The 576716-nt window shown below is 39.7% G+C and overlaps 5 protein-coding genes and 1 long non-coding RNA gene across 15 annotated transcripts; 2 read left to right on the top strand and 4 right to left on the bottom strand.

Annotated features, from left to right (window-relative positions):
* Positions 1–85999: 85999 nt before the first annotated feature.
* FRY (FRY microtubule binding protein) lies at positions 86000–349905 on the top strand. Of its 3 annotated transcripts, none has more exons than XM_047078564.1 (61): positions 86000–86211; positions 132251–132450; positions 155297–155350; positions 171857–171996; positions 176147–176237; positions 176440–176519; positions 176635–176715; positions 182614–182782; positions 186028–186120; positions 186215–186313; positions 188083–188184; positions 205201–205304; positions 205778–205886; positions 208050–208136; positions 217338–217509; positions 218873–219005; positions 222449–222556; positions 230545–230803; positions 232080–232262; positions 234807–234893; positions 237081–237340; positions 238011–238200; positions 238817–238941; positions 241604–241661; positions 242979–243070; positions 243372–243544; positions 245095–245255; positions 246301–246411; positions 250295–250449; positions 258243–258342; positions 258638–258809; positions 264221–264477; positions 264921–265067; positions 266919–267087; positions 268593–268683; positions 274274–274356; positions 279491–279641; positions 280189–280292; positions 281055–281240; positions 283417–283615; positions 285087–285208; positions 289456–289643; positions 290946–291040; positions 292285–292892; positions 294066–294163; positions 294565–294735; positions 298470–298610; positions 300400–300579; positions 303070–303231; positions 305898–305972; positions 308313–308483; positions 314790–314990; positions 315543–315704; positions 318407–318573; positions 320069–320258; positions 325503–325652; positions 326796–326894; positions 328762–328845; positions 339210–339320; positions 347666–347868; positions 348460–349905. In XM_047078564.1, exons 1-61 carry the CDS (start codon positions 86142–86144, stop codon positions 348716–348718), a joined length of 9042 nt encoding a protein of 3013 aa, XP_046934520.1. In that variant the 5' UTR covers positions 86000–86141; the 3' UTR covers positions 348719–349905. The 3 variants fall into 3 exon arrangements, with proteins under 3 accessions (XP_046934520.1, XP_046934528.1, XP_046934537.1); XM_047078572.1 differs by lacking the exon at positions 86000–86211 and adding an exon at positions 116285–116394; XM_047078581.1 differs by lacking the exon at positions 86000–86211 and adding an exon at positions 127653–128840.
* A 19543-nt stretch (positions 349906–369448) lies between these two features.
* On the bottom strand, positions 369449–377320 carry ZAR1L (zygote arrest 1 like). Its single transcript, XM_047075484.1, has 4 exons — positions 376496–377320; positions 375639–375731; positions 374030–374104; positions 369449–369686 (listed from the first exon to the last, which is right to left on the bottom strand). Exons 1-4 carry the CDS (start codon positions 377153–377155, stop codon positions 369543–369545), a joined length of 972 nt encoding a protein of 323 aa, XP_046931440.1. The 5' UTR covers positions 377156–377320; the 3' UTR covers positions 369449–369542.
* A 2527-nt stretch (positions 377321–379847) lies between these two features.
* Positions 379848–439365, top strand: BRCA2 (BRCA2 DNA repair associated). Its single transcript, XM_047078674.1, has 26 exons — positions 379848–379935; positions 382446–382670; positions 387941–388049; positions 388678–388724; positions 388826–388866; positions 389058–389169; positions 389907–389956; positions 390833–390944; positions 391759–392877; positions 394322–399112; positions 401130–401225; positions 402912–402981; positions 409335–409765; positions 410215–410396; positions 411691–411878; positions 415208–415378; positions 416144–416498; positions 419961–420116; positions 420220–420364; positions 422160–422281; positions 424635–424833; positions 425053–425216; positions 425305–425443; positions 435290–435534; positions 437325–437471; positions 438402–439365. Exons 1-26 carry the CDS (start codon positions 379869–379871, stop codon positions 439038–439040), a joined length of 10122 nt encoding a protein of 3373 aa, XP_046934630.1. The 5' UTR covers positions 379848–379868; the 3' UTR covers positions 439041–439365.
* Positions 399891–422469, bottom strand: LOC124511458 (uncharacterized). Its single transcript, XR_006961892.1, has 4 exons — positions 422317–422469; positions 419569–419673; positions 400075–400208; positions 399891–399984 (listed from the first exon to the last, which is right to left on the bottom strand). It is a non-coding gene; the product is annotated as an uncharacterized LOC124511458 (long non-coding RNA).
* Positions 439366–439621: 256 nt separating the features above from the next.
* Positions 439622–472446, bottom strand: N4BP2L1 (NEDD4 binding protein 2 like 1). The gene is given in 9 exon segments (XM_047078687.1): positions 439622–442551; positions 443625–443701; positions 445606–445694; positions 445981–446108; positions 453306–453346; positions 453349–453378; positions 465019–465074; positions 465859–466007; positions 472013–472446. Coding segments are annotated over 9 exon segments (1011 nt in total). The 5' UTR covers positions 472195–472446; the 3' UTR covers positions 439622–442292.
* Positions 446047–553402, bottom strand: N4BP2L2 (NEDD4 binding protein 2 like 2). 8 transcript variants are annotated; one of them, XM_047078631.1, is made up of 11 exons: positions 553263–553402; positions 550709–551967; positions 539678–539802; positions 535072–535160; positions 534604–534680; positions 531546–531692; positions 483892–485645; positions 481216–481301; positions 479355–480214; positions 477877–478054; positions 465111–466007 (listed from the first exon to the last, which is right to left on the bottom strand). In XM_047078631.1, exons 2-9 carry the CDS (start codon positions 551965–551967, stop codon positions 480191–480193), a joined length of 3561 nt encoding a protein of 1186 aa, XP_046934587.1. In that variant the 5' UTR covers positions 553263–553402; the 3' UTR covers positions 465111–466007; positions 477877–478054; positions 479355–480190. The 8 variants fall into 8 exon arrangements, with proteins under 8 accessions (XP_046934568.1, XP_046934603.1, XP_046934559.1 ...); XM_047078621.1 differs by having other exon boundaries at positions 465400–466007; positions 480171–480214; XM_047078612.1 differs by lacking the exon at positions 465111–466007 and adding an exon at positions 446047–446108 and having other exon boundaries at positions 477877–480214.
* Positions 553403–576716: the final 23314 nt, after the last annotated feature.

Consider the following 576716-nt stretch of genomic DNA (forward strand, 5'->3'; position numbering starts at 1 on the left):
CCTCTCCAGTAAGGTAGGGGTTTTTGTCCTAATTATAACATAAATCTTAGGAAAATACAATATTTAATTAAGTGCATTTATGGGGCACCCGGGTGGCTCTGTCGGTTAAGCATCCAACTTCAGTGCAGGGCCTGATCTCATGGTTCATGAGTTCGAGCCCTGCATCGGGCTTCAGATCCCCTCCCCCGCTCTCTCTCTCTCAAAAACTAAAAAAAAAAAAAAAAAAAAAAAAAAGGCAATTAAGTGCATTTAAATATGTAAAGCCTGCACATGGTTACTTTATTATTAAAACAAAAATCTAATTTCTCCTGCTTTTTCTCATTTTCATCTCATAAACCTTACAGACCTACTGACAGCTCAGTGATGAGGGGTGGGTCTAGGTAGATCAGCGGGCCCACCCCTCAATCATACAGTCAAGGCAAAAGGAGTTGCTTGAAACCAAGAATTATTTCAGGAAAATAGAGAAAGACCTTTCAATTGCTTTTAGATCCCAGATCCATTTAATAAAGCAGCATGATATTGTAATGTAAAGCATGGGCTTGAACATGAGCTCTGGAGTTCTATAAAACCTATGCTCAAATCTTCCCTCCCCCAGTTTCTGGATGTTTGACTCAGTGCCTCAGTTTGCTCATCTGCAGAACAGGGTGCTTAGGAAGAATCCATGAGATAAGGCCTGTCAAAGGCTTAGCAAAGAACCTGGCTGGTATTAAGCACGCAATAAATGACAGCTATTATTATCATGCATTTCAGATGTGTATGTTCTTAACGCTGTGCTTACAGCCAGCCCCTTAAGGACAAAGGCAAAATTACAGGTGCACACCATGCATCTACCTGGTGCACACTGTGTGATAATCACACCCTTTCTCAGCGACTCCCCTTCCATCTCACACACACTCTTAGTTAGGCTCACGGTGATGCCATGAATCAGGAAAGAAACAGTCACCGAATAGCTCGAACTTCTGCCTGTCTACTGCTGGATTTCTCCCTGTCGGCATACAAATATGTGTGTCCTACGACTCTACCCTGCTGTGTCTTTGAAAGGTGAACACTGGTCTTGAGATTTTGGAAGTTTTTTTTTTCTATTACATCATTATCTCAACGTTTAAAAACTACTTTTATTTCTTTAGAAAAAAATGTATTTTCATTAAGCTGAGGGAGATTCAAGCAGTCTCATGGGCTTTTAAAAATAGTTTTGTACAAACCACTCATTGTTTTGAAGTTAATGATACATTTCAACCTGATAAAATAGTTCTAAGTCCTGTGAGGGAAGTGGTGTAGGTGTTTCTCAGAATTCGTAAAATAACCTGATAATCTAATATGTAAATATAACTGCTGGGTTATCATTATACATATAATTGCTGGATTATAATGGCGCCCCTGATCGGGACATCGTTGTTAAAAAAAAAACTAGTTTTCTCTTCAGAAAATCTGTAGTGGTTTGAAGACGCGTTGCCGAAAGGGCATAGCCTGGAGGTGTATCCTTAACTAGGTAAAGACACCCAACTTCTGCATTTAGTAAAACCTTCTGCAATAGTAAAACCTACTTGGCATCCAGGAAACTAAAGTAAATAGTGATTTCTAAAGGACCTCGGAATCTTTTGTAATGTTATGTATCCACAGGTTCCAAGCACTGGGAAGAGAAAAGGCAGATCTTATCTTCTTTATCTTCTGACCCCCCCCCCTCACTGCAGCCAGACAGAAGAGGGTATGCAGGCTGGTGTATGTGTGTGTGTGTGTGTGTGTGTGTGTGTGTGAGTGAGGCGGGGGGGGGGGGAGGGTGAGAGATGATGGGAGAAAGAGGGCACAGAAGACACAGCCCTGGGGCATGGTTGGAGAGGATAAATCAGAGAGTTATGATTTCTGCCCAAAGAAAAGAGTGCAGAACATTTAAGGGGGAAGGGAACAAAGGACACCAAAACGCCAAATCCAGAGGAGATAGAAAGAAAATATGTAAGGGGTCAAGCGGAACGGAGCAAATGCTGATTTTTCTCCCATCACCAAACCCCTGACCACTTGGGTTAAAAGCAAGGCAGAGACCCGCAAGGATAACGTGTACTTTTCATCTGCCGAGTGGAGGCCATCGTCACTGCTACAGTCCCAGCTTGTTTGCTAGACCTCTGACTTTGCCGCCGGACAGCTGAACTTTTAGAGAAGCCATCTGCCAGGTAGAGGACAGGATGGAAGGGCGGGTCGGGGAGCTGTGCTGGGTTCCCGGCACTGCTGCTCCCTACACACCCACAGCGGGTTCCTTCCTGATCATCACCAGCCGTCTCTCATCTCCTCCTTGCAGCCAACTTCCAGTTGGCTGCCTGCCAAATAAGGAATTTCATAAAGACGGATGTTTGTTCTGTGTTCGCGGTTCAAAACAAAAGGGTACGAGGCACTGAAAAAAAAAGTTTCCCCCCAACTTTAAAAACCGTCCGAGTTTGAGAAGCGGCAAGAAAAATGAGGCTTGCAATTTGCATAGGTTATTTATTCTTAAGTAGCAGGTGGTGGTTCCTTTATGGCATCGCACCAACGGCAATTCCACACGGCAACCTTCACACCAGTTTTTAGTACCCTCTGCAGGAGCCCGCGCGCGCCCGTGTGCCCACATCTGCTCAAATCCTGCGCCCTCCTGCACCTAATGGTTTCTTGGATCTCTCCTCCCCTGTGCTATTAACTGTTGAGAGGAGGGGCTACTTAGTAATCCTACACCTGTTCAAGTCCACGCCTATCAACTTGCTAAGCTTCCCAAACAAGTGCCGGTAACGCATGAGAACATCCGAATCTGGGGCTGAGGCGGCCGCGCGGCTGCTGCCGGGTTGGGCTTTTCAGATTTTTGTGAAAGAGTCTCGAATGTATCTCGTACCATGGCAGTTGATGACAGCAATTTATATTCCAGAACGAAGAACAAACTGAATTCGTCTCAAAATGATTACAAATCATCAAGACGGAGTAGCCTGCCACCTGAACTACTGATAGGAAATGACATTCGAGGGAGACTTCAAAGAAACTTGAAAAATTTGGAGCCCATTCACCTGAGGCGCCCAAAAAAGAGACCGTCCATATTTCCAGGTAGGAATCGTTTACGTTTATACCGGCCAGTTGGAGGGAAAAAAAAAAAAAAAAAAAAAAGGACTGTATTTCATTTGTTACGATCAGATGCGTTACATTTAAAATGAACTTGGGACATGTGAGAGCTGACAGTGGACAAATAAATATTTCTAACTGTAAAAAATAAAATAATTCTTCGATGTGAAAGCACCCCCATCTTCTTCCTTTTACTTTCTTTGTTTCTTGTAACATCTTTAAGGATCTGTAAATAGGCAGCTATTGTATTACTTGTCACAAACAGCCAGATCATGGAACTGCTTTCCTTGCAATCTGGAAGAATTCCATGCTGCATTTCATTCTCTGGCGTATTCTCTTTATTTTGCAAGATTATTGGATTGTTGAGTGAAGCTGATGTTTGTGTGCACCAGAAATTAACACCATTAAATACTCGAAGGCATGCTTCGAATTCCTGTCTTGCATCAGAGCCTAAAACCATTTGTAGTAAAGGGCTCAATTAAACAATGTGGATGGTGAACTGGATTGTAGCACAGAAGACTCATGGGTTTCAATCTTGATAAAGGGACTCTGATGTCTGCTTCAGATTTCCATGCCTGGATATTACAGATGTGTAGATCATATAAAATGCCTGTGACAGTGAACCCTAACTGAGGCATCACTGGAGAGTGATTACTGGAGTGTATGAATTATGTAGTCTACTTGATTTCAATGCTGTTTGCGTTGGAATTTCCTGGAGAAAACTACAAGTAGCCTTTTTGTTGTGATTGATTTGTTGGAGTCAGTACGGGGGATTGATTAGACCCAACTGCCAAGGATTAACTCTGTGATGATAGAAAACACACAAAGAAACAAACAATTCAAGCAAGTTTTACCTGTAAAGATGGAATTGACTTCCCTAACCGCTGAGTCATTACCCTGCTTTCGGAAATACCTAGGAGATGATTTAGAAAGTTGAGGACTCAAGGCCACAAGCTGAAAATTACATTTCTTAAGGGAGCTGTGGTTTTCATTCATTTCTTCTTGGTTCAGTGATGTTGCCCTGATGTCAAACTCTGCTGCAGAAAAAAGCAGAGCCCAGGGGTGCCTGGGTGGCTCAGTCAGTTAAGTGTCCAACTTTAGCTCAAGTCATGATCTCACATCTCGTGAGTTCGAGCCCCGCGTCGGGCTCTGTGCTGACAGGCTCTGTGCTCACGTTAAAATGAAAGAAAGAAAGGAAGGAAGGAAGGAAGGAAGGAAGGGAGGGAGGGAGGGAGGAAGGAAGGAAGGAAGGAAGGAGCGAGCAGAGCCCAGACTGGACTGGGCCAGAGGTGTGAGTGGGTGAGTGTGCTGTGACGTGAAGGAAGGGGCAACATGAAAAATGCTACAAAGGAAGATCACTGACGTGTCCGATGTGTCTAGAAAAACAGCCACTTTCTGTTCATCCTCTTTGGTCTGAAAGCACCAAGGAGCCGAGGCCAGTCTGGTTGTCCAGAAGCGGTGTGCCAGGGAGCACTTTGTGTTCCGTTGGTTTGCTAGGACTTCTTCACAAATGTCCTCTCAGACGTTTTCTTCACCTTCTGCTTTTTCCTCCCTTCCTTTATTCTTTGGTGTAACATTGCCCGGATCCATTTATGTTATGATGCCTCCTGCCTTCCTCTACCGGCACAGCCCCATACTTCATGAAGCCTTCTCCTTCTTTCCAAACAGCCAGACCCCAGGGCACTTCGCCTCCTTCCACTGTCGTTCGTTCCCATTTGTCTTCCCTTTCTATAAAGTCATCTTGCTCTGGGCTGTCAGCTACAGCCGCAAAACTGTGGGAAGACCTCTTCGTTTGGACCTCACACAGGTTATCCTTTCTAAGATCTTGAATTGTCATGATTAATACAACAGAGTAGGGTTGTGAAAAGGGCTCTGTGCTTAGGGGAGCTAAGCTCTAGTCTAGACTGTGCCCCTCAATGGCTGTGTGTTTTCTGGTCCACTCCACTGACCCTGTGGCCTTCAAGTACATTATTTGTTTCTGCCCCACTTCCCCTGCTTGGGGGCAGTGACAACAGATAGGCTCTTTTCACCCTTCCAATGTTTCACTCGGGTCTTCAGTTGACAGGCTAGAGAGTTACCTGGCCAAAGTTTGGGCAATACCGACTACTTGATTTCTAAATTCCTCTTTAATTAAACCATGACTCCACTCTCATGCAAGTTGTACTAACTTCTTTTTGCAGTGGATAACTGCAAATCCCACCAAAGCTCCTAAGCGTCACCTGAAAATGTAAATGTACATGGACTGTGATAACTGTTCCCATTTTATACTGCTGTGTAGCTGCACACAATGAGCACATATGATGTATGTGGGACCTGAGAGTCAGAGAAACTAAGATGCATCTCGGAATTAATAACTGGCAAAACTAGGGCTCAGACCTGGGTATTTTGACTCCAGTGTTGAAGCTGTCTCCACTTTGTTACACTGCACTCCATTGTCAACTGTTGCTGTCTTTTTTCGGGTGAGATTCAAGACTCGAAGAGACATCAGCGCTGCCCGGTGCATTCACTCTGACATATATACCATCCATGTCAGGTCTCGTGTTCAGTCCCATGCTGGACGGTTGACCGATTGGTTGATCAACCAATCATTCATTCATTCATCCATTCATGCATTCATGAAATATTTGTTTCATCCTTGCACTGTGTTAGGAATAGACCTTCAAGATTCTAACTGCATATTACCCTTCTCTTCTGTTGCCCACGTCTCCTCTAAGGGCCATCTCATGCTCCAGAGAGCCATCCACCCAAGATGCAAGTCTGTTTGTTTCATTCCTTTGCTTAAAATTCTCCAGTGGTTACCACTGCTCTTAGGATAAAGTCCGAACTCCTTAATGTGAAGTATAAGAGACCTAATAATCTGATCACGGCTTCCCTCCCCAGCCTCTCTCAGCACACCTTCCCCTGGCATTCCAACCAACTCAGCCAACTTCCCACCTCCATGGCCCCTCATGTTTCCTATTCTAGGGAACCCTACCTGCATAATCTCACCTAATTCCCACCCTGGCTTTAGGTGTCAGCTTGACATCCCTTCTTCTAGGAAGTTTTCCTGACCCCCACATCTGGGTTGGGTATATTCTCTGTCCTTCTCCTCCTCATAACACCTGGACTTTTCCCTATCACAGCACTTATCACACCGTATTGTAATTGTCTGTTTACTTGTCGGTATCTCCTACTAGCCAGTGAGCCATGGCTCATATCAGTCTCTTCACCATTGTATCCCCAGTACCTATCTCAATGCCTGGCACATAGTATGTGCTCAATAAATATTTATTCAGTTGATTCAAAATGCACTGAACTGAATTAACTCTTGGCGTACCTTGTTTCCTCTGTCTTCTTCCAGACTCTCTGCTTGTGATTCTCCCTTATCTCCCAACACACGCGTGCACACACACACACACACACACACACACACACACACACACTCCTGAGTCCCTGTTATGCCCTTTGTTTCATTCCCCACCTGGGCTTTAAGGCCCGGTTAAAATCTTCTGTCTTCTTCAGCCACCCGCTCTTCTTCCTCTGACCTCTTTGAGTTCTCCTTTATGCTTACCACTTCCTTGGCCTCAGTACTACGTAAAGCTGTAAGAAAAAGAGTGCTTCCTGGCATTGTGTTCCATTGTCTTAGTCGTAAATGGGCTCAGTGGTCACTTTGTTACTTTGTGGCAACTGTTAAGTTTTTGTTTATATAGAAATTCTTTGAAAATAGGGACTGTATCTTATATGCCTTTGCATGGCCCAGTTGTCCAGGAGAGGGAATTGCGCATAGTAAGTGTTCAGCCAACATCTGGTGGTTCAGTAACTCATTTTCTGTGCAGCCGTGTCCGTTCTGTGGAGTCTGAGTCTAGCTCCAGCAAAGAACTAGTTGGCCTATAGAGACTGTAACAGGGGAAGGTCTTTTTACTGCCTTTCATCATTTTAAGAACTCCTGGGAGGGGAGGGGCGCCTGGGTGGCGCAGTCGGTTAAGCGTCCGACTTCAGCCAGGTCACGATCTCGCGGTCCGTGAGTTTGAGCCCCGCGTCGGGCTCTGGGCTGATGGCTCGGAGCCTGGAGCCTGTTTCCGATTCTGTGTCTCCCTCTCTCTCTGCCCCTCCCCCGTTCATGCTCTGTCTCTCTCTGTCCCAAAAAAATAAATAAACGTTGAAAAAAAAATTAAAAAAAAAAAGAACTCCTGGGAGGGGAAAAACACAGGTATCCCTTGTCTCAGTGTGTAATTCATTCACTGAAACCTGTGTTAGGATTCTGCTGTCTACCAAGAACTATCCTAGACTTTGGGGAGATCGCAGATAGTATGTTTCTGGTCCAAGCGAATAGGAAAGAACTTTCCTAGCTGGGTGCCTTGCGTATTATACAACTCAGTAAATGCCTCCCGAATAAAGGAACTGAGAGCACGGAATCTTTAAAAGGAAAACCAATGCATTTTAAGATCACATGTGCACATTAAATACTAACCAGTTTTCTTCCCTTAAAGAAGACTCAAGGGGCGCCTAGGTGGCTCGCTCGTCGGTTAAGCGTCCGACTCTCGATTGTGGCTCAGGTCATGGTCTCATAGTTCGTGAGTTCGAGCCCCGCATCAGCAGTGCAGAGCCCACGTGGGCTTCTCTCTCCCTCTCTCTCACTCCCCCTCTCCTGCTCCTGTGTGTGCACGTGCTCTTTCAAAACAAATACATAAACAAAACAAAACACAACGGAAAGAAGCCTCAACAACCGAAGCTCGAGCTGAAGTTCTGGCATCTCGCCGGGGCTCGCCAGGCGCAGTGTCGCGCGTGTGTCTCTAGCAAGCACCAGCCTGGCCTCCCCGTCCTCCTGAAAGAGCTCGGCAGCTCGCTAGCGGTAGGCTCGGCTCAGTGAAAGAAAGGGAGGAGAGAGAAGTTGTCCCCACCGACACCGGCCCGTCCTGCACCTGGAAGCCAGCGGGGCTCAGGTGCCCGGTTGAACAGGTTGTTCGCTTAGCGCTCGGAGGCAGACAGGGTGGTCTGTGTAACCAGCCAGTTCTGAAAATGCCTTCGCCACGTCGACAGTCAGCTGTTGGGAAAAGCAAAGCACTCCTCCGCTCGGAGGAAGCAGGCGGTTCCACAATGCTTCCTTGTCGCTTAGTCAGAGGGCAGCGCGACGGGACTGCTCGGGGCCGGGAGGAGGAGGGAACGCGGAGCAGCCCCCAGAAGGGAGCTGGACCAGCATTTGGCCCGTCCGGATTCTCATTTCTGGCTCACCTCCTTTCCAAAGGCATGTTTGTTTTCAAGTCCACAGTCTAAAAAAAAGTTATTTAAAATCATGTTATTTTTATAATCGAACGGACTTGGAACATTTCTAAAGTCAGACTGCTTTTTTTTTTCTTCTTTTGCTTGCTGTATGGAGGTTTCTGCTGGAAACTCAAGGGAGTCATTTGCACGAGGGCACCTAGATGTGCTCCGACTTCCCTTGAGGGTGGCCAGAAGGAGACTTTGAGGATGGGCAGTTTGCTTCAGGTGCCCTACTTATCACAGACACAGCAAAAGACACTGTAATTAAGCATGCCTCCTCAAGCACTGTGTTCTCTGCTAGAGTTCTACCCTTCCAGAACCTGCTGACTAGCACATCTGGTGACATTTCAGCAGGGCCTTCAAGAGAGGGAGAACTTCGGGCCTCCTTAAAGATGTGCTATTAAAAGATTGCATCCTGGGGTGCCTGGGTGGCTCCGTTGGGTAAGCGTCCGACTTCAGCTCAGGTCGTGGTCTCAAGGTTGGTGAGTTCAAGCCCCACATAGGGCTCCATGCGGAGAGCACGAAGCCTCCTTGGGATTCTCTCTCTCTCTCTCTCTCTCTCTCTCTCTGCCCCTCCCCTACCTGTTGTGCGATCTCTCTCTCTCTCTCTCTCTCTCTCCCTCAAAATAAATGAATAAACTTAAAATGAAAGACTGCATCCTGGGATCATGTTCTGTTGTCACAGGTTGCGAGTAGGCTCAGTGGCTCTACTAGGTAATGACGGGAACCGTACTTCACACACCCCGGTATTCCCCACAACACCCACTCGCAGGCTTTGCCTATGTGTGCAAGAGGTGGTGAAACAGTCCAGCAGGGTGGAAGATGTGCGAGAGTACACGTGTCCCGACCACTCTGTGGGCCGCACCCCTGCCCATCTGGTCCTGTGACTTCCTCCGGCTGCTTCCACAGCAGGCCATGTCCAGGGGCCAAGCAGAGGGAGCCTCAAAGGCAACGCTCTGAACTTCTGTTTTAGCCAAAGCATTTCACAGAGTAAATACCTGCCTCACAGCTGAGTTCAAGTGCTGATCCTCCCTCTCACTAAATGATTAAAGTCACTTCGTCTCTCAGAACTTATTTCCTTCTCTGGAAACACCAGTCTCACGGGTTGTGGTAAGCTCCAACGGGGTAACGCATGGCTATAAGATGATACACAACTGTGATCGCCACAGTGCTCTTTGGTGCCAGTAAAGGTTTGTTTTTCATGATTAGTGCTTTTCCTATTCATGGGTGGAGAGTGGGTATGATTGTAACACTTCACAAACTTCATGGTTGGGAAGTTCTCCAAAGTGATTTAGTTTTTTTTTGTCTTGTTATGTTTTTTTTTTTTAATATTTATTTGTTTTTGAGAGAGAGAGAGAGAGAGAGGAGGGGAGGGGCAGAGAGAGAGAGAGACAGAATCTGTAGCAGGCTCCCAGCTCTGAGCTGTCAGCGCAGAGCCCGACGCGGGGCTCGAACTCACAAACTGCGAGATCATGACCCGAGCCGAAGTTGGACGCTTAAACCGACTGAGCCACCCAGGCGTCCCTCCAAAATGTTTAATCAAGACCTTTGCTAATGTAAATCCGATATAAGATGACACTAGTAAAAGATCCATTAATTTTAATTTTCTCATAAAAAGAGGAGGACATAGAAACTCTTCTTTGTGATACATTACCCACATATTTTCTTACCATGAATCACTGAACTTGAGAGTATGGTCATGTAAAGCCTCTGAAAATTGTTTAATATTACAAACATCAATGTCTGTGTTTTATAAACTTGTAGCCTTGCCATGTGTAATATTTTTACCCAATTTTGCCCTATTTAAGGCCCTGCTTTTGGAAACTCAGTCCTTATGCTTTTTTTTTTTTTTAAGCTAAAACTCAGAATAGGAAGATAATTGGTTTGCACTTGTGATGTTAAAAAATCACTTCTATGGAGGATTGTAAATGAATTCACCACTTGAAATGGATCTTTTTAAATATTGGTATTTAGACTTCAAAATCTCTTGAAGGTCAGCACTTAACATTTTGACTTAGACTCTTTAACAATATTTATGGCATTTCTTATTAAACACTACTAGTGCGGCAGAAACAGGTAGCCCTTACTTAAATAATCAGATTAATTTATTGGACAAGTTTATTAAAGGGGATGAAGTTTCTGTTCCTGTTTTGCTTTGTTTTCTAAAAAGAAAATGGAAACAAACCTTTAATAAGATTATGAGTGGTAAACCAGTTACTATAAGGAGCACAAAAATGCTGATACTGTAATATTTATATGCATGATTTAAAAGCAAGGGGAAATGTTTTACTTTTATGCAAGGGACTGAGTGTACCCAGCATAAGCGGAAGGCATTAGATTTATAGCTCCACTTCAGGCATTGGTCCCTGTCATAAAAAAGAAAAAAAAAATTAAAAATACAGGTTTCTGAATTCAGGACTTACTGTATAAGTATGTTGAAACACTTAAACACTTCTGCCATAAAAGCAGTTCCTCTCTGTTGATTTACAGCAAATGTGCAACTTTACAGATTGAGTTTCCATACACTTTCCCCCTATTGTCAATAATGCTCTAAATACGTATTCACATCGAGACTAATGAAAATATTACCTATTTTTACATCCGTATAACTTGATGCTTACTCAGTATACTTCAGTGGTGATTTGTAAACAGTTTTATTACTTTTTAAAAGGGTTTTTGTGTTTTTAAAATTTTTTTTAATGTTTATTTGTTTTTGAGAGAGAGAGAGAGAGAGATGGAATGTGAGCACGGAAGGGGCAGAGAGAGGGAGACACAGAATCCGAAGCAGGCTCCAGGCTCTGAGCAAGCGGTCAGTACAGAGCCTGACCTGGGACTGGAACTCACCAGCCGAGAGATCATGACCTGAGCCGAAGTCAGACGCTTAACCGACTGAGCCACCCAGGTGCCCCGTTTTTGAGCATTTTTAACTGTTTGCATAAATAATGTATTTTCAACAACTGTTTAGGATGGGAATGGCCTACCAGGTACTCAGTTACATGAGAAACCACCATCCCGCCCACATTCTTTCCCTCCAAATATTTTGGGACTACCTATCTAAAGGATGTTTGCCCTCAAATTTCAATTAGGATACCTCTGGTCTTTCTTTACAATCTAGAAAAATACAGATTTGGGAGTAGGGGGTTACAAAATGAGATGAGGGGTGCCTGGGTGGCTCAGTCAATTAAGTGTCTGACTGCGGCTCAGGTCACGATCTCATGGTTCACGAGTTCGAGCCCCGCATCAGGCTCTGTGCTGACGGCTCAGAGCCTGGAGCCTGCTTTGGATTCTGTGTCTCCCTCTCTCTCTCTGCCCCTCCCCTGCTCACACTCTGTCTCTCTCTTTCTCAAAAAAATAAACAAACATTTAAAAATTAAAAAAACAAAAACGAGATGAAACAGGTAGTTAGTTTCAGGTGATGTGCATGTGCAAACTCTCATCAGAAGGCAGTTAGGGTATTTTTCAGTCACAATTTGAAAACCTTTCCCTCCCATGTGGGTCATGAGTTAACTTTTTTGTGCCGAGCAGCTGACTGTCAGATGTACTTCTGAATATCCTGGAAACATCAGAAGTACGTCCAGATGTACCTCTGAGCATCCCAACATCCAGAGCCCAAAGACAGAGGAGGCACAAGGAGGATGGTCATCAGATCAGATTCACCCATGGTGCTGCCTCTGCTCTCAAATACCATACGTCTCTCCCCCCACCCCCCTCCACCGACCCTGACACTTAGGAAAGACTAAAGTCAACTTAGTGGATAATCAATGCTAGATGGCATTGTAGAGTAATTAGGGGCAAGAAAGACACAATTGAAAGAAACATTCTTTGGTCGTAAGTATTGAAGTAGGTGCCCAATGGTAGCCGGAAGATACCCTCTAGAAAGACTACCACACCTATTCAACAAAAATCTAAACTCTCTTGCTAAATGAATGTCTCTTAGGTGCAAAACACTGCAAGGAGTGGATGGTGGTTAAGGAACGGATACACAGTAATTTGTTCGCATATCTAATTTTTTACTAGGAAAGCAGGGGGCATTAATTTGGGCACTCACGCTTCTCTGGCAACCGATATTTAAGCCTCTGTGTTGCACCAGCTAATGGCCATCGTGACACTGTCATCTGGCACAGAAGCCCTAATTGGCGATGAAGCATCGCCCTCCAGGAAAGTCCCAGGGGATCTTGCTTCTCCTCCTCTTTCTCCTCACCCTCCTCCTTCTCACCCTCCTCCTCACCCTCCTCCTCCTCCTCTTCTTCCTCCTCCCCCTCCCGCTCTGGGTTTCTCTGCCAGGGCTTTGTTCCTTTTTGTAATTTGTGCCTCTTTTCTGAGCCCTATAAAAAAAAAAAAAAAAACAGCTAGGTAGGAAAGAGTCATAAGTTGAAGGTCCCTCCCTGAGGCCCAACTCAGCAAGGGTTTTCCAGTCCTTTGAGATATTTGAACTCCTGCGTAACTAAGGGAATATTAACTTATCAATTTAGGGCAGAGTGCGGAGGCCCAGACTACCCATCCCCAGGTCCTAACCCCTGCTCGGAACCACAGGGTTAAACACTAGGACTCTCCCTGCCACCTCTTGATCATTTTTTTTAATGGTAACAATGTGTTATGGACTGAATGTCTGTGCCCTGCACCCCCAAATTCTTATGTCGAAGCCACAATCCCCAGTTGATGGTATTTGGAGATGAGACTCTGGGAGGCAGTGAGGCCATGAGAGTGGAGTCGTTATGAAAGCACTTAGTGCCCTTATAAGAAGAGACGGAAGAGAGATGATCTCTCTGTCTCTCTCTGCCATGTGAGGACACAGTGAGAAAGCAGCCATCGCAAACCAGGAAGAAGGCCCTCACCAGACATCAAATTAGTCAGCACCTTGACCTTAGGCTTCCAAGTCTCCAGAACTGTGAGAAACGAATATTTGTTGTATAAACTACCCCGTCTACAGTAATTTGTTACAGCAGCCTAAACTGACTAAGCCTCAGGGCTGGTTGCAGGCAGCCAACTGGATGAATGAGAAACCTTTAAGCCCTTAAAAACAAAAGCTTATAAACAATGCAAGTTATATTATAAAATATACAGAAACGTCCAATGAATAAAATTCAGTGAACGTTCTTCATGAGACTTAATGCTGCACAGAAATTGCATTAATCAAAAACAGGATAAAATGTAAGTACTGTACTTATTTTCTTTGGTTTTCGAATCATAGAAATATTGCCAAATGTAATTACTTGTGATAAAGATGTCACAAACTACTACATATTTAAATAGAAGGAAATGTGTTTTTTGGAAAGTGATAAACGTCCCGAAGTTATGGCCCTGCACTTTGTCTTAATTTCTGCTAAAATAGGGTTTTGTTGTTTCCGATACGCCCATGCTGCTCAGTCAGTCCTTCTTCAACAAAGAGTTGGTGACTAAAATCTGTATGCTTAACCGAGCTTGACTAATATTTGTAATGATAGAAGCCATTTTATTGGCAGTAAATCGGCTTCTGATTCCTACAGCAAACACTCCCACACACACAAACGTGGATGGGCAGGAAGAAAAAGGAAGTGATGCAGAATGATACTCTCCATAGACAACCTAAAATGAAAACACAAAATCGGCATCGAGGGGGCGATGATAGCAGGTGAGGGCGATGCGGAAGAAATGCATCAGGAAGTTGTCTAACATGCCCAGCAGAGAGCACTTAAAAAGAAAAAAAGTGAAAAGAAATTAATGTGACATCCCCATATACAGTCACCTCCCACAGCAAGGACTATGCGAGGTGGTTTTTATTTGGAGGATTTCACAGCTACGGACAGGGCAAGACCACTCGCAGGTACGAAACTGGCTTTGGTGTTGTGTTTGGGAAGTGGATGGAAGTTTTCTGTTTCATCCTTTCTCCTAAAGGACAACGAAGGATTATAACCCGACCAGTGCCTCTGAGGGATTTACAAGACAGTGGACCAGAGGGGAGAGGGGGTGGAGCAGGAAGAGAGAGAGAGAAGCCTGGAAGAGTTGATTGGATTCTCGTATTTTCACACTCCTCCCTGAAAGGCACCCTCGCTCAGTCTCTACATGATAACTTAAAAAAACAAACAAAAACAAAAACAAAACCCCACAATATCTGGATCTAGCTTACTTATATTTGGGCAGCAGGGGTAGAAATTACTGTATGAAATTTTGATGTTCAGACAGAAGTCTGGCCTTGCACGTTGTTTTCATTTCATTTGAAAATGCAGCGTGTACCTCAACAACAACAACAACAACAACAACAACAAAAGAAAATACAGTGTGTAGGAACGTATAGAAAAATCTACTCTAAAACCCACCACCTTCTTTTAGAAGCTAGAGTAGAGGGGTATAGTGTTTGTTTTGCTTCTTTAGATAAGTGTGGACGTTGAAGGCTATGAGACACTGTAAAATAGCTTACTATGTAAACGTTGTACACAAAGTACAGATTAATCAGCCCACGGGAATTCTGCCCATGCCCTAAAATGTCTGTAAGCCCCTAATTTCTTATACTCAACAGTTATGATCTTAAGGGACTGCATTGCTGTATGCTCTCGTTGCTGAATGAGGGGCTTACAACATCTTTTTAAGATTTTAAACTATTGCATTTTGTGGGAATTAAAATAAAAGTTTTAATTTGAAAGGCAATGCATCTCAAAGTGGCAACGCTTCTCCAAACAACTTTTAAGAATTATGATCAGGTGAGAAGAACATCTCGCTTTCAAAACTGTTCATTTCGTTACTGGGAAAATGAGAAGTGCACCCATCTTTAAGTCACATGAGTTCGTCAAGCCTGCATCTTGCCTACTCCAGACATCAATGAGCTGTCTCAGTTTGTCATCATTGTCGTTTTAACCAGTGATAGGGCATCTGAAACCTCTGTGGCATTTCCTCAAAAGTTTAACTCCCTCCTAGTTATCCTACAGCTGTGCCTTTAGTCCTGGAGATTTACTATTTTTTCAGAGCTCAGACTAAAAAGTGCTTGGCGGTTGTGCCGTTGAAGAATCTAGACAAGAAAATAGCTCACTTGGTAGTCAGCACAGTAAAGAATCAGAGAATCATCAAATTTTGGACCTGAAAAAAGACTTGGAATCTAATTCAATGCACTCATTTTACAGATGAAATAACAGACCTACACAGACAGTTTGCACTGGGGGCCTCCTGCTTCCCAGTCTAATCTTCGTGACATCACCACAGAAACCTACATTAAGAACCTCTGCAGTCATTTTTTACAGAGAGAGTGAGGAGAAAATGACACTCACAGCTTTCCTTTCCACAGGGTCCCAGAGGCAAGCAATCCACGCACCAACCTGCTTATTCAACCTCCACATGTCTGCCATGTTGTACACTGTGGTGGGGCGGGGGTGGCAGGTCAGGTTGGAAGTTTTAAAAAGTACATGTCTGGGGCGCCTGGGTGGCTCAGTCGGTTGAGTGTCCAACTTCGGCTCAGGTCATGATCCCACAGCTCGTGGGTTTGAGCCCCGCATCGGGCTCTGTGCTGATGGCTCAGAGCCTGGAGCCTGCTTCGGATTCTGTGTCTCCCTCTCTCTCTGCCCCTCCCCTGCTCATGCTCTGTCTCTCTGTCTCTCTCTCTCTCTCTCTCTCTCTCTCTCAAAAATAAACATTAAAAAAAATTAAAAAGAAAAAAAGTACATGTCAGTCACAGTTGGTGAGACCCAACTGGGGTGGGGGTTGAGTCTTGTCTAATGCATGGCATCAAGATCTCAGTAGGTTTTATTTTTTAATAAATATTTTTTAATAAAATTTTTAAATAAATTTTTAAATAAATAATATCTTTCAGATATTAAAACATTTTCTTTCTTGGACAAACACAATCAAGTGAGAGAGAGGAAAAAATTTAAGTTTAAGGTAACTTTAGTTCAAGGAAACATGATTCTCCTCAGGAGGAAACCTGGATCCTATATAAATATTTCCTTTTCGGGGAGAGGGTCAAGGAATATATGTTCCTTTTGAAAGGGAAAGGTCTATTGAAGTTTCATTGCCTTCACGGACTGAGATTTGTCACTATTTCCTTATTACAGTGAGGAAGCTGAGGTATATGGAATTTAGTTACTCATTCAGCACAAATGACTTTGACTTAATTTTAGACGCCCCTGTTCTTTAAAAGCCCTTTCAGCCATCCTGTCACATGAGATGTTTTTCAAACAGTATTCTTCAACCTGTAGTCCTCTTGCTGGCTCCTTTCTCCTTCTCTTCTCCCCTCTGTCCTTTCAAATTCCCTTCCACAATGTCCCCGGAATCTCGTCCTCTTCTCTGTCTGTTGTATAGAGCAGTTCTGATCTTTCCAGCTCCTAAACTTTCCAGGTTCTAAACTCTTCTTCAGGCCTGTTATTGCATATCCAAAACCAATCAAGGTGCTCATCCAAATCAAAGGACCTTCTGAGACTACTTCCTTTAAGCCTGTGGTCCGCACAAGAGTACATGAGAACCATCTGCAAATCGTTTAAAATTAAATTCAGATGCTGGTTCAACAGTTTGGGATTGGCCTAGAAACACTTATATTGAGTCGTGATTTGATTCTGATAGATCTCCAGCTCATTCTTTGGGAAACCCTGTGGCACAATGAGATTTCTCCTCTACCGGAGGCAGTTGGAGTCCAGATAGCAGGGCTTTTTCTCCTTTACGTATAGAGAGGGTATCTTATTCTCAAAAAACGCCTGCAGAGACCCCCACTATGACTGGAGTTAAACATCTCCCCATTGTTTGATTGCTCAGCCCACCCTATGGTATAAGCCAGAGATCACTCTCATTAGAAGCTCTGTCAAACTCGGGTAGACTCATTAGCAGGGGATAAGACTTGTGTTTCCTGTCTTAAGAGGATTTCTCTTGTCTGAAATGTTTGTGTTCACTTGAACAGGCTCAGTGACCCATGTAGCTAAGTCACATAGAGGACAAAGCTTGCTCTCGGACAGCCCAGAGGACTTTGCTTACCATCCATCTTCCAATGGTGTTTGACAGAAGACAGTCAGTCTTAAAGGATCAGGAAGGAGGACCATTTGGGGTTAGGACAGTTCCACATTCTATAATTTTAACACCCAGAGTAGTCTGTGATTTAGGTGGCATTATTGAAGAAGGGTAGCTTTGTTTCAACTCCATTTACAATATAGCTGTGTCTCTTTCAAAAGATCACTTAAATACAAGAATCAGAAACCGATCAGAGGGTCATTATAAAGTATTTAAATTATCCATGCTATGAATTAATAAATTACATGAGGCATTTTAAGTAGTGTGTTTTACAAAAATGTGCACACTCCTCAGAAAGATATCAACCCTATTGTGTTAAGAAATACATATATCTATATTATTCTTTCTAATAAGTTTACTATCTTTTTTCATGCTTCTGTCATCTTTTTACCTTTATTCTTAGCTCTTTGAATAGAAGAGCTAAATTGTGTATTTTTTTTTTCTGTTGTTGTTGTTGCCCCGAAACATTTTACCCAATGATTTCAGCCCGTAGTAGCTGTTCAGCAAAATGCTTATGTCCCACCCAGGGCTATGCATACTCTCCCCTCTTCCACAAGCAGTGTGTGAATCTAGGTAAGTGATTTAACCACCCTGTGTTTCTGTGAATATTCCCTGTAAAGTAAGATAAAGACAGTAGCCACTGCCAAGAATCTCTACTCTTTTAGGACCCCTCTGGAATCTGGAACTGCATCTCTGAAGTAGTTCTCTCATCCACTGGTAGATTTCTACAAAACAATGAATTCTGCATTTTATTTTTGATGGTGCATCTCTCATGGGCCCTTTGCGTTCAGAATCAAGCCTATACTCTCGAGGACAGTGTTGAGGGCTCAGCAGCCCTCCTAGCTTGGCTCCTGCTCAGATGAAAGCCTTCATCCCTGCCTCGGTCCCTTCCACATGCTGCTGTAGGCCCACCGACCACGGGTTGCTCTCTGGCCCTGCTGGCCTTTCACTGGCACAGGTCTGGGGTCTCCACACAGCCTTCCTCCATCTGCCCGCCGTGCTTTTCCCTGTCCTATTCTATTTCAAGGCTGAGCTCACAGGTCACTTTATCATTCAAACTGTCCCTTACAGTCCCACTCCCAGATAATTTAGTTGAGTCCCACCTTTTGTTCCCTGGGACTTTGCACATGGTGCTATGATAGTATTTAATTCTGTACATGTCCGTTGTTATCACCACCCTCTCTGCCCAGGCTCCAAGCCTTTTGAAGGTAGAAACTGTAACCTGCGAATGAATGAACGAGTGAATGCTTTGCCTGTCTTAACTGCCTGGTTTGTCTCAGCCATCAGTAACAAGCACAGAGCTAAATTATTTCCTAAGAGGCAGTAGTCTTTCTTTGCATTCATTCCCTGGTGAAAGTGGTTTCCTCTACTCTCTCCTGTCTCCAAATCTCTTATCACCTGGGTTCCTGTTGTTTTCCTTTTACTTTAATATATCCCAGTTCCACAAGATCTCTTTGCTTATATTACTAGCTACTTTAAATCCTTCATGGATTTAATTAAGTGATAAGTATAATACAATATCCTTTGAGCATTATCCGAGGTAAATAACATTTTTCCTTCACGGGCAGCCTCCTTTTTTTAAATTTTTTTTTAAGAGAGAGAGAGAGAGAGAGAGCACAAGAGGGAGAGGGGCAGAGAGAGAGAGGGGGAGACACAGAATCAGAAGCAGACTCCAGGCTCTGAGCTGTCAACACAGAGCCCGACATGGGGCTCGACCTCACGGACAGCGAGATCATGACCTGAGCCGATGTCGGACGCTTAACCGACTGAGCCACCCAGGTGCCCCGTGGCAGCCTCCTTTTTTTTTTTTTTCCCAATTTCTCTTTCCCACTTACTGTATCCTGGGTGAAGCTGATGTCAGCTCTCCCCCCTGTCCATCCAGTTGCCTAATGGTTTGGAATCATTATTCTTTCATAATTTGTTTTGCTTCAGCATACATAATTGACTACAATTACTTGACTGTTTCATTTGGGCTAATGTAGATTTGCAGACTCAGAGCTTTGCCATGCACTTCACTTTTGCTGGTGTCATTATGCATGCTGCAGTTGCAGGGACCGTAGTGGCATTTTGTGCAAACAGTATGGACGGGTTAAGTAGAAAGAATGAAAAGAGACCCAACCCAAAGTGATCATCAGAGGATAAAAGTGAATATCCTAAAATCCTTAACGCAGTAACAAGTGTATTCAGCTTTTGCATTAAATAATTGGGCATAGAGTCTCATTCCTAAGGAAGCTTGCTGAATTGATGGTCCCTTGATGTAGGGAACGGATTGTTTACCTGATGAAGCAACATACAAATATCTCAGGAAGAACCAGCTTTACAACTGAAAGCAAACTCCTTAGGGCAAAGACTTTATATGTTTGGCACAATTACACTTATTGTTCAGCAGTGCTGGATAAATATTTAATAACTGTTCCTCCACACCTATTCCTGGCAGGTCCAGCCTTCCTGACCTGTCATGTCCATAATCAAATATGTATTTCCACATTCATCATTTGAGGTGTGGTGCCACTTTTAGGCTGGTTTCTCTGGGATGTTGCCATCTTCTCTAGGGTTGGGGTGTGCTCTCGGTGCCTGGGACATAGATAATTAGCCATGAATATCAAACAGTACTCTCTTTTTTCCCCCTTGCTTTTAAAACTCTCTTTATTTTTAGAGCTAGATGACTTACAGAGTGAGCTGTATTTTCTCCTGAAGGCAAAGCAGTCACTTTTTTCTGAGTTTGTGCTAAGACCCTGGCTTCATCATCTAGGCTCTGTGACTAACTGTAACTCTAACTTGACTTTGGGCAGCTCGCTTTGCCTCTCAGGAGGACAGCTTGCTCATCTGAAAGAGATTCTCTTGGGCTGTTCAAAAATGTTCTTTCTGGCCCCCAAGTTCTAGTGTATTGCCTATTTCCAGATGTAATATTTGTGCTTGTTTACTCAGAAGAAATAAGTTAGTTCACTTGTAAGTCTACCTTCCTGGAGAATTCAAAAAATGTTCTATTACTTAAATACTGGATCTGTTACCTGATTTTCTTTTCTTTAAGAGGAATTTACCCGATATTAATTACATAGAAGCGGGGGATCATTGTGGTGGCAACAGGTGTGAATTTCAAAACACATACATGTAGAATAGCCTGGCTGTTGAATTACATGGATTTTAAAAGAACGACAACATATAAAGTGACCAGAAAGAACAAAATCTACTGGTTCTGGATGACAGAGGTCTGCTAATTGTGTGGTTGTGTGAACTCTGTCTCTTGGTTTCTTTATCAGTAAAATGGGAATCTTATCTTTCTGTTTACCAAAGAAGGAGAAAGAAGGCAAAGACTTCAAGGTCCATTGCAGTTACAGGAGTTTCCACTGGAAACTTCCCGTATAAAAAGGTACTGTTCAGGCTGGTGCTTCCAGTTTTCTGACCGCGGGAGAGCCTTTGTCTTTGCTCGCTCGAACTTTCTGTTTCAGCTGCTCTCTTGACGTTTGCCCCCCACTTCCTTATGTCTGGAGCCACCATCTTTGCTCATGCAAAATGTTATTTGTAGTTGTTGCAGCAACCCTGATCAGCCCTCAGAACGATTTAATCTGTTGTTTGCTTCCATTAACCACTTCTTCCAAAGGCCCGAGTTGATCTGCCAAAAGGGTAGTTGTTAAGGCTCCATCAAAATGCTGTGCAAACCCACTTAGTTTTTCTCACCTTGTCTTCCTCTCCTATCTGGGAATTCCCAATCTGCAGAAGTTTTGTTTGTGCACGCTCAGGTTTCCATGGGCGACTCAGGTAAACTGGAAAATTCTGTGGCCCAGGTCAAGATCAGGATCATTTCTACCTGTAATCACTTTTACTTTTCTGAAGTTCAAACAAATGGTTCAGGGAAGTGAACCCCAGTTAGCAGGAGCACAGAGAGCTCTGGTTCAACTGAATCTTCGCAATTAGATAAACCCCAACACCTAACAATAACTTTTGTGCTTCCCACTGCAATGATTTATACCAATTTTAGTCTCATGTTTAAATTACTAATATTACATGTTATTGCATGAATACACCCAGCATTGACACTGTTTTTAAGTGCAGTATATCGTATTTATCTTTCTGAATGCCTTCAAAAATGCATACTTCCTCCATGGAGTCCCCGAATACTAATTTGGAGCTTTCCATCATTGATTAGGATCACCTTGCCTAATTCAATTTTCATTTCTATATTAGTAGATCTTGTAATATTTATTGTTATGATTATTTTTCCACATTGATTCTTTCCCCTCCCCCCCCCATGGCTGTCATTCATAGAAAAATCACACACGGAATCATTCATTCATTCTTTCATTCACTCATTCATTCGTTGTATAAATACTATTTGAGTACCTAGTACCAATCAGGAAGTAGACTATTACTTTTTCATAAGTATTAGTCTTCTACTATTATTATAGAGCTATCTATTCTTCCCTTCAATTCTATCAATATTTGCTTCATATTTTTAGGAGCTCTGATGTTTCGTACATATATTATTATTCTATCTTCTTGCTGAACTAAGGTTTTTATATATGTCCTTCTTTGTCTATTGTAACAGTTTTTGACTTCAAATTATTTTGTCAACTATTAGTATGCCACCCCTACTCTCTTTTAGTTACTATTTGAATTGACTATCTTTTTCCATCTTTTCACTTTCAATCTATTTGTGTTCTTAGATCCTCAATTCAAAAGTCTCTTGTAGACAGCACAGAGTTGGATCCTGTTTTTTTTTAAAAATGTTTATTTATTTGAGGGAGAAAGAGAGCGAAAGAGAGCAGGGGAGGGGCAGAGAGAGAGAGAGAGAGAGAGAATCCCAAACAGGTTCTACACTGTCAGCACAGAGCCCAACATGGGGCTCCATCCCATAAACCATGAGACCATGATGTGAGCCCAAATCAAGAGTGGGGCACTTAACCAACTGAGCCACCCAGACACCCCAGATCCTGTTTTTTTATTTTTTTAATCCATTATGTCAGTCTACATCTTTTGTTTGAAAAGTTCAATCCATTTATTGCAATTACTGGTAGGGGAGGGCTTACTATTGCCTGTTATTTTGTTATTATTTTTTTTTTTTTTGCTGTAAGTCTTATGGCTTTTTGTCCTCATTTCCTTCATTGATGTTCAGTTGATATTTTTGCAGTGGCCTGTTTTGATTTCCTCCTCATTTCCTCTCATATATATTTTATAGATATTTTCTTTGTGGTTTCCATGGGGATTATCTAAACTATCCTCAAGTCATAGCAATCTGTTTGAAACTGGTAACAACTTCATTTGCAGACAAAAACTGTACTTATTTATATCTCTGCCTGCCCCTCAGCTTACATTATTGATGCCACAGATTATATCTTTATTTTTTTGTACCCATTAACATAGATTTATGATTATTTAAAAAAAATTTTTTAATGTGTATTTATTATTGAGAGACAGAGAGAGACAGAGTGTGAGCAGGGGAGGGGCAGAGAGAGAGGGAGACACAGAATCCGAAGCAGGTTCCAGGCTCTGAGCTGCCAGTACAGAGCCTGACGCGGGGCTCGAACTCACAAACTGCGAGATCATGACCTGAGCTGAAGACGGACGCTTCACTGACTGAGCCACCCAGGCTCCCCTGATTACTTTTTTATTCATTAGTCTTTAACTCCATAAAAGAAAAAAATCGCAGAGTTACAAACCAAAATTACAATAATTCACATTTTTGTATTTGTCCATATATAGATTTTTGCCAGACGACTTGTATATTCATGTTGTTTCAGGTTGCTGTCGAGTGTCCTTTTATTTCAACTTGAAAGACTCCCATTAGCATTTCTTGTAGGCCAGGTCTACTGTTAACTCCTTCGACTTGTATTTATCTGGGGGTATCTTCATTTCTCTCTCATTTTCGCAGTTTTGTCAGATATAGTATTCTCAGCTTTTCCTTCTAGTACTTGAACTATATCGTCCTACTGCTTTCTAACCTGCAACATTTCTGTTGAGAAACCCACCAAGAATTTTATTGAAGATCCCTAGCCATGACGAGTCACTTTTCTCTGGCTGCTTTTAAGATGCTTTCTTTGTCCTTGACTTTCTACAGTTTGATTATCATGTGTCTCAGGGTGGGTCTGTTTGTGTTTATTCTACTTAGAGTTTGTTAAGATTCTTGTATCTGTGGCTCTCCTCAAAGTTGGGACAGTTTTACTGTTTTTCCTTCAAATAAATTCCCTGCCCTTTTCTCCCTCTCTTCTCCTTGTGGGACTCTCACGATGCATATATTGATGTGTTTGGTGTTATCTCAAAAGTCCTTTTAATTTTCTTCAGTCTTGTTTCTTTTTCTTCCTCAGACTCAACAATTTCAAATGACTCATCTTAAAGTTTTCTGATTCTCTTTTTCTGCCTATTTAAATCTGTTCTTGAACCCCTCTAGTGAATTTTTCAATTCATTTCTTGTTTTATTCATCTTTATAATTTTAGTTCGCTTCTTTCTTTTATGTTTGTTTATTTATTTTTGAGAGAGAGGGAGAGAGCGAGCACGCACAAACAGGGGAGGGGCAGAGAGAGAGGGAGACACAGAATCGAAGCAGGCTCCAGGCTCTGAGCTGTCAGCACAGAGCCCGACGTGGGACTGGAACCCACAAACTGAGATCATGAACTGAAGTCGGACGCTCAACCGACTGAGCCACCCAGGTGCCCCTAGTTTGGTTCTTTTTAATAACTTTGATCTCTTTGTTGATGGCCTCATTTTATCCCTGAATTGTTTTCCTGAATTTGTTTAGTTGTCTGTGTTCCCCTTTATCTTATTGAGAATACTTAAAAAAAAAAAAAATGTTTTAAAGTCTTTGTTAGGCTCAAGGCCTGTGTTTCTTTAGGGTTAGTTTCTGGAGATTTATTTTGTTCCTTTGAATGGGCCTTGTTTACCTCTTTCGTTGTGTGTCTTGTGATCTCTTGTTGAAAATGAGGCATTTGAAAAACTTTTTTCTCAGCCAGTCCTAGTAAACTGGCTCTGTGCAGAGGAAGATCACTGATTAGCCTGCCACGAAGATTCAAGGCCCTCTCGGCCTTTTTCCGGAATATATGTTTTCCCTGGGCCTGTGCATATGCTTTTTCTTCTCCAACTCGCTTGTATACCCAGCTGCTTTTAAATCTCGTAACTTTCCCTCGAGTTTCACCCCTGCTCATTCTCAGGATTTCACATATCCTCCTGTACTCCTCTACCTGAAATCTCTTGCCCAGGTGTCCAGGGATCTGCCGTCCCTTGAAGCCCTCACAGGTCACTGCATCACCCCTGCCTCGGCAGCTTCCAGCCTGATGTCCAAAACATGCCGCCATTCCCATCAGTGTTCTGAGCAGGCCAGACGGAAACCAGTCCCTCCGACAAGCCAGAATGTTGCAAGCAAATTCCACTCTTTCCTCCTGTCCTGGGCAAGGGACCAGGAATTGGGTGGCATCCTCCTGACCACGTCATGCTGCACTGGGGAGAGGGTAAGGGCAGGCAAAAATGCCACGAAATCTCCTATAGTTTTGAGTGTGACCTTTTCTTGGCCAGACATTCACTTGGTTGACAGCTTCTTGACTAGTTTCTAGAGTTCCCACAAAGCTACTTGGGGCCCTATATTGTTGTTCATTTGGTATTTCGGTGGGAGAACAGGGGCCTGGAGCTTCCTAGTCTGTCACCTTGCTGACATCACCCTTGCTCATAGGTAACTCATAATCCAGACACAGAACAAGAATGACATCAATGTTTGTGGTTTAGAAAAAATAGCTCTTGAGATTACATATCCTTGTGTCAAAGAAAATAAACTTCAGAACCGGAGAAACCATTAGCAACCTGGGTGCTAGGCTAGGTGAGAAATGGAAAGAGCCCGAGCTAAGACAGAGACGTACATACAAGATCTATGAAAGAGTTATGGCTCGAAGACTCATTAGCCTCCTGGAAGCCTGGGCCAGAGATGTAATGATGGAGGAGACGTGGAATCAAGAAATAGACTGGTAGATTCCAGGAAGTCTGTGATTTTTGTCAAGTTCCTTGGCCATTCTGAACTTCATTTCCTCATCTATAAAATAGGGTGGTTCTGAAGTTTAAAAGAGATAACACATGTCAGTTCCCAGTGTATAGTAGGCAACTAATAAGAATTTCTTTTTTTTCTCATCCCCCTACGTGTAACCAGTATTACGAGATTGTGCAGTTTGGTGAATGGTGATACTATTAACTGAATAGGAAAAGCATAAGCCAATCTTTTAAATCCCTGGGTTTGTTGGTTTGATTGTTTGTTTGTTTTTAACTCCTACTCTGCAGTGATGATATACGTTAGGCAGGTTCTATATAAAGAAGAGTTTGCATGCATATTTATCTTTCCCAAACAAGCTGTCCTAAATTTCCTAAAATTATTATCTTATTCCCAGAATGTTCTCCAAAAATGAAGCAGGAAGCAAGGTCGCTTTTAGCACACTGGTTGGTTCCAGGTTATTCTGTAAATTTGGAGCTAAGTGGTAAAAATAATTTGTCTCCTGGCTCTTGAACCAAGGCTTTGTTACTGTTACCAACTCTGAGGCTTTTAAAAAATCCTGTGAGACTTTTCTCCAGATGATTCTAATTTGACAGATTAACAGCTATGTAAATATATGTGTGCATTCATGATGACAGTTTGAATGTTATGTTTAGAGATTATGAAAGGAAAATAGAAAAAGGGATTTCGCCTTGCCTTCTTTTCCCCTTAAAGTACTGACCTTTGAATAAAATTGTGTTTCCATAAGCCAAGATTCAAATTGCTATCAATCCTAGAAAATGTAAGTTCTCATGCAACTACTGTTTCATGCGGACTATATATCTAGCTTTACAAATCATAATATAGTGGCTTGTAATGGATGATGAAGAACAATTTTAGAACCTATTCTTGAGATATTTTAGAAAAATCAGGATGATGTGTTTACCCCTTGATACCCCTTGATACAACTAAACAAATCAAGTTTAGTTACGATCTATGCATCAGACTTTAGAAGATGATAATTATATATCCAGATATTCCATTCTGATAGGAGAAAAATCTTTTGGCTTGTAAAAGATGAAAGTTGAGAAGTTGGGGAAATGCCCGCATCAAGCCGGGGAAGTGAGGAAAGCGACTAGTACAACTGTGCCCCCGTGCTCTTTCCTACAAGTCACACCCCACCTTCCCACACCAGCAAGAAATGGAATTTTCCAGAGTCCTGAATTTGATTAATCATGTTGTATGTTTTTTTTTTAATTTGTTTATTTATTTTGAGAGAAAGGGCACAAGCGGGCAAGGGGCAGAGAGAGAAGGAGTGAGAGAATCCCAAGCAGGTCCCACCCCATCAGCACAGAGCCTGACGACTCAGGGCTTGACCCACAAACCACGAGATCATGACCCGAGCCGAAGTCAGATGGTTAATCAACTGAGCCACCCAAGTGCCCCAATCGTACTGTATGTTTTGAATTATTTTCAAGAAGAACAAAAGGCATAAAAATATTAAGTAGCAGCATCTAATTCTTTTCTTCTCCTCATCCTTTTGCTGTGGTGCATTGCTGTATCTTGTCTCTTACCTAGTGAAGTAGCCAGATTTGTCAGCAAAATGTTACCTCCCACAGAAAAAGTAAGAATCACATGTTTTTCTACCGGCAATGATGAAACACTGATGGGCTTCGTGTTATAATTCATTGTTACACACGTCGAGATGTATTTTTGTTTAGCAAAGTCCAGATAGTGGGAAAGACACAGTTGTCCGGTGGGTGTGTCTTTGTCTATTTTAACACGTGAGACTGTGTTATTCAGAGACTTTATTCAAGACCATTGTAGGGCTGCATTTCTCAGAGATGACACATGGACATGTACAGACACAGATAATAGTTTTGTCTTGTAAAGCCTTATCTTTGAAAGACCTGGCTCAGATGGTAAGATTGCCTCATGGAGTCCCGATGTAATTGAGGCAGGTGCCTGTCGAGGTAACGGCTGGCTTCCCAAACTCACTCCTGCACTCCAGGTATACTGAACTCCAACCAGGAACTGAAACCTGTGCACCATTTCTTCACCATTTGCACCTCCTATGCCACCATCCATGCACCTTCCCTCTCCTCCGTGCTGTCCCCACTGGCTAAAATTGACTTTGTCCCTCCCTGCTCCATCAGTGCCCCAATTGTCCTAAAATTTTCAGCCTCCTTCAGAACCTGATAAGCATTGAGCCCTTCTGGAAAGCTGGAAACCCTTCTGGAAAGCCCTTCACATTCATGCTGAGTTGTATCCCTTTGTAAGTACTCCTTAGAGCCTTCTGCCAACCTTGGTTATGATGCTCTAGTCACTTATCTGTCTCCCCCATTGGAGAGTGAACTCCTTGAGGATAAAAGCTGTTTCTTTTTTAATTAAAAATACCTACAATACTGCCTGACACCTAGGCATGACTCAATAAATGTGTGGGCTTTTTTAAAATATAATTTATTGTCAAATTGGCTAACATACAGTATGTAAAGTATGCTCTTGGTTTTGGGGGTAGATTCCCATGGTTCATCCAAAAAGTGTGTGTAAAATGAGTAAGTGGACAAATGACTGAATGATTCTATCCTGGTCTGTAAATGGAATATTGACATGTGTATGCCAGGGTCATAGCTAACTCTTCCAAAGTTCCTTCCATGTGCCAGGCATAGTGTTGCACTTTTTTTGAGGCATTTGCTCATCTAATCCTCCTAACAACTCCATGATGGACATATCTTTATTTTCCCTGTTCTGTAAATGAGACATTGAGACACAGAGAGTTCAAATAACAAGATCATACCACGCACACAGATTTCAATCTTAGATTTGTTGAGCCCATTACAATCAGTCTGTATTTGAAGTTATATGGCTCCTAATAAGAATGTGTCAAAATTATCTATGCTAAAAGAATAGCTACAAACCTTACTTTTACTATATTGTTTGTACAAGTAGAGAAAAGAAAAACGAATCATCTAAAATCCTGAACACAAAAACTTGTGTTATCTGTAAATGTTTTCTTTCATTTTCTTCATTTTTTTATTAAAAAAATTTTAAGTCCTATATATACATAATTTTTATCTTAATATATATTGTATTCATATTTATGTTAATACCTTGTCCTCATAACCATAATTATGTGTGAAAGCTCCAGGCTCCAAGCTGTCAGCTCAGAGCCCGAACCCACGAGCCATGAGATCATGACCTGAGCCAAAGTCAGATGCTTAACCAACTGAGCCACCTGACTGTCCTCATTTTACATGAGGACACTGAAGCTCTGATGTGTGTGATGATACTATTCCAGGTGCGTCGACTATTCCAGGTGTCCTACTCTTGGACATTTGTTTCTCTCTAACAATACTATGGTGAAAGTATTTGTGTATATTGGGGATCTCTTTTGATGTTTCCTTAGCTTTTCAGAAAGGGAATTTCAGCACGATAGCCACACCAATTATTTAACAGGAAAATAACCAAGGGGCTCAGGCATTCAGCATTTCTGTGGTTTCTGGAGGCCCTAGACATAGGAGAAAAGACTAGCGGTGATAGGGTCCTTGGGCTGACCCTCATTAACTGGGCATCCTGCCCTGTGGGGATGTGTCCCGGATCCAACAATCAAGACAGAGAACAGCGTGAGGAAGAACGCATAGTCCCTGCCTCTTTAGAATACAGAATGGAATCTGGTGAAATCTGTCACGGCTACAAATAAAAGTTAGGGGGAGATTGTCAAGACAGGGCCATGTGCATCGTGTGAGGTCTGTGGAAGAGAGGAAGTAGCCCTGGACTGAAACCTTGCCTGAATTGTTTCACGGTCTTTGCCGGAACTTAATGTTGAAAGCCTCGGCGATTTAAAATGCAAACAAACAAAAAATGCCAGCTAGCGTAACTGATGTCTGCTTCCTGGCACGGGTGACTCCAGAGCCATCGTGGATCTGGACTTCTTGAGACAGTTCGGAGAGAACGCTGTCACTTATGTGATGATAAGGATCATTTCCCTTTTTGTAGTTTATGTGCCAGAATTTAGCATAACGCTTGGTACATACTACGTGCTGAATAAATGTTTGCCAAACGAAGGCATAGGTGGGGTAGAGAGCCTATGTGCTTTGGCATCAGAAAGATTTGTCACTTACCTCTGTCACTTACTGACTGTCTGGACTTGGACAAATGGCTTCACCTCTCAGAGCTTCAGTGTCCTCGTGTAAAATGAGGACAGTCAGGTGGCTCAGTTGGTTAAGCATCCGACTTCGGCTCAGGTCACGATCTCATGGCTCGTGGGTTCGAGCCCTGCATCGGGCTCTGAGCTGGCAGCTTGGAGCCTGGAGCTTTCTTCAGATTCTGTGTCTCGCTCTCTCTCTCTCTGTCCCTCCCTGCTTGTGCTCTCTCTCTCTCAAAAATAAATAAATGAACGTTAAAAGTATTTTTTACATGAGGACAATCTAATTTACTTTGCCTGGTGGTTTATACATTGTTTGGAATGTAATGATTAGTAGGAGGTAATCACATGAGGAAAATCCAAACATTGCCTATGGCAGAACAATGTCTTAGGTAATAGAAATTAAATAGGTAAGAAGATGGGAGAGAAGTGTGCAGGAATAGTGTGCAGGGATAGAGAAGTGTGCAGGGAGAGAAGCTGCAGGAAGAATAGGAATAAGGTGTGGCAGGAACTCACCAGAAATATAATTGAAAGAACCAGCATTTCTAATTCTTACAAAACTGACTAGTTATTTTCCACCTGTTGACATCTTAGGCCCTTCTGTGGATAATCTCATTTTTTTTCATTTGGCTTCTTATATACCTCTAGATATGTTACACCTCAAATAAAAGACAGATTTTATAACAGGGATTCTGGAGTATTGTCTTTAGTAGATCCTGCTGCTTTTTGGAACATTATGAAATTTACTTTGAAACTCTCATCTGGTCTGCAAAGTGCTTCCTAGAAATCTCTTTAGAAGATTAATTTGGCATAATGAGAAATTACAGTTTGATACGAATTTTAGAATCCTAATTTAGTCCTTGTTTTATTAGTCTAAAAATGGAGTCATGTACTCCATTTAAGCACGGGTAGGGTGTGTGTGTGTGTGTGTGTGTGTGAGTGCGCGCGCGCGCGCGTGCGCTCGCGTGCATGCGTGTGTACTTTGGTAAAATAGTGTTGCATAGTGGAACTACTGGGTGAGGACTCTGAGAAAACACAAACTGAAGGACAGCCAGAACAACAACACTCTGAGCTCTTCCCGTGGTGATCTTCTCAAAGGCTCCTTCTTACTCCTGATGTGTCATGTTCCAGGATAGCTAGCAAGGCTGAACCTCCTGTAGAGCCTTTTTTTCTGATTTTTCAAGCATTCTTCCATCATTTAAACAGCACGTCCGGGAGCACCTGGGTGGCGCAGTCGATTGAGTGTCCGGCTTTGGCTCAGGTCACGATCTCGTGGTTCGTTGAGTTCGAGCCCCACCTCAGGCTTGCTGCTGTCACCCTGTCAGCGCGGAGCCCGCTTTGGATCCTCTGTTCCCCTCTCTCTGCCTCTCCCCTGCTTGCATTCTCCTCCCCTAAATAAATAAATATTAACATAAATAAATAAACAGTGCCCCCAATCTTATAAAGTGAACACTGATTAAGGAGAAAAACCTGTCAACGTCTAGGTAGATCTCCAAACTCCTCATCATCAGGTCAGGATACCAACTTCCTTGGTTCTCCCAAGAATGGACGTATGTTTCCCTTTAACTGGTAACGTATGTTTCCTTTGATTTATTTGTGGTTTATGTAGCTTTAGGGTTTTTTCCCTTTAAACTAAAAAAATAATTGTGAAGCATTTCACCCAGAAAAAAGAATAAAAAATATCATCACAGACACCTATCCATCCAGTCTCAAAACAGATGCTAACAGTGTAAGAAATTAAAACTTTCATATATGGATCTTCCTTGACTTACGATGCAGGTACATCTCAACGTTAATTTATTTTTGGGACAGAGAGAGACAGAGCATGAACGGGGGAGGGGCAGAGAGAGAGGGAGACACAGAATCGGAAACCGGCTCCAGGCTCTGAGCCGTCAGCCCAGAGCCCGACGCGGGGCTCGAACTCACGGAGCGCGAGATCGTGACCTGGCTGAAGTCGGACGCTTAACCGACTGCGCCATCCAGGCGCCCCACGATGCAGGTACATCTCAATAAACCTGCCGTCAGTTGAAAATATCATAAGTCAAACGTGCATTTGATACATGGAACCTACTGAACATCCAAGCTTAGCCTAGCCCACCTTAAATGTGCTCAGAACATTGGCATCGGCCTACGGTTGAGCAAAATCATCTGTTGCAAAGCCTATTTTATAAGAGTGTTGAATAGCTCATGTCATTGATTGAATACTGTACTGAGAGTGATAAACAGAATGGTTGTAATTAATTTTTTTAATGTTTATTTATTTTTGAGAGAGAGAGAAAGAGTGCGAGCAGGGAAAAGGGGCAGAGAGAAAAGGAGACCCAGGATCTGAAGCGGGCTCCAGGATCTGAGCTGTCAGCACAGAGCCCAACGTGGGGCTCAAACTCATGAACCGAGGTCGGACGCCTAAGCGACTGAGCCACCCAGGCGCCCCTCCACACTGGCCTTAGCGTTCAAGCTCCTAGCTTCCCAAGATCAACCACTGCTCCCCTTGATCCTTTCTCTTAGGCTCATGATAGCATTACTTCCCATGCACAAAGGTTTTCAGTTCCTGGACATTTCAGGACCCCTGCGGCTTCCCCTCTTTCCTACACACTTAGCTATGCCTGTTAAAAATTGTGTACTGTATTGTAGCCTGCATATCTGGGTAATTTTGACAAGAATCCTTTCAGGTTATATTCTCTACAAGGCCACAGAAACTAGAAGTTCTGACTTTATTTTTGTAGACCGGTCATTTTCCTGTCTTTGTGAATGTTCTGATGGGACTATGCATAAGACCATGTTTGGTATGAGTGCGTGTTAGGACCCCTGTCTATAGTCGTGAGTCTCCCAGGCCTCAATCTGCCCAGTTACATAACCTTCTAACTATAAGATTCTGTAATTGTTAAGAACTGTAACAAGAGACGCCAAGTATTTAGGACTCCGACAAAAGAGGTTTTATAAAAATATTAACTCAATGAGAGCATAATATTGCATAAACATTTTTAGAGAAATTGTATTATGAAACAACCTGCATTTCTTCTTATGTTAAGAATACTTCCCAGAGTGACCGTAGTTATTTTCTAAAGGAAGACACATAGGACCGTAAAGTAAAATCTTTTGTTTAAGAAGTGAATATGTTGCTTTTTTAGCAAATGGCCTCAAAAGCTTACATTCTTTTCCTTAATAATGGCTATTCTGTATTTCCTTCTTAACAAAGCTTCCTTTGCCCACTCAGTCAAGACCACTGCCAAGTTTTTCATTATGGGAAACTTACTTTATAGGCTACTTTGAGGGAGATGAATCCTGACCACTTCGTGAAAGGATGAAACTAGAAATCCTAGTTAAGTAAAGTTTCACCTGAAACGTTTTGTTCCGATAGTCATTTTTCCTTTTAGAAGATCTGGCATGGGACTCTGTCTCCTGGCCCAGGTTCCACCTATGCGTTCTCTTGCCTCCAGTGCTTTGCTAGGATCTGCTTGTTGTTTGCTTAAAGGCCGGTAAACATAAGGAGTACAGCAGGCTTTTGGCCAAGCTGAGAACGAACACTGAGTAATTTACAATTCTCGCTGATTAAATGTGTCATTGTGAAACTGGCAGAGGTAGCCTGTCCTTGGAACTCCCGCGCCCGGAACTGCACACCAGGGCAGTCACAGTCGTCAGCGTAAGCCTCCCCCCGGGAGTTGCGTAATGTGTGATGTGCACGTACCGCAGGCGATGCCTCTGCCGAACTCCCTGTGGCTAACGCTAAGGTTTGCACGGAGTTTCGAACCCTGACTGCGACTTCGTTCATTTTAAAAATGTAACTGGATATTTATATTTCCCCAATATAAACTGCTTTGAAATACATCTTGTACCGTTTGGGGGGATAAACATAAGCTTGGGAAAACTGATGATGGAAAATAAAGAGCCTGTTTGAAAGGAAGTCTGGTGGCATAACCCAAATGATTCTGGAAGTTTTAAGGAAACCTTGACGTTGGAAGTCTGTCAATCCCGAGACCGTGAGGGGAAAGGACAGCCTTCAAGGTCTCTTGTCAAGCAGGAGATAGCTTCCTTTTTTGGAGTCCAAGTAAAGAGTTGAGCTAATATCCGAACCAAACAATAGGATGCCGGTTCTGCCTCAAAATGCCATCGTATGATGTAGGGCAAGACACAGAGCCTGTGCTCCATAGTTTTCTTTATCTGGAGCTCTGTGGAGATCGGATGTGGTAACCTAGTGAGTTCTTTTCCATCTCTAAAGAGCCTGCACACAGCAGATGACGTTCCAAGTATAGCCGATATTAACTTTGTTTCTGTTAGTACTGGTACAAAAGTCTGACAAATATTTGCCTTCCTGATTTTCATGGACACACCAATTTCACCTTATTAGCTTCCGCTGGCTATTGAGTAACCTGCTCCTCTGTTCACTGGAAGCCACTTTGTTTCCTCGGTATTAATTCCTTCATGTCTTTCCTGACATGAATATTCATGTCAGTGAAATTAATGTTTAACACTAAAAAACAAACTTTTTAATGCTGCTGATCTAGTTTAGCTATTACTGATGTTTTAACCTTCCACCCCAGGCCACTGACCTGTTTCTGGGTCCTACTATTCATTCATGCATTCATTCAACAAACATTAAGCATCTTTGATGTTCTAAGCCCCACACGAGGCTGGGACGGAAGTTGCAAAGTAGGGACAAGAAGATAGTCCCTAGTAATAATCACAGCATGTAAGCATTACACCAGTAGAGGTCAAGAGGGTGTCATGGACCATGCAGGAGACAGCTCTGTTTATTACGTCCCTAAAACAGAATCTCAAACCTCCTGACCCTTAAATTTACCATTAGCCAATAAACCATATTCTGACATAATTCTTTACTTGTTTCTGTATTATTGAATAATTTCATTCTTTTTTTCTATTCTAGTTAGTCACTGATATGTACTCACTACTTTGCTTCCTCCATCTATTTTCTTCAAAAAAAAAAAATGTTACTTTTCTCTTTTCTCAAATGGATATCATGATTAAATTAAGAAGTCAGCTATATTTGGAAACTGCTACACAAAGAAAAGTCACTCTTTCAGACATTATACTTACTAGTAAAGACATAATAAAAGTTATAGATAAAAATATTATAGTTGGGGCACCTGGGTGGCTCAGTCAGTTAAGCGTCCAACTCTTTTTTTTTTTTTTTTTTTTTTTAAATTTTTTTTTTCAACGTTTATTTATTTTTGGGACGGAGAGAGACAGAGCACGAACGGGGGAGGGGCAGAGAGAGAGGGAGACACAGAATCGGAAACAGGCTCCAGGCTCTGAGCCATCAGCCCAGAGCCCGACGCGGGGCTCGAACTCCCAGACCGCGAGATCGTGACCTGGCTGAAGTCGGACGCTTAACCGACTGCGCCACCCAGGCGCCCCAAGCGTCCAACTCTTGATTTCGGTTCACGTCATGATCTCATGGTTGGTGAGTTTGAGCCCCATGTCAGGATTTGCACTGGCAGCGTGGACCCTGCTTGGGGTCCTCTCTCTCCCTGCCTCTCCTCTGCTCATGCTCACTCTCTAATATAAATAAATATTTTAAAAATATTTAATAGTCAACCAATTGTATTTAGAGTTGGTTTACTCAAATATATTTATGTTCTTAATGACTTACTCTAGAAGTATTTGGATGCCTAGTTATTGGGGATAATCTGAAGATGTGAGATTTGCTTAGAGTATTGGTAGAAGTCAAGGTTGTGAGTTTTTTAAGAGGAAAAGCAGAAAAATATAGATGGAGTTATGTACATAATGACAAGTAATGCCATATTTTTATGAAAAGAAGATAATCTCTTTGCCTACATAGTCAAAATAGGGAAGCACTTAAATTTGATCAAACCAACATCTATGATGAAAGGAGTAATTGAAGGTTAACATGTCTATTGACAGTTAAGCATCGCATAGAATTAGTTAAATTCCATCAGCTTAACCATAGTAAAAGTGAGAAAGAATTTTTAGAAAACATGGTTCCTATAATGGAAGTCATATAGAAATATGGAATATACAAACTAAAGACAATAGTAGAATCATACACTTGAAGGAGTAATGCAATAAAACCCATGCATCAGAAGGAAGGTGAGAAACCCTCACTGTGTTTTATTCCAATTCAAGAGCACCTTCCATAATACCCCTGTTAGATCTGTTGGATTGTTAAATGATTCTTTGAACTTTTCTGGACATTTTCAGAAACAGGGAGCTTCCTACAGTGAAATCAGTCCATTCCATTCGTGAGCCACTCTAATTCCTAGAAGCTTTTCCTCATACTAGAACCAAATTCACCCGCTTGTACCATCTACCTAGTTCTGTGCTCCAAAGACACATGAAGTCCAGTCTTTCTCCCTTGTGACAGCACTTTTCTCATACTGAAAATGGCCATCGTCCTTCTGAGTTCCTCTTCATAACCTAAGTATCTTCCGATTTCAAATTATTCTCTGTTGGAGCTTATTTTTATACTTTTCAGTATCCTGGGCTTCCGTTTGTGAAGATTCCCTGTAAAATATGGTGGTAACACCTCCAGTTGTTGTCTGAGCACTGCCAACACGAGAGATTCATCCAGCTCAAGATTAGATTTCCTTTTGAAAGGTAGTCCTATCATGTTATTGCTTATGAAAAGAGTTTAGTACTGTCATTCTCAATCTTCTGAGCTTCTATTCCGGGTTTGGTGTGTTTAGTTTTTAATTCAGAAACACTAATTGAGCACCATGCTATTTCGGGCAGTGTTGGGCCCTGAGGACAAAAGATGAGTAAGACTCTAACTGGAGGACTTTATGATATTCTAGTGGGAGTGACAGACATAAAAAATAATTACAATATGACATGTGATACATATGTGAATTCAGTGCTCTAAGAACATAGGAAAGAGAATTTACTGCCTGGGGAAACTGGTAAAGGCTAATCATTCATTCATTCAATCAATAAATGTTTAATGAGAACCTTCTATGTCCAAGACATATAATATTCATTTGTAGATTCAGAATCCCGTTAAGTAAGATATCTGGGCTATATATTTCTAGGTTATCTATGAAAGTTTAATGTACTTTTTGTGAACTTCCTGGCTACATTCTTTTGAGTTTTTTTAATCCAGTAATACGGGAAGAGGTCAATGTAGTAAATAACTATTGGTTCCTAAATGATCACTACTTTCTTTTTAAGGACTTAAAAACTGGGACACCTGGGTGGATCAGTCAGTTAAGCGTCCACCTTCGGTTCAGGTCATGATCTCACAGTTCGTGGGTTCAAGCCCTGAGCTGGCTCTGTGCTTGACAGCTCAGAGCCTGCTTCGGATTCTGTGTCCCCCTCTCCCATTCATGCTCTCACTCTCTCTCTCTCTCAAAAATAAATAAACATTTTTAAGAAGTACTTAAAAACTACTTGTTTTATAATTTTCTCTGGAATTTGGACATAAAATAAAATCCATGTCATAGTTTTGCAGTTTCTAAACTTTGCTTTTCCTCTTTCTTTGCAATTTACCGCTTCTTCCCTTTGTCGTTCTTTCTCTAAAACTCATAATAGCAGTTTTGGGATCACATCCACGGTCTTTTCAGGGTGCTCACATATGATTTATTTGGGTCTGAAGGCTTGACCTCAGCGCGTCTGGGTGTTCTCTTATTATCTCTTACTGACACTAGGCTTTTATTCCCTTGAATTCATGTCTGTTGTAATTTGAAAATTAGGCTCACTCATTGAGAGGACAGACACAAAATACTTGTGAGGAATTCAGTACTCTGACCGCAGTCCTGAATCCCTCCCTCCTTCATTCAGGGGATATTTATGAGTGCAAGCTGCATTCCGGATGCTGAGGTACATCCACTGTGGATGTACCTCAAAGCCAACATCCTTAGCTCAGCGGACAAATTGTTCCCTTGTGCTCTTAACTCTGGTTCATCTGGGCTTCTCGACTTCCTGACAGAATGCACAGATGTGTGCCTCTCTGGTGTTACTTCTTCATCAAGCCTTTGTGTATCTGCTTCCAAACTTCTTGTTCCCAGGAGAGGCTGCTTTGCCACCACATGAATATCCTTATAAGTCTCTCTTTTTATTTCTCATGAGGATCATTTGGGGCATGGGTTCAGAATATTTTGTTTTTTAAGCTGTATTCCCTTTAAACTCCTGGGATGGGGGGTGGGGTGGGCGGTGGTGTTCATCTTTTCTTTGAAATAGTGAAGGATAAGACAAGAATATAGATCAGCTTCAGGCAAATAACTGGGGAGAAGCATTACAAGGTTAATGTGAAAAAGATCAGGCGATGATCTGGTAACGGCACTTGGTTGAAGGAAGGAGCTGTTAGTGACCTCAACCTTGGTAGGTCCCTATCATAAATATGCTTGATGTTTTGCTTTTGTTCTTATTTTTTTCTACATGGATTATTTAATATAAAATGTATCACATGATATAAAGCACAAAATATATCAAAACTCTACAGTGCACAGCCTCCCTTCCATAGTTCTCATCTATCCATTTCTACCTCCTTTACCCTTTTACGTTTTCCCCATTATCGGTTTCTTTATACATATACAAATAAATATGGATTACTGTACCTCTCCCTTACACAAAAAGTAGCGTATTATAAAGATGGTTTTGTAAATTGCTTTTTTTACACTTAATGTATCTTAGAGATTTTTCCAAATCACTATTTGTGGAAGTCTTCGCTGTTGCTCAAAGGTGTATGTATTCCATTGATATATGTACTACTATTTACTTACCCACTCCCCTGTTGATAGACATTTATATTGTTTCCAACACTCTGCCATGACAAACCCTGCTGAGGGAATAGCCAAAAGCCAGCCAGTGAATCTGCAGAAGCAATTTCCAAAAGTGGAATCACATGTAATTGTAGTTTGGCTAGAAGCTGCCATATTAACCTCCACTGGGATTTGTATCAATTTACATTCCACCAGCAACATATGATAGGACCTATTTTGCCATAATCTCACCACAGAATGTGTTGTGTAACTTAATTCATTTATTGTTAGAACTTACTATGTACACATATTATACTCCCCCAATCTTTAAAATTTCTCCGATGCCCATAGCTATGACATTTTTTCATACTCTAGTAGGGAGCACAGCACTGCTTACCTCATTTTCCCTACTTTCAGAGCATGAAATGCCCCTCCTCGTGTTCTCGGCCTCAACCTCATCCCCCCAGATCAATCAGGAACTGGCTCCCCGATCATCCTTTTGCTCTTCTGAATCTTCTGCATGTCACTTCCTATTTCTTCCTCTATGCCCATGCGCGAACTCCCACTATCGCTATTAAAAATAAATAAATGGGAAAAACCCTCACTGGACCCCATGGTTTCCTGTAGCAGAAATTTTTAGGGTTATGTCATCTCATCTAGGAAGTGTTTATTAATACCAACATGCCATACCCCCATTCCTGCCCCACATAGGTGGAGATGGGGTGTCCCTCCCCTGCTCCCCTGTGACTCCCTGAGGTTATCTCTATCACTACACTTACCATATCACCCGAACCACATATGTAATTGAAAAAATTTGGGGGCTCCTGGGTGGCTCAGTCGGTAAAGCGTCTGACTTCGGCTCAAGTCATGATCTCATGGTTTGTGAGTTCGAGCCCCGCATCGTGCTCTGTGCTGACAGCTCAGAGCCTGGAGCCTGCTTCGGATTCTGTGTCTCCCTCTCTCTCTGCTCCTCCCCCGCTTGCACTCTGTCTCTCTGTCTCTCTCTCTCAAAAATAAATAAATAATTAAAACATTTTTTAAATGAACAGTTTTAATAGCCACAATAAAGGTAAGTTGTTTTTAATAATATTTTTTATTTACTCAAACATATCCAGTTTGTTACCATTTTAACATGTCATCAATATAAAAATGATTATTGAGATATTTTATATTCTTTTTTAAAATATTTAGTTATTTTTGAGAGAGAGAGTACAAGCGGGGAAGGGGCAGAGAGAGAGAGAGAGAGAGAGAGAGAGAATCCCAAGCAGGCTCCTGACTGTCAGCACAGAGCGTGAAGCTCGCCTTGTTTTTACGAACTATGAGATCATGACCAGAGCCAAAATCAAGACTGAGACGCTTAACCAATGGAGCCACCCACATGCCCTGAGAAACTTTATATTCTCTTTTTTTGTGTGTGTGCTAAGTCTTTGAAATCTGATGCATGTATTCTACAGCATAACTCGAGTGCTCAATAACCACGTAGGTCTAGTGGCTACCATATTGGACATCACAGATTTAGGCTATAACCCGGTGAGGACATAAGCCATGTTTTGTGTCCCTGGAACAAAACCCAGTGCCTAGCATGTGGTAGACACTCATTAAATGTGGAAGTAGATGAGTGGAAAGGAACAATCTGCAAGACACCATGCATATGTAATAAGGATCCTCTTCATTAAGGTGTTTTTGCCTTTTGCATTTCCTTATGTTCAACTTTTCCCTATTCTTCAAGCGCATGTTTATTTCTAGAAGGTTAGGTTTGCTGCAGCAAAAATACAAAGTGCAAGAAGGAATCAGCATTTAGCTACCTGGTATCCAAAGCCACGCTCTTTCTTTCTTTCTTTTTAAAGAAAGAAAAGGGATGTTTTATATTTCTTTTTTTTTTTTCAGCTATCATTTACATATGAAAATTTAGACCTTACAGACTAAGTAGGTACAGACTAAGTAGGTTTGATAAAACCTACTAAAATCTGTTTATAACTCAACATGTCCAGGAAAACTCTTGCTATCTACCTGTCCTCAGTAGAAATAAAAGGAATGTTTTATGTAGTACATGCAACTACGTACAATATACTTAAGATATAATAAGAAATTAGCAAAAGAAATATCACTGTGAAATGGAACTGAGACCTGGTTATGTAGTGTCTAGATAAAAGATACTATGCCGCAGGGTAAAGAACAAAGATCATCCTTTTTTAAAAAGTAAACTTAGGAATAATAGAATGCACTAATCCTGTTCTGTGTTTTGGCCCATCTCCACAAAACATTCTTTAAGACGGAGATTCTTTCTTCACCTTTGACCTCATTCAAAATGTTCTAACACTGAAACAATGTTGCAAGATAACAAACATAGAAGAATGCCCGGGGAAGAGGAGTTGGGCTCAAGAGTTACTGAGCCGAGACAAAGGGCTGATTTGTTGCTCTTTCAGTTACTAGAAAAGATCATTAGGGCCAGGTGGGATGCACGTGGGTAAAGAGGGCACCTGAACAAACAGGTATTGAATTGAGAGAATGCCTTCAAGTCACTTCTGGGCTGTGTTCCCGAGGCCGACTCAGAAGTTACCTGCCCTGCCAGCTACCTACTAATCTATCTCCCTGGGAAGGGAACGTTTTCTCCATGACTGCATGAGGTGTCTTTTGAAAGCTCCAGGTCTGATTTTTTTTTTTTCTGTACACTAATTGCTACATTACCAAGTGTTGAATAATTAAACAAGTAATTTTTTTAAATGTGTATTTATTTATTTTGAGAGAGAGAGAGCATGAGCGAGTGGCGGAGGGGCAGAGAGAGGGAGAGAGAGAATCCCCAGCAGGTTCTACCCTGCCAGCGCGCAGCCCCGTGAGGGGCTCAATCTCACAAACCATGAGATCATGACCTAAGCCGGAATCAAGAGTCGGATGTTAACCAACTGAGGCACACAGGCAGCCCTAAACAAGTAACTTTTGATGGTGGAGTGGATTTAGTGTTCCCGGACACTATCCTAATGGTCCCATGTGAAGGAAAGACCTCACAGATATCTCAGTGTACCTACAGCTAAGAAATTGATGTCAGCCTCTAGATTCAGGTTGATAGTTCCTGGCAGGGGGAGAATGCAAATTCAGACGAATTAGGAGATGTCATTTGAGATGTCATCTGCAAAATAAGAAACTGAACACTTCATTAAAATTTTTGGTTTTCTCTTAGCCTTCCAATCATAAATGTAAAAAAGAGATGCTTGGTATAGTGTAGAATACCACTGAGGCTTTTTTTGCCTTCCCATATAATCTTAGTATTTTGTATCTCTGGGATATGTAAAATAAGCTGAGTGCCGTATCCTCCATGATTTTACCCCAGGCATTTAACAGAATGTCAGCTTTCCATGTACGGTCCTTCCAGTCGCACGTTCTTTGCACCTACTCCGTGGCAAGATGAGTTCACCTTCTTCCTCTTTCCTCTAATGAAGCTTCCATTATCCCATTCAAACAGCTGTGTTCTGGGGGTGCCTGGGTGGCGCAGTCGGTTAAGCGTCCGACTTCAGCCAGGTCACGATCTCGCGGTCCGTGAGTTCGAGCCCCGCGTCGGGCTCTGGGCTGATGGCTCAGAGCCTGGAGCCTGTTTCCGATTCTGTGTCTCCCTCTCTCTCTGCCCCTCCCCCGTTCATGCTCTGTCTCTCTCTGTCCCAAAAATAAATAAACGTTGAAAAAAAAATTAAAAAAAAAAACCAAACAGCTGTGTTCTGTATATTCTATCCCTATCAAAATGCCCTCCATAAATGACCTGAAACTTTTACATAAAACCAATAGAGCAAAGTCTCTTCAAAGACTTGAACAGTTGAGGCTTCCATATGTGTGTCTGTTTCCAGCACGACAAGGTGTTTTACTGTCTGTCCTTTTCATAGCATAAGGAGGATGAATTAACTCGGGAGGAAGAATTAAGATTTGTCAAGAATAACTGTCTGCTCTACAAATAAAAATAGGGTGGGATTTTTTGGAGGGGGCGGGGGTGTCCTAAAGGCTGGACCCTCTTACTGATGAGCTGTCAGAAAGGAAGGGAACTAATCTTTTGATTTGGGTGGACAGTGGGGTGGAAATAAATGCAGAGCAGCACGGGTAGTTCCCTTGGGCAGGAAGGGAACAGAGTTGCAGGTTCTGGGAGAGGTGGGTGCCCCAGGCCATCTTGAATCCATCCCATGAGGCAGGGCCTCAGAGGAATCGGGCCCCTAAAGACAGGCACTGGCACTTAGACCTCAGGAGTCTGAGCAAGAGGAATCTGAGATGAGGGAAAGGGGGTGGAATCCCTGTGGGGAACTTCCCTTCCAAATTTTCCACCATTGAGGCAGAAAGGGGAGCAGGAGAGACTTGACCTCCACATGGAAGAGCGATGTCAGACAGCACAGGGGCTCCCAGCCCCCCAGCAGCATGTGGGGGGCAACAGTGGCATCATAAGGCATACTGGGAATTGTTCACTTTACAATGGGTTATTTTATGTATGTAAATTTCACTTCCCCTTAAAAAAAAAAAAAAGGTTTAATGGTGAGGACTTAACCCTTCTCAGGAACTGGAAGTCTGGCAAACCTCTTGTGGGAGCTGTCAGAGCCTCGGGGAATTCTCAGATGATCCTCAGGAAGAGGAGGGAACACCAGAGACCAATTAGTAACAGTGGGAACAAGCTGGTGTGGGGTCTGATTTAATTGGAGAAAATAAAGAAGTGTGGTATCACTTGACCCTCAAGTGTTACGGAGCATTGCATATCTATTATCTTATAAACAATATTTTTTTTTAATTTTTTTTTCAACGTTTATTTATTTTTGGGACAGAGAGAGACAGAGCATGAACGGGGGAGGGGCAGAGAGAGAGGGAGACACAGAATCGGAAACAGGCTCCAGGCTCTGAGCCATCAGCCCAGAGCCTGACGCGGGGCTCGAACTCGCGGACCGCGAGATCGTGACCTGGCTGAAGTCGGACGCTTAACCGACTGCGCCACCCAGGCGCCCCTAAACAATATTTTTTTAATGTTTACTTATTTTGAGAGAGAGAGAGAGAGAGGGAGACACAGAATCCGAAGCAGGCTCCAGGCTCCGAGCTGTCAGCACAGAGCCCGACACGGGGCCCGAAGTCATGAACCGTGAGATCGTGACCTGAGCCAAAGTCGGACGTTTAACCGACTGAGCCATCCACGCACCCCTCTCCTATGAACAATATTGATGGCTCTCCACTGCCTACAGAAACAGAAAATCTAAAACTTTTTTAATGGCATTCCAGACTCTCTACATGAAGCTCCAAATCTTTTGTTGGAGTCTCATTTTCTGCCACCTTCCAGCCCCCCTGGTTCCATAGCTGTTCTTCGATGTGATTTCTGCTTGGATATCTCTCTGTCTTACTCCTGTGGTGATAACAGACAGAGGCCAGTTTGGGATTTTTAATGGGTTCCGTGTCAGAGGAAGAGCCTTTGAACAGTAGACCTGTTTGTTAATTGTCCATCTCTTACCTTTCTAGTCTCCCCCACCACTGCCTTACCCTCAACCCCCCACCCCCAACCTGGTATCTTCCTACACCACAAAAATATTTGAAATCTCAGTAAAAATAAATAAATAAATAAATAAATAAATAAATAAATAAATATCTCATTTTTCATCTTATCAAACAATCACTTTGCCATTTCTTTGCCTGGTGTATTTATTCATTCACCCAAGAAATATTCAACACATATAGCAGACGCTGTGCTTGGTCCTGGGAATGCAAAGATAAGTAGGTCATGGACCCAGAAAAGCCCTGCAATTCCGAAGTAAACCAAAATAAACAGTTTCCCAAGAAAGAAGGCTCACCTCTACTTGTGAAAGTTATTTGACTTTATGGGTGGCCTATCGCATCTCTTTAGAAGGGTGCCAGAGTACATGTGACGTAAAGAGGGTTTGAAGGCTTGTTTGCGAGTATCTCATTGATACAACCTTTGTTTGCTTAGAATATTGAACAATCTGTCAACCGCTGTGGTACCTTATGCCTCTTTAGTAAATACGATAGCTAAGAAGCCACATACTCTGAAACAGGATCACTCAGAAATCGCCTTTTCCAGCCCATTGCATCTTTGACTCTGAAGCATGCAAAGCCTAAAACAGCATGTCATGGGAGAGATGGTTTGGCCAAAATAGGATATTAAACAGCATATGGGTCATAACTTGAGAAAATCTGGATGTAGGCATGTGAACGTGGCATTTTTTTCTCTTCTGACATAGATACCAAAGGACAAAAAACAATGCCTTGGACTGTATCCAATTAAAATAAAAACTCTGAGAGGAAAACAAAGGCCAAAACCTTGATTTTTCAGAGATTAAGTCTAGGTGGCAAAGGTGATGGTGTCCCCAAAGAAGAGAGGCAACGTCTGGGGAGGTGCTGAACCATTCCCAAATCAGTATGTCCAGGCATACATGAATATTCTTTTCTTAGCTGGAGTATCTTAATAGATAATTTATTTTGAAAAATAATAATACAATGTGTCAGTTTAAATTCTGTAATTCCTATGCTGTGATTTCAATTCATTTCCCACGACTTTTGCTCTTTTCTTATAGAGATCTTTAATATGCTTGTCACGAGAAGGAAATACTTTCTTCTAGGTTCATTACCTGGACAATGGTAAATAGATGATATGGAAACTTACCTAACATGATAAAGTAAATTCTGGAATGTAAATTAACCTCCCTCTGTGGCATTCTGTTTGCAACTTAATTATTGCCTATTTAATACTGATTTTCCCAGCCCCTATAGCGTACGGGAAAGAATGTTGTAATCCCAGACTTAGCTCCAACCAAAAAAAATTTTCCGCATACCATATCATTTGGCGAAAAGTTTTGCCTTGAATTTTCTGCATCTGGGTTAGATTTTATGTATTAATGTTTCACCATTCCATAATATTCAGAATATTAATGGTTAAAACAACAGGTAATGGAAATTAGGGTAAATTAGAGCAGATAATAGTATTTGTATAGCACACTACACATTCACATGCATTGTCTCATTTAATTTATCAAACTAAGAATCAGAGTCAGGTAATACTACTATTCCCAATTTACAAATGGAAAAAAACCAAGTCTCTGAGAGGTTATGTAATTTACTAAGAGGTTATGTAATTTACTAAGAAAATATGTTATAATTTCCCACTTATAAATGGGAGCTCTGAGTTCAACCAAATTCTGTTTACTCCAAATCCAGCATTGGTTATCCTCTTTTCTCAAAAATTATTTGTTTTCCTGTTTCCCTAAGGCAGTCCAAATCTGGAATCAGGAAAGTCGAGTTTGAATCTCAGCCTGACCAATTCCTAAACATATGGCCCGGACAAGGTACTTGACCTCTCCAAGCCTCATATCTTGAGGCTGTTACATGCAGCTGTACAGCTATTACATGACCTACCTCTTGGGATTGTGAAGATTAAATTCAATCGTACTTATAAAGCTCAAGCATGCAGCAACTACTCAACAGATGTTATTTTTATTGCTATTCTCAGAATAATTATTTAAAAAAACGTTTTTAAATTTATTTGGAGAGAGAGAGAGACGACAGTGAGTGGGGATGGGGCAGAGATAGAGGGAGAGAGAGAGAATCCCAGGCAGTCTCCGCACTGTCAGAGCAGAGGCCGAGGTGGTGCTCGAACTCGCAAACCGTGAGATCATGACCTGGGCCAAAACCAAGAGTCTGGTGCGTAATCAACTGAGCCACCCAGGCGTCCCCTCAGAATAATTCTTAAGGAAACATTTTAAGAATTTATATGAGATTTCTACCTTTTTAACTTTCAAATCTAAGAATGTCTATCTGGCCCAATTCTTCAACCCTTTTCTGGTTTTTCTCACCATGAGTACTCTTTGGCAAAGATGTCTAACCATCCATGAGCCCCCAAAATACAGTATTTCTACTTGGTCCTCTTTCTAACACACCTAGCAATGATCTTATAATTCCATCTGTACTACACTGAGAGTTAGTTCTCCTTTTACATATTTTTTATGCTATGAATTTTCCCTGCTTATAATTCAACTTAATTGACAGGCACAGTTGGGGAAATTCTCAATAAGTCAAAAATATAATCCTACTCTTAGGGGAGCTATGATTAGATGCATGTTAGAATTTCTCATTCTTAATCTCTTTCATACTTCCTGTCTCTTTTTCTTTAACGTTTATTTATTTTTGAGACAGAGAGAGACAGAGCATGAATGGGGGAGGGTCAGAGAGAGGGAGACACAGAATCTGAAACAGGCTCCAGGCTCTGAGCGGTCAGCACAGAGCCCGACGCGGGGCTCGAACTCACGGACCGCGAGATTGTGACCTGAGCCGAAGTCGGCCGCCTAGCCGACGGAGCCACCCAGGCGCCCCCCTGTCTCTTCTTCTATCTGTGCTACATTCTACATAACTTCTTCAGATACATCTTTCAGTTCACCAATTCTTTCTTCCAGCTGTGTTGAATTTATTGTTAAATCTCCTCATTTCTAACTTCACTTATTATATTTTTAACTTCTAAAGTATATTTGTTTCTCTGCCTAGTCTATTTGGATATCTTTTAATATTTCTGGTTCTCAGGGGCAGCTGGGTGGCTTAGTCGGTTAAGCGTCCAACTTCAGTTCAGGTCATGATCCCGCAGTTCACAAGTTTGAGCCCCGCATCAGGCTCTGAGCTGACAGCTCAGAGCTCAGAGCCTGGAGCCTTCTTTGGATTCTAAGTCTCCCTCTCTCTCTGCCCCTCCCCTGCTTGTACTCTCTCTCTCTCTCTCTTTCTCTCTCAAAAATAAATAAAACATAAAAAAATTTAAAAAATATTTCTGGTTCTCTGAACATATTTTCAAACTTGTCTTATATTTATTTAAAAATAGTAAATATAGTTATTTCAGAGTCTGTATTTACTAATTCCATTATCTGAAATCCTCAGGGATCTATTTTTTGCTCTTTGTTATTTCTGCTAATTGTTCCTTACGATGCCTCGGTTCCTTGTGTACTTAGCAAGTTAACTAGTTTTTTCCTGTGAACTACTTATTTTCCTTGGAATTTTATGTGTGACAATTCTTTGACTCCAAGAAAAGATGCATTCTTTCAGAGATGTTTGGCACTTATTTTTTTGTTTATTGTAGTATATTGGACACCGAATGTTTTATCAGTTTCAAGTGCACCAAATGGTGATCCAACAAGCCTACACATTTTGCAGTCACCATAGCAAGTGCGGTCATCATCATCACCATATACAACATCATTATGGTATCATTGACGGTAGTCCCTATGCCATACTCTCCACCTCCGTGACTTACTTATTTGATAAATGGAAGTTTGAACCTCTTCATCCCCTTCACCCACTTTGCCCATCCCCTCACTTCCCTCCCCTGGCAACCACCAGTTTGTTCTCTGTATTTAGGAGTCTGTTGCTATGTGTTTGTTCGTTCATTTTGTTTTTGAGATTCCACGTGTAAGTGAAATAATATGCTATTTCTCTTTCTCCGTCTTATTTTACTTAGCATGATACCCTCTAGGTCCACCCATGTTGTCACAAATGACAAGATCTCCTTCCTTTTTATGCCTAAATAATGTTCCGTCGTATATACACCTCCTCTTCTGTATCCATTCATGTATGGATGGGCATTTGAGTTGCTTCCATATCTGGGCTATTGTAAATAATGCCACAGTAAACATAGGAGTGCCTGTATCTTTTCAAATTAGTGTTTTTGTCTTCTTTGAGGAAGTAGCCAGAAGTAGAATTACTGGATCGTATGATAATTCTATTTAAAAAAATTTTTTTTGGAAATCTCTATACTGTTTTCCACGTGGTCACACCAATTTACATTCCTACCAACAGTGCGTGAGAGTTCCGTCTTCTCTACATCCTCCCCAACACTGGTTATTTCTTGTGTTTTTGATACTAGCTGTTCTGACAGGTGTGAGATGATAATCTCATTGTAGTTTTGATTTTTATTTTCCTGATGATTAGCAGTGTTGAGCATCTGAAAACAATGTGTCTAATAAGGGGTTGATATCCAAAATATATAAAGAAGTTACACAACTCAACCCATACAGACAAAAAAAAAAAATCTGATATAAAAATGGACAGAGGACATGGACAGACATTTTTCCAAAGAAAACATACAGATGGCACTTACTTCTACCAGAATACTACCTGAGAACACTACCAGTCAAGATCACTCAAAATCAAATTTTTGGCCTAAAACATTTTGGACTATCTAAGTAGTGTGAAATTCAGTCCCAAACTAATATGAGGACCAGCGTGTGAGTCCAAATTTTCAGCAGTGATTCTCTTTTCTCTGCTTAGTGCCTAGATTTGAAAGTGTAGTATTTGGGGGGATCCCCCTCTTGGTGAAAGGATGGGTGCCATTTTCCATTCACAGGAACTGTGTGTATAGCCCTTTGTAGTCTCAACGTTATGTTGGACTACAGTGGTAACATTGGACCAGCTATTGGACTACTCCACAGAGAGGGGGAAATCTCTGGGCTTTTTACCTTCCCCCTGTGTGGTCTTGAAAATCAAAGCTAAAGTTTATGCAGTTTAGCAAGTGCCCCCAGAGGGACTCAGCTGTGATGTTCTGCTTAACTCTGAGTTCCTTCACTTAGGTTTGCGGTCCAAGAATTTAAATAATTTATCCAGAATATGGAATTTATTTCCAGGAGGAGTATCTGTCCATGTACCTATTCTTCATAGTACCCCAAGCCAAAGTCTTTGGTAAAATTGGCCACTTGGAAAAACGATTTGATCCAGTGAAAATCAAGAAAATACGGTTAAGCGATCAACTAAGTTGTTTCTTTTAGAAGACTATGCACCTGCGCTAACTTTGCATTCGCTCTACAACTGCCTAACAGGGTGGCCACCACACCGGCCCTCACTCCGAGGGCAGCTTCAGACTGGGCCACGCAGGTTCACGTTGTACAAGCCACTGCTGCTCCGTAAGGGTATATGGGGCTCTCAGTCTCTGGACGGTAGTGTCCAGAACTGAGAGTTATCCATACTAGAAGGGCAGGCAGACAGAGGGGAGGGCCGAGAGTGGCGGTGGGGGTGTGAAGTACACTCTTTGGGATACAGTGGAGCATTAGTCCGGAGAAGAAGTCAAAGAGCGAAGGACTAAGCCTGCCAGCAGGCGTTCTCCCCAGAAAGCAGCCAGAAACATGGATCTGGGTTAACTAAGCTTCTCTGCTGCTCCCTGGGCTCTTGATAGCATATCTCTTCACCTCAAGCCTGGTGCTCCAACCACGACTTCCACCCCCTCATGGCTGCAGCTTTATTCCCTCAACCCTCTGTCCCCCACCCCCACCCCCACCCCCCACCCCCCACCGCCGCTCTCCTTCCCTAGCCTGGTATCATTTATCAAGCAGAAAAATCTCTCTCTATAAATAGCATCCAAAGCTCTCTCTGCGGAGCAATTTTCATGGCCTTTTGAGCAAGACAAAGACATATTTGGAGCTGTGGGTTAAGGCAATAGTTCCGAGATTTTTCTTGGACCAGTTAAATGTTTAGAAAGCTAAAAGTCTTTACCAAGAGTTTACTTACTTTTGACTTTCTAAGTAAAAATATATATGTTTAAAACTATTGCAAACTAGTTTCTGCTATTGTATCTGTTTGTTGCCTAAGAAACACCCCCAAAATGCAGTGGCTTCAGATAGCACATGTTAATTATTGTCATGCTTCTGTGGCCCCTCTTGTCTGGGCCTCCTTGCCAGGGGCTGGATGGGCCACGATGCTCTCATTCACATGTCTGGGCCCTGGGCGTGGCCAACTGGGACAGATAGGGCCTCTCTCCACGTGGTCTCTGATCCCAAGTGGCCAGCAAGGGCATGTTCACATGGTGGTCGAAAAGTTCTCAGCAGCAAGAGAGAAAGTCCCAGCATACAAGTCCCATTGCCCACAGCAAGTCCTACGGGCGAGTCCAGAGTCAAAAGATAGAGAAATAAATTCCTCCTCTTGGAGGAGCTGCTAAGTCACATCACAAAAGGACAAACAAACAGGGAAGAATATATGACCACTTGGGCTGCACCCTACTACCATGTAAATCATCTCAAAAAAGAAAATAACATCTTATCCAAAAAGTTAGAATAAAAGTTCCTCCCGTGTAAAATATTTAGCTTTATGAAAAAAACCCACTGCACTGCCCTATTATTATAATTACTCCTACCACGGTGAACTGGTGGAAACTTCATTCCGTCAACATTCTTCTAGAGACCAGCATCTGGGACTGTGATATTAGGAAACTGAATCTGTGCGCTGCAAAGGAAACAATCAACAAAACTAAAAGGCAGCTGACGGAATGGGAAAAAATATTTGCAAATGACATATCAGATGAAGGGCTAGTATCCAAAATCTGTAAAGAACTTACCATAGTCAACACCCAAAAGACAAATAATCCAGTGAAGAAATGGGCAGAAGACATGAATAGACACTTCTCCAAAGAAAACATCCAGATGGCCAACTGACACATGGAAAGATGCTCAACTTCACTCATCATCAGAGAAATACAAATCAAAGCCACACTGAGATAACACCTCACACCAGACAGAGTGGCTAAAATGAACAAATCAGGAAACTACAGATGCTGGCGAGGATGTGAAGCGGGAACCCTCTTGCACTGCTGGTGGGAGTGCACACCGGTGCAGCTGCTCTGGAAAACAGTGTGGAGGCTCCTCAAAAAATTAAAAATAGATCTACCCTATGACCCAGCAATAGCACTGCTAGGAATTGACCCAAGGGATACAGGAGTGCTGATGCATAGGGGCACTTGTACCCCAATGTTTATAGCCGTGCTTTTAACAAAAGCCAAATTATGGAAAGAGCCTAAATGTCCATCAACTGACGAATGGATAAAGAAGATGCGGTTTATATATACAATGGAATACTACTTGGCAATGAGAAAGAATGAAATCTGGCCATTTGCAGCAATGTGGATGGAACTAGAGGGTATTATGCTGAGTGAAATAAGTCAGTCAGAGAAGGACAGATATCACATGTTTCACTCATATGTGGATCTGGAGAAACTTAACAGAAGACCATGGGGGAGGGGAAAGGAAAAAAAAAATAGTCACAAACAGAGAGGGAGGGAGGCAAACCATAAGAGAACAAACTGAGGGTGGATGGGGGTTGGGGAAGAGGGGAAAGTGGGTGATGGGCATGGAGGGGGGCACCTGTTGGGATGAGCACTGGGTGTTGTATGGAAGCCAACTTGACAATAAATTATATTCATAAAAAAATAAAAAATAAAATAAAAGGAAACTGAATCTGGCAGCATTGCTGAGCACTAGAGAAAAGGGGGAGACCTAGAGGCAGGGAAGCCAGCTAAGAATCCAGAGAGAAGATCATGAGAGAGTGTGAAGGAGGCAAGTGGGCACTGAAATAACGAGGGACCGAGGAAGTGTGATAAATAATTCAGAGTAGGTTTAGCACCAGGATTCGATGGTGTGTGTGTGTGTGTGTGTGTGTGTGTGTGTGTGTGTGTGTGTGTGTGTGTGTTATGTGTTTATGAGAGAGACAGCGAGAGAGAGAGAGAGAGTTCAGAGAATGGAGTCCTAATTCTGAGGATTCCACTTTGGGATAACCCCCAAATTGTATAATCATCTGTGTTAGTTTTCTAGTCTCGTGTGACCAGCTGCCACTAGCTTAGCAATCACAAGCGTCTGCTTATTATCTCACAGGTTCCTTGAGTGAGGAGTCGGGCGTGGGCGAAAGCTTGATCTCTGCTCAAGGTCTCACGGGCCAGAATCAAGGTTTTGGCTGAGCCCGGCTCTTACCTGGAGGCTCCTGGGGATGAATCCATTTTCAGGCCCCTTCAGGCAGAATCCAGGTCCCTGCGGCTGTAGAACTGCGGTCCCCATGTCCTCACAGGCTTTTCCTTTTCACATGGCCCTTCCGTCTTCAAGCTAGCAATGGCTCATTGAAGCCCCCTGCTTTCTTCTTCTGCCACCAGCCTGCGGAAGCGCTCTGCTTCAGAGGGCTCGTGTGATTAGGTCAGGCTCACTCGGATAATCTCCCTATTTTAATGTCACTTCTGCCATATAACGTGATATGTCATAATAACGTGATCCTGGGAGTGATACCCCACCACATTCACGAGTTCTGGGGTTTATTTTTTTTTTTTTTAACTTTTTTTTTTTTAATTTTTTTTTCAACGTTTATTCATTTTTGGGACAGAGAGAGACAGAGTATGAACGGGGGAGGGGCAGAGAGAGAGGGAGACACAGAATCGGAAACAGGCTCCAGGCTCTGAGCCATCAGCCCAGAGCCCGACGCGGGGCTCGAACTCACGGACCGCGAGATCGTGACCTGGCTGAAGTCGGACGCTTAACCGACTGCGCCACCCAGGCGCCCCCCGAGTTCTGGGGTTTAAACAGACAGCTTTGGGAGCCAATTTTGGAAATTCTGACTACCACGTCATCTTCTGCGAAAAAAAAAAAGTGATACAGTTAAGGAGATTTCTTTTTCGCAAAAACATAATTTTATGGCGAAATCACCGCGACCTCACAGGATTATTGTTAGACGTATATGCTCTAAGAATACAAAAAGGCATCGCAAAGATAAAGAATTGGAAGGAGCACAGATTCACAGACTTGGACTTGGAAATCCACCTCCACGACTCACAAGCCGGATGATCTTAAGCAGGTCAGTGGCACCCCGGAACAATCTCTCTACCCTTGGGGGTTTTATTACTGGCTGCCACTAGGTGTCACTGCCACAGCTGGGGAGAAGAGAAGCTCCTTGTGGCTGTTCCCTCTGTCCCTGGGGATTGATTTGGATCAAAATCTGTGCATCCCCTGCGTTGTGGATTCCAGAATGTGGAGCTCCTCATCCCTGGGAGAGTCAGAAGCATGGAGTGATCTAGAGGAATCCGACTCTTCCAAAGGTGTGAGCCACGCGTTTGCTTTGGGAAGGATCTTATATCATCAGTGCGGTTGGGGGTGGGGGTTGGGGTGAGGAAAGGGGCCTGGGGTGCCCCTGTCTTGCTTTGCACCTCCTTCACCAAGATCCTGTGGCTCGGTGCGTTTTGGCAGGGAAGTGGAGTGTTTTCTTGCCCTCCCAGCCGCAGCAGTGTGGTTTGGCACCCCTGAGACACGAGCGGATGATACGAGCCTAAGCAGAAGTCACAACGCTGAGGTTCAGGGTCCAAGGTGTAGCAGTGGGATTCTTTGGGGCAAAGCCTCATGTGAAACTGGGCTCTCAGGACCTGGACCATGTTCACGGTTGTTCTTCCCTGGGTCAAACAAATGGACTTTAGATACACTTCAGAGCCCCAGGCTTCCGGATCAGAAAGCTGGCATGAGGGGCAGAGCCCGTGCAGAATACGGCTAACTTTCAAAGGAGAACTCTCGCCACGAAGAGCTCTCTCCATAGAGGTAGGGCGCACACTTAGAAGAAGAAGGCATTTCTAGATGTATGCTTATCATCTGTTGTGGTGGAGTGATCTACAGTGTGGGGGAATGAGTGTTTATATAAGCTTTTTTAGCACTAGACCCTAATTACCAAGCTTCTCTAGAAGTAACTGCCCATATCTTTACAAACCAATGCCACTGAAGAAGATAGAGACTTCACAAGTCAAAAGGTATATTTTATTAATTCATATAATCTCTGTACCGAGAACGCTGATGTTTCAACAACCTAATGGTATATGGAATGTTTCAGTATTTATAAAACACACAGAAAGATGTAAAGGTTGAATTATAAGTGATTTTTTTTCTTACTATGTATTATGAGAAAGTCAGTCTTGAGAATTATTCCCAGAAATTGGAGTCTGAAACCTTTCATGACTTTAAAAAATTTTTTTTATTTAAATCCAAGTTAGTAAACATATAGTGTAATAATGGTTTCAGGAGTAGAATTTAGTGACTCATTCTTATATATAACACCCAGTGCTCATCCAACAAGTGCCCTCCTTAATGCCCATCACCCATTTAGCCCATCCCTCCACCCACCTCCCCTCCAGCAACCCTCAGTTTGTTCTCTGTATTTGAGAATCTCTTATGGTTTGTCTCCCTTTCTGTTTTTATCTTATTTTCCCTTCCCTTCGCCTGTGTCCATGTGTTGTGTTTCTTAAATTCCACATCTGAGTGAATCATATGGTATTTGTTTTCCTCTGACTTACTTCGCTTAGCATAATACATTCTAGTTCCGTCCACGTTGTTAAAAGAATGTGAAGAAATAACAGGAAAACAAATTAGTTGTGTGTTTTTTTTAAGACATCTACCCAAGCAGATAATACAATAATTAGATCGGATAACCAAGGGCTGTAGAAGGTGTAAAGACAAACAGGCATTTCCCCAGCAGGGGACCTTCCCTCTGCCAGCTTTTTCTCTAGTAGGAACCCGTTTCTTGGGTGAGGACCTATCTCTTCTTGCTTGTGAGTCTCAGCTTGCATCTCGAACATAAACTCTTGAAGCAGTGTAAGATCCTGTAATCTGTGCAGATGCCCATACCTTTTTAACAACATTTATAATCAGATCCTGTTCCTTCTTTCGGCTTTGCCATAAGAGTCCTGAGTTGGTTTATTTTTTATGTTAGAGGTATATTTGGTGATGAGAGAGCTTTCTAGCACTTGCAAAAAGAAATGCTAGTGATGGGTGGGATTTTTGAGTTTTTACCACGTAATACCATCCTCATAGTGACTCTTTGAGATAGATGTTATTATGGTATCTCACTTTAAAGAAAACTGAGGCACAGGGGGGTTTAGTTGTTTGCCCAGTCACATGGCTAGAATGTGAAAAAGCAGGATTCACAGCTGGGCACAGGACTCCTCCATAGGACCCTACCCCCTGGGGCATCTTGCTACCGTGCCTCTCAGGAGGCATGTGCTCGCCTGAGTCTCTGCTTGGAGCCCATTGTGTCCCCATGGGCAGTTGGATGGGAGCGTGTCACAGGCGAGCAGTGCTAATGGGAAGTCACTGGCCCTTCAAATATATGGAATGGACTTCACCTTTGTCTTCTTCCTACTACCGTTTGTAAGGAGAAACTGGTTTTTCAGAGCCCCAGTTTCCCACTTTGTAAAATGAGTTACATGTTTCTCTGCGTAAAACGTTGAAAGAGTGTGAATCTTGAACAAGATCATGTATAGTCATGCGCTCATTAAACTGTAATGCATTATCTCATACCAGGTGTTATAATGATCTCTTATAATTCGGTTTGAATAAATAGATGAAGCCATTTTCTGATAAAGCGTTACTTTTATTCTTTTCAAAATACCTAGATTGTATTTTGCTTCCTGACAATTATTTTGTGAGTTTTATGTTTCCTTTGGAAAGAGGGTAGAAGTACACTGTTGCAAACCTATCCTAGAGAGCTTTCTGGCTTGTCTCTAACATAGCACTTAACGTGAGCCACTCTACTCCCAAGGCTGTGCTGACATCCTCATTCAACCTAGGACATGAGAGCATTTTGAGATAAATTCTTAATCATGTAAAATAAATTCTTTTAAGATCAGAGGCCAGGGGAAAATATGCTTCCTGGCCTTCATGATTGCCTTATTTGTGCATGACAAAAGTTCTCCCCTTGTAGGTTGCTTTGTTTCCCAGAATATTCTAGAATGTGAGCAACACAGTTGAGTTGTAAGAACACAGTAAATCAAATCTTGTCGCCTGAACATCAGTGAGTGTCACAGAGGGGCCAGGACGGAGTGGCCTAGTTGCCTAGATTAGGCTTGATGAGTGACTCCACCTGGCAGCAACAGGAGACCTCAAGTCTCACTTCAGAAATGGACAGCGTACCAGGATGCTCTCGATCTTAAAAGTGGCCCAAATCAATGCAGTAACAAAGGTTAAAAAATGACAACCAACTAGTGTGGATCAGCTTTCTTAAACTCAGACCTTTAAAAAAAAAGGAAAAGTCGAAATTGTTTTAGTCTCTCCAAAAAGACATGCTTTACTCCCAAAATAGTCAGGGTTAGCTTGTGTGTAAAATGCTTGCTTAGCTAGTAATATATTAAAGAACCATTTTTGTGAATTAGTATTTTTCTTTTTTTCCCAGTAAGATAATTTTTTGAGCTGTAGCTTTTGTTCAAATTATTAAGTTGCCAGATTTTATAGCCTAAGCCATGTGATTTTATTTAGGCTTATTAAAGTGCCATGCATTTCAACATGGCTCACTTCCTGCTTAAATTTTCCAATGTTAACATCAAGTATGGATCCAAAAATCCAAAATCATGTAACCCAAAATAATCATCATGCAGACCATTTGTTTAAAACAAAGCGTTTTCTATTTTGAATGCATAGGACCTTATTTGTACTTATTATAAACTTGCTTTAAAAAACAGAATTTCATGGGGCGCCTGGGTGGCTCAGTCAGTTAAGTGTCAGGCTTTTGGTTTCAGCCCAGGTCATGATCTCAAGGTTCGTGGGTTCAAGCCGCAAACGGGGCTCTGCATTAACAGGGTGGAACCTGCTTGAGATTCTCTCTCTCTCTGCCCCTCCCCCACTCGTTCCCTCTCCCTCTCTCTCTCTCTCAAAAAATAAATAAACTTGGAGCGTCTGGGTGGCTCAGTCGGTGAAGTGTCTGACTTCGGCTCAGGTCGTGATCTCATGGTTTGTGAGTTCCAGCCCCACGTCGGGCTCTGTGCTGACAGCTCAGAGCCTGGAGTCTGCTTCAGATTCTGTGTCTCCTTCTCTCTCTGCCCCTCCCCCACTTGGGCTCTGTCTCTCTGTCTCTCAAAAATAAATAAATGTAAAATTTTTTTGATAAATAAATAAACTTAAAAGGCAGAATTGTTGAACTGTCCAAAATGAATCTATATTATAGTTACCGACTGAATATATATATATATATATACATGACTTTAATTTTGATATTGATACAGAATCAGTCAATTCAGTTACAGCCTTCCTGTGTTCCCCATGTTGCCTTTCCTTCGCTGCTTATGCCTTGTTCTTTCTCTCCGTGTTTCAACCTATATCACTTCTCTAGTTGAACCGTCTGCCTGGCAGACCCCCAGCAGACGTCCCCTGGAAATTACATGAAACATGCATAGCTTCTCTGTGAAATGCAATGTGTTTTGTGTCAGGGCATTCCTGGTGTGTAGGAAACTGCATAGAGTGTTTGCATGTTTATTTCTGTTGCAAGCACTTAAGGGCAGGGATTTATTTTCTCTTTCTTTGGGTTCCCATTTTGTAATAAATATTTCTTGATGGTATAAATTATTAGATCTTACTTTCTGATTCCTCTCCTCAACTGCACTTTTCATTCCTCTTAGGCTGACTGTAGTGGCTTCAGTGTAACAGTTCATGGTAAAATTTTTCTCTCCTCATATGTCTGCCTTTCTTCTCTTTTCTTAAATCCACACCTGTGCCACTCACTGCAGGAAGAACTCAGAGATCAGGTGATATCTGCTAAAAATGCCCATGATGAGGAAGCACAGCTGACCATAGAAAGATTTCATGGAATGCAGATATAAAAGGGAAAAAACTTAAAAGGGGAATTTCACCTCCTAATGTTGGGAAGTTTGTCTTTAAATTTCTTTAAGAGCCTAGAAGTAGTGATTCTCAGCCTATTAGACCCAACTCTCCCTTTTATGACAAATATTTTGCCACATTTTCTTTACTATCCTGAAGTGAAATTCAAAGATAATATGTTCATCTCTCCATGTAACTTTAAAAATATTTATATATATATATATATTTTAATTTTTTTAATGTTTATTTATTTTTGAGACACAGAGAGCACAAGCAGGGGAGGAGAGAGGAAGCAGAGAGAGAGGAAGACCCAGAATCTGAAGCAGGCTCCAGGCTCTGAGCTGTCAGCACAGAGCCCGACACGGGGCTCGAACCCACGAGTGGTGAGGTCCTGACCTGAGCCAGAGTCGGACACTCATCCGACTGAGCCATCTAGGCACCCCATGAAAAATCTGTATTTAAATACCTGCATCTGTATCTTGTGCTCATAATATAAAAGAGAAAGGTCAAGAAAGTAAGCCGTGATAAACCCCTTTCTGAACGTATGCCCTGTTACATGGGAGACATTGAGAAATAGTCAGATGTGTGCACCTGTTACAGAGCCACCACGAATGTGCAGACCCCCCAGGCAGGCTGGCACGGGTGGGGGCCAGGCGTGGTGGCGTTGCCTTCAGTGTTATGATTTTCCAAATCGATGACCGGTTCTGGTAAAATCTCCAAACACAACAAAATATACTCTTTCCTCAACGCACATAGTAGTTGCATTCCTTGAAAATTTAGAAGATATTTCACCTATGCAAAAATGCTGTTTATATGTACAACCATTAGATTCCAGGCTAAGATCATTACAAATGAGTTTTTCACCCATGAGGATGTCAAGGGGAGCAGTTGGAAGTCAGGTCGGACATGAGACAATTCATTGTGCAGGAGAGCTCTACACATTGAAGGACATGGAACAGTTCTGTCCCCACCCACGTGATGCCAGTAGCACCCTCCCCCATCACTGGTATAACCAAAAACATCTCCACAAATTTTGAAAAAGCCCCCTAAAGGGTGGCATCAGACCTATAATGAACCACCACTATTAAACAGGAAGAATGTCTAGTGATAAACCTGATTCTATTTTATTAGTGAAATTATTACAAAAACCTGCATTATGCCACCATCATTTTGAACTATTACTATTTGTGTTGCTACTAGACGATAAGCCTATTGAGGGTCAAGTCCATGTCTCACTGTACCTGGAAGGTCCAACACGGAGTTACACAATTAATTGGTGCTCAGTAGCTATCTGTTGAATGAATACAGGCTGATGAATATCTACCTTATTTTCAAGAGAATTGACCTTGCTTTCCTTAGTAATACACATGCCACTTTTTATCAAACTTCATTGTTAAGATAACACTATTAAGGTATTAAATTCTGGACTGTAAAAAATGATAAAACAGTCAACAATCTGTGCCAAGTTAGAACAAGCCATCTTTCTTTATCTGTTAATTTTTGAAACATAATATGTAAGAAAGGAGATTCTAGCAGCATTTACAAACTCTGTGGTGTTTTCCTTTAAAAAAAAAATATATATATACGTATATATATATACGTATATATATATGTATATATGTATGTATATGTATATATGTATATGTATATATACATATACATGTATATGTATATATACGTATATATGTGTATATATACGTATATATACACACACACACATATATATATATACATGTACATATATGTGTGTGTGTGTGTGTATATATATATATATATATATACACTCTTCATTGTTACAAAACTATTGACAGCTTCTTGTGAATGATAGAGAAAAACAATAAAGATGGTCTATCCCCAGGGACATTATTGTCCATCTGGAGAGATGGGCTGCACATCTAGAACCATGAAAGCTAATAATCAAGTATCGTGTGGAATAGGGGTGTCGTGACCTACAGTAAGAGACCAGAGCAGAGAAGGCCATGAGTGGTCAAGAATGGGAGGGCCAGAGCACCATGCGACGTGGTGGACAGAATTGGAGCTGATGGACAGGACCACATCTTAGGCAAAGGGAGAAGAATGTAGCAGATGTTTGGAGGTGGCAGTGACCTTGATAGATACGTGTGGGAGAGAGGCCTCAGGGGAGTGGCCAGGATAAAGACAGGGAGAGGTCAGCGGTCGTAGTGATGGTGGGTAGAAGGAGAAATTTGCCTGTTGGGGAAAAATGGAAAGAAAGTTGGTTGACGGGGTAAGGACCAGACCAATTATTTAGTTTTGACCAAAATTACTTTTAAGGATCCGATGTTAACTGTATATTACATCTTGAAACAAATACTCCCGTTAGAAATTTGTGTCAGTGAAAATCAAATGCTCGTGGTTAGATTTTGGATTGAATGCTTAGCAGTTATGTCAAGTAAGTATCCAAAAGCAAAAGCAAGAATGAGAAAAGAGAAAATGTTAATGTTTATTGTTATTTCATTTTATTATAGTTTTTTTTTTTTAATGGCCTGCCTTCAGTTAACTAATGTTTAAGTAGATTAGAACACAAAGTCAGAGGAAGGCTGCATGCTTAGCTGTGCCCGCTTTGGCATCATTTTCACTGACAGCTGTGCCACCTTAGGCAATAACTTACCCTCGATGAACCTCAGTTTTCCCATCTCTAAAATAGGGGCAAGTTCCTAGGTCTCTTATTAGATTGAAATAAGATACTCCCTCCCTTTAAGGTTAGGTGCAATTTGTGTTCAGTCACAGAACTATGAGACGCTCATAAAAATTACATGTCATCAGCCAAGCAAGCATTTATTACCTGAGTGACCTTGGGTTGTCTAAACTTCAGTTTCTTTGTCTATAAAACAGGGACAATATACCAAACTCGTGGAGTTATCACAAGAAATAAGTAAGATGATGCGTGAAAAGTGCTGGCACATAGCAATCTCAAAATACAATTAGTAGCATAACTATGCTATGAATATTATTATGATGCCTATTACATGCTATGCGCATATGCTGTCTCTTTCTATCTTTATTACAGTCCTAAGTGGTATGCATTTTTTAATTTCTGCTTTACTGAGGTATAATTGACATGCAAAATTGTAAAATGGTTAAAGTGTGCGTTGTGGTGATTCGATAGACATACACATTGTGGAAAGGCTCCCCCCCATAGTTAATTAACACATCCAGTGCCAGGTATTATTAATGTTCCTATGTTTATATGAGCAGGAACCTGAAGAATGGGGAAATCAAATGACTTGCTCAGGGTCACCAATTGGCTAATTGATGAGGTGGGACTGGAACACAGATCTTCCAATTCCAAATCTGGTGCAGTTTCCCCCATGCCAGACCTGCCTCAAGGCTTTGTAATGTTCCACGATAACCCTTTCCTCCAGCCCCCACTTAAAAAATGATTCATGGAGGGGCGCCTGGGTGGCTTAGTTGGTTAAGCATCCAACTTCAGCTCAGGTCACGATCTCATAGCTCTTGGGTTCGAGCCCCGCATCGGGCTCTGTGCTGACAGCTCGGAGCCTGGAGCCTGCTTGGGATTCTGTGTCTCCCTCTCTCTCTGCCCCTCCCCCACTCATTCATTTTCTCTCTCTCTCTCTCTCTCTCTCAAAAGTAAATAAAACATCAAAAAAAATTTTTTTTACTGATTCATGGAACAGTTTGTGAAGCACTGGACAGAATAGCAAACATTTCTTGAGACCCCAGAGCCTCAAGTAATATTTTATATGGAACCAGTGCTGCCTCGCACAAGCTCTGCTTTTCCAATGATGAAGACGGGGATGGAACAGAGAGCCCGATTCTCATCGGCTCCCTTTTGTCATCAATGCACTTCTCCCAATGCCTTCATGCTGACACAGAGGGCTGTGGGAGTCAGGTGGGAAATTCGACTTGTAGGATTCTTTCAATACAGTTTAACTTTCAGTACCGATCACTGCTACGTGGGATCGTAAACATGTTCGACCGTGTCCGTCACGGGATCTTTTTTTTTTTTAACGTGGTCGCAATTCAGTGTTAATCATTTCCTTGGTTCCATTTAGTGTGTTAAGATTCCTTATGAAAATAAATATTTTGGAGGTACAGCTAGAACACAAACAAACATGAAAGCGTAGGTACCGCAAACCTAGACGTATGTTGGGTTGCAGAAGTTGCCATCTTGGCTCTATATGCAGTATTGCTCTTGGCACATGGCAGACTTTTAGCAAGTTGGAAGTAAAGTTTACGGGAGCAGGCAAATGTTAAACATCTGCCAAAATGAATTATGAAACAAAAATCTTATTGACTGAAAATGTTTGTGCTTTTCAATTACCTGCACATCATAATGCTCGGTATTTCGGAGCTACGCGAAAGGCCCAAGATCTTGACGGTAGGACTGAGATTCCTCAGTGGAATGGAAGTAGGAGGGTGTCCTGTCCCCCTCCTCCTTTGTATTCAAGGACGGGTCCATTTTTCAAAATCTCTGTGAGATTGTCTGGTTATTTTTTTTTTTAACTGGATTACTGTGATTCAAAGTATACAGGCTCATCTGCTACAGCAGAGTCGGTGCCAAAAGAACCTTTGGAACAACGGCAAAATTCATGAGATTCTTGTGAGTTTCACTCTGTTCTTTGAATGCTGGCTTCTTGAAAGATCTATGGGCAGCCACAGGCACAGCCAGAATTCACCATCTGCCGCTGCTCTTGGGAGGATAAGAAGAAGATGATAATTTGTAATATTATTAATCTTCATTAGGCATTTATTAATATTCCACAGTCTTCTGCTGGTGGAGCTCATGCTCTAAATTAAACAGATTTAAGAAACAAAAATGTCTTTCTACTTTGAAAAAAAACAACCAAATGAGCTTTCAGAAAACAACCTCTAGTAACTATACTTAAACTTTATTTTTTATCTTGTATTGGGCGACACCATGGGTGGATAACGCCTTCAGGTTGAAGAAATGTAAAATATAAGTTGTATGGTCCCGATACTTGGACTAGAATCTGTATGTGGAGACAGATGTTTAAAGGTGGACCTTTACTGTGAGGAGTACCTGTATTTCACTCATCGGTAATAGAATCGGATCAAGAAAATTTCAGCTTTGAAAAAGGGCCCTGGAGTAGCCTGACCCTGTGTCCTCTGCAAGAAACTTTTCAGTAGTATCCTCATAAAGGGTGTGTCTGGCTTCTGTCCCGATACCTTCAGTGACAGGAAACTCAGAACCTCCAGAAGAAATTCATTTACTCAGCATAGTTATTGAGTACCTACTATGTGCTTGTCTTAGTGGAGCTTACCTCTTGCCAGAGGAGTCAGCCGATAAACAGTAAATTCAGTAAATAAGTAAATTGTATATTGGCGTGCTCATTCATTCCTTTTTGGATGTCTCTTTTTGTCAGAAAATTTTCCCTTGTATTTTCTTCTGTGTGAGAGTTGCTTAGGTATTTGAAGAAAGTGTTCATTGCCCTCTTAATTCCCCTCATTTTAAAATTATACACCCTCACTCGGTTAGGCAGTCCCTGAGAAGTATTAGTTTGCGGGGCTTCTCTAATAAAGTACCGCAGACAGGGCAGGGTAAACAACAGAAGTTGGCTCAGAGTTCTGAAGGCCAGAAGTCCAAGATCAAGGTGTGAACAAGGCTGGCTTCTTTAAAGCCTCTCTCGTTGGCTTGCAGATGGCTGCCTTCCGTGTGTTCACATCATCTTTTCTTTCTGTGTGTCTGTATCCTAATCTCTTCTTAAAAGACCACCAGTCGTATTGGATTAGGCACTAGTGATCCCACTTAAATTAATTAGCTCCAGGGGCGCCTGGGTGGCACAGTCGGTTAAGCGTCCGACTTCAGCCAGGTCACGATCTCGCGGTCCGGGAGTTCGAGCCCCGCGTCGGGCTCTGGGCTGATGGCTCGGAGCCTGGAGCCTGTTTCCGATTCTGTGTATCTCCCTCTCTCTCTGCCCCTCCCCCGTTCATGCTCTGTCTCTCTCTGTCCCAAAAATAAATAAACGTTGAAAAAAAAAATTAAAAAAAAAAATTAATTAGCTCCAGGTCGCCTGGGTGGCTCAGGCAGTTGGGCGTCCGACTTCAGCTCAGGTCATGATCTCGCGGTTTGTGAGTTCAAGCCCCGCATTCGGCTCTGTGCTGACAGCTCAGAGCCTGGAGCCTGCTTCAGATTCTGTGTCTCCTTCTCTCTCTGCCCCTCCCCTACTGTGCTCTGTCTCTGTCTATCAAAAATAAATAAGTGTAAGAAACAAAAATTTTAATTAATTAGCTCCTTAAAGACCCTACTCCAAATCCAGTAGGCATCCTGAGGGATTGGAGGTTAGGGCTTCAACATGGGAATAGGAGGTGCATAATTCAGTCCATAATATATATCCTCTTACATAGGAATACTCAGAAGCAGGCAGGTGACTCCACAGAAAGAATCAGGCAGGATGGGCACATCCCATGTTCTAGACATCTAGATTACCTTTGATAGCCCCAGCATTGTTAGCTGGCATTGAACTTGTAGTCAAAGAGAAATGCCAGACCTTTCAATGACTTGTTTGTAAGTCCCATTTTCCTCCATCCTTTGTCTGGAACATGCATTCGCCTAGTTATTCATTGGGTAGATGTATTGTAGGTGTGTGTATTGTAGGTGTTGCACAGGCACCAGCAACACAGCAAGGAAACAAGCAGATGTTATCCCTACCTTCTTTGAGGCTTAAATTATGTCCTTGAAGGCTTTTAATGTTCATTTATTTTTGAGAGAAAGAGAGACACAGCAGGAGCAGGGAGGGGGCAGAGATCAAGGGAGACACAGAATCTGAGGCAGGCTCCAGGCTCCGAGCTGTCAGCACGGAGCCTGACGCTGGGCTCGAACTCATGAACTGTGAGATCGTGACCTGAGCTGAAGTCGGACGCCCAACCAACTGAGCCACCCAGGCGCCCCTTGTCCTTGAAGGCTTTGATAAACAAGTGAACAAATATATAATTATAAATTGCTATATGCTCTGAAGCGAATGAACGTAGAAGAGAGACGTCCTATTTGGGGGGAGGGGTGGCCAAAGCACAGAGTTTTGCAGTTATAAATAAAGTAAAATATTGGTAATATTATAAATAATATTAATATAAATTATAATTGCCTTATTTGAATAAAATAAATAAAATATTACATGTTAGATTTGGCCCATATTCCACTCTTTAGTCATTTCCAGGAGAGATCCTGGCTGTCATTTATTAGGTATATGCCTGCCCCCAACTTCACTCTATCCTCCAGTGCCGTGGGTATGATGCATCTGCCTTCATCTAAATTATAATCAAAATGTCTAACAAATCAGAACGGTACTGTGGTTGTCCAAGAACTAACAATAATGTCCCTTAGCTACACATAAAGGCCTAGCCATCATACAGAAAGCAGAGCTCTAATTAGAAATACTAACAGGAGTCGAGCTGCCCACTGCTACGTCTTCTGTATCACTAGCCCGAGCCTTAAATGTTTCTCTGCTTGTGCCACATTTATCACAAAAGGCCTTTCAAGTTGTCTGTCTGATGATTTTTGAAAGGTCAAATCCATTTACAGAGTTTCACTTGTAATGTGGGGAAATGAAATTGTTTTCAACGTAACCGGAGGGAACACCATTCGCCAAACAGAATGTGTGTGCTTTACAGCGCCGTGGCTCAATGGCGATGCCTTCAGATTCTTCAAACGGGACCAGGCCTGCCCTTGCAGGCCCAGGGCAGAAGCCCGAGGTGGCGTGGGCCCACCGCCAGGACGCACCCAGACCAGCTCTGCGGCAGCCTCTCTTCTTCCCTCAGGCATCCTTGGCTTTCACAACCAGTTCTCCGCTTGCTGCCCCGGCCCACCTGCTCTCCCCCACTCAGCTCCTGTGTTTGTCACGGGCCATCACACCCGTTATTTCAGTAAAAGGCACCCCCCCCATCTCTGGGCTGTCAGCGCACCGGACTGACTTTCTTTCTGGTCAGTGTACGGAGAGTTCAATCAAATTCAGAGAATTGGAAATTGAGCAACTCAGCCAGCAGGCATATCAACGTAGACCACCACTGAGCTACCGACCCCAAGGTGATGGTGGCCTCACATCCGTGGCGGCGTGCTGACATCAATAGGGAAAATGAAATACTTTCAGAAACAGTCAAACCTGACCTTTAATTTTGCATGGACCATATCTTGTCAAGGTTCGTGAGCAGAGAGGTACCGTTGTGAGCATTTTTTGATGTGGATATATTATTTGACACCTTTGCTTCCTCTTTGGGCATAGTCCGTGACATGCATACAGCAAGTTAATCTGCAACAATATTCATGCATTCATTTACTTATGCATTCATCATTCCATGAACACCCATCTTGTTGCACCCAGCATTATTCTGGGTACTTGGATTAAAGTAGGGAATAGGGGCGCCTGGGTGGCGCAGTCGGTTAAGCGTCCGACTTCAGCCAGGTCACGATCTCGCGGTCCGTGAGTTCGAGCCCCGCGTCGGGCTTTGGGCTGATGGCTCAGAGCCTGGAGCCTGTTTCCGATTCTGTGTCTCCCTCTCTCTCTGCCCCTCCCCCCCCATTCATGCTCTGTCTCTCTCTGTCCCAAAAATAAATAAACGCTGAAAAAAAAAAATTAAAAAAAAAATTTAAAGTAGGGAATAAAACAGGGGCCCCTGGGTGGCTCAGTCGGTTAAGCGTCCGACTTCAGCTCAGGTCATGATCTCACAGCTTGTGAGTTTGAGCTCCGCATCGGGCTCTGTGCTGACAGCTTGGAGCCTGGAGCCTATTTCGGATCCTGTGTCTCCCTCGCTCCCTGCCCCTCCCCCACTCATGTTCTCTCTCTCTCTCTCTCTCTCTCTCTCTCTCTGTCTCTCAAAAGTAAATAAACATTTAAAAAAATTTTTTTTTTTAAGTAGGGAATGAAACAGACATAATCCCTGCCCTCTCAGATCTTATATGTTGGTGGGTATGAGAGACACACGATGAGCACGTAAATGTGTATTATTCAAAAAATGACACGTGCTTCGAATAAAATAAAGCAAGAAAAGGAGGATACAGGACAGGGGACTGAACTCTTACCTTGTGTGGGATGCTCAGGGAAGATCTTGATGACAGGCAGAGACTTGAAGAAAAAAAAGCAGTAAACCACGTGGACATCTTGGGAGAAGGAGTTAAGGCAGAAGTAAGAGCATGTGCAAAGGCCATGGGCTTGGCCTCTTCGAGGAACGGCAAGGAGGCCCCTGTGGCTGGAGTGGAGTTAGTGCTTATTCTTTTTTTTTTAATTTTTTTATGTTTATTTATTTTTGAGAGACAGAGAGCACAGGAGAGAGGCAGAGAGAGAGGGAGACACAGAATCCAAAGCAGGCTCCGGGCTCCGAGCTGTCAGCACAGAGCCTGACGCGGGGCTCGAACTCACAAACTGTGAGATCATGACCTGAGCCGAAGCAGACACTTCACTGACTGAGCCACCCAGGCGCCCCATAGCACTTATTCTTCATTGCTGGTGTTTCAGAAAGTGTAACAGAAAATCAGATTGGTTCTGCACTAGACTTGCCCTGTGTTGTTATTGCTGCTGTTTTTGTTGTTAACTCAAAGTACATGAGAAAAAAGTGTTTTTATTCTATGTTCTTAACTGGCTGAAGAGTTAGTCCCGGGGTGTGTGTGTGTGTGTGTGTGTGTGCGCGTGTGTATTATGTATAAACATACATATGTATATTTAATGAATCAGGAGAGCACCTGAGACATACATTTTTATGCGTAAGTGTGAGAGTGCGAGAGTTCCTCATCTACCTAATTTAAAAAACCCTTGGTTGGGGCGCCTGGGTGGCGCAGTCGGTTAAGCGTCCGACTTCAGCCAGGTCACGATCTCGCGGTCCGTGAGTTCGAGCCCCGCGTCGGGCTCTGTGCTGACGGCTCAGAGCCTGGAGCCTGTTTCCGATTCTGTGTCTCCCTCTCTCTCTGCCCCTCCCCCGTTCATGCTCTGTCTCTCGCTGTCCCAAAAATAAATAAACGTTGAAAAAAAAAATTAAAAAAAAAAATAAAAAACCCTTGGTAGTCTCTTAGGCAGTCTGTTATTAGCAATCACTCCGACAGGTGCTCCGAATAAAGCACAGGAATTGAGTAAGGGCTAAAGTAGTTAGAGATGTAAGAACTCTGATTCTCTATGGGTTTCCTCACACCTGTGTTTACCGAGGGAGCAATCCCATTGGTGGCAGACAATTTAATAAGCAAAATCTGGCGTGTGGTTGCTTCCTGAGGTCGGTCTTCTTTTCAAGCACTGTCAGCCTTACTTGAGCTCCCGGTAGCCTATCTCTGGGCACTATGCTTGCTGAGAAATGTTGGGAATTTTTTTCCGTTACCAAGCAAATGTTTTGCAAGCTCCTGAGTGTTTCCACGTATCGGGTTCTAAGAGGCCGCTCTGCGGGGAGCAGAGTGTGTGAAGGTGAAGTTGTGCTGGGGAGACCGGGCTGTTGGTCCAGCTGGAGTGGTTCCAAAGGCCCAGTGGGGCCGTGGCTGTCCACCAACATGCCAGTGACCTCAGAGAATAACAGAACACTTGGGGGACAAGAAGAGCAAATGAATAAAGCTGTAACTGCTTTATAGTTAGACTCTGAAATGTCACCAGTATAACTTCAGTTGGTCCTGAGAAGAAAGTTTGCAAATATGAGAACAGTGTTTGGACTCATTCTTTGGCCATAACCATCTTATTTAAATGCTTCAATTTCTGCACCTGTGAAATTCAAACACCTAGTGGACCTTCGCGTGGTGAAGGTATGTTAATTCTTGGTTCCTTTGTGCAAAGGAAAGTCGCAGTGAGTTGTGTGGTGCTCTTTCTCGGCTGGAGCTGCTCTTCTGTGATTGATCAGCTGGTAAGTGTGTTCCAGTAAAATTAAGTCCTGTCATTGGCAGGTATTTGCAGAACATTATAAGATTTCACGAATCGCATTCTTCATCTGCCTTGCTGTTTGTATGGGTTGAGCCTGTGGCATTTAAGGACATTTTGTGGTGATGGCTGAAGATTTCAAAATTAATCTCTAGAATTTACATCTGATCGAATATTAATGAAAACAGGCTGTTCCAAATTGTCATGTGATTTTTTTTTTTTTTTAGTCTTTGGTTTGTATGAAACAATTTTTTTTTAATGAAATTTGTTAAATCGGTTTCCATACGACACCCAGTGCTCATCCCAACAGGTGCCCTCCTCAATGCCCATCACCCGGTATGAAACAATGAATTGTTCCCTTTCTATTGTTTCTGTAGATTTCTAGAGAAAATCACTTGACAGGTGAACAGCAAAGGAATGTAGTATGTGCATTTAACGTATTGAGAGGGATGTTATCATATCCATTACGCGTGGGCTCACCCACAAAAAATAAACCTCAGCTGCCATTTTTTAGAATCCATTATGTTCTGGGCACCATGCTAGATGCTGGCAACTCAGAGATGAGGGGCGCATCCTTCCATGGCCTTCAAGGAGCTCACACCCCAGTGGGAGGCAGACAAGTCACCTAATAACTACGCAACTGTGTAACAGGTGCTCCTGGAGGCAGATGAGCATTTTACTTTGGGGAAGTCCTCAGAGCCTCTCAGGAGAGTGGGTGAGGGTTCGGGTGCGGAAAGTGGGAAGAACAACCAGGATGCACAGTGCAGAGGAGAACAGTCCGGGGCTGCATGATGTCTGGGGGACTTATGGACAGTTCCATCTGGCTGAAGCACACGTTGCATGAGGTTGGAGAAGTAGAAGAGGGTCAAGGATGACCGCTAAAGGTTGAGCTCTGTCCCCAGAGCGATCGAGAACTACTGAACAATCTAGAAGCAGTATGCAGAAAGACTACATGTATGTAGAGACAGTGCGTAGAGAAGACTACAGCTTTGAGCCAGGCAAGGAATTACAAGTCCCTGAATTAAGACAATGGCGGTGGGATTGAAGATGAGCGGACAGATGCAAGAAACAGTTAAGGGAGAGAATTGGCAGGGCTTTCTGGGGCCTTGCACATGGGAGGGGGGCAGGTGGTGGTGAAAATTCGGCTTTCTAACTTGAGTGAATTGGTAAATGGTGGTGTCATTCAGGTGATAGTGGAGAAACTGGAAACTGAGAAAGGGCAGTGGTGAGTTCAGATTTAGACACATCGGATTCAGGCACCTGAAGGGTATCTAGGTGGAGACAGACCATGAAAGGCGTAACGAGGTACGTGTGGATGTGGACCTCGGCAAGATCTGACGTATAGAAATTAGAAAACATCACACAACAGTTGAAGCTAAGGGTTAAATGAAATTAGTAGGCAATATTTATATATGAGGAGAAAAGGGGCTCAGTGTGGCACTCTGAGCTACTCTTACGAGCTACTCCTCCCGGAGGAGGAGACTTTAAGGCGGTAAGATCAAACACAGAGGTAGGAAGAGAACAGAGGAGGCTGATGCCACAGAAGCCAAGTGAAACCAAAATGTCAAAAAAGGCAACTTGGCCAACAGTGCCCAATGCTGCCGGGAGGCATGTTGGGGGAGGCTCAGAAGGTTCTATGGGGTTTGGGCCCTGGTAGTCACAATGCGCTTTTCCCGACAAGCTGGAAGGAAGCAGGTTGGAGAGTGAGTGGGATTAGGAAGAGTAGACTTCCTCAGCCTAGCTGACCAAGTGCAGCCAGGAATTCTCTGTCCCTTTGGTCACCTTTCAAATCAATGGGCTCTGAACAGCGTTGTTCAAACAATAAGGGTTAAAAACTTTACATTAAACTCAATCCTAGCCAGACATCTGCCTGGGACTTTCTAGTATCTCCCATTATTCCTAAGTAGGAAAGAGTGTTCGGATCTCACTAGAGATGTTATGGCCTAGATGCAAGCAGTCTAGATGCAAGAAAAACCCTTCTTTGAACAGGATGGGTGTGAAATAGTCCAATGAGAAGTCTCTCCCTTATCATGCACGAAGTAAGAGGGCCAGCGCCCTGGCTCTCCACCTTAGCAGGCATTGGTGGTATGCGAAAGGGCACTGGGTCCAGTCCAGCCAGTTCTCCCACCAGTGGAGACCTTGGGTGATTCCCTTTGGACTCAGGCTTGACTTTTTCATCTATATGATGAGTAAATTTGGCTTGATGACTTCCAAAACCCACCTCTACCAGGTCCACTGGACTTTGATTCTGTCTTCAAAGCTTCTTTTTGTCTTCCCTTCCCCTTACTTCCCATGCTTTGCCTCTCCTACACATACAGCTCCTGCAACCCCCAGGTCCATAGTCCACTGCTTGGAAAGGGCCCCATTTGCACCTGACATGGTCAGAGATGGTATTAGGGAAACAAGAAATGAAACACTGGGAACATGGGGAGTCATCTGGCTTACTTCCCCCTTGGCTTTTCATCTCCCTTTGCTGTCAGCTGACTCTCCCTCATGCTTCCCTTGGCCCAAATGGGATTTGTTCAAACAGATATCGGAAAGCCTAAAAAACTATTAACAGCTTCTGCATGGAGAAGATTAAAGCCCTGAAGGAGCCAGGGTAAAGTCACTAATGTGCTCTGACTCCCTGCCATTGGTCAGAATATTTGTTCATTCGTTCATTTACCCAAATGGCTGCTCATTTAAAAATTACATACCGAGTGCTATTATTGCTGTGTTGACCGCATTTACCCAGTATCCTAAGACACAAGGAGTAAAATGCTGAACACAACAAAGATAGACTCTGCCCCAGTGGAGATGACAGTCCAAAGACGGAGAAGAGCATATTGACAGAAATTAACAATCGATGTGTAACTGCATGTGATAAGTAAATACAAGTAAAAGTAGCTGGGAGAAATTTTAACAGTGGACCTGGAATTAGACAAGGTTGTCAAGGGAAGCCTTCTCTGAAGATGTGCTACTTGGGTGGATGGAAGAATAAGCAGGATTTAGCTAGGGCAGGAGAATGGAGAAGAGCCCGTGGCCAGGTGGAACAGTACTCCTCACCCTGAGCTGGAGGAGGGCAAGGTGGCTAGAGAATTGGGAGAAGGGGGAGGCAGGGCTGACTGTGCAAGACCTGGGAAGCCAGGAGATTACCAGGTCATGAAAGCAAAGAGAAGTTTCAAGAAGGAGGTTGCAGTTCTGCAGCATCCAATTTGCAGAGGATTAAGGATTAAGGATTAAGACGTGTCCACTGGCTCGTTGGAGGCTGTTGGTCACCTTCGTAGGAGTGTGGCCACAGGAGACCGACCGGACCGGACTGAGGGGGAATGGAAGGAGGTTGCGTATAAGGGCAACTATGTTGAGACACAAGGCTATGATTGGGAAGTCAGGAAGCTAAGGTAGCAATTAGAAGGAATTGTGCAATAAAAGGAAGGTTTCTGTTTTGTTTATTTTTTGCTTTTCAGATGAGAGGTATTGAACGAAAGATCTCAGAAAGGAAAAGGTTAAGATACAAGAGACCAAAGGAGTGAGGTCCTGGGAAAGGAGCAGAGATGGGGTCAGAAAAGTTGTTCCCTCCATTGTAATAGGGCAGGAAGGTGGTCTTGGGGATTTGGTGATAGAAAAATGGGAGAACTCACATCCACTGCCATCTAGGAGGCAGAGACGTCTCAGAGAATGGGATGGGAGGAGCGGAGCAGGACGGCTGTGGAGAGGAAGAGGCAAGGCTGCAGGGCGAGGGATCCCACCTGGGGAGGGGGCCTGTGCTGCCCAGACCTGCCCGAAGGGTTTTCTTTTCTGCTCATCGCCTTCCCCACCGATCCTTGTCAGCATTCCTACAAGTATGTAAAAAAGAGTATTTTGATGTTGTTTCCTGCAGTTGCCCAGTGCCAAATGACACCACTTCATGTAATTGTCTATGAATCCTGAATATTCTGACACGGGAGCAGTACATTTTGTTCTGGTAATTTCTCCTCCCTATTTTATTTTATTTTTTTAATGTTTATTTATTTATTTTGAGGGAGAGAGAGACAGAGCAAGGGAGAGGGAGAGAGGGAGAGATCAAGATCGGTGGGTGGCAGGGGCACAGACAGAGGAGAGAGAGAATCCCAAGCGGGCTCCGCACTGTCAGCACAGAACCCATTATGGGGCTCCATCCCATGAACCATGAGATCATGACTTGAGCCGAAATCGAGAGTCAAATGCTCATCCGACTGAGCCACCCAGGTGCCCCCTCCCTATTTTATTTTTAATTAATTCCGTGATCCTTCCGTCCAAGTTCTCTCTTTTACCTTTTGACTTGCTTATAACCTTTGGCCTTCTCATTTGAAAAGCACATGACTTTGTGCCTGTCTTTTCTTGTTTTTTGTAATTACATGTCACACTTCAGTCTGCTTTTCATTTAATTTTTACAGAATATGTTATGAGCCCACTTACATACAGATGGTATCTGTCTCTGTCTCTCTCTCTCCCTCTCCCCCTCCATTCGGGCAACATTTGTGGCAATAACTAGAATATCTGCTAGATCCCTCCTTTCTTTCTGTCTCCCTATTCTGTCATGTACCTGGTACTCACCGGGTCCCTGCTGCTTTTGTCTCTTGGCCTTGTGTTGTGTTGTTTCCATTCTGTGTTCTATGCTTGCACCCTCCAGATCCATATCTCTTTGCTCCAGACACCCACAGTCTTTATGCTTCTTCCACTGACAATCTGAGGCAGGAGAGCTCCCTTGGAGACACGGATCCTCTTGTTTGGGGTTCATTGGTCCATAGGAAGTATCTTCAGAAACAAGGAAGGAAGAAGAAGGAAACTAGCATTGGGTGCATACCTTGTGCTATCTGACATGAACCCTCATCCTGCTGTAGGGCATGCTGGTCCTGGTTGAAAGACAGATAAATGAATCGCAGAGAGACTTCTTGAGAAATATTTCAGGACCAGGACTGAAACCATCCTCGTTCCTTGCCCGAAGTTCAAAGTGGTTGGAGGTTATCGCTGTGCATCATTTGGACACTCGTGAAGTAGACACCCCAGCTGAAGGTGCTGGCCTTGACTTGCTTCAGATATTGAACTACCTCTGACGTGACGTGGCTCTTGTGGCAATCAGGCGTTTTTAGTCTTGGAGCCCAGACAGAAGGCACCTTGGCCACTAGGTGGAGATGTAGCAGCACCACAAGTAGTCACCATGCAAATGACAAGCAGACCTAATGACAAGCCTTCTAGAGCTAGGGTATTCGGACTTTCTTTCTTTCAATAATTTCTTGAAGTGACATCCACATAACAAAATCAACCATGGTAAAGTGACATACAGGGGCATTTAATACATTCACAGTGTTGGACAACCACCTCTATCTACTTCTAAGACATTCTCTCACCCCACAGTAAAATCCCGAACCATTAAGCAGATTCTCCCCATTTCCTTCTTTCTGTACCCCCCGGCAGTAGTCAATCTGCATTCTGTTGCTATAGATTTTCCTATTCTGGATATTTTTTATAAATCAAATCCTACAATATGCAACCTTCTATGTCAGGCTCCTTTCACTTAGCATGATGTTCTCAATGTGTGTCCGTGTAGTGTGGATCAGTAAGTATTTCATTCCTTCTTATGGCTGAATATTCCATTGTGTGGCCCTACCACAATTTGTATATTTATTAATTCACCCATTGGTGGACTTTTTGGGCTGTCCCCACCTTTTGGTCATAGTGAATAGTGCCTCTATGAACATGGATGTACGTATATCTGTAACCCAAGAGTGGAATTATGGGCTCCTGTGGTAATCTGTGTTTAATTTTTTTGAGAAACTGTCCAACTTTTCCGTAGCAACTAAACTGTTTTATGTTCCCATCGGCAATGTATAAATAAGATTTTCAAGCTTTTCTGACCGTGACTTACAATAAAATATATATTTTGTATCACAACCCAGCATTCACATATGTGTACATGTTCATTCATATAATGCATATGTCTTCATATACATGTATATGTATATTCATGTATTCATATACATGTATATATGTATTCATTTTATATATATATATATATATATATATATATATATATATATATATGACACAAGTTTTATGAAACTGTGCTCACCCCATATGATGAACACTGATGTGTTCCTTCTGGTTCTATTAGAAAAATATGCTGGTTTGATCCACCAAATGAGTTCCATGCCTCAGAGCAAAGTGAAATCTTAAAGATTAAATTAGCTGTTAAGATCAGAATACTATTGGGGCACCTGGGTGGTCCAGTCAGTTGAGTGTCCAACTCTTTTTTTTTTTTTTAACTTTTTTTTTAATGTTTATTTATTTTTGAGAGAGAGAGCAGGGGAGGGGCAGAGAGAGAGGGAGACAGAATCCCAGGCAGGCTCCATGCTGTCAGCACAGAGCCCGACGTGGGGCTCGAACCCATGAACCATGAGATCATGACCTGAGCCGAAACCAAGAGTTGGACGCTTAACCAACTGAGCCACCCAGGCGCCCTGAGTGTCCAACTCTTGATTTCCGCTCAGGTCGTGATCCCAGGGTTGTGGGATGAGCCTCCATTGGGCTCTGCACTGAGCATGGAGCCTGCTTGAGGTTCTCTCTCTCTCTCTCTCTCTCTCTCTCTCTCGCCCTGTGCCCCTCTCTCCCATTCATGCACTCTCTCTCTTTATCTCTCTCTCTCTAAAAAGAAAATCAGAGTACTTTTTTAAGTGTATGTAATAACATAACTTACCTCCTTTCCATTTGGATAGTAAAAGAATTTAGGATATCATTGATCAACTTATCAATACATATAAGCTTTGGACAGGAGACATTATTGAACCTGTGAGGATGATATTTTCCAAATTCTCAAGCATGCAATTTAGATCACACACAAATGTGAGTTATATTGCAGGTACTTGTCAAAGTGTGAGGATTGTAATTAGCTAGTATTCTTTTTTAAAAAAATATTGTTTCAAGTTGATTTCTTTATTTTGAGAGAGAGAGAGAGCACAAGAAGACAAGGGGCAGAGAGAGAGAGAGAGAGAGAAGGAGAGAGAGAATTTCAAGCAGGCTCCATGCTCAATGCAGAGCCCGGTGTGATCTCACAACCGTGAGATCATGAACTAAGCAGATATTAAGAGTCAGACACTTAACTGACTAAGCCAGCCAGCTGCCCCATGTAATTAGCTGGTGTTCTAGAGCCCAGCAACAAATTATTTGGTGAGTATTGCACCTGTAGCTTCTGGGAAAATCTTTGTGATACATGTTACCATTTATTGAATGCCCAGTTGAGTAGAATAAGATACTGGAGAGCATGGTGGGGATGGCAGAAAGAGTAAGAGAAAGGAAAGAAGTAGAATCAAGAAAATGGGGAGAAAAAGCATGAGAAGCTTCTCAAATTTGCAGCAATTATTTATGACCATCTTCAAGAATCACCTGAAACTGAGCTCTCCTGGAAGGAGTGGTGCATGGGAAGAATAGAGATGAGTGGTTAGAGCGCATGCTTTCGAGCAGATCCACAGGTAGGATTGTGGGGATCCAAGGGCTAAGAGGGCAAAAAAATTACATTTTGCTTCTCATTAACCTCTACCTGAAATTTACTATTTTCTTCAAGTACAAATATAGGCAACAAAAATAGTATTAGTGCTACCTTTGACTTCACTACCAATTGAACTCACAGATTTTTTTCTGTTACGCTACAGTTGCTTTAGTTAGATTTCAATATTGGTTATGTTTTTATTTTATTTAAAGATTATTATAATTATTAGGCTTATTATGTTAGGTGTTATTAAAGAAACGCATTATCTTTTTTTTGCTTTTTGTAATTTATTTTTTTATTTATTCTTGTTTTATTTTTTATTTTTTAAATATGAAATTTATTGTCAAATTGGTTTCCATACAACACCCAGTGCTCATCCCCAAAGGTGCCCTCCTCAATACCCATCACCCACCCTCCCCTCCTTCCCACCTCCCATCAACCCTCAGTTTGTTCTCAGTTTTTTAAGAGTCTCTTATGCTTTGGCTCTCTCCCTCTCTAACCTCTTTTTTTTTTTTTCCTTCCCCTCCCCCATGGGTTTCTGTTAAGTTTCTCAGGACCCACATAAGAGTGAAAACATATGGTATCTGTCTAAGAAATGCATTATCTACAATACCACAGTTTTGTGGTTTTTAAGGTAATTTGGTAACTGCATTTCAAAATAACTGGTTTCCATTGTAATCTCATGGATTTTCTCTCATTTACATTCTGAGAAGGAACCCGTTGGCCCTGCTGGATGACCAAAAGGGTCCAAAAATAGTTGAGAACCCCCTAGAGTGGCACTGTCCACTAAAGGACCCACTAGCCATGTGTAGCTATTGAGCCCATGGAATGTGGTGGTCCAAATTGAAATATGCTGTAAAATATACACCAGATTTCACATATTTAATGAAAAAAAAATTAAGTGTCCCACTAATAATTATATATACACACATACATATATTACATACTAAAATGAGCATATTTGGGGTATATTAGGCCAAATAGAATATATTAAATTTAATCTCATCTGTTTTGTTATTACAAATGTACATACTAGAAAATTTTAAATTGCATATGTGGCTTGTGTTATACTTCTGTTGGACATGACTAGCATCAGATCTGAGTTCCAATCTTGGCTCTATCACATAACCAGCAATTATCTTCATTATTGTTGTCATCACTCTGCCGTGTCCTAGCTATTGGATCCCCATAAATTTCGGTGTCCTCATCTGTATGTGTAGATATAAAGCCAAAGGAGAGAGTATTACTATGTTCATTCCAGATTTAGCCTTCTTGCTAATCCGTTTCTTACTATCAGAAATATCCCGAAATCGTATCCAAAAGTCTAAAAGAAGGCCCATGTCCGCGTCTCCTTCCCTTACTCTTCTGCTGCGCATTGCTGTAATGAACACAAAATTTAAATTATATACATGAAAGTGATATATAAAGATGAGGGTATAACAATTTATAGACCAAGTGAATTTAAGAAAAAATTACAAAGGATATAAGAAAAAGTTCTCTTGAAGAGCAAAGAAGCTGGAAAATAAAATTTGAGGTAGGGTGGAGTAGTAGGCAGGCTACCGTTGCCACCCATCCTGTATTTATCCAGAAGGACCTAAGTGGCATTTGGATAAGGCACAAGAAAACCACCGGCACATTCCTGGAGTTTGCAAATGGCCACTTAAAGAGCAGGACAACGCTGGTATGTCCTTAACCCAAAGCTAGAGTCTAGCCTGCTTCCACAATAGCTAGAAGGTGGCTTGTGTGTTTCTTTAAGAGGGAAGAGCTGAGAGGAGACCTCCTGCCCCTTTGTGTGATCCTTACACTTCCGGAACCCTGAGCATCATAAAATGGGCACCCTGGGAATAAAGAACCCTTTCATCTACAGAATCTCCTTTGAGGTCATGAAACAACCTTCCTTCTGTAGATAGCAGATCATACAGTGTCACCGGTACCCTTGTAAATGAGAAGGGAATCGCTCAGACACCAGAGTGGATCACTGTGGCCAGTACTTGGTGGAGTGAGGGCTGACAGGAGCTTGGGTTTCTCTGTAACTAACACTGTGAGGATCAGAATCCTGACCCTCCACCTCTATTTCCCTGGGCTTCTCAGAGTGACCTCACCCACCATGACCATCTGCAAAGATCATTATTCTTTCTCTGGCTTCTTAGCTGAGCGGTGCATTTGGAACTGCTCTCACCACCAGCTTGTTAAACTGTCCCCTCCCATCATTCAGCCAGTTTCTCGTAGCCCCACCCTCCCACACAAAGCTCTGCCTGTCTGGTCAAAATAGGGTGGTGATTTCCCCACCCTTTCTGAAAACATGCCTTGCAAGACTTTCTCTATCCTTCAAAATTGACTTGTGCCGTCACATTTTCTACCACGTTCGAACTGTGCTTATGGGTGGAGAAGGTAATGTATGTGTTTCTCCACTTCAGCGTTGCTGGGCTCAGACCACACTCCTCGAGATACCGGATCAGGGGGTCTGAACCATGTAGCACCAGGAACAGATGGTCATTTTGAGGGTTTAATCAGCGATGCTCTATGAGGTAGATCCTTCTTTTTAAAGCTTTTGTTTCAGAGGAAGGGCTGTTCTACGTATCTTTAATTCCTTAGCTGAACGCTTCATCTCCGTGACAATGACCTGGTTTTCAGCTACGGATTATCCCTGGCTTCCAGGACTTGGACAGTTGTAGAGTGTGCATCCGTTTTCCTCTAAGCGGAACAAAGTACTCTGATACTGCCTTATTAACTTCACAGGACCCCTCGATCATTTTCACACCGGTTTATCTCTTTCTGATTGCCAATTTTTTGTTTGTTTGTTTTGGTTCTCAGCTTCTCCTCCTAGTCAGCCAGGATGTGCTGTGTATGGGATACTTTTGGTACTAGCTGTATCAAAACAGAATTGATAAGGTGAATCTGTTGCCCAAAAGTTCAAATAACGTATGCCAAAGACTGACATCCCATAATTTATTATGCAGTGTTCTTTCTCTGAGCCAGGGTCTCTCCCAATAATATGGAAAATCAAAGGCTGGCTTGCCCTGGGAGCTGAGACAGTCTGGTGACAAGAAACAGCTTTCCTCATGTAGTAGAAAGTAACTTGTCCAAGGTCATGGTAGCAGGGTCCGAACAAGGAGGAAAATAGTTTCCTGACTCTCATTCCATCAAAGTTTGTCAGTAGGTAACTGCAAACACGTGATCATACCTAAAGGAAAGAAAAAAATGTTCAGTATGTGTAAAGTTCAAGTAGCAAGTGTATAAAAAACTAATCAAAATTTCCAATTTTTCCCGATTCCCTTGACTTTAAAATTCTAGATTTCAATAACTATATATTAAATGGTACCTCTGAGGGAAAGTTGATCTGCCCCTTAGGACTTAAAATCTAGTGTTTATTTTTATGTATGAAATTGGGAACATTAGTGGGAATATTAGTGCTTACCCTAAAAGGTACTTCATTTTTAATCACTTAATAAATGAAAATGGCTTACCATAGGCAAAATGTTTAAATGCAACCATAAGAATGCACCTCTTTTGTTTGTTAATTTGTCATTTTTATAGAGAAAAAAACTATTTTCTTAGTTCTTTAAGTGGTAACCAGTGTTTGGGAAGTGTGGTGATTGTTTTTTATTCTAAGTATTTTTTTTTTAATGTTTATTTTTGAGAGAGAGAGAGAGAGAGAGACAGAGTGTGAGAAGGGGAGGGGCAGAGAGAGAGGGAAACATAGAATCCAAAGCAGGCTCCAGGCTCCGAGCTGTCAGCACAGAGCCCGACGCGGGGCACGAACACACAAGCTGCGAGATCATGACCTGAGCCGAAGTTGGACGCTTTACCGACTGAGCCACCCAGGCGCCCCTGTTTTTTATTCTGAGCGTTATAAATCTGTGTATTTTTGGTAAATAATGATATGCAAAGCAAATGCCATGTATTTGCTTCTTCAGAAAGGACATAATTTAAAATCGTATATTGTTGGCTCCTGTTGTAGCTGGTGATATTGCATCTGTTTGTATCTCTGTATAAAAAAGTTCTCTGGTTGCTGGTGGTATTCAAAAATAGGGTAGGAAGGTTATCGGTACTGTTGGGTGCTTTGACGATGAAAGCAGTAGAAATAACCCATATTTTCTCTTTCCGTAAAATATTATCTGTAAATACAATATTAAATACTACTTGTGCCTTGCAGAAATTGAGGTCAAATCTTGATATGTACAAAATACGTATGAACCACATCTCCTGGTTTGGCTCTAGGTTAAAACTATCCAAATAGGCCCTACCTTGAGAGGTTAACCAGAAGAGTAAATTAGGTAATTTCTGAGCCTCTACTAAGGTAACCAGAACCCCCACCCAGCTTTACCCTGGCCACCGAAAGTTAGAAGCACTAAAATATTAAATAAACCTTTTTCTGTATGTGTACAAGTTTAGGCTTCCTTCACTTCGGCAGAACTTCGGCCTTACCCTGGTAGGCAGCAGGGGTGCTGGAGACGGGAGCCCTCCGCCATGAACAGGGTCTCTCTCTCCCCCTTTCCCTAACCTGACTGTGGAGTTAGAGGGACATCTCGTGCTGGGTATTCTGGGTTCATTGCTCGCTATAGACCTGCTATTTACCAGTTGTCCTCTGGCTCCGTGCTCATTTAATTCTCACAACAGACCCATGAGATAAAACCCTATTTTGGAGATGAAGAAACTGAGACTGGGAGATGTTCAGCAGCTTTGCAAGCAACTCTACCTGCACGGGAGAGTAGGGCCTTGGCTCTGGCGTACTATGCTGTGTATTAATATCTAATTAATATCCTTGGGATATTTGCTCTTGAAGTCACCATTCACTTGTCTGGAGCAGTGTTGAGAGAGAGGACTGAGCTTTATCTCACCAGTTACAAAGATGCTGGGGGGTAGAGACCTGAGTTAACTGACACCCTAGTCCCAAGTCATTCTAATGATGTTTCAGCACCACTTTTAGAGAGGTTACTTGCAGGTGCTTAGCAGGTGTGGCCCTTGGCTTGGGTTTGTCCATACAGGTCCTTTGAAATACAGCCTAGCGGTGTCTCAACATCAAGTTGGGCTCAATTAATGTGAACCCCCCTACCCTATTCTAGACTTGTTACACACCCTGGGTGACAACGGGCTTATGGAGAGGGACCTCCCTGCACAGAGCCGCAAGGGAATGGACTTCAGGCTTGACCCTGCTCTCTGCTGCCATTTCTCCATGCCATCTGCTGCCTTTTACTGCTTCAGTCCTTCAAGGGCTTCCCATTAGCTAGACTGACTTTCAATTCCTTTGTCATGGCCCACAGTTCCTTATAAAACTCCTTTGCAGAGGAGGTAAGTAGGGAAGAAAAATGGGTTCTGCTGCTCATTTTTAGTGGAGACAGTTTTAGGAGATACGATTTTCCTTGTTTACGTGTGTGCAACAACAAGCTGTGCTCTAATGAAGTTCTGGTACATTCAGAACATTTAAATGTATTTCAATTCATTTGGAAAAAATTATTTGTACTGACTAGTAATGGAGTAAGCATCTTCAAAATCTGCAGAATCTATTTTTGTGAAGACTTGTGTATGTGGGTTGGATTTTTTAAGGAAATGCTTCTTGAGTTTTCTGTTTACAAAATGAACATTGTGTGGCATCGCTTCGTAGTTTTTTTCTCTGCTATGTTTTAGCACGAGATACATGGGCACAAATTATGCATCTAAAATATATCGAAAAAGTTTCTGATCTATCTTGGTGCTTTCTTCGCCTCTAAAAGGCCTCATCCTGCTTAAAGAGAAACAAAAGGCCTTTCTCCATAATTGTCACCATTGATCTCAAGTGATGCTTAATTTGATTTGGAACCGTTCTTATTAAGAAACAATACTTAATAGGGGCACCTGGGTGGCGCAGTCGGTTGGGCGTCCGACTTCAGCCAGGTCACGATCTCACGGCTCGTGAGTTCGAGCCCCGCGTCAGGCTCTGGGCTGATGGCTCGGAGCCTGGAGCCTGTTTCCGATTCTGTGTCTCCCTCTCTCTCTGCCCCTCCCCCGTTCATGCTCTGTCTCTCTCTGTCCCAAAAATAAATAAACGTTGAAAAAAAAAATTAAAAAAAAAAAAGAAACAATACTTAATAGTGGGAATATAATATTCTTAATGCTTCCTTGGAATTTTAAACTAAGGAAAAATTGATAAAGCAATTTTCCTTACATCTAGTGATTTTTCCTTTGTTTCCTCAGGATGCGAGGAAAACATTTCTCTTCTGCCTAATACATTCCATGCATGAACGTACCTGTCACTCTGACAGTAATTACACATGTGTGCCCACGTGCAACCAGCCACCGGGAAAGGGGGCGGATTCCAGCCCTAACCCAATCAACTCAGTCAGACTTTTTAAGACCATTCCGAGATGGCTCTTGATGTTGGCAAGCATCCAGATTGTTTGCCTAGCTTTGTTGTCACATTTTTTTGAACACCACACATTTTAATCTCAAAAAAAAAATTGTCGAAAATGCCAGGAAAGAGAAAATTAAATACGAATCAAAACACAAACCGATTGCACTTCTGTTGCACATTTTTTCCCCCACAGTCAACAGCTAGCACTAGGCATGCATGTCACGTCTGTTCATTCAGTGACTCACTCTATGTGTTCTTTGCATGAGAACTTAGCGTGTGCTGGGCTGTGACAGATACACAAATGAGAGACACATGGCTCTTCTGGAGGGAGGGAAGAGAGAGTAGGGAATGCCACAGACTGTAATTTACAATCCACGCACCCTTTACCGCCTGCCTTTGTCCCCACCCTGCCACTCAGCAACCTAGGACACAGGTGACCAACTGGCCTCTGCCTTCCTGAAATGCTCTGTTTTCTTAGTCCCTACAGTGCCACCCCAGGCCACCACGAGTGCGTTAGTTTATGCTGATCACAATTAAGCCCCCCTTCCTGTGCATTGAGTATTGGGCAGATGTGTGGCACACATCAGGGTGGACACAGCCCATTTCTACCTCTTTACAGCTTGGAGAGTGGATTTCAGACTAGATTGCCACCCTCAGTGGCCCCAGCCCCACCCCAGGTCAGGCATCCTGATACAGACCAAGAGTCAAATTAATGCGAAAGATAATAGCATTCTTCTCTAGGTTTCTTTGGGATGGGGCAAAGCCCCAGGGAATAATTCGTTCCCCAGGCTAGAGTCTGACAGCAAGGCAGTAAGCAGTCTTGGAGGGCCAATGGGGCCTGGACCTAAAGCATTCCTATTATGCGGTGTTAACGAGGGTCTTAGCGCATCTTCCTGAAGTTTGGAAAAGGAGTAGGTAACCATGATTCTTGGCTTGCTTATGATAAAAAAAAAAAAAAAAAAAAGTGACTCTGGTTCTAAAATTTGTTAGACCTAAATTTTGCCAGCTTTATGACCTTGACCTTATTCTCTATCTCTTTTTGCCTCCATTTTCTCATCTATGAAATGGGGCTATTAATAGTTCTTCATAGGTTGAGGGTGACGATTAGATATGATAAAATATGTATTTTGAAACACAATAGTAATGCTGAATAAATGTAGATGGTGCTATTATCATGTCTCCGGTCACTTTCTGACTCTTTTTCCCCCACTCTTGGACCTACTTCGTGAGGCCTTTCAGCTTTCCTGTATTACTGTTACTTTTCTCTGAGCCTCCAACACCTGTGCCTAATTCCTTGCTTTAAGATTCATTACATGTTCTCCTAATGTTATTAAGGAAAGATCCCTTGTTCCTCTTAAATGATGTCTGAAATCTCATAACAAGCCAGGCACAAATTCAGATTTTATTTTGTATTTTAGGTCCCTCTGTCCAGGTGCCTGTTCTGACTACATTTTTTTTTTATAAGCATCCCCACCCCCGCCAGAGAGGAGACAAAAGGATAAATGTTTTATCCCAGCTTGCAGCAGGTGTCATTCTATTTGATTTGTAGGCCTTTCAACAACACAAAAGGCCTTTTCTGTTCTTTTACAATATATGCTCTCTTTAAAGGTACTCAAATGAGGAAAAACACGCATGAGCAAGATTTCAGGTTCTAACGGACAGAAAGTGAGCTCTTAGTTACTGGTTCGCTCTTCACAGGGAAAACGAGATGCCATTAAAAACATTCTTTTCTTAATACCACCTAGAAATTTAGGATAGTTTCCTCTCAAAATCTATATGAGTGGCATTCTCAGCAAATTAGTGTGTTTAGAGTAGGACTGAAATCTTTGAAAAGCCAGGTAAGGTCTATTTGATAAAGTCAACCAAGAGAATCTGTGTAGGCTTGAGTAACAATAGTTAATAGCCTGCTTACTTACTGCAGCTATTTGAAGTGTCTCCAACTTGCTAGCCCCAAATTGTTACCATTGGTGTTCAAAAGCAATATACGTTCTAAGTCCCATCAGTGGTACAAACACGTGCTTAACTTAAAAAAGTTCTATGCTGGCGTCCCTAAGTGTTCCTAATAAATATCAGTATAGCTAGAGCTTAATTGTTTACTATACGCTAGATGTTATGCTGAGCACTTTATTCATAATGTCATTTAATCTTTCCAACAATTGGATGAGGTAGGTACCACTATTATTCCCATTTTCCAGGTGAGGAAACTAAGTCTTTGTGAGGTTAATAACTTGCCTTAGGTCTCATAGCTAGTACAGTCTGGGGCCAGGTGGGAATCTGGGGCCTGTCTTGAGAGACTTTGTGTTCATGAACTCCAAGGTACCATGCAGTCTCCCTGTTCATTCGTTGCCATGGGGAGGCCTCAGAAAAGTGGGTATGGATATTAATTTTTGTTTTTGAATATGAGAGCTGTTTTGAGGTAAAAATCTTTAGGTCCTGTTTCACTTGGAATCCATACAAAGTACAGGTGATAAAATTAGCCTATCAACTCTAGTGTGCTTCTAAATGAAAAATAAGTCCATCTGATAAGAAATTTCACAAGAATAAAACACTGATTGGAGCTGGAGATCTTGGTGGCTGAGGGCTAGCCTTTTGTGTAAGTGTAAGGAGTTTGAAAAGCTTATATTGATGGTGTCTTGGGGCATTTCAGGACATAGTAATTCTTAGTCTTAAAAGTATTTTGTGCTCTTGCCTTTCCATTTCTCTAAAGAACTGTTAGTCTAAAAAGTCCTATTTGTGTGTTGACTTGAGGGGAGTTGCCCAACATTTTTATGTTCAATGATTATTAATATGGCCTATTAATTCCTTTGGAAAACATTAATACGAAATGTACTGGAAAAAAGAAGTAGTCCGTGGTTTGTGAGACTGTTGGCCAAATCCCACCTACCGAAACGCAGCCTGTCAAAATTATAATACTCTTACTTAATCCCCTAGTCAAGCCAAATGGTAACATGAAATAAAGCTAACCGAAATCAGGACACCTGATATCAAGACTTCATGAACTAAAAAGGCATTGTACAGCAAGGAATCTAATGCTTTTGCTTCTTATCCTTTTAATACAAATAAATAAGCTTTATTGGGCTTGGTGATTCTTAGAAATGATAGGTTTGAGAAACGGATCCGTGCTGGAGCCTAACGTTCCGTAAACAAGCCCACTAAGCATCCCCTTCAGATGCACACGTTAGGGGTGGAGTGCCTCTCGAAGGGACAAGCTTTTCTGGGAGGGGGAAACACAAAGTGCAGCTTCCACTGTGCCCACGAAAGAAGGGGAAGAGAAAGCCCAGGCAAATGTCCTGTTGTTACCCAGCTTTCCTACTGCAACAAGGCTGACAGATGGGGCTTTTAAAAAAAACGTCACTGCAACCAGATCCAGGGGTGCAGCTCTTCTTGCTGCAGCGCGATGCAGTTGTGTATATTTCAGGGACAGACACAAGGGGAAGTAGCAGCCAGTGCTCATGCGGGCTGCTCCCTGGAAGCATTTCTGAAGAGAGAGGAGCCACAGGAGCTGGGAAATTCCTCCTCCTGCTGAGTCCGGGGCTGAGTGGTGGCTCAGGTTGAGACCGTGGGCAGGGGCAGGGGGCGGCGCTCCCAGCCCATCCCTCAGCCCTGCGGAGAGCTGTGTGGGCCGTGGCTGCCTGCACAGTGTCAGGGAGGCCAGCCAAGAAACCCTCCCTCCCAGGGGAAAGCGGATCGCAGTTCAGGTGGGGACTTCCTCGGTAGCGTACCTGGCTGGAGCAGAGCATGTGGGCGGCCGGCGGCAGGAGGCTCTGGTTATGGCAGCCCCGAAATGAAAGCAGCGGCCGCCGCCACCTCTGAGAGCTGCAGACAGATCAGCACCCAGCAAATAAGAAGCAAGTCCTAGACCCCGAGGAGGAGGAGGAGGAGGAGGAGGAGGAGGAGGAGGAGGAGCGGCCGCCGAGCATCTCTCTCCCGCTCCTCGGTGTCCTTTAAATGAGGACTCCCTGCCAGTGCCGGAGGTAGATCTGCAGAGGCTTCCTCTCCGCCGCTGACCCCCGCTTACATCACTAACCTGTGACAGGCACATCTCCACGCCTGGTACCTGCTCCTCCAGCGGCTCCCAGTCCAGTCCCAGGAGCCTCTTTGTATACCGCCGACATGGCCAGCCAGCAGGATTCCGGCTTCTTTGAGATCAGTATCAAATATTTACTGAAATCCTGGAGTAATAGTGAGTAATTAGAAAATAACCTTTGTTTGTTTGTTTGTTTGTTTGCTGGATGTTGCGTAAGGTTCGAGAAATAAAATCTCAACTGGAGGCATATGCTTGGGTGCCAAGGAAGTTTTTTTGGTTCCATCTGCTGTGAAAATCAAAATGTCAGAGACTGAACTAGCTTTCCTTAAGTGCAAAGGCTGCAGTGGAATCACAGTAGATTTTGTTTGATTAAATTTTCAAGTGAGATGGCCCTTCAGACTGTCAGAGCACAGGATGCATTTTCTGCCTTAATGTTTATTTGATCAGGCTTTATCTAAGTATTTTGTGAAGTGTGGTTTAATCAAAGGGGTGTGGCAGGGTTTCAGAGTACTTCATAATTGTTTTATTAGGGTATTGTCTAAAGAAAAAAAGTATTTAACAGTCTAAAACCTAAGTCTCATCTCTTTTGCACTAGAGGCATTTGCAGGTTTATGTATCTCTCCCTTGTCTGTGTGGATGATGTTCAGAATGCTATCTAATGTTTGGATTTATAAAATCCTGTTGTGTTGTAGTCTAAACTCATAACATGCTTTCCTGAAATATAAACAAGTGAGGTTCTGACCCTGATCATTTATTAGGATATCAGAATGTTATGGCTTCTGAAGTTCCATTACTGACCTACTTAATAATTTTAGCAATAACACATTTCAAAAAGACAACCTCTAAGGCATCATGGGTCTGAAATCAGAATTAAAATGAGGCCTTCAGGTGATCAGTGATGCCTTGTGTTTTTTGAATAGTTGAAAAACAAAGTCTTCTCTATTTCACCAACAGCCTTTGTGCTTGCTTTGGATAAAAGGCCGGCAGGTATTACAGATCCTTAATTGTTTGAAATTTTAAAAAAATTTTCCAGGAAAAATTTTGATGCTGTATTACGTGCATACTAATTAGCCTACCTGTGCTCAAAGAGCTGGTGATTAATTATCTCCTACACAGACGACCTGTGGCCAAGATTGTTCTTATGTAAACAAAACCTGGGCAGAGGAACCTCTGCCATAATTGCTCTAAGGAAAGAGCCAAAGTACCTTCAGCCTTAAGGTATTCAGGGATATGCATCTCTCAATGATCTCCATAGAAACCATTTTTTCCCCAGGTCATTTTGCACCACTGTATACACTATGGGGCTCGTCTAAAGCTGTTTTTCTACAAGTGGGAAGCCATTTGGGAGCCTTGCTGTCACCCAAATAGCATTCCTTTATTTGTTAGAGTCATAATTCATTTGTCTTGGGTCCATTATTTGTGTAATACTTCACACTCAAGGATGAGTCTGCCTTTGTCTATCCACCCTTTGATTAATGAAAAGGGTTTGACACACAGGGTTCTTGATGGAGCAGTTTTCCGATAACTGGAAAGACTTACTGTGAGTTTGACTTCGGTATGTGGTTTTGAATCATCATTTTGAGTACACCAAGGCCATATTATGTTCTCCTATCATTTTTTGTCATTGTCTCATTAGGTAGAAAATTATGTTGTGACAATACCGAGGCCAGTGCGATTTCTTTTAAAACCTTTCTCCCTTGTCAATTTTCAAATGACTCTAGACAAAGTGTATATTCTCTCTACCTTTCCTAAACTCCCCCCCACCACCACCACCCCACACCAGACACACACACACTTACTCCCTCACATCAGGAAATGGTTCAAAATGACTGTTCCTGTCTACTTTGAGAGCATCTGGGACACAGTTCTGAATTCTTTCAATTCATTCAGCAAATATTTATTCCACACCTACTATGCCAGGCTATGGGGCTGCAAAGGTGAATGAGACACCCTACCTGCCCTCTGTCCTAATTTCTTTATCACAGAAGAGTGAACTTGGTGATTCTCTTGTGTTTCTTTGGAAGTCAGAATGCTTTTCAGTCCTTTCTTGAAAGAGGAAGAGGAAATGCACTTTTTGCTTAGTCTTCTTTGAGCTTGTTGCAACACTAACCTGCTTTTAACCTAGCTTAGCTCTCAGTTTTGCATATTTTCGGTAGCAAAGAGAGAAGGGAGTTTGTCTGTCCAGAGGAAAAAGTAGCCTTAGGGTTTTGGCCTGCTCAGTGTAACCTGGCTGAGAGGATGCATCACAGAGCAAGCAATTCCTCAGCCAGCATCATAGGTTTTCGAGGCCAGGATGCCCGCCCACATACCTGAGTGGGGAATCAGGCTCCTAATTATATAGCAGTGCTTATTTATAAAAGTACAACAATTAAAAAGCAATAAAACAAACTGTGTGACTATGGCCGACTGCTTTGCAAGGTGGTAGGTAGTAAGAGGAAGGATGATTCTGTGAGCATGCCCATTAAGATTGCCATTCTTTTTTTTTTTTTTTTTAAGGGCACATTGTGGGGGAAATGTAATTTCGTGTATGTCTGTCTCCTCTGAAGAATTAACAAGTCAATTAAATCAGTCATTGCCTGGTGAGATGTATTAGCTTTTTATTCACTGTTCATTTTGACACCCTTCTTCATTGGCATGCCCACTCTGTCAGGCTGTCCTTTCATTTTAATGGAGCTGGGAATTAAAAATGGCCTTGATGTCTGGAAAGAAAATGTCCTTTGTAGACCTCACCGTGAGGCTCTCCTTAGCTGCTTGGACACCGCCCGCCACTGAAGTCCTACGGCTTCTTCCCCAGTCATATCCAGACTTTCCCCCAACCATTCAGTGATTCTCACAACTGTTCTCCTTGGTGTTCATGGCCATAGCCTCCACAGGCCTTTCTCAGTTTCATCTGGAACGCTCTAGTGGTCTCCTGACAGGCCCCCTGACGTAGAGCTGCTTAGGGATGCTTCTGCCAGCATTTCAAAGACCATGCCACAGATCCCTCTTGCCCGTGAGCATGTAACTGCCATTCAAGACTCTCTTTGAGCTCCTCATCCATCCTTTCAGATTGTTTTTCTTCCCCAGCCAGATTTAATCTGCTCACCCTTGTCTGCATTTTACCACCTTGCTCTCCACTCCATGCCTGTACGCACGCTGGCCTCCTAATCTGACATGCCCTCACCTAGAACACACAAGTTGCGGGACCAGATAGGCTTGGTTCTGGTCTCTTATCTCCTGCACTTGGCGTGGCCTTGGACAATTTGTTAACTCCTCTCTGCTTCATTTGTCCCATCTGTAAAACGGAAGCAGAAATAATTGACACCTCACAGAAGTAAAAGAGGTATTGAAGAATTAAAGCACTTAGAACAAGATCTAGCACATCGTAAACAATCAATGTTAAAATAATATTAATGTATTCCAATGCTCCTCTCACTTCTAAACCCACTTAAAATCAGACTCAGATCCCTTTTCCCCCTAGTATTGACACCATTTGTGGATTATTCTATGTGTAGTCAACACTTGCTACACCCCTAGAGAAGGGAATTGTGTGACTGTGCCAAAAATAGTTGCTTGCCTTCAGCCATTGTTTTCTAGATTTACTTTTTAACAGTCCCCCCTTTTCTATCTCAGCTTCTAGTAGAATATTCCTACATTCCCTAAGTAAATACCTCCCAGCAGCACTGGAGATGGTTTGGCAACATCCTCTCGGCAGTGAGTCCCTTTGGCCTTTCAGGTTTGCTATGGAAAAAGTTTAGAGCAGATAGTTTCAAGCAATTTCAGAGGAAAGGAAGGCTGGCTTTAGACTGATGTAGAGAGCTGGCATTTGGGCTCTCTCACCCATCTGAAACCTCTCACCGGGATTCCTTGTGTCTCTATCTACCCCGTGTTGTCCAAACGAACACAGGGCCCAATGAACAAAGGTACATTCAGAAGCTATTCAACATCTCGATCTTTCCAGGGCAGTTGGCATCTTTCTTACAACATCTGTCAAATCCTGCTACCCCACGGAGAGGAACTTTTGAAAGTTTGTTAACTCTTTCAGATAATGAGACTTCCATTGGCAAAATAAACTGGTCTGCGGCACTGAGCAAGCCCTTTGCTTGTTTTGGAAGGGGCTGGTGTGCACTGTGAAATGTCTAATGTCACTGTAGAAATATCTGCATCAGTGAAATTGGACGTGGCATTTTTCAGATATACTGTAGTGCATTAAGTTGTGGTGATAAGGACGATATTTCTGTCCAACATAGAAATGCTGGTTAGTACCAGGTTAACTCTGGAGACAAAGATCCCACGCATGTGCGGATGGGAAACACCACTGACTGACTGCAGAGCTGTCCTTACTGAGTCCTGTTTTTGTCATCAGTGTAGTTCAAAGACCCCACGGGAAAGGCCTGAGAGAAAGCTCAAGGGGTTAGTTTTAACCTCTTGGTGGAGTTGGTTCGAAGAGGTAGAAAACTAATGACGTGAACCAAGTTGCCTGAATCCAGCAGAGCAGACACGCTCAAGTGCAGACACGCTCAAGTGCAGAGCACCTCGGTGTTCTTGAACGAGTAGGGAGTGCCCAGCCCCATCCAGGCAGTTGGGAGGGAGTCACTCCAGTGCTCCTGTCACTCAGTAGATGTCTGACCCTGCGTGCACTCGCTCAGGTGAGGGTCCCTTCTGCGAAAGTAGTTTATTTGTCCTGATGAGAAACGAAACCCCAAATAAACATCTGCTCTCAATAGAAAGAGCCTGTTCTTGGGTTTGTGATGAAGATAAATAACAAGTAGGGGTTTTGTTTGTTTTATGCGTTGTTTTTGTTGTTGTTAAAATGCTCGAACAGTCTGAGAATAACAATGACTGTCACATTGACCGAGGGCCCACCCCGTGTCAGCTGTTATGCTTGGTAATTTATATGTGGGGCAACCACTGCATTATTTGTCCAAACTGGGACACTTTTGAGAGTGAAAGTTAATAATTATACCGGGACTGCCCTGGGCAAAGAAGGCCATATGACCACTGTGTTTATTATCTTCACTCTTTCCAATAACTCGGCAAGGTTATGTTTTATCCACACTTTACAGATGAAATTTTAAAAAGAGAGAGAGAGAAAGCGATTTGCTGAAAGCCAGGGTACTAGTAAGTGCCATAAGCCTTTCCCCCAATCCAGCTGATAATCACATTTTAAAAAATCACGCATAGGGTGATCAAAGGGTCGGGAACACTTTGGGGGACTTAGTGCTCTATAGGTGCTTTCATTCTTGTTGGCTGAGGTCACTGCCAACTCTTGGCCCCCTCCCTCCCGCTGCACCCCTGAAATTTGGGTATGCTCACGTGCAAGCCCACGCGAAGTTATATGTTCATTTGACTCTGATCTGAAACCTCACAAAATAAACCTCCATGATGCCATATGGGTATCTCATAGCTCACAAACTGAACTCTGGGGGAATTAAAGCCTTATCATTCAAAACTAGGAACATTTAAGAGGAAGTTAGTTTGTTCATAGTCTTCCTCCCCCTGCCCACTTCCCCCAAGAGCCCGTGCTGGAGATCACCATCTCCTTAGCACAAGACCTCAGTATTGACAAGTCTTCACCATTAATATTACAAAGAATACAGTTTGTTCGCTATGGTCATTTGATTAAACACACACAACGCACACATAAAAGATTATAGCAAAAAGGTACATTTCTTCCGTTAGCCCCGTTGCATGTTGATTTTTCCCTCTTTTTAAAAGTGTATATAAATAACTGAAATGGCTCTAGTAAATAGAAAAGGTACTAACGATTTTCGTTCTTTGAGAATGGTCATTTCCTTACCCGGCTGAGATTTCTCCGATATATTGTATTTCTGTTTGGGAGATGGTGGCAAACTCCTAATCATCTTTAGCAGTGAGGACAGGGAGAATATCTCCAGGACTAATGGAAATCTATAATTCGGATATCTCACGTGACCTGATAGTGCCAGTCTCGGCCACCGTAAAGCCTTCTACAGGACTGGCAACACAGAATGATTTGGTTTCAGCTTCTTTGCCTACTTTGGCATGCTGCTTGGTAAAGGTGACAACAAGAACTGAAACAGGCAAACAGAAGTAGGCGACAAGGAGAGATGACCTGGGTACTTTTACGATCTGTAAAAGTACAGATCGAAACAGCCCAGGATATTTGAGAAAGTTGCCAGTATTCAGATGTTTCAACTGAACATGTAGATGATACAACATGAAATAGTCTCTTTATTTAGAACACCTCTGTTTTGGGGCGCCTGGGTGGCGCAGTCGGTTAGGCGTCCGACTTCAGCCAGGTCACGATCTCGCGGTCCGTGAGTTCGAGCCCCGCGTCGGGCTCTGGGCTGATGGCTCAGAGCCTGGAGCCTGTTTCCGATTCTGTGTCTCCCTCTCTCTCTGCCCCTCCCCCGTTCATGCTCTGTCTCTCTCTGTCCCAAAAATAAAATAAACGTGGAAAAAAAAAATTAAAACACCTCTGTTTCAAAACATTTTAATACCTATGACTCACCAGTTCATTTCTGGGTACAGTTGAAGGAATTGAAGGGGTTACGTATGTCCTGATCATCTTACTAGTAACTTCTGTATTTTTGAGCTTCATGTGATATTCAAAATGATTGGGCTCCGATGAGAGTTTGGGCGGAGAAATGACATTTTTCTGAGTTGGGGCTGTTCTGTGGATTGTCAGCCCCATACATAAGCTTTTTGTGCAGGTTCTCTGCCGGTACTAAATCTTGCATTTATTTAGTGCCTTGTGGTTTGCTCCGCACCTTTAAAAACATTACCTCATTTGATGAATGAGATGCATTGATTATGAGTAAACTAGCTTCCTCTTAAAATGTTTCTGGTTTGGGATGATAAAGCCTCATTACCCCAAAGTTCAACTTCAGAGGTATAAGATACACGTACGGCAACAAGTATATTTTGTGAGCTTTCATATCGGCTTCAAATGAACAAATAATGATTTTCGTCCATGGTCTTTACCTTTGAATAGGACTTTTATTAAAAAAAAAAAAGTGCAGTGTAGATTGGCATCTGTTACTTAAGATAGACAGAGGTGAGTTTGTTTTAAAAACTTATGTATTAAGGGGCGCCTGGGTGGCGCAGTCGGTTAAGCGTCCGACTTCAGCCAGGTCACGATCTCGCGTCTGTGAGTTCGAGCCCCGCGTCAGGCTTTGGGCTGATGGCTCAGAGCCTGGAGCCTGCTTCCTATTCTGTGTCTCCCTCTCTCTCTGCCCCTCCCCCGTTCATGCTCTGTCTCTCTCTGTCCCAAAAATAAATAAACGTTGAAAAAAAAAATTTAAAAAAAAAATAAAAACTTATGTATTAAGATTCTTAGGATTTATTTGTACCCTACCATTTCTTAGTCATCTTTTTCTTAAACACTCAAACATGTCTAATTTTCTACAACGTGATACCTTCTGAGAATCACCCCCTATCTGCACACAACTCCGTGCAGAAGATTGAGCAGATGACCACTTCCTGAAAAGGTGCATGGCATCTGTGAAAAAGAAAGTACACAGCTTTATCTCATCTTTTTTCTTCCCAAGCTCTGTCATTCGATAGATTCCTTTTATCATACTCATTTAAATATCTCTCCCCTGTAGAACTGTTGGCTGCACGAGTAAGCAAATGTCCTCACTTTGAGTTGAAAAGAATCTCTCAGGCTTGAAGGAGCAATGAGAAGAGAGTTTTCCATAACAACATCTTGACTTCCTTTTCCATATTGGATTATACTCAGAAACTTTCTATCTTAGCTTCAGCTTTTCTTGGTTATTGCCCCCAAACACCTTGCTACCCAACATTTTCAGAGAAGCAAGGCCAGCACTATTCAGGACTTCTTTTTGAGCACACTGTGACACACTGCTTGGGGACTTCCTAACTGAATCGGACTGGATTTTACCATCGGGGATCTCAGAGCTTAACCTCCTTCCTTGTTAGTTTCAGAAAGCAGAACTATTCACGCACAAGTTCCCAGGACTTAAAGAATCCGAGGGAGAGGATCCAGTGGTATTCCAGAGACAGTGTATGCCCTAGAGAATTTTATTTGAGTACGTGTGATAGATTCTGTTGACTTTAATATTATGGATTTATACTTTCACGGCATTAGACAACCGTTGGAAACCTGGTGGTTGCAGGCAAATTCCTATGAGAACATTTTCAAATACCCCTCCTAGCAGGATAGCTGAAGGAGAAGAGGAAACAAATTATTCACCCTGGGACACTCGACTGGACTAGGTGTCAGTATTTGGGGCAGCAGGTGTCTCAGATGGGCATTCCTTTCATCAGAAAATGGTAAAGATGAGTTACTGTGTTTATCAGCATTTGGACCTGGGACTAATTGAAAACCAGTTCCTTCTTCATTTTGAGTGGTCCTCCCACTCTCCAGAACATTGAGGTTAAAGAGAAAGGGGGTATGTGCAAGAATTATATATTTCTGTAAGTGTAATGATCCTACCTCTCACCTGTATTGTTACAAACACGTCTTCTTCTTCACGGAACATACAGGCACAAACATTTAAATATTAGTCACCCAGATCTCCAGCTGCTGAGCAGTGAAAGTTTATATTCTGCCAGCATATCAGACTCTACAATGAGTCTGATTTTGGTTTAATTCCTTTCTACTGTGTAGTCATTTGATGAGCTGCAGATGGAAATTTAAGCCAAAGCCATAACATTTCAGCTAATACTTTTTATGCTGCTGTAAGAATTTGTTGTCATGTCAATTTAAGGGAGTTGAAGTCTTTTTCAAGAAGGCATTCAAACCTATTTTAAGAGCTTTTATCAACTCTAATTTGATACACCACTCTGACTGCCTCTGCTGTCCTTAATCAATTGCAAAGTGCAAAGTAGTTTAGCAGTGGAAGACAGCTTTGAAATTTCCAGAATTTCTCAGCTAATGCCATGGGCACAACATTGTGGAAATATACAATTAAATCTCCATTAAAATTTCTTGCCTAAGCTTAAGAGACACTAGGCCGACTTCTTTGAGTTTAGACTTAAACAGGTAAATATGTATTTTGGCAGCCATGAAAAGGATAGGGTATTAGATTAACCAGGGCATTGCTTGAGTAAAATTCCATTTGAATGTTATATTTATGTAGGATCTGGCAAATCAAGAAAATGGTTTACTGCATAAGGGTCAAATCAATGACATGCTTCAATTGCCTAAATACAAGATTAGGTTTTTCTTGCCTGCTTTTCTGTTATTTTTCTGTGTGTGACCTTGTCTCCTTTCCCCACTTCCTTATGTGAAAGGAACAAACATGCCACCTTGCCTCTACCTGTTTAATGTGAAGGGTTTTGAATACCTCCCCTGAAAAATGAGGTTTATGTAAACATCCTAATACATGCCAGTTATTTCCCCCATGCCATTAAAGCCAAACTGAAGGAGGCTGAGTTGTACATTATTGAACTTGACTGATAAGTAGAGTAGGATCTCTGTCTTTCTAAGCTCGATCAGTTTCTTGGACTGGTCTGCTTTTGAGTATTCTGAATAAGAAATAGGTGTCATACTACACAGCCTATCGGGTTCTTTCTATTGTTATTTTTTACAGTGAAGTCACTGTGTATCTAACTCCGTGCATTTGAACAGGGTTGTCTACAATCTGAAGTGCTGGCATTCTTGATCGGAAGACAAGCGTTTCTTTCTGCACGGGGAGATATGGTGCTTATAGAAATTGCCGGCATTCTGGAAGCCTTATAGCGTACGATCGGACAGTCAAAGGATACTCTCCTAGGTTTTGGTAGAGATTACGTTTCAGTGGAGCCATGTTGAAATCAAGAAGGCCATATGGATCAAGACAGTATTTAAAAACATCTGTCTGAAACACAGATTTGTTAAACCAGCCACCTTCACTTTATGCCCACAACTAGGTAGAAAGCTCTCATTGACAGCTTTAAAGAGTTTTAGGGGCGCCTGGGTGGCTCGGTCAGTTAAGCATCCAACTTTGGCTCAGGTCATTATCTCATGGTTTGTGAGTTCAAGCCCCACGTCGAGCTCTGTGCTGGGAGCTCAGAGCCTGGAGCCTGCTTCACATTCTGTGTCTCTTTCTATCTCTGCCCCTCCCCCATTCATACTCTGTCTCTCTCTCTATCTCTCTCTCCCTCTCTCCAAAAAACATGAATAAACATTAAAAAAATTATAAACAAAGATAGAACACAAAGATTGCTTTAAAAAAAGAATTTTAAAACTAAACAATGTGGCTCTAAGTGAATAGATCACCTATGACTTTAGCAAATTATAAGCGGTTAGTTTAAAATGTACAAGTTCAAACACCAATTAGAAGACAAATTGCAGGGGTTTTTTTTTTTTTTTTTCAGAAGAAAACACTCAGCTTTTCAATTTTTAGTTTTGGAAAACCACATTTTTAATGATCTCCCCTAAAACTGAGGCCTTGCTATTGAATGACAACATAGTCTATGCAATAGTATCACTTGTACTATTTCAGCTTCCCCAAATTAGTCGTCTACTTTTCTTTTTTTTTTTAATTTTTTTAACATTTATTTTTGAGAGAGAGAGGGGGGCAGAGTGTGAGCAGGGGAGGGCAAGAGAGAGAGGGAGACACAGAATCCGAAGCAGGCTCCGGGCTCTGAGCTGTCCGCACAGAGCCTGACACGGGGCTCGAACCCACGAACCACAAGATCATGACCTGAGCCGAAGTCGGCCGCTAACCGACAGAGCCACCCAGGCGCCCCAATCTTCTACTTTTGTGATGAGTATTTTAGCTTCCTAAGGGAGTTTCGAGAGAAGCCAAGTCCTGTGTTGGGCCACACTGGGTGTTCTGTTTCACTTTCCTCATGGTTGATGGTGGCCGTGAGTCCTGTTCTCATCTTGTCTTCCAGGCTGAGAGTACAGAGACCACCTGTCCTCTATCTTATCTGACTGCATACAAATGCAGGAAAATAGGAAAGTGAGAGAAATTTTAGTATTGCCTGCTGACTTTTGCATTCCATTTACTAACAACCCCCCAGTCCTTATCATTATGGGAAAGCTAATCCTAGTTTATGCTAATTGAGATATGAGTTTTGAAGGTGTTTGAAAGCCTGGCCAAATTTTCGACTGAAAAAAAAAATTTAACAATGTTAAGTAATTGAATTTTAAGAAAGGTCAAAATTATGAATGAGAATGAAGATTATACCACATTTTAAATATCCAAAAATCTGTCTTAACTTGGCTTCTTTCCTTTCCCTTACCAACCATTTTGTTTGCCACTTGGATGCTTACTGTCATTTTCCTAGAAGAGCAAAGGAGTTGAAAGTCGGATTCTTATCTTTGAAATTAGTCAACTGCTCTACTTTAAAAAAGAAACATAAATTGGAAATGATTAAGTATAGGATTCTGATCAGTGACTTTCATTCAAAATCCTAAATCCCTCTTGTCACTAATCACAATACACTAACATGCCTGCTGTTCACAGGTATAATGGTATAGTGAATATATAGAACTTTTTCTTGGCATCTAGTAATTTGAAATGTGTATCATTTTAGGATGCTTTTGCCATAAATACTAGAATAACTTCATAAGGGCTAAAAGAATAGACTTTTAATTAGCTTACCTAACCCACAGCCAGGAGATGGGTGGTTCCGGGGGGACTTAAAAGCTCAAGGACTCAGGCCATCCAGTCTTTAGGCTTGTCCCTGCGTGATCACAGATGGCCACCTCAGTTCCAGATATCTTTGCTTTGCTTTGCTTTGCTTTGCTTATGAGTCAGGGAGGGGGGTGCCCGGGTGGCTCAGTCAGTTGAGCATCCGACTTCGGCTCAGGTCATGATCTCACGGTTTGCGAGTTCAAGCCCCGCGTCAGGCTCTGTGCTGATTCTGTGTCTCCCCCTCTCCTTGACCCTCCCTTGTTCATGCTCTGTGTCTCTCTGTCTCTCAATAATAAATAAATGTTAAAAAAAAAATTAAAAAGAAAAAAGCCAGGGAAGGAAGGAGTTTAGGTTAGGTCTTTCTTCTGGCAAGAAGGAGATAAGTTTGCCAAAGACCCCAGCAAACTTCCTCTTGCATTCCTGATTGGAATGGGGTGATACATCAATCCTGGCAAAGTTGAATGAAATTACCGCACTGGCTTAGACAAAACAAGATACATGCCCTGGGACTGGTGTGGGTCTACTTTCTATAAGAGAACAGACTGCTACCTGCTACTTGAGCAAAATAGAAATTGTTACCAAGGCAGAAGCGTCGACAACAATAGAAACTGCCGTAAAGTAGATAGCATACACTGGTAGATGACTATTAATAAAACTCCCCCCTTTTTGTTACATAACATTGCATTAAGCACAGAATAATAGCCAATAGTTATAAGCCCTTATGAAGTATCAAGTGCTATATTAAATAATTCACATGCATCATTTCCTCTTATCTTCACCATGACCCTCTTTTACACTTAACTATTTGTAAGTGACAGAGCCAGGAATCAGACCTAGCGTCTAGGGTAAATGCTAAACGATGCTACCTTTCATCATCCTTTGCAAGATAAAGAAATTGATGAAGAGAAATTGATGAAACTCGGATAGGAGCAGAAGGATATTGACATGTATTCCCTGCTAAGTTATTACAGTGATATTTGTCACAAAGCAGTGGCAAAGTGTTCTGAGAGTTCCCAAATAAAAATTCTGTATCTGTCCGCCTCTGATGTCAGAAAAAAGAGCATTTCTTGATGTTTTTCTTATGCTCATAAGAATGTCCATGAGATTTGTTTGTTTGTTTGTTTTGAGAGAAAAAGAGAGACCGTGGGGGAGGGGCAAATAGAGAGGGCAAGAGAGGATCCCAAGCCGGCTCCACACTGTTAGTGCAGAGCCTGACGTGGAGCTCAAACTCACAAACCATGAGGTTATAACCTGGGCCAAAGTGGGTTGCTTAACTGACTGGGCCACCCAGGGACCCCTGTTTTTTGGCTTTCTTAAAGCGAATTATAAGCAAGAATATTACTAACTCAGAAACTTGAGCCCTTCAAGATTGTACCCAGATCTCAGATGAAAAAGAAAAAATGTTATTATTGAAATCTGTCATTAGATTAAAATGAACAAATACAGTATTAATTCATCTGAATGCCATCCAACAGCAGTGGATGAAACACCCTTAACTTTGTCGTCACCAAAAAAATGACCAAGATGTTTTCCTGTTTTCAAATATTTCCGTTTATGCAGAAATATCAGTATTTTCCAGAGAGGTTTAGGTTTCAGTCTTATTGTTCAGATTTAGCTGATAATCTGAAAGGGTTTTATTGACTCACTTTACCTATCCACAGCATCCTCCAGCTAGGTCTTGGAATGGTCTAAGAAGAATAACTAGCATTTATGAAGGACTGCTAAGTTTCAGCCACTGTTCTAAGCACTATCTCATTTAATCTTCATCAGATCCTATTGAGGCAAATACCATTGTACAGGTGAAAAACTGAAAACAAATAAATAAGAGACTTCCCTAGGGAAGGTGTATCAATAAGTGCTGGCAACTAAATTCATATTTACTTCTGGCTCCAAAGCTTCTATTATTTTTTTAAGTTTCTTTATTTATTTTGAGAGAGAGAGAGAATCTCAAGCAGGCTTTGCACTGTCAGCGCAGAGCCCAATGTGGGGCTCGAACGCACACACTGTGAGATGATGACCTGAGCCGAAGTCGAGAGTCAGATGCTTCACTGACAGTTACCCAGGTGCCCCCCCTCCCGGGGCCTCTCTTCTTACTAGCTGCCCAGCAGGAGCCATTCCCGACTCCCTCCAGTGTTCATTTCCCCCAGGATGTCTGAAAGAGGCAGGTGCTCGCTTACTCTCAGCCTTCAGCACAAGCTTGCAACTGGGGATTCAAGTTGCTGGGGGAATTTCTGGAATGTATTTTTCTTCCTGAAAATAGGAGAAATGCATCTTTTGCCACTCTCATTGACCTTCTGCTTCCAGCCTTTGGACACAATTTGTGTAGACAGCAGAAAAAAATTTCGAATTCGGATACCCTGAAATGACTTGTAGCTGAACACGAACCAGGTTCCTGCTCTTAAGGAGAAGATTGTCTAGTGAAAGAGACCTACATAAATCTATAATTACAACAAAATATGACCGGTAACCAACCTCCTGAAAGGCGAATTGTGTATATGAGTAAGAGTGACTATTGTTTTTACGTAAATGTTACTCACTGACCCCTAAGGCCAGATCTTCCCTGCTATTTTCCCATATTGCTGATAGTTCTCTCCAAAGCTGAATCTCTTCTTCCCAGCCTGGTAAAGCTGTGGCTTTATCGCTCTCCTCCAGGTCATTTATTCTGCCCAGCTTCCTCATCATAAATGCTGAATTTCATTATCGGTCAGTCCCAGGCAAGAAACTGGAGTCTTCTTCAGCCCTTCTTTATCGCTGAAACTTGTCACGCCTCCTTTCCCAAATGACCTCTCCCCCATCTGGATCTCTGTCACTATCACCTCTGCCAAGGCCTGGTTCCAGGGCTTCATCGCAAGGAGCATCCCATCTGGAGAATCCACAGCTCCTCCAGGCCCACCTCTCTGCTGCCACCACTTTTCTGGGACAGTCTTGTCCTTGCCACAGCTTTGAGCACTGATCTCACCTTTCTTTTGTAATGGTGTGTTGGCACTGAGTGTGAGGTATCCATACGTAGGGATCGCGCGACAAACACTTTTGATGTTCATAGTTGCAAACACATTGGAGAGTTAAAATGTCATTATGAATGGACAGTTCATCTGAATTCATTTCATAGGCCATATGTATCCAAACTTGTTGTTTTGGTAGGCTTAAGAGTTCTTTGGAATGCAAAAACAGACTTGATCCCTGACCCACAGTCTGTAATCACGGTCACGGGCCGGGAGTGGGATGAGAGTATTGTTGTCATGCTAGAGTATATTACTCTGTTTATTTTTTATGCTGGTGAGATTGAAAAAACCTGGATTTGATAGGCATGATGCAGAAATTAAGGAAAGGCTGCCTACAGTTAAGGAAAAGACCAAAAGTTAGGTATAATTATCTGGTAAAGGGAGCTCAGGCAGAGGCTCTAACTAGTCATGAAGTGGACACACTCCAGCGACCGAAGACCCACTCATCAATTCTCAAGTGTCCCTCATACACAAAATAACAGCTATTAAACTGGTGCAGTGAGCTCATTAAATATCATATTGTTCTGCCAGACAAGGCCCTTGTTTTAGGGAGTGACTAAGAGACTGTCACTTCTTGGGCCAGGAGGATGAAAATGTTCTTTGGGCTCTGGGAGAAGGATAGACGTAAATTGTTGATACTCCCCTAGGACATCCCTCCCCATTTCAGTCTGCGTCTTATTGGGCTGTGCTTCCTATTGAAAGGTGACTACTCAGTTGATTTATCCAGCTCGGTGTTTTCATGAAGTTTCTGCCATCGACCTACACAAGGGAGAGAAGGTTAGAAGGTTTTTTTATGGACAGCATGAACGTAATGTCAAAGACCTATCCGAGCCCCATGGTGCTGGAGCTGGCAGAGTCACGGGAGCCTAGCGCTTGAGTGCAAGTTTCTGCCTCCTCCACTTTGACCAAGAAATGGTTGGAAAGTTAACCAAGCCTGGAAGAGTCAGCCAGGAGGATCATCCCACTTGGGTTATTTGCTTTTTTTTTTTTTTTTCCTTGCTCAACAGAGAAGTGAATCACACTCTTCACTGAGCCGTGCAGCAGAGGGAAATGATGCAACGCTGGTCACGTGGCACAAAGAAGAAAGGCCCATTATGCAAACCGAGTTCTTCATTGTGTCCTGGTGTGAGGAGAGGTTAAATACCCACACTGGAAAGTGCCACAAAGCGGGGGTTCTGACATGGGAACCTTTCTCTACTTGGAGATGGAGGGGCTGTGATTTACGTTTTGTCTTTTCTTTATTCTTCTGCCTCTTTGGCCGCTGGATTCACTAATTTTGATTATGATATCAAATATGGAAAGAGTTTATTTAAGCTTGTTTTATTTCCTTTTTGCATATGATTTGGGAATTTGTGAACATACGCTTCGCCTCGGTCACTTACTTGCCATGCGACCTTGAGTAAGTTACTTAAACTCATCCCCTAAAAAGGCATGATCTGTTATAAATGTCTTTATAAATACATCTATCAATCCATAGAGCTATAACAAATAAGTGTATGTTTCTGAAGTGTTTAGTATACAGCTTCACTACTGCAGTTTCTCAGTAAATGGTAGCCATTATTATTATTAACTTACCTATTTCATGCTTGTCTAAATTCCTCTATGAGTTAATGCTTTTATCTTGTTTGCTCATTGCCAAGGCAGGATGACCAGGAACTGAATGAAGAGCCCTGTGGTTCTCTGTGACATCTTCTTGGCATGGCAATCTGGTCTTTACCACTTTGTATAGTTTTGGTAAAGAGGTATGTATCGGGAACTTCAGAAAATAAACCATCTGAAGCTATCCAAGGCAAAACACCTTTCTTTCAAATTCAGAGTTGTGTAGAGTGATAACGTAGCAGGGTGTTGGTGTATGCTACGATTGCAACATTTTCTGTGTCACGTGCATTAAACCTTAAGCACGTGGTTTTTGTACCTGAGCCAAACTCCTCTCCCAAGTATGATGAGTTCAAGGGTCCCCTTTGGGGCAAAGTTGTCTCTCACTGCCCTACTTCCCCTACGCTTTCTACACTCTTCCATTGTTGCAACAGTAACGTGGTGTAACTGTGCTTTGCCTCTCTAGGTCCCCCACCCCCCGGACTAAAAATCAATCGTCTTGTCATTGTCATATTCCCCAGCACATTTCAGACCACATTGGCCATTGTTAATAAATTGTTAAGTGTTGATAGACTGCATAAAAGGACCCGAATTGGTGTGGGAGGTTTAGAGACAACTTGGCTGGCGTTTATCCCATCAGTAGACCAGTCCCTAGCAAGCAATACCAAAAGTTTTGTATTTTGGAGTCTTTTATTTCAAACAGTAACTTAACATCTACACTTGGCTGGAAAGTCCCTCTCCTTGTGTGACCCTTACCTATTTTCTTGGAGTAAATTCAACAAGTTCAGTTGTACCACTGTGTTCACAGAACTCTGGGTAGATGTGTCTATGAAATTCAAAATGAAGTTAAAAAGAGTAAAATAATTTTTTATTTAGGTAGTGATCAAGAAGAGAAAATATTTCTGTGATAGATTGCCTTTGTTTTTTATCTTTTTTTTTAATTAGAGAGAGAGAGAGTGAGAGAGAGAGAGAGAACAGGGAGAGGAGCAGAGGGAGGGAGGGAGGGAGGAGGGAGAGAGAGAAAGAGAGGAAGGGGGAGAGAGGGAGGAAGGGGGAGAGGGAGACAGAGAGAGGGAGACAGAGAAAGAGAAAGAGAGAGTGTGTGTGCATCTTAAGCAGACTCCATGCTCAGGGCAGAGCCCGATGCGGGACTCCATCCCATGACCCTGAGATCATGACCTGAGCCAAAATCAAGAGTCAGACACTCATCCAACTAATCTACCCAGGCGTCCCTGTCTTATTTTTAAAAGAATTTTTATTGAAGTGTAGTTGACACACAGTGTCATGTTAGTTTCATGTATAGAACATAGTGATTCAAGAACTCTATACATCATGCTGTGCTCTCCACTGTGTAGCTCCCATCTGTCACCATACAACATTATTACAGTACCCCTGGCTCTATTCCCTATATTGTGCCTTTCCTCCCCTTGACTTATTCATGCCACAACTGGGAACCTGTAACTCCCATCCCTCTTCACCCATTTTGCAAATCCCCCTTTTTGTGTGTTTTTTTTTAATCCATTAACCCTGTCAAAGATTGCTCTCTGTAAAAACATTAACTTATATTTGGCTAAATGCCATTTAAGTTATATGGATTTAATTTAACGTTACTTTTAAGCCTTCTAGCCACTTTTTCCAAATGAGAGGGCAACCATTAAATGTGAAATCTACTCAGTTAATGTAATTTTTACTGACCAACATCTTTTCCCATGTGAGAGCTGCTGCTGTTTCATATTTATCTGGAGAAATGGATTGCCTTACTAGAAAAAAGTCTGAACCCGAAGATTTTCTCATGACAATTGAGGTGGATGTACTCAAAGCATCAGCCCAAATTGAACATGGTTGAATAAGTGCTAGGAAGCCCCTGAGAGTGAATTAGCAACCTCCCCTTCTTTCTTGTAAATCATTGAATGCCTACTCATGTAGGGCACCATCGCAGAGAGAGTGCACTCTGGTTCAGCAGGCCGCACTCTTCCGTGGGCTTTCTGGTCAAAGACCGCCTACTTGGATGAAAGGGGAGATGTAAGCAAGTTGCAGAGAAAACACAAGTATTGATCCAAATACACGTTCTACCTGTGCCAGCCATTGTGCCTGGACTTAAGGAGACTGACAGACAGAATCCTCAGGAGGAGAAAGTGATTCATCATTTTAAGAGGGAGGTGGGATTCTAGGACTAGTTCCAAGAGGCTGTGACATTTGAACTTGAAAGAATGCTACAGAGAGGAGGGGAAGGGGCAGAGGGAAGTGCACGAGTGAATGCAGGGAGGTGTGGAAGTGACCAGTTCAGGCTGACAGCTGGATTCCAGGGTCCCTGTCGGAGTGACAGGGGGTACACAAGTTGGGTCAGATCATGATGAATGTTGAAGGACCTGCTGAAGAGTCTGGGCTTCATCCTGAAAGCACTGGGCAGCTTCCACTGGTTTTTAAGGGAGCAACATGGTCAGTTCCCAGCTCACTCTTTTCTTTTTTAAGTTTTTTTTTAAGTTTATTTGTTTATTTTGAGAGAGACAGAGACAGTGTGAGTAGGGGAGGGACAGAAAAATGGAGGGAGAGAGAATCCCAAACAGGTCCCCGCTGCCAGTGCGGAGTCTGATGCAGGGCTCGAATTCCTGAAACCATGAGATCATGAACTGAGCTGAAACCAGGAGTCTGACACTTAACCCACTGAGCCACCCAGGCACCTGGATCCCAGCTCACTCTTGGAGTCCTAGCTAAAAATGGAGGTGGGGAGAGTCACTGTAGGGATAACCCAACAAAGAGATGACAAGGACTCAAATTAAGGTGGTAACAGATGTGTTGGCGAGGAGGGAGAAGTTTCAAATTCTTTGTTGGAGGTAGAATTGCCAGGATTTAGTTTCTACACTAGATCCAGTCTGTGCTTTATTTTAACGTACGATAAAAACACGTATGATTATGTAGCTCATGCAAGCTGCTCAAAGAGAAAGATACAGAAGCAATTACCTGAGGAACAGTGTTTTGAAATTATGTGTTGAATAGGAACTGTGCTCTTTAAATAGAATATTTGTGTTGAGGACAAAAGGGGACGGTCGCGTTATCTCTTGACAATACTCATGTGATTTACTGCGCCAAGGTAACACAGAGGTGTTGCACAGCTACTTTGCAGAGCCTCTGTTGAATTTCATGGTTATTCCCAGGTTACAGATTGACAGGCTTGGTTTTGTTTTGTTTTTTAATAAACTATACCATTTAGATGGCCAAATGACCTTGAATCACTTGAATGTACAAATCAGCATATAAGGAATGCCACACGGCCCACCGGAATACTGGGGGGGGGGGTGTTGGAGTGTCAGTTCATCTAAGTTTTCTAATGCAGCTTGTACTGCATTGTACTTGATCTTGCATTGTACTTGTGCTTGTACTTGATCTCTGTTGGCTGCTTTTGATTGTATTCATAGCCATACATGGTTTGCTCCTGCCATAGCAGACAAGAATTATCAATTGTTTGACTTTCTTTGGCTCTCTAGGGAGAGTAGTGTGCCTTCTGAGGCCATGTATAGTTGTATAAATCCTTCTAGGAGGAAGTTTCTCCCAGTCATAGGCAAGTTGATGACATAGTTTTCTGTGTTTTTATGCCAACTCAAACTCCATCCCATTAAGCTAGTTGAATCAGATTGTCCCAATGCCTCCTTCCCTGCCCTTATATGATGAAACTTCTGGAAGTTGCAATAACTTTTGTGGGCTGCCAGGGCATGACAGTAACTATTTCAGAGTGCCGTAGTGTGCTCTGGTAACAGTAAATAATGGCATGTGATATGTCATCACTTAAGAAAGTAATGCAGACATGCACCTAACTCGATTTAAAAAACCTATACTGGGGGCGCCTGGGTGGCTCAGTGAGTTAAGCATCTGACTCTTGATCTCATTTCAGGTCATGATCTCATGTTTCATGAGATGGAGCCCCGCATTGGGCTCTGTGCTGACAGCATGGAGCCTGCTTGGGATTCTCTCTCTCTCTCTCTCTCTCTCTCTCTCTCTCTGCCCCTCCCCCACTCATGCTTACACACACACTCCCTCTCTCTCTCTATCAAAATACATAAAAATTTTAAAAAACCTATACTGTCGTGTGTACTCTCAATTTTCTGAATATTGCAAAATAATGAACTTAAAACTAATTTATAATTATATATCCACCACACAGTATTTCAGGAAGACAGGTCAGCATGTCAACAAATTCCACAAAGGCTCCTTAATAATGATGATTATTCAAAGTAGAAGAACCTACTTGAATATAGTCGAGAACAGAGATAATAATTCAAGCCAAGAGGTTATGCAGTAATAAAATGCCATTCATATAGTTACATATTTAAATATTTCCATCCCCTTCCAATTTGGGAGCTTAAAGTTATTGCATCCCAGCATGCAATTGGGTGAGGAAAGTAACTGTTTCCCTCTTATTTGGTTAAGGGGGGTTTTGCGGCGCAGGTGGAATTTTTAAAAGGTCTTTGAAAGAGAAGATGGGTCAGTAGGATTGGGAAGAAAAGGAATGTCAAGTAAAAGAGTGTGTAGTTCAAAGTGGAAGAAGCAAAGGAAAAGAGGACTTGATGGCTGGCCAGAGCAGATGGAAGGGGATTCCAGAACTGCCTGTTGGAATAAAAAAGCAGCTCACTAAAAACTCATACGCACACTTGCCAGTTTCGCTTTCTATTTAAATATTGAGCCCATTTTCCTCAGCACTTGAATTCCTGCTGAATTTTCAGGTGGATATTGACTCCAAGACACTAAACTACATGCACGTGATGGAATGATTCTATAAATCAAAATAGCGGTGCGCTTGTTTGGCTAATGGGGGTCTGTATTAGGAAGCCACAGTCTTTTCTACAATATCACCAGGTTTCCTTCCCACAGAGATGTGGTTTTAAAAAATTAAAGATTTGGGCTACCTGGGTGGCTCAGTCAGTTAAGCGTCCAGCTCTTGATTTCAGCTCAGGTCATGATCTCACGGTTCATGGGATCGAGCCCCACTTCAGGCTTTACTAACAGTGCAGAACCTGCTTGGGATGCGTTCTCTCTCTCCCTCTCTCTCTCTCTATCTCTCTCTCCCTCTCCCTCCCCCTCTCTCTCTCTCTCCCTCTCCCTCCCCCTCTCCCTCTCCCTCCCAGTTCCCCACCCCTCAGAATAAATAAACTTTAAAAACTTTTTAAAAATAATTAAAAATTAAATCATTAAGAACCCACTGTATGAAAAACAATGCAGTAGAAGCCTGGGTGAATTGCAAAGAAGTGTGAGGTATTTACCCCAAGGAGGCAGGCAAGGTGGAACTCCATGAGATATTTAGTAAGAATGATGATGGCAATACAGGAGCTATTACAAATCGGTGTGGGATTAATTGTAATGTGGATGGTAATTGTGCTAAAGGATTATTAAGATGTTTAAAAATCTGTTCCCCGGTTTTATATTTTGGTTTTATATGGATTCGGGCACCATGTGGAAGCATTTAATATCAGAGAGATCCTTTATGGTGTTTTTGCTTCTCAACTTCTAGGAAGCAATCTGGTATAGTAGAAAGAGCACAAGATTCTAGGCCAGAAAAGCTGTATTTGAGTCCTTTGCTCTAGCATTTATTGGGTGTGCGATCTTAGACAAGTTAATTTTCTCAGCTGTCAAGTGGGGATAAAGGTAATCACCTCTCAGTCCCTCCCAACCTGATACTTTTTAAAGTGATTAATACATGTTGGCTTATTAAATCAATAAATCAATATTTTTACCATTTATTTGTGAATATATCTGACTCCTGGCATTTGCTAACTCATGAATATGCAACACTGTGGCTTTTCTTAATGGCTTTCCATGGTCATTGACAAAAATTGTTTCCCATATATCTGTCTTATAAAGCAATAATTGGTCTTGAGAACAGCATGTAGAATAGAAACATAATGCAAGACACATGCAATTTTAAGTTTTTTAATGGCCACATTAAACCGAGCCTTAAAACATCTGAAATTAATTTTGATATTTTGCCTAAATCAATATATCAAAAATATCATTCCAATATGTAATCAGCATAAGATTATTAATAAGTATTTTACACGACCAGCACATCTGAGTTTGGACATCAAATTGGTCAAAATATTTATTTCGATTTCCTAAAACTTATGCTTAAATACAGTCTCCCATATACAATTCTTACAAACATACCTAAATTTTTTTCAATAACTGAATCAAGCCTCACGTTTTACGTTTCAATTTAAACAAATTAAAATTCAATAACTCCTATGCTCTGGCCACACTTCAAGTGCTTTATTGCTCTATGTGGCTAGTATGAAACAGCACAGGTAAAACTGTCTTGAATTGTTTTTCAGTAAGATCTTGGTCTTTTAGGCATTTCGTCATTTCATAATATCAAAATAAAGACCTTCCAAACTTGTACTCATTTTGGGAGTTGCCTTATACTGACTGTGCTTAGCGCTGACGTCTGACACCCAGCTTCTCATTCTGCCCGCTAGATTTATGAGATCTCCTTTGAATGAAACTCTCTAGATTAGCCTCAAGGATGTTTAGTTCTAAAATGCTGCAGAAGAATTGTTGGTTTTCCATAGTGTAAGTCTGAATTTATCATATGAATATCCGGGTCTCAGGCTGCGTGACTTACCCAAGGTCTCGCGGCTGGTTGTGTGGCAGAAACAGCCCTTACACACGGACGTATGGATCCACGCTTCCTTGGAATCTGTATTTTGCTTCCTTTAGGTGCAGGTGTGTCCCTGATGCACTGCCTTGGACACAATGTCTTACCTGAGGGAGGACCCTTTGTTGGGCCATATTTTGGGGTTCTCAGAAATATCAATAACCCCAAATACAAGGAGAACGTGTTGCGGACCGAGTTGCTAAAAGACTCCTTTGGCAGAGCAAGGTTATGAAGACGAAAGCGTTGGGGGACAAGGATTCCTTAGTAGTAAAAAGCCTCGTGCCTTCTCCCCACTCCTTCGCTGCACTTGTAAAGGCAAAATTTAACTTGGCAGAAAAACAATTATAGCCTCCAGAAGAGTGGTACTCTTACTACATACATTGCTATGTATAAATTTCTCTTCTAGAAATTTTTCTTTGCCTCTAAATAAAACCAGTATAGATGATTCATTGAATGGAAACGGACATGGGATATTTAGCTACATGGGTCCCTAACATTAAGTGTAGCCTGTTCTTAGACACTGTTAGTCTTTTGGGTTTTTTTTTTTTTTTTGAGCTGAAAGATACTTTTTATTTAATTTAAATTCTAGTTAGTTAACCTACTGCAGTATTGGTTTCAAGACTAAAATTCAGTGATTCATCACTTACATGTAATACCCAGTGCTCCTCCCAGCAAGTGCCCTCCTTAATGCCCATCACCCATTTAGCCCATCCCTCCCACACCTCCCTCCATCCACCCTGTTGGTTCTCTATCATTAAGAGTCTCTTATTGTTTGTTACCCTCTCTCTTTTCTCCCCCTTCCTATGTGTTCATCTGTTTTGTTAAATTCCACACGTGAGTGAAATCGTATGGTATTTGTCTTTCTCTGATTGACTTATTTTGCTTAGCATAATGCACTCTAGCTCCGTCCATGTCATTGCAAATGGCAAAATTTCATTTTTGTTGATGGCTGTATATATAATGGAATATTGTATATGGTGTGTGTGTATGTATATATAGAGAGATATATAGATACACACACACACACACACACACACACACCACGTCTTATTTATCTGTTCATCAGTCAATGGACACTTGGGCTCTTTCCATAGTTTGGCTATTGCTGATAATGCTGCTATAAACTTTGGGGTGCATGTACCCCTTCGAATCTGTATGTTTATATCTTTTCGGTATATACCTAGCGGTACGATTGCTGGATAAGAGGGTAGTTCTATTTTTAACTTTTTGAGGAGCCGCTGGACACTGTCGAATTCTATACACTTTCTTACTGAGTGGCCAAAAAGGCTCTGAGCTTATCTCCTGAGCTCCTGGCATTAACCATGTCACTAGAGTTTATATACTTTATAGGAAAGGTTCATGCCTTAAGTCAAAACTTCAAATTCAGAAATTTTGGTTCAAAGGACGCTCTCTTCGGTGCGTGTATTTACTCTCATTCTGGCTATGCTTGCCTGACCTTCGGTGAATGAGTCTCTCAGAACTGAGTTCGCACAGTCAGGTTCATTTTATTAAGTATTTAGATGTTTGGGATGAAAATATGAAAATCCTTCAGAAGTTTTCGCCCTTGGTTGACACCATGTCCCTTAGCACACATGCCACTCCCACGTTTTTGTTTTTGTTTTTGTTTTTGTTTTGTGGGACACTATTCAGAAATGTCTTTATGGAATATTAATGGACTCCAGGAGGTTGACTCTAAAGTGCATGGCATTGCCCTGCCTTTGTTGGCCTTGTCATTAATTGTGCGAGTGCTTTTAAGAAATCTTGCATCCATCCAGTGATCATTTGTTGCATCTTGCCTTTTGATTTAGTGCATCCCATTGGCTGAGGGTTTAAAAATTAAATAAGCCTACTTGAATTGTGTGCAAATAAAAGTCAGACGTGGAGCGAGAACTTGTGTTCGTCCGTGTATAAACTACTTGGAGTTTGAATTGATATCTATTTGGGGCAGAGAAAAGGAACCTGTGAGGCTGTTTTAAGGTAAGAAACAAAATAAAAACAGAATAAGCAAACCCGAAGATTTTTAGGCTTACTTCCTGATGCTTCATTATGTTGGAAGTTGTAGGTTTGAGGTTAGCAGCTTGATAGCTCTGTTCAGACAGTAACTATTTTAAACTTGCCTCTGCATTCCTCTGTCTAGGGAGACAGTTACAAGATCCTCAATTATCATTTATTATTATATGTTCCCAGAGGCCATCAGTAGCTTTCAAACCTGGCTGCGCGTCAGAATCACTTATGGAGCCTTTAAAAAAGACAGACTCTAGCCTCACCAGAACCTGAGATTCTATAGGTCTTTATGAGGCCCTGGAATCGGTACCTTTTATAAAGCTCTCCAGCTTTGGGTAATTTCGGGGCTTTTGTCAGGCCCATCCTCCCGCCCCAAATAAATGAGTTAAATTCAAGAAACAAGATCAACACAATAGTTGTCCAAAATAGTATAATTTAAAGACTGTAGGCAGGGGAAAGATCCAGTTAGGGATTATGATTATAGAACAGGGGAATGTTTGTAAACTGATTAATGGAAGTCATGGGAGAAACTTTTTGGAGAAAAAGCATTTAGAGTATTTAAGAACATGTAACATGTAAGTCCTTTCACTTCCCATTCACATGGAATCCCTTCTGATTCTCCTCCCCAAGGCTGGGTTTAAGTCCACCGGTAATTTATTTTTTTTTTTATTTTTTTTTTAATTTTTTTTTTCAACGTTTATTTATTTTTGGGACAGAGAGAGACAGAGCATGAACGGGGGAGGGGCAGAGAGAGAGGGAGACACAGAATCGGAAGCAGGCTCCAGGCTCTGAGCCATCAGCCCAGAGCCTGACGCGGGGCTCGAACCCACGGACCGCGAGATCGTGACCTGGCTGAAGTCGGACGCTTAACCGACTGCGCCACCCAGGCGCCCCTCCACCGGTAATTTATAAGAGAACGGATGATACCTGGAGGCTTAAAGAGAGCCTCGACGTAGGTTCAGACCATCTGTACCCAACAAGCATCGCACGCCTATTGGTGGATCACTGCTTTTTAACAGTGGCTTGGTTGCAGAGGCGGCCTGTGCCAAGACAAGCCAGTATTTTCCTAGAGGTCTTCCTGGTAAACATTTTCAGGTCCGTTTGTTTGCCACATATGTCTTGAGGCAACGACATGCTTGGCAAAAGCTACCTACAACTCGAAGCCTCTTTGATAGACACTGCTTCCAAGCACAATGACACATTGTCTTCTAGGGGTTCTGCGATGTTATTATGGTTCCTACAGGGAAGAGGCAAGGCTGAAGGTGAGGTTTGCTTATGTTGTACTTAATTCCTATGTTTTACTTGATTCCTACCTTAAGACAGCCTCAGAGGTTCTTTGTCTCTGAAAGATTTATTAATGCAGATGAATGGATATGTTCTGTACTATGGTATATCGCGGAAAAATAGTGAAAAGATATCATCCTTGTGACACTGGCATCTATTGTTAACTGTATTTCATGCCGTATTTCATGATCATACTTTAGCACTTGTATTTACTAAATGTCCAGAAGTTTCCAGAACTAATAGATACATTGTCATGCATATAAAGTGTAACTACTTTATTAGTGAAATGTTTCATTAACTGTATCACAAACTAGTTCTAAAGCCTCAGTGAGAAATATTGGATTTATAAGACCCATGATTAAAAAAAAAAAAAAAACAAGAATCCTCATCAACTTAAGTTTCTTATCACTTTAGGGTTTTGAATGATATAGGTAGTGTTAAATAGGATTTTAAATGCTGGCTTTTTTCTTCAAACTGGAAAAAATTTCTTGGTTGGTGTCTAAAGGATATTTATTGCTTCCTCCCATAAGCAAGTAGTATGGGTTGACATTGACCTTAAGGAAGGTGAATAGACTGGTAAGCTACATTGAATGAGAATGGTTATATGATCTAACCTTCATGCTAATAAAGTAGCTATCAGTCAGCCAGTAGCCCAAGAACAATCTTTCCTGAAGCAGTGAGGTTAACTAAAGACACCCAGGAGCTTCCCTGCCACTTCTAAGCTTGTAAAGGTAGATGTATTGGGTTTGGACTTTCATTCGCTCTTAAAAATATTTGCGGTCATGCCACCAGGCCACCCAGAAACAGAAAGGAAATTTTTATGAACATTAGATGAACTGTTAAAGTAATAATTTAATTTAGATTTGAGGGTTATTATGGAACTATCAATTAAACATGCCTGTAATCCAGTTTATTTATTAAATTTAGATTATATTAATGTAGTTTAAAATGCATGACATTTATTTAGCATCATCAGAGAACAAATGAGCTCTGAGCAAACTTCTCCCAGTCATGAAGTTTAACCCTTGAAGTGTCAAAACATTTTAGCTCAATAATTTTGAATAGGATTCCTTCCATTAATTACCTTATTTTCTATATTATATCTGTGACTATGGGGCGCTATCATAATTTAGATCATCAGCACATGTATGAATTATTGAAGACTCTATAATAGGGGCGCCTGGGTGGCGCAGTCGGTTAAGCGTCCGACTTCAGCCAGGTCACGATCCCGCGGTCCGTGAGTTCGAGCCCCGCATCGGGCTCTGGGCTGATGGCTCAGAGCCTGGAGCCTGTTTCCAATTCTGTGTCTCCCTCTCTCTCTGCCCCTCCCCCCGTTCATGCTCTGTCTCTCTCTGTCCCAAAAATAAATAAAAAAACGTTGAAAAAAAATTAAAAAAAAAAAAGACTCTATAATATATGGTTACCTTTGGAGCTCTTAAAATGTTAAGGGTCAACTCTTGATACTAAATTATCTGTCGGTTCTTACCCTTCATAAGTTTTATGTCTGCTTTTTGTTGCTTCTGCTTTTTCTATTACTATCAGCCATCAGCTGACAACTGTCACTTACTCAGCTGTCAGCATGCCTGACTTTAAGAGCCTTCACCCATCCATGATTTGTTGCTTTTAATCTAACAGAAATCTAACATAAATTGAAATTAGGGTGTTAGAATAGTGTCCACCAGGGGCGCCTGGGTGGCGCAGTCGGTTAAGCGTCCGACTTCAGCCAGGTCACGATCTCGCGGTCCGGGAGTTCGAGCCCCGCATCGGGCTCTGGGCTGATGGCTCAGAGCCTGGAGCCTGTTTCTGATTCTGTGTCTCCCTCTCTCTCTGCCCCTCCCCCGTTCATGCTCTGTCTCTCTCTGTCCCAAAAATAAATAAACGTTGAAAAAAAAAAAATTTAGAATAGTGTCCACCATAGGAGACATAAGCTCTGTGTGGAGATGGATGGGGTGAGGTGGAAACTCAATATCAAAGACTCTGAGCTTTAATAGAAGGACTTCGTGCCATCTGTTTTGACTATAAAGACACCTTCGATTATTCATTAATTCAACTTTTACTAGGCCCTAGGGACCCAAAGATGAGAACAATGTGGTTCATGCCCTTTGGATGCTCCCCCAAACCAGTAAGTGCCTGGCTACCACAGAAGGATGAATAGACTGTGGAGGGCATTGAATAAGACTGTAATCTCTGGAATTCAGCTGGGTCTTGAATAGGTGAAATTTCTGGGTAAAAAAAAAAAAAAGTGGATTATCTGAGGGTTGTTCTTCAATGTATACAAAGGCAAATACACTAAGGCAACCACTGCTTAGAAGTTTCAATTCGTGTTAAGGAAAGTACTGGAATAAAAATTAATAAACGCAGTGACCCTGGGAGTCTGACAAGGCTGCCTCTGAATGACCTTGGACATTCTTATTTTTATTCCTTTCCATGGACACTGAAACAGAGGTGTTAATGCCTACCTTCTAAAGTTGCTGTGAGGGCCAAATGAAATGTTATGTGAAAAGTGCCCAGTGGAGTACCTGAATCCAGTTCAGTACCCCATTAATGTTCTCTTTCCTGCCTTTTTGGTTTTTTTCATTTTTTGTTTGTCTGGTTTTTTTCACTTCCCTTAAATGTTGTTTGGTAAAGGGTATCTGTAAAGAGTGAAAAATAAAATGACAAATACTGCTTTTCGTATTTCTATCAGGCTGTTTTGAGTCATGTTCTTTTAATTGAATGACAGTCACATCATTTGAAAGGCTGGTCTAATAATAGCACCAGAGATTCTAAGCTGACAAAGTGCAAATTTTCAGTCAAGTCTTGATTCCAATTTAGATGTGGAAAGAAGAGAGTTGAAAAAGAATCCTTGTTACTCAAAACACAGATACCTCCATAGGCACACTCTCATATTATAATTGTTTGGACCCCTTTTTAGTAAAAAATAAACCGAATGCCCCACGTGCACATTAGTCCACTCCTTAAAAAAGGTTATAAACCCTGAATATGTAAGACTCAGTGGTACCGTGGGGCATCTTTGCTCACATTTCGCTTGCCTGAATCACTTGAAGTGTTCATCTGGGTAATCTGGACTTTTTTTTCCCCCTTCCTGTGAAACGCTTCAGTTCATCAATCAATTCCCCATACCGTGCTGTTTTGTAATTCCAATCTATATTGCTAAAGAAAACCTTCAGTGACCCTGAGTAAATCAAGAATAGAAAACGACTTGGGTTTCGTGCTCTTTGTGGCTATGTTAGTGAAGAAATAGATTTTCACTGACCCTCATTAAAGTCTTCTGTCGGAAATAATGCCCATTGAAAGATCAATTAGTTACACTTTTATTTTGTTTTCAAGTAACTACATTTTCCTTCTCGGTCTCTTCCCTGGTCTCAATCTGTTTTCTTTTGGAGGTGAAATACCTAATGTTCACCAATATCGGCTTCTTCTTGGTCTTATAAATTAAGTTTTTAACAAGCTGATTTAAGCTGTGCTTTCAAATAATATGACTCTAGATTTAAACCCAATCACTTTTCTTTACTAGTTGCATCAACAGATGTTCAGCGTTTCATTTTTCCTTAAGGGTGTATGGTTTCTCACTGACTCTTGGCTTCAAATAGGGATTCTCTGCTATTGGTTTAGTCTGTAAGAATTTAAGCTGTTTAAAGCTGTTTGTACTTGTGGCCAAGAGCTCCTAGTTCCCAAAGCAACGGTTTATCACCCACCCCGTGTTATCTTTGCTCTTACGTTTCTTCAGTCGCAGGAACACAACAGCACCGGTGGGTTAGATCTGTGGGTAACGCATGTGTTCGGTAGGCATGGACTGTTTATGACGAGCCATGTGGGTCGGGCTCATGTTCCTGGAGTGCCCTGAGCGGCTTTACTAATCTGTCAGCATAGTATGTTCTCGTGGATAAATATAGACATACGCGCACTCTGTGAGTTGTAGGTCACTGTCGTACTGTGCAGCTAAAAATTGTCCCATTGGTATGAAGAGTCTGCCCTGGACGGAAGGCCTGTTTTAGTTTGTCTTCTACTGTAGGTCTTTAGCACCTGACTAAAAATACACCTTGGGCCAAAAATAAGAGAGCCCTACCTTGCCGCTGAGACACTTATGGTGCCAGCGAGCAACAGGACCATGGAGTCCGTCATTATGTTTTTTTGCTTTGGAACATAGTCTGTGTAGCAGTTCCAGACTGTTCGTTTGGGTTCCTTTTCAGGCTCATGGAGATTACAACAGCTTGTTGGAGACGATCCTGTGTGATCAGCTTCATAAAAGGGCTTGGTAGGTATGAAAGGCTGTTAGCATGTACGGCGTGGATCGTTGTTCAGTTAAGTGCCGAATGTAGGGAAGATTCTCCTAAAGGTTTCAATGGATGGGGCGGAGTGGGGGGGGGGCAGTTGCATCTGCATGTGGAGATTTACTTATGATGTCACTGTTCTGAGGCAGGAATAATGCTTTTTAAGTTTCTGTTTGGGATTGCAGTATTTCAGAGGTGATTTTTTGTATATAAGTCTATGGAACAACAAGCTGTGACGTAATGGAATTTTTCTGTGCACCGAAGTTTCACTAAAAGATTTGGTACGATTATCTGTGCTGCAAAATTGCAATCTGAAAAATAGCTTAGTATTTGGAAGATAGTTAATACCATTGCATTTCATATTACAACAGAGGTAGGATTTAGGCTTGATTTCTTCTAAATATTAATGTTGTAAATACTCAGTTATTTTGTTTAAAGCATTGAAATAAACCTGAAACAGTTTTTCCTTTGTTTTTGGCTTAGCCTTCTCCAACAAGAAAACAAATAAAATGTTTTCTTTTATTGTGTATGAATTAAAAAACAGGATAGGATGGGTAAACCAACATTAAATGGGTCCAAATTGCATGCCTGTGCTTTTCCTTTATCAGAGTAATAGCCTGGTTATATTAGTTCTAGCATAACCTTGTAAGAAATATTGTACAAGAGTTCAGAAAAATTAATGAGAGGAAATTCCATGACACAGGGTTCATTACATGCATCTTAGATATAGACCGTTTAACTTTCGATTTAATGAAGGTAGGAAAAGTAAATTTGTAGACAGTAAGGACACAACATATTGCTCTAATAAAGGAGAAACATTTTGTTAATGATTTGGGAGATTTAATTACTTGTTAATTATTCTTTTGCACTATCTTTAGTGAAACTATTAGATATTTACATATGATACAATTCTGTTTGTAGGAATTAAGTCTCTAATAGTCATTAATTTACTCCTTTGTAGTTTATAAAAGCTGACTGTGTATTAGGGAACTTTTTTTTTCCCCTCTCAAGAGATTTTTTTTTTTTTTGATGTATAACAAGCATGCAAGTTAAATGATAAAACTTACAGGTTCATATATTTGGAAAAATGCTATATCACAATAGGACTCATGTGAACTACTCAGTATTGTTTTTGTTTGATGTCTCTTGTAAATGTAACTGACTCTCACTGTGTTTCCACTGAATGGACCACTCCCATGATCTGGCAGCCATCTTAAGTCCTTTTTCACTCACTGCCTTTCTTACTCCCAATAAATAATATAACTTAACTTACACAAGGGATCGTTACCAACAAATATTTCTGCGAATTCACAGATTTAAGACCATCTTAGATTATGAACTTCTGGTAGGCACATATCAAGAGAATTTTACGTAGTCATTGTACATGTCCGTAGCTATTTAAGAATCTAATGAAACCTAGAATCTTTTTTTTTATTTAATGAGCCGGCATCTCAATAAATAAGTGCACATGAAGCAGGAATTTAATAAATGTTTTGCTGTTGACAAAATAAAAAACTAGACTACAAAGAATTTCACCTATTCAGTTAATTTTTTAACAATTGCTAACTGAGCTTCTACTGTGTATCCCGCCCTGGGTGTTCTTCCTTCACTGTAGATGTCGGAAATGTGTCTTGTGTTAATCATATGTATTATATAATGCGTATACATGACCTCTATATCATACATATGTATATGCATATTATTGTATACCTATGCATATGTATATATTTTACAATAGATTGCATATTAAAACGTATATTGTACCTAGTGCCTTTTTGACCAGGACCCACAGAAAAACAAACAAACAAACAAACAAACAAACAAACACATTTTCTATTATGACTCAGAACACACACACACCGTACATACCTGTAGACGCAGACAGAGACTGAAAACACAAGTTTTGTGAAATAGTGCTTACTTAACCTCACTCTGCAGGGTGCCATCACCCGCTATTTTCTCTTGTAGAGTTTTCTATTCTATTTCATTGAAATCATCCTGGTTAGCACCCAGTAAATAGGTTTCATGATCGAGTAGTGGGTCACAACCTGTACTTTGACGACCCTCTCTAAAGATTCCATAAGCCAGGCATTCTCAGTACACCAATAGTCAAGTTCTCTACAGAAATGACAGGCTGTCATCCGTGATACTATATTCTACTCCTGGGCAGATTGGTGCTTTATTTGTCAGCATCTTGCTTGGTTGCAGAAATAGCTCTTTCAATAGACTTAATGTGAGTCTCGGGTTGAATGTTGGGTTTCTAAGCTGGGTATTCAGGACCTTGTATATCTTAATGCTTTCTTACTCCTTAATGCAACAAATATTTATTGAGTACTGGGTATTAAGCTAGAAGGTGAGGTTACAAAAGGAATAGAACAAATACCTTGCCCTTGTTGCACTTAAGTGGAGTAGGGGAGACAGGTAGAAAACAAGTGTATAATGTGTCATCATATATCATCAGGAGGTCAGTGCCCTGCAGGAGAGCAGAGCTGGGTAAAGGGCTAGAGGGAGGTGCCATCAAGTGGCTGGCCAGAACAGCCTCTAATAAAACCGGAAGGAAGTGAGACACCATCAAGTGCCCTTTTCCCCCACCTACGTGAATTCCTACAATCCCATTGCCCCCATTCTCTTCAGCCTCGATGCCTTCTTTGACTGTATCTATCATCAGTTATTTCTAGGTCTCATCTTTAAGGCCACCATCCCAGAGAGTCCCGCCCCGACCCCACAGTCAAGGATACGTCTCCCCTGCTCCTCTCTTACAACAACCTTCACGGCACTTCCCAGTTTTGTAATTATATTTCTGGACATAATACCTGTCTTCCCTGCATATTACCAGCTCCCCCCAGCAGCTGACCCAGTGCTCGGAGCCTCCAGTAAATACTTGATGACTGATTAAATGAACCAGTGAAATAAATAAGTTAACGAATGTTCTCCTACCTTTATGTGCTCATCGGTTGGCTTTTCAACCTGACACTCCTCATGGCATCTTATAGTTGAAAGCACTGCATTCTTTGAATCTCTCAGGTGGTCTTTTTAAATTTATCTTTGAATTCTGCACCACCCCACAGAATTTTGCAGTGTAACTTATGCATATCAAGGATCAGCGGAACTTTGTCATTTAGTGAATTGATTAACTGACTCACTCAGACACTTTGGAGACCCAAATATTTCTGAATAGGCTCAAACTATATTATTGTAACATAGGTATGATAAAGGATGCCTGTGTAAATGGCATCCTGCCTGCGTTTGTCCTGGCCATGTATTGTAAGTGTAAACACCCATGAGACCCACACCACCCATCCCACACATTTAGTTAATGTGGAAGGATGTTGTTGGGCCTGAAATCTGAGTGAACATTAAAACCTATGTGATCGAACCTGGAATAAATGTGTTGTTTGATTTTTCAATGTATTTTTTAATTGAGTTTAGTTCAATGAAATAATGAAGGAATGCTATTATACCTTCATTATTGCCATTATAAGATATAGGGAACTTCTTACAAATGAGGCTTATCTTTTAAAAAAAAAGTTTGAGGGGCGCCTGGGTGGCTCAGTTGGTTAGGCGTCTGACTTCGGCTCAGGTCACGATCTCACGGTCCGTGGGTTCGAGCCCCGCGTCGGGCTCTGGGCTGATGGCTCAGAGCCTGGAGCCTGCTTCCGATTCTGTGTCTCCCTCTCTCTCTGCCCCTCCCCAGTTCATGTCTGTCTCTCTCTGTCCCAAAAATAAATAAACGTTAAAAAAATTTTAAAAAAAAGTTTGATTATGAAATTTTTCAGACAAACACAAAAGGGGAAAGAATAGTACGATATATAACATATTGCCATCACTTACATTCAATAGTTAACAAGGCTTTGTCAGATTTGCTTCAGTTATACCTCCTTTCTCTTTGTTAAAGCATTTCAAATCAAATATAGGTATCATTTCCGTGAATGCCATACAGTCAATGTACATTCTAGAAAATATGGGTACGTTCTTACCTATCCACAGTGCTAACTTCATACGTACCCAAACTGACCACCATTCTTTGATGTAACCTAATCTCTAGTCCACATTCAAGTTGCTTTGATTGTCATTTTCAAAAATGTCTTTTAACAGTTGGTTTGCTTTCATCAAGATTCAGACAAGGTCCACACATTACATTTGGTTGTTCTGTCTCCTAAGTCTTTAATCATCCTACCCATTTTTATCTCCTCCATTGACTTGTAGAAATTAGTGCAGTTTTCTTGTAAAATGTACCTACCTTTGAATTATTGCTTTGCTTCCTTAGGGTGACATTTAACTTGTTCCTATAGCCCCATGGTGTTTTGTTTTTTGTTTTGTTTTGTTTTGGTGTTTTTTTGTGGGTTTTTTTTTTGTTTTTTTTTTTGTTTTTTTTTTTGGTAAATGGACATTAGCTACAATGTTTTGAAAACTTGATGAACATGGACATAGGGCAAGTTACAGCTCCCTGTCTGCCACACTGCCAAAATCATTTCTGTTGCAGTGGTAGGAGCCTGAGAGCCCCTCTGTCATTCAGGAGTACACAGCCAACATCATTTTCAGTGGTTGAGTGTCATAACTCTAGCCAATATCTTGCCACTGGTAGGGGATTTTGAAAAGGCTTCTAGAGTTGATACTCTAAAAATGCTTCTTAAACACTTTAATTATTGTAACGTCACATCAGGAAACCTATGGTGCATGTTTTCTTTACTGGGGAATAGTGATAGGACTGGAGTTCAGGTTCACTTGTGTAAGATGCACTGTCTTCTATCCTGTTTCAGATTCCATCTTTGTTCTTTTTCCCATAGTAGCTGCAATGGTCTTTAATTTGTGTTGTCCCTCAAACGGCCCTTCTTGAGCCCACCCTACACAATAACATCAGCTCAGCATTCTTCCCAGAAATCTGCTAACTCCCAGTTGTCCTCCAAATATAGTCTAAACTCACGTTGGCTTGCCCTTCAAAACCTTAATTCTAATAATAAGAACTAAACACCTCTATTTTTTTATAGGACTTGAGAGTTTAAGTTTTTCATATGTATGTACTTGCTCCATTATTTCATTCACACCAAGACTGTATTATGGAATCAGATGGGTTCCATTCAACAAAGATTAAGCAAGCACAGTTGTTTAATTAGTTATGCCAGATACTGTGCTAAATACATGGAATAAAGACAAGATGTAGTCTTGTTCTTGAGGACTTTACAGTCCCTTAGTGAAGAGAAAGTTTGAACATGTGTGCTAAAATAGGGATGTGTGGTAGGAGGGTGAGAGGAGGGAGGAATGAGGAGAGATTCTTAGCAGATGCGTGCACCTGCCATGCTATTCCCTGTGCCTGGGTTGCCCCTTTCTCATCTCTACCTATCAGAATCCTTCTAGACCTGGGTCGAGTGCCATCTATTCCATAATGTCTGGCTAATCGATGGCCTGGAAAAGAGATAATGCCTAGTTAGTATAGGGTTTTGTGAAAGACTCTCAGTACATAATTCTTCTTTAATGTTAACACAAGTCTTGGGTTTACAACTAGGAATAAAGACAGGCTTCCTTGTGTGTCCACCCGTAATAGAGGAAGTTGCTAGTGGTCAGGACTAGTCTCACTTGCTAGTCTCAGGAAAGGGAGTGGAGCCAGAGAATAAGGGGAAAGGTTAGGATCATTCGTAAAGTTTTCCCACATAGAGAGGATAGATGATAGAATCTCACTAATTCATATTAATTCAAGGGAAAGCAAGTGTTAATCTTTAAAAAAAAATTTGAGTATAGCTGACATACAATGTTACATCAGTTGCAGGTGTACAAGAGTGATTCAACAAGCTCATATGTTATGCTCACCACAAGTGTAGCTCCCATCTGTCACCATACAAGCCATTACAGTACCATTGACTATATTCCCTATGCTGTGCCTTTCATCCCTGTGATGTATTCACTCCATAACCAGAAGACTGTACCTCCTGCTCCCCTTTACCCATTCTGACCATCCCTGTACCCTTCTGTCAACCATCAGTTTGTTCTCTGTGTTAATAGGTTTGATTCTGCTTGTTTTTTTTAGATTCCACATGTGAGTGAAATCATATGGTGTTTGTCTTTCTCAGTCTGACTTATTTCACTTAACATCATACCCTCCAGGTGCATCCATGTTGTCACAAATGCCATGAAACATGCACTGTAGGTATATGTACACATACATCCATACCACATCTTCCTTATCCATTCATCTGTTGATGGGTAAGTGTTAATTCTTTGAACTGTGCAAGTATTGAATAAGTGATGTTTTATTAATTTTGACTATATATTTTATATAGTCATAGAATGAATACTGGTGCTAGAAAGGACAACCTGGCCTGGATTCTTTAAAAATAACAGATAAGGAAACTGAAGCCCAGTTGGTACAAGTTCATCCCCCAAGTTCATATGGAGCCATACTCGGACCTTTGACTCCCCATTTGGTGTTCTTCCTATGTTTTGCCTCCAGAGCATTAACTTAGTTAAAGTTAATGAAGCATATCTATAGGCAAATGGAATGAAAAACAATGTTATTAACTGGATTAATTGGTCCTCTTTGTTTTCCCATTTATTTATATCAGAGACATCAAACTATACTCCTGGGCCAACAGCATTGGCATAATCCGGTTATGCCTAGTTAGGATTAGTTAGAACTGGTTATCACTGGTTAGAAATGCAGGTTATGGAGCCCCATCCCAGACCTGCTGAATCAGGTGGGGTGCAGCCTTCCAGGTAAATCTGACATGCCGAGATTCTGATCACCACCGATTCACATTGTAAATCAGCATAGCCTTTTGAAAGTTACCATGAAAAACAAAATACAAAGCCTTGTCCAGTTTATCCCAAAGTTTGACTTAATGCATGGCAAATTAATGAGATTTGTGCTGCACAAAATAAGCCAGAAGAGGAAGAAAATGGAGAAGAAAAGAAAAGGAGAGAAGGAAGAGAGGCCAGTCAGTGGAGGGCACATGAATGAGAGCAGTTTGTCTGTTTTGCTGAGAAGAAGGAAGTTGAAATTCAGGATTATCCTGCCTCTAGAAGGTTATTCGATCTCCTTTTGGTGAGAAAGGACCTTGAAATGTCAATGTAACCTCATCTTCCTTTGCTCACAGATCTTGGCAGACATTTGTTCAGGCTCTGATGACAGTACCTACTTTGAAAATTGGGGAAGGTCCATGTAATTGCATCTTAGCAGATGACAGACATTTAGAAAGGCAGTCATTGAAGTGTTACTGTCATTTCTGTAAGATAAAATACTGTAAGTCAAAGGAAGAGAGAAAAGAAAACAGGGCAGTGACTTGATGCCTACTTTCTCTTTATTGAACTCCTTCACTCTCTCCCGGGTATCCAGTCTCTAGGAGACCAAAGACAAAAATGGTGTGGAGAGGTTGCAGACTGAACAGAAGTTCCCTTGCTCCTTGTTAGAATAACAACCAGTTAAAGTTGATATCATCAGTATATCTAGGAAGGAATGGTCTCTAGATCTTTCTAATGTATGTCAGTAATCAGATTTCGTATATCTTATGGGTCTTCAATTCTTGGCTCTGTTTTATACTCTTAGCCTTCCCAAAGCCCTTATACTAGCTAAAAGATGCATTCGAGTTTAAGGGGACAGAGAACTTGGCAGGATGGACCTCTGTGGCTGGCACATTCTCCAGATCACAACATCTGTATTTTATTTCTTCGTCCCCTGAAGTCCCCGAACTGGCTCATACCAGGGCCAAACTGTGGGTAAGGGAACTTATTTTATTCAGTCTTCCTCATAAACAACTGGTTTGTTTTTAAATTCAGGATCATACAAGAAGCTCAGAAGATATACATGGGATCAGATCCTGGGTCAACCACTCTGTGACCTTAGGCAAGACACTTAACCTCTCTTCACCTACATGGTCTTATCTGTAAAAGTGAGAGGGGTTGGCCTTCCAAGATTATTTTTGAGTATTAAAGACATTATTTATCATGGGGCACCTGGGTGGCTCAGTCGGTTGAGCATCCGACTTCGTCTCGGGTCATGATCTCACGGTTTGTGGGTTTGAGCCCCGTGTCAGGCTCTGTGCTGAACTCTTGCTCAGAGCCTGGAGTCTGCTTCGGATTCTGTGTCTCCTTCTCTCTCTGCCCCTCCCCCCGCTCACGCTCTGTCTCACTCTGTCTCTCAAAAATAAATAAATGTAAAAACAAAATTTATATATATATAAAAAAAAAAAGAGACAGTAACTATCTTAGAGCCATCTTGTGGACCCTGAAACTCGAAGGCACACAATTTGAGGACTAGAGAATGGAGAGAGTGAAGTAGCCTGAGAAAGGAAGAATGCATTTCATAAATGAAAATGCAAGGAACATTTCACATTACCAGAATTTTACAGAAATTAGTTAAGAGAGACTTACCATGCCATTGAATATATTTTTCTTCCAAGGCAAAAAGCATTTCTGAGTATTTTTGCCTTGTACTCTCTTCTTGACCAGTTTTGAAACATATAAAATTAAGAGTTATCCATCTCTTTGTTAAGAAATGTTTTTCTGTTGCTCAAACTAATTGTTTCTTTAAATCTCAACATTTTCCGTTTCTTAAGAATACCCTTCAGAGGAAAATAATTCTTCCTATCACATTTGCAGGATTTTTTCTTCTTTTTATCCTAATGTATTTTGCATGACTTTTAAAGTTTCTGGTCACTTTGAGTATTTGCAGTACCTTTTAAAATACCATTTCTTAAGCACCCTTATAAATGCATTAGTGGACAATTTATTATAGTTCTATACACAGTGTGACATGTTCTCACAGTAGCTGCGTCATTCTGGGTTTGTTATGTTTTATGAAATGTTCCTGTAATGCCAGTAAACAGAAAAAGTCTTACAGGAAAAGAGGGATTGGCGGGGGGGGGGGGGGGGGGGACATCAAGTCTTCAAGAAGGATCCCAGCACTTGGGTACTGACAGGATTTGCCCTTAGAACCCACAAAACGAATGAGGTGCTGAGAACTGGCAGAAAGAATAACATATATCCAACTGTGAACAAAGAAATCTAATCAATCTACTCCTGTGTTAAAAGATAGGTTACAGTGATCTGTAGGAAATAGAGTTGTTTAAACGGACCTCCATTTCTAAGAGGAGTAGCGACTTTGAACAGTGACCGCCATATAATCTCAGGGGCACTTCAAAAGAAAAGGAAACCATTTCTTCTTTATTTCAAACGCTCAGAGTCTGATTCCCATTCTGGGAACATCAGAGCAAGCACTGAATATTGTCAACAACTAACTCTGCGCTTGTCTGTCTTTATAAGTGGGGAAAAAAGTCGGCAAGGATGGGCCTCTTTCCTGAGTTACATACTTTGTGAGGGAAGGTGAAAAGGCTGCGTGTCCAATGGGCATTTTGATTCATGCTCTTCACAGCCTGGTTAAAATTCTCATTCCCAACCAGAACAGACGCAAAAATGGGCAGGTCAAAGGGATGGGTCAGAGAAGCAGATCCTGCCCAAGCCAAGTGTGTTTGGATTTCCTTAGACGCCAAGAATGCACACGGCTCTCGTTGCTTTCCACGGCAGTTCCAAACGCAGCATTTGAACATTCCTCTATTCCCTCACTGTGTTTAATTTCCCTTCATTTTTGAACGTACTGCGATCTGACTTGCAGTTTGCATTGCGGTGTATATGTGCGTGTGTGTGTACAAAACATTGCGGTTTGTACGGTCCTGCTTCAGCAAACCATAAACTCTGTGAGGGCGGGAACTATCTGTTGACTGCTACCTTCCCAGGGCCTAGAACAGTGCTGGAAACCCAGGTACTCGTTAAAGAAATATTGGTCGAAATGAATGAGTGAACGAATGAATGACAGCCTTAACAAGTGAGGGGATCAACTTCTCTGAAAATCTGACTGAGAAAACCAGTTGTCCTGTAACGTGTGGGGCCACTTACAGCCTCTGGGACATTCATATGAGGAAATTCATTATAACATTAACTTTCCTTTCAGTGACATAATAAAAACGTAGCCAAGCTATGAGTTGTGGGGTATTTGTATTGGTGTCGCAGTTTGGAAGTTAATAATTCCTGGAAATGTTGGCAATTCAGGGAAAGTTTACTGAAGACCTTAGCCAGCTAAGAGTGGCCAGCCTAAAAATCATGTTATTAGTCAATGACACTGGGGGAAAAACATAGTCACGTTCAGGAGATCATCATTTGCAGTTAGAAATAGATCTAATAAAGAGCTAATGAATGGGCCACAAAAGCCTCAAACAGATTTCTTCCAGACTAAGGAATGGGCCCTGCTTACTAGAAGAAATAGAGACTCAGGGAACAAGGGGAAGAAGCTCCTGAAGCCATCCTGCAAACCCAAATAGAAACCGAATTTGGGCTAAAATAATGGCATCGGCAAAACCCGTTTAAGATACAAGAAGGCAATGGAGAAAAATTAGAACGTGTCAAATCCAAGAGGAAAATGTCAATGAGAAAATCTAAACAGAAAGCAAATTCCCAAAAGTTTCAGTAAGGAAGGTCCTGGTTAATAACTGAACGTGGTGCCCTTGTGGCCCGCGCCTCCGTTCCCCACCCACGGGAACCCAGGTCGGAGTGACTTTCTAGGGGCGTTGAGCTGATGTGTGCAAATAGGGAGAGGAGCTGAAGAAGAGAAGGAGAGATGGTTAAAGCAGATGGAGAGGAAGCTCAAAAATTTATCACATGCAGGAAAATTTAAATGCGAGAAAGCGTTTAATCTAGCAAATTAAATCGTTCCTTCAACATGTCTTTTTAGGTGGGGAAGAGAACAGTGACCTGTCAGGACCCTTTCATCATCAGGGATCCCTATTTCCAGAGGCCCCACCACGGAGGCAGCTGGATGGCACGGTCTCCGCGAAGTCTGGGAGGGCATCCTGACCTCCGGCGACTTGCTTGCCTGGCTGGACAGAAAGTAGTGGCAACACCGTGGTGGGAAGAGTCGGTTCAGACAGTAATGCCTGCTTCGGCAGAGCCAGAAAGGGGCCAAAGTGTGACTATTACTGCACTGGTGGTTTGTCTGTTGCAATAAAAAATAAGTTCCAGTTAAAAATTAGACTTATGGGGGCACCTGGGTGGGTCAGTCAGTTGAGCGACCTATTCTTGGTTTTGGCTCAGGTCCTGATCTCATGGTTATGAGATCAGGGCTCCGAGTAGGGCTTACTCTGGGCATGGATCCTGCTTAAGATTCCCTCTCCTCTCTCTCTCTCTCTCTCTCTCTCTCTCTCTCTCTCTCTGTCCCCCCCCCTCTGTCTCTGTCTCTCTGTCTCTCTCTTTTTCTCAAAAAAAAAAAAAAATCAGACCTATGAAGAAAGAGATTAATTCTTCAGAGTGAAATTCTTAAGGTTGTTATTTACCCTTTATACCCCAAACCTTTTTTTTAGGCTTACCTTTTGGAAATTTACATCACTCTTCTTCCCACCTTCTCAAATACAGGACTACATATCAAACTTATTTTAGCTTTTCCATAGGACTTAAGGTCATCATCATGAATATTAGTTGTGACAACATGCTAGATGGATCTGTCACTGCCCCCACACTTGTCAGAGTGTCTGATTCTGTGGCCTTGTGCCAAATGGCTTCACACAACTGCATTTTTAAGTTACAGAGCCTTTTTAGAGTAGTGCCTTCCCCCCCCCCTTCTTTTGCTATTAGAGTTTCTACCCAAGATGTTGCATCTTTCCTTGTAATTTTCTCTTTCCAGACTACTGTGAACTTCAAAACTGGACAGTGGATCTTAATTATGTGTAGATTAAAAGCAAGTACACAGGGAAAAATCTAATGATGTTTTCTAGTGGTAATGTTCTCATAGTTAGACTAGTAGAGACTTTGTGACTCAATTTTGACTACCAGGGAATATGTATTGTCACCAAATAACTGAGCTCCTGAAAGGTGCTACATCATATGTTTACTTTTGAAAATTATTCCGACAAAAGGCTAGGATTTGTTATGAATCAATTATGGTAGGATACAGAGAGCTATTAAAACAGAGTGGATCTTGTTCAAGGACATTTACCCCATTAAATTTTACTGCATCTCTATATGCCCAGCTGATCTGTTTAAAACAGGAATGATGGGCGCCCTCCCCTTGAATCTCTTTCAGCTCTGACACAGGGCTCTGCTGGGCTAGGATAGTTCCTCTCCAAGGCTGTGTAGACTCTTGCACTCACAAGGATGTCTGGCTCTGAGGTACAGGTGACTAACTTTTTTTATGACAGCAGTGAATTGGTACCTTGGCCGTTTAAATGGAATATTCATCAGAGACACATCCTGGTATCTGGAGTTCAGCTATCTGGTTCAAGACGCAACATTTCAGAAGACTGCCAGAGGTCACTCTTGAAATTTCTCTCACTGGGGTCAGGACTTTTAGGCCCCAGAGTCTTTCAATTATGGATCTGATCTTGCAATTACGTATTACATCAAGCTGATTAGTGCTGTCTTCTAGAAATGGATTAAATCCTGTGGAAAACTAAAGGTAATGAAAGATTGTCCTTCACTTAGACTTTCTCAGTTTCTATTCCAATTTCCAGCCCTATGGCACAATGCCCTGGAAACATGAGGAAAATACCTCGTGGAGACCTTAGTCCCTTTATTAAGTTGGTCTTGGGATCCCAGGCTTCCCATTTCCAAAAGGCACCTGCACTGAGGAGAAGCAGGTAAAGGCAGAGGAGTGACCAGAACTTCATTTGCATCACCTGATTTTGAATATGTCCGATTAGAATCAATCATGCCTTTTAGGAAGCAGCTTCAAGTGCTGTTTAACTAATGACTCTTCCTTGCAAATACTGCACCCTCTCCCTTTAATGACTCTAACTACTGATTCGTCTCTGAGAGCTCCCTCCCTATGAGTCAAGATGTACAGAAATAAAGTAAGGTGTCATTTCAGGTAGTTACTTAAGGAGATCTACTGAGTATTATCTGTATAAAGAACTCTGTATTAGACTAGAAGGCTACAGTCTTATTCGGGAACTTTCAGAGGATAACACGGAGAAGAGTATATGGTTCAGTTACGGGGCCAAGCCTTGGCAAAACTGTGTGACCAACTGATAATTACTTCTCTTGTCAGCTATCTTCTGAGTCTTTCTTAGGTAATGTAGGATGTAAAAGGCCAAAGAACATGAGTTAAGTGTCTAAATCTGGTAATACAGACTTACCAGGGAAGAGTGGGCAGGTGGAGGTAGGTTTTGTGGAGATCGATCTACACGTGGCTCTGAAAGGACAAGAGAGTTAGATGATCAGAGAAGAGTGGAAAGGAGCAGGAAGAGAGAAAGGAGGAAGGCATAGGGAAGAAGAGTGTGCTCCCGGGCCAGCCAGGATATCAGCCTGGCTTGGGGACAGGGTGGAAGCAAACTGCTGAAGGCTATCAAAACCAGACGATGTGTGAAGGCTGGATGGTAATTAAGAGCCAGTGAAAATCTTGAGAAAAAAAAAAAGTTATAATTAAAGCCATGGTGAAGGGGCACCTGGGTGACTCAGTTGGTTAAGCGTCTCTTAGTTTCTGCTCAGGCCGTGATCTCATGGTTTTGTGAGTTCAAGCCCCATGTTGGGCTCTGCACTGATGGTGTGGAGCCTGCTTGGGACGCTCTCTCTCTCTCCCTCTCTCTCTAGCCCTCCTCTGCTCATGTAGTCTCTGTCTTTCTCAAAATAAATAAACTGAAGAAAAATGTAAAGCCATGGTAAAGAAAAATTTGGTGTATGAAAGGAATGAAATAAAGTCAGCACAGAGGCTGCTATAGTAATTGAGCCATAAGTTTCCAAAGGCCTGGACCAGGATGGAGCTCATGAGAATGGAGAAGAAATGGAATAATATACATAAAACATGTTTTAGTTTTATAACTTGAGAAGCCATAAAGTGTGGTGGTAGTTGAGATATGGGAAGATCCTCCAGATGTAAGGGACCCCTCAACTGTGTGGCAGGTCGAATGGATTAGAGAGAAAGGAGCATAGGGAAAGAGGAGATAGACCCTAACACAAGGACGTGTTTGTCATCTGATAAAATAAATACAATTTTTCATTGGCTTCCTCAGAATTTTACTTGGGATAGAAAGAAGGGAAGAGAAGACTTGAGTTTATTTTCAGTTTTGAGAAAAGTACTCAGCTTTCCTGGAGAACTTTTTCCCTCTTTCATTATCAGTGACAGGCCACCCTTCTCTTACTCTCCAAACCAGCATCCAAATGAAGTCCCCTTTTTTCTTCATCTTTTCTTTAATCTCTGTATTCAGCCACCCTGAGCTGGAGAGCCTTCCTTTAAAAAGTCTACTTTATTGGGGTGCCTGGGTGGCTCAGTTGGTTAAGCATCCAACTCTTGATTTTGGCTCAGGTCATGACCTCACAGTTCGTGAGATCGAGCCCCGCGTTGGGCTCTATGCTGACGGTGTGGAGTCTGCTTGGGATTTTCTCTCTCTCTCTCTGCTCCTCCCCTGTTCTCTCTTTCTCAAGATAAATAAATAAACTTTCAAAAAGTTACTTTATCATCATCCCGTCCTACGCCACTTAACTCAACATTTCTTTCATTGGCTATCATGACCAACCGTGTCACAAGTACTTAGGTGGAAGGAGATAGCGCATGTTAGAATTTGACGTGCCAAAGTACAGTAAAAAGTAGAGAGGCGTGAAATTTTCATTTACGAATAAAAATTGGTTTCTCTGTCAAATTAAAATACTTGTCTGACTCTGTTGCATTCTAAAAGGAGGCCACTCACTAGGGACTCTCACAGCTGCCTCTGTTCAAGATCTAATCCAAGCAGGGAACCTGCACATTTTAGAAGAGGTGAGGAGAGGTAGCCCAACTTGAGCCGAATGGTGGCGTGAGTGAAAAGTCAAATGCACATCTCGGATGGCATAGATGGGGCACTGCCTGAGCCTTTTATCTTTCAAGAGGGGCATCTCTTTCAGGAGCAAGAGCCAAATGGGCTTCTGAAACTTCTGGGTCATGGAAACTTCCGGAAGTCACCACCCCAGAAGTCTTTTCCTTTTTTAGAATGAAGCACGGAGAGCTCCTGGCCATTAGGAAAACCAGGACAGGAAATCACTTTTTTTTCCATATACATTTTCTTAGTCCATTTCCCTGGCACATAAAAAACAAGCAAAAAACATCTTAAATGTTGTAGGATCCATAATTCAACATCAACAATTATGTCGTATGCTTACAACATAATTCACCTAGGGGCATCTGGGTGGCTCAGTGGGTTGGGCCTCCAACTTCAGCTCAGGTCATGATCTCACGGTTCATGGGTTCGAGCCCCACATTGGGCTCTGTATTGACAGCTCAGAGCCTGGAACCTGCTTTGGATTCTGTGTCTCCCTCTGTCTCTGCTCCCCCCCCCCCACTTGCACTCTGTCTCTCTCTCTCAAAAGTAAACATTAAAAAAATTTAAAAAAGAAACATAGTTTACCTAAAGCAATGTAATAACCAGAAATACTTTGAGATTATCAAACATGGCATACTGCAAACTTAATGTAATCAAAATAGTTACATTCTGACACCATTCCTTTTTTGTAATTAATTTATTTTTGAGAGAGAGAGAGAGAGAGACAGAGAGAGAGGCAGAGGGAGAAAGAGAGCGCACAAGTTGGGGAAGGGCAGAGAGAGAGGGAGACCCAGAATCTGAAGCAGGCTCCAGTCTCTGAGCTGTCCGCACAGAGCCAGATGCGGGGTTGGAACCCACCAACCGTGAGATCGTGACCTGAGCTGAAGTTAGACACTTAACCAACTGAGCCACTCGAGTGCCCCTGACACCATTCCTAAAGAACACGGCCAGGTTATGACATCAAACGCGGCATTCTTCATATGATTCATATCCGTACGTTGATGGCTTAATACAGCCAATCTGGATATTTAGGATGTTATTTTCAGCCGGTGAGAACATCCGTTGCATTTTTCAGCTTCTCCGGTTGGCAACGGTTATATCAAGCCTCCGGTTCCACCTGTTTCTGGCACGCAGCGAGAGAAAGGGCCGCCAACCATGTTACCCATCAGCGTGGACCCAGACAGCAAACCAGGAGAATATGTCCTCAAGAGTTTATTCGTCAACTTCACCACTCAGGCTGAGCGCAAGATTCGCATCATCATGGCAGAGCCTCTGGTGAGTACGCACGACACCTGTCTCAGTTCGTCTTTATACTAAATACAGTAGAGCGTTAAAGCTCTGGGGAGAGACGGATTGTTTTCCCCCAGGTTTGCGAAGGTGTTTTTGATTCCACAGGTGATTTTTTTTAAAGATTATGATTAAGTTTCCCGATTTAGAGGGGAAAAAAATGAGAGGGGCGCCTCGGTGGCTTAGTCAGTTGAGACTCCAGCTCTCGATCGCGGCTCAGGCCATGATCCCACGGTTTGTAGGCTCCGCACTGACAGTGGGAAGCCTGCTTGGGATTCTCTCTGTCTTTCCCTCTCTCTCCGTCCCTCCCCCACTCATGCTCTCTCTCGCAAAATAAATAAACTTAAAAAAAAAAAAAAAGGGAGTCAAGGACTTTAAAAGAATCCTTAGCAAATACGTTTCCGTGGCGTGTTTCATTACTGCATTTGAACAGTAATAAGCATAATTTAACAACAGGAAGTGTGAGTCCTAGAAAAACTGTGTTCAGAGTCCCTGCCATGCATTTATACTTGAGTCGGAATCTTTTGTCTGTTTTTAAAGTAAATGAGAAAAAAAAAAATCATTCTTCAAGTGGCTTCCTGGACTTCCAGTTTGAGAATGTAGGGTCTCAGCGATCTATTGTCTGAAGAAGTTATTTGGTGAGTCATTCAGAAACACCTCTTTGTTTTCTGAAAGTCGGAGGACAGGAGATCTCGGCTCACTTACCTTTAGGTCCCTTATTAGACAGATAATGTCCGTGGACGTCAGTATCTTTCTTTGCAGATGATTCTGCTACAAAATAAGGCATGTGTTTCAGCCTTATGTTAATTGCTCTAACAAGGGCTCTAAAGACAGAGTACGGAACCTCAAAAGGACAGTCAGGAAGGAAGGAAGGCCAATGGGCAGATTCAGATTACTTGTTTTCTGACCTTGGCGGGAGAAACCCAGTAGGAGAAAAGGCAAGGAATCCAGAGTGACACAGCTTTTTCTATGAAGCTCGGCTTTGTACCTCCTGAGAGGATCCTGGGGCATAAGAAGACGCTGAGAGGTTTGCTTTGCAGCACCAGAGCTTAAAATAATTAAGTATGATGGTGTTAAACCCACAAGTCTCTAAACAAATACATAGCAGATGATGTTCGACATCATCTGTTAAAAATGACCTTTGTAAGAATCACAATTGAAGAGCTGGGAAACAAAATTCAAGAATATTTGTTAAGTATATGGTTGCCTGACAGTTACAAATTTTGCATTTTAAAGTTTTTATTAGATCAGTGGAGGCTATCTTTATGAATTCTACCTTCCTATTATGGAATGTCTCTTGGTTTTCTAGTTTTAATCATTTAAACCTCAGTATAGCACCTTTTCCACATTCACTTATTTTTGAAATTTATTTTTCTGCTACTCTTTCTGCTAATAATAGCTAATATTTCTAGAGTACTTACTATGTGCCTGGCACTGTGTTTCATTTAGTGTCTCCTTTAACCTTTACAATAACCTTAGGTAGGTAGTATTTCTATCCCCATTTACAGATGGAAACGTTGGCACAGAGAGGGCGAAGTAGTTGCCTAAGGCCACACAGTGTTGATATGAACTCAAGCCTAGTACCTTCAGAGCCCGCCTCTGAACCCTCTACACTCTGTTGCGTCTTTACGTGGACGTCCACACGTGAAGATACCTTCTTTGATGTCTTACAACCAACCAACACAGGGCTCTCCTATAACTTAAACTGGCCAAAGATCAAGTACCCAAATTCTCATTGCCCCAAATTGTGCTGATCCCTCGAACCCTCCGAGCACCTGGGTGTATTCTGAGGCTGCCCGGACTCCCTCCCCTGGCGGAGGGTGGGAAGCCAGCTTGGGTCCAGAGGTCACGGGGGAGTTTAAGGAGGAGAGAGCAGTAAGGCACAAGGAGGAGTTATTCCTTCACCGTGGCAGATCAGGGTCTCTGAAATTGTTTGTCATAGTGCATTTCCCTAGGGAGCTGGGAAGTTGTACCAAAGTTTAAAGAGATGCTAAGACTAGGCCCTGACATCTTTTGAGCCATCCCTCTTTCCAAAATAATAGTTTAAATGCCATTATTTGAAACTTTATTAAGTGGGGTAGTTTGGGGTTAACTTTTTCTTCACTCAGCTTGGCATTGGTTTGGAGGGCATTTTCTTTTTGGGGTAAACGTCACGTCTGAAAATCTATGTGCCATAGCATTCTTTTAATTGGAGGTAGACAATTTTGTTCCTTTCAGTGAGACGCCTTAAACGTCCCTAAACAGGAAAAATGGGAAAGGAAAGGTGTAAGTCCTTTTCACCAGCAAATCTTTACTGTGGGCCTAGAGTGACAGGCCACTGGATGTGGAGTACCAGGTAGAAGAACATTATGTTCAAGAAATGTATCAATCAAATTTCAGTACTGTTGCTTTTTATAAAAAGGGGCTACTTATTTCCCCCTGTACTTTTTGGCAGAGACGCAAGCTTCCGTGCCATATCCGTTTCTGGTCTGCTGAAAAGTGCTTAGTAATTTTTGTCCTTGGACTTGTGCACTTACGGGGCGATACACGTGAGTCGATTTTGCGGCTCACTGCTGGATTCGAAAAATGTTACTGTGCATTTGTTAGTTCTGTAGCCATAGCAAGAGGTGTTACTTTTTTTTTTTTTTGAGAGAGAGAGAGAGAAGGAGCGTTATTTATTTGAGAGAGAGAGAGAGAGAGAGAGAGAGAGAGCGTGAGCATGGGAAGGGCAGAGAGAGAGAGAGACAGAGTCCCAAGCAGACTCCACGCTGCCCGCACAGAGCCCAACACGGGGCTCGAATTCACAAACCAGGAGATCATGACCTGAGCAGAGATCAAGAGTCGAACATTTAACTGACTGAGCCACCCAGGCACCCCAAGAGGTGTTATTTTGGATGTTTGTATAATACATTTAAAGTGAATTCCAATAAAGGCTCACTACTATTTCTCTTGCTCAGATAGGTCTATTTGAAAGACATTGAATCCTTTAAAAGCCTGAGTTTATGTAGCTTTGTATCAAATCACAAAGTTGTTTTCTTTTTCTTTAATGTAATTGGAACTTGTAGGGGAGTGGTAAGGGTAAACTTCAAAAAGTTGGAAGTAGAGATTTATTACTTATGGCAATACTCAGGAATCTCTATTTTTCAGTTTACTTTCAAAAGACTAAGTTCTTCAAAATTCCACATCAGCCTGCATGGGATCAGTTATACACAACATCAAAATTAAAGTTGGATCTATGAGTTTCCAATATCCAAATAGCTAACTTTAATGAAAATAAAAGACAGGAAGGAAAAATATTCTACCAAAATTACATTTTAGCTTGTTTTTCTTTGCAAACATTCTTCACTAGTTTAGCAGTATTGTTCCTTGTGCTCAAAAGATGCTCAGGTTGTATCTATTAATATTGGTGGATTGGTCAGTAATTGTCAGCAATAGTCAGTATTGCTTCATGGGGTTAGTTTTTTTTTTAAGTTTATTTATTAATTTTTGAGAGAGAAAAGAGAGGAGGGGCAGTGAGAGAGGGAGAGATGGAGTCCCAAATAGGCTCCAAGCTGTCAGTGCGGAGCCCAACGTGAGGGCTCAACCTCATGAACCGTGAGATCATGACCTGAGCTGAAATCAAGTTGGACACTTAACCGACTGAGCCGCCCAGGCGCCCCACTTCATGGGCTTAGTTGATAGATTTGCTTTTGCCCAGTCCTACCATTATTTTACCTTTCCCATGCCAAGTGTCTTAAGCTAACTTGGATTATCTGTAGCTTTTTAAAATTTTTATTTCAAATTTTAAAAAGTATAGAAAAAATAATAGGGATGTTCATTCCTTTTGTCTCCTACTCTTTCCCTCTGTTTACACTTTATTCTTCCCAAGGCCCCTGGGTGACTCAGTTGGTTATGTCCAACTTTGGTTCAGGTCATGATCTCACAGTTCAGCAGTTTGAGCCCCCCATCAGTCATCAGTCTCTGTGCTGACAGCTCAGAGCCTGGAGCCTGCTTCCAATTCTGTGTCTCCCTCTCTCTCTCTTCCACTCCCCCACTTGTGCACACTTTATTTGTCTCTCAAAAAATAAATAAACTTTAAAAAATATTTTTTTAAATAAATACATAAATTTTCTTCTTCCCAAAGTATGTTTTCTGTAATTATTTAAGTAAGAGTCAGTGGGTGGTAAATCACGCGGTCTTATTTATCTTATCTAAGAGGTCTTTATTTATCCCTCAGCTATCAGTAATAGTTCAGCTGGGAATAGAATTCTACTTTGACATTTATTCTCCCTCTAGACTTTTGGTGATATATTTCACTATGTTGCCACTATCACTGCTGGGGGAAAGTCTTCGGCTGACTTGTTATTTCTGGATTATTGATTTTTGTTCTGTTTGCTTTTATGGTTTTTCTCTTTGTCTATGGTGTTTTTCAGTTTCACTACACTGTGTTTAGCTGTGGCATTATTTTATTTTCTTGTTGGAGACTCTCATGCTTCTTGAATTGATGGTTTATGTCTTTCATCAATTCTGGAAAACTCTTAGTTATTAATTATTTGAATATTGCCATTCTTCCATTTTCCCTCTTCTCTTTTTCTTGCATCCCTATTAAATATATATTAGACATTCTCATGCTGTATTTCATATCTTTTTACCCTTCTTTTATTATTTTTATCTCTTGCTACTGCAGTCTGAGTAATTTTCTCGGGCCTATCTTCAATTCATTAATATTTTCTTGAGCTATGTCTAATCTGTTGTTTAACTTGCCCATTAAGAATTATAATTTTGGTGACTGTATTTTTTCATTTCTGGGAGTGCTGTTTGCTTGTCTTTTAAAATCTATTTAGGTGTATTTTGTTTCTTAAGTTTACAGTTTCTATTCTATGTCTTTGATCACCTTAAACATACATTTTTTGTGTGTCTTCTTTTATTTTTTATTTTTTTAATGATTTTTTATTTTGAGAGAGAAGGAGAGAGAGAGAGAGAGAGAGAAGGTGAATGGAGGAGGGACAGAGAGAAAGGGAGAGAAAGAATCCCAAGCAGGCTCCATGCTGCCAGCACAGAGCCCAACTTGGGGCTTGATCCCATGAACTGTGAAATATGACCTGAGCCAAAATCAAGAGTAGGATACTAAACAGACTGAGCCACCTAGACACCTCTGTGTCCCCTTTAGATTAGTCCCAGAGTTATCATTATCTCGGGCCAAATATTATGTTGGCTTGGGAGTTTATGTATCTAGAAGTGATAAAAGCAAGCCCCAGACTCATGTAGTACTTGGGACTATGATTTCAAATTCTCAGGGAAGGTGTTGTTGTTGTTGTTGTTGTTGTTGTTACCCAGAACCCAGGCGGGGACTGCCGGAACATCTTTTCATCTTCCTGTGCCAGTGGATAGATTTTCCCCTGCCCATTGTTTCATTGCTTAGAACTAGACTTAAGTGTCTTATTTCCAATGTCCCACCTCTCAAAGGCCCACAGCTTTGTTTCCTGTCCCCAAGTAGACAACAAAAAAGGCCTGTAGGCTAACGAGACCAGTAATCCTCTCCCAGGGCAGCTACCATGTCACCTCATAACTTCTTGCTTTTAATTTCCCTTCTCATTTCTTGTGTACTTACTTCAGCATTTTGAAAGAATCCTATATTTCACTCGTCATTTCCAAGTACTTATATAGCATGTGAGATTTTGAGTTTTCTTAGTCCACTTTCCTGCCAGTCTTCTGCTGGATTCTTGGTTTGCTTCTCATGCAGATGAGGGTGGGCCTTTGCACTGTGAGGTTCATGTGCAGGCAGAAGTTCCCATGGCAAGGTTGGTGGGGGCAGGGGGGCGGGGGGGCGGGGTTGCAAAATGAGTGAAACAAAGAGTTGAAAGACTGTCGCCAATTCTTTCTCTTCTGATCCTATCTGATGAATCGTCCCTAAGTACAACCCTGGGCCTTTAATTTTCTTGGTCGAAACCTTCATTTCACACCCTTTCACTCTGTCTTTCTTCCCCCCTGCACCTCTATGAACCCATGTTTCACTTCTGTGCTTCTCTGCCTCCTTCCTAGATGGCCACTGATCTCTTCCTCCTGGCTGTCTTTCATCCTATCTTTCCAGGTCCCACCTGGGGTACTTCTCAGTACCTCATCATCAAAAAGGTTTACTTGGTTTCTTTCCTGCTGACTCCATACAACTGTGCAAATGTGGATATACACACCTATAAATCTCTGTCTGAAGCACTGTATCATTCTCTCATGCAAACTGCACTGTCTTTATTGAAATAGAATACTAAAGTAGGCTAGAATAGAAAATATTAGAGTATGGTATAGGTATGAAGGGTAAATATTGCTTAACAAAAATTTGAGTTATGTGTATGTATACCAGCCCATAATGTAAATGTATATTTATGTATATTTTTATGGCGGGTGGATGGGGGATACAGATTTTGTAAAGGTAAACATTATACTAGTCAGTAAGTTACTTAGAGGCAATAATTGTGTCTGATTCATCTTTACATACACACACACACACACACACACACACACACACACACACACAGCAGGTCCCCATATCTAGGACTCTGCTTTATATACAGTATACGGTAAATAGTTTTTGAATAAATGAACGAGTGTATGAATAAGTGAATGGATAGATGGGTGAATAGATAGACAAGTTAATATAGTAGCTTACAAGGAATGTCTTTGTAAGAACCTGTGCTTCTCAGGGTCATTTTGCCAACCTCTAAACTGATAATAGTGGATTTTGTTTTGTCCTTTGTACTCCTTAGCAGGTGATACCCTCAAATCTGCTAAGTATAACTAACACTGATTCTCAGCCTTCTGCCTTGGGGCATCTAAGGATACCTCATTTTTCATTGATAGGGTCACCTGCTTCACCTTAGCAATATGTGAAGAGGAGAGGTGGGTTGACTCTTAGCAGTTGGACACAGTCTCAGAATATACATTCTCATTATCTAGGAGTCTCTCCATTTATATAGCATCTGTCACTGTAGTCACAGGCAATTACCTTCTCAATAAACTCTTCCAAAAACAAGACTCTCCAGCTTTTCAAAAGCAAAAGCACCCATAATCTTGACTTTGTTTATTTAATGGACAAGAATGGATAAAGCCAAAGACAAAACAACTTTTCATTCAGTCTGATCTGAATTTGAATCTTGATTCAACCTCTTTAGTGTCATGTGGCCTGGAGGCAGCCAGTCAATCTCCCTTTTTTGTCATTTGCAAAATTCGAGTAATGTGATGTACTCCTAGCACATAGAACAGTCGAGAGGGATAGAGGGAATGTGTGGAGCTCCTGGTGTAATCCTTAGCACCCACTAAGTGCTCAGTCATCACCATCGTCATCATTGAAGAATTGGTATCAACCAACCAAATCTTCTGGTATATTTCTTTGGAGGCCAGCCTGCTACTTCCTCACTGTGTTCATTCCAAAGGAATAGAGGGGGCGCCTGGGTGGCTTAGTGGGTTGAGCATCCAACTCTTAATTTCAGCTCAGGTCATGATCTCATGGTTCATGAGATCAAGCCCCATGTTGGACTCTGTGCTGAGCCTGTTTGGGTGTCTCTTTATCCCTCTCTCTTCCCCTCCCCTGCTCATGTGCGCTCTCTCGCTCTCTCTCTTTCAAAATAAATAAATAAACATTTTTTAAAAAAGGAATAGATGCTTCAGCAGGGCGATTCGATGCCTGCTGTTGGCCATTCACTGTTACTATCAGATGGTTGTCCTAAAGTCTTCCATGGCTATGAGAGGACAACCAAAGCTGGTTTAAGCAGACCTGGTCTGGATCCTTTAGGGACTTGTACTCTGGGAGGCGACAGAAGCAAACAAAGAAAGTATACAAGAGAAGACAGCACCCCACTATCTCACTGTGTCTCTAGAAGAATACTGGAGGCTTACTTGGATATAAATTGCGAAAATCTAGAAAATGAAATCAGGGATTTGAGCTGAGCCTACACAGAATGGTTTTCAAAAGCTTTCCGAGAGGAAAACATACTGAGTTCTTGAGGGTCGGGGTCTCAGAAACAAGTAGGAACATTATCGTGCCAGGCCACACTGTGAAGCCAGTGGCCCAAATTGGGAAAGGCTGGATTATTCAACTAAGTAAAGCAAGTTCAGAAAATGTCAAGAACTTTCTTTTTCCCATTCATGTGTTTACATTTATTGCAAACCTCAGAGAGAGAACTATCTAATTTTCTTAAAGTTAGTCGTCAGTTCAAACTGATTTTCTTCCCCTCCTCCCCACCGCATTTTATTGAGATATCATTGACATATAAATGATATAACATTATATTAGTTTTAGGTGAATTCATTTTAGGCATATTGGTATTAGTTTTAGGTGTATAACATATGATTTGATATATGTATATATTGCAAAATGATCACCACGATAGGTGTAGTAACAACCATCACCACGCAGTTACGAAGATTTTTTTTCTAGCAATGAGAACGATTAAGATCTACCTTGGTAGCAACTTTTAAATCTACGATACTGTGTTGTTACTACAGTTGCCATGCTGTACATGACATCCCCAGGACTTAGTTACATTATAACCGGAAGTCTGTACCTTCAAGAATTTTCAACCACACTTCTCAGGCTGCCTCTTTCGTCCGCTCTCCTCCCTCTAATTTGGCCAACAGACAAGAAACTTGATTTTTCATCGCAGCCCTGTTGCCAGCCTATGCCTCCAACAAAGCATTTAAATGCGATCCCTCATTGTTGTCTCCTCTATGAAATGTTAACAATCAGGTGCAGTTTTAGCTCTAATGTATATAATAAATGAAATACAAGCATCAGTTATTCACATCTCTGGATGTATTAAGTGAATCCACTCTGGTTTGAGCTTCTGGTATCCTTGCAAGGAGCTACAGGGGAAACTAAATTGGATATTGGGCTGGGGGTTTCATCTAGATCTGTGGTCTATCGGCATAAAATGTCAACAAAAAGAACAAGAAACTCTCATTTTCCCAAGACGTACTCAGAGAGCAAGTAATTTATTCTCAACTTTGAAACCTGGAAAAGGGAAAAAACACACCTAACTTTCATCCTGTCCTCTAGCAGAGCCTGGGGCTGAGCAAGAGGGCAGTGCTCGCCTTCCCCCCATGTTCTGATATTTCAAAACATGTTTATGATAAACAGTGATGTGACAATGGGAGGGTTTATTATTGGGATTGCTTGAGAGCACCTGCTTGCAAAGTCGTTAACGGGCAAGATACAAGCCGGATCTTCCAGACATTATCCCTGAGTTAAGCTTGGAGCACAGGTGTGAGGTGAGAGACACTTACTCATAATGATGCGAACTGTGCTGTTCTGGAATGGAGACTTCATAACATTACATGATCTAGCAGGCTTGCTAACATAAAACAAACAAGGCAATTTCTGTTGTAATGTAAGACCAAAAGTAAACTAAAGGTAGCACAACATATCTTCTTGTTGTGCAAGTCTTTGAAGAATCCAGGATGCCAGGATTGCACCACACGTCATGAATCTGTAATGAAATATGCCCGAGGACCAAGCCTGTGCGAATACCAGTCACGGCCAGCTGGCAGAAAGACGGAAAGGCCAAGCAATTAGTTAATGACAGCATTACTGCACGCTGATGTTGTTTTAGGTTCAGGCAGTAACGTCTGTTGACAAACCTTTGTTCCTTGGCCCCGTGTCTCAGGCTTCCAGCTCCTCCTGAGTGCTGATGTCACAAGGCTGGCATCAGGACAAGTCTCCGGTTAACCCTGAAGTTGAGCGGGACCTTGTCCACTGGTAGCCCACCAACAACAAACTGTATGTAATGAGTTGTTGTAGCAGTTTTAGTGAATTCAGTTGTGGCTCTAAGTAATCAAGGCCTTTGGCAAGTGAAATACACATTCACCCTAGTCTCCTCTTTTGATTTTAGACCAGATACAATGAGCTAACAGACCCAGGTTAGGATATAGTCTATTTGTGGTTATAAAAGACCCTTTTTTTCACCTCTGACACGTACAGGGACTGAATGCAGCCATGGTCCTGTGTTTCACCACTTTAGATACCTGAGTTATCATCAGACTTCTCGGTATCAGAAAATATCAGATCTTTTAATCAGCAACCTTTTTAATATTTAAGAAATTTGTGAATTAGGAAATGCTGCTATACTAATGGAAGGTTAGAATGACTGCCTCTAATTAATTATGTATCTTTATGTGCTAGATCATCAAGAAACCTATTATAATTGGTTATGTTTATAGCCTGATAGCTATTCACTAACCTTAACCGTGGGATAGTTCATAATGATACTTCATCAAGCCGGTGATTTTTCGGCACTGTCTTCCATGCCTATCTTCCTATCCTAACCAAATGTCTGTTGACTAAGGGTGTGTAAATAGCAGAACTTTAATGCCTCTCAGCACTGTGGATGCCAGTCAGCTTCCCAGAAGGACAACCAGCTAGTGTTTTTAGCCAAGCTCCTCTTTAAATAGAGGCCTCTCTTGCTTCAACAAATCTAATAGGGGAAATATAAAGAGAATAAAAATAATTTCTAGATATAGTTCCCTATCGAGTAGAGTGATAGAATCAAATTAACGTTGTCCTGAAAGGAGACCAAGAAACCACTACTTGACAAAATACTGACTCATTTTCCAAATTATAAATAAATAACTTTAAAAATAGCTATTTCTTAGCAAATCACCTCAGCCTGGTAGCCCTTCCTTAGTATATCAAGGCATTCACCAGAAATCTGGAAAATCACCCTAACCAGAAACAAAATAGTATTGTAGTTAAAGCTAGAGATAATTGTTGAAAGGTTTCATTTAGCTGCTGAATGAAGTGATCTTTCAGATGAGCTCACAAACTCATTTTTTTTTGTATGCTGTTCAACTTAAAGTTTGTTTTCCTTGTTATGAATATTCTCGGAATCATATAGACAAAAAACATTTCTTTTGTGGTTGTTAAGCTGGACGCTTAGCAGTGAAATGAAGTTTAATGCACCATGATAGTAAAAGTTCACTTGAACCTTAGAGCAAATAAACCATATGCAAAGGATAATGAAGTAATAATAATAATAATACAAAAAAGGTTTTTTAGTTGAACTTCATAGTATCCAATTCTGTTCATCCATTCATAAGGCCATAATTTTTATATCCAGTGACTTTATGAGAAGTTTATTAAAATTTCTTCTTGAGACCGGAAAACCAGGGGAAGGTTGTTCCTCAAGTTATTTTCGGTCTAGTTTTGTTTTTGTTTTTGTTTTTTTTTTGAATTATATGCTTCTTTTACTATTTATAGAGACTTCATTTTAATGCAAAAGATTATTTGAAAATATCCCATCATATTTTAAAGTATCAGGAAATGCCAATAGTAATAAATTCAATAATATGACATAGTAATAAGCACTGAAGGCCCATCTGTACATTCACTGTGATCTATTTCTGTGTTTCCATTTAGCATTTTGACATTCCTGAAAGTGATTAACACAAGTGTAGGCAGCAGCAGTCTTTATTGTAGCATTATAGTCATTTTAATCAGCCTATGTCTTGATTTCCACAGGTCATGCTGAGGTCATTTTATTAGGTATCTTTGATCGTCACTGTTTATATCTAGTACTCTTCAGCTTGAATGATTTCGTAGAATACACTATTCTATTTGATGGTGTTTCATGATGCCTTTGAGGATTTCTACTCAATTCGTAAATTGTAATCACATAAGTGGGGGGGGGAAGTGGGGCTGGAATGTTCTAGTAGGTTTTTCCAAGATGATTCAACAGCCATGCCCAAGAATCAAAGACAACAAAAAGTCAGAATTTGATTGATCTAAAATGTATGTATTGCTTTTGATTGAGATATATTCACAAACCATAAAATTCACTTTTTCAAAGAGGGCAGTTCAGTGAGTATTCACAAGTTGTACAGCCTTCAAACTGTCTAGTTCCAGAATATTGTCTTTTTTTTTTTTTTAATGTTTATGGTTTGAGAGACAGAGCATGAGCAGGGGAGGGGCAGAGAGTGAGGGAGACACAGAATCCGAAGCAGGCTCCAGGCTCTGAGCTGTCAGCACAGAGCCCGACATGGGACTCAAACTCACAAACCGTGAGATCGTGACCTGAGCCGAAGTCGGACGCTTAACCGACTGAGCCATCCAGGCACCCCTAGAACATTGTCTTTTAATAGCACTGTAAAAGATAGAGTAGGTAAGTAGGATTGGGATCTACTTATTTGTGTACTCTTCACCCCCTGGGTTTGTCTTTCATTGTACCAGAAAACCAAACCTTTTTTTTTTTCCTTAGCTAAAGTAATTGGATCATTTAAGTTTTGACTAAGAAGCTTTATTTGGTTGTACGAAATGGGGTATGTTATGGATTTTACATAACCATAATCACGAAGAAGATGCTGCCGATGAAATTGCCTCTTTTAGCTCATGTAGAAAACAAAAATTCAAGATACTTATACACTGCAGAGCTTCAACAGAAATGAAAACGTTTCTCTCCTTGTGGCAAATTCTGGTTCTGAAATGACAGCATCCCTCTTCGCTCAGGGTTCGCTCTAGCTGCTGGTTCAGATGATGGCACTGGGTGACCAAGTTCCACCCAAGAGGAGACTCGTCTGCGGCGCTGAGTGAACGGGTCTCTACTCACCACTGTTAGCTTCTGACCTGTCGGTAACACCATGAGAAAGTGTGTGGCACTCACTCCTTCCCGTTGAAACAGTGCTCCACACATACCAGATTGGTCAGTCAAGGTGTCCTAAACCCACATTCCCCCGGTGACACTGGGATCGATGTCTCACCTCATAAATATCAGCTCTGTGGCTGGATCCATACCTACTTGCCCAAGGTTTCCTGGGATTCCCAGCCAACAGAATAACATTATGAGCTTGTCCAAGGCGAACAGTGCCATGTTCATGTTCAGGATAGACTCGCTGTGGCAATAGAGAATGGGAACTAGGCAGTGGCTCCCATTCCTAAAGCTAAGTCATAACTGTCAGAGTTGCTTTGGTCTCCTGAAAATACAGTGCCATTCAGACAGTTCGGGGATGCTTCTCATTCATTCAGTTAAGAGTTTTATTTTACATCAGCGTTGCAGTACAGTTTGCGTACAATAAACCGCAGGGATTTTAAGCTTACAGTTTGATGAATCTGGCAAACTTGTACACGTGTCCGCAGCACACAACCCAGCTGCATCCCGGTGCAGTTCCCGATGAGTTCCCTTGTGTCCTTTTTGTCATCCCGATGAGTTCCCTTGTGCCTGGCGCAGATGGACCGTAACGCCGCCCCTTGCCTCAGCAACTACTGATCTGTGTGTAGATTCCCATTTTCTGGAATTTCATATAAATGGCAGCCAAACAGTATGTACTCTTTTGGGTCTAGTTTGCTTCACTCAGCATAATGTATTTGAGACGCATCCATCTTTTATTTTGTATCAGTAAGTCATTCATCTTTATTAGTAGAATTCTATTCAGTGTATAGACCACAGTGTGTTTAGTCACCGTTGGATGGGCACTTGGATCAACAAATAGTTTCTGAGTACCATTTTAACCAGCACAAGTCTTGATCTCCACAGATCACGCTAACAAGGTATAAACATACATTGTTTGCCAAAATTTGCAAATTTCAGTGAAGCCTATTTCTTTGCCAAGTCCAATAGTCCCAAGTACAAATCCATTATTTGAACAGTAGAGAGGAAACTTGTATATATATACTTTATATAAAGTATATTATTTATCCTTTAAATATACTTTTATAATATAAAGTATTTATGTAAAGTGTATATATGCTTTATAACGATGTGTAAAACATGTATGTTTTATAAGGCATTTTTGATAATAGCTTACAGATAGATACATAGATAGTATTTTCCAACTTCCAAGAACAAATGATTGATGCTATGTATTGTACAAAGAGAAATAAGACAGACCATCATTTTTTGTTTATCATGTTTCAGGCATATACTAATCTTCACATTAACCCTAGAAGGTGAGTAAAAATAATAACAGTTTGTGTTTACATAGAGTCTATGTAAACAGTGCCAGACACTGCTCTTAATACTTGAATAATATTAACCTTCATGTCAACATCAGGAGGTAGTTACCATTACTACCCTACTTCACATAGATACAGAGGTTAAACAACTTGTCCAAAGTCAAACAGTTAGCAAGTGGTGGAACTGACATTTGACACAGACCGTCTATCCCTGGGATTCGTGTTCTTAACACCACACTCATGGTCTCCTTCATTGTTCTTCAGCGAAGCTGAAACTCAAAGATTTAATAAAACTTACCAAAGGTGGTGTAGTCAGGGCTGATGCTCTGGTTCATATCCTGGTTTGGTTGACTCTAAAGTCCAAGGTCTGATCTACTTAGGAAATGATATATACTTATCCATGTACATTGGTTGCAAGGAAAGAACTAGAGAATACCAGAAGAACTATTAAAGAGTGAAACTGGGGCGCCTGGGTGGCTCAGTCGGTTGGGCGTCCGACTTCGGCTCAGGTCACGATCTCACGGTCCGTGAGTTCGAGCCCCGCATCGGGCTCTGGGCTGATGGCTCAGAGCCTGGAGCCTGGTTCTGATTCTGTGTCTCCCTTTCTCTCTGCCCCTCCCCCGTTCATGCTCTGTCTCTCTCTGTCTCAAAAATAAATAAAACGTTAAAAAAAATTTTTAAAAAAGAGTGAAACTGTGCTGCCCCTTCTTATAGGAGTGAACAGGGAAAGAGTAGTGGGATAAATAAACTTTTGAAGGACAAACGGAAGTTTTTGATGAGAGGTGATCTGATTGGGTCTGAGAAGGGTCTGAGATGTGAGTTTTATGTTAGTGGTGACAGAAGAAAATCAGAACGTGACTGATTTTAAGTCTCCAAGGATAGCCCTGGGGAATAGAAACATTTTAGGAGAAAGACTAGCCTATGAAGGACACACAGAAGGGGTGCCTAAAGAGTTGGGAGGAGAAAAGGCTGAAGAATGGGGTGGTTCAAGTGGAAAAAAGAGAAGCTCATTGCAGCTGAAAGATCTGAAAGAAAAGCACTGAAAAATGGTTACCAGGTTTGCCATTTGGAAAGTCACTGGGACCGCTAGAGAGAGTATTTTTAGTGTGACAGAAAAGTTAGATTGCAGGTGGTTGAAGAAAAAGAAGAGGGGAGGAAGGGAATACAGGATGCATAGACCACTCCTTGAAGAGCTAAAGATGAGAAGGGCATAGAAGGAAGACAGTGGATATGTGGTCAAGGCAGGCACTACGATGAAAAGATCTAAGCATGTTGATAACTGAGAGAGCCCACAGAGAGGGGGAGGGTGACGTTGGGGGATGGGGAGCTGTCTGATGGAGCAAGGTCCCAGAGGAGGTTAGGAAAGATCCATCCACATACACTGAATGTCCACTTAATGGATGTAGCATGCACCATTAGTGAGTGTACTGGGACAAAAAAAGTCAAAAATAGCAACAAAATAGAGTGTAACCCAGAAACAGATGACAGAAGGTGGTATCTTATATTTCTTGCTATCTGCCATAGTTTCACAAAGGAAAAAAATGCCTGTGGGAACTGCTCTTTTGTTCAATTAAAATGAAAATTAACTCTGTAGCTAAGTTTAATTGAAGTTTCCTCTCTACTGTTCAAATAATGGATTTGTACTTGGGACTATTGGACTTGGCAAAGAAATAGGCTTCACTGAAATTTGCAAAGCCAGCTGCAAATAGGACAGATTCTCTTGAGAGTTTTTAGAGATTTAGGGTTTTTTGTTTTTGTTTTTGTTTTTTGTGGTTTTAATTTTTTTTTATTTTAGAGAGAGCATGCATGCACGTGAGTTGGTAAGAGGGGCATAGACAAAGAGAGAGAGAGAGGGAGAGAGAGAGAGAGAGAGAGAGAGAGAGAGAGAGAATCCCAAGTAGACTCCACACTTAGCACAGGGCTCAGTCCCACAACACTGGGATCATGACCTGAACCAAAATCAAGAGTCAGAAGCCCAACTGACTGAGCTACCCAGCTAACCCACTTTTTTTTGAGTACTGAAATAGTCGTCCAGATTTGAATCTGTCTCCATATTTCATATTATGGGGTACTACACATCACATTACTTGCTAGTACCTTCAACTGATTTGAGATACTCCCTATACCATTCACTTGATCTGGGAATTTTTCCCCATTATTTTGGGTGAACATCAGCATATATTGTTTTATTTAAGGAGATTTATTTTAATAACTGAATAGAATAAAGGGAAACACAGTTGTGTCCGTTTCTATGAGCACCCTCCTTCTACAAATCTCCGATTGTCCCAAGTCCTGCTCGTCAGTCTTATCAGAATGTCATGCGGTGATGTCCCTTTTTACCTGTGGACAAACCGAGGCAGATCTCAAGAGGGCTCGGTTCAGCGATCCCCACAGGAAGCCAAAATGACCAGAGTATATCTTCAGGGTAATTCAGACCCTGGGTCCCTGATTGCCCCTCGTGTAAGGGAGAGTCTTTTGAGGACAAACGGTCAGTACTCAGAACTGTGAGTTCTCTGCCTCACCCCTTAGATCTGTTTCCAAAGTTGACTCAAACCTGGAACGAATATCTGAAGAGAAAAATGTGTGTCAAACATAAAGATATTTTGGACCTCATTTTTCTGTAGTTCAGACTGCTTGTCGCTGTGAGCTGGAAGTTCTGGATGAAGTGCTGTGGGTGGCATTTCACCAGTGGAGCCCAGAGCTCCCTGCTCTGAGGGCCCGTCACCGCGCGATGGGGCAGCTCACTGCTCACCCTCCTTGTGTTCTGAAGACAGATCCAAAGTGCAGTGATTCAGTTCTGAAAATTTTTGACGACTCAGACCAGATGCGTGAATTGTAAAATTTCACTGCCGAGAGCCATCAAAACCCTGAGTCAATGATGCCAAAACACGTTCTTATAATCAAAAACACTGTAGCATCAAGACTTGAGAAGTTTGGTAGTTGTTTTGTTTTGTTTTGTCTTTTTAAACATCTCACCATTAAATTAAATGGTTTCCTCTAAATTATATATTAAGAATTTAAATCCCTGTAATAATGTTAGACTTTTATTTTTTAAGAGAGAAGAGCAATTACTCCTTATAATGTTTTTTTTTTTTTCCCTACTTTCTGTAACACGGCTTTCTAGTTACACTTGGAAACTTCCAGGAAGCTAAAATTAAAGCTTAAATTGTGTTAGTGGGAGTGCCCAATGCCCTGGGAAAATGGGTGGAACTTAGTTTCAGCTCCTAAACTTTATGAAAGGGGTTATGTATTTTAATCTTCTCTAATTTCAATAATAATGGTGTTAAAGGAATTTTAATACAGTAATGATTATCAGTTCTCCAGTACTCTCTGCCATTCATCTTTCAGTTCTGTGTGGTTAGGTTGGTATAATTTATCTTTATTTTACCTAAAAGTTAACTGAAGTTTACAGAGGTTAAGTAAAATTTGTATGTTTGTAAATAAAAGGAGACCTAGGGTTCAAATTCGAGTCTCTGACTCCAAAGCCCATGCTCTGAACTATTACATCAAACTACTATAATCACTAAAAGAGATTAAAAGAGCATCTTAAGCAAAGTTGGTGACGTATTTAACAAATTGAATAATCTCGTATTAACTCTGGAAACATTGCTGGTTTACACAGTTATCGAAATATCTCTGCGGGCAATAGTTTGTATCATTTTAGGTTAGTGAAATGCTACTGTATGGGACACATTTGGGACTTTTTTTAGGCCAGTAAACATTCAGATGTAGAAAATGATTTATTAAATAAGCCCCTTGTATTCCACAAATAGAACACCTTTTGATACATGAGACTTTCCTAGACTTGCCCGTGTCCTGTCGTGTATGGACCGTCTTTTCTCTTAGAGTGTGGCCTAGTGAGAAAAGACTAGGAAGTAAAAATGTAGCTAGCATACGCTGAAATTGTTTGGAAATTGAGGGAGAAGTCAATAGCCTTTCTCTGCCCTTTTCAGGTAGATACACACACAAAGAGCTTTCAGAGTTTATATTTTCTTAAGGGAGGGGAGGTTGGAACTTCTCAAGATGTGAGAAACAAACAGGGACCTGTCTTTTTTTTATAGAAATACTTAAAACTCTTACAGGATTCTTCATGACAGGAGAAACATCCCTCTGGGATGGGTCAGGACAGCAGTGTTCTTTGATTTCTGGGGGAGCACATTCAAAGAAAAGCCCACGGTGCAGACAGACCTGTGTCTGGCTTCTCACACGGTAGGCAAGACTATCTGTGAATGGAAAGAAATGGGGAGAGGGTCCCTTCTGCAACTCTGTCAGGAAAAGATAAAATGTTGGGTAAGTGCTACTAAAGTAAGTTTTAAGAAGTAGCTTATACTATCTTGAAAAAGTGAGATATTGTTAAAAAAATTTTTAAGCGATGACAGAAGTGATGCCTCAAGTTTCTCCTGGGTTTCTTTTCTTACGGAGAATTTCAACATCACTCAAGTAGAAAGACAGTAAAAAGAAACCAACTTCAGCAATTATCAACTCGTAGCCAGTTTATTACACACTCCTTGCATCTCCCCCAAATAATATTTGAAGCAAATACCAGAAACCATATTATATCATCTCTGAACATTTCAGCATGTACCTTTGAAAGATACTCTTTAAAACAAAACTGCAATATCATTACCACACCTAAAAACAGTAATCCCTTAACATCCTCAAAGAGCCAAAAAGTGTTAAAGTTGCCAATGGCCTCATGAATGTCATATTTTTTTAATGATTTTTTAAATCGGGATCCGGATAAGATCCACATATTGCAATCGTCTTGTTAAAAAATCAGTAGGAACCTCCGCTCCCCCCCACCTGGCACCCTTTCACTTCCCCACCCCCCTGCAACTTATTTCCTGAAAAAACACTTTTCTTCCCTTCAGTCTGGATTCTGCTGCTTGTGTCCCTTTGGCATAGTGTAGCATATTCCTCTAACGGCTGTATTTCCTAAAACCTGGACATTGCCTCTGACTTGGTCAGACTCAGGTTTGGTGGGGGGGGGGGGGGTTGTTTGTTTGTTTTGGTTAAGACTATTTCATAGTGTTTGCTCTCATCAGAAGGGACTTAATGTCTAGTTTGCTCTGTCCTGTGCTGCTCACAGGCCAAGGACTCCCAGCTTTGGACCACTAAGAATTTTCAGGGATCCATCACCCCAAAGTCAAGTTTTTTCACAATGATTTATTTCCAAAACAAATATACCATTCAATTCGACTAATGAGTTTTCAGTAAATAAGTAAAATTGTTATTAAAATACAGAATGAAGATAAGTTTTTTAAAAATTTAAAAGCATACTGCTCTTACTGGGTGAAGGAGACCATCATTTTGAGACTCCTCTGTCATAGCTGATTTCCGCTTGCTCTTTACCCATTGTTCATTCTGTGTTAATTTCATTTCGCTGCTTATTTAATGCTCTTTGAGAACCAAGATGTCTTGGACATACAAACCTTGGATTCTTAGACTTGGGATTCCATGCCGCCGGTTGGGATTTCATGCCGCCGGTCTCCTCCTGCAGGAGAACCTCAAACAGAAGTGTGCCTCTGCAGCTTTTCTTATGTGTGAGAGCCTTCCTGGTGTTTGCTCTGCATTCCGATGACTCTCTTCTGAGCAAGTCTCCTCTCTTCTCTCCTCCCTCCCTTTCTCTCCACTTTTTATTTAGCCTGCATGATACCGTCTTCCCCAGGTCTACTTTTAAGCCTCCTGGCACTGATAAAATCTATGTTGATGAAAAGAAATTCCTTGGGATTGGTGAAACGTGAACTTGGTTTTCTGTGCCCAAAGCTGTCTTTCCAAATGCCTAGACGTATCGTCAGACATTGAACAAACCCTGTCAGTGCTTCCCAACTATGTCCTGGGTATGAAGGGAGAGGGGGAAATTGCAACAAGGTGGAACTGCTTACAAGAATAGATGCAAACAAAGTCTCCTGTGACAACTAACAGGTGGCTCCGCGAAGGAGAACTGAGAACGGGCTTAATCTTGGTAGGAGCATTTAAACTTAGTCTTCAAAGAATATGACTTCTCCCGTTGCAGCAGGATGCTGTCTTTCAGAGAAGGTTCCAAGATAGGGGCTCCTGAGTTATTGCAAAAGTCTACAGATCGACGTGTATGCTAAGCATTATCTTTTAGTCTCCCATATAGATGTATTCCTTTTTCTCTAATGTATGTAAAATACTGTTGCTATTGCAGTACAGAGCCATCTAAAAGTATCATTGAAGTCACAGTATTAGCACTCTATCGTTATGTATTTAAACAGATACTAAAATAGAAGGACTATCTGGTGGTGTGTTTGGAGGTGTGAGTGTATGTTTTGCAGTTGGGAGTTCCTTGAAAAATTTTGACTTTAAAATGGGTCTTATAAAATACGTAGTGGTAATGATTGAGCAACATTGTGAATGTGCTAATTAGCACTGAATTGTACACTTAAAAATAGTTACAGTGGCATATTTGATATCATGGATATTTTGCCACAATAAAAAAGTATATTAGAAATTTGGGGGGGCCTGGTTGGTTCAGTTGGTTAAGTGACCGACTCTGATTTTTGGCTCAGGTTGTGATCTCAAGGTTCGTGAGTTCAAGCCCCGTGTTGGGCTCTGTGCTAGGCGTGGGTTGGGGATTTTCTCTCTCCTTCTCTCTCTGCCCCTCCCCCACCCCTCTCTCTCTTTCTCACTCAGAATAAATAAATGTAAAAAAAAATTTTTTTTAACTTACAACAAAACACACATGCACATGCAAGTAAGGGGAATCTCATAGTTGTAGAAGCTGGACGTCATCGGCTTAGAGTCTTTATTTATTTGGCAGATGTTTAGCCATTACCAAGGAAGGCTCTGCTCTGTAACTTGAACTGCACTTCTGGAGCTTGTGGTCCAGAGGGGATGGCACTTAGCTCATCCCTCAGGCACGTGTCGTTGTATAGCGTGATTCCACACTGTGATGTGACTTTACACTACATTGAGTGCTATGAAGAAGTGTACAGAGTTCCGTAGGCATGTAAGGTGTGGGGAGGACAGACCTGGTGTTCAGACTCAGAGAAGACTTCACCGTCCGCTGAGACTTGAATAACGGGCGAACATAGACAGCAGTCCTAAGAGGTCATGGGCTGCTCTCCCATTTCGGTCTTTTCTCCTTAATGGCAGAAACCACGTGTTCTTCCGCATTCCACCCACAGGTAGCATTTGGGACGCCGTAAGCCCTCGGTTTCTGTTGAGTGGTGAATAAATAAAACACTGACTAGAAATGCTTATCCTGGGTTTGTTCCAAGGATGTGTGTGGGACCTGGCACCACCAGTTTCCATTTCTTGAATTTTCATAGTTTTAATTTAATTGGTTTTACAGAGAACTTCAGATGACGTTATCACCTTCACGCGTACAGGAAATGTCTCACGATTTCGTTGCGAGATTTGTCTTTTTGTACCATCAGCTGCATCTGTTGCTTCTCTCATGGTTCTTCTGTGTTCTCACCTACATTTTTGTATCCACTCTCCCACCAGTGTGTTCTAGATAGCATACTTTGAAGAGGAAAGGTCTGTTAGCCCGTAAGAACACAGTTTTCTCTTTACTTGAGAAAAATACATATTTTGAAGCTGTGTATTTTGCAAATGAGAACAATTGATTCATATGGCTCATGGTAAAGCATCAGATCTCCAGGCTGAGCCCATCACGTGCGTGCATTTCTTCAAGAACAAAGATTCTGTGGTGTAGGGGTGCGGTTTGCCATCTGCCTTAGGTGCATATTATCTTTTCAGGTAGAGGAGAAGATTAGAGAAGTGAGGCAGGGAGATTATATAGATGTGGTTGACAACATGTAAATTGAGTCTTTCTTGGACATCGACATTGGCTAAAGTGAAACTTACTATTTTTTTCATATATAACTTTTACGTGGTTTCTCATCCTAAACCAAATTTTGGATCAGTATTAATTTCCACACCTAAAAAGAAAGAAAGAAAGAGAGAAAGAAAGGGGGGAGGGAGGGAAGGAAGGAAGGAAGGAAGACAAAAGAAAAGAAAGAAAAAGGACAGGTAAGGATAAACAGTTATCCTTAAGATGCCCTGCTGGAAAGTCAGTTAAGGCTTCCTAATGTAAACAAAGGTGCAATGATTTTGAAAAATTATTTCTGTAGACCTTTGTCACTACCCAGATTATTTCTGCAGAGATTTGGGTGTGACATAAATCAAATAACATGCCCCAAATTCACCAGTTACACACAGTAAATGTATTTTTGGTAGGGTGTCCCTCAACACCAATCTAATGATTAGATTGTTTCTAAATCTTATTTTGTTTCTAAATCTAGGGACTTGGAATAGTGTATTACTTTCAAGTTTTTATTATATGCTAAGTCCCAGGATAGATAGTAAAATGTTTCATACGAATGCCATAGTGTTTTTTTTTCTTCAACTTGTATGTCAAGTCCAGGGTAGATAGTAAAATTTTTCACGTGGATTCCATAGTTTTTAATTATGCAGTTTCCATTGCGAACTCCAGGCCACTTAGAGCATCAGCTTTTTAATGTTTTCCTCAAAGAGGTATATGTTAAGATGAATAGCAAGAATTGTGGTGGTAACAATCAAACACTGTATATTAAGGTGGGCAGAGCTAAGGGAGAGCTTTTCACTCATTTGAAAACTGGCACCTCTTAAGGTGCCTGGGTGGCTCAGTCAGTTAAGCGTCCGACTTTGGCTTAGGTCATGATTTCATAGTTTGTGGGTTTGAGCCCCACGTAGGGCTCATGCTGACAGCTCAGAGCCTGGAGCCCGTTTTGGATTCTGTCTCCCTCTCTCTCTCTCTGCCCCTCCCCCGCTCACACTCTGTCTTTCTCTGTCTCTCAAAAATAAATAAACATTAAAAAGAAAACTGGCACCTCTATCCCATCATGGGAGAAATAAATTTTTAAAATTGTAACAATAATGGCACTTTTTGAATACTATTTAAGAGCATCTAATAATTACTCTTTTTCTTTCTAGGAAAAGCCATTGACAAAATCTCTACAACGTGGAGAAGATACCCAGTTTGACCAAGTATGTAATAAGTTATATGTATATATGTTATATTCTTGCTTTTATTAATTTCCAAATGCACAAAAGGCAAGGGCTGATGCTCATTATTGATGTATTGATTAATTCCCTCAAAGAGGATACAGGGATATGATCGTAGGAGCTGTGTCCTTCAGCTTTTACAAGTAGACATTCAATAGATGTCTATTGATTGGAATTGGAAAAAATGGGAATATGTTGGGATAATATGAATAGGCCCCCAACTGCCTATGGTTTTCTAAAGCTTTATATACCAGAATTGAAGAAACTAAGAAAAGATAAAAAACTTCTATTCCAAAATTTAGTAAGATGTCTCTGAATAAATGATCATTACTCTGTAGGGATCAGATCTCTGCATTAGGGCTTATCATGTTTTCATCCAGCATTTTTCTTTGAATACCTACTATTTGCTTGATACAGCCCTGCAAAATACAGAGTCTAGGACAAGTTTTAGCTCTTTTGGAATTCACAATGACGTGAAAGAGAAATCACCTTAACAGTAATTATAAGACAAGTATAGTGACTTAGATTCCAATGGAAAAGGTGACACAGGAACAAAAACAATTTAAGACAGAATAAATACAAAGAAGGTCTTTTGAAAATAGATTGGATAGAGATTAAGGAGGGTACTTGTTGGGATGAGCACTGGGTGTGATATGTAAATGATGAATCACTAAATTCTACCCCTGAAACCAATAATACACTATATGTTAACTAACTGGAATTTAAATAAAAACTTGAAAAAAAAAACGTAGGAGTAGTAAAAGGGCATGCAACTCTAAAGAGCAGGTAATAAACATAGGAAGTCAGGATCTGATGATCCTGATTCAGTAACTTTAGGAAGGCTTCAGGTATGTTTAAGAATGATGGATAACTGGGCATCAGAGGAAGTGAGAGATGTCTGTGGCGTTTCCTAAACTTGTGCAGTTGATGACAGAGAGGACAGCACATTCTCCTTCAGAAACCTCACTTGAAGCCAGTGGCAGAGACCCAATACTGCTGGATGCATCACAGCCTCATCTAATATGGTGGGGGTTTTATTGTCTGAAGGAGAACTCAGAGAGAGTGCCCTTCCGACAGAGCTTTGTAATTGCCTTTAATGTGGAATCAGGAGGAAAACTCTCTGGTTGTTAAAGTTCAGACTTGTTTGATCCAAACCTGTAAGGATGCATTATAAAGTTTGAATTCTGCATTTTCTATTGTATAAGCCATTTGCGAAGGGAGGCTTGAAAACCTCGTGCTTATAGTCAGTGTCTGAGGGCTGGTGTGGTTCTGGGTTTGCACTCTGTTGCTGGTAGAGCTGGCCGTTTTCTGGAATGCTGGTGAAATGGAATATGGGCTTCATCTCTCTGTGTCTCGGAACTGTCTTCTCTTGTCGTATTGTCTTTAGTCATCACCTGGCAGGTGCCAGGCTGGTCAGAGACCCTGGACGAGCATTTGGGTCATTATTTTGGAAATGGGATAAGTTGTAGCTCTTTGCTTTTCCTTAAGAATGTAAATATTTGTCATCTGTCTTCCATAACTTTCCACTCTATTTTCTCTGTCTCTGTTCTATCATATTCCCATCCTAGATATTCATATTCTAGACTATCACTGTCCTTTCCTAAAAAAAAAAATTTCTGCAACTTAATGTATATTTTTCTTTATTCTCTGGGAAAATAGTGCTTCTAAATTTTAACACTGCAGATAATACTTACCCGAAATGATTTGGCTTAAACACAATTTCCCATTTATTATCCAGCCCTCTATTTCTGAATTTCAGCATTGTGGAAGAGATAGCCTTTGGAATTAGATAGACCTGGGTTTAATCCTGACTTTGCCACTTAATTAGCGATAATACTTTTAACCTTGTTGCTCAGAATGTTGAAATGCACAATCTCTGCTCTGCCCCAGATCTTACTGAATCAGATTCTGCAGCTTAACAGGATCCCTAGGTGACCCATGCACACGTTAAAGCTTGAGCAGCACTGCTCTGTATCACATCTCTATGCAGGAAAGACCCTTCAGAAGTGAATCAATAGTGAGATGGCCACTGAGAATTTTCAAATAAGACACGTAAGATTATCCTCTCGTCACTAAATCATAAATTTACAAATGAACCAAGAGAGAAGACAACCTACAAGGTCTATTTCACTTTGAAGAGATAGGGGCACCTGGGTGGCTCAGTTGGTTAAGTTTGGTTTCGACTCAGGTCACGATCTTGCGGTTTCATGAGTTCGAGCCCCTTGTCGGGGTTGGGATTCTCTGTCTCCCTCTCTCTCTGCCCCTCCTCCACTCACGCTGTCTCTGTATCTCTCAAAATAAATAAACTTGAAACAAAAAAAAGATAGCAAGACCCCCCAGGCCATAAGGAATCTTGGCTGAAATTGGTCCACCTGTGCCCATTTACTGTTTTGCTACCAGATTGTAAGAATTGAGGTTCCATTGGCAATGCCATGGATGTATCAGGCTCTCTTAGTCTTTTGATATTAAACATTCAGATTAGTAATCCCCTTGTTCTAATACCAAGTGGTTGGATTTTACTCTGGATTCACACAGTATATGAAAAGAACATACTGGTGATACCACCTTGCATGCTATTGACTCCATTGCTGTGATGGTGGGAGCAGTAGTAAGAGTGGAAGTGACGTTCGTGTAGTACTTGCCATAGGATGGGCGCTGTGCTAAGTATATCCATTGAACGGTATGCAGCTGGTCCCTGTTTAGAGAATACTCGATCAGTTTCTTCCTTTTGAACGTCACTGGCATGAATGACAGATTGCAGAGAGCTGGGCTTGTGCACGTTCAGTGCCTGATCCTGGACGGCCCTGTTTACTCCTCCACTTAACAAGCCCATGATCCATTTTTCTCTTGCTAGAAATAGAAGCAAAAAAATCACGTGATACCGTATAATTTATGAAGCCCCTTCTCTCTCATTATCTCCACCGACATCAATCACGGCTTCCAACAACTCCGAGAAGAAGCCATCATCGTCACCATCTCTATGTTACATTTCATGGAGATGAGTGTCAGAGACCTTGCCCAACACTGTATGACTGAAGCCTGAAGGAGCCAAGTCTGGCATCCACATGTTTGGACTCTCAAGCCTGTGCTTTTTACTCTGTAACGTGCTTATATGTCTAACAACTAAGTGTGTGTGTAGGGGGGGGGGGGGTGCCTGGGTGGCTCAGTCAGTTGAGCTTCTGACTTTGGCTCGAGCCCCATGTCAGGCTCTGTGCTGACAGCTCAGAGCCTGGAGCCTGCTTTGGATTCTGTGTCTCCGTCTCTCTTTGCCCCTCCCCCCACTCACACTCTGTCTCTCTGTCTCTCTCTCTCAAAAATAAACAAACATTAAAATAAATTTTTAACTAAGTTGGCAAGAATTCAGAGGGGAGTTTTCAACAGGTAAGGGCTCTCAGATCCTGTATCGGTTAAGATTAGGTTTTACTGCAAATGACACATAAAATAATAGTGGCTTGAACAAGATAGTTTCTTTCTCTCTCATGCTCAAGAAGTACGAAGAAAATCAGTCTAGTATCTTTATATTATTTTTGTTTTCCGGTGAATGGCTTACATTCCCAAGGTCATCTCATGGTCTAGTTTGGCTTCTGGAGCTCAGCCATTACATCTGCATTCAGGCAGTAAGAAGGAGAAATAGGAAAAGAATTATAGGAAAACAAACAAATAAACCCCCAAACACCCCAACATTGCACACACCACTTCTGTTCGTATTCAGTTGATGAGATCTTTTTAAAAATTTTTTTTAACATTTATTTATTTTTGAGAGATGGAGACAGGCAGTGCATGAGCAGAGGAGGGGGAGAGAGAGAGAGAGAGAGAGACAGAGAGACAGAGAGAGAGAGAGAGGGAGAGAGACACAGAATCTGAAGCAGGCTCCAGGCTCTGAACTGTTTATTAGCAGAGAGCCTGGTGCGGGGCTCAAACTCACGAACCACGAGACCATGACCTAAGCCAAAGTCGGACGCTCAACCGACTGAGCCACCCAGGGGCCCCTTCAGTTGATAATATCTTAGTCACATAGCCACCCATAGCTCGAGGAGAGATTGGGAAATTTTATCTGGGGCGATTATTCATCCATCTAAAAATCAGTTATTTTATAAAAGCCTATTTTTTCCAAAATGTCCAATAAAGAATACTATTTACAGTTCTGGATACCTCTTTTTTTTTCCTACTGTGGAATATCCCTAGAATTTGTCAATTTTACAGTTTAAATTTTAAAATGTGTATATTTAGAGTTAAAGCTTTGTTTCCTTAAGTTTTCTTCTGTATCTATATATAATTAACTCTTGGCTTCATATGTCTTAATCTAATCCAATGATAATCTAACCCTGTTTAGGACGCACCTGGAAAGATGTCTAAACAGGATTTTTTAAAGCTCTGTAGGAGCGGGAGAAGACTCATACTAGTCACTGCTTTACACATTGAACAGCTTGGAATTTGTATTATTCCCAGAATTTGACTTTGGATCAAGTTCATATCCATGAAATTTGTACATTCTTACACAGCACCTAGCAGGCAGCAACCCTGCACCAAGCAGTGTGCCAGCTGGTGGAAATAAACATGAAATGAACACGAAGAAAGCATGGTACTGCCCTGGAGAGGCCCCTAATCTAATGGGCAAGACAGAGAGATATGATCAGACAAATTGTAACCTCAGGCTAGAAAGTAAGCTCACCGTGGGAGGACCACGCATGGTGCGCCCCAGGTAGCAAGCTTTGCCCTGCACTAGGGAGCCAGCCAGGGACGGCTTCAGTCCCTGCTAGTGAGAAAGTCATACCAATAGTGAGAATTAATAAAGGGGGAAGAGATTTCCAATAGCATTTTGAAAACATATGCTGCCAGTAATTTATTTTAAGTGCCTAAATTAATTGTCACAGATTAGAAAGTAAAATGAGTAAAATATTGTCCTGGTGGCAATGTTCTTTATTATAGTAGACATTTATTAAAAGTGTGTGTGTGTGTGTGTGTGTGTGTGTGTGTGTGTGTGTGTAGGGGCGCCTGGGTGGCTCAGTCGGTTAAGCGTCCGACTTTGGCTCGGGTCATGATCTCACGGTCCGTGAGTTCGAGCCCCGCGTCAGCCTCTGTGCTGACAGCTCAGAGCCTGGAGCCTGTTTCAGATTCTGTGTCTCCCTCTCTCTCTGCCCCTCCCCTGTTCATGCTCTGTCTCTCTCTGTCTCAAAAATAAATAAATGTTTAAAAAAAAAAAAGTGTGTGTGTGTGTGTGTGTGTGTGTGTGTGTGTACATGCACACAAAGCTCTGTGTGGGACAAAGAGATGTAAGGATGTGGTCCCTACATTCCAGGAGCTTCAGATCCAGAAGAGGTTAAGGCAGTGCACAGACCACTCTGACAGGGGTCCATGTGTGTAAGAAGTACCACATGGATAGTACAGACAGTAAACATCGTGAGATTTCAGTGAACAGAAGATACACTTTAGGGCCGAGTGGCTGAAAAATCTTTCTAGAAGCGGATATAGTTTGTCAGGTGCCTAAAACAATAGAAGCAACAGGATTTTGCCGGGTGTTGATGGTGAGGAGGATTGGAAATGTGCAAAGGTCCTGAACAGAAAAAGGACATTATGAGTTATCTTTGAGGACTGATGAATGGCTCTATCAGTTGAGGCGGAAGATGTGTATTGTTAAAAGGTGATATTCAAAAAGAGACAACGTCATAACTCTCGTAGAAATATAAAAGGAACGTATGTGAAAGATTTTACTTAACTCATTTTTAATGAGGAAGTTACAGCCAGTTTAAAAGAGAACCCCCAAATGGACACATTTATAAGTCAGGAACATTGAAATGAATGTGCAGTCAGAGGCAAAAGTGGCTTCTTTCACAGTGGGAGAGTGAAGTCAATTAACTGAACCGTCACTGGGCAGAGTGTTTTTTTCTTTCTGTAGAAAAGAATCTCTGGCATTGCTATCAGTTGTCTATCATATGCACAATTTTATTTTTTTTAATTTTTTTTAATGTTTTATTTATTTTTGAGGCAGGGAGAGACAGAGCATGAACAGGCGAGGGTCAGAGAGAGGGAGACACAGAATCTGAAACAGGCTCCAGGCTCTGAGCTGTCAGCACAGAGCCCGACGCGGGGCTCGAACTCACGGACCGTGAGATCATGACCTGAGCCGAAGTTGGACGCTTAACCGACTGAGCCACCCAGGCGCCCCTCATATGCACAATTTAAAAATAGCTCAAAGGCGTTAAAAGGTGCAGAGTGCCTGCAGACTTAAATTAGACAACCCCCAGAGAGGTGAGCTCTGAACAATGCATCGTTTTCTCCTGAGACACAAAATTTTCTGGCTGGCCTCCAGTGTTAGGGATCAGACTGTGGAGGACTTTTAATGGCAGTGGGTGGGACTTTCTCTCATACATACTGGATGTCAAATGGATCAAAGTGGCAACTTGATGTTAACCCCCAGGTAGCAGGTTCATGAATGGAGAGATCCTTGAAGTTGGGAGGCATTTGGGGAGTTTGAGTATTATGATAAAGATTTGACACCAAATAGGCCCAAACTGAGATGGAGACAATGGAACTGGAAAGAATATATGTAAAATTATATAAGAAGAATCAATATTGGTTGAGAAATAAAAAGTAACTGTAGTTTTCAACCATGATTTGGAACCACTTCTGTTCAATTCAACAAATACTAGTGCCCAAGCGTACTAGGATCTGTGCAAGGTTCTGGGGTTACAAAGTCAGTAAGATAGGGTTCCTGCCCTCGAGGAATTCTCAATCCCAGGAAGAAGACCGATATCCAAACAAATGATAGTGCAAAGCGAATGCTATAGCAGAGGTATATTTCAAGTGCTATCGGAACTCAGGTTAGGGGGGCAGTTAACGATGCTTGGAAGGTGGACAGGTGTGTCACAGGAAGCCACCAAGGCACAGGGGCATTTTAAAGATCTCTGTCATCCAGATGAAATGGGTTGCATCATGCCAGGCAGGAACTGCATGGACCAAGAAGTTGAGATTTGAAGAGTGGCCTGAGAGAAACGGTGGCCGGGAAAGTGCAAAAGCCTCAGAAGATTCAGCTTTCTAGGGCAGGGCTGGCCCATGATGGCAGCAGAACAGAGACCCTCACGGAACGGTGAGACGTTAGCAGCCACGTGCTCCCTGGACACCAGCGATGAGAAAGGCTTTTGCTGCAGTGTTATTCGCTGACATACAGAACGCATTTTCATAGCTGATAGATTAATATTCAATAGTTTGAAAAACTTACGTTCGAGCTAAGTCACGCTAGCTGATTATGACTGGCAACACTGAAATTAAAAGGCGGTGTACCAGGGCATCATCATGGCGCTGGTGATGAGTTCCCTGTCTGTGGTCTGTTGGAGAGGGTCCTATGAAGGAAAGGTGAGCTCCCCATTTGAACCTCAAGTGAAATCTTTCTTCTGCTATCCAAGTTTATAGACATCCTTTTTAAATATAAATTCCAAGGCATTTTATTTTGGGTTCTCAGATGACACAGTAGCTTGCCTATGATGAGTGTGGACCTGGGTTAAAGGTCACCAGGTGCAGCTGAGATATCGAGTTAACTCATTTTAAAAAGTGTAAAACAGTACTCCAAAGTAACCCTCGCCTGAAGAAGTATGGGACCCTCACCTGGTGGAGGATGTACCAATGACAGTCAGTAGCTACATTACACACAGAGATGAAAATTGCGGCTCTTGAAAAAAGTAATAACGGAATCTTCATCATCTCATATACCTTCCAGCTACATGTGCTTTCTTGTCAATTTTCTCTGCCCTTGGTTTTTAGACTTTTGCTTCTATCTCATTATGACCAAAACATGCAGTAAGTTAAATGATACAAGCAATTGTATACTGTATGATGTTTTCTATTTGAAGAATTACTCCAATTTTGTTTCTTAAAACAGTCATGATCAGGGGCGCCTGGGTGGCGCAGTCGGTTAAGCGTCCGACTTCAGCCAGGTCACGATCTCGCGGTCCGTGAGTTCGAGCCCCGCGTCAGGCTGATGGCTCATAGCCTGGAGCCTGTTTCCGATTCTGTGTCTCCCTCTCTCTCTGCCCCTCCCCCGTTCATGCTCTGTCTCTCTCTGTCCCAAAAATAAATAAACGTTGAAAAAAAAAATTAAAAAAAAAAAAAACAGTCATGATCAGTAAGTGAAAGTTATTTCCTCTCGATGTGGTAAAGGATGATTACTCCCCGAAGGAGCTTGTGCTAGAACAACTAGAATTAGAATCCAAATCCTTTTTTTCGCAGGTGAACGGTCTTAATGTGCTTCAGCACTGCATAAGTAATCATATGGGAGATAAGAGAGTATATAAGGTACATAAGACTGGCCGCATCACCGAATCCTGAGAAAGAAAGTGGTTCAAGGAGAACCCGAGAAAGAGTGTCATTTGCTCACGAGACTTGGAGGGGGATGACTACAAAAGGCCATTGGTTGGCCAGTAGGCTTGCCCTTTCTGATCTTTTCTGTAAATTGTCGGGAGTGTGGCAAGCACAGAAACCAGATGTCTGAGATGAAGAAGTGAGGCAGGAAGAGGAAGCATCACCAATACTTGGCTGATTTGGAATTTGGCCAGAAGAACAGGTTATCTGGTGAGAGAGGGGAGAACAGAATCAAATGAGACCTGTGTGTGTTTTACAGAACCGTCTTGTGCTGAATGACCTACAAGAGCTTAACACCATAGCTTTTGCCAACGGTTGTGTCCATTTTTCATTCGCATTTGGGCTCAATGTTTTCTGATGATTGAGGTTCCTGAAAGTCTGATGTGTACATAAACTGGGCTCCCAATAATTGGTTTTATTCAACCTATTCATTCTGGTTCCATAATAGTTGCCATGTCAGTGTCCTTTCCCAGAGTGAGCTGTTGCCTGCAGCAAACTTGGGGAGCCTGGTGTTCCCTACCTTTCTTTTATGGGGCTAATGTAGGACCAGCATTGCTTGGAGACCTCTACAAGTGAATGTTTGGAATGTACCGCGTTGGCAGCTCCTGGAGCCAGAAAAGTGTGGGAACACACACCAAGCTGCAACTGTTCTTATTTTTTTTTAAGTTTTTTTTGTTTTTTGGTTTTTTTTTTTTTTTGAGAGAAACAGAGACAGGGGCAGTAGGGTAGAGATGGAGAGGGGGAGAAAGCGAGAATCTCAAGCAGTCTCCACACCGTCAGCACAGAGCCCAATGCCAGGCTGGACACGAACCGTGAGATCATGACCTGAGCTGAGACCAAGAGTCAGACGTTTAACCAACTGAGCCACCCAGGTGTCCCTAAAAGCTACAAGGGTTCTAAATGGAGGCCTTAGTAGTTTGTGCTTGGATTAGAGACAGGTGGGTCCTTTTTTTTTTTTTTTTTTTTTACAATAAGCCTGAAAGCACCATTTATCAGCTGTCATAAATAAAATTCTGTCAATAATTTCTATCACTCATTCCGTTATTAACTTAGTCTAAGATCCTTTCAAAGTCAAAAATTTTTATGTCTGTGCTTCAGTTTCAATATTTAGAAATGGAAGAGGAAAATAGACGTTTTTTAAGGTCTGTTATGTGCCCCACACTTTATAGTATCTCATTTTTTACTCTTCCTAAAACCCCAGTGAGGTTAAGTATTCTTCAGTCCCATTTCGCAGCGGGAAACATGGAGCCTCAGAGAAATGGACACGCCCAAGCTCGTACAGCCAATGAAGGGCAGAGCTGTAACTTGAACTTAGGACCATCTGATCTTCTCAATACACTGATGAAATTATGAAAATGTAGCTTGTGAAGGATCAGTCATCTGTCCTGAGAACATTATTTAATGCAGCTATTTGCAATTCAGTGTGACCAGTGCTGTCTCTATAAATTTCATATAATTTGCTCAGACATTCCAAGTAACTTCTATGGGGTTTTCTTCTAGACATTATATGTTTACATACTTTTGTAGTGCCTTAGTTTCTTAATACATTAAAAATACCATCTACAAACAAGAAACATGGTAAACCAAGCCCATACAGCTATAGTAGAGTGAAAATAACTTTTTACTATCTTGGGCAGTAATAGTTTTTCTGGAAAGGAAGCAGGGGAAATTCTAGTGCTTCAACACTGATTCTAATGCTACAATTCCATCAAAATCTATTTAAAATGTAGAAGTGAAAAACGTAAGCAATTAAGAGTAAAAACAAATTAACTGACGTTGGATTCACATTAGTGTTATTCAGTGGTTCTTAAATTATTCTCCCGTGGAACGTGGTGTTCCACAAAATAGACCAGGATATCAAAGTCATATAATAAAGATCTTTTCCTAATTTGCATGAAAAATATAATACACAGATTTGTATAATTTTAAGTTTTTGTAATATTCTTAAGCCTCTGGTATATGTCATCACTGATTGCTATAATCTAGCACTAGTACGATATATGATCCAGTAAAAAAATTGCATTTGGATTACTTCCACAGATCAACATTTTGTGGTAGTTCATAGACAGTAACCTGACCCCCCGGGGCTTGGCCACCTGAACTAGTTTGAAAAATTAAACTATCAATGAAGTTACTTTAAAATTATTCACTAAACACACCACTCGGAGCAAGTCAACCTTGTTACTGTAAGATACGGAATGACTCCACCGAGTAATCATTCAAATATTTATGTAAAGTTTCCTTCTTTGCATTCAGCAACTATAATAAAATGCTTATGAAAAATTAATGCATTCCCTACAGCATAATAGACAGTCTCTTTTAGCCTATTTATACATAAAATGCCAAAATAAACATTAAGAAAACATTTGCAAAGTACATTTAGTATTCCCCTCTATCCCCTCCCCCCCAAAGCAAAACACCAGTATGAAATAGTTCTGTGATTCTGTGCAATTCATCTCCTCAAGCTCCACAGTACCTAGCTCATCTATGATGGAAGAATATGATCATTTAAATGCAACAAGAACATCTTTGTAAATGGGCCTGCCCCCTTTCAACAGCAACACAGAGCTAGAATTCATCTCGCCATTGGCTCTGCTTCCCGTAAATGAAGGAGTTGAGTAACCAAGAAGCCAGCTAGACCTTCCTCCCTTCCTGAGCTTTGAGGGCCAGGTCTTTGCAAATTCCACCCTTCCTTCCTGACAAGCCTGGACTTTAACAGTAACAGGGCAGTAACAGAGAGATGGAAAAAACACACACATCCACCCAGTGCTGACCTTTCTTCTCTTCTACGATGGTCTCGATGTATTTGCCGTGGAAAGTATGTCCAGTAGATATAATACCAAGAATGGCTTCACGATGACTTTTTAATGGGTAAAAAAAAATTATGGCTGAGGTTTAAAGAATACTGTTGACATTCTCTATGGAGAATGTGGGTTACATCTAAGTGAGTGAAGCTGCTAAACATTGTGAGCTCTACCCAGAGACAATTAGGGGACAAATGTAGGTTTATATCTCCTTTCTGGGTCTGTAGTAAATGACAGAAGTATGTAAATCTCCCACATAGGTGTTTTCTAAATAAACTTTTTTTTTTATTTTTGAATAGTTTTTAATCTACAGAAAGCTTGCAAAGATAGTACAGACAGTGGTCCTGTTCCCACACCCAGTTTCTTTTATTAACATCTTACGTTGCCATGTACATTTGTCACAATAAGAAACCAACATCAGTGCATCATTATTAACTAAATTCTGGATTTGTATTTTATTTTATTTTTTTTCGCAAATACCTCTTTTCTGTTCCAGGATACCGTCTAGGATACCACATTATATTTAGTCATCGTGTCTCCTTGAGTCCTGTCCAGACTTACACAAGTATTTTTAAATTACTGAAATATGATAGTAGATGGTTGGGGATTTTATTACACATGTGATAATTAAGCAGAATTAACCTATGTGAAGGACTCCAAATTCTGGGTTTTTTCCCCTTCTGGGAGGAACCCCCTTCAGTTCCCAATTCAAAATATCTTAGATGGTAGTGATTAGAGAAGTATCCTTTTTCGTGCTTGGGTAGCTTAGAGAGAACTAGTAAATTACCCCTTGACATGCCATAATTTGCTTCGTTCCCCAAATTTACCACTGTTATATCCACAGGAACAACGGGAAGATACGTCGTGGCTGTGGATATTACAGTGTTGGGGGGAGCGAGGATAGGGTCTCTTTTTAAAAAAATAATTCGATATTTTTCAATTAAAAACTGATGGTGACTCGGTTCACAGGGCGGGCAGAATGCAATAGCCTATTGATACTTAACTTCTATTAAACCATAGCTAGCGACAGTGTACAATTTTGTGTATGTACATATAACCATAATTACAAGACAGCAAGAAATAAGGCTCTCAAGAAACAGAATCTGAGGAAGGACACATAATTGTTCTGTTCAATCTTGGAGCTTCTTTTAAAGGTGACAGTGGAAAGTCCCATTGACAGGAAGCTCTTCAACTCCCATTGCTCTAGTTTCCTTTATAAAAAGAAGTTAAGCCTCGCCTGCTTAACTACAGAAACATTTTAAGTTAACTAAGGTTTTCCATTTCTCCTGCCACTTCCCGGCTCAAGCTGTGATCACTGTGTGCCTGGAACTGTTGCAGTAACCTCATTCAATTCGAGAGTGCGTGTGTGCTTGCATGTGTATGTGTGTGTGTGTGTGTGTGTGTGCGTGTGTGTGTCTGTTCTGACCACCTCTGTTGGCACTGACCACCTCTATTGGCAAACACCCTTGGTCTAACCTACACATCACTGCTGGATTAAACTTCCCCAACGTTTCTATGGGCACATTTTCCTATTCAGAAATCTTTAGGGGCTTCCCATTTTCTAGAGAAGAAAACTGTAATTTTTCAGACTAGCATTAAGTAACTTCTCTGATTTAGTTCCAGCTTAAAATTTCCAACATTATTTTTCTTCTTTCTGATATACCCAAGTCCCTGCACCAGCCAAATATGTCTTCTTTCGGTTCACTCAAAACCTTCATTAAATTAATCACTGTAATTATTATGAACAAACAATTATTTTGTGCCTTCATTACCATAGGCTTCCTGCCTTGAGTCTTTGCTTAGCTTTCTTCTTGACTCTTGTCTCAAATTTATCCCCTTTCTAAAAAAGGCCCAGGTAAAATCCTACCTTCATTTCTCTTCAACTCTCACCTACCCCCTTCCTCTAGTGATCTCCGTCCTGACAACTTGCAGGGTCTACATGCACTCTCAGTATGTTGGTTTACCTACCCCTGGTTGTGTTTGCTATATGCATACTTACGTAGTGTCCGTGCCAAGTGCAAACCTCACCAATTAAACGGTTTTTTATTCTTCTTCCATGTAACATATGATGAATATTTTCATGTCATTAGATATTTTTGAAGTGTGATTTTTAATGGTTTCATAGGTAGTCTGCCTCACATTTCACATTGTATTAAGATATGTAGTTGGAGGGGCGCCTGGGTGGCGCAGTCGGTTAAGCGTCCGACTTCAGCCAGGTCACGATCTCGCAGTCCGTGAGTTCGAGCCCCGTGTCAGGCTCTGGGCTGATGGCTCAGAGCCTGGAGCCTGTTTCCGATTCTGTGTCTCCCTCTCTCTCTGCCCCTCCCCCGTTCATGCTCTGTCTCTCTCTGTCCCAAAAATAAATAAACGTTGAAAAAAAAATTAAAAAAAAAAGATATGTAGTTGGACATTTAGATGTCCCGTTTTTTTTTCTATAATATAATGCTGTCCTGAACATTCTTACTCATCTCTAATTATGTATTTGAGATAAATTCCTAGGAATGGGCTTCTTGAGAAGCATTTATGAAGTTCTTGATCACATTTCCAAATTTCCTCCCGATATGTTGTGCCAACTTTTTTCTTCTATCAGCAGTGTTGGAGATGCCTATGTTATCATTGTCTCATTGGCACCGCAGGTCATAATTTGCCTGTAAGAAATCTTGTCGGGGGGCACATGGGGGGCTCAGTCGGTTAAGTGTCTGACTCTTGATTTTGGCTCAGGTCATGATCTTACAGTCATGAGACCAAGCCCCACGTCAGGCTCTATGCTAGTACGCTGGGTGTGGAATCTGCTGGAGATTCTCCCTCTCCCTCCCTCTGCCCCTCCTCCACTTGTGTGTGGGCTCTCTCTCTCTCTCTCTCTCTCTCTGTCTCTCTCTCATATCTGTTTGCCATCTGTTTGTCTCCTTTGGAAAAAAAATGTCTGTTTAGGTCCTCTGCCCATTTTTAGTTGGATTATTTGGTGGGTTTCTCGTGTTGAGTTGTAGAAGTGTTTAATACATTTTGTATGTTGACTCCTTCTCAGATATGCAAGTATCTTCTCCCATTCAGTAGGTTGCCTTTTCGTTTTGTTGATGGTTTAGTCCCACGAGTTTATTTTTGCTTTTGTTTCCCATGCCCAAAGAGACATATCTAGAAATACGTTGCTACAGCCGATGTCAGAGAAATTACTGTCTATGCTTTCTTCTAGAAGGTTTGTGGTTTTATGTTTCCCATTTAAGTGTCTTTAATCCAATTTGAGTTTATTTTTGTGTAAGAAAGTGGTCCAGTTTCGTTCCTCTGCATGTAGCTGTCCAGTTTTCCCAGCACCATTTATTGAAGAGACTCTTTTCCCCATTTTGTATTCATGCCTCCCTTGTCACTGATTAATTGACCATATAAGCGTGGGTTTCTTTCTGTACTCTCTATTCTGTTCCATTGATTTATGTGGCTGTTTTTGTGCCGGTACCATACTGTTTTGATTACTACAGCTTTGTAGTGTATCTTCAAATCTGGAATTGTGATACCTCCAGCTTTGTTCTTCTTTTTCAAGATGGCTTTGGCCAATTAGTATCTTTTGAAGTTCCATAAAAATAGTATTATTTTCCTAGTATTATTATTCTAGTTCTGTGAAAAATGCTCTTGGTATTTTGATAAGAATTTCATTGAATCTGTAGATTGCTGTCAGTAGTATGGATGTTGCAACAATATTAATTCTTACAATCCATGAAGATGAAATATCTTTCCTTTGTGTCTTCTTCAGTTTCTTTCATCAGTGTCCTAATAGTTCTTTCATATCCTTGATTAAGTTTATTCCTAGGTATTTTATTCTGTTTCATGCAACTGTAAATGGAATTGTTTTCTTAATTTTTCTTTCCCTACTTTGTTATTAGTGTGTAGAAATGCAGCTGATTTCTGTGTATTGATTTTGTATCCTGTGACTTTTCTGAATTATTTTATTGCTTCACATAGTTTTTCAGTGGAGTCTTTAGGGTTATATGTATGTATGTATATAGCCATACCATGTAAACGGTGTGTATATAGCCATACATATATGTATATGATATGTATATATCATATGTATATGGTATCATGTCATCTGCAATTAGTGACAGCCTTACTTCTTTCTTACCAACATGGACGCCTTTTATTTTTCTCATCTGCTTGCTGTGGCTAGGCCTTCTAGAACTCTGTTGAATAATGGACATCCTTGTTTTATTCCTGATCTTAAAGGAAAGCTCCCAGTTTTCACCACAGAGTATGATGTTATCTGTGGGTTTTCCACGTATGGCCTTTATAATGTTGGGGTATGTTCCTTCTAAACCCACTTCATTAAGCATTTTTATCATAAATGATGTCAAATTTTGTCAAATGTTTTTTCTGCATCTACTGAGATGATCATATGATTATTTATCCTTTATTTCGTTAATGTGGTGTATCATGTTTATTGCTTGGTGAATATTGAACCAACCTTTCATCCCCAGAACAGAATCTTTTAATTTTGATGACTTTCAGTTTCAAATTATCATGGACTTTGCTCTTGATGTGTTGCTTAAGGAATCCTAGGCTGACCCAGAGTCACGAAGATTTTTCTCCTACGTTTTCTTCAGAAGTTTTACAGTTTAGGTTTTTTATAGTATGATTTTTTTCAGTTAATCTTTGTACATGGTATGAGATGGCAATTGAGGTTCATTTTTTCCATGATAAGTAGCAAAACATCATGAATCTTTCCAGAAAAGGAAATTGGAATAACTCGTCTCTCAAAGACATGTTTGTTGTTTAAAAAAGAGGGGAGTAGTTTGCCTTCAAGGTGATAGACAATAAATTATTGCTGCTGGTTCTTGAGTCTGATTTGGAGCCTACCTCAGATGAGTGAATGAATGATTATGGGCAGAAAACCATACATTATGTTACATTACCACTTGGGTTGTTTGTTTGGGAGCTAGGCTTGCTTATTTCCCCTAAACAATTAATGTGATTGTGTCAATTAATGTTTTTATTTCTACAACAAGCATTTTTGAGACCTAAGGAGTACAAGGCACTGTACTTCTTGGACGGTGTGGGAAAATAATTTCTCTGCAGTCCGTGAATAACCTGTGTGCAATTAACATCTGACTTCTAGAATGAAAGGAAGTCAAAGTAATTAACTTTCTTGAACCACAAAATTATTATATAAGGAACATCTGTAAACATTATTAAGATTTGGCCTCTTGGGAATGTACTCATAAAGATTGTTAAGGGAAAGGTGTGATACATAAGAAATATAGCTTGGAGTTATTTGTGAAATGAAAAGTATTTCAGTAATTGCCAGAGCCACCAAAGCCTTTTTATCACCTCTTTTTCTCTGTAGGTCATCAGCTCAATGAGCTCCCTTTCTGAGTACTGCCTGCCTTCCATTCTGCGTACATTATTTGACTGGTATAAAAGGCAAAATGGCATTGAGGATGAATCACATGAATACAGACCAAGAACAAGCAATAAATCAAAAAGGTACATTTCTTATGTGTAGGAATTATGAGGATCTTTCTTTCTTTCTTTCTTTCTTTCTTTCTTTCTTTCTTTCTTTCTTCTTTCTCTCTTTCAGAAACATAAATCAAAATGGGATTTATGCAGCATCTAAATCTTCCTGCCTGTGCATGGATACCTAGCAGGTGCACATGGATACCTAGCAGGTGGCACAGGTGGCCCCTTGTCTAGCAGTGGGAGTGCTAGTCACTGCCACTTGTCACAGGTTGAAAAGACACACTCAGCCTTATTTTGACATTGGTGGGGCAGGTGTAAAGGGCCCTAGATTCCCTTGCTACTTTCCTGAGCCCTCTCTCTTCCAGTCTGCACCTAAAAGCAGAAAGGCTGTAGCAGGCCCCACATGGTGCTGCCTAGTCCTTGTTAGGAACCTTGAGTGCCTGGTGTGCCGTCACGGGAAGGAGGCTGGACAGGACCTTAGCAGTAGGCCTGGAGGTGCCATCCATGAGCCCTGTGACTTTGGGCAGCTCACGACCTCTCTGTACTTTAGTCTCTTCACTAGCGAAACAGGGAAGTCAGATTACCTCATCTCGAACTTCCCTTGCAGCCGACATTTGTATTATTCTGTGCTCCCCCTTCTCTTACGGATTTGAAAAGTGGAACTTGCTGCTACATGAACCCTTTAGCAACCATAAAATTTAAGATTCTTTTACTGTCAAATGAAGGTGCCATCCCCCCAAAGTTTACATAAATCTATGGAATTCATATGTTTGAAATATAAGTAAATATAAGAAGTTGACTATATTTACCTTTTCTTAAAAAAAAGATTACTTTAAAAACATCTCCATATGAATTGATGGTGCACTTTTTAAAACAGTAAAGACAGAAATGAATCATTCAGAAAATCAGATATTAACTACTTCTTGTGAGTGATATACGTCTCTCATTATTTCTTGACACTTCTAATGCTTTTTTAAAAATATCCACTTCTCAGTGTCATGAAATGAATTACATTTCATCCAAAGTTGTGATTTCATTTTATAACATGCTTGAGTTTATGCAAGATTCAATCATTTGTTAATCATTTTGTTTGGGAGAGAAATTAATAACTTTTTATATTGAATCTTTTTTTAGTTGAAGACAGGGAATTTTTTATTAAGATATAACTTATACCTGGCAAAATTCATTCTTTTAAAGTGCGTAATTCTGTGTTTTTTAGTATATTCACAAGGTTGTACAGCCATCACCACTAATTCCAGAACATTTCATAACCCTGAAAAGAAATCTCATACTAATTAGCAGTCTCTTCTCACAAATATTTTTTTGATATATCAAATTTGAGAGGTAAAGTCTCAATTCTAAAATTGGTTCAGACTGTGAGATTAATAAATTAATGGTATCATTTTATTATTCTTCCCATATTACATGTTAGTTTATGAGTAGATATTAAACCTTTCCTTGGGGATGAAGAATGGGGCAGTTTTAATTGAATTAAGTGAGTTTTAGTTTTGTTTCTCTGTTTTGTCATAATTTAGTTACTAAACCTAGATTTTCCATGAATTTATTTCTTTTTGTATTGAAAATATTGAAAATGATTATATATATAATATATATATTACTTTACCTTGTGTGTGTGTATGTATATATATATATATTTTTTTTTTTTTTTAAGAGGCTCCATGCCCAACATGGGGCTTGAACTCACGACCCTGAGATCAAGAGTTGCATGTTACAGACTGAGCCAGCCAGGAACCCTTGAAAATAGTATTTTAAAATTCACGTTACTAATTGTTTTCAGGAGATCAGAGTAATTGCCAATATCAAATATAGCATCAGGACAGTGAAATTTGACTCAGCAGCATTTAATTAGCATTTGGACGTCCAAAATAAGAATGTGTGTTTGGGAGAAAGCCAAAAGAATGAGGGTATCTAGAGCATGATGTAGGTAATAATGAGAGTTTCTGTTACTAGGGAAAAAAAAAGAGGAACTTTAGAGAAAAGCACAAGCAACCGAAAACAGTTAAGTGTGACAGATGTGTACTAGGGTTACAATTTCTAAGATTAGTATAATATCAACATTTTGACTGCCAAATAAATTTGTCAGAAGCTGCTGGCTCCTGGCAGTTAGACCTCAAACCAGCAATAAAGTTGAATTCATTATTGGAAAAGTATAGGTCTTACTTTTATTTGAAAGCATAAATTGGCTCATTAAATAAAATAGAATCCGGGGTTTAAAGTTTTTTTCCCTGCCAAGAACTGCTACTTTCTCAAGGTCCTCTGGCCCCTTTTAAAGACCCTTATTGGCCATCCAACACAACCATTTTCTCTCTATTGCTGCTGGCCATCTTTGAAAGTTCTCCTTCCTTTCGGTCTTCAAACATCTTGTTTACTTATTCCATGCTATAATCTCTAGGTCAGGCTTGATGAATGTTCTTTTTTAAGGCAGTTGGATGTGTTTTCCTCTCCTCCAGCTGGCAGGAGCTCTTCCAAGTTCTAGTGGGTCTTGAAGGACTTCAGATAGATGGTTTGGCCCAGTGCTCTCCCTCCTGGCAAGACTATTTGTAATAATCGTGAATGAATGAGCTCCTACCCTGTCCATACATTTCTCCTTGAGAGTTAGAGCTGCAACTTCCCTTGCTAACCCATTCTGTCACTCGCCAGGCTTTACTTGACTTGTTTATGGTTATAGAGCTTCTCCAGAAATTCTTTTTTCTATCTTACATATCACCTTCCTTTCTTCTCATTCCCGTTGACTGAAGCAAAAAAAAATACTCCATATTTAAAATATTCTTGGGGTGCCTGGGTGGCTCAGTTGGTCCAACTTCAGCTTAGGTCATGATCTCACGATTTGTGGGTTCGAGCCCCGCGTCAGACTCTGTGCTGACGGCTTAGGGCCTGGAGCCTCCTTGGATTCTGTGTCTCCCTCTCTGTCTGGCACTCCCCTACTCATACTCTGTCTCTCTGTCTCTCAAAAAGAGACATATTTTAAATTAAAAAAATTTAAATTTAAATCTAAATTAAAAAATTTAAATAAAAATTTAATAAAATTTAATAAAAAATTTTAAATAAAAAAATTTAAATTAAAAAAATATTTTTTTAATATTCTTGATTTATTTTGAAAATACCTGCCTGACAAGCCCAACTCTGGTCCTCCTTTCTCATTGCTTTTACTTAAAATTGCAAGGATGGAACATTTACATGTTTGAGAGACTATGCTAAACATATTACACGCTTTATCTTATTTGATACTCAAGTAAACCTTTCTGTAATTGCTATTATCATTCCCATTGTGTAGATGGAACAGTTACTGGTAAATAGAAGAGGCATCATTTTAACCTACGACTGTTCCACACCAAAGCCAATGCTCGTAGCCACTGTTCTGTGCTAGAGTCTCAGCCATCGTTTAATTTGTCTTTCTTTGTTCCATTCCCAGTCAGCCTTCAGTTAGTATGTTAGATAAGCAGAACCCGGGGTGGGGGGGGGGGGGTGGGATGGAGGTAGACTGACATTTCTGTCCTTTGACAGTGTTTATTCAGCTCCCGGACTTTTGAGTGAGTTCAAATGACTCCACTTTGCTTCTTTCTACCTCTTCTTCTACCTGCTTTATAACCATTCTCTCTCCCACCACCCCATTCACTTTTTTCTTCTTTCACAAACTTCAAGTGGCAGAAGGTCACGAGGAAAGAGGCATGGAAACAAAAGAGAGAGAGAGAGAGAAATGGCTCCTAAGCTTTCTCCGCCCTCCATAGTCCTGCTGTAGCTGATCATGGTACTACATCCTTATTATTCTCTACGTTGTGTAGCTTCTTTCATAGGTGCTTCTCAATATATACCTCCAATATGACAGCCCTGCCCTGCGTCTGTATCTGTTCTAGAGATGATAGGATTCCAGAAAGTTACCTTGGAAGAGCCCACAGGATGAGCTTGTAGACTCACAGATAGCTACTCAAGTTGACATGGCTGAAAAGTTGAAATTTGAAGTCAAATATTCTGATCCTGTGTTAGTTCACTGCACCTCACTGGTAACAAAAAGCATTAGCATATATTTACCCCTGCAATCTTGAAATAGCAAATCTGGTTTGCAGTCCACTGGGAATGAGCCCTAGATGTCTGGCGAATTGTAGCACTCCGAGAATTTTTTCAGTGCCACTGAATATGAATATTTTAAATTTTACAGTGATGAACAACAGCGTGATTATTTAATGGAAAGACGGGACCTCGCCATTGATTTCATTTTTTCTTTAGTATTAATAGAAGTTTTGAAACAGGTCAGTAATTTAATGTTTCTTTTAGATAAGGTTTATCTGAAAACTGATGTTTTTAAAATCTAAGTTTTAAATTGTCCATGAATTTCAAATATTGGGTCATATGAATTGTGTTTATTGATTGCTAAGGATGACAGAAGTACTATTACTGATGTGATCTTTAATATTCTCTTCCAAGTTAAAGCGATCTTTTTTTTCTTTTCAGATTCCACTTCATCCTGTAATAGACAGTCTAATACATGATGTTATTAACTTGGCTTTCAAGCACTTTAAGTACAAAGAAGGGTAAAGTAATTTGTCTCTTTAGAATTTTGAAGAAGTTGGGCACTTAAAACTAAAACAAGTTTGCTCTTTTTAGATGACCAGGGATCCCTAACTCATCTAATCGTATCTTATTTAGGTACCTTGGTCCTAACACTGGAAATATGCACATCGTGGCAGACCTGTACGCAGAAGTCATTGGAGTGTTGGCACAAGCTAAGTAAGTGAACGTCAGCCCTTTACCGTAAGATCTTGAGCCCCTCCCCTATCGCAGCCCAGCTCCATTCTCAGGAAGGGACTGTGTGTGAGCTTACAGAGAGCTAAGGTCTTTTTTTTGCTATGGGTTTCATGTCTCTGAAATTGACTAAAAGCGCCCTCGAGGCAAGCACCAAGTCTTTTTCAATTGTTTTCTCCCCTACCTTTTTTACCCGGCATTTGGGCCAGGGGCTACCAGGAGTCCATGAGTTTCAGACTACTGCATCAAAGAAAGAACCGGACGAACCAAATTGTTTTCCTCTCTGCCACAAATATTCCAAAGAAGTTTACCACTTTGAGGAGTCTTGTTTTCTGTATTCTCTGAGCGTGTAGCTACGATATCTATCATCTGTGAATGGGAAAATTCCATTCTAGAATGTCCCTTTACTATAGAGCTTACTTAACTCAGCTGAGCTAAAAATGTCCCAGACTCTGTCATGGAAACAAGTCGGGGGAAAATTCTCATTGCTAAATTTATCTGGCCCCATAACGCTACTTAGCAGGCTAGAACAAAGTGGTGTTAGACCATTACCAATAATATACTTCTTCCAAAAGTGATGTCACACCTTATTCACCCGTCTTCATCTTACTCAACCCCGAGGCACATCAGGCAAGATCCCGAATGCCTAGGTGAGGCAAAATGAGCCAGAGACATAATGCGAATCCAGGCCAAGAGTTGAGCTTAAAGCAACAGTGATGCCCTGATCCTTATGAAATACAATCTTCAGAAAGAGATTTTTATCTTCAAGAAGAGATGGCGTTTCCTAACTTAGTAGCATGGAAATACCCAGTTATCAAAAAACAAAAAGTTCTGAAAATGTGTACTCAGCAACCTTACCTAGCCAAACATAGACAAGAACTCAGGCAACAGACCCCCAAAACTCTTCAGTGTGACTTACTTACTCTAACCCAGTTTATCCATCTCGGGTAGCTATTTTTTCGAACCCCTAAAACATCGCTGTTGGATGGAAGAGAGGTAGACACACTGATGCCGTGAGAAATATCAAGCTCAAAGACTGTCAACAACAGAGAGGAAAGAAAAAGTAACCAAAGCACACTGAAAAAACTACAGTGTTACCTGGGCCATTTTGCATGAGATCATATCACACTTTTATCGTAGCCCATTGTAATAATTGTGGTTCATGAGTCATCAAGAAAAAAAAGCATAATATATTTTTTATTGCAACTAACAATAAAAGTATTGGCATTTTTAAGGGATAAGCTTCAATTGCCTGGCAGCTTCATTCATATGTATGTACCTTGTTCCTATAAAAGATCAGAAAAATGAGTTATTGCTATGTGTTCGGCTGATTTGTGTCAAACCCTGAAAATCTCAACATATTCCTGTGTAATTCCTCTTGGTATTATCTCAGCCCTATTCTCTTATACTATCGTTTGGAAAGTTTAATTTGCCAAAAAATGGCTTTTGTGTTTTTCTTAGTTTTTGTGGATTATGCAAACAATATTGGTTTCCTTAGAATGACCTTTCTTAGCCGCATCAGTTTTGAGTTAGTTATGAATGAATTGAAAAACAATGTCATAAGCAAGCAACACTCTAAGGCTATAGGAATTTCCATATTAAGTCAGATCTATGATCCACCAGTCCAGTGTTTTCTTGCCAACCGTGGTTTTTTTAAATTTCCATGATGTCAGTATTTGTCCTAATTCGGCAATAGCCAAGTATGTGAAATGTCTCAATTTGGACAATGTTCCAGTACTTTCCACTCGTAAGAGAACCCTTTGGCCAGTGAGTTCTTACAGTACCTGCAGTAATGTATAGTAATCACAGTGCTGTATTCTCACCTAGTTTAGTGTATAGGTAACCTTTATTGATAGATGATACAATCTTCAACTAGTGTCATAATCCAAATTATCACATTACTCTTTCTCATGAGTAGGCCAGAAGCATTACTTTGTCATTGCCTTAGGCAAGTACTGTTTCCTTTGTTCTCAGTGGGGGAAAAAAGGATGTATGCTTATCTACTACAGAGTGGTTATCTTTTTTTTGTTTCCCAAATAAGCGAGTAATGTAACAGTTCTAATTTTAGATTTTATATCTAGCCGGTAATGCATATGAAATGTCTTTACTCTGACTGTAGTTGTTAATACTTAGTTTTGGTCTTTAAGTTTTAGCACAATCACTATTTTTAATCTTACTAGTGCTAATGCACTTAACTCCTACCGGTAAGGGGAAAAAATTTTGCTGGTTTGTGATATTTGCCCAAAGTGTTGACTTTTTCAAAGTCAGTTTGGTTAAGATTAGATTTTTTTAGAGTAAGTTTTTTTGGTTAAAATCTGGTATATTTATTTAAATAGTCATAATGGCCTCTAAGATTCATAGATTTCAAAATTGCTTTCTCTTTATGTGATATAAACACGATGTACATATTCTTATACTCTTTTATATGTACTAAACATTTTAAAGCAGTTTATTTTTATACTGCTGTTATAGTAATCCAAAGACTGAGTAATGATTTAATTACTGTATTTACTAAAGACAGTACTAAACACTAAAGGCATAGTCATTGAAAATACATTTATTTTTTCCTAAAATTATTTTAGGGGAAAATAAATTTTAAGTGCAAATAGATTTGGGTATTTTCTTATGCTAAAATAGTATATTTATGTCATTTGGGACTTTTAAAAGCAAAAGATAACCATATTTATTCTTAAATGAGAAATAAATAGACTGTCAGCCACCTACTTGTGAGAATGTGGAACTAGTAAATTATACAGATAACCTGCCCTCTCCTACCTCTTCTTGTTTTAGTCATGGATTAGGGATGGAAAACAAACTTTCTTAAGTATCAAATGGTCCTTAAAACAATATAAGTCTAACCTATTAGATTACTTTTTTCCTTTTAAACTCTCACATTTAAAATTAAAATCACTGAGGGGTACCTAAGTGGCTCAGTCGATTCAGTGTCTGACTCTTGATTTCAGCTCAGGTCATGATATCACAGTTCATGGGATCAAGCCCCACATTGGGTTCCGTGCTGACAGCACGGAGCCTGCTGGGATTCTCTCTCTCTCCCTCTCTCTGGCCCTCCCCCACTGTCTCTATCTCTCAAAATAAATAAACAAACATTTAAAAAGTCATTAATAGGGTTTTTTTTAGTGTTTGGAAATAACTTGAATAAACACATAATTTTTAAAAACCAGTTGCGAATTAATAAATTTATATAATCTTGATTGCAAGTGTCCCTTCCATTGCTTTGCCACACCAACTCTGCCTCCCACCCTTTCTCGTTGCTGCATAAAGTCTCATCCTTTACCTCAACTCAAATCCCCCCAAATCTCCTCTGATTTTCCAGCTGGAAAGAGCCCTTTCTCCTCGCCTTGGAGCCTCTTTAAGTGTATTATTCACATAAAAGGCAATGTGAAATGAGGAAGTGATCTAGTCTAGCATTCCACCTCCCAGAAGGATCAGCAAGATTGGAGCAAAGGGTCAGATACTTGTGAACGCACCTCACAAACTATTATTATTATTATTATTATTGTTATTATTTGCATGACTCATGGCCAGTTCTACATCGTTTTATATTCCCAAACAAACTATACACTGTTCTTAGGGCAGCAACTATATTTCATAGTTCATGAGCATGTAAGGCAGCTGGAGTATGGTGGCAATTCCTGGACTTTATGTCAGAAGACCTGGGTTTGAGTCGTCTTTGTCGTGTCGATCTTCCAAATCTGTTTCTTCATTTGTAAAATGGGAATGCATTCACTGCCTGACTCAATGGGTTTTTGTGAAAGTGAAAGGAGTATAATGTGCATCAAATATTAAACATCTTTTTTAAATTTTTTATTGTTTATTTATTTTTGAGAAAGAGAGAGAGACGGAGCACAAGTGGGGAAGGGGCAGAGGGAGAGGGAGACACAGAATCTGAAGCAGGCTCCAGGCTCCGAGCTGTCAGCACAGAGCCCGATGTGGGGCTCAAATTCATGAACCGTGAAATCATGATCTGAGCCAAGGTCAGACGCTCAACCGACTGAGACAACCGCCCCTAAAATATTAAACATCTTACAAATATGCCTTATTGTTATTCCTAGTCTAGACCAGTACATCATAAACTTTAGCGCATCAGAATCACCTATACGGTTGGTTGAACGAGATTACTGGAATTCACCCCTAGAGTTTCTTATCCGATAGGCGTGGCATGGGCCAGATAAAGCCTGTTCCTCACAAGTTCCCACACAATGCTGCTGCTGCTGATCCCGGGGCCACACTTTGAGAACCACTGGCCTAGACATAACATAGCACGGAGATTAAGCACTGGGACTCTAGAGCCAGACTTTTGGCTGGAAACCCTGGCTGTGCCATTTATCAGCTGTGCGACTTTATCACATCAAGAAATCTCAGCCTCAAGTTCCCTTGTCTGTGAAGAGGGTATAATAATAGTGCCCTGCTCGAGTTGCAAGGATTAAATAATTGTGAAGATGAAATGTAGGGTTCACCGAACTGTGCCTGGCATATCGTGGATGCTGGATATCTGCTTGTTGCTGCCGTTGTCACCATCCTCGGCATCAGATAGTTTTCCTCCTCTAGAAGAAGTAGAAAAGAGAGATGACCCTGGAATTTGGAGTTTATATTTTCTGCTCCGTTGCCTTCTTACAAACCTTTTTTATTGTGAAATATATGGAGCAAACATGAGAAAAAAAATCCATAAGTTGGTTTAGAAAAATACAGTTTCCACAAACTGTTACCAGATGAGCGTCATGTAACTTCCCGTACCCAAGCCGAGAACTAGAAAATGGCCGGCTCTCTCTAAGCCTCTTACACCGACTTGCCAATCACACACCTCTTGTACTGCCTTCTGGTGAAACAATATCTGTGTTTACAGCCTACTTTATTTGTCCCAAACTTTCTACATTGAGGTATCCAACGTTGGTGTTTCAACCTTCTCAGATTCCATTACTGGGCCTTCAACTTTCATAATATAATAACCCTCTTTAGTCATGCCTCACTCCTAATTGACCTTTTCACACATGTAGAACCACAGGCTGATTGTCTCAGGAAGCGAGATACAATGAGTTTTAGAAGGCTTTCCTTGTTTTCTTAACCAGCCATTTCAGAAGTAGTTTGGATAACTTCTGTGTATATATTCCTCTACCTTAGATACTTGGAAGAACTGCTACTATTTTCCATCCTCTTAGGATCTGTTGTTTTAATCCTATATGATAATGTTATAATATTATTAAATATTAACATTTTCCTTTCAAATAATACAGATACCTTACATTCCTTGCAGACTGCGTCTCTTTGATTGTAGCATCCCGCGCAGGTAGTAGAAAGCTTATTCGTCTTTCAGATTTGATTTGTATTTTTTCATTAGTAGATTTTCCTTCAACCTGAAAATAATTTTTTCAACAATCATTAACCTAAAACTATAAAAGAAACAATGACAGAAAACTTTGGAAATGGATTGGGACTATGTCTTGGCATTATTTGCTGTCATTGTCAGAAATAGCTGGCCTGTGATATTGCTTAGAGGCTTAAAATTGGATACTTTAGGCCATTGGAGTTTGCAAGTATGTGGGAAATTGCTAAGCCTGAGGAAAAGAAGCTTTTTGTCGTGCTCAATTTAAGAGCTAGACCATTTTGAGAGCGTCTAAATAGCCCTGGATCTTCTCCCTGACTGAAGGAAATGTTGAGCATCTTATGAGAATAAGAGAAGAAAGGAGAAGATTGCACTCTTTGCCAAATCCCCAGTATCGAATCCTTACAAAATGACAGCCATGTACTTCACCTGATTCAAAGGAACGCTGTTGCTGTGTCCCCGTCACTCCTAGATGCTGGAGGCCTCCATTACAGTCACTTTTGTACCCATGATTTGAGAAGTCACTCATGTTCTCTTCTTAGATTCCCTGCTGTAAAGAAGAAATTTATGGCAGAGCTAAAAGAATTACGGCACAAAGAGCAGAGCCCGTATGTCGTTCAGAGTATTATCAGCTTGATAATGGGGATGAAATTCTTTCGAATTAAGATGTATCCAGTGGAGGACTTTGAGGCCTCTCTTCAGTTTATGCAGGTAGGTGATGTCTTGGGCAGGAGAACCACGGGGCCCTCACCCTGAGCAACTCCCTTCATCAGAATGATGGACCTGAGTCCAAGTCATTTGCTTGTCAACGTGGAAAGAGCCCTGCCTTTGCCTCAGCAATTCACAACGTGCTTTGTATCCCAGTAATAGAATTTCACTTTCAAACTTTCATATCCTCTTTGCAGGAGGCTGTAGGGTGGAATGTCGTATATGTTGACTTTTTTTCTTTTTTACTCCTCAGCTGCATATCGATCTATGAATCAAATGTAGCTGATCTTTTTACTTTTTATACCTGATAGCATTGAGGTGGCTATGTTAGTGTTCATAGGCATCAGAACTTTAGGGAAGAAACTTTTTATTCCTACTATACGAGAGAATCAGGTTGGCTTTTTTATTTTTTTTTCAACGTTTTTTTTTTTTTATTTATTTTTGGGACAGAGAGAGACCGAGCATGAACGGGGGAGGGGCAGAGAGAGAGGGAGACACGGAATCGGAAACAGGCTCCAGGCTCCGAGCCGTCAGCCCAGAGCCCGACGCGGGGCTCGAACTCACGGACCGCGAGATCATGACCTGGCTGAAGTCGGACGCCTAACCGACTGCGCCACCTAGGCGCCCCTGGGTTTTCTTTTTTAAATCAACCAAAGCATACAGGTGTAAGCGTCAATTACACAGTGTTCCTCATTATGTACTAACAAAAGAATTGTTGCTAGTGTGGATCTTGCAGAACACGCAGCTCTATGAGAATTTATAAAACTCTCTCTGATGCTGCTGTGAGTTGGATTTAGTGAGGGTCTTTATCAATAAAGAGCTTATATATAGGGATTATGAATGGAGGCTATACCACTTCATACCCACTAAAGTGGCTAATAATGAAAAAGACAGACAACAGCAAGTGTGGGTGAGATGTAGAGAAATCGGAACACTCACACACTGGTGGGGATATAAAATCACACAACTTTGGAAAACAGTTTAGCAGTTCCTCAATTGTTAAACCTTAGGTATATATCCAAGAGAAAAATATATGTCCCCACAAAAACTTGAAGGCAAATGTTATTATTCATAATAACATTATTCATTATTCATAATAACAAAGAAGTGAATATAACCCAAATGTTCATCAACCAATGAATAGATAAACAAATGGTGGCAGATCCATAAAGGGAATATTATTTGGCCATGAAAAGGAATGAAGTACTAATAACATGCCACAACACGGATGTACCTTGAAAACAATACTCTAAGTCAAAGCCGTCAGATGCCGAAGGCCACATATTGTATGATTCCCTTTATACAAAATGTCCAGAATAGGCAAATCCATAGACACAGAAAGTGGATTAGTGATCGTATGAAGAGTTGGAGGAAGGGGTATGGATAAGGAGGTTGGAGATAACTACCGAAGGGCGCAAAGTTTCTTTGGAGGATAGTGGAAAGGTCCTAAACTTGTTGTGATAGATGTACAACTATGAATGTACTAAAAGCCATTGGTTTGTACACTTTAAATGGGTGAATTGCATGTTATATTGACTGTGTCTGAGTAAAGCTATTTTTTAAAGAAAGAATATGGGCTGTGTATCAAGCTTCTTGGGTTTAAAATCAAGCTGTAGCACTTACCAGCCCTGTGACCTTGGCCCAGTCACGCTTAAGCCCTCCCAGCCTCACCTACCTTAGTGCCAACTGGTGATGGTGGCAATAACCTTAGAAGGTGGCTCTGAGGAGGCACATGGTAAGTACTTACTAACTGTTAACTATTTTTATCCCTCTCTCATGTGAATAATTCATGTAACTATATATTTGAATGACGATTTGCAAGAGTGTTTACACACATATACAAAGTAACGTAGGAAAAGGGCCACAATTCCAGAAACCATGACTTTCCATGTTGGCAACGCCTATCTTGCATTGATATCTAAATATAGAATTGATAGACTAGGGATTTTAGTAACTTGTGTTGGCAACGGTCCCCATGTTGACTGAAAATAAATATAATAGCTAATATAGACGTTAACATATCATCACAAATACGTGTAGCCCTGGACCCTTCCATGAAAACAATACCTAATGAATAGCATAGTAAGTTATTATGAAAAAGGCCAGGAAGGAGAAAAGGGCTAGTTGGATTCTAAACAGATCAGCTTTCCTAACAAATGATTCTCTGGGCCACCAAAAGTAGCCTTCATAGGGGCACCAATGTGGCTCAATTGGTTGAGAGTCTGACTCTTGATATTGGCTCAGGTCATGATCCCAGGGTCATAGGATCCAGCCCCACATCAGGCTCTGAGCTGACCGTGGATCCAGCTTCAGATTCTCTCTCTCTCCCTCTGCCCCTCTCCCCAGCTCATTCTGCCTCAAAACAAAACAAAACAACAAAACAGCTCTTTCATAGATAGTAGGCCACAGGCAAAAGACATCCTTACTTGAGAAGCTATTCTAAAGGTTTCTTGTCTGGGGGTAGGGTTGGGGAGAGGGGGTGGTGGGAGGAAGGGAAGCATTCCAGACTTGCTTATGAAACTATCTGAATAATAAACACACCTAAAATGTCAGAGCTAAGAAGTAAACAGCTCTGTGCCTGGGGCTGTCACAGGGCCTAAAATAAGTTTAATATCTTCTGCCTCTCTTCCCATGTTTACCTTCTCTGGAGATCTATGTTTGTGGGTTAATCAAGGACCCAGGGCCCCACACACAGTAGATGGTCAATAGAAATTTGTCAGCAATGAATGTCTGAATGAATCAACCAAGAAGTCAGTGGATGAATATCTGCTCACTGGTTATAGATGCTTTGTCCTTTCAGCAAAGTGATTTGAGATAGAGATAGGAGGACACCAGTCTTGTAAAATGTCATTAGGGTCATTTTGAATTTTTTTTTTATTTTTATTTATTTTGAGAGAGAGACAGAGAGACGGCGAGCGGGAGAGGGGCAGAGAGAGAGGGAGACACAGAACCTGAAGCAGGCTCCAGGCTCTGAGTTGTCAGCACAGAGCCTGACGCAGGGCTCAAAATCACGGACTGCGAGATCATGACCTGAGCTGAAGTCGGATGCTTAACAACTGAGCCACTCACGTGCCCCGGGGCCATTTTGAAAATAAATATAAGTGCTGGAATCTAGTGATTTTCTTTACTAGATTATGAAATATGCTATGTCAGTGTGTATGATTTAAGAGCTGTTTACTTAAATTTAAGTGCATTTATGTGCATATCTCAATCTGCTCTCCCTCCTTTATGCTTTTTCTACTTCCTAGGAATGTGCACATTATTTCCTCGAGGTCAAAGACAAAGATATCAAACATGCCTTGGCTGGGCTTTTTGTTGAAATTCTTGTCCCAGTTGCTGCCGTGAGTTATGTTTTTATTTTTAAGAATTTCCTCAACTTAGATTAGAGAGTTAACAATGTAATTAATATAATATTAACATGGGTCTCTGTTTTAGGCTGTTAAAAATGAAGTCAATGTTCCCTGTCTTAGAAACTTTGTTGAAAGCCTATATGATACCACGCTGGAACTTTCTTCTCGAAAGAAGCATTCGTTGGTTAGTAACTATGAGAAAATCCAAAATGCAAAATTGCAGAGGCTAAAATTCCTACGCTGAAATTACTTGAAAGTCATAAGGGTTCCCCCCAGATGGAAGATTTATCTACAGCTCCCCCCGAAAGAGGGAGCATTTCAAACTTTGGATCTTGCACTTAACATTGACCATAACTGAATCGCAGTAATATAAGGGGATTAGACCATGTCACCTCAGATGACCCTTCTCGTCTTAAGATTCTGTTGTTTATTTTCAAGACTGGCTTAACTTGATTTTTGTTTTTATTTCTGGGTATTTTTTCCAATCTAAAAGTCAAAGTTTATAATAACAGTTTATCTTTTCAATCCCCACAAGTCTTCACTGGTTGATTCCTAGCCTGATACTCAGAATCAAATGGAACCAGGCAGCAAAGAGGGTTGGGAGGCAGATGGTCGCCCGTAGGAAAGATTCTCTGAAGGCTGAGAAAACAGTATTTGGGAAAGGTCTTGTGCTGAAAAGCAGCGGTGCAGAGAAGTCTTTTAAATTACTACAACCCGTTGCCCTCAGTGGTGAATAAGACTCTGGTTTATGAATCGACACGTGGCATATGAGCTATAATTGTGATAGTCTGAAGGAAGTAGGTTATTTAGGTAGATGTTTGCTGACATGGTTTTTGCCAATCTTCAAAGTATGAGCATTGCCACCATTCTTTGAGCGAGTATTCAGGGTTGCTTTGCTGGGAGGGGTGACAGATTTGCTTATTTTTTACTTCTGTGGTCGTTGTGACTGACTACTAGTAGTTTTTTGTGTTTGTTTGTTTTGTTGTGTTGTGTTTTAGTTTGTTTTGTTTTAGATTGCTGGCTGGAATTAGAGTTCTTCTCAATGGTAGTGTAGTTCAAAGTCAGTTTAAAGCCAAGGGACTAAAATATTAAGCTAGTGGATTGTTACACAATGATTCTCATTATGGCAATTGTTTTTTGTTTTGTTTTTTGTTTGTTTGTTTGTTTGTTTGTTTGCTAATTCAGCCTAATGGATGATCCAGTTATATTGTTGTTTAGATCTTCCCTAGCTTTAATTCTTGGGAGCCCTAAAGGTGTATGCCATCTGGCTCAGCAAAAATGGCGATGGGTTCTGCATATATATTTTTTGGGTGGCCGCTCATTAGCTTTTCTGTCTCCTTTAGTTGCTGTGGGAAACCAGCCCAGTTAGGCAGGAAAACACAGTAGCACCTCTGTTTATTCAGTCGTAAGCAAATTCCTCCTGTGGTTAAATTTGTCTTGGTGGAGTTTACCAATGCAATAACATTTCTTTGAGGAATCTTCCTTAATTACAGGAAGATTGCATGCAAAAGAAAATATATACACCTACCTCTAAGACAAAGACAAGCTAGTAGATGTTTATGAGGAAAAAGCCCAATAATATTTTTAAAATTCATGTGCCTTCCTGCTTTCTTTCTGAGAATTGAGAGTGATCTAAGCTAATGAGTTTGTTTTTAAAATCCCTAAGTGAAGACTAAATGAGTAAATCAGATTTCCACTTATACATGAAGCTTATTATACATTACACACTATTATACACCATGTAATTCTAGATAATTCCATCCGCATCATCATCAAAAAGCATTTGTGAAATGCCTACCTCTGCATGGCACCCCTGGGCCTCGTTGTGTTACGAAGCGTCCTGTTTATTCTGGCCCACAGAAGGAGGTGGATAGGTAGCGATCGCAGAGAACGTGCGTTACCTGATTTGATGAAATATGAATCAGCTCGTGACCTCATCTTCTTTCTCCTCAGGCCCTGTACCCCCTGGTGACCTGTCTTCTCTGTGTCAGTCAGAAGCAGCTGTTCCTGAACAGGTGGCACATTTTCCTCAACAACTGCTTATCCAACCTTAAAGTTAGTATTTGTCAGCTCAAAAAAGTCTTTTGTGAACTAGATATGCGTCTGAGACTGGTACATGTGCTCCTGAGAGTGGCTCCTGATGTGGGCGGGGGAATTTCCCTATACTGTTGGAATAGTGAAAAAAAATATTAATCAGAGTTCTCCTTATTAAATATAGTCAGTTTTAGAAGAAGACTAAGGATAAGAGAAATCATTTCAGATTTGGGGAAATGAATCTTTTCTAATAAGGATCGCTTTCAAGGTAGAATTAAATACCCCCTTATGTGCATTAATTGTTGCGTTTTATCTAAATGATTAAAAAAGGGGAGGCCGCACTTCACTGGCAGAACCATGCGAATTGATTTCAGAAGCTCAGCTATACCTCCCGCATCCTTCCTCTGCCGCCTCTAGTCTAGGAAAATATTTGGGAGGAAAGTTCCATTCTGTGGGAAGACTGGCCCTAGTCACAGAGAACGTGTATTTCCTGTCACTGTTATTTGCGATTATTTGAAGGCATTCTATTCAAGCCACGTGGCAGGCCATCAGCCCGAGGCATTCGTTGAACAAATGCCCTACAGGTAGTTAGCACAAGTACTGGATGATGTGAGGAATGAAGTCAATGTTCCTAAAACTGAGGAGGCTACTGTTAAAACTACTATGATGAATAGTTTTAAAATTGGCTTTATAACTTTTAAGTAGTAGACATAGTTTAAGTTTCAGTGACCTATTGGTGAAAGACAACTAAATGGAAATCAACCCTAATATAAATGCAAACAGTGTGTATTTTCCTGTTATTTCCAATGGTGCCCAAAAATCTTGAAGCTCGTCTATATTTGCTACTTTAGAATTTTTGAAATATATTTAGTTATACAACCCTGTATGTGCTTGTACACGTTGCCTTGTCTTTTTTGTTCTAAGACACTTTAATTTAGTGAAGTGGTTAAGATTAATTATATTATTTTGGCATTTACAATAATTACACCATAATCTGCATTAGAGCTGTTTTGAGCACTGATGGTGAAATCCAAGATTAGAATCATTTATTTTCTTCCACTTGGCAGTGAAATATAATAGCAGTGGATATAGAATTAAGCTTTTAAGTATCCTGAAAAACAAAAAGCTTTTCAGGGTTATCAGCTATTATATAATAGCCACTCCTCGATATTTTATTTAGAGATTTACGCATCAATAATACTCTCTAACACACAGCACAATGTCATTTTGTTGTTGTTTGATCCGCCGTTAACTTATTCAGTTATTAGTTGCAGTTAAAAATATTTTTTGTTCATTTACACTTTACAGAAAATGGCCATTTTATTCAAAACAAAGAAGAGACATGATTAAGAATGTTCACAGTGCAGTATTCTGTGTACATTATTCTGAGTTCATTTGAGATGAATTTTAGTTAGAATTAAAATAATACTTTGCATGACAACTTATTGTTGTGGCCAAAAAAAAGGCAAAAAATTTTTTTGGTTTAAAGTAGGTGTCTTTGATAGATAACAGCATAATCTTACTTTGGAACATAATTGCCTCGAAGTTAAAACATTGGTGCTTTAGTCGAAACCCATCAAAAAGTCCTAATAACAGGGTTATAAATGGCCCTAGAGAAAAGTGGGGCTGCCAGCTGATGGTGTATCTGTATGCAACCATTTCAAGCCTTAGAATTTCTAAGAGAATGGCCATGAGATCAGAAAGGGTATATAGAGTCAATGATATAGAGACTGAACCAAATTTCAGAATTCCATTCAATTCACCAAGTAGGTATGAAATGCCCACTGCGTGAGGTGCTAGGGATGCTGCTGAAAGTGGGAAAGATAAGGGAAGCCAACTATATAAAAACTAGAAATAGAATAGAGTCTCTGTCCTTCAGGAACTTAGCATTTCATTGGGGGATATGTAACGAAGTTTCAAAATGCATGATAGAGACAGCCAGGAATATAGAAGTTGACGGTAGAGATACCTGTGCCATTTGGAGAGATTCAAGACCCCGTGAAGCATGAAAGAGGTAGTGATCAGGCCAAGTTAAGGCAATGATATTTTACCTTATGGGTAATAAATTGTTGGAATTCACCATCCCAAGGCTAAAAGATAGAAAAAGACCCTTGATGATTACAGTTGAAATAAAATGGTATCACATGTATTTAGAACTAAACCCAGTAGGGATTAAATGAGACCACTGTAAAATGTCATAAATAGGGGTGCTGGGGTGGCTCAGTCGGTGGGGCGTCTGACTTCGGCTCAGGTCATGATCTCGCGGTTTGTGAGTTCAAGCCCCGCATCGGGCTCTGTGCTGACAGCTCGGAGCCCGGAGCCTGCTTCGGGTTCTGTGCCTCCCTCTCTCTGCTCCTCCCATACTCACGTTCTGTCTGTCTCTCTCTCAAAAATAAATCTTAAAAAACCTTTTTTTTAAATGTCATAAATAGACAGAAAATCTTCCAAAACCTCCTCACAGATACTCACTGGGGTGAGAAATACCTGAGGAAAACTACCGTGGCTTCAGAAGTATACTTTGTCTCAAATAAGCGTCAGTATTTTATGGCATTTAGCGCCAACCATATCATTTTATCAAGACCACCAGATCAAGTCTCCCCCCTTTTACCTTTCTCCTTTTTGCTCCCAGCACGCTTCCGCATCTTGTCTCCCACTTCCCTACACATGCTTAAGTATAATGAACGTACTTTTTGAACCCTACACGTTGAACTTGGTAGCCATCCTTGATGTGTTCTGCAGACGCCAGTCATCAAGGCAGCAGCGTGACATATAGCAGAATAGAAGTGTGTTTGAGCATGAAAAAAATGATGCTTTCAAAGTAAACAAGCTCTCAGATTCAACGCTCATTTAATGTCAGTGCCCTGGTTTATCTTCCGAGTCAGTCTGTCAGAAGCAGGTTGCTTTGGAAACACAGACTTGAAGTCTTTATTTACCGTTGTTAAGTAGGTCAACCCTATATTAGCAATTTACCCTTGTAAAGTGATGGACAATTTATGGCACCTTTGGACCACAACACTAGCACTCTTGCTTAGTAGTAACCAATACTTTTTTCTTCTATATATTTTATGGCAGAATCTGAACATATGGAGTAATTAAAAATTGATACATTCTCTTCGCATGTGCCATAATATACCTAATTCTGGAAAAAGGAAATACATTTTGAAACTTGATTTAATAATACTTAGTTTTTTTGTTGTGAATCTCCATTTATTACTAGTTCTTTTAACATGTATTATTTATAATAAGTATGTGGATTCATAAAACCTATGTGTTAGTTTCTCATCCTTGAAAATGGATATAATTAGAACAATTTTTAAATTTTTTTTATTTTATGATTAAGAGGTCCAGATTATAAAAACAAAACAAAATCATAAAAGAAACTTTAAAGGTTAAAAAATGTGTTTACTATATAATTAATAACCACAATAACTCTCAGTACTTAGAGATCTGTTATGAGGCAAGCCAATGGCTGGGGGTTTACATACATTGTCTGGTTTCATCATGACAATGTCATTAGCTCCACCTAGCTCTCCCTAATGCTTTCATTGATATTATTTATGTTTTTCTAAATATTTTTCTCCAATAACAATACTTCATCTGAAGAATGGATGAATGAATGAATTAATTAATTAGTTAAAAATGATTCTGGGGCGCCTGGGTGGCTTAATCGGTTAAGCATCTGGCTTCGGCTCAGGTCATGATCTCACTGTTTGCGAGTTCGAGTCCCGTGTCGGGCTCTGTGCTGACAGCTCAGAGCCTGGAGCCTGTTTCAGATTCTGTGTCTCCCTCTCTCTCTGCCCCTCCCCCGCTCATGCTCTATCTCTCTCTCTCTCTCTCTCTGTCAAAAATAAATGAACATTAAAAAAATTTTTTTTAAATGATTCTTCATTCATCTTAGTCACTGCTCATGTGAATGAATGAATGAATGAATTAAAAATGATTTACCATTCATCTCAGTCCCTGCTTGTGCTAGGACTTGAATGCATTCATTTTTGTAGTCAGTCAGTTGGTCAACAACTTTTTTAAATGTTTATTTATATTTATAAATATATTTATTTTGAGAGAGAGCGAGAGAAAGCAGGGATGGGCAAAGAGAGAGGAGAGAGAGAATCCCAAGCAGGCTCCATGGTCAGCACAGAGCCTATGGGGTCTCGATTCCAGGACTATGAGATCACGACTTGAGCTAAAATCGAGAGTCAGACACTTAACCAACCGAGCCACCCAGGTGCCCCAACAATTTTTTACAAGTGTGTACCAGGCACTATTCTAAGTGCTGGGAATAAGTGATGAATAAGACACTAACACTCTCTGACCTCTTAGACCTTGTAATTTAGTGAAGTCAGACAGCAAACAAGTAAACAAATATACAAGAAGAAAAATTCAGAGAGTAGTAACTGCTGTAAATAAAATCAAGTAGGATATTGTGACAGAATGATACATCAGGAGGAGCAGAAGAGGGAGTGTGCAAGGATTTGTAGACACCGATAGCATATTTGAATGGGCCTTCATACAATATTAAACAAAGTAGAAAAAGTAATGCTTTGAAGACACTGGAACCAGGTTATCTAGGTTCAATCTCTTGATTTCCATTAAGAATCTCAAAAATAGTATGGCTGCCATAAATATATTTGATGAAACTTGTCATTAGAACGTAATGTATATTTGTGTAATGATCACAATGAAGTTTAAGGAATGCTTTTTTTAAACTTTTCATATAATAGTAAGATAATTAATGATATCTTTATAAGGATTCCACAGCCCTTGGTAGAATGCATTAAAATGTATGGCACCATTTATTTTAAAACAACTACTATTCTTTTTGTAAATGTCAACTTTAAGTGATATAGTATTGGCTATTTTAAATAATAATTTTGTAGAAGCAGTTATTCTGCTTTGATATTAATCTCATTTCTGTAAACTTGAGAAAATCTCTTTTCATCTGTTTCAGATCTGTCCGAGGCACATTTCAAAGTGGGATTTATAAATTCAAACAGTGCACATAAACAGGGTTTAAAAATTAGTAATCAGCTGACAAGGATATTACTTTCCATGAGTGCCTTATTTATTCAGATGAGAGAAAATAATCATAAATCTTTGGCTCAGTAGTTTTAAAGCTTATCCTTAAATTACAGCATGTGTGTTCTTTGGGTAATATGGTCATTGATAAGGGAATTATGATCAGAGTATCAAAAGGAAATGCCTGAAAGCAGAAAGGGGTTGACTATGATATGCAAGAGAATACAACAGAAAAAAATAGATTTACTTCAATGGCTCTAGTTGAAGTGGAAGAGAGAACTAGAAGGTATTTGAGTATAACAAGATCAAAAGGTAACTAAAATTATTTATCAATCTCTGTCAATAGAGCTTGACCTTAGCACGCACCGCATCGTCAAGGTGGCCTGTTACAGATGCTGCTTCTCGAAACCTACCTCCAGGGGCACCTGGGTGGCGCAGTCGGTTAAGCGTCCGACTTCAGCCAGGTCACGATCTCGCGGTCCGTGAGTTCGAGCCCCGCGTCGGGCTCTGGGCTGATGGCTCAGAGCCTGGAGCCTGCTTCCGATTCTGTGTCTCCCTCTCTCTCTGCCCCTCCCCCGTTCATGCTCTGTCTCTCTCTGTCCCAAAAATAAATAAACGTTGAAAAAAAAAAATTGTTAAAAAAAAAAAAAAAAAGAAACCTACCTCCAGAAATTCTGATTGAGAATGTCTGAGTGCAGTCAAGAAATGTGCATGTTCATAAAAAGCTCACGTGACTTAGTACCAACGGTCAGCGGGTGGATCTTGACAAATATTGGTCTTTCAAATGACCCTGTCACCAGCCAAGTTGCCAGTGAATTCAATTCTCCCTGCTGGTTACAGTTAACACTGAATTGCTTTAAGTAAAGCAAAAGCAAAATTTAAGGAAAGTGGGCATGATGCTGGGCCAGCTGACATGTCACGTGAAGTGTGTTGGTGACCAGCACTGAGATGAGGGGAAGGGGTACGGGGAAGATCCACTCTGAAGCCTACTAGTTTCTTGGACACTTTTATCCGTGTAACCTCAGAGCCACAATCAATTAATATATTGTTGTTAATGAATTAATGGAGAAGCAGATTACAATGGAAGAAGAGTCCTTTGATCTCGAAGTGGAGATTTTTGATAGCTATCAGTGGTTTGAGACATATGCTAAAATGTTTACATCCTGAAAATATTTATCAAACCCTTATTGTGTTAGCTGCTACTGGAATACAAAAACACTGAGGAGGAAATCCTGTTTTCAGTAGAGTACAGTCTAGTAGGTGCCAGCACCATATTTGAACCATATAATATTAAACAGTATATAAAAATTAATGCTTAGAAGACACTAGAACCAGATAGTCTAGGTTCAAATTCTAGCACTGCCACTTATTAGCCCTCCTGTGCCTTGATTTCTTCATCTGCCCGGTGAGAACAATGACAGTATCTACCTCATATTGTTGTGAAAATTAAAATGAGTTAATAACATATGTAGAGCATTGATAACAATCCCGGCTACAGTAAGCCTCATGTCAGATATACATTCCAGTTTCTAAGAAAATAGTACTTCCTGGAGAAGTCAGTTCCTAACAGCTGTTTGTCATTTACCAGCCTAATGACTCTGAGCAAGTCATTTGGTCTGTCTCAATGATAAAATCCCTCAACTAATGGCATAGTATGTGAAAGTACTTTTTTTTCATATTTTTTTAAAGTTTATTTATTTTTGAGAGACAGACAGAGACAGAGCATGAGCGGGGCAGGGGCAGAGATAGAGGGAGACACAGAACTCAAAGCAGGCTCCAGGCTCTGAGCTGTCAGCACAGAGCCCAATGCAGGGCTCGAACCCATGACCTGTGAGATCATGACCTGAGACGAAGTCGGACACTTAACTGACTGAGCCACCCAGGCGCCCGTGAAAGCACTTTTGCAATATCAGAATGCCATTACAAGTAGAAGATGTTTAGTAATATCATTGAACCATGTAGATTAATTTCAGCTACATACCAAAGGTTGCCTATTGTATGTAGGTTCTTTGTTTTTAATTGAAGTATATTTGACATACATTGTATTAGTTTCAGGTGTTCAACATAAGGGTTCATCATTTGTATACATTGCAAAAGCATCACCGCATAAGTCTAGTTACCATCTGTCGCAATACAAAGTTACAAAAATTTTTTTTTAATTTTTTTTGCACGTTTATTTATTTTCGAGACAGAGAGAGAGCATGAACGGGGGAGGGTCAGAGAGAGAGGGAGACACAGAATCCGAAGCAGGCTCCAGGCTCTGAGCTGTCAGCACAGAGCCCGACGCGGGGCTCGAACCCACAAGCTGTGAGATCATGACCTGAGCCAGAGTCGGACGCTCAACCGACTGAGCCACCCAGGCGCCCCCAAAATTTTTTTTTTCTTGTGATAAGAACTTATTTTCTTAGCAGCTTTCAAATTTGTAATACAAAGTTACTGACTGCGGTCACCATGCTGTGCATTGCATTACATCCCCATGACTTACTTGTTTTTTAATCACGTTGGTACCTCTTGATGCCCTTCAGCCATTTTGCCCACCCCCACCTCCTTCCCCTCTGGCAACTACCGATTTCTTCTCTGTATCTATGAGTTCTGTTCCGTTTGTTATTTAGTTTTATTTTTTAGATTCCAAATATAAGTGAAATCGTATGGTATTTGTCTTTCTCTGTCTGACTTATTTCACTTAGCATAATACCCTCAAAGTTCACCCATGTTATCACAAATGGCGAAGTTTCATTCGTTTTATGGCTGAGTAATATTCCACTTTTATCCATTATCTGTATCCATTTATCCATTGATGGACACTTAGGCTGTTTCCATATCTTGGCTATCGTAAAGAATGCTGCAGTAAATAGAGGAGCATATATCTTTTTTAATTAGTGTGTTTGTTTTTCAGATAAATACCCAGAAGGAATTGCTAGATCATATGGCGGTTCTATTTTTAATGTTTTGAGGAACTTCCATCCTGTTTCCCATAGTGGCTACATCAGTTTACATTTCAACCAACAGTGTAGGATGGTTCTCTTTCCTCCACATCCTTGCCAACACTTGTTATTTCTTGTCGTTTTGGTAATAGCCATTTTGACAGGTGTGAGGTGATGTCACATTGTAGTTTTGATTTGCATTTCCCTGACAATGCGTGGTTTGGGGCATCTTTTCACATACCTGATGGCCATCTGTGTGTGTGTTTTTTTTTCTTTTTTTTTTTTTTTTGGAGATGTATCTATTCAGATCCTTTGCCCAGTTTTTAGTGTGATCGTTTGTATTTTGTTATTGAGCTGTGTGAGTTCTTTATATACTATGGATATTAACCCGTTATCAGATATATGATTTGCAAATACCTTCTCCCATTCAGTAAGTTGCCTTTTTATTTTGTTGATGTTTTCCTTTGCTTGTTTGACAGACACTTTTTAGTTTGATGTTGTTCCATTTGTTTATTTTTGTTTTGTTGCCTTTGCTTTTGGAGTCAGATCCAAAAACTATCACCAAGAGCAATCTCTAGCACTTACTGCCTGTTTTCTTCTAAGAGTTTTGTGATTTCTGGTCTTACATTGAAGTCCTTAATCTACTTTTAGTTAATTTTTGTGTACATTGTAAGATAGTGGTAAAATTTAATTCTTTTGCATGTGGCTGTCCAGTTTTCCCAACACCATTTATTGAAAAAACGTTTTTCTTCTTGTATATTCTTGCCTCCTTTGTTGTAAATTAATTGACCATGTATGCTTGTATTCATTTCTGTGCCCTCTAGTCCATTGATATATGTGTCTGTTTTTATGTCAATACCATACTATTTTGATTACTATAGCTTTGTGATGTATTTTGAAATCAAGGAGCATAATGCCTCCAGCTTTGTTTTTCTCAAGATTGTTTTCACTGCTTGGGACCTTTTGTGGTACCACACAAATTTTAGGATTGTTATATTTCTATGAAAAATGCCAGTGGAGGGGAGCCTGGGTGGCTCAGTCAGTTAAGCATCTGACTTAGGCTCAGGTCATGATCTCGCTGTTCATGAATTCAAGCCCACATCAGGCTTTGTGCTGACAGCTCAGAGCCCGGAGCCTGCTTCAGATTCTGTGTCTCCCTCTCTCTCTGCCCCTCCCCTGCTTATGCTCTCTCTTTCAAAAATAAATAAACATTAAAAAAAAATGTTTTAATGCATTGGAATTTTGGTAGAGATTATACTGAATCTGTAAATTACTTTGGGGTAATATGGAAATTTTTACAATATTAATTATTTTAATCTATGAGCATAGAATATCTTCCCATTTATTTGTGTCTTCTTTAATTTCTTTCATCTATGTCTTATAGTTTTCAGTGTACAAGTCTTTCACATCCTTGGTTAAATTTATTCCTAGGTATTTTATTCTTTTTGATGAAATTGTTAATGGGATTATTTTATTAATTTCACTTTCTGATAGTTTGTTGTTAGTGTCTAAACATGCAGCAGATTTTTGTATTTTGATTTTGTACCTTGCACCTTTACTGAATTTGTTTATTGTAAGTTTTTTGGTAGAGTCTTTAGGTTTTTCTATGTATTAAATTATGTTGTCTGCAAATAGTGATAGTTTTACGTTTTCCTTTCCAATTTTGATGACTTTTATTTGTTTTTTTCTGCCTAATTGTTCTGGGTAGGACTTCCAATACTATGTTGAATAAAAGTGGTGAAAGTGAGTGTCTTTGCCTTGTTCCTGATCGTAAAGGAAAAGCTTTCAGTATTTCACCACTGAGTATGATATTCTGTGGGCTTGCGGTATATGGCCCCTTATTATTTCGAGGTACATTCCCTCTGTACTCAATTTGTTGTGAGTTTTTATCATAAATGGATATTGAATTTATCAAATGCTTTTCTTCATCTATTGAGAAGTCAGAGGATTTTTATCCCTCATTTTGTTGATGTGGCTTATCATGTTGATTGATTTGCAAATGTAGAACCATCTTTCCATCCCTGGAATAAATCCCATTTGATCATGGTGTATAATCCTTTAAATGTCTTCTTGAATTCAGTTTGCTGATATTTCGTTGAGGATTTTTGCATCTATGTTCATCAGGGATATTGGCCTGTAACTTTCTTTTTTGTTGTTGTTGTGTTCTTGTCTGGTTTTAGTATCAGGGTAATGCTGACATCATAAAATGAGTTTGAGAGTATTCACTTCTTTTCAAGTTTTTGGAAGAGTTTAAGAAGGATTGATATTAAACCTTCTTTGAAGGTTTGGTAGAATTCACTAGTGAAGCCATCTGGTCCCGGACTTCTCTTTGTTGGGAGTTTTTTTATTACTGATTCAGTTTCCTTACTAGTAGTTGGTCTGTTCAGATTTTTCTATTTATGATTCAGTTTTGGAAGATGGTATGTTTCTAGGAATTAATTTAGTTCTTGTATGTTGTCTAAGTGGTTGGCATATAATTGTTCATAATAGTCCTTTATCATCTTCTGTATTTCTTTTGTATCAGTTGCAATTTCTCCTCTTTATTTTCTGATTCTATTTATTTAAGCCCTCTCTATTTTTCTTTTAGTCTAGCCCAAAAACTTGTCAATTTTGTTTATCTTTTCAAAGACCCAGCTGTTAGTTTCATTGATCTTCTCTATATCTTTTAGTTGCTATCTCATTATTTCCACTCTGATCTTTATTATTTCCTTCCTTCTGATAACTTTGGGCTTTAACAGTTCTTCTTGTCCAGTTACTTTAGGTTTAAAGTTAGATTGCTTATTTGATATTTCTCTTGTTCCATGAGATAGGCCTACATCAATATAATCTTTCCTCTTAGAACTGCTTTTGTTGTATCCATAGATTTTGGTACATTGTATTTCCATTTTTGTTTGTCTCAAGGTATTTTTTTAATTTCTTCTTTGATTTCCTCATTGACTCATTGGTTATTCATTAGTATGCTGTTTAATCTCCCCATATTTGTGATTTTTCCAATTTTCTTTTTGTAATTGGCTTTTACCTTCGTACTATGGTTGGAAAAGATGCTTGATACGATTTCAGTCCTCTTAAATTTATTTAGACTTGTTTTGTCGACTAACGTATGATCTCTCTTGGCAAATGTTCCACGTGAACTTGAGTCGAATTGTATTTTCTACTGACTTGGGAAAGAATGTTCTGTATACATCTATTAAGTCCATCTAGTGTAATGTACCATTTAAAGTCTAATGTGTGATTTAAAGCCAATATTTCCCTATTGATTTTCTGCCTAGGTGATCTATCCATTGATGTAAGTGGGGCTTTAAAGTTCCCTACTTACTATTGTGTTGTTGTCAGTCTCTCCCTTTAGGTTTGTTAATATTCATTTTATACATTTAGGTGCTTGTATGTTGGGTGTGTAAATATTTACGGATGTTGTATTTTCTTGTTGGATTGACCCCCTTTGTCATTATGTAATACCCTTCTTTGTCTTTTATTATAGTCTTTATTTTCAAGTTTGTTTTGTCTGATGTCAGGACAGCTACCCCAGCTTTCTTTTGGTTTCTGTTTGCATGGAATCTTGTTCCATCCCTTCACTTTCGGTCTGTATGTGTCCTTACATCTAAAGTGAATCTCTTATAGGCAGCATATATGAGTCTTGGGTTTTTTATCCATTCAACACCTATGTCTTTTGATTGGAGCACTTAGTCCATTTACATTTAAAGTAGTTGCTCATAGGTCTGTACTTACTGTTATTTTATTAATTTTTTTCTGGCTGTTAGTAGTTTCTCTCTGTTTTCCTTCTTTTGCTTTGTACCCTTGCGATTTGATGACTTTCCGTGGTGTTATGCTTAGATTCCTTTCTCATTATCTTTTTAAGTTTATTTATTTTGAGAGAGCGTGCAAGTGGGGGATGGGCAGAGAGAGAGGAGAGAGAATCCCAAGCAGGATCCGTGCTGTAAGTGCAGAGACCGATGTGAGGCTCAGTCTCACGAACCGTGAAATCATGACCTAAGCCGAGATCAGGAGGCAGAAGCTTGACTGACTGAGCCGCCCCAATGCCCTTTATTATATTTTATGTATCTTTTAGAGGTTTTTGCTTTGTGGTTACCATGAGACTGACATCTAACAGCCTATATATTTAATAGTCTATTTTAAGTTGATAGCAAGTTAAGTTTGAATGCATTCTAAAACTCTGCATTTTTGTGTTTTTGATGTCACATTTTACATCTCTGTGTATCCCTTAAGTAATTAGTATATTGTTATTTTACTATGTCTTTTAACATTCATACTAACTGTGATTAGTCCACTTTTTTTTTTTTTTACTATATATTTACCTTTACCTGTGAGATTTTTACTTTCATGTGTTCGCTTATCACTAATTAGTGTGCCCTTTGTTTTAAGCTTAATGCGGTCTCTTCAACATTTCTTTTAGGGCCAATTCAGTGGTGATGAACTCCTTTAGCTTCTGCTTGTCTGCAGAAATCCTTATCTCTTTTTAAATTCTAAATGATAATCTTGCTGCATACGATATTCTTGTTTGGAAGTTTTTTAGGGAAGTTTTTAGCCATTATTTCTTGAAATAAGTTTTCTGCCCCTCTCTCTCTCTCTCTCTTCCTCCCGGAAGCCCTGTATTCTGCTTGATGTTGTCTAATAGGTCCCTTAAGCTATCTTTATTTTTTTTTAATTATTTTTTTTCTTTCTGCTTTTCTATTTGGGTGAGTTCTACTGCCCTGTCTCCCAGATCACTGATTCTTCCTTCTGCCTCATCTAGTCTGCTGTTAAACCTTTTTAGTATATTTTTTAGTGCAGTCAAAAGTCAGTTGGGACTTTCTGATCTTTTCTTGTTTTTCTTCTATGTTGAAATCTTTCTGTGTGCATCCATTCTTCTCCTCAGTTCAGTGAGCATCTTTATGACCATTACTTTAACTCCTTATCGGGCAAATTATGTATCTCCATTTCAGTAAAGTTTTTTTTTTTTTTTTTCTCCTGGGTTTTATCTTGTTCTTTTGTTGGGAATATATTCCTCTGTTTCCTCATTTTGCTTGACTCTCTCTGTTTGTTTCTATGTGTTAGGCAAAATAGCTATCTCACCCAGTCTTAAGGGGGTGGCCCTATGTAAGCAATGAACCTTAATATTTAACTTTGCCCTAGCTCTTGGTTGTCTCTGGAACTGTCTCTCTGGTTTTTTAAGACTCATAGCGTCTACAAATGCAATCCCCCTGGCCACCAGAGCCTAAAACTCAAGGGCATCCCCTTGTGTGGGCTGTGCATGCATGCTGGCTTTGGTAGGTCAAGGGGCACAGGGGTGACATTATAGGAGCAACACAAGAGGTGCAAATCCAAAGCAGTGGCATGGGGGATGGGAGTTGCCACTGGTTGGTTAGAGTGAGTGCAAAAATAGTACTTCCCAGTGCCAGCACCAGCAAGGTAGAGAAAGAAGGTAAAAATGTCACCCACCAGCACCTCCATCCCTAGGCAGAGTCCCAACAGTCTTTTGCCCTTCTAACACGTGCCTTAATATCAGCAACTTTATCTTCTTCACATATGGTCTAGGCTCTTCTCTAACTGCTGCTTTTTCACTGGGTCCCAGGGAGAGTGAATCTGCGTGTGAGCCTTTTAAGAGCAGAAACTCTCTCTTTCCCTCCCGCCCTATTGCTCTCGTGGATATAAGCCCTGTTCATTTCCCAAGTGACCCATTTGGGGGCTCATTTCTCTGATGCAGGTCCCAAGGGATGGGGTGGCTAATGTGGAAACAAACTCCATGCTCCTCAGGGAGGAATTCCTTATTCATGAGACCCCTCCCCATGGTGGGTCACCACTCTGAGGGTAGGATTTTTTTGTCAAGACCACGTATCTGCCTCTCCTACCTGTACTGACGTGGCTCTTTTACCCTTTGTTGTAAAGTAGCTGTTCAGCTAGTTCTCAGGTTCTTTCCATAGGGAACTGTTCCATATGTAGTATAGATTTGTTGTGTCCTTAGGAGGAGGTAAGTTCAGGATGGTTCTATGCCACTGTCTCAAACTGCCTCCTTGTATAGGTTCTAGATAAAGACATCTTGCTTATGCATCAAGTTGTTCTGCAACTACTCACAGTCTGCTTTTTTTACATTGATGTTTACTGATAGCCTGTTGTATGGCAGTCATTGAGGACACAAAAATGAACAAACCAAAATTCTGGAGTTCACAGTCTGGTAAGAAACATAAAGGGGTAGAACAACATTATGGAAGCAGAGGGTAGAGGCACTTGGCAGTCTCTCTGCAGGGGGTGGGGGGGCAGGGGAGGAGAAATAGTTGTTGTAATAGTAGAGGATTTAACAGAGGAGATAACACCTAACTGAATCTCTCCAGGGAATAGAAGTTTTCCAAATAGACCAGGGGTAGGAAGGCATTTGAGGCATTTAGGAAATTGCAGAAGGGATATAATGACATGGTGTGCACCAAACCTAGGAGGTAGTAATGGGGGAGCCAGATTGCCAAAGGCCCCCTCATGTACTACATCACGGAACAGAGACATCCAGGAGGTGATTAGAAGTCCCTTAAGGAAGGGGATGCCTGGGTGGCTCAGTCGCTTAAGTGTCCGACTCCTGATTTCAGTGCAGGTTGTGATCTCACAGCTCATGAGTTTGAGTCCCAGATTGGGCTCTGTGTGGTGTCAGCAAGAAGGCTGCTTGGAATCCTCTTTGCCCCTCCTCTGCTTATATGCTTGCTCTCTCTCTCTCTCTCCCCCTTCCTCCCTCCCTCTCTCTCAAAATAAATAAGTAAACTTTAAAAAAAATTAAAAATTTTAAAAATCTAGAAAAACACAATAACCCCAATTTTTTAATGATGGAATATTTTAAATGCAACTTTACAGTTTAGTCGTTTACTTAAAGTTTCTTTATGTAACCAAACAGGCAAATCAAACAAGCAAAAAATTGTCCTTTGTATATAAATGTATGCTTTAAAAAAGTTGGGGCCTTAAAAAAAAAGTCGGAGCCTTTTTTTCCCTAGAGCTAGAAAAGTTCCAGTTAGTGAACATACAGTGTAATATTAGTTTCAGGTGTATAATCTAGTAATAAAACACATGTTAAACTGAAAATAATGTGGTATTAGCACATGAATGGACAGACTAATAAAATTCTAAAAACAGACCTAAATGCATGTAGAAATTTAGAAGTTTATAATAATGATCACGCCAAAAATTTGACGTAAGAAATCCACTTTTCCTAAATCTAAAAAACTACTCTCTATAGTCTTTTCCATAAAATTTATTTACATAAATAGCCTAAAAATAAACTTTATGTCTAAACACTTATGAATTCTACAAAAATCAGTACCAAATTATCTACACTAAGAATAAAACAGCTAAGACAATTATGACAAGATAAATAAATAAGGGAAGAGAAGTAACGTAAGAGCAAAAAACTTGTAAGACAGTTAAAAGTGACATTTAAACACGGTTTAGGAAACAGTTATCGACCCCTTGAAGAATGGCAGGAATTCTAAAAGATATTACAGTAAATAATGCCCCTTCCTTTCCGACATCTAAACAAGACCGTTTGCTAGAGGTTGTTTGAAGGTCAGAAGACATTCAGGACAGAATAATTAGCTTTAATGGTACGAGGTTGAGGACCCTGGGGAGGAACAGAGAAGCCTGCACAAAAGAGGGGATGTTCAAGTTGACTGAGAAGGAGTAGGGTTCACCTGATAGAAAAGAAGGAGGCAGGGGCAAGGGGTGAAGGAACCCACTCTTGACATGGAAATGGAATGAACATGGCCTGGCCACAGTTGAGGAAGCTTGTGGGGGAAAAGCAGGATGGAGGCAGAAAAGGTAGATTAGAGCTACATATTGACTGGTCAGTTACGCCAAGAAATGTTACCTGGATCCCACAGGCATCAGGGAAACTATCCAGTGCATGATTTTTAAATCAAGAGGAATATGATTAGATTAAGACAGGACAGTGAGGAAAGAATTCGTTGCTTCCTCTCTGGCCTGTTATTACCCAGAAGCCAGCAGCTCTGTCACAGTTGGTCTCCTGCCTCTGTTCCTTTCCCCACGGTGTGGGGACTTCTTCCGTGGCCTCCTTGATCTTAGTGGCTTCCTGTCACCATCAGGAGAACCCTGGTCCCCTTTGTTAACCTGGCATGCAGGGTCCCACACATCACCCTTGCCTTCCTCATAACCCTCATCAGCCCCTGCTCCTTCATCTGGCCCTAGGCACTGGAATACAAACTATTGCCAGGGTGTGAGACATGACCAGTCTTCTTCAGCTCTCTTAGCTTCCACACGCTCTCCCTTCCCATCATCCTTTTACACCGTGCAAAGTTTCATATTGTGCCAAGCACAGTACCTGGCCCACTGTAGCCACTCAAGTGTTTGTTGAATGAACAAATGAGTAAATGATTGGATTAAAGTTCATCTGAGTTTTCATGTGCCCCTGAAAATTTTTCCTGACCTTCCTTGAGCTTGCCATAGCTTGTCTTTCTTTCTGTTTTCATTCTTTAGCTCCTGTGCCTACCAGTTTTTTCTACTGCCTTAGAGTTGATTGGTTTTTATCCATCTCCCATCCCCCAGAGGTTGTAAACAACTTAGGGAAAGGGATTATCTTTTATCTCTATATCCCATGTTCTAACACAGTGCCTAGTACACATTCATCTCAATAAATGTTGGTGGGTAATTAGATTCAGGCAGTGGGGGGGGGGGGTGGGTAGGGAACTTGGGGAATCAAAACAAAAACAATGTTTACAAGGGCATAATCAACACTAGAAAGAAGAGATTAATTATTCTCTTAGTGCTAGAGAATACAGGTTCCCTAGGGCTGGAGGAAGAAGGCAATTTCAAGTATTCACCTTGGCAAAAGAGAGAATGACATGACTTCCCCCGGAACCACTCTGCCCTGCCCTCATGGCTATTTGGATCCCTCCTCATAGATTATTTACACAATGGACACCCGGACGCAAATACTCCATAAATCCCAGATGATGCAGTGCCTTGTAGGGGCCCTGCATTTCTAAGCCATTCAGAAAAGAATAATCTCCATACATTCCATACAGTACCATTTAATCTTTTTTTTTTTTACCACCTAATATTAATTAAATCTTAAATTTAATGCTATCTTACATCCTGGTTTCTGTTGCAGAATAAAGACCCCAAGATGGCTCGGGTTGCACTGGAATCTCTATACAGATTACTCTGGGTTTACATGATTCGAATTAAATGTGAAAGCAACACAGCTACTCAGAGGTAAGGATCTGGTTTGGGTTAATGGTAACTACCTCACTGAGTTAATTGTAACCATTACTCAGCCAATAAAGAGGGTGTTTTGTTTTACTGCTACCTGTATTAACCAAAGTAAAAACTATTCAAAGTTGACACTTTCTAAAAGATCTAAGTCCTAAGGACATTTTCAGTCTTTGCTTAGTAGCTTAGCAGCCATTACAGAAATTTCGGCCTCTACTAGGACGGCAAGCTTCCACGGCCAAGGTTGCATTCACCGTGTTAACAAAGCACACGGCTATAATCTTCCAACTGCCCTTAGTTTTGCAGAAAAACTTGATAGAGTAATTATGCTGACGAAAAAGGGATGAAGTGGTTTGTTTTCTTTTTCTGAATTCTCTCTGATACTTAGATAAGATGAAACATCTGCCGTTTTCACTTACAGAACTGGAGCTGAGCCAATCTTGCTTGTGTTCTCTTTTTTTCTCCCTATCTTTCAGCCGTCTTATAACCATCATCACAACACTTTTCCCCAAAGGGTCCCGTGGTGTGGTGCCAAGGGATATGCCTCTGAACATCTTTGTGAAAATCATCCAGTTCATTGCCCAGGTAATGGAGAAACTTCTGGCAGTGGGAATGATCTGACTGCCTTCGAGTAGCCAGTCTCCTTCCTACCAAGTGCTACCAGGTGAAAAGTCTGAAGTAATAGCTTATGTGGAAAGACTTTGCAGGATGGTGTTGTCAGTGTTTTCACACGTAGCTTTTTTTTTTCTTTTCTTCAAAACAAATAGTGCCATGGGTACGTCAAGTGTTTTCAGCGTCTGTCACATGAAGGAGCGGAGAGAGTTTAAGTGACTCATCCAAGGCCATAGAACCGATTAGTAAAAGGGCCTCTTGACTCCCAGTCCCTGTTTTATCCCGATGCTCTGCTCTGGATTCTGCAAGTCAGGAGGAAGCCAAGAGTCTGGTGTTTGGAGGAAATCAAAAGATTGCTTTGTGAAATTTGAGGAGTAAAGAAAAATGCTCTTTCACCCCGTGAGAAAGAAGCATGGATAGGAATATTAGAATTTATCAAGCACTTACTCTTTGCCAGGAACTTTTTTTTAAATTTTTTAATGTTTATTTATTTTTGAGAGAGAGAGAGAGAGAGAGACAGAGCATGAGCATGAGCAGGGAAGGGGCAGAGACAGACAAACACACAGAATCCAAAGGAGGCTCCAGGCTCTGAGCAGTCAGCACAAAGCCTGATGGGGGGCTTGCACTCAGGAGCCGTGAGATCGTGACCTGAGCTGAAGTCAGATGCTTCACCAACTGAGCCACCCAGGCGCCCCTGCCAGGAACTTTTCTAAGAACTTACAGGTACTAATTTCCTTAAAAACTGGGTCCAATAATGGTAAACATAGATTTTAGTATTTAGTTTACTATTTAGACCCAAGATTTTTACTTTTTAAATCACACTTTGTGGGTAAATGGTTATATCCCAACTTCGACTTCCTCGTGACTTACAGAACAATGTGAAAAGATAATTATCCCAGTTCAGCCTCTGCTACAAGCCAGCTCTCTACCCTTAAACAAGTCAGAGAGCGTCTTTCTTCTGTGTCTTGAACTGTAAAATGAACTATAAAACGTGGAGGGAAATGCTCGCCCAGTGTACTTCAGAATGCTGTGTGGATAAAGGGAAATTATAGGCATGAAAATACTATTAGTACAATTGACATTGAGATAAAGATGTAAGGGTCAGTCGTTACTTCAGACTAGTAATGTATAATATCTCTCTATGTGTTCGGATAATGAGATGCCTCTGTCATATTTGCTCTTAGGGAAAAGACGTTTCTTGCTTTTTGGGCAGATGAATTAATGTGATTTTTCTGCATATAGTTATCACGTGCCTGAGAATGTCTTTTGCTTATTCCAGAATATTGTTTAAAATGAACCAGTCATATCATAGCAGCCACTGTCTCAAACCATCAGAATCTGGCTTCTGCTTTCTCACTTACGTAATCATAGTATGTCTTATTTGTTGATTGTTCATTTCGCTTTCAGACATTGTCCATTATAATATGAGCCCAAGGATTTGAAACGTTAGAGAATAGGAGAAGATGGTCATTTTGCAGTGGTATTTTTAAACATTTTTTTTTTAATTTTTTTTTCAACGTTTATTTATTTTTGGGACAGAGAGCGACAGAGCATGAATGGGGGAGGGGCAGAGAGAGAGGGAGACACAGAATCGGAAACAGGCTCCAGGCTCTGAGCCATGGGCCCAGAGCCTGACGCGGGGCTCGAACTCACGGACCGCGAGATCGCGACCTGGCTGAAGTCGGAAGCTTAACCGACTGCGCCACCCAGGCGCCCCTAAACATATATTTTAAACTGAGTTTCAAGAGGTGATCAGCATTTGCTTTACAAGCAGAAAGTGTTGAGACTGTATTTAAGCCCAGACATTCCAAGTGTTTTGGTTTTTCATTTGGGGGATTTGTTATTTGGGGGATTTGTTTTTTGCTTTTTGTTTTATCATTAGTCATTCCAGGCTTTAGGGGCTAAATTCCACATTTTACATAACAAAAGCATCTCTGTACATCACATGAAAACTGGCAGCTTCACCCAAGGCTGTAAGGGGCATGGTCTTCCTTCAGGGATTCTCTTGATGCATAAAACCGAACAGCATCTTGCTTCTTGTAGCAACCACCTGTTGGTGGCCTAAAGTGAAAATAGACACTTCACACTGAATTTGTATTTTAAAATCTTTGTTTTGTTGTCTCTTTTCCACTACAGGAACGCTTAGATTTTGCCATGAAAGAAATTATTTTTGATTTTCTCTGTGTGGGAAAACCAGCAAAAGCTTTCAGCCTCAACCCAGAGGTATGAATGAAATGATCCTTTTATGTACTTCTAACCGAGCCGTACCTTTGCTTTGCGACTTTGGGGAATAGGGCGAAGGCCATTCTCTTGAAAAGTCTTCTGTTTCTTTCTGTCCATGTTTATTTGACTAACAATCATAGATGATGGAATTTCAGGAGTCAGGTTTTGGGTGAACAGACTTAGGATGAAAGCAAGTTTATGTGCCACCATATTCTGTGCTCGGATGATAGAGCAAACCTTGCCCCAAAAGATAATTTGCCACTACAGGTCACGGTGTTTTCTTTTAGACAAGTCAGTACTTATAGCTGTTTTGACGCAGATGAACAAGTTGAGTCCTGGGAAGTGTTGAAACAGAGAAGAATGAACGCATGTGATAATAAAATACTAGAATCGAATGAAATCGAGTGATGTATGGATCTATGTTTCTGTGGCAGCGTCACAACTCAAGGGCCAGGCAGATCCTGAAAGTGATGGGCACAACACATGGTTGGAGTGACCTATGCAAATGAGAAGCACATCCCAGTTTAAACTTTAAGAACACTGGTGGCCAACAGAACTGTGCCTGGCAGGGTGCCTCTTTGCAGTCTTTTCCCTATGATACTGTAGAAAGAACGCTAAACCAGAAGGCAACAGTATTGGATTTGCCCCTTGACACAGGCCTTAACACTTAAACTAGCTCTAAGACATTTATCTCTGAGCTTCAGCTTTTTTTGCCAGGAAAATGAACAAAATACTTTTCTAGATCACTCATAGAATGATTGTGATACTGTGACATTACAAGCTCTTAAGCAACAAAACCAAAAAAAAACCAAACCAAACCAAAAAAAAAAAAAAAACAACCCACCATAGAGGTTTTTTTAAAAAAGAATGTTCGTATCATCACCGTACTATTTTGTCTGGCTCCTTCATTCTGTCAGTAAGGACAGAGGCTCGAAATCAGCAGCTGGTTAATAGCAAAAGGAACCACATCTCCTGGTTCCACAGCCTGTATTCTCTTCTTTGTGCTAAGGTTGCCATGTGTCTAGGGACAGCTGGAGAAGCCCCAAAATGGGAGTTTTTGTCTTGTGTCTAATGACATCACAGTCTTCACAGCCAGGGTAAAGGGAAGAGGGACAGAGTTGATGCCAATCCAGAACATTTGGGCTAGAATGGGGCCCAGAACCCTAGGTAAAGAGTCTTCTCCTGCTGGGAAGTTTCTCAAAATATTTTTCACTTCTCAGGAGTCATGGCTTTAACAGCCCTCAGAATTAGCAGGTTATTAGTCTAAAAAGAACATACTGAAAGCTACCATCATCATCACCATGTATAAAATAAAATTTACCCTTTATTCTTTCCTCAGACTCCTCAGTCAATGAATAATTGGTTAACCTCTTTGTGCAGAACAATTGGAATTATGGGGTTTTTAATTTTTAAAACTACAAAAAGACATTTGAGTATCTTCTTCCATTTCTCCTGAGCTTATATGGTTATGGAAGAGTTTATCACTAGTTGGTGATTAGAAGCTTAAAGGCATATCTGTGATCTCACTCAGTAGCACACACAAGGATGAGGATAGTCTATAAAGTAGATGTCACACTTGATAAAATATGTTGTAGGTCACAGTTGCCCAAGAAACGTATTCAAATTGTGTCTTAAATCATATTTTGGAAATAGCTTGTGGAACAGTGCCTAGAGATGTAAATGATTATCTTACTACAAAGTTTATAGTGCATCACCACTCAACAGTCCAATAATTTCCAGATAAGTGTCCCATTTTAGTTCAGACTGAGATGGCTTCTATATGCATCTTCATCATCATAAGAACTTACTCATCTGTGAGAAGTTTCTAGGTCATCCATTTCTCTAATTTTTGTCATGACCTGAAATAACATGTAACTGGATGTCCTAGCTAGCACCAGAGACAAAAAGAAGAAATAAAAGGCATAAGGATTGGAAATGAAGAAACAAAACTCTTTTTATTCACAGACAACATGATTGCATATGTAGAAACTACCAAAGACTCTACAGAAAATCGGCTTAGCTAATACATTATTTTAGACAGTTTGTAGGATAGGGGTGCCTGGGTGGCTCAGTCGGTTGAGTGTCGAACTTTGGCTCAGGTCATGATCTCACCATTCGTGGGTTCAGGCCCTGCATTGAGCTCTGTGCGGACAGTTCAGAGCCTGGAGCCTGCTTCAGATTCTGTGTCTCTCTCTCTGCCCCACCCCAACTTACGCTCTGCCTCTCAAAAATAAAAATAATTTTAAAAATTTTTTAGAAAGTTTGTAGGATACAAGATAAATATAGAGGGGCACCTGGCTGGTTCATTTGGTAGAGCTTGAGATTCTTGATCTCAGGGCCATGAGTTCAAGCCCCAAGTTGGGAAGGAGCCTACTAAAAAAAAAAAAAAAAAAAGATAAATATATAAAATCAATGTATTTCTATATTATGGTAATGAACAATTAGAAACCGAACAATGTTACCTCTGGGACACAGCAAAGGCGGTCATAAGAGGGAAATATATAGCAATCCAGGCCTTCCTAAAGAAGGAAGAAATATCTCAGATACACAACCTAACCTTATACCTTAAAGAACAGCCAAAACCAAAACCAGCAGAAGACAGGAAATTATATAGATTAGAGCAGAAATCAATGCTGTTGAAACCAAAAATATCAGTAGAACAAATCAATGAAACCAGAAGCTGGTTCTTTGAAAGAATTAACAAAATTGATAAACCACTAGACAGTTTGATCAAATAGAAAAAGGAAAGGACCCAAATAAATAAAATCAAGAATGAAAGAGGAGAGATCACAACCAACACAGCAGAAATAAAAACAATAATAAGAGAATATTATGAGCAATTATACGCCAATAAAATGGGCAATCTGGAAGAAATGGACAAATTCCTAGAAACATATACACTACCAAAACTGAAACAAGAAGACATGGAAAATTTGAACAGACCCATAACCAGTAAAGAAGTCGAATTCATAATAAAAAATCTCCAAAAAACAAGAGTGCAAGGCCAGATGGTTTTCCAGGGGAATTCTACCAAACATTTAAGGAAGAGTTAACACCTATTCTCTTGAAGCTGTTCCAAAAAATAGAAATGGAAGGAAAACTTCCAAACTCTTTCTATGAAGCCAGCATGACCTTGATTCCAAAACCAGACAGAGACCCCACTAAAAAGGAGAACTATAGACCAGTTTCCCTGAGGAACATGGATGCAAAAATCCTCAACAAGATATTAGCCAACCGGATCCAACAATACATTAAAAAAATTATTCACCACGACCAAGTGGGATTTATACCTGGGATGCAGGGCTGGCTCAATATCCACAAAACAATTAATGTGCTTCATCACATCAATGAAAGAAAGGACAAGAACCACATGATCCTCTCAATAGATGAAGAGAAATCATTGGACAAAATACAGCATCCTTTCTTGATAAAAATCCTCAAGAAAGTAGGGATAGAAGGATTATACCTCAAGATCATAAAAGCGATATATGAATGACCCAACGCTAATATCTTCAATGGGGAAAAACTGAGAGCTTTCCCCCTCAGGTCAGGAACAAGACAGAGATGTCCACTCTCACTTTTGTCATTCAACATAGTATTGGAAGTCTTAGCCTCAGCAATCAGACAACACAAAGAAATAAAAGGCATCCAAATTGGCCAGAAGGAGGTCAAACTTTAACTCTTCGCAGATGACATGATACTCTATATGGAAAACCCAAAAGATTCCACCAAAAAACTGCTAGAACTGATCCATGGATTCAGAAAAGTTGCAGGATATAAAATCAATGCACAGAAATTGGTTGCATTCCTATACACCAACAATGAAGCAACAGAAAGAGAAATCAAGGAATCGATCCCATTTACAATTGCACGAAACACCATAAAACACCTAGGAATAAATCTAACCAAAGAGGTGAAAAATTTATACACTGAAAACTATAGAAAGCTAATGAAAGAAATTGAAAAAGACACAAAAAAAAAAATGGAAAAAGATTCCATGCTCCTGGATAGGAAGAACAAATATTGTTAAAATGTCGATACTACCCAAAGCAATCTATATAGTCAATGCAATCCCTATCATAATAACACCAGCATTTTTCACGGAGCTAGAACAAACAATCCTAAAATTTGTATGGAACCAGAAAAGACCCTGAATAGACAAAGCAATTTTGAAAAAGAAAACCAAAGCAGGAGGCATCACAACCCCAGACTTCAAGCTGTATAACAAAGCTGTAATCATCAAGACACGATGGTACTGGCACAAAAACAGACACTCAGATCAATGGAACAGAATAGAGAACCCAGAAATGGACCCACAAACGTATGTCCAGCTAATCTTTGACAAAGCAGGAAAGAATATCCAATGGAATAAAGACAGTCTCTTCAGCAAGTGGTGCTGGGAAAACTGGACAGCGACATGCAGAAAAATGAACCTGGACCGCTTTCTTACCCCATACGCAAAATAAAGTCAAAATGGATGAAAGACCTAAATGTAAGACAGGAAGCCATCAAAATCCTCGGGGAGAAAGCAGGCAAAAACCTCTTTGATCTTGGCCGCAGCAACTTCTTACTCAACATGTCTCCAGAGGCAAGGGAAACAAAAGCAAAACTGAACTATTGGGACCTCATCAAAATAAAAAGCTTCTGCACAGTGAAGGAAACAATCAGCAAAACTAAAAGGCAACCAACAGGATGGGAGAAGATATTTTCAAATGACATATCAGATAAAGGGCTAGTATCCAACATCTATAAAGACTTAACAAACTCAACACACAGAAAACAAATAATCCAGTGAAGAAATGGGCAAAAGGTAGGAATAGACACTTCTCCAAAGAAGACATCCAGATGGCCAACCGACACATGAAAAAATGCTCAGCTTCACTCATCATCAGGGAAATACAAATCAAAACCACAATGAGATACCACCTTACACCTGTCAGAATGGCTCGCATTAACAACTCAGGCAACAGCAGATGTTGGTGAGGATGCGGAGAAAGAGGATCTCTTTTGCATTGTTGGTGGGAATGTGAGCTGGTGCAGCCACTCTGGAAAACAGTATGGAGGTTCCTCAAAAAATTAAAAATAGAACTACCCTGTGACCCAACAATTGCACTACTAGGTATTTATCCAAGGGATACAGGTATGCTGTTTTGAAGGGGGGCATGCACCCCAATGTTTATAGCAGCACTATCAACAGTAGCCAAAGTATGGAAAGAGCCCAAATGTCCATCGATGGATGAATGGATAAAGAAGATGTGGTATATATATATACAATGGAGTATTACTCGGCAATCAAAAAGAATGAAATCTTGCCATTTGCAACTACGTGGATGGAACTAGAGGGTATTATGCTAAGTGAAATTCATCAGAGAAAGAAAAATATCATATGACTTCACTCATATGGGGACTTTAAGACACAGAACAGATGAACAAAAGGGAAGGGAAGCAAAAATAATATAAAAACAGGGAGGAGGACAACATAAGAGACTCTTAAATATGGAGAACAAACAGAGAGTTACTGGAGGGGTTGTGGGAGACGGGATGGGCTAAATGGGTAAGGAATCTACTCCTGAAATCATTATTGTACTATATCCTAACTAACTTGGATGTAAATTAAAAAAAGAAAAAAAAAATTGAACAATTTATCACAGCAATGAAAACAAAGTACTTAGCACTAAAGCTAACAATTATATATAAGATTTGTGTACTGAAAAGTAAAAGATGTTGAGGAAAATCATAGACAACCCAAATAAACAGAGAGAAATACTATTTGTGGACTGAAAGATTTAAGACTATAAAAAGGTCAGTTGTCCCCAAATTAATCTATATATGTTAAACGATAATCCCATTAATAATCCCAGCTAAAATCCTTATAGGATTTTCTATAGAAATCAATAAACTTATTCTAAAATTTATACGGAAAGTATAAGGAATTAGAATAACCAACATGATGCTGAAAAAGAAGAAGAAAAATTGGAGGACTAGTATGTCCTGATTTCCAAACATACTGAAAAGCTACAATAGCGTAGTACTGGCAGAAAAGTGATTTTAAAGACTAATGGAACAAAAAAGAGACTCCAAAAATAGACCCACATATATATGGCCACTTTATTTTCAACAACATTTTCAAGTTATTTCCATGGATAAAGGGTAGCCTTTTCAATGAATGGTGCTGAACAATTGGACATCCACTTGCAAAATAATGAAGTTCAACCCATAATTTGCACAATAAGCAAAAATTAAGTCAAAATGTATCATAAACCTAAGTGTAAAATCCAACATTATAAATCTTCCAGAAGAAAACATATGATAAAATCTTTGTAATCTTTGAGTGGACAAAAATTTCTTAGGACACAAAAATCATGAATTACAAAAAAAAAAAAATTGGTAAATCAAACATCATCACAATAAAAATGTGTCTGCACTTTAAGAGAGACTGTTAAAAAGCATAGAGTAGCTGACTGGGAAGAAACTATTTGCAAAACATATCGATAAAGCACTTGTATCTAGGATATAAAGAACTCTCACAGCTCAACAGTAAGAACTCCATTTTTTAAATGGGCAAAATGAACAGCCTCTTCCCCAAAGAAGACATACAAATGTCCGATAAACCTATGAAAAGATGTTCATTATTAGTCCTGAGGGAAATGCAAGTTAAAACCACACTGAGACGTGCTGAGAAGGATGTTGAGCACCTGGAACTTGATACTACTTTGGTGAGAACACAAAAAGGCACCACCATTTTAGAGAACAGTTCGGCAATTTCCTTTAAATTTAAACATACGCTCACTGTATGAGCCACCATTTCTACTCCAAGGTATTTATCCAAGAGAAATTAAAGCTCCAAAAGTTCCAAAAAGGTTTCTATGAATATTTATTCATAGAATAAACATTTTTAAATGAGGACATACTAGTCCTCCAATTTTTTTCTTCTTTTTCAGCATTCTGTTGGTTATCCTCATTCCTTATACTTTCCCTATAAATTTTAGAATAAGCTTTATTGATATAACTAAAAATAGGAAAGCAACTCATGTTCAACAGCTGGTGAGTGGCTGAACAAGTTGTGTGCATCATCAATGCAGTGGAATACTATTCAGCAATGAAAACAAACAAAGGAACAAATGACTTCTATTGCAACAACGTCTCAAAAGCTTGATGCTATGTCAAAGAAGCAAGACACAAAAGACTATGTACTGTTCCATTCCATTCTGGAAAAGGTGAGATACTAGAAGGCAGAAATTAGACAATGACTGTCAGAGGCTGGGATGGAAAGTGGACTGACTCTAAAGAGGCATGAGGGAACTTTTGGGGATGATGGAAATAACTTTATATCTTGAATGTGATGACAGTTACCTGACTGTATAAGTTTCTCAAAACTCAAAGAACTGTGCAACTGTGTATGTTTTACTCTGTGCAAATTATGTCTCTATAAACCTGACTTTAAAAAAATCAAGTGTAGATTCAAACCTAAGAATATATAATTACCAGCAGGAACTTTTCAGGCATTAATCCTTACCATAGCCCTGCATGATCACTAGGTCTCACTATCTTCATTTTATAGAAAGGAAGCTGAGACTTGGACTTAGAAGAGTTAAATAATTTCCTAAGAGTAGACAAATAATAAAATGGAGAGGTACGATGCAAAACTATATAAAATACAAAAAGAAATTGTGAAGCTAAATTGAAAATATATGTCCCAGTGTTATCCAGAGGGAAGGAAAACAGAGAACTGGCCAGGGCAGTTCATAAATTGGATATACCACTTGCAAATAACAGACTTGGCCAGTGACAGCAATCCACAGTTATTCTATTTGCATTGCATTTCCCGAATTGAACATTCCACTTCCTCACCCAAAACATTACTATGTCTTGAGAAAGATACATAAGCCTAGAATACATGTCATGAACTACTAAAATGAATGAGGAAATGAATGGACTTTTAATACACAGTTAAATCTTTTAAAGTTAATACTGTTTCCTTCTAGAAACTGGAGACAGAATATTATTGAAGGCTATAAAATCATAAAGTACACATTGGATCAGCACCAATGAGCCAGAAAATTGTTCACCAAATCCTGGTTAAAATATCAGTGTCCCTTGAAGCTTGAATGGTTTCAAAATGAAAAGAAGTCTGTATTGTTTTTTTGTTATAGGATATAATCTTATATCACAGAATAGGCAACTGGGGCAAACTTGACTTGGGTATAGCTTCCCACCTACTTCTTGTATGGCCTCAGTTTCTTCACCTGAAAAATAGGAATAATTACACTTTCCTTCCTGGCTGTTTTTGAAATGGGAACTAATGAGCAGTTCTGGATAGATTTTAGGGGCTCAGTAAATTATAACTAGAGTATCGTTGTTGGTAGCAATAATTATTATTTTCTGCTGTTAGGTAGTAGCCTGCTTTGGAAACATTACTTCATGCAATGTGTATTCTTGTATTACTTCATGAAAATTTGAGTATAAACGCATCACACATGGCCATTAAGGAAGTACAGATGTTTTAGTACTTTCTGACCTTTCAAGACATTGCTACTGGTAGCAACTATCTCTCAGTCATCTTTCAGAGACACTATTATGCCTTTCCTGAGCCTGAGGATGATAAAGATCTGGCCCCGAATGACATTTCTTCTTATAAGCCCATGTGTTTTTTATCAGTGACAAGTTCAGCGGCATTGAACTTTTAAAATTTATTTTCAAACTTGCCAGTCTTTTTGAATCAAGAGTCATCAACCTGCAATTCAGAGCAGACCATTTTTATTTTGTGATTCACATTTGTAACTCCTGTTTGTTTTCATTCAGTCTTTGTGAATTAACACACAGGGCATCTCTCTCCCTCAGGAGACCTATGAGCCCTTTGTTTACCTCAGTTTCCCTTAGTTGCAGCTGCTCCAGAGGATGAAGGCCTTTCCCTTTGAGGTTCACCAGGATTCCCCAAACAGGATGAGCATGACCCTCTCAAACGTACCCTCCAAGTAGGGTGAAAATCTTTCCGGTTGTCTTCCTCTGCTGTGCCAACAAATAGTGACAGAAACTCAATTTAACGTTCATAGGTTTGGCCTAAATTCTTGTGCCTTTTAAATTACTTTCTCATACTAATCTGGATAGCAAGCCACGCTGACTTCTCTCAAAGGCCGATGGTTTAATTCCACTACAATAATTGGGTTTTTCTTTTTATTATGAACACATTATCTCTTACAGAGAATGAACATTGGTTTACGGGCATTCTTAGTAATAGCCGATAGCTTGCAGCAGAAAGACGGTGAACCCCCCATGCCGGTGACAGGAGCTGTTCTCCCTTCAGGAAACACATTGAGAGTGAAGAAAACATATTTGAGTAAAACGCTAACTGAGGAAGAAGCCAAAATGATAGGTGGGTCTCAGAGATGTGTTAGAGGTGGGCCTTGGTAAGCCCTTCTAATGACCAATGGATACTTACCCTCAGTGAGGTACACTGTTAAAACATTTTTATACAAGTAGCTGTAACATTCCAACATTAATTGTTTTGAATGATTCATGCTGTGCTTTGTTTTACTGCCCTTTAAACTTTCTGGAACTTCCTGGTAAACATTTTGCCATTTAAATGTTAGACTTTTATCTACGGTCTTTTCAAACTTCTAATATTGATTATCTACATTTTACAGTAAATTTCTGAGACATCTGTGTCCTTTGGTAGATATCCTGTTTAAAAAGCAACCATATAAATATTCATTTGTTAGTCCATTCATTTTTATACTTCCTTTCCTTCTTTTTTTTTTTTTTCAGTAAAATTAGTTAAATCCCTGTTTTAAACATTCCACATCCCACACATGCCAGGTCATATTGTGGGTTTAGCCTACATGAGACTATTGTCTTTTTAATTTAGCTATCTTAATCCAAAGAGGTGATTTTTTGCATTTGTTTCTTTCTTGTTGAATACTTGAATTTAGAAACCTACAAACTTTGTTAAAATAATTCCTCTGTCAAAGATCTGAGGGAAATTTGAGGAGACTTTTTGCTTCAAATGTTTATCTTTAATTAGGAAATGCTCAATTGAGTTCAGAAAGATTTAATGTATGAAAAATAATCATTAATAATTATTTCATTAAGGTACAAATTTTAAATGCAAAGCAATTTGCTTTTCATTTGTTTTATATACATAAATATATGAAATGCATATACATGCATGAAATACACATAGGCTACATATATTTGACTTCCACTGTAGAACATTGACACTATATTTAATGAGAACAGTAAAAATACTATAGCTAAAATAGGTTTTACTTCATTTTAAAATTTGTGATGTAAAGCCATTTTTGTTTATTTTACTAAAAAATCTACACATATATTTCAGAGAACAGTAAACTTATTAAAATCCCAACCCCAAATAACAATTATTCTTTATTCACATCATCAGTAACGATGGTGAATTTTCTTGTACTAACCAAAAACATAAAAATTCTAAAGCAAAGCTACCTATTTCCTTTTTATTTTAACTCTTCGGGAAAGCATTTCCCTTTGACGTATGAGAATTCCTATTTATTAAATTTAAGTGATTATTCGGTGAACACCTACCAAGTTCAGGACACTATACCAAGCATTCTACAGAAATTAGATTGAATTAGAATCTGCTTAATGAAGTCATTGACCCATAGATGGTCTTCAGTAAAAACATGTCATGGGGGAGGAACAAACTAGGATCTCATTCCTTGATGGATTTAGTCAAAGATGTAACCATAATGCACATTTTCCAGGAATGTCCTTGTATTACTCCCAAGTACGAAAAGCTGTGGACAACATTTTAAGGCACCTCGATAAAGAAGTGGGAAGGTGTATGATGCTAACGAATGTTCAGATGCTAAACAAAGAACCTGAAGACATGATCACGTGAGTAGAGTGAGGACTAAGTTTTCAGTGAAGGGTTAATTAGCCAAAATGTACCAGCAGAGATTTTTCCCATTTATTCACTATTTTGTTCTCTTCCTAGCATCAGAGTTCTGAGAAGTGCCAAGGATAGTAAAAACGTACCTTGACGATATTTGACTAAGGCTGAAAATAAGGTCAAACCTGAGATTGATCTATTTCAGTTATATTTCGAGTGTCCTTAGGCCAGTAAGTTAGAAACGGGAGGCCAAGACTCTCAGTGGTCCACAAGTTGCTCCCAAGCTAGCTCTGTCACAGCCTGTGTGCCAGAGTGACATCACCAGTTTACAGACATTCCATCTTTATAAATTTCAAATTCACTTGTTTCTAGTGATTGTTCCTGACCCGTGAGCATTCCATGTGCCTAATAGTCTCTATGCGACCGTGTCATAGAAATACTGAATCTTAGAAGAATAATTTATAGTTGTGAATGTAACTCTTCATTTGAAATCCAATGTGCTCAGCCCAAATCTAAGATGCAGCTTTGTAATTAGAGCTCTGCAGAAGAAACTCATGCAACTTGTATTTGCTGCTTTTGATTCGTTATGGCAGGAACTAGGATTAGGCTATAACTTCACACTTCAAGAAAGTTCAGACTTTGTTGTTGGACTGTGAATTAAATTATACGTGGCACCTGTGGCGTAAGTTTCCAAAAATATAACCGGGAAAGTTTCCTTTGTTCCTCAGCATTTCCAGTTCCAAACACCACAGTGTGTTGGAAAACTGTTACCTATACAGGGAAATTCATGTTGTGGGTGTGTATTTTTATTGCAATGGCAGGCACCTCAAAAATGAAGTATGACAAAACAAAACAATACATGATAAGACAAAGTAAAACATACAGAATTATTCTAAATACATAGTTGGGAGTATCTAAAGTTAAAATTAAAACCTCCTCCTCGGAGCTCCACTTGAAATCTACGACCATTGCTTGACTCAGCGTGATTCCTTTAGGAACTTTCCTTACGTCGACACAAATATATGCATATATGTATTTGTCATACAAAAAAATACAATGCATATTATCCTGCAGCTTGCCAGTCATTTGTTTTAAATGATCACGTTGCTTTAGATTTCACCCTAAATGATCGCAAAAATTAAAATTGACCAAGATGAATAACATCAAATGTATTGTCTCCAGCTCCGGTTCCAACCTCACAACTGGCCAGATTGTCAACCTTTAACCTCATTAGTACATTCTTTTTTAACATATTGAAGCAATTTTCAATTGATAATGTAGAAGATAAAAGACGTGTTTCTAAAACTTCTGCCATATGGTTGTTTGCCTGAAAAACGGTAAAGAAAAACTTGTAAAGAAAAACTATATTGATAATCAAGAGATCCTAAGATAGGGTCAGGACCAAAATAGTATATTCAAAACCATAAAAAGGTACAGGTTTAAATGTAACTGTAAACATTTTGTTTGTATTTTAACCAATACCTTAAAGTTTTTCTAAGATGATTCTTTACTTTGCCTGTTCAGTCATCACAAGACCCCCAAACAGGGCTGGGAATACTTTCTATGCTACATTTTGAGGCAGATCCTGGAGTAGGAAATAATTCGTTGCCACATTTCCAGAAGACAAAGAGAAACACTAGGGAAACATAAGCATTTCGGACAAGACAGGGAAGGTCCACACCACACTAACAGAAACCATCATTGCGGTTGATATGCAATCCTCCGCTTTGCCACGTTCTGCTTAGGATGTGAACTTGAACATTAAGCATTCTATTTGCTCCATTCCCATTCCTCATCCCTTTCGTGGTACATGCTAGAAGACAATAATAATACCCATTAATAAAAATTATGTTATGGGGAGAGGGGGAAGTTCACTTGCTTCCTATAAAAGCCCAGAAAGCAAGGACTGCAGTAGTAGAAGGAAATCATGTACCCATTAGAGTTTCTAATCTGGGCTTCTTTTATCAGCTTGGAGGCCTCGTGGAATCTGCCTTACACTTCAGGCCAGCAGGGTCATCTGTTTTCCAACAGATAGGAAAATAACCCCAGCTGTTGAAAACATCTGGGGAGCAAGCCAGAATGGCTATTTAAACAACTCACCGTGTTGCCGGTGATCAGGAGCCATCACTAAGCTCTAACTCTGTACAGTTATTGAGGATGGCACTTGAAGGCTCCTCCTCCCTTCAGTTGATTGAAACCCACTGTGCAATGGCTCCTTCTCCGGTCCTCGTACGAGGAGGACTATGCAGAAAGGACTATGGAAAAGGAGAGAAAACAATCCTATAACTTTCTGCAAAAGCAGAGCACTTGTGAAGTCAACATATTTGTGTTTTATTTTCCACATAAACAGTTTTGTATTCACTCTTGACAGACCTAAACAAAGCCGTGCAAAAGAGTAATGTCACAGAGCGGAATTTCTGTCTGATTGTAGACAGGGCGGATCCTGCCTGCTGCATTTCTGTTCTGACCGCAGTTAATATTCCAAAAGAGAATGACTTTATGCTACTTTGCACTTTCATCGTTGTCTCTGTGTCCTACAATAGCACTAATTTCGTGACAGTTTTATATTTATTCTCGGAAGACTGAATTATCAGAATTTAAGTATGTTGTTATATTTTATCACTTAGGTTTTTTGAAGGATTTGATGGGTGGTTGAGTTTTTTCATAAAGGTTATTGACAAAATATGTGGTTAAGAATCAGTTACCTATTTAAGCAACTCAAAATTGAAATAATTTTTCACAAAATTTAGCGTTCCTTCAGATTTTACAGCAGAATATAGAAGACACTAATTATCTTTAAGCGTTCATATTGTCAAGACAATAAAAAGAGGGAAGGAATCTCCATAGAGGTCAGGCTCATCAGTGTAATTTTACAAATCAGAATTGGATGCACAACCATATAGAATTCAGGAGTTTACCTGACGTTATGAAAGGCTTATTTTTAGAAGCACTTAATTTTTTTTTAATGACAGTGGGGACTCCAGAAGAGAAATATAACTTGCTAGAGAGACAAGCTTCCAGATGTTGTGCTTGTTAGAGGCACTATGCCTTGTACACACTAAAATCCCATTTTTAAATGCTGAATGTAGGAATGAGTGCAGTGTGCTTTTTACACGCCGATGCATTTAGGCATGTTAGCGAATTCAGTGGTTTAAATGCAGTCCACAGGGACCAAACCCCATGGAACCCAACTGAATGGCAGACTCAATGGCAGAATGCTGTTGACATTGGCATTTGTCCTTTTAGATATATACCTCCAACGTTTAAATCTTTCTGAGTTCTCTTAGAACAGGCCAAGCTATAAAGGTCAAAAACTTTTGAGAAAAATGTGCAGTAAATACCAGGCAGTGATTCAGAAGGCCTGGATTCTAGTCCTTTTTCACAGATTGGATTGATTCTTTTTTTAACTTTTTGTAGCCTCTGACCCATGTTTGTTTTCAAATTCTAGGGGTGAGAGAAAGCCAAAAATAGATCTTTTCAGGACCTGTGTTGCTGCTATCCCTCGACTCCTTCCTGATGGCATGTCAAAACTTGAACTTATTGACTTGCTGGCTAGGTAAGTGAGAGCTGCAGTGGGTTTATTCGATCCAATTGATTATAATCCTTTGTCATGATTCTTAACGACAACAGCAAAAAGAATGATTATTAAAAAATTGACAGATTTTACTAAATGAGGCATTATTCTGGGTACTATGTATAGGCAAGGGGGAATAAAGAAATGTTTTTTGCTTTTTTTCCTCCTATTCAAAGGGCTTCACATCCAAATTAGAAGCAAATACATAAGTACATAAGGTAACCAACTATCCAAGGCCTGAAATTGTGCACATTAATAGCACCTGAAGTGTGACACGTGAGTTCAGTGGGCAGGGGGATTACTGGGGACTAAGGAAGTCAGCAAATCAGTTCTGGGAGAAGGTGAAACTTGACACAGAACCCAGAATGATAAAGAGAGTGATGACAGAAAGGCACAGAGGTAGGCCTGGGGAATGGGGAGGTGGGTCTTCCTGGAGAAGAGTTCATTCAGGGTCTGATTCCCGGTCTGAGGCCCACAGACCCCTCAGGAGCCAAAGTGCTTAGCTAATTTTAGTGCCTCAGAAATCTGCCCCAAACCATACATTTATCACCCTCCCAACATTTGTCCATAAGAATGCTCAGTCCAGCTAGAACCTCAAGTGAATTTGCTTTGAGTGAAATTATGTTGATACCTTTAAATAAGCATAATTTCCACATGTTGATCTGAAGCCCTAGTTGACAGTTATGTGCCTTTAAATTAAAAATCAAAAGTGACGTTACTTAAAAGCAATTTAGAATGTGAAATCATTAGGAACGGGGTGCATGAAGGGAGTGGGATGAGAAAGAACACAAGTCCTCCTTGACTTGAAAAAATAAAGAAAAAGGAATATAAAAGCCAATGATTAAAAGGCATAGAAATAAGACTGGAGTGGTAAATTTTTAGATAATCTTTACTGTTAGCTGAGGAATTTGGACCAATGGAGTTTTAAGTGAGAATAATGTTATAAAAAATATTCGTTTAGTCTGGTTAATCTGATAATGGTGGCACAGAGGAAAGTCCAGAGGAGGATAACAAACACTAACACTGACTGGGGCGCCTGGGTGGCTCGGTCGGTTAGGTGTCCAACTTCGGCTCAGGTCATGATCTCGCAGCGTGTGGGTTCGGGCCCCGCGTCGGGCTCTGTGCGGACAGCTCGGAGCCTGGAGCCTGCTTCGGATTCTGTGTCTCCCTCTCTCTCTCTGCTCCTCCCCCGCTTGTACTCTCTGTCTCTCAAAAACAAATAAAGTTAACAAAAAATAATTTAACAAATACTAACACTGACTGAATTAAAGATGCATTACGCATGACCCCGTTTACCCACATTCACTAGCCCTTGGAGAGCACCCTTCTCATCAATATCCAAGTAAAGTAACCCAAGCCCTCATCCCACATGACTGCAGACCACCAGTGGCTATCCCACAGCTTCAGAGTATCTCCACAGAGCACCGTGTTCCTGGTTATTGTGGTCATCACGCCCTCTCCTCTGGAGGGCCAATATGGACTCCTGTTGTTCGCACCTTGCCATCAGTTAATATCTTTTGTAGCCTACTGTCTTCCAACCATAGACAAAACTGCCCCCTTTCCTTCTGCCAGTCACCACTAACACAGGATGGTGCTGGATTGTGAGACTGACTGAAGATCTGTTACTTTGAAAACCACTGTCGCAAGCCCTGGTGCTCATTGGCCAAAGCCATCCACCCTCCTAGCTGGCTTTGGTCACTGCTGCCCGTAACCTCTTCTTTCCTGTAATCAGCAACCTCCACACCACGCACCCTTCTTTCCTCCATTCCGTGTTTAGGACCTATTTTAGGAAGATTATAACGTTAAAAAAAAAGGTACAGCCTAGGCTTTTGCCGCAGCTTAACAACCAGAATGTGAACAAAGAGCACATTCGTTGGAAGCAGGGAAGCAGTAGAAAGGAAGGAAAAATAAGCTTGGATCAAAGAGGGGCTTCCAGCTCTGGGTGAGAAGATCCAAGGAGGAACAAAGGGTAGAATCCCAAAGAATAATAAGCATGGTGGTTTGGGGATAAGGGAAGCTGAGGAATAAGAGACTCAAATCCTGTTAATATTTGAGTATCCCACGATGATGGCAAAGACTGAGGGTAAAGAAAAGCTCTGAAGCAGGCGCCAGGTGCCAAGGTTACCCCGAAAGGGATGCGAGCAGCCGGTCGGTATGCCAGGGACAGCAGTGGAGGACGTGAGTGAGTAGGAGTCAAGTGTTCACGCAGAGGAGGGGTTGCCGAGCGGAAGGGCTGGATGTGGCAGTGAGATATCAGGGGACAGAGGACCGCTTGTCATGGCCTGTGAGCCAGAGACAAGAGACCACCATCTGAGAGATTTGGAGGAAGCACCAAAAAAATGGGAACGAAATGGAATCACAGGAAAACCCTGGATTTTGCAATCCTGCTTTTGCAATTTTACTAACCATGTGATCTAGACAAATTATTTAACCCCTCGGCTTTTTTGCCTTGGATGAAACTGGAATAATACCGCCTGTCTCATAAGGCCGTTGAGAAGGCTAAATGTCATCGACGAGCGCTTTGGTGCACCCAAGGGAAAATGTGTCAGCAGGGAAAAGGCAGTTTTCAGTTCGATTGAAGCAGAAGGAAAGTTCACTGGTGTCAGTGAAGTTCTAATTGCTGAAGATTGCACGCGCTAAGGCCTTTGGAATACAAAGTTTTTGAAATGTCATGCAGCGTTCAGATACACTCTCTGAATCTATTTTGCCGTGACTCTGTGGGGTGGACTCTTACCTCTGGAATCACTCTGATCACTGAATCCAGGGACGCCTGAATTCTGCTGACCATGGTGCCAGGCATGACAGAAGGGAATTCTCTTAGACACGGTTGGAATGTCAGTGCCATTTATGGTGCGTCGTGTTTATTATTACGTACATTCTTACAAAGCCCAAAGCAATGGGTACTGTTTTTATGAGGGGAAAGAGCAAATAAATATTCTTGAGAGTTCAAGTCTTAGAAATCAGGAAGATGACTGGACTTATATGGGAAGCCTGTGAAGAGACCTTTATCATAAACTTTAAAAGAAGCCGGAGGCTATTCTCCTCAAGGGAAGGATAACTCGGAGTGCTCGACCTACACACCGGGTCCTGTTAACCTGTGAGAAAATGAGCCCCTTCAGACCTCCTTAAGGGAGGGTCAAGGGACAAAATGAAGAAATTCAATAGCAATAAATGTGGGTTTCACGTCTATAGTTACTTTATTCCCCCATCGTCAATCGCATTGGGACTGAGTTGACTCTTGAGACAATATACAGTCTAGTCAGAGAGGTATGGGACCTTTTAGTTCAGATGCTTCGTGGTCGCATCCATGGTACGTTGTTACTGGAGAAAAACTTGCTTTTCTTTAAAACTAGCAAAATAAGACCAACGTTCCTGCCAGTTCCCTGTTCGCCCCTTGACCCGCCCAAGCTCAGTTCCCTGAATAAGGAGTTTCAAGGATATGTCCCATGTGACTGTCCCCAGAGCCCCTTGCCAGCATTTCAGGTAATGACTACATTACCACAGACACTCTAATTTCAGACTAACAGTAGTGTGTTTAGCAGGACAATGGTGTATGGAATGAACCGGCAAACCCCTTTCCCCAAGCTACTACGTTTCTGATTTTATGTGTATCCCTCAGCCCACTTATAATGGCTGTGTGAAGAATCTTTCCAGTTGGGCTCCATGGAAGCCACGCTGGCTGTCCTGACATCATGATAAGATCCCTGGGGAGAATTTCCTTCCTGCACTCACAAAGCCTGCCCTTCCCAGCTGTCTGGGTACCCCTGGGATTCTCCACATAACAGGGGAACTTACTTGTGTCCTTGGCCATGGGCATCATTTTTCTCTTAACTGTTCTCCCAGATGTTTCCTGCTCTGTCCCTTGACCACAGGAAGGACCTTTCCCCCAATGGCATACAGGCTTCTCTCCTCTGTCACTTCCCACAGCATGGCCTATGCACTAAGGGGTTGCTGTTCATGGTCTACCTTTCCCTTCGAATAATTTGTCATAAGGTTGTTAGAATCAAATAATGCATATAGACCACTTCACATAGTGCCTAGAACACAGTAAACTCTCAGCAAATGTGAGTTATTATTTTTAGGCATTTTTGCATTTGCATAAAAGATTATGCCATGATGTACAATGCATTTTCAGACACATTATGTTAAGGAAAGCTGGGCACATATTTAGTCCTATTTTCAGAGAAGGAGATTTGGACTTCAGAAGAGTAAAATCAGTGGCCCGAGGTACAGAATTTTCCTAAAGCCAAATGGCAGTGACACATGTCATTGGTTTGATGCAAAATGACAGATAAACACTTTTTATGCAGTGTTTCCTTATAACCTGTGGCGATTGATGAGGTAATGTGTACACAGTTTCACAATCTTCTGTGGTACTTGAAAAATATTTATCATATACCATTTTTTATTCACCTTTCAGTATGTGTCTGTACAGTGCAAGGTGGCTAGTTGTTTTGAGTATCTGAGAACTATTGTCTCAATTGCATGTATTGCCTCAATAAACCACTTAATCTTATGTCTTTAATTTTAATTTCTTTTCATTGAGATGCAATTCGGAGCACTGTAAATAGTTGCAGGTTCATTGTTTAACACCTGCAGAGAGGAAATTCCAGCCACTTCTCGCGATTATTACAAAGGCTAACCACCCACCTGTCGGCAAATTCCTACTTTTGGAACCCATGGTTTCCTGGGCGTCGCTTTAAAACCATCCTTCCAGGGCACCTGGATGGCTCAGTGGGTTAAGCATCTGACTTTGACTCAGGTCGTGAGCTCATGGTTTTTGAGTCCAAGCCTTGCGTCAGGCTGTGCACTGACAGCGTGGAGCCTGTTTTGGATCCTCTGTCTCCCTCCCATTCTCTCTGCCCCTCTTGCGCTCTCTCTCAAAAATAAACAAACATTTTTAAAAAATAAATAATAAATAAAACCATCTTTCCCTCTGCTGCCCTTGACGTTATAGGGCAGCAGGTTCCTCACCTTTTCCTAATAACCTTTTGTTTTTCCTGCCATAGTTTAGAAGGGGCTGTTTCTCCTAATGGATCGTTTTCTTCTGGATGTAGTCTGTGAACTTGGAATCACTCCCTTTTCGTTCGTGTACCTCTAACACAGCAAGGTTATTCAAAAGTACTAAGCTGACCCCATGTGAAGCTGAGCTCACCTTTACGAAAGTGTTTTCCATTAAAAGTCATTTATCTGGTCTGACCGACCAAGAAGGTGGCCTTGCTCAGGTTCTGATTTTTTCCCTTTTAAGCCACACCTTTACTTATTCAATAACAGTCTGTGGGAGCAGCACATGCCCTCGTGATCACACGGCTCAGCCCCTCTGGATCACTGAAAGCGGGGCCTCCAGGACCTCTGCACTGGCACGTTACCATCAGTTAATGTTTACTGAGTGCCTGTTTTTCCCATCCTAAAGGTGGCTTGTCATTTGCAGAAGCTTAATCTTTCAAACATTCAGGACCATAGATAGTATAAATACAATAAATAGGAATCGTGAACTTAAGATGGGAAAATGACTTCAATTGTTGTTTTATAAACTAATGTTTTTTTAAACCATGGGCTGCAGAATGACTCGGGGGTGCTTATAGAGTAATGTTTCTTCCCATATGAGGGGGGTCTCAGGCCCTTAACCCCAGCTTTAACTCAGATATTATGTGTTACAGATTACACTTAATAAGCTGCTGATTAAAATAGAAAGTTTGTAAGTTCTTTCTTTGTTTTACAAAGAAAGTTTGTAAGTTTGGCCAGTCCTCAACTGGAAGCTCAGGGTAAGGGCATCTTTGTTTTCTTTCAGTCACTGTGACCTCCTTAAGAACTGTAGACTGAGTGGGGCAAGTCTAACCGGAAGAAATAGCTTAGATCTTCCTTTCCAGCGTCTTCGTAGAACGTCACTTGCTTTTGGAACAGGAAGTACATTTTCCCTGACTTGGTATATATCTGCTCATTAACAAGCATTTGCCTGGTTTATATTGTCAAATTTGAACCAATTAGTGTGCTTTATGCTTTAGAGAATATGAAAGGTGTTTGCTTATTGAATTTTTGAAACCATGTTTATTCAAAAATAAAGAACGGTACCAGACTTGGGTTTTTTGCAGAAAACCAGATTAAGGGTTAGATGTGCTAGATTGGAATCCTGGACTTTGAGGAAGTTCCTTAACCACTCTGGGTCCCAACGTTTCCTCCCTTTCATTGAGGAGAATATCGACCATTTGGGGGCGCTCTCAGTGACTTAGCCATTTTCTTCTCCCACACTAAATGCCTCCAGGCTGCTGAGTCCTTAGAAATATGATCCCCTCAGTGTCTTTGATCTCTCTGTCTTCCTTCCTTACCACTCCTCTGCCTTGGGTCAGGCCCCCACCGCTTGTTGCCTAAGTCACAGCAGTGACCTCCTAGCTGGTCTCTGTCCTGCCTCTGGTTGCTTCTCTAAGCCTTCTCCTCCGTATGTCTGCCTATTGTTTTTTTCCAGATGTGAATCTAATCATGTTATATCACCTATAACTTTCAAGATACAGTTTTTTTTTCTAATAATAATAGCTAACAGTTACTGAGTGCCTACCACACCCTCCTTGTGGTGCCATATGCCACACATGGGTCATCTTAATGAACCTCACAACAAATTCATGAAATGCGAGTACAGTTATTGTCCCTGTTTTCCAAATGAGGCTCTGAGGCTTAGGGAGATTGAGTAACTAGCACAAGGTCACATAGCTAGTAACTGACAGAGGCAAGACACTGATCCAGGCTTTCTGATTCCAGAGCACACACACCTCACCCCTTCCCTGCTGTATTGCCTCCCTGCATGGCCCACAGACCCTTTGCCAAGCTGTCTCTGTTTTCTCTCCAACACCATCTCACCCCTGGGTCCTACAAGCACCCTACCCAATTGACACAACCATACTGACCTCGATATCCTAAGGGCTGTTACGTTTGCATCTCAGGAGAGTCTCAAAAATATTTGTGTCTTAAATAAATGAATAGAAGAATCTATACAACATTACGTTAACTGATGATTAATACAATGTCAAGATTTAGTATCATGATATTCTAGGTTAAACCACCAATACCCTGACATTCTCCGGTTGACTTGGGTTTTCTCAACCTTGACATTGTCAGCATTTTGGTCTAGATAATTCTTTGTTGTAGGGAGTTGGCCCGTGCATGTTTGGCCAGATCACTAGCTTCTAACTACTAGAGAACTTCTGGTAGCACTCTCTGAGTTGTGACAGTCAATAATGTCTCCAGACATTACTGCATCTCCCTTGGTGGGGCAAAATTGTGGACCATTGATCTCACCCTTAGTTGCTCATTTTCACTGAACTTCCAGATGAGTCCCTTAGCTTCTCTGGTACTCAGTTGTTTTATCCTTAAAAGTGACAGGGTTTGATACTAATTTATTCTATAGTCAATAATGTATTAAAAAGTTATTCAGATACACCTAAAGCCATGTAATATTTTAGATTTCATCCTGAAACAGAAAAAAAAGGACATTAATGAAAAACTGGGGACAGCTGAATAAAATCTGTAGTTTAGTTAATAGCACTGCACCTATGTAAATTCCTTAGCTTTGATAAAGGTACCATGGTCATATAAGGTGTCCACATTAGGGGAGCCGAATGAAGAGTATATGGAAGGGTGAACCATTTTTTTTTTAATGTTTATTTATTTTTTAAGAGACGAGAGACAGAGTGTGAGTGGGGTAGGGGCAGAGAGAGGGAGGGAGATATAGAATCCAAAGCAGGCTCCAGGCTCCAAGCTGTCAGCACAGAGCCTGACGTGGGGCTCGAACCCATCAGCTGTTGAGATCATGACCTGAGCTGAAGTCGGATGCTTAACCGACTGAGCCACCCAGGGGCCCTGGGGGCGACCCATTTTTGAGACACAAGGAAAAACAGAGGCCTGTATTTGTTCAATCACAGATCTAGAAGAAAAGTTAATAAACTAAATCCCTTTATTTTTTTTGACTCATTTTGCAGGCTGTCTATTCATATGGACGATGAACTGCGACACATTGCACAAAACTCTCTTCAGGGTTTACTTGTTGACTTCTCAGACTGGAGAGAAGATGTACTGTTTGGCTTTACCAACTTCCTACTCCGGGAAGTAAATGACATGCACCACACGCTCCTTGATTCGTCCCTCAAGTTACTGCTTCAGCTGCTCACGCAGTGGAAACTGGTCACACAAACTCAAGGAAAAGTCTACGAACAAGCCGGCAAGATCAGAAATTCAGAGGTAATCTTCACACTCCTCCCACCAATTTATATTCCCTAATACAGTACACACGTAAACGCGTCACAGCTCAGAGAAACTTCAGCGTTCTTTCTTCCAGCCACCTAGGAACTTTCTGCCCTGTGGTGGCCCTTAATTTTTCCATCCGTGTAAACTGTGACCGGGAAACTCAGGGCTGATATGTCATCAGGTTAGAGTCGTTAACATTCACAAAACCATTAAGGGAGTAGAAATCGCTCTTTTCCGAGAATTAGGATTATACATCTGTAAGAGCAAACGGCTATAGGCATGGCTACTGAGCCAGCATGGATATGCATATATGAAAGTTAGCTGCCCACTAGTTTTGTTTCGCTTTTCCTAGCCTGCAACATATTGGTTGCCTTGCCCAATATCCACAGAGAAGAAAATGCAACCTTGTGGTCTCTTTATTCTTTCACAAATCAGTCCTAAATGGCAAAAATTAATGACAACGTTATCAAGAGCAGGTGGAGGAGAAGCGTTGTCAGGAGAGCAGGGGCAGCGGTGACTTGGCATCGAATGAGCAGAGAGAGGGCCTGGCGAGGGAAGAACACAGCTGAGAGTCTGGGGAAGGCGGAGGCTCAGGGAAGCACAGCGGCGCTGAGGGAAGAGCCAAGATCCAGATCCTAGGTCATTCCTCTTTCCCTGTGTGTTGTACACACGGAAGGGAGAGAAACAAGGATTGCATGTGCTTGTCAAAGGGAAAACCTGAAACGGATGTGGAATCTGCCCTGTTGTCTGGCTTGCTCTTGTTTCAGACCCACTTGGTCGTGGTTCGGAAACTTTGAGAACCCATCTCATAAGCACGCACAAACCTAGATTAGAATCTAACACAAATGCAAGTAAGTAAGTGTGATTAGGAAGTAAATGTTTGAAAATTCAGTTGAACGGTCTCCAGAAGTCTATAGGGAATCTGGCTAAAAACAAATTAGGCCACTTTGACTGAATTTATGGTAGAATTGCCAACAGTGTATGAATAGAACCAGTTTTGTTCTTATTAATATGAATTGCCTTTGAAAGTTATTTCTTATCGGAGGTAACAGATGGTTGATGGTATTTCAAAGTAACAATTGATCTAAAGAAAAGAGAGATCTGTGCTGTCATGAATAATAACGAATTTATACTCCTGTCTGATTAGAAGCCGCTGTAATTTATTTTAATATTACAAGGTCACATGTGCCGAAAGATGCGCATGTGAGTACTTTCTTCTTCCTCGATTGTTATTTTTCTGAATATACAATGTGTTCTCATTACATGACAGCTAATTCCAAATGGCTCCAGCCACAGAATTCAGTCGGAGCGAGGTCCCCACTGCAGTGTTCTTCACGCCGTGGAAGGCTTTGCCCTGGTTTTACTCTGCAGTTTCCAGGTGGCCACACGCAAACTGTCCGTTTTAATACTCAAGGAAATTCGAGCTTTATTTGTTGCCCTGGGTCAACCGGAGGTATGGATTATCCTTTTGAATTTTCCAATTCATTTCTTTCTTTTGAAGTTTAGATTAAAACCTGTAAATAATGCATTATTGTTTTCTGTCCTTCCGTTCACACATGTCAAGAGATAATTTTTGATTCGTCATGGGGTTTTGATTATGAAATAACATTCTTGATCTGTATGAGTTATATATTCGGAGAGCAATAGAAAAAGACCACTCTTGATTCTGTAAGAGGTGGTGCTTGGTTAAGAAGTGAAGAATTTGAAGATTCAGTTATGTGTCATTTTTCTTTTTCTTTAAATTTTTTTAAATGTTTATTTTTGAGAGAGAGAGAGACAGAGCGTGAGTGGGGGAGGGGCGGAGAGAGAGGGAGACACAGAATCCGAAGCAGGCTCCCGGCTCTGAGCTGTCAGCACAGAGCCCGATGCAAGACTCGAACCCACGAACCACGAGATCATGACCTGAGCTGACACCGGACGCTTAACTGACTGAGCCACCTAGACACCCCCAGATCATTCTTCCCAATAATGTTCAGCAAACATCAAATTAAGAAGATATTATTACATTTATACTAGAGAATGAACTTGAGAAAATAATGAGTTCCATTTAAAATGATCAAGGCATCAAACAGTCTGGCTAACTGAAATGTGTTTAATTGCATCAGTAATTGTAGAAAATGCCATCGCAAGAAAATGTCCCCTGAGATCAGAGAAACGAGCCTATTATTAAGCATTATCGGCCAGCTAACCTCCACGCTTGGTCAAGTGCTCTACATCCTTGTTCTAATGTTAAGGCATGTTGCCTGCGAGCGCAGGTGGCCAATCCCAGTACCTAGGTCGATGGGAGAAGGACCAGTTTTTTGTGTCCCATACTTCTTCGAAAAATGCTACTTTCCATTTTCCGGGTTTAAATCACTGATCTTGGTTTTATGACCCACAAAATGGCCATTGTCTTTACCAAATATTTTCAAATCCGTCACAGTGCTTTATGTTCACTTTTCTTCAGATAGCTTTGTGATATATTTTAGGACATCTGTGGTTTCTGGTGAATGAATGTCTAAGACATTACTGTAGTTTGGTAAAACTCTGTTAAGTCTCTAACTATGATAGTAATGATAACAATGATTACCATGGATGTGTCTGGCACTGTGTTGTGCTCTACACATAGTATCTCATTTAACTTTCACGATCACCTAAGAATTAGTGTTATTATCCACAGTGTACAGTTACGGAAATTGTGGTTTAGGGAAATTCAGTACCTTACCCAAAATCAACAGTGAGGATGCAACAGAGCCAGAATTGAAACCCCCGAAGCCTTTCTTAGAAAGAACCCCCGAAGTTCTTTCTAAGTATAGCTGACATACAATTGTTACGTTAGTTTCAGGTATAAAACCCATGCTCTTAACTGCTTTTCCAGGACTGCGTTAAAAACATTCCTCATATGTTCCTTTCTTGGACCAGCCCCAGCTTTGTATAATTTTTTTTATTGAGGTGACATTGACATACAACATTATATTAGTTTCAGGTGTATTTGTTTACATTGTGTAATCATCCCTACAATAAGTAGAGTTAATATGTGTCACCATACAGAGTTATAGAATTTTTTTCTTGTGATGAGAACTTTTACAATCCGCTGTCTTAGCAGCTTTCGAATATGCAGGATGGTATCATCAACTATGGTCCTCATGCTGTGCACTACACCCCCATAACTTATTTATTTTGTAACTGGAAGTTTATACCTTGTGATTCCCTTCGTGCATTTCACCCACCCTGAAACCACCAATCTGTCCAGTCTATGAGCTTGTGCTTTTTTTTTCCAACCACAATTTTTTTTGAAACCATTCTCATTTATACATGAATATGACAACCCGAGGCTTTCCTGAAGGCTTTTAAAGTAAATAATTTGATATTTCTGAGCTTCTCTATAATAAAGGATGGCAAACATACACATATCCATATATATACATATGTATATATGCTATTTGTGTAGAAGAATTTTCAGTAAGATACTCTCTCCTATACCCTGTAGTTTGCTTCTTTTACTAAATAGCTTACACAGCATAGATACCGCAGAGTATGTGGTCAGTCTCCATTGCACTTTCTTTGGAACTAAAATTCAGTCAACAATTTATCAGTTATTTTTGCTGATGAGTGACTTATGGATGTAGCATTTTAGTGGTCCGGCAAAGCATATTCTTGTGGGGCTTTCATTCCTTAAGATTAACGACAACGTGAACACTTTGAGGGATGACGTATGGCACGAGTGTTTGTTTAGATCCTTGTGTACACGCATGATTTTTTGAAATTCAAGTATATGTCTTTTCAGTACACTGTGAAGTTAGAGCTCTAATTATCTTCCACTGAAACTTGAAAGACTAAACTCAGACTCACAGGGAATTTAATCTACACATTTCACCATCTTGGCATTCACTTTTCCATCAGAAAACCCTTATCACTATCTTGCAAGCTGTTCTGCTTCGTGTCCTGAACAAAGGCAGTGGGGCGGGTGGGAAGGATTCATTTTCCCATGGAGAGTAACTGCCGACCCTTCATACAGGACGATGACAGACCTATGATTGATGTCATGGATCAGCTAAGTTCTTCTATTCTCGAAAGTTTCATTCATGTAGCAGTTTCAGATTCGGTAAGTACACATTTGATCCTGATTCCTAACTGTTCTTAAGTACAAGCTCTGGATCTGTCTGACAAAGACAGACAAAGAAAAATGCTGTGGCAGAATGCTGGGGTTTTATGTCAGATTAATAAACTGACACAACAGTACTTATGAAAACAAGACAGGCTTTTCAGATACTAGCTGAGGAAACATCCAGATAAATTTCAAACAAAATTTGAGCCTCAGGAATATAGATAATATTTTGCAAACTGCAATTTCAAGAATAATTGCTCAGGATTCTTTAAGAAAGTTAGTTCTCTTTATTTATTATGCTTAACACTGTATGTAACTTATATATGGTGCCTTACAGTTTACAGCATGCTTTAACATTATCTTTTTCAACCCTCATAGGTACTAAACACAAAAATATTTAGGGGCAGCACCATAGTGACACAGAGAGAAGCATTAGGACTGGCACTTGACCCTACTTGGACTCTGACTGTAGGACAGCCTTATCTGCCATGCAAACAGATTCTTTCTTTTTCGAGAGCATATTGGCACACTTTAATTTCCTGAAAAAATTTGAAGGGAAATTGAAACTGATATTAACTATCTGATTATTTTTTTTCATCAGCATAGTGCAGTAAGGGGACCTGGATTAATTTCAGCTAAATAGTTGAAAAGAGGCAGTGCAGATCAGGGACCGCTTGCAGAATCCACATTGCTGATGCCTCTTGTATATTATTGTCAAATAGCTATAAACGAATACAAACATTTTTCACAAATAGCTATAAATGAATACAGAGCCTGAAGGTGTTTGTGAGCTTTTCATGGTCTTTTCTCTGAGACTGAGCACAGATCCTTACCTTTAGTGGCCCTGTCCTTGCTTACGGTCGTAGTAATAATGATCATTACTCAAACGAGTAAGCCCAGCAGCACAGACTTTCACAGTGATATTGAATAGTCCTTCTTTCCGAAATTCGATGTGTTTGAACATGGAATGGAAGAGATGAGTTTAATTGTTATATACACGTATCTTATTTGTCGGCAGGTTATATTTCGTTCATGTGATTTTGTTCTGTCTATCAGAATCAAAATCCTGAGCCAGGGGTAGCTAGAGCAGCCGTACCTCACTTAGGAAGATGCACAGAAAGGGGAGAAGAAGAATGTGCCTGCCTTGTTCCAGATGTTTCTACATTCCTTAGCTCACATAATTTACCTAAAAGATCAGGTGAGATTAGCATTCTGATTCCCAAGTCATAAATTCATGTCTCCCAGACAGAGACTCTGGGATGCTCAGGACTCTTCCCAGGTCATGAGCTCTGAGTGGGGGTGCTGTTGGAACCTCCTCTCTGACTCTGAAGCTCAAGATGTGCCCCCTTAAAGCCCGCTCACCATTGAGGCTGCTAGTGTGGCACCTGACCCGTGGGAACCTGTAGACCCATCAGATAGAACGGGTCATTTTAAATGCCCGACGGTCATAAAGGCAATCTTCTCTCCGGGCACAGCTGCCCAGATTATTTGAAATGTGGTCTTCCCCAAACTTTAATATTCTGGACTTAAAAGAGAATGACACATATGAACTTGCACGAGATATGCAGCAAAAAAGTTTTCAAACGTATTGGTTTTTTTGGCTTGATATCATAGGTCAAGAATAAGTAGGTGCCTTACCTCAAAACCATCAGTGAAATGCCCTTCATAAAAGGGACTGCATTCAGCCATCTCCCTAAATCAGAGGCAAGGTACTTTAATCTAAGTAGAGGTAAACAAGATTATGGCATTAAAAGGCCCACACTACCAAGACAGGGATTAAAAACACGTTTGTGAATCTTAGAAGTTAATAACTTTTAAGAATTTTCAATGGCAAATCCATGATCAAGTTTAACCCAGGCCGTATATTTTTCAATAAATATTCGGTGAGCAGTTGGGTGTACTAATGCACAGTGCTATGTGCCATTAAAACTGTTCAAAATATGACCTGTGTCCTTGAGCCCTGCACTTGAACTGCTTTCAGTCTTGCATCAGAAACAGCAGTGGCTACAAATGGGCATCCTATGTGGCAGGAGCAAGAGGGGTGTTTCAGATTCAAAGCTTGGCCCGTCGCGGGAGGTAATCAGGAAGAGCACTGTGGACGAAGGGGCATTTAGACCCAGCCGTGGTGGGGACGTGTAATTTGCAGTGCAGCATTGATTCATTGCCTACTTCTTGGACCCGCAGGCCACATTACCGCTGACCCACAGTGTGGATCTCCAGTGGTTGGTGGAGTGGAATGCAGTCCTGGTCAATAGCCATTACGATGTGAAGAGCCCTTCCCATGTCTGGATATTCGCTCAGTCTGTCAAAGACCCCTGGGTCCTCTGCCTCTTCAGTTTCCTCCGGCAGGAGAACTTGCCCAAACACTGCCCCACAGCCCTCAGCTACGCCTGGCCGTATGCCTTCACTCGGCTCCAGTCGGTCATGCCTCTGGTGGACCCAAAGTAAGAGAACTGTGTTTTCCTCTTTTGTTTATCATTTTTGCCCTCTTACATTTACATGTCATCTAAAAGATTGGCATATTATAATCCTCTCTGGTTTCCGCACTTGCTAATACAGAATTCTTTTTTTTTTTTTTTAATTTTTTTTTTCAACGTTTATTTATTTTTGGGACAGAGAGAGACAAAGCATGAACGGGGGAGGGGCAGAGAGAGAGGGAGACACAGAATCGGAAACAGGCTCCAGGCTCTGAGCCATCAGCCCAGAGCCTGACGCGGGGCTCGAACTCACGGACCGCGAGATCGTGACCTGGTTGAAGTCGGACGCTTAACCGACTGCGCCACCCAGGCGCCCCAATACAGAATTCTTAATATTGAATAAAAGCCAGTCAAAAACTCTTACCTAGCACTAGTTTGTTTGGGTTTTTTTTCCTTAATAATCCATATGATTGACTATAGACTGTCAGAAACTTAGTGGTGAAAACAGTCTTAAAGTTCTATTCAACTTCCCATCCAATAGAGACATTCCCTGTCCAGACAGTTCTTAACAGCATAGACAATCCTTGACGGGCAGTAGGTCAACTGTGTTTGGGCACTTCCTAGGGTCTTTATTTAACAAGTGATATTTAAAATGCAGAACTTAGTTTCACTCTTGTTTTCAACTCCGTACTTCCAGTAGCCCAATTAATGCCAAGAAAACCAGCACCGCCGGCAGTGGAGATAATTATGTTACCTTGTGGAGAAACTACCTTATTCTTTGTTTTGGAGTTGCAAAACCCAGTATTATGAGCCCGGGACACTTAAGAGCTTCCACTCCAGAAATAATGGCGACCACACCTGATGGTACAGTGAGCTACGATAACAAGGTGACGTGACATGCTTCAGAAGAATTATTCTGTAAGGTTTTTTTTTAGCTTGTTTGTCTAGAGTTCACAGTGCACGTCGCACTGTGCCTGCCATCTGGAGTATATGGGATCAGATTTTCATCCTACACATTTCTAAATTCCATTGAGCGTTGACGTGCATAATTTATTAGTCCTCCCTGACAAGTGGGGAACTGAAGATTAAGAGAAGTTAAGAAACTTGGTTAAGACCATAGAGTGCCCTGAGGTTTATTCATTTATTATGCCCTGAGGTTTGGTTCCTGCCCTGCATACCACATTTCTCTCACTCCTTGCTGAGTATTCTCCTTGAAACGATGCCTTCATTACATGATCTTGTTAAGAATGGGTTTGTAGATTTAATTTTAAAAAAAGACATAATAAAAGTATTCTTTAGGATTTGTGTCCCAGGTAAAAAAATGCATTCATGGTGCTGTATTAAAATTTATGCCTGTCTTTGTTTTTTTTCTCTCTGAAATGATGGCAGTGCTTTGGGACGTGGTTTAGTACTTTGAAACTGTTATAATGGAATCATCCTTTGATTAAAGGAAGCATCGGTTATCATGTTACCTCTTTTTCACTTTTAATCAACTTGTTTCAGGCCATAGGCACCCCATCGGTGGGAGTTCTGTTAAAGCAGTTGGTGCCTTTGATGAGACTAGAGGGCATTGAGATCACAGAGTCCTTAGTTTTAGGATTTGGAAGAACAAATTCCCTTGTTTTCAGGTACGGTAGTCTCAATGAGTTGCTCTAAATTCGTTCCTACTGCTGTTGTCGTAGTTCCTGTTTTTAACTCAAGTTTGAGTCTGCGTGTTGGCATGTGCCTGGGGGGGTTTATAGGCTTTGTGCCATTTCCTTTGTGTCCTCGTGGTTTGACGTGCATGTAGCCAGCGTTTCTCACCGCCGCCTCGCTTTTCCCCTTTCGCCTTTGCAGCTTTGATTTTCCATCTCAGATTTTATCTCGTTTGCAAGATTGGTTTTAGATAGCTGTAAGTGAAGGTAATTCAGTGTCCCATCGCCAGAGAGCCAGACTGTTCAGAGGCTTTCATGTCAAAACAATGAGGTCTGCTCATCAGCCATTTATGCAACAGATCTCAAAGGCTAAGCACTGATAGAACTCTTTCAAGGGTATTCTGTTACACTAGTCGATCTTTTCAGAAGGTGCTTTATCTGCCTTAATAGAACCATCATATCTCGGATTCTTGGCTCATTTCACACCTTTAATCAAATAACCGTTCCATCTGAGGCAGTGTCAAAGCCTTTTGAAAGAGTCATCATAAAATATTAGTTCAGGCTGTCTCTGGTGACTTGAGCTAAGCATATAAGCACCAGTAAAATTCCCAAGTTTTTTATGTAGAGAGAAAAGGGAAAGCTCTAAGCATCTGCCAGAGACCCTATTTGAAAACTAAAGATTAATGAGACATTTTAGAGGCAATTGGAAAAAAATCTGTTACGTTGTTCATGTGTAGAGTTAGATTTTATTCTCATAAAAAGTAATTGTGAGTTCTGATACTGGAGTGTCAGCTCACCAGTGTTTTTACTACTTACTAGTTAACTAGTTAAGACAAAGAATCACGTAGATATACTACAAGAAGATAAGAAAACAATTCCTGGAATAACCTAACATTCTTTCCCAAAGAACCTAAGAAACTAACATTCTTTCCCAAGGACATATGTTCTCGTACATCTTGCCCTCTCAGTATTCCTAGGGGTGGGTAAGATTGTGCAATTTATTAGCCACGTGGGTCCGGAAAACTTAATGTCTCTGGGCCTCAGTTCCCTTACCTGTAAAACTGTTATAATAAATAAAAATGAAGTATATCTATCTAATAAAAAACGAAAAATTGTTATAATTATAAAATCTATCTTACATATTTACTGAGAGGATTAAATGTAAAAATGTACGTAATAAATATTCAGTAAATGGTTGCAGTTGAAGGAGGTCATTAATATTATTTCCATTTCTTTGATGAAGAAATTTCTCTAGCATCTGTGCTAGAGAAATCTGAAATGGAGTCCAAGTGTTCTGTCTCTCAGCACAGAATGCCGCAAAGTTTACCTTCCTAACTTTGGATTTCCCTGGAGGATGATGTCTAAGAGCACAAATTATTTACATTTACAAATGTAAAAATGTACGTAATAAATATTCAGTAAATGGTTGCAGTTGAAGGAGGTCATTAATATTATTTCCATTTCTTTGATGAAGAAATTTCTCTAGCATCTGTGCTAGAGAAATCTGAAATGGAGTCCAAGTGTTCTGTCTCTCAGCACAGAATGCCGCAAAGTTTACCTTCCTAACTTTGGATTTCCCTGGAGGATGATGTCTAAGAGCACAAATTATTTACATTTACAAATGTAAAAATGTACGTAATAAATATTCAGTAAATGGTTGCAGTTGAAGGAGGTCATTAATATTATTTCCATTTCTTTGATGAAGAAATTTCTCTAGCATCTGTGCTAGAGAAATCTGAAATGGAGTCCAAGTGTTCTGTCTCTCAGCACAGAATGCCGCAAAGTTTACCTTCCTAACTTTGGATTTCCCTGGAGGATGATGTCTAAGAGCACAAATTATTTACATTTACAAATGTAAAAATGTACGTAATAAATATTCAGTAAATGGTTGCAGTTGAAGGAGGTCATTAATATTATTTCCATTTCTTTGATGAAGAAATTTCTCTAGCATCTGTGCTAGAGAAATCTGAAATGGAGTCCAAGTGTTCTGTCTCTCAGCACAGAATGCCGCAAAGTTTACCTTCCTGACTTTGGATTTCCCTGGAGGATGATGTCTAAGAGCACAAATTATCCCACCGGAAGACTGCAGAATATTGCAAGGTGTTCAGGCATCGAACAGACAGACTATACACAAAATACCTAGCCACAGGCTAGCTCTTCTAATTTGTCTGTCTTGACATAGCAGTTCAGAAGTTATTTCCCAAAGAACACAAATAATTAGTTGAGAACTGGAGATCGTGGGGATGGGTGAAAGATGAAAATGTCTTCTGTGAAGGACTCGATTTTATCTTCATCCCCACTGCCTGTAGTAAAGTGCTTTGAATGTAATCACCACTTGTAATACATTGTTTGTTTAACTGTTTAGAGGGGGATTTTCAACATCAGGGTCTCCAGAACAGTAAATCAGAATCAAGTCAACAGACATGCATTGAGCCCAAATTATATACATAACACTGGGATAAAGACCAGTAACACAAAGTACAGGCCAACACCTAGTTCCAGTTCCCCACGTGACTAAGAAACGGAAAGGCCAGGTGGCGGTTGATGTCAGAAGCAAAATGAGAAAAGAACATGGTTTAGGACTAAATGCATGTATTTGGTGATAAACTTGGTGTCGATAATAGTGAATTTCAAATGCCAACCTTTATCTCCATAGAGAGTTGGTGGAAGAACTCCATCCATTAATGAAAGAAGCCCTGGAACGAAGACCAGAGGTAATATTTTTATTTTAAGTACTTAATACCTCCGTTCATGTGGTCAACGTTATAAATTTAGATCGTACTTAATGGTTTCCCCTAAAAAAAAAAAAAATACAAACACCCAGCCTGCTTTTAATAGTGAATCTTAATATTTTAACTTCTGTTATTTTTAGTATTGTTCAGTATTTGAATATTTAGCATAATACGGTTCCTCTGTTAAAAGATTCTGTGTTCTAAACTCATGAAGGCAAACAATCTAAATGGTCATGTGCATGTTAAAATACTACATTCTTTTGTAGGAGGTTTGAGTTGATTGAATGTTTTTGTTGGTTTGCTTATTTTTTACGAGGAGTTGAATGGTCAAGAATATTATTTGTTTGGGGCGCCTGGGTGGCTCAGTCGGTTAAGCATCTGACTTCAGCTCAGGTCACGATTTCGCGGTCCGTGAGTTCTAGCCCCGCGTCGGGCTCTGGGCTGATGGCTCAGAGCCTGGAGCCTGCTTCCGATTCTGTGTCTCCCTCTCTCTCTGCCCCTTCCCCGTTCATGCTCTGTCTCTCTCTGTCTCAAAAATAAATAAACGTTAAAAAAAATTTTTTTTTTTAAAAAAAGAATATTATTTGTTTGATCTGGCATAGGAAGGATTTTCTTCAAAATTATCTTTCCTGAAGTGAACTCTGGAAAGGACAAATTTATACACAGCAGGATAAAAAAAAAAAAGAAGAAGATGGAAAAAGAAGCTTCCCATATAGTAGATAAGATACAAGAAGTAGCAAAAATTTTAGCAGTGTGACTTAGAATGACCAGAATTGGTGGGATTCTTCGTGTCCACTAGCCCTTTCTTGTTTCCATGCCTCTGTCTTTCCATAGATGCCAGAAGCATCTAGTAACTGAGGCTGGTTAGTTCTCAACGTTGCCACCTTATAAATATTTACTGACCCACTTAGGATCTGTTTCTTTTATAGCCTATAATAGCAAGATTTTCTCTAAGGATCTGGAAGAAAGAAAAACACCCTTGTCTTTTGTGTTTAGAAAATTGAAAACCCAGGGGCACCTGGGTGGCTCAGTCAGTTAAGCATCTGACTTCGACTCAGGTCATGATTTCAGTTTGTGGGTTCAAGCCCACATCGGGGTCTGTGCCAACAGCTCGGAGCCTGGAGCCTGCTTTGGATACTGTGTCTGCCTCTCTCTCTGCGCCTCCCCAGCTTGTACCCTCTTTCTCTCTCAAAAATATGAAAAGTCATGTCTAGATTATGCCTTTCTTTAATACAGTTTCTCAAAGCAAAGCTATTGTTTTACCTACGTTCATAAATGGTATTACCTTTTTCTACACAGAACAAAAAACGCCGAGAACGGCGGGATTTGTTAAGGCTACAACTACTTCGAATTTTCGAGCTGCTGGCTGATGCTGGCGTCATAAGTGACAGGTAAAGTTAAGGTTCTAATGAGTTGATCTCTCCTCACCAAACTGGTCTTTTTGTCTTTTTTTTCTTTCTGTCTGTCTTTCTTTCTTTTGTTTTTTTTTAATATGTTACCTTTAACTTTTACTCAGAAACGTCCAAAAAAGCGTATTGTTGTTTTTGTGCATATTCGATTTATACTGCCCGTAGGTCAAGAACAAATTTAGTGTGTGAGTTCTGACAGTGAATCTTATTTTCCATGAAGCATGTACTACTTTGATGTAAAGACCAGTCATCTGAAAGCTTTATTTCTTTTTTATTATTCCAGCACAAATGGAGCCTTGGAACGGGATACGTTAGCCCTTGGAGCTTTGTTCTTAGAATATGTGGACCTGACCCGCATGCTTCTAGAAGCCGAAAATGATAAAGAAGTTGAAATTCTTAAAGATATCCGGGCACATTTTAGTGCGATGGTCGCCAACTTGATTCAGTGTGTTCCAGGTACAGGGATGCATCACTGCGGATTTCCTTTCATGCCTGACAGACCGTTTGTGTTTCTCATTACTGGGCTTTTCCTCTTTAATCCTACTGGCCTGTGTGCAGGTCTTAGATGGGATCGTTCATTTACTTTGAAATACTTGGAAATACACATGAGAACAGATTGTGGTAATTCAGCACAGAGTTGGAAAGGGAACAATAGGAATGAAATTTGGCTTTGTTCTTGTCATTATTTCTATTCTTTGTTTTGGTTCCCATCTAAAAATGAATCTATGTAATTCATAGGAAGGAAATAATTCAGGGGGAGCATTCACAAGGGCTTCATTTCTTCTTCTTATTGTGCTAACCTGTGAACATGTGATCCGTCTCCACAGTATGCCTTCTCTTCACTCTCCGATTCTATACAGCTAATAAATTAGATTATTGAGAGGTTTTTGCACAGAGCAAACTGTGGGTATGGGTATGAAAACTTTTCATCTAATAAAAGCATGGAGAATAAAAGTAGCTGGCCAGTTTGGTGTAAAAATTAATTGCTGTAATTAAAAGTTGTGACATATGGAGCGCCTGGGTGGCTCAGTCAGTTAAGCGACCGACTTTTGATTTTGGCTCCGGTCATGATCTCATGACTTGTGAGTTCGAGCCCCACATTGGGCTCTGCTCTGACAGTGCAGAGTCTGCTTGGGATTCTCTCTCTCCCTTTCTCTCTGCCCCTCCCCTGCTTGCATGCTCGCTCTCTCTCTCTCTCTCTCTCTCCCTCCCTCTCTCGAAATGAATAAACTTAAAAAAAAAAAAAGTTTTGACATAATTACAAAAAGCCACAACTCAACTGTTTCTACCTTATCATTGTTTTGAGATTGTAAAACCTTTTTCTTGCCAATGTTCCTCATCTTAGATGACCCTAAATTAAGATTTCAGTTGACTTCTTCCGTTAAAATACGTTTGTTTAAAATAGACAGGGGGCGCCTGGGTGGCCCAGTCGGTTAAGCGTCCGACTTCAGCCAGGTCACGATCTCACGGTCCGTGAGTTCGAGCCCCGCGTCAGGCTCTGGGCTGATGGCTCAGAGCCTGGAGCCTGTTTCCCATTCTGTGTCTCCCTCTCTCTCTGCCCCTCCCCCGTTCATGCTCTGTCTCTCTCTGTCCCAAAGATAAATAAACGTTGAAAAAAAAAAATTTAAAATAGACAGTATATACATTGTATTTCACAGGCAGCAGCAGTTGAGAGGATGTTTGATATGTAATCAGTAACTGAGTGGAAGGGGTTGCAGTTTTGCTAGACATTGATTAGAAAGCAGGGTCTGTGAGTCCACTTTTTTCCTCTGCTTCCCGCTCTGGACAAGGTGCCATTGACTCCAGTGTGAGGAACAGGAAGACCACACATGTAGAGAGAAAATGAGGCTTGACTTCTTAAATCCATGTTTCATTACAGAAGACTCAAGTTAGGAAATGAAATTACTGCTTTCCTCAGAACATAGGAATCATGTATAATAGTGACATAAAGTGTATTCACTATACTTTTCAGTCAAGCCGACTCCTAACTCTGTTTTTCTCTCCAGTTCACCACCGAAGATTTCTGTTCCCCCAGCAAAGCCTGAGGCATCATCTTTTCATCTTGTTTAGCCAGTGGGCAGGACCCTTCAGCATTATGTTCACCCCTCTCGACCGCTACAGTGATAGAAATCATCAAATCACACGATACCAGTATTGCGCATTAAAGGTAGGGCACCTTTGTCTCAGTGGATGACTTACGTTGGCCCGATGGTCTCTTTCCCCATAGATAGATGGCTGTGTAAATATGTAAATACTCCAGTTGGTTTCTCAGCTGGGTTGAGGTTTGGGTTTCAAAATACAAAACTTGTCCCAGCTCTTACTTTTATCTAGTGTATGAGAACCACATGGATTTGCTTATTTACCCTGTTAGTAGCTGTCTTGTCCATTAACATACAACCTAAAAAAGATATATATGTTACCTCAAGTTCAGAACCTACCAAGAGCCACATTCCCTTTTTAGTCTTCCATTTTGAAACACTTCCAAAAATAAATTTCCACACTACTAACTGTTTCAAAACTTCAGAAGCATGATTCCTTGCAGCCTAATTACATTTAGAAAACTGTGTTTCAATTCTGTCATATATATGGAAGTTTGATCACGTACCAGTTGACTTTTGCCTCAGTGGAGCTAGCTGATTTAAACCATGGCCCTCATAGTCATTTGGACCTAGTAATTACAAAGTTAATCATTCTTACATTCCCTTGCTTCCTCTCCTTCTCTGAGTAACTAAATTTATATTCTTAATTTTTTTCCTTTGATTAAGAATCATGTTATTTATTTCCACATTTTTCATAGTTTGCCAATTTAGTACATTGGTTAAATATTTGTCATCAAAGCAAAATTTGAAAAGCTGTATTTACCTTATAAGCAGAATTTATTCACTTGAAATCACGGAAGGTAAGGAAAAATACTGCGAAATGGCCATTTTGTTTTGAGTATCTTACTCTTTTGTTGTAAAGATTTGTTTAATCATAAAATTATATGTCCGTGGAGTTAAATTTATGGCTTTTAATTCTTATTTAAAAATCCAAAATTGGGAATCTGGTCCTTCTTATTGAATCTAGTAAGGAATACTTTAAAATATTATGGTAATAACTGCTTTAAAAGACCCTCATCACCTATAAATCTGGTAGTTACATTTTGTTAAGTCACTTGCGTGTTATTAGATCATTCCAAGTTTCATGCACACATTTGGTTGTTTTGTTATCAGGCAATGTCAGCAGTGTTGTGTTGCGGCCCTGTGTTTGACAATGTGGGCCTTTCCCCCGATGGCTACCTATATAAGTGGCTTGACAACATTCTGGCTTGTCAAGATTTACGAGTAAGTATTAGCCAAAAATACATTGCTTTTAAATGTCTTAGGTGTTCTACCTGATCAGGTTACTAGAGTGTAGAAGCATTGTTCACAGCACAATCTCTGCATGTATCAGCCACAGAAGTATAGGTTTTTGTGTTATTCATATTACACTATGATGCATCAGAATTAAAAAAAAAAAAAAGTATTCACCAAAGTTGACTATAAACTGGGCCCTAAAACAAGTTTCTGTGAAGTTCATAGGATTGAAATGACACAGACTATTTCTCTAATCACAGTGATAATAAGCTAGTAATCAATAATAAAAATATAATTAAAAAACACCCTTCCAGATAACTAGTGAGTCAAAGAACAAATTACAATAGAAACTAAAAAATATCTTTAACTGAAGAATAACAAAAATAATATATACTAAACTTGTGGGCTGTAAATAAAGCTGTGCTTAGAATGAAATGTATAGCCTTAAGTATATATTTGACAAAGAAAAAAAAGGCTGATAACCAATGACCTAAGCATCCATCTAAAGACGTTATAAAAAGAATAGCATATTAAACTGAAAACAAGTGCAATGAAGGGAATAATGGAGATGAAAGCACAAATTAATGAAAGAGAAAAAATAGAAATGATAATTTAAGCCAAAAGTTGAATTTATTACGACTAATAAAATTAATTCCTGGCAAGTCTGATCAAGAAAGAGAGAAGGCACATGTCTCACTAACATCAGAAATATTAAGGGGACATCCCTACAAATGGTAGATGTTGAAAATAAAAGGGAATATATGAACATTTTGTGCCAATAAACCTGAAAATTTAAATAAAATAGACAAATTCCCAACAAAAACACAACCCTAGAAGAAAAGAAAAATCTGAATAGTCATTTAAGTAATAAACATGAGCAAGAAATTTTGGTAGCGTCTCTCAACAAGCAGACTGAAACACACCTAAGATCTAACTTCCTTTGATTTTGTTCTGGTTTCTTTTTAATATTTTTATTTTTTATTTTATTTTATTAATTATTTTTCTTCCTCAAAAATGAAAAGATGAAGGAATTCAGCCTAAAAGTAAGAACAGGAAGAAATGATGGCCAGGGATTTAATCAACACAGATAAAATTAAGATGTCTGAACTAGAATTTAAAACCACAATTATAAGAATACTAGCTGGGGTTGAAAAAAAGCATAGAAGACACCAGAGAATCCCTTTCTGCAGAGATAAAAGAATTAAAATGTAATCAGGCCAAAATTAAAAATGCTACAACCAACATACAATCTCGAATGGATGCCATGATGGTTAGGATGGATGAAGCAGAGCAGCAAATCAATGATATAGAATTTATAAGTAATAAAGAAATTTTATCTGTAATTCAAAGTCTTCTCACAAGGAAAACTTTGGATAGCTTTACTGATGAATTTAACATTTAAGGAACAAATTGCGTTGATTATATACAAAATCCTTAGAGAGAAAACAGCTCAAGAGGAAATATTTTATGAGACCAGCATAACCTTGATACTAAAACCTGCCAGGGATTTAACAGGATAAAAAAAAATTAACAGGCAATTTTATTCAGGAGTATAGATACAAAAATGTAAACAAAATATAAGAAAATCAAATTTAGTGATGTATAAAAAGACGATTCATCATGATCAAATTGGCATTTTTTCAGAACTGCAAGATTGGTTCAATATTCAAATATCCATCAACTCCTTAGTATGTTAATTATATTAATAGAGTCTCAAGAAGGAAATACACAAACATCTCAATAGAAGCAGAAAAAGCATTTAATAAAATTCTACATTTATTTATGAGAGAAACTCCTATCAAAATTAAGAATAAAAAGAACATTCTTAGTTTGATAAAGGGTGTCTGAGAAAAACCTATAATAAAAATCATACCATATAGTGAATATTGAAAGTATTCTCTGAGATTAGAATGCTCAGAACAGGCTGCTGTGAACAGGCTAGCCACAGAGTGAAAGATGTTTGCAACATAAAACCAACACTTCTTATCTGGAGTATATTAAGGATCCCTACAGATAATTAGATAAAGACATTCATAGAAAAATGAGCAAGTGACTTAAAGAAATTTACAAAAGAGGTTATTTGGCCAATAAACATAAGAAAAGTTTCTCAAGCTCATTAGTAATTAGAGAGATGCAAACTAACCACAGGAGATGCTACCTCAAATCCACCAGAATGGTGAAAACTGAAAAGATTGACAATGTTGATGAGGAAATAGAACAACAGGAACTCTCACACAATGCTACAGAGAGTAGAAATCCACATAACCACCTCGGAAACCTGATTGTCATTATATACTAAAGTTGAACATAGTATGCCCTAAAACCCAGCAGTTTTACTCAAATATATATTTTATAAAATAAGTTTCCAGTACGTGCAACATATGACATGTACAAAATTATTCAAAGCAGTATTATGAAGGCAAAAGCTGGAAACAACCCAGATGTCTGTCAATATAGAATGAATACATTGTGAAGTAAAGATATATTAGAATGTAACAGTGAAAATGAGTGAATATAGATGCTTCTCAAACATGAGTTGTGTTCAAGAAAACACACAAAATTATAGGCAATATAATTCCATTTGCATAGAGTTCAAAACAGCCCAAACTAACCAACACTTGTTGAAGTCAGAATAGTGGTTACTTTGGAAAAGAAGAGAGAGGCTAGTGATTAGGACAATGCATAAGGCAGGCTTCCGTGGTGCAGGAAATCAATCTGGTGTTCTACTTCCTGTGTTCACTTTGGTGTGTTCGGTTACAGTAACTCATCATTTACTTATGAACTAATTGTATACTATGTATCTTATACTTCGATATAAAGTTTCTAAAGCTCAATTAAAAACTTGCTGATTTTCTTTCAAGTCGAACCAACTTTTTAATGAAATGGTATTTTTAAGTCCTTTTTAATAGTGTCATTAACTTTTATCTGCTGCTAATTACTAAAGCCTGTGGGGAACTAGGTTGATGATGTTCAACCATCCAACTAGAATATTACTCCCATCTTAGCCCACACCCTGTGGTTAGAAAAAAAAAAACAAAAACCCAGAATCTTTTCTTATCCCCCTCGTTGCAACTGGCAAGAGAAGGAAACAGAAGGAAACAGGAAAATGTTACTTTCTTAGGGGAATATGGCCTCCACGCACTAGGCTTCTCATGGACAGGTGTGACCATCCAGTATTTGACAGTAGCTTCCAGAACCGTCAATAAAGGATCTCATTAATTCTATCTAGTATGATGATTGTTTCATATGAAAGTCTCTGATTTAGAAGAGTTTATTAATACTACATTTCTTTTTAAAATATTGCCAGCTAAATTTTACATGGTATATTTAGTAATCAAGCCCCATAAACATATTCTGATTTTTTTCCTCAAAAGACTTGCATGCATAAAGGCCATCCTTTTGTATATTTAATTTTCAACCAAATACATGTACTTTTCAAAAATATTTTAAATACAATGAAGAAACATTGCCAACAGTCTTCATTATCTTTTCAGAATTAAAAATCAAGAATGAGTGGACCCTGTCTGACGGATTTACACAGAGTCAAATTTGGTTTATACATATATTTCAATATTCAGTTGCAACATTGCATCCTCTTAAAGTAAAATATATGGAATAAAAATTAAGATAAAGGGACTCCTGGCTGGTTCAGTCTGTAGAGCGCACAACTCTTGATCTCGGGGTTGTAAGTTTGAGCCCCACGTTGGGTGTAGAGATTACTTAAAAATAAAGTCTTTAAAAGAAAACTAAGATGAATACACAGTCTCCACTTTCATGTTACCCACTTTATATTGGGCAGACATGATTTTGTTTCTTTCTCTGGAATAATCTTTCACTAGACATGAATAATTGCTTTTCTCCATGTATTCAGGTTCATCAGCTTGGCTGTGAAGTTGTCGTCTTGCTATTGGAACTTAATCCTGACCAAATCAATCTTTTTAATTGGGCGATTGACCGATGCTACACAGGTTCCTACCAGCTTGCATCCGGCTGCTTCAAAGCCATCGCAACTGTGTGTGGAAGCAGGTATGTATGTGGTCTTGGAAGTGAAAGGTACGGTCAGTGGCAAGTACAATGAAGGTTGTTCTCCATGATGATGAACACGTGAGAGCAGTAAGTTCTAAGGAAATACAAAATGGCCAATATTTCCCCAGTAGATAGTCCGCTCCCTTTAAGTCTGCAGCTACATTGACTTTTCTCATCCTCCAGAAGAGTGATTTGGAGTGGTACCATCCATCTTTTTAATTGCCTGGAAATTCACAGTGAAGCATGAGAACAAAATTTGAAAATGAAAAACAAGATACATTAAAGGAATTTCTAGAAATGTTTGTGACAGATGTGAACTATAAGCCCTTCAGCCATCCTGAGACCAAACTAAATCCAGGAAGCAACCTTAAAATGTTATCTCTCTCTTGGCCAGGACTTCAGAAAGGAAGAAAAAAGAAAATGTGACACCGTGGGTTCCTTAGATTACACTTGTAAAACCACCCTCCTTAGTTATATAAATTAGTCCCTCAGTGAAGTTGTTCAGCACTGTAATTTACTGAGTGAAATAATTTCACTATTTCATTGAAACAATTTCATAGCTAAGATGAAAGGGTTAATGAAGACCACAAAGTGCATAGCTATTCCCAAGGAAGAGCTTATGTGTTAGAAACTGAGAGATGGCAGCTCAAGTTTATTTTTGAAAAGACTCGTATAGACTATCGACTTCCCTTCTTAATTAAATGTTGCATTTTAAATAACTATCTTGAGCTACCAGATGAAGGGAATAAAAGTGAATTAGTTTCAAATTCTGACCTAGTACAACCTATTCTGTTCTAAATTAATAAGAACAGAATATTAGAGACATCTACTTTCAATAAACCTTAAAATGGACATGCTATTTAAAGAGAGAGGTGTCTCTTTATATTTTTATCTTTCATTTATAAAGATAGTAGATAATATTTCACACCTAAAGCTTTCATTTTCTATAAACTTAGTAGTAGAATGTTTATTATATACTTTAATCTCTATAAAAGTTACAGCAGATGAATTGAATCTAAGCTGCCTGGTTGGATATCATTTTACTTTGCTCTGTTAACATTATGAAATAATACTTACTCCTATAGAATATTACCAAAACAGCACTTTTTTGCCAAAAAAAAAATCTTTTTCCAGAGTGTGCTTTTATTTTCAGATATTTTGACATTCTAAAAATAAATTTTTATTCACATGACTCTTTGATTTTGAAAATATATTTAGAAAAAAAAAGAAAATATATTTAGAATATGACTTGGACCATAGATCCCTTTGACAAAAATGAAAATAATAAGAGTTACCTCTCTTTGCTGCCTTTCTCCCAGTGAACTGGATTTGAACCATCCTAGTCAAATTTGTTTCATTGCATGGCCATCTCATAAAATATTATACTGCATTCCTCTGAATGAGTCTAGGTATTTTTCCTTAAGGAACACAAACAAATATCTATGAATTTAGCAGAATAATCTCGATTTCAGTAATACCTCCAGTCACAAAAATATTAGATTGTATAACTCTCCATTTTAGATTTTTTAAGATCTCCTTCTGAACTATTCTGCTCTCTTAGACAAACTTTGCGTATCAGCTTACATTTATGACACTCATCTATCCTGCAGGGAAGTTTGAGGACTGGGCAGCTCCATGGCCTCAGCCTGTTGGCCAAGAAGGTAGCCAACCCTTGTGCCATTTGTCACCATGGGGCACGTTCAAAATTTAAAATTTCAGCTGTGACTTAAATTTGTTCTCTCTCCCCATAAATTCTCAGTCTGCATAGTCTAGATAAGCCTCTAGATTTGTTTGGACATCTTAAGTTTTGCACTTAGGTTTTCAGTACTTTTTTTGAAACCAATTCTAATGTTTTAGCTTTTGCTTTGTTTTCTGCAAGTTTGCCTCTAAAAACACTAAATATCATATGTTATGAAATAATACGTTCCTAAAAAGTCATACATAAAGTGGGTCATATTTTAACCTTCACAAACAAATTACCTGTACAGTAATTCCTACAAGACGTATTCTAAAGCAAAGAATCTTTCTTGTCAAGAATTACCTCCTCCTTTTCAAATAGAAATGAGCATATGCTGGATTTATTTTTATAGGAATGTGACAGTTTATAAGCAGACTCATTTACTAAGGAACAATATACAATTGACTATAAAATACCTAATAACCTCAAAGATTGAACATTTTTTAAAAATGCTCTTGATTAAAATTTTCTTTGGTTTTAGAAGAGGGAATTAGCCATTTTGCGTAGTTATTATGTCGATCCCTTTATTCATCAGCTGTGATAATGGAAAAATATTTCTTCACATTATTTCTTTTCTATCTATAGAGGACTCGTGTGTGTGTGTGTGTGTATGCGTGTGCGCATGTACATATGTTGTGAACTGGCTGGAATCTTATTCAAAACTGAAACGGTAACTATAATTTTGATATATCTAGTGATATTGAGAGATTTAGAAGTCAGCATGGATCTTGAATAGGACCAGGAGAAGTGAGGATAAAAGTAGAAAGTGATGGTAGACCTGATAATATTAATTCTGGAGAATTTTTTATAAAATATGTTTTATATTTGATTAAAAATGATTAAATGCCGCTCAGTACTATAATTTAGCACCAAAGAAAAGAGAAAATGCTGTCAGGCAGCATTAATTCAAATAACTATTTGACTTCTGTGTGTGTTCTTATTAATTTCCCCACAACTCCAAATTATATCAGTACGGAACAGAGAAAGAAATTGAGAATGAGATTAAATGGCTTTCTAACGTTCTAAATCAAAGTAAATAGTATGCTTTAGATTAAAAGTGGAGGTCATTTCCAGTTACTAGCTTAACTCAATGAAATTCTCTTCACTTTTAATTAAATACTGGTTGAAGGGTTCTATTGTTTTTACTCTTACCATCCAACATACTCCTAAAATATATTTAGTAAGTGTTTTAGAATCATGTAGAAGGTCAAAATTTTAATTTATAAAGAATTTTGTTGGGTTTATTTTTGGAGGTGGTTTTGGTTTCCAATGCTGTTTGTACGTCTGTTTTGCCTGTAACTTTTCATCAACCTTTCCTAATTTAAATCAGGCTTGGCGAACTTCAATTATTAAAAGTAAATGTCTCACGTGTCTTAAGGGAATATCATCTATTACCAAGGAAGACAAGGGAAGCTTATGGGTCATGAATCCCAGTCACGCTCCCTGGCTGGTGATGCAAAAGCTTGTTTGGTTGTGTCAGCAGCTAGAGTATTTCAAGAGAACAGAGAGTTTAGGAATTTGGACTCAGGAAATGTGCTGTCTTGAGTTTGAATTCTAGCTCTGCCTCCAATCAAGCTGTGTGCTCCTGAGCAAGTTACTACAAATGCTTACTCATTTGTAAAATGGGAACAATAGCACAGTTGGGGTAAAGATTAAATAAAACCAATCTTTTATTTATTTTTTTAACATGGTAGATGCTAGCCTCGGTAATTGTGACCATGAAAGAAATGCATGCGGTGTGCTTACTGCTGTATTTTAAAACAATGAAAAACAACCTAAAGACTGTTAATAGGGGAATGAGTAAATAAATTACAGTGTATCTGATCAACTCCTTACACATAGATCTGTATATCTGAGCATAAGAGATGTTTGTGAAGTTCAAAACCAATCGCTTGACCTATGGCCTAGCACATAGCAAGCACTCTGTTAACACTCTGATTATTCAATAGCTATTGGAAGCAGAAAGCTATGATATAATCCCCTCCACTAACTCATAAAATGTGTCTCTCTCCAGAATACCTCAAAGTTATCCGGAACTTTGTCATTTAGTCCTACATAAGCCAGAACTGGTGGCTGGTTCCCAAATTCTTCAAAATCTCCTCTCTTCTAGATTGGGGGGGGGGGGGAGGGGGGAGGGGCTGGAGAAACAGTTTTATTTTTTGGATCACTTTCTGAACAATATCGCCTTTCATATTTATTTTACAACTTGATTTTTATTCCAAATGACCACAGCTGTCTTTTTCTTTTACCTTTCCACTGCCTTTGTTGAATAATTTAATAGTGAAAGCCTGTTTTAAAGTTTATTTATTTATTTTGAGAGAGAGGGAGTGTGTGTGTGTGTGTGTGTGTGTGTGTGCGCGCGCATGTGCCTGTGTCAGTAGCAGAAGGGCAGAGAGTGAGAATCCCAAGCAGGTTCTGCGCTGTCAGCCCGGAGTCCAACATGGGGCTCAATCTACTGAACCATGACATCATAACCTGAGCCGAGATCAAGAGTCGGACACTTAACCAAAATAGCCCTTAAGACTATTTTAAACATTTAAGTACAAATGTTTTATTTGTCCTCCTTCACTCATTTGAGATGTCTCTAATTTTTTCTATCCCTAGGTTTCTTTCATTTTCTATATGTGTTATTTCTTTCAATGTTGTTTTCCATACGTTCCATAGCTCAGCCCTAAGCAGTTAATTGAATGCCCTGAGTACATGGTCAAGTGCATAGCCCTGCGTAGGAGGGAGGCTTTCCCTTCCCTTTTCCTGCCTTTAAATCCCCAATGATCCAGCAATATTATCCAGTATTATTTTATATAAAGATGCATATATGTTAAATCTTAGTATCAGGGGCAGCAATATAGGTAAGACATCTCTGCCACTGTGGGGCTCACAGAGCTTTCTTTCTAGTTTCATAGCTCCAGATCTTGTAGTTTGTTAGAACTCCAAATGAAATGTGCAATTGGAGGCTGTCTCGGAGGCTGATAGCATTGTGGATAAGTTAATTCTTTGGAGTCAGACTTATCCAGGATGCAGTCTGGGCCCCACCACTTGTACATGAACTTGGGCAAGTGCTTAACTTCTCCAAGCCTCACAGGCTTGTTGTGAAGATTAAGTAGCAAATCTAGGTAAAGGCCTTGGCAGAGTAACCAGCACAGAGCAGGCAGGTCACAACATAAATGTTACTCATCGTTCTTCGTTGTCCTCACCACCATCGTGTGGGAGGCTTTCCCCAGTTTCTCATCTGACAAACCAACCTCATGCTTTTTGTGTTTATTTAAAAATAACAGTTCTAGGGACACCTGGGTGGCTCAGTCAGTTAAGTATCTGACTCTGCATTTCGGCTCAGGTCACGATCTCACGGTTCGTGAGGTCGAGCCCCACATTGGGCTCTGCACTGACAGCAAGGAACCTGCTTGGGATTCTCTCCCTCTCTCTCTGTCCCTCCCACACTCATTCTCTCTCTCTCTTTCTCTCTCAAAATAAAAAATAAATACATAAATAAGATTTTTAAAATAAATAAAAATACAAGTTCTAGAAAAGTAATCACTTTGGAGTGCAAATTAGTAAGGCCATTTGGGGGGCAATATGGCAATATCTGCTATCATTTTAAATGTTCCCTTTGATCCTGCATTACCTCTTCTAGAAATCTGTTCTAAAGAAATACTTGCACATTTGGAGTCTGTGACATTATAACAGCGAAAAAATGAAAATAACCTTGAAGGGTCTGTTAATGCGTGTCAAAGGTTGGATTCCTCAGGAAACAGACTCTGAGGTGAAGATGTGAGTGTAGGACATTTATTAGGGAATGCCCTTGGAATCAAAATCTATGGGGAAATGAAGGAAGTAGGCCTGGGCAGAGGAAAAGAGACCTCAGCCAGTCCCACAGGGGCTGCTGCTGGGAATTGGCACAAACTTGGCCTAGGCAGACCTCTTTGGCTGAAGGCAGTTCAGCCCAATATCTCAACCTCCAGTGCTAGTTGGAAGATTGAACGCCTCAGTCCTGAAAGGGGGATCGAGGTGGCAAACCACGGCATCCACGGCGAGATTGGTTACTGATGGTATGACCATACTACGGAATCCTGGGCAGCTGTTAAGTAGACTGAGATAAGCCTCATTCACGGAAAAAGTTAATCTCCAAATAATACACATAGGTAATATAATCACATTTATGTTTAAAATCCTGTGTAATGGGGAGGGGTACTTAGAGGCACATATTTATATGTACACTTAGAAAAGGGTGAGTGGCTCTTACAGTGGGGGAGAGAAAGGAAATGGGCATTTCCACATTTTATTCGATGTACTTAGCAACAGCCAGCACCAACTGGCCAGCTCTATGAGTGAACCATCTTCAGAACAGATCTTCTGGCCATGGGTGTTGCTTGAATCTTAAAAGAAAGTTGTATTGGGATGCCTGGGTGGCTCAGTTGGTTGGGTGTCTGACTTCAGCTGAGGTCACGATCGCATGATTTGCGGCTTTGATCCCCACTTTGGGCTCTGTGCTAACAGCTCAGAGCCTGGAGCCTGCCTTGGATTCTGTGTCTCTCTCTCTGCCCCTCTCCTGTTCACACTCTCTCTCAAAAATAAATAAACCTTAAAAAATTAAAATTAAATTATATTAAATTAAAGAAAGTTGTATTCACGTGTTAGTAGTGAGATGAAAAATTAAGCTTGAGTAATATCAAAAACAAGAAGTGAAAATATCCTTTTTTCACCCCCAAGCCATCTTCTGCTTTCTGAAGTTTGCCTCAAAATAAATGTCAGTCACTCACTAGCTATGAACTATTCCCTAATTGTTTATCTTATCAAGGGTTTTCTATTCATGATCTCTTTTCCACTATAAGAAAAAACACACAGCAAAAAAAAAAAAAAGTCATCTTTAAAGAGTATTGTATAGCAAGAAAATGAAATGAATTTCAGCTCCATTTTCCCTTTGATTATACTGCTATTTGCCACATAACCTACTCCCTGTGTTTCTGCCTCCACCCCCAGCTCCTGTCCCGTGCATACAATCAATTGCCAAATCCTGATGATTTTATCTCCTTTGTAGTTTTTAGATCTTATCCCCTCCTTTCTGTCTCTATCATAACTGCCCTAATTCAAACGCTCATCAGTTCCCCTTTGGACCATGGTAACAGCTCCCGATATCGACCCCCCTACAAATTCCTTCTCCACGCAAAACTCAGAGTGGTTCTTCAAAATCAGTGTCATTGCCTCACTCCCCTACTGAACATCCTGTAGGATCTCCATAACTTTTAAGATGAAGTTCATAAGCTTCTGAGCCCACCTACCACCCTAGTCCCATCTTCTTTCACTCAGTCTGCTACACAGAGATTCTTTCCTTTACAGAAGGGATCTTCCCATTTCATTCTCGTAATCTTTCAAAATGCAGTTGTCTCTGCCTAGAACACTCCCCCATATGACCCCTTCCATAGCCTGGCTAATGTCTCCTGGTTCTTCAGAGCTCAGTTTACTTGTTTCCTCCGTAGAAAAGCCTTCCCTAACACCAAGTCTGGTGTAGATATCCCTCATCAGGATTGTCTAGCATGCTGTGGCTACTCCCATCATAACTAGATGGTATAGATTATCTCCCCAACTAAACACCAAGTCTCCCTTAAAGGAACAGACCAGCCTTACTAACTTAGTATCGCTAGTGCTGTGCAATTGTTCCTGGTATATGTTGGGTGTTTACCACATTTAAATGGATTGAATGAAAATGTTAAATCAGTGAGCTACTGAGAAATGTAGAGATATCTTCTGTTCTTTCCATTCTTATTTGGTTATCATTAAAATCTATTTACGTGAGATACATTTTTGTGTGTTCATTTATCTGGGTGCAACAATATTGAATTTTAAACAAAAATAGAGCTATTTCCCTTTTTCTAATAAACAGCAAAAGAATGAGGGGCAGAGGAAATGCCCAAATGGGCATGAAAGTGTCATTAGTAAGTGTGACTGAGGTCAGTTGTCACCTAGAATCATGATTATGTTATCATGAATCAATGTTATCATGATTGTTAACCAGCCTGTCGTGTAAACTATGCTGATTGGTTTTTGGTTTTTGTTTTAGGAACTATCCCTTCGACATAGTGACATTGTTAAACCTTGTTCTATTCAAGGCCTCTGACACCAACAGAGAGATTTATGAAATCTCCATGCAGCTCATGCAGGCACGTATCACTTACTTATGTACAAACTTCCATCCTTGAGCACAAAAAAATAGAAAGGGTAGTTGATAACCGGATTGCTGCTTATTCCTGTGTATCACTGGCGGATATGAAAGGTAGAAAACAATTATATAATCTTCTGTGAACACAGGAACTAACTGATGCTTTACCTTTAATACTATATTAAAATATGCATTCATTTGTTTTGTTACTATGAAACTTGATTAAATATAAATACTCCTGAGACAGCCAGCCAATGTTTTTTCATACCGTGTCTTACTTTCCTACCTCTCTGTAGATCCTTGAAGCAAAGCTCTTTGTATACTCAAAGAAAGTCGCTGAACAGAGACCCGGAAGTATTCTCTATGGAACGCACGGCCCATTGCCACCCCTCTACAGTGTGTCACTAGCCCTCTTGTCATGTGAACTGGCCAGGATGTACCCCGAGCTCACCCTCCCACTCTTCTCAGGTACCATGCAATGACCTGTGTGATCATTTCTGCACAAAGTAATCTTCCCTTTATTTTATTTTTTATACAAGAGAACAAACCTACGCTTTTGCTCACTTACTTTTCAATAAGTTTAAATCCTTGAGGGGAACAGCATCACATGGATTCTGTGTCCAGTGGTCTTAGCAGGAAGGCTGCTTCGGAATTTGGCATGAACCATGCTGCTCTTTCCATGAGCAAGAGTTACCTTTCCCCAGATTATCCTGGGCTTGTTCGGTTTGCCACTAGGAGTCGCTGTGTTGTTCCTTGCTTTGTATGCATACGAGTATCTCTTGCCTAGATAGAATTCAGTTACAACTCAAGCATAAACACCTTAAATTTAAGAAGAGTTGTGTGTTTCCTCTGGTTCCGGTGACCCCTAGTATTACCAGAAAGGATGGCCTTGGGCCACCGCCTTCCAGACACTTTTGTTATTTTAGGAGACCTGTTCCCAGTGGGTTCTAAGATGGCAGAAAGGGAAGGGCAAGGCCATAATCTTCCATTCCTGTCCCAGCATCCCCTGCATGAGGTCCTCAACAGTGCAATCCACCTGCTACATAAAACCAAATATGCTTAGCATTCCTCCACTCAAACGTCTCTCCCTAGCTGCCCTAAAAATAGCTGCCGATGATAACAGCTTCCATCTGTTGGGTTGTTAATATATGGCATGCTCTATACTAAGCACTTTACGTACACTTCCGTTATCATTTGATTTCTACAACCCCACGAGTACCGGTTAGAAAGGGGCTCTGGGCTTGGCAGCCGGGGTTCATCCCTGATCCTGCCATTCACTGGTTGTTTGACCTTGGGCAAGTCACAGAACCTCTAAATTCTGTTTCCTTATCTGCAGTAATAACTACCTGAGAGGGTGCAACGATTGAAATAAGCTGATAAAAGCCAAGCAATTAGCTTCATCCTGGTGTGGAATTACCACCACCACCCCTACCACCATAATCATCCTTCTTATTTTACGGACGAGATGCTGAGGCTTAGAGACGTTAAATAACAGGAATGCCTTCACTTATTAAAACAAAAAAAAAAAAACAAAAAAAAACTCCTCTTCCAAACTTCCTTGCTTTCCATCTTTTCATCCAGGAACCTTCTGCTTCCATTTCACTTGATCCTTTACATCGCAGGCCATTTTGTAAATCCTTGATTTTGTGCATGCTGTTCCCTTTGCTGGAAATGGCCCTTCTCTCCCTCTCCCTAACTCCAGTCTTCCTTAAGACCTAATTGAAAATCTGCTTCTACCGTGAGAACCTCTCCATCCATCTGCAGCAGAGTTAGTCACATCCTTGCCTCGTGCCTGCAACAGTGGAGGGACTCCAGAAAAGCCTTCTTGATGAACTAGTTCTCTTCTTGGAAAACTAAAATTTAATTTTATTCATGTCAACCAAGATTCGAGTGCTAGCTATATGCCAGACACTGTGTTTGGGTCATAGGAACACAGATGTAAATAAAAGAGTCTCTCTTCCATCAGTGGGTCATAGTCTAATAATAAAGAAAGATGTGTAATCATATGGTTAGTGGGATACAGGGCAGCAAGCGCAATTAAAAAAAAAAAAGCACATTCTGTGTATGAGATGGAAGATAAGGGGATAATCGATTATTGGACCAGGAGTATCAGGCAAGACTTCCCAGAGAAGTTGGTGTCTCAGCTGCAGTTGGAAAGAGGAGTAGAAATTTGCAAAGCAAACAAGTAGTTGACATTACAGTTGGCAAGTAGATGGGTATTACAGACTGAGAAAATAGCACATGCATTGACCTAGAGGTTTAAAATAACATGCTGTATTTGAGAAATTATATGTTGGTCGGTTTGGCTAACATAACAGGCAAGGACAGGGGAAGTTATAGATGGTCATGGACAGACAGAGAGGTAGAAGTCAAATCTTGGAAGGCTTTGTATTGCACCCTAAGGAGTTTGTAGGCCACTTATCTCTAGGTGTTCCTTGAAACCCTCAGAGCCCTGGGAATAGGAAGGGCATCCAAGCAAGCTGCTGGGGTTCTGGAAGCCGCTGATCAGCTTAAAACAAGAAGGGAGGAGGACAAGATCAGAATGCATTTTAGAAAGACCAGCTGCAGTGTGGAGAGTGGATAAAAGAACATCCAGTCTAAAGAAAGAAGATCAGCTGAGGAAAAATGACAGTGGTCCACACAGGAAATTACGGAGGCCTGCACTAAGTCCAGTGAGAGTGGAAAGGGGAGCCCAGAGTCAAGAGCTACCAGGCAGGGTAGACAGAGGGCAATCCTTGGGATGGTATCTGGGAGGTAGGGGTTGAGGACCCTACCTTGAGAGCCAATCCAAGGAAAAGGAGAGGTAAGGCAAGGCAGAGATCATGAGCTCAGCCAGGGATATCGAGTGTAGGTATCTGTCAGACATTCCTGTGCAGAGACAGACTGGTGTGAAGGGAGGGCCCCTGCTAGTGACTCATTGAGGAATAGAAGGGGTAGACCCAAGAGAGCAGATGTGACCATGAGTGGAGAGAGCACAGAGGGGAAGAACGCACCCAGACACCCAGCTTCTAAGGTCTGGGCCCAGAAAGAGTGAGGGAACAGACGGGGATAGGGGCCCATTCAGAGAGGAAGGAGAACACCTAGAAAGTGAACTTCATGGAAACCTAGAGAAGAACAGATTTCAGAGGTGAGCAGTCCACAGCCTTGACTGGAGCTCCCAGGAGGTAAGATCTAAACATTACCCTCTGGACCTCACAGTTCACGATTCACAATTATTGGTAACTGTCAATCGTTTCCATGGAGAAGTAGCAGCAGAAGCCAGGTCTCAGTGGCTTGGCTGGGAAAGAAGGAAAGAACGAGAGGATGGAGCAGATGCAGGGCCTGAGGGGGAGCAGGACTGGAGCTTTATTGGCTGAGAGGAAGAAGCTGGTAACAGGGTGGACAAATCAGGGGAGAGGAAGTAAAAGTACTGCAAGTTTAAGAACAAAGAAGCTCGTACAATGAGTTGCAAGCAGGTTCAATCTAACTTGTCAAGAACTAACCTTTCGGCTATTTTGATTTATGAGGAATAGCTTTTTTTTTTTTAATAACGTGGAAAAATAAGGAGGTTACAGAGATTTCTAGCTCTCACTTTTACTGTTTTTACTACTGAAAACCCTGTGGTGAGATTTTTATTGCCTGTAATTTCAGATGAGTTAATTCCTTGTAAGTAGCCAGGCAAGTTGCTCAGGGCCCTCCCAAAGAAGCCAGAAAATGTACGTAGCAGCCCGCTAACATCCTCTCACATTTTTTAAGTTTGTTTCTGGAGGGGTGAATGGGAGTTGTTTCCATGTCTGTGGCATTTTTTCATCCTCTTTTCCCTTTAGAAAGATCTCTACAGTCCTGGCCCTGATCTAGGTGTGTGGGATACTTAAGACAGACTCCCCCCCCCCCACACCCCCATCTGACCTTATGTCTGACAGACAAGATGCAATAAACATCATAAATAAGCAAATTATGTGATGTGTTAGAAGCTAATCATGGCTACAAAAAAGACAATAGGTTTCTTTACAACTGTTAAAAGACGACAAGTATTCTTAATGGCAGTTGTCCCTCCCACTGGAAGGATTTATTCCTCTCCAAAATCTCAGTCCTTTCTAGTCAAGTTAAAATACAATAAAACCTTGGTTTGCGGGCATAAATCATTCCAGAAACATGCTTATAATCCAAAGCACTTGTATATCAAAGCGAATTAGGAGAACCATCGGCTCAGTTGTGATCATGTGCCATTCGGCATCATGTATGACTCATATTGCAAGACGTCGCTCATTTATTGAGTTAAAATTTATTAGAAATGTTTGCTTGTCTTGCAGAACACTCACAGAGCAAGTTACTCGCAATCCAAGGTCTTACCTGTAGTTTTTTTGCCATGCAAGTGAATCTTTGTAGCCAGAAGTCCTTTTTCTCTGCTGAACCCCTATAGCACTCGTTTGTTCCTTTCTGTGTCATTTGTCACTTTCTACCTTGCTCCAGAGCCACCTGTCTCAGAGCCTCCTCTTCAGGGACAGGAACTGAATCTTGAATCCTTGCTGGCTCCATAGTGCCTAGCACAGTGGCTTGACCTAGAAAAGGCCCAGTATGTTGAATAGATAAATATTCCAGTTTTCTAAGGATCTGACTATGTGTCAGACAAGTTCATGATATCAGTTGTCACATCCGTAAAGTTTCGAAATTAAGTAAGTTTTGAAATTTTAAGCAATGTAAAACATAACTGTTCACCCTGATTATTGCGGCACAGCATTAAATATATTCATAGTGTTCACAATCGAAAAATTACAATTTTTGGAAAAAGGGCCAAATCAATTAAAGCTACCGTCTCAGGGATCTAGTGGATTATCTTGGTTTAATTCCTGGCATCTGTGTTGTTCTATTGTTTAGCGGCCAAAAACTCTCCAAATGAGATTACGTGCCACACTGGATAATAACAAGTGCATCAGACCATGCTCGCAAATTTCCCTTAGGATCAAACCGTTTCTTCTCTAGATGTTAGAAATAAAAGATGGCAAGCAGCTTGCAGCAGATAGGTAATGCTGTGCTTTTATTTCCGGAGAAAGCTTATTCAGGTCATAAAATTAAATGCTACTGGCGGTGAAACAGTGCAAAATGCTCTCAGAGAAAATAGTGCTGAAATCACTGGACTGGATGCACCATTTTACCATTTTGAATCATTTATTTCATAAAATGAAGTGCGACATTGAGCACAAGCTTCCACACGGTTGGCAGTTTTCAAGTAGATGCCACAAACGTGAGTCCACGCACTGGCTTCGTTCTCACTTTTACAGCTGAGAGTTCATAGAAGACACCTGGTAAAATATTGGTATAGTGGAAAGACAGTAATTGTTATAAGAATCCTAGCCACGGTTTATTAAGAGCCTCCTAGATGACCAGCACTGTGTTGAGCATATACTATACCTTATATCTTTTAATATATAAAAGACCATGGGATTGGATCCAAACCACCTATGTGGTCCCATTGTATAGATGAGGAAGCTGAGGAACAGAGAGGTTAAATAACTAACACAGAATTTCATGCAGCTGGTAATGTGGAGCCGCTGAGACCTCATCACGTGTCCTTCTGATTCCGAGCCCCTTGTTTTGTGCGCTCTGATACACGTCGTCCGTAGCAGTGGGTGTGAAGTCATGAGGCCTTCCACCCCAGTCCACTTTGACCAAGCCCAGGCCTTCCCCCCTGTGCGCTCCCACGAGCCTCCGCAGAGCACCAGGGGCGAGAGCCTTGAGGGCGAGCCTCAGTTGTAAGATCTTGCGGCCTGGAGGAGCTGCTGTACACGTGAAAATGCTTTGTAAACTGAAGTCACCGTCCGATCTGTCGGTTGGTGTTAAGATCTGTATTTATTTTGATGAGATAACATGTGGCCTTTGGTCACTGCCACTCTCTCCAGAGGTGAGCCAGCGATTTCCCACGACACACCCAAACGGGCGTCAGATCATGCTCACCTACCTGCTGCCCTGGCTGCACAACATCGAGCTGGTGGACAGCAGGCTCCTCCTCCCGGGATCAAGCCCCAGCAGCCCAGACGACGACATCAAGGACCGGGAAGGAGAAGTGCCCGCTTCACACGGGCTGAGAGGGAGTGGCTGGGGCTCCCCGGAAGCTACGTCACTGGTCCTGAATAACCTCATGTACATGACGGCCAAGGTAAACTCAGAGGAAACGGGCCTCAGTAACACGGCTCTGTCATCCAGGAAAACCCGCGGGTTAATCAAGCCCTGTGCTCCCAACTCGGGGCAAGTGGCACTTATTGTGAAAAGTCACACAAATAGGGCATGGACGGGGGTGAAGGTGCTTCATGTCACTGGACTGTATGCTTAAAAACGTACGTGATGTGCATTTTCCCACAATTTTTAAAAGTAATAATATAAATACAAATGATAATGCTAACATACTAGAAATCATGAGAACAAGTATGTGCATTATAAATGGCTGGAAAATGGCATCTTGCTGAGGAGTGGCCACGTCTCCCCCTCCTTAGGATTTCGAGATGGCCATGACCCTTGTAACAACTTTTCCTCAAACATTCTGCCTCCTGACATATTTTTCCCCCACGTCTCCTGGGCCGGTTTTTATCTTGTTTGTTCTAGTATGGAGACGAAGTTCCTGGACCAGAAATGGAAAATGCTTGGAATGCTTTAGCCAACAACGAGAAATGGACCAACAACCTGAGGATCACCCTGCAGTTCCTGATCAGCCTGTGTGGCGTGAGCAGTGACACGCTTCTCTTGCCCTACGTAAGTGTCCCTCACCCTTGGAGTCATTGCTCCTGTCCGTTGTATTTGCAACTGCCAGTGGGACCGTGCTCTTTGCACCGAGTAAAATGGGAAGGTCAACTTCTGTCAGTCATGCTAATCTCCTAGGAGCTCATCTAGGTATTACATAAAAGTTTCCTTCTGTCCCCCGAGAAGCAGGCGACAGTCAGTGTCTCAGTGACCCCTCTGTTGTCCTCTTTCTAAGCCTTTGGACACAGAGATGTATGAATTAAGCGGTGGTTATTTTCCTAACAGTTACTAAAAGCTACCTTCTATAAAAATTAGACCCACCACATAAGAGAAACTCAGTAAAGCATCATGTTATTACTCATAAAGATGTTTTGTGTGTACATCTTGATGCTTTTACATCTTGAGTTTCCAGGTGTTTCTCTTCAAATGTAGGTGGGAGGAGAGAAATAGGCAGAGAGAAATCTTCCGGAGATATGTAATATTTAGTGTTTGTATTTAAAGATGATACGGTCAATAAAAGGACAGCATTTTTAAAAATTTTTTTTTAATGTTTTGTTTATTTTTAAGACTGAGAGAGACAGAGCACAAGCAGAGGAGGGGCAGAGAGAGAGGGAGACACAGAATCCAAAGCAGGCTCCAGGCTCTGAGCTGTCAGCGCAGAGCCCGACACGGGGCTCGAACTTATGAACCGTGAGATCATGACCTGAGCCGAAGTTGGACACTTAACCAACCGAGCCACCCAGGGGCCCCAAAACAACAGCATTTTTATTTTTATTTATTTATTTTTTTTTTAATTTTTTTTTTCAACGTTTATTTATTTTTGGGACAGAGAGAGACAGAGCATGAACGGGGGAGGGGCAGAGAGAGAGGGAGACACAGAATCGGAAACAGGCTCCAGGCTCTGAGCCATCAGCCCAGAGCCTGACGCGGGGCTCGAACTCACGTACCGCGAGATCGTGACCTGGCTGAAGTCGGACGCTTAACCGACTGCGCCACCCAGGCGCCCCAACAACAGCATTTTTAAAACCGTAACTCAACTGGCATTTGTGTGCTGGTTGTTTTTCTGAGAGATTTTCTGGCTGCCCGTTGTTTCGAAGCCACACCAACATCCGGCCTCAGGTTTGACAATGAGGGCTACAATCAGACAGAGCTTTAATCCAGAGTTAGTTTTTAAATTTAAAACCATACCAACAACCAAAACTCATTAGTTTCTAGGGAAGAAGAGAACAGCAAGGGCCTGGACTCCTTGTCTAAACAAAAATCACTAGCCGTTTTTCCCCATGGTTTGTATAAATAAAATGCTTTCTAGATAAGGCTTTAGATGCAAGTTTTCAGTTTAGGGAGAATTCATGTGCCCCAAAAGTAGCTTGTGTAAACTCGGCCATTAGGGAAGGGAAAGTCTTTGACGTGCACTCCTATCAGACATGCATGTAAAGGGAGGCGAATTTTTTTTTTCTTTTTTCTTTTTTTTTTTTTAATTTTTTTTTTCAACGTTTATTTATTTTTGGGACAGAGAGAGACAGAGCATGAACGGGGGAGGGGCAGAGAGAGAGGGAGACACAGAATCGGAAACAGGCTCCAGGCTCTGAGCCATCAGCCCAGAGCCTGACGCGGGGCTCGAACTCACGGACCGCGAGATCGTGACCTGGCTGAAGTCGGACGCTTAACCGACTGCGCCACCCAGGCGCCCCTAGGAGGCGAATTTTAATGCAGACACTCCGATTCATGCTGGGAGACCATGAAGTTGAGCTCTCAGCATGGTAGCTCTGGGGATGATGCATTCATGGAAGGGAACAGCTTACAGTCTAGCATTCTTGCGGGCGAGGCTCTGGAAAACATCCCGTGTCCCATGTTTCTTCTCAGATCAAAAAGGTGGCAATATACTTGTGCCGTAACAACACCATTCAAACCATGGAAGAGCTTCTCTTTGAGCTGCAACAGACGGAGCCCGTGAATCCCATCGTCCAGCACTGTGACAACCCGCCGTTCTACCGCTTTGCGGCCAGCAGCAAGGCCTCTGCGGCAGCCTCTGGTAGGGGAAGGGCAGCTGGGTGGACATCTTGTCTTGGATCCCTGGATTTTCCTTTACCCGGAACACTGAATGGAAAGGAGAGAGAGAGAGAGAGTGTGTGTGTGTGTGTGTGTGTGTGTGTGTGTGTATTGCTTTTTCTTATTCCTGTTTAAACTTTCGTTTAAGAGATGGCTTAAGAGGGGCGCCTGGGTGGCGCAGTCGGTTAAGCATCCGACTTCAGCCAGGTCACGATCTCGCGGTCCGTGAGTTCGAGCCCCGCGTCAGGCTCTGGGCTGATGGCTCAGAGCCTGGAGCCTGTTTCCGATTCTTTGTCTCCCTCTCTCTCTGCCCCTCCCCCGTTCATGCTCTGTCTCTCTCTGTCCCAAAAATAAATAAACGTTGAAAAAAAAAAATTTAAAAAAAAAAAAAAAAAAAAAAAAAAGAGATGGCTTAAGAATAGCTGAGACTCCTGGGGTGCCTGGGTGGCTCAGTCGGTTAAGCATCTGACTTCAGCTCAGATCGTGATCTCGTGGTTCCTGAGTTCAAACCCCACGTTGGGCTCTGTGCTGACAGCTCAGAGCCTGGAGCCTGCTTCAGATTCTGGGTCTCCCTCTCTCTCTGCCCTCTCATGCTCTGTCCCCCTCTGTCTCTCAAAAATAAATAAATGTTAAAAAAAAAGTTTTTTTTTTTTTAAAGAATAGCTGAGACTCCTAAGAGCATCGTGAGTTTAATGAAATCCATTTGTAAGGATGACCATCAGTCAGGGACTTGGTAAGCCACAGAGCTTTGCACTTCAGACTGATTCCAGGCAGGGCACAGCAGTCCCTTGGGAATCTCATTTCTGGACCTTCCTTCTTATGTCCGTGGAATTTTCTTGGCCAATAACCTCCCAGGATTAGCTAAAATGCTCCCTCAGCAGTATTATCACTTCTAATAAATTGGCTTCTCAGCCTCATTTTATGAAACAGATAACACCCTCCTCAAGTTCCTTGAAGCCGGCTTCCCTTTGATTTTCCTAATATCATAACTGCCTTCAAATTTCTCTAGTCCCTTGGTCTCTTATGCCCTCTGTTTGCCCTGCACCTGCTGCCAGAATGTGTTCTCACCGAGAAGCAGTAGCCCAGGGATCAGAAACTCTAGGTACTTGGACTCGCTTCACTAACGTTAGTTTAATAACTCCCGGCAGCAGAAATGTGAAAGCGGCCAGCAGCAGGGCCAGCCGCTATAAATAAGCTCATTACCTAAGTGGTCAGGAAGAAAGGGTTTCAAGAATGTTGTAGCCTCACTTTATCAGAGAGCTAAGGAATTTGGTTTGACCGTAACAGATGTCCGGGATTCTCCCATTTCAGTGGTGTGGGCTTGGAAGGTTGTTTAGAATGTCTGAGATTGTACAGAAGATGTAAGGAATCTTTCAAACATGAGATTTTATAGGAGATCCTGCACTGTAATTACTTGAGACCTGGGCTCAACCCTCCCCCCCTACATTTCTTTTCCCCTAAGTGTCTTGCTTCTAATCCTACCTGCAGGAACCACCTCCAGCAGCAACACAGTGGTGGCCGGCCAGGACAGTTTCCCAGATGCCGAGGAGAGCAAGATACTGAAAGAATCGGATGAGAGGTTGGTGCACAAATTTGGCTTAAGGTTGTATAACTTTCAGCAACAGTCTATACAAAAGCACCTGTAAGAGTTTGTTGTGTTGCATAAATCACACACACACACACACACACACACAAATTCTTCTTTGCCTTTAGAAACACAAACTGACTCCAATTCTGCTCTGATATCTCTAAAGATAATGCTTTCTCCCTGAGAAAAGCCAGAGAAGACAAAGATTAAGAGGGATGTCATTCTGCTGGCTGAATCCCACTTACCGCAGGGGTTACTGCAAACCACTGGTTGTTCTGCTAGTGGGCACAGACCATCTGGAATTAGAGGGAATTTCCACGTGAAATTTTCAAATCTGATTGGGGAATGATTGCTTAGAGATTGAGCAGTTGCTTAGAGATTGAGGCGAGTCTTATAAAGCATCATCATTTTTATTTCACCTTTACATTGTCACATTTGGCTAGCCAACAACAGCGCCTTTTCCTGCTAGAAGAAGCCTCTATTCCCTTTACATTAACTCTTTAATGGTATCTCTCTTGCCCCTTTACCGTGCCTAGAAGCTACTCATAAATTCATAAAATCTGCATCACTATTTCCTGTGGTTAATTGTGAGGAGCAGAGAAACAAAAAGAAATAAAAAGGACTCAAATTAAAAAATAAAAATTAGGATGATTCTCATGGTGTTGAAAACTCCTCAGCCTGGGCATTTTCTAGTGAAAACTACCAGGGAGCCCTTTCACTTAAGAAATTAGTAACAAGGAAGAGACGCTCACAAATTCAGGTTGGAGATAATTTAATAGATCAGATAATGAAAATAATCCACTTAGCCCGTAATGCTTTCAGATGCTTCATGATGGTCCTCAGGATTTCATCCTGTGCACAAGAATACAGCGGGGGTGGGCGCCTGGGTGGTTCAGTCGGTTGAGCAACTGGCTTCCTCTCAGGTCATGATCTCACGGCCTGTGAGTTCGAGCCCCGGGTCGGGCTCTGTGCTGACAGCTAGGAGCCTGGAGCCAGCTTCAGATTTGTGTCTCCCTCTCCCTCTGCCCGCCCCCCCCCACCCCTGCTCGCACCCTGTCTCTGTTTCTCAAAAAATAAATAAACGTTAAAAAACAATTTTAAAAAAAGAATACAGCAGGGGCTGCAGGTGGAAGACGATGACCTGAGACTGACTGCGTCTGGAGTTCTGAAGGCTCATTTCCATTTCAGGCCTCCTCAGATTCCTCAGTGTGTTCATGACTGGGTTGCTCCACTGCCTTCAGGCAGATGCTTATCCATATGAGCTTTCCTTCAGGCTAAATGCCCAAACCCAGTGGCTCATGACCATAGACCTCATCCTTTACAGATCTCTAATATAAGCCTTTCTTTCTTTCTTTCTTTCTTTCTTTCTTTCTTTCTCAGAAATAAGTTTTTTATGAAAGGTTTTCATACTCCATACATCAGTGACAATACGAGATTATTAATTAACACGTTTTTAATCTATATTTGTCAGTACCTTCTTTGGAAAACTTCCTCATGGTAAATAATCACATTATCTCTCTAAAGAGATTTCTACTTTCTAGTTGGAGTGTAACATTCTTTATCATTTATTGTCTAAACTGAATTTGCCGGCTTAATTTTATTTAGGGTGGAAAGGTGATGCATGTCTATCAACATCTAACTACAGAAGCCCCTTTGGATTCCTGAGTGTCCTGCCCAAGTTTTTAGTGGTGGCCCTTGAAATTAAGCTAGTCATCTCTGTAATATTGAGACCAGGCAACACCTCTAATAGAAGCTTTCTCTTTAGCTCTTGCTTTCCTCCTCCCACACTGTATCTCTGTTGGCCATTAGAAAGCCTGATGTAGTTAGGTACCCACACTTTTTATACGTATTCGTATATATCTACTTTTTTCCTAATGCTGTATCTATTCATGCATAGATTTATTGATCATTTTATATATATTCATATATATGTGATCATACATATATGAATATTTTCTCCCAAAGATCATTCCATGGATCATATAATACTCCACCTGCACTATTTCTCTAATGCATTCTCTCTTTTCCATGAAAATAGACTGTGCCCTCAGCCTAAAATGTCTCATTTCTCTTCTCTCGTCTACTTATTACCTTTCCTTCCTTGTCGACCCTGTCATGATGATTTATAGGTACTTGTACACATGCTTGTCTCAACCACTCGATTTTAATTCTTGGAAAACAGAGACCATATATCTCTTATACACATTGCTATCCTCATTGATTAGACTACTGTGTTGCACATAGTGGGCATTTTTTAATGTTTAGTCGGTATGTGAATGAAAACTGGAGAAATCTCACAGCCCCAAAGATAAGCTGTCCAACTCCATTTAGCCCCTCTTTCTGCCTCCCTCTTCCTAACCCCATTACAGAAGACAATTACTTACCCTTTTCTTTACAGTCCTTGTAGACAAAGAGTCTATAGACATAATTGCTCAGAAATACTGACCAAGGTGCTGTGTTACCCAACCCCTGGGGGTCCTAGTCACCAAAATACATTGTTGGGCTCCAGGGGGCCCCATGGAGTTCTGCAAAGAAACAGGCCTGATGCCATGTTTTTTACAGGTAGATTAGTGGTCCTTTGATGTCTTTCAGAAATACTTAATACTATTATTGTACTAACAAAAAGTTCAGATAGGTTATGGTACCGTTAACGCAAGGGCAATAGAGTAAGAGCCAAGCTAAGAAGAGAGTAAGATAGTTGTGTCAAAAGTCCTCATGAAGGACAAATACTAAAAGCTAATACTAACCTAACCTTGAGTTCTTCAATAGCCAAAGTAAAAAAGAAAAGTACGGTGAATTTTATAACTTGCAGTGTGTAAAAATAAGCAAAAATGATTCATTGGAAGCTACTAACAGAAACTACCCTAAATTCAAAGGAGGATTTTATCATGTAGGTGTTTTTTTTAATCAAACAACAAAGTGAAAATATATTTCTATTAAAATTGCTGTTCATAGCAGTTTGTCAAATACGCAGAACCAAACTCCATAAGTGTTTTCAATGCATCAACCCTTAATAAAAGCTTATTTTTTAAATTTGTACTTCCATGAGGGGCGCCTGGGTGGCTCAGTCGGTTAAGCGTCCAACTTGGGCTCAGGTCATGATCTCGCAGTCCGTGAGTTCCAGGCCCACGTCAGGCTCTGTGCTGACAGCTCAGAGCCTGGAACCTGCATCAGATTCTGTGTCTCCCTCTTTCTCTGCCCCTCCTCTGCTCGTGCTCTCTCTCTCTCTGTCTCTCAAAAATAAATAAACAAAAAAAAATATTTTTAAATGTGCTTTAAGAAAAAAAATTGTAGTTCCATGAAAAGGTTTTTCATAGAGAACCAAAGCAATAAACTTCAAAATGCATAAATTTCTGGCGATCTGTGTTGATACAGGGATAGAGATTAATAATCTACCAAAAATTACCTAAATATTAATTTGAGCTAAATCAGCAGAATAAAAATTTAGAAAAATTTTTTGTCCTTTTAGTTTTTCTCTTATCGGAGCTATATTCATGATATATTTCTTAAGACATGTACCTTTGACATTAAAGGGCCATTTGGTCTACTTAATCCTTCAAATTCCTCTAAAGTCAGGACCCCAAATTATTTTCTTTAAGCCAGAAAAGCAAAGGAAAATAACAGATTTTACCTTAGGAGCCAGTTTTTACTCTTTTTATTTTTTTATTTTTTATTCATTTATTTATTTTTTTTCTTGTCAAACTAACACTTTGCTGCACTATGGTTTTGGTCTCCTCCAGAGTAAGAACAGTCTGGAAGGGGCTTACTGCTCTTGTTCACCTCAGCTTCAAAACATCTGCCTAACTCTCCTTTAGATGTATCTCAAAGGGAAAGAGAAGGATTGTCATCTATTCTATAATTCTTCCTGCCCGGTCCCCCCAGAGCATGATTATAAAACCAACATATACCATATATAGTTCTTGAGCTCTCTGTCCCTTGGAAATCTCCAGATGTGGAATTTTTTCATTACTCTGCTTTTGTTCTTTGCTGAATGAGATCTGGACTCTGCATACACCATTTTTAATGTTGCATTTATCAGCACAAATGTGATTAAAGAACACCCTCAGAAGGTAATAGGCTTGTCACTTTACTCATCTTGTAAGTTCGGTCTGATGTAGACAGACTGAGCAGATGTCCTAGATGTTCTGTTTTATGGATTCACAAAGCAATAGCCCAATAACTATGACAATAATGTTTGAAATACAGAGTTACTGGGGGAAAGATGACTGTCAGAAATCTGCTGCATACATTTAAGAAGTGCATAAAAGCAGAGTCATTACTGTCTGTTACATTACTGTGTTCCGTAAATCTAAATCAATGATGCAACGTTCTGAGGTTATATACCCGGGACAAGGCAGGCATCTAACGGAACATCGAGTACTTTTTCCTAAAGCATGCCTTTTTCTCCATACACTGGAGGATAGCAGTAGCCCTGAATTTCCCAGTGTTCTAGAGGGAAATAAAGCACTGATCTGTGGTCAATTAAGGCAGAACACCCAGTCAGTAATGAAGGAGAACACACCTGCTGTGGTTTGAATTTTCCAGATATTTTTAGACGGACTTAATTCTTTGCTTTGGCAGCATGTATACTAAGTAGATAAAACCTGTTTATGTCATTTTATATAAAATAAATATAGACATAACACTTTATCAACACTTCTCCTCAGCCACACTCTTGCCCCACATTATAGGCCTTTGGATAATAAAAACGCTATTGATTTGAAAGCCTTTGGTGCCCTGAAGAGAGAAGGAATTCTAGAAATTCAAGGCAGAAATATAATAATTAATACCTTGGTGGTTAGATGTCTCATGGCTTGGGAAACATTCTTGCATTATTTCTTTTGATTCCCACAACAATTACAGTGAAATAAAGGGTGAACTATTTATTTTTCCTTTTTGGCAGGTGTGGAAATAGGATCCCTAAGGAGATAAGGGACCTGGCCAAGGCCACAGAGCTAGTGAGGGAGAGATCAGTACTAAAATCACCTGTTCTCCTGCTCAGAGGCAGTATGGCACTAGAAGCATCCTTCTACTGCCGCCTTCCTGTGGTTGACACTTGACAAGTTGTATAACCCTACCCACCCTATTTCCTCACCAGGGACCTTTTCCTGAAAACCTTCACATCATTTTAAGGGATACTGTAAAGCTGACAAAGCCCAAGATTTGTTATGAAACCATTTTTGTATATTTCCAATTCTATCTACATTGACTTAATTAATCAGCAATTACGTATTGACCACCTACCATGTGCCAGGCAACCACGTGAACAAGAGGTTCCTATTACTCAGTGCCGTTGCTATTTTCTTTCTAACCAAATGCTATCTCCTAGTTCAATTCAGATATTAGCCTGAAAATATTGATCTCATCGAGACTTGAACCTGTGCTCCTGAGCAAGAGTGACTACTGGCCCTCTCGAGAAAAACAGAATGTTAGGGGTACAATTTTTCCAGGATTTCTTTAGGAAAAGCATCATTGGAACTTGCTGCCAAAAACTCAACCACTAAATAATAGTATGTGTTTATGCGTAACAGCACATACACGCACGTGTCAGTATTTCTGATGGTTGTTCTTGTATCTGAAGGTTTAGTAACGTCATCAGAGCCCACACCCGCCTAGAGTCAAGATACAGCAACAGCTCTGGAGGATCATATGATGAAGATAAAAGTAAGTACCAGCAGGATGTGGGGTTTCAGATGGAATGCAGGTATTTGGAGAGTAGAAAATGAGTGTTTTGATTATTCTTGTTCTAATGACTAAAAAGGGACCCATAAATATTAAGTAACCATGTGATCCGACTGTGCAGGTAAGCATAGAGTCAGCATCTTAAAGTAAAAACAAACTCCACAGTGGGCAACTCAAAATCAGAAAACCTCAAACTACAGCCCAAATCTGTACTTTTATATTCCTGGCGTTTTTTCCTTGGTGATGCATCTGGGGAAAGGCTAGTAAGAAACTGTCCATTTGAGAACAAATGTCGCAGCTCAATTTTTCAACCTATCTTAGAGCATTGGACCTTTAAGCTCTGTGCGTCAGCTCACCCTGGGGAGGATCGGTTTTCACCGTGAGTCTCTCAATGGCATAGTCTCAGTAGCCAAGTGAAAATTACTAACCTGGGAGATATAATTGTCACAGGAATTTCTTCGTACCCTGAGAAGGTGGGAAAACCAAAAAGGTCAATGCATTCATTTATTTTGTTTAAGCCCTGAACAGCTTCTGTGGGTACGGAGCAGGTAAAGGGTATCATTTGGTCACAAGTTACAGAAATTCTGGAACCAAAGAACACTTCCTGTGACATTTCAGTATGGTGAGGGAATCAGTAAACTGTCTGATGGGATTTATTTGTCTGTTTTGGTGGAAATTGTAAGTGTGATGGTATTTCATGAATTACGTTCATTTTTTAAGTCACTTCATAGGACCTTTGTAGCTGTTGTTTTGATTTGTTTTGTTTCTATGGAAAATGTGCCAACTGGGTAAGAGCTAAGTCATTCCAATGACAGAATAGTTCAACTGTCCTTACTCTGCTTCTTAATGCACGGACAGGCAATTCTCCAGCATTGAAAATACCAATGGAAGGGATGTCTAAAATCCATATATAGTTACCATCCTCTAACTTAGGTTAAGTTTCAGCTATGTCCCTATAAAACTGCTTATTGAGGTAAGATAAAGCTGTTTGTATTTTCCCCTCTTCCTGTGTCCCATCAGGGGACTGTACCGTCCAAACACTGGATATTTGCATCTCCCAAGCACCGACCGTCAGTTTTAGATGGGCCTAGATTTTACAGAGGAGGAGAGTAGTAGTTGAGAAATGGAGAGTTGTTGGTACAAGAAAAGTCTGGTTGCTGTGAGATATTTCAAATTTGAGGACAAAAAAATTGCATCATAAAAAGGTGAAGCAGTCAAATCCTGACCCCCCTCCCTCAGAATGTGCCAAGCCTAACAAAACATAACACTCCATGACTGTGGATTTATGTTGCTCAATTTTTGGTCCATTAGTAAGACCCAACAGTCGCTTTCTGAGGCGAATCCTGACCTTGCCCCCAGAAACTCTCTTCCCTGACATCCCAGAAGTGGGCGGTGTCCAAGCACCTGCCCTTGTGGGGAGCCTCAGTCTTCAGAGTAGAAAGACACCCCCTCCACCCACTCTGCTAACCGGTTCGTCAGGAATATTACTCTTTGGCAGTTGATTCCTTTAAAGTGTGCCTCTTTGCTCTGGCTCCTGGACATAGAATTTGATAGAATCACTATAATAAAGAAAGAATTATTTTGAAAATACATAAATAGCGAATTTCAGAGGATAATTATAATAATAATTATGTCATTATATAAACTCAGACCACTGGCTTTAGGGACAAAAATAAAAAGTAATGGAAGTATTTGTGAAGGGAAAAACAAAACCATTGTGAATAGTTGTAAAGGGTTAAAAAGAAGTCTAATGTTATCGTTATGGCATCTACTTCACCTAGAAATGTTTTTTTATAGATTTGTTTTGCCTACATAAACAGCATTTTAATGGGAAAATTTTGGCACAGAATTTGAATTCATTTGAGTCATGTGTCAATAATATGCTTTACATGATTACGGTTATTGACCAAAGAAGTTCCAATTCATGGCATGTTGTTACAGAACTGAGAGCTTATATTTTAAATTACTCATTATGAGAGAAAATGAAATGAAGTTACTCAAACATATCCTCCCTTATCACAGAAAGCCCAGAACATATTAAGGTCCTTTTCCAAGTGTTTAAGGAATAGACCTTGACTCTGGCTGTCTGGAGGGTAGCACCACATCTAATAGGGGACAAATACCCTTAGGACTTTGGTAACTGGGTTCTCCCTGATGTATTTTTGGTTCTAGCTACACAATTAGGGATATAGCCTATGCTACAAGAAAAACAAAGATTGGTAGGCTCAATTCGAAAACCTTATGGCCAGCCATCTGGTATATGTTAAGGGTGATTATTTTCTCCCTGAATTCCTGGAAGGATTAGTAGAGATAGGAAGGGTAAGGAGAAATCAGGTGAGACCTAGTGGCCTGAGGCTTCATAATCTGGGTTTACCCAGATGGAAAGACCATGTGCAGCCTCTTAAAAGTATTTTCTATTAAAAACAAAAACAAAAACAGACAAACTATACTACCTTGAGTAAAATGGACCAGAAAACTGATTTAGACCTAGATCTATGAAGATCTTCCTATTAATATTATGTAAGCTGTTTTAGAGCTACTTAAAATACCTGGATAATTTTCCAAGGCCATATGTTAGTGTATGTGTCTCCATAATAAGGCTACAATCTAGTTAGGCTGGATAGCAGCTGAGTCCTAGTGGTTTAGACCTGACTGTAGAAAACCAGTTTCAGGCCAACTTACTCCTAATCCAACCACCAAAAATCCAACACATTTTTGCTGATGGGCTGTGTACCTGAGAACATCATTGAAACAAAGAAAATTATATACTTTCCTAACAGAAATATCACGTTTCTTTTTTCCTAATTCTTTGGTGGTCTCCCCATTTTTGTTCTCCTTTTAAGTTTCATTATAGAGTAGCTGATTACTTAGGAGTACATTTTGCAACCAGCTTATCCTGGATGGTTATTCAAGATGTTAATTTGCTGAAAGTGAAACATCCTGTAGGTAGTTTACCCGGAGGTCTGAGATGAGATGAGGAACTGTCACACCCGCTTTACATTTTTTTCTGGACTAAAACTGTTGTGGCCTAGCTTCGTGGCATAGAATTTATAGGGTTCCAGTTGCTCGATTTTTGGTGCGTTAGTAAGACCCAACGATCGCTTTCTGAGGCGAATCCTGGCCTTGCCCTGGAAACTCCCTTCCCTGCCATCCCAGAAGGGGGCTGTGTCCGAGCACCTGCCCTTGTGGGGAGCCTCAGTCTTCACAGTAGGAAGACACCCCGTCCATCCGCTCTGCTAACTGGTAAGCCCAGCCTTCTACAGGGGACCAGCAGCCTCGAATCTGTGACCTCTCACTGCCTTTCAAGAGTGCAGCCAAGAAAAACTTTATTTGGGAGAAATTGCCTAAAGCTGATCTAATACATCGTTCTTCTTGGATACACCACAACTCTCCAGATTGAGCCAGCATGTCTGAAGCCATGTACCTGGCTCATATCACGTGACCCCGAGAGGAAATGTCGTCTTTGAATGCCACCCGCCTCTATGGAGAGCATTATAAAAAAAGAGCGCCATCATGAGTCTGGCTAGAGGCTTATCAATTTTGTTGACCTCCTAGAAGAACTGGCTCTTGGTTTTGTTGATATGTTCTATTATTGGTTTGTTTTGGTTTTTAGTTGCTGTATCATTTATTTCTGCTCTCATTTTTATTATTTCCTTCATTCTGCTGGATTTGTGTTTTGTTCGTTCTTTTTCTAGCTCCTTTAGGTATGAGGGTAGGTTGTTTTGAAATTTGTTGCTGTGCTTACTTTAAAGATATTGTTGAGGAAGTTCATTCATTCAAAAAATACTTGTTGATTCCCTGCCACATGTCAGATACTGTTCGGGGAACTAGGGAAACAGCAGCGAACAAAAGAAAGTGTCCACTGTCGTGCAGCTTGTTTGAGAGTCGGAGGAGGCAGTCAGTGCTGGGGAATGGGTGATCTGTGCCAGAAAGGAAAATTAAAGCAGGGTGAGAGGCGGAGGGGATTTCAAATGATTGGGGATTTCCTGGAAATCCTCTGCAATAAGTTGATGCTTGGGCGAAGGCTTGTGTGAAGTGGAGGAGAGAACCACGTGGCTCTCCAGGACAGCTCTGCGGCCAAAAGGAAAGCTAGAGGTGAAGTCCCTGAAGCTGGGTGGTGCCAAGCGTGATCACAGAACAGCAAGAAAGCCCAAATGACTGGCGTGGCGTGGGCAAGGGTGCTGGTGGTGGGAGATGAGCCAAGGGAGAAACAGCAGGAAGACCGTGTAAGGCCTTAAAGGCCATGGTGTAGAGTTTGGACTTCATTCTGAGTGGAGAGGAGAGCCACTGGAGAGTGTGAAGCAGAGAGAAAGACATGAATGAACTCCTGTTTTAAAATCACTGCTCTGGCTTCTCTGTGGAAAAACAGACTGTAGCGGGGCCAGGACAGAAGCAGAGAAACAGTAGGGAAGCCATTGCAGTAACCACGTGAGAGAACATAGTGCCTTACCGTGGCAGTGATGGAGATGGTGAAAAGTGGACCTATTCTGGATATATTTTGAAGGTACAGCTCACTGAATATGATGCCAAGTTACCTAACCTCTATTTCCCTTCTGTCAAGTAGGGGTAAGAGGTACCCATTACTGGGCTATTAATTATTAATATAATGTACAACGCATAGAAAAGTGCCTGGTACAAAGTAGGTATTCCCTGTGTTAGCTCCTAATGTACTTATTTTTATTATTACTATTATCCTCATCATCATTATCATGATTATGAGTTGGATGCGAGATGTAAGAGAAACGTCACAGATAGCTCCTGTCCTGAGCAAACTGGAAACATGGAATTGCATTTTACTGCAATGGGGAAGACTGGAGAAAGCCCAAGTTCTTGCAGTGATGAGAATGGTTTAATGTTTTCTTTTTGCATGTCTGTATTTCCCATTGATCTGTAGTGCGTAATTGTATATTAGATTATCAAAACATAAAGGGACTAAAAAATCTAGTCAAGTAATGCTAACCCATTGATCCTATGATTCATACTCACCAAATGGGATGGTTAGAGAGTTATTTTTACTAGCCTAAATTTGTAAGATTCTTTCTACAAACACCAAATAGGGAAGACAAAAATCATCACTCCCTAAAAATAATGCACTCTTGTCTTTCTCACCCTATAGATGACCCGATTTCTCCGTATACGGGCTGGCTGTTGACTATTACAGAGACCAAACAGCCACAGCCCTTACCCATGCCTTGTACTGGAGGATGCTGGGCCCCCCTGGTTGACTACCTCCCAGAGACTATCACTCCCCGGGGACCCCTCCACAGGTAAGTAGCATCTGTGGGTAGTGGGAAGCGACTGCTTAGATCTGACTGGACTTTTCTTCCCATGAGAAGAGGGAGATCATTCCAGGTCCTGTCAAATGAAATGACCTTTGAAATCAGAGGGACCATGCGTGACTTTAATTGCTGTTCTCAGCACATTTGGAGCGTTTGGTTGACTAGCAACCAATGTGCAAAGCTGCCTTGTAACTCAGAAGTTTTTCTTGATGTAATCTGGATGTGGATATGCATTCTGTGATGATTTTTAGATCGTGAGTAACTGGAAAAGAGGGCCCTTTTCTCCTCTTCCTCCCTCAGCTCTTATTACCTAGCCACGAGTAAGACTCCCTATTTTGTGATTAGCTCAGCGAAAGTTTCTTCTTTCTGTGGAATTCTGTGCTTTTTCGGAAAATAAATTCCATTCCCTGGAATAAGCGTCTCGCATAATTCTTCAGCAGGGCTCAAGAGCTGTATTTAATTGTGACTTAATGATCTGTCAGTGTGTTTCCATCCTCTTCAGAAGTTACATTAATTTCACCATGTCATTGATTAGGTGCAATATTGCTGTAATTTTTATGACTGAGATGGTGGTGGATCACAGTGTGAGAGAAGATTGGGCTCTTCATCTACCATTATTACTCCATGCTGTCTTCTTAGGTAAGATTGGATCGAAGAGGAACTCTGGACTATGGGGTCAAAACCCTACAGACACAATCCAGAGAGCTTTCCTTTTACATTGACGTCCTGCTTTCCACAGTTCTGAAATATTTAGTCTCTTCCATTTTTCATCGCTTCTATGTGACATCTGCTCTACAATCTCAGTTGATCGGTCATTGCTTAAAATTGCCCTATTTCTGCACTATACAGTGGTACCTCGCTAATGCTATATCTATAAAGATACCCGAAACATATTGGGCCTCTCTGAGGGTCTTCGGCTAGATGTGATCGATTTAAAGCCGTGAGATACTGTCCGCACACAGACAGAAAGAAGACAGAGCGCAGCAGGCCAAGCACTGAGATTTTAAAATAGCCAAATGGTAAAATAAAAATGGGAAGAGGAACAAGCCAGGGAGGCTCAGAAGTTTAGTTAGAGAGCGATGAACAAAATTAGAATCCCTTCAGTTAACAGGGAGACCCAGGGAAGAGAACATCCCAGGAAGGAGGAATGCTAACCATGTCAAAAGCTACTGAGAGGTCAAGAAAAGTCCATCTATCAGCATTTTATGAGAACATTTGATTTAAGGAATAAAGCATTTTTCCTAAGCCCAACTTCTTTATGTTGGTAACACAAACAATAACAAAGAAAACTGAACATTCTTTCAACATGTTCCTCCTGAGTAACTTGGAATCTTTACTATCCCTGGAATCTAAACGAGCTTAAAACTTGTTTATACTAAGAGATTCCACTTTTTGTTCCAGGTTTGGACCATTACCGGCCTGAAGTCTTTGAACACAGCAAAAAATTGCTTCTTCACCTCTTGATTGCCCTCTCTTGCAACAGCAATTTTCATGCCATTGCTTCTGTGCTCCTGCAGACTCGAGAGATGGGTGAAGCTAAGACTCTAACAGTTCAGCCGGCTTATCAACCGGAGTATCTCTACACAGGTAACAAAAGAAGGAATAGCAGAGACCCTGAGACAGAATCACAAATACGAAGATAACTGAAGGTATCTGTGGAGCCCAAATTAACTTCTCTAACGTGATCACCACCCCCCTACAACTTGCCGAGTGAGCAAGTAGGAGCACAATAAATGTGCACCATTTCACTTGATGTTAACTTGGTTTTCAAAATCCTTCAGTATTGAATATTTTCAAATGTCTGTTTCCTTATTATTATGATTGCTGCTCTCATTAAATATGTTCCTACTGATACATTGAAAATTATGTCCTTCGGCCAAGAGCATCAGTCTAAAACACTGAAGGATGGGAATGCCCAAGACAGTGACGACCTCCATCACCTTGAGAGCAGGTCATTGCCAAGGTGCCAGGTGTATTGCTGTGGACCTTCTAGTTCCCCTGAAGGAATTTTCACCCTTTTAGTGACTGCTTTTCCTGGAAAGCACCACAGGTGGAAGTCTACTAAGAACCATGGCTGTTTTGAAACCAAAATGTTCTTTTTAGAAATAAGAACAGAAAGCATTAGATGAGTCATGTTTGAGTCTGTGTCCAGCTATTCATGAAAACTTTCCCGAAAGAGTTGACCAGTGGGTTTCATTTAGAATCAGAACGTTTAAAATACCTTAAAATGATAGCGAACTAACATTCCTGAACATTTTGTACGTCGCATTGGTGCTGGATATGGTATGGCACTTCATATGTCACCGTATACATTATTCATCACCCTGAAGACGATGTGCCTTTTACTTAATACTTGTACTCAGTGCTGTCTTGTCCTTTGACAGACACTAAGATTTTCCTCTGGGAAACAAATACTGCGTTACTAAGTCTGAGACATAAGGACTACTGACCTCAGTTTAAGCCCTTTAGTTTAAACCAACCTACACTTAATTGAAAAGAACCCATCAACAGCCACTCAGAGACACAAAACTCCTCACTATAGACGTTAAATTAAAAGAATCTGAAGACTTCTGGCTGTCCTAATTCCCCAGGATAAGGATGTATTCCATTAAGCACATGGTCTTAGACTGAGAACATTGCAATGCCCGTTAAGTTGTATATCTCTGAGTACATCAGTTTTGCATTCACTATACCACTCTTGTGGCATACAGTGGGGCTTTACAAAACAAAACACAATGTACCATAGGCAAGACAAATGGTGGAAGCTAAAATGATTGAATCTGTAGCACACGTGGCATACGAGTACAAAGGGTTTGGAAAATGTCTCCTTTTCATAAACATTGATTAATTCTTACTGAACACCTACTTTCAACTGCGGTTGCTCTCAAATCCAAGCTAAAAAAAAAAAATCGAAGCTAAAAAAACCTGTGTGCTAGAAATTATTGTCTTTATCTTATTATAATAGGAAAGTTAGCTGCAGAGAAATTATATAGACTCCCTGAGATTGCACAGCAAATGGCAGAGATGATATTCAGGCCCAAGGCTTCTCCTGTTTCAGTGTATCTTCAGACCACCAGAACTATGTACTTTTTGCAATTATCAGGTAGGAGAAAAGGGATGATGGCGTATCTACATTTTCAAACCAGCAACACCCAGGGATGTAGAACGATAATCAAATATGGGTGGGGAACAAACATAATATTTGTTGATTCCGTATTTCTTTGACTACCACGAGACATACTTTATCAAAACATAGCAATATCCACATAATATTCACAGTTGTAAGCACATTTACTCAAAACATAACATCTATTATTAGGTGCTCGTATCCTCAACACTGGTACCATTTCACATATTTAAATGGTCGAATACGCAAGAATAATTTACTAACAGCACAGGTGGGTCCAGATGTATAGGGGAACTGTCCGTCGGCCTGTGCACATATGCATGTGTGTGCACACAGACGCATGTGCACACGCGCACACACGCAGACACCACTTCTTTTGCAGAAAGCATCAATTCAAACACCAGGCTACAAAATAACAGATCCCTCTCCTATTACCCAGTACACTCTGGTTTACACAGCAGTGCAACTATTCCACAAGCAAGGAAAAACTATCAGTCTCGTTTCATCATAACCATAGTTGAAATCAAATGTTTTCTCCAAGAGATCCAAATAACTACACCCCCCTGTATGCTCACCTCCTAACCTCGGTAAGCACCCTGCCTAGCACATTCTACCTTGACCTTCTTGTCCCACCAGGTGGCTTTGACTTCCTGAGAGAGGACCAGTCGTCCCCAGTGCCAGACTCGGGGCTAAGCTCCAGTTCCACGTCCTCCAGCATCAGCCTGGGGGGCAGCAGTGGGAACCTCCCGCAGATGACCCAGGAGGTGGAAGACGTGGACACAACCGCTGAAGCGGATGAGAAGGCAAACAAGCTCATTGAGTTTCTGACGACCAGGTAGTGAGGGCTCAGGGGACGCAGGCCTGTTTTTGGGTTGGTCTTTTGGGGAAGTGGCATCACTTTAGAACTTGACAGATGAAAAGGCGAGCCCGTGATTTTAGCAAAGCCTTCTTTTCTCTTCTAAATTGCATCTGCTGGAGTCTGTGTACAAGGCAGATACTGGCAGAAGTCTGAGATCCCACTGATGGCACAGTTGACAGGCAGGAGGTTTCGTGTAGAAAGACAATGCAGCAGATGGAGACAGGACACGGTAGCGTCCCACGGTGAGGACGACTTTAATCATCTATTAGAGCTGCCGGGATCTGGGAGTTCTGAGACTTGGCAAAGCACATCCTCTGGAAACCAAATATATTAGCCACGGTCGACCCAGGAGCAGCTGCGGAGGGGACCATTATCTGCTCTTCTCATCCAGAGCCATTTATAAATGGAAGTCAGAAACAATAGGAAGCATGATGGGAAAGGAAGCAAACTAATAATCAAAATCAAGAAAAGCTGCAAGCAAGCCATCCTGTCTTTTCAGCTCTTCTTCTGGTTCTTCCACTGAACAATTTAGCTTGTCAGGCTTCAGAATGTCTAGCACCCTGAGGTGCAGTATTTGCATCAAGAAAATCATGCTTACCTGGGACTCTATCGCGGGGAGGGGACCCTATCCTTTCTCATTAATCCCAGAAGTCCAGTCTGTATAGTTGTTATCTGATACCCCCATGATCTTTCTTTCTCTCAGGAGTGCATCAGTTCATGCAAAAAATGAAAAAAGAGCATTTTCTTTCCTCAGTTAATGATTCAGAGTATTTGCAGTTCACAGCTCAATACAGGACTTAATGAACAGGAAGCTAAGGAGGGGGGGCCTAATGGTAACTACATCCAGGATATTTCAGAGACCTGAATGGTCTGTGGGGAAGAAAAGTGTGCTCACCACTCAACACTGTCAGTACCTTGCATTGGGAAGAGTGTCCTTCTGAAATTCTCACCTCTGGCTCCATCCTGTTCTTTCTGTTGAAAACCAAGTAGATAACAGAGGACGCATCTTCGGTTCATTTCTACAGTATTTGGTAGTCTAATGATATGATCCTGATAAAAGCATTATCTCTGCAAATCTAAAATATACAAATGTCTAAGTCTGTATGCTAGTTAACATTTTATATCATTTTATTTGACAAACATGTAGCACCTGTTTTGTATAAACACCGTTCTGGTGAACTGAGAGGTTTTCACTTGGTGAGTAAATTTTGTGAGGTTTTCATTTTGTGAGTAAAACATAAGAAAAAATATGCCTCCGTGAATTAGCTAGATCCCTTCTGAGTGTGCTCTTAAGCTTTACCAGACTGAAATTTACGCCCCCATTAATCACTAAACTTTCAAAATCACATTGCACCTTTGGAGTTACAACTGCATAGGTGGTTTTTAAAATACAAAATGATTATATTTAAGTGGTTATATTTTTAACGTTTTGTATGTTTTGTTTAAGGGCATTTGGTCCACTTTGGTGCCATGAAGACATCACACCCAAAAATCAAAATTCAAAGAGTGCTGAACAGCTTACTAATTTTCTACGTCATGTTGTATCCGTATTTAAAGACTCCAAATCAGGTACTTTATCCAATTTCCCCAAATGCCACTTTCACCGTTTTCTGTAATGGAGCATATTCTTCCCATTATAACCACACATTATACATACATACAAACATATATACGTATGCATATGTGTAAATATATGGTTCTATATTTGGCACCGACAGCAGGAGAATATTCATAGGGGAGCCTTGAAGCTTATTTCAAATGTGCCTAAGTGAATGATTGTTAATGTCATGTATTTTTGCGTTATGCTCTATCAAATAATTCCCAGAGGTCACTGTTCACCTTGCTGCGTCTACCTCACTCAATTTAAACTACTCCCTCTAATATTATTTTTTTTCGAGAAGGCCATGACACAACACATGCAGGAAAAGATGTTCAACATCACTGATCATCAGGGAAATGCAAATCAAAACCACAATGAGATATCACCTTACACCTGTCAGAATGGCTAGAATCAAAAAGACAACAAATAACAGTGTTGGCGAGGATGTAGAGAAAGAGGAACCCTCACGCACTGTTGGTGGGGATGTAAATTGGTGCAGCCAATGTGGAAAATGGTACAAAATTTCTCCCCCAAAAATTAGAAATAGAAATATCATATGATTCAGTAATTTAGCTACTGGGTATTTACCCAAAGAAAATGAAAACACTAACTTGAAAGGATATATGCACCCCTGTGTTTATTGTAGCATTATTTGCAGTAGCCAAGATACGGAAGTAACTCAAGTGTCCATCCATAGATGAGTGGATAAGGAAGATGTGTGTGTGTGTGTGTGCACGCGCATGTATGCGTTTGCATGTATGCGTGCATGTATATAGTTGTAGATATGTATTCATTCCATATATATTCCATTGATACAATATGTATATTTTATACATAATGGAATGTATATAACAGAATATATAATAATGGACTGTCATACAGCCATAAAAAAGGACTAGATCTTGCCATTTGTGACAACGTGGATATACCTACAGGGTATTAAGCTAAGTGAAGTAAGTCAGATTGAAGAAAAAAATTGCAACATGATTCTACTCATGTGAAATGTAAAAAACAAATGCATTAACAAAAAGCAGAATCAGACCTATAAATAGAACAAACCGAGGGTTGCCAGAGGGAAGGGTGTAGGGAAATGGGCAAAGTGGATGAAGGGGAGAGAGGGATACAGGCTTCCAGTTATGGAAGGAATAAGTCACGGGACTAAAAGGCACAGCGTAGGGAATCTAGCCAATGATAGTATGATAGTGTTGTAGTGTTGTAGTGTTGTATAGTGATAGATGGTAGACACACTTGCGGTGAGCATAGTGAAACATACAGAGAAGTCGAAGAAGTCAAATCCCTGTGTTTTACACCTGAAACTAATGTGACATTGTGTGTCAAGCATACTCAAATTTTGACATTTTACAAAAAAGCAAAGGCAGCCATGAGTAATAAATCTTACTGACTGTATTCAGACTCAACTGTGAAAAACTGTCAGATTTGAAAACTGGTTTAAAAAAGAATTTTGTGATAAAATGTCTTTGACTTTGAAAGTATTTGCTAATAATTCCTGTGCCGATGATCATTCAATATTCTGAACACACTGTGATTCTTATGTAGATTATAATAACATCAGGATGTTTAAGCCCTTAGCTACATACCATTCAGATTCGACTTGGCCTGGGCTGATCTGTGTGTGAAATTTAAATCTGGTTCCTCAGCGTAATGCAACAACTACCCCTACCTTTTTTCACACACCAGGCTGACCAAATGAAATACAGCTCGCTAGCTTTCTCAGCTGCTCTGATAATTAGCACATCTCACAGTTTGAAACATTCCAGATTAGCCACATCTCTTCTCATTATCAGAGGGTGCTTTCTAAAAAAGCAAAAAATACTGATAAACTGAAACGAGTTTCTCATTTCAGGAATAGGAGTGACATTTCTTGTTTTGAGCTTGTTTGGGAAAGTTTGTGAAATGTCACCACCTCTTATACTGCTATTTCCCCCACTTAGAAGTCACTTAATAGTTGAATATAACCCAAAGGAAGAAATTTACTGTTTGTGTACAAACCCTTAATTGGCTTAAAATCTTTGATTGCATGAAGACGATGAAAATGAGAAAACTCATGAATCCCTGTACTGTTTTCCCAGAGGATGCTTAGAGTCTGAGTCTTTTCACATCTTGCCCCAGACATTTTTACTCACTACAGTTTCTTTTTTTTTTTTTAATTTTTTTTTTCAACGTTTATTTATTTTTGGGACAGAGAGAGACAGAGCATGAACGGGGGAGGGGCAGAGAGAGAGGGAGACACAGAATCAGAAACAGGCTCCAGGCTCTGAGCCATCAGCCCAGAGCCTGACGCGGGGCTCGAACTCACAGACTGCGAGATCGTGACCTGGCTGAAGTCGGACGCTTAACCGACTGCGCCACCCAGGCGCCCCTCACTACAGTTTCTTTATACATCTCTGCTCTCGGCCTGTTTCCACTGTAGCACAATAAAATATGTTCCTGGAAACACTTGTATTAAACAGGGTAGCATAACTGCTACAACACACAACCCCCAAAGCTCAGAGGCTTAACACAGTAGAAGGTTACTTCCAATCACATAACAGTTCAGTATAGAGTTGAACTGTTCAGTTTAAAGAGACTTTAATTTAGATAGCCTCTCTTAAGGACATTGGCATAGTTTGGCAGGTGGCCTTCCACATGGTGCTTCAAAGACCTTCCTTCTGTGGCTCTGATCACCTCGGCTCAGAGGTCCTCAGCCCTCTTCATCCAGCCAGCAGGTGGAGGAAGAGAGTGAGTGGAGGATTACTCCGGAGGAATTTACACCACACGTGGCTCGAACGTGGCTCGAACGTGGCATCCATGCTTCTTCCCACATTCCACCAGCCAGAACTCAGGCACAAGGCCACCACTGCAAGAAAGGCTAGGAAATGTAGGTTTGCTGTGTGACACGTTAAATAGCCTTTCTTAAGGACATTGTCATGTCATTGGTGGCACTGTCACCAAGAACATGGTGGGGTGCTATAGTCCTACCAGTATAGTTCTAGCCGTCAGGTCCATTCTGATTTCAGTAAGTTTTGTTTGTTGACCGAGGATCTAACACCACACATAATAAAATTAAGTAGGAAAATGAAACAAAATAAAGGTACAAATTCCATTTTGAAACACGATCCATTCATAAATTGTGAACTGCCTATATGGGTTTAATCCTGTATTTCCTACCTTGAATATGCCTAAGTCCATTTTCCAGGGCCCTTTGTTTGCTCTGTAGGAACATCCTCTCATATAATCCAAAGGTCCCTAGGGTCAAACAGCCAGGCAGCAGCTAAGAACAATGACATTAAATGCTCCCTCCTGGTTCACTTTCATGTGACCATCAAATGTAACACGGAATCCCCTAGATCACAGAGACAGCCAAAATCACTGTTTTCATCTTGTCCTCTGACTTTGTAGTCAGTTTTTCTCCTGCAGAGAGGCACAGCAGAGACTACAGATCAATGGCCCAGAGTTCAATCATGTGCTTTACCTTACATTTTCACTTCCTTCTGATCAGGTGGTTTCCTGATGACTGAGATTACCTTCATGCTATTGGAAGAACCAATATTCGGGCGAGAGTTGAGATGATGGTTGCCTTCTTGGCAACATCTGCATTTCAATATCTGCATATTCATAGACTATTCTGAAGAGCAAAGACTTTGGTAGAGGCCTTGGTTGTGTTCAGAGTTGATGCGATCTATTAACAGCTTTCCTCTGCACAAGTACTCTGAAAACTTGTTCCTAACAAATTCTCTTATGAAAAAAGGAGTGAAAGTACTCTATGCAAAAAAGTACTTCAGAAGAACAATGTAGAAAAATGGTAGGGCAATAAACAAGAATACATTTGTGAGTATATTCTGTGTCAGACACTGTACAAAGCATTTTTTAAATCGTCGAATTTTCACAATGACTCTATGATACAGATACTATTATTCTCCAATTAAAAAAAAGAAAATAGGGTCATAGAGACTACATTTCTTTTCAGAGTCCCAAAACCCCTTGTTCAAAACCAGGCAGGACCACCTTGCTGCAAAGCTTCTGACTCTGCTACACTATGCCTCTTTAAGATCTGTTCAAATTTGTTGTTGTTGTTGTTTTAACTCTAAAATGGCTCATTCTTAAACAAGTACCGCCAGAGGATAGCTCTTTGCAGTTAGCCTGATTTAAACCTATCGATCACTGATGCCACAGGGTTTTCAGAGTATAGGTTGACCATCTGCCTCTTGGTGCCTAGGTTTCCATCTGGAGCAGCACTTGAGTGAAGTTGCATTGCAGACAGCCCTCGCAAGCTCTTCGAGGCACTATGCCGGTCGGTCCTTCCAGATATTCCGGGCGCTCAAGCAACCTCTGTCAGCACATGCCTTGTCTGACCTTCTCTCCAGGCTGGTGGAGGTGATTGGAGAACATGGAGATGAGATTCAGGTACCACCAAACTCATTCTCCTTCTCTCATGTCAAAGATGAGGACTTAACGACTTTCTTTGAGCCTTCTTTTTCTCGCCAATTATCTCAGCCGTGTGGGCATATACAATTTATTTTAAAAATTTCTGGATGTGAACTTTTATATTTACAAAAATCACTTTGGGGTGCCTGGGTGGCTCAGTCTGTTAAACGTGCAGCCCTTGATTTTGGCTCAGGTCGTGATCTCACAGTTCATGGAATCCAGCCCCGCATCAGGCTCTGCATGGACAGTGGGGAGCCTGCTTGGGATTCTCTCTCTCCCTGTCTCTCTCTGCCCCTCCCCTGCTAGCGCTCGCGCTCTCTCTCTCTCTCTCTCTCTCTCAAAATGAATAAACTAAAAAAAATCACTCCAAGGCGCATTGTTCTAGAAATTCAGTGGATATTGTTTTATTGAGCCAACAACTGAAAATCCCCTGGTGACTCCTTGGTTGTTTTTGTTGTTAGTGTTAGTTGACTGGGAATTGGGGAATTATTTGCACTGTTTTTTCCTTTTGCCACCAGCCCCTAGGCTGGCAAAGGACAAAACCAGGATGCTGTTGTGCAGTCTCCCCACCCAGAGAAGGGATCTCCATCATATCTAAGCAGAACACTACCCCTCTCTGTATAACTAACCCTCAGTACACTGAGAAGAGCTGAAGAAGTAATGGAGACAATAGATGCCACGAGAAGACCCTGGACATAGATCCCAGGCACTGGGGTGCATTACAAGCATCACAAGGGCATTACAAGCTCTGTAGCTTGGGCCAAGCCTTTCTTTCCCTTCTTTTCCATCAGAAAAGCTACTACACCCCAGGAGACTAACACACGTGTGAACTCCAGCCTCTTTTCCTCTTTCTGGACATTAGATGTGCTCTTCAAAATGTCACTGATGCACAGACCTTCTCCTACCTCAGCTCTTAATTTCTGGCTCAGATATTGACATTCTGTATTTCAAATGTCCACCATTCCCCTCATCAAGGGGCAACGATTGCCACCTTAGCCTTTGCTTCTCCCTGCTGGATTTAAAATGAGATTGACATGTTGAGGACGTCAGATCTAGGGAAATAAATCTTGGTGATTACCTGCTAACTGCTAAGCCATCTGAATTTCCTAAGTGGCCGTTAAATTTTGTTTTTAGACTCGGTAAGTTAAAGTAGCATAGATTGTCTAGCACTCAATGATATTAAAATTAGATTTGAATAAAGTTTGTGTTAATTAAATTTATCTTCAGGAAGGGAACAGTAGTTTTAAGCAGTACAAAATGTTATCTTTGCATGTCTGGCAGGGTTACGTAATGGAAGCACTCCTTACATTGGAAGCTGCTGTGGATAACTTGTCTGACTGCTTGAGGAACAGCGATCTCTTAACGGTATTATCTCGGTGAGAAGAAGCTTAATGACTTTTGAAATCAAATATGCTGGACTTAATATTTGAGACATGCCTGGACCTTGGGCAAAATCCAAAGAACAAATCTAGTTTTTGAAGTACGACATTTTCTTTAGTTTAAAAAAAAAAAAGAAATTATAACACATACAGACACATGTTATATAAGTAGTTTTACACATCAGAAAGATAGAGAAGAAATGTTAGTTCTAAATAATACAAATAGTAATCCTTTCTCATTTTCTTTTTTAAGACTTTGAGTGCTTTTTCAAATTTTATATAATAATTATCCTGTTTATTTCATTGTAAACAGAAACCAAAACTACTTATTTTTTTGAATGAATATATATAAAACTCATCTGAACTATCACTAAAAACAGCTGGGATTAATGTCGATTTTATGTGAATATATTCCTATCTTAGGATCTTCCTTTTTTATTTTTATTCCTTTTTCTCCTGCCAATGTTTAATTACCCATTTCAAATCATTCACAATTCTGTATTCTGTTTATATAATTGAGCTCATTTTGCTTGAAATTGAGTCAGTGATGTTATCATAAATCACACTGAGCCTTGTTTCACTTTTAAGTTGGACATTTTTTATGGATAGGTAATTTTAGTATGATTACTAACATCATACATATTTTTCTATATAAACCTACAGATTTATCTCAATCAGTAAGAATTTAGCAGGAATGTTGATAAAGAGTTTTATCTTTTCAGCCTGAAATAGGCTTAGAGATAATTTCTCATAGATTTTTTAGAAGTGTAAAAAAATTCCTTTGATGCAGTTACTTTTTTCTTTCTAGATAATATCCTTTCCATTTCTGTTCTCCTTATCAGTCAGTTAATAGAATACTAAACTTTGTGCCTATCAGGTACACTTTATTTCTAAATTACTTCTGCCCAAATTCAAACAAAAATATACATGAAAGATCAGTAAACTTTACCACCAACCCCTCTTGTTTAGCCTTTCAATATGTATAAGTAGGTATTACGTTTTGTTGTGGTTTTGTTGGTAAGGGTTCTCACTGTTTGTTTTTGTTTTTTTCATAGCTTAAGTTTAGGAATAAGGAAATTTATTACTTTAAGTTTAAGAGTAGGGGGGGGGGGGGGGAAGAATAGATAGTGTTTCCAAAGAATGATTTCCCTCCCTTATAGTTTGTCAGTGGATCTTAAAAGGACTGGCTCTTCACTGAAGCGTGTTGGCTTTCTATTGAACTTTTTTATTTTTATACCCAGCTCTTCATCACCAGATTTAAGCTCTAGCACTAAACTAACAGCAAGCAGAAAGAGCACAGGACAACTAAATGTGAACCCTGGGACAGCCAGTGGCAATACAGCAACCGCAGAACGGAGCCGGCATCAAAGAAGCTTTTCTGTGCCCAAGAAGTTTGGTGTTGTCGACCGATCCTCAGACCCACCCAGGAGTGCCACACTGGACAGAATCCAGGCTTGTACCCAACAAGGCCTCTCCTCAAAAACCAGAAGCTCATCCTCCTTGAAGGACAGCCTCTCAGACCCATCACACATAAACCATCCAACAAACCTACTGGCCACCATCTTTTGGGTCACAGTGGCTTTGATGGAATCTGATTTTGAGTTTGAATACCTAATGGCCTTAAGGCTGTTGAATAGACTACTGGCTCACATGCCACTTGATAAAGCTGAGAACCGAGAAAAACTTGAGAAACTCCAAGGGCAGCTCAAGTGGTCAGACTTCTCAGGGTTGCAGCAGCTACTGCTGAAGGGATTCACCTCCCTCACCACCACTGACCTTACCCTGCAGCTTTTCAGTTTGCTGACACCAGTATCCAAAGTATCCATGGTGGATTCATCCCAAGCCATTGGTAAAGCCAATATCCCTCATTCTCTTGCACAGTTCTGATGGTTGTTGTGTTTACGTTTGGTGTAATAAGATAATGGGCTTAGTACATTTAACAATTCTGTTTAGAAATGGTTGTTGGGGAATAGTTTGTCATTTATTCCAAAATTACACCTAACATAAATCTTAAAATTATTTACACTGTAGAAGGCATTTCTAAGGCAATAGCATAAAAGGTACAGAAGTAATGTATATATATTAATACATATTAATATATATTAATATGTATTAATTATTTCTTCATGCTTTCTAGATCGAATTGCATATACAGTCAGTTTATTCCATTTTTCTTGTACAGATAAGCATTTTTTTCTCTTTTTTCTTAACTCCTAAATCTTTTTCTTCTTAGCCTTTTTCTCCCTCTTGAAAATTCTCTTGATTCCCTCTTGTTTTGAATTAAGCCAAATCACCAGCTGTATTTTTAATATTATGACATGTGACCCAGACTTCTTTTCATGAAGGTATAGCTTAACACAGTAGTACTAAGCCATTACTTACCATTTTAAAGAGTCTTCTTTTACTGCATTACATGAGTAAGACTTAAATTGGTTGGCTTACATCCTCTCAAACAAGCTTTTCTTAAAATATGCTTTCTGATAAAAGTTTCAAACTAGTGTTTTTGTTCATCTTTTTTTTTTTTTTTAATTTTTTTTTTCAACGTTTATTTATTTTTGGGACAGAGAGAGACAGAGCATGAACGGGGGAGGGGCAGAGAGAGAGGGAGACACAGAATCGGAAACAGGCTCCAGGCTCCGAGCCATCAGCCCAGAGCCCGACGCGGGGCTCGAACTCACGGACCGCGAGATCGTGACCTGGCTGAAGTCGGACGCTTAACCGACTGCGCCACCCAGGCGCCCCTGTTTTTGTTCATCTTAATCTGCTTTTAAAAATCTGTGCCAGTCATCCTGATTCACAAACAGTCCATAGCAAGACAGTCACCGTGTCTCAGAATTACAAATCTACTTCAGTGCCTCCTCTGTAACTGGCGTCATTGTTGTTGTATGCTTTTTCCCTGGATTTTGTGTTCAAAAGACTGCGTTTGCATCCCCTCAGAATAAAATCTGCAATATCCCTTCCCACTGTTAACAGTTAAAATGTACCATATTCAGCTGTCTCCACTGCATCTTCTCCGATCCAGGGTTTCCACTGAACGTGTTGTGTCTCCTGCCCCAGCTGATTCAGCATTTTGAAAATCCCAATCAGTTCTGCAAGGATATAGCCGAAAGGATTGCGCAGGTATGATTTCTGGTTCCACACTCAAGTGGGTCGATATGGGCCTTCAGGAAGGTCCAACGCGGAACAGCAATTACCCAGAGAGGGAAATGAGTTTCCCAAAACCTGAGAATAATGATTGAGATTGCTAGTAATTGACGTCTCTGAGTAGCTGATGCACATTGTCTTTTGGTTTCATTATTGAGAAGACAGGTGGAAAGAATTTGTGAAAATCATATTAGCTAATTACTGAGATAAGTGCTTTTGCAGCTTACCAAAAAAAAAAAAAATATATATATATATATATATCAATGTGCTTTCCAGATTCCAGAGCAAAATTGCAAACCTATCTTTTGGCACAATTGCTAACACATCTCCCTATTTGTCAGGCAATTTTATCCCTAATTGATTCTCTTCTTTTAAAGGTGTGTTTGGAAGAGAAGAACCCCAAACTTTCCAATCTTGCGCATGTCATGACCCTTTATAAAACACACAGCTACACGAGGGACTGTGCCACATGGGTCAACGTGGTCTGCCGATACCTTCATGAAGCATATGCTGACATCACCTTGAATATGGTGACCTACCTGGCAGAGGTAAACTCATTAGGGACAAACCTATTATCGTTTCCATGGCTAAAATATTTATATGGAATGGATAATAATCTCTTAATTTCATTTACTGAGTGCCTATTATATATTATCATAGATGCTATATGGAATCTTTTTAAATCTTCACAGCAAGCCACTGATGTAGATTCTATTATAATAAAGAATCTGAGGCCCAACCAGGTTAAATAATCTGCCATATGTTTAAAGCCAGCCTTTGAACTGAGGTATAACCCACCTCAAAAGCTTAAAATCCTTCTTTTTACTACAGTAATATGTGTCAGAACATTCCAAAAATGGAGAAATGTTATCTTAATTACCCCAGGTGTTCATATGTTATTTAAGGAGTTACTATGTGGCTTGATATATTTAATGGTTGTTGGCTCTGAACCAATTACCCAGCATATATTTTGAAGTAAACTTTTTATCTTCCTTTTTTAAGTTTGTTTTTAAAACCGGAATGGGATTCTTTTGTGCCCATAGAAATGTGTTTCTAGCACACTTGTTCCAAGCCCCTGTTGTCCATTGGTGCTGGAAATACACAGCAAATGAAATGTATTCTGTGCAGCACCTCCAGTCACCCACTAGCTTAACCCACTAGGTCACGAAACCCATGAGGCAAGTGGTCACTGACAGCCATCTCGGGTTAGCATGTTCACTATTGCTTTTGTCTGAGGGATATGCATGCATACGTCTTGCCAGGGCCTTTTTGGAAGTGATGAGGCCGGTACCTTCAAACTTTTCTTTCAGATACGTCAACAGTGTAGGGTGCAGATAAGTTACAGAATCAATCATTGTCTGAAAGGTTCCGTAAGACTGAACCTGAACCTAGAAGAGGGTCCTTGCCCCCTCCATCTGCGTTGACAGTTGGTCCTGCAGGATTTTGATTTGCAGTCTGGGTCAGCAATGTGTGAGCTGTATTCAGAATGTCAACACCCCAAAGAGCCTCTCTTATATGCCACCCTGCTGCTTTTGACAATCACCTTGGTGACATCTGCCCCACAAGAGCCGCTAAGAAAACACACACGTACCGGAATAACTGACGCAAATGCCCCGCTTACAGACGATGCCTGTTTTAAAACAAAGTGAAGTGTAAGTTAGCAAGGAGGCAAGACTTGTTTAGATCACTAGACAGAGTCAGTCAGAGAAAGACAAATTTCATATGATTTCACTCATATGTGGAATTTAAGAAACAAAACAGATGAACATAGGGGAAGGGAGAGGGAGGCAAACCATAAGAGACTCTTAACTACAGAGAACAAACTGAGGGTTCCTGGAGGGGAGGTGGGTGGGGGCTGGGCTAAATGGGTGATGGGCATTAAGGAGGGCATTTGTTGGGTTGAGCACTGGGTGTTACATGTAAGTGATGAATCACTGAATTCTCCTCCTGAAACCATTGTTAACTACACGTTAACTAACTTGAATTTAAATTTTTTTTAATAAATAGAAAAAGGAAAAAATAAAATGTAGAATTTAAAAAGCTTCGCAAATACAAACGGGATGTGGCATATACATACGTACATATTATTCGGACTTAAAAAGGAGTGAAGCACTGACACAGGCTGCCATATGGATGAACCTTGACAACTTTATGCTAAGTGACATAAGCCAGACACATAAGTACAAATATTATTGGATTCCACTTGTACAAGGTGCACAGAATAGGCAAATCTACAGAGACAGAAAGAAGATTAGTGGTTACCCAGGGCTGGGGGCAGGGGGTGATGGAGAGTTAGTGTTTTATAGTTAGCAGAGTGTTTATTTGGGATGATGAACAAATTCTGGAAATAAATAGTGGCAGTGGTCACACAACAATGTGAATGCACTTTATGCCACTGAATTATACACTTAAAAATGGTCAAAATGGTAACTTTATATTATATATATATATATATATATATATATATATGTTATATACCTATGTTATATATATATATGTTATATATATTTTTTTCACTGTGAAAATAAATAAATGAAATAAATAAGTGAAAATAAATAAATAAATAAGAATAGATTACCTAATTTGTTCTATTCAGCCTTTGTCACAAATTGTCACTACAGATTTTGTTATCAACTTAATTTCCCACCATGCATAAGATATACTAACTCCTATTTCAAGTACGCACAGGCACATATGTATAATTATAGATCGCTGTGGTCAGGATTGCCAGTGAATCTGTTCTGTTCACTTAACAGTAATTTTGTGTGTGTATTTACATGTGTTAACATAGCTCACATAGTGTCATTTTCAACAACTGTGGGATTCTAACAGGTTAAGATAACACAATTTGCTTAAACATCTCCTCTTTTGCTTATATTCACAACTTTTTTCTATTACAAGTGGTTCTTTTATGCAGACTTCTTATCAGATAATATTCAGGTTATTTCTTCTGGTGGCACTTCCCAAAGTTACTATCCAGGTGAAGGAATACACAAATGTAGTTGTACACATTTGGGAAATTGGTCTCACAGACACTTTCCCAGTTTACGATACTGTCAACAATGTATAAATGTGTTTTCCCATATCCTCACTATATTTTATTACTCTATTCCTGTTTTCAACCTAATATTTTTATTGGTACTTTAAAATTATTCTCTTTATGTATTTCCTTTCTAGGAATATATTTCATTTTTCCACACAATAGATTTGTATAATTGCCCATTTCCTCCTACATTAACTGCTCAGTTATTTCTTTTGACCACTTTTGATGTGAAATTTCAGCGTATATTTGGATCCTTTCTACAGTTCTTTATTTAGAATAGTAATCTTTTATCCTGATAAACGTCACTTAGATTTTCTCATTAGTTTGCTTTCCTTTTTGAAAATATTGTTGATATCGTAGTATATGTCCATAAAAGAAAGTTTCGTAGGTACAGAAAAGAGGGGGAAGAGAACAGGAGGAGGAGGTGAAGTAAAGAAAAATCATCCTAAATAATTACATTATCTAGAGATTTCTTTCCTTTGTTAAATAACACACACCCATTCACATTGATTTCAGCATCATCTATTACACAGAAATTGTATATCCTTCCTCTTTCAATTAATATTATCTTATATCCTTTACCATCTTTAAAAATGCCATTCTATTGAAGATATGATATTTTATCATGCAATTTACCATAATTTATGTATCCATTTCCCTAGTGTTCAGCATTTATATTACTTACAGAGCTATTTTGTTTAGTTTTTTTTTGTGAGTTTCTTACCATCATAAAAAACACCTTAGTAAAATCTCATATATAAATCTTTATGTCTATCTCTAGGTTTGGAAAAGTTCCTAGAAGTACATAACTAGTTCAAAAGACATAAATTGTTCTTAGTACTCTGGATGTCAATTGCCAAATTATCCAAGTTACATTTCCACTGATGTTACATTTCCATCTTATATCCTCACCAATACCGACTATTATCACTTGCTAAACTTTGCCAGTTTGAGAACCAATAATTTGTGTCTTTTGTTTTAATATATAATTTTCAATAATTGGTGGTATTCGAGGCTTTCCTTTTGAGGTTTATTTTGTTGTATTTCATTTGTAAATGTGGTATTTATATATTCAAACCTGCTTACATTGCCTTTAACGATAACCTTATTCCTTCAGTAGTTAGGATTTTCTTTTCCTTCCTAAGGAAACGTGCAATCTTAAAGGTGTTGGGAAGCATCGGTGCTTGTGTATGAAAAGGCTGGAGTCTCACTGACTGACCTGTGTCTTGCCTCCCACAGCTGCTGGAGAAGGGTCTCCCAAGCATGCAGCAGCCCCTCCTCCAGGTGATCTACAGTCTGCTCAGCTACATGGATCTGTCAGTCGTGCCTGTAAAGCAGTTTAATGTGGAAGTTCTGAAGACCATTGAAAAATATGTCCAAGTGAGTATTTGGATACCTTCACTTAAGAACTACGATGTTTCCAGAGAGTCATCCCAGAAAGACTGAAGCTTCGCTTGTAGCTTATCCTTGGCTGTAGAACTGTATGGGCGCCAGGCTGCACATTCATGCGTTGATATCCCTAACGCCCTGAGAGCAGTCAGGTGTGGTGGCCAACCACACTGTGAGTGACATACTGAGGAGAAAGACAGGACCAAGCTGAGGCATTTCTGAGCCCCTCAGAGGACACAGTTCTGCCTCTTGGGGCTCGCAGGCTGGGTACTGAAAGCAGGTACCTGGCTGGGAGGGCCCAGCAGGGTTGTATTTGTGGTTTCCTATTTCAAAGAAGGAGAAGGAACCTAGGGCAGGTGTTTCAACATACAAAGGGTTAATTCCGGGATTAAAATTGTCACTTGAGAGTTGAGGACAGTAAGGTTAAGCAACCTGCATGAATGTATTTGAAAATACTACAACAAACAAACACAGGAGTGTACCTGTTGAGTTGCAGAGTTCAAGGGCAGATGCTAGGTTCTATCTGGTTGAACTCATTGGCAAAGCCATACAATGTCAATGTTAGACGTTTTTACCCCATCGTCACTTGAATACCACGTTGCTTGCGGAAATTATTTAATGCTAAAAATGATTTCCAAGCCTTTTTTATTGTTCGTGTTTTAAGTGGCATTTCTCCGAAAGTAGTCGTGCACTTGGTAGGCATTCAGTAACACTTTCTCACTTCACAGCAGTCCTGAGGGCCAGGTGTCCAGTTCCTATTTGTCTACAAACCCCTTGCCCCTAGTGCAAAGAAAAAAATTGTTTTACTAAACTGCCTATTCTAACTAACTCAGGACTGGGCTATCTCTGTTATTCGATATCTTATCTTGAATGGTGACTGATTTCACATTCAAATCATGACCTCCCATTGTGCAGAATTTAAGAGGGAAGGAAATATGTTTTATTTCATGTGCTCTTATTCCACAGGCTAGGTAAATAATAATAATAACTTTTATCAAGTTCGCTTATCTGTGCTCAATATTTTTATGGGAGAAGCCCATCAGCCTGCCTGGGGCCTGTCAGGGAGACAAAGATCGGAAAAACAAAGTAAGTCTCACAGAAAGAGTAGGCATGTGATAAGCCAATAAGGAGAGGAAGGGCATTCCAGGACAACGGAACAAGGAAAGAGCTTGCCTGGTATGAGGAACTCCAAGGTTAGCCTGGGGGGAGGTTACTTCTGTAGGCTGTGCTCAACGTGTGTGGACTCCACACTGCCCACCAGAGGGAGCCCTTGGAGGAGTTTAGGCAGGGAAGCAGCATGGTCTGAAAAGTTCTAGAAAGATCACTGTAGCTGGGGTGGGTATGCTGGACTTCAATAGCAGCTGCAAGTAGGGAGACCAATTAAGAGGCCATTGAAATAGGAGAACGACCAAGGAAGACAGAGACTGGAGGTGGGGAGAATGTTGAGAGTGAGTGGCCAGTAGCATAAATGCATTGGGTTTGTTTTTGTATTCGTACCAAAGAGCTACCTCATTGACCAAAATGGTACCTTGTACTTTTAAACTTCTATTTATTTGAGTATGGACAAAATTTGGTATTTTCTTATTTGCTTGTTTCCTAAATATATCTTCTCATCTGTATAAATTTTTTATGTCCTTTGCCTTTTACATATGATGGAACTTCCTGCACTATTTTAAAATCTGTGAATTCTGACTGATCATAAGAAGTTTCAGTAGCTGGGGGTTGATGCATTTTTAAAAATGAAATTGTTTGTAACCATTGAATGTTTTATTCCCGTCAGAGTGTTCACTGGAGAGAAGCTTTGAATATCCTGAAGCTGGTGGTTTCTCGATCTGCCAGTCTAGTTTTGCCTTCCTACCAGCACAGTGACCTCTCAAAGATAGAAATACATCGAGTGTGGACCAGTGCTTCTAAGGAATTACCTGGAAAAACCCTAGACTTCCACTTTGATATTTCAGAGGTATGTTATCCGTTTCTGTAAATTTCAGCAGCGAGAACAGGTGACAAAGGTCAAAACTAGTTGTCTGGGGAAGGAGAGACTTATTTTACATTTACTTCAAAGTAAGTTTTCTAAGGCCTGCATTAGGTTCTGGTTTTTAGGAACACAGTGAATGTCGTATTCATTGGGACTCCAATTGGCAGCTTTTAAAAATAGAAACTAGCCTCAGCTATATAAAAAGGGTTTTTTGAAAGAGATAACTTTAAAATAGAATGACCATAAGCATTTTAGGGGCGCCTGGGTGGCTCAGTCGGTTGAGCATCTGACTTCGGCTCAGGTGGCGATCTCGCAGCTCATGAGTTCGAGCCCCGCGTCAGGCTCTGTGCTGACAGCTCAGAGCCTGGAGCCTGCTTCGGATTCTGTATCTCCCTCCTCTGATCTCCCTCCCCCCTCCCCTACTCCCACTCTTTCTCTCTGTCTCTCTGTCTCTCTCTCAAAGATAAAATAACATTTAAAACAAATTTTTTAAAGAATGATCATAAGCATTTTAAAGCCTGACCTCATTTCTTTATCTGACAGGTATCATGTCCTATCTTTATATCCACAACTTTGCTCCCTGACCTCCCAGCCAGACCAGCAAATGACTGAGATTTAAAGAGACGCAGAATCTGCCTTTACGGTTGTTTCCCCAAGTGACACGACTTTTTAGACCAGTAAAATGATCCATATTCTTGTCTCAAGGGAGCGGGAAGGAAGGAGAAAGGGGACTAGTGAACCAAGCCAAGGAGTCAGGAAGAAAAGAGAGGTTGGGGGGGCACCTGGGTGGCTCAGTCAGTTAAGATCTGACCTCATCTCAGGTCATGACCTCGAGGTTTTGTGAGTTTGAACCCCCACATTGGGCTCTCTGCTGTCAGCGCAGAGCCTGCTTTGGGTCCTCTGTCCCCCTCTCCCTCCGCCCGTCCCCTGCTCACTCGTACGTGCTCTCTCTTGCTCTTTCTCTCTCAAAAATAAATAAGCATTAAATTTTTAAAAAGAAAAAGAAAAGAGAGGGTGGAAGGTAGTCAGATCTGCCTGCTGCTCTGAGAATGGACATTTGGGAAGCCTGTACCAACTCTAAGATGCACAAATACTTTGCTCTCCTGTCTCGCTTACCCCGTGACCCATAAGCCCGCCAAAGCAGAAACTATACTCTGTCCATTTTGTAACCAGGGTCTGGTACAGAGTCTGGTGCATTACAGGTACTTAACAAACATTCTTCAACACTGCTGAATGAGTAAGTCCACTGAAGGAATAAACTAGATCTGCTTGTGTGAAACTTACTTGCTCTATTAAGTAGGTAGGTTGTAGTCAGCTTGGGTTTTTTCACACCGTGATCTCAGTGACCTTCTATCATTTCAGAATCCAGGTTAAGATACTCTTTTGCTGCTATTGTGATACCTGCATCTATAGTTCGTGGGTCTGATATTAAGGTAGCCAATCAATAATTTTTTCCATTTGTAACATTCCTTTTTCACATTGCTGGCGGGGAAAGCTACTTTTATTCTTTGGAGTTTGTTCTGTTCCAAAGGGGTACAGAAAGCATGCAGCCACTGGGCTGCACGCCCCAGGGACGGAGCTGCTCCAGAATAAAGAGCCTGGAGAACCAGATGGAGACTTTCCAGCTGGTGTCTACCACCTCTGAGGGTAGGCCCACAAATGGGATTCTGCAGCCCCACTGGGGCTCAAGTTTGGGTGGTGCTGCCTACCCAGCTGCCACCCGGCCGTGTGTGAAATGAACTCTCAGGAAGTGAAATTTCCAAAGCGTTGCCCGAGTACCTGGCCCTGAACTCATTCATTTAAATAACTGAAAAGATATAATCACTCTAAGTAGATTTTAAATAACTGAGAGTATATAGAGATTGGTGACCAAAGGTTGGGAAGACGGGAAGGAATTTTGGCCTCTTGTTAGAATGATAAGAAATTCTTTTAAGCTTAATTGGAAAACTATTTGCTTTCCTGAATGTTTTGCTTCTGACCTTTACCAGTGGTTTAAGAACAAGCAATTGGATTTGTTTTCAGCTGCTAAAGAGGGTGGGAAAATGTTAACGATGTAAAATGATTTAGAATGTATATTTGAACGTGGGGCACCTGGTGGCTCAGTCGGTTAAGCATCTGACTCTTGATTTCAACTCCGGTCATGATTTCATGGTTCATGAAATCGAGCTCCACATCAGGCTCTGTGCTGATAGTGCGGAGCCTGCTTGGGATTCTCTCTCTCTCCCTCTCTCCCTACCCCTCCTGTGCTCACTCTTTCTTTCTTTCTCTCTCTCTCTCTCAATATAAATAAATAAACTTAAAAAAAATCAGAATGTGTATTTGAACATCAGGAAAATGAGCCTACCTGTAACACTGAACTTCTCTAAGGTTTAATCAAATAGGCAATGTTTGGTTGCTGCTGGGTGGAGCGATCCCATATTCCACAGAACTATTGAACAGATAGAAGAGTGAGATTTTGTATTCTCTTCTGTCAAGACGCCAATCATCGGGAGGCGATACGATGAGCTGCAGAACGCTTCTGGGCGCGATGGGAAGCCCAGGGCGATGGCCGTCACCAGGAGCACATCCTCTACCTCATCGGGCTCCAACTCCAATGTCCTTGTTCCTGTTAGCTGGAAAAGGCCCCAGTATTCTCAGGTATAGAATCCTAGTCCCTGGGATTGGAAGAGAGAGCTCAGGGAGACCTCTCGAGCCCAACTGCCCATGTGATCCCGGGTTCCTCCATCACCATCCTGGCATTGCCCACGTAGGCATCAACACTTCAGTGATGAGTATCCCGTGGCACCCCAAGGGACCCTGTCTTATCGTGGAACAGCTCATTTCATTGAGTTGAAGTCTGACATTTGCCACTGCTACCCATTGGTCCTAGCTCTCTTTAGACTTAGGAAATGAAATCTGATCTCTCACCTTCAGAGAGATAAAGAAACCCTCTCCCCTCTACCACTCATTCCAGTGAGTTCTCTTTTCTCCAAAGACTATATCCTTAGTTCTCCCAATCAGTTCTATACGATAGGGCTTCATAAGGATGCAGAATCTGCCCTTCCGGTTGCTTCCTCAAGCCACACTGCTTTTTATTTTATTGTTTGAAGTTTTTTTTTTAATATAATTTACTGTCAAATTGGCTGACATACAGTGTATACAGTGTGCCCTTGGTTTGGGAGGTAGATATGTAAGCGATGAACCACGGGAATCTACCCACACTGCTTTTTAGACCAGTAAAATGATCTAAATTCTTACCTTGATGGAGAGGGGAAGGGAAAGGGAAGGGACTAGTGAGTGAAGCTAAGGAATCAGAAAGGAAAAAGAGGGTGGAAAGTAGTCAGACTTCCTGCTGCTCTGTGAATGAATACTGGGGACGCCTGTACTTTCTCTAAAAGGTGCACTTTGCATTCCAGTCGCCATTCTGACTGCTGTCCCCTAAGCATGCACTCCAGTGGTCTCCATGGACAGTCTGAGCTATGTGGAGCAGAACGGGCCACTGGATCTCTCTGTAGTTCTCTCTCTGTAGATATCTCTCTCTTAGTACAGCCTAAGACCGTATTTGCTCAATGGGCAACTGCATTAATGTCATCAGGCTTGCCATCGAGTAAAACCTCTGCATTATTCAGACCTCTTTGGTGACATTAATCACCTTAAGTGGAAAAGGAATTTATTAACTCTCATGGCTTGGCTTCAAGCACAGCTGGATTCTAGTACACAAAATGAGGAACTGGGTCCTTAGACTCCCTCTCCCCTTCTCACTGTCCTCGCCTTCCCTTCCCAGTCTTGGCCCTCCTTTCCTCTCCGGTGATTTCATTCTGAGGCAGACTCTTCTCTTATGAAGCACCAAAAACTTCGAGCAGCTCCAGATTTATATGGTCTTTGGCTCCGATGATTTCAGGTCAAAGGCATTCCCTTCCCAACATCTGAAGCAATTCTAGAAGGACTCTTGCTGCACGTGTGAGGGAGGCAAAGCCCCACAGTGGGAGAGGAGCTGTTTCTGAGATAAAAAGAGGGACCGTATTACTGGAAGAAGGCCAAATGGGTGGGCGCTGAGCAGAGAACACTTTGCACACGTGCAGGACTCACCTTCACCCTCCAAGGTTGGAGGAGTGCAATATATAGCACGGGGCCTGCTGGAACATGGCTGGCTCTCAGTAAGGGTTCACTGAGCTGTTGAGTAAGAGAGCCTACTATACATTCTTAGGGATTTGGAAAAGAGAAGAAAAATAGACATCCCCAAACCCATGTTCCTCTGTATGGATTCCTTCCCCGAGTTGTAAGATGCCCACTAAAACTTAGGGAAATATTTTAGCAAATCTCTTGCCATTCTCCAACATTAAGGTCTTCCTGTCTTTGGCCTTGATAAAATACTGTATTGGGTGTCCCTTCTGTAATGTGGAAAGAAGAATGCAGTGAGCCAAATTCCATTAAGAAAGAAAAGCTATGAGCACTATTGGCCTCCTAAGCAGTCTCCACGTTAACTTAAATCAGATTAAAGGGGAAAAATCATTTTACAGGGTCAGAAAGATTGCTTTAAGAGCATCTCTGAAGTAATTAACATTTTTTAGGCTCTGGCTTACTCTTCCTTTTCATTCTCAACTCTCCAATTATCCCGAGACCTAGTTCATCTATGTCATTGGAAAATGTGATGGTTTATGGAAGAATCTCCATGCTTAAGTGGCTGAAAAATAAGGCTCATGAAGAAAAGCAAAAGGAATTGAATCTGTTTAACTTTAGGGAGAATAAATTGAGAAAGACTTAATATGGCTTACAGATAATTGAATTCTTTAATGCTGCAGAAAGTAAAGTTATTCTCCCATCTGAGGAAAATAAATGTGTGCTAGAACATAATAGATTTAACTTAGGTGAAAGGAAAGCCTTGCTAATGCTGGAAGTTGTAACAGACAAGAAAAGATTATCAAGGGGAGTCACGAATATCTGCTGAGTTTCACACCCCTCCCTCAGGAAAATGTAGATCAGCACTGTCAAGTAGGAACATAGTGTGTGTCTTGTTTTTAAACTTTGTAAAAGTTGCCTTTTTTAAAAAAGTAAAAAGAAATAGGTAAAATCAATTTTAATAACCTATTTTAGTTAGCCTAATATATCTCAAACATTATTACTTCAATATGCAACCAATAGTTTGCAATATTAATGAGATATTTTGCATTCTCTTTTTTCATACCAAGTCTTTGTGTATTTTACATCTCAATTCCCACCACATTTCGGGGGCCATAGCCCTTTGTGGCTAATAGCTATAGTATGGAAACAGATTTGATCACAGAATTCCATGATTAAAACGTGTTTGTGTGTCTCTTTTCCAGAAGAGGACAAAAGAGAAGTTGGTGCACGTCCTTTCTCTGTGTGGCCAAGAAGTAGGATTAAGCAAAAATCCATCAGTAAGTTCCATCATATATCACATTTATGTTGGTACCATATCATTTTTACCTTTGATCTTTTTACCTTTAGAGAAGTCCTCTATGAATTACAGGTATGATATCCACCATCATATTCATACTAGATCATACTCATAGGCTATTTCTTTCCACACTAAGATTTTTAATCTCACTTGATTCAGAAACAGTGAATGATTTTGTTAGCTATTTGCTCTAGTTTGTAAATAGCACTGTTACTTTCATTTTTTAAAATTCTTTGGATTTTGTTATAAATATGCCCAGACTACATTAATATGTATATGTATATTAATTAAATATAAATAAAATATATAATTATATAATTATTTATTACATATAATAAAATATAAAAATAAAAATATATATATGACGATCTCCTGCACCATATTTAATATACATTCTTTTGGGGTATAATTTTACTCTGCATATGCACACCCCTTCCTATGATGTCATTATTTGACTCATGCAGAATAGGGATCAAAATAATGATATATCATTATAGTTTTTTTCTCTTACATACATCCACTGATGTTACAGTTAAAACAACAACATGCCATTGCGCTTTGGAATAAATGACTAATCACAGTATTAGAACTTAGCTAATATAAAATTTAGCTTTTATAAAATGTAGCTAATTCAGGTTGTCTGTGAGACTATCATAGCAAAAGCAATAAAAATCTCAGGGTCTGGTTTCACCGGCGTATCTCAGCCTCTTTGTTATTAATAAAAAATAAATATCTAACTAATTTCCCAAATGAAGTAAGAATTAGCAAACAATTGCTCAGGGGAGCTGTCTCTGAAATCTCAAAATGTATCTATTAACGTAGTTCACGAGCAGTTGAAACGTTAGAGGCTCGCAAATACTTGCTAAAGTGCAGATCGGTGTTTCTTACGGTCCGGAACGTGCCCCTGCCAGCCAGCAGCTAAGCTCAGCTTATGATCAGTAGATCAGTGGGTTTGTTGCTGCTCCTGAGACCTGAGGGCAGAGGGGACGAGGTGACAGTGGCGGGGTGGGCGGAGGGAGAGTGACAAGCGCCCTTTCCCTCTGCGGGGCGGCCCTCCAGCGAGGACCGTCTCCTATTGCCATTCTGGCTGGCGCGTCCTCCTCAGATCTCAACTGCCTGCTTCCGTGCTAGAAATGTTTACCCAGAGTATGTTGCCGGTCGGTCAGAGAGGCGGTGCTAACTGGGAAGAAGAGCCTTCAACTGAGGAAGCCTGCATTCTAGCCGCATCTCTCACGAGCTAGTTGCCTGGCCTTCAGTGCTATTTCTCTCCTAGACCCACTTGCAATCCCTGAGCAAACTGTGTGTCGCGGGCCATTGCATGAGAACATAGTGCAAGTCACAGGGCTGTTCTTAAACACTGGAGGAAAGGGGGACATTTCAAATCCATTCATTCTTTTTACTTTTGAGAGGCACTTGTTATATTAAATAAATACAAACGATTTGCCTGCTTCTCAAGGAAGACTAGATAGACATTATGATGGCTAAAAACAATCATACCGTTCACTTTTATTTAATATCAGTCTATGTTCAGGAGAGACTGGATAGCAAAACATTGAGGTCCACTTACAGTTTATTTCTACAAAGTTTCACTAAAATGTCCCAGTGGGAAAAAAACTAAACACAGAAGATGGTTCTAAGATTATTAACATTCAAGAGGTCTTAATAGGAAAAAAAAAAAAAAGTTTTGTTCCGTTTATACCAACAGGAAGGGAATTTAGGTATAAATTACGAGCATGGCTGCTCACATACTCGTCTGTAATTCAAATGAGCAAGGACTGTAGTATTTGTCCTCTGTCTCTTATTCTTTATTGGTTCCTGGTTTATCTCTGAAAGGGTTAAATGCTTTGTACTCACAGGCCATTCTATAATAACGTATCTTTGTATCAGTAGCCCTTAAAATATTATGTGATAATATGCATGTGAAGTGTATGTGCATGTGTACAATTTCTGACCTCAGTTCAGAAACAGTGGAAAATTTCTTGGCTGCTCTAGTTTGTCTGTGAATATACACTCAGTTGTCACACACACACACACACACACACACACACACACACACACGCTCCGATGGGATCCAGTCTTCATTAAGAAGCAGCATCGTGACTCGAACCTTCTCCTCCTGTGTGAACTTGCGTCTTTGCAATGAGTTTAATCTGAAGGCACCTGTCCAACATAAATACTAAAAGAACATTCTAAAAATACCCACTTAAGGAATTAGGTGTGTACTCGAAATAGATGGCCACGAACAGCCAGTTGCAGTTTTTATAGCACAAACAACCGAAGGGAGAACCGTCTCTCAGGAGAGGACTCTTGCGATTCGTAGGTGATCTTTTCATCGTGTGGGGATCTGGACCTTCTGGAGCACCAGACGAGCTTGGTGTCTTCCGAGGACGGCGCCCGGGAGCAGGAGAACATGGATGACACAAACAGCGAGCAGCAGTTTAGAGTCTTTAGGGACTTCGATTTCCTAGATGTGGAGCTGGAGGATGGAGAGGTACAGTATATTCTCTGTAAAAATACCCCCCTCAGCCTTGCCTTGACTAACGAAAAGTTTCTTTTTACCTGCTAACTGATCAGGTTTTATAACAGACTCTTTAATTGGGAAGCTGTAGACTTTGTTTTCAATCAACTTATCCAAAGGACAGCAGCTTAACTTTGGCAGAAGTTACCACACCCTTCCTGTCTGAGTCCACAGCATTTAAGCTGCCAAGTTCTTTCTAAATGGCAGGGATCTGCCGTCTAATGACCACACAAAGACTGTGTGTGTGCAGTCCAAAGGTGAACTTTAAAAGAAAAAAAAAAAAATCACAAACACATTCAGGTTCTGAGCCTGTTCGCTGGCACCTGGGCAAAACTTGCCAAGAGTCTAATTATTTTAAAAGTGAAATTACTCTGATCCAGTTACTTCAAAGCTTGCCTGCTCTGACCTGAAAAGGGAGCCTCGGGGCTCCAGCATTGTGCTGTTTGATGAAATCACAACTTGAAACAGGATATAGTGCACCCGAGAGCTCTTTGCTCTGCTCTAGGCTGCTAGCTCGTGTCCCCGACACCTGGAGCCGCTGAATTCATGTCTCAACCGGCCAATGCAGATTTGTGGATTTGAATGATAATTATGGTGATAGGATGCTTTCAGTTATGAATCATGTGTTTGAAAACTGGGATTGGAAGGAGGGGCATCATTGTGACCCTCTCATTTCAGTAGCTTAGAGGCACGTTCCAGCTGGGGAAAGTCTCCGCCCCATGGAGGAAAACAAAACTGACCAAAGGGAGACTGGCTACCTAAAAATGCCTGATAAGGAGCCGGCTCCTGGTGTTACTTCACATCCTGAGGCTCACATTCAGCTAAATGCACTGTCTTTCCCAGACAAAGAAAGGGCTTTCTGCCAGTCTTACAGTTACAATGGAGGCCCAAATTCAAAGTTTAACCTATCCCGTGACTGGTATGCATCTCCTGACTCAACTAGAAACTTGTGGGAAACGGTACTTCCGGTAGCTGCCTACCTTCCCTAAAAGGATGGGACTGTGGACCAATCCTCTTATGTTGAGGTAAGGCCAAGGAGCTCTCCGCTTTTGTTCCTCCCGGCCAAGGCCTACCCTGGATGTCTGGGGAGAATTCTGTCCCCAGGATGAAGAATGTTTTCTCTACCTCTTCTTTTCTGTAGAAAACAAGTTTAGCCTACCCAGTATTAAAGAATATAAAGACGCTAGCTGTAAAACACCTTTAAAGCAAGTGTCAGCTTTTCACCTTGAATTATCCTAGAACCACTAAAAAGTACTGCAGAGTTTTTTGACTGTTAACCTTAATAAGTGATAAAGAGGGGCGCCTGGGTGGCTCAGTCAGCTAAGCTAAGTCTAACTTCGGCTCAGGTCATGATCTCACAGCTCGTGAGTTCAAGCCCTGCATCGGGCTCTGTGCTGACAGCTTAGAGCCTGGAACCTGCTTCAGATTCTGTCTCTCTCTCTCTCTCTCTCTCTCTCTCTCTCTCTCTCTCTCTGCCCCTCCCCTGCTCATACTCTGTGTCTCTCTCTCAAAAATAAATAAACATTAAAAAAATTTTTTAATAAATAAGTGATAAAGAAATCAATCACTAAATGTGGTGAGGATTGTTTTAAAAAGTCTAAGCCAAAATACAACTGTTTAGAATACTTTCAAACGTCTCTGAGCCAAAGCTATATGGGATGTCCGAAGATGAGCTCCCTGATCTGGACCACTGACCTAATTTTTGTTCTTGGCCTAGAATTCACGCTTAGGCACCCTCTTCACTCTGGAAGTTAAAGTAAGGAGGGAAATTTTGATGAAGCAAGAGAGGCATCATTTTCCAGTCTCAGCCAAAATTAAAAAAAAAAAAAATGTCTTATGGGACGTGACCTGGCAGGAGTAACATCAAGTGGAGGAATCAGACACAGTTTCTGAACAAATTTAATTTCTGTCAAAATAAAGGAAGGAAAATATGAGGTGCCACTCACTTGAAAATAAATATTATACTAATGCTTTGGGGGACAGTTAATAATGAATGCTACATCTGACTTCTAGTATTCTGTTATTCTAGCAAACAAGAACTACAAAATCATAGTGATCATTTACTCTTATATAATTAAGATTTTATAAGAAACTTGAGAACGTGGGGGCTCCTGGGTGGCTCAGTCAGTTAAGCGTCCGACTCTTGATTTGGGCTCAGATCATGATCTCACCATTCATGAGCTCGAGCCCCGCCTTGGGCTCCATGCTGAGTGTGGAGCCTGCTTGGGATTCTCTCTCTGCTCCTCTCCCACTCGCACACACTCTTTCTCTCAAAATAAATGAATAAAACTTAAAAAAAAAAAAAGAAACTTAAGAGTGTGAAAGTATGTATTTCATCCAAATAAATTAAACCATCTGAGAATATTTTGCTACTTCTCAATAAGATTATAATAAGGGATTCTAGCAAGCCTACAGGGTAGTACAGTAAAAATGCTCGAGCTTTAGGGTCAGGCAAGTCCAACTTTGAATTTCACCTCTGCCCCTGACTTAGCTCTTGGCTTCCTCAGCTATTAAGTGGGTATGATAATAGCCTGCCGAGTTGATGTGAGGATTAGGTAAGAACCTCTGGGAAGCTTCTAGCACAGTGTCAGGCACATAGTAGGCATTCCTTTGTACTGTCATTGGTGAATAATTCCAGCATATCCTCATCTGAGAAAGCCAAGCATATCTGGCATCTAGAGCAAAACACAATGATCAAAAAAAAAAAAAAAAAAAACAACTTTTTTTAGATCTGTCCCTTTTCATTAAATAGTCTCAGAATTTACTGACTCCTATCTGTAACGGTTTGCCTTTGAAATTTTTAGAATCTTTAGAAGGTGCCGTGTCCTTGCTATTAATTGTACATTAGCAGCGAACACACCATGATGACACACTAGCCTCGTGAGATGGATCAGGTGATGCCATCTTTTTTTCTCCCAGTTGATGAGCCTCATTCATTTCCCCACAACACTGAACAATTTGCTCACAAAGAAAAATTTAAGCATTCCTCCCCCCACCCCACCAAAAAAAGGGCGTTGAGGAGCACAAGGTGTCAGTCACTGAAGTGACAAGCTATTTCAGAAATCGTATTTATGATTTGTTACCCCAGATACATCTTCCGCCCCTAAGAGGATTGGAATTGCTGGTGCTTGGTACTGATTTCTCTTTGGGGGTTTGTATATCTTTACCTTTTTTTTTTTTAAGTTGCATCAAATGAAGTATATATCGTTGGCACTGTTTGTTGCTGTTGTGTTAAAACTAAGATAAATGCACTTGAGTATCTTTAATATTATCGTTTTAAATAGACCTCTTATTTGTTTTTCTGTCCATTCAATCCGCTACGAAGGAACTGCAGGTAAGATGATGCTATGTTTCATTCAGATCCGCTAAGTAGATGTTTTGCATCGTCGCAGATTTATAACAACATAATTGCTTTTCTTCCTCCCTTCTAGCGTACGTATGCCTATCTGCGCGCATATTTACATTGAGGTGTGCGTGAGACAAAAAGTGTTTTTCTTTGTGGCTCCAGGATGGGAATAGTTTCCAAACTATAAATACAAGACAATTTTAAAATCTAGTCTGGAAGTTGCATAGTTATATCTCTTGAGAGAAAGTGAGGTTTAAGTAGGATCCATGGAAATCTTATGATGCCTGAGAAGGCAGCCGCACAACGGAATTCGTTGTGTAGTTACCTTCTCTAATTAAAGGTGAAGTCAACAAGCGGCATCCGACAGTATACCACGAACACTTCCAAGCAGATCTGCTTATTTTCCAGGAATTAGGAGCTGTCTTTGTATGGCAACTGTATAAAGTTTCATCCAGATGAGAACCATTTCTCAAAAGGGGGTCCTAATAATAATTGCACCCAGGAAACAGGCATAAGCCAGGACCGTCCTGGGCATACTGACTTGTGTCACCCTACTATCCATTGCCATGTCAGACTTACTCTGAGTAGGCATATCTGGGCAAATATATTTTGACCACAGTGCACTTATGTCCCTTCACCAATAATTCTTACCTGACAGAGTTCTAGTGTGGAAAAAAATTATTTCAAAGAATAGTGTTTCCAACATTTCTAGAATGTTCAGTCACTAGTACTTATCTCAGTACAAATCCTGAGTGGTTAAGTTTGATAGCTGACATACGCAGATTGTCTTGAATAATTAGCCATCTCCTAAATTTTCTCACACATAGAAAAATCTGACATAATCAGTAAGACACTGTTTTGACCTTGTGGGTTGACTTTTAATCACCACACACACTTGAGCTAGGTAATAGCACTCTTGCATCTCAGTTCTTCAGCCTCCACCGCAGTAACAGTTTCAACACCGTTCCCTCTAATGGAGAGCTATCGTATCCTCCGGAAAGACATCCCACTATTCTTCCTGAGACAGAAGCCTTCCCTTACAACCCCACTTCTCATGCCTGATCCAGCCGGGTCTTCACCAGAGGTGCAGTTATATCAGTATGAGCCATCATCCTTGCCCGGTGTAGCATTCCCTGCCCCTGGGCGTCCATGTTTCTCTGCAAGCTCATGGTTCTGTCTCGGGCTCAGTGCCGGAGACTTCCAGAATTGTCATCCAAGATAGTTCATCCAGCCGATCCACTGATTGGATGCACAAGAATCGGTGCTAGGATTTATGTTTTCTATTCATATTTTGTGTATTTTGCCCAGTAATCTGCAGTCTTTTTTCTCTGTACTCTTATTCTTTCAATCTTTTTAACTTCTTCATACATTGCGATTTCTTTTTCTCTCCCGTATTCTTGCCTCGCCACATTTTTTATTTCATTTTTTCACTGAAACAGCTATTTTAAAATCCCAGCACAACAGTTAACCTTTTCCACTAGGAAAAAAAAATTACTTGGTGACAGTTTATCACAGCAGATACAGATAAAGGTATAGATACAGATAAGACAGCAGATATAGGTACAGAATATGGAAATCATATTCAACGTCTCCTTTTTATAATCAGACGGTCCTAAGAACAATCATAAACATCACGCATGGGGATCAACGATGATAATAATTTTTGTATCATATCCAGAATGTGCTCAGGATCATTACCTGTTGCCTTCCACCATGAATAGCCAAAACCAACTTTGGAAAAGCTAACTGTCTGTTCTGTGAGAGACCTATGAGAATGGCAAGGTGTGCTTCATTCAGATCCAGGAGAAATCGATCCTTAAACCAGAGGAAGATTAGTAAATTTAATGATCCTAATTTTAACAGTGATTTGCCTCTCTCATATTATACGGTTACGCTAGTCACTGAGCTCTCACCGGAAAAAGTTGTTTTATTTCAGTGACCCATCAGACAGTGTTTCACATGACCAATAAATGAAAGGATTCTGGGCTAGATTTTGTTTAGATTCCCTGTTCGTGTAGGTTAAAACTCGCTTATCAGGGGGCTGCGTACTATTTCCCTTGCTTTATTCCTGTTTTAACACAGAGAAAAATAAAACCCCAGTTCCTTTCTAGCAAAAGATTTTGTGTGGACAAAGATACTTAATATCAGATGGGTAGCAGAGCAAGTCTGAGATACAACTAGAAGCTTGAACACTTGGATTGCCACTTAGCACGGTTGTCAGTAAATTAAAAGGTACAAGTCAGCGATAGTGCTTGGGACCAAGTCAGTCATTTCAGGAAAGCAACTCATTTCCACGTTGGGACAATTACTTAAAGATGAGCCTAAAGCAAAAGTCAAGCCACACTGCTCTGGCCTCTGCGTAGTGCATGATCCGTCAGACTTCGCCCAGCTGCTCTCAGATGTTCTTTTAACTCTGCATTTGATCTGCAAAAACCGCTGTAGCAGGAACAGGCTGGAATGTTTACCTAATGAATGCTCTTCTACTTAATACCCAAGGGATGTGGAATGTGCTACAGCATAGCTCCTACTTTTCCTCCTTCTGAAAATAGTACTAAACGGGCCGGGGAGGGGGGCACACCTCTTTGGAGATTGTTTTAATATTAATGGTCTCTTTCTTACAGCTTTTTGGGAACGCAGGTCATTATAGGGTTTACCAAAGTCACAGTTTAAAAAATATAATACTACCCGCCACGCCATGGAGAAGCGTGCAGTGCTTCTCCCTGCGAGTTAATACGCATCTAGGTGAAAACAGTATGCTTTCACTACCTTCCACATCATGTGAACAAATTGGTTGCTACCAAGGTAGACGAGAGCTTGAGAGTTCGTCATGAAAACATTTGTTTCTAAGCTATGATTATGACTTAACTGGATGTGTGAAGGTGTTAAGTGCAGGAAGATCCTGGCATAAAAACCAGCTGCTGGTATGATTTCAGGGTGAGAGTATGGACAATTTCAACTGGGGAGTGCGCAGGCGTTCTCTGGATAGCTTGGACAAGTGTGACAGGCAGCTTCTGGAGGAGAACCCACTTGCAGGAAGGTCTCCCAGCCTCAACAAAATGAACCGTGAGGATTCTGACGAGTCCTCCGAAGAGGAGGACCTCACAACCAGCCAGATCCTGGAGCACTCAGACCTAGTAAGTAGAAACCTTCCCACCATAGGAGACGGGAGACTATGTTCGTAACTGAGGCAGTAAGCATGGTTTCCAGTCGCTGCTAAAGAAACTTTCCACCGCTGCTAAACCCAAATCCGAAACGTCGGGTGGCGTCCAACCGATTGTAACGTGCCTCTTGCCTCTAGGTTGCCAACAGACACAACTACTGGGGCATTTGTTATAAGCCCTCGATGGCATCGAGTCTGTTCAGGCCTGGACTTTCCTCAAATAACTTTTATGAGGCTGGAACCTTTTTAAAAATTCCTGAGATATCTGAAGTCTTAGGCAGTCTAACAGTGAGACGTTTGGATGTGGTTATCTGCAGATACGAGTGTTCATGTTTTCCAGTTCTGGGCCATCGTTTGCTCTGCCAGCTGCCGTGTGTCAGTTCTAACGGTAGCGAAATACGTACGCTAAATGATACCCGTCAGCCAACAACCGGCTCGGGCAGTGGTTTGTACTCTTACGCAGAGAATAATTCGAGCTTTTAGAGAAACTTCACTCTGTGTTTTACCGGCTCCGCTTTCTCAACAGATCATGACTCGTTCCCCTTCCGAGGAGACGAATCCCCTGGAATCGCTCGCCGCGGCCTGTGACATGACCCCTGCCGACCCTCATTCCTTTAGCACCAGAATGGCTAGCTTTGACGCGGCTCTGTCTGACATGAATAACCTGCAGATCTCTGAGGGCTCCAAGGTGAAGAGATTTGGGCAATTATGATGGCAATTTACTTAAAGAAAAAGTACCTGCAAATTGCTGAGAAATCTTGGGGGGCTATAAGTGGAGAGACTGCCTTTATCTTTTTCTTTCTTGCTTTTCTGAAATACTTGAGTTTGCGCACCTGAGCCTCTGTTTTGAAGCGGTTTCCCTCTCGCAAATGAGCAGCCACCTTCTTGTTGGCTGAAAGGGATTCAATCTGAGGTCCTTTTCAGACGGAACACTTGGCATTTCCCATACAGCAGGAACACTGCTGATTAATGGCAAAACAAATCGGCATATGTCTGAGATGGCTGTGACTTGGAAACTGCTGTTCTTTGTCATGACTTTTATAAAACAATATGCTAAGTGAGGAGTGGGCGTATGCATGTATTTGGGGAAATTTTTTCCTATGTAGGAACCAGCTATACAATCTGTGCATTGATTCCATTCTGGCCTTTTGGCATACTATTGGAATTTTCAGTGTTGATCACAATATTATGCCAGATTTGCACAAAACCGTCCTAGCCAGACTGAGGAGACAAGTAAGTAACGGATACAGTTTTCTTATTTAAAAGGTCAGGTCTTTAAAAAGCTAACAATGTACATTCCATTTAAAGTTGATTTTATCAAATTTCCCTATAATATCATCACCATAAAACTACCCACTCCCACACTGGGTTCACATAAGTGCCCACATTTATGCCCGTCAGTATAGAATTTTATTCTCTTATACTGGAAATACCAAAATAACTTCCTACTGCTGTTAAGAGAAAACTTCCTTCTCCTGAGTTTGGCAGTACAAGTTTGAAAGAGAAAACTATAAAAACAATTTTTAAGATATATAAAAGTATATTCTTTCTGATACTTCTAGTGGGAGAAACTATAATGCTGGCTGTTGTATGTTCTTTTATAGTGGACTTAAAATAGATTGAGACCGAGGGAAATCTATGTCCTTCAAACCAAGGACAACCACCCAAATCGCAATCACTTAAAAATAATTGAAGATTAAAGAATGATTTCCAAGAGAGCCTGACTGCCAAAGGGGTATAGTCAAATTCTTAGAGTCAGTGGAGTCCTTTTTTAGCCAAAAAAAGGCCCAGAAAGGAAACGTGTCTGAGATTAAAATTCCAGAATCCTAAGATTAATAAATTTCATGAAAAGGACACCCCAAAATAAATGTGAAGTTATTAGTGTTTGTTATTCCTCAGTCCTGGAATAGTCATTTTCTCCATTTTTTCTAGTCTGAATGCTAAATTACATAGATTTCTCCTAGAAAGCACTACCTAAGTGGTAATATATTTATGGACTCACATAGAAATCATCTAATTCTGTCAAGGAAAAGTTAAGTCTAATTTCTGAAAGGCTGTCTCTGTTTTCCCCCACGAGCTGGGTTTCTGCAGGGTGTAATACAGCCGTGATGTTAGAAAAAGAAAAGAAAGGAGATTTTTGTAAGAATTCAGCCCTCCCCTAATAGATTAAGTTTATGTGCACTCATAACCCAGACCAGTCACCAGCAGTCAGTCTCGTTGGCACCGCCGTAGTTTTTAAAAAGCAGGAAAAAGCAGATATGGATAAGCCTCTGAAACTCTGCATTTATGAGCAATTCCTTCAAAGACATGAGATATCTTGTTTCCCTACCATATCTTTAAACACTCCTCTTAATTTCCCTATTAATCCTAGAGTCAGAATACTAACTGGGTGGCCGGATAGCAACCTGTGATAATGCTCTAATTCATATATATTTCTCTTTCGCCTTGCTTTGTTTTGTTTTGTTTTGTTTTGTTTTTTAAGAAAATGACTCACTGAACTGTGTGCGTGTGATGCCTTCTTTTCCTCTTCTGGTCTGTAACCCAGTTGCCTTCCTTCCTCTCATAAAGAACAGTCAGTTCTCCGGCTGACTCCCCCTGGCCCACATTCAAACCCAGCCTCTTTTTCCATTCTACTTGCTCTGTCTCTCTCCTGCCCCTCATTGATCCCAGTTCTGCCTGACCTAGAGCCCTTTCATTTCGCTGCTCAGTCTACATTTGACAGCGGGGTGAGAGGAGCCTCTTCCATCCGTTGTCTCCAGGGGGTATCCCTAAGAGCACAGCATGTATGTAAATGGGTCTTAGAGGATTTCCAGTATGGAAAGACCTGTGAACGGGGCAGGCTCAGTGAACAACTATGGATCACTCATGCACCCTGCAGGTATTTCTTGAGCATTTACTCTACTGGTCCCTGGTGATTCTAAATTCCAGTTGCCATAGGTAAAGGAATTCTGTATCAGAGAATTCCCTCTGGATAGGCTTGCTTTGGAAGGTGAGGGTTGTACAGTGCAAAGAGCAAGTCCGATCGCTCTGATTATCTCCTTGATGTCAGGCAAGTCCCTTTCCCACACATGAGTTGTCTATAAAATGTGAGGGGTCTCTGTATTTAGCATTTATATCCCCCGTAATTACGGGTCAAATGTGGCCATCTACTGAGAACCTCCTTGCAAACTGTTGCGGACAAGAATGAAAAGAAGGTAAAGAATTAACAGTAGTCCAGAGAATGCCCGAGTCCAGTTGTAGAAACTCACTGTATTGTAGCTGGGAAATAAGTGCCCCCAGTTTCTATCACTCTCAGGATTTGTCACTTTTATTTTTTCCTTCAGTGGAATAGATTTTCCCAAATATATTCTCACATGGTGGGGGGATCCTTCCCTCTTTTTCTTCTTCCAGGCTGAAGCTGTCCAGGAGGAGGAGGACACCGCTGTGCACGAGGACGATCTTTCCAGTTCTGTTAATGAACTCCCGGCAACTTTCGAATGCAGTGGTAGCTTTAGCCTGGATATGACTGAGGCAGAAGAAAAGGGCAATCGAGCACTGGACCAGTTTACTCTCGCAAGGTAAAGAAGCCCCTGGTGGAAACGAGCGGTGATGGTGTACCTGGCACTTTGCCTTGTATTCACTGTATCTCAAGTGAGGTCACGTGGGCACTGCTGGGACTTCCTAATGAGGAGTCCAAATTGACTTCTGGCTCAGAGGGCTCTCGGCTGGTCAGAGCCGTGCACCCGAGTGTGGAACTGAAAAGGGTACTCATGCACAGGGACTCATAAAGCCATTGAGTAACGTAGAATAACACAGAGTAACATAAAGCCATGGCGTAACTCAAAAGCCAAAAAGGGGTCTGGGGACATGGTCCGGGTTTTGCACGCTTTGAAGATAAGCAAGACTGGCAAGCCTTGGAAATGAGGAGTTCTTTCCATTTCGAGTTTAAAGACAAGAACAAGAAGCTCTTTATAAGTTAAATACCTACTCTTTTTTAAGTGGGTGGCTTTCAGCCTAGTCACTGATGTTTCTGAGACTAGTGAGCTGTAGTCAGAGAACACGAATGGACAAAAATAGAGAGGAATAGATAAAACACTAATGCAGCATCTAGAATAAATAACAAGTGATAAAGGCTACAGATTGGCTTCTGGAAAAGAAAGTCAGAATCCTAAAATCTCTCTTCTGAATGTGGACAAGAACAAAACAGGTTTGGATACGGCTGGACAGAGACCTTCTGTTATGGTGAGCAGTATCTGGTCTTTGAAAGGCAAGCTGATGGTGATAATACCCACAGGAGAATCTGACCTTTCACTTGTGTTTATTATCTTCCCTTTCCTCGTCCCTCTCGGCCTCTCTCACCCTGCGTTTCTCTTCTTGAATTTTCCCTTTGTCCCTTCTCCCTCTCCTCCTGGGCATTCATGCATGTGCAGCCGTTAATACTCTCCCCCACAAAGGAAAAGTTAAAAGGTTCAAAATGTTTGTTATAATGGTTCATAATGGAAAATGAAAAGGATCAAAAGTGCCAAAGCATGGAAAGTAGTGTTTATGTGTCTGGGGAATGGCCACTGGGAGGGACAGTTGCTGGAGGCTCCAAGAGGTCAGGGGGAGGAGCCTAGTTGTCTCAGTCGGTTAAGCATCTGGCTCTCGATTTCAGGTCAGGTCATGATCTCATGTTTCATGAGATGGAGCCCCGCATTGGGCTCTGTGCTGACAGCATGGAGCCTGCTTGGGATTCTCTCTCTCTCTCTCTCTCTCTGCCCCTCATCCCTCATGCACACTTGCACTCTCTCTGGCTCTCTCGCTCACTCGCTCTCTCTCAATAAATAAATGTGTAGAAAACTTAAAAAAAAAAAAAAAGGAGGTCAGAAAGGGAGAAATCATAGAAATTCTAGAGAGGAAAGGTCTCTTTCCTCCAAGCAGAAGAGAACGTTGAAGGGCTGTGAAGGAGAGCTGAGTCCCTACAGCAACCTCAAAGGGAGGAGGGGACAGAACAGCTGACAGGGTTAGAATTTACACAGCCCGGTGAAGGATGAGGACGTCACTCCTTGACCAGGTTGTTTTCATCTTTCGCAGCTTTGGAGAAGGTGACAGGGGGGTCTCTCCCCCTCCCTCGCCCTTCTTCTCGGCCATCCTTGCTGCGTTTCAGCCCGCGGCCTGTGACGATGCAGAGGAAGCCTGGCGCAGCCACATCAACCAGCTCATGTGCGACTCAGATGGCTCCTGTGCTGTGTATACATTTCATGTGTTCTCCTCCTTGTTTAAGGTACGGTCCTCACTAGCAGTTCAGACGACTAGGTCTCTTAGGGGAGCCAGCTAGCTTCCGGTTTCAGAAGGGGTGCTTGTTTCATTCTGGGTTTGCATTATTTTCTCCTCCAGATACCCCCCAGTTGCCTGTGACTTCAGCCTTTCTTCTGTTTAACCGTAATCTGCTCAACCTTCTTAAACTGGTATCGCAAAGGCCTTGCCCCCAAATGATTGAGTCCACACGCTGTCCTGTTCGCTTTTGCCATGCTGGCTTGTCTTGATGTCGTGATCCCAGGCAACCGTGACATGATGTCAGAACCAGCGAGTGGTATCATCTGCCGAGCCTATCCTGCACTCTTCTTAGACCCCTTCTGTACCTCTCTTTTTTCTTTACTGTTCATGTTTATCTTTTTCTTGTGTTTTATCTCTTTCCCGGCATGAATTCCTTAAACATGTCAGCCGTAGCTATGAACACTTGCTTCTCCTCATAGATGCTTCTGGACACATGAACGGTCATACTTTGCGTCTCCTGGGTGAGCCACAGCCTGGCGAGTCCAGATGGTGTCTTTGTGCAAATTGGAAACGGATGTCCCTTCCTCCAGAGCATTGCAGCACAGGGTGTGGCCAGCAGAGGGCAGGCTGGATCTCTATCCCTCCGCCAGGCACCTGTGGCATCTTGCACACAACTCAACGTAGCAGCCTCTGTGTGGACACCTTCAGATTTCAGCTATTATCCCCAAACAGACTTACAACATCTGAACCAAAGAGGTGGAGGGAACTTGACTTCTGATGGGTGATCGAAGGTTTATTTTTATGCCTGCCTGTCTGTTGGTGTGCAAATACCTGTCGGTTCCTCTGTGCATCTTGCTCTGAACTTTTGCTCTCTAAATTTCATCAAACGATTGGTGGAGGTGGGAGGGGCATCAATAGAAGAGAAAGATGGCCTGTTTTGAAGCAACCCCGAAGGTCTGCCGTCATCGCTGGAATTAACTAGCCCTGTGTGCTGTATTTGAGGCTGATCCTGTCTGGGAAAATGGCATGGCTGGAAGTAATGCTTAGCCATGAAGATGAGGCTATGGGTGAAGATTTGTATGGTTACCATACAGTGTAGGAGAAAACTAGTTTTAAAAAGCCAGTATGTATGGTAGTATTTTTTTTAATTTTTTTAAGCTTTATTTCTGAGAGAGAGAGACAGACAGATAGACAGAGCATGAGTGGGGGAGGAACAGAGAGAGAGGGAGACACAGAATCCGAAGCAGGCTCCAGGCTCTGAGCTGTCAGCACAGAGCCCGTCACGGGGCTTGAACTCACGAACCATGAGGTCATGACCTGTGCCCTACTTGGACATTTAACCGACTGAGCCCCCCAGGTGCCCCCCTTTTTTTAATTTTTTTAAGCTTTATTTCTGAGGGGGGGTACTATTTTTTTAATGTCTAGAAAATAGTGAAGATTATACACTAGCATTTCACTGTAGTTTACTTAGGGTGATGAGATTATGGGTGTATTTCTCCCTGCTTCTTTTTACTTTCTTTAGAGCTCCTATTTTCCACTAATGAAAATGCCTTTCTTTCAGCATTTTTTCTAAACTTGTATTTGATCACTCACAAAGCAGAATTGCCACTAATAATGCAGGGGAAATGTGAAAAGGGACTTACGTAGTAGTTCCAACTTTCGGTAGACGTGAGTAATGGGGGAGTGACCAGCCAGACAAGGTAGAACCCTCTTACACTGTCTTATAGGTTGAGCTCTATAGAGTAGATCATGAAAGAAGGACAGTCACTTGGCTGGACTGAGGGATGGGCCCACTAATCACCTTCAGGAAGAGCCATGGCAGAAGGGAAAGGCAGGAAAATAAGGAATTCTATTAAAAGTGCAAAATGAACCACATCTTCTTTATCCATGTGGTTTATACATACAATGGAATACTACGTGGCAATGAGAAAGAATGAAATCCTGCCATTTGCAGCAACGTGGATGGAACTGGAAGGTATGATGCTGAGTGAAATAAGTCAGTCAGAGAAGGACAGATACCATGTGTTTTCACTCTTATGTGGATCTTGAGAAACTTAACAGAAGACCATGGGGGGGGGAAGGGAAGGGGAAAAAATAGTTACAAAAAGAGAGGGAGGGAGGAAAACCATAAGAGACTCTTAAACACAGAGAATAAATAAATAAATAAATAAATAAATAAATAGAATTTAAAAAAAGAGAACAAACTGAGGGTTGATGGGGGAGAGGAGAAGAATGGGTGCTGGGCATTGAGGAGGGCACTTGTTGGGATGAGCACTGGGTGAGGTATGTAAGCGAGGAACCATGGGAATCCATCCCAAAAACCCAGAGCACACTTTACACACCGTATGTTAGACAATTTGACAATAAATTATATTTAAAAAATAAAATAAAATTAACTTAAAAATAAATTTTAAAAACAAAGGACCATCTGCCTCAAAGATTTCAAATTCAGGAAGCCACTATTTAATTAGTATAAAAAGTAAAGTCTGTTTTTGAGCCTGGTGGCCCTTCTTATGACCCATTTTTGGAGAATTACATACCAATAGTACTAACAGCTACACTTTCTCATTTTGAGTGTTATTGTGCTGCTCTCTCCCCAGTTTTCAGTTTCCTTTTAGTGAAATCTTTTAGAAAGCTGCCTGGACAAAACGAGGGTTGTGTCTGAGATTAACCGGGAGCTGGAGGGGCTGTTAGGCTTAAGACAGAAAAAACAGGCTGCTGAGAGATAGGAATTCCAGAAACACTCTAACACTGAGCTGATTGAAATTCTAACACAAACTATGAGAAAGTTACCATTTGAGGTAAATTTACTTGTTAAGGATTTAGAAGCAAAGTAGTTTATTTTTTATATTGTTCTAAAGTCTGTTTTAAAATAATGGTTACTGGGTAATAATTTATGTTTGGCTGTTGTAGTCATTTTTTCTCATTATAGTCACTAGCTATTTATGCCCCATTTCCTAGTCACAAACAATACTTTTCCCGCTGCCCAGCAAGGCCATTTCCTCTTGGCCCTCTACTGTACTCTCAGTTACATGCAGACCCCTGATTGGAGCTCGCTTCAGCAAATGAAGCCTTCCCTTCCTTCTTTCTCCCTCCCCATCACCTGGGGTCCCGAGCACATCGTGGTTACATCTGTCACGCTTGTCACATTCTATCAGAATTCCTTATTGTCTGTCTCCCACAGAGTGGGCGAGTAATGGTGTCTGATTTTGATTTCCCAGCAGCTGGCACCATTGCTAACACACAATAGGTGCTCAGTAAATGTAAGAAGCATGAATAGGAATCTTTTTTTAGTGGAAATCTTAAACAGATGGTTTCTGATTTCATGCCAGTAGACCAGAAGGTTGAAACACGAGCTGGGAGGTGGGGTGGGCCCTTGGCTTGAGGGGCACTTTGAGGTTTGGACTTTATTTTTCCATCCATGCATTAGGTAAATCCCTATGGACCTTATCTGCAATAATAGTCATACAAATGTGTACCTCTTTTTTGAGTTTTTGATATACATTTAGCCTTAAGAACTTTCTCAACTATCATCAAATGCTATGTGATTGAGAACAATACTAATAACACAACAGGTATTAAATAAAATACGCTGGGAATGAAATACATTTTGGACATGCCATCTACGAAGCTGTTGGCCAGTCCTCACCATGTCTGTTTATTCTTTTCCAGCATTTTCCTATGAGTCTGAAGGCCACATTTCCCTGTATTTAGTTGGATTTGGGAGGGGATAGAGAGGAGGTAATTGCCAAAATAATTTGGTTTTAAAAACAAGGAATTGATTTCTAATGGTCCAGCGTGGACATCTTCCCAAGTGTCTCAGTCACTATACATCCTTCCTGCCGCTCCTGTGTTAATGTCGTCATTGTGTCACACAGTGCCACCAAATTATACAATGTGTTTATATGGAAGTTAGGCGAGGACACGACTGTCTATCCCCTAAATACCACCTGCCTTTATAAGAGGCTCTAAAGCTCCCTGACAGGTTCACAGACCTCACCTTATCCTTAGGTAAAATGGAAAGAACCCCAAGCCCTTTGGGGACCTGAGTCCTACTCCCAGCTCTGCCATTCAACTAGATGTGTGATGCTACACGTGGCACTTGTCCTTCGTCTCTGCTCTGACGTTTAGTCGGGTTTTTTAGTTTTTCTAACTGCACATAAAACTAAGTCAAATATGTATGCTACACATTATACCAAGGTTCTCATATATGTTAAATAAAAAATAATGAATATGCAGCATGGTTGGCACTTTTCTAATGTAAATCATAAAGAACCAGCCTGCTGTTGTTGTAGGGACATTCTACTTTGCTCACAACAGGGCAGAGAGGATTTCTCCCGGACTAGATTCCACAACTCAAAAGGCATGACATCTCTTTGAGTTTGAAAGCCAGTACCTAGGACTGAAGTTAATTTTTGGTTCAACATTGTGTTCTTTTTGTTAAAGATACTGTGTGTTGGAAGTTTGGGGGCTAAACAATGTTCCCATTTTGTCACCGACACAGGCACAGTGAATCAGATTCTTCCTGATTCCAGTTGTGCCTCAGGCTGTACAGGAGGACCTACCTCCTAGGAAGCATCATAGATTTGTGGAAGGGATGTGAGCGCTGGGGTCAGGCTCACCCTTCCTCTGTCACTTACTGGCTGCATGACCTTAGGCAAGTCGTGTCTTAACCTGGACTTCCTCGCCTGATTGTGAGGGTTAATGAGCCAGTGTATGCAACCCTATAAGACACGGTTATGGACATCTTGCCAGACACACCCTCAGAGGGAGATACTATTCCGGACCCATGTAGCATTTACTTTCATTTGCCAGAGGTTCAAATGGCACTGTTTTGGTGCTCTCTCTCAAGAGGCTGTGATCTCGGGGAACAGGAAAGGGTTAAATCGCATGGCCCTTTCTGTCTTGCGCACGTTGATGTAACCTCAGGAACTTCTCGCTGATCTGACAGACAAGCGAGGTGGACTCAAACTGCTGACCAGCTCTGACCATCAGCAAAAAGAAAAGCGCAATTTATTTAAAAGATTATGTAAACATCACCCTCTCGGAAACACTTTAAGAAGAAACTTTGCCCACGCTGGGTGATCACCTACTTGACTTGAGACCAACACTCACTCTACTCCCCATCTCCCCCGCCTCTACCTGAGGACCTATGCTCATTTGACGTTTTCATAAAGATTTAAAAGTAGTTTTTTGCTGGTATATAAGTTAAAACTCGGCTTTTATAAATGGTCATTGTTTTGCCTTTCAGAATATTCAGAAAAGGTTCTGCTTCCTAACCTGTGATGCTGCCAGTTACCTTGGAGACAATCTGCGGGGAATCGGGTCCAAGTTTGTCAGCTCTTCTCAGATGCTCACCTCCTGCTCTGAATGCCCTACACTCTTTGTGGACGCTGAGACTGTGAGTACCCAGTCCTGCTGTGGTGGCAAATGGCGGGCCCGGCGGGCCCAGCTTAGGGTGTGAAACATACAGGAGGCATGCTAGTGTTGTGGTTTGTTTGAAAGACACTCAGTGTTTGTGAGCAGCACCATGTTGTGACACGACCCCCAAAGGCCGGAGTCTGCATGGTAATGACTCTACATTGCCAGCCAAGGCCAAGCCATTTCAAGGAATTGGGAGAAAAATCCACGTCGGTGCTCCCTCCGTGTCCTTGGCACCTGTCTCCAGTGTCTCTGGATTTGACCGCTGTGAACGTGATGAGCTAACCCCCAGAGCTGACCTAGCCCATCCCCACAATGCCAAGTTGTCCAGCCAGATGGGTCTCCAGAGGCAACATGTCCTCATTTTCCTTATTCCCAAGTGTCAAGTGGAGAGAGATTGCCCCCTGGAGGGATTCATCCAGCCCAAACTGCAAGTGATGAAGTTGAGGGTTAAGTAAAGCATCCTCTGGCTGACTGCTAAATCATGACTTTACATATAAGTCTAAGCCTGCATGAGTGGTGAGCTCTTTGGGGTGTGTGTCACCTTTCTGTATATCCTCCATGCATCTCACACAAATGTCTTATATGCTGAGTAATGAACTAATAAGGTTTAGAACCAATGAGGATGTGCTTTGATTTCAAAAGTCTCTGAAGAATTAGTCTTTCCAAGGACTCGGTGGTCGGAATACAATAGGAGAAATCATTCTATCTTAACTGATTTAAAGCAAAGATTAACTATAAAATCAGTTCAAAAGTCTATTTGGAGATGTGTCTTCCCACTACTTGGAGTATTACTGGACGAAGATATCAGAGTTTGTGCATCAAATGAGTACATCTTAATGTGGGCTCCTACAGAAGCTTGAGTGTAAGGCTTGAGTGTCTATACTGATATGGAGAAAACCGGATATTTTTGTAGGAGATTTGCATTAGTGAGCCAGTATTCAATTACAATTGCAGCTGATAGTGGAACAGAATTACACATTGCACAGCTTACTAAAAATGGACCCACTGGTCCCTACTTTACATTATTTCTAAATGTATTTCTCTTTTGTATCTGTGTAGCCATGCCTGTGTCTAGTTATCTCTCTAGTTGTTTTAATACAAATTATTTTCCTGCCTTCAGCTCCTTTCTTGTGGACTTCTGGACAAGCTCAAGTTCAGTGTTTTAGAACTGCAAGAATATTTGGACACCTACAACAACAGAAAAGAGGCCACTCTCTCGGTAAGCTTTTGTGTCTCTGTGCATATGCTTTCAGTTAAAATCAAATGAACCCACTTATGGGCCCTGGGAAGGTGTTGTGATTAATATAGGACAGGCTCTTTGGGAGAAGAAAACGTCATCCATTCCTCTGTTAGGAAGACTACAATTCCAATTTAATACTGGTAGAACTGTTAACAGTATGTATTATACAAAAATGACACTACAAAAGAGAAATTATCAGCTTTCATTTTAGCTCCATAATTTCCCTACTTGGAAACGGAAACATGGGTATCTGCTCGATGTCTCCTTGTCAATGTGATTAACTTTTCTCAGAGATGTAAAATTGCTAATGACTTCCTCCCAGTGTTTGCCTCTCCTGAAACTCACTGGGATAGATCTCTGCTCTCCCCTCCTCTTAACTGCTCTTGGTAGCTGTCTCTCCCTGACTCCATTGCTTCTCTTAGCCTCGACTCCAGCTCTTTACTCTTTCCTTCACTGATCTAGACCGTAAAATGTTAGGAACAGAAGTGATCCAGAAACCTCCATCAGACATGCGGAACCCCTGACTTCTGACAAGCAATTGTGTGTAATGACTGTGGGACGCTTCTTATAATATGCCAGGCACAACAGGAAAGGCATGGATTTTGAAATCAGATGGACGTGGGTTCAAATCACATATCAGCTACTTAAGGGTTAGTGACCTGGGATAAATTACTTACCTCCTCATCTCAGATTCATCATCTGTAAGACAGTGATGATAACCATTAATTTGCAGAATTGTTGTAAGGGTATAATAATCGTAATAGTTGTAGCACCTATCATCTCGTGAGTCCCTTCTACGTGTCCAAATACCTGATAAGAGTTAAATTTCTTAAATTGAATCATGTAATACTCATAACTACCCTGGGAGTTGCTATGATTATCCTCAGTAGCTCAGGTAGAAAATCGGTTTTGAAATCCAGGTCTATGGGATTCCAAAGTCCATGCCCTCAAACACAACACAATGTTTATTGCCTTTTAAATAGAAATAACATATGTAAACTGCCTAGCACAGTGCCTCATACATAGAAGATATTCATCACAAAGTTACTTGTTTTATGTTTGTTGCTCTTGTTATTAATCTTTTCACGATCTGTCCAAGGGCAAGAGTTCTAACGCTCTGCAATAATAATTCCCATTATCTTTTACTCCTGTGGCTCCTTAATGGTCATTGTTTCCCATTTTCTCCATCATCAGTTAATAAAAGTAATCCTTCCATCCTTCTTGGTGAACAAACCAATCTTTTGATGTCAGATGCAAGTTTCAGTTCTTCAGTCCTTATTGTTTTGTGTCCAGAGGTTCCTTCTCACATCTGTATTGGTTACCATCCCAGGTACTTAAGGCTGGTAGCATCTCTAAATAGCTGAGCTATTATTATAATAGCCTTTCTTACATTGAAGCAGACCTGCCCCCAGAGAAGCCACCCAATGTAACAGAGAGGTAGGTGGGTCATGAGTCGGGTTTCATGGTCCAGTACCACCCGTCCTGTGAGGAAGTATTGGTTTTTATCTCCAAATCTCAATCGTATGAAAGGTTTCTAACTGTATATGATTTTTTCAAAATGATACACAAACTAGGAGTGGTCCGATGAAACCATTCTCCAGGAACGATATACCACAATGTTCAAATTATATTTTTAAGTGAGCTCACTGAACCCATATGAACAGATATTTTAATCTCAAATAGTTCATCTTCAACCAGAAAAAAATACTTTCAAAAAGTTATTGCAGCAAAATTTTATTTTACCATGATTAGAAGCTGAGTCGATTTTCCCTGTCAGGAGTGATGACAAAAATGTTTTCAGGGCATCACTGATTTTACCTCTGTCTATATCTCTTTCTAACAACAGTGGCTCGCAAATTGTAAGGCAACATTTGCAGGAGGATCAAGAGATGGAGTAATTACCTGTCAACCAGGGGACTCGGAAGAAAAGGTAATAAAAACCTGTTAGAATTTATCTTTTCCATGCTCTGACACCCTGCGTTGATCTTGACCCACCCAAGAAGCGTAGAGCACAAGAAAGGAAGATGCACAATGGGGTCATCCCATACATTCACAAGAAGCCAGTAGCGTAAGACACAATGATGTTCAAGCCAAGCATGACTGTGTGTTGATGAGATTTGTGGGGGGAGTCTTCTTTTTGGAAAAGCAGAGGTATAAAAGTGATCTTTTTGCTGGACATCATTTAACTATACTAATCATTTCCTAATAAATCTGTTCTTCATTTAGAATATAAAACAAAATTTCATTCGTTCTTCACTGAATCGCTCAGTTTCTTCAGGGAAGGAAGTCTTTGTTGACCTTTCAGCCATCACTCTAAAACAGATGGTTTTTTCTCATTTAGAGTTGCTTTAAGTAACACACCTCAGACCAGCTGGCTTGTAAATGTATGCTGTATTGTCAAAGAAATGGGGCGGAAGATTATGAATGGATTAAAATCATTCATTCTGCAGTTATGTACTAAGTGCCGCCTATGGGGTCCATATGGTGGATACAATAATGAACAACAGACAAGCCTGTGCCCTTGTGGAGCCTCCGATCTTGTCAGGGAGACAGACATGAATCAAAAACTCATCTAGGTGCAAACGGCAGTAACTGCTATTAAGGAAAGAACTGTAAGCTATGGAAAGGAATCTGATCAAATGGGGAGGGTAGTTCTGAGAAGACTTCTCTATGAAAGTGTCATCTAAGTGAAGATCTCAAATATGAGCTAGAGATAGTCAAGTAAAGGGGAATGTGTAGAGAGCCTGTGCAAAGGCCCTGAGGCAGGAAGGGACCTGGCCCTTTGCAAGAACTGAAGAGAGTCTGCTACAAGTGCAGAAAGCGACTTGGAGAAAAGTTTGAGAAGAGTCTGGAGAAGCTGGCAGAAGCCAGACTGTGCAGGGCTTGGGTGTTTATCTTAACAGCTATGGCAGGCAATTGAAATGTGGTTATGAGTAGATTCAGGCTCTCACACTCTACTGTGGAAACAGACTGAAGTGCTCAAGAGTAGATTAGGGAAGTCAAGTGAGGAGGCTACCTTCCAGTCAGGCAGAGGTGCTACCCTAGAATGACATCATCACTATTGGAGAAGCATTTTGGATTGTGCACCCTTCAGAGGATGAGAAATCATCTTCCTGTGTTACAAACAGTGCTATACTGAAGTGTAAAAAAAAAAAAAAATTGAGGAGTAAAAATTTTCCACAGAATATCAGTGGATCAATTTCAGTTTGGTAGTTGTTCAATAAGTTTGCGGTCCTGTCATGGGGAGTTCTTAGGTGAGCCCCTTTCTAAGTGTTAGTGAAGAGGTGAGAGATGGAACAAGCAAACTACAAGACTGAGAAATATCTAGAAAGGGTTTTGAAGGGTGGGTTGCATTTCCACATCGCTGCCCTCCTCGAGGACACATTTATATTTCACATTGTGTCTTCCAGAAAACTTTCGTATCCTTGAAGTCATTGACCTTCCTGGGCATGGCAGGCGGGGCGGGTGGTACCAGCCCCTTTCTATAGATGAGGAAACCAAGCTGGACTTGTCCAAGGCTTCACCGTTAATAAGCAATGGGCAAAAACATGGCCTGGCCACAACATCTGGAAATGGGCAAATGTATACAACAAATGGTTTATCTATATTACATTTTTAAAATACGGGTTTGACGACATCATGTGAGATGTCTACCCTGAGCAATGCAGAGTTGAATGTGCAGTTCAAAATACAACAAACTCTAGCCTTTTCCATCAGTGCCTTTATATGCAGCTGTGATGCGCTGCCTCGAAGGACTGTAACTCGGATTTTCACCAAATAACCCGTGTCATGAGCATACCCCAGAAGAAGCTATATGTTAAAATACATTATATGATATATATTGCCTATGTTACAGATTTTTTAGCCATCCAGTGGCACCCATGCCTTCTGATTCCAGGCCCAATCCTCCCTCCACTATACTCTGCTGTTAAAATAAATTCAGCCCTGGGGCACCCGGGTGGCTCAGTCAGTTAAGTGTCCAATTCTTGATTTCAGCTCAGGTTATGATCTCACGGTTCGTGAGACAAAGCCCTACATGGGGCTCTACACTCACAGCATGGAGCCTGCTTGGGATTCTCTCTCTCCCTCTCTCTCTGGCCCTCCCACACTCGTGCTTTCTCTTTCTCTCTCAAATAAACATTAATTAATCCAGTCCAGAGATAAGTTACCAGGTTATGACTTATGGTTAGCAAAAACCTAGTCCCGTTCAATATATAGTTTGTATAGAATATAAACACAGTTATCTAAACATTTACCCTCAATCATGTAATTCTGTTATCTTCTCTATAATCAAATCTCAATCAGGAAAATGTATTAATACACTGCAGATTTTTTACAAACAAGGGTTAAAAAAAATATTTGTTCATTTGTTTACAGCTTCCTGGTTAAGTCTAAAAACATAGGACTTCTGGTTAAATTATCCTATTTCCCAAACATTTCAGTTTTCAAACGTGTATTTCTGTTGAAATTGTAGTTTATTTCTGTTATTTTGTTCAGTTGCTCCTTCCCCACACCCCATTTTTTCTCACATCCCTCAAAGGGAGATTTCTGTTGTTTTTGCATAGTCTTCTTCCTTCTTGCCCATTTATTCTTTTTCATTTCCTCTTCATCCAACTCTTTCTGTGCTTCTGTATTATAGTCCTTGTTTCCTCCCTTCCCTTTTCTTGTTTTGAGACTTCATTTCTTCATTCCTGTATTTCTTTGTGGCAACTCTGTTAGTATTATAATAAGGCTTGAGAATACAAGGATGGAAAGAAACTAATAGTTTTCACACACTGTACATCTATAATCTAATTTGATCTATTCCAACAGTCTCTGAAGGGTTTTTCCAATTTTGCAGGTAAGAAAGTTGAAGTTGAGAGGCTACCTCTATAGGCCAGATTAGTTTAAAGGTAAAAACATACACACAGAAAAGTCTAAAGGACAATTTCCAGCATCTGTCTAAATGTCCGTGTGGTTTTAGGTACCTGTATGAAATACCAGAAGGGATGTGAGTGGGCTTATAGGAAAAGGTCAACAGAAGGCCAAATTCTGAGTCTGATGTTTCCAGCATTTTTGCAAAACCAGCTTGGCTCTCTTCCCATTGCTGGTATTAGCTCAGTGCATTAGAATTGCCCTGCATAATGTGTGGACACGCTCATGACCAGAGAATTCAGACAATGAACAAATGTCCTGAAGAAGATGCCTTTGGTCCTTTGTATGTGACAATTCTGAGGACAAAGCTGGTCTGGAAGACCAATTGTATACCATCTACCAGAGAGAGTGCTCTCTGAATCAGTCAAGGCTGGGTGATTTATTTAAATCCTCAGGATGCTTTGCTAAATTCTCTGTTTTGTTAGTAGACCCTGGATGTAGTTTGGCCACTGGAAATGCAGCTTAAACCGCATATTCTCTAGTCCCACCCACCTTACCTGAACCACTGCTGAAAGTGAGGTATGGCTAGGCACCGTGGGGAGTGTAAAAATGAGGACAACTGTGTTCCTATTGCAGATAACACTCATGCAGGGCTGAAAATGGGCTATGAGGGCAAATTGGGGAAAAGTCTTTACATGCTACTAAAGGTGGGCCTTGAGGACAGATGATGGGGTCACCCCCTTGAAATAATGATCTTATGTCCAGAGTTGCTAAGTACAGCTACCATTTGTCTTCCGTCCCCAAGCAAAACCCAACAAATGTTTGACCTCAGAACACAGCTTTACCTAACCTCAAGTGATTCTCTCCAACTCTCTTGTTCAGTCAGATTCCCTGTCTTCTGGAACAGTTTGATGTTGCCAGTTATTCTGAGCACCATTTGCACGGAGACAAGTGGAATGGGGATGGGAAGTGACCTTGTGATTCACAGAATCTGTGTCTGAATGTAAATAGTGGAACAAACATGCCAGTGATTATTACATGAGTGTTTCTGTTTCAGTAAAGTCTGTACTTGATGGAAGGATTAGTACTTGCCTTACTAAACTTAAAGCTCTGAGTTGAGCTCTCAGAGATGTCAGTCTGCTAGAGATGGAGACAGTATACACACAGGCATATAAAGTCTTCCCGCCCCCAAGCCCTACCCAAGTCTGGTCTGGTCTTTGCACAAGCTGATTTCTGCTCATTCCTAACAGGCGACAGAAGTGAGACATCGCCGTGGAATGGTTTATAGAAGAGAATACAGCTCCTTGCTGGATATTTAATATTTACTTTCCAGTTTCTCTTTTATTCCTGACATGAAGTTCCAGACTCAAAATAATGCAGAAAGTTTACACTGGTGGCCTGTGCACTGTCACCCAATTCACAGACGTATTAAGCTTGTACGATATTTTCTGAATTGGCCTGACATTAAAAAATTAAAATTGTTCACACATACACATACACTTACAACAGAATGCCGTCTCTAAAAAGGAAGAACCAGCAACACTAGGCCTGCCTTCTTTCGTGGCGGCAGTGAGCTTGGGCAGAAACCAGCTGCCTCTCTGGTCTGCCTTCCTCCACATTCCCACTGCACAGTGACTTCCTAACCCTGAAGGCAAGAGCCAGGTGCCAACCATCATGATGCTTGCACTGCTGTTTTTCTTGTAAGAGAAATGTGTCTCTGTACGTCAGGCCCCCAAGTAGGGAACTGAGAGCTAGATAAATAGGGCTGTGTGTTTCAGGAAAAATGCAGTACCCATTAGCCCCCATTTGAGAGTGTTACTCTTTGCCTGTGTGAGAAGCATTTTTACATACACAAGATTCAAGTGCCCGTCTGCTGAACCTGCTCGCTTGGGCATATATTAGAGGTACTGTACATGCTCTCAGTGCGTGTATGAAACAAAACAGTTTCTTAAAAAAAAAAAAAAAAACAGCATTTGTAATGTTGGGGAAGTATTTTTGAGGGAAGGCTTATTTTAAAAGACAGGCATGATTAATAAATGATTTAGGCTTCTGGGAGATTATAATAGCCATTCTCTGCGAATAACGCACAGTACTCACTGAGTAGAACATAAGACAAGGAGTATGATCTCCGTGTGTCTCATGAGAGCAGTTTCACTCATCTGCAGACACTGCTTTACCAGTGTTTTCTCAGCCTGAGCAAAAGGAGGGACACATCTCTTCATGACCCAAAACAGCACTTCTGATTAAGAATTTGGGTTTCCACTGACTTCTCCATTTCCCGTGGAAGTCATCGGGCATGGCTACCACTAGGTAGTTGAAATTAACAGAAGTGTGGGCCAAGGAGGAGACCCTCAGCTCCAAGGGCTCCAGGCAGCAGCGTGGGTCTTAGCCATACAATTAACGAATACGGCTCACGTCCCAGGTACTACAAAGCTGGAGATGTTTCCATTTCACTTGTTATAGGTGATTTTAGTTGGCACACTCCCAATTCAACAGGCATTTCTCAGCACTACTTGAACATTTGACTCTTTGGACTCTAGGACAATGATTTACATTTAGCCCTACTACATTTCATCTTATATTCAAACCATCATTCCAATTACTAGGATCTTTATGGGCAGTATCTCTCTCATTTATATACTACTTGTCCCTGTATAATCTATGAATGAGAAGCCTGAAACCTCTGTTCTTGTACAAATTGAACAAGACAGGTGACAGTTTCTGCAGCTAACTTATTAAACATCATCCTTCAGATAGAGTCAGTTACTCTTCTGTAAGGAATCCTTTTTCCTGTGTTGACTGAAAGGAAATGTCTGCTGAAGTTAAATTTTTCTTAAAAATAGTAAATACCAGGGGTGCCTGGGGGGCTCAGCCAGTTAGACATCCGACTCTTGATTTAGGCTCAGATCATGATCTCACGGTTTGTGAGATCAGGCCCTACTTTGGGCTCTGTGCTGACAGCGTGGAGCCTGCTTGAGATTCTCTTTCTCCCTCTCTCTATGCCCCTACCCCACTTATGTGCACTCTAAATAAATAAATAAATAAATAAATAAATAAAACTTAAAAAATATTTTTTTAATAGTAAATACCTCAGGCTGTGTAATCTGTATCATAGGCTTAAAGGTATTGGTCTTTCAAAGCTTTAAAAGGTATTTATGGCCAAGGTCCAAAAAGCTGCTCAACAAACATAATACATCAGTGTGCCAGACGCAAGTGATATGAGCAATAGACGAATACATATTGTTTATACCTACTTAGGAGATTAGATGCATCTGAGTTAAGAAAGCTGCCACATGAGGCTAGATGGTCTAAATTTTATCCCATTTAATTTAAACCAGTGGCTTTCAGAGATTAAATATGATGAAAATAATAGCTATTACATTACACTGTGGCTCATCTTTTGTCATGGTGAAAATTTCTCAGGTTTTTACCTGCCGGGCTACATTATAAGCATAGAACTCATTTCAGAGCAGAGTACAGAGAAACAAGAATGGCTATGCTACTGTTAATGAACAACAAACCAGATTATTCTGGGCTTTTAAGCTACACTGCCTGTGATCAGTTCTGAACATCCTGGTTTCTTGGCCTTTTTTTCCTCATTTTGAGAAAACCTACCTCTAACTCCAATTTATAAATCAAGTGATATTAGGAGTGCAGGAGTGGAGCTTGAAGAAAATCCTTCTGACCAAATAAAATGGTGACGTTCCCATAACAGTTTCAAAAGGAATCTTAAGTCACCCAAACATAAATACGTTCATAAAGACTTATGAGGGGATTATTTTTAAAACCTGAATACAGGAAAATATTAGCACAGGAGAGATAAAAGGTTTTAACATTTTCCATAAAATCACCCCCCAGAAAGGCATTTTTCACTAACTTTTTGAGAGCTCGAAATGCAAACGAGGCCCCAGCCTGTGGCCTAGGAAAGGACTCTGAGATAATAAATATCAAGGCAGCTTGCACCAGCCTACCTAAAAAGGAGACTTTAAGACAGACCCCGAGAACTGCTGTGTGTCAAGTTGGCCATCCCCCAAGAAATACAGTTTTGTGCCCTGAGAGCTGAGTGGGAGGAACTGATTGACAATGAAATTCCTCAGCACCAAGCTGAAGTCAAAAAGGCTCATTTGCCTTTATTGAATAGAGGACATTCTGCTTTAACTGATTTGATGACTTTCTTGGATTACAACCTTGTTTTGGAAAACAGTGAAAAGATAGCACATTTTTCAGTACTTAAGGTTTGGTTATAAAAACATCTAGGCATGAAGTTTTCTTGAAAACAGTAAATACCTCAGGCTGTGTAATCTATATCACAGGCTTCAACATATTTATCTTTCAAAGCTTTAAAAGATATTCATGGCCAAGGTCCAAAAAACTACTCAATAAACACAGTAGTCATCAGTGTATGTAACTTACACAATATGAGTAACAGGTGAGGCAAGAAAAGACCCTCAGAGAGCAGAGGATGGAGTTGGAGGTGGTTGGTAATGGTGAGGCTTTATGTTTGAAGATACTAATAATTTGATAGTTTTATCTTTTGTGTATATGGTACCTTATATTGAATATAATACATTAAACTGGTAACAACCCAGAGATTTTTTTTTTTTAGAAAGAGCTTTAAAATAAGTGGTTTTTCCTATCAAGGATTAGAAACTGAGTTAGATATGTCTTTAAATATTCTGAAAATCCAGAACCAGATATGTTGATACATAATTAGGAATGGACATTTTTTTTAGTATTCTGTCAGATTCTGGTTATCTTTCCACACACTCACACTTTCCTTAAAGCCACGTCTATGGTTATGAGATGATGACACCAAAAAATGGAAGCCATAATGGAACATGGCCCAGTTACAAATTTATATGCTAAACTACCCATCAGTTCTAGATTACTTTTAAAAATTGATAAAATTATAAGAAATGAAATACAAGAAAATTATTTGTCATATCTCACTCTTGTTTGAGATTATACAGACTAGATTTATTCCTTTGAAATGACTACATCTAGCAGTCCTATAAAATATTCTTAATGAGGAAGGTGAGCTGAATCTAAAGAAAATGCCACTTAGATGGTTAATTATATTCTATGTTAACTGGATAGTCATAGTTGAGCAGATAAGAAACCAAACAGATTAAAGACTCTACCTTAACCGATAGTTAGCAATAGCATAATTTGTTTGGGCTACAGTTCTTTCGAGTTACTCAGTTGGTCTCCTCACAGTTTTACTATGTTCGCATATTATTTACAGTTAAACACTAAAACCTTCAAGCAATAAAAGTTTGCACTTCTAGTGTCCAAGACTGACAAAACCTAAACCAACTAATCAGAGGATCTAAATGATTACGAATTATATTTTTCAGTGACATGTTTCCCATTCAAGCTTCTTTTTAACTGGGCCGCTGTGCATGTTGAATGGGTACAAGATGTGCAACCGTTTATCAAGTTTGGGCAAGCAATGCTAATACTTATGCTGACGGTTCTGCTCTTGGAAGAGGGCCATGCTTTTCGTTGCATGCATTACACTGACCCTGTACTTTCTTTCCTTTCCTTTGTTTCCTGTGCCATGCTTGCTGTGTAGCAAATGGAATCTCTTGCAGTAAGTTAACTTTCTTTCATACTCTTTGTCCATTTTAGGCATGGACCCATAACAAATCTTATTTTTACTGTTACTGTTATATCTCTTAGCATGTTTTCCCCTTTGCGTTTCATTTTATTTTATTTGGTAGACTAAGACGTGCAGTGAATTAGTAGCATTCTGGGCTGCTTTTGTCCCAAAGTAGAAACTTAAGTTGCTATGAATTCTCATACTATCAGTGGGATATTTTGAGTAATAACCAGCATTATCTTACACTTACAGAGGACAGAGTTTTCATAGCTAGGTTTCACCCTAAATTGTGAAGGTGATGATTTAAACAATACTTTATTTATCTGCAAGACTCTGGCAGTTATCTTTTATATCAGATTTTAACAAACTTCCATAAAGAAAGGTTTAAGTGATCAAAAAGCAAAATGCTTTACTGAAACAACCAAAGATCTAATTTGGGTTAAATGTGTGAGTGTAGCTACTTCGTTAAACTTATGTTCACTATCAGCACCGAGAGATCAAATAAGTCTAAACCTAAATCTAGAATGGTTCTTTTCCCCCAGGGGCCAGGGAAAGGACAAGAGAAAGAAAACTTCATTCACTATAGCCTTAGCATGATTTTGGTAACTTTTAACAATTAGGATCAAAAGTCTGTTAACACTATAGGATATCTTCTTAAAGCCTAAATTTAAATTCTTATAATTTCTCTCCCTCAACTCATTTGGGGGAACAATTTTAAATGACCTCAGAAGCTCTCCATTCTGAGTTCTTTATGACTATTAGCAAAAGAAAGGGCCTATTTATCCTTACTTAACCACATTTGAAAACTGAACAGTGACATGTTTAGTTGAAGCCACATATTTCACTGGTGCCTGCTGAGCCATGAAATTCTATCTCATGAAGGCTGCACTTTTCCTTTCACAGAATCCACATCCACCACCTAGGAGCTAACTCATTCTTCAAATAAAACAGGCGAAGTGTAGAGGCCATTGCAAGCAGATACGGCTCAAAGAGTAGTATGATCGTTGGTGTTGGAATTACTCAAGATGTACTTTTCCCTCATGGTATACATAAGCCATATAATGAAAACATTTTAAATTCCAGAGGTATCTATAGGGCTCAAGGGCCATTTTAGAGGACTAGTTTTTGATGTTCTTTCCACAGAGAGTTTTGAATGTGTACTTAATTTCTCCTTTTTGGAAGCACTTGTAGCCCCTTTCTATCTCTGTAATTCAACAAACATTTATTGAGCACCGAGTAGAAGCACTGTCAATAAAACAGATACACCACCTTAGAGGAACATATGACTGCCTGCTGTGTTTACACAGGCTTTAAGATGAGCGTCTACACCCAAAAAGGCCGCCACAATTGTCTCATGGAGTAACCTCCCAAACTGCTGGATTTATAAATTTAACACCTAGAATGACTTAATGTTTTGCTTTTCAATAAAAATTGAAAAATGTCTTCAATTGAAAAATTAAATTTCCCTTGAATAAAAAATTTTTCAAACAATTTTAGCTTATAAAAATTAAGACAACCACAATGAAGATGACCGTGGTCGTAATTTGTAGATGCATAACTGGCAAATATACGGGAATGTGGCGATTCACGGAGTCCCTTTATAGCTACTACTCCTCTCTAATTGGTCAACTTCCAGGAACGATTCTATATCATATTGTGATTTTTCTCACTGATATTTATTGACTGGATTCTATTGTTCTGTTTCATCTGGAGTAAGAACAGCTAGTTATGTTTCCTTGATTTAGAGAGAAAAACATGTTTTTCTACCCTGAGACTTCACTTGCTATACAAGAGTGATCTTTAATAACGACTTCTTCCCGTGCAAACTCTCTCTCTAGCAATTGGAACTGTGTCAGAGATTATATAAGCTGCACTTCCAGCTGCTGCTGCTCTTTCAGTCCTACTGTAAGCTCATCGGCCAGGTGCACGAAGTCAGCTCCATGCCAGAGGTGAGCCACACACCTCCCGACCCCAAGTCCTACCATGCAAATCATTCCTTTCCTTTTCTTCTCTCCTCCCATCCCACTTATAACTGTCCGAGCGATTGGATTCCCACATAATTGATCTAGCAGCACCAGGACTGGGGTGAGGCAAGCGACAAGCCTCGGCTCAAAATTGAAGGACGACCCTGAGAGCGAGGGCCTCCCCGATGCTGTGCCGAAAGGCCTCACTTGGCCCACCCTCGTCCTGGCCCTGGTGTTCTGGACATCGATACTTAAAAACGTTCCCGGTATTGTGGTTTTTCTTCTTGAGATTTAGCTTTTTGTACCTGCCACCTCTGAGACAGGGATAAAGAGGACTGAGTCCACAGTGCATCCACACCTATGGGTCAGAGACGACTTCTCCCCCAGTAGACCATGCCCAGGCTTAACCACATCTCGCAGGCAGTTAAATGTGAGGAGCTGAGGTCGGAGGAGAGATGTGGTGGACTAAAGGTACAGATGTGCTGGGCACCAGTGAACAGCCAGGAGTCTATGAAACCATCCTACCAAGAGTGGTGAGGGGAGGAGGGAGCCCAGGAAACCGCACATCGGAGGAGGCGAGAGGAGGAGAAACACAAATGCCAGTGATGAAAGGAAAATGGGTAGTTTTTAAGGATACTTCCAAAGGCCAATTTCAAGGGAGGGGTAGGAAACAAACAGGTTTCCTCCACAGCGTTGCAGATTATTAGATAAAAGAGAACACAGTTGATACAAATTATAGGACATGTTGTCAAGATAAAGTTGGCTCTTACTACTATTCTAGCAAATACTAACAGGATCCTTAGAGTCCATCTATGCTCAAAAACTAATGCACATGCAAATGTGACTGATGCCATTTTCTATATTTACAAAGCAATTTAAGTTTCACTTAGATTAAGAAATTAAGTGTTCATACCATGTGTATATATGTTTTGCCTAATTATTTAAATCTAGTAAATTTAAAGTGATTTCTCCTCAGTTATTTTAAATCTAGGTAAGTTTTAAATGCTACATACATACACACAGTATATAAGACATCCCTAGATTTAAAATAATTAAGATACTGACTTGCAAACTTAAAAATTATACACATAAAATTCTCTAATATCTTTTTTTAATTAAAGTATACTTGACATACAATATTATATTAGTTTTACACATACAACATCCTGATTCCACATTTATATACATTAGGGAATGCCACCCCAGTAAGTGTAGTTACCAAAGTTATTATAATATTATTTACTCTACGCTGTACTTTTCATCCCTGTGACTTATTTTACAACTGGAACTTTGTACCTCTTAATCCCCTTCACATCTTTCACCCAGTCCCCAACCCTTCTCCCCTCTGGCAACCACAAGTTTGTTCTCTATATTTGAATCTGTTTCTGCCTTTTTGTTTTGTTTTTTAGATTCCACATGTAAGTGAAATCATATAGTGTTTATCTCTTCCCATCTGACTTACTTAGCATAATACCCTCTAGATGCATCCATGTTGTCAAAGGCAAGATCTCATTGTCTTTATGACTGTGTAATTATCCATTGTGTGTATATGTGTGTGTATCTTTGTACCACGTCTTCTTTACATATTCATCTATCAATGGACACTTGGGGTGCTTCCATTATCTTGGCTATTGTAAATAACCCTGCCATAAACAAAGGGGTACATTTATCTCCTCTAATTAGTGTTTTTGTTTTCTTTGGGTAAGATAGCCAGTAGTGGAATAAGTGGATCATACGGTAGTTTTATTTTTAATTTTTTGAGGAACTTCCATACTGTTTTTCCACAGTGGCTGCCCCAATTTACATCCCCACCAACAGTGCACAAGGGCTTCCTTTCCCCAGTCTCCCCAACGCTTGTTACTGCTCATCTTTCGGATATTAGCCATTCTGACTGGTGTGAAGGGGTACCTCGTTTTGGTTTCAATTTGCATTTCCCTGATGATTAGTGATGTTGAACATCTTTTCCTTGGACTGTTGGCCATTTGTAGGTCTTTGGGAAAAGTGCCTATTCAAGTCCTCTGCCCATTTTTTCATCAGGTTGTATGAGTGGTAATGTATTTTGGAGATTAATCCTTTATCAGATACATCATTTGCAAATACTTTCTCCCATTTAATAGGTTGCTTTTTCACTTTATTGACGGATTCCTTTACTGCACAAAAAGTTTTTTAGTTGCATGTAATCCTGCTTCTTTTTTTTTTTATTTTTTTTTTAAGTTTTTTTTTTTTTCAATAATCCTGCTTGTTTCTATTTGCGCTTGTTGCTCTTGCCTGAAGAGATGTATCCAAAAAAATATTGATAAGACCAGGGCCCAAGAGTATACTGCCCATCTTTAATCCATTTTATTTTGGGACATGGTATTAAAAAGTGGTCTCATTTTTCCAACACCATTTCATGAAAAGATTTTTTTCTCCTCCATCATATATTTGTGCCTTGTCCATTAATTGTGTAACTATGGATTTATATCTAGGCCCTCTTCTATTTTCCAAGCATCTGTGTGTCTTTTTGTTCCACTACCATACTGTCTTTGATTACTATACCTTTGTAATATAGTTTGAAGTCTGGGATTGGGATACCTCCAGCTTTGCTGTCCTGTCTCACAATTGCTTTGGCTTTGGGGGTTCTGTGATTCCATATAAATTTTGGGATTTGTTCTAGTTCTATGAAAAATGCCATTGGTATTTTCACAGGAATTGCACGAAAGCTGTAGAATGCTTTGGGTAGTATTGACCTTTTTAAAATAATCTTCCAATATGTGAGCATGCTATATCTTTCCATTTGTGTCATCTTCAGCTTCTTCCATCAACATCTTATGGTTATCAGAGTGCAGATCTTTTACCTCCTTGAATTTATTCCTATGCATTCTATTCTTCTTCATGGAATTGTAAATAGGACTGTTTTTCTTAATTTCTCTGATAGTTGGCTATTAGTGTACAGAAATGTAACAGATTTCTGTATATTAATTTTGTATCCTGCAACTTTACTGAATTCATTGATTCTAATCATTTTTTGGTGGAGTTTAGAGTTTTCTATATATAGTATCCCGACATCTGCAAATAGTGACAGTTTAATGTACTCCTTACCAATCTGGATGCCTTTTCTTTCTTTTTCATGTCTGATTGCTATAGCTAGTACTTCCAGTACTATATTGAATAAAAATGGCAAGAGTGGGCATCCTTGGCTTGTTCCTGATCTTAGAGGAAAAGCTTTCAGCTTTTCCCTGTTGAGTATGATGTTAGCTACAGGTATGTTATATATGACCTCTAGTACATTGATGTATGTTCCCTCTATACCCACTTTAAGAGGTTTTTTTATGAATGGATGCTGAATTTTGTCAAATGCTTTTTTTTAATCTATTGAGATCATATAATTTTTATCTTTCATTTTGTTAATGTAGCTTGTCACATTGGTTGATTTGTAGCTATTGAACCATCCCTATATCCCTGAGATAAATCCCCTTGATCATGGCAAATGGCTCCTTTTAATATATTGATGAACTCTGTTTGCAAATGTTTTGTTGACAATTTTTACATATATAGCATTAGAGCATTCCTTTCTCTTCAACTTTTGGGATACTTTGAGAAGGATAGGTATTAAATATTTTTTTACATGTTTGGTAGAAGTCACCCATGAAGCCATCTGGTCCTGGACTTTTGTTTGCTGAGAGTTTGGGGATTATTCAATTCCATTACTAGCAATTTGTTCAGATTTTCTATTCCTGATTCAGTCTTGGAAGATTATTCCTAGGAATTACTCAACATATTTTTTTAATGTTTATTTTGAGAGAGAGAGAATGCACACAAGCCAGGGAGGGGCAGAGAGAGAAGGGGAGAGAAATCCCAAGGAGGCTTCTTGCTACTAGCACATAGCCAGACATGGGGCTTGAACTCATGAACTGCAAGATCACAACCTGAGCCAAAACCAAGCGTCGGACGTTTAAACCAACTGAGCCATCCAGGCGCCCCAGTCTTTATCTTTTCTAGTAAGCCACTCTTAGTTTCATTTTTCCATTTTTTTAGATTCCATTTCATTTATTTCTACTCTGATCTTTTGTCATTTCCTTTCTTCTACTAACAGTGCTTTGTTTGTTCTTCTTTCTCTAGTTCCTTTAGATGTCAGGTTAGATTAAGATTTTTCTTATTTCTTGAGGTAGGCTTGTAGCATTGTAAATTTTCCTCTTGGAAAACCTATTGCAAGGGGGCCTGGGTGACTCGGTTAAGTGTCTGACTTTGACTCAGGTCATGATCTCAGTCTGTGAGTTCAAGCCCCATGTGGGGCTCTGTGCTGACAGCTCAGAGCCTAGAGCCTGCTTTGGATTCTGTGTCTCCCTCTCTCTCTCTCTTCCCCTCCCCTGGCTTGCACTCTGTTTCTCTTTCTCTCTCAAAGATAAAACATAAAAAATATATATATACTATTGCTAAGTCCTATCAATTTTGAACCATTGTGTTTCCATATTCATTTGTCTTGGGATATTTTTCTCTCTTTGATTTCTTAATTGAGCCATTGTTTAATAGCATGTTGTTTAGGCTCCATGTGTTTTTTTCCATTACTTTTTAAACTGATTTCTACTTTCATACCATTGTGATTACAAAAGATGCTTGATATGGTATCTACTTAAATTTATTGAGATCTGTTTTTTGGCCTAACATGTGATCTGTCCTGGAGAGTGTTCCATGTGCACTTGAAAGGAATGTGTATTCTATTCCTGGGCAGAATGTTCAGTATATATCTGTTAAATCCTAAATCCATCTAGTCTTATGGCACTCAAATCTGCTGTGATTTTCTGTCTGAATAATCTATCCCTTGATGTAAAGGAGTATTTAATTCCCCTACTAATGTATTAATGTCAGTTTCTCCCTTTATGTCTGTTAATACTTGCTTTATCTATATAGGTGCTCTTAGGCTTGGGTACATAGGTATTTACAATTGCTATATCTTCTTGTTGGATTATCCTTATGTGATTTCCTTGTCTCTTGTTAGTCTTTACTTCAAAGTCTATTTTGTCTGATATAAATACTGCCACCCCAGCTTTTTTTTCCACTTGCATTTGCATGGAATATTTTTCCCATTCCTTCACTTTCAGTGAAGTATGTCTCTAGGTCTGAAGTCGGTCTCTTGTACGCAGCATATAGGTGGATCTTGTTTTCTTTTTATATATTCATTCATTCTAGGGGTTTGATTGGAACATTTAGAACATTTACATTGAAAGCAATTATTGATAGGTATGTACTCATAGGTAGTATCTTGTTTTCTGGTTATTTTTATAGCTCTTCTCGTCTTCTCTTTCCTTGCCTTTTGATGGCTTTCTTTTCTTCAGTGTTATGCTTTCTGGTTGTGGTTACCATGAGGTTCATATATAACATCCGATGTGTCTAGCAATATGTTTTAAGTTGAAGTTCAAACATGTTCTAAAAGCTACATCTTTAATTCCCTACCCCATTTTACGTATGTATATTTTATATCTATTTTGTGTATCACCTAATTTTTGTAGATATAATGGATTTTACTAGTTTTTTCTTTTAGCCATCATACTAGCTAAGTAAATGACCTACCATCTTTAGTATAGGTTTACCAGTGAAATTTTTTCCTTTCATTATTTCTTCTAGTTATGGACTCTTCTTTGCTTAAAGAAGTCCCTTATGTAAGACTGGTTTAGTGGGGATAGACTCCTTTAATGTTCATCTGGGAAACTCCATGTCTCCTTCAATTCTGAATAAGCTCCCAGGTAGGGTATTCTTGGGTTATAGACTTTTGCCTTTTAGCACTTTGCAGGCCAAAAGGCAGTGGCATGATCTATTCAAAATTCCTGCCAAGAAATCAGCTTATAACCTGATGAGGCTTCCCTCCTGTGTAACTAGTTGCTTTCCTATTGCTGCTTTTAGGATTCTTTAATTTTTTGACATTTTAAATATTATGTGACCTCCTTGGGTTCATTGTGTTCGAGGCGCTCTGTACTTCTGGGCCTGGATCTGGAGTATTTCCTTCTCAGGGTTAGAGAAGTTGTCTGTTATTACTTATCTGCCCCTGTCTTCTCCTTCTGACCCCTATAATGCAAATGTTAGTAAAACTGATGTTGTCCAAAGGTCCCTTAACTTAGCCTCATTTTTTTAAAATTTGGTTTTCTTTTTGCGGTTCAGCTTGTATGCTCTCTATTACTCTTCCAGATTGTGACCCATTCTTCTGCATCCTCTAATTGCTTTTAATTCCCTCTATTGTATTTTTCATTTCAGTTATTATATTTTCCAACTCTGACTGGTTGTTTATATTTTCCCTTTGTTGAAATTCTGAGTTCATCTCCTCAAGTCTAGTGAGTATCTTTATGGCCATTCCTTTGAACTTGTATCAGGTAGATTACTCATCTGTTTGGGACTTCTCAGGTTTTATATTGTCCTTTCATTGGGAACGTATTTCCCTCTTTCCGCATTTTGTCTAACTCCGTTTCCTTGTATTAGATCTTGAAATTAGTGGCCTTATATAAAAGGTGTCCTCCAGAGCCCTGTAGTACATGCTCCTGGTCAGGAGAACCAGGCACGCCAGGGGCGTCTCCTCTGTGGGCTGTACGTGCCTGCCTTTGTTACTGGGCCAGGATTCCTGCAGGCATGTTGGGGAGCAGGGCTGACCCCACCTAGGCTGGCTGAGGGGCCTGGCTACAGGTGCCACAGATCTGCTGGTAGTGGGGGTTAGCCCCTGGTACCTTCTGGCTGAGAGGCCTGCCTGCCATGGCAGAGCTAGCGGTGGTAGAGGTTGGCAGAACTGGCTACCCCCAGCATCAGGCCGGCTAGACTTGAGAGGAAGAAACCAACACTTTTATTCCCAGAAGAAGTTCCTATAAATCCCTGCCCGTCTGACACATGCCCTAAAATTAGTCAATAAATCTGCTCCATATATAGCCCAGATGTTTTTAATACTACTGCCTCTGAAATGCCTCAGAATGATTGATATAGTGTGCTGGCCCTTTAAAAGCAGAACCTCAGTTTACTATAGTCCTCCCCCTCTTCTGGAGCCCCAGGGGTTTTCAAAGCTGGATGGTATGGGGGCTCATCTTCCCCATTTTGACTCCCAGGACAAGGCGTGCCTGATGTGGGGCTTGATCCCCTCACTCCTCAGGGAGCTCTGCACCTGTGATACCCTTCCTCCTTGTGGATCGCCACACCTGGAGTTTGGTTCTTTACCATGTCTCTGCCCCTCCCACCCTATCGATGTAGCCTTTCTTTACATCTTTAGCTGGGAAAACGCTGTTCTGCTGGTCTTCAGGTTGTTTTCAGAGGGTGTTGCATTATATGAAGTTGTAGCCTCAGGCTGTCCCTGGAGGAAGGGAGCTCAGGGTCCCCCTACTCTGCCGTCTTCCCAAGCTCTTTCTCTGATATCTTACTTAGAAGAATTACCTCGGTAAATTTTAAGCCTAGTACTGGAGTAGGTAGTTGCATTTAATAGGCATCTGTGCGAAGACAAATAATTCTGGCCCTGTGAGCTAGCTGGAAATGAAGAAAGATGAAAATGTTGGATACATCAACTTTCCAAAGAAGACATCATCAACTTACATTACAAAGGACAAAATAAACCTTTAAGTGCACATCAAGTCATTAAAATGCCCTTGAGATCAAATTACAAAACAGCTGACTTCCATAGTATATTTTGGGGGCACGAAGAAGTGACGTAGTTTCTCTTTTTATGATCGCTGGTACCAACAGAGAAGTTTTGAGGTAAAATATCTCTTACCTCTGTAACATGAATACTAACATCACCTTGAGATTTTTCTTCCTTAAATTGTATCTTTCATCTTTTCCCATAGCATACAAATAGTGAGAAAAAATTCTTTTTCAAGCAAGATCTATGTTTATGACTACATTTATTTGGCACATAAATGCTTAATACTAAGCATTTTATATACATCGTCTCCTCTTTAAAGTTACCTGTGAGGCAGGTAATGTCTTCGGTCTTACAAATGAGAAAACTGAAGCACATATAAGTCTATGTACTTGACTACGCTCCCAGAGTGCAAGTGCAGAATTGGCATTTGAACCCAGCTCCACCCAAGCCTATTGTCTTACGCATTTTAACTCCGGGTTTGTCCTTCCACTTAAATAGAAAACATGTTAAAGGAAATGTTAACCCTTCATCTAAGGAGAGTATCCCAGTGGTTGATACATAAAGTTATCCAATGCATCCAACCCCTTACACATCCCATGTAGTAATTTTATTTGTCCTGTTTTAGCTTACCAAGATATTAAGCTTGTGCTTACCCAGACCTTAATACAATGAAGATTTCTTCTCTAAGGGATGCAAAATCCAGCTTGCATCATATACAATAAAAATAACTTTTTTTTAACAGCTGCTAAATATGTCCAGGGAACTGAGTGACTTAAAGAAAAACCTGAAGGAGGCCACTGCGGCCATTGCAGCTGACCCTCTCTATATAGAGGGTGCATGGTCTGAGCCAACCTTCACATCCACCGAAGCGGCCATCCAGTCCATGCTGGAGTGCCTGAAGAACAATGAACTTGGCAAGGCTTTACGGCAAATCAGGGAATGCAGGTAACTCTACTATTGCTTTTAGAAATGGTTAAAGGAAATCCTTGCCTAATACTTTGTCATGGTGGGGGACTGAATCACTACAGAAGGGACATCCAGATATTTTATACACATCCTTCTCAGCTCTTTACCATGCCAGAAATATCAGATTTTAGAACTTGTGTGTCTAAAGTCTAGGCATTATTTTTCGCCTTTTGGTCATCCCTAAAAATGTTGAAACACTTCAGATTATGTTGGACTATACTTTGAGAACTATTATCTGAATATATCCTTGTCCCCTTACATTTGGATACTATCTTCACATTCGTCAGAATCAGAATGTTATAGCAAATCAAATTCCGTTCCGATAGTTAGAAGCTTTAGATATTTTCATCAAAACCAGTAACATTCTACAGTTGGTTATGGTGATGTTTGCAAAACTCTGAATATACTAAAAGACATTGAGTTGTATGCTTTAGATGCTTGAATTGTATAGTATGTGAATTATATCTCAAAGCTAGTGTTTTTAAGTAATATTCTTATATTACCGAGGCTAATAACCTCCCAACTTTGTGATCAATAGTGCCTCTAATCTGTGCTGTTTTTTAATTGCAGAAGTCTGTGGCCCAATGACATCTTTGGAAGCAGTTCTGATGATGAGGTCCAGACACTACTGAATATTTATTTCCGTCATCAAACTCTGGGACAAACGGGTACTTACGCGTTGGTAGGGTCTAATCAGAGCCTGACCGAAATCTGCACCAAGCTGATGGAGCTGAACATGGAGATCCGGGACATGATTCGCAGGGCCCAGAGTTACCGAGTCCTCACTGCTTTTCTTCCAGACTCCAGTGTTTCTGGCACTAGTCTCTGACAGGAGCCTCCCATCCCCCATGCGTTCCAAGCTGGGGGTGCTGTCATGCTGGGGTGACGTCATTCAGTGTCTTTTCAGCCTTCAGAAGGCTTGGTCAGACTGTTCTCCCTCTTGTTACCTGTAGGACTTTTTCTAAACAGGATGACAGAACGTCCAACGTGTAGCAATACTATAAGAACCAAGGTAGCATAGAACATTCTGGGACAGACTCCATCCATCATGCTGTGTGGCACAAAGGTGTTATCATTTCACTGAGCAGATGCAACTCACTACTGAAGAAAGTGACTTCCATTGCATACCAAAGCCGACTACACTGAATAATACCTTCCTTTCTAGAAACAGTTTTAGATTGGCAAAAGTGCAATGTTTTCTTCACTAAAAATGTTTTATATTCTAAAACTTGTACATTCTTTTTTCTTTTTTTCCTTTTTTTCTTTTTTTGGTGGGCTGAGGAAGGGACAGGCAGAATGAAGCTGGCCACTGAAAATTGTAAGACGGTCAAAAGCTGACAGCCTGTGTATGTGAAGAGGGAATTGTAAATGGACAATTTAATATACACTGTAATTTGAATACAATTACTGTATCTAAAAGGAGCTGCTATGAAGTACCTTTCTTATGTTGCTAGGCTACTGTTTCTGAAAGCCCTGGATCTCTTTGCAGGAGTCTGTGATTAGGACCCTAGCACCAAATATGGTCCAGACAGACCTTTTTGTAAAGGTCTTGGCTGCTTTTTACTAGAAGGTTGCTTATATGAGCATATTTATACTACAAAAGGATGAGTGTTAATTTTAACCAACTTTGCCATTTTGTAGAAAAAAGTTAAATTCACATTACAAATTCCAAGTCTTTTCACCGGTCACGCATGCATATTTTAATATCCATTTGGATAGCCAGAAGTAGAATCATAAAGATAAACTATGAGTTGTCACTTTGTTACTTAAGAGATGTCATGTTTTATTTGTAACATATATGTAAAGGGCCATTCTTCACTTTTCTCCTTAAACTTAATGCTGTCAAGTGTTAGACGTGTGCATGTAAACCAGTTGCACATCAGAAACATATTCAAAGTTTATCTATGTAACTTATTCACTCTGTAAATACATTTAAAGTTTTTGTGATGTAATCTTGGTTGATCTTCTATTCAGAACTTCCTTTAGACTTAAAAAAAAAAAAAAAAAGACAAAATACATATTGACCATGGATTTTATTTCTGGTTAGAAGATCTTTGCCTTTGACATACATTTACAGATGTGCATGGGGGTTGCCACAGTGACAACCGCAAGGGGCACCATTCATCTAGGGGCCATGGCTGGCACTCACAGTTCCTGCTCCAGAGAGGGCCTATCTGTAACCTCGTTGTAAGTGGACATGGCTACGATGGTGACTTTCAACCAGCTCTCTCTATAATCAACCAAAGAGAAATCACAAGAGTGAGGGCTCTAATCGTCGACACCTATCATGAGGTTGTCATCCTTAAAATTGTGAAAAAGAATCAAAACTCCTACTTTGGATTATAGAGTCTGTCGCGACACTCACCTAGCTCTGCCTGACATGAAAAAACAGGGGCACAGACACACACAACAATCTAACTGCTACTGTCTTCCTACTCATATTTACCTAGACTAACAGATGTAACTTGCTTTTCTAACATACAATAGCCAAATCTTCAGTAGTAATTTTCTAGAAGTAGCCTGTAACAGGGAGTATGAGCCAAGATGTTTTTTATGTTACCATAGGTACAACTATTAACTAATTGTAGTAACTTTTTTGAGGAGAGGAGGGTTCAAGACGGCAGCATAGAAAGATCCTGAGCTCACATCCTCCAATGGACACCAAAAATCTACAATTATATTCAGAGTAATTCCCACAGAAAAAGACCTAGAAACTGGATGAATAGAGCCTTCACAAAAAGGAAAAGCATGGAAACAGGTAAAAGAGGCAAGAGGTCTCACCAAAGAAAACACATACTCCTGGCACAGTGTTCCATAGTCAGGAAAGTTCTCAAAGTTATAAGCTTTTTTCTGAAAAGCAAAATATTTGAGATCTATATCAGGAACCCTGGCCCTTACATCCTGCATGAGACAGGAGTCCCCAAAACACCTGACTATGAAACCAAAATGGAATAGGTCCAAGAAAATTATAGAACTGTAAGGAAATTCTACTCTCCTTTTTATGTTTTTTTTTATTTTATTTAAATCAAAGGTAGTTAATATAGAGTGTAATAATGGTTTCAGGAGTAGGATTTAGTGGTTCATCACTTACATATAACACCCAGTGCTCATCCTTAAAAGCCCTCATGTACAGGTACTCACTCAACCCAGAAGCCAGTACATAAATACCAGATCAAAAAGTGCACACATCACAGGTGAAGGAGACCGACTTACTAATTTTGGAGTACCTGCCAGGGAGTCAGGAAGCACCTGGGGCTCTACATGGAGACTGAGAGACCTGGACAGAAGCCATTTTTGTTCTTTCTGCCATGCCGAGCCCAGCACTGGCAAGTGCCACTCTAGACTGCTAATGCCAGGAAACATGCCCCCATGGAGAGTCCTGTACACCCTTGCCTCTCAGCAGGTCCTCACAGCCAGCCAGGCCAGGCACCAACCCAACCCCATTTGCACACCTCCATCAGTTGCTCCAGATGCAGAGCCAGCTAGGACAGGGACCAGCCCTCCCAGCAATACAGCCACAACAGTCTGGCACCACTGAGCAGGGGGTGCATGCAGGTCCGAGGGAACAGGCCTGGAGCATCTGAGTCTGGTGTACAAGTGATTGTGCTTCTGCGCCCCACAGGCTCTCCCACATAAGGCCACTCCTTCCAGACCAGCAGACATAGTTGAACTACCTAATACGGACACAGACACAGAGACAGGCAAAATGAGACAGAGCAATGTGTTCCAAATGAAAGTAAAAGACAAAACAGACAATGAAAGGAAACAGACATGCAGGCACAAGCAGCATAGAGTGTCCCAAACAAGATAAATCCAAAGAGATCCATATCAAGGCACATTATAATAAAAATATCAAAACCTAAACAAAGAAAGAAAATTTTAAAAGCAAGAAAGAAATTATTCTATATAAGGAAACCACCATAAGACTATCAGCTTATTTTTCAGCAGAAACTTTGCAGGTCAGAAGTGACAGGCAAGATATATTCAAAGTACTAAAAGGAAAAAAAAAAAAGTACACCTTAAGGAACTAGAAGCAGAACAGCAAACACACCCCAAACCCAGCAGAAGAGAATAAAAATCAGAGCAGAAATAAACAATATAGAATCCGAAAAAACAGAACAGATCAATGAAACTAAAAGTCGGTTTTTTGAAAAAATAAAATTGATAAACCTCTAGCCAGGCTTTTCAAAAAGAAAAGAGAGAGGACCCAAATAGATAAGATCATGTATAAAAATGGAATTATTACAACCAATCCCTCAGAAATACAAGCAATTATCAGGGAATACTATGAAAAATTATATGCCAACAAACTGGACAACCTGGAAGAAATGGATAAATTCCTAAACACCCACACACTTCCAAAACTCAATCCGGAGGAAATAGAAAGCTTGAACAGACCCATAACCAGCGAAGAAATTGAATCGGTTATCAAAAATCTCCCAACAAATAAGAGTCAAGGACCAGATGGCTTCCCTGGGGAATTCTACCAGACATTTAGAGCAGAGATAATACCTATCCTTCTCAAGCTGTTCCAAAAAAATAGAAAGGGAAGGAAAACGTCCAGACTCATTCTATGAAGCCAGTATTACTTTGATTCCTAAACCAGAGACCCAGTAAAAAAAGAGAACTACAGGCCAATATCCCTGATGAACATGGATGCAAAAATTCTCAATAAGATACTAGCAAATTGACTTCAACAGCTTATAAAAAGAATTATTCACCATGATCAAGTGGGATTCATTCCTGGGATGCAGGGCTGGTTCAACATTCGCAAATCAATCAATGTGATACATCACATTAATAAAAGAAAAGATAAGAACCGTATGATCCTGTCAATCGATGCAGAAAAAGCATTTGACAAAATTAGGCATCCTTTCTTAAGAAAAACCCTCGAGAAAGTCGGGATAGAAGGAACATGCTTAAACATCATACAAGCCATTTATGAAAAGCCCACAGCTAATATCATCCTCAATGGGGAAAAACAGAGCTTTCCCCCTGAGGTCAAGAACACGACAGGGATGTCCACTCTCACGGCTGTTGTTTAACATAGTGTTGGAAGTGCGAGCATCAGCAATCAGACAACAAAAGGAAATCAAAGGCATCAAAATTGACAAAAATGAAGTCAAGCTTTCACTTTTTGCAGAGGACATGATACTATACATGGAAAATCCGGTAGACTCCACCAAAAGTCTAGAACTGATACATGAATTCAGCAAAGTTGCAGGATACAAAATCAATGTACAGAAATCAGTTGCATTCTTATACACCAATAATGAAGCAACAGAAAGACAAATAAAGAAACTGATCCCATTCACAATTGCACCAAGAAGCATAAAATACCTAGGAATAAATCTAACCAAAGATGTAAAAGATCTGTATGCTGAAAACTATAGAAAGCTTATGAAGGAAATTGAAGAAGATATAAGGAAATGGAAAAACATTCCGTGCTCATGGGTTGGAAGAATAAATATTGTGAGAATGTCAATACTACCTAAAGCTATCTACACATTCAATGCAATCCCAATCAAAATTGCACCAGCATTCTTCTTGAAGCTAGAACAAGCAATCCTGAAATTCATATGGAACCACAAAAGGCCCCAAATAGCCAAAGTAATTTTGAAGAAGACCAAAGCGGGAGGCATCACAATCCCAGACTTTAGCCTCTACTACAAAGCTGTAATCATCAAGACAGCATGGTATTGGCACAAAAACAGACACATAGACCAATGGAATAGAATAGAAACCCCAGAGCTAGACCCACAAACGTATGGCCAACTCATCTTTGACAAAGCAGGAAAGAACATCCAATGGAAAAAAGACAGTCTCTTTAACAAATGGTGCTGGGAGAACTGGACAGCAACATGCAGAAGGTTGAAACTAGACCACTTTCTCACACCATTCACAAAAATAAACTCAAAATGGATAAAGGACCTGAATGTGAGACAGGAAACCATCAAAACCCTAGAGGAGAAAGCAGGAAAAGACCTCTCTGACCTCAGCCGTAGCAATCTCTTACTCGACACATCCCCAAAGGCAAGGGAATTAAAAGCAAAAGTGAATTACTGGGACCTTATGAAGATAAAAAGCTTCTGCACAGCAAAGGAAACAACCAACAAAGCTAAAAGGCAACCAACGGAATGGGAAAAGATATTTGCAAATGACATATCGGACAAAGGGCTAGTATCCAAAATCTATAAAGAGCTCACCAAACTCCACACCCGAAAAACAAATAACCCAGTGAAGAAATGGGCAGAAAACATTTCCCTTCCCTTTGGAGACATGTCAAGTAAGAAGTTGCTGTGGCCAAGGTCAAAGAGGTTGCTGCTTATTTTCTCCTCTAGGATTATTAATGGCTCCTGTCTCACATTTAGGTATTTCATCCGTTTTGAATTTATTTTTGTGTATGGTTTAAGTGGTCCAGGTTCATCCTTTTGCATGCTGCTGTCCAGTTCTCCCAGCACCATTTGCTAAAAGAAACTGTCTTTTTTCCATTGGATATGCTTTCCTGCTTTGTTGAAGACTGGTTGGCTATACATTTGTGGGTCCATTTCTAGATTCTCAAAGAATAGCCAAAGTAACGTTGAAAAAGAAAACCAAAGCTGGAGGCATCACAATCCCAGACTTTAGCCTGTCTTGCAAAGCTATAATCATCAAGACAGTATGGTATTGGCACAAAAACAGACACGTAGGTCAAAGCAATAAAGCCTGGAAATTTAAAAATCAGTCTCTGCTTTGAGGAAGCCCAGAGACCAATAGGAAGCTGAGACCTTGCCCTTAAAGATCCAGCACAACACACAAGCCATAGAGATATAGCTTGGAAACAGCAGTTTGAAAGGCAACTGGAGCTTATAGGAAGGAGAGTTAGTTACTAATCTGAGTTTGCTAAGGGACTTCAGGAACAAAAGAGCTGGCAGGTGCCATTTCCCTCCCTTGCCCCTCATCATAAACACACAGCCACCTGCAGGAACCAGCAAGGCTCCACAACTCACTAACTTCCTTGCACCAGGCCTTGCCCTCCCCAGCCAGACCTGCCTCAGTCCCAGTGCTGTGGATCAACTCCCCCAGAACACCTAGGCAAATCTTGCCAACACTATACTCCTGACCACCCATGGAACACATGTACAACTTATTAAAACTTCACCCTCCCCACCTTGGGAGCTGTGCTGAGCTTATGTGTCCAGCATGGGAGCACCCAAATGCATAAAACAGTTAATAAGAAACAAAGGAATTGGTAGTAATACAATAGTAGGGGACTTTAACACCCCACTTACATCAATGGACAGATCATCCAAATAGACAGTCAACAATACTAGCTTTCAATGACAACCTAGAACATTTAACAGATGTATTCAGAACATTCCATCCTAAAATGGCAGAATACACATTCTTTTCAAATGCACATGGAACATTCTCTAGAATAGATCATATATTAGGCCACAAAACAAGTCGTAACAAATGCACAAAGATCAATATCATACCATGCATCTTTTCTGACTACAACACTATGAAACTAGAAGTCAACCACGAAAAAATCTGAAAAGACCACAAATGCATGGAGATTAAATAACATGCTAACAAACAATGGATCAACCAGGAAATAAAAGAAGGAATTAAAAAATACATGCAAATAAGTGAAAATGAAAACACAACAGTCCAAAACTTTGGGATGCAGCATTAGTGGTCCTAAGAGACAAGTTTATAGCAATACAGGCCTATGTCAAGAAGAAAAATCTCCAACACTCTAACCTTACACAAGAAATAATAAAGATTAGAGCAGAAAAAAAATGATACAGAAACTAAAAACACAGTAAAATAGATCAATGAAACCAGGAACTAATTATTTAAAAAATCAACAAAATTGATAAATCTCTAGCCAGACTCATAAAAAAAAAAAAAAGGAAAGAAAGAAACAGAGAGAAAACAAAAATCACAAATGAAAGAGGAGAAATAACACTGAAATATAAACAACTATATGTGAATATTATGAGAGTATATGCCAACAAATTAGACAACCTAGAAGAAATGGGTAAATTCCTAGAAACACATAACCTACCAGACCTGAAGGAGGATCAAATAGAAAATTTGAACAGACTGGGTACCAGCAAGGAGATTGAATCAGTAATCCAAAAACCCCCAAAAAACATCCATGACCAGAGAGCTTCAAAGGCAAATTCTACCAAAAATCTCAAGAAGAGCTAATAATACCTATTCCCAAACTGTTTGAAAAAAATAGAAGAGGATGCAAAACTTCCAAATTCAATCTATGATTGATCGTATCAACCTGACACCAAAACCAGATTAAGCCACCACAAAAACAAAAAGAAAACAAACAGAAACACTACAGGCCAAAATCTGATGAACATAGATGTAAAAATCCTCAACAAAATACAAGCAAAATGAATCCAACAATGCGTTAAAAAAAAAAAAAATCATTCACCTGAATCCAGTGGGATTTATTCTCAGAATATAAGAGTGGTTCAATATTCACAGATCAATGTGACATCACATCAATAAAAGAATAAAAACCATGTGATCATTTCAATGGACACACACACACACTTTTGACAAGATCCATTCATGATAAAAGCTCAACAAAGTAGGTTTAGAGGAAACATACTTTATAATAAAGGCCATATATGGAAAAATGCACAGTGAATATCATACTCAATGGGGAAAAACTGAGAGCTTTTCCCCTCAGGACAGGAACAGGACCAGGATGCCCACTCTCACCACTTTTATTCAACATAGTACTGTAAGTCTCAGCCACAGCAATCAGACAACATAAACAAAAGGTACCAAATTGCCTTTTGAAAGTAAAACTTTCACTATTTGCATATGACAGGATACTATACAGAGAAAGCCTACAAGACTCAAAAAACTACTAGAACTGGTGAATGAATTCAGTAAAACCACAAGATACCAAGTCCATGTGCATAAATCTTGTATTTTTATGTACTAATAATGAAGCAGCAGAAAGAGAAATTAACACAATCCCATTTACAACTGCACCAAAAATAATAAGACACCTAGAAATAAACCCAACCAAAGAGGTGAAACACCTATATTCTGAAAACTATAAAACGATGAAAGAAATTGAAGATGACACAAAGAAATGGCGGGGGGGGGGGAATGCATGCTCATGGGTTTGAGGAACAAATATTGTTAAAATGTCTATACCATCCCAAGCAATCTATAGCTTTAATAGAAACCCTACCAAAATACCTATAGCAACTTTTCACAGAACTAGAACAATCCCAAAATTTGTATGGAACCACAAAAGACCTTGAAGAGCCAAAGCAATCTTGAAAAAGAAAAGCAAAGCCGGTGGTATCACACAAAAAGAGGCTCAGCATAATTTATCATCAGGGAAAAGCAAATCAAAACTACGATGAGATATCACCTCACACTTGACAGAATGGCTAAAATCAGTAAACCAAGAAACAGCACATGTTTGTGAGGATGTGGAGAAAGGGGAACCCTCCCGCACTGTTGGTGGGAATACAAACTGGTGCAGCCACTGTGGAAAGCAGTGTGGAAAATCCTCAGAAAGTTAAGAATAGAACTACCCTATGGTCCAGCAATTGCGCTACTAGGTATCTACCCAAAAAAATACGAAAACACTAATTCAAAGGGATACGTGCACCCCTAGATTTATTGCAGCATTATCACAATAGCTAAATTATGGAAACAGCCCAAGTATCCACTGATACATGAATGGAGAAAGAGGTGGTATGTATGTAATGTATGTACATATGTATGTATACATGCATATTCATACACATGTGCAATGGAATATTCAGTCCTAAAAAAGGAAATTTTGCTCTTTGCAACAAAGGAATGGACCAAGAGAGTATAATGCTAAGCAAAATAAACCAATCAGAGCAAGAGAAATACCATATGATTTCACTTGTGTATGGAATTTAAGAAACAAATGAATAAAGGGGGCGGGGGGGAAAGAGAGAAACCAAAAAGCAGGCTCTTAACTACAGAGAACAGAGGGTTACCAGAGGGGAGGTGGGTGGGGGAATGAATGAAATATGTGTAGGGAATTAAGAGCACACTTATCTTGATGAGCACTGAGTAATATATGGAATTCTTGAATCACTGTATTGTATACCTTCAATGAACATAACACCCTATGCTAACTACACTGGAATTAAAAGAAAGAAAAGAGAAGGAGAAAACAAAGAAATTTCAACAGTACATTGTAACCTATAGTAATAAAATGTGGAGGTTTAATTCTTAATTTTATAAAACAACAGATTTGCTAATGTGGAAATGTTCTACTTTTCCTCTATTTCTTAGCCTCCTCTCCTTCTAACGTAGGTGAGGAAAACTGTGTAAAAGAAAGGCCCTTTAAAGCTTCAGCCCCACACTAGCTGAGCCCAGTAAGAACTGCAGACCTGCAGTCAAATCTCCTGGGTATAGTGTTATACCTGTTACTGAAGCATTAATTTTTCACCTCTCCAGGAACCAAAGAAATGGGGAGGAGATGAGGTGTAGAGATATCCACCCAAAGGAGAGAGTAGATATCTAATAGGCGCTTTCATAAGAGAAATGTCTCCTCATATCTCAGTGCTTTCTGGCACCAAAACATTATACACTTTTTATCCACTGGCATAAAAGCAATTTAAATAGGTGCACTGTAACTTGGACTTAAGTCGATTAAAATTATATTCTCCAAATAGAGTGTCTTAGAGCACCATACATTTTAGAGATACGTATTATTCCCACTCATTGGCGAGAACACTTAAGAATGTTAGTACAGCTGTGATTAAGATGCTTGTAGTCATTACACGACACACGAACGGACATGCATACACAAACACGCACAGAGGCACGTCTTAAGGTGCTTCTGGTTCCAAATCCTAACACTGTTCTTTTCAGCAAATTAATTGTAGAATCATAGAAATAAGGGTACCTCCTGCTGCTTGTATCAATAGCTTATCCCTGCTTCCAAATACCTGCCTGAATATAAAAGTGACTACAGGTGAATTTTATGGCCTATTATACCTCCATAAACCTGGGTGTTTTAAGTTTTTGATACACTTACTTAGGATTATTAACATTTGAATACCTATCATGAGCTGAGTTTTTTCCTTCATTCACAAATATTTATGTGCCCAATGTGAGCTCGGCATGGTTTCAGGGGTTCTCCAGTTGCAAAAACATATGACAGCTCTCTATTCAAGGAGCTTACATTTTACTGGAGGAAGATGTACTGGTTTCTTTATGCCAGGTCGTGTTGAGTGCCATGAACAAAACAAGGACAGAGAGTAACTGTAGTGTGGTGCTACTTCAGAAGGGGGTCAAAGCCTTAATAAGATCAGAGAAGAGGTCGGAAAGAAACTAAGGACACAATACGAGCATCTGGGGGAAAGAGCATATCAGCAAAGGGGAAAACAAATGCAAAGATCCTGAAGCAGGAGCATGATCCCATTGTTGAAAGGACAGGAAGGAAGCCAGTGACTAGAGTAAAATGAGTGAAGAGGAGAGTGGTCAGAGAGGACAGCAGAAAAGGTTATGTGAGTCAGGCAGGACTTGATTCTTTACTGAGTGAAATGGAAAGTCACTGGATTTGGGCGGCAGAGCAGTGACATGCTTTTGTTGTAAAAGAATTATTCTGTTTGGGGTACTTGGGTGGCCCAGTCAGTTAAGCATCCAACTCTTGATTTTGGCTCAGGTTGTGATCTCATGGTTCATGAGTTCGAGCCCCATGTTGGGTTCTGCACGGACACTGCTTGGGATTGTCTATCTCCCTCTCTCTACCTCTCTCTCTCTCTCTGCTGCTCCTTCTCTTTCTCTCCCTCAACCTCCCCCCAAACAAACATTAAAAAACATTATCCTTACAGAGGATATATTTAAGTTATGAAAAAGCACTGGAAATAGTGGCGATGGTTGTATAATGTTGTGAATGTACTTAATGCTGCTCAATTGTGCATTTAAAATGGCAAATTTCATGTTATATACATTTCACCACAATAAAAGCAAATTTTTAGAAAAGGGTCACTCTGGCTGCTATGTGCAAAATAGACTATAGAAGGGCAGGAGCAGAAAGACCAGCTAGAAGGCTGTTATAATAGTACAGTCAATAGGTAATGAAGGCTGGGACTGGGGTAGTGGCAACAGAGGTGATTACAAGTTAGTATGTTCTGGAAATATTTCAGAGGTAGAGCTAACAGGACTTGATGACATGTGAAATGTAAGAGACTCCAAAATTTGGTCCGAACCAATGGAAGAATAGAATTTCCATTTACGGAGATGAGTAAGTGTATGTTTGAGAGGTGGAAATCACGATTTAATTTTCAGGTAGGTTAACAATGAGATACCTAATTATACAACTAAGACCAGATGGTGAGCAAATGGGTGGATATGCAAGTCTGGTGTTGAGAAGTCTGTACTAAAGACATACAGATGGTCTTTAAAACTACTGAAGAAAAAAAAAAAAACCAGAACACTCACCTATCTCCCTTGTAAGAATCAGAAGGTAAAGGCAATGAATTTGAAACTCTAGTTGTGTGTTACATCATGTGGGAAAGTTAACATACCAATACCCAGGCTCCATAAGTGTGAAGTATGCTCGAATTCCAGGAGTGTTTAGAAGTTGGAATCTGGGGGTGGCTGGGTGGCTCAGTTGGTTAAGTGTCTGACTTCAGCTCAGGTCATGATCTCACAGTTTAGGAGTTTGAGCCCCACATTGGGCTCTGTGCTGACAGCTTAGACCCTGGAGCCAGCTTTGGATTCTGTGTCGCCCTCTCCCTCTTTGCCCCTCCCCTGCTCATGCTCTGCCCACCCACTCCCCCCTCTCAAAAAAAAAAAAAAAGTTGAAGTCTGTTGCCAAGATTGAAACTCTGCCTTAGTGATTCTCAAACCTAAGAATCACCAGTTGGGGGCACCTGGGTGGCTCAGGTGGTTAAGGGTCAACTATTTTGGCTCAGGTCATGATCTCCTGGTTCTTGAGATTGAGCCCCACATCAGGTTCTGCTCTGATGATGCAGAGCGTGCTTGGGATTCTCCCTCTGCCCCTCCCCCAGTCACACATGCTTGAGCACTCTAATACATTAACTTTAATCTAAAAAAAAAAAAAAGGAATCACCAGGGGGTGCTTGTCAAAAATAAAGACTCCCTCAGTCAAATCCAGAGCAGGGACTACCAAATAAGCAATTATTAATAACTATCCCATATTTGAAAGACATTTAATTAGAATAAATTATACAGCAAAGTGTTCTTTAATGTTTTTATTTATTTTTGAGAGAAAGAGCATAAGCAGGGAGGGGCTGAGAGAGGGAGACACAGAATCCTAAGCAGGCTCCAGGCTCTGAGCTGTCAGCACAGAGCCTGACATGGGGCTCAAACTCACAAACCATGAGATCATGACCTGAGCCGAAGTCAGACACTCAACTGACTGAGCCACCCAGGTGCCCCAAGTGTTCTTTCTTTCTTCTAAAGCACACTACCCATTGTTTTTCAATATACACAATTTGTGTAGTGATTCGACCCCAAATCTGTCATCGATTTTTGACTTTGTATTTAAGGTCACAGGAAGGGACTGGCTAGAATTCACTGAAGTCCACTTACAGATCAGTTTCTTAGCAGATGCTTCCTTCTGTGACCATCTCTTCCAGCCCAGACACTGATTTTAACAGCAATCTCTTGCTCTAACACTGTGCACTAATTCAGGTTCCAAGAACTTTCACCACCTGCCACCAACTTCTGGAACTTCCTGAGCAATGATGTTGAGAAAACTCCCCCTTGCTCCTCTCTACTATTTCCAACCCTTTTCTCCTCACTTCTATTTCAAAAAGTCCAGAGACTTGGAAATTCATGCCACCCAGCTGTATTAGCAGTCCTTCCCCAACCCAATCACCATCACCACAGGAGTGGTTGTGAACCTTGGCTGTACAATAGAATCATTAAGGAAACTTGTTAAAGATTCAAAGGCACAGGCCCCACCCCAGACTCCTTAAATCAAACCCTGAAGGGAGGGCTCTGCCTTAGTAAATTTATAAAGTTCTTCCTATGATTTTAAGTGACAGCTGTGGTTGATATCTGCTGATCAAAAACCCTCCTGTTCACACCCCCTAAAACTATAGGTAATTGCTCACTACCTTCTTCACCCCAACTTCTGATACTGTTCTCAGGGACTCCCAACATCCTCATGCATGACCCACAGAAAATTCTGTCCCGTCAGTTTTAGCATTTTTACCTTCAGGGGTCTTCACCCCTCTACTCCACCTTGACCACCCAATTTCACAGCTATACTAAAACCCTATAAGCAGCACTAAGTCTACCAGCTGCAGGAACTCACCTTTCAGCACCCCACTCAGGAATCCTTCCAGTTCCCTTTTACTCTAGCCCCTACCTGATCTCATAGTTCTTTTCCCATCGTGAATAATAATCTGTAGAACTCACTACTTTTCCCAGTACCCAACCCCTAGCTGCTCTCTGCTGAACAAGTTTCAATTTCAGGGACTATAATCACTCCCTTGCTGACATTCTCAAATATCTTACACCTATCTCACTCAACTAGTTACAACTATGGTCTACACTTTCCACACCTGCACCAGATTTGTTTACACATGACATTTCTAGAACACAACTGCAAGCAAACCTAGTTCAAATAGCACCAAGTCTCCAAATGAGCTCCCAAAGCTATCAGAAAATCCTACAATTGCCCTTGCCTGATAATGTCAAATTCCTAGTACTTTCTTCTACCTTGCTTTTTCCTCATCAGCTTCCCATGCCTTTCCCTTCCTATCCCGCCTCAGCTGAAGACTGTGCTTCATAACGCATTGAGTAAATAACACAAATCACAGGGTCTCATCTTCACCCCAAATCCATAAGCCTGTCTTTTAGCCCCATGTTCTAGGTGCTCCAACCTTTCCAATAGAATATTGAAACAGAATAGAGAACCCAGAAATGGACCCACAAACGTATGGCCAACTCATCTTTGACAAAGCAGGAAAGAACATCCAATGGAATAACGACAATCTCTTCAGCAAATGATGCTGGGAAAACTGGACAGCGACATGCAGAAAAATGAACCTGGACCACTTTCTTACACCATATCCAAAAATAAACTCAAAATGGATGAAAGACCTAAATGTAAGACAGGAAGCTGTCAAAATCCTAGAGGAGAAAGCAGGCAAAAACTTCTTTGACCTCGGCTGCAGCAACTTCTTACTCAACACAACTTTGGAGGCAAGGGAAACAAAAGCAAAAATGAACACTTGGGACCTCACCAAAATAAAAAGCTTCTGCACAGAGAAGGAAACAATCAGAAAAACTAAAAGGCAAAAGATGGAATGGGAGAAGATATTTGCAAATGACATATCAGATAAAGGGATAGTATCCAAAAATCTACGAAGAACTTATCAAACTCAACACCCAAAAAACAAATAATCCAGTGAAGAAATGGGCAAAAGACATGAATAGGCACTTCTCCAAAGAAGACATTCAGATGGCTGACAGACACATGAAAAAATGCTCAACATCACTCATCATCAGGGAAATACAAATCAAAACCACAATGAGATACCACCTTACACCTGTCAGAATGGCTAACATTAATGACTCAGGCAACAACAGATGTTGACGAGGATGTGGAGAAAGAGGATCTCTTTTGCATTGTTGGTGGGAATGCAAGCTGGTGCAGCCACTCTGGCAAACAATATGGAGGTTCCTCAAAAAATTAAGAATAGAACTACCCTACGACCCAGCATTTGCACTATTAGGTATTTATCCAAAGGATACAGCAGTGCCCCTGATTCAAAGGGGCACATGCACCCAAATGTTTATAGCAGCACTATCAACAATAGCCAAAGTATGGAAAGAACCCAAATGCCCATTGATGGATGAATGCATAAAGAAGATGTGGTATACATATACAATGGAGTATTACTCGACAATCAAAAAGAATGAAATCTTGCCATTTGCAACTACATGGATGGAACTGGAGGGTATTACACTAACTGAAATTAGAGGAAGATATATCATGACATCACTGGAATGTGATGATTTTAAGATACAAAAGAGATGAACATAAGGGAAGGGAAGCAAAAATAATATAAAAACAGGAAGGAGGACAAAACCTAAGAGACTCTCAAATATGGAGAACAAACAGAGGGTTGATGGAGGGGTTGTGGGAGGGGGGATGGGCTAAATGGGTAAGGGACATTAAGGAATCTACTCCTGATATCATTGTTGCATTATATGCTAACTTGGGTGTACATTAAAAAATTAATTTAAAAAAATTTACTCTTTCCACTCAGACCTAGTCACTCCACTTGTGCTCTGGATTTCATCTCTTCTCCCTTTTCAAAGGCTTTGCTCCTATGGGCAGATCCTTTATCAGCTGTATCATCAACTTCTCTCTACTGAATTATTTCCATTAACGTACAAACTTAATGCCTCACATTCCCCCCAAAAGCCCTTCTGGCTATCTCCAATTTCTCAGTTTTTTTACCAGCAAAACTTCTCCAAAGTATTCTCTCTATTCATGGTCTTGACTTTCTTTACTCTGGCTTCCATCCTACCATTCTATCAGAACTTCTCTTTTCAAGATCACCAGCAACCTTCACGTCACCATTCCAACAGAGAGGTCTATCTGCATCTTTCTCACTCACCACAGGTATGGACTCAACCAGCCTCAAAATCCTGTTTTAGCTTTGCTTTCGTGACACCATCCTCTTCCTATCCCTCTTGACCTCCTATTTTACCTCTAACCTCTTGTTACTCTAAGTGTGATCCAGAAGACCAGGGGCATTGATAGCATCTGGGAGTTTGTTAGGTTTGCAGACTCAGACCCCAAACCTACTCAATCACAATCCTCAATTAACATGATCACCAGATAACTCCTGGAACGTGAACGTTTTGGGATCGTTGCTGTAAATGTTCATGTGCCCCAGAGCCTTGGGCTGTACTTTCTTCCCACGTGGTCCTGTCCAGATCCAAGGCTTTAAGAACTCTATTTTTTTTATCTCCAAATCTCTGCCATAGCTCTGACAGCTCTCCTAAATCCCAAATTCATATACTCAACAGCCTACAGGACATGTGCATTTGGAGGTCTCAAATATTTCAAACCTGGTGTGTTGAAAAAGAAACTCTCCCCATCTCACTACTGAGTTCCACCAAAGTAAAAATTCAATTTACCAAGCTCTCACAATGATATTGGTATGATCCTCAATGCAGAACATGTATCAGCTCCTTTAGTCCTCATACTACCGCTAAGGGACAGGTACGATTATTGTTCCCATTTTACAGAAGAGTAACTGAGACATGGAGAGTTAAGTACAGGCATACTTTGTCTGATTGGGCTTCATCTTACTGCCCTTTGCAGATACGGTTTGTTTTCGTTTTAACAAATTGATGGTTTGTGGCAACTCTATCAAGCAAGACTTGGTGCCATTTTTTCCAACAGCATTTACTCACTTGGTGAGTATGTCACATTTTGGTGATTCTCACAATATTTCTACCTTTTCACCACATTTTTTGATGGTCTTTTATCAGTAATCTTTGATGTTACTATGGTAATGTCTCGGGGTGCCAAAGCTTAGCCCACAAAATAAAAAACTACCAGTAAATGTCGGATGTATTCTGACTGTACCACCAACAAGCCATCCTCCCCATCTCTCTCACTCTCCTCAGGCCTCCCTTCTGCCTGAGACACAATACTGAAATTATGTCAGTGAGTAACCCTACAGTAGCCTCTAGGTGTTCAAGTGAAAGGATGAGTCACTCACCTCTCACTTTAAGTCAAAAGCTAGAAATGATAGAGCTCAGTGAGGAAGGCATGTCAAAAGCCGAGATAGGCCCAAAGCTAGGTCTCTCGTGCCAAAGAGGTAGCCAAGTTGTGAGTGCAAAGGCAAGGTTCTCAAAGGAAATTAAAAGTGCTATGCCAGTGAAGACACAAATAAGAAAGTGAAATAGCCTTATTGCAGATACAGAGAAAGTTTAAGTGTCTGGATAGATCAAACCGGCCACAATATTCCCTTAAGCCAAAGCCTGATCCAGAGCAAGGCCCTAACTCTAATTCTATGAAAGCAGAGAGAGGTAAGGATGCTACACAAGTTTAAAACCAGCAGAGGTGGGTTCAGGAGGTTTAAGAAGCCGTCTCCGTAAAAGTGCAAGGTGAAGCTGTAAGCACTGGTGTAGAAGCAACAGCAAGTGATCCAGAAGATCTGCCTAAAATAATTCATGAAGGTGGCTACACTACACAACAGATTGTCAATATAGACAAAACAGCCTTCTGTTGGAAGAAGAGGCCATTGAGGACTTTCAGAACTAGAGAGAAGTCAATGTGTGGCTGACTCTCTGGCTACGGGTCAATGCAACTGGTTTGAGACTGAAGGCAATGCTCATTTATCATTCTGAAAATCCTAGGGCCCTTAAGAATTATGCTAAATGTCCTCTGCCTGTGCTCTGTAAATGGAACAATAAAGCCTGGATGGCAGCACATCTGTTTACAACATGTTTTTGTTTTTTTTTTTTTAATTTTTTTTCAACGTTTTTTATTTATTTTTGGGACAGAGAGAGACAGAGCATGAACGGGTGAGGGGCAGAGAGAGAGGGAGACACAGAATCGGAAACAGGCTCCAGGCTCCGAGCCATCAGCCCAGAGCCTGACGCGGGGCTCGAACTCACAGACCGCGAGATCGTGACCTGGCTGAAGTCGGACGCTTAACCGACTGCGCCACCCAGGCGCCCCATTACAACATGTTCTACTGAACATTTCAAGCCCACTATTGAGACCTACTGCTCAGAAAAAGATTCCTTTCAAAATATTACTGCTCACGGACAATGTACCTGGTCACCCAAGAAACCTGATGGAAACGTACAGTGACATTAAGGTTCTTTTCACACCTAACATACAATCCATTCTACAACCCATAGATAAAGGAATAATTCTGACCTTCAAATCTTAAATACACTTCTAGCATCTAACTTCGGCTCAGGTCATGATCTCACAGTTTGTGGGTTCCAGCCCTGCATCGGGCTCTGTGCTGACAACTCAGAGCCTGGAATCTGCTTCAGATTCTCTATCTCCCACTCTCTCCGCCCCTCCCCTGCTTTTGCTGCATCTCGGCCTCTCAAAAATGAATCAATGTCATTTAAAAAATTAAGAAATACACTTCATACGGCTATAGCTGTCATAGTTGTGACTCCTCTGATGGATGTGGGCAAAGTAAACGGAAAGACTTCTGAAAAGGATTCACCATTCTAGATGCCAGTAAGAACATTCGTGATTTATGAGAAGATACCAACATTACTAGGAGTTTGGAGGAAGTTTGTTCCAACCCTCATGGATGACTTTGAGGGATCCAAGACTTCAGTGAAGGAAGTAACTGCAGATATGGTGGAAATAACGAGAGAACTGGAGTTAAAAGTGGAGCCTCAAGATGTGACCGGATTGCTGCAATCTCATGAGAAAACTTTAATGGAGGAGCAATTGCTTCTGATGAATGAGCAATAAAAATGGTTTCTTGTGATGGAATCTACTCCTGGTGAAAATGCTGTGAATATTGTTGAAATGACAATGAGGAATTTAGGGTGTTATGTCAACTTAGGTGATAAAGCAGCTGTATAGTTTGAGAGGATTGACCCCAATTTTGAAAGAAGTTCTACTGTGGGTAAAATGCTATCACATGCTACAGAGAAACTATTTATGAAAGGAAGAGTCAATGGATGAGGCACAAACTTCACTGTTATCTTATTTTAAGAAATTACCACAGCCACGCCAACCACCCTAATCAGTCAGCAGGCAAGCACAGCCCTAATCAGCGAGCAGCCATGAACATCAAGCCAAGACCTTCCCAGCAAAAATTACAACTCACTAAAAGCTCAGATGATGTCTAGCACTTTGCAACAATAAAGTGATTTTGAATTAGGTATACACATTTTTGTTAGTAATAATGCTATCGCACACTTAAGAGACTACAGTATAAATCACAGTATATGTAAACACAGCTTTTATATGCACTAAAAAAAAAAGAAATTCATTTGACTCACTTTATTGAGATATTTTACTGCGGTGGTCTGAAACTGAACCTGCCATAGCTTTAAGGTATTCACATGATTTGTCCATAATCATACATCTGCCACACCCAGGATTTTAAATTAGGTAGTAAGACTCCACAGCCTGCTCCTAAATGTTATACCTCTCAATTCCATCTGCCCCATAGCTAAATGTAGAAATCGAAAAGTCATTTATTTCAGGGTGCCTGGGTGGCTCAGGCAGGTGAACGACCAATTCTTGGTATCAGTTTAGGCCACGATCTCATGGTTTTGAAGTTTGAACCCTGTGTGGGGTTCTGCGTGGACAATGAGGAGACTCTTGGGATTCTCTCTTTCCCTCTTTCTCTGCCCCTCCCCTGCTCCTGATCTCTCTCTCTCTCAAAATAAACTTTAAAAAAAAAGTAGGAAAATCAAAGTCATTTATTTCTGCATCATCCACTTCCAATCCTGTATAACTCCAACATTATCTTGAATTGATGTACTTCTCTCCATCTCCATGGCCACCACCCTTGTCTGAGCCACCATTTTGCCTGTGCATTCGTGAACCTCCTAAGTGGTCTCCCACCTTCCACTCTACCTGGTCTTTCCCTGACAGAGTTTTTTAAAGTAAGAATCTGATGTCATGTCTTGTTGAAACTGCTTCATGGGCTGCCATAGGCTTGCTAAGGCCAAAAGAACTGTTTGTAACTTGAGCCCTGTCTTCTCCAGCTTCTGTCCTACATTAGTCTTAGGGGCTCCTATTCCTGGGCCATGCCAAGAATGTGGCCCACCTGCTCAGATCAGAGACTTGGCGCTTTCTGTTCCCTTGGGTCAAGACCATCTTCTTTTCTCTAAGCTCCCTTATCCTGCAGGTCTCCATTCTCATGCTGCCTCATCCCAACCACCCTACCTAAAAGCTCACTCTATCACAGCACTGTTCCCTTCACAGCACTTACCACATTTGAATCTGAAAAAAATACACGTATCTTATATGTACACATATATAGGTGTATTTATATATGTATATATATGTATACATATGTATATATATATACACACTATGTGTGTATATATACATACATAAATATATGTACGTGCATATATATGCAGTAGTTCAAGCTATGGAGCAAGTCAGAGTCCATGTGGGTTCAAATCCTGGCTCTACACTTTGATCTCTCTGTGGCTCCCTCTCCTTATCTCTTAAGAGGGGGTATAATAGTTTGCACTTAATATGGCTGCTATAATGAGTTACAATCCATAGCACATAATAAATGCTGTTTAAGCATTTGCTATAATTATCATGTATAGCTGAAGGCCAGGACCTTGCCCCTCATCATCTCTGTGTTTCCAGTGCTTAGAACAACCAGCTGATAAAAGTTTGTCAAATGACTATTGTTCCCTTCATCTAAGTGACAGTATCTACCATTTCCCAATACTGTATGGATGTTTTTACCCCGAGATCACCAATTAATGTGCCTTCATGGTCTATTTTACATGCATTTATTTTATTCTACTCACACTGTACAATTGTTAAGCAACCTACAAAAAGTAGAAAAGCCTAGTCCATTTTCCAATACCAGGTCAGAGCTAAGTTGCAAAAAAGGAACAGTACCGTAAGTTACAAGGAAAGTTTGGGTGTCCTGTACAAGTCATACTGCCTGTCACATGATGTATTTAAAGCTGTAAGTATTGCCACAGGAGAATCTCTTGTCTTTGCAGCGACCACACAGTTCCTGTCGATGCGGCCTCCTTAGATCAATGTGTCTTTTCTTTTGAGGACAGGAACAACGAGACTTTGAACAGGTCTTTAGAAAACAAGGAACAGTTTGGACACTAAATAATTAAATCAGTGTTTCAAATATAATCCTCAAATTAAAATACTTCTCCCCACCATCCCGATCCTTGATATCGTCATCTTCCTTTGAGTCCTATGAGAAGTCCTAGACCAAGTTGTACAGAGATACTCACATCCCATTAAATGCTATGCATTTTTCAAGATCAAAGAGCAAAGATGGTATTTGAGACAATACTGCTAAGCCAACCAAGAGGATCTCATGACAGAAAAAGGTTTGAGAAGTTAGAGTTTATAGAATTTCTTCACTAATAGGTTTTTACATCTGTAGCCTGGTAGGGGTGAGAGGCAGTGAGTAAGTATTAAGCGATTTGATTATCTAGGCTGGAATATTTGAAAACATTAGAGCAGTGTCTCAACTAGCTGTACTGTACCCACCAGCAGACATCTGGCAATGTCTGGAGATGCTTTTTGGTTGTCACAACTAGGGGGAAGGGTACTGTAGAGGAAGCTAATTCTCTTCTTGCTCCAGAAATGCCTTACCTTCACTATAAAGTGTTCTTAACCATTATCACATTCGGTATTCTGATAAATAAAAAAAAATAAAAAAAAAATCACACCCCATGGAGACCAGTGTACTGCCCTTGTACACCCTGTCAACCCTGCTTTTCTTTAAAACTGACCACTGCTCTATTTTCTGCACGTGACCATAGCTAAAAAAAGTCAAGCTTTACAATTTATATTGTGGAACTAGGAATCTTCATTTTGCCAATCAAAGTCTAAATTATTTATGAAACATTGTACTACATTTATAACTTCCACTCTTCCAGTGACAAGTATGCATCCTTATAAGAAAATTCTAGTAGCTACTATTCACATGGTGTTTGCTGCATGCACTATTCTAAGTACTTTATATAAATCCATTTAATCCTCACAATACTCTTACTGTGGAAAAAATAAATAAAAATATAAATAAATAAGGATTTACTCTAAAGGTAGGTTTCTGTTTCTGGAAATGGTGTACTAGGTAGTTTTGACCAAGCCACCTGCTTAGGATAACCAGAAAAGCTGAGCTAAAGAAATAACTTTTAAAAATAACTATTTGAAGCACTACAGAATTATCAAAGCATTAGAGAAAGAAACCCAGAAGTGGAGGGGAACCTGACATTTAGGACTATTTCCTCCCTAAAGGTCTGCCAATTCTGGAAGAAATGAAGGACAGTGAAAAGCTGAAAGGAAGTTTGACAAGTCAATGTAGCTGATGGATAATCTTAAATATGCCAAAATGGGAAAGACCTGGTAAACAGTTCAGGTTTTGTGTTGGGACCCTGAAAGGTTACAACCTAAGAATAAAGATGAACCAAAAATTGACCAGCTTTTACAGATGCTAAAGCCCAGTTTCAAAATAGCTCAACCCTGTTTAGAAAATAGCAATCTAATTGTTAAAGTCCCTATCTTCCCACCAGAAGCAAGCAAATCTTCTGTGAAGGAAGATACTATCCTAGGCCTCAAATTATCACTGTAATTCTTCATATTCACTAGTCAACACTCAATCAAAAATAATCATATGAGGTACATGAGGAGATATAACAACAAATTTGAAAAACATGGAAAATGACAATGATAGCAACAGAACCATAGAGCATTAAGTTAATGGAGTTAAGTAGTACAGATTTTAAGATAATTATGCTTAACATGTTCAAAGAAATAAGACTGGTAAGTTCAGCAGAAAACTGGAAGTTATTTTTTAAAGACAAAAATTATAGCACTGAAAATAGAGTAACTTAAATCAACTCAACAGATGGATTTAATAGCAGATTGGAAATAGCTGAAGAAAGAATTAGAGAAACGGAAGACAGAGTGAGAGATGGGGCACTACGGGGTAAAATGTCCATTGGCTGATGTTTTCCCCCCCTCTTATGGAACCTTGAAGCATCAACATTTTGGCAAAACCTTAAGCTAATTCTGTTTAAATGTGATCATTACATAGCACTGACTGAGTACTTGAAATTTGCAAACAGGGAGGAGTTACTGAGACTGTAATGTTATGCCTCTTTATTTAAAAGTGTGTGCTAAGGGGCGCCTGGGTGGCGCAGTCGGTTAAGCGTCCGACTTCAGCCAGGTCACGATCTCGCGGTCAGGGAGTTCGAGCCCCGCGTCAGGCTCTGGGCTGATGGCTCGGAGCCTGGAGCCTGTTTCCGATTCTGTGTCTCCCTCTCTCTCTGCCCCTCCCCCATTCATGCTCTGTCTCTTTCTGTCCCAAAAATAAATAAAAACGTTGGAAAAAAAAATTTAAAAAAAAAATAAAATAAAATAAAAGTGTGTGCTAAGATACAAACGATTATGAGGACATAGGTGAAATAAGTTTCCTTTAGTGTAAGTTTCTTAGCATTTTAACAGATCTCATTCAAGGGCCTATCTTACAGCCTTATTCCACTGGTTGCTTCAAATGTGAAATAGACCTACCTCATAAAATCCTTTCACTCTTTATCTTGTAACTTTGAGAAGCTATTGAACCTCTAAGTTTTCATTTCTAAAAGGGAGATAAAGAGCATTAACCTCAGCGGTTTTGTAAAATACATTTTTAAAATTTTTTTTAGGTTTATTTTAGTAGATGATATACAAACTGGAGCAAAGGGGGACAAAAGCATAGGAAATACAGAAAAGAACATAAAAGGCATAAGGGATATGGTTAAAGGTCTAATATGAGTAACTGGAATAGAGAGATAATGGGGGTGTAAGTAATATTTTAAGAGATTATAGCTGATAATTTTCCAAAAGAGGTAACAATCTTCAAGCTATAGATTCAAGAAATGCTATGAATCTCAACCAGATAAATACAAAGAAACCACAACTAGGCATCTAACTGTAAAACTACTGAAAAACAAAGCAGAGAGAAAGATCTTAAAAGCAAGTAGATTTAAGAAGGGGAATTAGTAATGCTAATAACCAACTTCAAAAATAATAAAGGTCATACCCTTAAAGAGCAGAAAGAAAACTACTGCCAACCTAAAAATTCTATACCCAGCAAAATTATCCTTTAAACCATCATCCAGGCAAAAGAGGATGTGTCACCTTCAGACCTGTGCTACAGTAAATATTAAAACATATTCTTCATGTAAAAGAAAAGTGGTCCCAGATACAAAAAGGAATGAAGAGCAGCAGAAAGGAAATATGTGTAGCTAAAGCTAAATGAATGACTATATAAAATAACGCCTTATGATGTTTAAAATTAACATATACAACAGTAGTATATAAATTAGGATGAGGTGGTAAGGAGTTAGAGTGTTCTAAGTTCATTGTATTGTCAAGGAGAGGTATTATTAATGATTTATGCAGACTTTGATAGGTCAAAGAATCATGTTGGAATGTCTAAGGTGACTGCCAGAAGAATAGCAAACAATGAATAACTACCAAGATAATAGAGATGGGAAATTATTTTTTTATTTAAAAAAAAGTTACTTCAATGGAACACAAGAGGAATATAAGAAAATATATTTAAACCTACATTATATTAAACATAAACAGATTAAATGAGAATGTCCAACTAGAAAATATAAAGGTAAACCATTCATAAACTGTTAGACTAGTTTTTTAAATATTTATTCCTAAGTAGGACAAAAAATATTTTTAAGTGAAGGATTGAGATCTTAAAAATGTCTCAGTTATGAAAACCAACTATGCCATACTTCTCTGAAAAGTTTAAAAAGAGGTCTCCTACAAGGTGTTTTAGAGACCTAATTCTGTGACTTCCTAGACCCTGGAGACACCATTAAATATGATCAAAGTTCTAATATTTACTACTTGCTTACACTTGGGCAAGTTATTTCTTCATCAACTTTAGCCTTCTGGTCTGGAACATGGGGATAACACCTACCTCAAAGTTTAGATTACAGGAGATAATGCAGGTAAAGCACTTAGCCCAAAGTCTGGTACATAGTAAAAGCTTAATACAGGTTCCCTATTAAGTTACTACATCCATATGGGATTATTGAAACACTATATCATACACCCGAAATTAATGTAACACTATATGTTAACTAACTGGGATTAAAATTTAAAAACTCAAAAAAAATTACTACATCCAAATTACACAAAGGGTGTTTGATAAACAACATATATGGCCCATACATAAATATACCGTATAAAGCAACTTAAGAGTCAATATGTCTCCTCTCCCACACCCCCCAAAATCCAGAATTTATTTTTCTAAAATGTTATAAAAATTCAAGGTATAGAAAACTTAACATTCCTATTCAAATACCCAAACTATCAAATCCTAACATTTTGCCACAGAAGCTTCATATTTAAGAATGGTAACCTTATAGACTCAATAAAAGTGCTCTACATGCTTACCTGACATTGGATTGCTTCTACTCGGTAAGGGTTAAAACTCTTTTGGCATTTGCAACACAGTTGTTTGAAATAAACCTAAAGAGAAATAAGGGGTTTTTATATATACATATATATACACACACAAGATTATATGTACCTTAGGCTCCCAGTTCTTAAGTAATCTCTTCCCCACTTTGTGCCCTGCTTTTGCCCAACCTCTACCCTGAGGTCTTAAGTAGTGCTATCAGTCCCTTTTTCTCACTCTTTGAACCTCATTTCCTTACCTGTAAAATTGAGATACTACCACTTGCTTTTTCTATAATTCTGGCAACCATTAATGTACACAAAGTACCACAGTAAAAATCTTCAATGGGAAGTAACTATTATAATTTTATTCATTGCATGAAGGCCAAACCCTTGACCTTTGCTTTCTGTCTTAGTCTATTAGCTTCTACTTTTTCATTTTCTCATTATTTCCCCACTTGAACTCCAAATTATTTATTTATTTATAGTTACCACCCATACATATTGTTTCTCAACTCTGCTTTCTCTGGTGCACAGTTTCTCCCTGCTTCAGTTGGTGAACTCCTCCTAGTTAGCCTCAAAAATCCTGCCTGGACGTCATGATGCCTTCCCTCTGACAGGGTTAATCAGCCGCCTCCTGTGTTATTTCTGCATCACTTCCGGGACACAAATGCCACTGTGTCTATCACCACATTGCATCTTATCTCCTAGGAGAATAAATTTCTTAAGGAGGAGTCCTAGGTCTTGTTCCTTTTATCCTAGCATCTCAGAGCGTGTTCATTAAACCCACTGTTTTTCTTCTGGCACAGTATAAAAATCTATTTGCTTCCAGGGTCTAGTAAATGGCTAATATGAAAAGTCAAGTTTTCATTCAGGTCTTAGCACACCTCCTTACCCGCTCCTTCTACAGGCCTTTAGCCAGAAAAGCAGTACCTAAAACGTGAAAGCACAGGGGACTCCAACTCAAATGCTTGTTGAAGTTAATGAGATAGACCAGATGTCAGCTGTTGCAAAATGAAGTGCACAAGCCCTGTGAAAGGAGAGAGAAGCTGCTTCGCCCCAGCCTACTGTTTTCATCGAGTCTATAGCGACCAGAGTCTAATCAGGGAAACTGGAAATGCAGATCATAAAGTCTTTCCCAATCTTAATGCGTTGACAACTAATTCAATTGAGAGAAAAACTGCTTAGCCTACACAAGTCTGTCCAAGGCGAACCTTTACAATAAATTATTTCTCTTGTAGCTCCACCTTGTGGACAAACTATGGAAATTGCCTAGAGCCAAGGTCTCAACAGGTTCAAAACACACCAACTAAAAAATGATTATAGACAGTTCCACCGGACACAAGAGTTCACCGAAATAACATGCAATTCTGTTCCGCAGAACTAACAAGCTAAATGTAACACCAGTTCTGAGAGCCTCAAGTGTTCATGTGGACAGTCCAATTCAGTTCAGTTCAAACATTAACCACGTACCGATAAAGTGCCTGGCACGAAGGATGCCAAATGAATGAGATAGCATTGTGGTCACGTTCCATTAGGAAACGCTCTCCCTGTAACATCTGTGTCTGCCCCATCCTCCTCCCATGTCCCGCTCACTTTTACTTACCTTATTAGTTCCAGAAATGCACCACACATAAGCACTCTCCCATCTGGTCTTACAATCTTTACAGTGAAAATAGCCATATTTTGGTTCCAAAAACTGCAGATAAGGGGGAAAAGTCTTTTACAATCTTTGGGGGGAAAGCCAGATCCTCTTTCCTTGTGGCTTTGTATAAAAAAACAAAAAGCCCGGCCACCTGAGTGGCTCAGTTGGTTAAGCATCCAACTCTTGATTTCAGCTCAGGTCATGATCTCCCAGTTTGTGAGATTGAGCCCCACATCAGGCTTCACACAGTGCAGATCCTGCTTGGGATTTTCTCTCTCTCTCTCTCTCTCTCTCTCTCCCCCCCCCCCCTCCCCCCCTTCTCCCACTTGCACACTCTCTCTCGCTCAAATTAAATGAATAAATTTGAAAAGAAAAAACAAAAAGCTTCCTTAACTTCACTCATACCTATCCTCAAGGCTACTATGCTAATTTAGCATTTCATTGCTCAGGGATTACTCTGAGATTCTTATTTCTCCTGTCTCTCAAACTTTTCTAACGTTCTTTCAACAATGCCACCAGCACAATCTCCCCCAAAAGAAAATCTGGTCACATATTTGGCAGACCTGAAACCCCATCTTATCTCCTCATTCCCAATAGCAACGGTTACCAGACTTCTGAGTTTCGCATGCTTAAAGTTAGCACCCTATTCTACCAAGAAGTGACAAAACATATAGGCCATTTAAAACATGTTATCAGAACTACCTCTCCTTCATCAAGTATAAAGTGAAAGATTTTTTTCTCTGTTACCCCAGAAATGGAAAGGAGGAAAGAGAGGATAAGGCGAGCGGAGGACTGAGGACAGGGAGGAGAAAGTTCACCTGGAAGTTGGGTTTCCGGAGCAGATCTGCTCCACCGACTCCCTGTGTCTGCTTGCTCTTCCCTTCCTGAGGGTTTGGGGTACCTTCCTCCCCCAACCCATGCTGGCAAAGCTCCTCCTGTTTGTCCTCTTCAGACCTTGGCATTGGTGGTGACTGCTGCTGCTGCTGGCTGGCCTCCGCAGGACCCAAAAGTGCCTTCCTCTCCTGGTCTTCCCCCTCCTTTCGCGGCTGGATCAAGCCCCTGCGACCTATCACTGGTGAATAGACTCCCCATGCCGGCAGGGGTACCTTGTGACCTGAGCTGCTCCAAGGGGAGCGGCTGTGCAAGGTGCGAGAACCCAGCGAGCACTGCACGGACTTGTCCACCCGCGGACTCACCTGCACCCCCACCTCCTTGGTGTTGGCCTTGCAAAGCCGCAGGCTCAGGCTGGGGTTCATCTGGGAGAGAATGGCCTTAAGCTGCGCCCTCTTGTAAGGGTCCATACAGTAGTCAGAGGCATTTGCGGGCACCAGCAACCCAGGCCTGGCCAGGAAAGTGGGGGGACCAGTGTTTCGCCTCCAGTCAGGCTGTTTGTGTTCATAGAGTCCTGGCTGGCCCAAAGGCATCGTATTCCCATAGCCCTGGTATAAGCCACAGGGAACACGGACAAAGCGTTCCATCTGCTCACCCAGCACCCAGGCACAGCACAAACCCCAGTGCGCTTTGTCTCCTTCTTTTGCCTTCTACCTTCATCCACCCTTCTTTTTCCTGATCAAGTTAGTTTAGGTCCATTCCAAGCTTCTCCATTTATTTCAGGTTCTGATGGGAGCTGCTGCCTATTTCCCTAATTAAAGGAGGACAGGAGATCTACCCATCTACAGAGGTCTAATGTCCACCTGATACCTATTTGCTCTTCCTAGCTCTTCAACTCACTCCTCCCGAATCTTTCTTCAAAGCTGTTTTTCATTTAGACTTCTTACTCACACACGTGCTTTCATTAGCATGATTTGAGCATACTAGAAGAGTATATGGAAGTAAGTATATCACGGCAGAGTTAATGAATGTAAAGGCCCTGGTACCACAGGAGCAAAGAGAATAAAGTTATGGGGGGGGGTGTATGTGGTGAGAAAATGTACTTTAGAAGGTTGTACTGTATGCCAACAGCTCTCATTAAGTCATTCCTAGTGAGGGCCACTGTCCCAAAAGGTGAAAAAAGCAAATTGTTCTGATTTAGAGGGTAAATGGAAACTTAATCACAGGATAGTTAAGTATCCGAAATCAAAAGGACTTGAACTGAAACCTGGGCCTTGTTACCAGGCAAGTTACTTAACCAGGTGATTTGGTTTCCCCATCTGACAATACTAGTTTATAGGATTATTACCAGATTAAATGTGGTATTACCTATAAAGCACAAAGCAGAGTAATTCATGAGTGTTAAGTGGTAACTCTAACTGGGTAAGGATCGATCAGAGCTGTGTGTTCCTTTGCTATTGAGACCTAGATGATCCTAAACTTTGCTATCTGTACTGGTAAGGCTTCCTGCTAGAACAAAAGAAAAGGATCAAACTAAAACGACACTTATGTAACCAAGAAGAGCCCACCCTTTGTCTAATCTAAGGTTGTTTCATTGTTTACTGCTCAAGAGCTTTGTGACAGCAGCAAGGTCTATAAGCAGCTCTCACACCAGAATCCAGAAAATTTAGGTTATACCAGCCAGCCGTAATTAAGCTTCCTGCTACCCAGGTCACAGACCCTGTGAACGATGGGGACAGATTCCAGTCTTTCAAGGCGACTTAGAGAAAAGAAAGGCACAAAACAGGGTGATTGGCCGCTGTAAGAATATAAATACTACGGAAGCCTGCAGAGGGGAACACCTGCAGGAGAGCTACGGTCATTTCACAATTTTTCAAGGCTTAGAGGTCTTGGAAACCTGCCACGTAAGAGCAACATGGGGACTAGAACTAAAGTCCTCTGGCTTCAAATCTCAGCCCTTTCCACTCTATGCAGAGCACACAACCGGGAAAGCAGTTAGCCACAACCACGGCCCACTCTGGGGGTTCCCAAGGTGGGCCACTTTAGGGGACGCCGTTCTTAGGGGAGAACAAAGGTCTTTCAAAGACCCCAGGCCGTGTACCCTAGCGGTCACCCAAACGTGAGGTGGGGCAGAGGGAATGAGGAGTGGCGAAGTACACTTTGTGCGCGGTCGCCCCCCCAGCAGCGCGGCCTGGTACTCTGAAGCCTCAGGGAGAAGACAAGAAGCACCCCAGCTCCGTCTTTACGCGGTTCCGGACCGGACGCTCAGCAGCCGAAAACGCGCTTGGCTTTCGCCACACGGACTCTGCAGAGCCTGACTTCCGGGTGGCGCGCACGTTGCGTGCGCGTCATGGCGTCACCGCGTGACGTGCGCAGGGAGCGGGCTTTTGGCGCGAGCGTCTGAAACAGGGTCGACGGAGGCGGAGCTGCTGGGACTCCGCGCCTTGCTTGTTGTCAGAACCGTGGATCGCCGCGCAAACGAGCCTGCGGCCCAGATTTCTGGTCGAGGTGCCGGCGCGGTTTTTGTCAGCCTTCTCCGGCCAAAAAGAGCTCCACCAGCGGAGGCGGTTAGTGTTGGCTGGGTGGAGACGGACGGGCCGTTGTGAGGCGGCGGGGGAACGCCTCTCGTTCCCGGGGTGGGAGCCGCGGCCTCCCGCCCTCTACGGTCGGTGCCAACCTCGCACCGACTGGGAGAAAGGGCCGGGGGTTCGGCTCCTCCGCTGAGCGGACTCGAGCCCTGGCGCTTCCTTGGGACTCCACTTCCCAGCTTCGGTCCCCGCCACCCGCCCAGGATTTGCCCCTTAGCTGCCCCAGATGTCCCAGTCTCAAGTTTCCTTAATTGGAAAGACGATGAAGTTAACTTTAACGGAATATCGTAATTCCGGAAAATGTTTTACAGCTCCTGGTACGCTGTATCTGTCTTGCTTAAACCCTCCGGCATTTGCTGTATTACGAAGATTTACTGATTTGAAATTGTCCAAAGATAGTTACCTCTCATAGGACCCCTCACTGACAGCATCCCCTAGCCGCACATGACTAGTTAACTTAATTGAAACTAAACATTTAAAATTCTGTTCTTGAGTCGCGCTTCCCTCGTTTCAAATGTTTCATGTGGCTAGTGGCGACTCCGTTGGACAGCACAAACACGGAACGCTCCCATCCTCGCAGTGAGTTCAGCTACCGTTCCAGAAGATAGGACCGAGGTAAAGAAACAATGTAACTTTAGGCAAGTTTACCTGCTTCTGATTGTACCTTAGAGCCAGTTAACAAGGACTGCATCCCTGTGAAGTGTATTTGGTGTTTTTTTGTTTGTTTGTTTTTGCAGAGTTACCAAGCATCGGAGTAATATTGTAGATAAAAATGCCTATTGGATGCAAAGAGAGACCAACTTTTTTTGAAATTTTTAGGACGCGGTGCAATAAAGCAGGTATTGACAAAGTTGATCATTTACCTCGAGAAAATGTTTTCAGAAAAATATGTAAATATGCATGCTTGCTGAAAAGAATCCAATACTTGACGGTTTTGTTTACACTGTAAACTGTTCCTTCTGGAGTCATCCATCCAGTTAAGAAAATGGTCATTTAGGGTTAGCCAAATGATAAGTGTAGAACCCTGGGGACAAACAAAAGACCAGCCTCTTAAAATTAGTAGTAGGAAGAATTGCTTTTAAAGCACAGACCTTCTAGCAAATCAGAAGCGTTGGTAATGTTACTTGACAGGAGGAGTTGTCAAACTTTTTAGTCTCAATACTCCTTAAACTCTTAAAAATGATTGAGGACCTCAGAGAGCTTTTGTTTATGCAGACTACCATATAGAAATTAAAGCTAAGAATTTGAAAAAAAAATGTTTATTAATTCACTTAAAGATAAACCCATTGCATATTAACATAAATAATATTTTTTTGAAAAATAACCGTATTTCCCGCCCCCCAAAAAAGAAGGATGGCTCTGTTTTCCAATTTTTTTTTAATGTTTTATTTGAGAGAGAGCCCACACGCAAGCAGGCGAGGGGCAGAGAGAGAAGGAGACAGAATCCAAAGCAGGCTCCACACTGTCAGCACAGAGTCCTATGGCGGGGCTCAAACCACAAGCCTTGAGATCATGACCTGAGAAGTCTGATGCTTAATGGACTGAGCCATCCGGGTGCCCCTACAATTTTGCACTTTAATATCTGGCTTAATAGAAGATAGCTGGATTCTCATACCTGCTTCTACATTTAATCTGTTGCAGTATGTTGTTTTGGTACAAGCATATAAAGAAAAGCCAGCCTCACACACCAATGTAGTTGAGAAAAAGGAGTATTTTAATAGTCTTCAGTTAATGGTGGGTATTTTTCTTTGATAATACACAAAAAATTGATAAGTGGTAGTTTAAGAGTTGCAATATGGAATTGGAAACCATATCGTCAGCTTTTTATACTCTTGTTACATTTAATTCTATTAGTCTTTTTTGCACTTTGAATAAATCTTTTATCCATGTTGTAACATTGGGTATTGATAAGTTGTAAAATGTCAGTGTTGTGGATTACAAATATTTCATATATTGACACGTTGTATTAAGCGTTAAAAATCACATGTGTTAATTCACTAATCTCATCAGAAAAATCTCCTAAGATTAAGAAGATAAGTTTACAGAGCCTTAATAAACTTTAACAAAATTCGAATTCCCATTTAAAAGCTGTCATTTTCTCACTGGCAACAAACTTTTTTTCTGCAGTGATAGGCTCACTTCATTTTTTGAGAAAATGTTCACCAAATCACTCAACTCAAAATGACTTATTTGTTGTCCTTTCTACTAAAAATGACTTTCCATGAAAAAGTGCTAATTCAGCTCATAACTCACCACTTGTGCTTTTCTAGACAACTGTCGTACTTAATATGCAGAAATGCTTGATGCATACTTTCCATTTTGTCACAGAGAATATTAAAAAGATGTGCTCAAGGGTTGGGCTTTATAAAATAATTTTTACTGCTTCATTAATGATATTTTAAGTTAGACTGGTTTTTTGGTTTTGTTTTTGACAAGTGCGTGAATGATGGAATACAATTACTAGCCCCGTTTATTGCCACTGCCTTGACTCATGCAAAGATGTCATCAGTTTTACACACCAAGGGTGCAGATGTCACCATTGTGAAAAAAAGAAATGATACCTTCGTATTATTATGAAAATTGTTTTGACCTAATGGAGCTCTTGAATTTGTCTTGGGGACCTACCCCCCACCCTCACCCCCACCACCAGTAGTCCAGAGACCACACATTGAGAATCATTACTTTAAGGGTAGATAGATCATAGTAGAAATTTTGTCATTTCTCTTTAACAGGAGGGAGTCTTTTTATTCCATTTGATTTGTGAGTCTACATGTTCCTGTACTTACAGATTTCTCACATCCCTTTATGTAGTCTTTGTAGTTAAATTGTATCTGTGGAATGCATTCTTGCTATGAATGACTTGTTTCTGAATCCTGAATGTAAGAGAAAGAAAACTTTAGAAAAGCTAACTAATATAGCTAGGAGCAATCACCTTGTAACTTTTGTAAACTCTTGTTAGACCATGCTACAGATTGGAGGGAGAACAGATTACTGCTCTTGTTTAACGTTTATTTATTTTTGGGACAGAGAGAGACAGAGCATGAATGGGGGAGGGGCAGAGAGAGAGAGGGAGACACAGAATCGGAAACAGGCTCCAGGCTCTGAGCCATCAGCCCAGAGCCTGACGCGGGGCTCGAACTCAGACCGCGAGATCGTGACCTGGCTGAAGTCGGACGCTTAACCGACTGCGCCACCCAGGCGCCCCTGCTCTTGTTTAATTAATATACATTAACAAAAGTAATCTACAGTCAAAATCTCAAGCATCCTTTTCTTTGTTATGATCTTTACTGGTTCATGAACTTACCTGTCACTGATTAAAACCAAGATGGAATTTTTATTTTTCTTACAGATTTAGGGCCAATAAGCCTTAACTGGTTTGAAGAACTTTGTTTAGAAGCTCCACCCTATAATTCTGAACCCACAGAAGAATCTGGATATAAAATCAGTTATGAACCAAACCTGTTTAAAACCCCACAAAGGAAACCTTGTCATCAGTTGGCTTCAACTCCAATAATATTCAAAGAGCAAGGTCTGATTCCACCAATATACCAACAGTCTCCTTTAAAAGAATTAGGTAAATACAGAATAGACTCGGGTAAGTAATGTGGTCCAGTAGACTAGGGGAAAAACATGAACCAGGAATTGAGACAAACCTATGTTAAAACTCCCAGCTCTATTGGTAATTGTATCATACTGGTCAGATCAATCTCTCCGGCTTCACTTTCCCCACTTGAAAAATGGAGATGATGAAAATAATGCCTGTAAGTTTGGATTAAATAAAAGAATGCAGGTACTTAATTAGTGTTCCTTTTCTTCCCTCCTTTGATTTAATATATCCTGCCTAGTTTGTTAAATTATATCTTTCTTCTGCCCCCCCCCCCAAAAAAAAACACCAAGTGGGATTTGTTTTGATGTTAATTAAATAAACTCTATTTCTGCAGGTTATCACAGAGGACAGAGAAGGGTATTTTTATCAATTTTCTATAAATGTCTTTTGATTTGGTAACAGTTTCCCTGGCATACATGCCAGGTATTCCAATCAATCATGTAATAAGATTATATGTTCAGTCATTCAAATGTTTATCACCTATTTAAATGACATATTCTCCTTTCTCTGGAGTGTTACTGTCAAGTAAGGGGAATTAACAGTAGACAGATAAAGAGCAGTCTAAGATTGAATGTGGCACGTGTCAAAAGCAAAGTACAAAAAGTACAGTGAGAGTTGAGAAGAAAGAGCATAAATAAGTTTGGGGGGGGAATTGGGGAGTGATTTATTTGAATTACCTTTATTTATTTGAATAACCTTGAAGGATAGGTGAGATCCAGAAATTTGAAGATGGCAGGGTAATAATGAATGTACTAGGCAGAGGAAAAACGTGAGGAAGATGATGATGTAGTTTGTTAAGAGAATGTCAAGTAATTCAGGTTGTGTTTTTTTTTTTTTTTTAATGTTCAGTTCTGACACAGAGAGAGACAGAGCACGAGTGGGGGAGGGGCAGAGAGAGAGAGCGAGACACAGAATCCGAAGCAGGCTCCGGGCTCTGAGCTGTCAGCACAGAGCCTGACGCGGGTCTCAAACTCACAAGCTGTGAGATCATGACCTGAGCCAAAGTCGGTCGCTCAACAGGCTGAGCCACCCAGGCACCCCAGATTGTTTGGAGTGTTGCATGTCTAAAACGGACCAATAAATAACCTAAGGCTAGAAAGAGCACCTAGAGCCAGATATTTAATGCCGGACTAAAACAATTGAGTTTATTTGATAGGTTATCCAGAAAAATCACATGTAAATTTGATCATGCTACTTCCTGCTTCAAATCTTTGACTACCTCCCTTTGCCTTCATGATAAAATCTTAACTCCTTAACATGATTTACAAGGTTCTTTTTTAATCTAGTCTCATTAACTCGTGCCTCATGCTGCCATAATTCCTCTCCCACCCATGTAATTTACCATTTGTTCATACTGAATTTCTTTTTGAAACCACTTTGCTCCATGGCTCTTTATAGATTGTTACCTCTGTCCAGAAGTTAGTTAGTTCTTCCTACCTTTTTATCTAACAAGCTCATCTTTCAGGTCTTGATTTGTGTATGTGCTTCTGGGAAGTTTTCCTTGTCACACTGTTAGCTTCTACTGGAGGAGACTTAAAATAAGCAATTACAGTGGAATAAATACTATGAAAGAGGAAATTCATGGTACCAGAAAATGCACATACAAAGAGGACATAGGTAATGGACAAAGATTTTCTTGTATGTTACTGGATACCTAGCGGCATACAAAGTGAGTACTCAGTAAATATTTACAGAATAAATGAGTATTTATTTTGCTTTGGAAAGCCTAATAACTGGACCCAATCTTTGGAGATTTTTTTTTCAAAATGAGATGCCTATATTGTGAGAATCTCCTGAAGTCCTGAATGAAAGGGAAGATTTCAGGTCCTAATCTGAATCTACTAAATTAGAATCACTAGAAATAGAGCCCATAAGTGTACCTTTTAAACTAATCGGGTGATTCTCATGGAAATGGAAGACTGGAGGCAGGGAGACCAGTTAGGACACATAATGGTCCAGGTTGTAGTGGGCCAACCACCTGAATTAGAGTAGTGGTAGTGAAAGCGGATATGGAAGATAGAAACTGTAAGACCCCACAATATCCTAGACCTAGGGATTTCAAAGAAAGGATCAAATCACAGGTTTAGAGCATAACTAAGAATATAATGGTGACATTCGTAGACGTTTTAAGCACTGGAGGAAAAACAGGTATAAGACGGAAAAAGCTTCAAAGGATGAAAAAAAGTAGGTTGAGTTGTGGACTGCAATTTGAGACAGTGGTGAGGTGTAAAGGTGATGTCCTGAAGGATTTGGGGAATACAAGATTAAAACTTAAGAGAGCATACAGATAGGAAAGAAAGTTATAGGAATCAACAAAGTGATAAAGTCATCACATGTGTTGAGGAAATTGATTATGATGAGGCTTAGGATAGAGCCTTAAGGAATATTTAGCAGATGAAATGCAGAACACAGAAAAGGAGATCATTCAGTCAACCAGTATTCCATACTTTGTGCATGGCAATTTGTTAGACATTAAGGATACAAACATGAATAAGATGCTTTTGACCTGTAGGAACTCAGTCTTGTGTAAGACAGAGTATGTAAATAAATATACAGTGTGGTATATGCTATAATAGGATCACCTACGAAAGTGCTATGTTGTGGGCATAGTAAAGGAATCAGCCATCTATTTTAATGGGCTCAGGAAAAGCTCTGTAAACCAGTTTATGCTAATTTACTGAATCTTGAAAGAGTTGGAATTGGTCTATCTATAATTAGGGAGGGACAAGAATGAATTAATAAGGCCACTCTCAGTGCAGATGAATCAAAATTTTTAAGGTTATAGTGCATAAATAATTCTGACTATAGTTTCCTGATTCCTTTTGTTTTTGTTTAGTTTAAATTCAGTATTAAAATGTAAGACTTAAGCTGTTTTTTAACCTACTTGTTTCATTCTGACACCTGTTGTTTTCAAATGAGAATTATCCCTAAAGTTTCATGAGGAAATGTACTATTTCTGCTTCTCAGCAGTCCTTTTGAGTAAAATCGTATGAGTTTATCTCACCATTATTCAGCCTTTTTATGAGATTCTCAGATTACTTGGCAAATGTTTTTTGGATATGACTTATTTTTACCTGCTTCATTTTTTTACTTTTCATTTTTTACATTTGGGTGTTCATTGCTAAGCCAATATTGATACTTTATTATCAACTGAAGTCGTTTGTTTACATTAGGGTTCATTATTCGTACAGGTCTGTGGTTTTTGACAAATGTATAATGTCATGTATCCATCATTACAGTATCCTACAGGATCGTTTCACTGCCCTAAAAGCCCCTTGTGTTTGCTCTCCACCTGTTCACTTACCTCCACCCCAAACCCCTGACAACCACTGATCTTTTTTACAGTCTACAGTCTTTTTTTCAGAATGTCATATAGTGGAAATCATACAGTATGTAACCTTTCAAACTGGCTTCTTTTACTTAGCAACATAAGGTTCCTCTGCATCTTCTCATGGTTTGATAGCTCATTTCTTTTTATCACTGAATAATGCTGTATTATATGGATGTACCAGTTTGTTTATCCGTTCACCTATTGAAGAACATCTTGGTTGCTTCCAAGTTTTGGCAGTTATGAACAAAGCTACTCTATCATGTGCAGGTTTTTGTGTGGACCTAAGTTTTCAACTCATTTGGGAAAATACCAAGGGGCATGATTGCTGGATCATATGGTAGGCATATGTTTAGTTACATAAGAAACTTCAAACTGAATCCCAAAGTGGCCGCACCATTTTGCATTTCCATCGGCAGTGAGTAAGAGTTTTTCTTGTTCTACGTCCCCATCAGCATTTGGTGTTGTTTTTGTTTTGGGCTTTAGCCATTCTAAGTGTGTAGTAGTCATTTCCTGATTATGATCTTTGTTAAAATGAACTGGGAAAAGTGAAATTTTAAAAATAGGTTTAGCTACTTTTTAGTGTCAACTAAAAGTCTCATTAGAGAAACTTGGATATTTCATTGAAGTGGGGTTTACCTCACACGTGTATTTGGCTTAGTAGTGATTATATCCATTTCCTGTTACTTAAGAAATGAGTAATATAACACAGTGTTTTGCATGTGCTACTGCAAATAGTTTTGTTTGGTCTTTGCCTTATTTTATTAACACTAATGCAACTTATTTTTCCCCAAACTTTTCTAAGTTGGAGATTATAGGATCAGTTAAAGCAACTATTTTTGAAAGCAGTTTTTAAGAGTAATAATAAATGCCTCAAGTACCATATTTGTGATACAGAAAATGGGAATATTTCCACACTGTAAATTGGATTTGATAGAGCCAGATACAGCTTTAGAAACCCTGACTGAGCCTTATTGTGGAGAAAATAGATGTATTCGTCAATAGTGGTAGTTTTTTCTAATCACTGCTAATTCATCCAGCCAGGAATTGTGGAGTGACTGTAACATTAAGCATTGATTATAGTTGCTAAGGAGACAGTGATAAGTAAGATCCCTATGTCAAGGAGCTCACATTTCTAGGAGGGGAAGCAAGAATGCTGTATGATAAACTCTACGAGGAACATACAGCACCAGCTATCACTTAATCTCATGTTAGGGACCACTAAATTTTTCCAGAGGAGGTAGTTTCAAAATGGAAGCCTGAAAGAGGATGTTCAGTCAAGAGAAATAAAAAGAGAGAAAAACAGTTTGTACAAAGGCCTAAAGTGAAGGAGAGCATTCTTGCAGGATATGCAGGTGGTTGGGTATGGCTGAAAAGTAGAGTGAAAGAATGTCATGGAAATTAAGGCAGATGTTGAAAGTCCTTGTTACTAGGGAGTTTTGTTTTGGAATTTGAGCTTGCTCTTGAGAACAAGATCTTGAAAGTTTTCAGCAGAAGACTAATATGATCAAATTTGGTACGTTGGTAGGTTTTTAGTAAATGTCTTTTTCTTTACTCTTATCCTTCATAATACCCTAGTGCGTGTGACTTAATAATAAGGCATAAAACATTCTATTCTGTGTTCCACTTGTGTGGAATTTCAAAAAATTTCTCCTGCTATGTTATGAACTCCTTGAAGTGTCCCAAAGTGTCTTACATATATTATATACTTGTTGAATGAGGGCACACATCCTTTGAGACCTCCCCTTTTGGAAGGAATCAACAAACTGAGAAACCAATTCAACTGAACTCCCCATACATTCTCCTTCCCAGGATAGATAAGATTTTTTTTGTTTTTAAATACTTCCAGAGAATGAAAATTCACAATCCATAGTATATATGTACTCACTGAATTATTGTACTGTTTCAGGAAAGGATATTACCAATAGTAAACATAAAAGTTGTTGCACAATGAAGTCTAAAATGGATCAAACAAATGATGTTACCAGCCCACCTCTAAATTCTTGTCTTAGTGAAAGGTATGGTAAAGCTTGTTCTATTAAAATATTTAAATGAAACATTTTCCTACATATGCTGTTTGTTTTCTAGAAATGCACCTAATTTTCATGCTAATATTTTGGCTAAAAGCCTGAAAGAGGATATTCTACTTTTAAATAATCTCCTTTTAGGTTGAGTTTTTTAATTCAATAATTTTTACATTAGAAACATTTACTTTGTTTTTCTTACTATGTTGAATTCACTGTTTTTTTATCTATATTCTGTGACATTTTTAAGTTATAAAAATATTGATGAAAAGCAATGCCCTTGATATAGCAGCTTAAAATAATTTGTGTGCTTTGAGAGAATATGATTTTATAGATTCAGTTTACATAATTGCATAATTTTTAAGTTCAAGATGTACAGTTCTTAGCAGTTGAAATTTGTGAGTGCTTTATACATTACTTTTTGTGGACATTTTAAACATAATTTAGTGGTTACTTAATTTTTCATGAGATGTTTACTTTTTAAAAAATAACAAAATATTACAAAGTATTGTAATTCTAATAATTGATATGACTGAGTCTTTTTTTTCAATAAGATTAATATTTTGTTTCTTCTTGCCATTTCTGTTATCTTTGAATAATTTTTTTTTTTTTTCCATTTTAGTCCTCTTCTACGAAGTACACATGTAACACCACAAAGAGAAAAGTCGGGTATGATTAAAAATGAGGGTTTTTTTTTTTTTTAGCTCTAAAATACTCTTAAATTTTAATAAAAATAAAATGTAGTAATTTTCCCCTTGTTTTACCCCCAGTGGTATGTGGAAGCTTGTTTCATACACCGAAGCTTATGAAGGTAAATATTCCGCCTAGTTTATTTTTCTTGTGGAGAAGTGAGAGTTTGACAACAGTGTCCTGCCTGTGCCCTGAGATTTACAATACGTACCTATGGTCTCATGTAGGCATTCAGTGAGTGATAAGTGAAAAAAATACTCTTAATCATTAGTGCATTTATGTGAAATAAATAAACCGTTTTCTTATTTCCAGGGTCAGACACCAAAACGTATTTCTGAAAGTCTAGGAGCTGAGGTGGATCCCGATATGTCTTGGTCAAGTTCTTTAGCCACACCACCAACCCTTAGTTCTACTGTACTCATAGGTAATACTAGCAAATGTGTATCATGTAAGATGGTAGATAATGTTGACAGAGTGTCATCTCTAAATGCTTCTGACAAAAAGAAAATAGGAAAAGATAATTGGATAGTAATTAGATTATACTATCTTTGAGAAGTGTGTTAGTTCAGAATAATTTTATTCTATTTATATTGGGATTACAGGTACATTACATGGTGTTCTAGGAGTAGTATTCTGTAAGAGTCCATCTATATGCAAACCAGGATTTTTTTTATTATTCTAGCAAAAGTACATTCCATTTTGATTCTCTCTTTGGCTAGGATTTAACTTTTTTTGTTGCTCAGATGAAATAATAGAGGTAAAAGCATGTTGAAAAGTAAGACATATAATATGCTTTTAGAGTGTATTATTATCTAAATAAATGCTAAAGTCTATAAGCTTTATCCTTAAGTCATGACCCCATAGCTCCATCTGATTTTCTTAGTCTTTATGGATAGTATTACCTTAAAGTCGGGGTCATCAAACCACAGTTTCTTAGCCCCTTATGAGTGGTAGTAAGGAATTGAATGTAGCTTATTCACTATGTTGATTGACCTTTCTAATTACCATACTTGAGTCAATTCGTTTTGTTTCAAATGCATCATTTATTTCAGTAGTGTATGTGTCTTTTGATGTATGACCAGAAAATACTTCAGTTTTCACATTAACCTTAGTGTGTGGTATATAATACAGTATAGATAAATTGAATTTTTTTTTTTACAGTCAGAGATGAGGAAGCATCTGCAGCTGTATTTCCTAATGACACTACTGCTGTAAGTAAATATGACAAATTGAGGATGCTGTTGCAGTTGCTTATAATTTTAGAATGCCACGGGGCACCTGGGTGGCTCAGTCGGTTAAGCGTCCGATTTTGGCTCAGGTCGTGATCTCGCGGTTCGTGAATTCGAGCCCCGCGTTGGGATCTGTGCTGACAGCTCAGAGCCTGGAGCCTGTTTCAGATTCTGTGTCTCCCTCTCTCTCTCTGACCCTCCCCCGTTGATGCTCTGTCTCTCTCTGTCTCAAAAATAAATAAACGTTAAAAAAAATTTTAAAAAATAATAATTTTAGAATGCCTTGAAATATTATCTTGCATTTTTTCATTCCTTAATTTATGATTTATCTAAGTCTTTGATAAAGTCTTTAAGCCCGATCCTATGTGATTTTCTTTTTTTTTTTAATTTATTTTTTAATGTACATCCAAGTTAGCATATGATGCAACAATGATCTAGGAGTAGATTCCTTAATGCCCCTTACCCATTGAGCCCTTCCCCCTCCTACAACCCCTCCAGCAATCCTCTGTTGGTTCTCTATATTTAAGTCTCTTACGTTTTGTCCCCCTCTCAGTTTTTGTATTATTTTTGCTTCCCTTCCCGTATGTTCATCTGTTTTGTGTATTAAAACCCTCATATGAGTGAAAGTCATACGATATTTGTCTTTCTCCAGCTAATTTCGCTTAGCATAATACCCTCTAGTTCCATCCACGTCATTGCAAATGGCAAGATTTTATTCTTATTGCCAAGTAATACTCCATTGCATATCTATACTCTATGTGATTTTCTTGACTGCCTATGAAGTAATGGTGTCTCTAAGTTGAATATATGCATAGTGAGAATTTTTATACTAGTGACTTTAAAATACAACTTTTGCAGATCTTTAAAAGCTATTTGTGTAACCATGACGAAAGTCTGAAGAAAAATGATAGGTTTATCCCTTCTGGGCCAGACAGTGAAAACAAAAGTCAAAGAGAAGCTAAAAGTCAAGGTAAGTCCTTCTATTTAATTGAACTACTGTTTTTAACTGACAGCATTAAAGTATTATTACTTCTTTCTTAAAAAGAAAATACACTGTTTTTCCTTCTTAATTAATGAAAGTTCTCTGAGTAGAAGCTAATGTGATTTAAATGAAAATGTTAAATCATGGTAAGATAATACCATTCAATATCCTATAGTAACACCAAAACAAAACCTATAACTCAAAACTTACAGAGATAAAAATAAGACTAAAAATTAACAAAATGTGAAGGCCTTATTTCTAATTAGTAATTTGGGTTGCACATGTACTCAAAGTTACCTAATCAGATCATTGGAATATTGCATTTTTCTTGGTATGTGTATATCTCTGTATAAATGTGTGGGATTAGATAACTGTGTGTGTGTGTGTGTGTGTGTAAAATCAGATTTTACTCTCAGTTATTATAGGGCCACAAAATTAATTTGGAACATCTGATTTGATAAATCTTAGAATGTTAAATTGAGAATATATACTAAGATTCCATGAGTTTTAATTGTGTAGAGCTGGTAAAAAAAAAAAGGGGGGGGGTAGTATTAGGATTAGAGTATGAATAGAAGGCTTTGGAGACATTGGAATCAGTCTTTACCAGAAGAATGGGGGAAGGGTGGCACCCTCCTTCCCTTCCCCTCCCTAAAAGAGCTAGCACTCAGGATAACCCTTTAAATGCCACATTACATGTTACATGGTATATGCTATCTCTTTGAGAACAGTTGCAAGAATAGTATAAATTATATGGCCATATTATAAAATGTTATTAATATGCTTCTGTTTTAAATTTTAACAGGATTGGGGAAAATGGTAGGGAATTCATGTGATAAAGTAAATAGCTGCAAAGACCCTTTTGGAAACTCAACACCAAATGTCTTAGAAGATGAAGTACGTGAAAGAGTTGCAGATGTTTCTGAAGAAGATAGTTTTCCATTATGTGTTCCTAAATGTAAAACAAGAAACCTACAAAAAATAAAAACCAGCAAGACTAGGAAGAATATTTTCAATGAAACAACCAATGAATGTGAAGAAGCCAAAAAACAAATGAAAGAAAATAAACATTCTTTTGTATCTGAAATGGAAGCAAATGCCAGTGATCCATTAGATTCGAATGTAACAAATCAGAAGCCCTTTGGGAATGGAAGTGATAAAATCTCCAAGGAAGTTGTACTGTCTTCAGCCTCTGAATCATGTCACCTAACCCTCTCAGGTCTAAATGGAACCCACATGGAGAAATTACCTCTACTGTGTATTTCTTCTTGTGACCAAAATAATCCAGAAAAAAACCTCATAACCACAGAGAAAGAATGTACCAACTTTATTATTTTAGAAGATTCTTTACCACAGATTTCAGGTGTACCCAAGTGTACAGAGAAGATATTAAATGAGGAAATAGTGGTAAATAAGATAGATGAAGGGCAGTGTCTTGAATCTCATGAAGATTCCATTCTTGCGGTAAAGCAAGCAGTATTTGAAACTTCTCTAATAGCTTCTCCACTTCAGGGTATCAGAAAGTCTATATTCAGGATAAGAGAATCACCTGAAGAGACATTCAGTGCAGTGTTCTCAAACAATATAACTGATCCAAACTTTAAAGAAGAACATGAAGCCTCTGAAAGTGGATTAGAAAAACATTCTATTTGCTCACAGAAAGAGGATTCTTTAAGTACAAGTTCACTTGATAATGGAAGCTGGCCAGCCACTATCAAACATACTTCTGTAGCTTTGAAGAATTCAGGTTTAATATCCACTTTGAAAAAGAAAACAAAAAAGTTTATTTATGTTGTAAATGATGAAACATCTTATCAAGGACTAAAAACACAGAAGGACCAGCAATCAGGACTGATGAACTATTCAGCCCAATTTGAAGCAAACGTTTTGGAAGGACCACTGACATTTGCAAATGCTGATTCAGGTACGAGTGTGTGTGTGTGTGTGTGTGTGTGTGTGTGTGTGTGTGTGTGTGTGAAAGTGAGAGAGGGAGAGAGAGAGAATGTATAGTTTTGTGGCTGTTGACAAGTTCTCTTATTTGAATATGCGAGTCTTTCTCTAATCTTTTTTAAAATATATACTGCCTGCTTTCCTTCTGTAGTTTCTTTTTTGGTTTTCCTTCTGTAGTTTTTTGGTTTTTTTTAAATCACTGTACTTGTATTCAGTATCGGGCAATGTCTACATACATTATTGTTTAGGCCTTTGATTGCCAATGTTCAAAATCATTTTATTCAGACTGGTTGGATCAGTTTGCATAGTATATACTGTATACAATCATGCCTCTTGAGACAGAGCATTTGATTCAGAATCATCAAGAACTTGACTACTTAATTCCTGCTTTAATTTTGTTATATGTAAATTTGACAGTTCTGTAAATATGTTGTCTATTTACTATAGATATTCTCTAAATCATGTAAAAAAATAGAAAAAAGCTAACTTCTAGCTAAGTTTAATGTAAGTCACTTCTAAAATAAAAGTGGTTACTGTTGTTACCTAGTTTTCTTAACTATTTAGAGATTACTTAGAGTTATTAATATCCGGTGTCAGAGTATGCACAGTGAGACTCTGTTTTTATTTGAGCAGTGATTCCTTTATCAGTAGCTGAATTGTATGTTAAAAAGGCAATTTTATCATCCTTTGAGAAGATTTTAGTGGATAGAATAAACTGGAATGTAGAGGAACTGTTTGAGATTTGGGTTAATTTCCAGAGAAGAATGTTTGATACTGTATATGTCAGAATTAAAATCAACGAAACAGCTAATATATAGTAGTGGCCATTGATTAAATGAGACTAATATTTTTAACTTCCTAATACAGAATTCAGAGGGATGATTTAAAAAAAAAAAAAAAAACTCAGAGCAGTTTAATTCATTTGCCTTTATAATTGAGATTAGGACATTTTTCAGGCCCTTCATCTGTAGAGCCTATTTTTAAAAGCTGATTTTTTTTTTTTTCAGTATCAAAGACTGAATTAACTAAAGGAAGTAATTACTTTTCTAATTCTTTTCCTTTGCCTTGTTTTTTTAATCTCCTATTACACCCATTTAGCAATGAAACTTTTTTCCAGTTTTATTTTCCAATAAAACTAATTTGAATTTTACTTATGGTGGCTGCTTTCTTGAACTACATACTAATTTTAATTGAATTGATACATGTTAGAAAAGAATACTAAGTTCTATTTGTCTTTAGTTGAAAATATAATAACTTCAAATAGAGACTATTTAGAATTCTTTGTTTTAAGCCTGACATTCGCTTCTTGCTTTTCATGTAATTCTTATCGTAGATACTACCTTTTTTACTTAGTGGAATATATTTAGTAAACGTGATTGATGGTACTTTAATTTTGTTTTGTCACTTTGTGTCTTTAGGTTTATTGCATTCTTCTGTCAAAAAAACCTGTTTGCAGAATGATTCCAAAGAACCAATTTTGTCCTTAACCAACTCTTTTGGGACACTTCTGAGAAAAGTTTCCAATAATGGAAGCAGTTCTCCTAATAATAAAATAATATCTCAGGATCTTGATTATAAAGAAGCAAAAATTAAGAAGGAAAAACTGCAATCATTTATAAGCACAGAAACGAATTGTCTGTCATCCTTACAGGAAAAACACTGTGAAGATGATACAAAAAGCCAAAGAGTTGCAGATAGTAAAGAAGAGATCTTGCCTGCAGTAAGCCAACCTTCTGTGCCATATTCAGAAGTGGAAGATAGTGGTATTCACTTTCAGACTCTGAAAAGCTTTTCATCTGACCCGGATAATACCAGCCAGTTAACTCCTCACCCCAGGGATCCTCCGTCAAACCCAGTTGGGCTTTCCAGAGGAAGAGAATCATATGAAGTGTCAGAGACACTAAAATGTAAGAGTCATGAAGCTGGTTTTGAATTAACCAAAACCATGGAAAATAATCAAGAAATACATGTTTTAAATGAACATGCTAAAAAAGCTAAGTTTTTGTCAACTGAAAAATATGTAACAGAAGCATCACCTTCTATGAAGGTACCATTCAACCAAAATGCACATCTCACAATAATCCAAAAAGACCAAAAAGAAACTACTTTAATTTCAAAAATAACTATCAATCCAAACTCTGAAGAACTTTTCCCAGATGGTGATAATTTTGTCTTTAAAATAACTAAGGAAAGGAATGTTCCTGTTTTAGGAAGTATTAAGGAACTTCAAGATTCAGACCTCTGTTGTGTAAAAGAACCTGTTCTCGAGAACTCTACCATGGTAGTGTATACAGATATGGATGACAAACAAGCAGCCAAAGTGTCAATTACGAAAGGTTTTGATTCATCGAACATAGATGATCTTACATTAAAGGATAGAAATAGCATAAAGCAGCAACTCAGAATGACTTTAGACCAAGATTCAAAATCAGACATCACCTTGGATTCAGATATGAAATCAAATGGAAATAATGATTACATGGATAATTGGGCAAGACTATCAGATCCAATTTTAAATCACAATTTTGGAAATGGCTTCAGAACAGCTTCTAATAAAGAGATAAAACTCTCTGAACACAACATTAAGAAAAGCAAAATGCTCTTCAAAGATATTGAAGAACGTTATCCTACTAACTTAGCTTGTATTGAAATTGTAAATACTTCATTAGAAAGTCAAGAGAAACTGAGCAAACCTCATATACTTGATCCACAGTCAATTAATACTGTATCTGGGTGTGTGCAGAGTAGCGCATATGTTTCTGATAGTGAAAATCGTCACACAACTCCTCCAAGTTTATCTTTAAAGCGAGATTTTGATTCAAATCATAATTTAACACCTAGCCAAAAGGCAGAAATTACAGAACTTTCTACCATTTTGGAAGAATCAGGAAGTCAGTTTGAGTTTACACAGTTTAGAAAACCAAGCCACATGAAACAGAAAAATCCATGTGAGATGCCCGAAAAACACCTGACTATCTCGAATACCACTCCTGAGGAACAGAAAGATGGTCATCTCCGTCTCACAATTAATGCCCTATCTATCAGTCAGGGAGATAGCAGCAAGAAATTTGAAGGTATAATTGGAGGTAAGCAGAAGCTTGCTTGCTTGTCAAAAACCAGCTGTAACAAAAGTGCTTCTGGCCATTTAACAGGTAAAAATGAAGTGGAGTTTAGAGGCTTTTACTCTGCTCGTGGCACAAAACTGAACGTTTGTAGTGAAGCACTGCGAAAAGCTAAGAAGCTGTTCAGTGACCTTGAGAATATTAGCGAGGAAACTTCTGTAGAAGTAGGTATAAGAAGTTTCTCTTCAAGTAAATGTAATGGTTCTGTTTCAATGTTTAAGAAAGAAAATTGTAACAATGAGAAAAAGTTAAATGAGAAAAATAATAAATACCGCCTAATACTACAAAATAATATTGAAATGACTACTGGCATTTTTGTTGCTGAAGATACTGAAGGTTACAAGAGAAACATAGAAAACAAAGCTAACAAATATACTGATGCCAGCAGAAATATGTATAACTTCAGAGAATCTGATGGCAGTGATTCAAGTAAAAATGATACAGTTTATATTCATAAAGAAGAAAATGGCTTGCCATATATTGATCAGCACGACATAGATCTGAAATTATCCAGCCAGTTTATAAAGGAGGGCAACACTCAAATTAAAGAAGGTTTGTCAGATTTAACCTGTTTGGAAGTTGTAAAAGCTGAAGAAACACTTCACGTTAACACATCAAACAAAGAACATTTAACTGCTAATACAATGGGGCGAATTACAAAAGATTTTGACATATTTGACGTATCCTTTCAGACTGCAAGTGGGAAAAATATAAGAGTCTCTAGAGCGTCATTAAATAAAGTTACAAATCTCCTTGATCAAAAATGTACAGAAGAAGAATTGAATAACTTTGCAGATTCCTTAAATTCTGAATTACTTTCTGGCATAGATATCAACAAAGTAGACATTTCACGTCATGAGAAAATGGAAAATACTGAAAGAAAAGACAAAATGAAAGAAAGTGACCTCACTGGTACTGAAAATAAATCACTGACCCTCCAGCAAAGACCAGAATATGAAATCAAAAAGATCAAAGAACCTACCATTTTGGGTTTTCATACAGCTAGTGGGAAAAAAATAGAAATTGCAAAGGAGTCTTTGGACAAAGTGAAAAATCTTTTTGATGAGCAAGAGCAAGATAAAAGCGCGATGACTAATTTTAGCCATAGAGGGACAAAGATGTCAAAGGGCAGAGAGCAGTGTAAAGGTGGGCTGCGATTAGCATGCAAAACAATTGAAATAACACCTGCTTCAAAGGAGGAAGAAATGCAGAAGCCTCTAGAGAAAAACCTTGTTTCTAACGAGATCGTGGTGGTACCCAGGCTCTTAAGTGATAATTTATACAAACAAACTGAAAATCTTAAAATACCAAATCGTGCCTCTCTGAAAGTTAAAGTACATGAAAATACAGGAAAAGAAACAGCGAAAAAGCCTACAACTTGTACAAATCAATCCACTTATTCAGCCACTGAAAATTCAGCTTTATCATTTTACACAGGACGTGGTAGAAAAGTTTCTGTGAGTCAGTCTTCAATACTTGAAGTAAAAAAATGGCTTAGAGAAGGAGAATTGGGTGATCAGCCAGAAAAAACAGTGTATAATACATCAGAATATCTTTCAAAAAATAAAGTTGATAATTCTGGTATTGAACCAGTGGTGAGGAATGTGGGAGAGAGAGAGAACACCAGTGTTTCTGAAATAATGTTCACTGTAAGAGAAGCAGACACAGATCCACAAAGCGTAAATGAAGATATTTGCGTTCAGAAACTTGTGACTAATTTCTCATGCAAAAATGAAAATACAGCCATTAAAGTGACGGTTTCTGATTCAAATAATTTTGATTCAACTCAGAAATTGAATTCTGATTCAAATGATGCTGTGCCTGTATACACTACAGCAAGTAGTGAAAGAGTCTTAGTTGCACACGAGACAAAAGTGACAGAGGGATTTACAGAAAACTGCAGTATGGCAATTAAGCAAACCAAGAGTAAACCAGGGAAAATTGTGGCAGGTTATCGTAAGGCGCTGGATGATTCAGAAGATACTATTTGTCCTAATTCTCTGGATGGTGCAGAATGTAGTTCGCCTTCACATAAAGATTTTGCTGAGACTCAAAGTGAACAAACTCTACAACTTAACCAAAGTATTTCTGGATTCGAGAAACGTTCTGAAATACCACCTCATCAGATTAATTTGAAAACTTCTGATATATGTAAACTTAGTACAGGGAAGCATCTCCAGTCCGTCTCTTATACAAATGCTTGTGGGATTTTTAGCACAGCAAGTGGAAAATGTGTACAAGTATCAGATGCTGCATTACAAAAGGCAAGACAGGTGTTTTCTAAGGTAGAAGACAGTGCCAAGCAGCCCTTTTCCAAAGTATCATTTAAACATAATGAGGATCACTCAGACAAGTTCACAAGAGAAGAAAATACTATGATACATACCCCCCAAAATTTACTATCATCTGCTTTCTCTGGATTCAGTACAGCAAGTGGGAAACAAGTTCCAGTTTCTGAAAGTGCCTTATGCAAAGTTAAGGGAATACTAGAAGAATTTGATGTGATGAAAACTGAATGTAGTCCTCAGCGTTCACCTACATCTAGACAAGATGTATCAAAAATGCCTCCTCCCTCTTGTGTAGATAACAGAACCCCAGAACACTCTGTAAACTCCAAATTGGAAAAAGCCTACAATAAAGAATTTAAATTATCAAGTAACTCTAACATTGAAAACGGTTCTTCAGAAAATCACTCTGTGCAAGTTTCTCCATATCCCTCTCAGTTTAAGCAAGACAAACAGTTGATACAAGGAAACAAAGCATCGCTTGTTGAGAACATTCATCTTTTGGAAAAAGAACAGGCTTTACCTAAAAATATAAAAATGGAAATTGGGAAAACTGAAGCTTTTCCTAATCTTCCTGTGAAAACAGATACAGAAATTCATTCTACTGACTCCAAGGATCCAGAAAACTATTTTGAAACAGAAACAGTAGAGATTGCCAAAGCTTTTATGGAAGATGGTGAGCTGACAGATGCTGACCTGCTAAGTCACGCCAGACACTTTCTTCCTACGTGCCAACACTCTAAGGAGACGCTTGTGTCAAATTCAAGAAGAGGGAAAAGAAGAGGTGTACTTGTCTCAGTTGGTAAGTGTCCATTTTTTCCTGTTAGGTTGCCAACCACTTAAAAATTAAGTCTTGAATAATCCTGGTATGCTAACTTACAGCAATTCAGGTAATTATAAGCTGTATTATGTTGTTTTTTTTTTAATGTGGAATTTATTGTCAAATTGGTTTCCATACAACACCCAGTGCTCATCCCACCAGGTGCCCTCTGTATTTTTATAGACCTTGTGGATGGTTTAGCGGAATGTGATTTCACTTTTGCTATCTCGGAGTCTGTACCAAGAAACATGTTTTGAGGTTATTTCGATGTATTTTTAGAGATTATTAATATAGTTATAATTGAGAAGCTACTGTTAAGTTTCTTTCCCTAGAAAATCTGAAATTTCTATCCTTATAACAGCTTGCATAATACAACTTATTAACTGTTTCCATATAAATATGAATATGTATAGAGAGGAAGAACACAGAGGTTCCAACTCTGGCTCCTGTGAACTTAAAAAATTGGTTTCAGTTATAGGTGCTGGTTTGCCTCCTTTTTTTAATCTAGGAAGTGTTCTAAAGTCAGTCATTTTTGGCAGATAACATACTGGTCTTAATGCCATTTGGACTATATTCTAACTTCTCTTTGAAATATGTATGGAACAACCTAGGTCAAATGACAAAGAATAACCTTAAGTCATTGAATCTGTTGATCAAATACCATCAAAGTAAATGCCAAAACTAACTCCAGCTTTTAAGTGGATGATCTTAAATATTAAATAACTAACTCCTTTGTCAAAACTATGGACTCACAGAATTGAGTGAATTGAGTTGTCACAGGTCTTGCCCAGTCTCTTCTTACTATAGAGCAAAACACTGAAGCCAGTGTCTCCAACTTGGCACCTTCAGTTACCCTGTGGATACAGAGTTTCTGAATTGTTATCCAGGCCACATTCCATACCAAGTTTATGTTATGGGAAAAGTAGAAAGTTGATGATACTTACCTTAAACTGTTGCTGTGCTCTGGTAAAAATTTTGAAGAGCAGATGCTTAAAGAGACTCACAGCTCTTTTATGAGAAATAATGGCTTTATTCATAGGAACCCATTTTGTTCATGTGTACTCCCAAGTGGGTTAACCTGCTTAGGGGAAACAACAACAACAACAACAACAAACTCAGACTTGTAATAAATGTTCTCAGCATCATCACTATTTAATGTTCCCTCACTTCTGTTATATATGAATATACAGCTTAATCAGCTTCTGGTTACTTGCTAAACAAATCACTTCATAATTTAATACTTGATAAAGCTTTGCATGGACATTTTCATCTCCTATTAAATTCTACAAGTTCATTCCCTTTAATAAAGCATCAAAAACCAGAGTACCCATTATCACCTATTATCTCAGTATGACACGGACATGCATAATTTGAATTATGGTTTAATGTTACTCTCAGCCTTTGTAGAATTTTTAAATAAGTATTACTAATATTTTAATGTAACTTTGCTAATTTTAAAGTCTTTTCTCCTACTCACTCTAATTCAAGGACCTACATAATAAATTCCTTCTCGAGTTTAATGCAGGAAAAAGTTTTACTTGAAGAAATTCTGTTTGTTCTTATTTCCAGTAAACTTATAGTTTCATTTAGTGCTAGTTTATTCCATTAAAAAGTAGCTTATCACTGGTATCTGGTAACGTCTTTTTATCCCTAGACCCTATTAGATAGTGGTATTTTAATTGGGAAAGAAAGAAAGAAAGAAAGAAAGAAAGAAAGGAAGGAAGGAAGGAAGGAAGGAAGGAAGGAAGGAAGGAAGAAAAGAAAAAGAAAGAAAGAAAGAAAGAAAGAAAGAAAGAAAGAAAGAAAGAAATTGGTATTGAAAAATAAATTGTCTCTTTCAAAGTAGAATGGTCACTATTTAAATTATAAGTATTATGTATTTTTTGCTTAATAAATTGTAAGAGTCAGGACTTTAGTTTTAAAAAAATGAACTATATAGGCTTTTGAAAAATAATATTGCTATTATTCGCTTTAAAAACATATGGAATTTTTTTTTTAGGAGAACCCCCAATCAAAAGAAATTTGTTAAATGAATTTGACAGGATAATAAAAAATGAAGAAAAATCCTTAAAAGCTTCGAAAAGCACTCCAGATGGTAAAATTTGCTTTGTATTCATATCTTTTCCCTCTCTGTAGGTACTACACACAATATTTTTAAGTGAACTTTTCTCAGCTTTTTTTGGGTATTTAAATAATTAGACAAGACTTTGCAGTGTGGTTTGTTAAAATTATGTCTTGCTTTGTTCTGTGAGCATTTCCTTCATAATACCAAGTATGATGTGGAGGTTCTCTATAATGACTTTTTAAATTAAAAAGCTATAAAAATTTAGTAACAGTATAATAATTTAAGGCTTAGGTTCTGGGAATCCAGGCAAGCTTTTGACCTTCACCATTCCACGAAAATCACTCTCTCCTAAGCCATTTGGTGATCTCCGTGTTGGCAAATCCAACAGGCATTCTGTGTGTTCATTTGACTCCATCTTTCAGCCACATTTGACAGTTGGTCACTCTTCTGAGACCACCACATGCAGTCGGTTCTCCTCCTGCATAGCCACTTCTCTGGTTCTTCCTTATTCTTTCCTTCCTCTAAACATAGGAGTGCCCCAGGGCTCTGTCCTTAGAGCTCTTCTCTGCTTAAACTTCAGTTTCAGTGACTACCAAAATTGTTATCTGCAAGCTTAGCCCATCCTGGAACTCCAGACTTACTTGTGCATTTGCCCTTGATACTTTTCTACTTACATTGCTAATAGGCATCTCTAAGTCACTATAGGCAGTGCTAAACTCCTGATTCCATCTCTGTCCCAAACCTGCTCTTTCTGTTTATTCCTTTCTTGCTGCCATTCTGCCAATTGACACATCAAAACCTTGGTGTCCTCCTTTACTCTTTTGTTTCCTCATACTTCACATCCAGCCCATCAACAAGTCCTATATGTTCTACCTTTCAAATATAACAAGAATCTGATCATTTCTTCTCATTCTCCCCCTACCACCTTCATCTAAGCCACAGTCAAAGCTTGTAACTCCTTTCTGTTTCTGCTTCTGCCCCTCCTCCAGGCTGTCTCAGCATAGCAGCCAGAATCATCCTGGTAACAAGAAGGTCAGATCATGCTCCTTGATTGCTTAAAACTCTGCGTGGCTTCTTATCTCATTTAGTCTACAATCTGAAATTCTTACCATGGAATACGTAAAAAAATAAATAAATAAAACGTGTAACTATTGCTCGCTATATATTTGGTTCCTGGGTTTGGAAAGGAAGAATTCAAGTAGTGAGGCATAAATGTGTTAGACTGTAGAGGCTTAGTTCTGAAACACATGCAATAAATCCCACAGCAGACCCTTAATGACTGCATAGAATCTTCATTCTTTTTTATGGTTGCATAGTATTTGATCATGTGGTTGTATCAGTGTATTCTAGTTTAGTCAGCCAATCCCATACTAATGAACGATTTGAAGGTTTGAGAAGTACAAGTTGCATACTGAGAACAATATCTAAAGTTTGGCTTGTAAACCTTATAAGACTAAATTTTAAATTTGATGCATGGCAGTTAACTAACACATTTGAGTTATGATTAACATCAGCTAACTAAATTTATACTGATTTTCTTGATTTGTTTATGCTGAGTTATTTGGTATATAGTCATTATCAGTTTGTGAGTCAAATATTTCAAGTCTATATATCAATTTTTTATGTAAATATTTACAATTATGTGTAATAAATAGGTATAGGAAATAAAATTTCATTCAGATTTTCATTAATACATAATGTAAAATATTTTTCTAGGCATCATAAAAGACAGAAACTTGTTTATGCATCATATTTCTTTAGAGCCAGTTACCTGTGGACCCTTTAGGTAAGACATGTTCAATTTTTTTTTTATTATAATATAGTATAGGAAAAGTATGTTTTTTTTAATAAATATTTCTAAAGATATTCTTTCATCTCTCCTCCCTTTCAAAGCCCTACTCAAATTACTAAGAGAATTTTTTTAATGTATAAACCCACAAGGACAATGATCGAAGAAAAAACAAATTCTGGAAGCCAAAAAGCATGAAAGACTTTGAACATCATAGAAAGCTAAAACTTGACATTAGAGCAAGTAGAGAAGCTACCCAATTTCCCCCAAAGAAAAAACCCAAGAAAGACTCAAATTGGCAGCAACTTGTACTTCTGAAGGTGAGGTAGAAAATAGGAAGATTAGTGGAAAATCTGTTTAAGAAATACCTATATCCCTTCCCCCACTGCAGGCAGCCAGTTATCCCTTTTGTGCCAGAACACCTGGAAGGTTATCGTCTGGAGAAGATGAATTGGAGGGATTCTGAACTGGGAGAGGGGAGACACAGTAGGCACAGTTGAAGGGAAGTACTGAAAACAGAGATTAAGTAAAAAATCTGCTTCTCGAGCAGTGAGACTTGCCAGCCTCCTTCCCACATTTGGCTCCCAAATACTGGCAGCCAGGCCTCTAGGCAGAGGACTAGAAGACTTTTTTTCTGGGGAACATGACTAGCCCAATAGAAAAGACTAGAAATACTGACAAATGCAGGTGCTCAAATGAAACTGCATACAGAACACCAGACAGTGATGCCAACGATTAACAAGCCCCTCCAGCACACACCTCACTGTTTGTTTGTTTGTTTGTTTGTTTGTTTGTTTGTTTGTTTTGAGAGGGAGCAGGGGAGGGGCAGAGAGGAAGAAGGAGAAAGAGCGAGAATCCCATCCCAGGCAGGTTCGGCACTGTCAGCACAGAGCCCAGTGCGGGGCTCAATCCCGTGAACCTTGAGATCATGACCTGAGCCGAAATCTAGAGTCAGGTGGCACTTAATGAGCTGAACCAACCAGGTGCCCCATACCTCACTCTTAGATAAGATCAGAAAGTAAAAGATCACTAGCTATTGGCAGAAAGCCTCTGTGATAGTTTCCATAGCGCAAAAACAAACAAAAAAGAAAGAAACTTAGAGGAAATAGACCGTACATGGAGGTGAATAAAATTTCAAAAAAACTTCCTAATATTCCCAGGTGGAGAACAATAGAAGTAATAGAAGATAAAAGTTACGAAAGCTCCAAGAATATAGAACAAAAAGAAAAAGATGAAAAAAGAAAAGATAATTGGAAAAGTCAGTCATATGGGCTAACATCTGAAAATTTGGAGTTTGGGAAAGAAGAAATAAAGGGGAAATGAAGAGAAGTTTTCAAAGAAATAAGATACTTTAGCAGTACTGAAGGATATGAGTTTCTTTGATTAAAAGAGCCCTCTGATCACACGAATAAAAACTGACTCACATTAAGGAACATCCTTTTGAAATTTTAGAATGCTACAGGGAAAGGGAAACCTTAAATTTTCCGGGGGAGGGAGGAGGGCAGAAAAATCAGGTTTCAAACAAAGTTTCAAGAGTCCTAATGGTATAAATCCTCTCATCATTAACAATGGAAGCTAGAAGATTATGGATTCTGTAATGTATACTACAGAGCAGTGCCTTGAAAATTCTGAGAGAAAATGATTTCCAGCCTAGAATCCTATCACTGACCAAAATATCAAATAAGTGTGAGGTAGACATTTTTCAGATGCAGAGTACCAAAAGGTTTATCCCCCATGCACTTTTCTCAGGAAGCTCACAGAAGTCACCCATAACCAAGAAGGAGGAAGATGTAAGATTTGAGAAACAAGAACTTAGCATAGGAAAGAGGCAGAGGGAATCGCCCAGGTAGACAGTGCTTTGAGGGGAGATCCCAGAAAGATAGCTGTGTCACTAAGCCCAGACTGGCAGCTAGACCATTTGGGGACAGAAGAATAGAGCCCTCAGAGAGTTTGCCTACAAGATAAAATTGAAGCAGAACCTGAAGTCTTAATGCAGTGATAAACTTCTTGGCAAAGATGGTGGATTGAGCACACTCAAATAGTTCCATTGCCTTCCAAAATTTTAGCAAAGCCACAGTGAGGGAACTTGCACACACCAAAGATAAGGGAGGACAGGAGAGGAGACCTCGTGGCTGTATTTCCAAGGATATGGAAGAAAACGGATTAAAAAGCTAATAGTGGGGAGAGAAAAAAACCAACCATTTTACACTGAAGAAGCCTCAAAAGCTGAGGAATTAGTGTATCTTCACAGAAAATGCATTTCCTCCTCCACTCCATGAAGCTGGACAGCTACCTGTTGTCCACTCTAACAGAAGACTAGGGCTTAAGTCTTCAGAGAGGGTACACAATTAAATGTTGACAGTCAAATACGTAACTTGGGAAGACAGGGAGATGAGATAGAAAGGCTATTTAGTAAAGCAGAAGTGGTGTTGACAGAGAGCTAAATCTTGATCTTCCAAGTGGCTCTTTAAGAAGAAGCAGTCACAGAAATGTCACTTAGAGATAATGGATGTGAATATCATAGAAGCATCTAAAATTGTAGAAAGCAGTTATAAAACCTTTCCCACCTGGTAAATTATTTAGCCCAAAGCTGTGGTTTAAATTGTTTTTAATATTACCTTTTCATAAATAATCATTTGTGGCATTGTTGAAAAAAATCATTGATCCTCATTTCTGGAGTATATTTTCCAGTAGGCTTCTAATATACGTGTTTTGAAAGTAGAAACCCATGTGATTTGTTTCCATTTCCAAAAGGAGGTTGTAATATTAAAAATAAATGCTTATTTATCTTCATATTACCTTAATTTTCACACATGATAAAGTAGTTCTGTGCATTTAGTAAGTATGCATAAGGATCTAATTTACCTAAGTATCTGATTTATATTGTGCAGATAGATATAAAGATAAGTCTACCTCAGATTGCTAGTCTTGGAGCCAGGTGTGAAAAGGATTACCGTGATAAAAGTACTAAAGTAGGTATAACTGAGTGACGTGACAGCATAGAAAAATTGACACCTAATTATGGGACAGAAGCTTAGCAAGAACAGTTCTCCAGACAGAATGAAAAGAATGCTTGGGTGAGGAGGGAGCTCCACACTCGGGTAAAAGAAAGAAGTGTGGCTTTCCTCATGGGATTTAGTGGGCTGGGGTGTGGTGGGGGCTGGGAAGAAACAAAAAAGAAATGGGGAAGTTGGGACCTATATATAGGAAGCTTCCTGTGTCATTTCTGACACGTCAAAACTGGGTAGGTGACCATTTGTGGAAGTTTCTAAGAAGAGGAGCAGGATAACCAAATTTCTGTTTTAGAAATAGACCGAAGTGAGACTGCTGCAAGGAGATTAGTAAGGAAAATTTAACACAAGTGCTAGAGCAGAGAGTATAAAGTGAGCGAAAGATTGAGATTCAAGAAGATTTGACCAGGGGCGCCTGGGTGGCTCAGTTGGTTGAGCCCCCAACTCTTGATTTCGGCTTAGGTTGTAGGATTAAGCCCCACATCGGGCTCATGCTGAGCATGGAACCTGCTTAAAATTTTCTCTCTCTCTCTCTGCCCCTTTCCCCCTGCTCACAGACACACACTTTCTAAACAAACAAACAAACAAACAAACAAACAAACAAAAAAAGATTTGGCCAGATAGTGGCTAACTGGGAGTGTCAGAGTATCTCCACTTATATTCAAGTAGACATCTTAGACATGACCTACAAAGCAAATGCCTCATTTTCACAGGACTCTTAATATTTAAAAACAAGGGAGTACAAGATAAATGAAAATAAGTTTTGGAGTAGAAGTTTCATTTATTCTTCTGCACGGGATCTCTCAGTCATCTACTGAGGGAAATCAGTCCAGCAATTGCCCCTCTCCTGCATTGATACCTGTCTTCCTCTCCAGTGGCTTAGTCCCATCAGTGAGGTAATTGCTGTAAGTCTCTGTCTTAACAAGAAACACCTTTCTTGATTCCTCTAATCCCACCCGTCTGTTTCTTTAGCCCCTTAAAGCACAACTCATCAGAATGGTCTCCACTCATGTTCTCTACTTATCTCTCCCCCTCCTCTCCTGAACCTACCCTACTCTCTGATCACCGGGCACTACTCCTCATCAAGATTACTGGTTACCCAGCAGTTGTTGAATCTTGTCACCTCTCCGCCCTCCTGTTAACCTAGCATTTGCATAGTTAATCACTCTTCTTCACACTTTCTTCAACTCCTGGGACCACTCTCTTACTTCTCCTTCCCAGTGGCCATTCTTTCTCTTTTGTTCTTCCCTTAAATCACTAAGTGTTAAATTCCCTCATGGTTCACTTCCAGATGGCTTCTCTTCCTGACCTTCCTCCTTCATCACTGTCTCATCCACTGTCATGACTTTATATACCCTCTATTTACTGATGGCTCCAAAATTAATATCGTTAGCCCAGATTTCTTCCCTGAACAACATATGCATTCATCTAGTTACCTCCTTGACATTTTTATTTGGGTGACTAATAGATATCTCAAACTTAACAGCTTCAAAGCTTACCCTAATCTGCTTTCCTATAAAAGTCTAACAACTCTGCTTTCAAAATACACTCACACCAGAGGATAGAGTGTGTCGTTTCTTTACTCAAAAACTAGCCCGTGACTTCCCATCTGAGTATAATTGGGAAGCCCTACGAGGGTGTACGGGTTCTCTGTGATCCAGCCTTCTTGCTTTATTTCCAATCCCACCTACTGACTGTCCCTGCTCACTCTGTTCCAGGTATACTTAGGCATAGCCCGGCATGTGATGTTCACTCTGCCTGCAGCCCTGCAGCACCTCTCCCAAATACCTGCATGGCTTTCTTTCTCTCTTCCTTCAGGGCTCTGTACAAATGTCACCTTATCAATAATGTCTTTCTTACCAGCCTTTTTAGAATATTATTTCTTTTGCTGGACACTCCCTGTCCCCCTTACTGTGCTTTTAATCTTCTCTATAGTATTTAATACCAACTGACATATTTATTTGTATGTTTCCCTCCACTAGAATATAAACTCTATGATTTTGTTTTGTTCCCACTATATCCTCCAGCCAAAACAGTGCCTGGCACACATAGAAGGAACTCATTAAATATTTGATGGTTAGATGACTGAAGAACTAAATGAGTTCCAGGGTAACTTCAATCTCTAGGAGTTCAGGGTTGGGTAAAAGGAAGTATGCAGTTTTCAACAAGATAGCAAACATTGGGAAGAACATGTATGCTAGAGAAGGTGATAAATTTAGTCTTGGATGTGTTGAGTTTGAGATGAGTGTGGAACATCAAGGTAGAGATATGTCGTGCTGTATAAAGTTAAAGGTGCAGGAATAACACCTGGGAGAAAGTCAAGCATGAAGATACAGATTAATATTTTTATTGTTAGATGATAATTTAAGCAAGGAAAATGATTCAATCACCCAGGGAAAATGTCTAGAGAAGAAATCCAACTTTAGAGATGGGAATTTTTTTAAGAGTCAGAAAGAGGAAAACAAAAAAGAAACAGACAGTGGTGGTGTAGATATTAGAGGTGAGAATTTTAAGAAGGAAAAAAATCATCTGTCAAAGGTCAAGTAGAGTGAGTTTACTTGTGAAACTGTGTGTGTATGTATGTATGTATGTACATATGTATTGTAGGCACTTGGAAGGTCATTAGCAACTTGGTTGAGGACAATTTCTGTAGAAGAGTGGGAGAAATGAGAGTTCAATGAGTAGAAGTTGAATAGATAAAGATAGCTAGTTTAGATTACCTGTTTAGGAAGGTTGGCCATTAAGGTCACAAGGAGTATTAGCTTGAAGGGGAGAGAAGTCTGAGAAAAAAGCATTTCAAGAATGCATAAGTCTTTCTGGCTAAATGAAAGGAGCACTAAAAAAAAAAAAAACAAAAAAAAAAACAAAAAAAACCAGTATAAACAAGTGGTAGAAAGAGACAGGAAGGCAGTAGAATAATAATTGAAAGAGTGGAGCTCCTGAGGAGACTGAGTTATTAGATGGGGTCAAGAGTACAGGTGAAGGTGCTAGGCCTGACAGGAGGATGGACAGATATTTCTCTGGTAAAGGAGGTAATGAGTACAGAGCTAGAATTGGAGGAGACAGAAAATCCATGTTTGACAGGCTTTTCTGTTATGTGAAGTAAGTGGTAAACTCAAAGGCTGGAAGTCAGTGTGTGAAAAAACAGTTACAGACTTGAAAAGTGTGGTATGGTTTTGGATGGCAACCATGATGAAATGCAAAACAGTTGCCAGAATAAGATCGCCATATGGCAGCTGAGGTTTACAAAAGAATACGTATATATATGTATATATTCTAAAACCTTTCCATGTGTGTACATTTATTGGCAAATAATCAAATACTTTTTCCTCATTGTAGCACAACTAAGAAACGGCAAGAAATACAGAATCCAAATTTCACTGCGCCTGGTCAAAAATTGTTGTCTAAATCTCATTTTTATGAACACCTGGCTTTAGAAAAATCTTCAAGCAATGTATCCATTTCAGGGCAGCCATTTTGTACAGTTCCTGCCACAAGAAATGAAAAAAGGGGACATTCGATTACTCCAAGCAAACCAGTGAAAGTCTTTGTCCCGCCTTTTAAAACTAAATCACATTTTCACCAAGATGAACACATTAGCAAGAATACTCATGTGGAAGAAAACAAACAAAAACCAAACAACATAGATGAACATAGTTCTGGTGATAGTAAAAATAATATTAATGACAGTGAAAGTCATCAGCTTAACAAAAATAACTCCAGTCAAGCAGCAACTATGGTATTCACGAAGTGCGAAAAAGAACCTTTAGGTATTGTATGAAAATTTGTGTTGACATATTTTTGCCTTCCAGTTAGATGTTTCTCATATTTTAATAATGCCTGGAGAATCTGACCCCTTTTCTGGTGATTATAATAATTTCAGGACCTTTTTAATGCTTTAGATTCTTCCTAAGTCCAAAGATTAGATTCTAAGTATTCTAATGCTTTCTTTCAAAGTAACTACTTGTGGACTTTCTTATTGAAAAAGCAATTAGACACATGATCCAAGACTGCTAATAGTGGAATATATATATTTAACAGGCTTTAAGTTTCTTCCAAATTTGAAATAAAAATAATCTATTGTTTACAAGATGAAACTTTGCTTATCCCTGAAGATTTAAAATTAGAGGAAATTGATGCATATGACTTTGTAAAACAAAGGTTGTGCTTTTTAGATTTTATATTTAAGCTTATTTTTTGCTAATTTGTTCTTTAATAGATTTAATTGCAAGTCTTCAGAATGCCAGAGATATACAGGATATGCGAATTAAAGAGAAACAAAAGCAGCATATTTTTCCACAGCCAGGTAGTCTGTATCTTGCAAAAACATCCACTGTGCCTAGAATCTCTCTGAGAGTAGCCGTAGAAGGCCGAGTTCCCTCTGCGTGTTCTCATAAACAGGTATGCTTCTGTCTGCAACGCTGCTAACTTGTATAGTCAAGTATAATTTCATGTTATTAACTAGTATCTCCAAACCGTTTTGTTCAAAGAAGGAACAAATGAATGTGGGTATGGATAAATGAAATCATTTTGTTTCCTAATCTGCCCACAGTGGCAGCCTCCCTCTCTGCTGCCTTATCCCACTAAAGTGATCTGTGCTCCAAAATTGCTGTTTCTCTTCCCTCTTCAAATTTAAAGTGTGAATAACCATAGCCTTGAATCCATTAAGAGCTATTGACATTTAAAAAAATTTTTTTTAATGTTTATTTTTGAGGAAGAAAGAGAGACAGAGTGCAAGCAGCAAAGGGGCAGAGACAGACGGAGACACGGACTCCAAAGCAGGCTTCAGGCACTGAGCTGTCAGCACAGAGCCCGACGTGGGGCTTGAACTCGCAAGCCGTGAGATCATGACCTGAGCTGAAGTCGGACACTTAACCGACTGAGCCACCCAGGTGCCCCGAGCTATTGGCATTTTTAAAAGAGGATTCTTATTAAGCCAGTGCTATCTACTTGCAATTTTAGGCAATGGAGAGGTGAATATAACATTGATAATATTAAAAAGTAATATTTATCGAGTAGTTTTTATGCGCTGGCCACTCTCCTAAGCACTGGGCCTGCGTTGGTTACATCTCCCTTAATCTTCCCAAGTGTCTAAAGGAGAGCTACTGTTATTTTTGTCCATCATTTGCAGAGGAGAGGCTGAAGCACAGGGTTCAGCAGGTGCCCCCAGAGTCACTTACCTAGGAAGCTCTCTTCTACCAGCTACAGTTCAAAGCAAGGAGTGGGACTCCAGAGTCAAGTCTGTACAAAGGAAGAGATACTTTGGGCTGAGACATGCTGGGTGAATGGAGGCCAGGCCTGGATACAAATCTGACCTCCTGAGGTCAGATGCCCAAAAATACTTAAACTTTTCACTGTCTTTTTCCTTCTGAATTTTTTGACTTAAGAGGTTTTATAAAATATTAAGTTACTTTTTTATATCCAGAATGACCTCCTGTGGCAGCTGTAGCAGGAGGCATATACACAAGGGGAATGAAAAAGGTACGGGAGACTCTTGAATATAGGAGTCGTTTATATTACATTAAAATGTTTAGCTCTTAGTAACTAAGTTCAGTATTTTGATGGTGAGTATTGTAATATTTAAATGAAAAACTTTGGTAAATTCGATTTTAGTTTCCTATAGTTGTTTTTATTCTATGAAACTTTTTTTGTTTTTCATTCGTTATCAAATGTTTCTATCATTTATCTTGTGCAGTTATATATGTATGGCGTTTCCAAACATTGTGTAAAAATCAACAGCAAAAATGCAGAGTCTTTTCAGTTTCACACTCAGGATTATTTTGGGAAGGAAGTCCAGTGGGCTAAAGAGGGAATACAGTTGGCTGACGGTGGATGGCTCATACCCTCCAATGATGGAAAAGCTGGAAAAGAAGAATTTTATAGGTACTCTATGCAAAAAGAGATTGTGTTAACTTTTCTGTGTTCCACCATACCTCTTTTTTTCCCTTACCTCTCTGAAACTTAACAAGTTGGCTAGAAGTCAAATTTGTATTCAGTGAATTATTTTAAGTACATTGTGGTTCAGCTGACATTCTGTTGTAATATTTTGAAAAGTGAATTATGGTTTGTTCTTAGGATTTAATGAATTGGTTTTTCTTAAATTGGGACATTTTTCATATGCATTTATAAAATAAAGACTGATAAGAAAAGTTAAGTTTGAATGAGCCTTACCATAGACAGACAGACACACACATGCACGCACACACACACACACATCATATTCTCTTTCATTGTGTATTTTAACAAATACAAAATATAAATACTAGAAGTTAAGCAGAGATGCTCAAGTATCAGTAATACCAAGTAACTGGTAAGTTTTACTGCCCTAAAACATCAATAATTTAAATACTTTTTTTTAATGTTTATTTATTTTTGGGAGAGAAAGAGTGTGAGTTGGGGAGGGGGGTGGGCAGAGAGAGAGGGAGACACAGAATTCAAAGCAGGCTCCAGGCTCTATGCTGTCAGCACAAAGCCTGACACGGGGCTCGAACCCACGAACTGTGAGATCACGACCTGAGCCGAAGTTGGATGTTTAACCGACTAAGCCACCCAGGCGCCCCAACATCAGCAATTTAAAAACTATGTAACCTCTTATGTTTCTAATGTTTATACAAAGATGATTTACAATTTTTGCTATCAAGGATGCCTTACCATGCCAATGGCAAGAGATGAGAATCCTTTCTCTAATGCTCTTATTTTTTTTTTTTTAATCTCTGTATATCTTTCCGAAATATATAGTTTGCGTAAAGTGGTAAAACATTTTTTCCTTAAACTTTTGTTATGTTTTTGGAGTATATTAAGACAGGAATTTTATTTACATCTTGCTCTTATCTCCCATAGATATCTGTTATCGATTCTAGTTGGAAAAGTATAATAAATAGTTATATTATTTTCTTGTATTAAGGAAGCTACATAGTATAGTGGTTAAGAGTAATTACCCTGTAATCAGAAGAACATGGTTCATAACATTGACTGTTGGAGCTCAAGTTGTCTTTTTTGGTCATCCAACAAATATTTATCGAGGACCTACTATGTACCAGATAACTCTTCTGGATATTCAGAATAATAAAAGAAAACAAAATCTCTGCCCTAATAAGTTCTACATTATAGTAGAGGGATCTGGAGTGGGGAGAGAAAATTTTAAAAAGAAATAAGTAATTTGTGTAGTATATTAGGAGGTGATGAATACTATGAAGATAAAGCTGGAAAGGGTATAGGAAGAATCAGGTGAAGAAAGGTGTAATTTTAGAATAGGCTAAGAGGCGCATGGGTGGCTCAGTCAGTTGAGTGTCTGACCTTTGATTTTGGCTCAGGTCATGATCCCAGAGTCATGGGATTGAGCCCCATGTCAGGCTCTGCACTGCACGTGGAGATTATTTAAGATTCATTTTCTCTCTCTCCCTCTCCCTCCCTATGCCTCCCCATTCATGCACTCTTTCACTCTCTAAGAATAAAATAAAATGAAACAGAAACTTTTTTTTAATAAAAATAAAATAGGCTAAGTAGTGAAGAGGCTTCACTGAGTCTCAGACATTTAATCAGTGTCCTGAAGGAGGTCAAGGGAATGAGCATAAGACCATGTGAGGAAAGCATCGTTGGCTGTAAGCAAGATCTGCTTGTTTGAGGAACAGGAGGAAAGTGAGTGTAGCTGGAGTAGAATGGGCAGGAGAGGAGTAGTAACAGATGAAATAGAGAGATGGGGCCTTATAAACCTTGGTAAAAATCTTGGCTTTAACTCTGAGTAACCTTTTTTGCCCTGAGTAAATCATAAGAATGTTTAAAGCAGAGGGGTGACATGATCTGCTTTAATTTTGAAAGGATGACTCTGGCTGTTTGTGGGGATTAATTAGATTAGGGAAGGACAATGCTGGAAACAGACAGACCACTTAGGAAACTATTGAGGTGATCCAGGTGAGACGTGGCTAGTTGGGCGAAGGAGGTAGCAGTGGAGTTGGTGGAGAGCAGCTGGATTCTGGGTATGTTTTGAAGGTGGCACCATCAGGATTTGCTCACGGATTGGTTGAGGAAAGTGAGAGAAACAAAGGAAAAATAGCTCCAAAGATTTTAGCACCGGAAGCTAGAAGGGTGCAGTTATCATGTCCTGAGAATTGAGAAGAGCAAAGATGGAAAAGGAATGGGGTATCCAGTTGGGACATTTGAAGCTTGGGATATTAGTAGACATCCAAGTGGAGATGTTGAGTAGGTAGTTGGATATGAAAGTCTGGAGTTTATAGGCGAAGTATGAGCAAAAGACATCAATTTCATAGTTGTCAGCATATAGATGGAACTTTAAAGCCATAAAAGAAAGACCGAGAAAGAGCAACCCGAAAGTTAGAAATAAATGCCAAAGACTGTGGTGTGTTGCAAGCCAAGTGAGGACAGAGCTTCAGGGAATCAAGAATGACCAGGTGTCAGTTACTGCTAAGTAAAGGAAGATGAGGACTGAGAATTGACCGTGGATTTATCTATGTAGAGGTCACTATTAGTCTTAATGAAAATAATTGAGTAAATTGAAAGAGGCAGTATCTGGAGAAGGAAGGAGGAGCAAAGGGTGTTAGTTTTGTTGTGTTTAAGGTAGAAAAAAACTGTTTTTTTTAAACTGATAGAAATTGTTCAGTAGAAAAGAAAGAAATCTCCCTATCAGGGGAAGAGAGGAGGCATTTCCTGGATCAATGTCCTTGACTAGGCAAGAAAAGGTGGGAGCTAGTATACAAATGGCAGGAGATGGTGAAGTGTAAGGGTCCAGATGCTGGTGTGGGAGTGGAAGCTTCTGGAAGTTTTCTTCATCACTTGTTTCCCTAGTACTCAAAGTGGGAATAAGAAAGGAAGAAGGGTTAGAGAGTTGAGCAGAGAGAGGAAGATCTTTAAAAAGCACCTGGGCTAGAGAAGGATATTCTTAGATGATTTCTAAAAACAATCTCTTTGAAGAAAAATGATCTAAAATAGAATTATTTTAAATTATGGGTCTCATTTCCAGTTGAAATTATTGTATTGACTAATATGCAAAGTGAATTTTATTAGTATATTTTGATACATGTTAAATCACTGTCTACACTGTATTACTTACTGTACACTAACTCAAAAACTTATTGAATGATTTTGTACATTAGCATTAGTATTTGTGCAAAGAATAGTCATGGTTATTGAATTCAGTATCATCTTATGTGGTTTTTTGTTTTTTTTTTTATATTGTTCTACCTTTATTTGTTCAGGGCTCTGTGTGACACCCCAGGTGTGGATCCAAACCTCATTTCTAGAATTTGGGTCTATAATCACTACAGATGGATTATATGGAAACTGGCAGCTATGGAATTTGCCTTTCCTAAGGAATTTGCTAATAGATGCCTAAGCCCAGAAAGGGTGTTGCTTCAACTAAAATACAGGCAAGTATAATGCATTATGTTACCCAATCACATACTGTGATCAGGTTCAGACTTCTGTGCAGTCCGTGACTTCTAGGTCATAGAGGTACATGATCGCTTGTCAGTGACAGTCGCCATCCCACACTGCTGTTCTCACTTGTACACGGTAGTTCTCTTGTCACGCTCCCGTCCCCTTAGGAGAAACACACATTCATGCATCTCCCTTCCCTCTTCCCCCACCCTTCCCCCTTAAACTCTTGGCATATGAAAAGAATATGAATTACTAATTTGATCCTTTATTTGGGGATTGCTAATAAAGCATTTTTGCATTTGGGGCATTTTAATATTTAATTCATATTTTAACAGTATAAAACTTACTGTATTGCTGGCTGTCAAATTTTAAATTCTGTCTCAATAGTTCTTCAGTTAAGATACTTAATTTTTATTCTCCATTATTCGGTGACTTTTTAAAAATAAAAATCTAGGGGCGCCTGGGTGGCGCAGTCGGTTAAGCGTCCGACTTCAGCCAGGTCACGATCTCGCGGTCCGTGAGTTCGAGCCCCGCGTCAGGCTCTGGGCTGATGGCTCGGAGCCTGGAGCCTGTTTCCGATTCTGTGTCTCCCTCTCTCTCTGCCCCTCCCCCGTTCATGCTCTGTCTCTGTCTGTCCCAAAAATAAATAAAAACGTTGAAGAAAAAATAAAAAAATTAAAAAAAATAAAAAAAATAAAAAAATAAAAATCTAGACTCAAAATTCCTAAAATATTCATTTTTACTTTTATTTTTAGATACGATATGGAAATTGATAGAAGCAAAAGATCAGCTATAAAAAAGATCATGGAAAGGGATGATACCGCTGCAAAAACACTTGTTCTCTGCATTTCTGAAACAATTTCATCAAGCACAGATCTATCTGAAACTTCCGGCAGTAAAACTAGTGGTGTGGGCACCAAAAATGTGGGCATTGTTGAGCTTACAGATGGATGGTATGCCATTAAGGCCCAGCTAGATCCTCCCCTCTTAGCTCTCGTGAAGAAGGGCAGACTGACCGTGGGTCATAAGATCATTATTCATGGAGCAGAACTGGCGGGCTCCCCCGATGCCTGCACACCACTTGAAGCCCCAGAATCTCTCATGTTAAAGGTAAATTAAATTAATGCACACTCTTCGTAAAAATCAGTAACTGATTCAGTTACATTCTAGGGAGGTTTTACATTCTAAATTTTAAAATTATGCCTGTTAAAGATGCTCCATTTCTTGAAAATGTACTGGTAATCTTAATATAAGTGGCAAATTTCTGAGACTGTTAAATTTTTTTGTGCTGTTTTTGGGAAATCCAGAGATATTTATCAAGCTAAAATAATGCAGGAGCAAATATGTACCTATGTACAAATATGTACCAGATTTGATTTTGTGCTATGGGTACCTATAGCCCTTGGTGCCGTCTTGTTCTCATAGTACCGCTCTGCTTCCACCCTGATTACTCCATTAGACCTATATCCCAATGTGATTAGAGAATTTGGTTTCAGTGATTCTTAAATATATAATAATAAAATGTACGCTTCTGGAGCACCGGGTTGGCTCAGTCAGTTAAGCATCCGACTCTTGGTTTCCGCTCAAGTCACGATCTCACAGTTTGTGGCTTTGAGACCCACATTGGGCTCTGTGCTCACAACTTGGAGCCTGTTTCGGATTCTGTCTCTCCCTCTCTCTCTCTCTGCCCCTCCCCTGCACACACTCACTCTCACTCTCTCTCAAAATAAGTAAACTTAAAAAAAAAAAACATAAACCATATCTTTCATCTCCATGTAAACTTTAGCCTACACAATAGGACTTTGTCATATTGAATAGTCTACAATACTGATATGAGAAATTACTAATATTGCACAGATTCACTTATGAGATAATCTTATAAATAGTTTACTTCTGTTGTATTCTGGAAGTCATTTTATAAGTGACTTAAACATTTTTAAGGTAAAGAGATACTTTGTCATTGTGTTGCTTTTAGAAATCAAGCTGAAACAGGCTTCTGTTGTTTAGGATATCAAAGTTGCAGTGGCTTTCAGTGTTTTGTTTATATCAAATCAGTGCATGTGCATAATTTCAAAACTCATATAACATAAGGCTTATGACCACCACCACCACCCCCCCCCCCACGAAGCAGTCATTGATGCCATCCTGCCTAACCTCCATTCAGTGCTCCCCAAAGGCAATGACTTTGAATCCCTTTGGCACTTTGTTTTCTTTATATTGTGATGTCGTCTTTTCTCCTTCTGTTTAGACATTAACTATTAGCTTCCTGCTCTGAGGTTGAGGAGTGAAGTCTCTATTCACTGTTTATAATGACTGAAAAATATTTTTGCAGCTCAGCATGTAATATACTAACTACATTTTCTATACAACCTACTGCTTTCCTGGAGTTAACTGTCTTGCTGTTGTGTGTGCATGTGTGTATTTTTAATTTTGTGTCCTTATCACCAACTCATGCCCATACAAGAGACATAATTAAAAACCATATCAGTCTGTTACAATACCTTTATCAATTCCATTTCTTTTTCTTGGAGACCTCTGGGACCTCTTTACACTCTTTCATTTTGAAGTGGTTATCTTCTATGTATGCTGACCTGTTACCATCCTGGAAATTATTTTTACCTCTTTCTGTGTTGGAAGCCCTGTTTTCTGGATATCACATCTATATGGATTTATTCTCTAGCTCTGAGGGCACGTAACCAACCCCCACAGACTTCTTCACAGAGGGAGCATGTAGCTTTTTCTTTGATCTTATTGTAAGATGACTGAATATAGAATTTGAATTGGAAATAGCTTCTTCAGAATTTTGAAGACATTTTCTCTATTATCTTCTTGCTTCTGGTATAGTTTCTGCTCAGTTCTGTGCTATTCTTACTCTCAGTCCTTCACTATATTATCTGTTTCTAAGATCTGTTTGAAGATCATTTGTCTGCAGTATCTGGAAATTTCACAGTAAGGTACTTTGGTATTGGCCTCTCTTTTAAAATCATCATTTGGGTACAATCATTGAGTTCTAGGAAATTTTCTTGAAGTAGTTCTTTGATAATTTCTTCCTCCTCCATTTTTTCCTTACCAATTTTCCTGAACTAATATTTGGGCAGTAGGCCTCTCTGATTGGTCTTCTGATTTTTCTCATCTTTTCTCCTATATTCTATTTTATTGTCTTTGTTCCTCCTACTTTCTAGTTCTAATTTTCTAATCCCTAAAGTGAATTTGTGCCTATTGGCATAATTTTCCATTTTCAAGAGCCCTTCATTATTCCCTGAATGTTTCGTTTTTTTATTACATCCCATTCTTGTTTCATAGATCCAACATCTTCTCATGTTTCTCAAGCTATTAATATTGTGTTTTATCTTAGTTTTTTCTGCTCACTGCATTTTTTTCCCCTATAATGTCTCTTTTTTGTTTGTTTGGGTCTCATGTTGGAGAATTCCTTCAACTGGTAATTGTTAGCTGTTCTTTCCTCTTCAAGAGTGGGACACTAATGAGCTGATCAGAAGCTCTGTGTGAGGTGGGCTTTGTCAACTTGTAACGTGATAAGACAGGGCTTGTGTTTTCATTAGGAGACCCTCAAATATCAGTCACTGGTCTGAGAGCTGAACAGAATAAGAAAACCAATAGACTCATTTTCAGCATAAGGATTTTCATTGCATTTTTTTGTTTTCAGTATAGAATCTCACCCTCACCCCAGCTGTCTCTGCCTTGTGTTCCAGAGCCCAGGATATGTATAATTCAGCTTGTCAAGAAAGTAAATTGTCCTGGGTTCTTGGTGTGAGAGAAGGACAGTCACCGGGCTGCTCGGGTTAGGAAATGAAATCTGAGGTCTTAACTATCTTTATACAAAATCTCAACCATTCTTTCTGTTTTCGGCTGCACCTCACGCTCCTTCCTCCAGAGGTACCTGTTGCCTCCAAATTCTAAGTGATTTCCCTAAATTATTTTCTTCCATATTGGCTCCATACAAGTTTGCCAGCTGAGTAATGTTGGGCAGGTTATACTTCAGTTTTGTCATCTGTAAAATGGGAATAAGAATGAAGCAGGAGTATCGAATGGGAGTAAGGATTGTTGTAAGGATTAACTGTTAATAGACATAAGGTACTTAACACTATCCAGGCACCATGATAAGTGTTTTATGAATGTTTGCTATTTTTATTAACATTTCTCGGGCTGCTTCGTTACTTACCACCAGGTGTCCAGTAGGCTTTTAGCTTCCAAAATTTTGCCAGTGTTTCATCCATTGTCCTCCTGTCTCCAGTTCTCTTTATCCTTGTAGGATTTTTGAGGGAACCTAGGTAAATAAGTACATTTTAATCCATCATGTTTAATTTGGAGTCTCTTTTATTAATTTTCTAATACTAATATTTAGATTAAGACTATAACAGCATAAACAATTTTTTGAGAGACTATATTTTGAAAGCGTTTTCACTTTTGTATAATTTTTGTACTGTCTTTTCTTCATGGGACTTTTAAAAGTGAATATGTTTGAATGAATGGAAGAATTAATGAAAATGTTATAAAATCTGAAATAGAGTTGGATATAAACTTAGAAGTTGATTTGTCCATTAATTTGTCCAGATATCTGCGAATAGTACTCGGCCTGCTTGCTGGTATGCCAAACTTGGATTCTTTCCTGATCCTAGACCTTTCCCTCTCCCCTTGTCATCACTTTTTAGTGATGGAGGAAACGTTGGTTGTGTTGATGTAGTTATTCAAAGAACATACCCCATACAGGTATGGTACATTTTTGACGTGCACTATGTATTTCTTTTTGGGGGGACAATTAATTTGAATGATCCCTTCCTACCATGTACTTTTGTTTCACACATCATTACAGTGGATGGAGAAGACTCCATCTGGATTATGCATATTTCGCAATGAAAGAGAGGAAGAAAGGGAGGCGACAAAATATGCAGAGGCCCAACAAAAGAAACTAGAAGTCTTATTCAATAAAATTCAAGCAGAATTTGAAAAGCATGACGGTAAGATGGGTTGTATACTATAAGTTGTTTTAAATAGGACAAGTTTTGTCTTTTAATTAGACGTTTTAGAGACTTCTCTGATTTAACTTTTGCAATTGGGTGAATTGTCTTTGAGTAATAGACTTCTTTTTCCTATTCTAGATCTGACTTTTTAAGTTTTTTAAAAAAATACTACATAGGGGCACCTGGGTGGTTCAGTCAGTTAAGCGTCCAACTCTTGGTTTTGGCTCAGGTCATGATCTCACAGTTTGTGGCTTCAAACCCCGTGAGGGGCTCTACGCTGACACCATGGACCTTGCTTGGGATTCTCTCTCTCCCTCTCTGTCTGCCCCTCCCCTGCATGCTTGTGTGTGTGTACACTCTCTCAAATAATAAATAAATAAACTTAAAAAATAAAAATAAAAGTATTACCTAGATATACAGATAAACATTGAACTGACCCCAAATTATCACCTCATTATTCAACACACTGAGCTTTTAGATACTTGTAATTGTCTTAGACAATAAAACATTATATAACCACAGCCCTTTTCAGAAGCCTTGTTTTTGTTACAAAAAAAATTTTTAACGTTTATTTATTTTTGAGAAGCAGAGAGAGATAGAGCATGAGCAGGGGAGGGATAGAGAGAGGGAGACACAGAATCTGAAGCAGACTCCAGGCTCTGAGCTGTCAGCACAGAGCCTGACACAGAGCTTGAACCCACAAACCGTGAGATCATGACCTGAGCCGAAGTCAGAAGCTTAACTGACTGGGCCACCCAGGCGCCCCTCACTTTTCAGTAGTCTTAAGTAAACTTCCTCTTAAGCTTCAGTACCAAAATATTTATAGTGCCCCTTTTTTGGCCCTAGAGAAACAATAGCAACAAGGGAAGAAACTGCCAAATTCTTTTACCTCAGACAAATACTGTATGGTACCGCTTATATGTGGAATATAACAAAGTCAGACTTACAAAACTATAGTAAAATGGTGGTTACCAGGGAATGAGGGGGTAGGAGGGTAAAACTGATGGTGTTTAAGGATCAAACTTAACAATGAGCAGTAAATAAGCTGTGGTGATCCAATGCACAGTGTAATGAATACAGACAATATTGTACTACTGTGCTGTGGTAAATATCAATACAATGGCAATCATATTAACTATATAATTACATCAAAACAACACATAAGCCTTAAATTTACACATTGTTATATGTCATATATATTGAATACACAAGAAAGATAAACACTCAAAAAACAGTTATTTTCCCTGAGCTATTCATCATTTTCTTTCTTCATTGTCCTTATCTACTTTATAGAACTTTTGCATTTTTGTTGTTGTGGTTGTTGGTTGTCATGTTATTACATCTGGAGCTAGATCTTGTTTCCCTAGCATCAATTTTAATATATCATAGTATTTTTTACATAAAGGACATGATGATTTGGTTTTTTCTCTATTTTTATGGCTGAAAATTTTATGTTCTGCATTTTTTCATGATTTTCAACTTCATTTTCTATATAAATCTGTGGAGAAGTTGAACTGTTCATTTTTGATTCACCAGCTCATGCTGTTTTCATGATTAAATGAGTCATGAAATCATTTACTTAATTTACAAATTTGACTCTAAACTCTCTGTGTGACAATTTTTTAAACCAGGCATGAGTACACTAGTTTCACATTTTCCTAGAAAACTTGCGGCAGATAAATTGTGTTTTGCTTTTTAGCCTCCCTTCTTTGGGTACTTTTTGCTTATTTCTCCAGTTTTCAGTGTTCTTAAAAATTTGTGGGTCAGCTAATTAGTGATGCTTTATTCCTAGAAAATATAACGAAACGATGTGTACCATTACATGCATTAACAAGACAGCAAGTCTGTGCTCTGCAAGATGGTGCAGAGCTTTATGAAGCAGTGAAGAACGCACCAGACCCGGCTTCCCTTGAGGTGAGAGAGTAAGAGGGCACACAGCGAGTCTTAACCTTAATCCTTGAAGGTGGGAAGCTGCTGTTGGTCTTCTGGCCATTACAGGAGTGCTGTATTGAATTGGTGTTTCTCAGAGATGATGTGTGCATCTCTGGAGTGCTCAGTGATGTGCCAAACCAGTGCATTTCAGTTCTATACCAAATGGAGGACAGAGGGATTAAATAATTTTTTTTAACGTCTATTTATTTTTGAGAGTGGCGGAGGAGGGATAGAGAGAGGGAGACACGGGATGTGAAGCAGGCTCCAGGCTCTGAGCTGTCAGCACAGAGCCCGACGTGGGGCTCGAACTCACGAACTGTGAGGTCATGACCTGAGCTGAAGTCGAACGCTTCACCAACTGAGCCACCCAAGCACCCTTTAAATAATTTTATGTATTAAATAAACATGGCTTCAAATACAGGCAAAACTTGTTTACTTTTCAGATAAAACAAGTATCTTCAAAGCAGTGTCTCAGTTGCCATGTTCTCACCTGCTTCTCAGATCCTACCTAGAGTTTATTTGATAATCCTCCAAGAATATTTTGGTGGAAAAGTGTCAGAAGCACTAAATTGTGTTAGATTCACGGCTATGCCATTTATTAGACAACTGGGCATAAAATAGCTATAAAATGGGCATAAAATAAGTTGGGGATCAAATTAGATAATAAATGCAAAAATGTAATGTTATAAAGTTCCATTATCAATGTTAGTTACTATTATCAGAACATCATTTATTAAGGTAAGCTGCCTCCTAAGTTTTTAGACACCTGTATCTAGTTAATGCAAATTCTGGGATTAGTTGGCTAGGTAGGAGGGGAAGTTTTAAGAAAACTGTTGTTTATTGACTAATCTCGTTTATTTGATGGCAATAAATCTGGTTGATAGCCTTAACTTTCTTAACTAGTAGGACTACGAAATAAACAGCCCTCCGTTAGGAGAGAAGTGCTCTTCTGAATAGAATTCCTTCATATTACCAAATGTTACAACTGAGATTCACCCTGTGAGGAGTGTCAAGGGAAAAATCTGTGAGTGGCTTGATCACTAGGTCCTAGGAGTATATGATTCTGGAGCTTTCACTTAGATAAAGTTGTTAATGCAATTCTTGGAGGGAAAGATAGCCATCCATTTCCAAGAGACCTCGTCAAAAGGGTTTGTTTTCAGTGACAGTATTGAGTGTTGGAAGACTTTGGAATCACAGTTTGGTTTTTTTAATCGTGTTTAAACACTCTTCATATTTAGAAAGACCTTTTCAGGGCACAGAGATTCCGTAGTTTCCCTTCCCACTGTGGATATTAACACGTGTGAGGCAGCAGCTATCTAGTGTGCTCTGTGTTGGGATTCTATTTCCTGTTTCATTTGATTTTATTTTTTGTTCATTCATTTTTGTTATACTGAGTAAGCATCCGAAGAGATACAGACAGCAATGTGCTAAAATGACTGGGAGAGAAGTGTGGAGGCAGAGAGAAGTGCTTGTAGCACATGTCTGTTTTCAGTCGTATCTGCTATTCCAGAGAGTTAATAAAATTGTACTGCAGCGGGGTAAGAATGGGAGCTCTTGAACTGCCTCTCCCTGTATGCCCTGCAAGTGATTCATTCTCTCTGCATCAGTTTCATCATCCATAACATGCAAACAATACAGTGCCTACCTCCACGGGGTTACTGTAAGGATTAAATGAATTAATACATTTATCACACACAGATCCATTCCTCAAATATAGGGAGCATTCAGATGTCAGCCATTTGTAATGTTGATGACAGTTATGATTATTACGGTACATTTATAAGTAGGGGGTTATTTTGGCCCTGGGGAAATTTGTCACAAAGATAGGTGAACAGTCTAAGGCACCTGAAAATATTTGTTATGTGATAAGCTAAGTACATTAATCTCAATTTTTATATTGTCGTATTATTAAAGTGAACTCAGTTCTGTCGTATTTTATCCCCATTTAAAGAGATTCATGGGTCGCCTGGGTGGCTCAGTCGGTTAAGCATCCAACTTCAGCTCAGGTCATGATCTCACACGGTCCGTGAGTTCGAATCCCGCATCGGGCTCTGTGCTGACAGCTCAGAGCCTAGGGCCTGCTTCGAACTCTGTGTGTGTGTGTGTGTGTGTGTGTGTGTGTGTGTGTGTGTGTGTGTATCTCTCTCTCTCTCTCTCTCTCTCTCTCTCTCTCTCTTTGTTCCTCTCCCCCACTCACGCTCTGCCTCTCTCCCCCTCAAAAATAAATAAACATTACAAAATAAATAAAGAGGTTCATTTACAGTGGATGAGGTTTTTTTGTTTTGTTTGCCTTTTATTCTAATAAAATTTGCCTTAATAAATTAAATGATCATAGGCTTATTTCAGTGAAGAGCAGATAAGAGCTTTGAATAATCACAGACAGATGTTGAATGATAAGAAGCAAGCACAGATCCAGCTGGAATTCAGGAAGGCTATGGAATCTGCTGAGCAAGGAGAACAAATGTTACCAAGGGATGTTACAACTGTGTGGAAGATGCGTATCATAAGCTATGGGAAAAAAGAAAAAGATTCAGGTCAGTATGTAAATTTTTTTAAGTTCAAGTACTATTTATTAACAAAATGACTTCAAGTGCTAAAGTATAAAGTCAACATGTATCAAAGGAGCAAAAGTGGGCTACCAGTGCCCACAAGATAATGATATAATCCTTGGATCTTTGTTGTTACCATATTTGTTTTATAAGAATGTTAATGATTATCAGTTCTTGTATTATGTCTTTTTCCTCTTTATCTAGTTACATTGAGTATCTGGCGTCCATCATCAGATTTATATTCCCTGTTAACAGAGGGAAAAAGATACAGAATCTATCATCTTGCAACGTCACAATCTAAAAGTAAATCTGAAAGAGCTCACATACAGCTCACAGCAACAAAGAAAACTCAGTATCAACAACTACCGGTACAAACTTTTCATTATAGTTTTTTAATTTTGATTAATGCATATTAGTTTAGAGAATCTACATACGCTGATTTTTTTTTTCTTGTAGGCTTCAGATGAACTCCTATTCCAAGTTTATCAGCCGAGGGAGCCCCTTTACTTTAACAAACTATTGGATCCAGACTTCCAGCCACCTTGTTCTGAGGTGGACTTAATAGGATTTGTAGTTTCTGTTGTGAAAAAAATAGGTAATCCACAGTGTATTTTTTTTAATTTCTTTTTTTTTTTCTTGTTATTTTTTTTAATGTACATCCAAGTTAGTTAGCATATAGTGCAACAATGATTTCAGGAGTAGATTCCTTAATTCCCCTTACCCGTTTAGCCCATCCCCCCTCCCACACCCCTTCCAGGAACCCTCTGTTTGTTCTCCATGTTTAAGTCTCCCTCCCTGTTTTTTTGTCCCCCTCCCTGTTTTTATATTATTTTTGCTTCCCTTCCATTGTGTTCATCTGTTCTGTGTCTTAAAGTCCTCATGTAAGTGCAGTCCTGTGATATTTGTCTCTCTCTGACTTCGCTTACTATAATACCCTCTATTCCATCACGTAGTTGTAAATGGCCAGATTTCATTCTTTTTGATTGCCAAGTAATACTCCAGTGTGTGTGTGTGTGTGTGTGTGTGTGTGTGTGTGTGTGTGTGTGTGTTTACCACATCTTCTTTATCCATTCATCCATCGATGGACATTTGGACTCTTTCCACACTTTGGCTATTGTCGATAGTGCTGCTATAAACATGGGGGTGCATGCGCCCCTTCAAAACAGCACACCTGTATCCCTTGGATAAATGTCTAGTAGTGCAATTGCTGGGTTGTAGGGTAGTTCTATTTTTAATTTTTTGAGGAACCTCCATACTGTTTTCCAGAGTGGTTGCACCAGTTTGCATTCCCACCAGCAGTGCAAAAGAGATGCTCTTTCTCCCCATCCTCACCAACATCTGTTGTTACCTGAGTTGTTAATGTTTGCCACTTACAGGTGTGAGGTGGTATCTTATTGTGGTTTTGATTTCTATTTCCCTGATGAGGAGTGAAGTTGAGCATTTCTTCATGTGCTGGTTGGCCATCTAGATGTCTTCTTTGGAGAGGTGTCTATTCATGTCTTTTGCCCATTTCTTCACTAGATTATTTGTTTATTGGGTGTTGAGTTTGGTAAGTTCTTTATAGATGTTGGATACTAGCCCTTTATCTGATATGTCGTTTACAAATATCTTCTCCCATTCTGTCGGCTGCCTTTTAGTTTTGCTGATTGTTTCCTTTGCTCCACGGTGTATTTGTAATTGTAGCTTTTTATGAATGCTTTTGGAAAATGTTATCTTTTAAAATTTGTCTTCCTTAAGATTAATTGGAGTTACAAATCAGCAAATTTAGTGACTAGCGATTTGAAAGTAGGCCTGTGTTAACCTCAATTCTTCATGAACAGCAATTCTACAGTATTACAGGGAAAGAACCTACATCCTATTCTGTGCTATTTAATTTTAAAGAAGTTGCTAGGAATGTTTTGTAGCATTTGAATGGTTATTGGGTAAATAATTATAACTTCCCTCTATAGTTTATTGAGCACTCAAACCTCCACCTCCCGCTTCTCTGCAGTATCCCTCATATCCCAAATAATGTCTCTTGTTCTAAAGCCAACTTTGTTTATTTAGTGTGGCCGCTCCAACTTTTGTATGGTTAGTACTTGTTTGTATGGTACATCTTTTCCCACCTGGTATTTTTAACCTGTCAACATCTTTATATTTAAATTGGGTTTCTGGAAGACAGCCCAGTTGGATCTTGCTTTCTTATCCAGTGTGAGGGTCTCTGGTCTTTTAACTGGTTTGTTTAATCTGATCAACTTTAATGTGACTATTAGCATGGTTGGATTAAAATGTACCTACCACCTTGCTAGCTAGCTATTTTCCCTGTGTCCCATTAGTTCCCTGTGTTGGAAGGTTATTCTCTGTGATGTTCCTACGCATTTTGTAGCAGCCATTGTCTCAGACTCTCACTTCAAGAATGCTTATATAGCAAAAAAATCTTGGAAGGATGGAGATCGTGTCTGCCTCCAACACAGAGGGCACATTTATTTCCCAACCAGGGAATCTGGTCTCTTTTTCTGTGTGTTTGATTTTTTTTTTTCTTGTTTATTGTTGTTGTTATTGTCGTTGTTTAAATTCCATGGGTGAGATTCTGATTGTATTTTGAAGGAGAGGGACAGTGTGAAGTAAAGAGAGGAGTCAAGGAGTTCAGTGCCAAGGTGTTTGGTCTGAGCACGTGAGAAGAGAGAGCTGTCATTTACTGAGAGGGAAAGAGAACAAGAAAAAGAGATGTGTGTGGGAAGGGTGAAGAGCTCAGTTTGGTCAGTTAAGTTTTAGATGCTTGGTCTAAACAGAAATTTCTAGCTGACAGTTGGGTATGCAGGAGTCTGGGGAAGATATAAACTGGGACATCATCAACGTACAGGTGCCGTTTAAAGCTGTGAGACTGGATGAGGTCAGTGGGTGTGGGAGTAGCTAGAGAGGTGGCTCGGACACTCTGACGTGTAGAAGCAGGAAGATGTAAAGGAACCAGTAAAAGAAACCAGGGGAGCAGCCTGAGGGGTGGGAGGAATACTTAGGGAGTGAGCTGCGCTGAGAGCCCAGAGGGAAGAGTTCCAGAGAGAGGGGACTGATTCGATCTCGGATGGCATTTGATAGCTGAGACAGGGAGGCGAGGGCCAGGAAGGGGCTGCTGGCTTGAGCCCCAGGAGGAGCCAGTCTGATGGTAAGGTGGGCAGGGGAGTGGAAGGAGAGGCACGCGCACAGTGGACACAGGCACTACAAGGTCACGCTTCAAGCACCGAAGGGAAACGGAGCGCTCACAAGAAGGAGAATTGGGATCAAGAGAATGTCTGTGTTTTCCAGTGCAAGTGCTACTAGCATCCCGATGAGATCGTGTAGACTGACTAGAAAGGTCCAATAACGGGGGTGAATGTTTTTAGAGGTGGGGAGCAGCAGCGAGCCAAGAGCAGGGGAGACAACTACCCCAGCCTGACGTCCTGTAGCACAAGAGGTCTGCAGGGGGCAGCAGTGGCCTCGGAGGAGGAGAGCCAGGTCTCAGTTACAGCAGGCCGGTAAAGACAGCACTTAAGGAATGGTTGAGGGTAGTGAGGACTTGTCCAGTGAAGGTGTTCCAGGCGACAGGGAGAGGTAGGAGACGGTGCGAAAGGAGGTAGTGTATGAAACTTTCCGGAGATGGGAAATACGGCAGGACCCGGGAGCCTGGCTGCTTGTGGAGACTTACCTGAGATCACTTCTCATGGCCCCAGGGCAGATAGCAGTGAGGAGGTGAGGTGCACGGGAGGAAAACGTGTGGAGACCTGCCAGGACCCAGTGGTTCTTGACTTTCTACCGTGTCCAAGACCATTTTTCCCCCTCTTAGTTACTGAGTAATGGCTGCGAACTTGAGTTTCTTTCCACTATATATTGCCCATCTCTGGGAGATACTAGCTCTGTTCTTCATCATTTTTCCTGGTTCCATGAGTCCCCTGTGATTAATTTGCTTTGCTGCCATAACTAAGTACCACAAACTGGGGGAGCGTAAACAACCAAAATTTACTGTCTCAGTTCTGCAGACCAGAAGTCCGAAAGCAAGGTGTTGGCAGAGTTGGTTCCTTCTGAGGCTGTGAGGGAGACGTGTTCAGCGCCTTGCTCCCCGCACCCGCTGGTTTGCTGGCAATCTTTACTGCTCCGTGGCTTATAGGTGCACCACCACGATCTCTGCCTTCATCTTCACGTGACTTTCTCTCTGTGTGCGTGTCTGTGTCCAAACTTCCCCTTTGTATAAGGACATTGATCATCACGACTGCATCTTAACTTGATTACGTCTGCAAAGACCTTGTTTCCAAATAAGGTCACGCTCACAGGTACTGGGGGTCAGGACTTCAACATCTTGAGTGGGGGACACAGTTCAACCCACCAACACCCTGGAATGTTCACTTCTGTCAGTCCTGGTCGTCTGCTTTTCCCCTGCAGCCATGTTCATTATTTGCGATCAGAAGAGGAAAAAGGTAAGATGCCCATTCCATTTGCTTTTCTTCAGGTTTACAGGTAATAGAATTCTCAAATTTTCACCAGTTTGGGGAGGGAGATTAGAAGCTGAGCCCTTCTGTGCCTGGCCTATCCACACTCTCGTTTCTTTCTTTCATCACCAGTTTTTAAATTTTACATCAGAATATTCCTCATTTGGGTTTTTAGTGAACATTTCTTTTTTTTTTTTTTTATTTAGTTTGATGTTAAATATTAGAGGAAAAAATTCTCTTCGAACGTTTCGAAGTGCCACCTTAAACCCAAAGTAGTACTTATCTAACACTCAAATCTACTGATGATGGTTCCTGGCTTAAAATCGTCAGTGGCTCCTGTCCCTTAGAAAATGAAACCCACACTCCTTCATAGGCCTGAAAAACTCTTCAGCTGCCTCAAACCACCACCCCACACACCTCGGCTAAACTGTGCCACTTCATGTGCCTGATGCATTATATATAACATTTAACACTTTCAACCTTTAAAAAATACACCTTACTAACAATGCCCTTTGTCCTCCTGTCTAAAGGAGTTGGAGAACCGTTGTCATTCGCTATTCAGCCCAGCTGAATAACGTTCCTCCCCAGCTGGGGGCTTATGCCAGCTTAGATCTTCCCTCCTCAGTTTCTGCAGCGTTTAGTGCGTTGGGTTGCTTCAGCATCCGTCACGTGGCCCATGATCTTGTGTCCACGTTTCTGAGCCTCCTCCCCACCAATGATACTGTGATCTCTTCAAGGACAGGGACTCAGTTTTAGTTTCTTTCTGTCCCCACTTCTAACAAAATGGGGCGGGGGGAGTGGGTAATTGTTGAAAACTTCACATATATACATAAAGTGCTCGTAGTAATGCTGTTCATTTGCTGTTATCATCCCTCTGTACAGATGGGGAGACCGGAGCTCAGAGATGTTAAATAACCTGCCCAAGGTCACAATTATATAAACGATTGGAACCCATACTTTCAGGCTCTAATGCCTATGTGTTCTTCTTCTGCTTCAGCTAACAAAGCCAAACCAAATCCAACCATCTGAGAGTTGGGCTTGAAGTAGGGACTACTGTGTGTTCAATCTGTTGTGTTACTATATTACAAACACTGTGGCATCCGATGAATTAATTAAACGAGATCACTTCTTAGGTCAGTTTCCCAGGAAACAGACTGAGATTTTCATGCAGATGTATTGGAAAGTGCACTCAGGAGCAGCACCTGTGGGGAAGCAGCAGCTGCCTCTGGGCAGAGAGGGGAGCTGCGGGGTGGGGGGGGGGGGGGGGCGTGGGGGGCGCTCAGGGAGCCGTGCAGCGCTTGGCAGAGGGGGAAGCCATGCAGTGCCATCGCTGCAGTCCCGGTCTGGTGGGGATTCTGCAGCTGGCGTGTCTCTTGGCGAGAATTTGTGAAGTGGCCTCACATACTGCTGTGTGCTTTAGCCTTTCAGTGAAACTTTCGAAAAAGAATCTAAAGGGAACAGTGGATTCTGCATGAGTTCAGAACAATCCCAGACTGCAAACCTGCAGAATAATCTCCCTCTTATCCTTTTATTTTCTTGATTTTTTCAGTGCCAACATTCTAAAAGTGTTACTTGAAAAAAATTCTTCCAGTTGTTACCATTTGTACGAGATGTGTGGTAATTACAGAAGATTTTCTATTTTTTTTCAGTGTGTATAATTTGATCTAGGTATGAAACCTGTACTGAGGAAAAAATGAAATGAGGGAGCTATCCTGGAAGCTTATTTTCATATTTTGCATTTTCTAAATGTTTTTCAGTAAACAAGTATTGCTTTTAAAATTGGGGGGAAAACATAGTTTAAAGAAGCACATTTGAGAGAAGGGCTGTAATCATTTTGAATATAATTAGAGGCAAATTCCCAAATTAGAAAATTGAACATACTTGGGAAACATAATTTCTCTAAAAGCAGTATTTAATATTTAGGATTACAATCCATTAAATGAATCTACTTATAAAATTGAAAACAGTGAAAGGAATAACCATCATTTGCAACAGGATAAACAAATCATTATCTGAGAATGGCAATTCTTTGGGTTCCTATCATTTATAAGGGAAACATAATTCTTAAAGTAACAGAGATAAGAAATTCTAAATCATTAGATTAAATGGTGAGTGCCTCAGTCCTGTCTCTTCCCATTTTTGGCATTGAAACTTTTTCACTTTTTATTTTGAATAATTTCAGGCCTTCAGAAAAGTTGCAAAACTAATGCAGACTTTACAATTATCCCTCCCCCAGCTTCCCCTAATGTCAGCATTTTGTGTGACCATGGTACCATTATTAGAATCAGGAAGTTAACATTGGCATAATATTATTACCTGCAGTGTAGATTTATGCTGTTTTACTTCTTCTGTTCCAGGATCCCACTTTCATGTAATCATCATTTCTCCCGAGTCTCCTCTCGTCTTTAACAGTTCCCCAGTCTTCTCTTGGTTATTTTTTTTTTTTATGTTTATTTACTTTTGACAGAGAGAGAGAGAGCATGAGTGGGGGAGGGGTAGAGAGAGGGGGAGACACAGAATCCGAAACAGGCTCCGGGCTCCGAGCTGTCAGCACAGAGCCCGACGCGGGGCTCGAGCTCACGGACCGCGAGATCATGACCTGAGCCGAAGTCAGACGGTCAACCGACTGAGCCACCAGGTGCCCCTCCCCAGTCTTCTCCCGTTTTTCCCAATCTTGACTCTCTTGAATAGACTGATCATGTTGTAGCATTTTCCTCAACTTGGGTTTGTCTGATGTTTTCTCATGATTGGAATAAGGTTATACATGTTTGGCAAAAGTGCCACAGAAACAGTGTTGTGTCTGTCTGCCTCCCCATCAAGGGTTTAACGATGCTGATATTACTTGTTACTGGGAGCGGCAGCCTTGAGGTCTGCAACCTTAACCTTAAAGGAGATTCCTTGAGACTATGCAAGTCCAATTTCACCTCAAACTTTCACCAATTAATTTTAGCATCTATCAGCTGATTTTGTTTGCAGCAGTTTTTACTGTAGTGTTTGCCTAATGATTTCTTTTTTTTTTTCTTCTTTCATTCTCCATTTATTGGAGCTCTACTATAAGGAAGAGCTGCCCCTTTTCCCCAAATTTACTTTCTTATTTGATTTATATCAGTATGGACGAATGAATATGTATTTTAGTCTGTGGGTTACAATTCAATACCTGCATTATTTTGTTGTTTAGATTGTTTCCGTTTGGGCCACTAGGAGTTTTTTCAGGTTGACTCCTGTAATTTTGGGAGCACCTCTTTTCGGCATTACAAGATGTTCCAGGTTCATCTTATATGTTCCTTGCCCCAATCAAGTTGAACCAACTACTTCTCAAAGAAACCCTGGATCACTTTTTTTTTTCTTTCTTTCTTTTTTTTTTTTTTTTTTTTTTGAGAAAACTGTGTTTATAGCCATGACCTGATGGCTAGGTACACTCATTACTGCACAAGCATCATTGCTTCTAGGCCCTATCAGACAGAAGGAGCCAGGAAGTATGTGTGTATATTCTATTGTGGATTTCCCCCTCTGGTTGGGCTTGTTTGTTGGTGGGATAGGTGAAGCGTGTGTGAAACACTGTGGTTCTAAGAATCAGCTGCACAAAGACATACCAAGGGAAGCATCACTTTTCATTCCTTCCACCCCAGTGCTGTTTCTCCCCTGCTTTCTACCCACGTCCTGTCTCTGTAGTTTCTGCTTTATCCTTCCTGTATTTGTTCTCCACAAGTGGACAGATACATGTACAATTTCTTATATCAACTTCTTTCTTATATGAAGAGTAACAAACTTTAATTTTTGTGCGTGTGCGTGCTTTTCTTTTTTTACTTAACAGTATCAGTTCATAGCAAGCTATCTCATTCTTTATTTCTTTTTAATTCCTAGATATTCTATTTTTAGTGCAATTGTAAATGGGATTTTCTTAATTTCTCTTTCTGCTAGTTATTAGTAAATAGAAACACTATAGATTTCTGTGCATTAATTTTGTATCCTGAAACTTGAATGAATTCATGGATCAGTTCTAGTAGTTTTTTTGATGGAGTCCTTATGGTTTTCTATATAGTGTCATGTCATCTGCAAAGAGTGAAAGTTTAATTTCTTTCTTACCAATCTGGATCATTTTTTTTCTTTTTTGTCTAATTGCTGCAGCTAGGATATCTAGTACTGTGTTGAATAAAAATGGTGAGAGTGGACATCTTTGTCTTGTTCCTGATTTTAGCGGGAAAGCTCTCAGTTTTTTACCACTGAGTATGATGTTGGGTTTTTCATATGTTCCCTCTAACCCTGCTTTGTTGAGGATTCTCATCATGAATGGATGTTGTACTTTGTCAGATCCTTTCTCTGCTTCTGTTGAGATGATCATATGATTTTTTATCCTTTCTCTTCTTGATGTAATGTATTGTGGTGATTAATTTGCAAATATTGAACCACTCTTGTATCCTGGGAATGAAACCCCTTTGATTGTGGTGAATGGTTTTTTTAATGTATTGTTGGATTCAGTTTCCTAATGTTTTGTTGAGGATTTGTTCATCGGGCATATTGGCGTGTAGTTTGTTTTCAAGTGTCTATCTGGTTTTGGTATCAGGATAATGCTGTACTCATAGAGTGTATTTGGGGGTCTTCCTTCCTCTTCTGTTTTTTGAACTAGTTTGAGAAGAATAGGTATTCACTGTTACTTAAATGTTCACCTGTGAATTCACCTGTGAAGCCATCTGGTCCTGGGCTTTTGTTTATTGGGAATTGTTTGATTACTGATTCATTTTCATTGCTAGTAATCAGTCTGTTCAAATTTTCTGTTTCTTCCTGATTCAGTTTTGGGAGGTTACATGTTTCTAAGAATTTATGCATTTCTCCTAGATTGTCCAACTTGTTGGCATATACTTTTTCATAATGTGATCTTTGTATTTTTATTATTTCTCCTCCTTCATTTGTGATTTTGTTTGAGCCCTCTTTTCCTTGAGGAGTCTGGCTTTGGTCTGGTTTACCAATTTTGTTTATCTTTTCAAAGATCTAGCTTCTGGTTTCATTGATCTTTTTTTTTTTTTTTGTCTCATTTATTTCTGCTCTAATCTTTATAATTTCTTTCCTTCTACTAGCTTTGGATTTTGTTTGTTCTTTTTCTGTTTCCTTTGGGTGTAAGTTTAGGTTGTTTATTAGGGATTTTTCTTATTTCTTGAAGTAGGCCTGTATTGCTATAAACTTCCCTGTTAGAACAGCTTTTGCTTCTCCCCAAAGATCTTGGACCGTTTGTTTACAGAGCACTTCCTCATTCTTTTGTACAGCTGCATAGTACAAAATTGTATGAATGTGCCAGTGTTTGTCCCTACCACTCTCCTGTGCTTCAGTGAGTAACCTTGTACAGAGTGTTTTCATGAATCTTGTTCATATATATCTCACTATTATTGGAAGTACATCTTCAGAATTGAGTACTAAAAGTGGGTTGCTGGGTGGAAAGGTAAGTGTGTGTCATTTTGCTGGGTTCTACCAGTTTTTTCTCCAGAGGGTTGCACAAATTTGTATTCCCACCAGCAATGTATGAGTATACCTGCTTCCCCATGGCCTCAGTAACAGAATATGTTGTCATATTAACACTGAAATTTTAACACCATAAACAGCAGGTTATTTTGGAAATTCTGGGCTTTCTCTAAACTTATTTTGGTCTGTTTTACTATTAGCATACCAAAACAAATAGGCATATTAGGGGGCGCCTGGGTGGCGCAGTCGGTTAAACGTCCGACTTCAGCCAGGTCATGATCTTGCGGTCCGTGAGTTCGAGCCCCGCATCAGGCTCTGGGCTGATGGCTCAGAGCCTGGAGCCTGTTTCCGATTCTGTGTCTCCCTCCCTCTCTGCCTCTCCCCCGTTCATGCTCTGTCTCTCTCTGTCCCAAAAATAAATAAACGTTGAAAAAAAAAATAAAAAATAAAAAAAAAAATAGGCATATTAGAACTTCCTTGAATTTTTTAAAGTTTATCTCACATATGTAATGAAGTGGAATTTTTTGTTTTGTTTTGTTTCATCTTAGGTTTTGCTCCTTTGGTCTATTTGTCAGATGAATGCCATAATTTATTGGCAATCAAGGTCTGGACCGATCTTAATGAAGACATTGTTAAACCTCATACATTAATTGCTGCTAGCAACCTCCAGTGGCGACCAGAATCTAAATCAGGAATTCCTACTTTATTTGCTGGAGATTTTTCCAGGTTTTCTGCCAGTCCAAAGGAGGGCCATTTTCAAGAGACCTTCCACAAAATGAAAAATACTATTGAGGTAAAATTACTTTGGGCATTACCACGCATTTTGGTATTTTCTTATTTTGATGGTCAAATATCAAGGAAATGGTGGCTTCTATGAAAATTGGATAGTCGGGAAATAATGTGAGATGAGGGTTCCTCAAAGATGAATTGCTCAGGAGCCTGAGGAGATGGGGGGACAACAGCTGGGAGAAAGTGACTTGAAGGGGATTGAGTGAGGAGAAATCCTGAGGAGCATGTTCAGAGCTACAGGTCATGTGGGCAACAAGAATGAGTTACCCATGGTTCATAGCAGTATCATTCGTTAATAACCGGCAGATTCCAAATTCACGTTTTAAAGTCCCTATCTAGTATTTTATAGCTTATGTCTGTCCTTGATTTGAAATAATCTCAAATAGGAGAATACTGAAATTATTTTCCCTGGGTAATGTATACATTTTATGCTTAAATTTATACATATAGCAAGTAATAATTATTAGCTACGGTTTTAGAGTGCTTGCTGTATGTCAGGCTTTGTTCATAGCCTGTCACATTCAATTCTTCCACCAATCCTATGAGGTGGGGAACTGTTTTTCCATTTTATTGATGAAAAACAGCGAGATTAAGTCACACAGCCAAGTTGTTAGAAGCAAGATTCATACTTAAGCTCTCTGAGTGCACAGCCCCAACTTTTTTTTTTTTTTTTTTTTTTTTTTTTGAGAGAGAGAGAGATGGAGGGAGGGAGGGAGGGGCGGAGCGAGAGGGAGACACAGAATCCTTAGCAGGCTCTAGGCTCTGAGCTATCAGCACGGAGCCCGAGACGGGGCTCAAACTCACAAACTGCAAGATATGACCTGAACTGAAGTCAGATGCTTAACTGAGTGCGCCACCCAAGTGCCCCTGCATAGCCCCACCTATTAACCACTGTGCAATGCTGCCTCCCAATAAAATTTTGGATTTTATAAATTGCTAACTAGTAAAGAATCTTCAAGATAAGGCTGTTAGTTTGATATCTGAAATGTGTGTTGTTCAAAATATATATATAAATAAAATCATATTTTAAAAGCATCAGAGTAGCCAGCTGTATAAAGGAAGTTTGTGTAATATTTTACCTAAAGACTCAATATATATTATAGTGAAGAATAACATCCTAATTGATCTGGTTTCTAAATTGGGGGTGGAGTGGGAATTATATTCACGATTTGGCCTCCATACAGATGAAAAACATCCCAGGATTTCTCCCAGGTTTTATTCAAGGATTGTTCAGAGACAACTGTTATTTACATAGCATTTTTAACTTTTACAAAATACTCTCATGAATTAGGTTAAATTATATAAAATTGCTGGTATTCGACCAGTTGTAACTTCGGAAACAACAGTTTTATGTGGCTTAACCTATACATTGTTTCCGTTCTTAGAACAGACGTGAGGCAGTTGTCTCATTTTACTACTAACCCAGGGCATACTCTGTAGATGTTAGGTGATTTACAGCTATTAGGTAGGAAATAGAGCTGGAACTTGAGCCCCTGTCTTCCAGCTCTTAATCCAGTACCGTGGAATACCTTGCTAATTAAACTGGCTGGTTGGCAAGATCTCTCCCGTCTCTTTCCTTCCCTGACGTACACACATTCCCTCCCTCCCTCCAACATGTTGGCTTTGCATTTTTACACTGGTATATTGTTTGACAGTTGCTCTCAAATTTTGGGTGTGTCATTCTTTTTTTCTGGTCTGAATCTTTTATTTCTAATTTTAAAGGTAACATTTTCTGAAAACATGAAAATGTGTATTTTCATTTTACAAAACAGCTTTTCCAATTTATTTTCTTAGAATGTTGATACGTTTTGCAACGATGCAGAAAACAAACTTGTGCATATACTTAATGCAAACAGTCCCAAGGTGTTCACCCCGACGAAAGACTATGCTTCAGAGCCACACACCATTCAAACAGTCCTTGGCCTAGGAAATAAACTTTCGGTAAGTTAATTGAAGGAATTTTATGAGTATTATATATGCAGTCAATACTATATTCTGGTGTGCATGTGGTAAACTTGGTGAAATGGAATTAAACTTGACTAGAAAGTGTAGTTTATTGTTAAGTGGCTCCTGTAAGTATAGGTTATCTGGAAATTGTATCTTGTTTATCAAAGCCAGAATGGAACCTTCTTTGGGGTTACATTTGACAAACAGGTGCTTTCATTTTTAGCATTGCAAGTGCATGTGATAGAAAATAGTGTTTTGCCTCTGTTTTGCCTCTGTCCTTTTGCTAGAAGGACTATTCTATACAGTTAGGGGTGTTTCTAAGCTCAGCTTAACTCTTTAAATCACCGTACACGCAAATTAAGCTGTAAGGTCTTAATACTGACTGATGACTAAATCTCAAGTAGCTAACAGTTGCTTAGTGTATCTGTATTAACTCATTTAATCTTTACCACAACCCATGGGATGAAAATTATCTCTGTTTTGCAAATGAGGAAACTATGGTCTAGAGAGGTTGAACAGTTGCCTAAAGTCACAAAACTAGAAAAGTTAAGTATTAGAACCCAGGCAGTCTGTGCTCTTAAAATGGTTTAAAAATGCTGATCTTTGTTTAAGCTGTTAATGAAAAAAGAAAAGATTCAAGAGTCAGTTAAATCCCCCTGCCTCCCTTTTTGTCTTTTATTACAATTAGTCTTCATTCTGCTTTCTTTTTGTGTCATTTTTGCATCCTTTTATGCAAAACTGTTTCCTTCTGGAATGAGAACAATAATGTAAATGTCTCTTGAAATCATCTGACCTATGAGTCACGATGGGTGTGAGAATGTATGTGGTATTTGTGTGCTTAAATATTTCTAACGAAAAGCTGATTTGATGATGTTTTATATATTAGTGCATCATTATCTAGGCTGCATTTTGTCTTTTTATCAGATGTCTTCTCCCAATAGTGAGATGAATTACCAGAGTCCTTTATCACTTTGTAAGCCGAAAGCAAAGTCTGTGCCCACACCTGGATCAGCCCAAATGACTTCAAAGTCTTGTTATAAAGGGGAGAGAGAGCTGGATGACCCGAAAACCTGCAAGAAGAGAAAAGCCTTAGATTTTTTGAGTAGACTGCCTTTACCTCCACCTGTTAGTCCCATTTGTACATTTGTTTCTCCAGCTGCACAGAAGGCATTTCAGCCACCACGGAGTTGTGGCACCAAATATGAAACACCTATAAAGAAAAGAGAGTTGAATTCCCCTCAGATGACTCCACTGAAATTTAATGACACTTCCCTTGTGGAAAGTGATTCAATAGCTGACGAAGAACTTGCATTGATCAACACTCAAGCCCTTTTGTCTGGTTCGGCAGGAGAAGATCAACTTATGTCTCTCAATGACTCCCCTAGGACTGCTCCCACGAGCTCAAAAGATTATGTCAGGCCGAAAAGGTATCCTACTGCCTCTGGGATCCGAGACTGCGAGAACCCCCAGGCCAGCACCGAAGGATGGGAGCCTGACGTGCAGGACACAGATACAGTAAAAAGGTCATCTATGAGACTGCAAAGGCGACAACAGCAAACATGACGATAAGTCAGTTACTGACTCAGCCTCTCCAGTTTGTAAAAAATACAGCTTCAAACTGCACATCAGTGTTCGCATAATGAGAAAAATAGTTTCTAATTTCCCTGGGTGCCTGTCTATCACAGGAATGCTTTTTGCCTGCCTCTGTGCTTTGATTTGTTACCGATCTTAAAATTGACTGGATATTTATTAACTAATCAAGAAAAAAAATCTCCCTTAAATCTTTATGACTGAATTTCATCACTGGACTTGACCAAGTATTATTTTACAAAGTAACTTTTTCTTTAAATTGTGTCCTTAATTAAATGAAACTAGGTTCGTAAGTACAGTTATTTTGACTCCTGTAATTCTTTTTAGTTCCTATTTTAGATGGTTTGGTTTAGTTTTGTTTCTCGGAGATAGCCCACTGTGACCCAGTTTTCCCTAACAAACGTGTTGATTCTCTTATAGTTCTATCCTGATTAAACGTCAGGAAGAGAAAGATGCAACAGTGCGGTTTTCTAAGACCCATTCTTCAACCCTAAGTCAGCATAACTACAAGAAAAACAGAATCCCCAATGTAATTCCTTTTTATGATTCCACTGTGATCTCTGAAATTATTTTAATTAAAAATTCAAGTACTTTAAATCAGATTTCATAGTGTTAATGTTTTTGTAACAAAGTGATCATCTGCAACTTCAGAGAAAACTGTTCTTTCAAATTGGCAGATTCTACCCACTTTATTTTTAGCCCTGTCACAGGACTCAGCAGTACTTCCTTTAAACCTGGTTTTCTCTAACCACCAAGGCAGACAGTAATAGTTCAATATAAGAGGATATTCTCGTTTGTGACTTTCTTATGCTTAATGGAGAAAAGAGAATGCACTTCCAACCAGGAGCCGATAGCATGGAAAAGCTCTGAAATCAGGTCTTTTACCATGCCTTAAGTTTATATAAAATATCCTGTTTTCAAATCTAATTAGAAACGCATTTCAAAGCCAAGAATAAATCTTTTAAAAAGCAATTTTTTCTTTCATAACTGTGATCCATGATTTTTCGCTCCTCTAAAAATTAACATAACAATAATCCATTCTGCAGTTCTTTTTAACTCAAGTGTTCTGCCAGTCTTGTTAATACATGATTTAAATTTTGTTCGTAAAACAATTTGGTCTTCCCATCCTAATCATTTTCCAAGTGATCCACTCTAGAACAGGGAATAAAACTGGAGTCTCAGGTGAACAAAAAAGAATTAGAAGAATCTAACCTGAACTGCTACTACGTCCTCTATTCTTCCTTACCGTTTAGACCACACATTATAGAGAGATCTCATGCACACACTCCTTTTTTACACATTGTAAAAAATATAGGAAGCTATATAAGCAAAATATGAAGCTTAAGTATATGCAGATATTATCCCCTAAGAAGTGACAATGATTACAAAGTCAAGAATGTACACCATAGGATTAGGGATAATGGTAAAAGCAGTTTGTGTTACTCAACAATTACTTAACGAGACCCTATCTTGTATGTAAAGCACTATGCCGGCTCTGTGAACAATACAAACGTTAATAATACAAAACTACAGGTTAAAGTTGAGTGTTCAAAAAATTACATAAATCAGGAAACTTGGGAACTGAGAGAAAAAATAAATCACTTCTAGCTGGGACAAAGTTGGCAGCATTTAATCAATTATGTTTATGCTTCCAAACCAAGTATTTCAGGAGTCATCCAGGGGTAAAAAGAGACAAACAGGGAAATTACTCTCCTGAGCTCTTTAAAAGCTCTGGATCTAAACCTGGGGCCATATCAGAGTGGTTACTCAGACAAGGTGAATAAAAAGCCATAAGATGTCAATAGTGTCAGGTATTAAAATGCTAAAGTAATAGTCTTTCCAATGTATGCAGATCAAATAATTTATATAAGCATGTAAAATGCAAGGTTGCTTTTGTCTTTATGTCTCCTATTTACTAAAGAAGACTGGTAAATAAGTTTATGATATAGAAAAACTGGTTCTTAATAGGGTAGAATTCTATGGAATTTAGGCAATTAATTTTTTTATATCATTAAAGCAGTCTAGATTCAATGACAAATTCATATAAAGCAATACCATAGATAATTTTTAATAACCATAAAAGCACCATTATATAGGACACTTAAAATAATATTTCACAGAACATTATAAAGAAGCTGTTGGCCAACAAGAAATAAAGCATACATCCTACGTGATCTTATCTATCATGGTCTCACACCAAATTAATCTGATTCTAACCTGTGGAGACTTGATTTGGAATCATAAATTCAGTATTGGTTTAAGAGGGACATCCCAGAGTTGTGGTAGAACTTTATTGTCTTAATGCCACATAAATCGCCAAGACTGCTCATCTTGCAATGAGCACGACTTTTACGTACCCCTATATGATTTATATCTTGGGATGCTTAATTCTTGTGTTCCCAAACATTTGGGCAGCCAACTGATTATGCACATGTCTAAAAACTGCTTAATTTTTTCCTCTTAAAAACTGGTGTTTTATAAAGTCAGGCTTCTTTAATTTCCACTATTGGCACAACAGCCAAAAAGTTCATCAGGTTTAATCCTATTCGATACAGTGGTAGTTAAAACACAAGATGTGGCTTAAATAATGACACTGGTTTTCCTCAGTAGCTTTTAGAGCTATCAAGAAGGATCCAAAAAACTTTTTAACAATGACACATCACGAGAATAAAGGGATAATTTCCCAAAGAGTCTACTTTGAAGGACGATATTCCCTTAGATGTATGCTCTCTAGCATATGCATTTTAGAGGAAAACCACTCTCATCGTGACAGCCACACATCTCACATTTTTTGGATACACGGCTTATCAAAGTAGCAATGGCACTAACATTTTCCTGTCTCCCACTTCTCCCCCACCTTTCCAACCTTCCTGATGGAGATGGGTTTTCTGGAAAAATAGATTACTTCAGAGGAAGTGGTACTGAAGCTTCTGTATATTGAACTTATGTGACTGGGTACGTTTTCAGGGTTCCGTTTCCAATTGGTTCCCTAGAGAAAGTGACTTTGTTTAATCAAATCCGAATTCCAGCATCAGACCATGCATAGAGGATCACTTTTAACAAGTGCTTGTTGAAAATGAATATAATGACTTCTGCTGAAAAACTTTCAGGTCCGACTATTTACACGGGAATTAGAGCTCTGGCTAAAACTGAACAAAGAATAAATACCAAAAGTTGCGGTAAAAAGTGATTTAGGAAAATTGTGAATGCCTGTACGATAGGCCTCTAATATCCATGGTGACAGCCGCCTCTTCTGTTAAAGGAGCTCTCGTTTGTGAAGCCCCCATGAGCCCTCCGGGTGGGAAACTCCGCGCAGGGATTCCAGTATCCTGCGCCGTCGGAAGGTGATGGGTTATTCCTGTCCTGGTTTCTGTTCATTCTGCTTGGCTTTTCCGCATGAAGCACACTGTGAAAGGTAACATCGTGTTCATACCGTTCCTTCATCCGGTGTATTTTTTCTCTTGGGACTCCATGAATGTTCCTTCTACATGAGAAAAAATGCAAACATGTGCTTAAGGCAGTATATTCAAAAGGAGTTACAAGTCCTGCGTCATTACATAGATATGCACTCCCTGGTCTCAGGATTTAACTCTCACTAAAGCATAACATCTCTTTAAGGAGTTATCTTTCAGGCTCCACTCCTGTTTTTTTGTGCTGCTCTAAGGCTAAACTAGAGTTTCGGAAACGCTTTGTTTTTGGAACTCTCAATTTCATGCTTCAAGGTATAAAAGAACACCATGAGATCTACTTATTATATTTTTGCCTGTTAATCATGCATATATCTATAATCCATTTATGTCAGTCCGAGACACTTCTAGATGCTAATTAATCTTAAATTCAAGCGGGCCTCAGAATCAACTGGGGATATAGTTCGAAATGCAATTACCAGAGATTCCCACTGTGGCATGGGGCCCATGAACTAGGATTTTAACAATCACCTCAGGCAACTGTGATGGGCGTGGGCCACAGACCGATTTTGGAAGCACTATCTCCTTGTAACTATAGGATAAATCAGTCTTATTCCTAAAAAGTAAATTCTGATCTCACTGGTTTCTTTAAATCATTGACATCATCAAATAACACAGATAGTAAATATCAGAACCCATGCACTCAATCAACAAGTTAGTATTATTTGGACATTTATTGCTTTATAAATTAGAAGCAGCATCTAGACCCTAAGTGAACCACAGACTGTTGAACGTTTAAAGATCTTTATTGAGCCTCAATGCAAAAACGCCACTGACATGTGCAATCCCATGCAGAGAAAAGTGCTTTCAAACGTTCATTAATGAAGAAGCATTTTAGCAGAAAGTTAAATGTGTCCTTTAAAAGGACCTAGTCCAAGCCAAAGTGTAGCGTTTAGCAGTATATTAGAAAACTGACCCAAAACTAAAGTCTTCACATTAATAAATCCAAAGTGATCAATTTCCAAGAATTACCATTTCTGGCCTGAAAACTACCATGTCCATTTCCAGCCTGAAAAGATTCTTTTGTTCGGTCTGAAATACCTGAAAACAGCAGGATACATAATGAGGAACTAGAAAAACAAAGAAGTACCTTGCTAACTCTTGAACGTTGAATTTCCAGCGAGTGTCAGGTTCTCGGAATATAACTTCATAGTTATTTTCAAGTGCCTGATTTTTCAAAAGTACATAAAACATTGAAGACATGGTATGTATGTTTGGGAATGTTTATGCTGCCATTTAACATTTACTACAAATCTTTTCTAAGATTCCTTTTGTTTTACCAGTAATCCAAGGCCTTAGTTTATCTTACAAGTACCGTTGGTTCATTTCCATACTTAGCCACTCTCAGATTATATTATGGTTCCCAATGATAAGTTTTGGTCAATTTTATCTACTATGTAGGAAAATGATAAAGGTTCTTTGTTTGAGGACGTTTTTAAAAATAGATAGCTGAACTAAGTTTTAAATATCCTGCCCACATGTATGAGAAATGAATTCAGTGGCTTCTCAAAGTCCCTTATAGGATTATCACCGAGTTTTCTTCCGCCAAATGCCTTGTCCCATTCCTCATGCCTCAGTTAGAAAGTGAGGGTGCCCTAGGAACAGAGCTTATGAAATAAAAATGATTTCCCAACACTCTTTACAAACTCCTCCTGCCAAGAAGGGGCTTTCCCTGCTATGCAATACAGTCCAGCCCAAAGCACCGTGCCCCGCGATACTTGGGTTTACAGTTTGCATATAAACATCCAAATAATCTTTGCATTCATAAACTGGCTACTCCTTTCTCATCTCAAAATCTGAACTCTGTTGTCACTATCGTTTATTGTGTTACAAAATACAGAATGAAAACAGCTAAGTAAAAAGATTTCCTCTTCATTCTTGAGATTGAGATGGACCCTTCTCATTAGAAAAGGATTCAGATATCCTAGATGGAAAATACCTAAATTCAGGATCTTAGTAATAGCTGTGGGTGGCTTAAAAAGATTGCACATTCCAGATAATAAAAAATAAGATGTCTTTCCTTAAGCCACTCTCCCACGACTCTTGGTTTTGAGTTGTGCCTTAATTAACTTGACTACTCATGTCCCCTTTCATTTCTCTGCCAAGTGGACTCTTGGTCCATGAACTGAAGTAACGACAAAATTGATGTTCATTCCTTCCTACATTCACCCAAAGTCCCACAGGCTGGGCCTAAATAAACCAGATGGATGTACAATTAGAGAAAAGCACACCTGCGTGTAAGCTCTTTTGCCCCCGGATTAAAAAGAAGCCATGAATAGATGCCACGAGCCCAGTTTCTTAGAGATACTCACTTTACCGTTAGACAAGTGGGGATTATGTATGACAAAATTAGACTACTCATCTGTCGTCTTCTTGCCCTGTGTGTTTCAGAATCTTTTCTCCTATCTATATGCCCAATAGGGAATGAAAACTTATGACCAGAAAAGGTGAAATATGTCTGAAAACAGATCATAATTTAAAATACAAACATAGTTTTATTCCTCTTACTTTTCTATTCTGACAGTAGAGAGCTGAGTTATCTTTGTTTGCATATTTATATTTGTATACTAGTATCTTAATAGGGTTACAGTGTTAACCCTAAATATGTTTTAAAACCAAAAAAAAAAAGGTCACCCCAGAACTCTCATGTGGCAACACTAAACAGTACTGAAATCCCTGCCTGCCAAAGACAGTGTCCTATCAATATAACCTACAACTCGGCTAGCAGCACTGCCCACCCCAATATTTCTCTGCAAGCTTCAGACGGTGCCCCTGTGTATAGATGTCTCTTCTTTGGAAAGCAAGACAGAAAATCAAGACAGAAAAACCATCAAGAATTCGGACCAAGGAGTGTTTACAAATGTACCCTGAGGGGATATTAGCATCTTAGCAAGTTTCAGCCACTGAACAACAGAGAAACACTAAAATAAAACCTGTTTACCTGCTCTCTGAGAGAACTACTATTAATAAAGATGAGATCATGGCAGATCGGAAAAAGAGGAAAGAACAAATGGTTCAATTTTCTCACAAAATTTCCAGAACTGAAAAATCAGAATGATGCTGTTTCCTACCATGACTGCATAGGGCTTCATTTCCCAGGCGTGGAGGTTGGTATTATCAATAATAATGGGGGATATGCCATTCCTCATTGCTTTTCTGGCTGCAACACAATGTTATATAACAGTGAGCAACATGCAACAATCAGAAGGGCGAGCGTACTCCATATTTTGTTATTTTTATTACAGGATGTCCTCATTACACAACTTTAGTGCCATCTATTTCAGAACCCATTATCAATAATTTTCCTTTTCCTGGAATCTAGGGAGGTTGTGCTCTGGCATTCTGTTTGGGGGGAAAAATGGCAGAACTTTTACTACACTCCTTCCATAAAACTTATTCTATGTGCACAATAGGATTTCCCGGGAATTTGGAAAGGAATTTGTCACCTCTTTTCTGGTTCCATTCATGTGCTTCCTCCAGGAAGTCAGGATTGAACTCATAGGCACCATCTTCCCTGAAGAAAAAATCATCCGTGCTGAAAATCAGAGCCCTGGGAAAGTCGTGTTGCAATTGTCTAGAAAGTGGGGAAATAAGAGATTACTTTATGACTAGGCACAGTCATCCTAGAAATTATTACCTTCCACCTCTAACATTCAGTGGTTTATAATTATGAGTCCACCAGGTTGTGCGTTGTTGAAATTCAACGCAAGAAGAGAGATGCTTGCTATTCATAGGAGGCGGGAGAAAACCGAGAGGCGGCTGTGTGTGCAGCACAACTCCTAAAACTCAGAAGTGTGGCCACCACATTGACTTCTGCTGCACCAAATGATTCTAGACACAACTCTGGAGGTTAAGGAGAAGGCATGATGACAGTGGGCACTAGTCCTCACCGCCGTTGCACAGTGGTGTACCAGTACCCCCCACAGACCTGCCCTCGCGTGCCATGCCCCAGTGCCACAGCCCTCCCTTCCCCGAAAGGCTCTCCCCTGTCCTGGGTCCCATCTCCCTGGGGCTCTGTTCTCTGTGAGGACGCATCTGAGAAACTAGTTCTTGCTGAGGTATGATATAGACAAAAGTGATGTATGTGTGTGCGTGTGCATGTGTGTGCACCACCCCTATTAAGGTAACATTTACATTTCACAGTGACCTAAACCAAATGAAAAACAGCACACCAGGAGAAGGAAAGAGGTAGACCCAGCATTCCCCATGCTTTCTTAAATCTCTATCACACTTCTCTAAATATGAAAATATCACAGAAAAAAGGGAAAACCATCGTGGAGTGTCCCCTTTAAAACAAACAAACAAACAAAAAAAAGCATACTAAATTCTGCACAAAATCGAAGAGATGTTTCCACTTGAAATCCTTATTCAGACAATTTGGTAGTGGAGGCGGGGGGGTGCATATTATGGTAGGTAGTAACTGGGTAAATCTCTGAGCCTCCTCTCTCCTCATCTGCACAAATCAAGGATGATTTCACCTATCTTGCTAGGTTATGACACTGAGCTAATAATGTGCAGAAACAGCAGATGCGTCACCTGACACAATGAGTGTTGGTTTCTTCCCTTTTTCCCTGCAGCACCAAAACAAATTTAACAGGCAAACAGAACATATGACAAAATGGATACACTCAGAACAAAGAAAGAGAAAAAAAAAAGAATAAAAAAGGAGAAAGGTTGGAGGAAAAAAGATTGGAGAATGACAAGAACAGGAAATGCAAAGAGAAAAGTCGAGCTGTGTAACTGTGTGTGTTTCTTCTCCACGAGAAGAGTTATCTTTAATCAGGAAAGAACAGAATGAGCATAAGGCACCGGAGCCCAGATCATAAATAAGGTCCCGGGTTGTTCTGAAAAGCTTGGGTTCAATTCTTGACTCTACGATATCCAGTCATGTCACCTATCTCTCTAAACTGTTTTCCCGACTGAAAACCACAGATAAATAGTCACTACTTATGAAACAGGAGTTTCTAGTAAGGCTCAAATGAGATATGAGAAAACATTTTGCAAGTGGTAAAGCACTTTTACAAATGTAAAGTACTGTTATTTTACCAATAATTATAACACAGGAGATCAAATTTACCGACCCAAACTGTTTATATGCCACAGTAATAAAATGCACTGGAGTGCATATGTAATCTCGGAATTACTGCGAGTGAATTAGTATTGCAGTGAATGGAAGAGATGAAGAAACCAAAATAAAGCAAATGCCTCAATTTTCAAGAATGAGTGAACACATTCCAGAAACAGTAAATAAACATTTCTGTCAGAATTCTTCAGAAGGCTTGATCACATTCAAAAAGAAAGCAGCACAGGGGCTCCTGGGTGGGGCTCAGTCGGTTGAGCTTCCCGCTCTTGACTTCCACTCGGGTCCTGATCTCACGGTTCATGACGAGCCCTGCATGGGGATCTGCGCTGACAGCATGCAGCCTGCTTGGGATTCTCTCTCTCTGCCCCTCTCCAGCCTCTCTCAAAAATAAATAAACTTAAAAAAAAAAGGCAGCATAGGTAGCTGATGGGCCGAGTTGGTAAACAGGGATATTCGTTGGACACCATGTTACATTTTGATTTAAATAGGAATCTGATGGTCTCTTGCTAGCCTTGTGGAAAAACGTAGACAAGAAGTTATAATGTTTTTTAATACCCAGAGGATATTAGATAACTCTCCAACTCATTAAACATTTATTGAGCATTTAACATATGCCAAGTACTGGGTGAAGTGTTAAGGTATGATAATAAAATAAAATAGCTGCTTTCAAGGAATTCACAGCCTAGCCAAGGGGCCAGCTGACCTACAGATGAAGCACAAGGGAAGTCAGGGGCGGGAACAAGATCGGACAGGGAAGCATGAAGGAGATGATATCTGACTTGGATCTTGAGACATGAGAAAACGCTGTCGCTTGGGGAACGGGTTAAAAGCACAAGGGGTAAGGGGCGCCTGGGTGGCTCAGTCGGTTAAGTGTCCGACTTCCACTCAGGTCATGATCTCGCGGTTTGTGAGTTCGAGCCCCACGTCGGGCTCTGTGCTGACAGCTCAGAGCCCGGAGCCTGCTTCGGATTCTGTGTCTCCCCCTCTCTCTGCCCCTCTCCCACTTGCACTCTGTCTCTCTCTGTCTCTCCCTCAAAAATAAACACTAAAAAGCACAAGAGGTAAGAGGAGGAAGCTAATGCTTTAGGGCTTGTTACGAGAAAGGAGCTCTAGGGATAAACAAGAATGAAAACACTAAGGATTAAAAGTGGCAAATCATATTTGAAGCATTTCTCCACTCTGAATGCTATGCAATTTAAAGAGAAATTTGGCAAGCTGGAATATGTCTGCAGAAAAGTGACCAGGTATCAGATGAGCAAAGATCATCAAAAGAATGTGCAGTGTTTAAACTGGGGGCAGGGTGTAGATGGGGGGGGGTTGTAGATTTGTATGATCTTCCTGAATAGTCATTCCTTCAGAAACTTGTTTTATCTTCACCTGAATGTTAAATTAGCACCGGCAGGTACAGTAGCATCTGGAACCTGCAGGACAATGAACACTCTCCTAGCTAAACAAAGAACTGATTAAGTAGACAAATCTTGAGATTCCCAAACTTAGGTGGAAGCAATAAATACCATTCCATCAGCTTCAGCAGTGATCAGGACAATGCATCAGCTCTAGCTTTCTGTATGGTGGTCAGGAGCCTCATGCATTGGGGAAATTGAGAGAATGAAAACAAAAGAAAAGGAAAAAAATAGAAAGACAATTACTTCCACAGAACCTTCAACTCCACAGCTCAAAGTCCCCCCTCAAATTCACTTAAAATGAAAACTATGAGAGAAACTCAGGTACTAATCTTGATTTCACAACTTATCACTCTTCTGTGTAATTCTTTCTTTAATCATAAACACCCATGGAAACATATTCAGGTGTCTATTAGTCACTCACTCACTCACTGACAAAGTCCAATATTACTATGTAATTTTGAGTTGGACCCCAACTTTCATATGTAAATTTTCCAACATGCAAAAGTAGACAGAATACAATCGTTCCCCCAGTACCCATGACCCAGGGTCAACAATTATCATAGCCAATCTCATTTCATTTGCTTCATACTTCATTTCACCAAATGTCCCATCAGTCTTCATATTGCCCTGATTGTCTCCTAAATGCATCCCTAGGACTCATTTGTTTGAAGCAAGAGCCAAACAAGATCCACACATTGTATTTGGATGCCAAATCCCTCACATATCCCTATTCCATCACTTTTCTCTCTCCTTTTTATTTTCACCTGAATTATTCCCCACAATCCCTCATATTTAGAAGATGTTCAAACCTTTAGAAATGAGTTGAAAGAATAATTCAATGAACACTGCTTACCCTTCACCTACAGTCACCAGTTGTTAACATTTTGCCTCATTTCTCACATATGAATTTTTGATGAACCATTTGAAAATTAAGTTGCAGGCATCGTGACACTTTCTTCCTAAAATCTTTGTCAAGTATCTCCTATGGATAAGAACATTCTCCTACATAACTACAATAACATTATCACATCTAGAAAATGAACACTAATTTATAATAGCTAATGTCAATTGAATTTTTAAATTTAAAAATTTTAAATTTCCCTGATGGTCCCAATAACATCTTTCATAGGGTCACGTACTGCATTTGGTTATTATGTTTGTGTCATTTAATCTAGAACTGTCCTTGTGACTTCTTTGGTTTCCCTTTTTGAAGAGTCCAGATCAGTTGGCTTAAGTACACCCCACATTCTATGTTATTTTGATGATTTCCTCATGATTAGATCCAGGTTACACACTTTTAGAAGGAAAGTACAGAGGTAATGTTTGTGTACTGCTTTTTGCACGTAATAACAGTTTGTACCGTCGTGTTCAATTTGGTCACGTGGCTTCTAAAAGGTGATGTCAGCCAGATGTCTCCACCCTAAAGAAACAAGGTTTCTCTTGCACTATATGTAATGGCAGGACAGGGATGATGGGAGTGGGCGTGAAGCTGTCAGACCCCAGGTAAGGATCCTGTTGCCCACCAGCCTTTTGCCCAGTGATCTTCACATTCGTTGCTGACCACGCCTGAACCAAGTATTACATCAGGAACTGCAGAATGTTGATTTTTCTCATTATGTAATTTCTTCTACATTTACTTTGTGGCATTGTCTTGTAAAGAGGAACTTTCTCTCCCCTTTTAGTAATCTTTAACATCCTTATTCTTTATGATGTTCAAATTGTCCCATATTTGGCCACGAGGTATCCCTTCAAGTTGGCCCCTGTGTCTTATATATGCCCCTTTGTCTATACAACCTTAAAAATACCGCTTTTCCCTTCTAATTAGCAAAGACATACATATTCACTGCAGAATATTTTTAAACAGAAAACTGCAAAAAAGGGGAGGTTTCTATGTTCCCCCATCTAAAAATAATTATTAACATTTTGACCTTCTTTCCAGGAAATAGAAAGATAGGTAGCTGGGTGAGTAGATAAGTCGGTAGGTAGATAGGTGATAGAATTTTGTATCTGATGTTTTGTTACATAAAAATAGAAACATAATATAGAGCATACCAAATTTTCACCAAATTTACTTCCAAAGCTATTATTTCCCAACTCATGAAATACAGTTCTATGACATTATTTTTAATGACTATGACACAAATATTGATATGGATATACCAGAATTTACTTCACTAATGCCCTACAGTTAGGCATTTATTTTGCCCCCAACTTCTTTGATTATCAGCAAGATTTTGTGTTTTCTAATTATTTAGAGGTACTCTTTTATGAACTGCATTTTCATGTCCTTAGTTAATAAATGTCATCTGTTTCTTACTGAATATGTAATCTTTTTAATTTTGTTTATGATAAACCCTGACATAAAAGTCTGAATTTCTAGAAATTTTTCTAGGCACGTGTATCCATCTTTCATTTTCTACTTTCTGCTCTTGATGATACATTTACATCAACCTTTCCCACTCCAAGTTCATGTAAATATTCATCTTTGTTCTATTACATTTTATTCCCCAGTTCATCTAAAATTTTATTTTGCTATCATGTATTGGTTAAGCATCTAACTAGATTCTTTTTTCCACGTGGAAAACCAGTCATCCCAAATCCATTAACGGAATAATTTGCCAATTCCCCACTGTTTTGAAATACTTTCTTTATATATAAGTGATAACAAATAATGAGGCCTGTTATTGGACTTCCTATTTTTTCCACTAAGGTTGATGTGTAAATTCTTCATTGTCTTCTTTTCCGGTATCTTTTTTTTTATTATATTCAGTAGTTGTGAATTTCTCCTTTATACGATTTATATTTTTATATTCTCATTTTGTTGCAGACACATTTCTGAACACTACCACATAAAAGGACTTTCTTCTGTAAGCTCTACACCCAACACGGGGCTCAAACCGACCCAAGCAGCAAGAGCCACATGCTCTACTGAGCCAGCCAGGCGCCCCAAAGATCTCCGTTTGTTGATGTCTTTGATTCTTCTCATGGTGGGCTAAAATTGGTTGTTCCAATAAATTTTCTTTTCTCTTCAAGAGTGCTGAGTACTAAACAAGGAGCTTGACATATATCATCTCTCCTGAACCTTTATAACAGTCTTATGAACTAAATAATATTTTCTCTAGTTTTTAGATAAAGAAACTAAGTGTTCAAGACGTTAAATAACTGGTCCAGGTTTACACAGCTTGGATGCTGTGCTGCCTAAATTTTACCTCAGGTCTACACAGAGTTCAGATACATGGGTGTTAGATACTTTGCCAGCTCTTGTGGCTCTAAGAAAGACCTTCTATTGTCTTTACACATCAGCAGTTTGGCTTGATGAGAATTACTGGATTACAGTCTTTTCCCACAGATGTTTATAGTTCACATATGTTTTAGCTAGAAATGAGTTTAACTGGGGCACCTGGGTGGCTCAATTGTTTGAGCGTCCGACTTCGGCTCGGGTCACGATCTCACGGCAGGTCTGTGAGTCGGAGCCCTGCGTCAGGCTCTGTGCTGCCAGAGTCTGGAGCCTGCTTCAGATTCTTGTCTGCCCCTCCCCGGCTCGCTCGCTTGCTCTCTCTCTCTCAAAAATAAACAAACAAACGTTAAAAAAAAGAAAGTGGCACGCTGCCACACCCAACAAAAAGTAATTAAGGAAATTCAGGTAGTTAATTAACAGCTTTTGCAACAGTCTTACCAGGTTATGTCTAAGTACTGGGTTTATATTTTTATCATTTTTGTTCAGGTCGTCAGCTCAGAAATATGTGTGCTATTATACCTGTAATCGTTGCTTTGGTTATATTTATTATGGTTTTATTTATATTTATTCTCACATTTGTCTTCTATATTACTCTTTGATTTTCTGTATTGTGATTCTATTCACCTCCATCTCAGACTTTAAAAATCCAACATTTTCTTTGGATACTTTTTAAAAAGTAGATCTCATTTAGCTCGTTTTTAATTTTTTTCTGCTTCCTTGCCAACTCCCTTCATGTTTCATACCTATTATTATTTTTGTATCTCACACCATGGAGAGAAATTTTCAAGAAAAAACAAACTATAAATATATAGAAAAGGAAAAAATAATAATATAACAAGTATCTGTATACATACCATCTGGAGCTGATAATTGTTAACATTTTCTTATATTTGTTTTGTTGGCTTAAAATCCAGCTAACCTCCCTGCCCTTAACTCTGGCATTCCCAAACACCTTTACTCTATCTCTCTTTTCTCTTTTCCAGAGAACTTATCACCTCCTAACATAATATCCAGTTTCCTTATACTTTACATCTGCTTCCCTACCTGTGGCATACAAGGTCCATGAGGGCACGATCTTTGTTTCGTTTTCAGTAATTATTCTCAAGTACCTAGGAGACTGCCCAAAATATAGTAAGTACTCAATAAATATTTGTTGAATGAGTAAATGAAGGGAAAGTGTATTTTTTATATCTATTCATGTTTATATACAGACTTAATCCATTCCTTTTAACTGCTATGTAGTTATCAGCAAACGTAGCTAACATTTTACTGTGTTCCAACACTATTCTCATGGCTTTACATTTCTCATATAATGCTCAAATAGACCTGTGAGATAAGTACTGTATTGTTAGTAACCCCTATGCTACAGATGAAGCAACTGAGACCAGTGAGTGGATACAAAATCAAGGTACAGAAATTGGTCGTGTTTCAGGGCACCTGGGTGGCTCAATCGGTTAAGTGTCCCACTCTTTATTTCGGTTCAGGTCATGATCTCAGGGGTCCTGAGATTAAACCCCATGTTGGCTCCACCCTGGGCCTGGAGACTGGAGCCTGGTTAAGATTCTCTCTCCCTTTCCCTCTGCCCCTCCCGACTTGCACATGCACTCTCTCTCAAATAAAAGAAAAGAAGTAAGTAAGTAAGTAAGTAAATAAATAAATAAATAACATTGGTTGTTTCTATATAGTAATAACAAAACATCTGAAAAAGGAATAAAGAAAACAATCCTGTTCACAATAGTGTTAGAAACAATAAAATATTCGGGAGTAAATTTAACCAAGGAGGTTAAAGATCTAAAAATAAAAGACATAAAACATGGCATCAAAAACATAAAACATGGGTGGGGGGACTTAAAAAAAAATGTAGTGCTTTTATTTCATTTTTTTTAGTTCCAAGATTTTATTTAAATTCAAGTTTGTTAACATATAGTGTGGTATTGGTTTCAGGAGTGGAATTTAGTGATCCATCACTTATATACCACACCCAGTGCTCATCCAAAAAAGTGCCTTCCTTAATGCCCATCACCTATGTAGCCCATCCCCCCACCCAACTTTCCTCCAGCAACCCTCAGTTTGTTCTCTTAAGAGTCTCTTAAGGTTTGCCTCCCTCTCTGTTTTTATCTTATTTTATTTTTCCTTCCCTTCCCCTATGTTCATCTGTTTTGTTTCTTAAATTCCACATATGAATGAAATCATATGGTATTTATCTTTCTCTGACTTATTTTGCTTAGCACAATACACTTGAGTTCCATCCACATCATTGCAAATGGCAAGATTTAATCTTTTTTTGATGGCTGAGTAATATTCCATTGTGTGTGTGTGCACACACACACACACCACTTCGTCTTTATCCATTCATCAGTCAATGGACATTTGGATCTTTCCCTTTTTTTTTTTTTTTGAGGGAGAGGGGGTGGTGAGTGCCTGCATGCAAGCAGAGTAGGGGCAGAGAGAGAGGGAGAGAAAGAATCTTAAGCAGGCTCCATGCCCAGCACACAATCCCAAGACCATGAGATCATGATCTGAGCCAAAATCAAGAGTTGGACATTTAACTGACTAAGCCACCCAGGCACCCCTGGGCTTTTTACGTAATTTGGCTATTGTTGATAGTGCTGCTATAAATATTGTATTTGCCCTCAGTATTTTTGTATCCTTTCAATAAATACCTAGTAGTGTAGCTGATGGGTCGTAGATTAGCTCTATCTTTAACTTTCTAAGGAAACTCCAGGCTGTTTTCCAAGTGGCTGTACCTGTTTGCATTCCCACCAACAGTGTAAGAGGGTTCCCTTTCTGTGCATCCTCGCCAACATCTGTTGTTACCTAAATTGTTAATGTAGCCATTCTGACAGGTGCAAGGTGATATCTCATTGTAGTTTTGATATTATTTCCCTGATGGTGAGTAATGATGAGCATTTTTTCATGTGTCGGTCAGCCATTTGTATGTCTTCTTTGGAGAAATGTCTGTTTCTGTTTTCTGACCATTTCTTAGCTGGATTATTTATTTTTGGGGTGTTGAGTTTGATAAATTCTTTATAGATTGTAGGTATTAGCCCTTTATTGGATATGTCATTTGCAAATATCATCTCCATTCTGTGTAGGTTTCCTTTTAGTTTGGTTGATCATTTCCTTCACTGTACAGAAGCTTTTTATCTTGATGTGGTCCCAATAGTTCATTTTGCTTTTGTTTCCCCTGCCTCCAGAGACATATCTAGTAAGAAGTTCCTAAAGGTCAGAGAGTTGCTGCCTGTGTTCTCCTCTAGGATTTTGATGGCTTCCTGTCTTACACTGAGGTCTTTCATCCATCTTGAGTTTATTTTTGTGTATGCTATAAGTGGTCCAGTTTCATTTTTCTGCATGTCACTGTCCAGTTTTCCCAACACCATTTGCTGAAGAGACTGTCTTTTTTCCATTGTATATTCTTTCCTCCTTTGTCAAAGATGAGTTGACCATATACTTGTTCTATTTCTGGGTTCTCTATTTTGTTCCATTGGTATGTGTCTGTTTTTATGCCGGTACCATACTGTCTTGATGATTACAGCTTTGTAATACAGCTCAATTGTGAATTGTGTCCAGAATTGTGATGCCTCCCGCTTTGCTTGGCTTTTTCAACATCACTTTGGCTCATCAGGGTCTTTTCTGGTTTCATACAAATTTTAGAATTGTTTGTGCTAGCTCTGTGAAAAATCCTGGTGTTGACAGGGATTGCAAGATTTCTACACAGATTGCTTTGGATAGTATAGACATTTGAACAATATGTGTTCTTCCAATCCATGAACATGCAATGTTTTTCCATTTCTTTGTGTCTTCAATTTCTTTCATAGGTGTTCTATAGTTTTCAGAGTACAGATCTTTTGCCGCTTTTGTTAGGTTTATTCCTAGGTATCTTATGGTTTTTGGTGCAATTGTAAATGGGCTTGATTCCTTGATTTCTCTTTCTGCTGCTTCATCAATGGTGTATAGAAATGCAACAGATTTCTGTACATTGATTTTATATCCTGTGACTTCACTGAATTCATGTATCAGTTCTAGCAATTTTTTGATGGAGTCTTTCAGGTTTTCCATGTAGAGTATCATGTCATCTGCAAAGAGGGGAAGTTTGACTTCCTCCTTGCCTATTTGGATGCCTTTTCTTTTTGTTGTCTGGTTGCTGAGGCTGGGACTTCCAACACTATGTTGAACAATAGTGGTGAGAGTGGACATTCCTGTTGTGTTCATGACCTTAGGGGAAAGTTCTCAGTTTTTCCCCATGGAGGATGATATTAGCTGTGGGTCTTTTCTATATGGCTATTATGATGTTGAGGTATGTTCCTTCTTATCCCTACCTTTTTGAATGTTTTTATCAAGAAAGTGCTGTATTTTGTCAAATGCTTTTTATGCATCTATTGAGGGAATCATATAGTTCTTATCCTTTCTTTAATTAATGTGGTGTATCACATTGATTGATTTGCAGATTTTGAACCACCCCTGCATCCAAGGAATAAATCCCACTTGATTGTGGTGAATAATTCTTTTAATGTATTATTGGATTTGATTCACTAGTATCTTGTTGAGAATTTTTGCATCCATATTCATCAGGGATATGGGTCTGCAATTCTTTTTTTGAGGTCTTTGGTTTTAGAATCAAGGTAATACTGGCTTCATAGAATGAGTTTGGAAGTATTCTTTCCATTTTGTTTTTTTGAACAGTTTCAAAAGAATAGGTATTAACTCTTCTCTAAATGTTTGGTATAATTCCCTTGGGAAGCCATCTGGCCCTGGACTTATTTGTTGGGAGATTTTTGATTACTGATCCAATTTCTTTACTGGCTATGGGTCTGCTCAAATTTTCTATTTTTTTCCTGTTGCGGTTTTGGTAGTTTATATGTTTCTCAGAATTTATCCATTTCTTCCAGACTGCCCAATTTGTTGGCATATAATTGTTCATAATATTCTCTTATAATTGTTTGTATTTCTGTGGTATTGGTTGTGATCTCTCCTCTTTCATTCGTGATTTTGTTTATTTGGGTCTTTTTTCTTTCCTGTTTGATAAGTCTGGCTAGGGGTTTATCAGTAAAGTCCAAAGCCAGCAGAAGAAGGGAAATAATAAAGATTAGAGCAGAAATAAATTACATAGAATAAAATAGAAAATGTAGTGTTTTTAGAATGTGTTAGAACTTAAGTGATTATCATCTGAAAAATAAATCTATATATATATATAGACCTATATATATATAGGTCTACATATAAGAACCCCATCATAACCACAAATAAAAAACCTACAATAGAAACATTAAAAAATGAAGAGAAAGGCCCCAAAACACTAAAGAAACCATCAAACAACAAGAGACCAAGAAACAGAGAACACAAAAACAACCAGAAAAAAAAAATGTAAATGGCAGTAAGTACATACCTACCAATAATTACTTTAAATGGGCTAAATGCTCCAATAAAATTACATAGGGTGGCTGAGTGGATTTTTGAAAAATCTATAGGGGGAGCCCAGGTGGCTCAGCTGGTTGAGCGTCTGGCTCTTGATTTCAGCTCAGGTCATGATCTCCCAGTTTTGGGATTGAACTCCTCATCAGACTCTGTACTGACAGCGTGGAGCCCGCTTGGGATTCTCTCTCTCCCTTTCTCTCTGCCCCTCCCCTGCTCACAGAAGCGCCTTCGCTCTCATGCTCTCTCTCTCTGAAAATAAATATTTTATAACATATCTAGGGGCTCCTGGGTGGCTCAGCTGGTTAAGCGTCTGACTTCGCCTCAGGTCATCATCTTGCAGTCCATGCATTCAAGCCCCGTGTCAGGCACTGTGCTGACAGCTCAGAGCCTGGAACCTGCTTCAGATTCTGTGTATCCTTCTCTCTCTGCCCTTCCCCCACTCACACTCTTTCTCTCAAAAATAAACATTAAAAAGTATTTATAAAACTATATGCTGGGGGCGCCTGGGGTGGCTCAATTGGTTAAGTGGCCGACTTCGGCTCAGGTCATGATCTCGCCGTCCGTGAGTTCGAGCCCCACATCAGCTCTCTGCTGACAGCTCGGAGCCTGGAGCCTGTTTCAGATTCTGTGTCTCCTTCTCTCTGACCCTCCCCCGTTCATGCTCTGTCTCTCTCTGTCTCAAAAAAAATGAATAAACGTTAAAAAAAAAAAAGACTTGAAAAAAAAAATATGCTGCCTACAAGAGACTCACTTTAGCTCTAACGACACACAGACTGAAAATGAAGAGATGGAAAAAGACATTCCATGCCAAGGGAAAAGAAAGTTGGAATAGCCATACTCATATCAAATAAAACCAACTTTGAAACAAAGACTGTAACAAAAGACAAAGAAAAGACTTTATATAACGATAGAGGTGTCAATCCAAGAAGAAAACAGAACTTTCATAAATATTTATGCATCAAAATAAATAGAGGCGCCTAGAGGCGCCTGGGTGGCTCAGTCAATTAAGCACCCAACTTCGGTTCAAGTCATGATCTCACAGATCCTGAGTTTGAACCCCCATGGGACTCTGCTTACAGCTCGGAGGCTGCTTTGGATTCTCTGTCTCCCTCTTTCTCTGCCCCTCCCCCACTTGTGCTCACTCTCACTTTCTCTCTCTCTCAAAAATAAATAAGTAAACATTTAAAAAAAAATAGGAGGACCTAAATAGATAAAGCAAATATTTACAGACAAAAAGGGAAAAACTGACAGTGATACAATAATACTGGGGACTTTAATGCCCCACTTACATCAATGAATAGATCATCCACACAGAAAATCAATAAAGAAACATTGGCCTTAAACAACACATCAGACCAGATGGGTTTAATATACAGAACATTGCATCCAAAAACTGCAGAATATACATTCTCTTCAAGTGCGCATGGGACACTCTCATAGACATATCATATGTTAGGCCACAAAACAAGTCTCAATAAATTCAAGAAGACCTAAGTCATATCAAGCATCTTTTCTGGTAACAACGGCATGAAGTTAGAAATCAATTAAGAGAAGAAAACTGGAAAAAACACAAACATTTGGAGACTAAACAGCATGCCACTAACCAAGCAATGGGTCAATGAATACATCAATAAGAAAATCAAAAAATACCTTGAGACAATTTAAAATGGAAATACAACTTTCCAAATCTATGGGATACAGCAATAGCTGTTCTAAGAAGGACATTCATAGCAATACAGACATATTTCAAGAAATAAGAAAAATCCCAAATAAACAATCTAAATTTACACCTAAAGGAACTAGAAAAAGAAGAAAAAAACAAGACCCAAAGTTAGTAGTAGAAGCAAGGAAATAATTAAGCTCAGAGTAGAGATAAATGAAATAGAGACTAAAAAGGATAATAGAAAAGATCAATGAAAGTAATAGCGGGTTCTTTGAAAAGATACACAAAATCAATAAACTTCATCAAGAAAAAAAGATTTACCAGACTCCTCCAGAAAACAAGAGAAAGGACCCAAATCAATAAAATAAGATACTAAAGAGAAGTTACAACCAACATCACAGAACTGCAAAGAATTATAAGAGACTATCACAAATAATTATATGCCAACAAACTGGACAACCTAGAAGAAATGGACAAATTCATAGAAACACACAACCTTCCAAAACTGAATCAGGAAGAAACAGAAAATCTGAATAGACCAATTACAAGTTATGAAAATGAATCAGTAATTTAAAAACTCCCAAAAAACAAAATTCCAGGACCAGCTTCACAGGTGAATTTTACCAAACACTTAAAGAAGAGTTAGTGTTTATCCTTCTCAAATTGTTCCAAAAATTAAAGAGGAAGTAACAATTCCAAACTCATTTTATCCTGATAGCAAAATCAGACAAAGACACCACAAAAGAAAGAAAATCTCAGGCCAGTATCCCTGATGAACATAGATGCAAAAATCCTCAACAAAATATTAGCAAACCACATTTGACAATATATTAAAAAGATCAAACACTATGGTCAAGTAGGATTTATTCCAGGGTTGCAAGGATGGTATACCATCGGCAAATCAATCAATGTGATATGCCACATTAACAAAGTAATAAAAATCATATGACCATCTAATTAGAGAATAAGCTAACTTATTAGTTACAGAATAAGAACTTGACGAAATTCAACATCCATTTTTATCCTCCTGGCCACTAGGCACCATGATAGCTAGCCTGTGTGGCCCAAGCAAGGTCTTTCAGGCATTAGGCTGGGCAGCCCTCCTTGGGGTCCCAGACATGAGGCCAAGAACACAGCTGAAAGTGGAGGCCTGGTATGTGGATCCTGGAGGGAGACCATAGGATGAGATGGTCCAGGCCCCAGGGGGGATGGGAAGAACCTGCAGCAGGAGGGCCAAACTGTAGGTGGCCCTTGTCTCACTCCAGTGCTTGCCTTGGGTTGTACCTTCAACATCCATTTATAATTCAAAACTTCCAAAAAGGAACATAATACCTCAACATAATAAAGGCCATATATGATAAATCGACAGCATGATAAACATCATGCTCAATGGTGAAAAGCTAAAAGCTTTCCCTCTAAGATCAGGAACAAGACAAGTTCTTGCCCCTCTTGCCACTTTCATTCAACAGAGTGCTGGAACCCCTAGCTACAGCAATCAGATAAGAAAAATAAAATGCTTGATTCAAAATGTTAAGGAAGAAGTAAAACTGTCACTATTTACAGATGACATGATACTATATAAAGAAAACCCTAAAGACTCCACCAGAAAAAACTATCCGAATAAATGAATTCAGTAAAGTTCCAAAATACAAAATTAACACGCAGAATTGGTTACATCTGTATATACTAATAATGAGCTATCAGAAAGAAAAATGAAGAAAATCTTATTTACAACTTCATCAAAAAGAATAAAATACCTGGGGATAAATTTAACATAGTAGGTTAAAGACCTGTACTCTGAAAACTGTAAAAAGATTTTATTGATGAAAGAAATTGAAGACAACACAAATAATGGAAAGATACAATGTGATCATGGGTTGGAAGAGTTAATATTGTCAAAATGTCTATACTACCCAAAGCGATCACAGATTCAATACAATCCCCATCAAAATACCAATAGTATTTTTCACAGAACTAGAACAAATGATATTAAAATTTGTATGGAACACCAAAAGACCCCAAATAGCCAAAGCAATCTTAAGAAGGAAAAACAAAGCTGGAGGTATTATTCTCCCTGATTTCAAGCGACACTACAAAGCTATATTAATCAAAACAATATATTACCGGCACAAAACAGACACATAGATCAATGAAATATAATAGAGAGCCCAGAAATAAACCCACATTTGTATGACCAATTAATCTATAACAAAGGAGGCAAGATATACAATGGGGAAAAGACAGTCTCTTCAATAAATGATGCTGGAAAAACTGGACACCATATGCAAAAGAGTGAAACTGGACCATTTTCTTATACCATACATAAACTCAAGGTGGATTAAAGACTTGAATGTAACACCTGAAATCATAAAACTCCAAAAAGAAAATATAGGCAGTAAGCTCTTTGACACCATTCTTAGTAATATTTTTTTGGACTCGTGTCCTTAGGCAAGGGCAACAAAAGCTGTACCAAACAAATGTAATTACATCAAACTAAAAATCTTTTGCACATTGAGGGAAACCATCAACAAAATAAAAAGGCAAATCTACTGAATGGGAGAAGGTATTTGCAAGTCATACATCCAGTAAGAGGTTAATATCCAAAATGTATAAAGAACTTACACAACTTATTATAAAAAAAAAAATCTCATTTAAAAATGGGCAGAGGACTTGAATAGATTGTTCTCCAAAGAAGACCTACACTAACATGAAACAGGTGAAATATGAAAGGTGCTCAACATCACTAATAATCAGGGAAATGTAAATAAAACCATAATGAGATATCACCACACACCAGGCATAATGGCCATTATCACACAGAAATAAAAGATTTTTATTTTTTTAGTAAGGTAAGGATGTGGATAAAAGGACCCTCAGACACTGCTGGTGGGATTTTAAGTTGGTGCAGCCACTGTGACAAATAGTATGGAGGTTCTTCAAAAAATTAAAAATAGAACTACCATATGATCCAGCCATTCCACTTCTGGAAGAAAACAAAAACACCAATTTGAAGAGATATATGCATCCCCATGTTCACTGCAGCATTTTTTACAATAGACAAAATATGAAACCAGCCTAAGCGTCCATAAACAGATGAATGTATAATGAAGATGTGGTGTATATATGAAATATTAGCCGTAAAAAGAATAAAATCTTCCCATTTGTGACAACATGGATGGACCTAGAGGCTATAATGCTAAGTGAAATAAGTCAGACAGAGAAAGACAAATACAAAAATGATTTCACTTATATGTGGAATCTAAACAACAAAACAAATGTCATATGTCAACGATATCTCATTAAAGCTGGAAAAAAACAAAGACCCTTGAGTGCTACAGCTAGATTAAAACCTAGACTTCCGGCCCCAGAGCTGCACACTAAACCACTACACGTGAGTGCTATAAAACAAACAAACCACATTCATTTATCCTTTTCTCTAGTGACATTTAGGTTGTTTGCAGTTTTCCTTACTATGAACAAGTTTCAATGAACATCATTGTGCCTATCTCCCTTCGCATGCATACGTTGAACGTTTCCTGAGGCTATATACATCAAGAGGAGTAGCTATGGGATCCTTTTTTGTTTTTTGAAAGAACAGAGCAGGTGTTGTTTAAAAGTTTCTTCCTTTCAGAAAAATGTTTTTCTCTGATAGAATATATGTTCCATGAAGGCAGGAATGTTTTGTTCACTGCTGTATTCTAAGCAAATAGAAGAATGTCAAGCACATGAGACATACTCAATAAACACCTGCTGAAGATATGAATGGTTCTGGAATATTAAGCTCTATTTCCTTAATTATGCAAACTCATTTTATATAGCCCCAAACTGTATGAGGAGAATTTCTAGTTACTCATCTTTGTACATTGAGAATTTTACCTAACCCTTGGGTTTACCCCCAAAAGGGACTGGAAGAGAGGATTCTTCTTGGATCCCAGTACTTCCTCTGATGTTACTGATATTCTTTTCAAGGATTTTATTTCTTTTTTAGTGTTTATTTTTTTATTTTCAGAGAGATAGAGAGCGAGCAGGGGAGGCACAGAGAGAGAGAATCCCACGCAGGCTCTGTGCCGTCAGTTTCCCAGGAACTCTGAAATAATGACCTATGCCGAAACCAAGAGTAAGATGCTCAACCAACTGAGCCAGCCAGGTGCCCCCTCCTCGAGGGCTTTAAACTGGGAAGTAGGGAACAAGTTCTATGACCCAACACCCTGAAGAGAATGGGGAGGGAACCATGGCTGTTAATGACTTGGGACAGTTTCCCCTGAGGCCTGGTGTGGCTTGACCTTGTTGGTGCTTCCAAACACCATGTCAAAGCTGAACCTTGCCCTATTGGAAAGAGTTGGAAAGATGCAACTCAACCACTGCCAGCCCCATGGATACCACCAAGCCACCGTGGCTAAGGAGACTGCAGCAAGGAGTTCCCAGTCTGTCCTACTGCTCCCTCTTGCTCTTACCCCTCGCCTCCAAAGGAGGGCATGTGAATGCCTACCAGACTCCCAGATAGCCCTCAAGGGCCAGTGCATCCCACTCCACTCTACCTATGAGAACTCCCTTTTTTTGCATGTGAACAACTCCCTTCTGTAGAATCTGGCAATGGTACAGGTGTCCCCATGTTTCTATTGTTGGTCACTTCAGCCATGCTCAGAATAGGAGGAATCAGAAGCACACCTACCTCAGTGTTAACTTGTTTTTTGCTGTGTTTTCCCAAGATGTCCTAAGTCAGTTATAGACAACAGAACAGTGGTTGAACGGAAAACCGTTGGCTGCTGCTTCTCTGTGAAAGCAGCTGCATCTTTGATTCTAATTTTTAAGCCCCTCTTTAGTGTGACTCCTGGGTGGTGAAGGTGGCACATCCAACATCTTCACGTGTAAAACACAGGAAGGATTTTCTTGTGTACCGATGGAAGAGGACTTTGGAGCAGATGGCTGTACCTACGCTTTGTTTCTCTCATCTATTCTCCACAGCCCATTCATTCTTTTACACCTCTCTTTGTGTGAATAATCTCCTTTTCACTTTTGTGCTTTACTCGAGTCCCATGCTGACAACTGAGCTGGCAACTGTTAGGAAGCTTCTGGCACTGACAAATCCATCAAATATTTAGTGACGTAGGCCTACTAGGTGCCAGACCTTCTCTCAGAAGCTGAAGAAAAAATATTTCCTGATATCAAGGAGCTCACAACACGTCTCACAAAGCTACCTTCTAGTAAAATAAATAGATAATAAATAAGTAACCATATGTCGGGGGGTGCTAGTGTAAGGGAGAAAAGGAAGTCAAAGTACAGGGCAAAGAATGCTGGAGAGGTGCTACTTTCGAGAGCAGAGAAAGCCCCTCTTAAAATATCCTTAAAAAGTGTGAAAAAGAACATTGAAATATCCTCACTATACAATCATGCCTCAACAGGATTCCCTAGTAACTATGAAAAGCAGATGTATGTGTGTTTGTTCATGAACATCCCTAGTAGGTAAGACCACTTTGTGTATTACAAAATCTGGAATCTCAGGACCAAGTGCATGATTCTCTGATTCTAATTTCCTCGCTTATAAAATGAAATCAACCATATCGTAGGGTTATTATAAAGATCCAATAAGCCAGCGTCTATAAACTGCCAAGCATACAGTTAGCACTCAATAAATGTACACTTTCTTTCCTTTCTCCCTTCTCTTTTCCCGGCTCTTACCTTGATAAAACCAGATAGCCTTCTCCCCAAGTCATACACATGATGCCATAGAGATCCTTATGAAGGAACAATCAGAAATTAGGTCAGTTTTTCCTTATTGTACAATGTCCTCAATCCATAGAGCCTAGGTCTCTTTAGATAATGTGGAGTGAAAACAAACAATTCCTTATTGGGTTCCTCTAGAGTCTGAATGGGCCTAGAATGGTGCCACTAAATAGAGAAGAGTTCATTGAAATGCCAAGAGGGAACTAAGTCACTAGATTGAATTACAAATGTCTTATCCTGTGAGTAGATGAGGAAGGGGCTTCAGACCCTCGGGGGTTGGATATTGACTACATTTCTCTCCAACATACCATAATCAGGATAAATATGAGTACTTATTAAAAAATCTAAATCATCCCCTCCCATTGTCCCAGTGGTACCACATTAATAAAGAAAATTAATTCCCTGGTATTTTTTATAGCCAAAGAAATATATCATCAATAATGACAAATAATAAAAGGTGACTTTCTTACTCTAAGAGTTAATCCAGGTAAACTTAGCCTTTTTAATAGACCACGTAAACGTTTTTTAATTAAACAACAAATTCAAAACCAACTTCATTAGTCTTTCACCAGGTCACTCCCAGTGGCCTCTTCCTTTGGTGCAGAAGTAAAAGCTCTGCACTAGAAATAGGAAGTCATCCCTGTGACCCTGATCAAGATGTCTAACTTCTCAGTGTCTTAGGCTTGGATTAGGTTAAGGGAACATCTTGTGCATGTCTGAGATCTTCCTATGAACACATTCTTCCCCTTTCATTTCTTCCTCTATTTCTACTGCTTCTCTAGTCATAAACCACACCTGCAATATTATCTTGGTCCAATTCAGCAGCGTGTTCTTCTACTTTCCCAATGGCTCCAGGACTACGATGGTGGAGAATCTCCTGTATAGCTGGGCAGCCTTTCCACCAAGTAATTATAAACACATATCGCACTGTATATTCTTCCTCCCTGTGAAACATTTAAAGCACAGTCCTTATTCATATTCATAGTCCTTATAGTCCTTATAGTCTACAAGCCTATAGTCCTTATAGTCCTTATTCATCCCAACCTCCAGAGAGAGGTGTTGTAAGGACTCTCAGAAGGAGCTCAGCAGAGAAGCTTAAAACCCACCTTAGGAAAATCATTCAAAATGTAAAAAAACTAGTAGTTTCTCCAAGTAGACTTCAGCGAATAAAGATCTGATATGTCCACCTACCTGATCCTTTATTTTCATATACACAGACTTGGAATACCGCAAACTTTCTATTTTGACCTTGCTTTTATTTATAAGAGCCCTGGCCTCATAAATAAAAATGCATGGCCCAAGCCTGCTGGCCGGGTAGGCCGTGGAGCACAGTATGCTTTGGGCTTTAACCTCTTACTACTACAGTTAGCTAACTTAACTGATCCCTTCTCACTGCTTCCCACACGTCACCGTGTCCGCTGGCAAAGTATACCTTCGTCCTTGCCTCTGTCTTATCATTGTGTCACATCAGGAAAGCATCCTCTCACTTCCTTGGAAAGTTTAGTGCCAAAAAATAATGAAACGGTATCTCACTTAGTGGAAAATTTCATGTTATCCAGAGACACGAACAAAAGAAAAGATAGCTGTCGGCAAACATCCTTTGCGCCTGACTGAATCCATGTTGCAAACCATTTGTGACACTGCCAAAGGGAACCGGAACATGGCAAAAGATGCAACATGTACTAGAGCCTGGTTCCTAGACTTTGACTGAAATGTAAAGATTTAAAGAAATTCCAGGTAACTGACATAAGGTTGACAACACTTTTCAAACAAGGCCTAAAAACAGAAGGAAAGACCACCCTTTACTCTTGCCATTTCCTTTCAAATGGACAATTTAGTGGTATATCCATGAAATGGAATATTAATCAGCCATAAAAAGTAATGAGGTTCTGATACAGGCTACCACCTAGAAGAACCTTGAAAACATTAAGCCAAATGAAATAAACCAGACACAAAAAGACAAATATTGTTATGATTCCACTTACATGAGGTATCTAGAGTAGTAAAATACATAATGACAGAAAACAGATCAGAGGTTACCAGGGGCTAAGGAGAAGCAGGGATGGGGAGTTATTGCTTAATGGGTAGACTTTCTTGAAATAGATACTGGTGATGGTTGCCCAACATCATATAATTAATGCCACTGAACTGCACACTTAAAAAATGGTTAAAATGGCCCCAAAGGGGGGATATTTTCACACACACACACACACACACACACACACACACACACTGCAAAGCATAGAGGGAAATAGTCCACAGATGCTTTCATTGATGTAAGAGGAAAGGATAGATGCAGATCCAGGTGAGTTTTTCAGTGCAGCTGTGGAAACAGATAGTTCTGGATCATCTGCTGAGAGTGAAAGGGTCTTGGGACTGGAATCCTATTTCTTCTATCAACTCGGTGTACTCCTTTGTGCAGGTTTTGATGTTTCCGGTGATCTGGCTCTGTGTTAACCTAACCAACACATTCACAGATATGAACCGTCCACGCAGTCAAGCCATCCTCCTCACTAGCCTAGAACACCCAGCTCTCCCAATTCATGTCGCTAATCCTTTTTCTTTGTTCAGCCATATCCTCCCCATCGTCAAGGCCAGCTCAATAACCATTCCCACGTGGCAGAGACGATCTCTCCCATAGTTTTCCTATCTTCCTAACCATCCTCAGTGACCGACCTGGTCTTGAACACCAAAAGCATATAAAATGCTCTTCCCCGTCAGAGCTCACTTACCCACAGTAGTGTATTGATTATTGTTTTCCATCTGTTAGTCTTTTGTGAGCTCCTTCTCTTAATCTTATTTATTGAGCAAGTACTAATAGTCTTTTAAGTACCCAGCAACTGCTATTATTGTTGATTAGTGAATAATTAACAAGAGTTAGTATTTATGTAGCCCACGAATTCCACAGTGCTTTCACACATATAATTATAGGATCACTGTTTACCATAGTATCTTAAATCCCCAACAAAAAACTTATTAATGAAATATTAGCTCCATTTGAATGAAAAAGAACCTGAGGTGTCAAAGAATCAAGTGGCGCATGCTAGTTCATATGCTAATAATTAATAAAATATTTAATAATTACTTGATAACAAAATTAATAACAATAAGTAATTACAATCAATCTTGTGTATTAAAAAAGTCTCCTACTATATTTCCAACTAAGAATAAACCTAGGAAAAATTTTTCATATAGAGAATGACACATTTATTGTGTTATTTAGTAAGTGTTTTGTCACACAACCTGAGTCTATCTAGCCAAGTCATTCCACAAACTATTTTCAACTTTAAAAAGTTAACAAGTAACACATATTTGTCATAGAAAAATGAGAAAGTAAGTCTGGTAGGAAAAGTCCATAATCCTACTATCTAATGTCAACAACCACCAACAGATACCTTTTTACACATTTCATGTGAGTATATGTAGACAGACCCTCTTTCTTTGAACAGAAAATGGGATTTCTGATAGACAGCTTTGTTATTAGGCTTTTTAACTTAACGGGGGGAATGAATATATTTGCATGTCAAATATATCTATGTTCCCATTAATGACTGCATGACTTATAAGCTAATCCTCTATTTCTGTATGTTTAAGTTGGCTCACATTTTTTTTTCTATCATATAAAAAACTCTGTGATGAACACTCCCCTATGTTCATGAGCTTGTCCAATTACTACCTTAGGATGAATTCCTGGAAGTAGGAATTACAGGTCAATGGTAAGAAACTATTTTTGAAATGTTTGTGGTTTGTGTTTTGTTTTGTTTTCCATGAAATAGAGGTGATAAAACAGATTTAGGGGGCATGCTAAGTTTTTAGTATTCTGTTGTACTCAAATTTTTTTTAAACCTGGTAAAACTCTGTTTTTTAAATATGTCCAAAGAATTTAAATAGAAGGTTTCAACATTCAAGCCCCTTCAAACTATAAAAACATATTGGTTGAAAAGCATAAAAATCTAACAGTGATTTGGAAGACAAGACATATCCTAATTTCAATAACTTTTATTATTTCTTTAATCAAATGAGAAATAACAGCAGAAAAAGAAGAACCCACATTTGTAAAAACGATCTCCTCCAATTTTTTTAATTTTTATTTTTCGGATTCAAAAAATACATATTCATTATAGAAAATTTGGAAAATACATAGAAGAAAATATGAATTTCCAAGAATCCAACAATACATAAGAGAGCCTTACAGTTTTACTACTTTCTACACATGTGTACTTTTTAACAATTTGCCATTTTCCTTCTCTCGTCCACCCGACGCCCCAGAAGAGAGGCGAAGGCAGGTCCTTGAGGACCACGGCCTGTGACATCCACCATACCACTCTGTCTTTACTGCAGGCCTCCCTTCTTGCTGAGCTGTGGCCTGGTTCCTTGCTTACTCCCCAGACTGCTTTGTAAATGCACCGCCCACCCCCCAAAGTGCCAAGGCTCCTCTGCCTCCAGAAGTCCCAAGCGGGAGAACTCACAAAGTCAACTTCCAGCTAGCTGCCTGCTTCATTTCAGGGCCAGGCTTCTCCCAAGTGACACCTTGAAGATTTATCTCAGCTGATCAACGTCTGAAGCAGCAACTAATACCTCTTAAAATGTATATAGCACGTTAAAGTTTAGCGAGTTCTCTCACACACATTTAACCTCTGCAAGAGTCTTCTGAAGTGAACAGAGCAGATATTCTTATTTAACAGAGAAGGAAACAAGGTGCAGAGGAGCCGAGGAAAGATCATACATAGCTAGTGAGTGGCAGAGCTTGGACTGGAAGCCATAAATTGACTCCAAGGTCAGAGCTCTTTACCTAGCCATTAAACCGTGCTTAAGTCTGACAACTAGAAATTAAGAACCAGAAGGGTCTTCAACAGATCACCTCATCTAATCCCTTCTTAGTATTCACACACATAAGGAAAACGAGTCCCCGAGAAGCTAGGTGATTGCCGAAAGTCACCAGCTTTCGTGATGAAGAGAATCTAAAGGCACAATCTTCAGACTCCCAGGCCAGTGCTCACGCCAGTCGTCCCTAGAGAGATGTTCTTTAATAAGCTGGTCTCTCATCCGGTGTCTTCTGCTTAGCCAAATGTCAACCAGGAATTAAAATCCTAAAAGTGTAGAATGTTAGAGCCAGAAGGAACCTTAAAGACCACCCAGGCCAACCCACTCACTTTACAGATGAGGAGTCTAAGATCCAGAACCCATGGCTTCCAACATTCAATTCTATGCACTTTCCTTCCAACTCATCCTATCACTTCCCTTCTGAGTAGTTAAAAACAAAATCTGGCCAAAGATGTTTACTTCCTTCTTTGACATTCAGTGTGCCACAGGCCACAGATCAGCAAAGTCAAAGTGAAACTAAATGGGATTTGAATTCAGAAGATACTTAGTTTGTAACAGATGTACCCACCATGACTGTAGCATGAAATATCCAAGTTCTGCTGCGTTCTAAGCAGCCTCCCCCACTCTCCACCCTCCACCTCCATAACCAGACAGCAGGTCTACTGAAATGTGTGTGTCGTAGGAAAGGGCACCAATGACCCTTTGGAAGTCACCCATCCTTTAATCTGTGAAAATGTAGCAATATTGTTTGGCTAAAGACTTTTACTCCACGAATCAGCCAGGAATCCTGATTAAAGCTGGCAGCACATCACCAAGGCTGTCACAGTTCCTTGACCCCAGTGGACCCAGATCCTGTTCTCACCATCTTTGTATCATCTGTGTATCATCCAAATCAGCTCCTGAAAGTATGCTACCTTGATTCTCCTGTAGCAGGTCCATGGTTCTATGGCTAGCCTTCTTTCTCTAATGAGATGGAAAGCTCTTTGAGGGCAAGGCACTACTTCTGCCATTGCCCCTAGCTTCAAGAAACTTGAAGAAAGGTAAACAAAACCATGTGTAAAACCAAGCGCAGTCACAGAGGTGTAAACAGGCAGCCAAGGAGCCCAGAAGAGAGCATCTACTGGTGGGGAGGGGTAGCTGCTGGGTAAGGTAACGGATCCGAGCCTTAAAGGGCTAGTGGAATCAGTCGGGCAAAGGTAGGCGGAAGGCAAGCCAGGCAGGCGGGCCAGCGTCAGCAAAAGCAAGGAGAGAAAACAGTTCAACGTTGCCGGAGCATCAAGTGCAAGGCGGGGAGTGGTGGGAACTGAGGCTGTAGCGGTGGGCCCAGCTCCGAGGCGGCAGGCAACAAGCCCGCGTAATTCGCGCTGACCTGTACGCGGAGGGCCGCTTACGCAATTCGCGAGTAAACGAATTTGGGCGCCCATTACGAGGCTCTGTCAATGACCGCCAGCAGCGGCCGCGCCGGCCCCCTCCCCCTTGCACCTGTGCGCCTTCGCAGCTGCCAAAGCAAACGCGGCGCTGCCTTAATCCGCTAGATTTTCAACGCGGGCCGCACGCCCCCCCCCCCGCCCCCCGGCCGCGGCCACTGCTGCCTTGGGTCCCCCGCCCCCTGGCCCTCTCGCGTCTCCGCTCGGGTTTAAAACGCCTGTTGACGCACTGTGGCGAGTGCCTGCGCGCTAGCGGGCGGCCCCGCGGTTTTCTCTGCAGTCGCCACCGGGGTTCCTGAAGAAGAATCCCTGCGGGCCTCCCGACCCCGGGCTGGGGGCGGCCAAGGCTCCCTCGGCCCGGCTGGCCCGGGGCCTGGCTCGGCGGCCGGGCAGGGGCCGGTGCCATCTGGGGCTTGCGCAAGGCGCAGTGCCGAAATCCGTTCTCCCGGGAAAGCGCAGCATGGAAACAAACAGGACGGGCCGCCCTCCTCTCCCGGCCCGCGGCCAGGCGGGCACCGGGGACGGCGCGGGCTCCCCCGCAGCCGGGCTCGGGCCGGGGCCGGGGCCAGGACCCCGGGCGGGCGCGGCGGCGGCGGCGGCGGCGGGGGGTGGGGGGGGGGGGAACGGGGCGGAGCGGCTCGGGGCAGGGGCTCGCTCGGCCGGGGTCCGCGCGCCGGCGCCCAGGCCGATGTCATTACCTGGCCAGTGTAGTTTTCCCCGAGCCCGGGAGGCCTCGCAGGAGGTAGAGATGTTTCCTAAAGCTGTGGCGGCGCGGAGGTGTCCCACGCGGGGGCGGCGGGGCCGGCGGCCGAGGTTGCTGCTGCTGCTGCTGCTGCTGGAGGCTCAGCCTCCCAAAGGATTCAAGAAAACTCTCCTCCATGGGGTGGGGGCCGGCTGCGAGAGCCCCGGGTTTCCTTTCCTGAAGTCACGGTCTTGGCCAAAGCTGTTGTTTTTGTGGCTCTCCGGCCATGTGATAGATGGAGGGGCGGGCGCTCGGAGGCCAGCCCCTCCTTCCCACCCGACCGAACCGCGCTGCGTGGGAGGGGGCGTCCCTACCTGGAAAGCTGGGGACGCTGGGAGACTGGCAGCCAGGAAAACCTGAGTGACGCGCTCTCCCCGAGCCCCCCCCCCCCCCGCCCGCCCCGCTCTCGGACTCCCTCCCTTGCCTCTCGGTGCCCTTCTCCCAGTGGCGGGAGGGCCTGCCTGTTGGGACACTGGGACACTTCCCCCGGGCCGCCCGCCCTGGAAGTCAGGCTCTCTGCAACAGCCCTCCTCCACCCCACCCCCGACTGGCCTAGACCTTGAAAGTGAAATAATTTTAGTTGACGATTACAGAACGTGAACAGCATTTTGAATAGTTAACAGTAAAGTCCATTGTCCTCCCCAATTTGTGAGCACCAATATCTGGCTAGTGTCCCAGCTGCTAATACCACTGTCCCGGGCCTCTATCGTTTTGGGGTTTTTTTTTTAATCCTTCTTTATCAGCCTGCCAAAAAACATTCTTAGAAAGCTTTGCTGCCTCAACATAACTTTAAGTCTCTCCATTGGAAAAAGCACCCCTTAAAACTCAGATTGATCTATCAATAGTAGCATAAACTGGGGCTCACGGGAAGGAAAGACCATATTGCCCAGGTCACGGGAAGGAAAGACCATATTGCTTTACTTCCATCTGAAAAGACATGGCCTCCCCGGGAAAAGGAGCAGTCTACGGAAATCCTTTCTAGAGAAGTATCCAGAATTGAGTTCTAAGTTCCAGGAACTGGTGAGCGCCAGTTGGTTGATCACCATAGCACTCTCCAGTATTTCACACTCAAGAGTGTGACAGAGAGATCCTATTTTTTGAACCAAAATTCAAGACGCATGGACTGAAAGAGACAATATTAAAAATACCATGCTGGAAAGATCCAGGAGGTATGGTGGCTTTGGCTGTAATAATTATTGTAAAGTACATACATTTTGCTTTTGGCAGCCAAGGTATGAAAATTTTGAAAAGGAATTGTGAAGAAAAGCAACCTCCTTCTTAAACAAAATCCAGAGATTTCACAAGAAACTTTGGAAGGAAGGCCCAAGTAGGGAGGGGCTCTGTGCTGAGAATCCAACCTTGGGATTCCCCTGGAGGGGTGGGGGCAGGGAGATGAGCTGCTGTCCCTTGAAAATCCCTTCCTAGAATCAGAGGTAGGATCTTGACACTGCTGAGAAACATGAGAATTTCAAAAGCTGCTCTACATATTAGGGGAAAACCATAAGGAACAGAGAACACACATGACTCATAAAAATAGCGATGCTTTCATGTACATATCCCTTACTTCTGTGTGTTCTATCATACTTCTTACCAGAGTGTTTTTGCCCAGCCTCAAATACTACCCTTTTCGTTCTAGACTTGCACTATCCAAAACGAGTACCACCAGCCACATGGGGCTGTTGAGCACTTGAAATGTAGCTAGTACAAATAGAGATTAAAATACACACTGAATTTTGAAGGGGCAGTATGAAAAAAAGGTAAAATATCTCAGTAATTTTTATATTGATTATGTGTTGAAATGATAATATGTTGGGTGCATTGGGTTAGTATGTTATTAAAGTTAATTTCATTTGTTTCTTTTTGCTTTTTTAATGTGGCTACCAGAAAAGTTTAAATTACACGTGTGGCTGGGGTGCTTCCATTAGTGCTGCATGAGACCTCCATCCACTTCTATGTTCCTCTACAGAGGGGGGCCCAGGCAATGTGGGAGGGGGCACAGGAGGACACACAGCTTTGGGATCTAGAGGTCTTGGCACAAGGAATCTGCAGGGTCTGTGGCAGATGGAACTACCAAGTAGAGGCTGGGAAATATGAGTGTGCTGTTCAGAAGACAGGTCTGAGCTAGAGACAGAGTTTTGGAAATCCTTGCCCTATGAAAAGCAGACAGACAATAGAGAAGACGGCTGAAGAGGGGGGCCAGGAGACACCAGCATTTGAGGACTGTGTCTCTGAAGGGCATCTGCCAAAGGAGAGTGTGAGAGAATGGTCAGCCAAGCAGACAGAACTCTGAGGTAGAGAGAGGTGTTTGGAGGCCCAGGGAGAAAGAGCTTCAGGAGCAGAAAATGGTCAGCAGTACCTGGAAGGGACCCTAGACGCTTTTCCTTTCCCTCAAACCCCACGTTTAACTAGTCAACAAGTTCTGGCTGTTCTCTCTGATTTATTCCTCAAAACCACCCTGTTTAAAGCTATCTGTCTGTGTATGTTTCCTCCCACTAGACCGTAAATAGAAACGATGTCACCCTTGCCACCCCAAGATCTAACAACATAGCCTGACATTCGGAAGATGTATGGGTCCACAATTGTAATGTGGACCTAAACTACTTTCTCCACAGGCAGGTGTGACGGTGATAATGTCAGCTAAGGAGCAGTCAGTAAACGTACTGACAGATCTGTGGGCCAGCTTGCTGTTAGCCTGCATTCAAATCTTTCCTGGTTCTATCTAGGTGCCAGCCTCCAGAGAGCTGGGCTACCCTCCAAGTCAGAGGACCCCTGTGATAACACTCCTTAGTGCCCTCATCTCAACCAACCAACTCTTGAGCTCTGGGGTTTCGTTCCATTTCTCGCTTACGTGATGACCAGCACAGTCCCGCTTTGCTGCACCAGAAACCACTACGAAGACAGATGTAAAGAAAACTGTAGGTCATTTTCGGCAAATGCAGATACATTCAAATGTTTCCCTAACTGCCACTGTTTAAAAGACATGGAAAAATGAGGAGGTACACAAGAGGGGCTACTGAAAACCAGGAACTTAACCCTCAAACCTACGGTTCCAAATAACCCAGGATTTGGAATGCTTGATTATGAATCGGCCCCAGGTTTCCACCCCAGAGATGCCAAGATGGCAGAAAGTCTGAAGCCAGGATGGAGCTTCCCAAGACCCTTTAACACCGTAGAGCCATTTCAAACATGTAGGCAGTAGCTTTCGCAACTCTTTCTAGTCCTGTGTCTCTTCTTTCCCTACCAAAAATTATCTAATTTTTTTTACTCAAAAACATACATTAGTCTTGTCTCCACGTGTATTCCTCTTGTTATATAAGTGGTGTGCATGGACAGGACAGGAAAGACGTCTACCTTTGCCTGCTTAACTGTTTCTGCGGCGGACTCCTGATTGTTCTGGTGCCTCCAGCTTGCACCTGCTGTCACCTTTCTGCATAATCTGACCAGTGAGAGGTAGGCCCTTGTCCTCCTTTCTTCTCACACAGCTCCCTCCCTGCTCTTCTCTTCTCCTTCCCCTAGAAGCCACGTGGAGGCGGAAGGAAGCTAGAAGTTAGGGGCAGGGGGACAAGGGAAGAGAAGTCATGTGGCCTCTGTGTTCCACCTGGCTGAACTGACAGAGGAAATGCACAGGACTCTGGTGGCCTGGGAGAGGCCCGCCACGCAGAATGTTCTCTGGACAAGGCTGTGCCCCACCTGCTTCTGCCTCCCTGCCTCCCACATTCCATCCGTTACTCTTTTCAGTGCCACACCCCTCCCCCAAGGGGAGGACCATATCTTTTCCACAGCATCTATGTGCCTCTGTACACAAGGGCACTTGAGGATTATAAGCTTTGAGGAGGAAGCCTGGGAGCAGAAGGGTAGCCCCAGCCCATTTTTCTAAAGCTCCATTCTGGAAATTAGGGCAAGATAATAAAGACAGTGCCTGGGAAAAACTAGGGACATTCTGGAACCCAAATACAAGCCTGGGTAGATGGTCAGCCGGTTTGTACCAATACAGCATAAAGGTGTTTCAGAACGGGTCACTACTTATGCTACACTCATTGTTAAAATATTTTTGTTAATTTTGTTAATGTTTATTTATTTTTGAGAAAGAGAGAGACAGAATGTGAGCAGGGGAGGGGCGGAGAGAGAGAGGGAGATACAGAATCTGAAGCAGGCTTCAGGCTCCGAGCTGTCAGCACAGAGCCTGACACGAGGCTTGAACTCAGGGACCGCGAGATCAGGACTTGAGCTCAAGTGGGACACTTAACCGACTGAGCCACCCAGACGCCCCTCTCATTGTTAAAATAATCATAACAATACCCTTGGATAAGGCATGGCAGTGTGGATTCTAATGTATTCATTAGAAATCCATAAATGCTGCTGGTGAAGGCCTCTAGGAGAGCAAGGTTTGCCAGATGTCAGAATCCCCTCCGTAGCTACCTGGGCTTGGACCCTGTTGCTGGTCAGGTCCTCCCTGAAATCATCCCATCCTGGGCCAAAGGCAAGTCCAGTTTCACAGTGGCTCTGAGAGCAAGACTCTTACGGAGTTCAAGCAAACACTGAAAACCCTGGTTTCTGTCTGGAACAGACCCACCATCTAGTAGAAAGATAAACTAAAGCTGCCTGAAAGAAGCGTAAGAAAAAGCACAGCTATTTTAAATAAAGCACTTAATTCCTAATAACTATGGCAGAGGGAGCACAAATATTTAACTTCCACTCCCTCCTTGAAACCCCACAAAAATGTAAGAGGTTTTTTTTGGGGGGGGGCAGTTAGTTTGTTATTATTTTTAAGCATAAATTATAAGAAAAAAGACAGAATATCACAGTAACAAAAATTTGAAAACTAGAAAGCAAAGACCAAGTGTTAATTTGGCAAAAACAAATAAACAAACAAACCCAACCCCCCCCCCCAGAAATCCCCTGAGTTATAGAAAGCCATGAGTCAACACAATTTACCCTGCATAACCCCTAAAATTTCAGGCACTAGAAGATTTGGGGCTGGAAGTGGGCTTTAACAGGCAGGTCAGTGGAAAGTCTGCTTGGGAAACAGACATCCAGAGTCAGGCAATTGCTCATCCCCTCGAGAAGCCCAGAGGTTTATTCCCTGGAGAACATCAGACAGTATAGATAGGGTGGAGTAGGAAGCAAGACAAGACAGATCCTCCCTTTCTGAAAATAGAGGGATTAGGCAAATGCCTACTTGTTGCATAATCACCCCCTCATTTCTGTTCTTCAAATATGAATTTTCCTATTTGAAGACTGGTCAATACAAGTAAACTAAGACAGAATTTTGAAAGATGGTGCAATTTTGTAGATGGTGCAAGACCCACGATCCCTAACCAACACCCCTGAGGTCAGATATGTTTCAGAATTCAGAAAGCACGTGTTTGCCTATTGAAGGTACACAGTATGTGTGTATGTGTATATATATATATAACCTCACATTCTGAGTGGGGACTGAGCACCCCATGGCAATTACCCCGTGGTAATTAAACACATTCATATTTCAGCAATGAAATGTATGAACGGTCACACGAGGTAGGATAAATAAGGAGTAAAATTAACCTGTTTGGGCCAAGTTTTGCTGCCAAATTAGTTTTAATGCCAAACAGATAAGAAACAAAACAAACTAAAAACAACTTGTGATTTTCAAAGCCTTTTCAATTTCAGAATTTGAGAAATGGAATCATGGACCTATACTTGGATATAAGGCCTACCCTTCCATCCTGATGCAATTTCAAAACAAACTACTAAAGTTTTCTGTGCCTTATTTTCTTCCATATAACATTAAAATAGGGCAAATATCTTCAAAATTAGATAATAAAAAGTTCAAGTTGTTACCTCTTTTGTTGAGTTTTTTATTATTCAGATAACTAATCAAGAATGGTTGGACAGATTATCCAAACCAATTTTGGTATCCAATGAGTGTATCGTTGAAAATGATCCTTTGGGCGGGCACTGGGCACTCTTTCTTGACGATTAGGGTCTTCAACAGCACGAGGAGGACTGGAGAATTCAACTACAGAAAAAAAAAAAAAAAAACAAAACAAAACACAAGCCAAACAAGTCTAGAGAAAATGGTGACATATACAGAGTCTGGTGTCAGTTTCCCAGGCTCTTTCCATATTTAAATAAGCCACTACCCTGGTATCTAGGCCTTTACTCTGGCCCTACAATCCCCACACCCTGCTTGGTCCTGTCTCGTTGGAGAGTCAGTGTCCCCCACACTGCCCAACCTTCTGTCTCTAAATCCAAACCTGTTCTCTGCCTCATTCCCTGAGGATCCAGCTATTTACATTATAAAGTTAATAATAAATACACTAATTCATGCAAATGTGTTACCACGTTTATTAAGTCAATGTGTTGCTCTCCTAGGTAACACAATTTCTATTTTGCCTGGGACATTTTAAAGATGATGCTCTAACCCAAGGAGGTATTTAAAGAAATGGAATTAACCCTTCTAAGAGCCTATTATTTTTCAGGCACTATGTTAAGGACTTTGCACAATTATTTCGCTTAATCCTCATTTAATATTCCCATGGCAGGTTGCTATTATAAATCTATCTTCTACACATGAACAGATTGAGGCTCTGAGAGGATAATTTGTTTAAGGTTACACAGCCAGTCAGCAATAGCTTCAGGATGGGAACCCATTCTCCTTCCAGCACCCTGCCCCACCTCCTTACAGGAGTGACACTAAACACCCTAGCCACCAGCAGGAAGAGAATTTTGAAATAGGCAGGGACTTGAAGTTCCCAAAGCCAACCACATTCACCTGCAACTTCCCTCCTTATACATTTCTATCTACCCCTTGAGGCCCACTAATCAGTACATTATGCCAAACACAAAACAGGGAGGCATGTTCTCATTAGAATTGTAAAAAAAAAAACAAAAACAAAAAAAACCTGTACATAGACATAACACTCATCAAGTTCCCCAACAAGAAAAGATGAATAATTAATAATTAGGGGTGACTGCTCTGCAGGAGACCAGAGGGCAGTTTAGCACAAAGATGGAAGAGGATGGTCCAGGAAGTGTCCTTGACACAAAACATCCAAATTTAGCTGACAGAAAAGACCCCAAGTTGGCCACAGCCAAATATATCCATTCTTGTCACACGCTGCTTACAGTGGTGTCACGCTGGGGCTGCCATATGTGGAGGGAGGTGCTGGGGGGGGAGGGAGGGAAAACACTCCCTTCCTAACTTGGTCCTAACGTAAACGCCATGGCAGTTTTCACTGCTATAGCCTCTGTCTATAGTACAATGTTGGAATTGAGGCAACACAATATTTGTCAAATGAATAAGTGAATTTCTTTACCTCCTTTCTCTGGAATTCCTCATAGCCTCGTATCCTTTCTCAGACTACTTTTATCCCACGTTTTCAGGTGGCCCCTTCAAATCCCTAAACTCTTCTCCCAAACCTCTTGTCCTTCTCCTTCTTCTTGCAGCAGAACCAGTTTTAAAACAAACAAAAACATTTTTTACAGAGTATATGTATATTTCTAGCAGAGGAATGGAAACAGAAACCTCTTAGAAATACGAGTTAAAATGAAGAAAGAAAACATATGGGTAAATGCAGAGTGCATTCAGTTCTTATCAAATGCAGACACATATACACTAAAATCATAGCAGCTGTGTTTATTTCATAATTTAGGCATTTTGAAAAAAGTGCAATGTATTTATTTTAATGTCAGCTTGATGTCAAGTTTAAAATATAACATGAGTTTGTCTCCATGTTTTACCTCCTTTCCTAGAGAATCTCCTAATATTTAAATATAACCTATATCCCTAATTCCCAGCTCTCGTCACATAACAATCTGGGGCAAAGGGACGGGGGTGGTAATCCCTCATAAACTGTGTGTTAACAGAACGCTGTAAAATATGTTCTAACCAATAAAGTTGGCAAATAAATTTGGTAACAACCATCTAAGCTTTGTTGTTTTCACAAAAAGATCTACATTTAAAGGAAATAGAAAATCACATGTGCACTAGCACACAGGGTTGCTATGGTAACAGACTACATTTTTTTATATTTACTCTTCAAATTGCAGTACATGGAGCTATTATAACCAAATAATGTCAACATCCACTGCCTTCTGATTGTACTGAGGTCTCTGGAATAAGTTGTACTTACGGTTCCAGAAATTCTCATTTTTAACCAATCTTCTTCTGTCTTTTCTAGAAATTATAATTAAAATACATATAATAATGATTAATATTTGGCATTGGGGTTAAGACTGCATCATTTAACTCATGTAGGAACAGTCTAAAAATAGCAAAATAAACCTAATAAACACAAATGTCCATGTTAACGTTTAAAGTATGGGGGGGGGTGTGAGTGTGTGTGTTTAGGTAGCAGTAAGTTCTCCGTGGGGAATGAAGAGAAATAAGAAGTTTAGAAAAATGTATTTGGTTTTATAACTGGGCACACCAAAAAAATCTACTTTTCCCACAGCTGTGCTTTTATGAACAGTTAAGAAATACCTACTATCCTGTGATATATAATTTTGTTTCACTAAACCCTGTTTTTACCATTTATCTCAAAATAATACCCTTAGCATTGCCTCCAGGCACATTTAAATCACTATCAACTAATGTAAACCCTCTCCCCATTATGTTATATAGTGTGCTACCTTTTCTAGAATTTCTATTACCTTGCTAACATTCCCCACCAGTCCTCCTCCAGCTACCTGGAAAATTTACAGCCCATCAGAATAGTTATGTCTCTCACTGTAGACCAACAGAAAACACCAATAATGAGGTGTTTCCAAGCCAAGTAAATATGAATCTAATTTGTAGCTGTTACTCTATCATAACAGGATAAGACTGAGGGCTAGACAGGAGAAAAGATGTAATGAAGAATAAAAAACTCTCCTAAAACGGGCACCTCAGTTATCCACAATAGGCCCTTATACCAGTCTACTCTACAGCAAAATTAGGGAATTAAATGCAACTTTATCTTGGGACTTATTGAAAAACATGCATATATTAGCTATCTATCCACATGTATTCTTTCTCTAATTTAATATAAGGGATATAGCCCTTCATATTACATCTGATGAACAGGTTTTCTGTGTGTGTGTGTGTGTGTGTGTGTGTGTGTGTGTGTGTGCATGTGTGTGTTTTGTTTTAAAGAAACCAATTGGAGAAGGTCTTCTTTGAAAGCCATAAAAATATACCTCTACTGATATTTTCCACTGCAAATAGATCATCTTCAGTGTCTTCCAGTCAAGGGAAACCACACAGTCATCAGGCAACAAAGATTCTGTGAAAATAAAAGGGAACAAGTTTCATCTGTATGTCATACAGATTTTTACCCTACATGTGAAGATCTGCAAACATGATTATTTGGACTGATATAATAGTAAAAGCCCAGTTTGGAAAATACTTCACTGATGGCTAGAGCAGGAGTTAGTGCGTCTCAGGTCTTTGTTAGTAAACACTATCCTGACTCATGTAAAACAATATGAATCATAGTTCATATTCTCATTAAGTATAAATACATATATCAATAATACATATATAATATTATAACATATGTAACACACATTATATATGATAGCTTCAAGTGGTACTGGCAGAGGGCATAGAATTTAGGTCATCCTTCCCTGTGACGTGTATGAACAGTACAACTATAGCAAGTTTAGTCTTCTTGCAAATTTTTCCTTCCACATGAGAGTGTCGGGGGAAAAAATCCTCACAGACAATTAATGATGTTCATAAATTTTAAAAAAATCCTCACAGACAATTACGATGCTCATAAATTAGTCCAAACACTGACACATACATATCAGCCATACCAAACCACACAAAATATTTTTTCTATACTCATATAAGCCTGGCAACATAGATAGTTTGGTTTCTTCAGGCCTGTGTGGCTTTACTATCTAATCCCGCTGTGTCTACAGAACTCCTAAGGCTAGGATTCATTTGGGTTCCCTGCCCTATTTAGAAGGCCACTGGCCACAGATACAGCAGAGCTTCCCTTGTCCAGCCTGGCCAAACAAATCAGCTGACAATTTCCACCCTCAGTTTCCTCCTCGCCTTTTTTAAGCGCCCGCCACATCCAAATGTGAAATTCTTTCCCTCTATTTTTCTTTTAAGCCACATTTGTATAAGCACTGCTTATAATTCACTTCCACATTGAAGTCATCCCCCCAAAACCATAACCCCATATGCTCTTCAACATCCCCTTAAGCACTGCTAACCTCACTCATAAAATATTCATAAGCTTGTCATTTATATTTTCTATGTGCAATAATTTTGTTTTGTGTTAGTCTTGTCTCCCCATTTAGAAGGTAAGCTATTTGATGAATGAGGTCTATTTCCTCTAGAAAGCTTTCCAAAGCTTAATTAATGGATGCTTGATCATTATTGCTGATTATGACGGTATTGTGCATTCAAAGGCGCAGGTTTAGGATCTTTTCACACGAGTGCCTTCATGCTTTCTGATGCTGATCTAAGGCAGTGATTGTTAATCTTTTTGAGTCAAGTGCTGCCACGTCCCCCTCCCTTGCTCCAGAAGCTGACAAAATCTATAGACTTTCTCAGAAAAAACAGTTCAAAGTGACACAAAAATAGTTGCATATAATTTTAGAATATGGACCTAGGACTAAGACCTTTTAAATGACTAAAATGACTTCATTTATCTTTTAAAATTCCCTAAATTTTAATTAAATTAACTAAATTAATTAAATTGATCTTAAAATTGGTATGTTTCTTTGGTGCATCTAGAAAGATAGCATACTGCACCAAACGGCTAAGATGTGATTATTCACAAAGTTTACAAAAATGATAAACATAACACTAGAACCTCAAGAGCAGGTGAATAATTGTGACTCACTCGCGCTGAGACTTAGCCAATCTTGGGTCTGGGTTCTGGGCACCAATTTTGTTCACAACAGCAGAAGTTTAAGAGCAAAGTAAACAACTGTGGAATGAGCTGTGAGCCAGGAGCAGGGCCCAGGCAGCTGGTAGGTGCAGAAAAGAAAAAGTATCAGGAAGATAGAGGAGAACTTCAGGGATTGGAGCTTTGACTTCTTGGCTCTTACAATTTCTGTCCTCAAGGAAGGGGACACATTCAACTCCATGAAATCGCTTAACACATGCAATTGACTTACAGATAAGGAAAAATTGTGATATGAGTTAGATTCCCTGTTTAAGACATTTAGCATCTTAAATATATTTATTATTTAGAAGAGATTTACTTAGAATATTAAAATTTCATGTGTTTTATTCACAAGTGGATTTTTCATGTGTTTTATTCACAAGTGGATTTTTCATTTCCAAAAACAACAGCAGCTGGAAGGAACTTTTCAAGTCAACCAGTCAGACTCTGTAATCTTCTTTTCAGTATCCTTCTCAGTCTTTAAAAATTAAACTCAACTTATTTCAGAGGATATGTTTTCATCATTTAATCTTCACTGTCCCCCCACCTTACTATTCTCATATCTATGAGCCATACCATGGAGGAGAAAGGGAAGGATCATGCTCCAAACAATGGAAATGTATAAAATAGATTTTTAAAAAAAGGAGGGGGGAACCCATCTCTCTTTGTTATATAATTACTGTTTGCCTGTCTCATCCTTTGTTCTTCTCAATATCTATTTATACTGAGAATCCAAGTATTCTAAGTGCTCAAAGATATTTAAGACTATGGTTCCTGGAAGTGGAGGCAGGCACATGACTCTGAAGGTCAAGCACCATTTGCTATGCGTCCTTTACTTCCATTGCTGAAAAGCATCACAAGATCAATTAACTGCATGAAATCACTAATGCAAGGTAGAAACATTTCAAAAAATTACTCATATATATTAAACTGGACTTTTTGTTTGTAGCAAGTAAACACAATTTACCCATTGGAATTCCAGGGGATCCAAAAAGCTTTACCAGTTGAAAGGCAAACCCTTGTGATAATTGTAGTTCAAGGGAATCAAAGCCAGTGCTCGTCAAATCTTGGTTATCTTCAGTTTGTAAGAACTGTAATGGCTTAGGTTCTTCCCATGTCTTCAGCTTTTCATCAAAACTTTCATTTAAAAAGTGAAGATCAGAAGTGACCCTAAAAGAGTACAAAGTATCAGATTGGCTACTTAAAATTTCTGAAGAACTAAACCCTAGGTCAGGTAGTTGGTCATCTACCCTTGTCTGAGATTTGAAAGTCAAAGATGGTTTCTTGCTCGTAAAAGATACCATCCAAAAGCTGAAGGTATACTGTAGCACAAGAGAAGGAATAGGGTTTTTATAAAAGTACACAGAGCGCCTTAGTCTACTAAATGGCAGGTAATGAGAATAAGACTGTCTACCAAAATTTAAAGGAGGATCTTCGAAAACAGCAAAGCAAAACCATGATGGATGATGATCAAAGGTCATAAGTTTTTGCTTATTCTCCTCTATATTGTTTATTTCTGAGATTCTATCTTTTTCTTCTTCCAAAATAATTTTTAGTCCATGGCTTTCTGTTACCACGCCACATTCCCCTCTTTCTTTCACACTGATATATCTCTGTCCCAGTAAGTTAAAGTTTGGTGCCAAACTGAAAATCCTTTTCTCCCTCCTTTTCTTATTCTTTGTTGAGCATAAGTCACTCTTTGGGATATGCAGGTTAGGCAAGCAGCTTCTAAAGACATTTGTTTCTGTTTCTATGATTGAATCTATATTCTCAGTGGGAGGTGACAAATCTTCATTTTCTATCAACAGCTTCTCCTCTACCAGTGTTTCTGGACTGCTTCCTGGTCCTGAAGTTCCTTCAGGAGTGGAGATCAACTTAATCAATTGTCCCCTGCTGTCTGGAGAGGCCAGCCTTTGCCATCTCTCTCTCTTTGGTCTTTGTTCACATATAAACTTATGAGGTCCTTCAGGCCAGCTCCCAAAATAGGGTTGCCTCTCAGAGCTCAGCTGTAATTCTTCATCAGAAAAATTGTTTGAAGAAAAAGCCCAATAATCGTTTTTCGCTGAATTTACTCCTTGTTCCTTTCTTAAACTTTTATCTGAAGTTCTGGATCCATATCGATTGCACAGAAATGTTTCATTCAGGCGTCTTTTATCTACCCTCTCTCTCTTCTGCATCAATGAGCATGGGATGGACGCAGATCCACCCTGGACGTCTGACCCTGCATGCCTACTTCCAGTGTGCTTTCCTACATTCGTGCCAGACCAGTCATCACTTGCCATGCAGGAAAGACTCTGAGTCATTGTCGGGCAAGTAACAGCGTTTTCATGTGGCATCAATGACATATTTGGAAACAAATCATCGTGTTCTTTAGGGAGGTAATTTTCTGGTGTATTGTCCAGCTCAACTGCAGACATAACATTTGGAAAACCATCTTCAGGATGTATGCTTCTCCATATTTCATCTTGGTGGCTATTTACTAAACCTCTTAGTTCATGTCCCAGTCCACCAGTGAAGGTGCACGCCGATTCTCTGTTGGTGTCTTCCAAGTCTTCCTCTGCACTCTGAGAGGGGTCCTGGTCTCCTGGTGTATAACTTAAGGTTTCAAATGAGTTTTCTCCCATGATTTTACCATGACTGTTCTGCTTTTTACTTCTTTTTCTGCTTCTCTTCTGTTTGTTTTTGCTGAACCTGGGCCCAGTTTTCTTCAAATCGCTTTCTCTGAAATATAACAAAATTAAGGACATTTATAACTTAATTTTTTGTATAACACTAGCAAACTAAAACATTGTACTCTTAATGTGAAAAGTTACAAATCATTAGGACAAGAGATTCTAAAGTGTGCATGTACTTTGTAGTATATTTTTAAATTACTTTTAAAAAGAGATATACTTTCTCTAAGTTAAAAACGAGTACACTTTGGGGTGCCCGGGTGGCTCGGTCAGTTGGGTATCCAACTCTTAATTTTGACTCAGGTCATGATCTCATGGTGCATGGGTTCGAGTCGCATGTCAGGCTCTGGGCTAGATGGCACAGGGCCTGCTTGGGATCCTCTCTCTCTCAAAGTAAATAAATAAACTTTAAAAACTTTTTAAATGAAAATAAAAATAAATGAGTACACTTTGAGAAAGTTACAACTCATTTCCTCGTACCTGTTTCATAAACCAATAACTTTATGAAAACTTAATATGTTCCTTGAAAAAAATATTATTATATATGTGAAACATTTTATACATACACACATACATATACCTACACACACATATAAATACATATATACATATGCATACATAAACCAAGATGTTTATTGGTACATTTATATATTTTTTTTCTTTTTTTTTTTGGGGGGGGGTAGTGATACTCTTCTAATTGCCTACCTAGCCATGGCTCTAAACGAGACGTTCCACCACTATTTTGTGGGGTGTTTGTAAATGTGTTAGGTATTTTTGTGGTCACAATGACTGGAGACGTGTTACTGGCACTTGGTACTGAGGCAAGGGACATTTAGCATCCTATGATGCCAGGGACAATTCCACAGTAAAAAAGTATCCCATCCAAAGGAACAATAGTGTTCCCCAAAAGTTCGCAGCTCCCCTAAATTGAAGATTAACTTCGATCCTAACAGAAAAAAGAGGATTTAGAACATTTTCTAATTTAAATTTGTTTAATGTTTATTTATTTTTGAGAGAGAAAGAGACAGCGTGTGAGCAAGGGAGGGCATGAGAGATAGGGAGACAGAATCTGAAGCAGGATCCAGGCTCTGAGCTGTCAACACAAAGTTCGATGTGGGACTTTAACTCATGAACCATGAGATCATGACCTGAGCTGAAGTCAGACACTTAACCGACTGAACCACCCAGGTGCCCTGAACACTTTCTAATTTGGAATATAAAGATCTAGTCATTTTCTATAAGGTACAGATAGAGAATATTAAAATGCAGTGGAGGGTGGGGGAGGGACAATAAACACAGCTGAGGAAAAAAAAAAAAGTAACAGGATAGAGGATTAAAAAAAAACCAATTAAACAAGCAAACAAACATGGAAGCCAAAAGAGATAATGAAGAAACCGTTGATCAGCTGGGGGCTGGACAAAGGAACTTGCTTTGGCCTGGTTTATTCCATCCCGTGACATTGGGCAATTTTCAACAAGCAGGAGCCCTGAACACCTTGTTCTTTGGCATCTAATTGCTGCTGCCCTTGTTTACAATTCCTGGGTTTTAGTTTAAAAGAACATTAAGGAATGCTAAATTACAGACAGGCAGTTGTAATGGGACTTCTATAAAAAGGATAGCAAATAAAGAATCCAACTTTGGCAGAAATTTCTCCTCATAGTCAGTTCTATCTGACTCTAGTGAGAGCCTCAGCTGAAGCCTAAGGTGCAATAGTTGCTACAAAATTCATACTGAAACTAGGATGTTACTCTGAAAACAAGCTCCACTGTCTTCACCGAAACATGAACCATCCTGTTGCAGGGAAAGGACAAAAGGAATGCATAGATGGCCTAAACCTTAGATAGGCCAATGGACATAAGGGCCTTCTGGAGTTAATTCATTTGTCACAGAGGGGAAGCAGTGAGAAATGATCCCATTCTGGATATATTTTAAAGGAAAACAATATTTAAAAATAAATTGGATATAGAGTATAAGAAAAAGATGAAGTATGGGTAAAAGGAGTTGAGCCTGAACAATTGAAGGGATGAGTGGCCATTTACTGATTTACTGAGACATAGAAGCCTATGAAAGGTCTGGGTTTGGAGACAGGGTTGCCAAATCAGTTGCCACAAAATTTGGTTCAGAGTTTGAACCAATAAGCTAATCTGTACTTACAGTAGAGGTTAGAAAGTAGAAAAGATGAGGGCTTTGCTAATATTCCTCAAGGGTTCTTTCGTTTTCTGAATGCACTACAATCTAATAGAGATTGTATCAAGTAGATCTCAACCTACTTAGAGAAAGGATCGTAGAAACCGGCTAATCATGAAAATTCACGATACCTACAGAGAAGTTAACACGGATCATGAAAGAGTCAGGTAGCTTAAAAAAATAAACTATCAGGGAGATCAGGCAATGTATGAAGGTGGTTTGCCAAAAGAGATAGTCAGAGGAGACCCTACGGATTGGAATTCCAATTGAAAATACAACACAATGCCAAGAAGTGTGAAAATCAGAAGACATTCCCCCACAGGGAAATGTGCCTGAGACTTGTACTTGTTCCAGGTCTCTGGGAAGGAAACACAAACCAGTAACAGTGACTTGTGAAGCACTTGGGAGAGGAGAGAATGGAGGGTAGTGGTGATAACTTCTGTTGGAATGTGTATGCATGGGATGTGGCTTATCAGTAGACATATTGACAAAGTGTGGGAAGCTCATTAATGTGTCAAGGCTCATTAAACTTGATCTCATTTGTGCTGATTCATTTAGGAATGAATGGCACCATTAAAAGAAAAGAAACATCCCTACATAAAAGCCATGGAGAAGAAATCAGGAGAGTTGGAGGCACAGGCTGTAGCTTTAGAAAAGAAAGGAGTAAGAAATGAACAAATAGTAATATATTTCTAATTAATCAAATATTCTGTTTTCTAGGTGGTAGCTGAGAATCCAAGCTCCTGGGTAGTAATAAGTGTACCTCTTAATTATGAGAAAAAGAGTGTTTGCTCAGAAACAAGCTAACCTGACCATGTAAGCTGTGACTTGAAGACAGAGATGAGAGAACATCCAGATAAAGATAAAACTACCTGCTAGGGAGAAAAAAAAAGTATTGTAAGTGCCTAAACTTCATGAAAAAAAAAATTATTAAAGGGGTAGAAACAGTATTTTCCACTGCAGAGGCCTGTACACTAATTCATAAAGCATGATCAATAAATGAAGTAAAATTCAATTAAAACACATGCAGATTGTAAAGGAAAGCTCTCACAGCTTTATAGAATGACCATGGTTGAGGTAATCCAGGCCTAGATCTAGTTTAGTAATAAGCTAGTGGTGGGAGCTTGAGTAAATCAGATCGCCCTTCTAAAATGAGGATAACATTACCTCCTTGTACAGTTATAAAGTTTGTTAATACAGAGGCTCCTAAATGACCTTTACTGAACTGATAGGGCAGATTAAATAATTCTTCCCACTGCCTCTGTACAATATGACTGATCCAATGGTACAAAAAATGTTCCCAGCTACATGGCTGCTTTCTAGTACAACCACACCCTTCTGCTCCTATTGTTTAGGGCTGTATATTTACAAGAAGACAGATGAGTTTATTCTCGTCTGTTTACACAATCATAATTGTTACCATACTATGTAGTTTAATTAAACATTATGTAAACATTACATCAACCAGTGGAATAGGAATACAAGAAAGTTTCTTTTCTTTTCTTTTTTGTAGAGAGAGACTACATGAGCAGGAGAGAGGGGCAGAGGGAGAGAGAGGGAGGGAGGGAGGGAGGGAGGGAGGGAGGGAGGAGCAGAGGGACAGAGAGAGAGAGGGAGGGAGGGAAGGAATCTTAGGCAGGCTCCATACTCAGCATGGAGCCCAACACTGGGCTCAATCCCATGACCCAGGGATCATGACCTGGGCCAAAATCAAGAGTTGGACACTCACCTGACTGAGCCACCCAGGTGCCCCCGATTTCTATAAAAATTTCTCTAAATTTTCTCTAAAATTTCTATAAAAAATTAAAGTAAGTGACTCAATAAAGATGAGGCATTAAGCAATTGTTATCAAATGAGGTGTGGGCAGAATAACTATGAAGTTTGGTTCAAAGTCATAAAAACCTTTAATTCTGCACTCATACTGCTTTGAATATTTCTTTGGGTTCTCCCTCCAATTTACATCAATAGAAACTAGAAATTGTCGACGATGCATTACAGGTGTGGTTTATACATTAAAAAAATAAACTCCATGAAATAAGCTTCCAATAAACAGACTCATACATAAATATTGGTGAATGGATGTGTATGTAAGCATGCATTTTAAGTTCAAATAAAATGTTCATAGTATGTATCATTTCTTAAAGATTCCCCACTTTAATCAACTTTTTCAGTGAACTAACAACCTACTTGTCCCAATTATGCTAGATATAAAGGCTTTTATTGTAAATAAAGCATCTAGCACAATACTTGGCACCTGGTGAATATTTTGTAAATAGCAGCTTTTATTTTTACCACATATCAACAACAAAATAATCTTATATATTTCACTGAGACTCGAGGATTCTATTCAAGACTAGAATGTGAAAATGGCTAGAATGACTTATGCAAAAAAGAACAGTTGACATAGAAGAGCTGGAAAGTTCTCAAAATGTGATTTATTTAATATGTTTGCACATTATTCGAAGTAGAGAAAAAATTTTCAAGTGGCCAAATACAGACAAACTGACCAATCCACCATCTTTATCAGAGATTAATACACCTTTCTCAGGGGGTGCCTGGGTGGCTCAGTCAGCTAATCATCTGACTTCAGCTTAGGTCATGACCTCACTGTTTGAGCCCTGCATCCAGCTCTGTACTGATGGCTCAGAGCCTGGAGCCTGCTTTGAATTCTGTGTCTCCCTTTCTCTCTGCCCCTCCCCTGCTCGCGCTCTCTCTCTCTCTCTCTCTCTCTCTCTCTCAGAAATAAACATTTTTTAAAAATTAAAAAAAAATACCTTTCTTGGGGCACCTGGTTGGCTCAGTTGGTTGGGCAACTGACTTTGCCTCAGGTCATGATCTCACAGTTTGGGAGTTGGAGCCCCGTGTCGGGCTCTGTGCTGACAGCTCAGAGGCTGGAGCCTACTTAGGATTCTGTGTCTCCCCCTCTCTCTACCCCTCCCCTACTCACACTCTGTCTGTCTCTCTCAAAAATAAATAAAAATTTAAAAAATACCTTTTTCAATAGTTGATAAAACAAGCAGACAAAAAAAATCAGGATATTAAAGTCATAAATAGCACAATTAATAATGTTCAATATAATGACTATGGAACACTACATTCAAAAATTAAAGAAAACTTTCTTTTCAAACCATATGGAATATTTAAATAAATTAACAGGCCATCAAACTAGCCTCCACAAATTTCAAAGAATTATTAATGTATAGACCACACTCTTTGACCATAATGCAATTAATTTTGAAATTAGTAATAAAATTTTTTTGGAAAAATTTTAAAATGTTGAAGAATTCATGGGTAGAAAACTTTGTAACAGAAATATATAAAAATTAATCATAGTGAACAATAATTACATATAAAAGCTTCCCATATATATATATGTGTGTGTGTGTATATATATATATATATATATATATATATATATATACATATATATATATATATATTTCCCATAAATGTACCTTCAAAAAAAAAAGGCAAGGTACAAAATTAAAGAGTTAACCACACAATTGAAGATGCTAGAAAAAGAAAAGCAGAAGAAACCCCCAAAAAGTAGAAGAGAAGGAATCATAAAGAATCAAAAAGATAACAAAGAGACTAATCAGGACCAACAAATTCATAAGTTGGTTATAAAATTCACAAACCTTAGTAAGATTAATCAAAGGAAGAAGGAAGCAATTAGTCTTAGGGATGAAAAAGGAGGTACAAATACAGTTCCAGAAGAGATTTTAAATGATAAAAGGATTGTGGCATTATTTACAATAACCAAGACAAGTCTAAGTGTTCATCAATGAACGAATGGATAAAGAATATATATATATATTCTTTATATATATGCATATTATATATACACATATATATTATATATACACTTATATATATGTATATATGTATATAGTATGTATATATGTATATACATATTATATATTATATTATATATGTATATATGTATATAATATGTATATATGTATATATTATATATACGCATGTATATACACATATATATGTATATTATATACACACACATACACACAATGGAATATTACTTAGCCTTAAAAAGAAGGAAATCTTGCCATTTGTGACAACATGGTTGGACCTTGAAGGCATTATACTAAGTGTAGTAAGTCGGAGAAAGGCAAATACTATATAATCTCACTTATATGTGCATTCAAAAAAAAAAAAAAGCTCATAGATCCAGAGAACATGTTCATGGTTAGCAGAGGGATAAGGTGAGGGGTGGAAAATGGGTGAAGGTGGACAAAAGGTGCCATGGCAGGAAGCTGTGCAAGTGTTCCAGATGTAGCTTGCACATAGTTTGCAGAATCTATGGTGAGCAAAAAAGATCTTTTCCCCAAAGATAGGGATTTGTGTTCTGATCACTAATTGCTGCTTCTAAGCATACAGGCACAGACAAAGAGAGTGGCCATTATTGTTGCATGCCCCGCCCACTTCATTGTTGCAAGCCACTTCTCTAGCTCAAGTAACTTTCAAGAGATTTAAAGGGCTGACACCCTTTTTCCCTCCTTTGATCTTTCTTTTTTTTTCTTTTTGGGAGCCAGATATTAAAGACTAGGATGCTCAAAAACAACTTTATATATGGGAAAAATTAGAAAGTGACTGCACGTACTCAGGGAAAGGCACAGACTCAGAAAAGACTTGACAAAACCTTAACTTTACACCATAGGCTGATGGTTGGCACACAGACTGCCTAAAACAACATTAAAAAACAAAAACAAAAACTCAGCCAACACTGATGAAATGGGGAAAATCTGATTTCCAGAATTACATTATTATATTCAAATGTCCAGTTTTCAACCAAAAAAAATAAATAAATCACAAGACATACAAAGAAACAGAAAGGTATGGCCAATTCAAAGGCGGAAAAAATCAACAGAAATTGTCCCTGAAAAAAAATTTTATGGCAAATCAAGTAGAGTCTTCAAACCAACTGCCTTAAAAATGATTGAAGAACTAAAAATGTGGAGAATGTCACAAAAACTTTGTATGAACAAAATAGAAATACCAATAAAGAGATCAAAAACCCAAAGGAAAGAGAGAGAGAGAGAGGAGAGGAAGGAAGGAGAAAGAAAGAAATTCTGAAACTGAAAAGTATAATAAGTGGAATGAAAATTTCACTAGAGAGATTCAAAGGCAGATTTGAGTAGGCAGAAGACCTTGAAAATAAGGCCATGGAAATTATCAAGTGTGAAGAACAGAAAGAAAAAAGACTGAAGAAAAGTGACAGAGCCTAAGAGACTTGTTGAATACCATCAACTGAACAAACACGCAAATTGTGGAAGTCTCACAAAAAGAGGGGGGAAAAGGCAGAGAGAATATTTGAAGAAATAATGGCAGAACCTCCCAACTTTGATGAAAGACATGAATATAAACATCCAAGAAGCTTAATAAACTCCAAGTAAGATGAACTCAAAGAGAAACACAAAAAGACACATTATACTCAAACTTTAAAAAGACAAAGAGAAAATCTTGAAGAGAACAAGAGGGAAGCAACTTGTCATACACAAGTGATCCTTAATAAGAATATATGCAGAGTTCTCATCAGAAACTAAATAGACCAAAAAGTAGTAGGCTGATATGCTCAAAGTGTGAATAGAAAAAAATTGTTGATCCAGAATCCTATATTGAGTGAACTATCTTTAAAAAGTGAAGGAGAGATTAAGGCATTCCCAGATGAGCAAAAGGTAAGGAGTCTGTTATCACTATACTCACCTTGTAAGAAATGCTCAAGGGAGTCCTGCAAAGTGAAATGAAAGGATACTAAACAAAAATGTGAAGTTGGATGAATAAATAAAGATCTGAATAAAGGTAAATACATGGGCAATTATAAAAGCTAGTATTATTGTAACAATGGTATGTAACTCGACTTTTTGTTTTCTACATGATTTACAAGATTAATACATTAAAAAAACAATTATGGGTTTAAAAGCTAGCATTATTGTAACTATGGTTTGTAACTGCACATTTTGTTTTCTATATGAGACTAATGCATTTAAAAGATTTTTTGTTTATGTTTGGGTCACACAATGTATAAAGATGTAAGTTTGATACACCAACAACCAAAAGGAGTGGGGATCAAAACATAAAGGAGAAGAGTTCTTGTATGTTATTGAAATTAAGATGGTAGAAATTCAAATTAGAATGTTATAACTTTTGAGGTTCAGATGCACATAATAACCACAAAGAAAATATCTATGGAATATACACACAAGAAAATGAGAAAGAAACTTAAACATTTCATTGCAAATAATCAAGTGAACACAAAAGAAGGCAGTAATGCAGAAAAAGATGGACAAAAAGCTATAAGGTATACAAAAAACAAATAGCAAAATGACAGAGGTCTCTCCTTATAAGTAATTATTTTAAATCTAAATGGCTTAAACTTTACAAACAAAAGACAGAGATTGATGGAATGGAAAAAAAATATGATCCAGCTACATACTATCTACAAAAGACTCACTTTAGCTCTAAAGATACAAATAGGTTGAAAATGAAAAGATGAAAAAAAGATATTCCATTTAAATAGCAACCAAAAGAGGGGTGCCTGGGTGGCTCAGTTGGTTGAGCCTCCAACTTTGGCTCAGGTCATGATCTCACAGTTCGTGGGTCTGAGCCCCCCATCGGGCTCTGTGCTGACAGCTCAGAGTCTGAAGCCTCCTTTGGATTTTGTGTCTCCCTCTCTCTCTGTCCCTCCCCCACTCGCGCTTTGTCTCTCTCTCTCTTTCAAAAAAAAAAAAACAATAAAACATTAAAAAACAAAATTAAAAAAAAATAAATAAATAGTAACCAAAAGAGAGAAGGGGTGCCTATACTAATATCAGACAAAATAGACTTTAAATCAAAAAAGTTACAAGAGAAAAATGACCCTATATATTAATAAAAGGTTCAAGTTAACAAGAACATATAACAATGGTAAACATGCACATATCAGGCCATTAAAGTATATGAAGCAAAAGTTAACAGAATTGAAGGGAGAAATAAGCAGCTCTACAATAATTTTGGAGACTTCAGCATCCCACTTTCAGGATTGGATAGAACAACCAGACAGAAGTAAGGAAATAGAGAATTTAACATAGTAAACCAACTGGATCTAACATACATATGCAGAACACTGTATCCAACAACACAGCACAAACATTCTTCTCAAGCACACATGAGACATTTTCCAGAACAGATTATAAGTTAGGCCACAAATTAAGTGTCAAGAGAGTTCAATAGATAGATATCATACAAAGTATCTTCTCCTGCCACAGTGGGATAAAGTTAGAAATCAATAAAAGAAGTAAAAATGGAAAATTCACAAATTTGTGGGAGTTAAACAACATACTCTTAAATAAGTAGTAAATCAAAGAAAAATCACAAGGGAAATTAGAAAATACTTTAGATGAATGAAAACAAAATGACAACACAGTAAAATGTATAGCACGTGGTGAGAGCAGTGAGAAGGGGAAAATTTAAAGTTATAAACACATTAAAAAAAAAAAAAGACTTCAAATCAACAACTTAACTTTAAAATTTAAGGAACAATGGTGCACCTGAGTGGCTCAGTCAATTAAATGTCTGACTTTGGCTCAGGGCATGATCTCACAGTTTGTGGGTTTGAGCCCCGTGTCAGGCTCTGTGCTGACAGCTCAGAACCTGCAGCCTGTTTCAGATTCTGTGTCTCCCTCTCTCTTTCTGCTCTTCCCCCACTCATGCTCTGTCTCTCTCTCTCTCCTTCAAAAATAAATAAACATTAAATTTTTTTTAAACTTAAGGAACTAGAAAAACAAACTAAACCAAACGCTAACAGGAGGAAGAAAATAATAAAGATTAGAACACAGACAAATGAAGTAGAGAACAGAGAAACAATAGAAAAAAATTAACGAAATCACAAATTCTTTGAAAATATTAACAGAATTGGCAAACTGTTAGCTAGGGGGACTAAGAAACAAAGATGATTCAAGTTACAAAATCAGAAATGAAAATAGGGACATTACAACCAATTCTACAGAAATAAAAAGAATAAGAGAATATTATGAAAAATTGTATGCCAACAGATTGGATAACCTGGATGAAATGGAAACATTCCTAGAAACACAAAACCTACCAAAATTGAATCACTAAGAAATAGAAAATCTAAATAGAACTACAACTAATAAGGAGATTAAATCACTAATCAAAAATCTCTGAACAACAAAAAATCTCTAGACAAAGAAAAGTCCTGGACCTGATGGCTTCACTGATGAATTTTATCAAAAAATTTTAAGCGCCAATCCTTCTCAAAGTGTTCCAAAAAATTGAAGAGGGGGAAACACTTTGCAATTAATCTGTGATGCCAGTATTATCCTGACACCAAAGCCAGAAAAAGACACAAGGAAAGAAAACTGCAGACCAATATGTCATATGAACATGGAAGCAAAAATCCTCAACTAAACCAAACAGCATATTAAAAGGATTATAGGGGTGCCTGGCTGGCCCAGTCAATAGAGCATGCAACTCTTGATCTCAGGCTTATAAAACTGGGTGTAGAGATTACTTAAAATTAAAATATTTTTTATTTTTCAAAGTTTATTTATTTATTTGGAGAGAAAGGGGGGGTGGAGAATGAGAGAGAACATGAATGGGGGAAGGGCAGAAAGAAAGGGAGAGAGAGAGAATCCCAAGCAGGCTCCACGCTGTCCGCACAGAGCCTGACACGGGATTTGATCTCACAAACCATGAGATGATGATCTGAGCTGAAACCAAGAGTCATATGCTTAACCAACTGAGCCACCCAGGTGACCCCAAAATAAGATCTTTAGATAGATAGATAGATAGATAGATAGATAAATGGATTATAAGCCATGACCAAGTGGGATTGATACATGGAATGCAGGGATAGTTCAGCATATGAAAATTGACCAATGTCACATACCATGAAGGGAAAAAAAAGATTAACATGATCATCTCAATGATACAGAAAAAGTATTTGACAAAATTTAACATTCTTTCATGATTAAAAAAAAAAACACTAAAGAAATTAGGAATACAAGGCATCCAAACTGGAAAGGAAGAAGTAAAATTATCTCTGTTTGCTGATTATATTTAGAAATTCTAAAGATTACACAAAAATATGTTAGAGCTAATAAATTAATTCAGTGAAGTAGCAGGATACAAAGTCAAAACCCAAAAATTAGTTACATTTCTATACACTAACAATGAAAAATCTGAAAAGGAAATTACAAAACAATTTCATTTACAATAGCATCAAAAATAATAATATATTTAGGAATTAACCAAAGACATGAAAGACTTGTACAATGAAAACTATAAGGCATTGTTGAAAAAAATTTAAGAAGACATGAATAAATGGAAACATCCCATGTTTATGAATTGAAAGACTTAATATTGTTCAGTGTCCTATAGATTCATTGCAACTCCTAAATCCCAATGACTTTTTTTTGTAGAAATAGAAAAACCTATCCTAAAATTCATATGGAATTTCTAAGGGATCCCAAATAGCCAAAACAATTTTGAAAAAAAAAAAAAAAAAGAAGAAGAAAAAAGAATAAAGCTCCCACAATCAAAACAGTGTGGTACTGCATAAAGACAGACATATAGACCAAAAGAATAGGGAGCCCAGAAATAAACCCTCACATATATAGTCAAATGATTTTTGATAAGATTGCTAAGATGATTAATGGAGAAAAGGCAATCTTTTCAACAATAGTACTGAGAAAACTGGATATTCACATGCAAAAGAATGAAGGTGGACCCTAATTAAACACCATATACAAAAATTAACTCAAAATGGATCAAAGACTCAAATGTAAAATCAAAACCTACAAAAATATTAGACTATAACTGAGACAAAGTTTTACAACATTGCGTTTGGCAGTGATTTCTTGAATATGACACCAAAGCCCCAGGCAACAAAATAATATAAAAATTGGACTTCATGAAAATTAAAACATTCTGTACATCAAAAGACTATATGAACTGAATTAAAAGGTCCATAAAACAGCAGAAAATATTTGCAAATAATATATCTGATAAGAGATTAATATACGGAATATATAGAGAACTTCGAAAACTCACCACCAACAACAAAAAACAACTTGATTCAAAAATGAACAAAGGACTTGAAAAGACATTTCTTCACAAAAGATATACAAATGGCCAATAGATATGAAAATATGCTCAATATCACTGTTGATTAGGGGAATCCAAGTCAAAACTACAATGAAATACTAGCCATTAGGATGATTATTAGAAAAAAACGAACAGAAAAGACAAGTGTTGGTGAGGATATGGAGAAATGGGAACTCTTGTGCATTGTTGGTGGGAATGTAGAAAGGTGTACTCTCTATGGAAAACATTATAGCCATTCCTCAAAAACTTAAAAATCTAATTACCATATGGTCCAACAATTCCATTTCTGCATATATACCCAAAATGTATCTTAAAGAGATACATGAATATATTTTACAAGGAGTAGAACCCACCTATTAATACTTTAAACAGAATCCAAATAAACAGGTAAAAGTAGACAGAAAGCTGATCTGATTGAAGACTGTGGCCAAAGCCCCAGTTACCCAGATTCCTGCTACCTGCCTAAAGAAGTAATTAAACTCTCCCCCACCAACCAACTTTATTAAGGTATTGATTGAAGACAAAACCGAAAGTCTTCTATGGAATATTTGAAGCGTACTGTTTTGAGGGCATCATCCTTCTCTCACATCCTTCATCCTTTATGAAGAAGCCTCAGATTCATTCACATTCTGACCCAAATTACTTTCTCTAATCCATTTTTCATTCTACTACAAACTTATGCCAATATTCATTTATAGGCATCCAAGACTTCAGAGGATCTGTAAATACCCTGAAATTGGATCAAAGTATAAATATGTACATGTGTGTAATTTTTATAGGAACAAGGACTATTAGCTTTCATTGAATTCTGAAAGTAGTCTATTACCCCAAAAAGGTTGATGCCTGTTTCTGGCTCATCATATCATGGCTTTAATTCACACCTCAATTAATACTCAGGACCAATTTCCCTGTTTTTTCCTTTGCTTTCCTCCTTGATCATTACTGTTTCTTCTGTAAAGACCTCATTCAGTCTAGCTCAGTCTCTGGAACTTTATATCTCAATGCAGATGGTGACCCTCTTACTACAGCCTCTGGAGCTAAACCCAAATGTGACCCATACTGTCTTTGTTTTGTGTAATGAGTTTCATAGTATAACACAGTTCAGAACTTAAATGTGTTCACGTATGTGTATATGTCAGTAAAAATATATATAATTTAAACCCTCATGGCTCTGTTGCTTCTATCTTCTAGGGTAAGGGTATGTATATGGAGACCTTCAACAATATTTATGGATGGCCTGTGAATAGATGGATAGACACTGTTGGCTTACTCTTATCTTTTATTCATTTCTTTAATATTGCATTAAAATGTTGATAAGGGCACCTGGGTGGCTCAGTCAGTAAGCTTCTGACTCTTGATTTTGGCTCAGGTCATGATCTCACAGTTCATGAGATTGAGCCCCGCATCAGGCTCTGCACTGGCAGCATAAAGCTTGCTTGGGATTCTCTCTCTCTCTTTCTGTGTCCCTCCCCTGCTCATACTCTCTCAAAAATAAATAACTTGGGGCACCTGGGTGGCTGAGTCGGTTGAGCGTCCGACTTCGGCCCAGGTCATGATCTCGCAGTTCGTGAGTTCAAGCCCCACATGGGGCTCTGTGCTGACAGCTCAGAGCCTAGAGCCTGCTTCAGATTCTGTGTCTCCCTCCCTCTGCCCTTTCCCCATTTGTGCTCTGTCTCTGTCTCTCAAAAATGAATAAATGTTAAAAAAAAAATTTTTTTAAACACGAATTTAAAAAATAACTTAAAAAAACAGTCATACAAAACTTAACCAAATAATACTCTCCAATATCCTAGAATATAACCAATGACTGATTTTTAATGGGTGATCAGCAGTAATTTAGTGAATAAGTAATTTAGTGAATAACTCTTATTCATAGTGGGTTTAGTTGTTATATCAGATTGTCATTATAGTTAGATGATAAAATGCATTGATCTTTCATGTAGCTGAATACATACAATGAGTTGTATTATAGTGGGGCTTTACACATCCATTGTGATTACAAATAGATTGCCTATAATTAAACTCTTTACTGTCATCTTATTTCATATAGTTTTCCTGTCAGGGGGTAGATGAAAAAAAGGCTGCTTCTACCCTGAATCTTAGAGAACACAAGTAGAGAATATAAAAATAAACAGTTTATATACATTTTCGCGTTATTTTGTCTGTCCTTATAAGAACAGTTACATGGTTCATTTTGTTTGGGATACAAAATTTAAATTTCTCTTACACTAATTGCATGCAACAATATTATCCTTTGTGTTGAATTTGGTAATTGGTTCTATATACTGCTAGTTTGTCAAACATGTATTCAGACTTTTATGTTTAAATCAGTGTATTCTACATTCGAATACTTTTTCAACTTTTAAGAATTTTCTTCTAATTATTTCACTATGGTGATACATCTAAACACTGATGTCGGAAGCACTAGCCATTATTTAGGGTTACTAGATCACTTACAGCCTGGCACTAATGTTTATGAGCAAAATCAAGTTTCAAGTTCTTACACATGAGTCTACACACATATACAGAGACTTTCATGACCAGCATTTTCACAAATGTGTGTAGCTGAAGGTGAGTCCTGTGGGAGCATGGAATAAGCAAAGCAAATCCGTCTAGGTACTAGAAAAATAAGTCAAGTTCATATGCTGCTGATGGGGAGAAGTGCCATCGTGTTTTTGAAAGAACAGTCAAAGAAAGAACAAAGATGGCATTTGATAACTAGACTGTTTTTCTTCAGCTAATTAGTTATAACCCAGATAATCTATATTCTTACTAAAATTTTATTAAAACTATGCTTCTTGCTAGTAACTACTTAGCAAGACTAATTAGTGCATAATAATACAATTGATTTTTATACTTTGCCCATCATTAAATTTCAGACACATCTTGGCATCTAGACTGGCATTTCTCTCTCTCTCTCTCTCTCTCTCCCTCCCTCCCTCTGCCCCTCACCCCTGCTCGTGCTCTCTAAAATAAATAAATAAACAAACAAACAAACAAACAAATGTGTGTGTGTATTTTTTTTTCCACTATGAAAATGCTTTAATGGTGGCATCTGTACAGCATGTGATGTCAAGACAGGAAAAAGCAAGCGCACAATAAATAAATAAATTTTAAAAATAAAATAAAGTAGGGTTCCCTGGGTGGCTCAGTTAGTTAAGCATCTGACTCTTGGTTTCAGCTCAGGTCATCTCACGGTTTTTAATTTTGAGCCCTGTGTCGGTCTCCATACTTTCAGTATGGAGCCTGCTTGGGATTCTTTCTCTCCCTCTCTCTCTGCCCCTCTCCGGCTAGCTCTCTATCTCTCTCTCAAAATAAATAAACTTTTTTTTACAAAAAGTTACTTTTGATGATTATGATCTAAGATAGTAATTACTACTATCTAAAAAATCTAATATTTCAAAGTATATGAAATACCATATTAACTACATTGGATCATTTCTACTTAGATAACCTCATAATAAGTTACTATAATTAGGACAGCCTTTAGCTATAAAATTAAAACATAAGAAACAGAATATAATAATTAATGAGGATACTTAAAATGCAAGGAATTTTCAACTCACAAAATAGCTGTTTCTAAATGGCTGTGAGGGTTTTTTTTTTTTTGTTTTTTTTTTACTTTCAAACAAAATTGAACAATGCTATAAAATGACATTATTATTTTTGTACGCCAACCACAAAAACATTTCATTGAAAATGTGTGGTTTGTTTTCTCTACTTCCTTTATTCCTCTTTATTTTTTGTTTTGTTTGTTTGGTTTCGAAAGGGGTTTAATATAATTATTTTTCTTGTCAAATAAGATTAAGGTCATTCTTTTCTACTCACACAAGGAATGCGAAAGAGGTCCTGAAGTAAATTAAAAACAGCTGGAAGGAAAAGCAAACTACATTTCAGAAGATGTTCAGAACTTCCCACAAAGAAAAGCTCAGGCCCAGATGACTTCACAGATGAATTCTATCAAGTATTTAAAGAAGAATGATATACCAATTGTTCATAAACTCTTCCAAAAAAATAAAATGAGAAAAACACTCCTATTTATTCTATGAAGGCAGTACCAGTCTTATACCAAAACCAAACAAAGATACCACAAGAAAACTACAGACCAAGACTTCTTAGGGATATATTTTCAAAAACGTAAAAAGAGGCAACAAATAAGCGAAATAACAAACTGGATCCAGCAACACACAAAAAGAATTATGTACCATGATCAAGTGGAATGTATCCCAGCAATGCAAGGTTGGCTTAACATCCAAAAATCAATTAGAGTAATACCCCATATCAATAGGATAAAGTACAGAAACCACATAATCATTTCAATAGATGCAGATAAAAGCTTTATAGAATCCAACATTCCTTGAGACAGAAATACTTTAAAAACCAAGAACAGATGGAAACCTCCTGAACTTGATATTAGACTTGTATGAAAAACTACAGCTAATATTAGAGTTAATGATGAAAGGCTGAATGTTTTCCCCCTAAAATCAAAAGACAAGGATAGGCACCTGGCTGCCTCAGTTGGTACAGCATGTGACTCTTGATCTCAGGGTTGTGAGTTCAAGCCCCACATTGGGTGTGGAGCCTACTTAATTAAAACAATTTTTTTCTAAATGAAGAAGACAAGGATGTTTGTTCTCACCATTCCTATTCAATATTGTACTAGAGGTTCTAGTCAGGGCAAATAGGCAAGAAAAAAATTTAAATCACCCAGACTGGAAAGAAAGAAGTAAAATTATCTCTAGTCACAGATACGATCTTATATATAGAAAATCTTAAGGAGGGGCGCCTGGGTGGCGCAGTCGGTTAAGCGTCCGACTTCAGCCAGGTCACGATCTCACGGTCCGTGAGTTCAAGCCCCACGTCAGGCTCTGGGCTGATGGCTCAGAGCCTGGAGCCTGTTTCCGATTCTGTGTCTCCCCTCTCTCTGCCCCTCCCCTGTTCATGCTCTGTCTCTCTCTGTCCCAAAAATAAATAAACGTTGAAAAAAAAAATTAAAAAAAAAAAAAAGAAAATCTTAAGGAATGTATTAAAAAACTATTAAACTAGTTTAGCAAGCTTTCAGGGTATGAGAACAATATACAACAATCAATAGCATTTCTACATATTAGCAATGTACAATCTGAAAATTAACAAAATTCCTTTTACAATATCATCAAAAAGAATAAAATACTTAGGAACATGTTTAACAAAAGCAACTATGAAACATTGTTGAAAGAAATTAAAGAAGACCTAAGTATATGGAAAGGCATCACATGTTCATGAACCAGAAGATACAGTATTGTTAAAATGGCAATGCTTCCCAAATTGCTCTGCAGATTCAGTGCAAACCCTATCAAAAATCTTGCCTGCCTTTTTTGCAGAAATAGGCAAACCGATTCTAAAATTCATATAAAAATTCAAGACTCCCAGGATGGCCATATCAATCTCAAAAAAAAAAAAAAAAAAATGGAGGACTCAATTTCCTGATTTCAAAATCTGCCATAAAGCTGTAGTCATCAAGGCTTTGTGGTACTGGAATGAGGATAAACATAGAGATCAACGGAACTGAATTGAGCCTTCAAATATAAACTCTTATATTATATTTATGGCCAATTGATTTTTGTCAAGTAATTCCATGAAGAAAGTATTGTAAACAAATGTTGGACAACTGGATATCTATATGCAAAAGAATCAGGTTGGACCCTACATCATACCATATACAAAATTTAACTCAAAATAAAGACCTCGATATAAAAGCTAAAATCCACAAAATTCCTATTAGAAAACATAGGTATAAAAAAAAGAAAAGAAAAGAAAAGAAAAAAGAAAAAAGAAAAAAAGAAAACAGGTATAAATCTTTATCATCTTGAGTTAGGAAGTGGTTTTTGAGATGACAACAAAAGCACAAGCAACCAAATAAAAAAGAAATAAATTGGATTTCATCAAGATTTAAAGATTTTGTTTTTCAAAGGATTTCATCAAGATGGTGAAAAGACGGGCTGCCTGGGTGGCTCAGTAGGTTAAACGCCGACTTCAGCTCAGGTCATGATATAACGGTTCCTGAGTTCTAGCCCCACATCAGGCTCTGTGCTGACAACTCAGAGCCTGGAGCCTGCTTCAGATTCTGGGTCTCCCTCTCTCTCTGCCCCTCCCCTGCATGTGCTCTATCTCTGTCTCTCAAAAATAAATAAACGTTAAAAAAAAAAAAAAAAGATGGTGAAAAGACAATCCACAGAATGGGAGAAGATATTCTCAAATTATATATCTGACATGAAATCTGTACCCAGACTATATAAAGAACTCTTACAACTCAGTAATAAAAAGACAAATCCAATTTAAAAATGGACAAAGAATCAGAACAGACCTTTCTCTCCCAAGAAGATATACAATGACCAATAAACACATGTAAAGATGCTCAACCTATTAGCCATCAAAGAAATGCAAATCAAAGCCACAATGATTTCACACCCACTAGAATGGCTATAGTAAAAAAAGGATCCACAATAGCAAGAATGGGTGAGGAAGTAGAGAAACTGAAATTCATAAAATGCCTGAATTATGTACTCTGTGCTGAATGATGTACCTTATTTGCAGTGACAAAATGTGTTTGAACATAAACCTTTTTTACATGCAATCAATAATTATTATAGTTACAATTAAAGTTTATATAAGTCATTATTTTAATTAAACATTTAAAAATAAAAGATAAAATAATCAGATAATAAATTTCAGTTAATAAAGTAGGAAATATCATTCAGAAAAATAAAGATTGAGCTTGTAAAAATGCTTACAACATATTGAAGTAAAAAAAAAACCCTATACTACAAAAAAAAAAACAAAAAACCTATACTACAAAACAGCAATAATGGCTCATATTTCCTGCATAACTGCTATGGGGCAGATATTTTTTATGTACATAGAATTTCATTTAATCCTACCCATGAACAACCTGTGAGGAAAGTACTACCATCATCATCTTCCTCATTTAACACATAGAGAAACTGAGGCTCAGAAATTTGCTCAGTTCACATAATAAATAAATATGTGGAGTTAGACTTAAACTCAAGTCTCTCTAATTCCAAGGTCTATGTTCTCAATCATGCTACGTAGCTATCAAAGTTATAAATCCCACAATTAAAATAAAGATATATATATCAAAATGGCAGTGGTGGTGAATTATGGCATTGATTTCTTTGTGATTTTCTGTGTGTCCAGAACTCCTTACATTGAGCATGTACTACTTTTTTAATAGAAAAAATACACAAATGCATCCCTAAGACCTTCTTCAATAAGTAGACAAAGAAACAATATAAATGTTTAAAGTTTTTCAACATTTAAGCTTTACCGTAGAATAATACCATTATGAGTTGACTGAACATGAACGTATCCCACACAAAAAAGTCTGTGTGCAAATTCAGTTCTAGTTAATAACACCCCCAAATTATGGTTAACTTCCATCTTGTAAAAAAGCTCTTTATTACTTAACGACTTCTTTATGTCCTCATCGGTCATGAACAAGAATAATTCCAATTAGAACTACAGTACAGTGTACTGAATCCATTTTCCTGTTTCTATAATGGGAGGTCTGAAGCTTCCACTTTGCTTTAAATTTTATTATTGCCAGTAACGATAACAAACTACAGATCCTCCAAGTTAACATCAAGCTTGTTCTTAAACATATTGATTTCATTATGTCTATCCTCAAATTGTTAAAAAATGTATAAAGAGACAAAGCAGCATATATTTTAAATATATTGGATAAAATTCACTGTTTCCCTGAAAGTTAAATTCCCCAAGGGAACTAGTTAATTTCAAATCTTCTAACACCTTTTCAAATAAATTCTCATTACTGCATAGGGATTGCTTCAAATACAGAAAAGCCTTTTTACTTTCCCTTGACAAGATCATGCCTCTGCATGCATAAAATTCATGATTAACAAGGTAAATGAGCTCAATATTCTAACATATTAACTCCAATTTTATCAATTACATTTCTCATCTTCTATTACAAATCTACTTTAATTGCCAAGATTTGGGCCATTCTAATTCTTTTTAAATGATCCCTGAGGTTAATTTTCATTGCTAAGAAATGATTTACACCGACAGTAGTACCCACTATTCAGTAAGAAAAACATACAGCTAATTATAATTTATTTTGTTATATGGTCATATAATAAACACTAAAAAACTTGGCTTGGACTTTATGTTGTTCAAAAATCCCCTTGATAACTGTTTAAACCAAGATTGGGAAATCTAAGTCACTTACATGTCACTTTCTCAGGTAAAGCCTATCCTGTCCCCAGAGTTTAAAATTGCAACCACTCCCTCCCTCCCCCACCCCCAATACATGTGCTCTTCTTACCCTGGTCCAGATACTCTATATTTTCTTTCTCCTGCTTTACTTTTCTCCTTAGCACTTATCACCTTCTAACATAACATAGGATTAATTTGTCTTCTTTGAGTTCTTGTGAAGTGTTTTCTGTTTTGCTGCCAACTGACCCCCCAGTACCTAGAATAGTGCCTGCGACATAGAAGGCGCTGTTAAGTGAATAATTTTACCACTAGGTTTATGGTGGGAGCTGTTGCTCTTGTCTGAGCTTATCTGGTGACTTATACATGTCCAGAATGCAATGTTTAATTTTCTAATTAGAGTAAATCTTCATTTTTCACCCTGTTTAGAGCAGGAAAACATTTTCTCCAGGAGCCTCAACCAATGCCTTCACAGTTGAAGAGAGGCTTATATCCCTAGGACAGTGGCTCAGAACCTGAAAATACAGAACAAACTCAGAAAATTCATAGGTATGGGATTTTCCAAGGAAAGGGGGCAGGGCTTGTTTTTCCTTTTTTACATTCTTTGGGTCTCAAATAACTCTTCTTAGTTATTAATCATATCACTATTTTTCCTTAATGTGCTTACTATACATACTTTCCATGTACTATCTTAAAAATATTTTTTTAATATTTATTCTTGAGAGAGAGAGACAGAGAGAGAATGTGAGCAGGGGAGGAGCAGAGGTCGGGGGGGGGGGGTGGAGACACAAAATCCGAAGCAGGCTCCGGGCTCCCAGCTGTCAGCACAGAGCCCGATGCAGGGCTCAAACTCAGGAACCTTAAGATCACGACCTGAGCTGAAGTCCTACCCTTAACTCACTGAGTCACCCAGGTGCCCCATGTATTATCTTTTCAAATCTTCACAACAAAACTCTAATAGGTAGATGCTATTAACAACCCCACTTTTAAATTTGAGTAATTTTCCCAAACATCTGGTAGATGGTAGAGGTCTCTGGCATTTAAAGTTTGCATTCTTAAGCACTATGCAATGGTGCTCCCCCATTCATCATGACATATTACATGCTCATGATGAATTCTACAAATTCATAGATCTCAACATCACTATTATTACCTAACTAACCCTGTTCATTTTATATTAAGCAGACACCAAATATAAAAGAGAGAGAGAATTTCTGTAGGTTTTTCTAGTAAAAAGTTATAGCAAAAAGTTCTAGCAATTTGAAATTAACAATATATTTTGATGGACAAGTCACAGAGAAAAAAGCTTAGGCTACAAAGTAGCTAAGCCAATAATCAAATGGGAAAATAATAAAACAAAAAATCCAAAGAGTCATAGTTTATCATTTAAAAAACTGCAAAAAGTTTTTACTTTACCAGAAGTTCTTCCTAATTGAAATGGTCATTTATTATGGAATTTTGCAAATGTGGTAAAAAAAAATATATTACTTTGTAAAAAAAAAATCTTTTTACTTATCCCTCTTAAAAGGCCTAACTCTGACAATTTGAAAAGCAACAAATTAAATAGTAAAGCTAAACAACTTTCTGAAAATTATAGGAAAAGAAAAATACATTATGAAGCTTTTTAATTATACTTCTTGCCTGAGCCTGAAATGAGATATGTGATGCCCATACATGATCTCATATGCACATCACCCCTACTGCCTTAGGATTTAGCACTTTCAAATGATGCTTATTTTAAACACCCCAAACACCAAGATAAGATTTTAAAGTGAATTTTTTTAAGTTTATTTATTTTGAGAGACAGAGAGAGCAAGCGGGAGGTGCAGAGAGAAAGGGAGACAGAATCCTAAGCAGAATCCTAAGCAGGTTCCGCATTGTCAGGGCAGAGCCTGATGTGGGGCTCAAACTCATGAACCGTGAGATCATGACCTGAACCCAAACCAAGAGTCGGACTCTTAACCAACTAAGCCACCCAGGTGCCCCCAACATAAAATTTAAAAAATTATTCTTACTACATGTATCCTCCAAGTACTTTTAGGCTCAACATCTGTTTTCTTATCAGAAATTAATATGATTAAAGTGAGAATTCATTAGTTTAGTACGCTTGAAAAGGATATTAATAACATTTCAAATTACAAACTTAAATCTGCTTGATAAATCCCATTAATAGCAAGCAGGATTAAGATATCTCTGATTTGCTACAACTTTTCAAGTTCTTAACGTGTTTGACACATTCAAAAGTCACAGCTGTTGTTTTAAGATAAATATAGTAACTACACAGCTAAATCTTTCCAAACATGAAGAAGTATCATCCCCTCTAAGATAATTTCCAAAACTGGATGGCCCATAAGCAGAGATTTAAAATTTCATACACTTGCGGCCCCTGGGTGGCGCAGTCGGTTAAGCGTCCGACTTCAGCCAGGTCACGATCTCGCGGTCCGTGAGTTCGAGCCCCGTGTCAGGCTCTGGGCTGATGGCTCAGAGCCTGGAGCCTGTTTCCGATTCTGTGTCTCCCTCTCTCTCTGCCCCTCCCCTGTTCATGCTCTGTCTCTCTCTGTCCCAAAAATAAATAAACGTTGAAAAAAATTTTTTTTTAAATAAATAAAATAAAATACAATTTCATACACTTAAAATTGGGGGTTTGTTTTTAACCCCATCATTTATACAAACTGATAACACTGATGGAAAGCAACAAAATGTGTGCATTATTGAAGCCTTTATTTTCTAACACACCAAAAAAATCATATACAACTTGGTCAACTGACAGACATCAATAATTCTACTCACTGGAAAATGGTTAATAACCCTAGATGTTTTTAAACAAATGTTTATGTCGATTACTGCCTTCTATGTGATGTCACTGCAAATAAGTTACCATTACTGTACTGAGCTCTTGTTATACCTTAAATGACTTCAAATATATTGGAACTACATTTTAATGGCTTTCTTTCAAACGGCCCCACATGGTTGAGATTTTTGAGTTCTGAATTTTATAGTATTTTTGTATCATCAAATGTTTTCAGGGTATCAGATCTAATTTCTTATTCTGAGATGGCCCCAACTTTACCACCACCTGCTACTGCTGAAATATTTGTGGTAGGTAAACCATTAAAATAGCCTTATTGGAATTTTGTACAAAAAATGCAAATCGCCTCATTAAGAGAGCCTTTAAAATAGGGACGTGGGTGTACAGAACATGTATCATCTCCTTTAGCAAATCAGAACTCTTCTTGGAGACTTTAGTCATGCTCCAAACAAAGTGCATAAGGAAATGACTCCTGAATGAGTGAACTGTTTTTGTATTTCTGACTTCTTTTTGGAGTGAAAGAACATCTAGAACAAGATCTGGAACACAATAGATCCTCAATTAACGTACATACAGATTGCCTGCACGTGTGTGTGTATGTGTTTAACATAAACACAAAAAGGGCCTGAAAAATGCACATCAAACTGTCAACTCTGTTTATGAAGCAGAGTGTGAAGGGGATTAGGAATAAAAAGGACTGTTGCTTTTTCTTCGCTTTATGTGCATTTTTTAGGTCATGCTTGCATTATCTATACGTATAATTTATATCCCAGTTTGCATATCCAAGAAGACAACTCAAGCACTACAGATCATTTCCACACTACGTCCTTGGGAAGACTGTCCTCACCGTGTACGTGCCAGTCACACTTGACAAAGTTCTCTCTTCTTGCCACAAGAAATGCTCACATGGAGCAGCCCCTACGTGTGAAAGCTGCACAGCATATTAACCAATGCTTTTCCCTCCCTCGTGTCTCAGGTAGGTAGCAGCTTGAGTACAATGGTAGATTTTTTACTTTCCTGCTTGCAGTTGTTCACCTTTTCCTTCATGACATATGACTTAAGTGGATCCTAACACATATAGTACCAGTAGATTTAATGATCCAGACTTTAGAATCTTTGTGATGGGCTGGCTACATTCCCGGACCTCACCAGTGACTTTATTTTTCCCTTTAAGATTGTGTTCCAAAGGAGAAACTGTCTGAAAACTTCAATCTGGGATCATCTAAGACTATGGCCATACAGGCCAATGGCATTCTTCTATAGACCTCTGGCTACTTCCTTTTTAAGAGATAGTTCATAACACACGTTCTGGCTGTCTTCCAAGCAGCAGGAAGTTTGACTTCTTGGAATCAGTTTTCACTTCTCTATTCCACGCATCACTATGTTGCACATGTAGAATTGTGGCTTTGTGACCAGTAGAATTAACTGGTGTGAAAGTAACATATGTAACTTCTGGTGTCCTTATGACTATCTGAAGAATTTAGGATGCTGAGCATTGCTGAATTGGCTAAGTGTCCCCACCCTACCCCTAAATTATAACAAAGTCTCTTGTCAACATTTCCTATTTACAATGTTAAATGTAGCTAAAGACGTGACCAAAACTGAGCCTATTTTCGTTCAACCATGCTTTATGCTGCTTTTAATATATAAATTATGAATGAATTCAATTTTCATGCAAGTGCCTTTAAAAATCTTCATGAATTTCTCTGGGTAGCCAACTTGGCAACTGCCAAGGACGACCTATTAAAACATTACAAGCTGAGGCAACTGGGTAGTTCAGTCGGTTAAGTGCCTGACTCTTGATTTCAGCACAGGTCATCTCACGCATGGTTCCTGGGATCAAGTCCTGCACTGATAGCACAGAGCCTGCTTGGAATTCTCTCTCTCTTCCTCTCTCTCTGCCCCTCCCCCACCCACACTCTGTGTCTCTCAAAAAAAGTAAATAAACTTACAAAAAAATAAAACACTACAAGCTAATGTTACTCACCATAAATACTTACTAGGAAAGAAATGACTGGAAGCCAGGAGTCCTGGATGCTAGTTCTAATACTTCTACTGAATTTTAGGTGGTATTTCACCTCAATTTCTTCATCTCCAAGATGTGTTTTTAGCTAGATGTCCTATAAATCCCTTTTGGCCCTAACATTCCATTTCTTAACATGTTAAATACTCTGCCAAATAGAAGCCAGCAATATGTTTAGTATTTTTTTTTTTTTTGCAGAATCCAGAGTATACCATAAATAGCACCTCATTAATATTCACAGTACTTGTAAGAAAATAAAAAGGCATTATCTTTATATGCAATTATTTGAGTCATGAACTGGGACAGTAATGTCACCAAACTGTAGTATAATGAGAACAACGGTTCTAATTTCTTGATTGTAGTATTCTACTCACTGTACCATCTTTGTTGTTTTGTTATACTTAGAAAGCAGTATATTTTAACCCTTCTCACCCCCAATCAGCCAATCTGCTCTCTAATGTACTCAAAACTACCCTGCTCAATTTCTTACTTAAGTGTTCACAGCATTCTCTTTCCCCTTCAACTCTTTCATTTGAATAATTTCACCAATTATACTTTCTCAGCTGTTTCCTATGGACATACTTTTAGAGTTCGGGTACAGTATCTGTCTCATTTTCTACAGAATATCTATAAATTTTCTAATAAATTTCACCCACATACAGAAATATGTCACTACCTTCTCTACATTCACCAGTATCCACTTAGAATTTTTACCTTTACACAGACCCAATAAATCTAAGTATCAAATGGTTGACAAGGACACCAGAGATTCTTTGTACTATTTGCTTCGAAGATTTGGGAGCTTCCTCTCTCTGTGGCCTTTCTCACATTCCCTTCTAGAACTCCAAACTCTTGGTCCTTGAAATCAATTCATGAAACTGGTTTTCCATGCTTTCCAAAGATTTGGCTTGAACGCCCTTCTGCATCAGTCCTGGCTTACCTGAGCAAACTATCTTGCTCTGGCTGTGGTCTCCAAAACCTAAGCTCTCTCACTCATCTGTCTGACCACAATCTCAGCCAAGTCCATTTCCTCTCACCTCCCTACACAAGTTTTCAGACTTGTCCCTAAAACTAGCAGACACAGAGACACTGTTAATTCAACATGTGCAAGTGAGAGGCACACTGGGCTCCCTGGATACAGGAAAGAGAGTGCAGGAGACAAATTCTAATCAATTCCAGCGAATAGCAGAGGTGAGGGAGGTGCTATTCACCTAATACTGGGCATTCTGATCTCATATTCTCTCTGGGACACCACCCATCCCAGGAAAGAATTAGGAGAAAACTGGAGAACCACACAACTTCCTTACGTGAATAAAAACTGCGGGTCCATGACTCTCAGACCTCAAAGAGCTAAAATAATGTGGCCAACACGGTTTGCTAAAATACTCAAACTCTTCTGTACCATTTAGTATATAGTTACCCTGGGACCCTTCCAATGTGCAGCCCAGCCCCTTCTCTAGGACCCCCACTGACCACCCAACCAGCAGGTTAGTGACTAGCACCACAAACGGCCCACAGGTTTCCGTTCTAGTACAGTAACCAGCCTCAATTATGACCAGTTGGTGCCCATGAAATCAACCCCCAGAAATCTTGTCTCCTGGACACAGCTATTGGCTCCCTTCAAGAGTGGACTCCCAAGGGCAAGCCTGTGCTTTACCTGCCTTTCCTACTCATTCCTGGGGAAACTCAAGTGAGTCTTGACCCAGAACAGACCTGGCATTAGCCACCAGAGCAATCAGCCACCCAGACCCTGTTCCTCCGTGTCCCCTCTGCTAGAGCTGGCCTGGAAGACAGTGGGAGATGACATGAGATACCAGCAGCAGTAGCACTGGCACCCCAGTAGGCAAAGGTCTGGTGCTCTTTTGGTCCTCTGACCAAAAGGCTGTTACTACTCACCACTGATTCCCTCAGGATTTTTTCTGAGATAGAGAGATGTGCAAGGTGGCCAACTGGCTGACCACACCAACGATTAAATAATTTGAATATTACCTCTGTAAAAACATATATGCAATCACACCACCTCTGGGTTTTGACCACCCTCCGGACATACCAGATACACACCCCTGGCAAGGAAGATAAAGATACTCATCGACTGTGCCAAGGGGCAGATCAGTTAGCTGACATGCCACCAAATCCCAAATTCTGACTGCATATTCAAGAGCCATCTTGCAATGACTCCCTCACTCAGAGTGTATTTCTATCAATAAGAACTCTTGAATCTATCAGCTTCCTTAAGAATATGGGTTCTGGGGGCGCCTGGGTGGCGCAGTCGGTTGAGCGTCCGACTTCAGCCAGGTCACGATCTCGCGGTCTGTGAGTTCGAGCCCCGCGTCAGGCTCTGGGCTGATGGCTCAGAGCCTGGAGCCTGTTTCCGATTCTGTGTCTCCTTCTCTCTCTGCCCCTCCCCCGTTCATGCTCTGTCTCTCTCTGTCCCAAAAATAAATAAACGTTAAAAAAAAAAAATTAAAAAAAAAAAAAAGAATATGGGTTCTGACCCGATAACGCCTTCTCACTATTCTTGCCCAAGACTTGATCGGACAGCCCAAGTTAGGATGGGTAGGGTTAGGGAGGGGTGTGGTGAGGAGTCCATACCAATGGAAGTATACTTGTGCTTATCACAGACAAAAAGGCCCTTTTTAAACAAACCAAAAAAAAGTTTGACTAAATAACATACTTGGTGACCCTGTCAGATGGGTATATTTACTTCCGGGGGCAGCTCGGGTCCTCTCGAATAGAGACAGAGAAACATAACATGGGTTCAGGAGGACTCCATCTTCTTCCAATAAATGCTGATATTTTTATTAGGGGAACAAAAACAGAAAAACAAGGAACAGTGGCTCTCCTAGGACAAGGGTAGCCTTCATGCACTAACTATGCAGAACAGTGAATCATTCCACTCATCTTTAATTGTAGTCAATTCAGAAAGGCCTCCTTGCTCCTCCTAAAAGTTTTTAGTTTTTTATAACCTATATATCAGACATCTAAAACAACTCAGGTGGTTTTTTTTTTTTTTTTTTGCGACAACAATGGAAAACAGGTGACAACAATGTCACTCTACCATGTTCCACCCAAATCCTTGGTAACCATCTGGTCACCATGGAAATTAAAGCATATAATCAAATTTTACCTACCAAGAGATGGTTAAACATAAGCTATGCTTGACCAAGTTCAGGACAACCCTGGAGGGCTCCCCAACAGCAGAATGCTGGTGAAGAAATGGAAGAGACCACGCTATCAGAATGGCCACTATACTTATCAGTAGAGTAAGCTCCACCCCGAGTTTTAGACCTCTGTCAAACCACTGCCTTGGGAGGCTGCCTCAGGCCACCCCACCTATTCAACAAACACAACAAAAGGTTTGGTGGCTTTCCAACTAACTGACAAGATGTCTACAGATGTTTCTTTCTATTACTTCTCTGTCAAGTATACTCCATTCCAAACACTGCTACTCAAAAGTATCATCCACACTGATGCCAGTCCATGAGCAGTCTGCTACTAGCCCACAAAAGGATAAATACAGAAATTGGCAGTAAGTTTTAAAAACTTGTATAGCAATCTGGATTTTTATATCTGTTGAGGTTAATAAAATATTTTACTTAAAATTTTTTTCTAGTAATTCACTTTACTAAGGTATCAGACTGTGATAGATTAGAAATTTTTAAAAACTAATTTTTCACCATAGTTTGAAAGGTGCCTATCTAAAACAAATGCAACTATGACACATTTCTGCTGAAATCTCTTTGGTGATAACCATTATCTGCAAGACAAAGTCTTAGCTCATTAACACTGTGTCAGGCTCTCCTAGATTTGACCCCTTGATCTGACTATTTCTCTAGAGCAGAACTTCCCAATCTGTGTGCTTGGCAATGCCTCAAATGGGTAAAAGATGAGACCACTGAATGCAGCCTGTGGCAGGTGGGGCTCCCAAGCCCTAGGACCAGGAGCCTTGGGAAGAGTAGGCTGGTCCATTTACTCCAGCAAATCCTGCAAATTTTGTTTTCTGTGTCATGAGGAAAAGACTGAGAACTGATGCCTGGAGTTATCTTCCGCTATCTCTATACCTCCATCAAACCACTGCCAAATGTTGTTCCAACAACAAAAAACCTGCTTTCCCACCCATACCCAAATTTGTATTTCTAGCCCAGACCTCTCCCCTAAGCACACGACACATTCTTCATCTCTATTCAGATGCATTCCAGAGGCAGCACCTCAAACTTAACATGTCGAGAACGGAGTATCTGTTTTCCTTTCCAAATATGCTCCTCCTCCAATACATCATTTCCCAGTAAACTGCAACTTTTTCTCTCTCATATCCATGATTTGATCTACTCAGCAAATCCTGACAACTCAGCTTCAACAATCCTCACCACCATCTTTACCCCCTGGTTGAAGTCACAATCATCTCTCACTTGCATTATGGCAAGAGCCCTGCTTCCACTCTTGCCTAAAACTGATTCTCAAGACAGCAGCCAGAAATGACTTGTGTAACTCAGAACTCTCAGTTTCAAGCAGAGTAAAGGCCTATGTTCCTTCAATAATTTCCAAGGCTCATGTTATCTGGTTGCTTCTTCCTCTTGGACTCTCTTCTATTTTGCTCTATGATCACTTGGCTGCAAGCAAATGGATCTCCTGGAGTCCTTAACTACACCAAGCACAGTCCCACCTCATCTGGGCCCTCACTTGTAGGATCCACTGTCTGAATTGCTCTTCCCTCTCTGCTGTCTTTGCTAATTCACTCTCTTCAAGTCTTTCCTCAAATGTTACCTCTTCAATTAGGCCTTCACTGATGACTCCAGGTAAAGTAGCACCCATTCCCCTACATCACACTTCCCCATCCCATTTATGCTGCTTCAACTTTTCCCATAGCACTTATCATCTGACCTATTTGGCACTTATTTATTGGTATAGAATCTGCTTCCCTACACTGACTCCAAAAGGGCAGAGGGTTTGTCTATTTTGTTCACTGCTGTATCACCTAAAACAATGCCTGGCACATAGTAGGCACTCACGAAATACTGAGTAAATATGCACATGAATAAATGCATTACTGTTTGCTGCTTCTGAGTCCTTAATCACTCAGTGGCTATTGCCTTACAAGCCTTTTCCTATACTCTTTTCCTTGCTAAATCCCACTTTTAGACGAGGCTTAGCCATCAACTCCTCCAGAAAGACTTCCCTGAACCTATTCTTCCACATTTCACTCAATGACAACTAACTCATTAACTGAACAGTAGAGAAGTAACTCCACTGCTACACGTTGATGCACAAACACCTTACTGTCTCTTCTCACTACTGGCTCATATTTCCCAACCACATTCCTCCAATAAGAAACCACCACTCCATCCCCAGTAGCTTCTGTTTCCACCTATTTCCCTACTGCACTAAGTCCATCTACTACATGTTTGCATAGATTGTCCCAAGGGTCATGATACGGCTGATGTACTTAGGAAAAACATAAAGCATTCTGATACGCAGTAGGCAAGACAATTCAAGGAAGAAGCCTTGTTTTCCTAGTCCAATTCTGTAACTTAAAAGTAGTCCACTGCCCACCAAGGAATGATACGGCCAACAACCAATAAAGCAAGCCTCCGGTATTTCAACACCACTCATGACTTCCTTGTGTGGAGCCCACTGTACTCCATTCCATTTCAGGTTCTGGTTCCAGACTCTCTGTGTCTTCCAGTTTACCATACCTTGCTTCATATTTATTGACTGAACTTCTGTCTCCTCAGCATAATCTTAGTGTTTTCTCAGACTTATAGTTAAGACCCACTACGGCTCTCTTTACTGCCATGGGCAAGATGCTCCCCTGAGCTTCTGTTCTGAAGAACTACTAGAGGCTCTGTGCCCTCAGCAAGTCTGACCTATAAAGGGAGAGTTCAAAAAACCAAACACACAGGTCTTGAACATTCCACATTATTTCCATACCACAGCAATTTATTGACATCTTGCTTGGAAAGTCTCAAGACTAATTAAAAACTGCTATTTCTTCTGATTTCCCTTCTTTGTCGAATGGTATTTATTCTACTTACAGATAACCTTATTTTTCTATAAGCAAATTGTTTCTAAATATAGTAATTTCTTCTTCACTGTAAGAGTACAAAATAATCTGAGTCAAGAAGAATGGTATGTTATTAAAAAGTTAGAATGCTATATTTGAGGTACTAGTAATTGTGTTTTTTAAAGTTTATTTATTTATTTAGAGAGTGAGCATGAACAGGGGAGGGGCAGAGTGAAAGGGAGAGAAAATCCCAAGCAGACTTTGCACTAACATGGGGCTTGATCTCAAACTGTGAGATCATGACCTAAGCAGAGATCAAGAGTCAGATGCTTAATGGACTGAGCCACCCAAGCATCCCAAGGTATTAGTAAATTTCATCTTAAAATATTACAAACTGCTTCTTACCTTCCAACATAAACCTTCTTCCCGTTTGTCTAATGAATCCTGTAACAACTCTAACTGTATTACAAAAATAGAAAGCTGACATACACTCAAACTGATGTTCCCATCTTGAATAATTCACTTCATAGAAGCCCAGGCTGCAACGAACTGTTTCACAGAATTACAGGTAAGCTAGTATCACACACCATTACATGAACATTATATAGAATGTCATGTATGAAAAACAAGGGGAAAATTGTCACCATGAAGACCAAGGTGGGATGGGGACAGAGCCTCACTACTTTTATTATGCTTGACATTAAAACAAACCAAAAAAATCCTTCTTTCTTCTTTTAAAGAAATATGTTTGCGTGGTCTTGCCAATACACTGCTCTGTGAAACTAATCATACTAAATTTATCAGTAAACACGGGAATATCAAATTGATTGGATCATACCAACAGTCCACACAACACAGGTGAACCAATAGTGAACTGTAGGAGAAAAAGGCACATGTAGCAACATAAATTGTTTTGAGCTATTCTACAGCTTAACTCAAATGCCTTCGTTAAAGAGGAATATGAGTATCTTTGACAAATTTAATAACTAGAACACCAAACTTTTCCTTCTAGGTATCTCTCAGCACTTCTAACTGGTATAAAAATCCATTTGTTTGGAGGTGCCTGGGTGGCTCCGTTGGTTCAGCCTCCAACTCTTGATATCCATTCAGGTCATGATCTTGTGGTCAGGAAATCAAGCCACACTTTGCACACTCAGTGTGGTGCCTGTTTGGGATTTTCTCTCCCTCTTTGCTCTTCCCTGGCTCTCACACGTGCACGCGCTCGCTCTCACTCAAAACAAATAAATTTAAATTTTTAAAAAATCAATTTGTTTCCTTCTCTGCCTATTCCTAGTATATATCAAGAGATGAAATTATCAAAAGGCAAAACAAAATCATGGAATCTCAAGGCTAAAAGAGCTATTTCAGTTAAAATTCTAACATAGTCTTCTCATTTAATTCATCCAATAACCCTACGTTAAAGAGATCGGAAAGGTACTGTCCTTAAACTTGCAAGGAAAAGTTTCAGAAAGTTAAGTGGCTTACCCAAGCTGCAGTCAGAACTGCAACTTATCTTCTAATTATGCAATTTTGAATTCTGTACTCTCCTACAAGTGGAGGTTTCCGTCCTTCACAACAGTCCCTAAGGCGCCTTGAAGGAACAGTCTGAAACACAGAACTCAATAATACTGTGAACACCTCCAGTGTCAGGCAATCCACTGTATACTTCTTAATGAAACACACGCTATTTCCAAAAGAAGTCTTTGAATTAAAACTTAAGAACCAATGATCCAATCAAGTATCCTTATTTTACACATGAAGGACTGCAAAAGAGAGAAGGAAATGCCTCTCAGCTAGCTAGTGTAATAGCAGTGTATTAGTTTGGTAAGGCTATGACAAAGTACCACAGACTGGGTGGCTTAATCAACAGAAATTTATTTTCTCAGAATTCTGGAGGTTTTGAGTCTGAGAATGAAGTGTCAGCAGGGTTGTTTTCTTCTAAGGCCTCTCTCCTTGGCTGGCAGATGGCTGTCTTCCTCCAGTGTCTTCATATGGTCTTCCTTTCTGTGTGTCTGTGTCCTAATATCCTCTTTTTATAAGGACACCAGTCATATTAAATTAGAGCTCATCCATATGACCATATTTTATCTTAATTACCTCTTTAAAGGCCCTATCTCCAAATATAGTTACCTTCTGAGGTACTGGGTATTAGGAGTTCAGCATATAATTTTGAGGGAACTTAATTCAGCCAGTAACACTCTAGCGTCTCCCTATTTCATGTTCTTCTCATCACAAAATATATTCACATCATCCCAACAGCCCCCCAAGTCTAAATTCATTCCAGCATCAACTCTAATAAGTCATCCAAATATCATTTACATCAGGTATGGGTGGACCTGAGTTGTGATTCACCCTGAGGTAAAATTCCTCTCCAACTGTGAACTGTGAATCTAGTTAAGTTACCTGCTTTCAAAATACAATGGTGGGACAGGCATAGGATAGACATTCTCATTCCAAAAGGGAAAAATCAGAAAGAAAGGGGTAATGGTTCTCAAACAAGTTCAAAAACTAGCAAGGCAAATTCCATTAGATTTTAAGGCTAAAGAATAATTATTCTTTGGCTCCATACTCTGTCCCCCGGGCCCCCTGGGCTGGAGGTCCTGCCTTTCTGGCCCACGAGTGCGGTAGCCCTACGTCCTCAGGCTTGGGGCTCCGATCCCATGATGGCAGTGGCAGCCCTGGCGGCAGCCTCTGAACAACATTTAGGGACATTCTTCTATGTTCTTGAAGGATAACACATGATCACAACCATGAGGACAACACAGGATCACAGCCAGCCGGTTCTACTGACCTATGGAAACCCAGAAGTCTGAGCACTTCCCTTCATTTCATCCTTTCGGTCCAAGCTGCTAGGGTTTCTGCTAGCATTACTTCAGCTCTAGTTCTGCTGAGACAACTTAATGCATCCATAAGTCACATGCCTGTATTCTCTTTAGCAAATAGTTGTTTAGCAACAACCGTGATGTTGTCTCGAGAACACATACTTTCTAAGTCTTCATAATAAGCACAGGCTGAGAACTTTTCACACAAGTTTGGTTCCTTTTTGCTTAACAATTCCTTCCTCAATTTCTCTCTCTTGCATTTTACTATAAGCAAGGAGAAACCAGGCTGTGGATCTTACACTTTGCTTAGAACTCTCAGCTAAAATGGGGCGCCTGGGTGGTTCAGTTGAGCGTCCAACTTCGGCTCAGGTCATGATCTCACGGTTGGTGGGTTTGAGCCCCGTGTCGGGCTCTGTGCTGACAACTTGGAGCCTGGAGCCCGCTTCAGATTCTGTGTCCCCCTCTCACTCTCTGACCCTCCTCTGCTCTCTCTCTCTCTCAAAAAATAAACATAAAAAAAAAAAAAAAGAACTCACAGCTAAAATATTCAAGTTCATTATACAAGTTCTATTTTCCACAAAACACTGGAATACAGTTCAGCCAGTTCTTTGCCACATTCTAACAAGATCACCTTTTGTCCATTCTCCAATAACACTTCCATCTGAGGCTTCACCAAAACATCTTTCACATTTCTACCAACATTCTGTTCATGAGCACGTATGTGTATCTAAGACAACAGAAGCCATGTCAATAGCTCTTTCTTTTCATGGCCCTTACCAGAATCACCTCTAACGTCCACATTTCTACCCACAATCTCCTGGGGCAACCTTGGCTTTTTCTAAAATGCACCTCAAAATTCTTCAAACCTCTACCATACCCAGTTCCAAAGCTACTCCAATATTTCTATGTATTTGTTAAAGCAGCATACCAATTCTCAATATGAAAATCTATTGTTAGTTTGCCAAATCTACAAGGTACCACAGATTGGGTGGCTTAAATAGCAAAAATTAATTTTCCCACAATTCTGGAGGTTAGAATTCCAGGACCAAGGTGTCAGCAGGATTGTTTTCTTCAAAGGTCTCTCTTGTTGCCTTTTAAGGTTGGCTGGCTGTGTCTTCACAAGGTCTTCCCTTTGTGTGCATTTTATCCTAATTTCTTCTTATAAGTACACCGGTCATATTTGATTTGGGCCCAACCCATATGATCTCATTTTATTTTAATTACCTTTAAAGGCCCTGTATGCAAAGAGTCACATTCTAGGTACTGGGGATGAGGACTTCAACACATGAACTTTGAGGGGACACAATTCAGCCCATAATGGGCTGACAACCACTCATATTCACTTATTTTATGAATACTGAATATCACTTTTTCCTAGCCACTGTGCTAGCTGATGACCATGTAATGGTAAGCAAAACAGATACAAAGACTGGCTCAAAATCTCTGATTTAAAAATAATGAGTGGAAACAATCATCTACTCATACAAATTGATAAAAAGTACATGAGAACATATAACATGTATTTTGGACCCCACCAAGCCTGCTATGTCCAAAATGGCTTCCTTGAAGAGCTCAAATCTGAAGGATGAATATGGAAGGGGGGTGTGCACACAGAACTTTCCAGGAAGGGAAACTGAACAGCACAGTCAAGGAACTGAGAGGTGGTCAGTAGGGCTGGAATACAGAAAGTAAGAAGAGTAATAAAACATGAGGTTAGATAGGAAGGTAGGAGTCACATCACCCAGCGTCTTTAGCCTAACAGCAATGGAAAGCATCTGAAAAATTTTACATGTGATTATATTTTCTTTTTACAAAGATCACTCAGGCAAGATAGGTGCTGGTAATGTTCTATTTCTTGAGCAGAGCTCTGGTTACATAGATATGTTCACTTTGTGAAATTTTGAGCTGTATGCTTATAATTTAAGTACTTTTCCATATGTCCATTATACTTTAGTCTGGTTAGACTGTGCAAAGAAAGGGTAGAACAGAGCAAGTATTGATGTGGGGACCCTAGTCTCAGTAAGAGATAAACTAGATGATAATTCAAACTAGAAAGATGGCAGTCAAAAATGGAGAGAGAGATTCAAAAGGTATTTTTTAAGTGGCAAAATCCACAGACCCTGGTTGATGAACTGAATATGAAGAGGGAAAGGAAGCATTAAAGAAGACTCCCAAGTTTCTGGCTTGCAGAAATGGATGGTAGATTCATTCACTATGCAAGGAAATCCTAGAAATCCAGAGATGGGAGAAAAGATCACTGCTCAATCTTTCAAGACGATCACTGCTCATCTTATTAGCAGAAATATCAGGTAGGCAGTTAAGTAAACAGTCTGAAGCTCAAAGGACAGGTCTGTAGAAAATACACTTGGGGATCAATATTGTTAATAACAGAAGCAGTGGGTACACCATCCTTCAGCCAATATTTAACGAGCTCCTATAGTATTACAGGCACTGGTTTAGATTCTGTGGATATAGCTGTGGACAAAATAAACAAGTTCTCTTGGGACTTACATTCTTGTTCAGGAAGACCCTCAACAAACCAGTACCAAATAAGGTAACTTCAACTACTAGTAAGTACCATGATGAAGACAAAACAGGACAATGTAATAAGAGTGACAGGGATGGGGCTATTTCACATTAGATTGGAATAGTCGGGGAGAGTTTATATTAATTTTTTTTTGAATTATAGATTATTTGCTCTGTTGATAAAACTACAGGGCAACAAAGAAAAAAGTGAGACTACTATGTCCAAGTAAGAAATGATGAAATCTCCTGGGGAAAGCGAAGAGTAAGAACAGAAGGTGGTCTAGAACTAAAACTGAAAAGAATTTGGAAAAATAAAAACCAAGAAAGGCAGCAAATGAGACTGAGAAGTGCGCAGAGATAGGAACAAAAACCTCATCAGGGAAAAATATTTTAAGGAAAAAAGTGATCAAGAGTCAAATGCTTGCTGAGTCATCGTATGGGAACTGAAAAAGGCTCATCAACACAGAGGAACATTCTGGAAACCTTAAAATCTAAAATGGTAGAGGAAGAAGCTAAAACGGGAATGGGTTGAATAGCAGCAAACACAGGCTGAGGTGGGGCGCCTGGGTGGCGCAGTCGGTTAAGCGTCCGACTTCAGCCAGGTCACGATCTCGCGGTCCGTGAGTTCGAGCCCCGCATCAGGCTCTGGGCTGATGGCTCGGAGCCTGGAGCCTGTTTCCAATTCTGTGTCTCCCTCTCTCTCTGCCCCTCGCCTGTTCATGCTCTGTCTCTCTCTGTCCCAAAAATAAATAAACGTTGAAAAAAAATGAAAAAAAAAAAAAAACCAAAAAGCTGAGGGGAGGGTGCCTGGGTGGCTCAATCGGTTAAGCATTGACTCTTGATTTCAGCTCAGGTCAGGGTTTCATGGCTCAGTGGTTCAGTTTGTGAGATTGAGCACCTCCTGCGGTCCTGCTCTGAGGCTGACAGCACAGAGTCAGCTTGGGATTCTCTCTCTGCCCCTGCCCCCCCTGCTCACATGCTGTCTCTCTCAGAATAAACAAACATTAAAAAAAAAAAAATGGTTGAAGGGAACATGACAATAGGTGTGCACAGTTCTTTAGAGGAGTCTGGCTATAAAGGAGTGGTGACAATAAAGAGGGGCTTTAAGAGATGAGACTTGATCACGTCTGAATGTGGATTTAAGGAAAGAAAGCAAGATTGAAATTACAGAGAGAAGGAATAATTGTCAACATATAAAGATTCCTGAAAGTAGTTAAGAGATGCAATCCAGACTACAGGTATACTTATTTACCTTAGATTGGAGGAGGGCTACCCTCTCCACTGAAATAGAAGAGAGAATGGAAGTAGAACTCAGACTGCCCCACTCTTGCAATGATGTGTTCTTTCCACTAAAATCATGCCATAAATATTCTGAAAAGTGTTCTAAGTAGGACAACAAACCAAAAAAAGAAAAGTTTTTTTTAATGTTTATTTATTTTTGAAGGTGGGGTAAGGGGGAGACAACAGAGGATCTGAAGCAGGCTCTGTGCTGAGAGGAGAGAGACGTGGGGCCCAAACATGGGGCCCAAACTCACAAACTATGAGATCATGACCTGAGCCAAAATCAAGAGTCATAGGCTTAACTGACTGAGCCACTCAGGTGCCCGATTTTTTTTTTTTTCTAATTAGACTTAGGATCACAGTGCTTCAGAAGAAGGGCTCTGAAAAATGACTTTAGGACAAATACCTGAAGTATTTTTCACAGATTGTCTAGGAATTCTGCAAAGGGTTAAAGCAAAAAGCAAGAGAATAATCTCTAAATGACCCTAAAAGAAATGGATAATCAAAAGCCTCAAGGTTGCCTTATTTATCTGTATTCTAGGATTTAGTTTCTTGATCATAAATCACAAATCTAAAGACCACTGGTATAAAATCCAAAAACAAAAGGCTCTGATGGCACCAGATGCACCAAGTGAAGTGGAAGAGGACTCCTCCCTGCTGGTCTGCACACTCTGGTCCTAGCAAGCATCAAATCCAACTAATTCACACTCCAGCTCCAGGTTTCCTAAATTACAAACTACCCTGTAAATTACTCTACTTAGACCAATGTGTCCTTGATATCAAAAGGTAGTTTTAGGAAGGATACTCAACAAATATTTTATTGAGTCTTTTTAAAGGACAAAGATCCAAAGACCCAGTAGTGACCAAAGATGACAAGGAAGACCCCGTTTCATGGCATTTAGGGTACAAGATCATCTTTCTTCATAGCTTGGGCTCTACTGGTTCTTAAAAAGCAAAGGGAAGATAAGGAGGGAGAATACCACTTTGGACCACTAGCCTATCCTTCTAGCCTTAACAATTTCTTTCCTAGCATTCCCCAGAATTTTTTTTAAAAGCTGTTTTTTTCTCATTAATTTTTAATGAAGTCAAAATGACTAGCCCAGGCCCCTATCACATTTCCTGTACATACTTCAATTTACTTACATTTGAATTGAAATGTTTTAACTACATCTTTGCTAGTATTACATTGTACTATATTTCAATAACCTCAATTCCATAATATATTGCTTTCTAGGTCCTGAACTGAAAACTAATTTAATCTATTAATGAAATCAATGCTCTTTCTGTTTCCATGAAGTCTTTCTTGTTCTAACAAAACTTCTACCTCTGATAAAATAAAACTTCTACCTCTGATAAAATAAAAAATAAACACCTCACAATCTACTCTAAAGATTAAGAAAAACCAAACAAGATCCAGTCCTTCTATTTAAGTTAACTAAAACAAAATAAGGCAATAATCAAGTTAGAATTCTTCATTCCATACTTAAAGGTTTTCCTTGTAGATTCTAATTAACTCAAGATATTAGTTATATAGTAAACTTAAGTAATTGCCTCTTTTACTGTTCTTTAATTTTGGAGAATTAAACAACACAGAAGAAAATGCTATTTCAAAAGACAGAAATGCTTAATTTTTCAGAAATTCAAAAAAACCGATGTAATTGCTATAATATCTACTACTACAGCACACTAATAAGTGAACAGTTAAAGAAAAATCAGTTAAGACCACTTACACTAGTGTTGACCTTTTCTGGGAAACATTGCCTCAAACTTAACCAGCGTAACAAACAGCTTATGTAATTTAACACTCCATTTATTGAATACTACACACTTCAAAAGCTCATTAATATTAGAAATTAAATTTTAAACATTAAAGCACAACAGCGTATGTAAAAATTCAATTGCAAAGATGTTGCTGAAACGTGATTATCAATTATATCAATGTATATCTTATAGAAAATATTAAATACTAAATGGTATCTTACTTGCAATCTTGACTCTTAAAAATAGCACTGTAGATAAATGGCCACTTACATACAGGTTTCTTTACTCACTGTTGTTGATAAATCAACATACCTTCAATCCTACAAATTCAAAGGTACCATTAAAGATGTATTCAATGCTTTACCGGAATTTCTTTCCTACCTTAAAAAAAAAAAACCCTAAATTTATAATATTTTTTTAAAAGAAGGCTGTGTTTAAAAGATAAAATGAGATATAGTAAGGAATATGCCTGACCTAGATTTTGATCCCAGTTATCTCTCTCCCTAGGGAAATTATGTTGGCTAAGTTGCATAACCTCTGATAAGTTTTTGTTTCCTCTTTATAAAACCCTTGTAGGACTGTTATGAAAACTTGAGAGACTGTTAACAATCACATTTACAACACAGCCTGGCATTGACAGGCATTAAATAAATGGCAGCTGCTTAAATGAACATTATATTAAGACTTACTGCTATTAAATTCCTGTTGTTCATTGTAGCAGCACTGCCCTATATGAAGATCCACTTGTAGAGGTCAAACTCAAAATACCTATCAACTGTCCTTCAAAATCACTCAGTTCTTTAATAAAGGTGGACTGCAGAATCATGATGTAATAGTGAATTCTACAATACTGAATTCCCAACTACTACTTACCAACAAGTCTATCATCATGATGCTTAAGTGTTATAAAATACTTCTTCTCGAATTCAAACATCCAAGTCCTATGCCATGTTTATGGGATTCTTTTTTTTTAAATTTTTTTTTTCAACGTTTTTTATTTATTTTTGGGACAGAGAGAGACAGAGCATGAACGGGGGAGGGGCAGAGAGAGAGAGGGAGACACAGAATCGGAAACAGGCTTCAGGCTCCGAGCCATCAGCCCAGAGCCTGACGCGGGGCTCGAACTCACGGACCGCGAGATCGTGACCTGGCTGAAGTCGGACGCTTAACCGACTGCGCCACCCAGGCGCCCCAATGGGATTCTTAACCATGTGTAACCATTGGTAGACTTTTACAAATCTTTCCAAGGATTTTCATATCTAAGTTCTAACTAAACAGCAGGGTCAGGAAACTAACTGCAAAGCTGTTGGTCTATAAATATAACATGGTGAAGTAAGTTTCATAAGGAACAATGAGTTCAGTAAAACATAGGAGGGGAAAAAGTTACCTCCATTTTTGTCAGCCACTTACCATCCCATCATCTTCATTAAAAATGTTATGAAGTTACACAAGCATAGCTGAGCAGAAAATGGACAGAAAATGTGTATGGGAAAAGACTATGAAAGAAACAAGAAACACAATTTCTAATACTAACAAGACAGAAAAAAAAAACAAACAAAAAGAAAAAAGAATAAAGGCAGAGGAAAAACCCACAATCCCGTCCCAAAATTAAATTTCATTTTGTTATATTAAGAAACTGAAGAGTTCAGAATTACAATTGAAGAGATAGTACGAAGTTGTACAACTGCAATGAATAGTTGTAGATGAACTACCCCAAAGCGCAAAGCTTTGGATTTATATGTCCTGAGAATGCAGTTAAAACTGCAAAACAAGAAAATAATCTACATAAAGTTATTTCAATGGACTCTACTGAACTTGCATGCAATTTTAACCATGAATGAACAGATTATTCTTACTTTTTTCCTTTAGTCACTAATAAAGTTCAGACGCAAAAAACCCGTGTCATCTTAAAAATCTCTCAATCTTCCCATTAATTTACAAAAAGTTCAATTTAAAAAAAAACAGAAACACTGAAATATTTACAACTGGACAACACTCCCAGATAAAGTCTTCAGTTACTCACCAAAGCAGGTGCAATGCTTCTTAATGTGACTGGGTCTAGTTCTAAGACTAGGAGTCAAACTATAACTGTGTCCATACTAAATAATCTATTTTATTCATACTTAAGACAGCTTACTGACATTAATGGGCTCTACACTGGGAAGTATATTATAGTACGTGATTACTGCAGTCATCACACCTGGAACATGACACGGTTATCCAGAAAACAAAATTTGTTAGGAAAAAGTAGATTATTTCTAATCTAAATCACTAAAATAAACTATTAAATGCATTGAGAAGTCAAAACTTTCCAATAGACACAGCCCTAGCTTGAGGTTCTTTTTTCAAAAAGTTATTTGGGTTACTCTTTCCCTTTGTTTCTGTGTGTACAGTGATAATGCACTAAGAATTTCCACAGGAGATATATTAAAAATTCAGCTTACAAATGTATATTCTATTACAAAAATTATGCCCTTTACTATAGCCTAAATAAAGATACTGAGGTAAATGACAGCCATTCTATTACAAGTTTTTGCAAAAATCATAATTATAAACTCTTCAAGTCTTGCTCTGCATTTTATAAAACATGCAAAAAATGAAAATTTTTTAGACTCAGGACACTTAGCAGTTTGAATCAGCTGAACTGATTTAAATATTTCTTTGCAATGTAAAAAAAAGGAATCAAAAGACACAGGAGAAAATCAAGAGTTACTCCTCCTTGAAGACCTATTTCAACAAACTTAATAGTACTTTTTACCATTCTAAGGCTATTTTAAGGAAAAATCTGATATACAAATAAGGAGACCAATTAGTTTACCAGTAACATTAATTTTAAAAATAAAATAAAAATTGGCATGCCAATTTTAATCAGTAAAGAGGAAGAAAACCATTACCAAAGAAGATATTCATTAATCCCTTAATATAATCCCATCTTTCTCTGTAAATTCACAAGAATTACAGCTAACAATTTTAGTGAAAAAAAACTTTTATTTATATATTATAACCTATAAAATTGATCTTCAAAAACCAGTAACTCAACCTGCTTTTTCTGCTACCACCAAATACTTATTCTGACTGATCATTGTAACAAAAGTAAACAATACTTTGTCATGATTCTAGATTAAGCTGTTACTCTATTTATATGGGTTGCAAATGTTAAAAACATACACACACAAATCTTCAGCCCTAATAATGAATTCTCAGTTACTGCATTCACGTTAGAATACTACATAAAACTTCAATGAAGACAACAAAACCATCCAGTCAAGGCACTAATGTATTAACAACATTTCTTCAACATTTTCTGAGGAGAACACCAGCAATTTTCTTTATAAATACTTAAAAAAACTAGACTCAGAAAATCAGATATTTCTGCAATAACAAAAACTAGAATTTGGTCAAAACAAGTCTCTCATGTCCTTTGAAATCATGAATTCTTTCAAAACTTACCTATACATAAAACTAGAAAATTCCACAATCTATATTAGACAAGAAATCAGCAAACTTCAAATACTTAAATCCACCCTATTGCTCCAACAGAACACAACCCAATCTTTTGTAAACAATTTACTTTAAAACAGACATAAAATATAAAAAAGTTAACATTTCTTTTGAAAAAGTGAACACTGAAAATAAAGATTACCTACCTAAAATGCAGTACCAGAATTTCGACTGAATTACCACGTAAGTATTTTTGTTAGCAGGATTATGACATATAGAAAATTATAAATCTGCTTATTAAAAGGAAAAGCATTTTTACACCAAGCCTATGAAAAAACAAAGCTGTATTCTGTGTAACTAAATGTATTTTACCTTATTTAAATATGAGGACCAATGCCTCCTTTATTCTTTGGGATAGAGACCTACTACTCATAGCATAGCAACTGGGGGCTATTCTATTAAGAATATAACTGAATTAAAAAAAAAAAAAGAATATCTGAATAGAAGAGAAATTTTGATGAAAATATTTAATCAGTAAATTTCATATTTTTATAGATTTTTAACATCAAAGCAATGACTTCTAATAGTGACTATGGTATCTTTTATTGCATATTCATAGCTCGTTCTGTTATTGTTCAAATAATAAACAAATTAGCCAGAATGCTAAGAGGGGAACTACTGATTTAATATGCTTAGTGGAACTATTAAATTAATTTTGTCTTTAAAAAAAAAAAAAAACTTCAACGTCTTTCAGAATTTAATTCTCCTGCCTCAATATGGATCTATAATTTAAAAAATCAGCAATGATTAATGATCTCTACATGATTATTTAAGTACTCAGAAGTACTAAAAGATGAAATTGATCCATTATAAAATCTGGAAATTTATTTCAGGCTACTAACATGAACATACTTCCTTATAACATTAATCTTTCAAACGCAATTCTCTAATTCCTTGAAAATGTGCTTAACAGATATTAAGCATCTATTAATCAAAATCTATAGATTCACAGCACTATTCCTCTCAACAGTTTTATAAAGACAGAAGGAAAGGAACACATAGTATATATATATCTAACAGATTTTTCATCTGTCCCCAAATTCAATTCTTCTGTACTATTCTCAAAATGTGCTAACTTACATGATAAATAAAATTATGGGAAACACAAGCCCAAATACTAAGAAGTGTTACCCTTAAATAAAAAAAAATACGTGAAAATACTGGATGAAGAAAATGTGTATATATATAAATATATATACATTTACACACAAAACATGGGTTAGCATATTCCTACTATATCACATTTAGTTAAGATGAACAAATACATACAAACACACGTGTTAAACAAAATAGAGCAAGATAATATTCAAATGTAAACAGCACTGAATAGTACAAATAGAAATCATATTCTTATCTCACAAAAGGCAATGTAAAACAGACCTTGTTGAGAGTGCTATATTTAGTTTTGTGCCTTGCACTTAGTATTACTTAAAAAGTAATATATAGATGTGGGATAACATTTAAAGTAAAGTTGAAAAGAACAGCAAATGGTTTTAAACAACATATAAAGGCAGATTATTAGGTTCAGGATGGGCTGGTTTAGGAGTCAGTTAATGGACCATGAAATATTATGTAAAACATTTGAAGGATCAAAACATTATTTTTTAAAAAGCATGTAATTAGCTGGGGTTTTTTCCTAAAAAAAGAGCAAATCAAAGATTAGGGTGAATTACAAAATCTCTGAAATGAATTCCATCTCAGGTTTTAAATTTTAAGAGACAGAACACAATCTAACAAAGAAAACTCTCCAGTGAGACATATAGTTGGCCTACAGAAAAATTAAAACCAGAAGAAATAAAATATCCTACAGGACAAATCTTCTTACAATTAATGCTAAGGACCTGTCCAAAAAATTTTAATATTAGAATTATACTGTGTTAAATTAAATAGAGAAAAGTGATTTATTATCAGAATAACCTGAAGAGCTTTTTCTAAATATACAGTGATTTCCCTATTTATCCACTCCAGAATTGGGGAGTGTGAAGGGGCAGGGCAATGGTTTGAGAAGAGTGATGAATATGTATATGATATATTATGAATATGTACACTGTGGAGAAAACCACCCAGGTGGTTGACATACCTACTGCTATATAGTATTTAATGGAGAATTTAAGCAATATGCTCTAATTAGCTTATAAATACTTTTGTCACACAGACGAATCTGCAGAAACATAATTTTACCTGTGTACTGAATAGGGGAATCAACTGAGGTGCCTATAAAAAGTTAGTATTTCTTACATATTTAAATGTAGGAAAGGTAGTTAAGGAAAATTACTAGCATTTTATGCAAAGTTAGATTTAGATATGAGCTATAAAACTGTTCAACATTATCTACAAAATAGGTAAAATTAGTTTAAAATTCAGTTGTAGAAAAACCATTCTAGGTCCTATCCACACTACTCAGATATTTTCATAATAACCAAGGGAATTACAACAAAAAAACTATAAAAACATTTAAAAAACCATTTTATATAATTTTTATTTACACTTTAGGATTTAAACAACTTGCTGGGAACATCCCTTGTGGGACAACGTAGTCTTTTTTTATTTGAAACTATTAAACTTCAAGATAGGCTCACTAATTTTTTTCAAGGGCAAGCAACAAATGTGTTAGCTGAAAATAGCCAACTTAATGATTATTTGTAACACAGACTTGATTAGGTGAGCCTAGAGATCCTCCCCACCTCTGTCTCCCCTGTGAAGGAGGAGGTCTTTGTGTGCTTTTGTGTGGCGGTTCCACTGAATTCATTACAATAGAGATGGACATTTCGTATTCGTAACGATCCAACATCTGAGCAATCTTCTTTCGAGATACACCATGTTTATTCCTCCTACCAAAAAAGAAAAGGATTTAATTCTTTAGGGTAACAAAGTACAGATTCTAAATTATATTTTACAAATAAACACTAAAAGATATACCTCATTCACACACATTTTGGACAAAAAAAATTTATACTGGCTCTCAAAAATTTTAACAATATTTTAAAAATACTGAAAGACACCATAAATCACAACAAAATGTTAAAAGATAGTATCTTCTTCACACAGAACTAACTACCAATTTGCTGAACCATGGAGTTAATCTCCCCCTAATTAGCTTCTAATAACAAATCAAAGATTATAAGACAGTGTTTTGGGAATTATAGAGGAATTGAGTGGACTTCTAGGGCTTACAAAAGTCATATGAATATTTATCACTTTTTAAGTTATTTTAGGACACTTCCTACTGTATTTTTATAATTTATTATCAACACCAAATTATTATTAGAGATAAAACAACTTGGCCGTATTTTACAAAACAAAATGTTGAGTGACAGAAATTAGACACAATGAATATACATTGTATTTTATTTATATAAAATTTGAAAAAAGCATTAAACCATGGTGTTAGGCAAAAGATGTTTTAGAAAAAAGATGCATTAAAAAAAAAAAAAAAACAATAAGATGCATTAAAGAAAGGGAAGTAATTACCAGGAAAATTGTTACTAGGAAAAGGAATTGGAAGAACTTTTGAGGTGTTAATAATATTCTTATAATGTGGGTAAGGTTAAATGAATATTTACCTTACAGGAAATTTGTTAAGTTGTATATTTACATTTTACATAATTTTGTGAGTTTAATTATGACAACAAAAAGTGGTTTAAAAATTACTCTTGACCCTCAAAAAACTTTTAACATTTTATTTTACCCTTGTAGTTTTCTGTAACTTGACTTGGATATGGCAAAACACACAAGAACATATTTTACATTTATGGTTATAGTTCTAGATTTACTAATGTTAATTAATTTTTCCCAGAAAAGGGACACAAAAGAAATGTTTATGCTTTAAAACTATTGCTATTATGGTCAAGATGAGAAGAGAAAGCAGAAAGGACTAGAAGACAAAAAAAAAAAAAAAAAAAAAAGGGCCAGAGGGGAAAGATGAGGTTGAAATGGCAAGATATAACTAAATCTACAATATGTCAGAATTGGTAATTCAACTTACCAAAAAAAATCTGTAAGACTATACTAGACATCAATTAAGCTCACTTTAATTTATAAAGTCAATTATATTAAGAATTCTAATAAATTTCAACAGTCCCTCAAATGTTAATGAAGCCTAACTGTATTTGTATTTCATCAATTCTTTTATTCTGCATAACCCAAACAGCTTTAGTTCTTAAACTTGTCTCTTCTACTTGAGGTGAAATACACACAGAGAAGCAAGCAAACAATACTGAATATTAATAAATCTATCAGTTTTATCTACATATGATCACAGTATGCAAATCAGAAAGGGAAAAGGGGTAACCAAATGAATAAAAGGTAAGGGGAAAAGAAATTAGTTGAACATCATACACAGAATAATAGCGTTAAGCTGGAAGAGGGCAAGCTGAAGTGGGGAGAAAAAAACTGGTTTTTAAAAAAAAGGAAGCGATGGCTGCACAACTCTGTGAATATACAGTTGACCCTCGAACAACACAGGTTTGAATTGTGCAGATCCACGTACATATGGCTTTTCAGTAAATACAGTGCAGTACTGTAAGTGTACTTTCTCTTCCTTATGACTTTCTGAATAACACTTTAATATATATAACATACAAAATAGGTGTTAATTAGGTGTTTATGTTACCGGTAAGGCAGCAGGCTATATGTAGTTTGGGGGGGGGAGGGGGGTAGGGAATCAAAAGTCATTATCAAAAATGGATCAAAATTCCATTATCTGTGGATTTTCAACTATACCAGGGGTCAGCACCTCTATCCCTTTCATTGTTCAAGAGTCCACTGCACTGAGAACCATGAATTGTACGCTTTTAATATGTAAATTGTAAGGTATGTGAATTATATTTCGAAGTTGTTACCAAAAGCAGAGAGAGGAAATAAAAAACAAAGAAAGAAAAAGAGTCATAGGAAAACCAGTGACATGAGGGGAGAGAGATCAAGGTAAACACAAATGGAAGGCCAGGGTTGAAATCCACAGTCCCTCACCACAAATTTTGAAACTGACAATGCTCTGAAAACTCAGTCTTATATTGACTCAGATGGCAGCAAAATCTAATCAAACCTGTACTCATCTGGCAGTACAACAAACATTAGATTATGCAGAACCTTTCTTATCTAATTACAGGACTAGTCATGATTTGCCACAGAAAAATTAAGATCTGTGATTATGACATGCTGCCCCAAACTCTGCTAAGCGTATGATGATTGCATATACGCACTATATCACCTTTCTTGAAAAAACAAACAAAAATAACCAAAACCTGAATTCTAAAACATACTGATTACAAGGATCTTGGTTATGGGATTATGAATCTGTAGTAGTAAAGATGGAAAAGAGAGAGCAAGCCGAAAACCCCAGGTAAAAAGGTGATGGGAGCTAAAATGGGAAGAGAAGTCTGAAGGGTATTGCAGATAAGTGGCCTCACTAAACACCAGAGGAAAAGTTCTAACTTTTTCTTGAAAGTATTCTGGATCTCCACTAGCATTCAATAAACTATGAAACAGTGGTAGGAATTCACATAAGAAAAAGTAACACACTTAACAAGGAAAATTTAGTAAAATCTACCAAGGGAAGGTGCCCCAAGAAGCCTTGAAGTCAATGCTTCTCTTAACAGAAAGTGAGTAGTCCCTATTCACAAGCAGCAAACATAAGACAAGCAAAAGCTAGTGAAGCAATTGGGTAAAGAAAAAAGAAAAAAAGAGAAAGATTCAAAAAATGTTTTCAAAGATAAGGATTCAGAAACAATTTGAGTGCCTTACTTTTCTAATTCTTCAGGATCAAATTTCCACCAAGTTTCAGGTTCATGAAACTCTACTCTGTATCCTTTTCCTATGGCCTACACAAAGGAAAGGAAGAAAACAAAAACCCAGAGAATACTTCTTAAAGTAAAAAAGAAGGCAGATAATTAGGAGTTTCATTTAGACAATACTTCTAAATTTGCTCTACCAAGAAAAATTCTACTTTTAAATAACATGGTCTATAAATATACTAAGACAACTTAACTGGACAATTTCAAATTACTATCCTCAAGTCCAGGCAAAACTAACAAGATGAACATATTTCTTTATAAGTACTATTCCCAGGTTTTAAAAACTAAGTAAATGAATACACCTCTTTATAAAATAGGGACAAATGTGTACATAATACATATCAAAGCAACCAAAATTTCAGAATATGAAAAAACTGACAGGATAAAATATTAAAATTCTCTCATATCTTATATTTACCATTTCCACATATGGTTTCATTTCCCAAGCTTGTGTATTAGTGTTGTCTATTATAACTGGAGATCTCCCTTGATTGATAGCTTGTTTTGCTGAAATAAAAAATAAATTTAAAAAACAAAAACAAAAACCAGAGGACTATTAGGTTAAAATATACAAAATAAAATGTAAACATTCATATTAAGAAATTTTCTATATCTCTGTACTTAAAACTAAAATTATGCAACCTCTTGAGTCAGTGCCATGAAAAAAAAGGACTCCACATTTATTAAAAGGGAATTAAGAGACATAACCACGGACAATGTGTATTCTCTAGATCGGATACTGGTTTTGACAAACTAACGGTAAAGAACATTTGGGGGAAAACATTTTGTTGAACTTACAGCTAAGGAAGCCTTCAGTCTAGAGCTAACTTTCATTTAGAGGAAACACCGAATACAGTCTGACTATGAAAAGAGGTGAACATCTACTGACATGGCAAGATGAAAACTGGTAACTAAAAATGGCAAATTATAACATAATATGTAAGTATGACTTTATTTTGGTCAAAATACAGAGATCCAGGGAGAGTTACTAAATATCAAAAGTGGGCATCTGAGGGTAACGGGAATATAAGCAATCTATGCTTATCTTTATCTATATTTCCCAATGTTCTATAATTATAAATAATGCCTTTGAAATAAGAAACTTAGGGTTTTTTTTTTTTTTTTAAAGAACGCTATGGAGGGGCGCCTGGGTGGCGCAGTCGGTTAAGCGTCCGACTTCAGCCAGGTCACGATCTCGCGGTCTGTTGAGTTTGAGCCCCGCGTCGGGCTCTGGGCTGATGGCTCAGAGCCTGGAGCCTGTTTCCGATTCTGTGTCTCCCTCTCTCTCTGCCCCTCCCCCGTTCATGCTCTGTCTCTCTCTGTCCCAAAAAATAAATAAATGTTGAAAAAAAAAATTAAAAAAAAATGCTATGGATATATTATTACTTGCCAGCAAAACTTTACATACCAAGTAGCTAAATACCAGTTAACTGACTTTGTAAATATTTCTTAGGACTAGAATTCTCGAATTAGGAGCTGAGATCACATGGAACTTTTCTAAACTACATCTCCCTATCCCTTTGCCATCTCTTCCCCATGAGGTAAGAATCACAGCCACAGTTAATGACAAGAGTGTGCATACCCCAAGTGTAAACAGACAAGAAACGTAATTAAGAACCTACAATAAAATTTAAAAGGCTGAGGCAAAAGGCAATGCTATGGAAGTTTTGTTGGTGCTTAGAATTCAAAACATTAAGTTCTACATGATGAAAACATTTATACAGATGTCTAAGGACAAACAATTGCAAAGGTTAAGTAGTAATGACTGTCGTGGAATACATATTTGGAAGAAGATGTCTCTAACAAAAGAAATTTTGAATTTGGGTCATAAACAGCCTACCAAAATGCTATCATCTCCCATTGCTCTATCCCGAATCATAAACAGTGATCAAATCTTTCATTAAAAAAAAAAACTTACTAAACTAATTATCTTAAATGTCTAATAGTTAGGCTATCACCTCCAAGGAGTTACATTCCAGAAGAGGAGCTTAATAACCAAATTAAATCTCTGATTTCAAGAATGGGAAGATTATCCTCTTTCAATGAAAAGGCATCATGTAATACCACATTTCAGTACACTCCAGGAAAAAAGTTCCTAAGTAAACAATGTTTGAATACCCAAATAATGAGAGTCATTTCTTAAACAAAATAACCACCATATTTTAAGAAACAGTAATGACACCTTGGAGAGGTTTTTAATTTACAGACAATCTAACATGAATTTAGAGTCTTCTAATAACACACACATGAAGCAGACAGATATTCCCAGAATGGTACCTGGCATTTAAAAGTATTCAATAAGGGGGTGCCTGGGTGGCTCAGTCGGTTAAGGGTCTGACTCTTGACTTCAGCTCAGGTCATGATTTCATGGTTCGTGGACTTGGGCCCCACACTGGGCTCTGTGCTACAGTGCTACAGCATAGAGCCTGCTTGGGATTCTCTCTCCCTCTCTCTCTGCCCCTCCCACCTCTCTTTCTCTCTCAAAATAAATAAACATTAAAAAAAAAAAAAGTATTCAATAGGGGTGCCTGGGTGGCTCAGTCAGTTAAGCCTTTGGCTCAGGCCATGATCTCATGAGCCCCGCATGAGCCCTGCATCAGGCTCTCTGTGCACAGCCTGCTTCAGATTCTCTGTCTCTGTCTCTCTCTCTCTGCCCCTTCCCCATGCATGCACAGGCCAGGCTCTCAGTCAGTGTTCTCACTCCTTGCTAAGTGCCTGGAGCCTGCTTGTGATTCATTCATTCTCTCTCTCTCTCTCTCTCTCTCTCTCTCTCACACGCGCGCACACACACACACACACACACACACACACAATAAACTTAAAAAAATAAAAATATTCAATAAACATCTGTTAAAAAGAGAAATTTAGTCCTAAGTTAAGTCATGACTGTTAGTTATCATTACCTTGAAAACATTTATGTTATACTGATAATAAAACCAGCACTTTATCTAAGCACTATTCTTTGTTCAGCAAGTATAACTCACATGACATAAACATTTAATGTAATATTCTAGACCAGTACTGCAAAGAGAAAAAAATGTTCCACACAAATTTCACAGTCCACCAAAGGTATACTGGCTTCATTAAGGAAAATGTTTCAGTAAGGAAACAATTCACTATTGGATAAAACCATTAGATATAAGATTGATGGAGAACTTGATAATGGAGTAGGCTGCCCCTTTGAAGCTACTAATCAATCTTAGCATCACTAAAATTGGGACAACTAGACATATGGTTACATACATACATACATAAACCTAACAAATCCTCCTGTCTAGAACTAACCTCTATTTAAATACAGGAGAAAGAACAGGTTAAATAGTTACCACAAGAAGCAGACAATTACAAAATATGGGACATTCTGTAGGACAAATAACGAAGCTCTACAACAAATTAATGTTATGAAGACAAAAAGAAGGGATAAAAGAGGATACAGATTAACATAATTAAAGGAAACATAAAACCAAATGTACTGCGAGGAACTAGCTTGTACCCTGATTCAAAGAGAACAACCGTAAAGAAATACTTACGACAACAGGGAAAATTTCATTACAGGGTGAGTATTACATGATGTCAAGAAATTGTTTTTTTAAGTGTGATGATGGCATTGCAATTAAGTAAGATGCCATTAAGAAAAAGTTCATTTGAAGTGCATAAAATATGATGTCTGCAATGTACTTTAAAAACCTTAGCAAATAAAAGTTGGTGGGGGGGGGGGGTTAAAACAAAAAGGATAAAGCCAATAAAGGCAAAATCTCAATAACTAATAATAATTCTGAGTGATGGATGTATGGTGTTCATTGTAATCTCTCTACTCTAGGTTTAAATTTTTCATAATAAAAAACAGTTTGTGGGGCACCTGGGTGCTCAACCAGTTGCGTGTCGGACACTTGATTTTGGCTCAGGTCATGAACTCATTGTTCATGCGATGGAACTTTGCATCAGGCTCCATGCTGACAGTGTGGAGCCTGCTTGGGATTTTCTCTCTCTTTCTCTCCCCCTCCCTCTCCTGCTCACTCTCTCTAAATAAACTTAAAAAAAATAAAAATAGAAACAATGAATCATCAATGCATTCTTCATCTTTTTAAAAAGAAATTAACTTATAATGTAAGCACTTACTAGCTCTAGATCAAAAGTTTTCAATCTTGACTGCAACATCAGAGTATCTGGATAACTTTCTAGTTATCTGGTATCTAGCATCTGGATACCAGTGCTCAGATCCACTCCAGGCCAACTAAACCACAATCTGTGGAGCTAACATTAACTCATAAGTTTGTTTTTTTTTAAGTCCCCAGGAGGGGTGCCTGGGTGGCTCAGTCAGTTAAGCTTCTGACTCTTGATTTTGGCTCAGGTTCATGGGATCAAGCCCCTCTTCGAGCTCTGTACAGACAGTGCAAAGCCTGCTTGGGATTCTCTCTCTCCCTCTCCGTCTGCCCACCCTCTCCCCCAGCTCACATGTGCACGCACATTCCCTCTCTCTCTCAAGATAAACTTTACAAATAAAAATATGTGTGCCTATGTTATGAACCACCAATCTAGAAAGAGAAAAAACTGACTGATGTGCTTCTAAAAAATGTATTAAGTAGATTTTTTTTTTTGCAGAATAATGTCAATGTGGAAAACTTTTAATATTCAAAGGTATTATATGAAGACTTAACATTACCATTATTCATAGAAAAATACTTTTTGGGAATATACAACAGTTTCAAGAGTTCTTTGAAATTTATTCCTTAGGTATAAAATAAAGGTTATCAAAATAACCCGCATCTCTATTTTGCCAGCCTATACTGGTACACTATTTACAGTTTACAAAATATACCTTTCTAAATTCTCTAATTTCATAACAACCTTGATCAAGTAAGGCAAATATAACTATCATTGCCTCTAACAGATGAAAAAATTGGGTCTCAAAGCTATTTAATGGCTTGCCAAAGTCATTCTGCTGGTAAAAGTCAAGTTGAGAATAAAAACTCAGTCTTCTCCTAGTCAAATATTCCATCCCAAAGACATGGCCCAAAACAAACCTCTGTTCTGGTTCCAGTCATGGGCATCACCAAGTTGATTAACATTATACCTGTACCCATCTTGATGGTGAAAATAGTCATCAGTGCTGAACACAATGCCATCACGACTCTGACCAAGCAGAATTCTGTTAATAAAAGAAATCATAAGGTGCCATTTATAAAATTTATAACCATCAAAAATAAGCCACACAGGAATGAATCTCTGGTACTTACCTGTAAATATATAGCAAACATAATAGCACGGGAGCAGATTTCAGATTTCAAACATCACTTCACACTTAAATCTATACAATTACAACCAGTAACGTTTGTAGGTGGCATTTGTATCACCACTTTTAAAAACATTCTTCAACCAATCCCCAAATTATGTTAACTATTATCCATGTTTTAACTTTAGTGTGAACTTGTATTTATAGTTTCTAAAATTGCCTAAATTTAGTGCAATAAGTAACCTAAAAGGCAAATAAGCCTAAGCAATTCATCTGGGGAAAACTTTATTTGACCTAAGATAGCTTTGATAAACTCATTTCCACAAGGCACAAATACATATGACCTAAAAGTGGAAGTCAGAAATAGCTTGAGGCTTAAGGTTGTGAAATAACATGTAATCCTCCAAAGTATAATCAAACTTTAAATCTGCTAAGAGATTAAATTACTAAATGAAGTCAATTACTAAGCACTAAATAAAAAACACACTCTTCAAATAAGTCAATGATAATCAAACTTTGTTCTCACAATATGATACTACCTTAAATTTCTAGGCACAGTGAGATTAACTAGTGTTCAGATTGTCAGAGAATTCCCCAAACCAGTGACTCATGAATTAAACTGGGGCAGGGGGTGCTGAGAAAAGGTAAAAAACAGTGAATATAATTTGGATCCAACAATAATAGAAGTTTTTTTTGTTGTTGTTTCTCTCCTCCCTCTCAGCCATTAGGCAAGTGGATATCATTTTATAATTTTCTTAGATGGGAAGAGAGTGGAAAGTGGTGGAAGGGATTGAAAATAAGAGTATTGTCATGGGATGATTCAAGAACACATACCTCCAAATCAAAGGAATAGGAAGGACTCCAACTATTAAGACAAACCTATCCCTCCTTTCCTCAGCTTATTGTAAACCTGTAAATAGGCATACCTCAGAGATATTGCAGGTTCAGTTCTACACCACAATAAAGGGAGTCAAATTAATTTTTTGGTTTCCCAGGGCATATAAAAATTATTACTAAAAAAAAAAATATATATATATATATGTATATATATATGTGTATATATATATATATATATATATACACCTTAATTCAAAAATATTTTATTGCTAAAAAATGCTAACCATCATCTGAGCTTTCAGTGAGTTGTAATCTTTTTTGCTGGTGGAGGGTCTTGCCTCAATCTTGATAGCTGCTACTGATCAGGATGGTGGTGGCTGAAGGCTGAGTGGCTGTGGCCATTCTCTAAAACTGGACAATTTTGTATTGTATCGACTCTTCCTTTTGTAAACAATTTCTCTGTTTGATAGCATTTTACTCACAACAGAACTTCTGTGAAAATCAGATTTAATCCACTCAAAACCTGCCACTGCTTTAACAATTAAGTTTATGGAATATTCTAAATCTTTTGTTGTTATTTCAACAATGTTCACAGCATCTTCACTAATGGACTTCATCTTAACAAACCACTTTCTTTGCTGTCCATAATAAGAAACACCTCATCTGTTAAAGTTTTATCATGAGATTGCAGCAATTCAATTACATCTTCAGGCTCCACTTCTAATTCTAATTCTCTTGCTCTTTCTACCACATCTGCAGTTGACTTCTCCACTGAAGTCTTAAATCCATCAAAGTTATCCATGAGGGTTGGAATCAACTTCCAAATTCCTATTCATATAGATATTTTGACCCCATGAATCATGAATATTCTTAAGGGCATCTAGAATGGTGAATCCTTTCCAGGAGGTTTTCAATTTACTTTCAACTTACTTTGATCAAAGAATCACTATTTTTGGCAACTACAGCCTTACAAGATGTATTTCTTAATAATAAAACTTGAAAATCAAAATTACTCCTTGATTCACGGGCTGAAGGATGAATGTTGTGGTAGCAGGCATGAAAACAACATTAATCCTGTTCTACATCTCCACCAAAGCTCTTGGGTAACCAGGTATACAGCCAGTGAGCAGTAATAATTTCAAAAGAATCTTTTTTTCTGAGCCATAGATCTCAACAGTGGGTTTCTAATATTCAGTAAACCATGTTGTAAACACACATGCTGTCATCCATGCTGTCTGCTCAGGCAGAGTGCATTTAGCATAATTTTTAAGGGCTCTAGGATTTTGGGAATAGTAAATGACTATTGCCTTCAACCCAGTCACCAGCTGTGTTAGCCCTTAACAAGAGTCGGCCTGTCTTTTGAAGCTAAGGCACTGACTTCTCCTCTCTAGCTATGAAAATCCTAGATGGCAACTTATTCCAGTAAAAGAATGTTTGTCTACAGTGAAAATCTGTCATTTAGTGTAGCCACCCACCTTCATTAGTTATCTTAGCTAGATTTTCATTAATTAGCTACATCTTGCTGCAGCTTCTACACCAGCACTTCCGCTTCACCTTGTACTTTTATGTTATGGAGACAGCTTCTTTCCTTAAACTTCATGAACCAACCTCTGCTAGCTTCACACTTTTGTGTAGCTTCCTCACCTCTCTTAGCCTTCACAGAACTGCAGAGTGAGGACTCTGGATTAGGTTTTGGCTTAAGAGAATGTTGTGGCTGGTTGGATCTATTATCCATACTACTCCAACTTTCTCCATACTAGCAAGGCTATTTTGCTTTATCATCATTTGTGTGCTCAGGGGACTAGCACTTTTAATTTCCTTCAAGAACCTTTCCTTTGCAGTCACAATTTGGCTGCCTGTTTGGCTCAAGAGGCCTGGCTTTTGGCCCATCTTGACTTTTGGCATGCCTTCCTCACTAAGCATAATCACTTCCAGCTTATGATTTTAAGTAAGACGTGCAACTCTCCCTTTTAGAACACTTAGAGACCACTGTAGGGTAACTCACTGGCCTAATTTCAATATTGTTCTGTCTCAGGGAATAAGTAGGCCTGAAAATAGGGAGAGAGATGGGGGAACAGCAGGCTGGGGAGCAGTCAGAATACAATGTTTATCAATTAAGTTTCCTATCTTATATGGGCACAGTTCGTGGCACCCCAAAACAATTATAATAGTAACATATGAGTTGCCTGGGTGGCTCAGTCAATTAAGCATCTGACTTCGGCTCAGGTCATGATCTCACAGCTCATGAGCCGGAGCCCTGCATCTGGTTTTGTGCTGACAGCTCAGAGCCTGGAGCCTGCTTCCGGGTCTGTCTCTCCCTCTCTCACTCTGCCCCTCCCCCACTCACACTCTGTGTCTCTCTCTCTCCTTCAAAATTAAACATAAACAAAATTTTTTAATAGTAACATCAAAGATGACTAATCACAGATTACCATAACAAATATACTAAAAATAAAAAAGTTTGAAATATTCTTAGAATTGCTAAGTGACATAAGGACATTCAGTGAACAAATGCTTTTGGAAGAATGGAGCAAAAGACTTTCTTGACACAGGGTTACTGCAAACCTTTAATTTGTAAAAAGTGCAGTATCTATGAAGCACAATAAAACAAGGTATGCTTGTACATTTTATAATAAAAATAAAAGTGCAGATATAAAAAAAAATTTAAACACGCATTTCCAATTATAGAAATTATAGTTCGAATTACTTCAAACAAAGCAAATGAAATTAAATGGTTAGTTATTTGCGAGGCTGGAGTTGGATTTCTTTTTTAAGTCACCATGATTTTTCCAAAATATACTATCTAACATAATTGGCAGCTTATTTGTTTATACAGACAACCCAGAATATTAAAATGCTACAATATTAGCATTCCAAACCAAAGCTCAATCATCTAAAAATAATTTTGACCATAATCAGCCTTATCATATCAAATTATTTTCAACAGTATCAGAAAAATGATACCACCTCTCTTAGACATCCTGTTTCATTTTTTTCCATTCTTTTATGAGCACTGATTTTTCAGATACTAATAATACCATACCACAAACGTATAATAGCTTTTGTACCCAAGAAATGTTTTAACCACAAAAAAAGGTAGGTGGCAGGGTGTGGAGAGGGGAGGAGGTAGCAAATCAACTTACACCATTAAACCAAGTAAACATCAAACATGAATAAACCTCTATGAAGAACATCTTAAATATATAAATCATAATTACAGCAAATAATTTTAGCTTGGAGAGAGACTTTTTCCTCCCAGACTGTTCATGCAGCTTTTAAAAATTCCCTGAATTACCTCAAACTGTGAAGCTTTATTTTGGGGATTTATATAAAAAATTACCTATAATCTATTTGGATATATGTGATGCCATATCAACCATCTGAACCAAAAACAAGTTACTTAAAAATATTAACATTTTCAAAATTCTTATGGTCAGATTCTATTAGAACTTTCACACATTAAGTAAGGTGTTAAAATGAATCCTCCAAATGTCAAAACTTAGAACTCTGAAAAATCAAGTATCTAATAAAAAAAATCAGGTATGAACTCACTGGCTACTTGATTTGTATTTTCCAGAATATCTATCTTTTTGAAAACTTACTATATGACAAGCATTTTATGTATATCTATGACCCCATTTAACTCTCCTGACAACTTTGCCAATTTGATATTAAACAAATCCAGAAAAAAAAATGACTTCAGAAATCAGGCTCCTGGAGTTACAGAGCAGTGTCAGAGACAAAACCAATGGCTTACAATGAGGCCTGCTTCCTGGTATTCACCCCCTCCTATAATCCCTTCCCCTTTAGTGTGAGTGGGAGTCAGTGACTACAGCTTCTAACACAATATGGCAAGGTTGATGTAATGTCCCTTCTGAGATTAGATTATAGAAAAAAGTGACTTATGTTTTAGGCTCAAAGCTGGCTCTCCTTCTCTTATCAGAGCTGTGAATGGAGAGCATCCCAAGGAGAAAAGAACCAAGGGAGGTCTCCAGCCTATAGCCAGCAACTAAATGAAGCCTTCAACCCAACAGCTCACAAGGAACTAAGCCTTGTCAACAACCTCAGTAGAGATCTTCCAAGCAGATCCACCCCAACCTTCAGATCAGAACAGAATCCTAGCCAACACTTTAATCAATAGCATTGTTAAAGACCTTGGACCCAGAGGCACCCAGATAACTGCACCCAGACTCCTGTCCTTCAGAAACTGTGAGATGATAAATGTTTGTTGCTTTAACTGTTTTTAATAAGTTAATTTGTTACACAGCCACAGATAACTAGCAGTCTGTGCTTATAATTCTTCACTTAAGTAAGGAACAAGTGAATCCCGTTCCTTAACTGTTTTGGGAACCCTAATGGCCTATTATGAGTTAATTTTCATAATTTATTTTTAAATTTTCTAATAACTATACATTATTTTCTCTAATAATCCATGTGCATTTACGACCAGAAGTGATTTTTCCCAAAAAAATCTGAGTAGAACTGACATTTCATGAATGCTTTATCTCCTGCATTCCCTTATCCCTGCAGGGTGGCCCTGCATACCCTTATCCCCAAACCACTTCACTGGGGCACTTCACTCTCTAAACACTCTTTCAATTAAGGATAGTATCTACTAGGGGCACCTGGGTAGCTCAGTCGGTTAGGTGTCCGACTTCCGCTCAGGTCATGATCTCACGGTTTGTGAGTTCAAGCCCCGCGTGGGGCTCTGTGCTGACAGCTCAGAGCCTGGAGCCTGCTTCGGATTCTGTGTCTCCTCTCTCTGCCCTGCTCACGTGCTCTCTCTCTCTCTCTCTCTCCCAAAAATAAACATCAAAAAATTTTTTTTTCTTTTAAAAAAACAGATACCTACATAAGGAAAGGTCAATCATTTCCTCTGGAATTTAAACTGAGATCTCCTCCAAAAGCAGGGAGGAAGACAAAAAAAGCTCTTCCCATTTCTCTTTAAACTGCAATTTCTTGGGGCACCTGGGTGGCTCACCTGGTTAAGCTTAATCGTGGGACTTTTGATTTCATCTCAGGTAATGATCTCACAGTTCCCATAGGATTGAGTCCTGCATTGGGCTCCATGCTGACAGCAGGAAGCCTGCTAGGGATTCTTGGATTCTTCCTTCCTTCCTTCCTTCCTTCCTTCCTTCCTTCCTTCCTTCCTTCCTCCCTCCCTCCCTCCCTTCCTTCCTTCCTTCCTTCCTTCCGCAGGAAGCCTGCTAGGGATTCATTCATTCTTGCTTTCCTTCCTTCCTTCCTTCCTTCCTTCCTTCCTTCCTTCCTTCCGCAGGAAGCCTGCTAGGGATTCATTCATTCTTGCTTTCCTTCCTTCCTTCCTTCCTTCCTTCCTTCCTTCCTCCCGCAGGAAGCCTGCTAGGGATTCATTCATTCTTGCTTTCCTTCCTTCCTTCCTTCCTTCCTTCCTTCCTTCCTTCCTTCCGCAGGAAGCCTGCTAGGGATTCATTCATTCTTGCTTTCCTTCCTTCCTTCCTTCCTTCCTTCCTTCCTTCCTTCCGCAGGAAGCCTGCTAGGGATTCATTCATTCTTGCTTTCCTTCCTTCCTTCCTTCCTTCCTTCCTTCCTTCCTTCCGCAGGAAGCCTGCTAGGGATTCATTCATTCTTGCTTTCTTTCCTTCCTTCCTTCCTTCCTTCCTTCCTTCCTTCCTTCCTTCCTTCCTTCCGCAGGAAGCCTGCTAGGGATTCATTCATTCTTGCTTTCCTTCCTTCCTTCCTTCCTTCCTTCCTTCCTCCCGCAGGAAGCCTGCTAGGGATTCATTCATTCTTGCTTTCCTTCCTTCCTTCCTTCCTTCCTTCCTTCCTTCCTTCCTTCCGCAGGAAGCCTGCTAGGGATTCATTCATTCTTGCTTTCCTTCCTTCCTTCCTTCCTTCCTTCCTTCCTTCCTTCCTTCCTTCCGCAGGAAGCCTGCTAGGGATTCATTCATTCTTGCTTTCTTTCCTTCCTTCCTTCCTTCCTTCCTTCCTTCCTTCCTTCCGCAGGAAGCCTGCTAGGGATTCATTCATTCTTGCTTTCCTTCCTTCCTTCCTTCCTTCCTTCCTTCCTCCCGCAGGAAGCCTGCTAGGGATTCATTCATTCTTGCTTTCCTTCCTTCCTTCCTTCCTTCCTTCCTTCCTTCCTTCCTTCCTTCCTTCCGCAGGAAGCCTGCTAGGGATTCATTCATTCTTGCTTTCTTTCCTTCCTTCCTTCCTTCCTTCCTTCCTTCCGCAGGAAGCCTGCTAGGGATTCATTCGTTCTTGCCTGCCTGCCTTCCTTCCTTCCTTCCTTCCTTCCTTCCTTCCTTCCTTCCGCAGGAAGCCTGCTAGGGATTCATTCATTCTTGCTTTCCTTCCTTCCTTCCTTCCTTCCTTCCTTCCTTCCTTCCGCAGGAAGCCTGCTAGGGATTCATTCATTCTTGCTTTCTTTCTTTCCTTCCTTCCTTCCTTCCTTCCTTCCTTCCTTCCTTCCTTCAGCAGGAAGCCTGCTAGGGATTCATTCATTCTTTCCTTCCTTCCTTCCTTCCTTCCTTCCTTCCTTCCTTCCTTCAGCAGGAAGCCTGCTAGGGATTCTTTCTTTCTTTCTTTCTTTCTTTCTTTCTTTCTTTCTTTCTTTCTTTCCTTCCTTCCTTCCTTCCTTCCTTCCTTCCTTCCTTCAGCAGGAAGCCTGCTAGGGATTCATTCATTCTTTCCTTCCTTCCTTCCTTCCTTCCTTCCTTTCTTTCTCTCTCTCTCTCTCTCTCTGCCATTCCCCCACTCACCCACACTCTCTCTCTCTCAAAATAAATTAAAAAACTTAAAAAAAAAAAAACCTACAATTCCTTATGGCTGCTATAACAAATTACCACAAACTTGGTGGCTTAAAACAGCATGTATTATATTATAGTTCTGAAGGTCAAAAGCCTGAATTCAGCTCCACTGTGCTAAAATCAAAATGTGGGTAGGCTGGCATTCCTCCTGGAGACTCCTTAGGAGAATCTGTATCCTCGCCAAATTTTCCAGCTTCTAAAGGCCACCTCCATATGGTCCCTTCCTCCATCTTCAAAACCAGCAGTGTAACATCTTTCCTCCTCTCTGAAAGTGCTTCAGTATTTATCTCTTATGAACTCCCAACATTTTGCTAATATAATAATGAAATTAGTTGCCCATTTCTGAAAATACATTCGCTGTCATTAGTGAAACCAGTAGAGTAGAAGAAATGCATATAACCTAAAATATCTTAGGTTCAACTTTCCTCCCTTGTATGAACAGGGTCTATAGTCCACACCCCTAGGAATGACACCCAAAGCTTGATCCCTAAATGGTCCTGTGTCCAATCCCTGACTCCAGAGGATTCTGTTTGTCTGATGGCAATTACAATGGTAACAAATTCCACATCTAGAAATTGTTGAATTCTGCCTGAAATAAACCTTTAATCAAAGCACCGAAAGTTTTCCTAAAAGGACAAAGAGCTAGCACTTCCACATACCTACAAAGGGGTATGAACTGTTTTGCACTAGCTTATTCATAAATATTTAAACTCTGTAATTGTGTTAGAACTTAATCTAAAACTTATTTCATTAAAATCTGTTAGCAAAGTTGTGGGTAAACAATTAGGTAAAAAATTTGGTAAAGAAATACTACATGAGTTCAGAAGGATAACTGAGGGCTGAGATGACAAACCAAAACCTCAAAAGGCAGAGGCATTCAAAAGAACCTTTGAATAAATACTGACAACAATGAATGGACAGGTATTCTGTCTCCTGCTATAGAGGGCAGGTGCTAACCCAACTACAGAAGGACATGAAGATGGGAGAGGTGGGCAAGGACTAAATGAAGGAAGAAGGGGACTTGAATACCTTTCTTTCTTCAAAGCCCATTTTGGGGGCACCTAGGTGGCTCAGTCGGTTAAGCATCTGACTTCAGCTCTGGTCATTATCTTGTGGTTCAGTGCATGAGTTCAAGTCCCGCACTGGGCTCTCTGCTGTCAGCACAGAGCCCGCTTTGGATCCTCTGTCCCCTTTTCTCTCTGCCCCTCTCCCACTCACTCACTCTGTCTCTCTCTCAAAAATAAATAAAAACATAAAAAAAAAAAAAAAAAGTGGTGACCTAGGGGCTCCTGGGTGTCTCAGTCGGTTAAGTGTCCCATTCAGCTCAGGTCATGATCTCGCAGTTTGTGAGTTCAAACCCCCGCATCGGGCTCGGTGCTGACAGCTCAGAGCCCCGAGCCTGCTTCAGATTCTGTGTCTCCCTCTCTCTCTTTGCCCCTCCCCTGCTTGTGCTCTCTCTCTCTCAAAATAAATAAAAACATTAAATTAAAAAAATTAAAAGAAAATAAGTAAATAAACACACATTTATAAAAAAAAAAAAAGGGTGGTGACCTAAACAGATACGTTTGCTTCTTTTAAATAAGCTTTTTAAAGTCAGGAGTCAGGTATCGGGCCCTGCATGCAATAGATATTAAAGTGAAGGAGCAGAGAAGAAACACGCTATCATTTATATCCATAGTTTGATCTTGTCCCAGGTTTTGTAACTTCTCCCAAGCCCTTTAACCTGAACCTATTCTCTTAAGCCTCTGCTCCTTCTATGAAATGAAAATAACACAACCAATCTTACAAGATTTTTATATGTGAAAGTACTCTGTAAATTGTAAATCATGACACAAATGGTAGTTACTACTATAACATCCACTCCTATACACCTAATTCCTCAAATATGCATATTATATATAATCACCTCTATCATTTCCAACTATAATTATTCCTCCTTGAAATTCTATCACATACCTTATTCACCTTCGGTTTCAACATACTCCAATGTTATCTCAAATCTCATCTTTCCTTCTTAAATTTATTCCATACCCATGCATAGTCAGGTGACCCTAGCTAGGAGATCCCTTCATACAATTTCCAAATTGCAACTGTTTCTTTCTTCTGGTCTTATATTCTAAATCTAGGAGACTGCCCATGTTCGTGAGACTTCACCCTTAATTTCTGTATTTTCTAAAGAGTTGAAATCTCATCTTCTCTACAAAATCTTCATTAAAATAAAAGGAATCAAAATGCAAAGACCTAAATTTAAATTCATTTACAAAGATCACAGCTTACAATCTAGCTTAAAATAAATGTCTGTACCATAAGTTTAATCTTTAATTTCTTGCTTCTGAAAAAACTTCTATTCAGACTGTTTTGCAAGAAAATACAAAACATTTATATAATGGTTCTTTGGACTTCTTTATCCTCACCACCAAGACATCAAGTTTTCTTTTTCTCCTTACCTAGCCTACATCTTGAATCATCCTACAAAAACTGCAAAGAATTTGTATTGTTTTTCTTTGTGTTATTTTTCACAACTGCTTTCATTTCACAAGTGAAATCAAATGCATCAATATTCTTTTTTTAAAAATGTAAACAAAAACAAGAATTTGAAACATTTCGTCATTCAATAATATATCACCAGCTGTAACTCCATTTTACTCAGGTACTGCTCACCTCAGACTCCTTAAACGTAAAGAAATCAAAAGGTTCCCTCTGTCAATCAACGACATGAACGCAGCACAGTGCTTAAAACACACCCACACCTTCTTTCCTTGGGTTATCTCATTTACTTCTCACAATGATTTCAGGAAAATAAGTATTACTCATTTTATTAACAAATAGCAAAACTTGTCCAAGGCCATAAAGTTTGAAAAAACGAAATCAAAAGCCTGAGTCCAGCTCTTCTTGAATCTGACTTAAAAAGGGAAGGCTAATACAGTTCTCAAATAGCATTTACTTACATCACTGTCATAATTATACAATGGTGTATCTATTTTTAAAACCCTCAGCGGAATCTTTACATGCCAATTCTCCTTTACTCCATCAGGAAACATCCTTTTAAATATTTACACCATCAGATACCATTCTCAAGTGTAACAAATTAAAATTTTTCTGCTAGAAACATGAAAGCATTTGTCGTTGATTACAACTATCATCTATGATTTTTAAGTAATGAATTACCAAGTATTTACTTGGTATCCTTTACTCACCGAGACAACGTTGTTTTCCCAGAACCAGGCAACCCTCTTAAAAGAATAAGCAGTTTCTGCAATTTATTTAACTTTTCCTCTTGAAACTGCTGGTTCATAAGCCTGTGTGTTCCATGATGGTTGTCCATAGAAGTATCTTTCCAACATCCTTCACTGGTTTCATAGAAACCATTACTCACATATCCATCTTGCACACTGTAGCCATTTGTAGAGGAATGATCTCTACTGGTGTTCTCACTACAATCAATATAGTCATTGTTCTGATCAAAAGTCAAACAGTTCCAGTTAACGTGACAACCATTTACATAATACCCATTTTGAAACTGAGAACCATCTTGGGCATGGAAAATATTTGATGGTGGATTTGGTGGAGCATCGAATCTTTGAATATTTAAATGATAGTTAAAACTGGGAAGAGGAGGACCGGGGGGTACTATAAAAGAATGTACTGACTGCCATTCAGGCCTGAAGGAAGTAAACGAATCATCACAAAATGCAGGTATTACTTGTCCATTACAAGGATATTTGCCTGGCTCGTTTCCCACGTGCTGTGGATAACCACAATGTGACTGAAGAACATTACTAACATCTCTTTTCTTTCCTTCTTCAGATTTTAACAGATCATTATTATGGCCCTGATGACAGGCAGTAACTTGTTCCTCAGAGGGTTCAGGTTCTTTACAACTTCCTTCCAAATCATCTTTTTCATTTTCAAGCTCTTCAATTTCTTTGTAAAACTGGAATAATTCATTGTCAAGCTCTGATTCTTTGGAGTTAAATTTCTGTTTCGTTTCTCGTCCTTTGTCAGCTATACCATTGATAGTGCCTGACTGATTCCTCCCTTCATTACATTTCCTCTTCTCAGGCGGTTTGTAAATGGGTCCTATAAATGCTTTACTTGTGCTATATATCTCATCATCTGTGGATACCAATGGAGGACCTGTATCCTGTAAAATCTGTGCATCAATGGATTCGATAACATCTGGTCTATTATTACCAGGCACCTCATCACGCACAGGTTTCGGCGAGTCTGTAGCTTTGATTTTGTCCTCCTGAGGATAACTATGTCCTCTGACATCAACAACGGTCACAGGAACCCAATCATTCCCAGTTTTCTCTTGGATTCTGTGAAAATCAGCACTACCATGGTGGGAAAAAACATAAGCCTCTTCAGTCGACTTCAATTTTTTATAGCATGGTTCACTTGTTAGTTCTTCACCATGATCCAAGGATTTTGCTTCAATTTCACCATAAGGCATCTGGGGAACAAATAAATCACATAATTATTAGCTAATATTTTAAAAATCTAAACAAAAGTTTTTCAGAAACACCAAAACAGAAAAGACATTTGAATGTGTGATATACACAATTAATGGTAACATTTTCCCAAAATACAAAACTTACAAAGTTGTAATTTTATAACTACTTACTATTTAAGTATTGTTATAATGATTTGGGGGGGAGGGGGGTGAGTCTCACTGAAGGTAAGTAATCTTTTTTTTAAAAAAAGATATATCTCACCTTTAATGGAAATGATGCATTTCTGAACTTAAAGAACTTAAGTTTGGAAAATTAAATCAGTAATATATATTTGATGATATACACAATTGTATACTAAGATGGAGAGTAAATCTGCCAGCCAAACTGCCACATTTCCAAAATGGTGTGATAAATGGCATTTTAAACCCTTACTGTTTAAAATCCCTACATCTTGGGGAGTAAATGGATCCAGCTCTCAAACCTCAGCGTCTCCTTAGCAATCAAATGTTAGGTTACCTGAAATGCCAGACTTTACAGACCCTATTCCTGTTAGTAAAAGTGGTTTCCAACCGGCTGTACTGCATTAATTTAAAAGAAAAATAAATAAACAAACAAACGTCAGTTGCACTAAGAGTGACTCAAACATGTCACATTACGTTTAGAAATCTGGCAACTCCCCAAATCAAAGAGCTGATCTTTTCCACATGCTTGGTCAATCTCAAAGATAAATTCTGCTTCCCCTGAAATTACTTAGGGACCCTCAAAAGTGCGATCCCAAAGCCCGTTTTACATACTTCTTCATTCTGCTCTCTCTCTGGTGTTCCTCTAACAGAGAGGAAAAGGGGCAAAAAAGACGAACTAAACGATACAGGTAGGCCTACAGAGACTGAAGATGACACAACTGCAAAGAACGCCGTCCTTTTGGAAACGGCCCCCCTTCCAAGCGCCTCCGGCCATCTCTCCGCTTCTCATTTCCTCCTTCGAAGTATCATAAAAGTGTCAAAGAACAACAAGCGGTTGCATTAACACGGCGTGGCCTATACACAACCTGAGTCCCATGGCCTCCTGACCTCTAAAGAGGGCAGCCCGGGCAAAAGTGCGTCAGCCGGGGTCTTTGTCCCAATGGAGGCTGTTCGGGTTGTCAGAAATTCAAGAGATCTCCGAGACTCAAAGGTCCACTCCGGGCTAATCAAAAGGGTCCAGCCAAGAGCAGACGAGAGACCAAAAAAAAAAAAAAAAAGACAAACGTCACCGTCACTACCCCACCCTTACTTAAAATGGGGTGTTTACTCACCTTACACTACAGCTCTGCATTGACTTTTACCTCCCAATAAAATCCTCGTCTAGAAAGACACGAACATCTGAAAAGGTAAAAGCAACGCGCAAACACCGCCCCAAAGCAGAGAGGAACTAAACCCCAAGCCCTCAGCATCTGGGCAAGCTGCACCGCCGTACGCAAGATGGCGGCCACCGCGCTGTTACCCCGGCAGGAATTACGGATTTGCGCTCGGCATTGTGGGAACTGAAGTCCAGCGTTCGCACTGGGCCTGGTAAACTCAGCGCTCGGAGACTTGGTCTCCCAGAATTCATTGCGTGAGAGACACACTAGCTGTGACAAACGTAAACCCTAACTAGTTCCCAGATCTGGAGTGGGGAAGTGGTTTAGAACTGTCAACTTGGGCTGAAAACGTCAGTGACCCTACTCTGGGATTCATCCGTAAAGGAAAAGAGAACGTGAGTGCCTGGCATCCCAGATACATAAGCCGCTCTCAGCGCGATGCTTTTGAGACTTTCTAGGAGACCATCAATCAGGCTTTTCAAAGGGGCCTCAACCTTTGTTACCGCCAAGTAGGGTTGCCGGCATTTCTACGAAAAACCACTCAGTAATTTTAAGTTCACGTTCTTCTATCCATGGAGACAATCACTGCAGCAGAGCCTTAAGTGCGTAAGAGAAAATTATTTAGTATCGTAACTATGTTGTGTTTGAGAAACAAAGGCCAATTACTGAATTGCCTGTTAAAAATCAATTTGTAACAAGCGCTTAGAACAGCACCTGTTGAAAAGTAAGTGCTGTGCGTCTGTTAAATTAGAAATAATTATTTTTTAAATGAACAATTTGGCAATCCTCAGCCAAGAGCCCTTTCTCTTTTTCCGCTACCACCCCACACTCTCTGGGCCCGCTCCCTTCCCTGTATTCTTTCCTGCCACTACAAGTGAAACTGCTAATGTCTTCGTGTTTAAATAAATCTTTCTGTTGTGATAATGTTTTAATTTATAAATATAATAGTTAAAATCATAGTCTGGAATATTTGCATTTAATTATTTAACAGCTTTATGATCAAGAGGGCTTATGCTTATGACCAAAGCAATCCATCCCCTTATAAACAATCTTCCTCAAATACAAATTCCTACGTCGACCTTCGATGTTTCCTCGTAATTAGATTCAAGTTATGCATTCTCTGCGAAAACAACTACTTAAGTGAAGTTGTGTCTGTCTCAGGATATTGTGTATGGAGGTTCAGGATGTCTGTCTGTCCACCGTAAGTTGACATTAGTCTTTATCACCCTATCAAGGTGTTTTCCAGGTTCTCCACTGTGTATCTTACCACTTGCAACTCATAGGCAGTCTATGAAGAGATACTTTGACATCAAGCAAATGTCTTTCTCCGAATCAAACTCTACCTATGATTCAACCTCCCCTGAAGATCCTTGCTGCAACTGATCTTTACAATGACGGTTACAAACTGTAGATTTTTTTACCCCTAACTCCTTCAAGCGCTCCACCTTTACTACAGGTGATTCTGCTTTTTATAAAGAAGAGCTCTCCTTGTTTACTATCAGCATGAATTTATGCATTCCTTTTTGTTCAAGAAGTAATAATCCATTGCTGTCTTTTACTTATTTAATTAGCTGGTTAGTTATATTAGATAATTTTTAGGACAGTTCTGGATTCTCAGAAAAACTGAGTATATATAGTACAAAGTTCCCATGTACTGTACCCTCCCAACCACACACACACACACACACACACACACACACACAGTTTCCACTATTATTAACCTCTTATATTACTATTATACATTGTTATAGTGAATCAATATTGATACATTAACATTAATTACAGTCCATAGTTATTTAGATTTCTTTAGTTTTTACCTAATTCCCTTTCCTTTGCACAATCCCTTCCAAGACACCACATTACGTGCAGTTGGCATTTCTCCTTAGGCTCCTCTTGGCTGTGTGTCAGTTTCTCAGACTCTATTTGTTTTTGGTGACCTTGACAATTTTGAGGAAAACTGGTCAGGTATCTTGTAGGATGCCCTTCTGCTGGAATTTATCTGATGTTTTTCTCATGATTAGACTAGGGCATGGGGTTTTGAGGTAAAGTGTTATTTTCATCACATCATAACAGGGGTAATACTACAAACATAATTTATGATCGTGTATGTTAAACTTGATCACTGCCTAAAGCAGCATTTACACATCTCTCTACAGTAAAATTAGTCTTTTTCCCCCTTTCCATATTGTACTCCTTGGAAGTCACTGTGCACAATGCACATTTCTGGTTGTTAACCTCCCTTTCCATTAGCGTATTTACATATTTTATTTGAACTTCTGCATGGGATATTGTTCTCTTCTTCCCCATCCTTATTTATTTTGATGCTCAAAGCATCAGATTTGGCTAGCTTCACCTGGCTCCCTTTGACCTGCATGTTGAGCACTTCCTTACTTTTGTGGCACAATAATTTTCCAGGCTTGTTTTGTACATTTGTTACTCCTACCCTGGAGTCAACAAATTCTCCAAAGCCTTGTTTTCTTTTGTGTTTTTTTACTGGAAAATGGCATTTAGAAGCTAAGACCTTAGAACTAAGTGTGCTTATTGATACTGGGGTATTACTGCTTTTAGGCCCTCTCAGTAGGCAGAAGTGAGGAAGAAGGGAATAGATATATATATATTTTTTCACTTAAATCATGAATATTGATACTTACAATCCAATCCAATTCCTCAGTATTCCTTGTTGCCTTCCCCATTTCATATTTGTGTCTGCCTTTGTTAACAGTGAGATACTTGTTTTCTAACAGCAACAACACATTTACTTATTACCCTCATCCTATATTGCACATAAAATAGTTTAAGAATTGTTACATTCAGGGGCACCTGGGTGGCTCAGTCAGTGGAGTGTCCGACTTCGGCTCAGGTCATGATCTCACAGCTCATGGGTTCGAGCCCCACATCAGGCTCTGTGCAGACAGCTCAGAGCCTGGAGTCTGTTTCCAATTCTGTGTCTCCCTCTCTCTCTGCCCTTCCCCTGCTCATGCTCTGTCTGTCTCTCTCAAAAATAAATAAACATTAAAAAAATTTTTTTAAAGAATTGTTACATTCATATGATTACAAAAGCAAACCTACTAAATGGGGTTCAAGACTTGTTTGTAGTTCTACCCTAGATTGAGAGTTGAAAGTAAAAATACTACGTGCAAAAATAATTTGGATTAGTTCTCTGACCTTATGCAATCCTACTTCAGTGGGTAGTCATTTGAAATACACTTGAATTCACTTGCTTCTATTTCTAGTTTTAGTTTGTTTTTTCTTCCATTATTGATCATTTCATTTTACTTTTAGAATATGTAGCATAATATGCTTCCAAAAATCTAACATACAAAACAGTGTAATCAGAGAAATCTCACTCTCTTGTCTTGAACTCTTCTTCCTACTACCCTTTATATGTATACAATTTTATTGTTTTTTGATATATCCTTCCTGTGTTTCTTTTTGTAAAAATAAGTGGATAAATGTGTGTTTTCTTTCTTACTCCAAAGTGAACGTACCATATATGCTGTTTTGCATTTTGCTTTTTTTCAGTTAATAATATCTTCTGGAGATCACTTTGCATCAATTTATAGAGATCATCTTCATTCCTTTTTTTTTTTTTTTTTTACAGCTGCAATACTCCATTGTGTAATTATACTACAGTTATTCAATTAAAATCTGATGCTTGGATATTTAGGTAGTATCCAACATTTTGTAACTACAAATAATGCTGCAATACTAACCCTGTGTTTTTATATTTTAAGAGGACTATCTTTATTTGTTTTTTTTTTAATGTTTATTTGTTTTTGAGAGAGACAGACAGAACATGAGTGGGGGAGGGTCAGAGAGAGAGGGAGACACAGAATCCAAAGCAGGCTCCAGGCTCTGAGCTGTCAGCACAGAGCCCGATGTGGGGCTCAAACTCATAAACCATGAGATCGTGACCTGAGTTGAAGTCAGACGCTTAACTAACTGAGCCACCCAGGAGCCCCTAAGAGGACTATCTTTAGAGTAAGTTCCCAAAAGTGGGATTGCTGGATCAGAAGGTAATTCCATATGTACTGCATATTGGCAAATTTTCTTCCATAGAGATTATATCATTTTGCATGCCCACCAGCAATTTATGAAAATGCCAATTTACCTGAACTTTTGCCAACATAATGAGTGAGAAATTGTATGTCAGTATAGTTTTAATTTACATTTACATTACTTATTGTAAGTTAGGGAGATTTTTATGTCTTTTCTGTGGATTTTTTACCTTTGGCACATGTTTTATTTAATTTTTTTAGTCTTTTTAAACTCAATTTAAAATAGTTAGGGATATTGGCCCTTTATATGGCATATTTCTTGCAACAGTTTTTTTCGAATTTATGTGTCTATTTGTATGTGCTTTGGGTTTTTTTTCCCCCTCATGTAAAAATTTTTATTTTTTTGGCAAAACTCATTCCTTTATTGCATCTGGACTTTAAGTCATCGCCAGAGAGCCTTTACAAACATGCAGGGTAATAGGAATTGTTTTATGTCTTCTGCTAGATCTCCAATCCACTTGGAGTTTATACTTACATATGGTATAGGAAATGAGTTTCTAATTTTCCCAAACATGATTTATTAAACAGTCCATCTTTGCCTCAGCAGTTTGAGATACCACTTTTATCATATATTAAATGTCCACATAAGCCTGAATTTTCTATTTTATTCAATTAGTCTTTCTGTCTACTCATGTACTAGTACTACACTTTTAATTGTATCGTGTAGGGCTTATCCACCCCACTCCCCAATAGCTCTTACCTTTTAGAAATTTCCTAGCTATTCTGAGATAGTTCTGAGAAAAAGGTCTTTGGCACTTTTTAAGTTGGGATTGTACTTTATTCATAAATCAGCTTAAAGAAGAACTGATGTATGAGTAATATTGACACATCCTGAGAATAGAAAGATATTTGATATTTGAACAAATAGAAAGATATTTGTTCAAGTCAGTTTTTGTGTCAGAATATTTATAGTTTCCTTCACATAGGTTTTGAACATTTTATTAGGTTTATTCCCAAGTATTTTATCTTTTTAGTTACTATTGTAAATGATACATTCTTTTTTTCTTTCATGAGATTGCCTAACTGGTTGTGTAAGTTACGGCTGTTATTTTTCATATTAACTTCATATCTTCCTACCTTACTGAATTATTTTGTTTGTTTGTTTGAGGTAGTTTAATATTGATTCCTAGGGCTTAACAGGTATGATAAGATGTCATCTGTAAACAGAGATAGTTCTTTTCTTCTTGTTGTTCAATTATATCTCTGGGGCATCTGAGTGGCTTAGTCAGTTAAGCGTCTGACTTCCGCTCAGGTCATGATCTCACCGTTGGTGAGTTTGAGCCCTGCGTCGAGCTCTGTGCTGACAGCTCAGAGCCTGGAGTCTACTTTGGATTCTGTGTCTCCCTCTCTCTCTGCCTCTCACCTGCTCCCGCTGTCTCTCTCTCTTTCTCTCAAAAATAAATATTAAAAAAATTTAATTATTATGTCTCTAATTGATTTCTCTTGTCTAATTATATTGGCTCATACTTCTAGCACAATATACTAATGGAGATAGTGATCATCTTTGCTTTGTTCCTGACTTAAGTGTAAACGTCTTTAATGTTTCTTCATTAAATTATAGAAAGTATTTAGAAAATATCCATCCATTTCTATTTTCTCAGGAGTTTTAGGAATGAGTGTTGAATTTAGATAGTGTTTTTCAACAACTAGACATACTCATATGGTGAATTAAATTAATATTTACTAATACTAAACTATACTTTCATACTTGATATAAGTCCTACTTGGTCACAATACACTGTTTTCTTAATGTAGTACTAGAAATTATTCGCTATATTTTCTCTAGATTTTTGCACTGGTATTTTTAAGGGATGTGGGTTTGCAATTTTTGGGGTCTTTTCATAATCAGGTTTAGGTATCAGAGACTAGTCACTGATGGAAAAATTAGAAACAAAATAGTTGGGATGCCTGGCTGGCTCAGTCAGTAGAGCATTCAACTCTTTTTTTTTTTTTTTTTTTGTTAATGTTTTTATTTATTTTTGAGACAGAAAGAGGCAGAGCATGAGCAGGGGAAGGGCAGAGAGAGAGGGAGACACAGAATCAGAAGCAGGCTCCAGGCTCTGAGCTGTCAGCCCAGAGCCCGACGCAGGGCTCGAACTCACAGACTGTGAGATCATGACCTGAGCCGAAGCCGGACGCTCAATTGACTGAGCCACCCAGGCGCCCCTAGAGCATTCAACTCTTGATCTCAGGGTCATGAGTTTGAGTTCCACATTGGGTGTGGAATCTATTAAAAAAAAAAAATAGTTAAGAGTTCCACTGGGAAAGTCCCCTTTGATCTTCTTTCTCTGAACATCCTTTAATAAGCTTTATTTTTTCTTGTCTTCACATTCTTTGTTCTTGTGGGCCTTCAACTTTCTAATATTCTTGTGAATGAGGACTACCCGTGGTATGCACCATCTTTGAACTTTTGTATATAGCAATAAAAAACATCTTACCCACTAGAATGCTTCCTATGGTATACATTGGTTTAGGGCCCTCTTGTTTTCTTCCTCCTTTAAGTAATTCTTGTTTGCAAAATGAGAGTTTACTTTGGAGCCATTTTTTTTTTTTTTGTCACATATATAGTGCTTATTGTGTTTAGCCTTTCCATCCCTGGCTGTTACAAACTCAGAATTGATAGCATCATTTTTTCCTGGTTTCTCATCACATTCTGGTGATATCTGCAGTGGTTCCCTTTGTTGTACCTTTATAATTTTAGGCCCATGACTTAAGCCCATATCATTTCTTCCAGTCGCTGTTCTATCCTGATAGATCTTAAGAATGGACCGTGCCAGTTTGGCCATTCACAATTACTAAGCTCTTTTTCTGCCATAAGTATCCACCAATATCTAGAGATAGAGGAGGTTGTATGGCTCCTTGCCACAACTTTTCAGGTTGTAAAGAAAGCAAATCCCAGACTAAATTCTGCTACATATACACGCATTTATTAGCAAACGGCTACAAAACAAAGTAACAGCAATTATAAATCTGGTTTGCAAGCTCAGTGAAGTCCTAACTTTGTCCTAAATGTGTTAACCACAATTTGCATGGAGGTTTCATTGAAACCAACAGCAACAGAGAAAAATTCAGTTACTTTATACATGGCAGGCAATAGGAATCCTTCAAATTGGTGGCTGAACACAAACTTTTTCAAAATAAAACTTCATTCCACTCCAAAACATACCCTGTTAGTGCAAGGGTGATGATTGTTTCTATATTCCAACACACCTATCTTTCTATATATCTACACATGTATCTTGAACATCACTAATTTTATCAACAAAAATCTGTTTCTAACATCAGATAGGCATTGGTCAGAGGTGACTAGAGCTAAAGTGGATGTAGTAGTCATCTCTGGAACATGGTCTTAAATGGGAGCTAACCATCCCTGAAATATATATTTCTGATTAGGGTACAGACCACCCTTAGGGTATAGATTTCAGCTAACACACACACTTTGATATCATATTGTTTATACTAAAGTACTTAAAAATAAACTACAGGCAACTTATAACAAAATATAAGCCAAGCCTCAGTTCATTTGGCCTGCCTGTCTGACTTGTATTGCCCTGCTCCCAAAATGACACTAGAAGACATTTTGTAAATAAGAAAATGGGGGCGCCTGGGTGACTCAGTTGGTTGAGCGTCTGACTTCAGCTCAGGTCATGATCTCATGGTTCATGAGTTTGAGCCTGGGTCAGGCTCTGTGCTGACAGCTCAGAGCCTGGAGCCTGTTTCAGATTCTGTGTCCCCCTTTCTCTCTGACCCTCCCCTACTTGTAGTCCGTCTCTCTGTCTCTCTCTCAAAAATAAACATTGAAAAAAAGAAACAAAACAATGCTTTTATTTAACTTATTGTGTTCAATGCACTTGTCCCTGAAAGTGACAGTGTGAGTAATCCTAAACAGAGAAGCAAGGGAGAGCATTTTTCCTTAGCAGTGGTTACAGCAAGGAAGGTGGTAACAATACAGGTATAATGAGGCCGCCGCAGGGGGCCAGCTGGCTTCCCAAGTTGGTCCAGGCCTTGGAATACCCACCATTAGATCTTCTAACAAGTATGTTCTCTGGTGATGGGCATTATTACCCCCACTCATCTTTCAGTCTGTATTCACAGAAAGCCAAACTTTACAATTGATATAGCATACCAGACTTCACACAAATAAAATGATGCAAAGAAATGGAAGAATAAGCAATTCTTTTCAATGAACCCTGAGAAAGCTCTTCTTAAAACCATCTTTCTACAAAGCCACATAAATTTTTATCCTATTCATAAAGAAAATCTGCATTTGATAATTTTTGTATCTAGGGGCGCCCGGATGGCTTAATTGGTTAAGCGTCCCACTACGGCTCAGATCATGATCTAACAGTTCGTGAGTTCAAGCCCCACATGGGTCTCCACACTGACAGTGTGGAGCCTGCTTGGGATTCTCCCTCTCTCCCTCTCTGCCTGCCCCCCTCCATGCTCTCAATTCCTCTCTCTCTCAAATATAGAAATAAACTGGAAAAAAAAAGATAATTTCTGTATCTAGAACAGGAAATTGCATGGGATTGGGTAAAAAAACTTAGGTAATAAAATATATCATACTTTTATGTCATGGAATGTAATTAATTCCCACAAATGTTTATGGATCTGGACATGGAGCCTTTATGTTTCTAATCAGGAGTTGCAGAAATAACTTCTTTCTTGGCTGTGTAGTACCAAGGTCATTGGAAAGTATACCTTGTAGGCAGTTTTCCAGACAACTAGTCAATATATTTGCTTTTTTTTTTTTAATATACAGCTTCAGTAAAACCATGACTTTCATGGTTTCACTAGTTTTCCATCAGTGATGTGATATATTGATTTTTCCATTATAAATATTTGTAGTTACCGTGCAGTAAAACTTATTTTTAAAAAATAATGACATTTCATTACGTACAGATGATATTTATTATTTTTAGAACCTAGAAATGCAGAAGCTGAATTTATTTTTAACTCGATCATTGTTTAAGACTGCTGAGAGGGGGCGCCTGGGTGGCGCAGTCGGTTAAGCGTCCGACTTCAGCCAGGTCACGATCTCGCGGTCCGTGAGTTCGAGCCCCGCGTCGGGCTCTGGGCTGATGGCTCAGAGCCTGGAGCCTGTTCCCGATTCTGTGTCTCCCTCTCTCTCTGCCCCTCCCCCGTTCATGCTCTGTTTCTCTCTGTCCCAAAAATAAATAAACGTTGGAAAAAAAAAAAATTAAAAAAAAAAATAAATAAAAAAAAAAAAAAAAAAAAGACTGCTGAGAGGAGAGTGATTGGGGGATGGTTTATTAAAGTTTTTCCTATTAAAGATTTTCCCCTCTATTTTATTAAAGTGATGCATTGTTATCACAGAAAATGCAGAAATACAAAAAGGATAAAGAAGTTATATTATTTGGTGTTAGCCGTAAGTACCAATTCTGACCAGATTAAGCAGAAGGAAATTTAGGGGAAAGATATCAAAGATGTCAGAGAACCCAGGATCAGCTGGGGACCCAGCATGGAAACGGATGAATGGATGCAAGGGTTTTTAGGAATAGCTCACTAGGAGAACCATGGCAGCAGGAAGTATATCTGCAGAAAAGTCTTGCCAGCACTGCGGTGAACATTGCTTGCCATGAATTTTTGACCGTCATACTCTTTTGACATTAGTTCAAAATTCAGAATCTCAGGAGAAACATATGATTATCCAAATCCTAGGTCATGTGCCCATACACTGACTGTACCAGAAGAGGGAAAATGGAAGTCTGGCCCCTTCAACTCTCCTTGCAGCTCTTCCTGCCTCCAAGACTATGTACAATGTGGTATTATCTGCTAGGTTGCTGGCTATCCTATTAGGAAGTCTGGGATTGGATACTACACAGCCAAAAAATGACAAAAATCACCTAGAGAAAACATTTTGTTATCTTTCCCTTTAGGCCTTTTAAATGCATTTTTCTTCCATTTACATAACTTGGATCACAGAATCAGAATACAATTTTTAAAAATCCTACTTCTTTTAATTACCAACATAGCATGAGCACATTTTCCTATTACTAAAATGTTTACAGTCATTGATAATGGTCAAATAATTATCCATAACACATACAATAGTGTACTTAAATATTTTCCTACTGTTGGAAATTGAGATTGTTTCTAAGGGTAAAATATTCTATAATACAAGACAGGGACAGCACACTTGGCTCCTGTAAGGATCTAAACTTGCCCCATGAGTATTCCCATATCCAAGGAGCATGATGTTAAATGGCAAATAAAAGCCACCAAGATAGGAAAAAAGTTTTGTATCTTTGGACCTTTAATGGTACCTTTTTGCTGTATTTTGAACAAGAGATCTGCATTTTCATTTTACACTGGGACCTACAAATTATTAGCCAGTCCTGACTGAATTCCAAATACTTTGACCCAAATTGGAGCCAAACCTTCCAGATTTCTCTCACTCCTTCCACATCCCCAAACATGCAATTTATTCATCAGCATTCATCCTCCTGTCTATGCTAAAATTGTTACCTCCTCATAAAGACTGTTATACTATGTTTCTTTGTTATTCTCTATCTCAGCATGTCCTTTAGTGTTTTTATTGCACAAATTACAATATGTAATTATTTATTTGTTTACTTGTTCATTGTCTGTCTCCCCTAATGAAATGTAATCCCCATGAGGAAAATGGCTTGGTCTGTCTTGTTCACTGCTTCATCTCTAGCAACTGGCACATTGCCTGGAACATAACAGATGCTCAATAAATATTTGTTGAGTGAGTGAAACATGGGACATTATCTCATCAGTTACCAAGGAAGTTGACGGGAAGACTAAAAAATGATTTGGGATGTCACAAGAAATACTACACCTTTTTAAAATGGCCAAATGACCAGAGAATTGAAAGAAGATAGACTTGATTATGTGAAACAGTGACCAAGTCAAATCAGGAAATATTTATAAAAGGTCTGCTCTGTTCAAATCATGAGGTCACATGGTATTTCACTCTGGGGTCTTATAATCTAGTCAGGAAGAAGGAAAATTAACATAAAAATAGGAAATAGAAATACAGTGTAGTAGAGCAACATTTTTTAAAAAGTAAACTCTATACTCAATGTGGAGGTTGAACTCATGACCTTGAGTTGCATGCCCTACTGACTGAGCCAGGCACCCCATGGAACAACATCTTTAAAGTAATGAAAGAAAAAATGGTCAATTAGAATTCTATACCTAGTGAAACTATATTTCAAAAACAAAGGTAAAATACTTTTCCAGTTATATAGATACTGAACAAATTTATCACTGGTGGTGCTGAAACAATTGGATATCCATATTTTTAAAAAAATATCCATATTTCTTTAAAAAGGGTAAAATAATTAAGATTTTAAAAAGGGTAAAAGAACTAAGATCTATGATTTCCACCATATATAAAAATAGCACAAAATGTATTATAAGCCTTTAAAAAAATCTCCAAAATATAAAACTTCTCAAAAAAAAAAGGTTATTTTTTACTTTAGTTTAGCCAGATTTCTTAGATTCAACATCAAAACCATGGTCCATAAGAGAAAACAACAGAAATTGTTGACAAACAATAATTGTCATCGAAATTAAGAACTTGTATTCTTTGAAACGTACTATTAACAGAATAAAAAGATAAGTCATAGACTGGCACAAAATGTTCACAAACCACATATCTGCTAGGGGATGTGTATCCAAAATATAAAGGACTCTCTAGGTGTGCCTGGGTGGCTCACTCAGTTGGGTGACCGACTTTTGATTTCAGCTCAGGCCTTAATCTCACAGTTCATGGGATTGATCCCCGCATCAAGCTCCTCACTGACAGTGTGGCAGGCACCTGCTTGGGATTCTCTCTCTCCCCGTCTCTGCCCCTTGCATGCTTGCATGCTCTTGCTCTCTCTCTCTCTCTCTCTCTCTCTTTCTTTCTCTCTCAAAATAAATAAATAAATATTTAAAAAAGAATTCTCTAAAACCCAAAATAATAAAACCTAATTTTTTTAAATGGGAAAAATTTGAGTAAACATTTCACCAAAAAGTATAAAGGGATGGCAATTAAGCACACAAAAAGATGCTCAACATCATCAGTCATAAGAAAAGTGAAAATTAAAGCAATTATACACACACACACACACACACACACACACATTTGTTAAAAATGTCCAAAATTAAGATCGACCATAACAATATTGGCAAGGCATACAGCATATGGAATTCTCATACATTGCTGGTGGATACAAAATGGCACAACCACTTGGAAAACAGTTTGGTAGTTCCTTCGAAGTTAAATATCCACCATCATATGATCCAACTGTCCCAATCTTAGGTATTTATCCAGGAGAAATGAAAAAATGTTTGTAACAACTCTATCTGTAATAGCCCCAAATTGGAAACAATGTATATTGGAAAATACCCATCAACAAGTTGATAGATAAGTAAATTAACATGCCATATGATGGAAGAATATTCAGCACACACACACAAAAAAGACTATTGATACATATAAAACATGGATGACTCTCAAAATAATATTAAGTGAAAGAAGCCAGGCAAAAAAGAGTACATACAGTACAGTATGATTCCCTTCATCTAGAGTTCTAGAAAATATAAACTGATATATAGTGGCAAAAAGCAAATCAACACTTGCCTAGGAATGATGGGAGGGTGAGATGGGTTAGGAATTGGAGGGTAGTAGGGAAGGACTGAAAAGGGGCCCAAATACCTTTGGGAGTAGCGGATACATTCTTTATCCTGCTTGTGTTGTTAGTTTCATGGATGAGGATGTCAAAACACAAATTGCACACTTCATATATGAGCATTTTATTGTATAGTTTTTTAACTGTATTTAATCAATCTTGTTCGCATTATGTCTTCCAAAAAATTTCTCAAAATGTCTGGTCAGTTGTGGCATCCTCTTGGCTTCCATTTTAAACTAGAAACATTTTAGGGGTGCCTAGATGACTCAGTTGGCTAAGCATCCAATTCTTGATTTTGGCTCAGGTCATGATCTCACAGTTTGTGAGTTTGAACTCCACATCAGGCTCAGTGCTGACCGTGCAGTGCCTGCTTTAGATTCTCTCTCTCCCAATCTCTCTGCCTCTCCCTCACTCTCTCTCTCTCACTCTCTCCCAAAATAAATTAATAAACATTTAAAAAATTAAACTAGAAACACTTTAGACCAGCTACATTCTGGTTTTTATATTCAACTAAGCCATAGATATTCCAACACAGGATAGTCTACAGAAACTAAAATCTTTACCAAATGATAAAAAGATAAAGGTTAAACAATTAGAAACCCATTTATAAACATAAGCTTGTATATAATTTAAACTTTAAAAGTGTTGGGCTCCCAGCCCTCTCTCCTATCTCAAATTTTGCTGCTCTCTTGTGCCTCCTGCATCTATATTTACCTTCCCTGGTCCCTTCGGGAAGTGTTTCTGTGCTGCCTTGATGTGTCCCCTCAATAAGATGTTACCAGTGCCTCTGCTTTGTTTCACTCTAGGGTTCTTGCCCTCATTTACTTTCTCGAAACATGCCAATGCAGCGACCACCATATCCTCCTGAACAAGCATTTTCTTCATTTCCTGTGGTTAGAGGGAAGGGATAGAGGACTAGACCACTACACATCACGCAAGGTGATGTGTCATGCCTTATGTGTCATCAGGCAAGGTGTCATGCCTTAGACCTAAAGACAAGGAGGTCTCCTCCTGTTGTCCTCGTGGGGTGGCCTATCCTACGTTAGCAAGCTCTTTCAGTTTCAGAAACCTCGCCCTGGTTACCAATTGATTTTGATTCCTCCTCAGATTGGCTAGGTCTCTAAAACTGAAGGAGATGAAAGCTAAATTGATTAAAATGGAACTTACAAGAACACTGTCTGAAGGTTCTCAGTGATGAGATAGGGGATATAGCTCAAATGTCATTTCAAGATTGGTTACTCACACATTCAATCTGTCGGTCTCTTGGATATCTCTATCCAGCTATGCAACCATACAATTCTGGTTTTTCTGTCTCTGTGATGGTAGTTGGTTGTGGACTGAATAATAGAACACTACAAACATGGCAACCACAACATGGGCGTGTGTGGATAAGTGAGTGCAATTGTGAACAAATGCCGTGCCTCCCAGATAAAATAAACACAGCAGGATGGTGGAAGGGGGAGATTATTCCCTATTTTTGGATATGCTTAGTTTGAAGAGTGGGTTCTTTTGAAGGACATGCTTCAACTAGTTCTTCCTTACTGAAAACTCCCTGTATCTTCATTGCTAACCTTGCTACTGAATGCAGCCAAAAATATCTATTCAATACCACCATTTGGAGGTTTTCCAGGCAAATCAAAAGCTCCATGTTTGAATTCATCATTACTTATTCCCCGCTACAAGGTCCATTCTTCTTGCAAGTTTTTCTATTTCAATGTAATGATACCACTGTCCAACGAATTCCCCAAGCCCCAAACATAAATGTCTTGACTTTTTCCTTTTGCTCACTCTCTACACCTAATCTGTCACCTTCTAAATAGCTCTTAATTCTGTTCCCTCTTCTTCGCTACTATGGCCACGCACCTTCATCATTTCTTTCCTGAATTATTGGAATCGCTTCCTAACTAGACCATCTGCTGCTATTTTTTTCCTCTATAGCCCATTCTCCACAAGGTGAAAAGTTATTTTCTAAAAAGTAAATCTGACCGAAAATGTATGGAAGCCTGTACAAGGGACATCTAACTCAGACTTGATGGGTCAGAGGAGCAGCATCTCCATCCAGGTTGCTGAGAAGATTTTATCTCAAGGAGACCGCTGGAATTAGATGATAGTTGCTGTTGACTGCCCTGGCCTTTTAGAGGACTCAAAGCCTTAGGCAAAAATATGAGGCTGTGCTACTTAGCAGAAGCTAGATGGTTAAGGATCTTGTAGTGATTCTAAGTGGGACTTTATCCTGAGGGCAGTGAGATGCACTACATCCAGGAAGTCACTTGATCAGATTTCCATTTCCCAAGATCATGTAGCTGCTAAGTCTGAGTCCAATTGCTAACCAAGCCTTGTCTAGCCTATGTTGTTCTGCCTATGATTGATCTCCAGCACACAAATATCACCACGGTCATCCTTAATATTCTATAGCCATTTACATTCACTCATGCAATATATAGGAAACCCCTTCTGGCCTAACAGTTGAAAATACAAACATAAATGATAGTTATTTTCAAGGAACTCATGGTCTACTAGAAGATATAGACATATAAACAAATAAAAAAAAACAAAAATACAGGGTAATTAGAGTCAGAATAAAGTTCTAGAATATGGCTAGAGGACTATCCAAATCTACCTGGGTGTCTTGATGGGCTTCTCAGGAACGGGCAGCTGAGTTGAGTCTTGAAGAGTGTCTAGAGATTTTTCTGGAGGAGAAAGACACAAGACACTCAAAGTCAAGGAGGCGAGACAGAGAACTTTCCAAATAATTCCATATGGCCAGAGCATACACTGTATATTGTATTAGAAAGATAAGCTGGGGCAAGGGTCACAAAGAGCTCTGTAAAACGTAAAAGGATTTCAGGCTATGACTTGTAGGGAAGGGAAGTGGGGAAATGGCAAAATTAGAATTGCTTTGTAGAGCTTTGTGATGGTTTGGTTGTAATGGGGTTAGGACTGGAAAGGAGAGGCTGCTGCATTGATGACAGTAGGAGGTAAAACCAAACCCAAGTAGGGGTCTTGGGTAAAGTAGATTGTGTACTTGACTTTCCCCCTGGTGCCTAGCCGCTGACTCACTCATCTCTCCTTTGCACTGGCAGTCAATTCATCCCTCTTTTTTCAGCAGTGGGTGGTTAAGCTGTTTGTTGACTAAAACTTGGCCTCCTCATCCCACGCATCCCCTCTACTGCAACCTTTGTGTTTTTAAAGGAAATGCCTCTTAAATGCTAGCAGTGCCTTCAGCAGCCTGGTGGTGCTCCCAAGTCATAAAAAAGAACTGTAATGTCCCTGCCAAGGAACTGAATGGTGAAGACATGCCACACCAACTTTGAAAGGTTACAAACTCTTGTTCTTTGCCATGTTTATAAAATATGTAAAAAAAAAAATGATAGCAATATGCCAATCTTAGTTTAAGAGCTTCCTTATAGAACATAAAATTGGTTACCTATAGAGTTTTTAAAACATTTTTTTTTAATTTTTTTTTTCAACGTTTATTTATTTTTGGGACAGAGAGAGACAGAGCATGAACAGGGGAGGGGCAGAGAGAGAGGGAGACACAGAATCGGAAACAGGCTCCAGGGTCCGAGCCATCAGCCCAGAGCCTGACGCGGGGCTCGAACTCACGGACCGCGAGATCGTGACCTGGCTGAAGTCGGACGCTTAACCGACTGCGCCACCCAGGCGCCCCATACATTTTTTAATGTTTATTTATTTTTGAGAGAGAGAGAGTGCAAGGAGGGGAGGTGCAGAGAGAGAGGGAGACATAGAATCCCAAGCAGGCTCCAGGCTATGAGCTGTCAGCACAGAGCCCAACATGGGGCTCAAGCCATTAACTGTGAGATCATGACCTGAGTCACAGCTGGATGCTTAACCAACTGAGCCATCCAGGCACCCCTACCTATAGAATTTCATAATAATTTCCACTTATTAAGTGACTACAATGTCTCAAGAATTGCATTTGGGGCTTCATACACAATGTTTTGAATTATCGCAACATCTCTGAAAGGTAGCTGATATCATTATTAGATTTTACAAATCATTATATTGAGTATTTGAATGGTTAGGTAACTTGCCCAAGATTCACAGTGGGGGTTGGGATCTAACTTAGTTCCATTGGATATCAAAATCCACTCTCTGTACACAACCTTACAATGCCTTTCTGTGTAGATGTGTATGTACTTACATACTTTAGGTAGGTTTATTCACTTTGAGGAGCTAACTCATATTTTTAATTAGCCTTCTTTATAATTATTTCAGGTTGTCTCCAGACACTAGACTCATTTCACTAACCATTCTTTAATGAAAAAAATAATATGTTCATTTAAGATATTTATTGTACTTTATAATATTGTACCAAGCAAAACCTGAAACTAATTGGTACATAAAATACCCAGTGATGTCATAATCTCTAATTTTGTTTCTATAAAATACTAGCATGTGAGGGTATTGACTTACACTGCTGGTAGAGTAAAAATTAAAACAATTTTTCTGGAAAACAGTTTGGCAATATGTACCAAAACTTTAAAATATCTTCACTTAAGGGGCGCCTGGGTGGCTCAGTCAGTTGAGCGTCCAACTTCGGCTCAGGTCATGATCTCACAGCTCATGAGTTCAAGCCCCGTGTTGGGCTCTGTGCTGACAGCTCAGAGCCTAGAGCCTGCTTTGGATTCTGTGTCTCCCTCTCTCTCTGCCCCTAACCCACTCACATTCTGTCTCTGTCTCTCTCAAAAATAAATAAAAAACATTAAAAAAATTAAAATAAAATGTTCACTTAAAAAAACCCTCATCATTCTAGAATATTCTGTCCAAAGTAGACAGAAGAGTATAATAAACTGTCATGTGTCCATCACTCAACTTCAATAACTGTCAACTCAGAGTCAGCCTTGTTTCATATAAATTCCATTTTCCTCCTATCTGTATTATGTTGAATTCTAGATATTATATCAATTCTTTTTTCTAAAAAAAAATGTGTCACTGTTTTTCATTTACATTTACATTTTAACTTTACATGGGAGCATAATATATATACAGAAATGTGTTGCTCCATTATTTATAATAGCCAAATTATGGAAGCAGCCCAAGTGTCTATCAATAGAAAATGAATAAAGATGTGAGATACACACACACACTCACACACACATCACACACACAAATATATATGTATATGTGCACACATACAATGGAATATTATTCAGCCATAAAAAAGAACGAAATTCTGCCATTTGCAACACATGGATGGATCTAGAGAGTATAATGCTAAGCGAAATAGTCAGAAAAAGACAAATACCATATAATTTCATATGTGGAATTTAAGAAACAAAACAAATGAACAAAGGAAAAATTAAGAGACAAACCAAGAAACAGACTCTTAACTAAAGAGAACAAACAGGTGGTTAACAGAAAGGAGGTGAGTGGGAGGATGGATAAAACAGGTGAAGGAGATTAAGAGTGCACTTATCTTGATGAGCACTGGCTAATGTAGACAATTAATGAATCACTATATCATATACCTAAAACCAGTATAAAATGCGTGCTAACTATACTCGAAATAAAAAAAAAAAAAAAAAAAAAAAAAGGAAAGAAATGTGCTGCTCACCAAATTTTTCAAAAATAAAGAATGTATTTTTTAGGGAAGTTTTAGGTTCACAGCAAAATTGAGATGTTATGGAGATTTCCCATATACTCCCTGTTCCTACACATGTAGAGCTTCTCTCATTATTACCATTGCCCACCAGAGCGATACATTTGTTACAAATGACATGTTATAATTACCCAAAGTCTAGGGTTTACATCAGGGTTCTCACTTGATGTTGTACATACTATAGATATGGAAAAATGCATAACAACATACATTGCAGACTATGAGTCTGGAGTTCTCTCTTGTCCAGCAAGAGAAGAGACACAGAATAGAATACAAGAGAGGCTAATATCCAAGAGGAAACAAGAGTCCCGAATAGGGGTTTCATCTCCGTATTTATTCAGCCCACAAGATATTACCCACATGGTGAACGTGAAGAAAACAAGATCTTATCCAAGTGGTAAGCGTGGAGAATACAATGAGACAGTAATCATTAACTTGTGTGTTCAAAAAGCAAAGGGTCTGGGACGGAGGCAGGTGGAGTTTGTGATAGCATATTGATATCAGGTGGAAAGTAATTTCCTGCAGGTGACATAATAAATTACTCATAATCCCATTACTGTATCTCATTAGGCAACCTCGGGCGCTTTCACCCCGTGGTGGTGGCTTTCTGCCTAAGCTTTTTTCTAACTCATTTATGTAAGCAGAACCTATTTACCCACACATACATCCATCCTTATAGTATCATACAGAGTATTTTTGCTGCCCTAAAAATCCTCTGCACCCCGCCTATTCTTCCTCACTACCCAGTCTCAAACACTGACGACCACTGATCTTTTCACTGCCTCCACAGTTTTACCCTTTCCAATACATCATATAGTTGGAATCATACAGTATGTGGTCTTTTCAGATTAGCTTCTTTCACTTGCTAATATTCATTCAAGTCTCCTTCATGTCTTTTCATGACTTGATAGATGACTTTTTTAGTGCTGAATAATATTCCTTTGCTGGATGTGCCACAGTTTCTATATCCTTTCACCTACTGAAGAACATTTTGGTTGCTTTCTGGTTTGGGCAATTATGAATAAAGCTGCTGTAAACATCAGGTTTTCAGGTGGACGTAAGATTTCAACTTTTGGGGGAAAATACCAAGGAGTGTGTTCACTAGATCATATAAGAATATGGTCAGTTTTGTAAGAAATTGCCAAAGTATCTTCCAAAGTGGCTATACCTGTTCCATTTTGCATTCTCCCCAACAATGAATGTTTCCTCTCATCCTTGTCAGCATTTGCTCTTGTCAGGGTTCTGGATTTTGGCCACTCTAATAGGTGTGTAGTGATAATCTCATTGTTGTTTCAATTTGCATTTCTTTGTGTTGGTTCACAAACAGCCCTCATACATGCAGGGCAAAGAGAGACAGAAGAAAGAGGCAGATCACTTCACATTGGTAGATGGCAGTTTTAATAAACAAGGGAAACTTATTTACAAGGCTTGTCTTGGGCGTCTGAAGGAACAGGAGATCTCCACACCCACTGCCAATCTTAAATGTTTATATAGAGGCCTCAACGGGTTTCAGTCATACATACTGTTTAGATAGTTTCAACCCCACACACCACATTACTATCTCAAAGCTGTGTCCTTGGGGCAGCTTCTAGCATGGGAAAGTTAAGGAAAATGCACATTCCAAGGACAAGGAAGGGGGTGAGGAGCCTCTGATTGTACAGGTCCAGCCAAAGGGTCAATAGGCAGTCACATCCTCTTAATGATCTTCTCAAATACCCTGATGACATATGACGTGGAACGTTTATTCATATGCTTATTTGCCATCTGTATATCTTCTGTGGTGGGGTGTCTGTAAAAGTCTTTGGCCCATTTTCAAAAACATAATTTTTTTTAACGTTTATTTATTTTTGAGAGACAGAGAGAGACAGAGCATGAGCAGGGGAGGGGCAGAAAAAGAGGGAGACACAGAATTCAAAGCAGGCTCCAGGCTATGAGCTGTCAGCACAGATCCTGATGTGGGCTCAAACCCATGAACTGCGAGATCATGACTGAGTTGAAGCTGGTCACTTAACTGACTGAGCCACTCAGGTGGCCCTCACCCATTTTTTAATTTTTTAATTTTTTTTATCAATATATGAAATTTATTGTCAAATTGGTTTCCATACAACACCCAGTGCTCATCCCAAAAGGTGCCCTCCTCAATACCCATCACCCACCCTCCCCGCCCTCCCACCACCCATCAACCCTCAGTTTGTTCTCAGTTTTTAAGAGTCTCTTATGCTTTGGCTCTCTCCCACTCTAACCTCTTTTTTTTTTGTTTGTTTCCTTCCCCTCCCCCATGCGTTTCTGTTAAGTTTCTCAAGAGCCACCTAAGAGTGAAACCATATGGTATCTGTCTTTCTCTGTATGGCTTATTTCACTTAGCATCACACTCTCCAGTTCCATCCACATTGCTACAAAGGGCCATATTTCGTTCTTTCTCATTGCCATATAGTACTCCATTGTGTATATAAACCACAATTTCTTTATCCATTCATCAGTTGATGGACATTTAGGCTCTTTCCATAATTTGGCTATTGTTGAAAGTGCTGCTATAAACATTGGGGTACAAGTGCCCCTATGCATCAGTACTCCTGTATCCCTTGGGTAAATTCCTAGCAGTGCTATTGCTGGGTCATAGGGTAGGTCTATTTTTAATTTTCTGAGGAACCTCCACACTGTTTTCCAGAGCGGCTGCACCAATTTGCATTCCCACCAACAGTACAAGAGGGTTCCCATTTCTCCACATCCTCTCCAGCATCTATAGTCTCCTGATTTGTTCATTTTGGCCACTCTGACTGGCATGAGGTGATATCTGAGTGTGGTTTTGATTTGTATTTCCCTGATGAGGAGCGACGTTGAGCATCTTTTCATGTGCCTGTTGGCCATCCGAATGTCTTCTTTAGAGAAGTGTCTATTCATGTTTTCTGCCCATTTCTTCACTAGGTTATTTGTTTTTCGGGTGTGGAGTTTGGTGAGCTCTTTATGGATTTTGGATACTAGCCCTTTGTCCGATATGTCATTTGCAAATATCTTTTCCCATTCCGTTGTTTGCCTTTTAGTTTTGTTGGTTGTTTCCTTTGCTGTGCAGAAGCTTTTTATCTTCATAAGGTCCCAGTAATTCACTTTTGCTTTTAATTCCCTTGCCTTTGGGGATGTGTCGAGTAAGAGATTGCTACGGCTGAGGTCGGAGAGGTCTTTTCCTGCTTTCTCCTCTAGGGTTTTGATGGTTTCCTGTCTCACATTCAGGTCCTTTATCCATTTTGAGTTTATTTTTGTGAATGGTGTGAGAAAGTGGTCTAGTTTCAACCTTCTGCATGTTGCTGTCCAGTTCTCCCAGCACCATTTGTTAAAGAGACTGTCTTTTTTCCATTGGATGTTCTTTCCTGCTTTGTCAAAGATGAGTTGGCCATACGTTTGTGGGTCTAGTTCTGGGGTTTCTATTCTATTCCATTGGTCTATGTGTCTGTTTTTGTGCCAATACCATGCTGTCTTGATGATTATAGCTTTATAGTAGAGGCTAAAGTCTGGGATTGTGATGCCTCCTGCTTTGGTCTTCTTCTTCAAAATTACTTTGGCTATTTGGGGCCGTTTGTGGTTCCATATGAATTTTAGGATTGCTTGTTCTAGTTTTGAGAAGAATGCTGGTGCAATTTTGATTGGGATTGCATTGAATGTGTAGGTAGCTTTGGGTAGTATTGACATTTTGACAATATTTATTCTTCCAATCCATGAGCAGGGAATGTCTTTCCATTTCTTTATATCTTCTTCAATTACCTTCATAAGCTTTCTATAGTTTTCAGCATACAGATCTTTTACATCTTTGGTTAGATTTATTCCTAGGTATTTTATCTTCTTGGTGCAATTGTGAATGGGATCAGTTTCTTTATTTGTCTTTCTGTTGCTTCATTAGTGTATAAGAATGCAACTGATTTCTGTACATTGATTTTGTATCCTGCAACTTTGCTGAATTCATGTATCAGTTCTAGTAGACTTTTGGTGGAGTCTATCGGATTTTCCATGTATAGTATCATGTCATCTGCAAATAGTGAAAGCTTGACTTCATCTTTGCCAATTTTGATGCCTTTGATTTCCTTTTGTTGTCTGATTGCTGATGCTAGAACTTCTAACACTATGTTAAACAACAGCGGTGAGAGTGGGCATCCCTGTCGTGTTCCTGATCTCAGGGAAAAAGCTCTCAGTTTTTCCCCATTGAGGATGATATTAGCTGTGGGCTTTTCATAAATGGCTTTTATGATGTTTAAGTATATTCCTTCTATCCCGACTTTCTCAAGGGCTTTTATTAAGAAAGTGTGCTGAATTTTGTCAAAGGCCTTTTCTGCATCGATTGACAGGATCATATGGTTCTTATCTTTTCTTTTATTAATGTGATGTATCACGTTGATTGATTTGCGAATATTGAACCAGCCCTGCATCCCAGGAATGAATCCCACTTGATCATGGTGAATAATTTTTTTATATGCTGTTGAATTCGATTTGCTAGTATCTTATTGAGAATTTTTGCATCCATATTCATCAGGGATATTGGCCTGTAGTTCTCTTTTTTTACTGGGTCTCTGTCTGGTTTAGGAATCAAAGTAATACTGGCTTCATAGAATGAGTCTGGAAGTTTTCCTTCCCTTTCTATTTTTTTGGAATAGCTTGAGAAGGATAGGTATTATCTCTGCTTTAAACGTCTGGTAGAACTCCCCTGGGAAGCCATCTGGTCCTGGACTCTCATTTGTTGGGAGATTTTTGATAACCGATTCAATTTCTTTGCTGGTTATGGGTCTGTTCAAGCTTTCTATTTCCTCCGGATTGAATTTTGGAAGTGTGTGGGTGTTTAGGAATTTGTCCATTTCTTCCAGGTTGTCCAATTTGTTGGCATATAATTTTTCACAGTATTCCCTGATAATTGTTTGTATCTCTGAGGGATTGGTTGTAATAATTCCATTTTCATTCATGATTTTATCTATTTGGGTCATCTCCCTTTTCTTTTTGAGAAGCCTGGCTAGAGGTTTGTCAATTTTGTTTATTTTTTTCAAAAAACCAACTCTTGGTTTCGTTGATTGGCTCTACAGTT

Source organism: Lynx rufus, unplaced genomic scaffold (assembly GCF_022079265.1).
Source record: "Lynx rufus isolate CCGP_SWC_20201006 ecotype Redwood Valley unplaced genomic scaffold, mLynRuf1.p SCAF_1, whole genome shotgun sequence".
In the NCBI taxonomy this organism is placed as follows: domain Eukaryota; kingdom Metazoa; phylum Chordata; class Mammalia; order Carnivora; family Felidae; genus Lynx; species Lynx rufus.

Coding starts and splice junctions, on each gene's coding strand:
- FRY (XM_047078564.1), top strand. CDS start 86,142: ATGGCCAGCCAGCAGGATTCCGGCTTCTTTGAGATCAGTATCAAATAT. Junction 219,006..222,448: donor GAACCTGAAGACATGATCAC/GTGAGTAGAGTG, acceptor TTCAAATTCTAG/GGGTGAGAGAAAGCCAAAAA. Junction 245,256..246,300: donor ACCAGTATTGCGCATTAAAG/GTAGGGCACCTT, acceptor TTTTGTTATCAG/GCAATGTCAGCAGTGTTGTG.
- ZAR1L (XM_047075484.1), bottom strand. CDS start 377,155: ATGGAACGCTTTGTCCGTGTTCCCTGTGGCTTATACCAGGGCTATGGG. Junction 374,105..375,638: donor GCATTTCTGGAACTAATAAG/GTAAGTAAAAGT, acceptor ATTTCTCTTTAG/GTTTATTTCAAACAACTGTG. Junction 369,687..374,029: donor TAGAAGCAATCCAATGTCAG/GTAAGCATGTAG, acceptor TGTTTTCTAAAG/ACCTGTTCAAAGTCTCGTTG.
- BRCA2 (XM_047078674.1), top strand. CDS start 379,869: ATGCCTATTGGATGCAAAGAGAGACCAACTTTTTTTGAAATTTTTAGG. Junction 389,170..389,906: donor TAGTTCTACTGTACTCATAG/GTAATACTAGCA, acceptor TTTTTTTTACAG/TCAGAGATGAGGAAGCATCT. Junction 389,957..390,832: donor TTCCTAATGACACTACTGCT/GTAAGTAAATAT, acceptor CAACTTTTGCAG/ATCTTTAAAAGCTATTTGTG.
- N4BP2L2 (XM_047078612.1), bottom strand. CDS start 551,967: ATGCCTTATGGTGAAATTGAAGCAAAATCCTTGGATCATGGTGAAGAA. Junction 535,161..539,677: donor TGACTGGAACCAGAACAGAG/GTTTGTTTTGGG, acceptor TTTTTATTTCAG/CAAAACAAGCTATCAATCAA. Junction 531,693..534,603: donor GATCCTGAAGAATTAGAAAA/GTAAGGCACTCA, acceptor CTTTTTTGGTAG/GAGGAATAAACATGGTGTAT.